The following is a 576,716-nucleotide window of genomic DNA, read 5'->3' as shown; positions in this document are numbered from 1 at the left end:
TTAGTCTCTGTTCTTGTTTGCATTGTCCTGTTTGCCCTGGCTCACCACACTTAACCAATTTGCATTGAACTCAGCTCCTGGCCAAGGTGATGCCATAATACTGCTGTGTCAATTGTTGATTTATGAATTTGATGTCAAAGAACTCTCACTGACTTTAAATATTTTGGATGAGACTGAATTAGTTCCTCCTTGATATCTCAGAGCAGCAGTACTGATATGTACTTCAAACAATTTTGTGAAAAATAAAAGCCAATGACTGGGAAGCAGTTGCATCTGTAATCGTATTAAATATTTAAAATATGACCTAGCTTGAGCACCCTTTTGGACAAGACAATATCTTTTTATCCTATATTTATGTAGCTTTTATCTGCAGTCTCCAAGTAGTACTGAACTGTAAATAAATACTTAAGCACATAGACATATAAACTGAATATTCTATTTGTTTCAAACATTGGGTTTTTTCCCCAGAGAGACACTTTTAAGAATAGTTTAACTTCCAAAAATGATATTGAAAAATAGCAAATAAATATGTGGCCATATTTATTAATTCAGAATTATTTCCAAACTCAGTCTGAGATCTGACAATGCATGTGTATTGTTCCTTTTTTGCCTATTGTTTTCACTAGCAAGATATGAAAAACAATAGAGGCTCTTGGTTGTCCATCCCCAATATGCTCTTACAACATGTTGTCTGCCAAAGTTTTCAGCTATGAATAAATAGTATTGAGTTCTTTATCTCTGATCTGTGGTATGACGTGCCAGCCATTAAAAAATGTTTTAATTTGTTATTTAAGTGGCAGAAAAGTACCATTGATTCCTAATGCATCCAAGGGGACTGATTCACAACTGCATCCAGACAGTAGAAGGTCACTGAACACGCTGAGTGTAGGCATAATTTCCAAACAGGAAAAGGAATGTTTTAGTGCTTCTCCAGTTTACTGCAATTACTTGTTATAAAACTGGCAAAAATACAATTTGGAAGTTGGTATTGTACAGCAGTATATTGGATAGCCACTCTTCAACTCCATGAGGCTGAACTGTGTGTTTGTACTAGCAGTATCCTTTCATAGCAATGTCCTCTGAAAGGACATGATCTCAAAGGACAGATCTCAAAAGTGAAGACACCAGGGCTGCCATAGACCCTTCTGCCTAGGAATTGTTTTCTGGCCACACTCCAAACATGATCTACTAAAGGGCAGAATTGCTGAGGCAGAAAAAACTGTTTTGCATGGTTTTTTTCCAGAGGAGGATGTATAAGACTGCAATAAGTAGACATAGCAAAAAAAAAAAAGTACATTAAAACCATATTCTGTATTACACCCCTTGTATTATAGCCTAAAGAATTGTAGAATTTAATGATCGTATATTAAACGCTTTTGTGTGTACATAGTGCCTGATGCCAGAGCATAATGCCAAACTATTATGCACTGTATCAAAGAGATATTTCCCTTTTCTTTACAGCTGCAAGCATTCTCTGTTGTACAAGAGGAAGAATGTATTTTCAGTAGTTTCTCTCTTCGAAAGCAGAGTGACTTCCTTCATATGCAGTCCAGAAACTTTGCAATTTCTTTCCTTCTGAAAAACGTTTTACAGTCAGTATGTTTTATTCAGAACTCTCTTTACAGAATGAGAAATAGCATGCAAATAGTTATGTATCTAAAACTGTATCATGCTTTTATCATTGTGAGGCATGGTGTATTCCCACTGATTTTTTGGTTTGATTCACAGCATAACTGAGATGACTGCATTTCTGCGTTTACTACATAGCATTATGTAGTTCTTCGAGAACTTTTATGAAATGAAAAATGTTACATATAATAAATACGGATCATAACTTATTCAGCATCCTATGTTATTTATCTTAAATATACTCAGCTTTCTTAGCAGCAGAAGCAAATATTTATGTTGGGTTAAATCTGTTTTTTTTGTATGCAGCAAATCCAATACCAATCCATGCCTTTTTGTGCCACACCATTTTGTAATGATAGATCTCAGGCATATATTGTTGATATGATTTTGTCATCCTTTTAGTATGTTCCAGATACAGTAGAAGTGAATGAAATGATGTGTCTATAACGCACCAATAAAAACTAAAAGCAAGCAAAATCTTCCCCAAACTACTACGCATGCAGATGTAAATGAATAGTGTTTATTATCTTTAATCTCTAATGACTGTATGCAATTTCTGTAGACTGATCAGTGATACAATGAAGATATTAAACCAGTCTAAAAGCTTAGATAGAAAGCTGAGCTACACCAGCTTAGCAGTTCACCAAGCAGCAGCTGATCTGCTTTTATTCCTCTTCATTGCACCAATTTGAGGCAAAATGCAGACAAATTCATATTAATGTCTTGAAATTATAGTACAGTTTTTTGTAGGTAGTGTAGTAGTTTTCACAAGTTCTCAGTATGCAGGAGTTAAGATACCCCAAAATTGTATTTTTTATTGAATGTATGGTACCTCAAGCTCATATGCTATCAAGGGTACATGTGACAAAATGTAGGAATTCCTGATGTGAGATTCGGGTGGATAGAGAGAGATGATGGAGTTTGTTATTAAGTCTAAGAATGTACCCTTAAAATACACAGCTACATTTTCAAACTCTAGAGTTCTAACAAAAAGTATGAACACGCCTTTGCCCACCATTTGTTCCATTTATACAGAAAACCAGACCTGCCAGTTTTCCTAGAAGTGAATTTGCTTAACTTGTATGCCCAAAACAATATGTTTTAATTAATTAGTTTACTAGTCTTAAAGAAATTTGATTTGGAATTTGATTCACAAAGTAATTGATCAAAATCCACCTCCATTTGAGTTTAACAGGCCAGCTACGCTGTATTTTACAATGAGGAGTGCTAACACAGTAAGTACATATATATGGAATCACACCTGATGTGGAAATAAAAGTAATTCTTTCACTTGAAAAGGGAGCATTAGAGTTTAAACAATTCCTGCTGGTTTAACAGAAGAACTGTTAAAATAAGGAAGTATGAATTACATGGCTTTAAAGAAATCATGTTTCAAACATGTTTGTTTGGGTTCGTTGAGCATGACTTCCTTCACAACTTAATGCAGCTCTTACCATGATAATGCTGCCAATATGTGTAACGATTTCCTCCAGCCAACACATTTTAGTATAAACGAGCAGAATATATTTCACCCATTTGAATGAGTAGAATGAATATGTTGCATTTTTGTAATTATCTCATGGTTGATTTTAAGTCCTATTTGAGAGCATTTTCATATTATCAAATACAATTTATAAAGTTTTTAAGCTTGTTGCCAGAAGGAATTCAGCATAATCTAAAATTGCCTTTTCTAAATGAAAAAACTTTAATCCACTTTCTTTATCTGAGCTGAAGGATAGTTGAGGTAGGACTACGGGAAACATCCAGAAAAGACAAGACTATGTAAGCAAAAGTTAGGAGTCCATTTTTTTTCTTTTAAAGTGATATTCTTAGTATATCAGAATGAATATTCTCTGCAGTCTTTGGTCCCTAACAGTAAAAATACCACCACAGTAATAGCAATTTATACCCACCCAGTTGGAATGGGCTGACACCTTTAAATTGAATGTCTGCCTGAGTAAGGTCAACGGTCAGGATTGTGGCGTTTTTTTAAATACGTTTTTCTTCTATTAATAAGACATGACTCTTATCTGCTGCATATTTGGACTTGTTTTTTAAATCTGCAAGTGAAAATTATTCTTTTAGAGTAGCATTCAGCTTCAGGAAATTTAGATGACTAAAGACATGATGTCTACATCTATGCCAGGAAAAAAAAAAACTCGCATGCTCTTTCTCCTTTGACAGATCTCTGAAGTATGCGATGAGCAATGGCATATCATTTTTCCTTGGATCCTACACATGCATAATCCTGAAACCCTGATTTTTGCAACACTGAGCAAATACATAGAGGCTTACAGAGAGCTTCTGAGCTTCCAAATATTCTTCTTCCATCAATATACCAAAGGCTGTAGCTCTGTGAAACATTACTATCCTCAATTAATGTCAAAATACCTCAAGAGACACATAAAAGAAATTAAATTGGCTTGCACTTAGCCCATCTGAAAAGAAAAAAACTGCAGGGGACTATCAAGAATGTTTACTCCTCTTCCTATCAGAGGCACCACTGTCATCATCGTTGCCAAGTTAGTGTAAAGTTTGTTCCTACTTCTGCTTCTTTCCAAAATTCTGTCTTTCCTTTAAAAGAAGTACCGATTTACACTATGCATATATTTCTTTCTCTCTTAAAATACTACAGCTCACTCCTCCCAATGTTGAGTAAGAAAACGCAATGAAAATCCCAGTTTATATAAAATATTACCTTGAAAAAACAAGCCACTGAAAGCATGTCACACATTTAGTCTCTTTCTCATTACTGTCACAAGTCAATGTTTTTTATCAAACAAAATGTCTCTAAGAAGATCTTAGAGATCATTTCCTTCACAGTGATTCAACAAGTGACTGCACTCTGTGGGAAAGTTGGCAGAAACTCATTCTGAAACAGGCTAAATTGGCAAAATATTCTGCATGACCAATATTTGACTATAAAACTCACTATCACTGAAGATGAAATGGAAGCCAAATCTCATCAGCTTAAGAACTGAAGTAAAATGTGATTCTGCTTCACTATCTTCTCTAGATTATGAAGGTAGAAATATAGGTTTCCATGCAAATAAAATTTTAACTTAGATTATTAAAGAAATAGCTTATTTACTGTAACGTATGTATTTTTTCAATTGTCATTTTCAGTAGCTTCATAAAACTTTAATAAACTTGTAAAAGCAGGCAGCTGGTGACAGAAAGATAACCAAGAAAAGATGAGTGATGGAGAAAGAGGGAGTGTGGCAGTGAGAGAGTTGTTTGAAAAATGGGTGACATGTAGACTTCTGGCCACTGACAGTGCTGTCATCTATAGTGGTGACTGGGGGCAATGCCTTGTCTCACAAAAATAAATAAATTAATTAAAATAAATTAATCAATAAATAATAATTAAAACACACACACACACAAGGCCACAGAATATCACAGGGAGGGAGGGAAATTGTCTCACTGTAACTCCTCCTTGGTACTTCTGGCCCATGTGGCATTCTTGAAAGCGTGGCTCGGAGGCTGAATTCTCTAATGTTTAAACAAATACTTTGAAGATTCTCGTTCTTGTATAAGTAAATATTTGTTGGCAGAAAGATATGGATCGCAGTCTTCCACATCTCCACTGAACACACAAACCACTGGACTATACATTCAGACTCTTTCTGTAACTGGCCCCAAATAACTTTTATAGATAATATGAGCTCTCCAGCAAATGGAGAGACACTCACATCAGAATTTGGTTTATCTAGGAGAGTGGAGAAGTGCATTAAGTTCTGAGAGATGTTTACTGGCAAAAGATTCCCTCCCAGATGCCAGCCTGACATAGAACTCTGATAAATATGAACCTCTTTCTGGCCAGATCCCCTAGAGATATTTATATCCTGCCATTTTCCAATACATTACTGTATTTAGTTTAGATTAAGTGCTCTTTAAAAAAATCCTTTCTTAGTCAAAAGACTTCCAGCTACATTATTGAATGAGCGTGAATACTTTGAAGGTATGAGTTTGGACACAGCAGAGTGTCTATTTTGAATTTTAAGTCTTCTATTCTTAATTATCTGCCACCTAAATTTTACTTACATGTCAAAATTTTACTTCTGACAGGAATTAAAATTACCTGACACAGAGGTAGTTTAGACTCCAGGCTATACTACGCTTATTGTTAGAGATGACAAATCTTAACACCTTAACCAAAGAATTATAGAAAATTTACACATTGACTTAGTTCAAAAATACCATGATGCATTTAACAGTCTTTGAAAAACCTCATTCCCATGATGGATTACTAGTAGCTTCACACCGTCAAAAACAAATTTTGCTGAATTATTACATCATTCTTTTCCTTCAGAAAAGAATATATGGGAAGCTTTTCTGTCTTGCCTTTTTCTTGAGCCTCACAGTTTCATTATAAGCGAGTCCTAACTCATCATTCACTGTAAGGGGAAAAAACCCCTTTGACTTCAGTGACAGTGGGATTGGCCCTAATGATGATAAAATGTACTCCTGGAGCTACTTCATTGTGTGTGTGACTACTTACTACTTGTCTTCAAAAGCTTACACTATTCTGCCTTAGCAGTCAGATAAAGTAGGATACTGTTAATATCTACAGGATAAATTTCATTCCTATTGAATATCTCAAATAAGGTCAAATTTCCTACTTAAAAAAAAAGCAACAAAACCCCAGATAACCAGTTCCATGAGAAATACATTTTTTACTGCTTAATTACTTGCTGATTGATTAGATATTTTAACAGAACAATTTCACATCAAAATTAAAACACGACATCAAGATGTGAGTCAGTTTTTAAGAAGGAAACATGAAGGAAAATCATGAAGACAATAATCACATCTATCAAACAGCAAATTATGCAAAGAAAAAAGTATAAAAGAATAAGACTGGCCATTCTTAACAGCATGTTTCTTCCCTGAAAAGCATAGAATATATTATACTTAATATATGTGTGGATGTGGCATTGTGGGACTTGGTTTTATGGGCATGGTGGTGTTGGTTGATGGTTGGACTTGATGATCTTACAGGTCTTTTCCAACTGTAGTGATTCTGTGATTCTGTGATATTACATACATGAAAAAGCACAGGCAGTCACAGATACCAGAAAAATACACATTAATAAACAAAATACAGTATTCAATATATTCAGTACTGAACCCGTTACACTGAGGTTACAGTGTTTTCTAAGCTTGTAGTCATCTAAATTAGCAAGGCTTACCACCATTCAAATCTAATTTGAATTGTTATTTGCAGCCCTAATTGCCAAACCCTCTACACAAAACTAGTGATGGAATTCTACTTTAATTATCCCTTTGTTACTGCAGATAGTAAATTAAACACTCAACATAGAATGATTTTCCTCTGTTAAGATAAACCAGTGACATACTGATTAAATTTAAACTGTCAGATCTTATTTCATTTATCACTACTACTCTCACAGCAGAGTACAACTAGTCATTTTCTTTTCAGGTACTTTCATCTAAACTTTTGATATCATTGAAATATAGCAATAGCTGATCTGATATTTTTAAAATATTATACTTATTTTGCAACAGCTTAGAGACACTCAAGTTTTGGATCACTAAATGTGATGGAAATAGCTTCAAAGATGATAGTGGGATTGATGAATTGCCCAGTCAATCCAGAGAAGTCTCTTCTTGTGTGGGCTTTGGACAAACACTATATATGTTTATTCATCTGAACGAACTTTACAGTGAAGTTAAAAGAAAAGATAAAAAACATGGAAAATAACAGGAGATCTGTGCTAGCTGATTAATGTGTTTATTTCTTTTTTCCTGTAATCTACTTTCAATTATTTGAGTTCAATGGAGAAGCTTGATTGACTGATTAAAATTTACACAATTTAGCTATAAATAATTAATGAAAAAAGTTGTAAACATGCAGAAAAAATAGATTTCCAGTGCAGCAGAAAGGGTTTCATAGATTTTTAAGACATCAGATAATTTTAGAATATGAAGTATAGATATTTTAAAATAGATTTTTAAAGGCAGTAACACTGTCTATTTTTGTTAATGCTATTTAAAGGTAATTTGATTATATGTAAACTGCTTGCTAACCTCAAAGAGAAGACCGTACTGAAAATAGAGCTTGCACAACATAGTATATTTTTTAATTAATATCAACAGGTTCTGAATAAGCACATTCTGTCTCGTAACATACTTTTAAGAATATATATAATAATTTATCATTCGTATAGAATGTAGATTGTAGAAACTCTTATTTAACTACCAAGAACAATGAAATTATTTATTTTTGTTTTTCCTCTCTTCACAAAGCTCTCTTTTCTTGGGCAAATATTTGGAGACATTGACAGTGCTTTTCAAGACAAGCAGAAAGCATTAGCCTTAGTCTATGAGTGTAAAAATGATTATAGAGTTACAGCAGAAATGGGGCAAACTAATTCATTTCCTATCACGGATACCAATATCCACATGAACTACCACATATTTTCAGGCTATTTTTGGCCCCTATTCAATTATTCATGATGAATTGGTATCATTAATGTTATTTGTGTTATATGTTACTTGTATTGCTCTAGGAGCTAGTGAACTCAAGCAGATACCAGAGTATGATTATGGCAGGCATTCTAAAGAATAATTATGTGTTATATAACTATTGCTTTTACTAATTAAAAGATGCTCAAGACACTCAGAGTATTGGAGACATTACTCCAACTCCACCTGCATAAGGAAAATGTCCTTGTTATAAAAAGTCAATAGAACCTACCCTCAAAGGTAGCCCCAAACGGAGAAAAAAACCCCTGCTTTCTCCCTTGAACTCTGAAGAAATAGGAATAGAAACTGGATGACACAAGTTGTGTGCAATCATTCCAATTCGTGAGCAAAGAATTTAGTCTCTCACCCCTCAAGATGTAAAGCTTCCCTGTGGTTGCTAGATCTGTGACACTTACGACCCTCAGATAAAACACACATATATTTTTTAATTTATCAGTTTTAACTTTTGTTAATTAACTACGTGAGTCACGATGTAATTTTCTGTCAGAAACAAAGACAGTACATCCTGTGCCTATACTGTTAAGGTAAATCACATGGAAAATATAATCATATTTAAAGTACAAGATATATAGAAACGATTGTGCTTACCAGTCAGATTTTGACACATCACAGCTGGTCTGGGTCTGTTTGACCTGGTTTTTGTGATACTGAATAATGTCAAATGATATTAACATCACCAAATAAAATGGAACATAAAGTAAAAGTAAAGCGTGCCACTGCTTTCTCAAGTGCCAACACTTGGTGTTACAGGAGTTAAGAACTGGACCTGTGGAAAAAGGAATAAGAAAGGGGGTTAAGTTTGTTCTTTGAACCCACTCACATACATACACAAGGCAAAAAATTTTATAAAATATCTATGTGTTTATACCACAGTTTAGTGTGCATTGTCATTTGCAAATGGAGAAGCATTTGTACCTGCAGATGGGATTCGTGCATGCCTGTTGGGGTGCCAGATGTCTTGGATTACCAGGTCACTCTCACACACACTGTTTACAGAAATAGCAAGGGTTAGAGGAGGTCTTCATGCCTTCTAAGGGATGTTTGAATTCACAGTTTGTAAATCCTTTAAAATTATTGGCTCTTGTAGATCACAGGGAAACAGTGATGACTTTTCTAACTATTTTTATCTTCTATGTAAATACCAAAAATGTAATTTCTTTGTCACATCAGACTGATACGCATTTTTCACCTTCTAACTGCTTCACAACAAAATGAATGGGGCTACACTGATGACTCATGATATTAAACTACTATAAAACACTTCGCAAAAGACACCTATAGATAGAATATAATGGTTTATTACTTCTTAAGAATTTGTTGTGTTTTTTTATTTTGTTTTCAGATAGGACAGGTAATTAAATCATAGAGTTTGTATCCTCTGTACTTGAAATTTTTCTCAGTTCCAAATCTACTTCTGTGAAAGTTAATATTTTGTTTACTAGCTTTAACAAGAACAAACTAACAAGTATTGTTTAATGCAAAATGTTAAGCTCAGTGGATACTTTAATTTTTCTCATGTATTATTAGAGGATATCCTAACACTGAAGAAATCATTGGGATTTTAGTAATTTATTTCATCAGAACTAGGTATCATTTGGAGCTGGTGATCAACCAACCGATGTTTTTTCAATTTATTTCACCATTTTGAGAAGAAAATATAGGGGTATGCTTCACTCATTGATTTAACAAAGTTCAGGAGACTATACAGTGTCGCTTAAAGTTTGTTAAGAGACAAATTAAGCCTGTTTGTCATTCCAATTGAAAGGCTCTGTTGAGGAATGGGCTCGCTAAGAAGTGAAATGGATCCAAAAAAGAAGAGAAATGGGTACTTTTAAGCAGACGTAAAAGCTTCATCTGATGAAGACAATGTTCTGTATAAAATCTGGGACATAATCTAGGTAATACAGAAGCACCTAGGGACATTTCAAATTATTAGGTAACAACACTGTTCTTGAATGTACACATAAGGATCCTATGAAGTTCTTTAATTTCTGTAGCAAAAAAAAGTTTCATTTTATATGTCTATTTAAGCCCAGTGAGGCATATGAAACAACTGGCAGTCTCCAAATCTCTTGGCAATTGGGCATTAAGATTATTTCTGAAGTCCTATGTCCAGGTCTTATGGAAATGAGGCAGAGCAAAGTGGCCAACATTCTTCAAACTTCTTTTAGTTTAGTATTCACCAAGAAATGGCAATATGGTACTGGTGTTATTACCTCTGCCCTGACGGTGGCTGCAGACACAGTAAACAGGTATTAACTGAATCTAATGTCTGTGGTATATACATCACTTGAAGATACTGCCATGACTACCATGGGGTGTTTGGAATTCAGAATAATTTATACATGATTTCTCTTTTTTAATCTCTAATTCCAGTTTGGTTATCTGAGATGTGTAAAAATACAAGCTGTCTGTTAACCTTCCATACATTACTCAGTATATTATTTTAACTACTTTTGTTTGCTTCATGTCTATGTAATACAATTCTAGAATAAAATCCTGTCCAACAGATATCAAATGCAAAAGTGCCATTGTCTTAAGTAGAGCAAGATCCAGACCTATTGTAAACATTCACCTACTTGGATACTACTCCTAAATGAGTTCGTGTTCAAACCTTATTCAGATTTAATAAAATGAAGGGGAGGGGGGAGTAACTTATTGTATACAAACAAACAAAATAATGTGAGATCAAAACTTTGTCAGATTTTTGTTAAATTAAATTTTGTCCAATTAAAGGGGAAGAATCATAATTTTTCATTTGAGTCACATCAATTGTCATGAAAAATTAATGCAATTTCTAGACATACCAAGGAAAGATAATAATAATTTCAGTTACATATATACTATAACAGTATCTAAATTCCTCAGTTTACAGCACTTAGGCTCTTATCACAAATGACACAAGTAACTATAGAAAATCACATTACTCTGATATATTACAATTCTTTGAAATTATTGATCAATCAGAAGATAAATGGAAAGCAGATAATACTCTTTGGTTTTCTATGACAGTATTGTCACACAAGTCAATCTGTGATCTTATAAAATCAAACAGACAAAAATACCATTTGTAAATGAAATATTCTGGAGAATAAGATAAACAACTCATAATAAAGTACAGAATTAAATTCAGTAGCCCGTTTTAAGGACATAATGGAATTTTCACATCCATGTATCTGTCTAACAACACTCTATCTATATGATACTACTATCTAGTTTGTGGAGATCTACATAGAATTCATGGGAACTATGAGATCTGTAACTTGATTTCTTCCATGTCAAGAATCTCTGCTGACAATGCCAAAGAATCATAGAACCGTAGAATTATAGAATAGTTTAGGTTGGAAGGGACCTTTAAAGGTCATCTAGTCCAACCCCCGCTGCAATAAGCAGTGACATCTTCAACTAGATCAGGTTGCACAGAGCCCTGTCCAACCTGACCTTGAATGTTTCAAGGGATGGGACATCTACCACCTCTCTGGGTAACCTTTTCCAGTGTTTCACCACCCTCATCATAAAAAATTTCATCCTTATATCTAGTCTGAATCTACCCTCCTTTCATTTAAAACCATTACCCCTTGTCCCAAGGGGCCCTTTGGCCCTGCTAAAAAGTCTGTCCCTATCTTTCTTATAAGCCTTCTTGAAAGGCTGCAATAAGGTCTCCACAGAGCCTTCTCTTTTCCCGACTGAACAATCCCAACTGTCTCAGCCTTTCTTCATAGGAGAGGTGTTCCATCTCTCTGATCATTTTTGTGGCCCTCCTCTGGACTTGCTCCAACAGGTCCATGTCTTTCCTGTACTGAGGACTCCAGAGCTGGACACAATACTCCAGGTGGGGTCTCACCAGAGAGGAGTAGAGGGGCAGAATCACCCCCCTCAACCTGCTGGCCACACTTCTTTTGATGCAGCCCAGAATACAGTTGGCTTTCTGGGCTGTGAGCGCACATTGCTGGCTCATGACCAGCTTTTCATCCACCAGTACCCCCAAGTTCTTCTCCAGAGGGTTGCTCTCAATCCCTTCATCCCCCAGCCTGTATTCATACTAGGGGTTGACCTGACCAAGGTGCAGGACTTTGCACTTGGCCTTGAACCTCATGAGGTTCACTTAGGCCCACTTCTCGAGCTTGTAAAGTGCATGAAATTTTCCCCAGGGTGTTCTCTCACTCCTAAAGGAAAGATTATTTTTTTATTTTAATTTCTTCATGTGCTGAGAGTTAATACTATGTTAGGTGTTGTTTAAACACCTAGAATGCATCTTCTGAAAGTGAAATGTAGTGATTTTATGGTGTCTTTACAAATTAAATTTCAAATAACTGAATTTTAATAAATAGACTTCTTATTTTCTGCTTCTAATATCATTATCTCTGTATTTAGCTTCCCTAGAAAGGCACAGAGAATAATTCTCTAACTATGTAGATGATAACTTGGAATTCAGTGACTCCTTTCTTTCCCTTTTATGACTCTGAAATATTTGTCAGTATAGTCACTATAAGACCTCAGAAATAATTGCTTTAAGCAAGTCAGTGTTTCTTATTTCCTATATTCTAAGGCTTTCCAAAGTTACCAGGATTCAGAAACATATTTTCTGTATGGGTGACCCCAAAAACCTAGAGGTAGTACAAACTTGGATCTAAAGACTTCCAGACCTGCTAATGCTGCACATTGAATTTGGCCCAGGTAGTTTCCATTACTGGGATAAAATGTATAATTATTTTAACAGAGACCAAGACTTTCTTAACATTATGTATATTATTAAAGGAGTTAGGCTTAGGCTGATTTAAATTATTTTTGAGAATTTGCACTTAGGAGAAATCAAAGCTTATGTCCAGAAAGTGGGACTGTGAAATAAGGACATAAGTTCTATTGGTTGAGATAATTTATTTTGTCATAAAGATCTCTTTGAATATAAAATGTCTTGTATCTATTATTACTTTTCTAGTTTAGCTGAGGTTTTAAAATATAAGTATAGATGTATGAAATTTACATCTTACCACTGAAATGCATATTTTTTACATTCAGATAAATAGATTCAGATAATAATCTCTGTTCTAAAAGACCGCTAAAGGTCATATTGTCCAATCCATCACTCAATGCTGGAATAACTTAGGTCAGGTTGCCCAGGACCTCGAAGAATCAAGTTCTGAATATCCCTAAGGCCATGGATTCCATAGTCTTGTTGGGCAGCCTGTGTTTAACCATTCTCATTGAGGGTGGTTTTTTTCCTTAATGTCTAATCAGAATTTTTGTTAGAACTATGGTTTTTGCCCCCTTCCTTTTGGTGGGTACCTCTGAGTCTGTCTCCACCTTCTCTCTATCCTCCAATACTAGGAAAGATCTGTAGTATAGCATTATAAAGAAAATTATAAATAAGGCTTTTCTGTTTAATGATGTAATTTGGATTATTAGACTGTTGAAACATTAAGCAAGCTAACAATAGGTTTTGTAGATGAACAGACTGAATTGTGTGTATGCTGTCTTTTCCTCCTTCTAGGCTGAAGTCAGAGATTAACCAGGAGTGTCCTGGGTGGGGGTCATGTGCTTGCAGGGCATTGCCTCCCTGGAGCAAGGTGGTGTTGTCTGCAGCTATCATTAGGTGCACGATCAGTATGGGTACAGAAAATAGTAATAATAACATTCAGTCCCTCCAGTACAGGAACACTGTATATCCTGCCCAAGCATTGGTACTAACAGCCACATGGTATGCACCTGCAATAGAAAAGCCCTCCATGGAGAAGTCTAATTTTGTGTTGCAGAGAGAATAAATATTTCTCATTTGTTGAGGATTATTCTACTGCTGTCCCAATATAAGAAGTTTTTGGTACATACTTTTATAAATGATGTATTTTCAATTTTAAAGATAAATATGATTAATAAAGGATAAAAAAAAATACGTAAACCAAGACAGAAATAGCATGCATCACCCACCTAGCATCGTCTGGCATATGAAACTCAAATGCTTTGTCAAAGTAATTTCTCAGGACACAGTCAAAGTTCTGACCCAGTCAAAAAAAAAAAAAATTTTTAAGCATTTTTGGTTACTTGTAAGGGGGACATTGAGGGATCTTTTTCTGTATATATGATTTGTCATCTATATTTCAATCTCTCTGGTGCAATATATCTTTAAATGATGAGCATTTCTCTCCTAGCTTGTCACATCAAGATTGGCCTCTCTTTCATATATAATCCTTTGAACCATTTTCTACGGCAATTCAAAGTCCTCAGTCCTATGCAAGTGTTTAATAAAAACAAATTTTAAAGACAGATGGATGGCAATGATACAGTAGTGGCAGGTTATAACTTGGTGAGAGGCAGGTTATGACTTGATAAGAGAACAAAATGTCTGAGAAAAGTAAAAGAAAACTAACTTTTAAAAATGAAAATAAAAAGCAAATACACATTCAAAAAACTTTAAAAAGGGCTCAGAGAAAACAAAAGGCAAAAAAAAAAAAAAAAAAAAAAAGAAGGGAGTACATAAATAAAAACATCCCAAAACAGAATTGGACACATAATGTATGTTTCCAGGTTCAGGCACTGAAGTTGGACATGGGAGAAATGAGTTCAGTTTTACCTATTATTTCATGTATTTTTTTGTTTGTTCACAACTAAATTACTTACTGTCATATCAGAAAATACTAATACCGGTATCTCATTTTGGTATTAATTCTTCTTATATTTCTCTATATTATATATCTGTTTTAGTTCCTTCTCAAGTAAGGTGTGACTTTCAGATGTTCTGAAAATATGAATTTTAAAATAAAAATTTCTATGTAAACAAATAATTTGCATTTATAATATTTTGAATATTGCTAAATCTTAGTATACATATTTCTTTGTCGCATATCCCAGTACAAATGCTAGAGCATGCACAAGTCACTTGAGGTATAAGCAAAAGTTAATTGGTTTAATTTTTACCAAATATTACTTAGATTAAATAGTAGGAAATAAAAATTGCTATACTAAGCATAATTAATCATAGGAACAGAAAGAAGGAAAAAAAGTCATTGAATCTCCATCCTTACAGAGTGTTACATGCTAAAGGAGTTAATTCCTTGAGCATTTTAAGTATATTTTATTCTGCATCAGTGAAAAAGGGTGATAGTGAAAAAGAACTCCTAAGTTATTCACCTTGCCTAGTGCTTTAGTCCGTGTTCATGTATATAATACTCAAAATAAAAGTAGTAAGTTTGGCAGGCTGAATCCTGCTTCTACTAAAGTCATCTGGATTTCCTATGAGACTATAAACACAAGGAAAAAATAGGTCAAGTAAAATCGCCTTTTAAGGAATTACGTAGAATTACATAAAACTGTGTATAACTGAACTTTATTACAATGAAACTGTGGAACGATTCAGAACTGTATTAGAAAACTGATAATATGTAGAGAAAAAAACATATTCAATATTTCAGTGTTTTGAAATGCCATCTTGTAACTTTTATTTTGTTCATAAGAATGGGCTGAGATAGGAAATGCAGGTTATTGTCTTCTCCATACATAGTCCTGAAGGAGTCTAGGTCTTCTAAATTAGAGTAAACATACCATGTATTCTTTGCTTTGTGTAACTGCAAGCAACTGCAGGTTACTTTCCATTGCATGAGAACAATCAGTCAAACAAGTCAGTGGCAATATCTTGAAAACCTGTAAGTTTCATTTTTGTTAGCCTGTTTGCTGAAAAAGGATATGATTTTTACATTTAAAAGCAGCAACAATCCTGACACTGGCTGGTGGGGTTTTTTTCACTGAATTGATCCCTTTTATGTTCGTATCCTTCTTTTCTTACAGAAAGTCTTGCCACCACTTTTCAATAAATAAATTTACTGCAGACAGCTTTCTTTCAGACACAGCTGATTTCACAGATGTTCATAAAATGTCCAGGAGAGACTGCAGTAATGGGAAATGCAACTGCATGACAGAACACTATTGCTATACTTGTTCATAAATAATAGTACATGATTAAAATGCTGTGGAGGCAATGACCACCATTATATTCAACTGGGAGAGTGTTACCAGAACTCATCTGTATCTTTCATTTCTCAGATACATCTTCTGTTTTTATTCCTCTTAACAATCTTGGATTCTTTCATTTCAGCTATATATTCTAGATGTGCACTGTTTTTCTAAATGAAAGCATTCACCTTTCATAATTTTTTTTTTTTAAATCAATATAACGATGTTTTGAAAGCAGCTTCATATGTAGAAAATTAAGTAATTTGTAATGATTTGAAAGAAGAAACACATTTCCGTTACTTCTTTGGAGTACATATGTACATATTGACTGCACTTATAGGAACATTTCCTTGTGATATACACTGCCTAGTGATAGAAGAAATTGGAAGTAAATTATCTGATTTGATGTTTGCTAAAATATCAGAGTTGTTTTCTGACTAAATATATAACTGAGTTATTTAACAACTTAAAAATTAGGCACCACAAAAGGAACTATTTTAACATTTCTGAGATACAGAAAAGAGGTGATTTGTTGCATTTTCATATTCATTATTTGTCTTTTTTAATAATTTATTTACTAAGCATACTGAAATTGCATAGTGAAAAAGTTATACTGAACATTCATTCAAGTGAATGACTGAGAGATAAACCAGAAAATATTTACTATGTTTATGTTTCTGTCAAGCTTAATTATTGCTTAATTTGAATTACTAGATTCAATAGTAGTTATATAATAAATAATATCAATATCTATGATACTACTTTTGTAAAATGGTGATGACTTAACTGTAAGGTATGAAAATAAAATATCTGGCTGCCTTTTGCAAGTTCTTACTTCCTATTGATCCTTGAAGTATTTTATTAAAAGTTTTGGTGGAAATAGAAATCTATTTTTCTAAAATGTATTAATGCGGAAGTTTAGTTCTTCCTGAAAAAGTTTTCATACCACAAAATTCACGATACTTAGGGGCTTAAAAAAATAATTGCAAGAGTTTGATTACTTTTAGAAAGAAAAAATGGTCATTTAATCCCAATCTCTTTACTTAATCGGCAGAAACATACCAAAGGAAATGGCTAAAGCTGTATCGGAGCAAGATAGGACAAAGATGATCATACAGGGATTTTTTTTGGATCGATAGATGTCCAGTACACTTTTTGGATGATTTTTTGTCAGTAGATTTTATTTTTCTGATTGACATATCTTTTTTCTTTGGCATTTTCAATAGATACATGACACTCCAGATGCTAAAGACACCTGATTTTATTTTCATTGAAAACAGTCGCAGCTTAGTTATTAACTTCAATGGGAGATTGATTCCCCTTAAGAGTGAGTGAAGAAATGAATGATTACTGACAATTCAGTGCCATTATGAGTAATTGCTTGAGGTTTAAATGGCAATGATTCATTTTAAGAAAAAAATTATAATGGTTTTGTGTTTTATCTTTAATGTTTCTATTTCGTCTAACATTGAACCTCTGGAAACAAAAGCATCATAAAATAAAAAACTGGGTCAGGAGGAAAAAAACAGGGAAAAGAGAGGAAAGAAAACAATGCAGACCCAGATATGTCCTGAAATAAATGTTAAAAGGCTTAGACTTTATCTGAAATTTATAACCATTTTGTTATTAAATTCCACTATGTCAACTGTGTGGGAAGCCTGGTCTAGTTGCCTTGAAAACAGGCAGACGGTGGCTCTTCAAGTTTGCAGGCAATCAACTATTACAGAACAGAACTGGAGGAAACCTGAGCATACCTCTTGGTGTGTCATTCCCTGTACTTGCAACTGCATTTTTCATCTCTTCTCAATGTGCATTTTCAAACATATAGGGTGAAAGTTCAAGCTAATTTTGACCCAAGTCTTGAGAGTGTTTCACCTGTTTTAAGATGTACTCAGACATTCATTTATTCTGCTCCCAGTGCTACCAGGGAGTGGTAGAGGGAAGGAATTCTTCCAGCTTCTCTATTTATTAACCACCTTCAAATGCCAAATGGATGGATTTCACCTGCACAAGAGAAATAATACAATGTCTTAAATTCCCCTTATTTTGACAGATTTTGGATTAAAGGAATACATCATGTCCGTACATTTTTCTAATAGATATATCAAAAGGAAAAGACATGCCATAGTAATTTTTAATGTCTGATAAATATATACATATATATAGTACTACATACTATACATAGTACCTTGCTTCCAAAGGAGTCCAGGTAACCTTACACGTAATATATTTTGTTTTGCTTAGCTAAATTATCTTAGTACACATATGTTAAAGTACTATAAAAAGATATTAAAAAGTAACTTCTTTCCTTTCTATATTTCTGTATGTCAGTTAGAAACAATGATATATTTTACTTTTGCAGCTTTATATTACAACACTGTTAATTCATAACAATATGTTCCTTATACAAAAATGAAAGTAAAAGCTTTAGCTTATTTATACTTTCCTGTCTAACCTATAACTTTGTACAATTAGGAAAAAAAGGAAGCTTTTGTAAAAATAAAAAAAAAAATATCAAGGGAAAGTTTTACTTTAATAGCTGAAGAAGAGATTGAATCTGTATATATATAGTATATGTGTGTGTCTGTGCAGGAAACTGGCTACTTCAATTTAATAGTGCGTCAGAAGAGTGTGTGTTTCTTTACCCAGTAAATCATTCTCATTCACTGTGCGTGAATCATTCTCATTCACTCATGCTATTGTCAAATATCATAGTGGTAAACAAATAGAAAAGGTGAGAAAAAATAGTCACTTAGGGTAAACTATTTTGATCCTAGCACCGACTGAACTATACAGACACTTCACTCCACAGCACAGATGATGAACAAGATCATATAACCACTTTTGAAAAAGGTCTTTTTACAGCTTACTGGGTAGTTTATCTCATTTTCTTTTCCAGTTTTATTGGCTACAATGAATTAGATGAAATGCAACAATATCTTTCCAAATATGTTATTGAAATGTAGGGAAAGCTCTTCAGAAAAAAAGACATCAAACAAAATTCTTGCCTTTTCACAGGGAGCTATGCAGACCATCATATAAGAAGCATTAGAATCCAGTCCACTTAAAAGTCTGTCAGCACTTTTGGTTTTACTTGTGGGGGTGGGGGGGAGATTTTTTTTGCCCTCAGAATGCTTAGTATTAAATTAGATTAAGTTCTTGAACAATAGGTTTCTCCTTTATTGTGTTGCAAACAGTCCTTTTAGAAATTGAAAAAAATCAACTTCTAGAAGTTCAAATGAAGAAACATCATCTGATATTATAATTTATTCAGCAATTTCTCTATATTCTCCACAAACAATGTATGTACACATAATTAATGTGTAGCTTGTATAATATGAGGACACTTCAGTTACATGCTTTGGTAACACAAAAATCTAAAGGAATTTTAAGTTAAACAGTAAATCCAATCTTTGAATGACTAAGATTTCGCTTGAAATAGGCATTGTCCAGGAGTAGAAATAATATCTTTGCCAAATTATTTTGATTGTGGATATGAACGTATACATTTATAGATTAAGTCCCATTACAGACTATCTAACTTTAAATAAAGATTCATTTCACAATTTTTTTTTAGAAAAACTAATCCAAAGAGAAATACATCTGGTGTGTTGGAAAGCAATCTCCAGGAAGAAATACATGGATTGAAACCAGCTCAAGCCTGTTGCTCTCTTCAAAGATTTTTTTTGTTGATTGTTCCGTTTTTACACTGTTCTGGGCTGAGCAGTGTGTAACATTCTTCCTCCCTCCTGCTGGTCTGGCTGACTTAAGAAGACAGACTGTTTTGGTTAACTCAGGGACAATACACAACCTGTTCATCCATCCAAATGATACAATCCTTTATCTAAAACAAAGCCCCCTTTTTGCACTGAGATAAATTCAGCTTCCTTTGCAACACAGATGATCAGTCACTCCCTACAGTCTTTCCTGAGCTCGATGAGCATACAGCCCTTCCTCATCTCCTCAGGGCCTTCTTGTCTCGTAGGGGTCTATTTATTGGCCACAGTCAGCTTTGGCTCTCCACCCACACTCTCTGCCTGTGGGGCCTGTTAAGCTCAGGCCTAGGTACAAAGGCTCAGCCTTGTGTCTTCTTGTTCTGACTTACTGACCAGTTTTCTTGTTTGGTCTATAGACCTACATTACAGGTATCCTTGTCTCCAATCCTTTTTCCAGTTGTGTGTCTTGGATGGGTCTTTGACTCAAGTTATGGGTAGCTTTGTCTCTGTCCCTTTCTGGTCCTACTGCACTTCGTGGATGGACCTGTACCTCATTACTTTGACTTGTCTGATGTTATCTATGGAAGCTGTCATTGTCACCAGCCTGGCCCTGGTTGGGTACTATGAGACTGTGCCTTCGTTGGATGAGCTGGTGCTGGGGTCCCCATTGGTGCCTAGCTCATCTTCCCTTGGGGAGGACCCCCACTCCCTGGAAGTAACCTGGGGGGTGGGGGAAATCCTGGTAGAAAGAAAAGCAATATCCTGGGGAATTAAAGCTCACTGCTGCCCAGAGAGTTAACTTATTGGATGGTATCTCAAGTAGTTACCAAATTTTTACCTAAGAATAAATCAGTATTTAGAGTTTTGTGGTTGTTTCTTTAGAAAGATAACTGATTATATAGCTCAAACATTTTTATTTATAAAGGACATAGCATAAAGAACAGAGCAAGAATTGCGTAAGACAGGTTATTTGACTTGGTGTACTACAGTGCATTTTCATTAGTGTTTTTTCCTGTCTAGCATGCTGACAAAAATGCTGTCCCCCAGCTTTCTCAGAGTCATGCAAGAAAGCTTCTTTCTCTGCTTCTGAGTATTTTTGTATCTGCTCATAACCAAATAGCTCCATAAATATTTCCTAGGCTTCTGTGTTTGCATTCAAACCAAGCTGCAGTCCTACCTGATTATTCAAGTTAGTTTCTTTGTATTGTTGTATTTTTATTTTTGGTAATGGTGCCTTTTGTTTTAATTATGCCCTCTAAAAAGAAGCTTTACTGTTCTTTTAACATTTTCTGAAGACAAACATTGCATCACGTGTGTTTTACCCATTCTCCAATATACTGGTATGTTCCAGAGCGAGAACTCCTCAATGAAAACATTGATGAAAATATTCCTTGCCCTTTAAGCAAGAGAGGGGAAAGACTTCTCTGAAAAATGCAGAAAGTTAAAAAAAACAAATGCTAAATTGTTCAGCACTAAGCAAGAAGAAAGATAATTGTATCTTAATCTAGCCAGGAAAAAAAGAGAAAAAACATCCCACTAATATTTAAAACAATTAAAAGTTAATTGAAAAACAGTACATGTTCTGAAGTGAAGCTATAGTATATGTCTGTGAAAATTAATACCTGATAATCAGACAATTGAATCTTTCCCTAACAGAATTAGTAGCTAATTTACTTCCTTACTGAGCTTTTTTCATTGTGTAAATCAAATATGAAATTACATTTTATAACTAATATATAAGTATACCTGAATAAATTACAGTAAAAATGACTTTCAAGTCAATCAATTAGATGTGTAAGACTTGTTTTTAGAACTTTTTTTCCCACATTAAAAAGGTATGATCTCATTAGATATTGAAAGAGGGAAAAGGCCTTCTGAAAAATGCAGAAAGTTAAAGAACCAAATAATTTATAAAATACAGAGGGAAAACATGTGTTTTCCTGGTGATAAATCAGTATACAAGCTTTTAAAGGATTCTTTGATCTCATCAAAAGAGGTGGGTGTTTCCAATATTTCGGTTCAAATTCTCAAGTGACAAGAAGGGCAATTAGGGAAGTTGGATGATTTATTGCTTCAGTGGTGTAATTGTTCAAACAAAATAAAACCAATAAAACTGAATTAAAATATCTAGTTACTTGAGGCAGATAGAACCATGTTCAAGACTTGCCCATTTTGGACTGTATTAAGAGGCTGAGAGAAATAAATTTAACAATACACACTGCAACTTTCCATCTTCTCCTCTTGTTCATAAAATTATTGGGACTTTCTAAGTAAACGTATTCTTGTCACAGAAAGAATCTTAAGACAAGTTCATATATATGAACATTTATTAGCAGAGTGTGTAGCTGAGGCATACCTCAACTATAACTGTGAAGGTTACCTTTGAGGAAATAAAGCAGAGAGAGAGAAAGAAGGGAAGAGGAAAAATGCCTATGGGAACAGGGAAAAGCAATGATGGGAGGGAGGGAACCCAGATGAGCATCCTCCCCTGGGGGGTTCCTCCAAGTGCAGGAGATGCCAATGATGAAGATGATTTTCACCATGCTTTTTTCTTAGTATTATTCTCTTTTCAGTGGGATCTGCTGAAACTCCCCATTACTTATTCCTGTTTCTGATGCCATTAAAACTGTTTGGAACGTGGGTGTTGAATATTTATTGGTTATTAAGTCTCTGTTCACATAAATTGTTGGATATTTTTTATAAGATATTTCAGTGACTACTATCTACTTTGTTGTGCATTATGCTTGGTTTTCTTGAGTATAAAGTAAAATCTACAAAACAAAAAATGCAGAAGGATGAAGAAGGGTCATTCTCATGCCAGTGGTAGTTGCTTCCCATGAGAACCTGCCATGGCAATAATATTAAGGTTTTTCAGGTGCAATTCCCTGAGACCAACAGCACCAGAAGCGGAGCATGAGAACACATGGGAATATGGCCACACAGTCTCTGGAAAAACACTGCAACAACAGCTTAGGTGAAAAGCAACAGAACTGTAAATAGCAAGCCCTCAGTATTATTGAGATTAAGGCACCTCAGGCACTGTACAAACATACCCTTTGTCTTTTTATTAAATTATCAAAAGTCACTTTTGTATTAGTCGGCTGCCAATGTTGTGTTTGTGTGTTGCTGTTATAAAAACTGTAGAAATTCAAGAAATAGGTTTCAAATTTTCACTCTAAATACATGAGGCTCCCACACACACCCCACGCTTCTTTAAAAAGTTGCCCATATCATATGGAACATACATAATGTTGATTTAATTTCTGTCATAGCTAAGAAACACAAGGTAAATAGAAACTGATCTTTTAGCATCTTGAATTTATGTTCCACTGAAGACAAAAAACCAGAATTGAAATATTAAAAGTGGAATCAGTAAAACTGCATTGTAGATTAAAACCACTATATCACCAGATTAAACATCATCTAGGAGGGTTTGGAAAACCAACTGCAAATATAGAATCATTTAGGTTGGAAAAGACCTTTAAGATCATCAAGACCAACCCTGAACCTAACACAGCTAAGTCCACCATTAAACCATGTCCCTAAGCACCTCATCCACACATCTTTTAAATGCCTCCAGGGATGGGGACTCAATCACCTCCCTGGGCAGCCTGTTCCAACGCCTGACAACCCTTTCAGTGAAGAAATTTGTCCTAATATCCAATCTAAAACTCCTGCGGTGCAACTTGAGGCCATTTCCTCTTGTCCCATCACTTATCACTTGGGAGAAGAGACCAACACCTGCCTCTCTGCAACCTCCTTTCAGGTAGTTGTAGAGAGCGATAAGGTCTCCCCTCAGTCTCCTCTTCTCCAGACTGAACAACCCCAGTTCCCTCAGCTGCTCCTCATAAGGCTTATTCTCCAGACCCTTCACCAGCTTCGTTGCTTTTCTTTGGACATGCTCCAGCACCTCAATGTCCTTCTTGTAGTGAGGGGCCCAAAACTGAACACAGTATTTGAGGTGCAGCCTCAACAGTGCTGAGTACAGGGGGACGATCACTTGCCTACTTCTGCTGGCCACACTGTTTCTGATACAAGCCAGGGTGCCATTGGCCTTCTTGGCCACCTGGGCACGCTGCTGGCTCATATTCAGCCAGCTGTCAATCAACACACCAAGGTCCCTTTCTGCAGGGCAGCTTTCCAGCCACTCGTCCCCAAGCCTGTAGCATTGCATGAGGTTGTTGTGGCCCAAGTGTAGGACTCGGCACTTGGCCTTGTTGAAACTCATACAATTGGCCTCGGCCCATCGATCCAGCCTGTCCAGATCCCTCTGAATAACCTTCCTACCCTCAAGCAGATCAACACACCTACCCAACTTGGTGTTGTCTGCAAACTTAGTGAGGGTGCACTCGATACCCTTGTCCAGATCATTGATAAAGCTATTAAACAAGACCACCCCCAAAACTGAGGCCTGGGGAATGCCACTTGTGACTGGCTGCCAACTGGATATAACTCCATTCACCACAACTCTTTGGGCTTGGCCATCCAGCCAGTTTTTTACCCAGCAAAGAGTGTACCTTTCCAAACCATGAGAAGTCAGTTTCTCCAGGAGAATGCTGTGGGAACCGGTGTCAAAGGCTTTAATAAAGTCTAGACAGACTACAACCAGTCTTTTGCTCGTCCACTAAGCAGTTCACTTTGTCACAGAAGGAGATCAGGTTAGTCAGTGTTGTGGTTTAGTCCCAGCTGGCAACTAATCACCACACAGCCGCTCACTCACTCCCCTTCCTCAGGTGGACAGGAGAGAGAAAATATGACGAAAGGCTCGTAGGTCGAGACAAGGACGTAGGGAGATCACTCACCAATTACCATCATGGGCAAAACAGACTTGACTTGGAGAAATTAGTTTAATTTATCACCAATCGAAATCAGAGTAGGATAATGAGAAATAAAACCAAATCTTAAAAACACCGTCCCCCCACCCCTCCCTTCTTCCCGGGCTCGACTTCACTCCCAATTTTCTCTTCCTCTTCTCCCCGAGCAGCGCAGGGGGGACGGGAATAGGGGTCGCGGTCAGTTCATCACACGTTGTTTCTGCCACTCCTTCCTCCTCACACTCTTCCCCTGCTCCAGTGTGGGGTCCCTCTCATGGGAGACAGTTCCCCACGAACTTCTCCAATGTGGGTCCTTCCCATGGGCTACAGTTCTCCACGAACTGCTCCAGCATGGGTCCTTTCCATGGGGTGCAGTCCTTCAGGAACAGACTGCTCCAGCATGGGTCCCCCGCGGGGTCACAAGTCCTGCCACCAAACCTGCTCCAGTATGGGCTCCTCCAGAGTGATCTTCCCACAGGGTCACAGGCTCCTTCAGGCATCCACCTGCTTCTGCATGGGGTCCTCCACAGGCTGCAGGTGGATATCTGCTCCACTGTGGACCTCCATGGGCTGCAGGGACACAGCCTGCCTCACCATGGTCTTCCCCACGGGCTGCAGGGGAATCTCTGCTCCGGCGCCTGGAGCACCTCCTCCCCCTCTTTCTTCACTGACCTTGGTGTCTGCAGAGTTGTTTCTCTCACATATTCTCACTCCTCTCTTCCCCGGCTGCTGTTTCCCAGTTTTTTCCCTCCCTTCTTAAATATGTTATCACAGAGGCGCTACCACTGTTGCTGATTAGCTCAGCCTTAGCCAGTGGCAGGTTCGTCTTGGAGCTGGCTGGCATTGGCTCTATCAGACACAGGGGAAGTTTCTAGCATCTTCTCACAGAAGCCACCCCTGTAGCCCCCCCGCTACCAAAACTTTGCCACGCAAACCCAATACAGTCAGGCAGGACCTGCCTTTCATAAACCCCTGCTGACTGGGCCTGAAAGCCTGGTTGTCCTCCATATGCCACGTAATGGCACTCATGATGATCTGTTCTATAATCTTCCCAGGCACTGAAGTCAGGCTGGCAGGCCTGTAGTTCCTTGGATCCTCCTTCTGGTCCTTCTTAAAGACGGGCGTCACATTTGCTAACCTCCAGTCTACTGAGACCTCCCCCGTAAGCCAGGACTACTGGTAAATGATGGAAAGTGGCTTGGTGAGCACTTCCACCACCTCCCCCAGTACCCTTGGGTAGTTCTAATCCAGTCCCATAGACTTGTGGGTGTCTAAGTGGTGTAAGAGATTGTATTGGGTTTGCATGGCAAAGTTTTGGTAGCGGGGGGGGGTGTGTGGCTACAGGGGTGGCTTCTGTGAGAAGATGCTAGAAGCTTCCCCTGTGGGCAATAGAGCCAATGCCAGCCGGCTCCAAGATGGACTGACTGCTGGCCAAGGCCAAGCCAATCAACAACAGTGGTAGCACCTCTGTGATAACATATTTAAGAAAGGGAAAAAAAACCCCTGCACAATGGCAGCTGGAGAAGAGAGGAGTAAGGATATGTAAAACCACTCTGCAGACACCAAGGTTAATGAAGAAGGAGGGGGAGGAGGTGCTCCACGCACCGGAGCAGAGATTCCCCTGCAGCCCATGGTGAAGACCATGGTGAGGCAGGCTGTCCCCCTGCAGCCCATGGAGGTCCAGGATGGAGCAGATATCCACCTGCAGCCTGTGGAGGACCCCATGCAGGAGCAGGTGGATGCCTGAAAGAGCTTGTGACCCCGTGGAAAGCCCACGCTGGAGCAGACAGTAATGGTGATGGATCTCCCTGTCCTTATCTTGACCCATGAGCCTTTCGTTATATTTTCTCTCCCCTGTCCAAATGAGGAGGGGAATGATAGAGCAGCTTTGATGGGCACGTGGCATCTAACCCGGGTCAACCCACCACACAGGTGGCTAACCATTTCCCCTTGGTTTGTGGGAGCTTCATTCTGCTCCCCGTCCCTATCTTCTGGCTCAGGGGGCTGGATACCCAAAGGACAACTGGTCTTACTATTAAAGACTGAGGCAAAGAAGGCATTAAGTACCTCAGCCTTCTCCTCATCCTTTGTCACTATGTTTCCCCCTGCATCTAGTAAAGCACGAAAATTCTCCTTAGCCCTCCTTTTGTTGCTAATGTATTTATAGAAACATTTTTTGTTGTCTTTTATGGCAGTCACCAGGTTAAGTTTTAGCTGGGCTTTGGCCCTTCTAATTTTCTCCCTGCAAAACCTCACAAAATCCTTGTAGTCCTCCTGAGTGGTCATAAACTCCCTTGTTTTTCCTTAGTTCCATCCAAAGCTCTCTGTTCAGCCAGGCTGGTCTTCTTCCCTGAAGGCTCGTCTTCCTGCACATGGGGACGGCCTGCTCCTGTGCCTTTAAGACTTCCTTCTTGAAGAGTGTCCAGCCTTCCTGGACTCCTTTGCCTTTCAGGACTGCCTCCCAAGGGACTCTGTCCACCAGGCTCCTAAACAGGCCAAAGTCAACCTTCCTGAAGTCTAAGGTAGCAGCTCTACTGACCCCTGTCCGTCCTTCTCTGACAATCGAAAACTCTATCATTTCATGTTCACTGTGCCCAAGACGGCCTCCCCCTTTCGCATCCCCCACAAGGCCTTCTCTATTCACAAACAACAGGTCCAGCGGGGCGCCTTCCCTAGTTGGCTCACTCACCAGCTGTGCCAGGAAGTTATCTTCCACACAATCCAGGAACCTCCAGACTGTTTCCCCTCTGCCATATTGTATTTCCAGCAGACATCTGGTAAGTTGAACTCCCCCACGAGAGCAAGGGGTAGGGATTGTGAAGCTTTTCCCAGCTGCTTATAGAATATTTTGTCTGTCTCCTCATCCTAGTTGAGTGGTCTATAACAGCCTCCCACCATGATATCTGCCTTGTTGTCTTTCCCCCTGATTCTTATCCACAGACACTCAACCCTATCGTCACCACCATTAACCTCTAGACAATCAAAACACTATTTGACATACAGCAGTACTCCAGCGACTCTCCCTCCTATCCTGTCCCTTCTGAAGAGTTTGTAGCCATCCAGTGCAGCACTCCAGTTGTGCGAGTCACCCCACCGTGTTTCCATGATGGCCACTATATCATAGTTTCCCTGCTGGACAATGGCTTCCAGCTCCTCCTGTTTGTTGCCCATGCTGCATGCATTGGTATAGATGCACTTTAGTTGGGCTATTGATCCTGCCACCTTTTTGGGAGGAGAAGCCCTATTTCCTATGTGACTATTCTCAGGTGCTTCCCTGGTTTCTAGCACGTCAACAACACCTGTGTCGTTGCTGCCGCATGGGTTCTCATCCCCTGCCTCCACTGAGATGGCAGTCCAAAGGTCCTTGCCAGCATACCACCCCACAAACAATGGCATTCCTCCCCCAGGCTTATCTTCAGCGAGCCTGGTTTTATCCCTTTCCCCCTTCAAATCTAGTTTAAAGCTTTTTCAATAAGCCCTGCTAACTCCTGTGCCAGGATCCTTCTCCCCATCACTGACGGGCATTCCCCATCTGTCACCAGCAGGCCTGGTACCATATAGAGGGACTCATGATCAAAGAATCCAAAATTCTGATGGTGACACCAGTCTCGGAGGCAGGTATTGATCACCTGGCTCTTCCTGTTTCTTCCCTCATCGTTCACTGCCAACGGAAGGAGGATGGAGAAGAACACCATTTGTGCTCCCAGTCCCCCAACCAGTCTTCCCAGGGCCCTGAAGTCTCTCTTGATTGCCCTCGGGCTTCTTGTGGCAACTTCATCACTGCCTACCTGAAGAGTCAATAATGGATAATAATCTGAGGGCCGTACCAGGGTAGGAAGTTTTCTTGTCATGTCTTTAACACGGGCCCCAGGGAGGCAGCAGACTTCCCTAAGAAGTGGGTCCGGTCTGCATATTGAAATTGCAACACTGTATGGTTGTGGAAATAAAAAATTTACAAATATACTGTACTCAGTGAGAAGGATGAACCTCCTCACACTGCAAAAATATAGTAAACAATATAGATATACTGTATCTCCTTTTTTTCTTAATAAGAGGTTGACAGTGAAACCCCAATGATATTTTGTGATGTTTCAATGAAGAATATCTTGTCCACTGTTTAACCCTATTTAATCAAATCCTTATCATATTCTCTAGAAGAGTTCTGCACTTTCACCATGACTTGCCTTAACAAGAACAAACAAAGTTTAAAAACCCTCTGAAAGTACATGATTGTTTTCTGAATCCATTAAATTTATCTTCTTGAAATAGTCCATTGTCAAAGAGATGAAAAAATATCCCCTTCTAATCAGATCCTCTTTTCTAATGCAGGTGAGTAACCTAGAGAAGATCATAGGAATCATGTATTAATCATATCCTCATTAACCGAGTAAAAAATAGGACCCTCATGATACTTAGAAAAAGTAAAACTTTTTTTTTCTTTACTTTTCTTTTCATTTTCAAAGTTAATATGTATGACTTGAAAGATGTAGGTTTTGTAAGAGGACACAATATAGTTGTTTTTCAGATAGCAAGTGTTTTCAGTCTTTTCAATCAATAAATTAACTTTAAACGTAAATTAAAAATTATTCCTACCATTAAAAAAAAAAAACCCACTAAAGAAAAAGTAGAAAAATAAGGAAAATATGAAAATACAAATAAAATAGAAAAATAAGGAAATAATTCATGGAAAAAGAAAATTATTACTTTAGTCAAAACATATTTTCAGTAAAAAGATCTAAAACCCCATAAGGACCAGTTCTTGCTATTTTCATGATGCCTAAATGAGAGGAGAGCATTTTAAAAAGAAAAATCCCAAGTTGATATCATATTGGCATGTATGACCAGAGCCTAGGATAAGGAGTTCAAAACAGCAGTTAAATGATTTGCATTCTGCCAGGGTAAAGCATATCAGTAACTACAGAAAGCACATTTAGTATTCATGAATCCATGTCAAAATACCATTGAACATTCAAGTCAGTATTATCTCAAAAGTGAGAAATTAGGTGTTAAGACAAACAATATACACAGCTAAGTACAGTTGTAGGGAAATAGCCTGAGTAACCCAGTCATCATTCAAATTCTCTATTTGCAAAGGCCTTTGAACACAAAGAGATGAATTGCACACACAAGTGTCCAGTAGATGTTTGCCTCTATAAAACAGTTAGTTTCTAGAGGGTTATTAACTGGTATCAGTAATGTCATCATATATGATTAACCAATTTTTTTGTGATATTTTTTTTAGCTTGGTATTCTCTGGGGAAGATTTGGAGCTCAGTGAAATTTGATAGAACCCATATCCTTCCTCCTTGTTTTCCTCATGCAGTTTCATTTAAAGTCAACTAGATTAACTTTCCCACTTTTTTTCAGTCTCTATCTCTTAAATACTCTTATGAGAAGAAACAAAAATTGAACTGCGAAATATAAGGGGATTTTGGTTACAGGTAGAAGCAATTTTTCATTATATGCTAAAGAAAAACTTGTAAGTCAAAGAATTAAGTTCAGACACAAACAGGTGAGGTTGTTCCAATGATAACGCACCGAGGTTGTTTTCTTCCACAGCTAGGGATCCAGGTGGGTCTTCATTTGGATGATTCATTTTTTTTCCAGTTCCACATTGCTATAAACTCATACCACCCAAAGACAGAGAAAAGACTTCAATAAATTTCTTAAGAAAGTAAGGATGAGGACTTCATTGAGACACAGAGCATGATACTGCATAAAAATTAATAAATTATTTTTGTAAGTCAATAAGAAGGTTTAGTTTTTCAGTAAAATAAATAGAAATAAAAACATATTCAATCCCACTTGCCTTCTATTACAGCCCAGTCTATCTTCTTGTACCAGTATCTGTAGTAATTTCTTTTTATCCCTTTTTATGAACCATCCCTTTTCCTTCTTATCCCAATCAGCTTTGAAGGCAGTTTGAGAACTAGCTTCTTCAGCACATAGCTAAACCTTCCATGAACACTGACATTCACTGGTATTTTCCACAGCAGCATTCTTTGCTGGGACAGACATCTTGTTTTAATAGCAGTCATCTACGTTATTGTTGTAAATACACCTTTCTAATTTTCTGTCTTGTTCCATGTCATCCATTTATTTCAACTTGTTCAGTTTTTGTTTATTTGTTTCTTTGTTTGTTTTGCATCTTCCAAAAATATGGAAGATGTCTGTTATCAGTTTCAAAACTCTCAGCTCTGGTTTTTCTTTAAGCAATTAATTCCTACTTTCTATCAAAATTATAACTTCCATGAAGTTGTCCACAGCGCTAGCTTCCACTACTCACATACTAAATTATTTATCAAGTAGCTTTCAGTCATGTTCTTCAAATATCTGCAGAATTATTGTTATTCTCTCATTGTAATTATACTTGAAAATACTTCTTTTCATTGACCCTACAGAAAAGATCTTTAGGAGTTACACCATTACTATGACATAATAGTTGCCCATCTCAAGGTAGACTTTGTCAGATTATATGGTTTATTTGCCTGTCAGTTTGTCTGTAATACTCATAAACTACTTGAGGAAGAGACTGGGTTTTTTAATTATATTTATAGACTATCTACTGTAATAGGATCTGACCAAAGACTGTTTCCTCAGTATTTGTGAATAACTGGGGTAGTTATCATTACAAGGGAGGTGAGTTTTGTGGGGTTTTTAAAATAAAAATGGCACAACACTCAAAGAAGACAATTTCTTATTCACCTATGACAACTGCTGTATTAATCTCTTGTAAGGCAAAAAATTCAAGAAAATCAAAATCTCTTTGTGGAAAAGATAGACACAAACAAAACAGATAGAATTACAGCATCCTTTCTTTGTTTTGTCCAAACACTGGGTATCCAGACAAATCACCAATGATCTTGAAAAGTACGTTGTCCCCTTACATTACCAATCATACCTGTTGCAGTTACAGAAGAGATAACACAAGACAAATAGACTTTCAGGGCATATCTTGGATTTTGTCTTGTTTGATTCGGATAGCTTTTGTTTTCCACATACGGATGTTAAACAGACCAGTATTCTTCAAGTATCTGACATATAATGGTTGAGAAATTTTATTATGCTGCAGTATTAATGGAGAAAGCAAGAAGATCCCACAGTAGTTTTAGAGAACCTTTCTCACCAGTGAACAACATTGTTCAAGTTAGTATGAATTATGTTCTTTGAAATACCAGAACTGAAATCGCAGTGTTATTGCTCTTGCGCCTTTGAAATCAAAGGCATCATTTCACTGTCTTGAAGCTTCTATTTGAAAACATTAATTCTAGGTCACTAGACGGAAACTTATATTTTTATTTTATGCTATATGCATTTCAAATTATTGACTTTTTGATAAGGTTAAAAGAGAGCTGATGCAAAAAGAACAAAGTATTTTGTATCCTGCTACATTCTATTAAGTCTGATTGTGTCATAATACTGAAAGCTGCATCTCATCAAACACTCTCTGGTATGCAGACCAGTTTAAGTACGATGTAACGATAACAAAAAAATGAGGGTTTTTTACATGTAATGTTCATTCAGTCACTTTTCTGGCACTTGATGGACACAGCTTCCCTAAACTTTTATAACTATCTGTCTTTCTATAATCATTTACCCTGAAATAATTTAAAACTACTTAAAATGAGTTCACAAAGAACTTTTTTTTAAAATATAGATAACCATTTTTTGTTTTAGAAAATATATATTAACAAAACAGAAATAAAATCTTAGACATGGATGTCTGAAATAAATTGTAATGAATTGCACAGTTTTTAAATCAGTAACAATGGAATTCCCTATCTTTTTTTTCTAGAATCCTTAAAAATTCCTGAGAGAAAGTGGCACTAGGATAGCAAACTTAGCTATTTGTCCTTTATTAATTTATTTAGGGTGCTAAAACAAATCCGCTATAATCTAGTTGGCCCTAGATTAAAAGTCTTTAGCTTGGAATTCAGATATCCGCTCTACTACAAACTTCCTGAATATGCCGCAACAGGATTTTTGAAATAGTTATTTGCCAGCTTCTTTCTTTCCTCCCACCATTCCCCACCTTTGGAGACTTGGATTAAGTCAAGTCATTAGGCCCCCACACTAATGCATTAGAAGAATTCAGCACCTCGAATGAGAATCCACCTTAACGTACACACTTACAATGCAACTGTTGAAAACGGTGAAAAAGAAGGGGACAAGGTATTAAACCCCTTTGGAAAATGACACAGAAGAACATTTACCATATAGATCTGAGCCATTTATGGATCTGAACTATGTCTACCATATGGATATGGGCCTTTTTAAGATCATGTCATGCCTTGAAATACTAAAAAAAGAGCTGTCCATTGACAGAAACTCTAGTAGGAATGCCTACACTGTGCAGTGGATCTGGTGTCTCCCCAAGGTGTTATGTCCATTTGGGTTCAAGTGCAAATCACTCAGATTTTCACACCTTTCTGCTTGAATTATTGCTATAATAGTCTAAAGGCAGTGCAATGTTACTGTAGTTGTGCTGATTTCAGCATAATTGCATGCTCAGTTATGCAGGGTTCAGCAGATTGAAGTTTGTAGATCTAATTCTGATGCAGGCCATCCATCCATCCATCTGTCCATCCAGTTTCAGGATTGGTTCAGTATTGATAGTGAAGGCATGCAGTCGTAAACTGATTCCCACCATGTACACTGGAGGAGTACAGACTATCGTGGTGGTGGCAGTAGTGCAGCCATAATAACAGCACAAAGAGTCCAGCAGACAAATCACCATTGTTTTTGACATTAATCACTTATTTACACCGAAATAAGCACTGCTTTATAAGTTATCCATGTCATGCCTTTCCTTTTTCATGGAAAAAGTTAACATTATATTTAAAAATGAAACACAGGGCATTAAAAATAATTTAAAAAAATGTGGAAGTCACTCTAAATGCTTTATGGATGTAAAAGTCAAAGAAATTAATCAAATCCATATATCATGCTCTAAACTTAGAGTTTAGCTTCTTTAGAGGAAAGATGTAGTGTACTGAGATTTTGAGATAGCATATATGCAAACTTTTAAAAGGTCTCAGTGCCCTTAGTTAAAATACTTGCTTCTTTAGACATATAACACTTACTAAACAAGTTTGTATTTAAAAAAACATATGGCAAACATTCCTAATTAGTTAGTTCTTCACAGACAGTAAGACCAAAAGTTTATTGGAGATATATGGAATCAAAGGTCGAATACCTTATAAAGCATCAGTAATTTCAGTTTAGTGATGAAGTCAGACTCTTAATTTGTAACTATTCAGCCATTACCATAATAACAAACTCATCTTATTAACACAAGGTCACTACTTAGTTGCACGTTTATCAAAAGCTGGACATGAAGAGAGTGAAAGCTCATTTCTATCAACAAAGATAGCAACAAATCTGAACAATAATAAGCAAAACGAAAAAGAAGTATTGGTACTTAAAAGTCTCTTCTTTATTAATTGTTGTAGGTTAACCCTGGTAGGCAACTAAGCACCACACAGCTGCTCACACACTCCCCTATTGTTTAAACCTATTAAAGCAAAAGCTGCATGCACAAGAAAAGCAATATAAGGAATTCATTCATTACTTCCCATCAGCAGGCAGGTGTTTAGCCATTTCAAGGAAAGCAGGGTTTCATCATGCCCAACGGTTACTTGGGAAGACAAACACCAAAACTTTGAATGTTGAGGTGTTCTGAAATGGCCTTATCCATGGCCACAGACGCTTCGAGGTGTCTCTGCTACCACGTGGACTTATCCACAGGTCACAGTCCCTTTGACTTGAGTCCACACTGAAGTTCCAGCCCATCCAGTACAGCAGCACAGAACAGCAGCAACGCGCTGGCAATCTGCCAGCCCAGGCGCATCACCATTGCTGTTATCAAAATGTTCCCAGGCACAGCACAACAAGATGATAAGTGGTACAATAAACAGCAAAAAAACCCACTAACAAGCACTAGACTCTAACATACAATACGGCAAGCAAGCCCCACAGCAAGCACAGGAGCCTACCAATTAATAGCTGAACAGCTATAGCAGCAATAAATTCAGTCTAACACACTTGAATCTGTCATTATCTCAAACCCTTCAAGACTCACATTGGGTGCCAAAAAGGACTGTGGTGGGGAGGCAGCTAAGCACTACACAGCCACTCACTCTCTTCCCCCCCAATGGTGTGGGGAAGAGAATCAGAAGGGTAAAATGAGAAAACTCATGGGTTGAGATAAAGACAGTTTGAAGGGCAAAACAAAAGCTGCATATGCAAGCAAACCAAAATAAAGAATTCATGCACTACTTCCCATTGGCAGGCAGATGTTCAGCCATTTCAAGGAAAGCAGTTCTTCATCAGGTGTAACGGTTATTTGGGAAAACAGACACCATAATTCAGATCACTTCCTTTCTCCTTTTTTTCCACAGATTTATTGCCAAGCATGGTGTCATATGGTATGGGATATCCATTTGGTCAATTTGGGACAGTTTTCCCACCTGTGTCCCCTCCCAACTTCTTGTGCACCCCCAGCCTATGGGAGCAGAGTGAGAAACAGAGAAGGCCTTGATGCTGTGTAAACATTGTTCAGGAAGAACTAAAAAAGTTAGTTATCAACACTTTTTTGGTCACAAATCAAAAACATAGCACTGTATGAGCTGCAATGACAAAAATTAACTGTGTTCCAGCCCAAACCAGTTTAATCATTAATTAAACTCCTGTAGTTATTGCATACTTATTTCTGATACCACAAAATCTGAAATAATTTAATTGTATAGAATATAATACTAGATTTGTATTTGAATAACCATGTAAAAAAATAATTACATAAAGTTGTTGAAATTCCTTTTAAGGACTTCACGTCTTCAAGAGAAACAACTATTTGTATGATCTTCATTGGTCATATTACACACTGGTAAGCTGGATTGTATTTCTGCAGTAAACATGGCTCAGAAAAGATACACTATGTATTGAACTTCAATTATTTTCTATATTACTGTATGTATATCTTTGAAGCAGTTTTTTAACTGTAAATGAAATTATAATGGCTAATTCAGCCAATGCAAGTGAGGGTTAGAAATTTAATGTAGTATAAACTGGAATTAAATAAGAGATGCTACATATTATCTTGGCTTTTTTTTTTTTTTTCATTTATTCCCCCTCAGTGTTTTATTCATACAGTGGCTGTCAGCTTGCATCTTACACTGAAATTTCTTCTTAGGTAGAAGCAAAACTTTGTTATACACTCTTACAAAGGATTACAAGAAGACTGGGAATTTTATGTGCCAATGTATCAATGTAAATAATAACAGTATTTGTGAAAACTGCAATACGATAATGCTCCAAGTACCAGTCAAAGTGAAGGTTATAGAGTATTCTCATGTAACCTTTTCAACAATACTTGAAACATTATATTAAGTGATAACAGATACACTGTATATAATTAACTTGTGGGGATTGCTAACATGAACCATTGAGACCAAGGGTAGATTCACAAAGGATAGTTTTAGTACTTCTGCCCACTGAAATCTATAACTCCAACTTGTATTTTACACTGCTTTTTACAACACAGAGAGAGAGAATGGAAATGGAATCTATTAAGGTGGAGAGAGGGCAAAAAGAATGAGTTTCACATTTTTAAGACTTAGAATCGTAGAATCATAGAATGGTTTGGGTTGGATGGGACCTTTAAAGACCATCTAGTTCCAACTCTCTTGTCATGGGCAGGGACATCTTCCACTAGACCAGGTTGCTCAAAGCCCTGTACAACCTCACCTTGAACACTTCCAGGGATGGGGCATCCACAACTTCTCTGGGCAGCCTTTTCCAGTGTCTCACTACCCTTCCTTACATCCAAACTAAATCTACCCTCTTTTAGTTTAAAACTGTTACTGCTTGTCCTATCACTACAGGCCCTGATGAAAATGTGTCTCTCCATCTTTCTTTAAATATTGAAAGGCTGCAATATGGTGTCTCCAGAGCCTTCTCTCCAGGTTGAACAACCTCAACTTTCTCAGCCTTTCTTCACAGCACAGGTGTTCCAGCCCTTTCATAAATTTCATGGCCCTCCTCTGGACCCACTCTAACAGGCCCATGTCGTTCTTGTGTTGGGGGCCCCAGAGCTGGATGCAGTACTCTAGGTAGGGTCTCACAAGAGCAGAGTAGAGGGAGAGAATCAGCTTCCTCAACCTGCTGCCACGCTTATTTTTATGCAGCCCAAGATGTGATTGGCTTTCTGAGCTGCAAGTGCACATTGCTGGCTCATATCTAATTTTTCATGTACCAACATTCCCAAGTCCTTCTCTGCAGGGCTGCTCTGAATCCATCCATCCCCCAGTCTGTACTGATAACTGGGGATTGCTTCAACCCAGGTGCAGGACCTTGCCCTTGTTCTCATTGAACATCATGATGTTCACATTGGCCTACTTCTCAAGTCTGTCATGGTCCTTCTGGATGACATCCCTTCCTTCTAGCATATCAACTGCATCACTCAATTTGGTGTCATCCACAAACTTGCTGAGGGTGCAATTAATCCCACTATGTCACTGATGATATTGAACAGTACTGGTCCCAATACAAAGCCCTGAGGGACGCCACTGGCTTTTGGTCTCCATTTGGACACAAAGCCATGGACTGCAACTCTTTGGATGCAGCCATACAGCCAATTCCTTACCCATTAAGGAGACTATTCATCAAACCGGTGTCTCTCCATTAAGCAACAAGGTTGTTGTGTGGTACTGTTTCAAAGCCTTACCAAAGTCAAGATTGAGAGATATTCTTGTGATATTTTCTTTTATTTTATTTTATTTTTTTCTTTTCCCTTCCCTTCCCTTCCCTTCCCTTCCCTTCCCTTCCCTTCCCTTCCCTTCCCTTCCCTTTCCTCTCCTTTCTTTATTCCTTGTGCTCTTCTTGTAAATTGGAATAATGTTGACTAGTTTCCAGTCAGTGGGGACCTCCCCAGACTCCCAAGACCTTTGGCAGATGATAGAGAGGGGTCCTACCATAACATCCACCAGCTCATTCAGTACTCTGGGATGAATCACACCAGGCCCCATGGACTAAGGAACATTCAACTAATACAGCTGGCACAACAATAGCTAGTTTCAATTCTAGTTGAGCTTTGGACTTTCGTGTCTTTTCCCTGCATATGCGAACCACTGCTCTGTAATCTTCCTGCGAAGCCTGACCTTGCTTCTAGAGATTATCCAATCTCTTTTTCATCCTGAGTTCAAAGAGGAGTTCCCTATTCAGCTAAGCTGGTCTTCTGCCCTGCTTGCTTGGCTTGTGACACAATGGGGTTGCCTGATCCTGTGCTTTTAAACAGTGGTTCTTCAAAACCGACCAGCGCTCATGGTCCCCTAAGCCCTCAAAACCAGATTCCCAGGGGACACTGATAAAGATTCTTGGGCAGTCCTGCCCTGGTGCTCAGGAGTGGGAGGCTGGGACAGCACGAGGGATGCATCGCCTGTTGCAGCACTTAGGTGAAATGAAGTCATTGTGCACTCCAAGAAATTCTCCCCTTTGGCTTTCCCACACTACCGAGACAGTGTTGGAAAGCATTCCCTGCAGTGGGTTGCTTTTTGGTCATGAAACACACATGCCCTGGAAAGAATCAAGGTGTTTACAGGATGTGGAAGAGGTGGATGCTGAGGGGCCGCAGCTGCACTGTGCCATTGTGTGGGTCCTGAGCAGCAGCGGGGCCAGCTGGGCGCTCACCTGTGCTTGGCAGTGTTGGCTCCTGAGAACTGCTGGGTGCGGGAGCCTGCTGGATGGTGGTGTTGGAGGGCCCTGGAGATGTGCCCTGCCTCTGTACGCAGTTGGTCCCTGCAGGCCCGCTTCTGCCAGCTGAGGGGTGCTCATCAGTGGGCCGCCTGCACAGGCTGTAGAGCCGCTGCAGGGACTGGCTGCGGGCCCTCTCCATGGCCATCCTCCTGTGCAGGCAGGCAGGCAAGCTTAGCACGTACTCCTTGTAGTTGTCATCCCCTCACACCAAGTGCCACAGCTGCTCCGAAGGCTGCCTGCAGACTGGGCAGACATGTCTCACCCTGGCCCACCGCCAGATGCAGGCAAAGCAGAAGCCGTGCATGCAGAAGGCCACATAGGCTGCCTTTTTGATGTCTCCCAGGCAGACAGGGCACTGGGAGTCTGCTGCTGCCTCTGTTGACCCTGCCTGGGGCAGCTGGCTTGTGCTGCCACCCCTTGCAGCAGAGATGCTTTCCCCCATGGCTTCCTCGGTGCCCAACACTATGTCCTGCCAAGAGAGATGTGCAAAGTGCTGGAGCTTGTCTGGTGGGGGGGGCACTCGGGCTTCCTCTCAGCCCACCGCAGGATGCACGGGTAGCAGAACTGGTGGAGGTATGGCATCAAAAAGCTGTCGTCCTCCCAGCTGTCCAGGCATATTGGACAGTGGTTCCTCAGCACCCTTGGGCGGATCCCATCCAGTCCCATAGACTTGTGGGTGTCTAAGTGGTGTAGCAGGTCGCTAACCATTTCCCCGTGGATTGTGGGAGATTCATTCTGCTCCTCGTCCCTATCTTCTGGCTCAGGGGGCTGGATACCCAAAGGACAACTGGTCTTACTATTAAAGACTGAGGCAAAGAAGGCATTAAGTACCTCAGCCTTCTCCTCATCCTTTGTCACTATGTTTCCCCCCACATCCAGTAAAGCATGAAGATTCTCCTTAGCCCTCCTTTTATTGCTAACGTATTTATAGAAACATTTTTGGTTGTCTTTTACGGCAGTCACCAGGTTAAGTTTTAGCTGGGCTTTGGCCCTTCTAATTTTCTCCCTGCAAAACCTCACAACATCCTTGTAGTCCTCCTGAGTTGCCTGCCCCTTCTTCCACTTAGTTTAAGTGGATGTAGCGTTAGATAAACAGTGTTTGATTTTGAGAGTAGCGTAATATTATGCGATGAGGAATGCATAAAGTATTTTAGAACATCCCTGTAAACATGAAGGAATGACAGAGGCATTTTATAAACAGAGTGCTGTATTAAATCAAGCCACGAATGTGTAATTACCATAAGTTATCTAAGTTATCAAAAGCTCCGCAACCAGAGTAAAATTACACAATCCACAGATTTAGCAAGAAATACAAAAACAGACATATATAGATGCATAAATTAAAGTTTGCTCTAAATATCTATTGGGATTTTTTGTCATAACTTTGAAGTCATGATGTAGATAATTTTTGGTCACATATTAATGTATTGAACGGAACATTGCCTTTGAGCTGGTAGTAGGCTAGGATGTCTTCTTTGCTACACAATTGAACCAGTTCTGTGATTTTTATTTTCTTTAAACTGTTAAGACTTAAATGAAACCTGCTCTTTACAGACGTAAGTGTCACAGGCTAGATTGCCCATAAACTTTGACCTCAATAGCATGTGCTAAATGTTTTTTAAATATAATATTCTCCTTGTTTTCTGAAATCTTATAGCGTAATAAATATTTTTAGACTACTCCTTTGAGAGCTTATGTCGTATCTGATTTACTTACCTACAAGTTTTAATAAATCTGACTTAAATTTCAATTTAGGACTGAGGAAAAAAATTCCTTTTTTCAGTGCTGACTAGGTGTATCCTTTTTTTTTGGCTACATTAAATGTAGGTGTCTGTATAGATAGGATAATAGCTAATCCTCTCTCCTTTCTAGCCATAGTTAATCCTTTCTGGTACTTATTCTGTTAACCCCCCCTTTCCTCCTCCTGTTTTTAAATACTCAAACATTATATTCAAATTACTTATATTTATTGCTATTCTTGTGAAGCAGTTGATGTAAAAATGATACACCCTCAAAATTCTGACAACTCACAGAAAAAGATAACATACCTTTGCTTCAATAGTTACTCGTGAATACTCGGAGTGATGATATTTAGGCAATTACTCATTTTACTTTAGTCTGTATTTTTGACAAAGAAGTTTGGATCCATTGAGTTAAATTATTGTCATGACTTAAAGGGTTACCTGGTCTGCAGATGTATAGAGATCGCAACCATGTGTTCATAGGATTTTGTACTACACAAGGACACAGAGACCTTATCCTCTAAATTTCTCTACTTTATTACAGTTACCACAAATACCACATGAATCACCACTAGCAAGTAAGCTATCACAAAAATCACCACTAGCAAGTATACCTATGATTAATAAAGTGAATATATATATAAAACTATTAAAAATTACTATCAGCAGTCAATGATACAGTATCAATTTAAAGTATGACATCAATCAATAACAATAATCAATCGTATAGCAACAATCAATAACAGCAGCAGCCAAGTAGGCATATACCATTACATAAACTTACCGTTAGTGAAGCAACTTACCAAGAATATAACAGCAGATATAATACATGACTTATATGGAGATATATATATAATCACTATTAATGAATTAGATTTCAGAAGAGGACAAACCATCCCAAAGGGGAGAACAGACTAATCCCAGAGGGGTACCCAGCCATCCCAGGGGTAGAAGGACCAACTGAATGGACCCCAGAAGTGGGGTCCAATAAGATAACAGACAGTCTCACTTCAAAGATGATCTGTGTCTCAGAGTCTGGAGTCAGCCAGGCATCCCCAGTGGGAGTCCAAGACCTCATAGAAAGTTCATGAGGAGAATTCAACCTGTTTAGGAAAGGAAAAGTAGGACCAGCATGGGGAGTTCTCAGAAAGAAAGGGTCCATTTTGGGTAAAAATTAAGTCCTTTTTATAATGTAGACATATAATGGGGCATAGGACATACTACTTTGAGCAGCCAATAGATGCTGTTAGTTTCAATTTTTCACCTGTAACAGCCAATAGATGATGATGTTTTCTGTTCTTTCACAGCAACTTTATTTTTCCAGACTGTTTTTCACTTTTTCAGACATAAGTGCCTTGTTTTTGCACTTATTTGTGATATCTCAGGATGTGTCTGATTTCTAGGTACCCAGCTGTACTTCAAGGATGTTTCTGGTTCCCAGGACTAGCTCCCAGACTGGCAGTTCCATGCTGGCAGTCCTTTCTCTGTCAGTACTTTTCAACACACATTTTCTTTTTGTTAGTAATTTTCTCTTTCTAACCAGGCCACCTTTATGGCTGCTCACATCTATAATGAGCCAAAACCACTAAGATAATAATTGAAGAAATAACTTTTCTTAAATTCAGGGTATGTTGACCTGGGCTTTCTCAGAAGCTCTTTGACTATTACAAGAACAAAAATGCAAGTGTGTCAAATACCAATATATTAAAGATGGACACAGACAATCTTTTGATTTTAACATATTCTTTTCAGAAAGAGTAATGATGTCTGCTAGAAGAGAGAGGCATTGAAAAATGACTGGCACTGTGCTGGCAACCTAAGAAATTTAGAAGATCACCTCTATTGTGCTTAGGTTGATTTTTGTTTTTAATAGAGAGTCTTTTCTTACATTTTATTTTATTTGTAAAATATACAATTTAAAAACTTGACTACTGATAGCCTGGTGCCTGTGTGTTAACATAACACAAATTCATTGAGTATGGTAGAAAGACATCAGCTTGCTTTCTTCTGGCTTATGTTCTTTGTTCTCAGGGATTCTTCCAGAAGGAGAAAGTGGTTGCAGAGTCTTTCATTTTCTTCTGCCCCATGTGAAAATGAATTAAACACTACTGTTGTCTGACTGCTATCTCTAAGCCAGAAGTATTCAATTTGGGCCTTCCTCTCTTTCAGATTCCTTTCTTTGTGATTCATTGTTGTCCCCAGGTGCCATTGCTGACACTGGCTAGCCTGTGGCTATACATCCCTCATACATATAGTTTGACATACAAACTATTGTCTGTCACAGGCTTCTTCTTCACTAACGTTAACTACAGTTTGTTTTGTTAGAAAGGCAGAATGTACCTTCAGCTTCCTTTTACATTTCTGTGCAGTCTTCAGCAGCATTTTTGTATTTTCTTTTGTATAGTTAGGATCAAATTTACAAAAAATCAAAACATCTCTAAGATGTACATGGCAATAAAGTATATAATGACATAAAACTGGAAACATTTTCTCTCTTGTTTAGGTTTTTTTGACAGTAGAATTTCAGTTTGTTCGGAAAATTATGAGGCAGAACCAAGTTATGTCATTTGTATCAATATTATTGAATGAAACTTGACTAGATATGAGTTTGCAAATGTACAGGGTGTTGAGAAAATGAGGTAATATTTTCAAATTGAATTTAATTTGTTAAAAGTAAAAATTAAGACTACTAACTTATGAACCTGGCTCTCTAACATATCATCAGTGTAGGAGAAAAGGAATAGAAGGAAGCCTTTCCTAGCAGAGACACCCATATGAGGTAGCTGAATTTGTTCTGCTGCTTCTCTAGCCCTCTTTTAGTGGTAAGTTGGTTTAATTTATAGTCTAGCTCAATCTCAGCCTTATAAACGTCATAATTTACTAGTGGGAATACTTCAGTATTACAATTGCTTGACAGAAGAGAATTTAATAGGTAAGTTCTAGAAAAGCATATTACTATTGAGTTTTGCACAGCTGAAGTGTCAACCATGCAAGAGCTTCGTAAGCATTTTTAGAGTTTTAGATTTGTCAGGGAATTGGGTATTATATGAGAAATTATATAGTTATGAGATAATAACAACAAATAAAATTTTATATAAAAAAACATATCTCAGTCTTCATTTTATGTTGTGCTAAGTTTCTCATTAGTCTGGAAAAGAAGTAAAAAATTATTTCTTATTTTTTCTTTTAAAAAGTCATAAAGCTTCCCACATTTTTCCCTAAACATAATATTGTTTAAATATTTCACTAGCTGTACTTATCATATCACTGCAGTAGAATTCTTCATATTTTTATGACATCTGGAAAATGCTATAAAATTCAAAACCATTCGATATTTATTGTGCTAAAAAATTTTGTCAAATCTGGCAAGAGGTTTGCTGAAATTCTAAACTGACTACTCAATTATTTTCTATTACAGTATTAAACTTTCTTGGAGAGAAACAAATATAATAGAAACAAGAGTGTCTTTTCACCTACCAACATATGAGCTTGTATACAAGAGAGTCCTCAGCAATATTTTCTTTTCATTACCAATTGCTAATTAGTCCACTGAACTTGTCTGTGTGTGTTGCTGTTGTTATGCTTGAGTGCTCTTGAGAAAATCAAGTAGAAAGCATATATGTTTGATGTCTGAAAATTAGGTAATATGGTTGTCACTTGGAATAATTGGTCTGGAAACATATCACTATTTATTATTCTGCAAGTGTTAGAGGTACTACGTCTAAATGCACCTGATTTTTTAGTAAGTTGATTCCAATTAGACTTTAGCCGTAAGGAGTTCTTGCTGGCAAAACTAAGCACTGTTGCATGGGACAAGGATGAGGGAAATACTGGCTCTAAACAGAAGTTGAACAGTTGGTGAAAGGGTTCGTAATTCTGGCTGTGCTAAGATCAGGTAATAGATTGTCTGCTTGTTTCTCATGCAGATGCCTCTGTCTCTTGCCTCCACTTCCTCTTCCATATATTCCTTGGTTAAAACTGCAAAAAGGAAGTTATCCAGCATCAAATAAATAAAGGCATTCCTTCTTGTGCTGATCACTTCCAGACCTTCCCCTCTTGTTCTCAAGCTTGCATCATCTCTCTTCTCCTATGTTATTGCTCCTACCGCTTTTCCTTTCCACTTTTGTTTTAGTTGATCCCATTCTTCTTCCTCCTCATTCTCTCTGTTTACACTGCATACATACATTTATGATCAACATGTTTTTTACTGACATTGAATCACTTTACATATACCTCCAAAGTGCAGGTCTGTTTCTAGTCTGTATGTTGTTTGAGCAGTGTGACCTATATATACTGTATATATAGAGTGCCTAGGACAACAGAAGCTCACTTTTACTAAATAATAAATCCTATTACTAATAGGATTTATTATTAATAAAAAAGATATGTTCAAATAAAAACATAATCAAGAGCAGGTACAAGCATTAGTAATCATATATATAGCTAATTCAACCAAATACAAATCGGAAATTATGAAACCTTGAACCTGATTCAGCACTGGTAGTTTAGTAAATCTTCAGTTACCTTTATCTTTAGTTACTTTACCCTATGCATGAAAAGAATGGTGGAAGTCAGAAAAATACACAAAAGAGCATTACCGTCACAGACAGTGCACATCTGTGGAATGAATAGTAAAAAAAAAAAAAAAAATAGTAAAAAAAATAGTAAAAAAATAGTAAAAAAATAGTAAAAAAAAAAAGAAGAAAACATTCCTACAGGTTAGTGTCACCTGAATTTCAAGGAGGTATTAATGAACCTGTCATTTTGTCTTGGGCTCAAGCTTAGGTATCTGCTTTATGTTCCATCATCATTTAGTAGGTACTTTTCTTCATAAAGCTACTAAAAATACACTACAATGTATTTTTTCTCTCATAAAGTGTTAATTTTAAATTTTCAAATTGTTTCCAGAACTGCAATAATTATTTTTTTGTAATTTTGGTTATATTTTACTATTTTAAATTTTGGGATACTTAAGTAAATTTTGTGGAAAAATCACAAATCTCAAACTAACTGGTAAGTAGTTTTAGGTGTTTAATATATCATATGTTATGCACTGTATATGATCATACAATCACAGAATCATAGAATAGCATGTTGGAAGGGACATCAGGGATCATCTCGTCCAATCTTTCATGGCAAAAGCACAGTCCAGACAAGATGGCCCAGCACCCTGTCCAGCCGAATCTTAACAGTGTCTAACGTTGGGGAATCCACCATTTCCCTGGGGAGATTATTCCAATGACTAATTGTTCTCATTGTGGAAAATTTTCCAATGTTGGGGAATCCACCACTTTCCTGGGGAGATTATTCCAATGACTGATTGTTCTCATTGTGAAAAATTTTCCTCTTGTGTCCAACTGGAATCTCCCCAGGAGTAACTCGTACCCATTACCCATCATCTTTTTTATATGACTCCTTGTAAAAAGGGAGTCTCTATCTTCTTTGTAGCTAGCCACCCTTTAAATACTGGAACATGGTGATAAGGTGTCCCCTAAGCCTTCTTTTCTCAAGGCTGAACAAACCCAGTTCTCTTCAGCCTTTCCTCATATGGCAGGCTTCACAGGCTCATCTCTGTGGCCCCTCTGGACCCTCTCCAGCCTGTCCACATTTTTTGTGTATAGCGGGGACCAAAACTGAACACAGTATGCCAGGTGTGGCCTGATAAGCACTAAGTAGAGTGGGATAATGACTTCTTTATCTTTGCTGGTGATGCCCTTGTTGATACAACCCAGCATCCTGTTGGCTTTCTTTGCTGCAACACCACACTGTTCACTCATATTGAGCTTGTTGTCTGCCAGCAACCCCTGGTCCCTTTCCACAGAGCTGCTCCCCATCCAGGTAGATCCTAGCCTGTGCTGCACTCCTGGATTATGTTCTGCCAGGTGCAAGACTTTACGTTTGTCTTTGTTGAACTTCATAAGGTTCTTGTTAGCCCACTCTTCCAGCCTGTACAGGTCTTTCTGCAGAGTGGCTCTCCTTTCTGAAGTGTCCACTTCCCCACTCAATTTTAGTATCTTTCGCAAATTTCATCAGGATACACTTGATCCCATCATCCAAAGATCACTTATGAAGATATTAAACAGTCTTGGGCCCAATATTGATCCCTGGGGGACCCCACTTGTGACAGGTTGCCTGTTTGAAAAGGAGCTATTTACCACCACCCTCTGGGTGTGGCCTATCAGCCAGTTCCCCACCCACTGCACAGACCACTTGTCTAGACTGTAACGCACCAGTTTCTCAAAGTAGGAGCCTGTGGGAAACTGTCTCAAAAGCCTTGGAGAAATCCAGTATTACATAGCAAATTATATGCCATATTACAGTTACACATTGTTTATTATATGCTTATGTTAACTTCAGGTAACTTAAGATATCATTTCAATTCATGTATGAATAAAGGTAAAAACTTTTTTTGTGTTGTGCATGGTTGTCAATAAAGATGATCTGATGCTCATGACACTTATACAATGATAAAATTAAAAGACTGAAATGAGGTTTATATGAACTTTTTACTTTTGCAAAATATTTTTAAAATGTGTTTATTACAGTTTTCATAAAGACCCTTAAGATCATCAACTCCAACCATCAACCTAACACTACCAAGTCCACCACTAAATCATGTTCCTGAGCACCATGTCCTTTTGTACAGCTTTCCCTGGTTATAGATAACCTACGCATCATCTGTATTCATGTTTTATTTGTAAGATCAAGGTATTAACCATGCGTTGCGTGTTGTGTGTTGGGGTTTTCTTGGTAGTTCATAGTTAAGTGTTTAAAAGAAGCAAAATTGACTTAAATAAATGCACAAATCCACAGATTATAAAAATGCTTTTCTTACAGTAAAGGCAAGAATTTGTGGAAGATATGCATGATGTAGATCCCTGTGAAATAGTAGCAGCTGGGGGCTTAATCACATATATGTGGAAATCCATGGGACCTTACCTTTACTAGAATGATTTTATCACTCTTTCCTAAACAAACTGATTTTAAGTCTTAAAGCTGAATTGAGGACACAAACTCCATCAGCTTTATCTTCCAGGAGGTGGACTGCCTTTGCTATTGGGAAAAGAACTGTTTGCAGATCAGATAAGTACGAAAACCTCTTATCTTAGGTTACCAACAAGTCATAAACCTAGTATAATTTGTCTTATTTCTTGTACCAAATAAATTCTATGCTAAGCATGAATCCCTGAAAAAACTGAACAGGCATATTAGAATTCAGTAATAAATAAACCATAGACTGCATATTGTATTTGTAAATAAGAAACAGGTTGTTAGATGAAGGCATTTTAAATAAATAAGAGGGTCACGCATGTATTTTAGTAAAGTTATTAAATGATGATACAATTAGGAACACAAATTTCACACCAACAGGATGGATCCCATAGCCTTAAAATCTGTACATCAGAAAAATATCAGGAATTCATGTTCACATGGGTACTTGTGGAATTATTGCTGGAGATGACTTAGAAATTAAATCTATATTCACATTTTTAGGAAAGGTACAGCATTGAAGAAACTCTCAGGGTGGACTGTGGTGGTCATGCAGGAGTTACATCCCACAAAAGTTCCCTAGGCAACCTTAGGTGTTGGCAACGCCAGGAGAGCTTGGTGTGCTGACTCTAAGAGAAACTGTAGGGAGGGTGGAGCGGAGTGGAGACACCGTGGCCAGGCTCTGCGATAAGACAGGAACTGGAAGGTACTATGGAACAATGAGATGGAGACTCACCCTGATAATTAGGATACGTACCTGGTCAAAGAAAATGCTATTGTACAAAGATACAATAACCTGTTTAGGGTGTGTAATGGAGTACCTGGGAATGGGCCCACAGTCTCTCACCTTTTGACAAAATACTCCTTATAATCTCATTATAATACCAAAAAACACACCTCCATCCCAAAGCTACCCACCTCCAAGGTGCGACCACCCCTCACTGAGCCTGCGCTCTGAATTTTTCTTGGTCTATACCTTTCAAAGCAAAGTGAGAAACTTTTACACCAATTACAACAAAGAAATATATGACTAGAGTCACTCAAGCTCCACCTGTAAAGTAAAAATAGTATGAAAAGGCTTAAGAGAGGAGGGGTGTTAGGGAAGATATCATCTCAGACCTGCTCTGACATCTGGGATCAGTCGACAGGCTGAACCTCTCTTCCCCTCCAATAGGGACGCCTTTGGGTAAGATTCGGACACTTGGCTATACCAGGTATCCCCCCGGGATATTTAGCAACCTCTATAGAGTTGTTTTGTGATTTAATACGCTTGTAGCCGGCTATATTTCTCATATTAACAGTTGGCTATACCAAGTGTTTCCCCGGGAGATTTAGGAACCTCTGTAGAGTTGTCCTGTGATCTAGCGCGCTGGTAGCCAGGCTATATTACTCATATTCTTGCTATTTGTACCACCTTTGTGGGCAGTAGTTCTATCATTGGCAATCCAAAAGAACTTGTGCATCTGTTGCTTTAATAAACTACACTATTCATTAATCTAGCCGTAAGAGTTCTCATTGAACGCGATCAAATTCCTTAAGGGTGGCCGTGACAGTTCATGCAACACGACTAGACTGAAAGTGTATGGAGTTACAAGCGCATCCGTAATTGTCAGGAATCTATATATATACATATATATACATATATGTGTGTGTTATATATATATTGAACACGATCGGACTTGTAATACAGGAACTTGGGCGTCACTCAGAATCTAAGTCTAGCCGCCCCCAGCCCCTCTGATATCTGAGGACAAGCTGGAATGCAAGGGGGTTTATTTTCTGCCAAATTGCTCAGTCCTTTAACATGACAGTACTGAACATCATGTAGCACCTTTCACAATAGCTCTGAGGCTGAATATTTTATTTTTCTATAGTGGCAGAGGGGCCCTTAACAAGAAGACACTGCTAACATAATATGGGATTAATGGGATCACACAGGAATATAGCATCCACTTCTAATGTGCTCACTTCAAGAAGAGATCCCGAAAAACTGGGTTTAGAAGAGAGCTACAAAAATATTCTGAGAAGTTGAAAGTCGGGGCCCTGAGTGCACACATGGGCTTTAATGGCCCCAGCCATCCTCCGCTGAACAACCCCCAAATACTTGCACATATTCATCCATACAGACACCCCTGCCCCTGTGCCCAGGGCCTCCGCTTAAGCTCAGGTCTGAGCACTGGGCACCTGCCTGAGACCTGCCATAGGTGTCCCGATGCTCAGCCCTGATCCTGTCCATCCTCACTTGTTGGCTATGCTCCCCAGGCTGATCTTTGACCTCACTTGTCACCTCGCATTTGTCTGGTGATGGCTGTGCTGCTGGTGGGATGCGCTGCTGGGGCTGCTCTGCTCTGCTCACCTTGCTTCGGCACTGCAGGACTGTGCCCCATCGGGGAGGGCGCTGCCGTGCCTGCCCTGGGGCCACCCTCCCACCTTCGTACTCCTCCCTTGGGAGCAGCCCTGCTATTGCTTCTTCCTGACAGCAATTGCCTTATATTTGAGGCAAAGAAAATTATTTTTATCAAACTAGAAGGAACTTGACCAGTATCTAAATGGAGAAACATTTCTCATTTTACTAAAGTTGTCAACTAAAGTTTGAAATCTATAGTTCAGACTAGATGCTGTGTCTTTTTTAAAGTCCAATGCTTTTTGCTATTTTTGTTATCATACTATAAGTCATAGGAACTGCATCCAAAATCATTCTCATTCCTTATTACTTAGAAGTCTGAAAGCCCTATGAAAAGACATGTGGTAGTTCAGGGTTACTGATTTGACTGTGTAACCTCACTAAATCCTGTGGTCTTTTTTGGTCAGGATCAAACTAAATGGTTCTCATACTGTTCTCTGGCCTCATAAAATCTATTAAATAACTTTTATCATGTACATAGTGTGGAAACTAAAATGATGATGCAATCTGTCTATTCAAGGGTAAGTGTGAAAGTTAATAATAAAACATAGAAATGTTATTCTCATAGCTTACACACTTGTCCAGGGAATAGATAAAGCTATGATGACTATGCAGAAATTGTGGAAGATGTAATAAAGTAAATATAACAAAATCAACAGTCATTGCCAAGAGAACTGTATGAAATCCAGATCAACACAGACAGGCAAGAACACCTGTTCTTTTAGCACTTGAATGAGATAAGAAACTTGTATTTAATTTTGTTCCTATTCATAAAATAAAATGCTTAATCTTACATAATTTAGCATGTCCGACACTAAGTACAGAGCATTTGAAGTGTTCTGTCTTGAGTGACGAGTGTGCCCAGAGTAGTTCAGGAGCCACTCTACATGCCTTTGTGAATAAAATTTTGTGCTGATTTGCCTCCAGTCTTACTGCCCTTTAAATGTTTTAGCTGTCTTATAAAGTCCAAGACTTCCAGAGATGAAGCACACAGAGCACATTTACAAATGCAATTCTAAAGATGACAATAAAGTAAATAATGAAATTTTCTAAAAGTGCCTGTACACATTAGACTGTCACCTACTTTTCAGAATCAGGTTCTTCTTCTAACTGGAAAAAAATCATCTCTAATATGCAAACAAAGTACCAAACAGTGACAACTCTACCTCTCTGGCCCAGAAATCTACCTGTTTAGATGAGTCTCTGTTGTCTTCCTCCTTCATTACCCAAGTTTGCAGGCTGCTGTGGCTGACACCACCAAATACAGCAAATGTACCAAACACCCTCATGTAAATTTTTGAAGCAGTATTTTACTTTCAGTCCAACAAACAAAAAAGGCATATTCTTTGCATTTAACAGCAAAAAAAATTCAAATAAAAATCTCCTTTGTTCTCCTTCATCTATGTCCTTCTGTCCTTCTTAGGACAAAAGGTGGTCTATTTCTTTTAAAGCATTGCCCTCAAAAAATCTTTTTTCCTTCTTTCATGTCTTGAAGCTTTTTTAGTTATGCCAGATAAGAATCAGATCCCTGAACTGACTGCCAGACTCTGCACTTGGTTTCCTTAAACAGAAGAGCCATCTGGTCTTCTACATTCTTCTGGCATCCTAATATGCCAAAATATTATCTTGCCAAAACTCTGCTTGTTGAGCATCCTTGCCTTTGCCTTTGTCTTGGATGAAAGTATGCTGTTTTCTGTCTATTAAAATTGTTGGAAAGAATGTGGTCTGAACAACTATTTTAGATGTTATTTATTATTTTTTATTTACTATTATTTAAATTTATTGATTATTGATTTAAAATAATACTCAAAATTACATGTTTCCATTAACCAGGTTTTACTGTAACAACAAAAATGTGAAAATGTGGTACTACAAACATGGCTATATGTGAAAGTACCTCCCTAAGGTACTTCAGATTTGCAATCAGCCCATCAATTTTAGGTGTTATATTCATGGAGAAAGTCATGACAGAACGCTGTGTTGCCATTTTTTGAGGTGTTGAAATAAAATCTTGTTCTGCTTTAGAAATAGTATTCTCATGCACAAATATTCAAAAATTATAGTGTCTATAGAAATACAAAACCATGTATAACTTCTCTGGGAGGAATAAAATAACAAAACAAAACAAAACAAAACAAAACAAAACAAGACAGTGTAATGATATTAACATTTAATTAAACAAGCAAAATCCATGAATTCCACGTTAGGAATACAGACAACTGAACAATGGGTTACTAGTCATATGTGCGGTCAAGTATACTTGCACAGAAACACCCACTTAAGTAAAATTTTGTTCACAGGTGAGATAGACACCTAGAATGACTTTTTGCAGAGTCCTGCTCTGATGAGGAAGTAACTCATCCCATTCTGTGACAACATTACTGCTATTACTAATTTAATTTCTTCTTACTCAGAAATGGGATTTGCATTGCCATTGCCTTTGGGAATCTACAAAAATCTTTTATTTTTTTTCCCTCTGCTTGTCATAGTTTGGGATGTCAGCTTTACATCATTTCTGCTGATTAGTAGTGGTTTAAGTAGGACCTTCTGTGAGACTTGACAGATTTCTCTATGCCTTTGCCACTAATTCAGTTCATTCAGTTCCATTGATTTCCAAATATACTTTTGCAGAAGCTATAATAGGAAGCTTAGATGGAATTCCTAAATGCTTGAATAAAAGTCTTTGTAACTCATAGGCTTCTGCTAAACATAAATGTGTCCTAGAAATCAAGTTCATTGTACATCTTAAACTTGAGACCTTGCCAGTTTTAAGTTATTTTTCATGCATGTAGAAAGCAAAACAAAGCTACATTCTGATTTAACATATATTGCAAAAATTATTAAGTCAGAGCTTAAAACAGAAAATATCTCCTCGGTTTAAAAAATTCTGATGAGACTCAGCAGTATTTTGGTTAAAAGTACCTCAGTTAGGTGCCAGCTTGAAAGTGAATCTGTCATACTCCCAAAGCATACAAGAGAGTGTGCCTGTGGTTGTAGGAACAATTTCTCTTGGCACAGAGAACTATACCTGACATTGCATTATTGCAATCTACACCAGAGTATTGGGAAGACAGACAGGTGATAACTGGGATTTGCTGGTAGTGGCAGAGCTGCTCTCTGTTTTGTTTCTCCATTTAAAATGGAGAAGTAAATTAAAATTCCAAGATATAGCTGTTGTTATATTCTTCTGAAAAAAGAGATAGGCTTATAGAAATTAAACACTTTTATGATTTCGAGTAAGGTTCCAATGATTATTGCTCTGTATCATTTCATTATATGTAGTTTAAATAGAATTAAAGTTCAAAAGGTACAAAGCAGAAGAGTTAATAAATATTTCTGAGATGCACAGCTTTGTTGAGCTGAATCTTATATAGAGAAAAAGACAAGCAAAGGTAAAAAAAAGTAGATGTGACATGTTAGAATGACATTTTTCAGATCATAATGGTAACTAATTAATTTTAAAATATGCTTAGCTTTGGGGCCTACTGCAATGTAAAGGACAAGAAATACTTTTTTTAAATCTCTTATATGTCTTTATAGGTCAGAATTCCAACATTTTTGGTGAAATGTTATAGTAAGTAACTGTGTTAGTTTACCATAGGTTAAGTAAAAAGGGAACAGTCATAAAATACATTTAAAGAAAAGCAAGATGACATATCCTGTCCTAATTAAATTATAAATTTATAGACTAACATACTAGCCAAGGTTGCAGAAACAAAGTACCAGACCTTTTCATAAAACAGATGGCACCCAGAGGGACTAAAGTACTGAGGAAAGAAACTATCCTTGATGAGATAAATGGCCTTTACTTGATCCTGAAATTTTCTTCTATGGGTTTTTTGGGGAAAATAAAAGAATAAAAAAAAGAAGAAAAAAAAGAGAAATTCAGCCTTAAACCAATTTTGTTCTCTTATCTATGAGACAAAGAACGTATTATGCACAAGTGTTAGCATTCAGCAGAGTTATAATAAAATCCTGTTACCCACTTAAGAAACTTAAAACTTCCCTGCAATTTAGCTCATTATGTACCACATTCTTTATACAATCAGAAATACACATGTACACACATAAACACAGAAATATTGAAATAATGCTGTCTGAGGCAAACATTTTTAATATATTAAAGGAGAATTAGAGGATAATGTTTTCACTTTAATAAATGTATACAATATGAACTTTATTGCATTCATAATTGAATGGTATACAAATGCATGATATGAAATTATTCTATTTCAAATGGACTCCATCAGTGAGCAATAGATGTTCTCAATTATATGTTAAGCTGTATAAATAGTGCTCAGGATATAAATGTAAATGAACTGTTGTACATGCCAAGGGTAACTGTATTTTGAAGTGGTCCCTCACATGAGAAAATACAATTAATATACATAAGGAAGCATGTCACTTTTCAGAACAACGAAAGCACTCTGAAAGAATCATATAGTGCAAACGATCATGCTTACTATCTAAATATACTATGTGAAACCTGGTTGTGCATATATCCTTCAAGCGGGGAGCACAGACAAGATTTTTGAAAAGACCAAAGTCATTCCTGAAGAAGCATGATATCCCAAATTACCAGTAGGAAAAAAAAAATAGGGATGACAATGCAAATGCTTATGTGCCCCAGTTGCCATGCTTTGTGGCTGATGACTTCTGAAACACGCAAACAGTCAGAGATACATTATGCTGTTCCATAGACCCTATACATTTTAACTTTTGCTTACAGTATGTTTGACAGTAACAGATAAATAAGCTTGGCATGTGAGAATCACATAATATATTAATCATCAGGTGCAAGAAATGATACTATATTTATTGACATTAACCTTCCACTTTTAGTGCACATTCTTCTTCATACCATACCTTCATTATTTCTGCATTATTTCTGTCTCTGCCCTTCAAGCTCTTAGTTTCAAAGTATGTGATTTTTCTTTCTGCCTTCATTTCACTGCTTGTTAAGATTCCATTCTGTGCACTTCAGTCTCATTGCAGAAAACCAACATTTTACAATGGAGTCAATGGAAATTAAATTGGAGCTTGAAATTAAGCTTACACTAGAATGCAGTCAGAATAAACACACACAAGCTCAGATGCTTTATCAAACGAGGGCCATGAAGGCTATGTGCCTTCAATTCTTCCTGCTTCACTTCTACTTTTTTTCAAGTAAGTAGATAGGTCCCAACTCCTAGATACTTGTTTAATAACACAGCTGATTGGCAGATAACATTTCTGGTTTGCAACAAAGTGTGAACTTCCAAATTTATTTTTAATTCTGCTCACAGCATTTTCTTGGTACAGAATCATACCGAACTGCCCGTGCTCCATTCGTTGTACTGACTCTTGCACACTTACTTGATGGTATCGTTTGACTTCTTTGACAAAATTACATACTTTTACAAAAGCATATTATTCTGAACCTATTCACATCAGGTCTATCCTTTTAAGCAATGCAAGATCAGGAGTTTCTTTTGGTTTGGGATTTCTGGTAAATCAGAATATTAGTTTATAATCATGTGGGTAATTCTTGTTGCACATAATCTGATAGATTTCTTCTCATTAAGACTGTGTTTTAAACCAAATCTATAGTTGTACGTGAACTTCAAAACAATAATTAGTGATTTAACTATTAAAATACCTACTGAGTAATATAAAATATATGTTCATGTTCTTCTTTTACATAATAAGTGGCTGATTAAATATATTATGTTATATTTCAGAATGAGTTAAGAAGTATTAAATGCTCTGAATCTTAATTTACAAAGTTTATCCTGAAAAGTTCCATCCTCCAGGTACATAGATAAATTCTCTTTGGTTTTGTTTTTCCTCAGTATTAGGGTTTTTCTATGAGGAATATATCCATACTTAGAAAGAATAATCAATTTTGTGTTTGTCTGTACTAAAATCTTAGCCACAGGTAATCATTTGTACTATAGTTTATACCAAAGTCTCTCAGAAGTTACAGAAAAATGATTCAATGTTTTTATTTCTTTTGTCTCTGTGTCTTTGCTTTCTTTATCTCTGAAGTATACGTATTAAGTACTTATGAAAGGCTTCCATAGCAGTATTCCTCTATAAAAAAATGACTCACTTACAACAATAACATCAAAGAGTCTCACTAATGTGTGAAGTTGAAAAGGAAACTGAAACATTTAAGGCCTAATACAAAGCATTAAATCACGGATAATTTGAGAAAAATCATATTCTCTTATGGACAAATGTGAGTCAGAAAGAGGAGACTTCAGATCCTGACACTTTTTCCAACTTCCTAATGTGATTCTGACTGAGCTATTTGATGTCTTAGTGCCCAAAGTCCTCATCAGAAAAATGGGAGTAATTTTATTCCTCCTACCAGCCTGTCTTTTTAGATTATCAGATCTTCAGTACAAAGGTTGCTTATTATTATGTATGATGCCTGAAAAGCAAGGCCCTGATTCAGTTTTGGCTAACAGACACTACTGTTATGCAAATCATAATTTAAAACCTCACTGAAGATATTTTAAGAACAAAAAAAATCCAAGGATTAGTAGATTCATGACTTTTCTGGGAAAAAATCTGACTTTTGTTACGTTGCATCACATTTGAATTTCAATTCCCACAACTTCTAACTTTGTAACCTTGTTTATTGAAATTTTCAGAAATGTTGAATTAGGACTGTTAAGTACTGCTACGTGTATTTATTGCATCTCCTATAGCAGCTATGTGTTTGCATTACCACTGTTCACTGAAGGTGATTGGTTTAGGAGAAAATACATAAAATAAGTGGAATCAAAATGATGACATAATATTAGCTATATTTTTAATTTGTTGTTTCAACTCCCATCATCTGGTAACAAATAGCCAGACTCCCAAGCTGTATGATCCCACTTAACGTATCATGCAGAGAAAAAGGACCATAATCCTGATGTATATGAGCAGAAGAGGCTTTTCCTGTCAAAGACATAACATCCTTCTGTTTCACAGATGGAGTTTAGGTTCAGATGCCTCATATGTCTAGCATGGACAATAAGGAATGAATGTGCCAGGGACAAGGAGGTAGCAAGCTAAGCTAGACTTCGAACATTACCATCTTTCTCTGGCATGCTAACTGCTAAGGACGCCAGAACAGTGGCAGAGGTCAGTGACATTAAATAGCAGCTATAAGTATTGTCATGGTTAATTTGCCTGTTTGTACCAGCATTGCAACTGAACATGTGTGCGTGATGCACACACACGTATATATGTATGTATGTATATATGTATATATTCTTACAATTTTTGTTACTCATATGCTTCCAACATGCAACTAAACGCATCTTTGTCTGCCTCTCTTGTGACCATATTGCTCACAGACTTATGTAAATTTCCTGACTAGGTCATTATAGTATTACAGAATACATGCAAGACTGTTCTTGATTACAATACTTTAGTAGACATATTTGGGTTAGAGACAAGTTTATATTACCTATATCCAGATTAACCCACTTATAATTCATAATTTTCATACATCTCTGCTTTGGCTACGCTATAGAAACAGAAATATCTTTGATATTTTTTGTTGTTGTTTTGAATCAAGAATAATTGTAGTACAGGGCAAATCTAAGCATATCCATACATTTTCCATATATATGCATATTTGCTCCATACAATATTTGACTGTGCATTATAGAATAACTACATATGCACAGTAATGTCATCTGTTTTTTGTAAAATATGGTCCTACTCTGAAAATATAGCATGCTTTCATTATGACCGTGCAGTTTTTCAGCATTTTGGATTTTGTGTACACTCTGTCTGTTCAGTCGTAAACGGTATCATGACATACAAAACAATAAAGGAACAAACCCATTGTTACAATAGCCAAATGGTTGAGCAGTGCAGACAGATCTTTCCATCCAGTAAAACTTAAAAGCATATAAATATACTAGGAAGCATAGGACTGGCCTTCGTGGATACTTCTACAGAGATAAATCCATGAAAGCCTGCAGTGCACTTTTAAAGTGAATCTCACAGTAGTCCCCACATACTGTGCTGAGCTTTGCACTGTGGAGCAGTTTCAGTGTGCATGAACTGGATCTGTTTCAGATGAAGGTAAACTACGATATTTGCTTCAGCAGCACAACTAATGCATTCTAGGTTTCACAGAATCACAGAATCACAGAATGATAGGGGTTGGAAGAGATCTCTGGAGGTCATCTAGTCCAACCCCCCCACCAGAGCAGGTTCACCTAGAGCAGATTGCACAGGAATGGGTCCAGGCGACTTTTAAATATCTCCAGAGAAGGAGACTCCACAACTTCTCTGGGTAGCTTTTTCCAGTGCTCTACCACCCTCAAAGTAAAGAAAGTCCTGCTCATGTTTAGGTGGAACTTCCTATGATCAAGTTTGTGCCTGTTACCTCTTGTCCTGTCACTGGGTATCACTGAAGAAAGACTGTCCCCATCCTCCAGGCACCCAGCCCTTAAATATTTACAAGCATTAATAAGATTCCCCCTGTCTGCTCCAGGCTAAAAAGACCCAAGTCCCTCAGCCTTTCCTCATAAGAAAGATGTTCCAGTCCCCTAATCATCTTTGTAGCCCTTTGCTCTACCCTCTCCAGCAGCTCCCTGTCCTTCTTGAAGCGGGGAGCCCAGAACTGGACACAGTACTCCAGATGCAGCCTCACCAGGCCAGAGTAGAGGGGAAGGGCAACCTCCCTTGACCTGCTAGCCACACTCTTCTTGATGCACCCCAGGATGCCATTGGCCTTCTTGGCCACAAGTGCACATTGCTGGCTCATGGTCATCCTGTTGCCCACCAGGACTCCCGGGTCCCTTTCCACAGAGCTGCTCTCCAGCAGGTCAGCCCCTAACCTGTACTGATGCATGGGGTTATTCTGCTCCAAGTGCAGTATCCGACACTTGCCTTTTTTGAATTTCATAAGGTTCCTCTCTGCCCAACTCTCCAGCCTGTCCAGGTCACCTGAATGGCAGTGCAGCCTTCCTGTTTGTCAGCCACTCCTCCCAGTTTTGTGTCACCAGCAAACTTGCTGAAGGCACACTCTATCCCTTCACCCAGGTCATTGATGAATATATTGAACAGGACTGGACCCAGTACTGACCCCTGGGGAACACCACCTGTTACAGACCTCCAACTAGACTCTGTGCCACTAATCACAACCCTCTGAGCTCTATCTATCAGCCAGTTTTCAATCCACCCCACTGTCCATTCATCTAACCCACACTTCCTAAGTTTGCCTGTGAGGATGATGTGGGAGAAGGTGTTGAAAGCCTTGCTGAAGTCAAAGTAGACAACATCCACTGCCCTCCCCTCATCTATCCATCCAGCCATGCCATCATAGAAGGCTATCAGATTGGTCAGACATGACTTCCCCTTGGTGAATCCGTGTTGACTACTTCTGATAACCTTTTTTTCCCAATGCTTTGAGATGATGCCCAGTATAAGCTGTTTAAACATGCATGGTGCCTATGGGACCCAACTAGAGATAATCCAAAGTCAGAAGATCCTGCAATATGTACAGTGTGGATTTCAGTTCTTCAGCCCCAACTGTTTTAATCATTAGACCCATTCCCATTTATGTACACTACTTGCTAATGTACACATAGCTACTGACTCCCTCTGGCTTGGAAGTACCTTGTCTCCTAATAGCTCATATCAGTTGTCTATAATAAGGCAAGCATTTAATGAATGCAGACTTCATGAGTCAGAGAAAGTGTCTGTATTTTATGGCACCCATTCTTTTTCATGAATATGACATTATAAAACACTTCCGCTTAAGAAGAAGTTGCTTATAATATGATTATGGTGTCCATTAAAATGAACTGGGTAGTCAGTAGTCCTTTTTGAAGATTTTGTTTAAAGTATTTTTGAGGTTGCAGTGGGCATCATTAAAATATTGTCAGCTGCCACATAGCTGACACAGTTATTTCTTGGTTAAAATGAAATAGAAGTCTTTCAGAGACACTGCAGTGACTGTTGACTCTTCAGATGTTGACCTGATTATTTTGCCATTTTTATCATGTACCACAGTTTACAGTGCTTAGTGTAACAGAAGGGATTTGCTTACACATTGCTCCTAGCATAGTCACTTTAAATTAGATGGACTAGTAGAGAAATGCTCTTAAAACCTCCCAAAGCGATATACTGTTATCTCTTTTTCTCAGTAATGAGAGCTAAACCAGGAGAGAAGATTTATGAAGATATTAGACATAACAGCTGAGGATGAATTTTTCTTATCATACACTCCATGCTATTTAGCTTGTTTGATTTAACCAATAGGAAAGAGAAATTAGCCTTTACCCACTAGGGAGAAAGAGGAGAGCAAGTACTTCACACATACCTATGAAGTGATACAGATGCTGAACACAACCAGAGAATTCAGTAGGTACAAGGCAGAGTAATAATAATAATGGTGCAATACTGGGGTTTTTTTCCCTTTAATTATGCCCCCTCCTGAACGAGGAAAAGGCAAGTATGGCAAGAGAAATTATAGTAGGGTAATGCAGTTACAATTCCAATTAATATTTAACTAATTTATACTAACATGAGTAGGATCTGTAATCCACGTTTCCTCATATAATCCCAGTAAATGTTTTAGACATTATATTACAGGTAAATCCACATATGAAATTTCTCCTTTCACTCCCCTTTTTCTCCATCACTTGCTTCCCCTCCTTCCTTATCTTCATTTGTACCTTTCAGTGAACCTTTTAGTGGTCTATACAAATGAAATCTTGAATGGCAATTTTATTGAAAGACATTCAAATAAAAAGAAAAGAAAGAGGTAAAAATTGCTAAAGACAGGAAGAAAAGAAACAATCTTGAAAGGTAGGAGGAGGAGTAACAAAAGTAGACTGAGTAAATCTCTTCCCTTGCAGATTGCAAACAGAAAGTCACTGAGAGTATCTGCTGGGAAAATAAGCAGACAACACGTAGAAATTTTGACATCCACATCCAGCCTGTATGAAACATCTTTTTATTTTGTCTTTTTTAAAATTTTTGATCTTCATCTTTAACTCTCTCTTCAGATGATTGTCCTTTTCTCTAATTTTTTAATTTTGACTAATATGCCCTCTTGCTTCCTCAACTTCTCTAGAACTTAAACTAGTCTAAAATAATTGCAAAAATTATTTTGGGGCTTTTTTTCACAATAATCTGCTGGAAATAGTAAAACTATTGCAATACATAACACCCTGGAAAAGAGTGAGATTAAAAGGTGAGTAAATGCTCAAGAATGAGTATTGGTATCCAGTAGATACCAAGGGGAATCTGCTCTTACTTTTGTTTTATTACCTGTCCTGGACCAAATCTTTGTCTAGTGCAAACTGGCATGATTTCAAATAGATTCCTTTGCATCACATAGCTTTATAACAGCTGAGAATATGACTATGGGAAGATTCCCATGTGACTACATACAAAAGAACTGACAACTTAGAAGTAGGCTGAAACCTTAACTTTTAGTCTTGGTATGTTCATTATCATTCTTTTTCTTTTCATTCTCCAGCAGACAAGTATTAGTAAGAGTATGAGCATGAGCATGAGTATGAGTATTATTTTAAATTAGAATAACATCTACTGCTAGAATTCCGTAACTATAAACCAAATCACTTCTATAAGGTTATATCCCTGAAAATATGACCTATTCTAACCTGGTTTTTAAGCATTATCTACTAATTAGCTGATTGATTATTTGTGTATTTATTGAAGCCCTCTTAATGGCTTTGGACAATTGTTGGTTAAGTGACTGCACAGGAAAATATGTTCATTTCTACCTTCTTCACTGCATCGGTAGATTTGCAATAATTTGAATAGCCGTGTACACAATAGTCATTCACATATGAATGGATCTCTTAGGTCATGAATGATGTATATTACAAAAGCAGTCTGAGAACCCTATTTCTAAAGAATAAGTTTTATCTAATGATTCAGAAACGTGCTTCATAAAGTTTGATTACATCATAAGGATCCCTTCACATGTCAATAAAAAAAATATATTTCTTGTTTGGAATAAAGATGAAGTTTAAACATAGCTCCTAAAAACAAAAGTAAAGAGTTCATAATAATCATAAAAGCACCTTTCTTGCTCACAACCAGAATAAAGACAATGGTAAAAAGAACCCCAAAGGGTGGCCCAGGAAGATATATTGCAACTGCAGGCTTATGCAACTACCTCGTGCATCACTAGAGATTAAGAATAACATAACAGTGTGCCAGGACATATGGAAACAGAAATCAGAGTTAAAAAAACTCCACCAAAAAAAAAAAAAAAAAAAAAAAACACACCAAAAAAACCCCACCCAAACAACTAAATTTTCTCACAACTCTTTAATATCCACTTTTTCTGAACTTCATAATTATTTCATTGGCTACAGACGACATTTGGTTCATCCTTCCCTGAAGAGGTCTTTCACACTGGAGCAATATCAATATCAATGAACAAACAAATAAACAAAAAAGCACATAGGGAGATTCTATATAAAGAAAAAAATAGAGTTAGGAGAGTTAAAAACTGTGCATACACTTCTATGAACTGGTTTAATTTGATTGTGTTAAAAGGTTTCATGTTCTGAATCACTCTTAACAGCTGTATCTGTTCTTAGCAAGTAGTAGTGATTGCCATTTAAACATGTAGTACTATGTGCAACAATGACACTGACACAAAGGAAGTGCTGTTTAGTAATGCTTAGCACTTCTTATGCAAGGATACAATTTAAGTGCTGAGTCTAAACAAATAGCAACAACCTTTTGCCTCCTTTCCCACCTTCCAAAAATAACAAATAAAACCATCCTTCACCCAGAACTATCCTCTGAGGAAAAAAAAAAAAAAAACAGAAAGGAATAATATGACTATAGATTTCCTTTTCAATATTTTTGTCAGAAAGGATTATATCCACATTCTTTTTACTAGTAAAATGGTCAAGGGTTGTTAAGAGTGGTCATGTATTTCTTTATTAATGAAGCAGGTCCTACATACTCTCCAGCATCTCCAGGCTGCTAAAATGTCCATCTTCATGCCCATCTGTTCTCATCTATCAGTTTGGGGATGAAGGGACAGCTCTTTGGATTATCAGTGCCTCTCTCTAATTCAGACTTTACACTTCCAAGAATCAGTTGCAGTTTCTTTTACTCCTGCTGATTCTAACTATATCAGATTTCTAAGAAACCCTAAAATTTTCCAGATGTTTCTTAAGCAGAAAATTCACGCTTTCAGCCTCAAATACGCACTTCTGTATAGTATATTAAACAACTACTCAGTGAAAGAAAAAAAGGAGATGTCTCCTTTTCTTTCATACGAGGACTAGACAGGTTTTTCCCTACATATCAGTAAATCACCCACCCACTACACAGCAAAGGATTTGAAGTATGCATTTTGCTGAGTAGTTTTACAGCACATAACATAACTATTTAACCTCAATAAGGCTAAGCATTATTAAGTGTTTTGTTGAATCAAGCTTTAACACTATACAGTATATGGAAATTCTCTGAAAATTCCTCAAAATCTTGTGGACTTAATCTTTGAGGTTAATCAAGCAGATGTTTTCCCTTAGTCACATGCATAGTCATATTCATAGGCATATTGCTGGTTCAGCATCCAGGTGCAGTATTTTTCCCTAAAGAGGAATTATCATATATCAGATATATGTGATAATCAAAAACATTTATATCCATGTATTTTTCGTATGGAACCTGCAAACAGCTAGTGCTGATATCTAGTGATATCTGATCATGTCTTACGAAATTGTTAACCAACACCTACAAAAGAACATTGATTGCATGTTTTGAGTCTGCCCTAGGCTTCTAATTAGTTACTAGTTTTTTTCTGACATCACATTCAATAAAATATTGTGCAAATTCCTTTAACACGTCATGTTCTCAGCCAATTCTAATACAAGGTTTGTTCTTTTTCAGTTATTTCTATTGTTTATTCCATGGGTTCTTAACTCACCTTTAATTAATATTTATGTACAGGACTTCAATGAAAAGAATTTCCCAAGAATTATTTGAAGTTCATATAGGCTGACAAATGGCAAAGTATAACTATATTTAGGATATTGGTGAGAATAAATTCTGGAAAAAAAAGTTATGTAACTGGCTCCATATTAACATAACTATGTTGATGTAATTCATTCAAGCAGTGTCTAAAGTCACATCCTCTTATAAACATGGATGCATTTTTTTTTCTTTTCTGAAAAGCAGAAGAATAAAGAATTACTTACTTACTTTTTTTTTCATTCTCAGCATTGCAGTCTTCCATAGAAATATTTCCATTCATATGAAAACAACTTTATATTCTAGACCTTTCTTTTGAAATTGTATGAGCCCTACTTCAACTATTCATCTCTAAATAAGATGACATATTTATCCTCTCAAAAGTACTGACTCTTCCCCTTACTGTGCTTGACTATGATAGGTTATTTTATTGTTCTGTCACTAAAGGTATTGAGATTCCTTTTGCCTTGCTATATATGAGGACACAGTCAGTCATTTAATTGTGCCATGTAAAATGGCATGTGCAGTTTCTGAAATTATTATAACTAGTAGCAGAATGTTATTAAATATTATGTAACATTAGAAGTCTAAGTTGAAAAGAAACTGCTCCCTACTCAACAAGTGAACTAAAATACAATTCTGACATAGAAAATCTAAATGTGTCAGGAGGAGCATTTGTTGCTGATAAGCTTGACAGATTTCTCCAGCGCTATCAGTTTTTTATTGGTGGTCAAATACGCTGCGTGCTCCAGCCAAGCATTCGGTATGACAGACACGATAGATGATGAAGAGTCCTTTGGCAGAAAGTGGGCTGAGACATATTGAAACTGATTGATTACTTGGATTTCAAAAGTTTTTGCAATTTAAGAAACTTGTTCATAATTTTTCAAGAAAAGTATTGGTACGAAATAATGATGAGAAGGGTGTCTAATTAGACTGATCCTCACCAGCTTTTCAAAATAGTTTGTTTCAGTATCTATAACCGGATTCCCAATTTTATGTTCTAATATTTTCCTGTGTTTCTGTCAAAGACCTTTAATAGGCCTAAGTCTATTCAGGTCCACTTGAGGTTCTTTATTTTTAAAGTAAAATGTACAGGTGTTTTTTTTCCTTTCTTTCCTTTTTGTAACAACATTTATTCAAGTCATCAATTAGCTGATAAGGATGTGTAGAACTTGAAGGAAAGAACGAACAAGGACTTACATTTCTTGTTTCTGTTCTATTTTGCATTATAACCGGCATGTGCACCTTTGCAACCAATGGTCCATTTGTAAAATAGCCCCATAAGGTTTCTCTGAATCAGGGTTTTACAGCACAGCACAGTACAATTATCACCGCTTCTACTTCTTTCATCTGCTTCTGAAGAAACAGCATCCAAATGTGTTTTTTCTTTGATAAGTCAAGTTATTCTAGTGTCTAAGGGAACTGCAATATAGACTCCCTAAGCAAACTGAAAACCTATTTTTATCCTTTTTGGTAGAAGCTTATGCTGTCTTTGGACATTATTAACTAAGAACTACAAGGTAATTTTTATATAAGAACCTGAATTTTGTCTCAGTGATACACATCACTAATATGCATTTTTGTAAGAAATGCATATTCAGAACTCTTTTGGAAAAAAACCCAGATGTCTACATAGTAAAATGGTGTTTATGACATGTGAACCAATGCTTCTTTCTTACTACTTAATAGAAATCAACAATCCAACAGGAGCTTAGAGATCACTGTAAGCATTACACAGAAGCTGATTAGAAGTGAAATTGGTATAGTTAAAATGAAACTAAATAAGCTGCCTTGTACTGTGGTATTTTAGCAGAATAGGAAAAGAACTATTATTTTCCTCCTTGTGGAATAAACAGAATACATAATAAACACTTGCAGCACTGCATGAAATTGATTTAACTGGAGAACAAATACATTTATAACTTACTTGTGGCTTTGGCTTCAGCTGAATTAAGAGTTATTCTCATGACTTGTGGAATGGGCTCGCTATTCTATAAGTGCCTAGGCACCCTAATGTGTGTATTCTAAGCTTTGAACTTCATGAAAGAAATTCTACTAATCCTGACTATAGGCTTGCTATTTAGAAATATGTATATAAAATAAAATAACCAATGATTATTTGGCATGTTCAGTGTACACCAAGACAAAACCTCATCAGCAGTAAAAGAACAGTAGGGTATTACCCCAACACATCCATACTGTATTTTAATATTAACACAAATTAACTAAAAGCAATGCTACTTCATATTTCCACAGTGACCTCTGATGAAGAACCTCATAATCTCATACCCTTTAGCATGCACTAAGGCGTCACTATCAAAGCATTTCAGGATGTGACTTTTCTTAGCTGATGTGGGACATCGCTATCAGACGCAGGCTTGCTCGGCCTGTGCTCTGAGCCAAAGAAAGCTGTTAGGACATATTAGTCTGATGAGAACCTGAATCATTCCTCCACTGAGATTTCAGAGGATTTTAGTCTGTGTTTGGCACTGTACTACTATTATCACACTACATTTGACTAGGAGGTAACTTGTGTCCATTCTGTTCAGAGCATCAGCATGTCTTACACATGAGTGCATTAAGTTCAGGAATCTCTCTGACTTGGCTTTTCTTGAAGTGTTGTGAATCCTTAAGAATTCATCTTTCTATTTGCAAACAGCAAAAAAGTGCTGTTATTGGGCCTGATGATGCCTCCCAGACTTACCTACAGTACAGAGGACTCTGGCTGCTAGGAAGCACACCAGTGATGATCATCCTTCATGTCAGGAAAGAACAGAATGTACACTGGGATTTATTCTAGCATCCCTTGACAGAAACTGTAAGCAGTTGATAGAAAAGGTCATAAAAATGGAGGCAATAGAGATGAGCAGTAGACTTCAAGTGTGGTAAGTGAAAGTATACTCATATCTGTATGTAGGACACAGTCACAATAGCCTTCCTTTGGAAAGAACAGGGAATATAATTTCTTCAAGGGAAGAAAGGCTATCAGAGGATGACTCCAGTCTTGCTCGTGTTGAATCACATGGGAGGCCTGTTTTCCTTGACTGTAGACTAATCTAACTATGCCACTAATTGAGGCACTTCACTGAGTTGGGTGAGATACAAAAAGGCCTAAGTATTTTATTAAATAATGATTAATTTCCTCTTGTGCCTAAAGTTAAGCATATAAATACCTTCATTTAAATAAATTCTTTAAAACTCCATTTAGATAAATGGCTACTGCATCACGTATTTTACAGGTGAGTAACAAAAAATAATAAATAATAACTAACTAAATAAATAAATAAATAAAACACAATAAGATGTAATCAAATCTACAAGCTTGACTAAAGATGACAGCCTGAAAATTCAGGAAAGCAAATTATTTAAAACTAACTTTGACTATCTAATAATTTTTTTTAAAAGGCTACTGAGAAAGCCTAGCCATTCTTAATGCAATATTGAAAAATCAAATAGAAGATTTAGGAAAAAATCGAGTTAAGTGGACTATTTCTGCTTAAATTGTGCTCTTACTGAAATGGGTTAAAAGAAAAAAAAACATATTGCCACACTTTCTTAAACTGTTGCAGATATACATGGTCATGTGGATATGGATCTATATGATATATACACAGATGCATTTATAAGATATTTATATATGAGTGTAAATATATATTTTTAGCTACAGTGGACATACATGCAGTATGTTTCTAATCTTAAATGTTAAACCTTTTGTTCATTTGCATTATTCTGCAGACTGTTTATTCTTAAATTTTACCAAAGGAATTTCTAGAAACCTTTCTTGTTTCTAGATTAAAATTAATGTAAGTATTATAATTCTCAAAAATTGGCAAAACAAAGACTATAAAAATAAAATTAATTATGATCTCTCATTTATACCCTAATTAGAAATAATTTATCATGCATTTAAAGCTATCTTTATGGATGATAATACTGTGTATGTTGAAAAGTGTCTATATAAGCAAAAGAAAGAAAAAATGTAAAAGCCATTTGTATTCTGTGTTGTTTTGTTTTCTATTGATTTGCACTCAGCCAAGCACTGTATAAATGGATACAGTGTTGTGGAGTGTTTTAGGGGTTTATTGTTTGCTGGTTTCATTTTGTCCAGTTTGGAAAACTTGTTTTTCCTGGACTGAATTTTCTGTGTGACCTTATGAAATTAAAATCCAGACCTTTGAAATTTTTTTAATGGTTATGGCACATTCTAAATGGAAATGTCTCTAAAATACTTTGATAATAATTCAATTATATTAAACTATTAAAGCTTTCCTCCTTTTATTTTACTTTTGAAAATTCTGGATAGATTTTTCACCTTTGAAATGTCATTGTAATTTCAGGTATTTTTGTTACCCAGAGAGATCGAAATTATATGTAGATCACTCTTCTTGTGCTTTCATGGAAGAAGTTCTGTGACTTGAATAAAATTTCATCATCTTCAGACTGCTAAAAACAATCTTCATAAAATTCTTCATTGTCACATTCCATTTATGGAACTTGCAAAGAATGTGAAAGCTAAGTCACTATCCAAAATACATTTGACTAAGGGGAAAAATATATGCACTAACTTATTCTGAAAAGTTTAGCTAAAACTGAAAACCAAACTGCGTAAGGTTAGGATAAGCTATGTAAAAACCTTATAGTGAAACATAAAATGACATTTTATTTTTGTAGTTAAAATACATGTAAATAGAAGCCAAGAAGAAATAGCTACTTAAAGAGCAACTCGAGATTTGTGTCACTTTCACTGAAATTGAAAGGTTTACTAGTCAGCCTCACCTCTATGCCCAGCAAAATCATAGAACAGATCTTCCTGCAAGCTATGTCAAGGCATATGGATGACAGGGAGATGATTACAGACAGCCAACATGGCTTCAGAAAGGGCAAATCGTGCCTGGTTAATCTAGTGGCCTTCTACCGTGGAGTGACTATATCAGTGGATAAGGGAAGAGCGGCTGATACCATGTACCATGAATTCTGTAAGGATTTTGACATAGTCCCACACAACAACCCTGTCTCTAAATTGGAGAGATATACGTTTTATGGATGGACTTTTCATTGGATAAGGAAATAGCTGTATGGCTGCATCCAAAGAGTTAAAGTTCATGGCTCTATGTCCAAATGGAGATCAGTAAGAAACAGTGTCTCTCAGGGGTCTGTATCAGGACTGGTGCTGGTCAATATCTTTGTCAATGACATACTGGGATTAAGTGCACCCTCAGCAAGTTTGCGGATACCACCAAGTTGAGTGATGCAGTTGATAAGCTAGAAGGAAGGGATGCTATCCAGAAGGACCATGACAGACTTGAGGAGTGGGTCAATGGCAACATCATGAATTTCAATAATGGACCTTCAAGGGCAAGGTCCTGCACCTGGGTTGAGGCAATCCACAGCATCAGTACAGGCTAGGGGATGGATGGATTCAGAGCAATCCTGTGGAGAAGGACTTGGGGATGTTGGTACATGAAAAATTAGATATGAGCCAGCGATGCGTACTTGCAGCCCAGAAAGAAAATCATATTGTGGGCTGCATAAAAAGAAGCGTGGCAGCAGGTTGAGGAAGCCTGAGGAGGCCAAGCAAGGTGATTCTCCCCCTCTATTCCATTCTTGTGAGACTGCGGTACTGCAGTCTGCATCCAGCTCTGGGGCCACCAGCACAAGAACGACATTGAACTGTTAGAGTGGGTCCAGAGGAGGGCCATGAAATTGATCAGATCACCTCTCCTATGAAGGAAGGCTGAGAGAGCCTTGTTCAGCCTGGAGAGGAGAAGGCTCTGGGGACACCTTATGCGGCCTTTCAATATATAATATATGATATATAATATATAGTATATAGTATATACTGTATAATATATATTGTAGAATATATAATGTTTAATATTGAATATATAGTGTATATATATATCATTCTAAGTTCAGTTTGACAGATGCCAGCCACAAAGTTTAGTCATTAGTCTTTAGGCTATCGAAAAATTAGTTGAAATGAAATGTCCATTATTGGAATACAGAAATATATAGAAATATTTATTGCTTGTGCTAAATCTTTCAACTTACTTAACCCTTTGAATTTCAATGTTGCAGCATCATTTCTTTGAAATGAAATTACTTTTATTGATAGAATAATTCAGCTCACTGTAAAACTGAAAGTTATCTATAGGGCTATGCTGTACAAATGCCATGTTAATGTATGTTCTTACCATCTACCAAAGCACTCACAGATTTACTCAATTAAAAGTGATTTTGAATAAAGACATTTTTCCAATGTTTTCCAGACATTTCAAAAGCAATGAATATTAATAAAGACAAATGATGAACAAGCTGAAAGGAATTTGTCACTCTTAATAGTGATGTGAAATGTCAAAATGTTTTCTGGGATACTAAATTATGTGCTTATATTCATTTATTTTATGGACTTTTTAAAGACTACCAGAAAGACATGTTATTTCTATAACACTTATTTTTAAACAACTGTATTATGTAGTAAGTTTAAGATCAATAGAATTAAGATCAGCAAATCTGTAAAATGTCAGGTTATTACAAAGGCATGCAGTTTTCTTTCAGAAAATGTTGCTTACCTCTTCATATTCAGGAAATTGTTTAACTCAGGATTAGATATCAAACACTTGAAAAGTTTAATCACATCTTTAGAAGAAAAGAATGATCCTAGATGATATATCAGAAGTTATTTAAATTTATATAGTATTGGTACCATCTTTAATATTAAGGGGCAGAAACAGACTAAGGATGAAAAAAGAGTTACAATATTTCTGTGGAAAAACCACTCATGGCACAGAAGATGAGAAAACAAACGTGCAGTAAGAATATCCATTTTCAATCACAGAAATGCCTTACTCCTTCTCTGACATGGTCAGAGAAGCTTACTCATCCAAATGAAGAAAATTGCAAGTTGAATTTCTATGAATTACTCTTGTAGTTAATTAACTGAGACAGATATCAAAATGGGAATACTGCAGGTATATTGCATATTTCAGATGACTATAGAGAAAATACCCTTTTAGTTTCTGGTAACAGACGTTTCTGAAATAAAGTGACCCTGTGTCAGACACTTGAATACCTTCTCTGAATTTGAATTTGATACCAACCTGAAAAATTCTGTAGGTTAGCTGAAGGCAACTGTAGTATGATTTTGGGCTAGTTAGGGCTTTTTTAAAAAAAATGGTTTATGAGACTAACATTTTGTTTCACCTCTTGAATACTCAGTGAAGCAGGAATCATATAGAAACTATGCAGAGGCATATAAGGGGGGAAAAAAATCTCTAAGAATTCCAAGAGTTCTAAAAGTCATATCCTGGAAAAAGGAGAAATTGGTTCAGTAAGACGTGAATTATTAAACAAGATGTGGTTCTGTTTCTGATTTTACTATACAGGCTTGTGTTCTTTGGACAAGACACATGTGACTGCTTTCAAAATACTGTGTTCAGAATGGAAATATTTGGTACCTTCTTATTCACTCTTCCTTTCTTCTTCATATCCACAAATATAGGAAAAGAAATGTGTCAAATTTTTTCACATTCATCTATTCCCCGTATTCATAAAGCTATCTCATTTTTGACAACCAGATAATTTCTATTTTAATATTTTAAAGAAGTAAAAAAGGGATCATTAGCTAATTATATTCACCCTCCTCAACTGATAGCAAAGAACCTTCATGGTTCACCAGATCCTTGTCAGTCTTTAAAATTCTTTTCCGATTTCTATCAGCATTATCATGCTGATAACTCTGCCTGTAAGAACACTAGCTGTAGTCACAGGGACTTAAAAAGAAATTATAAAGAGAAACTTATACTCAGAGCGCTTCCCTAAAAATGGAAAAAGCAGAATCCTTTGCTGTCTTCCCATCATAATGACCCGCACAGGAGAGAATCATTTCCCCATTGTTTGAGTACTTACTTTTAAGAAGCAGTATTTCAGAATTATAGAGAATCTTAGAGATAGGATTATATATATAAAATTATAGTATTTGTAATGCCTACTACTCCTAAGCGCAGCATTAAGTGTTAGCTCCAGGTTTCTTAAAAAAACCTCAACTTCTTTGTCCCAGATATTGGGTTACACAGCTGCGAGGTAAGTACTATTTCCAATAACAGAGATATAAAATGTAAACAAGAAACTAAATAAATTTTCAAGATCAAGACTGCTGAATGATCCATGGAAGAAGCATAGCTTCAATTCTAAGTTAATTGAGCAATACTACTTGAAATAACTACTACTTTAAAGGGAAGCTTCAGCAATTTTCTTTAAAAGAATATCGGTATTCAGGAAAATACACTGCATAGCCAAAGGACTGCAAAGTAGTGTTTTATGTTAGCAAATGAATTTGCCCATAATTATCCTGTAGAGACTGTGTGGGTGTTAGATCAATAGTTCATATATTGTGTTCATCGCTAACCTTCAGCAGTTCTTGAAATAAACTCTAAGCAAACTGTTCTTGAACTTCCTTGATAAAATGCGATACAAATGTTCATTTTTTTTCTGCATTAATCTCATATACAGCAGCTATTCTAATTGTGTATGAGTTGAAAGCTGAAGAGTATGGTAAATGGTCTTCAGATTTTAAATTAGACAAATAGCAGCTCTATAGTGTGCCAGCACATATAGCTAAATAAATGAGCTTGACATAATCATGTATACTTAAATGTAAGCTACATAGGACATGCAATTAATGAAGCACATAATGCAAAGCATTAGCAGTACTAAATGATCTGTTTATCATTTACATCAAATCATCTTTTCCCATTAAAATGCTAGCATCCCATAATAAGTATAAGCCCCTTGTCTCAAAACGAAAATACTAATTTACTGGCTTGCCATTATAATGTTAATGTTGGCAATACTCTGGAAAGGAAAAATACAATGAAAATATATATTATCCAAAGTATGTTTCCCCTCCCCCCTTTTTGAATAAAGACTGTTGTACTTAGATCATATGGAAAAATTAGCTGATAAAATAATTGACTTTCTTTTTTTAAGATTCTTTACAATTTAATTTACATGCTGATTATATAGCTGGAAAAAATCTCCCCATTTGATTAAGTAAAGCAGAAAGTGCCTAAGAGTAAATTGATATCTGAAATTGGAGAATGTACTTCATCTAATTGTATTAATAAACTACACTGACGAGGTTTGTTTAGTAAGGAAAAACCCTTTTGACCTTTTGATTTAGTGTAGAGTAGAACACATTTTATCTGTGCCTTTTTACAGTATACTCATTATGTTCAGCAAAATCAAACACTTCTATAACACTTGGCCAAAGTGAAAAAATAATGGAAAAGCAAAGAATTTTAAATTAGTTGAAGTGGTATTTATGCACTGTGCTCATGAAGCTTTGTTTTTAACTGTTGCTTTTGTGTTGTTAGATGTAAATTGCAAGAAGGAGCAATTGTAGTCTGACATTTTCCTTGAACAATATTTGTGATTGTTTTGTCTATTAATACGTTTCATGAATTTTGCAGTATGTGGGAGAGTACGGATTTTTTTTCCACTTTCAGTGAAATTTGGAAGTTTTTGTTAGTGACTTGCATTATGCTTGTTCATGTTAATAAATATTATATACACTCTGAGTTTGTTCATTTGAGGCAATAATATCATAGATTAGAAGAATTTTCTGGAAGGTGTGAATAGATTGGGGAACGAATAAAACTCAAAATAAGATATTAGATTTTAAAACATCTGAAACATCAGTTCAACTGATCATCTGAAATCCACTCACACCCAAATATAAGGGTATTTATGTGAAATGAAGCTATGAAACAGTTCTGAGTAAGAGCAATAAACTCAGTTTTGTGGGATGGCATTTTGTTTAGAGAAACACATTTCTCATCTCCATAATGTGGTATACAAGAGAACGGACACTCGGAAAGATTGAAGTGTCCAAAGGTATTCATAGCTGTAACATCAGATTTTAACTATCTGACACGAGAGTGTCACAGAGGAAAAGGAGCACCAACCAACATGGCACGGTCAATGAGATTTGTGGTATTATCTTACCTCTTTGTATCTTGTTTATTTCTGAGTCATAATTTTTTTTCAAGTGGAGTATGTGACTTATTTTCTTTCCTAGGATGCACAGTATACCTGCTCATCTCAATGGTTACTGTAATTTCATTATCTCACTGTTTTTTATAATCACTTCTGTTTCTTTATCTTAACTGTAGCTTGCAGTCAACAAACTAAAAAAGCCCTCTTATGTGTCAGTCAGGCAACATTACAAACTTTCCAAATGTCACTGTTTTTCTCTGTTAAATCTGATACATCAAGCTTCTTTTCTGACCTTCCAATTTTGAAATGCTACATGAACAGCTCCATTTCTAGCATACCATACAACTTATTTCCTCTGAAAGACTCCTTTGATGTGATTCTATCAGCCAGCTCTCATCTTCAATTCAGCATCTATGTTTGTAATTAAATGAACCAAACTTTAATAAGAAAAACCTGTCCTTAGAAATCATAAAAAATCATTATTCTACTTTTGATAAATAAATTATTCCCCATCCCTTGCTATTTTACTGTAGCTGTAAAATGATTTAAATGTCTTAAAAGAATACCAGAGCTTTCATTCAGTTTCTTCTAATGTCCTACATATGCACAGGAAAAGGGAACTTAAACAGCACTTCCCTTATTTGAATCATACCAAAACTGTAGGAAGGGATTTCACTGCAAATATGATTGAGTAGTTTTACAGACTTAGAGCCACACAAAGCTGACAGTTTAAGATTATCATATAGGATATTTCTTGCTGTATATTTTTTCTTATTTATTTTCATTTTTTTGGTTTGCTGTCTTAATTTTAGTGCTCTGCATGTTGTCTCTTTCTTGAAGGCTCAAAACTGATTTGAAGAAAATTCCTCCTTTAACAATGGGAGTTTTGCTTTGCCTGGGATGTCCAGAAGGTCTGTCCAGCCATCATTTTGCTACATAAGAATTGAATCAGTGCGAAACAGGTTATTTCTGTGCGCAGAATATGCAAGTAGATTGGAAATTGATTATATTGCCTAACTAAAAGGTCTTCCTTAGAAATGTATATGCCACTGTAAGTTTCTGTTTCTGTGTGGCAGCCTATCTTCTTTGCTTCTTATTTGACCTCCAAATCATAAGGTAGAAAATATGTTAACAGAAATTGTACTGCTGACCAAATATATGACATAATTAAGCCAACTGCCTTCCTTTTGAGAATTAGATTATTTTGAACCAAATGTGAATCCTGAAAAGCAAAGTATATCCATTCTTAGAAAACTTGTCCATGTGCAATGTTCCAAGAGTAGGTAAGGCTGAAATGCCTGAAGCCTTTGCAATAGCAGGGGATAGGTTGGGTGGAACACACCCAGGCAATTCTAGGAGCTGAATCATGTCCATGCTGTGGAGAGGAGGAAGGGAATAGAGACTAGAGGAAGAGCAAGTTTAGGAGAGAATTTTTTCAAAGCTTCTCAGGAGTGGTAGTAAACCACTGTTCAGATTGAAATTTAGCTGTCAGTGTATCCCTAAGGAAGGGAGCAAGAAACACCAACCAGTCATCAACGTGAATAGGATTCTTTGAACAGTCTGTGATTACTCATCTGTCATTTCTTGACTTTATCATGGCTAGTATCTGTCAGGAGCAGAATAGATGTCAACAAGCTGATTGTGCATCATACACACGAAAGTTATATAACCCAGAGGCTGGTACCCTATCTACTGAAGTATGAATTTTTAACTAAGAGCTGCCACTGTTATAAGCATGTTGCTCACACAGCCAATTCTGTTCATTAAGGCATGCAAAAAGTGAATGAAGATGCTGATTCCAAAATTCCCAACTTCCAATTCCAGAAATGTCCATTATGCAAAAATGCTGCTGAACTTTTTACAGAACTGTATTAAAGAACAACTTTTGAGAGGTTAGCTAATTCTTTTTAAAAGACTTTGAACACTGGTAGTTGTATTACCCGCCATATTATTTCACTGGTGGATTAACCTCCAAGCCGGGAAATAGACTTTCAATCCTTGCATGCCTTCATACCTTAGTCAAAAGGGCTGATAAGCCTCCCATTACCATTTTCTGTGTTTGTACCTGTACACAGAGACCAAATTGTTTCTCAACTTTCTCTTCAATAAGATGGTTTATTTGATCTCCTCAAGCCCCAGCTAATGCTAAAGTGTTTAAGCTGATGAAATGTTTTTAGCTGTCTTTTCCATATCTTATATGTCTTCACATCTTCCAAATATGAACAGTAAAAGTGGTTGGAGGTCTTTGATCTCTTGAAGATGTTACATATACAGAAACGTATCTATGATGGTTGCTACAGCTTTCTCTCTCCTTCCTCAGCATCTCCATCTATCCTTTCGCTTAGTTTTTATACTGACAATACACGTTGAAGAGATTTTGTTGTGTTCTTAAATTCTTATGTGTATCACTCTTTTTCAAGACATAGGCCTCTCAAATGCAGACATAATCTGTGATTTTGGATTAGTTTGGCAGTGGTATATTTTATGGGATTGTTAGCAACCTCACCAGTCAATGCAGGTGTTAAGAATCCCACCAAAATTTATTAGATTTTAAATCAACCTTGGATTTTGTATTTTAATCAATACCTCAGTTAAAAAATGTTTCTTTGGAATATTTCTAGTACTAGCTCTCTGATAAGTTTAATTAACAACAGTATTTTGAGATCTGTTGGTGAACCAGCTTTTATTTTGAGATCCTTGTACAAATTTCCCATGCAAATGATGAAGAAAAACAACTTTCTAAAGATACAGCATGAGTACTGTGGTTTTTAAGTGGTTCAGAAGACATGACAAACAGAAGTGCTTTAACTGTACAGACTAAAACCTGTCAACTCTTAGAGATGTACAAATACAAGACAAGTGCAAAAAGATCAGAATTTAAAAAAAAGTACATGGCTGACAAAGAAGACTGAAGAAGGCACTGATCTATCAATAACTTAAGAAGCTAAAAAGAGCTAAAAGAAAAAGAATTTTAGAATGGCAAAACAAGAATCAGATATTGATATTAATAGGGTAAAAAATGTATTTTTTTATGCTGAGTTTGGACTAAAGGAAGAGGATACATTAAGAACTTAGAATTCTGCCTATGCCATCTATAAAAAAGTTGTAAAACAAGTCACTTCTAAATTAAAGTTTTCAGGTTACTAGATATGGATACTTGGGTGTATTGAGTATAGTAAAGGAAAAGCTGAGAAGCTAATTTTATATATATTTTTTTGGAAAAAAATCAGAATACAAGATAACATTTTCTAAATTCTGACACTTTAGGAGGGTGATCCAGAAATGACAGACTGAAGTATATATTAGTTCTTTACAAAAATAATTCAATCTAAATTCTGGACATCAGTAATAAAGAATTAGACACTAAAAATATCATTAACATTGATCAATTTTGTTTTAAAGGAGGTACTGCATGTCACATAAAATTGTTATCTTCAGGAGCAATAGAAGTAAGGATTTCTTTTCCTACCTGTTAGCTGAATAGGGTTAACTGCATCTCTGACAGACTGTGACCTTCTCTGGAGAATGCCTGTAGGTCTTAAGCCTCCAGCCCTTATTTTTCTTGGGGCAGTAACTTGGGAGCTGCTCTTCAAAGCAGCAATTTAGAGGTATAATCTCATCATTTATTGTGATTATTTCAGCAAGTGTGAATTCAGTTTAACACTAGGACTTCCATTTTATGTCAGGAAAAATGAGGGAATTTAACCAGTGGCCAAACACCTTTCAGAAATAATAGTACATTTTATTTAAGACAAAAACATTACAGAAAAAATCCACTATAAAACAGTGAACAGATCACACACATACTATATCTGTCAGTTATTCATCATTGTTCATACAGGATGTTGGCAGGTACTGTTCATAAATTTGCCACTCATTTGTTCCAGAGAGAATCTGATTACATCTATCAGATCAGACCTAGAAGTGTACCTAAAATTAAAGAAAATTACCTAAGTTAATTTGCTCTTCATTTTTCCTGGGTTTTTAAGTCACTAAAAGAGCTATTCAGAAGTACATATTACATTGGTACCAATCAGTAGCACACGGGAACTTTTTATTATCTGGACAATTCTATTCTATTCTTCCGATTCTATGTAACTACACCCAGTTACAGGAGAAGATACAGAGGTGTTCACTCAGGTAATGGGAATTCCACCCCACTTCAAGTGTGTTAGCCTTCTAATTTCCATTTCAAGTATCTGCTACTCCACGTTAAAAGAACAAGCCTTTCTTCAGCTAAAGATATTCTCAAAATAAAAGTTCCTTCTAGTGTTCTCCTGTCTTTGCACACTCATTTTGTTGCACAACATTCACTTGTTCTTTTCACCTCTGAAAACCTCAGATAAGTACCAAAGGCACATTTAGGTTACTAACTCCATAAAGATGGTCACCACTTCTTTTTTTTCTAAACCCCCAAAAGTATGGAGTTGATAACGTTTGCAGTAACTTAAAAATTGCTAGAGCAATTGCATTGTTATCGGTAAGCATGCCGTAATTGCTACAGAAATTTATCACTGTTAACACATCATTTGTGAACAGTTCTAAGAATTTAATATTCTAAATTAATGTTGTTTAATTGAACATATGAATAATAGGATACATTTCTATTAAGTATCACTGCTAGAATCAATTTTTGATGCAGTTGCTTAGATCACAGATTTCACAATTTTTCTATCACTGCCTAGCAATATTTGCATCCAACTCTTTCTTAGACTGAATGCTGGAGCTTTAAAACTCTTCTTAGTACCTCTGTAGGAAAACTAAATAATTGAAAATACTATCAAAAGAAATCTTTTAAAAACTACCATATCTGTTGATTTTAATTTCTAATATAGTAATGTTGAATTTTACTATTCCTTGTTGGTTTTAAGAAATATTTTTGCTTCATATTTAAGTAGTTGCTTTCCATCCAATTACCTGTTACTAGAACTCATCAAAATGTTAGCTCCTGAGGCAAAAGCATTTGACTACTGTAGCTGTTTTTCCATAAAGAAAAACACAGAATATACCACTGCTACAAATGCTGATATGTTCTTTAGGCTGACAAAAGTAAAATTTCCTCCCCCTCTTATCTCCAAAACCCTCCTCTGAACTTCAGTGAGAACAAGGTAACAAAAGGCCTGTAGCAAAAGATTCTTCCCTTTCATACCCAGCATCAGAAATGCTAGAGTTTCTTCTGCTGGTTGCTTTGTCTTGTTCATGCTCTTGAAAAAGAGAGTTCAACACACATTGAATTTGACACTTCGCTTCAGGAGAAATCTGCAAGTGTGTTTTTTGCATTGTCTCTTCTATTCATAAATGCCTTGAAAATAAGTGGAGTTCCATCAAGAGTCAAGACTAGAGGTTGTGAGAGTGACAGCATGTTTTACACACACGCGCGCCAATGTGACAACGAAGTCCATTTTTAGAAAGCTGCATAGAAACCTTTCTGTATCAGTGTCAAATTAGGGATCCTGTTCTGAAATACTGATTACGACTGCATATTTAGCCTGTGTCAGCCGAAGGAATCTGTCTGACTTATCTATCCATCTATTGCCGCCTGCTGCTCAAATGAATGTCATCTTGTCAATGGGCTCGTCATTACGTTCAGCTGGAAGGTTTGCAGACTCTTTCAGCTCTGAGAAAGAGTTATTATGGCGTTTATGGATGACTTCAATACTAACACATCCCTTTTTTAGGAATGTTAAGATTCTTGGCAATCCATTTTGTAGAACAAAAGTGAATCTGTGCTGTGTTCAATTCATGAGCTCTGTACACCATTTTTTCAAGGAATAATTCCTTAATGATTCTTTATGCCCTTATAGATGGTGCACTTATACTTTTCCTTTGATGTAGCTCTGCCTGCTTTTATAGTTTTATCTGTTTCCAAAGGTACAGTTCTGTATGAGAATGTGTCTGCAAAACTTCATTTATCACAGACAAATTTTATTACAAGCTGAGGTACAAAACAAAACCATTTAGAAATGCTTGATTTTATTTTAAACACTTGTCTCATATAGATTAAATGCTTGTCTTGTATAGATTAAAGTTAGTGGTTTATAAAAACAAAGTATTTCCTACGAAGTCTACTGTTTACAAGAAACCTACCAAGGTTGCCAAGGTTACAAGTTTTTTGGTCTCCGGGTTTTTCAGGCAGTGGAGTTGCGTTATCTGAAACCTATAGAAGACAGATTTGTTTTGGTTTTGGTCGGTTTTTTGTGTGTATGTGTGTGTCCAAATATGAGTAACTAAAAAGAATTTAATGTTTAGATGACTGTATACAGTCAACTTAAAGACCTTGCGGGAAAAAGCTGCTAGCCTAATTAATTTATTGTATTTTTCTATGTCATCATGTCATTTCAGTATTTAGTCTTTTGCTTTCTGAAATTTGTGACAGGTTAGAAATACTGTATGGATGATATAAGAAACCTCATTGATTTGCATATATGAGTAAGATAGATAAATTAAGAAATGTTCTTAAAAGAGTGGAACCTAGTAAATTGAATGGCATAATGTGATCAAGAGATATACAGAAGAAAAGAAATCTAGGTTGTTTCTTGAGGGTTTCTTTTTGTGTTCTGGACTTCATTGTTGGCAACACATTGAGCCACGCTCTTGCAACATTAGATGTTAAAGAGGTGACATGATTGAGCAGAACTATGCTTATTAAAGGGCATGATAAAATTGCACAGATGAAAATAGAACTGGCAAAGCAGAATAGAGCCAAGAAGAGGAAATCTTTTCCCTTCTGGCTGCCATCCACCACTGAAAATAACTAGATTAATAAACATGGTGCAAGTAGTTAAAGATGTATGTGTGAATAAGTTTTTTACATCCCTATTAAGCATATTTATTAAACAATCTCTTATTAAAATTAGAAAAAGAACAGTTATACTAAAATTAATTCCCACATCATTGGACAATGATTAATTAAAATACAATAAACTGGCCTTGAATTTGCTTTTGTCTCAGGATTGTCTTTTAGTTTGTTTTTTTATTTTGTATTGTGCTAGTTAAGCCAAGGCTATGAGCATAACTACAGCTAAGGAGTAAGTGGAAATGAAAGAATCAATGAGCTCTGGGATTAACTCTGCAGTCCCTTTCTGGAAGGAAATATAGCCCAATACTGTACTTGAAATAGCAACTCTCTATGATTTGAAGCATTTTAGAAGGCTTTTCTAACCCCTATATTTTGGGGTTTGTGCTGTTGTTCTTTAGCTGCAGCTTTATAAACAAATCAAATTGTGATTTTTTTTTCCTGGCATCAAAAATACTTTTGTTAGGGCTACTAGTGACAGTGAAGTAGTCATCTCATACAGAAGTGGAGGAGATGCTAGAAGATCTCCATGATTATGGTAAGAAATAAGATCTGGATAGGATACTGAGAGTGGGAATTGGTATTCTAATTCAGAAGAGACTGTCTGAGCAGGAATATTAAAATTCTATAACATGAATATTCTTTTTCCAAATACTCTACTTTCCAAAATGGGAGGAAAAAACGAAGGGAAAAAAAAAAGAGAGTCTGCATTCAAGTTCAGCTCAAAGCATCTTTGTACCTGCCACATACCTGGCTTTTTTATCCATATCTCAACGAGTCATGAAATGTCGTATTTTTGTCATCAGTAATATTTGAAGGGTAAAATATTGACCATCTGTAGTTTTTATATCAGTGCTTGCAAGCATAAATAAAATATGAAAATTATGAAGACTAACACCATAAATCTTAACATAAATACATAATATAGTCAGATAAATAAATAAACTTGCAAAATATAAAGTTTTTATGATTTTCTCTTTGCTTTTAGGATTACAGTTTTTTGTATTATCTGAGTACTGTAATGGATCATAAACTTAGAAAGCTTGATTTTGAATGTCAGATGTGAGAGATATCAATCTTATTCTTGCAGATTTGGGGTTTTTTCCTAGTTATATTTCTGCAGTTTTATAAAATACACTCACAATCCATGAAGGAGGTAACAAGGACTAAATTACCTAGTTTCCATTCCAATTTCTTTTCAGCCTCTCCCTTATCATCTAAACTCCACTGCTAGACAATGTGGAGATGTACACACACAAACTTTAAGGAAACTCCAATGCCTCACTTGCCACTGGAAAATTATTTGGCTCCACTAACATTTATCAGTCAATTAACAAACATGGTGTTTTATAGATGAAACCCTTGGCTTACTATGTTCATAGAAGCATAGAATCATTTAGGTTGGAAAAGACCTTTAAGATCATCAAGTCCAACCCTTAACCTAACACTGCCAAGTCCACCACTAAACCATGTCCCTAAGTGCCTCATCCACACGTCTTTTAAATACCTCCAGGGACGGTGACTCAACCCCCTCCCTGGACAGCCTGTTCCAATGCTTGACAACCCTTTCAGTGAAGAAATTTTTCCTAATATGCAATCTAAACCTCCCGCGGTGCAACTTGAGGCCATTTCCTCTTGTTCTACCACTTGTTGCTTGGGAGAAGAGACCAGCACCTGCCTCTCAAACCTCCTTTCAGGTAGCTGTAGAGAGCAATAAGGTCTCCCCTCAGCCTCCTCTTCTCCAGGCTCAACAACCCCAGTTCCCTCAGCCGCTCCTCATAAGACTTGTGCTCCAGACCCCTCACCAGCTTCGTCGCCCTTCTCTGGACACGCTCCAGCACCTCAGTGTCCTTCTTGTAGTGAGGGGCCCAAAACTGAACACACTATTTGAAGTTCAGCCTCAACAGTGCCAAGTACAGAGGCACAATCACTCCCCTAGTGCTGCTAGTCACACTGTTTCTGATACAGGCCAGGATGCCATTGGCCTTCTTGGCCACCTGGGCACACTGCTGGCTCATATTCAGCTGGCTGTCAATCAATGCCCCCAGATGTTGTCCATATTCATTCAGAAATAGAAGGAAAAAATTTTGTGGTGTCCTTAAGCAGGAGAAAAATGTAGTTACAGTCCTGAAAAAGACAATATTTTTATGTCGTGGAAATAAGTGATTAATTTTGATCATGTTAATTGTTTTGATCATGTAGTCATCCTGTCCCTGCACGAATAAGAGCACTTGCTCAGTTTTCCTTCGATGACACTCTACAAGAATGAGTGGCTTGATAGCTACACTTAAAAGCACAACTTATTGCAGTAATGGATAATCTTGAGAATTTCTGTTATTTTAGCTTTTGCAAAGATATAACCTCAGTGTTCTAACAACCAATTAATTTGTTAACTTGAATCACAGTATGGACACAAAATTCAGCTTTACATACAGTGTTACTTAACGTTTGTATTTTGGTTTTATGGGATCGAGAATAAGAAAAAGTTATTTATAAGGTAAAGTTTAGATTGTCATTGAAGGTTCAGGTATATTTTGCAGGGTTCTAAGATGCTTGTTTTCTAATTCAAGACCCTCAGTTAAAGGATAACAGAAGCTTTCCCATATAGGTGTAGTAAAGGCCTATTTTTAAATATTTGTGTTCTAAATTGCTTATGATGATAGAAATAGTGATATTTTCATGTCTTACCTTCTGATTTTCCCAATTCTGTGTTGTTTTCTTATCATCTCTGTCCTTTCTGCCTTTTACATAAACCAAATATTATTCCTCCTAATATTTTTCTCTTCTTTATTGGTAACAGGATTAGCAAGATTTTCTTAATTTTTTTCTTTCTAAAGGAAGCAGTGGCAAGGAGAAACTTCTGGAACTCTCTCACAAACATGAAGACTCTGAAGCAGTACACAACTATTAGTCTTTTGTTGACCAAGTTCTTGTTCTGCAGACGCACAGAATCAAATTGAAAAGTGCTGTCAGTCCTGTTTCCTTTTCCAGTGTTATGTGATTCTCCCCTCTCATCTTTCATTCATATCCTGCTCATTTTACATATCAGAGTCGGTAATTAAAATTATTTACGCAGTTCTTGCACTTAGACAATGGTATCCATGATACAGTCACATCCAGGTTAAAAAAAAAAAACAAAACAAACAACCAATTCCAAAAAAGGGAGGGTGGGAATCCTCTAACACCTCATAAATCAGCTCTTTCAAATACTAGGGTTCATATTTTAGCCCCTCAGATGCACCAGGAATTTCACAGATTGCCCTTGTACATACCCAGATCAACGGGTCCAGTAGCTACAGTGACACTGGGATGTGCTGGGAAAAATCAGCTGGGCTGTTAGTGAAAGAACCAGGTGGAACTCTACATACACCCAGAAACAAGAGTGGGATGTGGAAACCTAACTTATCATTGTGTTTCCTCTCCTTGTAATGGCAGCTCAACCCCTCAGTTATCTAAAAATTACACCTTCATATTATGTCAGGCTCCCTTCTAGAAAGGACCTTATGGCATGAGGACAGAGCAATGAAAAAGAATGTGATGGTAGGCTGGCCTATACTGTTGACAGCACAGGTGCACACAGGAGTCCAGACTCATAGGCAGTGTGAACCTAAACTTTCTCCTTTGAGATGATAATTAAAACCAATGAATTTGGACTTGCATTCACACAGAGGATATACAAGTCTATTTTAAGCTTGAATATCATCCCAGGTCTACAGTACAATATACATTTATTTAAAGTTTTGTAAAACTAATTATAGATGTCAATTTTTGAATACTATATTAATAATTTTAATATATTATTTTATATATGCAATCCTTAGTAGTGTCTACTTGTAGTCTACTACAATTCATTGTAGTAAAGAATGCCACAGAACATGATACATGACTTTTAAATGTATTTATAAAATTTGTAGACAGTGGTGTCACCAGCACAAAGATCAAAATATTGGAGGGCACTCTGTAGTTATTTTAGAGCTTATGACAAAGGAATAAATCCACCTGAGTCACAAATCAAAAAGGAGCATCAGAGCTATTGCAAATTCTCCCCATAGAAAATATGGGGGGTTTATATTACACATGTTTTTTTCAGTGGTGCCCAGTGACAGGACAAGAGGTAACGGGCACAAACCTGGTCACAGGAAGTTCCATGTAAATATGAGGAGGAACTTCTTTACTTTGAGAGTGGCAGAGCACTGGAACAAGCTGCCCAGAGAGGTTGTGGAGTCTCCTTCTCTGAAAATATTCAAAACTCGCCCGGACACATCCCTGTGCAATCTGCTTTAGGTGAACCTGCTCTGGTGGGGGGGTTGGACTAGATGATCTCCAGACGTCCCTTCCAGCCCCTATCATTCTGTGATTCTGTGATTCTATGTTGCATATTATATATTCATTCTGGAAAACTGAAAGAAAAATATGAGCAAAAATTCATAAAACCCTTTTCTGTCCCCGCAGAAATAAGGCTGCCCTTGAAATAATTTGCAGAAGCAGCTTAATCATGCAAAGCAATGTTATAAATACATTAAGAAGGGAAATAAATAAGAGTACTAAATTTCAATGGAACTGCAGAGGATATTTAGGCAGATAGAAGTAACATTCAAAGTGGAATTTAGTCAAGACACAGAGGTTATGCTAGAAGGTAGTCATGGAACATTTTCTTAGTTTTAGGATGATGCATTTTCTCACCATCCCCAAGAAAGGGAATTGACCAGTCCTATCATAATTAATTAAAATTCAATTCTTATCCAATAATTCGGGTGGCTAGACATAATTATATGTTTTTCATTATTATGTTCAATGGATAAAATAAAGACCATTGCAAGAGAGAAATGTTGTTTAATATGCAAGGTACAAAAAGCAAGAATTATTCAGTAAACTATAAATGCACTGAGGCATAAGCTCATTATTTCTGTTGCAATACAGAACAACCTCACTAATTCACATCAATGACTTGGAGACCCACTGTAAATGACTGAAGTTTATTATAAGCCACTAAGTGAAATAAATGGTAAAACTCTCATGGACTTGCAATTGTGGTTTGATTGGTATCAAGGCAAATGAGGAAGAAAAATAGCAAGAATAATTAATTACAAAATATCTACTAGTCATTTATATGATGCACAGCTTCATTGAAAGTATTTGGGGTTATTTACGTTTTGGATGATGCTTCCTCTTTTTTTTTTTATTCTTTCTCCCTACAGAACTTAATTGAGAAACTTTTTTTTTTGTTGAGTACAAATTAAAGGATATGCAGATTAATGAAATCTGAACAAGACTTTATTAAATCTCTGAAGCCAGTAGATTGTGTTGGTGAGCATAGATGAGCATAGTCTAATTATTCTTTTTTTAAGTAGAAACAATGGAACAGAACTGTATTCATTTCCAAAACAAGCCAGCACATTTCTTTTTGAAACATTTCTTCATCTTATTGAAACTGTTGTTTTATCTCTCTATTTAATAATCAAATAATGATCATAAAGTTGGTAACCATTTTTTCTGCCACAAAAGCATACACTTTTAAAAGACAGATACTGAGTAATATTTACGTACTCACAGTATTGAGTCAGCATTAAAACACTGACTGTTGCAGGTTGTTGCTTTCATGGTTTTTGCATAATGCTTTTAGATAGAAATCTCCTTCCTTATTTCAGTGTCAGTTGCCATTTTGTGATTAGATGCAGCAGGCTAGCAACAGCACACACACAGCACTATCCTTTTCTGGTTACATTCTCTATTTTTTCTTACACTGTGTTTTTCTTGATACAAAAGGAGGAAATAAACTCTTCTGTATCTTAGTGATTAAAAAAATAATAACCCACCAGGTGTTTCCAAACTTTCATTAATCATAATTGCTCATCCGCTCATCTGGAAAAATCTGCTAAAAATTATATAACATTGACTTCCTGAAAGGATGTTATTTGATTTTATATATTTTTTTTCTGATACTCTGCTTGCCATCTGGATATGGATTTAAAGATTTAAAATTCTGTAGAAACTGGAGGTGTACAAACAGAGGGAACTAGTTAAAAGTAAGTGGAAAAAGGAAAAACTGCATTAACTAATTATGTCACAGGAAGAACCAATAAAATGCACAGAAAAAGACATATGGCCACTTAACTACTGGAAAACATCTAGGATTTGTGCTCATTATCTCTGAAAGGTGGAAAATTAGTTCATACAAACAATTTCACAAAAGCAAAGTTGTTTATATATATTCTGATAAGTAGCTTTTCCACATCAATGGAATTCATTTTCAAGATTCTGGAAAATAAGTTACATAGAATAAGGGATTTCTGAAGACTACTTCTGTGAGAAGCTCCAGCTTCTGATTTCAAGCAACTATGTTGTTTTGGGTTTTTTTCTTTTCTAAGTTAAATTAAATGCAAAACAAGCAATAGTAATGGTGTTGATCATTTTCAGTGCCAATCATTCACATACATAGAAACTCCAGTTCTGAAAGGTTTTAAATGCTACTCTACCTAGAATGGGAAAGCATGTTTTTTGTTTTAGCAAAGAAAATAAAGCATTGAAGTACCGCTTTGGGTCTCTGGATCTAACAATCTAACACTGAGATCTTCAAATATCTATTTACCATTTTCTAGTACAGAGGTATTGAATGTGCCCTGTATATTTAACCTTTTTACCTAGCCCCAGAGATTAGTTGTTCCTTTACTGTGCTTAGTCTTATAGGTGTGCTCCAAATTCCAAGCAAATGGTAAACGAAAGTCTCAACTACAGGCAGTAGGGCACTCCAGAGGGGAGGAGGAGAGGCACAACCTTGTTACTCTGCTCCTCCGGTATCCAAGAGAGCTGTGTGCAGTGCAGGCAGGCTGCAAGGTGCATGTCTCAAGCACTGGCTTCCATGGCATTATTCCACAGGCTTCCATAATAGTATTCTAGGGTGGATATCTTCTACCTTTCCAGTTGGAAAATATTCAAATTTTTTATTACTATGCATTTATTTACAATAAATAAGCCTTCTTGAAACAGAGACTTGAGAGTCAAACACATCTAATGACTGGGTTACACTGACATTATCAGTTTCGGGTTTTCTGAGTAGTTAGTCCTTAAATAACTTGTGAAGCTTCACCAAGAGTAAGTAGGAGAGACTTGTGACATTACGTAGGAGCCTGATGGCTAGTACACCTTTGCACAAAGTGACTGACCTTAATCAGAGGTTCTTCTTTAAAGGAAGGTAGTGATCTGAAGATTTCAATTACCTCAGTAACGTGATATCTGTGCTACTAAGTTTTTTTGTATCTCATGTTTTCATAAGAAAAGTCTGCTTCCCAATAAGTCTGTTTCACTGTCCAGTCTAGTAGGTGTGGTCTGAAATCGGGCATTTTATGGAAGACAGAATACATATCCAGTACTAGGTGTCTAAATTCAAGTGTTTGCTTACAGTGAGATGCTGTATTCATGCTACTATATTATACTGCAAAGAAGAGGGATATTTGTAAGTCATAGGTAAAGATACATACTTTTAAAGATGTCTCAAATGGTTTTCAATTGCTGCAAAGGATCTTTTGAGTACCTAAATCCATTCCCATCCTTCAGACATCTCCAAATTGACCTTAAGTACTTAGATAATTTGTGACATCCAAGTAATATCAAACACTTTTATTTTAGTGTCTTCAGTTAAATGCAAAGCTCTTTAACACTCCAGTTTCAAACTATAATCCTCTTTGAATAAAACATCCCATTGCTGACCATGGGTGCTTCCACTATTTATTTATACTTTTTTTTGCGGATTCTTTGTTAGATATCTATTCAATGAACAGTTTATAGATTAATATATACATATGTAAAATTCTTATTGTTGTAGTGTCCAATTAAAAAAAGAAATAAAAATCTAAACAGTTGTTCAATTGTAGCATCTGAGTTGTACTGTTCAAGTTTGGTGACTTTGTCTTCTCTAATCTAATTAAATGAAATATTCTTCATTTATACTTTCTCCTTGAGAGGGTTATATTTTAAGAATTACCTTGTAAACATAATTTCTTGGGTTTGTATATGTTCTGGCAGGTAGATTTAGGAAACTGAAAAAATATATGTGGAACGAAAGTCCAAGGTAACAAATAACTAAGATGTATTGTTTGATCCTGTAGTAAACCTCTGTTAATAGAAGACTTCTCAGTATTTCACAAACAAAATGTAATTTACTTTTATATACCATCTTCTGTAAAAGAGAGTCTTGAAACTGAAAAATAATACAAAATAATACAGTCCAGAATAAACTGTGAATAGAGAGAAATAAGGATTCACCAAAGAAGAGGTAAATGATATATTAAACATTTCGAATGGGTGAAACTGAATATTACGTTAAAATCATTTTATAAATGTTTGTGGCAGGGATGTTGTTTACTTCACTTCCAGTGGTGGTATTTCTACCTACTTTCTGAATGTTTATAATTTCTCATTTAAAAAACAGCTGTCTCCCTTCCTTTTTTTCTTATGCTTCGCTTCCCTTTTTCAGAAGTTTTACTTTCTCGTTATCAAAGCACTATTATCATTTATTGTATACATGTGTCACGTACCGTCCAGCTACCTGGAAATTTTTAACAAGTAAATAAAAGAAAAACAATGTAAAAAAGTTAATTACTTTCTATTTTTTTACTTTCTAGTTACGTATTAAAGTCAAATGTCTATTTATTCAATCATATACCGATGTCAATTATATATTTAAACTGTGTAACATAAACTTCAAAGTGTTATTTATATTATAGTAATGTAACCACATAATATTTTCTACTTTTCTACTTTTCTAGCATTTGCCTCCCCAACACCACTATTTGCTCCCAAAAGCAAGTGATCTACAAAAACCTACTGAAATCATTAGCCTTTGAGGAAGACTTATTTACTCCTTTTTTCAGATCAGGGTATTGAAAGAGTCCAACCTACCCTTCGTTTTTAGCTAACAGTCACTATAATCCTTGAGCTTTGAGCCAAATCCAAATGTGATCAGCGATTGGTGATTACTTACTTCTCTTTTATATTATAATAATCGCATTTGCAGATGGGAAAGTATTAGTTGACTAGATCAAGTGGGTTGCAGTATGTATTTGTCTGTGATTTCTGCACACAAAGGAGAAGTGAAGAAATGTTCCAATGAGGCTTCCAGACATCTTGAAATAAGGAAAAGATACATTGAACTAAGCATGGTAATGGAGGAAGATAAAGCTTGGGGGCTGGAGGGTTTCTATACTTGTGGCTATTCTGGCCTCAATTTTCACTTGATATTCCAAATTGATTATTTTTTCAGTTAGCACTAAGCTCAAGAAAAGTTAACTGCCAGTCTATGACATAAAGGCCACTTTTTGACAGTGAGGCTTTCAAGAGCATAGCTACTAAAAATTACATTATTAAACAAAAAAGAGAAGGCTTGTATATTTGCTAGGTGTTACAATAAGTAGAAATCAAATAAAATATAAACTCTATTGTCAAATGTACAATATGCATTCCTTTGTAGTGCATTTCTTTAAATGAGTTTAACCAAACCCATAGTTTGATAAGAAATATCCATCAGTTATATTAGTCCAAACTGCATTCAGAGGGAGAAAAGGCTCGGCTAAGAAAGAGACAAATAAGTAGAAAGTAGATCCCACATCCCTGTGTGTTAAAAAAAACCTGCCCCCTTTACCAAATAAATATTTCTTAAAGGCACCTTCTGACAGCCACTCTGACAGAGAAAATCAGCAACAACTGGCAGACAAAGAATATTGAGCTGCTTTGAGCTGTTCTCAAGAGATATGAATTCTAGTGAACAAATCCTTTTACAGTGGCTAAAAAACGTTCAGGTTTTTACCTCTGATCACCAGATACTCAGCAAATAAAAATCTGCCTCAACATCCCTCTGCTGCAGAGCTTGGTGAGATTCTTTTGAAGCATTGCATTTCTATTGGCTTTTTGTCCTTTAAAAGTTTAGCGAAGGACTGAAGGTATGGTTTTGGACTGAATTACTTCTTTTCTGTTGCATAACAAGCCAAAGTTCAATACCTGATATACAGCTTTCCGTGATGTAAGAAATATAATGCCCTCTTCTAAAGATTTTGTTGTCATTGCTTAACTTCCATAGATCCCTCCTAGTTAGAACACTCTGCATAAACTATATATATGCATTATAATAATGATAATAATAATATAATATATAAAACCATGCATTCATATATTTTATATATATATATGTATATAAAATGCATCCTTACACATTAAGAAAATTTGGGGTATCTGGCAATTCATGAAAATAATAGACCTGAATTAAAATGTAGTACTTTATAGTACTTCCAAATAAAAGGAGTATATCAGCTTTTGCTATAGTATAGTTTGAACAATCATGAGGATGAACAGTCTACGGATAGCTTTTTGCAAGCACAACAAGCTGTGACCGTGTAGCCTGATAGTAAGTATTGCCATGGCTATTAACAGGCCATAAGCTTTGTGTTGAATCAGCAAGGCGTCACGACTGAGGCGTGTCAGGCTTTTTCTGTCTGAACTTTACTTGAACTGTCTTGCAGATTTGTTTCCCTTTGTTTCACTGTGACAATTTCTCTGTTTGATCAGATATTTATGGCTAATTTATTTTACTTGTGTTTATCCTTATGTGGTATAAGCATAGTTGTATAGAGAGTAATAAGCAGTTATTCTGTATAGAATGAGATATTTACAACTCTAACACAATGAGGTAGAGAAATACAGACCTGGTACAATAGCAGGGGCCTTGAGAAGTGGACGCAAAGTATGCGGCATAGAGGAGCACAGGCATGGGATGATAAGGGATGAGGCATAGACTAATTTATTTAAGATTTAAATACGTAAAAGTCTTGTTTAAAAATATTGTCACTTAAGATTATTAATTTCACTGTGTGAAAACTTTTTTCCAAAGAAAAGTTGTTGATATGATGTTAGGAAGATATTCTCTTTCACAATAAAGCTGGTAAGATAAAAAATTAATCCAACAAAAGTGTTCCAACTAGTTCTGTTACAAAGGTTTCCAATCAGATACTGAGCTATCATTTATTTCCCAGATGTCACCTATGAATATAGATCTTCAAGTGTAAGTAAATAAAACAGAATATTGAAAAGTACCTTGAAATGATTTGAAAACATAAATGTCTTTTAAGTGGATGTACTGAAAGGAAGTTGAATTCCAGTTTGGAAAACTTTATCTGTTACTTCTACATCTCTGCATTACCAGTCTGAGCTTGAAGAAACTGTAAATTCTTTTTTCTGTTTTGGTATCTTACTGCTCCTTTTTTGTATCCAAAGTTATAATGAAAGGCAGCTTAGTTCATAAATAACCCATTTTGCATTGTTCCTCACTGAATCTCAATTATAAGGTTTTTGTACAATACAAAAGCATGATGTAGTAATATAATGAGAAAAGCATTAATAATTACACAGATGACAAGAAGAAGAAAAGAAAATACCTGGCACAACACAAAATGAATTTTTTAAAAAATTACATAATGGAATGCACCTAATTGCATAAAAAATATGCAAACAAATTTTGTTTAAAACACAAAGGGAGATTAAAAAACAATAGTAATTAATTTATTAAAAATAGTTATTAAATTGAATAAAAGGCAAGAGATAATCTAGTTACTGAGAGATTGATTTTATACAGTTTTATTCAAATTCCACATAAATGCTTTTAATTCTTTTGTCCCCGATTTCTTTGCACAACTCTGAAAAAAGTAGGACTGCATGTACCTTATTTTTGTCAGTACAAAATCTCTGATTACCCTGGTAAGAATTTGATTTTAGTTTCCTGTAATTTCTTTAAACACTTTTCTTTTACAGACCTGGCTTGTGAGTTCTTTCACTCTAACTCATTTACGTGGAGTAAAAATTCTACACATAGGGATGTACAAAATATTTAAGGAAAATAAAAACATAATCGAACCCAATCCTCAATAGTCCAAAACAGTCCAAGAACTCTGTTATAGTCATTGACAAAAGAATTATTTGGAATATGCTCCAAGGGTCTATGAATCTTTGTACAATTGCTACCTGTAGTGCTGTATATCAGTTTTCAAGTTCACATCCTGAATTAGAATAGTTCAAGTTTTACCATAGTCTTTAAGGGGGGTTCCCCTAGCCCTTAGTTTTACCATCTTATTCAACAACAATCTATTCCTCATATTTGTCTTCTTGACACTCTACTCTCTATGACCTTTTTCCCAGCTATTTACCTTTGCCTATCAGTTTAGGATATTCTATAATGTAAATTTTAGGAGCTTCTCCTGTAATAAGCCTACTCTCTTCCTACGAAAGAGAAAGGGAAAAAAACCCACAACCCAAACTCATTAATTAATAACATATAGACAGGAATTAAATTTTGCAACCAAGTGTGTATTAGAAATAGTTCCTCAATTTTTAGCAGCCTTTTGCATAAGCTCTAATCTTTGACCTTCTAGTAGCTATGCTTGTGGGAGGCCTGGGAAAATACCATAGAGGAAAAAATGTTTCTTTTATTCTTACATAATGATGGTCTGAATCCTTCCACCTGTTATGCTTAATTCTTCTACCATAAAGGAATATCAGAAAGTATGATCTTTTGTTTTAATCTTCTTTTTTAAGAAGCAAATATTGAAAAGACAGTGAATCAAATAGGCAAAGATCACCCTATTTTAATTCAATGTTATTATAGTGCTATTCAGTAGTTCAGTCCCAAATCAGAGAATGTATGAGACTGGAGATGGCATATCGTTATATAGCAAATGTCAGTAGATATATTTTAGAGAGTTTTATGGAATTTTTTAGTAAGAATGCTTCATAAAATGATTTATCAGTGCAGCAAAATAACAAGGAATTTCTCAGTTTTTCTGTCAGGACACAGAAAAATCGTAAGTTTATGAACACCTACAAAATACCAAGGGTCCCAGCCTTTTTAAATCTCAGTGTGGCAACTGATTGTACTTTGGAATATTTTCAAAAAGGTGGTAAAACACCCTTAGTTAAAACTCCTTTAGGAGTCCTTAAAGAGAACAACAGGATGGATAGTGTGAAAACATAAGATCATCTTTTCTTGATGAGCATCAAATTATTTTGCATTTTGAATTCAAAAAAATGGTAAAAGTAGTTTGCTTGAAAAGTAGGAGATACATGGGAATAGCTGATTTTCTGGTCACTAGCAGTTATTTAAAAAAATGTAGAAAATTGTTTGAATAAATGTAAGTGAAAACTGCAACATTCCTTTTAATGAAAAAGTAAATTGAATAAAATGTAAGTGGATGAAGTGGAAACTCTTCTACTTAAACAAAATATTTTATTTTTATTTTGAAGTATTCTTGGTTTACGTGGGTTTTAAAGTTTTCTAGAAATAAGAACATTTTTAATCATATAAATATTTCTGAAGATAGAATTGCAAAACATTTTTTGTTCTCTCTGTCGACAAGTGGCTGCAGGAACAAATGAGTGTATAACCCTGGTTCAGAAAAGCACTTGGTAAGAATGCTCCTTGCTTAAAAATAAACATGTGACATCTATGTGCCACACCAGATTAGAATCTAATGCACCATAAATTTGTGTGGTATTTTGAAAGTCAGCAGGAGTTAAGCTCTTAATTCAGTTAAGTGCTTTTGTAAAACCAGTGCCTATATGCATCCCTGGGGAATGTTAGAAAAAAAATAGTCTTTTATATCCTGCTATTTAGTTGACACAAAAATGGGCTGCAAATATTATTTAAAATAACAAAATTAGGTTGCTTGCACCATAAAGAATGGCACATTTACCAATAAATAGGTCTCCAACACAGAGCACTCAAACTTTATCAACACCAGTGAACAAGTTCTTATAAGGATGGCAGAGTGTAAACAACCAGCAGTATTCCCTTGCTATGAAGTAAAAGCTATTTTAAAATGTACCATTTAGGTCAAAAAGTTGTCTGTTGCAGGGAGGATGAAGTATGAGAAGAAAAGAGGTTATGTTATCCATACCTGAAACTAGAGTTGTTTAAATATAGCTTTATTGTTACACTGTTTTTGCCAGGTTGCTTGCCTAGTTATATAGGGTAACATCCATCTTTGTGAAGGGCAAAAAAAGAGTGAAATCCCCAAAGACCCCGTTGCTTTCTTCCTTTGGAAAAGAGAATGAAGAAAAGAAAATACAGGCTCTTCATTTGACAACTCTGTGCATGTTTATTTATTTTTGACAGATGTTAAATGTCTTGATAATAACTTTTTAAGTTAAGTTTGCTTTTGCTTGCTTTTTTTCTCCTTTGCACTTCTTTTAAATTTGGAACATGTTAGAATTATTAAGAATTAAGGTAGCATGATTGCTAGTGCAACAGAGGGATCAGAACAGGAGACTGAGTTGTGTGGTTGAGAAGAGCAACAAAAATATCCACACAGGCAAATTCCTTCAAACAGATTTAGGACTTTATAAAATATGCAGAAACTGAACGGGGTATTATTTAACTTTTTTAACATTAACCTTCCCTCTAGCTACTCTTTCCGAAGAGTTTGTCCTTGCAAAAAATAATGTGTATAATCATCTACAGTAAAAAATACCTTCTTGGAGGTTTCATGTTTTTGATTTAATGCAGCACAGCAAAGTAATGATAAATCACATGCAAGTTCCATACACCTTCAGTGCACCTTCAGCCTGATCTGCAGTGCTCAAGCTGTCATACTCTGAGTCCCTTCTGGACAGAGCTGCCAATCATGCTAAACCATGTGAACGGCTTAGTGACACAGACAGATGTTCTCAGAGAATGAGACAGAGACCACCAAACTCACTCATTTGTAAATTTAACAGGAGTTGAATATAGGCCTCCAGTGTGAAAGTCTAGTTCATTAATCTGGTAGTTTCTCTCAGTTGTATTTTTATAAGATAATTTAGTTAACAAAAAAGCTCAACCCCTCACTATGGCTGTGCACAAACCAAAGCAAGCACCCTCAGCCCCATTCCAGCTTTCAAACCCTGCATCCTTTAAGATTTTGTGCAAATTCAGAAAACAGACTTTCATACTAAGCTCTGAACTGTGTTTCTCAAATCTTCTTTCAGTGGGAGAGAAACATGACACTGAGGTTTAAATAGAATAGTTTTAACAGGAAGAGAAACTCAGGACAAAAAAGGACCTTAATGCAAAACCTGAAATACAGGAACACAAGAACTGAACAGCCTACAAAAAATTACGAGACAAAAGTTATCCAATTGATAAATATTTACATAGGTCAGATTTTCATTTAAATAAGAAACCCAGAAAGGTTCTTGATAACTACAGTAAGATGAAAAAACCTTAAAAATGTTTTATCTGTGTCCCTGGTAAGGCCATAGACATAAAATGGAACAAAACCGTAGCAGGGATACATACAACTGAGCTAAAATATGCTATCACTGTACTTTTAAAAATTATTTTTAGTGAAGCCTAGTTCTGTTTCATGTAATAATGCATTTTGTTTGGTTATAGTACCATTTGTTTCAGATTACTTTCTGAACTAAACTGTTTTCCCCAAAAAGCTTACCCAACCATCCTTATTGAGGTTTTATTTGGCTTTTATGAGACTGTCTATAATACATACTGCAGAAAAAGAGTTGAGATTTTCATTTACTGTTTTTTCTTCCTTATTTTGCTTGATATTTTGCAGAGCAAGTAACCTACAGGTTCCATTTCCTGAGACAAAGCTAGGCAAAACCCAGAGAACAACTTAAATCCAGCAATGGTGAGCAATATCTAGTTTTCAGATAACTGTAAGCATAACACTGAAGCTGGACTAAATCATCCAGGGATGGTTTTATCTTCCAGGAATACTTCTTGGCTCTTTTAGACTCATGCACGACAGTTAACCTGTATGCAAACTCGTATTTGAGGCTGGAGTGCGTTTGCTCTTTAAGGAAAATTTAGCTGTTCCTTGTAGTTCTAGGAGAATCTATAGGTCTAAATTGTCTCCATATATGTGGAAAGTTAAGCACATAGGAATGAGATCCAAAAAAAATTTGAAACTTCAGCAGGGAGCTACCTAAATTAGTGAATGCAAATTGGAAATGTCTTCTACAGAATCTTCCACTGCAGGATTTTTCTTCCACTGCAGGGTTTTTCTTCCACCAGCAGTAAAGATTAATAAGGCTGAACTTTCTACCTGAACTACAAGTCTGTACTTTTTTTATATATTGTAGTTACAAAGGAAGTTATTAAGCAGTTCAGTAATCACAATATTAACCCCTATTTAAAAAAGCAAATGATAATTAAGAAATTTTGAGAAACAGTATTTGAACATCTCCCATCTCCCAATGAAGACTTCCAGTAGTAGCGGGAAATAATTGCTCTGTCTATCGCAGTGGACTCATATTTTGAATAGAATGTCCGATAAAGTGGAAAGAGACTTCAAGACACAGTCATCATGTTATTTCCTCAAAGAAGGGAGACATAGACTCCAAACCATCCTCCAATAGTCCCTTAAAATTTTACATGTAGGTAATTGAGAGGAAATTTAATCCCTTAACTTTCTGAATTTTTATCTAGTGACTGTAAGATTATGCTACCTGTTTTACTTTACCTCAAATAACTATTATGGAATGCAAAAAAAAATTGTTTAACTGGGAAAGATTGATAAAGAATCACCATAGATAATCCTATATACTGGAAGTTATTTAAGTAATCTACAGGAAAATATAAATTTAAGCCTCCTCACACTGAATCTGTCCATTCTCAGATGAGTGTTTCAAGTTACCAGACTAGAGAACACTGAGATGGTGAATGACTACTGTCTATAATTCATGGGTCTTTTTTTTCATCAGCAATTGCAAATATTCTGAGACTCACAGTAGGTATGCAACCCTGCAAGTGAGGTTGACAGAGGGAATCCCGAATTTTGGCCCTTCAATTTAGTGACTTCCTACTGAAAGACTTCAGTAGTTTTAGTAATTAAAAAAAATTATTAATGAAAAATTAGGTGTGCATTTGGTAGATGGCTGGCTTATCCAAAGCTAGGTGACACTTAAGCAAGGGTCAAGTGTAGCCAGCTGGTTACATTACCTTTCTAATTTTTATTTCAAAACTACTTTTTACTTCAAATATTTAATTAAATATTAATTTAGAAATTAAATTTCAGACTCAGTTTGATTTTTGCAAAAAATTTTAATATACAAAAAAATGAAGAATTGGCCTTTTCCTCTCTTTTCATGTCAACAAAGAGATCTCCTAGGATTAGAAAACTATTTCTTTCTCATTTCTAGTTAAAAAATACATTCTTCAATGTTAATACTTCTCCACATATTTGCTAAAGAAATACTTCTTTCTTATGTAAGGACTCAATCTCCTAGAACACAGTGTCAATGATAACTACAGACAGAGGGTAGGCAACAATTTATTTTCAGACACAAATGAAACAATTATTGAAGCAAAAGAGTTATATACTGTATCTGGAAGGAATGCATTTACATACTTTCATTTCTAAAATGAGCTTCTTGCTTTGAAATGGAAACAGTTTTCTAACTTAAAGTAGGTAATTACACACTCCATTAAACAAGTAATTAAGAGATTACAATTTTAAAAAAAACCTTGAAAATGAGCAATTCAGATGCTAAATGTGAAGCACACTGTTATAATTAGCATAATACTTTTTGAAATGGATTAACAAATACACAATGAAAATGAAAAATAAATCTATTTTCTCCATGCAAATCATACGCAACAAATAGCATTTTATGAGGCAAACAATACCATAGTATAAGAAGAACCTAGTGCAAATACATAGTGTTAAATTACTTTAAAAAAATAAGTAAATAACCTCTTAATTCCCTGAAGAAATAGCTAAAAGTTTTGCAAGTTTACTATTACATATGCACCATGCTGAGAGCATTCGTTATATGAAAAGAATAAAAGGTCAAATGCTGGTTTTTACAAGCAAATATGTTTCTTCTATTAACTTGAAGGTGCATTTGAAATTTTACCTACCACTATTCTAAATATCAAGAAAAGCTACCATAATGCAGAAGCATTATCCGATACTTTATGCTTCTATGTCTTGTGTTTATTTTGTACATTTGATGAAATTTCTCAAAGTAAAAGTTAATATGCCCAGATAGGATAGTGAAAGGCATAAATGGTTTCATGAACTAATTTCTTCAGCTCCTTCACTCCAGCTAGCACCTGGCACATATTGGCCACCTGTCTATTCCACCAGCACAAGATGTGTACTTTTCACCTGCTGCCTTGAAGCAGTGTTAACTCTGCTTCAAAATTAAAGAAATGGACTTTAACAGGAGCCAGATCCTTTGTATACATACAGTCAGCTTTTTTCATTCTCTTTATATTTCTCTGGTTTTATTTGTTGAAAAGAAGCTAAATATCAACTGTAGACAAAAAACAAACCAGACAGAATCTAGTTTAACCTCTTTCCAAAGATGCTTAATTTAGCTGTTCTCCTAGATGCTCGCTTTAATCATCATTTTACTTCAATATTAGTAAAAATTCTTCTACACTAACAATTCTTCTAAGCTACAAGAAGTTTTTAATGATTCAAACATTATTTTAAAATGTTCTTTCTTCCATAAAAGGGAAGAATTAGAATAAGTACTAATACAATTTTTCATTATTTTTATTAAATCAAGAGAGTTAATATAAGGGGTTTTTTTATCAGAAAGACAGTAGAATGAAATAAACAGTAAAGAAGAGTCTGCAAAACCAAAACTTTGGGAATACATTTTGAATTAAGTCCAAAACACACACAAAAAAATTAATGTTCTGTCACTTCTTTTTTTTAATTTTATTTTCTATGAATTCTTGAATCCAGCAACTGGCAGCCCAATCTTACTTAGTTTATAGGACCTGACAATCAGAGCCCATGGCAATATGGCTGCACAGGAGCAATGTTTTGTTGAATGCATTAATGTCATGATAAACTGAATTATTCTCTTGCTAATGAAGTTGACCCCTTCTGGTGTTATTGCTAGCCAGGGCAGTAGAGAAATTCAAATATCGTGGAATCAGTCAAGGATTAATCTGCACTGAAACAGAGTGACTACAAAAAAAAAAAAAAAAACAAAAAACCAAAACCTGAAATATTGTATAGTACTGTATCAAATGCAGTAACTATGAGTAAAGAAGACTGCAAAACTTACAAAAGGGAATTGTTATAGGGTAAATATGATATGACATGTCAACGTGATGGGTTACTCCCACATACAGCACACTAGTTTCTTCTACCCCACAGTTGTTTTGATGAAGTACCAGCTAATATGGCTGGGGGAAGAGGGGCATGAGATGGAATCAGAAGTGCAAACGTAGTTATTCCTCTAAGAATCAGCAATAACTGTAAATTTGGGGTTTTTTAACATGTCTGATGATAAATGCCAATGCCTAATGGGCCAATGTTATAAATCTTAGTAAAGGTCACAAGTGTCAATAAATGACATTGTTTATGAAATCATGTAAATGAAGCTCTCATTAGTGTCTTTCTTACACATGTCTTTTCCTTCCTTACCAGTCTTTCTTGGACCACTTTGACTATTTAAATATTATCATAGATGGTCCTCATCCCAAGATCATGCATGAGAGTAATGGCAATTTAGAAGTCTATCTTTTCATTCTTCTTGGTATTATTGAATGCTACAAAAGAAATGTGAGAATGCATTTAGAGATGCATTCTTTTACTGTATTGTATCTCTTTCCTCTGTGAAGGAATGATTTGTATGAAATTATCATTTTCTACCAGACTTCAGGAATCTTAAGACTCTGAAATTATGAATAGTTGAAACTAATTTCATAATCAGTTTGAATGTAATAAAGCCAAAGCCTATATATATATACACATAAATGGCAGCAAGGGGCACTTTACTCAATAGACTGATAACATGTTGTAAAATGCCCCAAAAGGCAAATTCTTCATAGTTTTGATTTTTTGTGGTTGTTGTTTTAAATCTGCAGATACAATTCTGGACTTGCTCCATTTATGTAGCTTTCATATTTACTAATGTTCCCTTTCTCAGCAATTATAGAAAACTATTATGGAATATTGTTAAACTGATTATTTTATTAAATTCATATTAAAATAATCTATTTTATAGAGTTATTTAATTTTTGAGAATTTAGCAAAAACTTTTGAGGAAAAAAATCTTATTCACAAATAATTTCTTTCCAAATATATGTTTTACTGGAGCATACAGGACAATTCTTTTCCTAGTTATTTCAGATATAGCTTTATTGGACCTGTAACTTTTGCTCCTGAAAAGAGATATATTTGAACATTAAGTATAGATGTCCCTAAAATTATAATCCATATATCTTCAGCAGCAAATAAATGTCCAAAATTCCTAGTGTTTGTATAGGAAATAAAACCTTAATTTTATTATCTACATTTGAGTTATTCATTTTGATTTCTATCATATTTTTAAATAGGAAAAAATCTTGATAACAGAACTATTAGACTAGGAATTAAGTAAATAGTAGCTTTGTAATCTAAGACTGTAATGTCTTAGATGTTACAAAAGCTATTGCAGGCAAAATTTTAATCTAGAAAAGTGCTGTACACAGCCGGCAATTCTGATCTTCTTTCTGCACCTGTCAAAGACAAAATCCCTCTCAGTTTCTATCTGTGGATTACTGTTATGATTAGTCCTCTTTTCAATGTCATACTTTACAGTATAATAATCAACATGTGGGGTGCAAAACCTCACCAAAAACCACTAGCCACAACAGAGAACAAAAAATAATAATTTTAGAAGATAAACCAATGCAAATTCACATGGCACAGAATCTGGATATCTTTCAATACCCAATTCCTCTGTGAAAACAAAGTAACATTAATAATCGAGTCTTGTAACAGACTTCAGTGTAACTCACAGTCTTGGTTCACTGCCTGAGGAAGTAGTTTGGAAGCTCAGTACATGAAGATAGCTTTTGGAGGAACTTCAACAGTTTTCCTGTTCAAGCAAATGGAAATAGTTTCTAATAAAGACAGGTAAGGGAACTAACTTTCTTCCTTTTCACTAAATTTGGAAAGAACAGATGGTAAAGGAGAAAATTCCTATTTTATTTTGTACATAATCTTTTTCACATAATATTCCTTTACATTTTAAATGAAACTGTAAAAGCTGTATAAGTAATTTATTTGTTATAGCAGAAGAATATGTCAATTTCCTAAAACCTGGCAATAGGAGAATGCTCTATTTTTGGTAAATAGCATTTATCAGTTTAAATGTCAAAATGAATTTAATTTAGATTTTGAAGAAACACACTATAAAAACATTACAGATAATGTCACAAAAATCATGATCAATGTATTTGAAAGTAAATAATTTAAAATTCTATTATGTGATTCCCTATTTTCTTCTACATAACACTAGCAGATGGCTCCTTCTTGCCAGAAGTAACTAAAATCCAGTGGATTCCTCAGGAACATCAATAACCAACTTTAGGGTTGAAAGAGTTTTAGCTTTAACTCCAAAGTGACAGATAGATTACATTTAGATTATTAACTATTCTGTCATTTTTGTGGTTTCTGCTGTAACCATTAGATATCAGAAATAAATGTGTTTTACTACTATTGCCAGATACTGCAAATTCTCAGTAACTTATGTAATGAAAGCATAACTTTGTTTCAGAGAATATCCCACCAGAAATTCTGTTCCTTGTACTGGACACCAACATGACTTGCTGCATCTTCCAGTGAGGTTTCAGAATATCATCTTTATTAGAGGCAGACACATAATATTACCCTATTAGGAAAGTGCAGAAAACTTTCATTTTACAAATGTCTGGCATCTGCTACTGCTTTCAGTCAGACTGCAGTCTCTCTCAGGTGACCTTAGTTGAGGTGTCTTCCTTAAAAATAGACACTTCTTATCATTTTGCAACCAATATTTTGTATTGATCTAAGCAAAATTGCATAGTTAAATGTTAATAAAATCTGCTGGATAATTTTATAGAAGTCTATTAATTTCTATTTAGATATGCTAGGTAGGAAACTGGTGACCTGCTCTAGTTCTGCTAGCCAGAAAGTTGTGGCATAGCTCCTCTGTGCAAACTGTAGCTGCCTACTCTAGTGATACTGCAGTGATTCTTCAGACTGCTGTAATAATAAGAAATGTACAATCTTTATAAAATGTGAATCAGGAGTATAGGTCTCATGAACAGATCCTTGCAGAGGTACAAGGAAAATGTACTCATAATCTATAGTCTATACCTGGGTCCATTGTTTGCGTTTCTCTGCCAAAAACTGCCAAGATGAGTTAGGAAGAACTTTGACTCCATGTTAAATAGACAGAGGCTTTCTGGATTTTGAGCTTCCTGTATAATACAGTGTTTGATCTGCCTGCTGGGATCGTTTGAGTGTCTTTCCATGCTCAATTCCCTTATGTGTCTGAGGCTTCGACACTTCCAGTATATTGAATATCTTGGAGGACCTACATGCTTCCACATTTCTGAAGAATTTGAACTTAAACTAATATATCTAGATGGCATTAATTATGAAAGAGAGGGATCACAAGTAACAAATTGGATATTGAAATACCTTTTCTCAATATTATACTCCAAGGCTACCTCTAACTTCAGGGTAGATGTACACTGAATGTAACACATCATAAAAAACTCTGGACTCCTAGAAGACACTGCAGTCCCATGTGTCCTGTTTTTGCCTTGTATGAAAACAAGGGTGTGAGGAAAAAGGAAATAGAAGAACATGTATAGAACTGCATGCCTTGGTCTCATAGTGACACTGAAGCAGAATCAACGGGGGGAGACACCCAGACATGAAAGTTGATATGTAGTTTTAAGACATTGATGTCTGCATGACATACAAAGTTCATGATGTCATATGACTGTAATCTTTATCTCATATGTTAACTCTTAATTAACTCTTCAGGAGGAAGACAGTAAATATTTATTCCATATTTTATTTAAACAAATATAAAAATGACTCGTTGATTAGGGTGGTGTGTTAAGATGGAGAGGTATAATCTTAGTAACACATAAATCCTGATATTCTGAAGGGCTAGTATCCCAAAGAAAAATATGGAAACCCCAGCGTTCAGATATTAAATCTATAATGGGTTAGCTCCTTAACTAAAAAAAAATAAATCGCAGAATCATAAAATATTTGAGCTTGGAAGTGACCTCTCGAGATTGTCTAGTCCACACATACCCCCCCACTCAGGTAGGGTCACCTCTTGGTTGCCCCGGATGATGTCCAGTCAGATTTTGAATATTTCTAAGGATGGAGACTCCACAACTTCTCTGGGCAACCTGCTCCAGTTCAACCAGTTTAAATGCAAAATTTATACACATTGATAAGATCTCTCTGAGACTTGTCTTCCCTAGGCTAATCAGTTCCAGGTCTCTTAGCCTCTCTTCAAATGATAGATGCTCCAGTCCCTTAATCATTTTTGTGGGCCTTTGCTGGACTTGCTCCGGTATCTCCATATTGGACATCTAAGTCCATGTCTTTCTTGTCCTGGGAAGCCCAGAACTGGACATAGCATTCCAGGTGCATCTCACTGGTGCTGAGCAGAGGGAAGGTTCACCTCCCTCAAGCTGCTGGCAGTACTCCTCTTAATGCAGGTCAGGATAATGTTAGCTTTCTTTGCCATGAGGGCATGTTGCCGGCTCACGTTCAACTTGCTGTCCACCAGCTGGTCAACCTGCAGCATATACTGGTGCATAGGATTATTCCTCCCCAGGTGCAGGACACTACACTTCCCATTGTTGAACTTGAAGATGTCCCCTGTCAGCTCATTTCTCCAGCCTGTTCAGGTCCCTCTGAACAGCAGCACAACCAACATGATTGTCCAATCCTCCCAGTTTTGTATCATCAGCAAACTTGCTGAGGGTGCACTCTGTCCCATCACCCAGGTCATTCATGAGAATGTTAAACAGTACCAGACCCAGTGTGGACCTCTGGGATACAGCACTAGTGACTGGCCTCCACCTGGATTTTATGGCACTGATCACAAACCTTTGAATCCAACTATCCTTCCAGTTTTCAGTTCACCTCACTCTCTACTTATCCGGCCTGTACTTTTTCAGCTTTTCTATGACGATCTTATGAAAGACAGTGTTGAAAACCTTACTAAAATCAAGGTAAACTATCCATTGCTCTCCCCTAATCAATCAAGCCAGTCATCTCATCATAAAAGGCTAATAGTGATTTCCAAATTTTTAAAGTATCAGTCACGGACAAATTTAACATGTCATCCAGACAACCCTACAGACTTCACATTATCTTTGAACTAAGTATCTTATAAAGGCAAGAGAGCTCTGTGGAACTTTGTGGACCACAGGCCATGCAGTCCTATATTCCAAAAGTGGACAGTTTGTGAAACTTTCCTCTAAGTCTTTTCACTGCATATAATTTTTCATAGAGGAAAAACAGTTTTCATTTTCCTACAATTCATGTGTCCAAGAAGGAAAAGACAAAAATAACTACTTTTAGTAGTTCCATCTAGGCTTAACAAGCTTACAGCTACAAAAAGTAAAGATTATAAAAAATGTTCCTCAACTCTTTATGAAGCAAATGAGCATTGAACAAGAAAATCTTGAATGTCCATTGCCTGCCTCTCTGGACTGTCATTTACACTCGTACAAAGAAGATGTGGAGTGCAGTTACACCAAAAGTCTCACCTATTCCAACTACAAAGTAGCATTTTCTGGTCTTATTATGCATAAAAATATGATTTCAGAAAAGATTTGAGTGAATCACATCAGAATTTTGGAAGAAGTTATAAATAACTTCTAAAATGTTTTCTTGATTTTCAAGAAAGATGGTAGAAATATTTGTTTTAATGTTTTTTGTTCCCAGCCTGAGACGAAGTCTAAATATTTAATCATGCACAGAAATACAAATTAAAGTGTTAATAAAAATTATGCATACCTCACTAAAGTTCCCTATAATAATAATTAGAGAGAGAAAGTGACTGCCAGTATGCCACAGGGGACTTTTCATTTAGTATGCTTGAAGCTGTAGGCAAAGCTCTTGCTTGTTTGTGAGAGCTGTATGGGAGATATTTTATATTTCATAAAGTACTGCATCTATTTATCTGTGATAGAGTCAGTGTCAAGGAGGAGATCCTTCTTAATCTGGCGTGCATCAGCATGTATTAAAAATCTTTGCTGGTCATACTTAGGTATGATGTATGTTTCCTAAGTGTTCGTGTTTCAGCAAAAGTGTCACACAGTACGCTGAAAAATCCCACATTACAACGATACTCAATAGTGCTACTTGCATATAATTGTTTTGTACATACCTCATCCATCCAGCTGTTAATATATCAGTGTTAAAAATAAGTTTGGAACACCAATGTCAGCATCTTGATACAGAGGGCTGAAACAAACACATTGGTTATGATTCTCAGTGCTACCTAAGAGATTTGAATGTTCAGCTCCCATTAATTAATATCCAAGACCCCCAAGTGTCTGACTATCTCAGCTTTCAGCTCCTGTGAATCTTTCAGGAAATAGTATGAGTTTTGACACTGCAAAGTTCAGAATGTTTAAACATTCATACATGGGATGTAAAATTCTTACATAAACAGAAAAAAAGTGTTCAAAATGCATAATAATATGCAAAAAAGTTAACATAGTTCAGAGATACTAGGTATGCTTGTTAGCAATATTTAGAATTACTCTGACAGCTTTCATTACAGTTCCTCTCCCATTAATTTCTTTAAATATTTCCCCTCTAAAGAAATGCATTCAACTATGTTATAATTAACTTGGCTGCCAAAAGATATTATATATCATCAGATGCTCACCGGCCTAAGGTAGTCAGAGTGGCAGTTGTATTGTTCAGTGTTTAATCAGGTCAAAGCTGTGGCAACTTTAATTATAGTTATTGTCAAGACATTGCTTAATGCTTGCAACAAATGTTGTCATATGTCAGCTCTTGAATCTTTTCCCTTAGCCATGTATAAATGAAAAGACTGTCCCTGTTAAATCTGACAAGCATGATTCTGTAAGAAATATTGGTATATTGCTACTTAAATTTGGGGTGATTTGGACATGTAGTGTCAGGATAGGAAGTGGGCAAACATATCTAGGCAAAATGCAAAAAAAGTCCTTACTCTTGTAGCTAACACAGAGGATGAGACACCAGCACAGAGAAACTGAGACCAGCAAACTACAAAATCCTTTTCTTCTTTTATATTTTAAATCCAAGTACATATAAAACACTAACAGCAATGCATACTACAATAATACAAATTATGATAACAATCAATGTTTGCAACAAGTTAGTAATCCATACTGTAAATACCCATCCTATTTTACCAAAGATATTTCCCAACCAAGTGTACTTTATTTGGTCCTGCAGCTCATGTGTGACTTCCGCTATTTTCTTCATCTTCTGGAGGTTTTCCCAAAGAGGTAGTGACACATTAGGAATTGTAACACAGCATTCTTCTTGTTCATGGTTCGCCTTCAAGTATCCACACACCCCTTGTTCTTTGAGTAATATCAGATCTAGCACAAGTCGATTTTGAAGTGCGACTCTCGAGACTGCTTGCACTTGGGTATTGAGCAATTCAAAATTGTCCTTAGTAAGGCCTGTTAATGTTTCCACCTGTGCAGTTAAATTGGACAACATAATTCTAGTTCTAAGTTTACCTATTCCTAACCCAAAGAATCCTTCAGCCCATACTGCCAATTTCTGGGATACAGTCCAATCAGTAACATCTGTACTTCGTTTGGTAGGGGAATGCCACAGTCCTTGAGAAATAAATTTTTCAGAGTAGTAAGAAGGACATAATGATGGTACTCCCAAAGTACATTGCAGACCGGGATGAATAGGGTTTAACATATCTGTAATAGTCCCATCTGAGCATATCCAAGTTAATTGATGTGGAGCATATATAGGTGAGTCACCGCAATTGCCCATGGTTCGAGGGATCTGACAGGAGGATTTCTTATGATATTTTAAATCTTTATAGCTTATAGTGGTGTTACACCCCATTACTGGAGGATATGGCTTTGTGTAATTTTGACACAAGCAGGCAACACTAATCAAATGCCATAATGAAGGGATTAACCACAACCAACTGTTTCCCAGATCCCTTCCGGTGGTACAATTTATAATATTTTTGCAATTCCACAGGGGACTTTTTACACTGGATTGTGTTGAGGCCGTTTGTCGAGACCGCCAGGGATAGCAATCCTCCTTGTCATCTCTCCTCTCCTCATGGACGTGAGACCATAAACATTCAGCAGGTGGTCCCTGCATTACACTGAACCACGTACATGAATTACTGGGTGTTGAAGGAAACTCAAAGCACCACTGGGTGTTTACCGGTTCCACATATCTGAGAACTAAACGTTCTCCCCAATATGGCTTATCCCCATACCGTGTATCTGCCCAAGGGTGTTTGGAACATGGCTGTTGGAAAAATTGTGGTTGTTTGTCTCTACAGCCCACAGTCTTATTGTCCCAACAAAGGGGAGCATAGGAACAATTTAGACTCCAAACAGAAGTTTGATTTAATGTATTGTTAAATGGCCACTTCCATTCAAATTCACCCCAAATAATAGACTTATTTTGATTCCAGAGCCAATCTAAATTCTTACCTATATCCACAGGGAGAGCTGTTATGGGGATCCCCTGAGTGGGGGTATGTGGTAGAGGTAAACAGTTTGTCACATGAGAAAAATTAAGCATATGAGCAAAACCTTGTATCATCTTATAGATCACATTGTTTGGTTCAGTGTGGTTTATAATTGGGGAACCATCAACATGTTGTTTAAAAGCCCGAGGCTGTCTGTTCCATATCCTCGATTGTCTACTTATACCTATGGTTATTAAAGAGCTAATCACTATTATTACAAAAGGCCTTACAATCATAGCCATGACATAGCACCTACTATTTAAAACTTAGGTTAACAAACAATTATCCTTATCAAATCAACGTGCAAAAATCAGAAAAGAAACAAACAAATAAAAACTTCTGGTCCACATTCAAGTTCTGCACAGCTTGTCCATTCCAGTTAGGTACAGTTCATACTTTGGGTCGACGCTTCTTAGGTCCCCACCCCGTCGTACTCCTCGTCCCTCCTTTTGTTGGGATGCACCTGCAAATAAATGAAAAAGTGCTGCTCGACCGTATATATGATCGACAATGAGTCAATTAGAAATCTGGTATGATCCATCTACTACTTATTCGATGTATGTGGTCAGAGTTATCTTTTGCTTCCCATGCATATGATCCCCTTGGCGTAGTCAATATCAGGGATACAACTCCAATTTGACGTAATTTGACCATTACTGGTTGACCAGAATGCAATTGTATGGGGAATTTGCCAATTTTATGTGGTTCCTTGGAGATTAAATCTCCAGTAGGACAAAATGCTTTTATCTTTGCATTTCCATTTTCACCCCATCTATTATTAACAGTATGAACTGCTTCAGATAGTCTCAGGTTCCAGTTGGATACATGGACCTTTGCGAATCTTTTAATTAATCCATTGATCTGTTCTACTATTCCATTTGCCTGAGGGTAGTAAGGGGTATGGAAGACCCAGTCAATACCTTCTCCCCTTGCCCATTCCTGGACAATAGCTGCTGTGAAGCGTGAACCATTATCACTCTGTATGACAGAAGGCATTGGTAAAATACTGAACCATTCCTTTAACACTCGAACAGTCCATTCTCCAGATGCTGTCACGGTTGCCGTGGCTTGGGTCAATCCGGACACCACCTCTACACCTACTAGGATATATCTATAATGATTAGAAGTTTTAAGTGGCCCAGTGTAATCAATTTGCCAAGTTTGCCAGAGTGTTTTCCCTGCCCTAATATGTAAAGGTGGGGCTTGATTTGGATGATTCATTTTTAATCATAGGCGACACTGTGGACAGTGTGTTATTTTCTTTTCACAGTCAGCCAGCGTAGCAGGCCACCATCTGGCTTGGCATTCCTTATACAGATCAGCTTTCCCAGTGTGGCCCCGCCTTTCATGTAGCCATTCTCTTAATCTTACCCACTCCTGTGCATCCGTACTCTCGTCAGCGTCTAATGTATGTATGCGGATGAGATAGTCAACTTTATTGTTCCATTGAGCAACCTCGGTTATGGCTTTATCATGTGCTTTTACCCATCCTATTTGTAGTGTCTTTTCCTTTCCCATTTCCAGTAGCTGCTTCCAGTCCTCTGTTCTCCACACTGGGACCCGATTGACTTGCCAATCATTATTTTCCCAATGCCCTATCCGTTCTGTTGCCCCTTTGAACACTGCATATAAGTCAGTATATACAGTTTGAGCTCCATGCTTCACAGCTAATAACACAGCCCTTAGCTCCCCGATTTGGGCACTACCTTCTCCTTTCTCAATCTCAGTTCTTCCTGGTTTTATCTCTAAAGCTACCACTGTATATTGCCACATTTGGGTCTTCCGAACTTCAGAAGCATCTGTAAACCATACTCCTGACTGGTCTGACTCAGCTGTAAAAGCGGGTGCTTCTAAAATAGGTGATGGCTTGTTAGGTTTGACTAACATAGAAAGGTCAGTGTTAACGTCCTTTTGTAATTTAGATATTTTTACTGGCCCTTCAGTAATAGTAACTAACTGACCAATACCTTCCAAATAGGAGTACCATTTCTGGACAGTGGGTTTTTGGGCAATTCCCTCAGGGGGAGGAGTCCCTTTCCTGACTGATTCCAGGAGAAGGAAAGGACCCTGGACAACCATATCTTGGCTTGTGCGAATCCGCTCAGCCTTTTTTACTGCCCGCACTAGTGATAACATACCTTTTTCCCAATCAGTATATCTCTGCTCAGTATCATTGAATGAATGAGAAGAGAATTCCAAGGGTCTATCAGGGCCTTCTGGTCCCCGTTGGTATAAATTACAATGGGAACCATGTTCACTGAACCCCCACTCAATCTGTATAGGGTCTGTCTGGTGTATAGGGCCTAAAGTCTGATATATGCGAAGCTCATGAATCAGCAAATTCAAGGCTTCCTCATGCTGAAGGGTCCACTGCCACCGGGCATTTTTCTTAATCAAATTATACAGGGGCCTAGCAATTATAGAAAAGCCAGGGACATGTTTCCGCCAATAACCTAAAGTCCCAAGCATCTGTTGTAGCTCCCTTTTGTTTTCTGGAGTTTTACCAGCTTCTATTTTTTCCAGGATATCGGCTGGTATAGCCACGGCTCCTCCTGACCACCAAACTCCTAAAAATTTAACCTCTTGACTTGGTCCCTGACATTTAGTGGGAGGGATTTCTAATTCCAATGAAGTCAGTGTGTCCCAAACCTTACTAGACACTTCTCTGACTGCTTCTTCATTATCTCCACCTATTAAAATGTCATCAATGTATTGGTACATGCTTACCCCATCTGGTACCTTTACCTCCTTCAATATTTTTGCTAGTGCATTATGGGGAATAGTGGGACAATGCCTGTATCCTTGTGGGAGCCGATTAAAAGTATATTGCACTCCCTCCCATGTGAATGCAAATTGGGGTTTATCTTCCTCCTGAATAGGAATCATAAAAAACATATCCTTAACGTCTAATGTGGACATCCATGTGTGATGTTTAGCTTAAATCTGGGTGACAAGGTCAGCAAGGTTAGGGACAGCGCCCGTGAGTGGCATGGCATTGTTATTAAGCCTCCTGTAGTCATCTGTGAGTCGCCACCTACCGTCCGGTTTACGTACTGGCCATACCGGCGAATTATAGGGTGAGTGTGTCCCGATTATAATACCACGGGCTTCCAGGTCTTTAATTACTTCCCTGATCCCCGATTTGGCTGCGGCTGGTAGAGGATACTGATGAACGTTCGTTACCTGGGAAGGAGGCAGTCTAACAGCCATCTCCAGTAACCGGACCTCACATGGTGGAGCTCCAAAACTCCACACCATCCCATCTGGCAGTTTCCAGACTTTGTTTGCTAATACATCAAATCCCAAAATGTTATTACGGTAAGCACCGATGACTGCTTTTATTTTAGTCATTCGGTTTTCTCCTGGAAGCCAAACGCACACTGTACCAATTGGTCTGATTTCAGGGGCTACAGTCACACCTATTACATTTATTTTCTTCCGGGTGGGGACTAATCCTAACCTTTTTGCTGTTTTTTCTGTGATAACACTTATTTGAGCTCCAGTGTCGATTAAAAAATTTACAGGAATTCGTCTGGGGCCTGTAGCTAAAATAATATGTGGGTCACTGACATGGTTAGGCCATTCTAAGTTAGATATTATGCGGGTGGGTCGGCCTGAAATACCCCCCACGCTTTCTAGTTTTTTAGATTTATCAAATCCTTCCTCAAATCTAAAAAAGGATTTGCGGGAGCAGAGGGGTTTTGTGTTTTAACAACATCAGTACGCTCTGTAGCTTTGCTAGTAGGCTGCTCCACCAGGTCTACCATTATACGAATATTCTCTGTGGACTGCCCATGTAACATTGATTGGGGTATTCCTAATGCCAACGCCTTTCTCCACAATTCGTTACGCTCAGTGTCGAAACGAGAATTGGTTTGTCGAGGGGGGCGGGGATTATTCTGCCCGACAAACTGTGCCTGCCGGACCTGGCACTGTAAGCTTGAACCTTCCTCTAACCAGCCCATCTCTCTACCATAAATCACTATTTCTTGTAATAGTTCCCCCCATGTTAAAATGGGCTGCGGTCGCTGATGAGGATTGCAAGTGTTATGATCAATTGCCTGTGCAATCTTTTCCTTTAGGTTTTGCACATACATTTTCAGAGATTCAGGGAGACCTCTAATCAACGGTTTAAGGTGGACTGGATCCACCGGAGTGGCAAGGGGAATGCCCTGCTCTCCGCGCTCGTACATGGCTTGTACACAGGCAGCCTTTTGCACTGATTCAGCCAGCCCGGATAACCCAGCAGTTTTAATAGCCAGCGGTTCGCCTCGCTCTCTAGAATCTATCCCGCCTGCCCAGTGGGCAACTCTAAGCGTTAAGGGTTGGTTGCCCAAGGGACCCCTATCAAGGAATACACTAGGACCCCAATATCCCCTAGCTTCCTCCTCACTCAGCAAGATTCGATCTCCTCCTTTTAGTGAAACATTCCATAAATATTCAGTCACCAACAGCAGGCACTGGGATGCCATCTGCCAAGGAATGATGGTCGTGGTTTAACCCTGGTAGGCACTGAGCCCCACACAGCCACTTGATCACTCCCCCACCTATTGGAATGGGGGAGAAAATCAGAAAAATAAAAATGAGAAAACTTGTTCGTTGAGATAAAGACAGTTTAATAATTTTTAAAAAAAGAAAAAGATAGAAAAGGAAACAATAAAGAGAGAAGAAAAAGAAAAAAAAGGGCTGAAAAGGGCTTACCTGAAAGGGCTGCAACAGCAGCCCTGGCCAGCCACCACACCCTGCCCAGTTTTATTGCTGAGCATGATGTCATATGGTATGGGATATCCCTTTGGTCAGTTGGGTTCAGCTGTCTCAGCTGTGTCCCCTCCAAACTTCTTGTGCATCCCCAACCTACTCATTGGCAGAATGGTGTGAGAAGCAGAAAAGGCCTTGATGCTGTGTAAGCACTATTCAGCAACAGGTAAAATATCCTTGTATTATCAACCCCGTTCTCATCACAAATCTGAAACTCAGCCCCATACAAGCTACTGTGAAGAAATTTAACTCTGTGCCAGCCAAAACCAGTACAATGACTCTAGCACGTTCAGACCTTGAATATGGTACAGCTGTGTCTTCACGAAGGAGTTGTATGGAGTATCTTCAAACACTCCAATCATTTTATATTCCACAGGTTTAGCTGAAAAGAGGTCCTGGATGTGGCTATATACAGATTAAAACCCACTCTGTGACCTATGAAAGCACAGCAACAGCCAGCCAAATGGAGAATCCAGAAAGATAGATTTTTATAAATTGGACTTGGGAGGTCTTCAAGGCATAAACTTGTGAACAGGATAGACATTCACTTTTGATCCAGTTGCACAGAGGAGAAAAGAAGCACAGAAGGAAAAGACGTAAGTGCATGTTAAAGACAATGACAGGGAACATCAAGTGCTTTTGCATATTCACAGTTTCCTCTTTCTTGTGCATCTTATTCTAATAATCCTGTGCTTGGCAGGCCACAAAAGGAGCTGACAGTTTCTTTAGACTTGTTTGTAGATGGATTCCTCATTCTTTCCTCCAGCGTGTCCTGCTCTAGCCCATCTGGAGGGACTGAAGTCCATGTCTGCCTTTTCAGAATCCCAGTAGCCATCTTGCCAGCATTCTGACAGTGGATAGGTAAGCATATTTTCAGGAAGAGAAAATGGTTGTCCTATGTTTTAGGCAATGGTCAGATTCCCTACATTTTAATTTCTGAATGGCTGGCATTGTTTTAAGGTTTGGGATTTCTTGATATTTTTTTTTTATTTTAACTATATTTCAGTATAATTGTACTCTGGTGTGTCTTTCCTTTATAGGGACCTGTGAGTCTTCTTCCACATTTCCTTCCCCTGTGCATCTATGTGGTCAGTCACAGATGAAGGCCTTGCACAGGAGTTCAGACTATGTGGGACGGCTGCAGAAGTCTCCTTGAATTGCTACTTATCTGTACCATATCTGTGTATCTCACTGAATGGAGAAGTTATCTGCTAGGCTTCTGGGGTACTTGCATTATCCATGTCTGGCCCTATAGTAACAGATTCAAAAGAAAGAATGAGCTCATGAATATTAAGTATTTGGGAAGAGGAAGCCTAATTTATAGTTTATGAGTATATGAGTGAGTGGGGTGAGTAATTTTTTTTTCGTTTTTTGGGCTTTTTTTTTTTTTTTACTGTGGTGGAAAAGGAATTTCTATTACTATTTTGGGAGGTTTTTTTAGAGGTGGATATAAAAAAGGTCTTTTTTATTTGTTACATGTAGAGCTTTTATGCACTAATTCAGGTAGTTTACATTCTGATTGTGAAGGCTCAGAGCCATTTTTTCTTCATGATTATGTTATTGTTCTGAAGTACACATATGCAAGTAGCATCATGAATGTGCTGCCCATCCCAAAAAAACAGAGCAACTAACAGCCATGCATAGGTTAAAGGGAAGGTGCCCTTCAGCTATAAATGCATTTCTCACCATCTTTTTAATATAGGTGTACAAAACACAGTAGACTTCATGTTAATCTTGAAATCATAAAAATTCCTGTTGCATGTATATCATGTATTCCTCAAATTTTGCCATTGAACTTTCACCACAAAGTTCCTAACTGCCATGATTCATCCTGATTCAGGCTTGTCTTACTTCATCCGATTGGATGAGGTGGATTCCATGTATTCTGTGCCTTTGAACAGCTGGATCAGGGAGCATGATTATGAGACAAATGATAAATAGCATTGTGGACATGAACATTTTCCCGTTATAAAACATGTTGGTAAGATAACTTACTGTGTGTGGATTAGACAATACGCAGATATAAGTATACTGTACACTGCATGTAAAATAAGTCTTCTGGTGAAATACTGACCCAGCATTTGGTTTAAATTGATCAGGGGCCAGGGCTTACTTTTGACTTCTTGGTCACATGAACAGAATAGTATTGTATGTGGTTCAACCACAAGGAAAGAATGAAACACAATTTGGCAATTGTTTTCACAGATATATGCCAATGTGGGAAGAATGTGAAGATTTAAGAATCTTGGACTCTTCCATATTCATGTTATCACAGATCATAACCTCCCATAACTCTTCACTCATCTTTTTGTTGAATCAGTTCATGTCTTTTCCTCTGTTTCTCAGTGTTCAGATTATTCTCCATTTGCTGCAAAGATTGTAAATTCTAATAAAACTGTTCTTGTAGTCTACAAATTACTATGTATGTCCATATTTCCTACCATTGTAAAAAACAATGGATCAGCTATGTCTCTGTATTATGGAATTTCAGCGTCCTTTCTAAGAATTGCTTTAAAAAGCAATTTAAACATTTTTTTAAAAATTAGAAGTTCCCATTGATTCATAATCAGATATAGTTATGATAAGAATGGGCATTCATTTTCATATATTGCAACAAAATCTAGGAAGTTAACTGTAAATTACCTTTCTAATGATTGAAGAAGTGCTTTGTGTACCTCAGTGTAGCCTATTCTAAGCATCAATTTTTTTCTCCCTCTAATAAAAATAATAATCTTCAATTCCCAGTTATGTAGAGGCATAACATGAAACAGGGCTAAAAACCAGTCACCTGGATGTCCATTTCTAAGGAAGAGACATGATTCTTGGTGATTCATAGTGCTAGAAGCCATATTTTGTTTCATATTGGAGTGAGTTCTCCAGTTAAATTCGTTAAAATGACAGTATGCTTTTTCCAAGACGGAGAGAGACTTAGAGCAATAGAAAAGCCAGCAAGCAATAAAAAAAAGCTGGTAAGGGAAGACATCCAAAATTGTTTTGCCCTCTGTTTTCTCATAAAGCCTGAAATCTATAGGTTGCAGAAAGCTAAAAGCATCATGGTGCACACAGCTTGGGTGCTTAGGAACTATTAAGATACTTAGGACTTCTGAATTATTTATGTTGATTTTGGGAATTGGAAAAGTAACAGTTGACTTTGGAAACATCATGGAAACATTCATGATTTTTAAATCTTTATATATGTATTGGTAGGCTTTAGAAGGGCATAATCTTTTTAACTGAAGTTTTTACTAATGTATCATGTTTTTTCAGTTTAGAAATTGAAATGTCTTCAGTTCAGCATAATGAATGGAATTCATAATTACTAATGGTAGTCGTTTGGAGAATATAAAGATTTCACTGGAGTCTGAAGCATTATTAAAGGACGTTATCTGTTAATCTGTCATCATGATCTCTCTGAAGTCAAACAGGTTTTATTACCTAGGTTTTGGAAAATAGCCATGGGTAGGATGGATGTTTATCAATTATGAATCACTTAATTTATACTATAGCTATGTAAACCACTATGTTTTATGGTATGTCAGGTTTTATTCTCTTTACGAATTTCTTGAAGATAAGTTCTCAGGTCATAGCTACTAATATTTCAGATAATTTCTATTAGAGGATTATCATACAGAAATCATTGGACAAAATAATTCAAATAAATGATGATAATAAATAGCTTACATTTACATTTACATTTTACACCTTTCATCTTGACTGAATATGCAGTATCTAAGTAATGCCTTGTTTTGTGCGACTTCAAACATAATCCATGTCTCATGTACCTTCTCTAAGTGCTAATTGCTATTTTGCTGTGAAAGTAGGCAAGTAGACAGGCAGCTCTTCCCATGTTAAGAATAAATATTAATGGTCTTTCTGAAGGACATCTTTTGTAAAAAAATTTAGTGGACAGCTGTGAATAATAGAACCATTTATAGACAATTCTGGTTGCTTTTGACATGTCAGAGTGGCAGTCATGTGATAAGAAACATTCTGATTATATACTAATAACAAACCCACAAATTGGTCTTTGAAGTGTATTCTTTTCCTTTTCCTTTAGGGGTGCTTTCACATAAAATTGTATCAGAGATTATTACTAAATAAATAATGAATATATCTTCCTTATGTTGTATCTTCCTTGTGTTGGTGAATAATGCTTATCATATGAAGAAATGGGAATGTCTTCATAGTGGCATTATTTGCCCCTTAACCAGAGAATTAGCAGAATTAAACAGATGTACCAGTCTTCCCCAAAAAATCCTGAGTGTTTTCACAACCTGGTATTTAAAAAATGCATGATAAAAAAGTTGCATGAGATGACAACAGCAAACAGCAAAAACAACGAACAACAACAGTAACACAGACCTCCGTTTTCAGATGGTTAATAAAACAGAAATTCCAGCAGTGGATCCTGAGTTAAATATCACATATTTAACAGCTCTATATTTAGCACCTCTATCACAAAGTCAAGTCACAAATTCATGTGCTATAAATACTGAACAGTTACATTAAAAAATATATATTGGGAGTGATACAATGCAGAATGTTACACTTTATTGTAAATAGAATCAAAATCATGTATCAAATATTTTTCTTCTGTGAACTGCAATGATATCTCATCTATTAGTGATCATTTGTGAAAGAAATATTAATAATAATTTAGAGGTGAATCTCTCAAAAGTAATAATGACCTAATTCTACTTTCACTAAAGACAGTGGTAAATTGTCATTGAATGTAACAGGAAGAAAATTTGGCCAGTGCTTTGAGAACTCCACCTTTAGGCTAAGCATTATTCAAGTGCTTCATTAAAAATTCTGCATGTTTTCTACTTGGTTATTATTCCTATGGTGAGCTTAATTGCTGTTATATGAACAGTGCATTTGACTGGAGCTATTTATTAGTTTCCAGTTGATAAGCATTACCACAGCTTGTGGTAAGTTATAGAATCATAGAATCATAGAATCATTTAGGTTGGAAAAGACCTTTAAGATCATCAAGTCCAACCCTTAACCTAACACTGCCAAGTCCACCACTAAACCCTGTCCCTAAGCTCCTCATCCACACGTCTTTTAAATACCTCCAGGGACAGTGACTCAACCATCTCCCTGGGCAGCCTGTTCCAGTGCCTGACAACCCTTTCAGTGAAGAAATTTTTCCTAATATCCAGTCTAAACCTCCCGCGGTGCAACTTGAGGCCATTTCCTCTTGTCCTATCACTTGTTGCTTGGGAGAAGAGACCAACACCCACCTCTCTGCAACCCCCTTTCAGGTAGTTGTAGAGAGCGATAAGGTCTCCCCTCAGCCTCCTCTTCTCCAGGCTAAACAACCCAAGTTCTCTCAGCCACTCCTCATAAGACTTGTGCTCCAGACCCCTCACCAGCTTCGTCGCCCTTCTCTGGACACACTCCAGCACCTCAATGCCTTTCTCGTAGTGAGGGGCTGTGCTGGTTTTGGCTGGGATAGAGTTGATTGTCTTCATAGTGGCTAGTATGGGGCTATGTTTTGGATTTGTGCTGGGAACCGTGTTGATAAAGCAAGGATATTTTAGTTACTGCTGAGCAGTGCTTACACAGCGTCAAGACCTTTTCTGCTTCTCACACCACCCCACCAGCGAGTAGGCTGGGGGTGCACAAGAAGTTTGGAGGGGACACAGCTGGGACAGCTGACCCCAACTGTCCAAAGGGATATTCCATACCATATGATGTCATGCTCAGTATATAAACTAGGGGGAAAGCTGGCCGGGGGACCGCTGTTTGGGGACAGCTGGGCATTGGTCGGAGGGTGGTGAGAAATTGCTTTCATTTGCATCACTTGTCTGTCTTGTTTGTTGTTGTTATTTTCCTTTTCATTACAATTTTTATTATTATTATAATTATTATCATTATTTTATTTCATTTCATTTCATTTATTAAACTGCCTTTATCTCAACCCACAAGATTTCTTGCTTTTAGTTTTCCGATTCTCTCCCCCATCCTGCTGGAGCAGGGAGGGAGTGAGCGAGTGACTGTGTGGTGCTTAGTTGCCAGCTGGACTTAAACCACGACAGGGGCCCAAAACTGAACACAGTATTCGAGGTGCGGCCTCACCAGTGCCCAGTACAGGGAGACAAACACTTCTCTAGTCCTGCTGGCCACACTGTTTCTTATACAGGCCAGGATGCCATTGGCCTTCTTGGCCACCTGGGCACACTGCTGGCTCATAATCAGCTGGCTGCCGATCAACACACCCAGGTGCCTTTCTGCAGGGCAGCTTTCCAGCCACTTGTCCCCAAGCCTGTAGTTTTGCATGGGGTTGTTGTGACCCAAGTGCAGGACCCGGAACTTGGCCTTGTTGAACCACATACAATTGTCCTCGGCCCATCGATCCAGCCTGTCCAGATCCCTCTGCAGAGCCTTCCTACCTTCAAGCAGATGAACACTCCCACCCAACTTGGTGTTGTCTGCAAACTTAGTGAGGGTGCACTCGATCCCCTTGTCCAGATCATTGATAGAGATATTAAACAAGACCAGCCCCAATACTGAGCCCTGGGGAACACCACTTGTGACCGGCCTCCAACTGGATTTAACTCCATTCACCACAACCATTCGGGCCCGGCCATCCAGCCAGTTTTTTACCCAGTGAAGAGTGCATCCATCCAAGCCATGAGGAGTCAGTTTCTCCAGGAGAATGATAAATTATGTTAAACAGTACCTTACTTCTGTGAGTTTGGTTTATATGATGAAATCTGTAAATGAGAAACTGCAGAGAGCAATTAGTTTCTTTTGTCATTAACAACTGACAGAATACCATTATTTGTTCAGGTGCTGCAAACTCCTACTCTCTCTACTTGCATGAGTATTATTCAGGCATTGCATTATGCTCAGCGTGTGGTTAGGGATTTTCAGAGGTTCTACAAGTTTCACTTTCCATACATGTACAACATTCCATTCCAGGTTCATACTGGAAGTGTCTGGTTTTACAAACCATTTTTTTCCCCAGTATCAAACCCAGAAAGGACCATTATGGTCATAATGCTGGGCAGAAAAATTGCAAGAATTAATACAACTGTTAAATACAAGAAACATTTTTTCTAGCTTTTTTCTAACTGTTATATATTGATTCATTAAATGTTCATTCTTTCAGTCTTTAATATTTGACTTAAATATTTAATAATTCTTCCTTTTTATACTTTACAGTTCTGGCATACTCCAACATCCAATTTCTTGTTTAACTGTGGAGCCCCATCAGGAACATCAAAAAAGTGCACTGATCCCAAAAGCAGTTGGAGAAGCATAGGAGAATATGCATTTTCTAAAATACTCACAAAATTGTGAACTGTTCAATAAACAGTGTATGTAGCCAGGGTACCTATTTAGCCATCATCCTTTTGATAAAATGTGGCATTGTTTCAACAGTTACTTGTTACATAGGTGGGTAGTTCCAGACTGTCTTTAGTACATGAGACTGGAATACCTCTTTTTTTTTCAGAATTATTGTAATCAACAAATATACTTTCTGGAAATACACTTATTTAACTCCCTATTCTCTTTTAGTATCACTTCAATACAGGCATAATTTGATAATTTTCAGTATGTTTCTGTATTCTTCAAGAGGTTTTGACTGACAATTTCTATGTGTATGTGTATCTCTCTTGCCTTCTCATAAAGTCATTCACCATAGTGCATATATAGAAAAGCTGGAAATACAGATGTAGGATATTATACCAAATAAATGTTAACACTAAGTATGCTTATTCTTATGGAAAGCTTACTGCCTATGTTTAAAGGATTATATTTTGATATGCACTCTATTTTCTCATATGTAATGACCAATGCTACCTGTATTTTCCGCATGTATTTTTTGTTATATTTTATGTCTTCATTATGTCACACTGTAACATCAAGTACTCCTTTTTCACATCACAACTCTTCTTCAGGAAGATAGTGGTTTCACTTACTAAATACTTGTAAAGATGAATGTATTCCTGAAGTCTGTGCGCAGTTTTTTATTTTACTTAAAATGTCAGCTTTGTATACCTTAATTTCAAGGTACATTGAATTTAATGCATATGAGGGCATCTAGCATTCCTTCTCTTTCTTTTCTGAATTTAACTCATGTTTTTGACAGGAGCCATTTTCTCAGTGAAAAAAAATTGCTTTCTTAGTTACCTAAGAGAAAAATACATTTTTATAAGTTTCTAATATATGGGATTGTATATAATTCTGTAATTTAAATTTAAAGAATACTTAAAGAACTTAGTAGTTCTAATTAAGTTTCTAGTTTAAGAAAAAAATAGAAACACTGATCAAAATGCTAAACCAGTAATGTTTTCACAGTCATGCGGTTTATTCAAATGCACATATTTCTCTGGAAAGATCCACAAAAAGCTCCTACTCTTTACAGAATAATACAGCTATTGCATCTGTTTTCACTGTATTTGTCCTGGTATATGGAAGTTTTCCTAGGACACAAGAACTGGTTAAAGGCTCCTCAGATATTTTCCTGAAATGGACAGCTCAGTAGGCAAAGACAACTAAGAGGCCATTATGTGGATTAGTTCAAAAAGCCGTTTTAGCCCTTGGAAGATATCCCAGTGTCCTAGAATTAGGCAATGACAAAGTTGAGCTTTATGTCTCTTGTGTGCAATCACTTACTTCTCCACCTTTCAGCTGGCACTGTATGCCCTTTGGCCATTACTGAGAATGTAGCTGAGTCTTAACTCATTAATGTGATAACAACTCAGCAGCTGACACTGGAGGACTTGTGCTTAATGGGCACGTTCACTGAATTCTAGTGGGATTCCTTTGTTGTGAGTGAGAATGGATCAGAGAGAACAACCTGATTGCTCAGCAGCAGCAGACATACTGACTCTGTATGAGAGAAGTTATATGAATGACTCATGCCTGTTGTCTAAAGAAGTGGGGACTGTGACTAACTGCTGTAATGGCTTTTTTAATATTAAAATTTTAATGTGAGTAAGGAGGATGTGAGAAACATGAGGAAAATTAAAATAAGCTGGAAATAGGAATACAAACTAATCTTACACTCTTCTTTCTGGAAGATGTTATTTATTAATTCTATATTGTTGTCAACTGAGGTTTATGTTTTCATTCAAACTAATGAGACTGATGTCAATACAAAGTAAACAGGCTGTCAGCTGTCTTTCAAAAAAAAAAAAACCAAACAAAAAACCCCACCTCAATTGTCATGTTAGAGTCTTTTTTAACCCAAGTATCTTATACTATCTGAAATAATTTTTCTTGTACAGTAGTATTTTATGTCTCCACTTACTCTTTGAAGTATACTCTATGACATTTGCCCTATTTAGTCTCATCTGTTGCACAGTCAAGGATATTATTTGCTATTATTATAGAGATTTGGACTAAGTGTCCTCTATAATAACTTACCAAGACACTTTTGTATAGAGAGGTGGAAGTTCCTTGACAAAAGGAAGCTCTTTTGTTACATAGCACTACAGAGGGGTTTTTTACATATTTGACCCTACATCCAAATTTGTTCAGAGTTCTTTGGCAGTTTAATAATATACCTCCTACACATGAACAGAAAAGCAAGATTCCAAATGAGTAGAGAGGAAGGGTTTAGTGTGTATATCTCAATTACAGCAGATTACAGCACTGGATTGGAAGACAGTAACACTAAGTGGTCAGGCATTCGGACTAGATGATCGTTGTAGGTCCCTTCCAACTGAAATTATTCTATTCTATTCTATTCTATTCAAGTCAGTATAGGTACAAACCAGGGGTGGAAATCCATATAGTGTCTGTGCCAAATACAGAAGTCTGTAACCAGGGACAGGAGTTTATCCACAACTCAGAGGTTTAGTAGCAGATGGCTTTTCACAACTTGACATTTTGAGCAAGAGTAGCTTTATGAATTTCCCCAAAGCTTCAATAGAAAGTGACCTGAAATGTCACAGTTTAGCATCATTTTAGGAAAGATAGAATTTGGAAAATTTGGGAATATTTTGCAAACCAATTTATTATTTTTGCCTAATTCTAGTTACATTGAAGCAAAGAGTGAAGAGATAAAAAAAAAAAATTGGGTTTTTTTTAATGTGTGCTTTAACATTCAAAATTACTTCTGCTTTGGCTATAGTGGAAGTGTTCCCCAGTGGCATAAAGAAATGAATCACAGTACAACTGAGCATGTGGTAAAGTGTCAACACCAATACCATTCTTAATCAAGTGAAGTAACAACTTCCATCCTTACTGCCAATGCAGTTCTCACCTCTTAAGGCATTATCTGATGAGTTTAAATACCTCAGAAGACTGGGCTTTTCCACAGAAACTATTTGCTTTGGCATCTGTTTTAGGTCAATATGAATATCAAGCTACATAAAATTCTGCATAACAGAAATGGTAACACACGTTATTCACTTACTGAACTGTAGACGAACCGTATGTTCTATTCTACTGTTTCATGCTAACAATTAATGCTAGATAAAATTTTAAAAGGTTGATTTAGAAAATTATCCAAGTTTAAATTATTTTCTTATGTTTAAAAAATTCATGAAATCAAACCACCTCGTGACAATGCCAGTTATTCCCCAACAGGAAATAATATGAGAACAGGCATAGGGGAATAGATCCTGTAAATGTCATTCATGTAATTAGTCCCACAGAAACCATCTAAGCTATGGACATGGTAGGGATGATTAATGTGAGAAAGGTTTGCAAGATCAGTCACTTCAGGTATGTTGTTATGTTTTATTGTTAACTTAAAAAAATAAGAAGGCCAGATTTCAAATAATATGAAAACAAAAGTCAACTGAAAGTGTTAAATCGTTGGAAACATAGTTCTGGTAATATTAATGTTAAATCGGTGTAATGGCAGATTCTTTCTGAAATGCTAGTTTTGACACCAAACATTATTTTGCTGGCAGTTCTTACACTGTTTTGATTTCCATCCACATCCTCTTGTCAGCTGCTGCTTCTGGATGGTTTATATAGAACATAGTTGTGGAGGTGAGCCAAAGTTAGTTTTTGTAAAAGTACATACTCTACTTTTCCATTAGAATTGTAGGGAGTTTCATAAATAAAGAAAGTCCCCTTTTTGAAAAAGCAGTTATAATTTTCCCTGAAGAAACTGCAATGGGATGGGATGGGAAATATTTACAGGCTCTTCCTCTCTTTACCTTTACATTGTAGCATTACTTGGATTCTATTAGAAGAACAGCACATGCACTTGCATGGATAGTTCAACCAGGACCAAAGAGGATAGAGGAATGGAGACAGGACTCTCTGAACTTCTCAGTTCTTACATGTCTGGCCACAGTCTGGCCTGGCCTCCCAAATGTATTTGTAAGACATGACAAAACTATGCAATTCCATAACAAAGGAATTTTTTATCCACATACCATGGCACCTGTATACCTCCCAAGGTTTTATGGCTTGGTTTCTCAAACCATGGTCATGACTCCATTTGGAGTCACAAAAAAAGCTCAAAAGAAGTCATAAATGTTAAGACTAAAAGAAAAACAAATTATTACTCAGTAAAACAACTATTTTAAATAGTTTGGTTTACTCCTATCTGAATTTAACCTTGAAATACTGTTACAGGGAGTGCAAAAGTACTTGAGCCAAAAAGTGAGTGTATTGGGAGAAGGGAAGGAATGTCACACTGTTGGTTAGTTTGGAAAACATCACATCTGGTTTTATAGGTAGGACTCCCATTATATAGGGAGCTATTACTCCTAATATATTAAATTTTTTTATTAGGCACACAAGTTGAATTATGTATTGATACATTTGAAGATTTACATCTGTTGGAATGATAAACAACCAAATTACAGTTACAAGAGGACAAATCCAAAATAGATGAACCTATCAGTGAAACAGAAAGGATACATGACATAAGACTCAGGAATAAGACTGAGTAGCATACATTGCAAATTTAAACTTTGTAGTGTCATGTCTCAAACTGTGGAGGTGATTCTGATCTGTGTAGTAATTACATGCTATTGACGTCAGAAAATTTGCTTCAGATTTTTACAGTTGTCAAAAAGGCAAATAACATATACTATAGCTTTTGGAAAGGATGTTTTGGTTTTGTGGCTATTTTGGTTGAAAATCTAAGCAACAGCTAAAGCTTAAGGTCTTGGTATAAAATCAATATATAACAAAATAAAGGTGAGAGGTAGGAATAGGGAAAAATGCCCTGCCATGAAGACTGTGATCATAAAAACATTGTTAAAGTCAGTGAACTATGTATGCATATACTCTGCTGTTCCTGGGATTTGAGAAACCATGGGTGTAAGGATAGCACTGAAGTTACAAATCAAAGTACCACCAAGAAAGCTACTGAAATAAACTGCAAGCAACTTATTGGTTCATGGATTTTGCAATTCAATACATCCAAAAGGAATTGTTTTAGAAGAGAACATTGAAAATTTAACACCAAACAGGGTTGAAATAAGCATTTCACAATTTCTAACACTTGATTTAAACTGCCTTCTGTTAAGGATTAATATTTTGTTTTTAAGATTGCATTACATCTGGCAATAATTAATATTAAAAATATTGAAAAGTATAAAATTGTTTCTCCTGGAAAAGGAGTTGGTACTAATGAATGATTCATCATTTGGAAAACAGTATGCTTATCAGTATTGGCAATGGACTGACAGTAGAGTGAATGAACAGAAAATGTCACTGGAATAAATCAGTGACAATATTTCCTAAGTAAACCTAGTAAATTTTCTATGGAACTCTCCCATGGAGACAGATAGTTTTCATAGATGTACAATAGTTTTATTTCTATCTCTACAAAATTTATTTCTGAAATCAGTATGAGTATTTTTGTTTTGTTATTATGACCAAAATATCTTTTTCTTCTTTATTTCCAGGTGGTTTTGGTAATTATTTACTATTAGCTCATGTATTGATTTGCACATGTGCATTTCTAATGGTTTCTAATAATATTACTGAGAGTCACAAGGGGTCCAGGATCAGCTCACAGCCTGAATATTTTTGTCTCTCTCAAATTTTTGGCTGGGGGAAAAATATATAGATATATGATATGAGTTTGTAAGAGCAGTATCACAGGTTATATTTTGTGTTATTGTGTAGCATAAAGGTTCATTTCAGGCCTTTCAGATCAATAACATTTTTTTGGTTGGCGTTTTTGTGGCTTTTTTTTTGGCTTCCAATCCTAAGATTTCTTACTGTCCTAGAAATTTTGAATGACCTTTGGTGCTGTTTTTACTGTTTTATCTCTTTTTTTTTCTCTTCCAACTGAGTTTTCCTATTGTATGTAGAATTACAATGAAGGTAAATACAATCTATTGAGTATTATGTGGAGAGGTTCAGGTTCTAGAAAATCTTATGGCAATGTATGGGATGGAACAGTCAATAGTTTTGGGAACAGCTATGCCTGTCCAAACAGCTACATTCAACATCTTTTTTGATGTCAATAAACTTGAGCAAAATAGTTGTCCATTACATAAGGGATAGGCAAGGAAGGAGAGGCGGCGGGGTGGCTCTCTATGTTATGGAGTGTTTTGATTGTATAGAGCTCAACGATTGTGATGACAAGGTCGAGTGCTTACGGGTAAGGATGAGGGGGAAGGCAAACAAGGCAGATATCCTGTTGGGTGTCTGTTATAGACCACCCAACCAGGACGAAGAGGCAGATGAAGCATTCTACAAGCAACTGGCAGAAGTCTCACAATCTGGAGGACTTCAACTTACCAGATGTCTGCTCGAAATACAACACAGCTGAGAAGAAACAGTCCTGGAGGTTCCTGGAGTGTGTGGAAGATAACTTCCTGACACAGCTGATAAGGGACCCTACCAGGGGAGGTGTCCTGCTTCACCTGCTGTTTAAGAACAGAGAAGTACTGGTGGGAGAAGTGATGGTCAGAGGCCGTCTTGGCTTAGCGACCAATGAAATGATAGAGCTTTCAATTCTTGGTGAAGTAAGGAGGGGGTCAGCAAAACCACTACCATAGACTTCTGGAGGGCAGACTTCAGCCTGTTCATGACACTGGTTGAGAGGGTCCCTTGGGAGATGGTTCTGAAGGGCAAAGGGGTCCAGGAAGGCTGGGCCTTGTTCAAGAAGGAAATATTAAAGGCACAGGAGCAGGCAGTTTCCATGTGCTGTAAGAAGAGCCGGCAGGGAAGACGACCGGCCTGGCTGAACAAGGGGCTTTTGCTGGAATTCAGGAAAAAAAGGAGAGTTTATCATCTTTGGAAGAAGGGGCAGGCAACTGAAGAAGAATACAAGGATCTCGTTAGGTCATGCAGAGAGGGAATTAGAAAGGCAAAAGCCCAGCTAGAGCTCAATCTAGCCACAGTTGTAAGGGATAACGAAAAATGCTTCTATAAATACATTAACAACAGAAAGAGAGCCAGGGAGAATCTCCATCCTTTATTGGATGCGGAAGGGGAACACTGTCACCAAGGATGAGGAAAAGGCTGAGGTACTTAATGCCTTCTTTGCCTCAGTCTTTAATAGCCACACCAGGTATCCTCAGGGTATCCATCTTCCTGAGCTGGAAGACAAGGATGGAGTGCAAAATAAACTCCCCATGATCCAGGAGGAAGCAGTTAACGACCTGCTATGCCACCTGGACACTCACAAGTCTATGGGGCCTGATGGCATCCACCCAAGGGTACTGAGGGAGCTGGTGGAGGAGCTTGCCAAGCTACTCTCCATTATTTATCAACAGTCCTGGTTAACAGGGGAGGTCCCGGACAACTGGAGGCTTGCCAATGTGATGCTCATCTACAAGAAGGGCCGGAAGGAGGACCTGAGGAACTACAGGCCTGTCAGCCTGACCTCTGTGCCGGGGAAGATTATGGAAAGGTTCATCTGGAGGGCGCTCACAGGGCACGTGCAGGATAACCAAGGGATCAGGCCCAGCCAGCACGGGTTCAAAAAAGGCAGGTCCTGCTTGACCAACCTGATCTCCTTCTATGACCAGGTGAACTGCCTAATGGATGAGGGAAAGGCTGTCGATGTTGTCTACCTGGACTTTAGTAAAACCTTCGACACTGTCTCCCACAGTATTCTCCTGGAGAAGCTGGTGACTCGTGGCTTAGACAGGTGTACTCTTCACTGGGTAAAAAACTGGCTGGATGGCTGAGCCCAGAGAGTTGTGGTGAATGGAGTTATATCCAGTTGGCGGCCGGTCACAAGCGGAGTCCCCCAGGGCTCAGTTTTGGGGCTCGTCTTGTGTAATATCTTTATCGATGATCTGGATGAGGGGATTGAGTGCTCCCTCAGCAAGTTTGCAGGCGACACCAAGTTGGGTGGGAGTGTTGATCTGCTTGAGGGTCGGAAGGCTCTGCAGAGGAATCTGGACAGGCTGGATCGATGGGCCGAGGCCAATTGTATGAGGTTCAACAAGGCCAAGTGCCGAGTCCTGCACTTGGGTCACAACAACCCCATGCAAAACTACAGGCTTGGGGACAAGTGGCTGGAAAGCTGCCCTGCAGAAAAGGAGCTGGGGGTTATTGATTGACAGCCGGCTGAATATGAGCCAGCAGTGTGCCCAGGTGGCCAAGAAGGCCAATGGCATCCTGGCCTGTATCAGACATGGTGCGGCCAGCAGGACTAGGGAGGTGATCGTGCCCCTGTACTCGGCACTGGTGAGGCCGCACCTCGAATACTGTGTTCAGTTTTGGGCCCCTCACTACAAGAAGGACGTTGAGGTGCTGGAGCATGTCCAGAGAAGGGCAACGAAACTGTTGAAGGGTCTGGAGCACAAGTCTTATGAGGAGCAGCTGAGGGAACTGGGATTGTTTAGTCTGGAGAAAAGGAGGCTGAGGGGAGACCTTATCGCTCTCTACAATTACCTGAAAGGAGGTTGCAGAGAGGTGGGTGTTGGTCTCTTCTCCCAAGCGACAAGTGATAGGACAAGAGGAAATGGCCTCGAGTTGCACCAGGGGAGGTTTAGGCTGGATGTTAGGAAAAGTTTCTTTACTGAGAGAGTGGTGAAGCACTGGAACAGGCTGCCCAGGGAGGTGGTGGAGTCACCATCACTGGAGGTGTTCAAAAAACGTGTAGACATGGCACTGCGGGACATGGTTTAGTGGGCATGGTGGTGTTGGGTTGATGGTTGGACTTGATGATCTTACAGGTTTTTTCCAGCCATAGTGATTCTGTGATTCTGTGATAAAATGCAGATCCGGGGACATAGTTTCTCAAACAGTACAATTGGGTAATATATATATTTTCAAATGCATTCTAGAGATAGAAAAGCAGGAACCAACCTATGTCTAAATTTATTTTTCAAGATTTGCTTTGTGTGTTTTTTGGTTACTTTTTTGTTTTATTTGTGCCTTTTTTCTGAATGATAGAAATCTAGCTATTTTAATCAACAGAAACTCTGATGATAGATATTTCCTAGATTTGAGGAGAGATAAAATGCTTGCCCGTGAGTCTGGATAACCATTTTGTAGTAGATGACAGATGCTGAATCAAGCTGAATTACTATAAAGTTCATTGCAATCCTATTTAGACACAAGTTTGCTCTAACCCCAGAGCCTCAATAAGGTTGGAAGATCAACACAAGGGGAGATTTTTTTTGTTCTTGAAGAATATTTTGCAAGTAGCTTTTAATATTCTAAAGATCACTTCAGCCTGTGAGCTTGGCATAACTCATAAACTCCCATCGGCTTTAAAGTTTACCTTCGGAAATAGTCTACAACATTCCTTCTCTCAGCAAATGTAATGATTATAGTAAAGTAAGAGCTTTGCAGAATTTTTTGTAATTATATACTTTCAAATTCAGGTTTCAAAGTCATATAAACAATGTGTTCAATGCTTTCTTTTGTTCAAGTAGATTAGTCAGCAAAGTCTCCCACTAACAAAATAGCAACACGTAGCCAGAACATCAAAGCTTCTGTAACTAACAGGAAACAATTCTCTCTAGCTTCTTGGGAAAAAACACAGCTACTGTAATTCTGCCCACTGATCTGAGTCACTGTTGTGCTCTGCTGGGACAACTGATAAGGCAGATAATTTCTCCGGAAGTAGTTCCTGAAACATGAAGTAATCATAGCAGCAGGAATTAAAAAAATCAACATCTTCACCCATGTTAATACTCTGCTAGTACTTAAATTTTATATTGTGTATGGAACTACTTCTAGTTCCTTGTAAGTCAAAGAATACCTTGCCTCTAGTTGTATTGTTTTGTTGTTTTATTACTTTATTGATAATTGCTTAAATTTTACCATCACTCTTAAACTTCATTGTATTGCATGTACGATATAGTGTTTTATGTATTCTAACTCAGTAATGTTTTATTAATGTATGCATACTTAACGTAATAAAATTACTGTAGCACCTTACCATGAGAGCTATCACTGAGCTAGTATTTTCGTAGGCCTTTTATTAAATTTGGTGTCGCTAAGTTTTTTTGGCTGCATTTATACAAAAGACTCTTACTGAGATGTTCTTTCTGCACTCGTTACTCTCTGGATTTAGAGTTTTTGGTATCCAGAGCTGTACATTAAAGATCTTTTTTGTTGAATGCCAGGAACCAATACAGGGATGTGTACGTATCTAGCTGCAAAGAAAATGCCACTTAAAAATAAAGATATTTTTATTTTGGGCAATGATATGTGAGGAAATTAATTTTAAAATCCAGGACCCTTCTGTTCTCTTCACCACGTATTCCCCCATTGTATTTTACTAGTCTTAACAGTCTAGTTACAAGGACGTGAGGAGATTTTTCAAATAATCTTCTCAATATATCCTTATCAAGAGTAAGCTTCTATGTGTCTTTGTGTGTTCATGCTTGACTGAAGGATTAGTTTTTAGCCTATAATGGATAGCATGGCTCAGATGCCAACAAAGATAACAAGCCGTGGAAAGCTTTTTCATAATATTTGTATATTACTTTTTCTGCAACAAAATATTTCAAATCACCATGTTATATTATAAATGAACAAGGAATATGGATACCAAAATTGTATCAAACAAGAATTATTTTGGCTCTATTTCTTTTATTTTCAATACTACTTTACAATAGGCTCCATATTAACAAGACATGGGGCATGATTCTCTCTTTATTTACTTTTATTTCATGCTGGTGCATCTCCATTGACTAATGATTATAATACAAACACTGTGTAGCAGAATGGCAAATCAAGTTCCATAACTACTAACATTATTGGATTTTATTAGAATATTTTGATGAGTCTACTTTTACTGCATTAAGTAAATTCATTTCCCATGTGAACACAGCAGCTATTTATCAGCTCTTAGTAATACTAGATATTGGGTTGTCCCAGACATGAAGATGCCATCTTCATTTAAAGCTACCCTCTTGAGTTAATGACAATTAAGTTGACAAAAAATAATAGATTTAGAATCTGGCCAAGAAATGAGAGATAATTCAAAAGGCCTCTGAATGAAGTCACTGCATTTAGAACTTCAGAAGCTGCTGTCAATGGTCTGTGATATTGGTAGCCTGGAATAACTAACTTAATACACTGAATTATCTTACCTCACTCTCTTCCAAGTTCTGCCGGAAGCAAACTGACCATATAATATATACTTATGGCCAGGTAGCAAAGTCCTCAGATATTTAAGGACATAATGGATAAATAATTGTTATAAATAGTCATCCTAACTGTTTTATGCTTTTCACCTCATTTCCCTTCAGAAAGGGATGTCATTTTCTCCTGATACTCTGTAACATCTTTTTGACTAGTCATTGTACATGTCATTGTATCGTGTATTCTTCAGGATCTCCTGGTTGCTTACAGCCTTTTGTTCTTAACTTGTTTCTCTTCACAATTTCCTGTTAGTTGAATACCTCGTACATGCAACTAGACCAGTCTTTGCCCTTTTGAAGGTCACATTGGCAAGGTATGTATGTAAAATCCTTATACACCATGTTTCGCTATGCCATCACAGTGTTAGAAAAATGCTTAAATACCGTTGTCGGTTACACTATTTTTGTACACTTGTATTTGGGTTCAAGGTTTGCTAATATTAATTATAACCTGATTATATCTGTCTATTACAGGCTTTTGCTATGGATGCAGAATTAACAACTCACGGTCATCAAAAGTCAGATTATGGTAGAAAGCTAATCTAGCATAAGGAAGCTAATTTTCCACCGGATTAATGAATTATGTATGCACACGGAAGCTCCAAGCAACATCAGAATTGCAAAAGCAGAGGGCATGATTTGAGAGCTGAGAGCAAGGGAGAAGAGCAGGAGGAAAAAGTAAACAGAATCATCTTCTTTCAGCACAGATGAGTTGTAGATCACCTCACCTGAACTGAGAGCCATATGCTGGAAGATTCTAGTGTTACTGTTTACATCTCTGACACTCCTGAACTCACTGAAGCTGGTAAGTAGTGCTAAATGGATGCCAGGCAGGCTCCTCAAATTGAGAATTTGATCCTTGTGTGTAGTAGAACAGCTGTATGTCTAGTGCAACCATCCAGAACATATCTACATGTGACCAGAATGTCAAGGGAGGTGATCCTTCCCCTCTACTCCGCTCTCATGAGACCCCACCTGGAATACTGCGTCCAGCTCTAGGTTCCCCAACGTAAGAAGGACATGGACTTGTTGGAGTGAGTCCAGAGGAGGGCCATGAAGGTGATCAGAGGTCTGGAGCACCTCTACTATGAAGACAGGCTGAGAGAGTTGGGGTTGTTCAGCCTGGAGAAGAGAAGGCTCCAGGGAGACCTTATAGCAGCCTTCCAATACCTGAAGGGGGCCTACAAGAAAGTTGGAGAGGGACTTTTTACAAGGGCATGTAGTGATAGGACAAGGGGTAATGGCCTTAAACTAAAAGGGGGTAGATTTAGATTAGATATAAGGAAGAAATTCTTCATCATGAGGCTGGTGAAACACTGGAACAGGTTGCCCAGGGAAGTTGTGGATGCCCCACCCCTGGAAGTGTTCAAGGCCAGGTTGTACAGGGCTTTGAGCAACCTGGTCTAGTGGAATGGTGTCCCTGTTTGTGACAACAGGTATTTTTGACCAAATAGTTCATTAATACTTTCTGTTTCTCAAGCCTGTTTAGTGGCAAGGTTGAGATCTGGACATAATTAGTCCAGGATGGAAATCCAGCTGTAGATCATTAAAATAGCAAATATTGCATGCAGCAGAAAATTAAGATATTTCTTCATATTTTTTCATAATATAGTATATAATGTACTTCCAGTTAAGGATTTGCAGATAAAGACTGTATCTTAATCCACATAAGAGAACTGGCAGTCAGCGTGAAGCAGAGGTCACCATAGGTATATAGTGATTTCATTTGTGTTCCCGTCTAAGAGGAAATATGAAGGTTGTCTTCATCCTCTTACCTTGTACTGTGCATTGTAATTGAAGACCTAGAGTAATTATATCAAGGCTAAAATGACATGCATTTATTAGGCCAAAAGAAGTGAAATTACATTTTGAATTAAACTTCAATCCTATCTTTTCTAAGCATTATTTCTGAAAGCATCTTAGGGAATTTGCATCTAAGTTTATGTAAAACACTACTTTTTTCTCTGCTTTGTCTGCGAGAACCCATGTGTAGCATGCAGGAATGTCTTTGTGTGTTTCATGCTACTACCAGAAATTATTTGATCTAATCTGAAAATGTGTAAATAACCTAATAGATTATTAAATTTAAGGTCATGAAGAGAGTAATATGTAATAATTTGGCTCTTCTAACAACAGCAAATCAAGAGCCGTTTAACTGACAGAGGTTTTCTAATAGCTACATATTTGTTCTAGTTCTGTTCAAGGTTAAGTCATGCAGAAAAAACCTTTATGAGTTAGAGCAAACTCCTTATGAAGATGTAGCATTGCTTTCCATAGGCACCAATATCTGAAAAACCTTTTGAATGGTGTTGAGAAGTAGTAGCTTTTCTTGTGCAAGTACTGTCACGAATCCTGATTTAGGATCCTGCCATCTACACCAATTTGTCGCTGTGCTGGTTTTGGCTGGGAGAGAGTTAATTTTCTTCATAGTAGCTAGTATGGGGCTGTGTTTTGGATTTGTGATGGAAACAGTGTTGATAATACAGGGATGTTTTAGTTATTGCTGAGCAGTGCTTACACAGAGTCAAGGCCTTTTCTGCTTCTCACACCATTCTGCCAATGAGTAGGCTGGGGGTGCACAAGAAGTTGGGAGGGGACACAGCCGGGACAGCTAACCACAACTGACCAAAGGGATATCCGGTACCATATGATATCATGCTCAGCATACAAACTAGGGGAAAAGCTGCCCAGGGAACCGCTGCTTGGGGACAGGCTGGGCATCGGTTGGAGGGTGGTGAGCAATTGTTTTTATTTGCATCACTTGTCTTCCCTGGATTTTATTTCTCTTTTTTCTTGTTATTTTCCTTTTCATTACAAATTATTATTATTATTATTATTATTATTATTATTATTATTTTCATTTCATTTCCTTTCATTTAATTTAATTTCATTTCATTTATTAAACTGTTCTTATGTCAACCCATGAGCTTTCTCACTTTTGCTCTGTGATTCTCTCTCCCATCCCACTGGAACAAGGGGGGAGTGAGCGAGCGGCTGTGTGGTGCTTAGTTGCCAGCTGGGGTTAAACCACAACAGTTGCGAATCTCAATTTAGGATCCTGCCGACTGTGCCAGTTTGTCACGAAATAAGCAGTTTAGGCTGCTTAAAGAATCACCATCAAGGGTATTGGCAAAAGTGATTTTAATAGAAGTTTATAAAATGCAACTTAACAGAATTTGATGGCAAGGTTCACTCTACTACTTACTAAAACATACAAAGGAAAATCAAATTAGAATTGAATTGGAATGATATATACAGAGAGTCTGGAGAAATAAAAGGCAAAAGATTAAGGCAGACCCTCCCATTGAGTCATGAGTTTCAGAATGGCCCCCCTTGCTTTCTAAACTTCTCAATGAGGAGTTTAGATGCAGCTGAATCTAGACTTAGTCTCAGACTTGGTCAACGGTTCATGTCTAAAGGAAAGGAGAGGGTACAAGGAACAAATAAATCCTCCCGTTGAGTCACGGGCTTCAGAGAAGACTGGCTAGTTCCACTCCTAGTCCCAGATTTGGACAACCATTTATGTCTAATGGAAGAAGTACAAAGAATAGGGAAAACCCTTCTGTTGAGTCATAAACTTCAGAGTAGTCCCCCTTGCTTTCTAAACGCCTTCTCAGAGAGGAGTCTAGGTGCAGCTACGTCCAATCCTAGTCTCAGATTTGATCAAACTTTTTTATCTAAAGGATTATATGCATTTAGCAGCAATCTAAGGTTCATTCAGAGTTTAAAAAGGATCACAAGATTTTAGCAACACTTAATCATTGATTAGTTTAACATTTGCAAGGTGAGTTAATAGAATTTACTACAATCACAACAGTAGCTTGATTACAGATCTGAAATGGTAATACTACTCTTGCTATCGAGTACTCAAATTGATTCACACATGCACATGCACAGACACAAAGATATAGATGTATGTACAAAGGTACCTGTCAAAAATTCCCCTCGAGTTCTGTGAAATACTCACTTCAAAAGTCTCAGCATTTCTCAATGGGTGAGGGTTGAACCTTGACAAGGAGAGGGTTTTACCCCAACTCCCATCACCAGCTTTCGGCCCCAGTCCTCCAAATTTCGGAAACTGGAGAGTTTGCGAACTCTGAGACACATCCCACTCAGAGAGAGGTGTTGGTCGCGGCCCACTGCCGTCCAGGATAGCTCAAATGGCCTCACTTGGGACTGCTGTTTATAGGTTTGCAAGATAATCAGCTTTAGTCATTAGCAAAATGATGGAATTTCAGTAACAATGGTGTTGTTCTACTTGGGCTATGATCCAGATAAGGAATGTCCCAGGGCTGTCAGGGGGTGACTGATTATTCCATTATTCTTGCTCTCATTACCCACCTCAGTCAGGTGGCAGAAGCACTTGTTTTGGTCAGTGCTGTTCCCCACTTTAGCCATGCAAGAATTCCTGGTATGGTCAAGGGACACTTAACTGCCCAACTCACTACACAAAGGCCAAGGCTTAGCTGGAATTCCTGAGATTGTAGAGCGACCCAGGAGAGATGGTGTTAAAAATTATACTGAATATTCAGAGATTATTGAATTTTATTTTCCTTTTTCTCAGAGTTCTTACTCATCTCAGTAATATTACTCACAGGTACAGAAGATGTCCATCAGACTTTGTCGGGTCTTGGTTAGTCTGCAGGAAAAGAGCTAAATATCAATAGTAGGAGGATATATTTGCTATGGTACTGACTTCCCAATTAAAACTTACTTCTGCATGAATGAATAGCACTTAGTTTTATATGACATGGAAATTGTGAGAGGAGATATTATGATGATCCAGTGTCTAACAATATTATTATAAACTCTAGCTATTACATGCCATGCAGCAGCTGCTATGAAATCTTCAATCTTTTATCTTGAATGACTACATGACAAGGTTATTGACATGGAAAATAAACACGAAGTATTCAATTGAGAAATAAGACACCAACACTTAACTGCCCCATTCAACACCTAAGTTCAGTGTTAGACCCCCAAACAAATAAACATCTATGGTGAAGCCTAATTTCCCAAGGAATCTAAAAATACCACCGTGAATACTGACTTTACAGCCATTGGGAGCATACAGAATTTCTCAAGTCTCAAAAATACCAAACAGCTCAATGGCAATTTTAAGCCTACATACCAGCACTGTTCACAGACAAAACTGTTCTTTTTTCCTAACTCATGTGTAGGGTTTGAGCCTGTATATGTACTCTGAGCAACTTTACAATTTCTAATGCGAGAATCCACGACTCGCCTCTCCCAACTAAGTGCTCTAAACTTCAGGCTATAGAAACATCTGATTGTATATGAGTAGATAAGCATTTTATGTTGACTATTTTACCAAAGGGAGAAAAGAACATGTCTGTTTTGCCTTTCTGAATTTAAACATAAGGAAATTGGATGTCAAAATTGGCCTTGATGAAGACCATTTCACTCAATGAGATTACTTTGTTTTAAACAAATTTTTGCTTACAAAGCTGGAAAAAGCTTATATCCCATCATGACCTACATTTCCATTGAACAGTTAAATTGACCTTCAAATTTAAGCATCTTTTTAAACCTAGAATGCTCCTAAGTGCTTGGTATGCACTGACATCTCATGACAGGTTTTTTTGCTGCAGAAATAAAGCCAATTAATAACCCAATATGACTGTTTCTGGAAGAATTGTGGGAGAAATATTCTGTTCTAGGCATGTGGCAGAGTGCTGCAATGTCATGGTGTAAAATAATAAAACTCCAGTGTCAAAATCAAACAGGTTTGGTACTTGAATGAAAACATCGCCTATATTTTATCTTGTCGTCATTTAGAAAAAGAAACATGCAGCCAACCAAAGGGAAAGAGGAGCTTTTGTATGGGGTGTCCATGGTAAGGTGTTGGCAGCAGGGGGCTGCATGGGTGGCCTCTGGGAGAGGAGGCCAGGGGCTGCCCTGTGCCAGGCACAGCAGGTTCCAGCCGGTTCCAGCTGGTTGTGCAACAGACCTGCCACGGCACACAGCTGAGCCTGCCAGCCAAGCTGGTGGTGCCTCTGTGAACATATGTAAGAAGGGGCAAAAACACCACCCAGGCAGAGGAGAAGGGAAAAGAAGACATTGAGAAACAGCGGTGTGAACACAAAGATCAGAGAAGGAGGAGGAGGAGGTGCCAGAGCAAGTGCTTCACTGCAGCCCACAGAGAGGACCAGAGTGGAGCAGATATCCACACTGCAGCCCATGGAGGACCCCACACAGGAGCAGGTGGACATTTCCTGGAGGATCTGCAGTCTGTGGAAAGTCCACGCAGAAGCAGTCTTATCTTGAAGTATTGTATGCTGTGGGAGGGATCCCATGCTGGAGCAGGGGAAAAGCGTGAGGAGGAAGGAGCAGCAGAGAGGCACTGTTACGTACTGACCACAGCCTTCCATACTGCATCCCCCCAATGCTGCTCAAGGTAGGGAGAGGTGTCAGGAGTACCCTGTTCAGGAGGAAACCAGCTGAGCCTGGAAAAGGAGGGGTCTGTGGGTGAGCTAAAGTTTTGGTTTAAATTTTTTGTCTTTGTTTCTCAGTACCTGAATCTGTTTTGCCAATAAATACAATTAATCTTTCCCTCATCAAGTCTGGTTTGCCCATGACAGTAACTAGTAAGTGAGCTCACTTTCTTTATCTCAACCCATGATCTTTCTCATCCTATTTTTCCCCCCATCCTGATGAGGGTGAGTGAGAGAGTTGCTGAGTGGGCATCTGGCTGCTGGACAAGACTAACTCCACCACAGCTTTCTAAGCAGCAAACTATTACTCAAGTTAGATCTAAGAGCTCTGAGTGTGAAGAAGAGGGAAGTTACTGATGTTATGTGCCAGGGCTAACTCTTCAGTGAAAATGTACCAGACGAAAAAGTAATACTGTCAGGAAAAAGAGGGAAACAAAGCTTCATCCTCCCAGTAGGATTCAAAACAAAGGAAAGATACAGAATCATTCTTACTGAAGGGTATAATACAACCTTTTAAATGCAGACTGTCATATAACAAACTGAATTCCATCCCATTAACTCAGAAAGACAAATCTACTGAGCTAGATCAAACTCACAATAATTTAAAATAACTTGAAAAGCTTTGTGTGTGTGTTTGTTTTCTCATTTAATTTATTTGAAAAATCAGATTTTGTTGCAACTCAAAGCTGGTAGATGTCATGAGCACTGATAGCACTGAACATGTGTTTCACAGAATCACAGAATCACTAAGGTTGGAAAAGACCTGTAAGATCATCAAGTCCAACCATAAAAAAAATCAATAGCCATTCTACCTACCTTTTTCAATAATGAGTACTGAAAACAATCTTAATTGACAACAAAAACCAGTGGTGTCAAACTTGGGCAGTATCTTCTTTTACTATAGAAATATTTGGCATAATCAATACTTCTCTCCAAAAAACCTATAATGCTTTCTCTAAAGGCTTTTGTAGTTCTTTGAATAAAAATACCACATATTCAGTTTTCCAGGTTTTCATTGTCATAGGGAGGCAGTGACATCTGAGCTATAGCCTGCTGTAGACTTGGCTTGATCTAGATATATTTACTAACTGTGACTAAATACTTTTTTGGAAACATTTATTTTAGAATCATTGCATGTTTGGAGAAAAATGTTGTTTCAACATTGACTTGCTTCTTCTGTCCATAAACTTAAATCAGCATTGTATTCTACAACATATGACCATATGATTCATGGATGACACTAGGAGCAGATTAGTTAAATCATGAGTTCTCAATCCAATGTGATAATTATTTTTTGTTATATTTTGTGTGCTGACAGACATGATCAGGATAAGAAACCAATGACAGCACTAGAAAGATTAAATAATCTATTAGTTCTTATCTTTGATAGAATATACAGTAAGATATGACTTCTACTTAATAAGCAGAGGTGATTTTGAAAAAGTGAGATGACTAGAATTAACAATTATATCTAATGTGTACCAAAAGGACTGCTTCAAAATGCAGCAGTTACCATCTTCTTTTAAAACTGTTTGGAAATTGTGGTGATCCCCATTTATTTCCTAATAACTTTGTGGTTAAACTATTCACTTGGAGAGCAAGAAACTTGAGCTTAATACCTTAAAGTTCAAAGCGTCATTCCCCAAATTTCAAGAGAACAATTTAGCAACATGGTAGGGATGATCTTTATACATCTTGTTGAATCTGTGAACTTACAGAACAGAATATATTTTTTTAATGTCAAAGAAAAATCGTAAGAAAAGACAATTTTATGTAGTCAGTGGTCTAACATGTTCTTAGCTGTGCTTCCTACAAAATAAACATGATTCACCTAAGTTATTAGATAAAATACAAAGGCAGTTACAAGACTAGGACACCCAAAGCAAAAATTCTAATTCCCAATGAGTGTCATAACAATTAAGTTACAGTATCATAGTCTTGTTTATGCTCTCCTTTTTTCCTGTTAATCCCTAACTATTTCCCATACACTGCACTTCTTTAAAATGAATAAAGAGACTGCCTCTTTTCCACCCAGGCTAGGCGATTAACTGACAGTGCTTTTTGACATTGTGGAGATGAAGGACTGAACTCCCTGAGGCCCTGAAACCAAATGTCCTCTTCCTGGACAAGTGATCTATCAACTGGGCATTTTATAAAAGACTGATGGTGAACACTGTATCTCTTCCTATGGGTGCAATTAAAACAACCAATGGATTATGCTCCATTTTTTCCTAAAATATGGGTCTTATGGAATGATTTCAGAGTGTGGATCTTAATTAACAGGTGAGGATGTTCCAAAAGTTCTGAGTTAATAATATTGGCTCCAGGAAGGGTTTGGATTTCAGAAACAGCTTTCATAAATCACAAAAAAACCATGATTTATATTCCAGGATATTATTGCTACACATGTTGCTGAAATTTCAAATCAATTCATATGCATTGAATTTTCTGAACCCATGTCTGCCAGTCAGCTTGGTTAACATAACCCTCTCAGAACATCAGCCTAGGTGGATTCCTGAGGGTGGATTTTTTGTTTGTTCTTTGACTAGCTTCATTTCCCTTCCAAACTAGTGTCTCAGACTTATGTTGTTGACTAAATTATTCTCTTAACTACTGTTTTAAATACTGTTTTCACATTCTTTCCCACCTCAAGATTAGAAGATACATATCTATGCTAGTATAGGTATACCTGGGCTATAGGCAGTGGATTTATTTTTTATCAATTTGCTGCTATTAAATCTATTACCTAATTTATTACATTAGCTTGTGGTCTTTTGGAGATTTGGTTTGGTTTTATGGCTGTGCAGATGGAAACCTGTTTGTTTAGGCACTTTTTTTTTCACAGCTTGCACTGATAGTATATATAGATGATGACTTGCTGTACAATAATCTCTCTATCTCTTTGTTGTTTAGTCTTTCCTATGTTCTAGGCCTGACAACCGTGATAGTTAGTTGGGGTTCTGCACTTATTTTAAAAGCCATAACCATGGCTGAATGTTCACAGCTTGGAGAATATACCTCTAATGAAATCAGAAGGTCTTTGGGACGTATCAGTTTACTAATTATATTCAATAAAAGAAATTAGTACCTACCACAGAAAAAAATGTCTGACATATTTCCTAAGTCCAAGAACTAGCTCAGAAAAGACTAAAGGAAGAAGGACACAACTAGATGTCCATGAAGTCTGCCTGCAAATGAGCCTAGTGAAGCATTGCTAGGTAAAGGTTGGTATACTATTTAGAACTATTATAAAATGGAGTAAATCAACCTCAATATTCAGTGTCAGGGCCATGAACTACATGATCAGTGTGCCTGTCTCCAGTCCTCTCTACCTGGCGCTATCTCCCAGATGGATCTCACATATGTGCTGTAGTCCTGTCTCTAGCCTTGTCTTCTGTAAGAACTTTAGACTCACATTGTAGCCTTGTCTTCAGTCCTGCCTCTGACTCTGCCTCCTTCTGCTCCTGGCTGGACTCTCTAGATGGACCCTGAGTCTGGTTCATTGCTTGCCTTGCCAGGGTCAATCAATGGACCCTGCTATCAGCACACAGCTGTGCCCACTCTGTTCAGACCCTCTGGGACTGCGCCCTGTCTGTGCGGGTACTGCTGGTACTGTGGTCCCCCTTGGCTCCTGGCTGACCAGCCCTTGCTTTGAAAAGCCCCATTCCTGCTGCTCCATGCCATTGATTCGGTCATGCTTAGTGTAGGCAATTCAGCTATTCTTTGCCTTCACTTCTCAGTGAAAAACTGGAGTAACAGCAGATCCATACCTATTTTCAATTATGGGTGAAGAATGCAAATATAAAGATATGATTATGAGAAAAATCATATAAACATATTTTTAATTGACAATGTAAGATTTTTATTTTGTCACAAGACACTTCTGCTATGAATAGTGGCAGAGAATGGAAAAAGAACAATTGGTCTGAGTTAGCACTGGAAGCTATGTCAAAGCATGCGGAGGACAGGGAGATGATTACAGACAGCCAACATGGCTTCAAAAGGGCAAATCTTGCCTGGCTAATCTAGTGGTCTTCTACCGTGGAGTGACTGCATTGGTGGATGTGGAAAGAGCAACTGATATCATGTACCTTGACTTCTGTAAGGACTTTGACACAGTCCCATACAAAATCCTTGTCATTAAAGTGGAGAGAAGTGGGTTTGATGGATGGACTTTCTGATGGGTAAGCGATTGACTGGATGGCTGCATCCAAAGCATTGCAGGTAATGTCTCAAAATCCAAATAGAGATCAGTAACAGTGTCCCTCAGGGGTCTGTATTGGGATGGTGCTGGTCAATATCTTTATTAATGACATAGACAATGAGATTGAGTACACCCTCAGGAAGTTTATGGGTGACACCAAGCTGAACGGTGCACTTGATATGCTAGAGGGAAGAGATGCAATCCAAAGGGACCTTGAAGGGCTGGAGAAGTAGGCCAATGTGAACCTCAAGAAGTACAACAAGGCTAAGTGCAAGGTCCTCCACCTGGGTCACGGCAATTATCAGTATCAATACAGGGGGGAGATGAATGGACTGAGAGCAGCCCCGCAGTGAAGGACTTGGGAATATTACAGAATCACAGAATCACAGAATCACTATGGTTGGAAAAGACCTGTAAGATCATCAAGTCCAACCATCAACCCAACACCACCATGCCCACTAAAACATGTCCCGCAATGCCACGTTCACATGTTCCTTGAACACCTCCAGTGATGGTGACTCCACAACTTCGCTGGGCAGCTTATTCCAATGTTTTACTACTCTCTCAGTAGAGAGATTTTTCATAATATCCAGCCTGAACCTCCCCTGGTGCAACTTGAGGCCATTTCTTCTTGTCCTGTCACTAGTCACTTGGGAGAAGAGACCAACACCCACCTCTCTGCAACCCCCTTTCAGGTAACTGTAGAGAGCAATGAGGTCTCCCCTCAGCCTCCTTTTCTGCAGAGAAGCCTCCCCAGAGCCTCCTCTTCATCATTGGTAGATGAAAAATTAGACATGAGCCGGCTACGTGCACTTGCAGCCCAAAAAGCTAATTGAGTCCTGGGCTGCATAAAAAGAAGCGTGGCTAGCAGCTGGTGAGAGGTGATTCTTGCCCTCTACTCTGCTTTTGTGAGACCCCACCTAGAGTACTACATCCAGCTCTGGGGCCCCCAGCACAAGAAAGACATGGAACTGTTGGAGTGGGTCCAGATGAGGACCATGAAAATACTCTGAAGGCTGGAACACCTCTCCTATGAAAGAAAGCTGAGAGAGTTGGGGTTTTTTAGCCTGGAGAATGGAAGGCTCCATGCAGACCTTATTGGGATCTTTCAATATATAAGGGGGGCTTATAATAAAGATGGAGAGAGACTTTTTACAAAGGCCTGTGGTGACAGGACAAGGGGTAACAGTTTTAATCTAAAAGAGTGTAGATTTAGATTGGATATAAGGAAGAATTTTTTTATGATGAGCATGGTGAGGAACAATGGAACAGGTTGCCCAGAGAAGTTGTGGATGTCCCATCCCTGGAAATGTTCAAGGTCAGGTTGGATGGGGCTTTGAGCAACCTATCCTATTAGAAGATGTCCCTACCCATGACAGGGGGATTGGAGCTAGGGGATCTTTGAAGGTCCCATCCAACCCAAATCATTCTATGATTCTTTGGTTTTATTAATTCATCAGTATTATGGTTGAAATTCTAGCTTTATGGTGGCGGTCAGAGGAGGTACATGTTAGTAACAGAAAAGCCAATGTCCTAACAACTTCCCTGTCAAACCAAACAGGTGAATTAAAGCTCAGTTTACCAACCAGAATCTGCATAATACTAGAAGGAAGTTTGCTTTAACATCTCTGCCTGTAAACTAGGGTTTCCTCCCTGCCCCCCACCCCGTCCCCCCGTCCCCCCCAGAGCAGCTTAACATAGAATGAACTAAAAATTTTCATTTTATGGAGAAGAACCAGTAGTTAATCTCAGCAGGCAGTGCTTTCCTTTTTCTCCACTGCTCATGAAAGAAAGCAGAAAGCATTTAATATGTCAAAAATAATGGAAACCTTCCCTAGGAATATTTTCCATCTTGGCCTTTGCCATCATGCATTCTCACACTCACATTACTTTTCACATTGCAGGTTGTTGTTGTTAAGGTGGAAACATAAGTAATTTAAAAAATAATATCCACACCATTTTCTTGGAGGCCATTAGTGTGCTTCACAATCATGTTTTTTTTGTTTTCTTTTTATACTACTGAAGCCAACTTACTTTCTTTTTTCATTTCATTGTAAAATATATAATACTAATGGATTAGACTGATTTCTTCCCATGTTAAGTTTACCACTATGTAATTGTTTATACAGTTGGTTGCCTTAAAAATAGAAAAATGAAGGAAAAAAGGAATAAGAAAAGACCAATTTTATCACTTTTATCATTAATGGGTAAATTAATTGGCACAGAAGTGACAATGTTGCTGACAATGACTTTGGTAAAGCCATATCTCTTCAGTTTAGTGTTTGAGAAGCTAAGCAACAAGCAATGAGATGATGTTATTTGATTTGCAGCTATGAGTTAAAAGACAATGGATGAGCACACAAAAAAGGAGAAAACATTACCATGGAACAGCAGTTGGAAAGAATGGAAAAGGCACAAGTAAAGGCATAAGCTTTGCAAAAAATAAAGGTATATTTTATAGATATAAAGATATAAATCATTCTTTTGAGGAAAGGCTGAGGCACTTGAGTCTTTTTAGTCTGGAGAAGAGAAGACTGAGGGGAAATCTTATTAATGCTTATAAATATTTAAGGGATGGGTGCCAGGAGGTTGGGGACAGTCTTTTTCAGTGGTGCTCAGTAACAGGACAAGAGGTAATGGGCACAAACTTGGTCGTAGGAAGTTCCACCTAAACATGAGGAGGACCTTCTTTACTTTGAGGGTGGTAGAGCACTGGAACAAGCTGCCCAGAGAGGTTGTGGAGACTCCTTCTCTGGAGGTATTCAAAAGTCGCCTGGATGCGTTCCTGTGCAATCTGCTCTAGGTGAACCTGCTCTGGTGGGGGGGTTGGACTAGATGATCTCCAGAGATCCCATCCAACCCCTGTCATTCTGTGATTCTGTGTATATGTTTCTTTTTTTTTTTTTTTTTAATAAATTCTTTTTAGATCTAAGCTTCCTTTTCCCAAAACTGATTGCTTTAAATTAGTTCCAGGGGCCAGTTTCTTTGTCACTGTTACAGCTAAGCACGAATTTTTGTGTTTCCTTTTAATTTTTCATGGTAAATAGGAAATAGGATTACAGTGTTTACTCATGTTTCTAGATTTATCATTGGTACAAGCTACAGCATCACATTCAGAAACAGATCCAAATGGTGGATTCCTCAATATTATTAAGCTGTGTAAAAGATTCTTTTGTTTTTAAAATATTTTTTTCTTATGTTCTGGAGATTTTAAAGACCATACTCCCTAAGCCTCAAAGCAGAGATTAGCAGAAGATCTGATGAGTCATCTAAAAATGTAACTGAACAAGAATTGCATTACTGGCTCTGTTCCAACAATTCAATATCTTAAACAGCATTTATTCCCTCCCTCTAGGGATATTTTACATATTACAAGGCTTCCTCTGAATGTTCACTGACTAATTTTGACCAGCCTAGCTGAAAAACAAAGCTATATATAAATCGTGCATGCACAAAGAGATTCTGTCTGTCTTCGTAAATGTAGGCTTGGCAAAATATAAAATAAAAATGTGTATAAAGATGCTTCTTTGGCAGCTGAAGCTCTAAAATACAAGTTTTATTCACATTCGTACTTTGCTAGACTTTGTTAATTTCTTAAATTCATGAACATAAAGAAAAATAAATAAGTATGAATTCGGGAATTCATAATGTTCTTTTAGCTCATGTTCTTTTAGCTCATTACACTTGAAACAGGATTATTAACTCATAATTCTGGTTGGAGAGTTTTGGTGTCCTTAATCCTGACAGTCAGGAAGAAAATTGTGTACATAACGCAGACTCGATGAGGTTTATGTCTTCTCTTACATCTCAGCTGGGTTAGAAAAAGACAAGCTAGGCTAAGAAAGTCATGTTCTGTCCAATGCTGCTTGGTACATTTTAAAGGCTTGATTTGAATGAAAGCAACTTTCTCTGGTAAATCTAATATCATCAGTTATAATCTGAGAGCTAAATTCTTATGTTTTTATGCATGCAGAATAGCCCAATGACTAATCCCTGACTTTAGATGACTAATTCAAATGTGATACATGTACAATGAGTGTTGCTTTAGAAGCAAGGATTCCCAAATTAATCCTAAACGAAGAAAATATTCCATTACTTATCTAAGGAATAGAAAATCCACCTCCCCAACTCTTTTCTATGTACAAATTCACTAAAATTAATCCATGTACTATATTAAATGATACAATGAAGCCTGTGAAAGGACTGAATATAGATCTGGGAGTATATAGAGTAGGAGGAGTCCTTATTTAAACGTTAACTGTCTGAAATTAGAATTATTACAAGTGTGGCATATTCCCTGAATTTTTAATTTTCTGAAATATCAGATATATCTCCTTGGAGATAGTAAAAAGTACTTTGTATAATAGAACTGAAAGACTACCATCAGAAGTTAATGTTCATGCCAAGCCATCAGTTTATATTATCTGAGGAATTTTAACCAAATCCTTGAAAAAAAATGCAAATGGACTTTGGTTCAACCACAAGATATGAGTAAAACCCATAAACAATTAGGTTAAACACATTTGTCCATGCCATACAGGAAGTCAGGTAAAATAATGATAATAGACCATGATTACCTTAAAAATACATTGAAATAATGGGAAAATTTACTGAAAAGAAAACCAATCAAACCCAAACCAGTAAAAATTTGCTGCCCTAAGAAAGGCCTCACACAAGAGAAATAGAAAGAAGAGAAGCACAAGGACATCTTTTAAATGAAGGTGAATTTAATATTGATTGTGAGTAGATTGGCAATGGCTGAGGATAACATTCAGAGTTGGGAAAATTATTGGCTCTTACCAGATACAGTATAACTGTAGGCTAAAACAAAAATCACAAAGGATTTAGGCCCCAAAATCCTAAATTCTAGGAGTTTGTTCCATGGAATGGAAGTCAGTACTCTGTGACTAATGTTTAGGTTTAAATACATCACAGAAACTGTTAAGAACCGGATCCAAAATAATTATCTCACTAAGTAAAAAGATACTTAGACATTGCACTGCGAAGGTGGATTCATTTCATGTGACTTTAGATGGTACATCAAACAGAAGCTTTCTTCCAAGAGGCATAATAGAGAAATAAGTATCACCAAAAAGGTCTTAATCCCACAAGTTTTTGAGATCTATATTAGAATAAGGTGAACCACCTTCTGGAAGTCCTGCTCATTCTCTGCTGACTGATAAAGTGATTCTAGTGAAGTCATTCTTCACTAATTCTCAGCGAAGGCTGAGGTGAATCTGGGAGATCTTAGTGCACAGCTGCATAGAGCTAACTGGTATGAAACAACTAACAGCAGAGACAAGCTTTGACTCTTACCATACAGACATTTTACTTGAGGGTACATTTTAGCCTTCTTTTTAACTACAACCCTAACCTTTTTCTTAAAGGAAAAGGACCAAAGCTTTTCACAAATGGCTTCATGTGTCTCACTATACCTACGGTTGAAGCCCTCACCCAGGAAACGGAAGTTTCCATCTAGTGGCATTCAGCTCAGTATCGTGCCACATTCTAGGCCCCTGGCTATAGAGCACTCTGAGGCTAGAGGATCATTCCTCAATCTTCCAGTTAAAGCTGTGTCACTTCTGGATTCTATTATGAGACATGATCCAATTAAGTTTATTAGTGCCAGAAGTAAAATGTAGAGGAAACAACTTTTTCCTTGTTATTAGCAGACTCACCAAGAAGAATAATGATCTTCATTCTTCTCCCTGTTCCATTAGCTGTTCTATATTTTATGCAATGTCTGTTTCATGTAAATTTGTGGACAGTCTTACGAAGTTTAGGTTTGGTCTCAAAACGAATCACATTACATGTTATTCTTTCAGTGGTGACTATAGCAGAATTCTCAGAGTACAAAAGGTATAAAAGTTTACGTAAACTACTTAGTAAGTTTTTATCTGAACTAAAAAATCCCTGAGCTTCAAGTTCTTAGAGGCTAGAAGACTATCTAGGAAGCATCATATAAGCCTGCTTTTTTTTATACACTTCCTTAGGTATCAACTAGCAAACTCCAGCCTATTGCCAGAGACAGGCTACATGATTAGATGTGGGTTTGCTCTTTCCCATTATAGTTTGCAGCTTAGTAAAGGGAGATAATGCTCTTATTTGGGCAATATAGAATTTATGTACTTCTTACATTAAACCAGAAAGTTGAATTAGTTCATTTTCACTTGCTGTTGGACCACTGGTTCCTTCTCTAACACAAAGTATTTTTAATTCTTTTCTGCAGAATAACACATTTTAACATGACTGGTGTGAATGGCAAGAAATTGATTCTGGCTCTGTCTTTTCTTTGGTGAGAAAAGCACTGTAGATGTAAAAATAGAGGTAATGTCAGTGCCATAATTGCCCTACTGATATAGAAAGGAATAGCTATACCTGCAGTTTTCAGGAGCCTCACACTAAGCACTCTGTGAGAAAGTGTATAAGGTAAAGACTGAGACCCACAAAGAAGTCACAAGGAGAAATGTCTGGGTTCTGACTGGGTGTAAGAACTCTGTTATTGTTAGTTGTATAGACATAGAGGCCCACTGAACTGTAAGCCAAAATAGAGTTCAAAACTGACTCATGATCTCGAGAAATGAAAATAATAGGCTGGAATCTAAAACAAAGCAAATAAAAAGCTCCACGTTTTACATCAGCCCTATATAAGGACTGAAAGAAGCCCAAAAGCAAGTCAGTTTTAAGACAGATCTTGATCAAATTTGGAAAAAAAACCCACAGTAAGTATAGTACAATTAGTGTGGAACTGGATTTAGTAGCCCAGGAGACCCTATGGGTTGATGTTTTCCATAGAAACTCTCTGAATAAGGTTGCTATAGTTAAAAAATATGATGATGGATGGGTACAGACAATGGAAATGCATGGTCCATGATGGTGAGACCCAGTGGCAATTATATTGTCTTGACCCATGGCTACACAGCCCCAGTGGCTCTTACACAGACCCATCAATAGCAGACGCTTACCTTCAGAGAGGTCAGGAATTTTGCCATCTACTACAATCACAGAGATTTTAGCCTAGTCCTTCGTTAATGTTCATGTCAGAATTATTTTTTGTGATCTGGGTTTTACTTTTTGAATGGGAGGGAACTTCTATTTTTTAACATGACTCACACTTCTCTCATCCATCATACTGCTCTTTAGACTATACAGTGAGTCTCAGAAAAGATACAGACATCTTTTCATGCTAGTTCTGATTTTGCATAGAGACAAGCTCTTGCAAGCTTAAAAGGTAACTGTTTAGAATAAATTTGTCAAAACACAACAGCCTAATGTGATTCCACATATACAATATGTAATAAAATCATGCAAAAACCTAGGGATAGCTGCCACTTGAAACTTGAAAGGTCTATATATGTGATCCAGTGTGTTAAGGAAAAGAGCTAAGATATTCACTGCTATACTGAAGAACTTCATCAAGTCTTTGAAGCTATCCTTTCTTGACACAATTTTCGTAGTACTATTATCTTCCAACCTTTTCTGTGACTTCTGAAAGTCATACTACTCTTAGTGCCTTATTTCCTTTCCTTTAATGCCCCCTAATCTTAAGAGTTCACAGTATCCTACTGCTCTTTCCTACAAACTTTGAACAACTTGCTTTAAACTTTGCTTTCTTTACTTTCTTTCTGAGAGGCTCCAGGCAATTTGTCATCAAGCAATGAACTCCGATTGACACCCTGTATTTCAGTACTTGCACATCATGTTGCAACCCGGTAACTTCAACATTTTTTTCAGGTAGGTGTCTGTGTCCAGTTTAAATTCTACTTGCCTAAGGACTTTCCCTATTGGAACTGCCGTAAGCTTTCACACCTGTACAAGCAACATTCTCTCATTTAACCTTGACTCATATCTTATTGCATATAATTTAAGTGAGTGGTTCTTATTATATCAACATTAATTTTCTAATAATGCAGTCTGGAATTGTTTATAAGTCCTTAAACTCTGTAAGTTATGATGCAGAATCATTGGATGTGACAGGGTATCTGCAAGACTTGCCCTTAATTCCTATGCTCTAGCAATTAAGGAATTCTGAATAAAATGCTATGAGACTGAAAAGACAAGAGGAGTTTGACATTGACATATACAATGTAGGAAAGTAGTAGAGATCTCCTTTAAGTTAAACTAAAATAACGCACTCAAGTTTTTTAAATTGTGGTAACTTTTCCCAGAATACCTCTCCTTCCTCTTTTTTTTTTTTTTTTTTTTTTACTTTATCATGCAGGCTTGCAATGCTTTTTAGCTTTTCCCCACAATTTCCACATCTGAAGATGAAGGTCTTCCACCTGAAAAGTTGCCTCAGACTTTTTTCACCATTATCCCACCTTCTGATCTTACTATAAACATTTCCTGATCTCTTACTAAAAAGTGTCACTGACAAAAAAGATCCTTTGTATTATACTCCACTGTTGGTGACAAGCAGAATCTTGTCAGTCTTTATATATCAAAAGCAAACAGTGATTCTTAGACTAGCTTGACTTGCCTTTGTAACCTTATTAATTATAATCCTTGAATAAAAAATGTTTGCTGCAAGTAAATCACGCTTATATGACCCTGAAGTGAGAATACTCTCCTGAACTCTCAACTAATCTAGCATTTGGCTGGTTTTACATTTTATTTCATTTATTTATTCAAACTGTTATTCTCTTGCCATTGTGAAGTATGAAGATTCTGACCTTGGAATACAGTAAAATGAAACACTCTGAAAGTCCTGATGTACATTTCCAAGTGTGTAAACCTGCTGGTAAAGCACTTGAGAAACACTGTTGTTAAACTAGCTATGATAAATAATTTTTTTGCCATTGGAAGAACGCTTTAGAAAGCCATATTCCTAAGCCCATCTGAAGCTATTTTGGGATTATACTGATTTTAGAGACCCTGATACATTTCAATATGTTCTCTGCCAAAAACTTAATGTAATATTTGAATAGCTACAGAATTTACTTATAAAAATCTATATAAATAAGGGTATATGGCCATCTAGCTTGTTCTAGCTTTATAATATCTACATAAAAATAATCTTTGAAGATACATAGCCTGTCTTTAAGTTCAACAGCTATGATATTTTGCATTCAGTCTTTCTTGATGTTTTTAAGGACTATGTCCTTTGCAGGCCTTCTCTTTTGTACCACTTTCATAAAACTGATGTTTCCCATAAAAGATTCAAACTCTGTTCTGATCGGTAACCTTAATGACACAGAGATCCTTACAATGAGATTTTTAAAAAAGTAACAGAACATATTTTGCTTCATATTTCTCTTTTTTCTCTAATTATATGGGATTATATAAAAGGCAAAGCTACTGTCTATACATTCCCTACATATTAATAAACAAAAAAAAGTCTCTTTTGTGTGAAACAATTTGCTTTTCAAACAGCTTTATGATACTGCTTTTCCTTGGTTTTGGATAAATTTGAATGTGAAAGTAATAATACAATGCTTGCTAATAAAGTGACAGTACACAACGATACTCATTCAAACCTAAAATTAATGATTCTTTTGAACTAAGAAACACAAAAACATAACAAATAAAGCCATTTAAGCCTATAATGGTGGTCTCTTCTAGTCCTTTTATGGGCTTAATGGCTTTAAAATGCTCACTCTATGTGGAATTTGTAAACCTATCATAAAATGTAGTGAATATAATATTTCCTCACCAGAGAAACACTTAAAAAAAATTATTTTAGGGAGACCAAAATACTCTGGAGTTTTTATGATTTGATCACTCCAAGGAAACTGAGTGTGTTTTCTAAAATTCACATTTTAAAGAAGGAAGGCTTTTTGAGGGTATTCAGGAAAAATACCTTCCATAATAATTTCTCTGCCAAACCTGCAATATTAGAGAAGCTAGAGCATATCTTTCCAAAGAAGTGAATATTGATATAAAGATTTGGAGTGATGAAGAATCCATTTTTTAAATGCCATCATTTTAAAGCTTTTTTTATTGCAATAATAATAAAGCCTATTGAAAACAACTTAGCCTGGAATAAGCTTTATCAAGTTAAATTTCAGGGGATTTCATTGAGATCAAAGCAGTAGATAATAAATACCAAACTTAAATATGATTTATTTTTTTGCTGCTCCTTAACAGAACTTAGAATTCAATTCAGCTGAACTCCAATTTGAAATCTGCAGGAATTTCTTTGTCAGAATTTCAGGCTCTGTCCAGCTATGTTTTTTTTATTGCTAGTGTCAAAATTCTGTGGCACTGGAGCACAACTAGACTCACTCTACACAGCATATAAAGTAAACTGAACTGTGATGTCTAAAACTGTTACATGTACAGATGCATGAAAGTTTTGGAGTTAAAACTAAAACCAATCAGAAGTCCATATTTAAAAAGCAAGTTCTCTGAAGTTCAAAGCAATCTCTTCCCCAGGACTGCAAACTTAACCTACTCCTTGGGCTTAAGAAGTTTTTTCATGGGAAAGGGTCTTTTTTAATATATATATACTTTATTATCCCTTATTTTACTGCACCCCCATGCAGCTGCATACTTTTTTGAGCATACATAATTTTATTTGAGCATATACATGGTACTTCTTCAGTAAAATGTTGATCCTTCTATTTATCCCTGGTGTCCAAACACAATGAAAACAAAAATTCTTTGTCCCCTAAAAGCCCCCTTCTTCCAATTTGATCAACGATCAATCTACATGAATGATTCAGTTTTTAACTAAATACCAGGTGAAAGTTCCAGCAGAAAATATCTAGTAGTCTGCGCCCCAACAGAGGGAAGGTTTTCTGGACTTATACAGTATTGTTACAAAGGTTGGGTTTTCCAGTCAGTATCTTACATGAATGTTGAAAATCCATTTTAAGCTAATGTGATGCAAAGCAGTCTCACTAGGAAGTGCAGTTTTCACTTGTATAGATTTGCAATCTCATTTACTTGTGTAGACTCACTAATCTGATTATAATCATGTTACTTATCTTTTAATTTTGTGTGTGGCAGATGTACATCAGAAATGACATACAGGTGGGACTATCATATATTAAATCAATTTAATCATATTTAAATATTTCAAGGTTTGGTTTCTGTACAAAGCTGGTTCTTAAGAAGGCAAACTAAAAAAACATAATGAAGTCATAGTTACATACCTCTCTCTAAGCAAAGTTAAAATGTTTTAACATTATAATTGACCTTAAAATAATACAATTATTGCCCACAATTAAGAAGCCTCAGACATCTCTTTGATTATTTTAAGAGTGATAGAAGAATTATAATGCTTATTGATGCAAATATGTATTTTCCCCCATCCAAGGGGAAATTACAGTCTTTAATAAATTTATATTTATAATTTAATATTTCCTCTTAATAGAGATATTACTACGCTCTCTCAAACACATATACACAATGCCTAATTAGATTTCATCTCATTTGGTTACAGGCCAAGGGCACTTGGACTTGGATCAAGAATCCAGGAAAACTATTTAAATTCCTTGCATGATTTCAGGTGCACCTTAATTTCCTGTAGCATTGTCATTTGTGATGATGATACTTCTGAAGACAGGGTTCTTCCAGTGGCAGTAAGGCTGTTGCTACTTCATGTCGGGGTGGTCTTCTAGTGGCAGTAAGACTGGTAGTACTTCAGGTGATATCATCCCTATTCTGTCTGTCAGTCCCTTCTTCACTGTCAAGCTTTATGACATTTGCTGAGAGCACCTTATTACTGCCACTAAAATCTCTTATGTCTGGGCCTACTTCTTCAGAACAGTGACACATAATGCTCTAACAACTTATATACCTTAACCATGTACTTAAGAACACTATGTGCAAGAAATTTTTTATAAAAAATACATATGTAATGAAACCATTTATGCAAAAAAGAAATTACGTATCTTCCCAAAAAATTAATACATACATTCAAAATAGCTTGCATACTACTTGTGTAGATAAGTCACTTAGCACATCTAAATCTCAAAGACTTTATATGCCATTTTCTACATATATGGTTAGGGAGTTGCCAAATCTGACATCAACAGAGCAAGGCTGGCACAGCTTCATGCCCTTCGGTGCAACCAGCAGCATGTATTCCCCGTAGGCACACACATAAACACATGTATACAATACATGTTCACTTGTATACATAGCCAACCACACTGATCAACATATACAGGCACATGCAGCACTTGCACAAACACGAACACCACCAGCAACCTCATCTTGTTCCCTTTTTTGGCTGATCAAGATAAAGATCTGATAGTGGGAATAGATACAAGTATATAATGTTCACCCCTCCAGCAGCTGGGATCAGACACTCAGTATGCCCAATTGTTGCCCCTGGATCCCAGTCTCCCCAGTTGGTGGCACCTGGGCATGCCACCTCCAAGACCACAACCCCACTCCAGCTGCTGGTATTCAGACCTACACACGCACACATACACACTATGTATCCCTTGAGTAAGAGGTATTAGATGGACTAGTGCTGTATCCTCCCTCTCCCCCATTGTCCTCCATATAGATATTCACACACACAAACAGGTTTCGCAATCAACCTCCAGAGCCCACAGTCTCTCTAGCAGTTGACTGGTCCCCCCAGTAGCCAGCTCCTCCAGCTGCCTCAGCCACACACACACGCACACACACGCATGCACACATCTCTGGTCCCAACTACCTGCCAGCTAGTCTGACTTGATATTCGCTATCATACACTATGATCATACACTGACTTAGGTACCCACGCTCATCGTCATTGCTGGTGGCCCAGACACACAGACCCTCTGGCACTCCAGTCACTGGCACTTAGATCTCCCGTACACATATATGCATACACAAGAAAGCCCCTCACACAAGAAAATAATTAGAAATTGAATTTAATGAGAAGACAGGACAGACTGTGGTGATGGAGCACAGGTCATGGCCAGGCAAGTGCACTGACCAGCATTGTACAAGGAACCAACCTCTTCTATCACCTTCTCCCTCTAGAGAACAAGTCTCATAAGGAGCGGCTGAAAGAACTGGGGTTGTTTAGTCTGGAGAAAAGGAGGCTCAGGGGAGATCTTACTGATCTCTAGAACTACCTGAAAGGAGGTTGTAGTGAGGTGGGTGTTGGTCTCTTCTCCCAAGTGATAAGTGATAGGACAAAAGGAAATGGCCTCAAGTTGCACCAGGGGAGGTTTAGATTGGATATTAGGAAAAATTTCTTCACCGAAAGATTTTTCAAGCACTGGAACAGGCTGCCCAGGGAAGTGGTTGAGTCACCATCCCTGGAGGTATTCAAAAGACTTGTGGATGTGGCGCTTAGGGACATGGTTTAGTGGTGGACTTGGTCATGTTAGGTTAATGGTTGTACTCAATGATCTTAGGGTCTTTTCCAATCTAAATGATTCTATGATTCTATTTTCTGTGCTTGCTACTCCCCAAAACACCTCAAACACCCTTTCTGCTCCTTTGGTCCTTCCCTAAACATCCTATTGTCTTGTACAATCCCCAAAAGTGCTTCTCCTGCATCCAATCACAAATTCCACACCCCTGTAGGCATTAACCCCCCTCAGTCCAAAAGGTGAACTAGAGAGCTTCTCTGCTTGACTTACCTGATGAGTGTCACAACTGGCCACTGGGACTGGGGGTCCCCTGAGATGGCCCAGGGAGGGCAAGTGCAGGGTGTCCATTTCTCTGAGCACCTTACTGGGTTTCCCCTGCATGTTGTTCTTCTTCCTTGCTTCTTCATGTTTGTGAAGAAGGATCTTTCACGGGTTGCTCACTCTCCAGGTATAGGCCTGAGAACAACTGCATGAGGGTATTATTTGGGTTTTCGTACATGCTATTACCCCTCCATGCTCCTGTGTGTGTGGAGGTGAACTTTTTATCATGTAACTGGACACAGATCACTCAGCTATACCATGAAATGACAAACTAAATGCTTTACTTTGGCTGTCCATCATCAGATGAAGATGAATACTGATTCCATCTGGTTGTAATTGTCTCAGAATCTTGACAAAGATACCTTAAACAATCATCTGATTACTGTCCTGAGAGTTGTCCGTAATCATTAGGTATGCTTTTCCTACTATGTCCAGTTTTCAACTAGTTTATATAAGAACAGATATTTTAATCACTTTCTTGGAGTAAAGCTGCACTGATCTTGTAATGACAGCTTCATGTTCCTATTCACCCTCTTTTTGCCTCTTCCTTATCCTACAACAATGGAGAAACATCAAGATTAGTAGAAAAGTCACAATATTATGTGCTTTTATCTAAACTTTTAGTGTTGCAATAAGAGAAATCATACTATATATTTATTAATAATCTAAACTAATGTAAAGGAACATTCACCTAGAAAAAACAGGTAAATAAAAATACAGATTCAATCACAGAAATTTAAGGATTTATATACAGAGCAACTTAGAAAGCAACCTTAATTAACCTAGGTCTATATTACAAGCTAAAGCTAGCATAGTTATGTCAGTCAAACAGATTGTAGACAGACAGCACGCTACAACTGACATGAAAGTGGAAGACCCCTGTTACAGTTATGCCTTCCAGCTGCTTATTATTACCCTTTTGCCAGCAGAACTGGGAGGGCAGTAATCTCCAGCAGAGTGGTTCCTGTAATTGATCCCTCATCCTCTTCAGGCAAAATCACCCAGGTAAGCACGAGAAATTTGAATAGTTGGCTTGAGGCTAAGGACAGATACCCTCTTTCAGATCTAGCTGTGCTGATGAATGTCCCTAGTCCTCTGTGTGCTGGAGTCTATGCCACTCAGAATGTCCAACCAAGTTGTAGATGTCTCATGACTACTTCTGAGACAAGCTAGCTGAGACCTACATACACACTATTTAAGCTCAGTTGTTAATGTGATGGTAGCAGATTCTGTAGTAGTCTCTGTTATAAGCAGCCTGGTGTGGTTTTCTGTATTATTTGGAAACTTGACTGGCTTTCCTCTGAATGTGGATTAGACAGAATTTGCCAGAAACACTTTACCAGCTGAGCTGTGGAAAGGAGTAAGCTCCAGCCAGTGAAAAAGGGGACAGATAACTGCCACTGCTATATCAGCACCTGCAGAGGTATCTGTTTATAGCTTTAGGCAGTTAAGAGGGGCAAGAAATGTGATCCCTGACTGACATAGTTTTGTTCACAAGTGAAGAGGCTTTACAGACAGCATTATAAAGCTGCATTAGTTCTGTTGGAGCTGCATGTACAAAGCACATTTTTTCATCCACATTCATATCATGCTGCCAGTGAAATATTTAATACTGCATCAGATCTCAGGTTCCAAATGTACTACGCAAACAAATGCCCTTACTAAAAGAAAACTGCAGTAAAAGCAATATATAAGAAGACACTTTTACTTAGATTCTATCAGCTGGTATCAAACCTGAGTCATACCTAATTTAGTGCTATTAAATATGAGGATGTTAGGAAGCAAACTGCAAGTATTGCTGAACGTGCCTATTCAAAACACAAATCCTCCCTCCTATTAAAATCCAGACTTCTCAGAATGTAAGAAATATTCAGCTTGTTGTGCTTTTAAACAGAGGGAAATGATTTTATGGATAAATCTAACTTCTATTTTATTAAATACAAGAAAACATCTTAGAAATAGAAAACCGTATTTTAGTATTTGTGACACACAGAACACAAAGATTTTGTTAGAACTGAGTGTATTATAAATGCATTACCTATAAATATTGTGCTGGTTTTGTAACTGTGTTAAAACTGCTGCTAGGCAGCAGTGTTACCTTGGTCTGAAGGGATTTAGTAAAACAGACCTTTTACTCAGGCCTCTTCCTGCCACTCAGTAAGGAGGAGCTGGACAGAGGCACAGAGCTCAGCTGCAGTGCACACATACTAGAAGAGTAGTCCCTTTTGCCAATGTCTTTAGCCATTGTAGGTCAGTGTGCACTTTCTGCATGTGTCAGTGATACAAAGAGGCTGTGACTCCAGTCAGTGATTCTTAGACTGAAATGAACATCATTCAATAAAATGTACTGAAAACTTCTTCAGCAGGATTTAAAAAAAAATGCAACAAAGATACATGAGCTTAAGCGAGCTGATAAAGAGGCAACATGAATACAGTAGGGAGGCCTTTATAATGGTTGAGCAACTTTGTGCTAGGGTTGTTAGCAGAAACTTAAGCCGATATCTTCATTGATAGTTATGATACTTACACGAGTGAAATCAAGCTGGTACTTGTAGATTAACATGCACTGTAATCACACAGTCATTTTGTCATATAGAAGTACTCTAATTTTTTAAGTTTGCCCTGCAGTGGCATTAACTCTGGCAAATTCTACTTTTACTGGTGCTCGTGTCGCCTTTACAATACAAAGTAAATCAATTATGTGTTGATTAGCATTAATGCCTTTCTCCAATAGTCCCAAGACTCATAAGTGAAGTAATAGCAATGAAAAAATGTCCTTAAAGATAAGCTGCAGTAAAAGTTTCAATCTTAAATGCTGAAAAATTTACTGAGATATTTAGTTCCATATACCATTGATAGTTACAAGACTGGCAGATTAACTTTTACCTTGATTACTGCAACTTCTCCTTTAGTCTCTCTGATGCTAATCTTAGCTCTATTCTATTCAAATCACAGCTGCGAAAATGATCTTCCTCATCTCTCATTTCTTCTGTTACACATCAGTGAGGAGTCCAGGTACTGATGCCCTCTTCCACAGTGCATTAGATGTAAGATCTTCATCTTCTTCAAGACCTTATACAATTTAGACATCATTTTGGTTTATGATACCTCTTAATCTTTTCTCTGCATTGCCACAGATGAAGGTCTTCGTGTTCTGTTCTCTCTCCAAATTCTACTTCAGATTTTAACGCTGATTCATTTGCATGCAATATACTTCCTGTTCCAAAATTATCTTATTCAAAGCTTAAAAAAGAAAAAAATTATTCTCTGAAGTTATTATTAATTATATCAATAAGAGAATAGGGGAGAATAAAAAGCAGTGTGGTAAAGGTTTAAGTTACTATTTCTTAAGATTTTCCTGCTCCTGCTGAGAATACAGCATTGTCACATTTTGTACATTAAAAACATTCACTGACAATTATTAATAAATATTGATAATTAATAATAATTTATGATACTGTACCTACCCCTAATTGTCTTACTCTCAAGAAAGCCCCTATTTAGCAAAATGCTTTTCTGATTTAATATGAAAGATAAACTTATAAACCCAAAATAGATGCTTCAAGTTATCTTCCTAAAACTTTATTTAGCTGTGTGCACTAATGGCCTGCTTTTCGTAATGACTGGGTGTTCAGAGTCTTTCACTGGAGTTGCTAGATGCTGGAAATAAGCTTTCCAAATGGAAAGCCAAAAACATTCAATCTTCTTTCTGAAACTATTTTTTGTGTATTACATACATGCAGTAGCATTAATTGGCTTGCTTATCTGTTAACCCTCTTTGCAGCCCTCCGTACAAAATGTCTCTTGGAGTATATTTCAACATTCATTAATTCTGACAATTTATCATCACTACCTCATAGTTAGTGTGTCGGTGACAACAAGTCTCACAGAGAACTTCTAAATTATGTCCCCTGGGATGACATTCTGTGGCATACTCAACCTTACTGGTAAGGTCAGTGACACAGATTTGCTTTCAACAATGTAATCCAGGCCAAGAGTGACAGCCAGACTATTCAGCATGACAGAAGCAAGGAAGGTTTGAAAAGGCTTTTCATTTGTAAATGACAGAAACAAGCCATACCGGGAATTCCAAACTTTGCCCAGCTAGGAACATCTTTGAACAGAATGGATCACTACTTCTTCAACTGGTTTAAGATGTAGAAAGTGAGATGTTAGTGTTTTGCCTCATCATTCCCAGTATAACTAAGTAGAAAGGTATTCTTACAGAAATTGTTAATGTCTTCCCAATGATTCTGGCATCAATCTATGTATTTATAATCCTTCCATAGGGAAACACCACAGAATCACAGAATCAGTACGGTTGGAAAAGACCTGTAAGATCATCGAGTCCAACCTGGGGGGGGGGGGGGGGAAAAAAAAAAAACAAAAACAAAAAAAAAAAAACAAAAACAAAAAAAACAAAACTAAAACAAAAAAAAAACAAAACAACACACAACATCAAAAAACCCACAACAAAAAAAAAAAAAAAACACCAAAAAAAAAAAACACAACCACAAAACCCACGCCACACAACAACAATAACAAGCCACAACCCACCCAACACCACACAGCACCATGTCCATCAAGCTACATCCCACAATGCCACATCCACACGCTCCTTGAATACCTCCAGGGAGGGTGACTCTACCACCTCCCTGGGCAGCCTATTCCAGTGTTTCACCACTCTCTCAGTGAAGAACTTTTTCCTAATGTCTAGCCTGAACCTCCCCTGTCGCAACTTGAGGCCATTTCCTCTAGTCCTGTCACTAGTCACTTGGGAGAAGAGACCAACACCCACCTCTCTGCAACCCCCTTTCAGGTAGTTGTAGAGAGCGATAAGGTCTCCCCTCAGCCTCCTCTTCTCCAGGCTAAACAACAAACAACCACTTGCCATTGACAGTCTTTCTAATAGTTTATTTCCTACCCTCCTCTTTTAGCAAGCACAAATGCTTCTTTAAGCCCCATTTGATATCATTTGATATTATAATTGCAAAGTCTTCTTTCAGTTGCAAAATTTCTGCAACAGCATATCCACATGTTTAGGTATCAAGTCCTTAAAACGTATGAAGAAAATATAGAGTGAATTAATTCATCAGATGAAAGTTTTCCACATGCTAAAATAACTAGAATTATCTTAACTCATTTACATAGACATGGATACTCTTGTGATATACTTATGAGCAATTAGAAATCGAAAATTAATTGGCGTGAAGGTAAATGAAAAAAAACAAAAACATAGAGACTACAGGATCAGTTACCAGATCAAAATGGTTGATGGCCTCCTAGGACTTGTTCCTCAATACAGAACCCGATAAAGCTCAAGGAAGATAGGGGTCAAACTTTGTTTTGTTTATCATTTTCATTTTCATACAGTTCAAATGACTATTACTGGCTGCATGTTTAGAGACTAAGGTCAGATTTAAGCAAATATTAATAGCCAGCTCTGCCTTAGTTTGGCACATACATGTTACAAATGGTCAGTAAAATGTTTTGGTACCTCACCCTATGGTCTTTCATACCCACTGTATTTCGCCTGTACCTTACTACTTCTGTTTGGTTATGTGGTTAAAGTCTCATCTCCAAACACATGAAGGAACTCAGAACAACAATGACAGATGGAAGAAACCCAATAATTCAGAGTAAATGGAGGCCCTGCCCCTGGCATGGCCCCCTCCCACAGCTATCAGAGGGGAGGCATCAGCCCCATGGCCCAGGTGTGACACCCTTCACAGTAAGTCAAGGGAAGGGCATTATGGCTCATTCGGGGGTTACGGCCTAGAGGGCTGTGGGAATCATTATGGAATGAGGGGAGGAACATTTTGGGACTGTACAAGACTTATTACAGGATGTTTAGGGGAGGAACCAAAGGCATGGAAAGGAATAGATCAAGGCATTTTGAGAATGAACAAGCATGGGAAAGTAGATTTATAGGAGGAGAAAGGGGCTGGTCATGTGTGAACAGGTCAGTATGCTTGTCTGGCTGTGCCCTCCACCTGGTCACCAAAGTCTGTCCTGCCTTTTAACTGAACTCCATTTCTGACTATTTTCCTGGATGAAGGACTCTTTTATGTGTGTGTATATGTGTGCATAGGAGGTCTAAGTGCCAGCAAGCACTGTGAAGACCACAGATCATAGGTAGGGGGATGTGTGTAGGTCTGAGTACCAACAGCTAGAGTGGGGTCGCAGGCCTCAGCGGCTTGTCCATCTGTCTGCTGGATAAACTGAGTAGCTAAGACCAGCTTCTGGAGGGACACATACTGTGTATATGTACACATATACCTCTGCTCCCGCCCACTAACTGGCCTGATCAGCCAGATTGGAGAACAGGGTGAGGCCATTGGAGCTGTTGGTGGGACTGCTCTGTTTTCTGTCTGTGTTGATCCATGTGGCCTGTTGTGTGCATATGCATGTATGTATTACATGTATGTGTACATATGCACCTACTGGAGACTCAGACTCATTACTGGCTGGACCTGGGAACATGGAGCTGCAGCAGCCCCAGGTCTATTGGGCTATCAGATTTGGCAACTCCTAAAAATTTCTACTTCAGTCCTTCTTGTCCTTGCAATTTACTGTTCTCACTGCCACGGACTTAGAGGTTCTCTTGTTCAGCAGCAACAGAGGTAGTAATGGCTGTGTCTAACAGAATTAAGGCCTATTCAGAGCCCATCGAGGAGAAAAAAATTTGTCTCACCCTTCCTTTAATTGTACAGATTATGAATATCAACAAAACTATAGCAGCTGCAAGCTTGGCTTCAAAATCATGTAGATACCTTTATGTACTTTAGGTAAAGTCTCTAGCTTTCAACAAAACTGAAAAAAATAAAATAAACAAAAAAACCCACAACCCAATCAAAAAACCCCAATCCTCAATGTTATCTATGCCATATATTAAGAAGATTGTTTAAATAAAAAAATAATTTAATTTGAAAAGGAAGCAAATACACAGACATGCATATGAACTGCATAAAAAGCATTGAAGTTATCCTCAGATGTTACATGAGCTTTCTTCAGTCACTGAGTAAGAAGTCTTAGTAATAACGTGTTCCTTTTCACCACAATAATCTCAGTTATGAAAGGTTTTAAGCAAAACAGTAATAACTACTGTGTAATTAAAAAGAATGCAAGGAAATTGTTCTCTCAACACTGAAATAAAATACTTCCTTGCCATCCTGAATTTAGCAATTAAGATTTTGCCAGTGAAAAGGGAAGAGAAACAATAATAAAGGATTTAATCATGTTAAAGAAGCAGAATATTTTGCCTTTCATGCTAAGGTCATCATAAGCGTGATGTTCATGCAAGGTCATGGCAAGGAAATTCGGTCATGATTGAACATCAATACATCATTATATATTTTTTATGTTTTCAAATATCAATAGTATCTCATCACTGCAGTAAAAATAATAGAAAGGGCTAGATTCAGTAGAGTATGTAGGCATTTACAGGTCAGATTTCATAATACTTACCTTTTAGGCATTGCCTTGCCTGAAATCCTGTGTCAGGTGGTTAGGTTCCTCAATGAGACAAAAGCAAGGTAACCTTAAAATCGTAATAATTACCTTAAAAATGATAATAACTACCCAAATAATAATTATTTACTTGCCCATAAGTTTACTTAGAAGTGGATCATAGACAGTACTACAGAACACTCTGAAATCACACCTCTCCTCAGCTCTCATGACACGTCTTAGTCGTTCAGTGCAGTAATGGCTGTGCTACAAGCTGACTAGCTACACAATAAATGCACTAATTTAGGATAGCTCAAAGCACTACCAAAGTTAAGAAGATTTCCGGGGAATGTGGGCAAACATTTGCCACATGGATGTAAATAATGTAGGTGAAGGATCTGTTACCGAAAATCGTAACGAAGAAAACTCTCCAAACCAAATGACATTTTAGAAAGCCGACATTGGTTTATTGCAGCGCTGTGTGCATGGGCGATTTCTCCTCCTAACATGCACACCCGGTTAAAATCATGACAGGTATTTAAAACAGTTAACAAAGTTAGTTATGCCTACCAATCCTACCCCTTAATTAACTATTGGTTACCTTTCTTACTTCATCTTAAAGATACAGTTCTCTTTTAATTCAATACACATGCTCAGAGAGTAAAGGGCTTATTTGGGTTGGCGGCGTTTTCTAGCTAGGTGTGGTTTTCACATTATAATGAGGCAGGTCAACCTTAGGACACTATTTTGGCATTCTATTCTATTTTTCTAAAATTCATCCTTGTGTTAATCGTTATTGTTAGTTAGTGGAAAGTTAATGGAGACAGTTTTTATCTTTAATATGTCTAAATACCAGGTGCATTCATTACAAAGTTTCTTTACATTCTGTCTACTCTTTTTCACTTATTTTTTACCTTGTGTTTCGAGATGTTCTGCAACGGATCTATTCCTGGTACTTGCAGAGCAGAGGCAGCTTAGAAAGCATGTCCTTAGTCCTGTCAGCTGCAGTCACAGTCCCCATGTGAGATTGGGTAATTGACTGTGGTTGAGTTTCTGTTCTAGTTAAGTGCAAACTCTGTCATATTAGGTGAAATCACCAAAGGTGTTGTAAACTAATGCAGTGGACTTTGTCCAGAAAGGGTCTAGAAGCACAACACTGTCACATACAGATCAGTTAGTCGAAGAAGCTGCTCCTTTTTCACTGCTTTTTAGACTGTAACTGCCAACTCTTACATCAGAGATAGGCTTAGTACATGCAAATGCATCAGCCATGGATTCAAATTTGACTTGCAAGCCAATGTGCCATAGCTGAGATTAATATCAAGGAGAGGTCGTTAACATCATGGTTTAGGAATACCCTTAGACAACAGAATCAGGACAACAGGAAGGTTCCACCCTTTTTCCACCTAGTTTTGTAAACTAACTGGATTTTATCAAGACATGGGTGTTTCGTGTTTACATCCAGTTACTCAAAGGATTTAACAGTGTCCTTACTTTTAAACTTGGGTGAGGAGAAAAGCGAGCCTGCTACCACCTACTTTTTATGAAATATTTTGGAGGTATACTGGTTTTGGCTTGGATAGAGTTCATTTTCTCTGTAGCAGATCATATGAGGCTGTGTTTTAGATTTTTGACCAAAACAATACCTATAACACACCAGTGTTTTAGCTTTTGCTGAACAGTGGCTGCACAGAATCAAGGCCTTCTCTGTTCCTTACCCTGTCCCCACAGTGAATAGATTGGGGTGGTGTGTAACAGGTTGGGAGGGGACACAACCAGGCGCTGATGACCTGAACTAACCAAAGAGATATTCCATACCATATTACATCATGCCCGGCAATAAAAGGGAAAAGAGGGGATTTTAGGAGGGTTAGCCATCTTTTGCTCAGAAACTGGCTGGGCATCAATCTACCCATGGAAGGTGGGGAGTGATTGCATCACTTGTTTTGTTTTGTTTACTTCTCTCTTCCACTAACCCTTCACTTATTAAGCAATTATTATTATTATTTTCTTTTATCTTGATGCACAAGTTTTCTTTCTTTTATTATTCCTTTCCTCTTCCCCCATTCCCCTGGTGGCGGCGGCAAAGTGAGCGAGTGGCTGTGTGTGCTTAACTGCCCACTGGGATTAACCCACAACAGGAAGATAAAGTGTTCTTTCAGCAAATGGGAAACCAGGATTCAGCCATGCTCTCATTCCCAATGAATTCAGATTGGTGTCTTCCCTGGGAGATTATGAGATGTCTGCAAGATTACGATTATCAGGTTATGAGCTAATTATGTAAATTCTTTTAGTGTCTCTTTTCAATGTTGTGCCACAAGCCCAATCATTTAGATTCTTTCCTATCATTGGTAGTGATGTCAAATCTTTTCCCTATATAATGAACATCTTAAAATATAGTATGTCTCAGGCCATCAAAAATTACATGTCAAATTCTTGTCATTTGTTCTGTTTCTTGCAACCTACCCTTTTGCTTTAACCTAAAAAATGAGCTCAGTAAATGGTAAATTATTCAAATGCTCTACTAAATAGCATTAAAATTTGGAGATAATTGCCAAAAAATATAAAGTAAATCTTCAACAATTTTGGTTAATTAAAGTTTTTTTCTTTTTTATTCCAGTAATTATATGTGATTTATTTTCTTTTGCTGCTAGTCAGAAAAGAAAGTTTATTTCAGTCTGAAAATTCTGCATAATTAAATCACTTTTTAATTTTAATTTTTCCTCTACTCTGTATGCTCATATTAAATTAGGCAAGTCTTCCCTGTTATTTCTGTTAAGAGATATTTCAGTTACTACACATCAATGCATATTTTAATGGTGGAGCTAAATGACAAAAATGTAAAATACTGATCCTATGGGATCCATATATGGTTTGGTGTCAGATTTTCAAATATATTAAAGTGTGCCAATCCTGTACAGGATTTCCTAATTAAAAATACCTAAATAGCTGAAGAGTCTAACTCTCATTGAAAATAAACTAAAGTTTTTTCTTTAATTTAGAGAAAATTACAGATTTTTCTCTAATTGTTCCTTAAATGATCTTAACTACTTTCTGTGTGCTTTCATTGTGTCTCAGAATATTCTGATTCCTCATTTCAGAAAATTTTAAACATTCAAGGTACTCTAATAGGTTTCTAGCTAACATGTTTTTTATCTCCAACCTAAGAATTCTCTGAAAGAAACTGGAGAAACTATCTTTCCAACACTGCACATAATCTTAATGGCTATAACTGTCTAGCTTCATAATTTTAGTGACTGCAGGTCAGTTTGGAAAGAAAGTTGTGTTCATGGTAACCCCATTTCAGACACTTATCTCTCTTTTGGGTTTGCTTTTTGTTTGTTTTGTTGTTCTGTTCTGTTTTGGTTTGGGGTTTTTTTGGTAGTCTATGTTGTAAATGCTTGCTAAGTCAGATTTACTTTAAAACTTATATACAGAAGTGTACTGGGGCATAGGGGCCCTTTAAACCCTCAGATGAGCAGCTGGTTCCATTTTAAGAAAAAAATAATCAGGGGGACTCAGTTGTGTGGCCTCTCTACCACCTGGAAGGCTTCAATATACTGGAAAAGGTGTTTTCCTTCAAGTAAAAATGGTTATTTCTAAGTAAGTTAGTTGCTTCCTAAGAAGTTAGGTGTTCCATAAGTTAAAGACTAGTTTCCTTTTGGAGACAGAAAAATGAGATTACTGGTGTGATTTGCTGTTTATCTAGAAGGCAAATCTGCTCAGGTTTATTAAGGTGTTTGGTGCTAAAGCAGCTGGGCTACCTGGCAGTAGGTTTAGCTAGCCTAAAGGAAGGAGGCAAAGGTGAGATGGATTGCACATGAAGCAAAGTAAGTCTGATAATGAAACTGTAACTTTTATTGTTATGGTTATGTATCCACAAAGGACTCCTTCTGTATTATTATGCTTACTGCATTGGTATAGCAACTCAAAATGTAATGATGTGTTTTTGAGAGTCTATTATCTTTGCTTTTGCTATTGCATACTTCCTTTTTACTAAACCAAGGAGAAAGCTGGCATCTAACTGCTCAAAACTGGTATTTATTCTCCCTCCAAAAAAACCCCAATTTTCTGGGTTAACCTGAAAACTCTTAAGTAGTTTTCTGTTTTCCTCTTGTATGCTCTGATTTGAGTAGATTGGTTCTGTTCCACTCAATTTCAGGATCCTGGGAAGGCTCCAGCAAAAATCATGCCTAGTATAAATTAATGAATTATTTTAACTTATCATGGGCTATTGGCTTCTATTTTGTGGTGTCTGCCTAGCTTTTATCTAGTAATCTACTCTTTTGAACATGTGCTGAGGAAAGAAGTCAGAGTTTTGTGCTATCATCAGGAAAAGAGGATCAAAACCCATTTCACATCTTCTTTAGGATACAGAGCAAATAATGGGATTTTCTTGCCTTCTTTTGAAGTCATTATTTTGTAGAAAGAAATATAAAACTGCCAGGGTCATGAAGCTCAGTTGGAATTCTGTAGTGCAGTGACTAAATCCCAAAAGCAAAGCCACATAAACAAAAAGAAGAAATTTGTTCTGCTAGTAAATAACGGTTACTGGTGTTGCAGTTGTGCATGCAAGCTCCACGTTCAGTAACTCCAGAGAAAATGGCCCTATTTGAATGACTTAGTTATTTGTAGTAACAAATAGAATACAACTGTATTAATGTTGTAGTTGCCTGTCTTAAGTCTTAATATAAAGTATGGAGAGGTGTAGGTGTTTGAAATGGGAACTAGACTGCAGGAAAGTACTTTTCTTCTGACTGCATTTTGGCACCCAATCAAGTTGGTCCTGACAGCTGCTCTCTATCACAGAATCAGAAGGAAGTATTCCAGGAATCACTCATCTGAACACTTCCACAGGAACTAGTAACTGTAATTCTATTTGATCCTTAACGACAGTATTTTAATAGACATTTTTTAGTTTGTAAAAGAGTACACTCATCAAGCTATAAGACTCCAGGAAGGAATTTCCTATTTCCCCCCCCCCCCTCAAAGGAAATCCATTTTTTTCCTTTTATCCTTTATGTAAAAGGAGACAGGAGATAAATACTATTCTAGTGGGTAGGACAGTTAAGTACAAAAAGAATGACTGTTATCTCTCCTGCGGAATTGAATATTCATCAAGTTTCAGTGCAGTAAGTCAGAGCACATTACTACAGAACTGTTTTGTGACTGAATAGGTGTGGAGAAAAATGGTGTTTAAGATGCAGGACAGGTGCTGCTTATTGGATATCAGCTCTAATAGATGGGAGTGTGCTTTAGTACTTGCCTTGAAGGAAATGAAAGCTACTATAATGATCCTATTTGATATATGGAAAGTCTGTTCCAAAGAATTTCTATTTCCTTATTAAAATCCAATTTGTTGTGTCTGGTGGGCTAAATGCTTCTATTGACTCAGTCTGTCATATTTAAACTGCATAAATGAAAATTGAGTTTTTACTATAACAATTTTTTCAGCTGTGTCAGCATTCTCCTTAAACATTTTACATGTGTATGTTGGGAGAATGTTCCTAACGGTTACTCAAAAGGTTAAAGTTGTCAGACAAAGCCTCCCAGGTTTGTTAAAGATACTTCTTTCACTTGGATGTTTTTTTTTCTTTTTTAAATGCTCATGTTCGGTGAAACACTGGAACAGGCTGCCCAGGGAAGTGGTGGAGTCACCATCACTGGAGGTGTTTAAGGAACGTGTGGATGTGGCATTGTAGGACATAGTTTAATGGGCACGGTGGTGTTGGTTGATGGTTGGACTTGATGATCTTACAGTTCTGTTCCAACCGTAGTGATTCTGTGATGTTTTTCTCAGTATAGAAACAACAGTTCTAATCAGAATAGTTTCTCAAATTAACTGAGATGCTTAAGCATTTAAAATATGACAAAGAAGCCCTCCCTTAAAATTGCTTAAATTTCCTAAAGTAGTATTACTAGTAAATTTATATCTTTACTATTTCAGAAGGTTTTTAAGCTCCTGAAAATAGCTTACTCATACAGTAAGAGATCTCTCAATAGAAATACAGTGTCTTTCTGTATGTCATTGTAGGTTTGTTTCACAGTGCTTGTTTAATTCCCCCTTCTTGCTTGTCCTGTATGACTAATCACTGAGCAAAGGACAGGAGCGGCAACTGCTTCCTTATGCTTCCTGCTACCCATGTTCAGGTGAGGCTTCTGGATACCTTAATACTACAAAAAGATACTGATCATTAAATTACTACCTGTAATGACTGTTACAGTTGGCTTATGGATATACTAGAAACTCTAGGGAGAAGAGGGGACCTCCTACAATGAACAAGTGAGCAGTAAAGATCAATCTAACCTTCATCCTATCAATAAAGTTAAGCAGTGGTGAGTCAGAATAAGAGTGTTTCAGTGAGCAAAGCAGAGAATTAAGCAAGAATAACAAGTTCAATTCCTTCTTCCCAGGTAATCTGTTTCCCTATTGTGAATTTTTAAGTGACTGACCATCTCTGCAGACAGGTTTGAATTTGAATTCAGGAATACTGGTAGGCCACAGGTACAAATATTTAAAGTTGACTTCCCCATGTTCAAATCAGTTAACCATGAAATTTACCTCTAATGTTGATATACACTTGAGTTGCTAGGGTAGAAGAATATTCACGTTGCGCCCATAGTCTAAAAATGTGTACTCTTCTACCTGTCTTACTGCAGTAATACCACACAGAAATATGTTCTTGCTAAATACTTAGCAGGTATTAAATGTCTGGGAGTTGATTATAATTTTTAGACTTACAGAATCATAGAATCATTTAAGATGGAAAAGACCTTTAAGATCGTCAAGTGCAACCCTTAACCTAACACTGCCAAGTCCACCACTAAACCATGTCCCTAAGCGCCTCATCCACACATCTTTTAAATACCTCCAGGGATGATGACTCACCCACTTTCCTGGACAGCCTGTTCCAGTGCTTGAAAAATCTTTCGGTGAAGAAATTTGTCCTAATATCCAATCTAAATCTCCCCTGGTGCAACTTGAGGCCATTTCCTCTTGTCCTATCACTTATCACTTGGGAGAAGAGACCAGCACCCACCTCACTACAACCTCCTTTCAGGTAATTGTAGAGAGCAGTAAGGTCTCCCCTCAGCCTCCTTTTCTCCAGGCTAAACAACGCCAGTTCCCTCAGCTGGTTCTCACAGGACTTCTTCTCTAGACCCTTCAACAGCTTTGTTGCTCTTCTTTGGACATGCTCCAGCACCTCAATGTCCTTCTTCTAGTGAGGGGCCCAACACTGAGCACAGTATTCGAGGTGCAGCCTCACCAGTGCCGAGTACAGGGGCACAATCACTTCCCTGGTCCTGCTGGCCACACTATTTCTGATACAGGCCAGGATGCCGTTGGCCGCCTTGGCCACCTGGGCACACTGCCGGTTCATATTCAGCTGGCTGTCGATCAACACACTCAAGTCCTTTTCTGCCGGGCAGCTTTCCAGCCACTTGTCCCCAAGCCTGTAGCGTTGCATGGGGTTGTTGTGACCCACTAACTAGCAATCAGGGAGCTGTATGTTGAGGATCAATGTCAGCAATACAGCAGACATGCCAATAGCTAAACACTTACAAAATGTTAATAGGTGACCACAAATTTGAGAACATTCTTGCTTAACAAATCCCCCAAAGTTTTAATGATGTGGACACATTCACACAGTCACATGCACTCCACCTGTGCCTCACAGGATATGTGGGTTACAACTAGACCCCATCTCTTGGCACCGTGGGGTATCCTACTTGCACACATCTGTGTTGGAAACGTGGAAAACTGAACACGGTATTCGAGGTGCAGCATCACCAGTGCTGAGTACAGGGGCACGATCACCTCCCTACTCCTGCTGGCCACACTGTTTCTGATACAGGCCAGGATGCTGTTGGCCTTCTTGGTCACCTGGGCACACTGCTGGTGCATATTCAGATGGCTTTCAAGCAACACGCCCAGGTCCTTTTCTGCCAGGCAGTTTTCCAGCCACTCGTCCCCAAGCCTTTAGCATTGCATTGGGTTGTTGTGACCCAAGTGTAGGACTCATCACTTGGCCTTGTTGAACCTCATACAGTTGTCCCTGACCCATTCATTGATCCAGCCTGTCCAGAACCCTCTGAAGAGCCTTCCTACCCTCAAGCAGATCAAAACACCCACCCAACTTGGTGACATGAGTGTGGAAATACTCTAGAAAGACAGGTGTGACAGACTTGGCTTCTAAAGCAGGTTTAGTCATGCTTGAGGATGACTTGCATATAGAGTGACAACTGAAACTTTGAGGTTTATCTTAAAAGAGGTTAATGGATAAAGCCTTCTGTGTTCAATGTTTATAAGTGTAATTAAACAACTCACACAGATGCCAGTTGTGACATAAGAAGCTCCACTTCGTTACTACTTCAGTATTGTATTCTAGTAGTTTAGATGCGTATCTGTTGGCAGAAAGCTAGCTACACTAAGTTCAAACTGTTGGCACCTAAAGTCATGTGCAAGCTCAGAAATATATTCTAACCAGCTATTCTTTCAATAGGTCCAACCCAATGTTCTTTGGGAAAACCTGATTAAATTACCACTGTTCAAACAGAAGATCTGATTTGGAAAATCTGTGTTGCAAATTAGCATTCTACTGCATGCTGAAATAGAGCTCTTGAGTAACAGGCTCTTTGGCCTCCTAGAAAGCTGTCTACCTAAAAAACCATAATACTCATGAAGGTATTTGAAATAGGTGTTAACAGGTTGATATTGCCTGCAGAAGCCTTCTAGTGCAAAAGGCCAACAACACTTATTAGTTTAAATACAGCGGGTTTTTTCCTGATTCTATGTGGAATTAGCTACCTTGACTGAATAAGTTAGCTTTAAAGAAGCAGCATACTTGGGTATGGCGGGTTTTTTTATTTCTATATTTGTGTGTGTATGTCTATATACACACATATATATGTACATACATATAATATAAATGTATATAAGAGTGTGTGTGTCTCTGTATATGTATTTATGTATATGTATTGTTATTTAAGTTATCTAAAGGTACCTGGCATGTGACCTTGACTTGAGTATAGAAGGTTTGAGTTTAGTGAACCCAGATCACCAAAATCACGTTATCAATTTAGCCAATTATGTTGTGAGTAAACTGCATAATGCTGAATTCTGGAAGGTCTGCAAAACAGAGTTGTTAAAGGTATGAGTGACAACAGCAAGAGCATGACTGTTTTACAACAGTACATATATGAGAAGAGAACATAAGGGAGAATTATGCAGCTAATAAATGGAGATTAATCTCCTGAAAGATAATCGCCTCTCATCATAACTTGGGAAGTTGCTCTTCAAGTGTAGGCAGTTAGGTACCTCTAGGGATGACTTAGCAAAGGTGTCTTATAGCTTTATACAGATGTCTCAATTCACTGGAGTCTAGATTAGCCAATAGCTTCTTATTCTTAGTAATTAATAGTTAAGATGTATTAGCTTTGAGAACACTGCAGAAATTGCAGCCATCTTGCTGGTAGTAAGTATGCTCTCAGCTTCTAACTTTAGATAGCTTTTGTTTCTTATCCAGGCAAATTACTTTAAACCCATAGTCTAAATAAAAGGATCATTTGTGGGTTTTTTTTCTCTGCTCACTGATGTAACGTTGCTGATATTAGTCCAAACAAAGAGATGTAAGCAGGTGTAACACTCATTTGTCAGTGTCTTAATTTAGTGGTAAGGTCACATCCCTAGTACCTTTAGAAAACTTAAAAAAATAAACTACAATGAAATGTGTGTGTGTATATATATATGTGTGTGTGTTGCACTGCTTCTTCAAATCCAGCTTACTCAGGCAAAATAGTTAACTCCAAGAAATAATAGCACATGGCACCAAATAAGGGTAAAAGCAGTTTATTGGTTTTGTTTTGTTTTTTAACAATACATGATTAACTAGCAATCAGGGAGCTGTATGTTGAGGATCAATGTCAGCAATACAGCAGACATGCCAATAGCTAGACTCTTGCAAAATGTTAATAGATGACCACAAATTTGTGAACATTCTTGCTTAACAAATCCCCCAAAGTCTTAATGATGTGGACACATTCACACAGTCACATGCACTCCACCTGTGCCTCACAGGATATGTGGGTTACAACTAGACCCCATCTCTTGGCACTGTGGGGTACCCTACTTGTACACAACTGTGTTGGAGATGTGGATGCTCCAGCTTTATGTGTACCCATGCAACCCACTCTCTGCAACTTACTAGTGCACACACAGGTGATGAAGCCCCCCAGGAGGCCAAATGCCACCCCATCCCCCAAAGGTGTGTGTCCCTATGTACTGTGCCCCATACTGTTAAACTAGGAGCTAGTGCAGACTCCTCACAGTATCCAATGGGGAGGCTGCTCTGTCCAGCCTGCCCAAAGACTGTTATGTCCCAGGGAACTTCTGGCAGCACCAAACCATTTTAAGTGCATTTCTCTCTTACTTACACAAATTTTCATGATTCTTTCATATCTTTTTTCAAGATGACTCATCTTTTTTGTTTGGTTGGTTTTCTAACCCAAAATATTCATGTTCATTCCCTGATTATTGTTTAATAGAACAGATGTTCATCACTTTTGGTGTTGCTAGTGTGGTTTTTTTGGTTAGTTTTTTTGTTTTGTTTTGTGTTTTTTCTTGGCAAGTATCTTCTCAAATAGCTTTGAATATTCCACTCATATACACTGTTTACATTCACATTCCTCTTATCAGATGTTGTTACCCAGGCTGTTTTACCAAGGGAAAGCCATTAGGGTTCCTCCACAAAGGTGTAGTGCTTCTGGTTTATATGCCACCACAACATTGTTACAAGAGCAGCCTTGAACTCAGGTTGCATACAGATCCTATCTGTCTTAGTGAAATATTGAGGTTTGACAACAAAGGACCCTCCAGATCTCTGCAGACTGTTTATATGGCAGAATGACACCATATATCCTATATTCAACCTGTACGTGTATGCGTGGTTTCTTTTTGCATGGTTAACCGTGTTCAAATTCTGTTCTTCCAGCCCTCTAAATATTAACATTTGCTTGTGGCTTGCATCAACACAGCATAAGAGGAGGTTTAGTGCCTATTCTTTTCCACATGTTGATATAAAAAATGCACAACTAATTTTTAAAGTCATCTTCCAGATGTGTTAGAAGCAAGGAAAACAACACTTAGAAGCAGCTATGTCTTCAGCTGTTGAAAGGGTAGATGCTTGGGGATTTGCTTTCTCCAGTTAGCTTCATGTGTAAGAGATATTTTTTTTTTTCCTGGTACCAGTAGTACACACATTCTATTTCTTCTCTGTGCTTTATGACAGCTATGATTGAGCCTATGTAGCCTCAATTTCAGCTGTGTTTTGTTTCTATTCAAGATATCTGAATTCATTTTACCAGAGTAATGTGAAGTAAACATAATGAGGAGGTTTAGGTTCTTCTCAAAGACTAGTCTGTGGAAAATTTGAGAATGTAGTGTATCTCTTGCCCTGCTTATACATCTTCTGGACAGATACTGTGTGAAAAACAAACTTGCAGTATTCTTCAAGGTATATGGGTCTTTGCTGTCTTGTGCGCTATGGCCAGCGCTTAGTGGAAGTGTGTATGCATGTAAGATGTCTGGTGGGAGCGTACTACTGTAACTTTCCCAGTTCTATTTTATCTAGCTAGCAGAACAGTGGCTGTCATGCACCCTGACCTCCAACACAAGCCTAAGGCTTTGCATGGATATCTCTTACTTCAGCTGCCTAAATACTTTCTAAAATCTAGCCAAAGGGTGAGATTATATGATGCGGCTTGAGCTGAACTCATGCCCCAAATATGTTGAAATTGAAAGGAGAAAGTTTTTATTCCTATTCTTTCAACTGGCTCTGTTTGTCTTTCTCTGCAGTAAGTCAATTCAGTTTTGCCAAACTGTTGGAAAACTATTCTTTTTGGGGTTTTTTGTTGGTCTATGGAATTTTTTTTTTTTGTTTGCGTTTGTTTTGGGGTTTTTTTTAGGTGTGTTTGTGGTTTTTCAATGTGGTTTTTTGGGGGGTGGGTTGGTTGTTTATTTGTTTGGAGTTTGTTTTGGGTGGGTTGTTTGGGTGTGGGGGGTCTTTTTTATACATGTGAGAATGTGTGAAATTTCAAAGACAGATATTTGATCAATAATTAAGCTGCAAAATAAAGTGGTGTGGAATTCTTTCTTTTGCTGTGATCTCCTCAATATATTACTCAGTTTATTATTGTGCATGTGTAAGTTTAAGAAGCATGAGCATTCTAATGCTCTATGCGCTCACTGGGGGATCAAGAGTGGTATGATCAGTCACGGTCACTGAGTTTAGTCATGAAAGGGAAGTGCACAGAAGGTGGAAGTGGTAATGGGCTACTTAGGAAGAACATAAAGATTTTGCCTGAGCATGCAGGAATAGAGCTAGGGAAGCCAAAGCTTAGCTGGACTTGAAACTAGGGAGCGATGTGAAAGGTATTAAAATTTTCTGTAACTAGCTTAGCAGCAAAAGGAAGTATAAAGAAAATGAGGCACTGCTGTTCAGTGGGACAGGTGAGGTGGTGGTGGTGAAGGACAGGGACAAGACTGAGGGACTGAAAGCCTTTCCACCACTTGATTTCCTTCCCCTCTCCCCTTCCTCCCCTACCTGCTCCCCCCAGCCCTCACTAAACAGGTATGACCCCAGGTCTCTTGGGCCCCTTACACTACTAGTAGAAGATGAGGAGAAGCAATTCCTCTACTATGGAGGAAGATAAGGGGAACCTAATCCTACTGTATATACACAAGTGCATGGGACTGGATGGTGTGCTTCCAAAGGTGCTGAGAAAGCTAGGCAATGTTGTTAGAGGGCATGTTTTTATTATATTTTATTATAAAAGGTTATGCTTTTTATAAACTTTTATAAAGGTCATGTTGATAGTCATGAGGAAGTTTGACTGTAAAAAGGCAGATGTCACACCTATCTTCAAGAAGGGCAAGGAGAACTCAAGAAGCTACAGGCTGGTCAGCCTGACCTCAATGTCTGGGTAGACTGTGAAGCAATTTACCCAGAAGCCATTTGCAGCCACCCAAGGGACATGATGATTATTGGGAAAGTCAGCATTGGTTTACCAAGGACAAATGATGTCTGACCACACTTAAAGCCTTCTGTGATGGAATGGTTGGCTAAATGGAACAGGAGATGCTGTATACCTTAGTAGTGCCTTCAGTAAGGCTTTTTACTTAGTTCCTCATGGTATCCTGATATCCAAGTTGATTAGTTGTGGACTCAGTAAATGGATAATAAGATGCATGTCTGGATCATTGGGCTCAGAGGGTTGTAAGCAGCAATATGAAGTCAAAGTGTTGGCTCATTACAAGTGGTGATCATCAGGAATAAATATGAGGTCCATTACAGTTGCTAATGGCCTGGATGATGCACTCTCAGCAAGTTCATGTGCAATACCAAACTGGCAGGAGCAGCTGATTTGTTGGAGGATAGAGCTGCTACTAAGAGGCACCTCGATAGTTTGGAGAAATATATGAACAGGACCCTCATCAAGTTTAATAAAGATAAATGCAGATTCCAAGTCCAGCATCTGGGATGTGCTAACCCTCTGCAACAGTACAGTCTAGCGCAGACTAGAGCTGGTGATGGTCATAAACAACAAAATGAGGTAAGTCAGCATTATGCCCTTACAGCAAAAGCAGCCAATACGAACTGGACTATATAAGGAAGAGCACAGCTCACAGATTAAGGAAAATAACTCTTTGCTTCTGTTCGCTCCTTGTGAGAGCACGTCTTAAATACTGTGTTAGGTTTTGGGCTCCTCTGTATGAGAAAGACATTGACATACCTGTATGTCCAGTGGAGGACCACCCAGCCACTTAAGGAGCTGGAATGTGAAACGTACAAGAAACAGCTGAGAAAAATGGGTTTGTTCAGCCTTAAGAGAAGACAAAGGGAGATCTTCTTGTTATCTGTAACTACCTAATGGGAGAGTATGCAGAAGACTATTCTTGAAGATGCACAGTCATAAGACAAGAGGCAATGAATGCTATTTGGAATGTGGAAAGCTCTGATTAGTTATAAAGAAAAGTCTTTTCATAACAAGACTCTTTAAATGTTGGAACAGGTTGCCCAGAGAGTTTGTGGAATCGCCATCCTTTGGAGATATGCAAAAACTTGACTGTACAAGTCACATAGGTACGTTATATGATTCTGTACTAAATATATTTTTGAAGAGGGCATGGCCCACTTCATGTGCTAAAGAAAAGTTTAAATTCTCAAAATCCCACCAAGCTCTGGAAATTTCTTAATTGCTTTAATTTGTGCCCCTTTTAAGTTAACTTTAACATTTATGATCCCCTCACACATAAATTCAGTGCAGAATACTATTTCTAGCTCTTGTCCTGCTGTTTTGAGTAACATTTTTAAATCTCTTTAGGAGTGTGCTCTACAACTTAGGTGTCAGAAGGTGCTGCTATAAGCCACCTGTCAACAAGTTCCTGTGGTGCTCAAACACCTGTAGTGGCCCATCTCAGATCTGTTCAAGTCTTATGTTCTCACCTGTTTGGTACCACTACTTCTATTACAACATTGTAATAAAAGAAAACCAATTTCTCTTCATGATTCTTGAGGTACCATTGTGACAACATCTTCCCAGCCTCATCAAAGAACTGTAAACATAAAGCTATAGGATTTATGGGGGTGGGAGGAGGGACATAAACCTCTATGAATGGGAAGAGAATGCAGAACCTGGTCTGTTCTGTATTCATCAATCTTCCAGAAAATTCAATTTTTAATTAGGGCACTCCATTCTTGTCCTTCCAAATAAGCAAGATGCTGCAGTCTAATAGAAACCTCAAAAATAAAAGCTGTGAGGAAGAATAGGTTTGAGGCGTATTGAAGCAGCACTGGTAGGTATACCATAGAGATATGCTATTCCTAGTCCTTGCTGAACCCAACAGAACTATGTTGGGACAGTCAGCATCACCTCTGTAATCTTTTATGAGCAGGGAAACAATCTCCTCCAACTGCAGCTCAAAGGCTGCTCTGAGTTGTTCTAACTCCATAATCAAACTCAAAGGATGTGGAGCAAATGGCATTGCATATTCTTAGACTAGCTTTATATTTTTGGGAATTTCTCGCTTTGTAGCCTTCCCCTGTGCCTCCTGCAGTGTTGATCATGCCCTATTCTGACCTGGAGAAATTTTAAGAAAGGCTATAAATTGTCACTTATTGCATAGACTGATCTGAGTAAAAGTATATTCCCTTCTAATTCTAATTATATACTTCAGTCTCTGGCAACTCTGCAGTCTTTCATATTTCATTTTTTGTGTAGTTTACTGAGATTTAAAAAAAAAATGTTGTTGAAGATCTGCATTTTAATTATGTCTCATATGCCCTAATTTTTAATTATGAAGTCCTTTGGCATATCTTGTTACATAATTGGTCACATTTCTGAAACTCTTGGAATATCCTGAACATTGTTGTGCTGCTGGAATTTAGGACAAGTGTACCTATGTATATGGAGTTGTAATATCTGCCTTACTGAATACAATAAGGGGCTTGCTAATGTTAGTTCAAAACAGCGGGTTTGCTATGCTTGACAAGTAAGTGATTTATTTTCTCAAACCTGTTTTATTAAACACAGTTTAACTGGAACAATACAAAACCAAAATCCTAGACCCTCTCCTTGAAGAATATAATGTTTTATATATCATGACGGGAATAAAAGATTTTTCCTTAGAACTAGAAAAAGGTCATATAGATCCAATGACAATAATTCAGGTAAAATCAGTCTTAAATGAGAATAAAATAGTTACATACTACATCAGAAAGGATAAGGCTTACTAATTTCCAAGATGATAGTTCATTGTATTCATCTTGATGTTTTACCTCTTGCACTCTTATTAGGGAGTTTTAGGGAGGCATATAGCAGGGCCTGCATCCAAAATTTGGACAACAACTATTCTAATGCAGATGGAATTGTATTTCTAATTATTCACGCTTGCCAAGTGGTCTATAAAAGATCAGCTCCAGTCATAGGTTTCATGACAAATGGGAAACTAAATTGTTCAAAATAAGATGCAAATTAGGGACAAAGTTCTGCTGACTACCAGACTATACAATTACATTTTGATATGTCACAGAGTAAGACAATCTAACTTGATTCAAATTTTGTAAACTTAGAATGTTTGGCTGGAAAATGGTAGGGGAGGGGTATACAAAAACTGTTAATTCTTGAGAAATGTAGATTTGACCTTGAAAAATAAATCCAGAGCAGGTTAGGAAAACACCTTTCTTGAATGCAATTTTAAATTACAACAGTGTACTGATGATTTTGTGATTACATTTGTTGTATGGATGAGCTGGAGTGTCCTTAAATGCACCACTGATCGTCTGAGGGACAAAGATTCTAACATATGAGCTACTGCAGAATACAAAATATACTGCATAATATGCTGATAACGAGCCAAAACCCATCAATAATGATGACAAAAAAATCCCCACCAAACAAACAGTAAGATTCCCTGAAAAGCAATCCCAGTACAAGAAGATTTGAAGGCTTGAATACAGTATGTAAGCAAAGAATATGATTAAGTGTGTATGGCTGCCACTTTGCAACACTTCAAGGGCTGTGCAACGTAATCAATACTGAAAGTCGACATTCCTAGAGTAGCTCACTATGATAGCTGTTAGGAACCTGATTTTGATCTACCATTCCTTGGCTATGCTTTTGTATGTATACCTGCTTACTGCACATTTGATGCTGTATAGAGATAATTACGTATGTGACCTGTGTCTGCATGCATGTAAATAGCCTATCACAATGTTGGTTAATGGATGTAAAGTCAGCTTTTTTCAAAGCTACTGATCCACTCTAACTCTGCATCTGTGGATGCCAGACTAATGGTAAGCATGTATGTAACGTGGATTTAAGTGTTCAATGTTAGACAACACTGGCCAAGCAATAGCTCAGCAGATAGAGAACAGTTATACTATGCTTTTTTGTATTGCTTATTTAAACTAAAATTAAGCGTGCCCTTAAGCACTTGATTCTCCCTTTGGTTTAAGGCTTGGATGTGTTAAGCTTTCCTGCTCCCTGGCATAACATTTGATGGAAAAGCAGTGTTTTCATTTCAAACAATACAGACAACCAAGAACTGGCCCTGAGTAAGTTGGATTGCTTACACAAAGCAGTGTGGTGATGTGCCGAGGTGCTCATCAACAGTCTTGAGTCTGCTCGAGTCTTGACAGCATTGTAGCTCTTTCATCAGTCATAGTGTTGCCTTTAGTCCTGTCTGCACAGCAGAACTACTTTGCTTATTTTTATCTCAGCTCAGAACAGTATTGTACAGTTTGGATGCAAATGATTCCTCTTCATTTCAGTTAAGGGGATCTTAAGACCAAACAGTACAATCTTTTTTCAAGTTTGCAAGAAACAAAGCAGGAAGGAGAGAGGTAGAGGCAGAAGGCTGATTTGCTGCAAAAGGCAAGATGATCATCAAGGTATTATGATGGCTGGAAAATAACATATGAGGCTTAAGGTGTAGTACACTTCACTACTGTGTTACCTACTGATCCTATACATACCAAGTTATCTGTGAAAACAATGCAGTCAGTCTCTGCATAGACTTTCAGGCTGGTGCATTTACTTTAATATATCCTATATGATTCTTTTATCTGTAGGGTGTCTTGTGTAGCAGTAGATCATGCCCAAAGCAGTATATGATGTCAATTAGATTAAAATGTTTAACGATATGTCTTAGAACAGTAGGATTTGCAGGACTGGGTAACAACAAACCTAGTTTTGAAAAGTAGACAAGTACTAATGGAGCTGCATCACTGATGGTCTCTGAGGATTTGACCTGGTTGGTATAAGCAATTTAATAAATTTTATTATGGTGCCTATAAATGAATATACATATTCACACATCTTTAAAGGGACAGGAGATAAGTAAATTTTTACAGAATTGTTTAAACATCTACGATTCCTACTTATGTCACTCAGCTCTGTGGAAACACAGCCAGGAGTTGGTATTTGTTCTCACTGAGGAACCTTGCTGAGGTTCCTGTTGCCCATTCCCTCATCCTGTCTACTCTGGATGGCCATCCTGCCTTAAAGTGCATCAACTCATCCAGCAATTTGACATCAACTGCAAACTTAATGAGAGTGCACTCCATTCACCACCTCTGTGTCATTGATACAGTTGTTAAACAGGACAGGGCCTAGGATAAACCCTTCCACTTGTCACTGGTCTCTGGGTGGGGAAAGACCCGCTAATTATCACCGTCTGAGTTCTATTAGATTTTGGAGTTTTTTTAATCCAGTTAGATTTTTTATTTTTATTCATCCATCCAGACTGTAATGTTCTAACTGGGATATAAGAATAATGCAGGAGACAAAGTTGAAAGCCTTCATTAAAATCAAGCTAAATTACCTCCACTGGTCTAACATCATCCATAAATCCATTTGTTTTATCACAGGAAGCAAACAGGTTTCTCAAGAATAGTTTATACTTGGTCGATACTTACTCTTCCCAAGCACTTTCTCCTTCATGTGCCCAGAATTATGTTTCAGGAGGACTTGCTCCTTGATTTTTCCCAGGCACCAAAGTGGAGCTGATTGACCTGTAGTTCTCCAAAGTTGATGTATTGGCCTTTTTGAAGATGACTGCAATATTTGCCTTTCTCCAGTTCTCAGGTCTCCATGACCTGACAAAGACGACAGACAGCAGCCTTTCAAGGACATCAACCATCAATCTCAGCACCCTTGGATGTAGCCCAGCTGATCACATGGATTTGCATGGGTTGAAGTTGTCTGAAGTAAATCCTGACTTTATCCTCATCCAATGCTGGCTGTTCTTCTCTCTCAATCCTTTCACTTAGCACAGGTGCCTGGGAGACATTCTCAGCAAAGACTGAGGCGAAGGTGGCATTGAGCACCTCAGCCTTCCACATCTGCTGTCACTAAATCACCGACCCCTTTCAACACTGTGCTTGCATTGTCCCTGTTCAGTCTTTCACTACTATTGTAGTGCTAGAAGCTCTTCTTGTTGCCCTTGACATACCCAACAGGTTTCAACTCCAGCTGAGCTGCAGCTTTCCTGACACCATCCCTGCATTCCTCAGCAATGCTTCTAAATTTCTCCTTAGTAGCCTCTCCCTGCTTCAACTTCTTGTATACTGACCTTTTTTTCCATTGGAGTTCAACCTTGAGTTCCCTGTTTAGCCAGGCTGGCCTCCTGAGACGTCTGCTTGTTTTCTTTGGAAACAGGATGGACCATTCTTGTGTTTGGCTGGTGTCCTTCTCAGCCTTCTTGAGCTCCTTTGCCCTTCAGATCTGCCTCTTCCCATGTGATCCTATCTACTAGTTCCCTGAATAAGCTGAAATCTGTGCCTCTGAAGCACAGGATATAGACTCTGCTTCTTATCGCCCACATTCTCCTCAGGATCTTGAACTTCACTAGTTCATGGTCATTCCAAAGTAACCATTGATTATTACCTCCTCAACCAGTTCTTCCTTGTTTGTGAACAGCTGATCCAGCTGTCCATAACCCCTGTTTGGTACCAGTAGTTGTATCAAGAAGTTATCCCTGACACCCTCCAGAAACATTTCCTGCCATGGTGCTGTTCCAGAAGATGCCAAAGAGTTCCCCCATGAGAATTGGAGTCTGTGATCCAGAATTCCTTATTTCAAAAGAGCTTCATCCATTTCCTCACCCTGATCAGGTGAACTGTAACAAATTCCCACCACTGTGTCTCCCTTACTGGCCTCTCCTTTGATCCTAAGTCAAACTTGTCTGTCCCACAGGAGGACTCACATGCTTCTGAACTACTCATTCACCTCCCTCTTTCCTCCCTCATCCTCTTCTTGACTTGTCTTCCCTGAAGAGCTTCTATCCACCCGTTGCAATAACCTACTTGTGTGAATTGTCCCACCACAGCTCAGTAACTGGAATGATGTTGTAGTCCTGTAACCATATGCAGAGCTACAGACTCTGCTGTTTGTTTCCCAGGCTGTGTGCATTTCTGTTCATATGATATGCATGAGGTGGCCTCTCTTTCACCCTGTTTTATTATTCTGGAGATTTCTCCTGTACCTGCCACATTGCACTGTTTGCCGCTGTCACGTTAAAAGGAATGCAGTTTCGAAATTTGTCTGTCAGAGTCCCAGGACTTTCACTGATTCGTTTATCAGAGCCCCAGCAAAAGGACTTGCACTGAGCAGATGCACAAAAATTGGAATTAGTTATTTTATTGAAAGTGACAGAACAGATTCAAGATTGCCGTTGATAAATTCACTAACTACTAATTAAGGTTAATATTGCTAGCAAACTTGATAGTAATACAAGAACCCGGGGATAACTTTCACCCAGAGGGTGAGAGGCGCAGCGCTTACCCTGAGAGTCGTCCCTGACTGGGGTGGAGGAAGAGAACACAGCCCGTCGACTGGTCCATCAGGTATTGAGGTTCTTCTCTCCCCCTTTAACAATCATTTTCTTTGTCTTTTATCCCCAAAACTATGAGGTCCCCCCCCCCCCATATGTGACATGTAGCGTGATTTGGGTGGAGAGATGAGTGCTATAGTCATACATGTTTAGCATGAGCTCTATAATCTTCTTTAGCATATGCAGGGTGTGAGTTGTAATATGCATTTCACTGGTAATGAGGCAAAGGTCAGTTATTGGACACGAAGCCTTTCGAAGAAACAAAGAACCATTCAGGTTTTTGTTATTTTGCTATCTTTGCTGACCACAAGGGCCCCTCCTCATCTGCACCCTGTGTTAGCCAGACGAGTCTCCACTCCCCCAGGCCGCACAAGAGATAGCAAGGGCAGTCTTTATGGTTCTTTGTGCACAGAAATCCCACCTCATTACCCAAATTCCACAGCTGCCCACCTCTGCCCACCTCTTCCTTACTTGACTGGGGGTTGTAATTTCCCCCCACAGCCATTCCTAGGTTAGAGCTCTACTCACCAGGTTGGCTGGCCTGCTGGCACATCTGCTTTTGCCAGCTTTGTCTTCAGCCCTCAGAAAGAGGGCCCTGTGGTCTAAAAGCAAAACCGCTGTTGAAGACATCAGCTACATAAGTCCCTAATCAATTTCCTAAAATAACTGGGACCAAATACTATAGTTTACAAATTTTTCTGATGAACCAGCTATTGAATAAAAGCTGTGGCAATAGCATCATCCAAAACAGAAAGAACACGAGGGATAATGGATTTCTCACCTATAGGTTATGTGCTGATTTACTGTAGCTGAGGATTTGGCCAACAAATCTCCATGCCACTCCTGTTAGATTAAAAATACATGCTTTAAAAATCTCTGAATAGCATGTCTATATGCATTTTTGGATGCAATAGGTATTAGAAGGTATTATAATTTCTCAGGACAGGTTTTAAATCTCGCTGCACTTTCTCTTTGAACTAGATTGCTGCTGCTGTTGGGTCACTATATTTCTTTCTTGTGGTTTGAGGAGGTGGAGCAAGGCGAGATTTGAGATACTGCTGTCATGTATATCCAACCCTTGCTGTGTTAATCCAACACTGACTGCTGCTTTTTCTCCCTAGGAAGCATTTTTTAAAGTCTTTAAGTGCTATTGAGAGCAAGAGGGTAAATGTTCTGTAATGACTTTAAGGTCAGTGAGCAAAAGCAGAAGTTTCTGGAAAAGTTTGAGGGGAAAAAACCTAACAAAAATCTGTCAAAGGAAGATTGCTTTTCTTTTCCTATTGGACAAAGGTATATTTTGCCAATGTAATGGGGTGCCAATGGTATGTATCAATAAACAACAAAATAATACACACCTATAGTTTACAATTGCAATAAAATCATGCATTCAGGCAGATCCTTTGTGGCTCTGAAATCATCACAATGTAGTTTTAAGAGACTTCTTTTTCAAGAAGAAAGATTTGAGAGATTTTGCATTTGTAGTATTCCAACCAAGGCTATATTAGAGTACACTAGAATCTGATATTTCTAGCAAGGAAGAGAATTTATAGGTAAAAATTTAAAAATACAAAGAAGGCTGGCTGTTTTTCCTCCTTCCTTGTAATTTGAGTATACTGGGACAAGCTCTGTTCAGATTTGTCCTTGTGTAGAGTAATTCCAGTTACATGGGTAAATTGAAAGCAGAATTTGAGTAGTTATTCTTCAGTGTATATATTCTGCTGTAGTGATCCAGAGGCAAGATTTTATTTCTGTGACTGAGAGATGGTGCAGATTTCTCTGGAGTAGGGCATGAAAATTTTTTTATAACTTCTTACTGAATAGCCTTTTCCTTCTAAAAGATTTCACTAAGAATTTGATCAATTCACAAATGAGTAGCAGGTAGATTCAAGGATTACAAATAAAGGTCTTTAGGCATACCTGATTCCTTTTCCTTTCCACATTTGTAGTGTGAAAACAAAGGATAGAAGCTGTAAGAATCTGCAAAGATTGCTATGTTTCTGCTGCTCAGAAGCAGAGGTCTCTCACTGAGGCATGATATCTGATCCTAGCTTTTTCTACAGTAAATTGGTACTCTCGCAAAGGTGATAATACATCTTTGTCAGAATGTATGCTTTAAGTTGCTCAGGTTTTAAGAGTTAAAATAGGTTGTCCTGTCTAATCTTCTGCAGAGTATACCTCAGGCCAGAACCCTGCGCCATGCATTGCAAACAAACCTTTTATCAATCCATATGAAGAGACAGGGACTAATTCTAAATTATTTAAGGTACCAGTCACCGATAACTTGGTTACCATCTCTGCACAGCGCTACTTTGTTAACAGTAGCAATACGCTTTGAGGGAGAAGGGAGTCTGCTCATTTCCATGCTGAGAATATTACTGGAACTTGTCTCTCAACAGAGATGGCAGATTTGGCACTTAATGATGTTACGGATGATAGTACAAGAAACTTCAAACACTGCGAGAGTTGAGCAACCTGGTTGGGGGAAAAAAAGCCTTTTTCTTTTCATCCTTAAGGTGAACTTCAATAGTAGTTTTCTTGTAGCACTAATGGCAACTATGTTTTGGAAAAACAATAAAGAACAAGAATAAGGTCAGATTTCTCTCCTTTTGAGAGCTAGGTATTAATTCACTTTGGTCACTTAAATAACTGCATTTCTTTCTGTATACCCTTACAGCTATGTAGTCATTTAAGCCTAATCAAATTGTCCAGTTTCTCAACTTTGACCAGAATGCACTTTGTTTAAGGCTTATGTGAGTTTGTGTAAATGCTAACTTTTTATTTATTTATTTATTTAAAGGTTAAACAGTATGCACTACCCAGGTCTTTAACTTGTGCTGCTGCATGGGGTGTCGGGAGTAGTTTGTTTTGTAAACCAGATCTGGAGTCTGAAGAGGTTGCAATACCATTGCTGCCAAAGGATGATTTATACATAGATGAGGAACTCCTCTGGTATTTTGAACAATTCTTAAAAGAATATTAGTGTAGAAGAAATTAATGTATCTTCACATTTTAATCTTGCATTTTCCTGTCGTGTTACAACATGATTTCTAAAAACTGCTGCATGACTCTAAGTTCTTTAAACTAAAATAATATTAACTTGTATTCAGTGAAATATTTGTTATGCACATTAGATTTATAATTATCAATCTAGTTTTTAAATTTAATTTTGAAGTGAAGTAGTATGAAATCAAATTATTAGTATATTGCAGATTAACCTGCAATGATCCTAATGACTCCAAAATGAAGTCCTATTAATACACAATTTCTTTCTCCAATGGAACATGAAGGTGAAGAAACACTGGTTTTTAATTTCTTTGGGAAAAAAAATTGTGTCTTTTTGTTGTTATCAGAGGATATAGCAGAAGGTCTAATTAAATCATTGGTGTTAAAAGTTGTAGCTAGAAAATTCGATAAAACAGACATCTCCAGATATTCCAAAGACCACAAACATTGCCTGGTGAGAACTCACATATTGCTGTATTCTTCAAGTATTTTCTACTATCTTCTGTTTTGTACTTCTGTTCAAAAAGTATAAAGTTTGAAATAACACCCTTGGAAACTTGTTTGCAAATACTTTTGGTTTGCTTTGCCACACATTTTTTGTCTATATGAATCACTACAATCAGGAGTGCACAAGATAAATGCCTGTCACTGATTTCAGCAGGAGTTAAATACATGACTATCTTTAAAAACCATGTAATGGGCTGTTCACATGTCCGAATAAACCCAGTAACAGTCTGTTCTAGTGCTTATAACCTACATAATTCTGTGAGTCCAGCTATGTGTTTCCTAAGGCACAGAGTTTTGGATTTTAATTGATAAGTTTATTGCAGTTTGGAGAAAAGATAATCTAACTTCATTTTTCCTTTTTCTAACTTTTTCCTGCTGAAAGTTTTCTTAGGAGAAGACTTGTAGCTGAAGATTTCCAAGGAGTAATTGTGGTTAGGCATAGATTATTTTTCATCACTCTCTTGGGAAAACAGTAACAAAAGCACTATCAATAAGAACTTCCTGAAGCAAAGCTTTTTACTGTGTTGGATAACAAAATAGTGGTGTTGAGGGCTGGGGTTTTTGTGGGTGTTTCTGTTTGTTTGTGTGGGTTTTGTTTGTGGGTTTTTAGAGAGAGAAAGAGACTTTCAACTCAGTATTCTGCTTCCAGTAGTTGTTAGTGTGTCTCTTTAGGTAAGAAAGCAGGAGAAACCAACAGATATGTCTTTTATTTATGATGTTATTTTTAATACTTTTTATGAATGATGTAAGTTAATCTAGAAATCTTCTGGGTTTTTTTATTTTTTTCTTTATGTGAGCCAGATTCATGGGGTGCATCCCAAAAATCGATCTCTTCTGACAGTAAGTTGATCAGTTTGATGCACTGTGAGAAAACACACCATTTTCATATATCCTTGAACATACTGCTTGATAATTTCATATGATGCTTCATAGCCCGTTTATTAAGGGAAACTGATAGTTTTCCCCACCACTTTTCATGCCATTCATGATTTTATATGGACCACTGTCAAACCTCTCAGTTCTCTTCTCTAGGCTGAAGAGTCTTATTTATTCAAAAACTTTGATCACCCTACTCTGCATCTCTTCTTATATTTATATCCTTTTTCATATAGAGGAGCGGAGTTCAGAACTGTACAAAATATTCATGATGCACCTGCATCTTGATTTAAGCAGCAGAATCTATTCTGTTAGATAATCCTTCCTTAATTCTAAGCCTTCATTCTGTTTTTTTTCTGAGTGCCTCTGAACAGTAAACTTCTGGAAGCTTCAGATCCCTTCACTGTGTAAGGAAAGACAAGATGTATTATTTCTGAGTGTTGCTAAATTTATTTCATTTGCAGTTACTCAGTACAGAGAAATTATTCTGTAACTCTCAGACGTGACCTTCTCAGTCCATGACTAACCAAACTCTCACCTTTCTTTATTTCTTTCTGAATGCTTGTTTTGACTAGCTAAGTTTTCTTTCAAACTGAAAAGTGGTATTTAACTTTTAGATTAATACATAATAATGTATCTAGCTGATACATTATAGCACCACAGGGAGTTATAGTTTGAATGCCTTGTTCTCTAGGCAGCACTTTTACATAATTTCCCTCGATCAATTCTACGCCCTCTTAAATGAGCACGTCACGCTAGCTGTATCATTAATTAGCTGTTATCTTTGTACTGATGATACATAAACACAATCGAAATATTCAACAGGGGCATCCAAACTGATTGGGAACAAGCTTAACTTACCAGGGCTGGGCAAATGATTTGTTCTTTCTCGTGTATATGAAACACTGTTAACTGTACTTCAGAGGGACCTGGGGCATTTGTACATTTTCCTTTCATCTCTACATAAGGCACAGATTAGAGCAAGAAGAAATGCGCTGCTTGTTATTATAGGGTTATACCCAGCATGCGGTTTGTTCTTTATCACACACAGCAGCTTTTCAATCCTCTCTGGAATTCAGGATATTTTTTTTATCAGCATAGAACCAGATTATTCTAAATTCAAGGCATACTTCTTGTTCTACCACCTATAAGGACCCTTTTAATATTCAAACTCATATTTAGAGTTATGTGTGAGGGTGTCTACCATGATTTCATGCTCCTAAAGATAAGGGTGGCAACATGATGCCTGCCAGATGCACAGAGGTCAGACTGAAAAAGAATATGAAATCACCTATTGTTCCAGGGCTCTCTTCTAATTCAGAACAAGGTGGGCAAAAGCTAAGAAGGTGCCAAGCTTATTCCAGGAACTGTCAGCCAAAGGACGTGAACTAAGGTTAAAAAAAAAAGCTCTGACTTTTGTTCTAGCAACTTATATGAGATAGCAGGCTAGAAAGAAACTGAAGCAAGTTTGGTGGTTACCTTGTTTTCTAACTCTGTGATCACCATACCCTGCCACATCATTAAGTGATAGCCACTAATTTATGTATTTTGATCTGTCTTACTAAACCTTAGAATAGATATAGGACCTCATGCTGAAGGCCCCTGATGTCCAGTATTCTGTCTCTCTGACATTGGCTAATGACATAAGTAGACAATTTTCTGGAATCTTGAAGAGTATCTTAAAATCTGCTGCAAAAGCCAGAGGTAAGAGGGGGGGTGTGGGCGTGTGTGTGTATACATACATACATACACACACACACACTTAACTGGTATTAGGTCTCCATTTGTAATTTTTTTTTAATCCTCCTTTCTCTTTTTTGCTTATGAAATTTTCAGCCTCTTCTGTTTTGATCAGACCTAAATAATAAATCATTACAGTGTGTGCAGCAGTTTGTGGATCTTTTCAGACCAACAGGATCGCTTTCATCTTATTCTAATTTCTCCACTTCTGCTTGTCTTATCAAATATTTATTCAACTTACTTAGGGCAGACTACTACCACCATAATCTTGCCTTGGTTAGAATAAGCTTCATTTTCTGGAATCATGTAATACAGTTAGTATATAAGAAGAAAAAGCATCAAGAAGATGTTTATCCCAGCTAGACTTAGTACAAGTTACAAAATCTGCAAGTTCTTTTAGAAGAAGTGGAGGTGTACACCTGTGTGGGGAAAAGATAGACTCCAGTATCAGAGATTCCATTCATGGCATTTTCTGTAGGTGCTGGAAATCCATGAGAGGTAGGTAATAAAAGGACACAGCAATTTTTTCCTCTTGCCCTAGTCTTTCCTTCCTTCTCTGATTCTCCACAGGATTGGGAACAGCTTAGTTGATTCATTCTTATTTAAGTTGCTTTCTCCATGACACTGAGTTTGCTGACTGTAACATTTACTAAAGGAGGAGTAAACATAGTATATTAAATCTGCTTTTATGTTACTTTGTTCCCTCTGCAATATTCTGGAAAGCAGTGATAGTTGAAAGGTCTAGATTTGATGTTTTAAAATTTTTTTTTGATTCATCATTATAGTGTAAACATGAAGAAGTTGGTTGCATTGCTGAAAATAGAATAGAAATATGAAAACTGTATTTTTGGCTATCTTGTTCTTTCCAAACCTGCCTTCTCCTCCAGTGAATGCTGTAGAAGCCTGCTGAAATTTACTTCAGTAAGCTTACAAAGAGGGAATACTAAGATATAAATATTTTTAACCATTAATTAAATCTTTAAAAACACCAGCTTAAATAGAATCACATGCCTTATAATTAGCAACAATCCTTTCTTAGAAATTACAGTACCATACTGTAGATAGCTACAAATTATGCATTAATATCTCCCTATTTTAGGATCCTTAAATCAGTTTGAAAGTCCTAAAGGGATTTATTTCTAACACTTCTGTGCCAATTGCATTATACTTCTTTGCCGTTCTTTGTTCCCTTTTCTCCCAGAGGCTATTCCATACCACTACAGAATAGGTATTTTGCATTTTTTTTCCTGTTTTCTTGGTAAATATATCTAAATCTTTAAACCAGCCCTTCTTGCTTTAGAAGAAATAGCTGTATGAACTGACTGACTGGAATCCTGTCATTTTACTAAACAATATACTAAATATTCTTGTCTAACTCTGGTGTTGCTTTCTTCTTTTGAATAGGCTAGATGATTTGCACATTTATGAACTATTAAGCATCTTCTATACACTCCTCTCAGGAGGCTCAATAAAGACATGAAATTATTTCTGCCTAGGTCATGTTTATTAATTTCAGTCTCTGCACAAGATTTACATTTTACTGCAGCGCAGAAGGGAGAAATGAAGCCAGGGTTAAAGGGGAGCATAAATTGCCAGCTTTCACCAGTTTATATCATCCTCTTACCACTCTCTGTGGTTCAGGAAAAATTTACTTTATCTTCCTGTAATCACCTTCCTGGATGCAGTTGGTAAACAAGAAGAATGCAGATAAAGGCAAAATAAACAAACATAAGGTCACGCCTTGCATACCACATCTAGTATAAAATAAACGTGAAAGCTTGATTGAAGTTACTCATTAAAATACTGCTACTGCTGAAAGAGGTTGAGGGGTAGCTCATTTGACTGTGATGCGGAAGCTCTGGCGTCAGTTGGTGGATTGAATTCTCTCCATAGGCATGCAGATTCAGACCTCTGCTTATGGAAGGAAGAATCTTAGAGAAGATTAGAGAAGACCAGGCAATGTTAACTGAAAGCACAGTCAGAGAAAGAAATTTGCAATGTAAAGTTTATTTAAAAAAAAAAAAGGTTCCAGCCAGCCTGTGTTCAAAAAATCAAAGCCTAATCTGTAACTAAGGTAAAAAGATAAAACCAGCACTTTCTGTGGTGTTCAGTGGGAAATGGTACACAATGATTTTCAAGGTCTCTGTAGCAATACTGTATTTTGTAGAAAACAACAGGGAGATGGGTGAGTTTTAACCTTCAATCCCTCTCCCCACAAACATATTTTTCACATATTACAACTGATGTAAATCCCAACTTAATGGCTGTTTTGGAATCTGCTTTTTTAAAACAAACAAACAAAAAAAGCAGTGTGTGATCCAGACAGCTAAGGAATAAACTCTTTCTGCTTCTTAGATGTTCCTTCTTGAGGAGGGTTTCTTCTTGATCTGTAGTTATGCTGAGATGGATAACTTGATTCACAGCTAGAAAGAACTGGAGGTCTTTATTTCACATTTTGTTCTGAAATGCTGCATTAATTGTGGTGTTCTTTTCAGCATTGATGCTTCACTGACATTTTAGGATTTGTTAATATTTCTAAACTTCTTGGAAAAAATAACAACCTTGCTGATAATTAGAAAATTGCCATTCCATAATGGAAATACCTGAGCTTTTACTTAAGACTTGTTATTCCCTTTAATATGAAGATTTTAAACGCACCTTAATAAGAAGCCCTTTTGAACAGTAATCGGAAACAACTGCTAGTGTTACAAGTACTTCACTTCTACCGCAAAAATAGCTATCCTGAGTGACAATAACCTCCACTGAATTTCACTCTGTAGACAGGTAAAACCTCAGTTACATCAGCAGCTCAAGATGTGGCCAGTTACAAAGGCAGTTTCATCTTTGCCATGCAAAATACAGGTTAAATATGCAAACTAGCATGTGATTTAATCCAGTAAAAGTGGAATAGCCTGTCAGAGAAAGTACACTGGCAAATGGGTAACCAGTTGAACATGTTATATTTTAATTTGCAGAGACAAAAATGACAAGCAATTTATTTACATAAAACTGTACAAAAGCAAATTAAATTATGTAAATATTTCATAAATAGAGGTGGACTAGCGTTTAATACATTTTGCCATGTTTAGCATAGTTGCGTGCATAGTGACTCATAATAAACAATGATAAATTGTTCTCTGCTTCACTATCAACATCCAAGTTGCAGAACAATAGTCAATGATTAATATTACAAACAGATCGTACCACACTGAATGCAAGTGCTTTAAAATTTAGGAAAAAGTTGTCTGAAAGCATACCCCAGGTAGCTGGTGAACATTGTCTTCTTCCTTGTGTTTATGCTCTTCAGTCAGTAATACAACTTAACTGATGGACTTTCATTTCTATTGCTATTTCATCTGCTTCATTTCTTAAGGAGACACTGTATATTTATCATCAATGAAACAAAAGGAAAAATATTTTGTTGTTCAAGTTCCTTACAGGTGTTTGGTGATGGCTGGATTTATGGCAAGGTCTTTATCCGTATTCTGTCTGCTTGACAACTTCCTAGGGTAGCCTTTCAGCCAATCATTTCAATCCCATTTAAGTTCTTCCCCCACATAAAAATAACGTTTAACTTTTTTTCCTGAAACTCAGGCAGCAGGCCAGTCAGAAAACATGTTGAATAAACATAGTGGATCTGAGATCCAGAATGAGCATTAGATTTTAGACCAAAGCTATTGTATTTTCTAATACATATAAAGTTATATATTAATGCATCAATCTATAAAGGTGCCCTTAATGTAAAATACATGCAAAGCTCATTTGAGTTTCCCATGGAAGGAAATAAAAGGATGATTTCTATACTGTACAACTGAAATGTGATGATGGCTAAAAGCAATTTAAAAAAAATTAATTGTCAATTTTCCTGGCAACATGAACTCGTGACACCTTGTTAAATAACTATAATATAGACTGATCATAGTCTTCCAGGCAGCAGAATTAAAACCAAATGAAAACAACCCCAAAACCCACACAAATAGTAATTAAAAAAATCCTCAAGACCTACTTAAACCACAGCCTTGTGTTAATAATGTTTAAGACTGGTCCATTAACTGAGTTTGGCAAAAGGCTTGTTTTTAAATATATTATTTATAATTTCTCAGAAAATAAACACAGGTAAATATACAGGTTCAAAAAAGTTGGGAATAGCCCCTTTTCCCTCAGTGTCCAAACCCAGCTACCACTTTACCATAATAATAGGTATAAAAGGCACAGTTGCATATTTTGCATTCACCCTAATTTTTTTTTATAGTTTTATTTGTTTATTTTTATACAAAAGCACTCTATTTTATGGAGTGGCACCAGATTTAACCTATTTCAAATAAAGAGGAGAAATAGAAACAAAAAATATATTTGTGTGTCATGCCAGGTCAGAAGAGTAATCAGCATATTAATAGTGGCTAGTTCCACTAGAATTACTGTGAATACTTACAGTAGATAGAATTTTAAAAAAAATTCTTTCACACCCATTTTAGATCTAAGGAGGTGCACACAAGTAAAGTATTTAATGACTGTCTTATGTGGTGCAAAAATTGGTGAGTGACTGCTGATCCATTTAATCTGAAGGTCTTCTATGACCTGTATTATTAGCCTTGTAGAAAAAGGGTCTAAGAATATATGGAACCAAGCTACCTAATTTATTTTCTTGTGTGTAATATTAAATAAAATCTTATCAAAGGAAATTCTGTTGAACATTTGTGTTATGCAATTGTGTATTCTGTTGAAACGTGCAAGAAAAATGTGTATACATTACATAAGCATTTTAGAAGCATTTTTAAACAGGTACTTTACAGATTATACAAAGCAGTAATTGCTGTCTCATAACAAAGTACTAGTTTGCATCTCTCCGTATTACTTAAATAATTAAACATAAAAATGTTCAATCATTATTAATCTTTGATTTTAATATTTTCTTTCTAAAATGTGCCCATTCATCATAACTGCTATACACAAACTAATGTTTCTTGAAGGAAATAAACTCGAGAGAGGAGAATGAAATGGCCAAAAATGGCACATCCCACTATATGGAGAAGTGAATTCAAAAGATAAATGTGATGAGTTGTATTGATTTACCAACCTCTACTTCAGGCTGTTTAAGGTTATTTCTATGCAATTCTTCAAAGCAAGAAACTACCCAAAGCTACGTTGTGACTACAGTATACTAGAGAGCCATCTAGCCATGCCTTAACGCCAGGTTAAACAACCAGGGGTTTGAATGCTTTCCCCCTCCTTGAGCTGTCCTTGCTGTGTTGTTCGATTGTCGCTTTCGTCTGAATGTCTGAGCTCAGTCTGTCATTGTTACTACAGTATCAGCTACAAAGCAACTGGCTGAAGTTCTGCATGTTTTGTTGCTTTTATTGCACAAAAACCTGTTCCATTTCCTCTTCCTTTCAAGAAGCGCTCACCATGAGAATCGTTACAGCCCAGAGCTCTTGCATATCACAGTAGCTTGGACTCCTTTTGACTCATCTTGACCTGCTAGGTGAGTATCATACCACCGTTTATCAGACCATTTTCTACCTAGCCTAAAAGTTCCGAGTCTTGACATCGTTTAATATTGCACTTCTCTTGGTTTTAATGCACTTGTGTTCCAAGAAAACTTGCATTATATCTTTGACATAATTGAAGCAACTTGTTATCTGCAACACTGATGACAAAAGACTTAGCAATCATTCCTTGCACTCTGAAAAGAAGGCTTTGTATTTGACTTGTAATATTCTCTTGTCACTGCATCATCCCATTGTCCACCCTTTCCATTCCACCAAGCATTCTCATTAACACAGCCTTCTATTACTAATACTAGTTTTTAAATTTGATCTTAGAAATTCCCTGGAACTGGCATATGCAGCATATCATATGCAGCATCTGCTGCAACATACCATGTCGTTACAAAAAAACCCACATCAGTTCCTTTAGGCATTCAACTGAACTGCACTGGAAAAAAAATTATGTCATCTGTGCTTGTGAATTGTGCTGCTGTGCAAAATGTAACTGAAAGTGTGTTATAAGTACATGTGTGTATTTTTTAATATATCCGTTTTCTAAGTCAAACCCCAATACTTAGCAGTTCCCCTGATCCATTGTGTGATCTTTGGCCTTTTTGTTGTTACGATCTTCCCAGCTAGATGTTAGTCTTGCCCAAAATAATGATTTCAACAGTTTATCGTTACTATCCTACTGTATATGTGTTAGTAATTGTGTTTACGTTGAAGTAATCATTACAGAGAATGAGAGAGGAGAGAAAGAGACACAACAAGAACACATTTGTTCTATGGATAAAACAGAACCAGAGTTCATGAATCATAGGAAAGTATGCCATGTTTTTGACTGCAGTCTCAGGCTGAACGTATTTCTGTTGCTTCCAGCCTCAGATGAGAGGTGAGAATATTAAAGCTGTGGTCTTCACAAAGTGCCTATTAATGATTATTCCTTTATATTTATCTCTATATCTGTATGGTTTCTGAAGGATTGTCCCTGGTGGGGATCAGCAATATTCAGATGATATGTTTTGAATACATTTTCCCTGACCTGTTATCCTCAACAAGCCAGATGACAATCAAACAGAATGAGTGGCTTAACTCATGCTTCTGCAGAGGGGAAACAACAGTGTGTTGTGTTCTTTTTAATCAAGCTCATTACTATGGGAGGAATTTGCAACCATAGATTTAGGAAAATAAAAATCAGTGAGGGGGAATTAGACATGCAAGTAACAATGTTTTCTACATTGTACAGTATAGTCAGGCAGACAGTATAATTAAATGCCTGCTATGGAGGCAGAAGTGGCAGGCAGATCTTTTGTCTCTTTGGTGGCCCCCTTTTTTTGTTTCTTATTTTTTGTTAAAATTGTTTTGATTTTAAGACTTTTGCCCCTTTTTTTTCTTATAATATGAAATAATTTTGTTGCTGCTTTTTAGCCTACAGGTAAACTTCTCTTCTAGTTAGAGTGTTGACAGGAGATGGCTTGTATTCCCCTGTCTGTGTAAGGGGGATATCCTCTGGATTGCCGCCTTCATTTTTGCTGAAACTAGCCGCGCTGAAGGTCTCATAGGATGAGGTCAACTTTTTGTTAAGGAGGTTTCTGTTGCGATCACCCATGAGGGAGGCTTCTCCATTGGCCAGCTTTTCCTGACTGCCCCGTTCATCAACAGGCATGAAAGTGGAGAGTTTTGGCTGGCTCTTCTGCTTTCTTTCAGGAGAAGTGCGAACTGGCATCCAGCAGGAGTCTGAGTGGCCATATTCATCACACTCTCGGGTACACTTCCCCGTCAGGGCTACATCTGGTAGAGGCCTTGAATCTGAAAGTAAAATAGAGTTGTCTTTACAACTAATAATATTTCAATGAATTCCAGTGAAACTGAGAATCCTTAAATTCACAAAAGGTATTTTTAAAGGTCTTGGTAAGAATGTTGCAATAATAAATTGCTCAGTAACAGGTTTTTTCAAATTGCATGTGCCCATAGGCAGCAAGCATATCTTTACAGTTATCCTCAACAACTGAAAAATAAGACTATTAAGCCACTTCCTGTGCTTGTAAATCAATCTCAAAACCATATGGCATTAGGTACTGAATGAACTAAAAGAGTCAACCCAGCATTTAATTCCATACTGCCAATTTTCTCGACATTGTTAAAAATACCTTTCTTTGAATTTTTTGTAATGAATGCTTTGAATTTATGTCCAAGGAACCTGAGGCCCCTGCATCCTGCAAATATTTATGAACATGCTTAACGCCCTGCAATGTCTTGACAATAGGACTCAATTTGTACACAATGTAAACCTCTGCTTATATTTCTGAGTATCAGGCATTCATTCTCAGTACACAATATGTTTTATGAATTGTACAATCAATAAGTAATAGGAGCATACAAAACCCCTGCTATTGGTTATGAACTTAATCTAACATGTACAGATAAAGCTATTCTGTGTGTGCGTGTGGAGGGACAGGGAGAATCTGAGTGCTGCCTGAATAGATGCACTAACATTTTATATGTGACTTGTAGCATTAGAAGGTGTCCTGTTCCAGATCACTATGTCTAAGCTTTCCAGCTACTGTACTTGTTAGAGCTTTCACCAAAAACTAGCAAAGTTCAGGGGACTGCAGGATTGACTCCTACATGATAAATACACAACTACTTTTTAATGTTTGTATTTTGATACTTGCATTGTAACTGAATTAAAAAGCTGTCTCAACTGTTTTAAACACTGAGCAAGATTCTGAAACCTTGCTTTTATTCAGTTATACTGTACTTTATGGTCTACAAGAAATAACTGGAGCTGCCTACAAAGTAACAGCATGATATTCAAACCATTAAAGTGACAAAGAGCAAAAATTAACAATTAAATTTTCCAGTTTATTTGATACAACTTTCATATGATATGACTTGTTTGATGAAACTTTTAGGTTTGTTTTATAAAAAATCAATTATCTTAAAAAGGAGCAAGGACCCTCAACATGCGAACAGAGTCAGGTACTTCATATGGGCTGTGGCAAATTTCTACCTTCCCACTACAACACCCAAACTCATGTGAACAGTAATTTTAACAGTATTAACCTATGCATTATAAAATATCTTTCAAAGGTCTATTCAGCCTTCATTTTGTTTCTTCTATTTTGCCTATTTCTAATTTAATTTTGGCTGCCAGATGACCTTCTCAAACAGTGACAATTCCAACTGTGAAATATTTATAAATTCATAAAAAAGACTACTGCTGAGGTTAAAAAAAAAAAAAAAGGCAGCCAAAAATCCTTTGCCTCTTCTCGAATAAACTGCTTTAATTTAAAATATTTACAACAGCTGCTTGCAGAACAAGCGTATTTTATTTCAGCATCTGCGGATTTAATCTTGATAGAATTGCAAAAGCTCTTGAAAGTCAGATTTCTGTTCATCCTGTCCTGAATTTTTCATGCATTTAAACATTCATTTAATTATAATTTGTTGCAGTATTGTAAAGAATATGCATATTATTTATTACTAGCAGTTGTCAACATTTGTCTAGAAACTATTCTGTGTATTCTGAATACTGTATAATATTTCATATTGCAATATGTCACTGATTTTAATGACAAAACCAGCATGGATGTTTAGATATCTGAGTATCTCTGTAGCTGAGATGTGTAAGGCTGGGAGAAGGAACTGAGTGATATTATTTTTTCTTCCAGTTGTACTTTTTAAGGCTTTTGCACTTAGACTCAGCCATGATTCCCACATTTTTTTCAATGAAGAATGCAAAGACTATGGACAGTTATCAGCTTATCAATTTTCAGATGACTATGTTCTGGAGATGTAGACAGAAGATGGGGACTGTAACAGTCCATTTCTCTATTTGTCAGCTAAATCTAATATTATTCTGGCACTCCCTAAAGGTAAGAAGCATTATTAACTGCTGAGCTGCACCTGATGTGCTTTGATTTTTAAACAGAAAAACCCTCTTCATATTTATACAACAGGGCAAATCCCCTTCCATCTAAATCTCAATAAACTCTTCAAACAGCACCCTATTTCCAAACAATGACCATTAAACATTATGCTTGCTACTAGTATTTCAACTATTACTCTCGCAGAATATTAGCAATTGATTATCAAGGCGATACATCTGACCTATATTTAAAACATAGGAGTATGTGTCTATTGAAAGGGGGTTTTGTTGTTGTTGTTGTTGGGTTTTTTTTTCCAGATTGAAACAGTTAATGTCTCCTTATATCTGATGGTTTCCTTTTAGTGCAAACAACTCTTGAGCTAGCATTGCTTGGCTTGATAAAAATCCTTCCCTCGCTTGTGGTCTTTGAATCACACACTTGAAAATTTACCATTTTGCACTGTAGTGTAGCCCCTATTCACTTCTGGAAAAATATTAGAATTCCTTATTGCAAAGCATGAGGACTTGCTGTACAATTCAGCCTTATAGTGCTGTTGTATGAAGCAACAGCCTCTAAGTCAGCATGTGGTTGACATGCCCTGTTGTGTTATGTGATAAGTTTCATCTTCACACCCACAAAAGAATCACAGAATCAGCCTGCACGGGTTCATGAAAGACAGGTCCTGCTTGACCAACCTGATCTCCTTCTGTGACCAGGTGACCCGCCTAGTGGATGAGGGGAAGGCTGTTGACGTTGTCTACCTGTACTGCAGTAAAGCCTTTGACACTGTACCCCACAGTATTCTCCTGGAGAAGCTGGTGACTCGTGGCTTAGACAGGTACACTCTTCACTGAGTTAAAAACTGGCTGGATGGCCGAGCCCAGAGAGTTGTGGTGAATGGGGTGAAATCCAGTTGGCAGCCAGTCACAAGCAGAGTCCCCCAAGGCTCAGTTTTGGGGCCAGTCTTGTTTAATATCTTTATTGATGATCTGGATGAGGGGATTGAGTGCACCCTCAGCAAGTTTGCAGATGACACCAAGTTGGGCGGGAGTGTTGATCTGCTCGAGGGTCGGAAGGCTCTGCAGAGGGATCTGGACAGGCTGGATGGATGGGCCCAGGCCAATTGGATGAAGTTCAACAAAGCCAAGTGCCGGGTTCTACACTTTGGCCACAACAACCCCAGGCAAGGCTACAGGCTTGGGGACGAGTGGCTGGAAAATTCCCCTGAAGAAAAGGACCTGAGGGTGTTGGTCAACAGCCGGCTGAAGATGAGCCAGCAGTGTGCCCAGGTGGCCAAGAAGGCCAATGGCATCCTGGCTTGTATCAGAAACAGTGTGGCCAGCAGGAGCAGGGAAGTGATCGTGCCCCTGTACTCGGCGCTGGTGAGGCCGCACCTTGAATACTGTGTTCAGTTTTGGGCCCCTCACTACAAGAAGGACATTGAGGTGCTGGAGCGTGTCCAGAGAAGGGCAACGAAGCTGGTGAGGGGTCTGGAGCACAAGTTTATGAGGAGCGGCTGAGGGAGCTGAGGTTGTTCAGCCTGGAGAAGAGGAGGCTGAGGGGAGACCTTACTGCTCTCTACAATCACCTGAAAGGGGGTTGCAGAGAGGTGGGTGTTGGTCTCTTCTCCCAAGTGACGAGTGACAGGACAAGAGGAAATGGCCTCAAGTTGCACCAGGGGAGATTCAGACTCGATATTAGGAAAAATTTCTTTACTGAGAGAGTGGTAACACAATGGAATAGACTGCCCAGGGAGGTGGTGGAGTCACCCTCCCTGGAGGTATTTAAGGAGCGTGTGGACGTGGCATTGTGGGACGTGGCTTGATGTGCATGGTGGTGTGTGGTGTGGTGTGTTTTGGGTTTTTTTTTTTTTTGGGGGGGGGGGTGGGTTTTTTTGTTTGGGGTTTTTTTTGGTTGTTTGTTTTGGGGTTTTTTTGTAATGGTTGGACTTGATGATCTTACAGGTCTTTTCCAACCTTAGTGATTCTGTCATTCTGTGATTAAGGTTGGAAAAGACCTGTAAGATCATCAAGTCCAACCATCAACCCAACACCAACATGCCCACTAATCCATGTCCCACAGTGCCACATCCACACGTTTTTTGAACACCTCCAGGGATGGTGACTCCACCACCTCCCTGGGCAGCTTGTTTCAATGCTTCACCATTCTCTCAGTAAAGAAATTTTTCCTAATATCCAGCCTAAACCTCCCCTGATGCAACTTGAGGCCATTTCCTCTTGTCCTGTCGCTAGTCACTTGGGAGAAGAGACCAACACCCACCTCTCTGCAACCTCCTTTCAGGTAATTGTAGAGAGCAATGAGGTCTCCCCTCAGCCTTCTCTTCTCCAGACTGAACAACCCCTGTTCCCTCAGCTGCTCCTCATAAGACTTGTGCTCCAGACCCTTCAACAGTTTCGTTGCCCTTCTCTGGACACGCTCCAGCACCTCAATGTCCTTCTTGTAGTGAGGGGCCCAAAAATGAACAAAGAGAGACAATGGCAGGATGATACTAGCCCTAATAATACCCTGACAGGCTACTCCCAGGCCCATCACAGAGGCCATCACGTCACCAAAAGTCCATCTGCCCAGGCCCAGAGGAGCACAGGGGTATATAGTGGCAGATAGGAATGCAAATCAAGGACTTGGGAGGAACAACCACCTTGTCTGCCCCTCCTGCCCCCGGGCTATCCTAGCAGAGCCATCAGCCCCATTGTTCAGGTGTGAAACCCACCACCAGGAGTCATGGGCAGCTGCTCTCCAGATCACCTTTCCATCTAAGAGGGGCATTGCTGCCTAGGTATTTAGGACACTTTATGGGATATGGGGGAAAACCAGTTTGGGATAACACAGGACTTATTATGCGATGTTTAGGGGAAGAACAAAAGGGAGGACAAGGGAGGGTTTTACGTGATTTGGGGAGCAAAGAGAGTGGGAAAATAGAGAGACAAATAGAGAGGGCTAAAATGCAAATAGTTTGCTGGCTAATAAGTTTGTCCATTGTGCCCTGTGTCTGATCAGCATGGTCTATCCTACCTTCTTATTAAATTCCTTTCTAACAATTTCCTCGGTATGGGCTATTATGTGTGCATATGCATGTATACATATGTGCATGTCCACTCTCACTAGCGGACTTCCATCATGTCCATCCAGAGAGGGGAGCAGAATGAGGCTGTCTGTGTTCGTGCTCTGAGTGTCTGTGATCTGTGTGGCCAACTGTGTTTTGAAACCTGCTGCATTTTAACTGCTCTTCTGTTTAAAAGATGGACATAACTTCAGCATTTGGGGGGAGGGGGAAGTGATGCAGGTAAGGAGGGAAAGTTTTGTGTGTGTGTTTTATTAGAAGGTGGGTAAAACATCCAGTGCTGCCAGGACTAAACTATTACCAGTACCTAAACTAGTCTTTTAAGGGAAAATTGAGTACTTTCTATACACTGCAATAGATTAGATAACAGAGATTTAATCTTCATTTTGAATAAACTGCTACGCTGCTTTAGCTACAAAGTCATTAACTGTATTTCTGCTGATTCCCTGAACAGATTGACCCTCTTTTGCAGAGTAGTGACTTTATGCTCTTCTTTTTACATTATCTAGCCCATGGAGTTGTGAACAATGTCTGAAAAAAAAAAAAAAAAAATTTGCTCTTGTCCTCTAGCATAATTTACATCCAAACATATCTATCTCTAAATAACATGCTTTTTTAAGTACTTCTCAGTTCAAAAGTTAAACACTTTAGTAGCGACCACATTGCTAGCTGGCATGCCTAATGGAATATGACACATCAAAGTATTTGTCAGCACAATTGGCAAATCATCAAGGAAGAGTACAACAGATTTCTGCCACAGTTACGTATCTGGAAACTGACTCAAATAAGTTCCTAAAAAGCCAGTTATGAACAAACAAATTTTATCACAATGCTAATTAGTGAGAAAGTAAACCTGGAGAGATGATATTTCTTGTCATACAGAAATTTGTAGATTTGGAGTAAGGTTTTAATTTTTTATATGTAGACTGCTCACTTTTAAGCTTTTATTTGCATAAAATTATCTTCAGAGTTACAATGGAAGATGTCATCTAAGTTATTTTCAGACATATCCTCTTATGGTGTCTCTACATCAGAACTAGGTATTGCTTGGCTATTTACAAAGCAATTGTAAACCCACTCCCTAAAATGCAGATATTTAGACAAGTTTTTAACTCTCCATGCAAATGGAGACTTCAGAAGCGAATATTTATAAAGCAACTGCTCAGACTTCAGCTAAAAGAAAATTGGAGAACACTAATTTACAGGCTCTCACAATCTACTTTCTCCTTGCATCTGATGTAAGCTTCCACCACCAATTTCCAAAGTTAGCTGATAACTATAATTTCAAAAAAAAAATTAACTTTTATCATTAATCCAAAAAATCTTTAAATGTTTATGGCTAATTTCTGAGGCAGTGATAGCTTATGTTTTCCAAAAAACTTTGTATAAAAGCATGCAAATGAATGGAGTTATTTACATGTATGCTCACATTTTGGCTAATTGTAGCTGACTCTTGCTTTAGGGTTAGGAGGACTGCTTGTTATCAAAAACGGAAGGCATCTACCATGGCAGTGTGGAGAGAGGAAATATGGTGTTCTATATCCAGTTTAAAACCAAAAAAATTAACAACCGAAATATTCCACCCAAGCAATTTTCCATTATTTTCTCTCCTCCCATTCCTTACCAAAGTTTAATATATTTCATCAAGTACAGAGAAAGTAGTATGAACCCAACAGTCAACAAGTACAAATTACAAGTTATGTACTTTTTTGTACACACACATTGCAGAAATATAATCAAAGATGCACACTCACTCTGGCTCCACTCCACACATTTTTTAACAACCATTCTTGTACAATATATTTTATATAAACCCAGTATTATCAATTAGTCATGACACAGTCCTAGCACATACACTTTTTTGGAGAAAGATGCAAGGAGCTTTTCATTTTCTCATCTTTTGTAAACCACACACAAAGCCCATGGTAACAACAGACTTTAGATGTACTTAAGTAAGTAGTCAAAAGCTCTGTTCCACTTGTCCCTGGAGACAGAAAACCTGCCGAAACAATACTGACACCCTATCTAGATATAACAACTTGAACATTCCCAGAAAGAACTCTGTGCCCAGAAAGCATTCCTAGCTGTAAACCTTTTCTTGGAGTAGTATATGACCACAGTATCCATATAGTACTCCAGCAGTGCAACAGTACTACTGTAAGCCATGCAACTTGGTCCACAGAACCTGAGGAGTCATTGGCAGATGAGTTCTAAATAGTATCTATGACAAATCAATGACTACATGCAGATTTTGCTGCCTTTCCCCATTGATAGGCCCATAACATCCCTGCATGGTTCCAGTTATTGAGGACGTGTAAAGAATGCTGGTACAGTAGTTCCAGACTACTGTGAGAAAAGAAAAAGGAGTAGGAACTGTCATACAGTAATAATAGAGATGCTGGTTTGGATGAGCCGCTTTTCATGCCTCCTTTTCCTGCACTCTGTACACAAATATACTATATTCAGAGGACCATCCAAAATTCAAGTGAAACACTGGTAAGACTATGTAATTAAGCAGGAGTCCATTTACACAGATTTTATATTAAATGCTTGTCTGTTTTATGAGCTGTGTGACTGGAGACACAATAGAGCTCTTAAAGCATAACAAGTATTGACTACATGATCAGAGAACAATAATGCAGAAAACAGCTAGAGGGTACATATTGTAGAAAATCACTTTTTAAGGGGGGGGAAAAAAGCTAAGCTATAGTGATACACAGCTATAGCAGTACTGTCTTTGAAATTTCTGCCTCCTAATTCAGGAACTGCGTCCCAGTTAGTGCTGTGGCATATTCTGACATGCCAACATACTATTAAAATACTTACTTAAACATGTTTGAAGGCATCAGCAACTTCTTTCTCTGCACCTTAGGCTAAATATGGTTAAACAGCAACTGAACATATCTCAAGAAGCATTTAGTGCCCCAAGGCTTGGACTGCTGTCATTCTGAATGTGGCATTATCATGTACTGCAGAGATAGATAGCGCATGCCATCTCCAAAACAGTCCTACTGAATAAAGTCAAACACAAATCCACTGTTTGAGATATGCTGACTGCATATGCAACTGAAGTAATGAACATATTAATTGCTTTTGGACTAGAATAATTTCATGTATATCATGCCCAATTCTGAAATTCTTTTCAGTGCTTAAGAAAATACTTCAGAGTACAGAAAGGCTTACATGTACATTGATTGAATGATTGATACTGTGAGAGGAGGTATGACAGAAGGATATAAAACAGTGAATTCTGAACCTTTATTCTTTCATTATGCAAGGAAAAAGGAGCATAGAATGAAAGTGAGTATTTTCAATACTTTACTTGAGAAATGGCAAAATAAAAGTATCCCTTAAACAATTCCCAAGAACAGCAAGACTCACTGCTGTAGTGTGTCAAAAGTCCAAGTACTTAGCTGGTTTCAGGAGAGACTATAGTGGAATTTTCGAAAAGCAAACATGAAATGATATAGTCCTCTACCACTAAAACTAATAAAAATAAAACAAACAAATAAAGCAATAACATAAGAAAATACAAACAGGTAACTGATCCTTTAACATTTGAAAAAAGCTCATGCTAGATGAATGAAAGTGAGTTAGCCTGAAGAGAAGGCAGTTGAGGAAGAAAACAGCACTTTTCATGTACCTAAAAGGCTATAGTAAGCAAGAGGGGGAACAATCTGTTTTGCATGCCCATAGTGGAAAGGACCAAAAGTAATGTCTTGATTGCAACAATGGCAAATCAGGTTAGAAATTAGAAAGAAACTTTGAGGATAAATGTAGTGATGGAAGGTTATAGAGTCTCCATAGCTGGGAGGATTTTATGAATGTCTAGAAAAACTTCTCCAAAGGGTAACTTAAATGTGGCTAATCCTACCTTGGGAAAGCAAGGATGCACTAAATGACCTGTAAAGGTTCCCTTCAGCTCTGCAATTCTGTTAATATGTTTACTAACATTTGTGTACTTTGGCCTCAATCCAATCCTTAACTGTTTCTGGGTTAAGATTCTTGACTAATTCAGTAATAAATCAACCTTGGAAGTTTGGCTTAGGTTCAGCTAAAAGTCCATTTTAGAGTGACAACCTCCTATGTTAATAGAATTACAAACAAAAAAACAAAATGTCCAGACCATTAAAGACAGGCGTAATCAAAGGAATACAGAAACAAAAAGCCAATAATGCTAAAACAAATCCCACTCTCAAGTCCCAACATGATAACCTAACATTTATAAATTCTGCTTGCCTGAGTCCCAACACATCCATTTCATGCTACAGTTTCATCAAAAAGTTAAAGATTGAATACTGCTTCTACCCGTAGTGGTGCAAAACAAATATCATGTCTCTGAAGTCCATTAAACCTGTAACTGGTGTAAGAGAGACTCTGTAAAGCAGAAAATTTCACCAGTGTTTACTTCTTACATGAAATTTTGGTTTTGTTTACGCTTGCATAATACCTGCCTCTGTTTTAGGGAGGAACAGAGTCAAATAAGATAAAGAATGTATAAGATTTTTATGTATTTTCTTTGTTTAATTAAACAGATTGTACTAGACTATATAGCAATTTAACATGACTCAGACATGTGTCATGGTTTAGTCCCATCCGGCAACTAAGCACCACACAGCCGCTCGCTCACTCCCCCCAGGTGGGTGGGGGAGAGAATTGGAAGAGTAAAAGTGAGAAAACTCATGGGTTGAGATAAATACAGTTTAATAGGTAAAGCAAAAGTTGCACAAGGAAGCAAAGCAAAACAAGGAATTCATTCACCACTTCCCATCGTCAGGCAGGTGTTCAGCTATCTGCAGGAAAGCAGTGCTCCATCACGCGTAACGGTTGCTCGGGAAGACAAACGCTATTACTCCGAATGTCCCCCCCTTTCCTTCTTCCTCTCCCAGCTTTGTATACTGAGCATGATGTCGTATGGTATGGGATATCCCTTTGGTCAGTTGGGGTCAGCTGTCCCGTCTGTGTCCCCTCCCAACTCCTTGTGCACCCCCAGCCTACTCGCTGGTGGGGTGGGGTGAGGAGCAGAAAAGGCCTTGACGCTGTGTAAGCACTGCTCAGCAGTAACTAAAACATCCCTGTATTATCAACATTGTTTCCAGCACAAATCCAAAACACAGCCCTATACTAGCTGCTATGAAGAAAATTAACTCTATCCCAGCCAAAACCAGCACAACATGTAAACAAAGAAATATTACCCAAACAATAAAATTCCTGGCTTAGATTCCAAGGTTATTTCTATCAAAATTGCCTCCAGCAGGTTAGGGTACAATATTTTTTAACTGTTTCTATAACTATAGAATAATTCCATAAAAAAGTTTCTTACCTAGATTAATGATCGTACCAGCTCTGTAGTATTGCATCTGTGATCTTCAGGGAATCATCAATATTTCACAATCAACTTAAAGACTGTTTATATGAAAAAGAGACCTATGGCTTTTTTTTTTTTTTTTTTTACACTAAAAAACTAGTGGTACTCTTCCAGGCCCAAATCATATTAATCAGTTGGTTGTCAGTGGAGAACCATAATATAGGTTGCATACAATATTATGTGTAAGTGAAATCAAATTCAACAGACTTAATTCTAGACAAATACTAATTTTAAACCCTGATTACATTATGATATAAAAGGAAGCACATTAAAAACATATAGTTTTCTCCTGTTTAACTTGTATTTATCCTGGAGTTCAAACTTTATTATTTTGTTGTCGTTCACAAGACCAATTGCATATATATAATGAGGACTAAGAAGTATCAGCTTATGTGATACCAGTGGCGAGTACTGTACTAAATACAGCACGCTGAACTTAAATTCCCTAAATTTTAATTTTCTAGATTTAAACGTAATTGCTACAAGACTGCTTGTAATCCTGTTAAATCCTCTGATAGCCTGATTTACTTCTATCGCTGAAATGGCAACATATCCTTCAGAAAAGTAGCACTTACTATGGCTTCCTGAAGTAGCATAGACATTAAGATGTAGGAAACATTTAAGCTGTCTAATTGTTCTGCCAATCTGATGCTAAAGTATTAATCTGTCACTATGTCAAATTACATACCTTTATTTTTTTCAGTAAAACGTGTCAGTGCTTAACAAACTCTGAGCTGAAGCAATTCATGGAGCAATTAGAATGTCAGCTCTCCTAAAGATGACTTAAGAAAAGTCTGAATCAGGGCTCAGAAGTCAACATAATTTCCTTGATACTCATGCCAAAGTGATGGGACTGCAGGAGCTCTAAGGGAACAGAGTAGCTAGCAGCTATTATGAGCTCATCTCAGCTGTATACTGTGCCCCCCCTTTATTTTATTTCTTGGTGATAAGGATTAATTTAATAATGTATTTTCTTCATCAGGAATGGACACCAGGTAGGAAAACTAGTGCTTTTGCCACAGACAAGAAAAACAAGGTTACATGATTTCCCCTTGTCTCCCTCCAATTTATGCCCATCTCATTCAAAAGGCAACTTCTTTTTCAAGATACCACAAGTAATGTTTTCTAGGGAATATTGATGAATGCATTGCTTCCATATAGAAACTAAAAGAACAATTCCAAAAGACGTTCACTGTCATTAGACCTTATGGATATCTCACAAGTATCTCAGAGAATGTCTAGAATCGATAATGGAAGTTGAATATATAGAAAAAAATCAGTGACTTGACAGAATTGCAAGCTGTTTTGTAAGCTTGATATTTGTTGAAGTGATATAAAAATGCACTAGGTATGACTAACATTTAGGTTAAAAAGACACACACACACCCCCACACTCATGGCTGCTTAATTGTTTATCATAAGTAATGGGGAGCGGGGAAACAACAAGCAAACAGCAAAACTGAACCACTAGTGACTATGGACAAGAGCTCAAACTAAAATAAGTACTGGTTGAATGCTTCTGTGTTTAAGAGTTGGCTTTAAGGGAGAATACTGACTTCTTTCTTTCTTAACTTGCAGTGAGTTACTTTTTTCTTACAGAATTCTTCTGTCACATAAGGTAGCAACTTGAACTGATTATCTTGCTAGAACCACTGCATTCCTGAAAATAAAGTTCTTCATACAGTTCTACTTCGTGCAGCAACACATTGCTGGATTCTAGATCTTATTTCATTCCCCATATGCAGAACAAAATATTGTATAATAACATATATTAAACAGTAGTACTGCTTTCATAAGAAGGGAATTATTCGTGTTCCCAAGAGGTTTTCTGTGTGACCCATGTAATATTTATTTTGTTACAAGTCATAGACCCTCAAAGGTTAAACTTGAACAGTAACTATTTATATCACGTTATTTTCAAATGGGGGGAAGAAGAAAGTTCTCCATGCTCTGCGTGCAAATGATCATCTAAATAATGTAGAGCTCAGCATGAAGCAGAAAAAAATAACTTGTGACCACTTGTCTTTTTAGTAGCTGTCAAGAGGAAGTTGTGTTGTAAGAAGAAATATAGCAGTCATGTGAAGGCTCCATTTAACATTTTATGTCACATAAAGGGAACCTTATCCCACACAATGGAAAAAAATACTCACTTATCTGTTCATATCATACCTGTTTCTCTCACAAATACACATATAAATTTGTAATTTTACTTACTTAATCATACTAGCAAGATCTGGGATACAGAACCAAATTTAATTCAGTTCTGTGAATTGAAAAGTACAAAAAATGCATTTTCATTCCTTTAGCAGAAGATCTACATGATGCAAGACCTAAATGAGTGTTAAAAATAGAAAAAAAAAAAATTTAAGTTTATTATATTAATGTACATTTTTCCTGGTTGTAGAAGTATACCCCAGAAGAAATGGCTTAAATTTTATAAAATATAGTGCTCATCTTCATTAATCATGAAGCATTACAGAGGTATAAAATCATGCAACTCAGGAGTAAATGGTACTACTTCCACCTGTCACAGGGAAAGGAAATGATTAACTAGTTACAGCCTCCTGTCTTTTATTCCATGTCAGTGGCATGAGCCATAGTGTCACTTTGGTCTTTAGAACAATTATTTTGGAACCCTCAACTTTTTTCCTAAGAGGTAAAATCTACCCCAGAATTAATCCACGTAAGTAAATTTGTACTTTTGTTTTTAACACTGATGCTTTCTCATTGAGATGATGCAGGGGAGGGGGAGTGTTCGGGGGTTTTTTTGTTGTTGTTTTTATAGTAAGTATGTGGAAAAGTCTTCACACCTCAAAAAATGGAGAGACAAATAAAGATAATGAATCTCTCAATGTGATTTATATCCTGCTAAAAGGGATTTTTTTCATCAATTTTTTATTGATTTTTCAGCTGTGTGTGCAGATTACAGCTAGTGAATTAATTACAAACATCAGCTCAGAATGGTTACATACTTATGACAGATTCATCTGGGCTACAGTCCATTAGTAATTAAGTATTAAGCACAGCACTAATTCCCCTTGTGCATGTACGGTAGATAGACTGCAATCTATCATACACATGAATCATAGGGATGTTATACTAAAAGAGGTTAGAGTATCACTGTTTTATCTCACTATAGAATGGAAAAGTATAATGATTTTTTTTATACTAATGGAAAGTATAGAAATTTGAATGAAACAAAACAGAGAAGCCAAAAAAATCAAGTTTTACTTGCAAAGTCTAAGCCTGTCAGAAATAGCAGTCTCAATCCTTCTTGTGGGAGGGGCAATCTAATGGAGCCTGTAGTGTGTATCGCAGTTTTTTGACCCCTGCCCTTGACTCTAAGTATCCTACAGTGTTTCGTTCACTCAACAGTTATAGGAGGTAAAGAAGTAGAATTCTTACCTTACAAATCAAACTGTCTTGAAGAAAGTTAAAGGCAAGACTGGACTTGAACAGGGGTGTCTAAGCATATTAATCAGGAGCTGTCTATCATGCCTGAGATGAAGATACGGTGGTTTTGGTTTCTTCACCAGCTACTAGGTAACATTTTCTTCAGATTTCCTAAGCCACTTGCTTGAGTGGACAGTTGAGAATATCCCTCTATAGATTTCTCAAGATAGTCCCCCAAAATATGTGAAATAATTCCTAGCCACAAAGTAAAAATGGAATAATTTTTGTCAGAAGTTACTCCAGTGGAAGTACTCTTTAACAAATCCATTCTCTTGGTTTAAGAACATTCAATAGTGCAATTTGTCTGCTCTTGTGTTTCGTAGCACAATATTAAAGTTAGTAATTTTTTGCTTACCTTGGTTACTGAAGTGTATACCTGTACCCACACAATTTAAATCTCAGAAAATATTCCATTGTTCCTGTTTGTGACATTTCCAGATTTCTTAAGAAGTGTAGTACATATACTTTTGACTATTGCTTCATAGCTAACATCTACTTTTTCAAGAATGAATCAGATTATCGCCAGCTTGTTTCATTCATTTGAATATCAAGAAGTTTCTTATGTTATTAGTTTATGCTTTCACTCAGACTCCAGCAAAACTGAGAAAAGATTTGAAACTGGACAATGTTAAGCTTACTCCACTTGCAGTGCATGACTTAATTCTTGCCAATAGATAGGAAAAAACCCTAATTATATCTGCTAGGATAACATAAAACCCAGTCAAGCAAAATATATTAATTAACAGGGACATTAAACACTTTTTTTTTTTTAAAGAGTACATATACTGAAGAAAATGAATATATTAGTGTATTAAATGTATTGACTACAGTATAGGAAAATAAAATAATCCTCTTGATTATTTCCAGTGTAAATCCAGAGTAATTTCTGCTAATCTACCCAGTATCGGTTGCAGCGGTCATAATCACCTAGCAGCTGCTGGATTGTTTTGAAAATCTGAACAAGACACAGAAAAACAGTGGTGAAGGGGTCAAATATAGGAGTTGGGCAGAACATAAAGAAGTAGAAGATGAAAACAAGTTTATCAGACTGAATCAGACAGAAAAATACAAAATCTGCAGACTTTATCTGACTTGAAAGACAATTATTGTTAAAGGGGAAGGAGTAATTTGGTATTTTGGCAATTATTATTGCAGACAAGTTTTTAACAAACTCTTAATTTCCTTTTATTAAATGGTCATTGCCTCCTATTCCTCCCACAATGTATCATGGCTAGATCATATGGTCCATACTTCGTGCAGGCATCGTCCTTCCAGGTCATTCAGAATGTGGTTTCCTGAATGAAAAACATTCAGTAGAAAATTGTTGTCTGCACAGTGTTTTAGTCTCTGACTCCTTTCTGAAATCATAATAGAGATGCCAGTTGGGATTGTGGTTCTTGTGAATGTAAACCACTGGAGTATAACTAATTTATTCATACAATAGAGTGATTCACTATCAATGGTACGATTAGCTTCTTCGTGGGTCAACTTTGAAGCTGGAACTTAAGGCAAAAAATTGTATGCCTAAATATCAATCACCTGAGCCACAATAATTGTCAGATGATGTAATTATTCCCGGAAAATTATTCAGAGAATGGCATGCTCCTACCAGAGCTGAATGAAGTTCTACCAGAAACTGGGCATCACACTTGGATATTTCATGGTCCTTGTACAGGAGTGAGCAGCAGAGAGAGCTGATGAGCATATTTCATTCTCCTTTGTAAACAAAGCATCTCTGATAGTGATCCATTAAATTAGGCCTAGTCTAAGCATAGTGGATAAACTCACAGTCCACAGTGGCGGACACCAGTGAATAGTTTATGAAACTTAAGCTTCAAGTTAATTAATTTAATTGGACTAGTAAAGCATGGCCATATATAGATATATTCTATTATACATCAGAGATGAGTGGCTGGCTAGATAAAGTTGAAAATTATTTGCTTACTTTTGAGTCATACAGATAGAAAGTAAAAGGAAGAATCAATGTGTTCTCAAAACATTTTGACAAAAAATACTTACAGCATTAAAATTAACATTGATTTTATTCTGCTCTTTGTGTGAAGTTATTCTGAGAATCTTGTTTTTTATTAGACTATTTATGTATACTCTCAAATCTCTTTTCCACCAGGTATGTGAAAACTCACTAAATATGTAGCAGTGCAATAAACAGATAAACGAACTCTCAGTGCACGTTTTACCCTACCATAGACATGAACTGCAGTTGCATATATCTTGAGTGTTATTAAACTTATTTTGCACTGTTGCAGAAGTATTTTACGACATTTTCTCTGTTTCTATTTACTGATGCTTTTACTCACTGAAAGTAGACGAGGTACAGAAAGAGGTCAAAATTGACAGCAAAGCTGAATCAGGGCTTCTTATGCCAATGAAATAATGAAAACCAGCACTGTTCTTACAGCAACAATAATGAATATAAATAGACAAAAGGCTCTGCACAGCTACTGGGAGAAAAAGAATAAGGCATCCATTTCAAGAAAAAATCTTTTCCTGCTATCAGAGATAGCTTTGTGAACTGAATAAATTAGGATGCCCTTTAAACAATTTTCATGCTTCAAGAAATGCCTGTGAGAGACAGGTCTCCCTTATTTTCCTTTAAGGGATCAGACTTAATAGGTTGAATTTTACTTGGATTTTCTACACCTTTATTTCTCATGTCAATCTTTCCCAGATAAAATCTGTTATCTCATCTTTGACAAAGTTCAATACTTAATATGAATGCTTTTTCTGCTCCCTGGATTTATTGTCTCAAGGATACATATATCCCTATCTCTCTACAGATAACATTAGCAGGGTGCAAGTACCATCCAAATAATTGTCAATGAATAATAAAGATTTGCCCAACTCTTCTATCTCTTTCAAAACTAAATCTGTAAGTGAATGTGTAACTCTGCATCAAAATAATTTACTAGAATAACTCTGTATATCTGATTTTCTTCTGTATAAAATGCTGGACACTGCATCTGAAGAAAAATTAAAGAAGCAGGTATCTTTGCTTTTATGACTGATGGCATGTACTAAACCCACAAGTTTAAAAGTCATTGGAGAGATGCTGCATCAATTAAATTCCAAGAGATTATAAGGTTTTTGTCTCTCACTAAGTGATTCTATGGACTTAATGTATTTTACACCACCATCTGTTTGAGAGTCAGCAGAAAAATATCTTTCCTTTAGTTGATACTATCCAAAAATAATTATATCTTCTTCTGGAATAATAAAATAGTCATCTGTTACAATACCTATGAATCTTATCATGCTGTAAGAGAACAATTCTTCTTGTTAACTTATATCATTTTTATTCATGGGGAGGTTTTAATCTGAATTAAAATTTACAGATATACCTTAGATTTAAAATTTCAGGAGGTAGAACTGATGGCAAAGGAAAAAAGACCAGATCGGGAATAAAATTTCCTTGCTAATGTTACAAAAAACAAGTATCATTTAACTTCTCTGTTGCTAGATTCTCTCATTTATTATACTTCAGTCTATGAAAATTTGTCTAGCTGCAGGCATCTCTTATTCTTCAAAACAAAGCTTATACAGTTTTCTACAATAATCTGTATTTTGAAAACTCCCTTAGGAATTCTAAAATTATTTTTAAAACCTCAGCTACACAAACTTGCCAGAGGAGTGAGCAATGGCTCTAATTATAAATGTCTGGGATAATTTCTCACTGGTTCAGTTTTACATAATCTGTCTTTCAGGGAAAGGTAATATACACCTAAGGCATAGCTTTCACAAGATGCACTACATCATTAGCACATAGCATTTAGAATTCCGGTCAATCCAACTTCATTTAAATTTCTAAAAAGCACAAATATTTTGCATAGTCAGAGACTGACCTCATACTGCTTTGACATGTTTTGAATCTGATATTTCTGTCATGAATAAGAAGTGCAAATTCAAAGTAATCAACTAAAGCTAGGCATGCCACAAATCTGAAATAAATGTGAAGTGTGATTCAGATCTGTTCCAAGGACAGCAACTGACAATTTCAGTTGAACAGAAAGGAAAGATTAGGTCTCTTGAGAATTATGTATTTTGCATATTAACTATTATAAAGCAGATGAAGATTTATGCAACTTTAAACTCTTTGCTAAGGCACTGACACCAATAGCATACCCAGGGACCTGTTTCCCTGCCTCCAAAACTCTAAATTTATAGGTGATGGAAAGAGATTTCAAGGAGACTGTAGTTTATTGCATATATAGGAAGCCACTGAAGGTTGTTTGACTAAATAGTCTGGCAGGAAAGGATGTTAAAGAGGAATGGTAAGATGCATTTTCAGACGTTTATATTCTGTCTCACTCAGTTCTTTGTTTTCACTATTAAAAAAGAAAAATGTCTTCAGTTTAATACTTGGTGGTCTAATAAAATAAGGCTTTGGAGAATAGGATGTTTTTGGCATCTCTTAGTGCGTTACTTAACACTGCAAGACTGAACTAAGCAGTCCATCAAACAAACATAAACAAAGGAGCATTAGGAAATCAGCAAGTACTAATTTATAAAGAGATAACACAAAATTGAAGCTGAAGCTACCTATGGAGCCATACCAGCTTTGCTTTACCTAGGGGTTACACCCCTAAAAGTTCACTAACCCAGAAACTTAGTCTAATGAAACAAAATAAATTCTGGCTTTATTCACAAAACTTTTCTTTTGAAATTGCAGTGATTTATTTGTTGATGTTAATATAAGGTTCAAAAGGATGACTGTAATAGAAACCTGACATAATCCTTAATCATAGAGCAATATTGCAAATAACTCAGTATATAATTTTCAGGAAAAATTAATTTGTAAGAAAACAAATGCCTGCTATGATATATCATTCCTGTTTTACAAATATTATGTTTCACCCTATTAAACATACAAATTGCAAATTATATATGCCTACTTGCTGGTGGAACACAACTGACAGACTATAGAAGGGCATTGTATCATCTGAGATTACAGAGGGAAAAAGAACAAAACTAAAGTTTACATTATGGGAAAACTTCTTTTAAGTAATTAAGACTAGTTTTCACAAATTTTCTCTGTCTGCTATAAAACTGAAATACAAACAACATTTACAACTGTGTACTACACATATTGTTCTACTTTGAACTTTCTTCTGTCCTACTAGGATATTGTCAAGTGCTTTTTGGTTTTGGGGGCATTGTTTGTTGGGTTTTTTTTTAAAGGACAGCAAAAGAAGGTTAAAAATAACATAAAAGGCATTCCTGCTTATTAAGGTTTAAAGGAAATCAACTTTTACCCAAATAGGAGATAAGCAATTATAATGAAATTTATGTAGTGTTTTGAATAGCCATCCCAGACAGTAAACCTGATTTGCTCCAAGTAGTATAATTACCTCCTATATGCTTTAATATTCCATTGTTCATCAAATGAAATACAAAACAAGTTAACTCCAGGTAGTTCTGCAAATCTGGCTTAGAAAGAAAAGTAGTATCAATAACTATAGGTCATCTTATCTCAAGGAAATCTATCAGGTATCCAACACATCAAAGCACTTGCACTGCAGTTCTATTCTACTCTCTGCTTTTAATTATGAGGTTCTTCTCTGCAGGAATAAATTCTAAGAGAATTGAAACAATTTATTTTAAAGGCTATAAACATCAGAAGAATTTTGCCTCATACATTCTGAAATGCAGAATATCTTAACACCTCACAGCTTGTAACAGACACATACACAACCCTTTTCTAGGTAAAGAGACTTATTTGAAAACACAGCCTTTCACAATAACTTCCCAAATGAATTGCTCACTATCAATAACTGCACAATCTTAAGTTAAAAAGGAAAATAGTCTTTTATTGACCAAATGCAATTTGATTGTGAAAAGGTATAATTTTCTAATACCTCACTAAAAGACATATTTTGAATTTCCCATAATGTAAATACTGAGAAATAAATAATGTTGCAAGTAGAAGTAAAAAGAACTAAGCATTTTTTGCCATGTGCAGAAAAGAACTTGTGTGAAAATGTTAAGATATGGAGAAAAATGTTTCAAACAAAAGCAGACATTTTCAGACTTGTTTGTCTGTGAAAAGTCATAGTGACTCACTATTAGAAATATTTAACTTGTTCTGAGAGTACATGTTTTCTGAGCTCTGCTACGCACACCAATTTTAAAAACAATCTTTTATTTCCAATAAGCTGTATCAGCATATTTCAGGGAACAAGAAAGTTTATGACAGTTTGCATTATTACATTTCTTTATTATACTATCTGCCATGACCTTCAGTACTGGTCCTCTGCAAGATTTTGATTTTAACATGCCAGATTCAAAACAAATTGAAATGGTGTCATGAAAATATTCTGGTTTACAAGTAGTCAGTAAGAGTTACTAAGATGAAAATTGTCCCGACAAAGCATGTCATTGCTTAGCTTAATCTAGGTACAGAATTTGTATCCCAAAATAGAGAACTTAATAGCAATTTTTTACTTTATTTTTTATTTAATGCAACCGCTAGCTCAAGTCATCATGTCTGTCTTCAAACTTGTGTTTCATACACAACTCCGCTCCCTCCCAAGTAATGTCATGCAAGTGTTCTCTTTTCTTATTGATTATGGGAGAGATCAGGAACATGCTCTACCTCTCTAGCTGAATGGTAAGCATTCAGCTAGAAGGGGAGGAAGTGGTCTGTGGTCACATTTTAGAAAGCAGACCTCCGTCCCTAGCTGAATGCCTAACAGGCTACAGAGTCAAGGTCGCTATGCTTCCTTCTCTTTCGGTAACTCCTGATAGTGGCTGCACAGCACACAGCTACAGGATGATGATGGCTCTCACCAGAAAAAGTTGGAAGCTCTGGACCTGAATCCCCTTAGGCTAAATATAGTACCTACAACTTCCCATAGCCATGCTCGAATGAAAATGACTGGGGTTTCTACTCTGATTTTAAGCTATGTGCTGAGTTCATGTGTTTTAGGAGCATTCAGAACTTAACTGCTCTTTTTTGCCTTAATTCTGGTTGTCATCAGAACATGGATTTCCAGATGAAACAGTTCTGTAACTGTGAATCTTAATTTAGGTTCATAGATAACTGTGGTTCAAAACACAATCACAATTAGAGTAAGGTAGCTACTAGAGGACTGGCTTTCTGAAGCTGTTTCTTAGACACATATGCTTAAACCCTACCTCCAGAGCCAAAATAGGTGCTCTTGATCTCTCCCATTTGCCTGAAGAAACCAGTCATAAAAGCTTTGTCTGACACCAAAACTGTCAAAGCAGTGCTACGGTTTTTAGTTTGAAATTCCAAGGCCTAGACCTGCTCTATGACACAAATCATAATGCTGTTAATTAAACGTTAAAGCAAACACTACATTTTGAGCTGCAATAATTACCAACATTTTCTCTAGCGCTCAATATCAAGTACTTATTTCAATTAATTAACTGATATGACACCTTCAATAATATTTCAAAAAAGAGATGGTTAAAATTCAGCTGAGATTATTAATAAAGTCTTTGCCCCTCAAATAACTAGAACTTAGTTTATTACCACCCTGCTCTCAGCAGATGAGTAGCATGAAGTCCACAGCTATCAGCTCTCCTTCCAAAATTTTCAATATCTTGCAATAGTCTTTTAAAGTAAATATAAGATGACAACCGATTAGAGATCTGTCAGCTTGAGCAGGAAGACTTGACACTTTGTTTCTAGCTGAATTTCAAGTCCGTTAGTTTCCATAATTGCACAAATGAAACCCTTGCATATTTTTCTAAGATGTGATTGCTGTGAGCAAGTAAGGACCGTCATTCACTTATTAACATGATCTAAAAGTAACAGAATGAATGCAAGCCATTTGATTGGCCAGCTTTTCTTTTGTGAACCAATACCATATTGCTTGCTAGACATTTTGAAGGCCTCTGAGGGATCTGCATCAGTCATGATGGCTCATGAAAAGCGATTGCTCCTCTGTTGCAGTCATACTCCGCTTTCTTCAGTTCATCACTAGTCTCCCAACACTAATCAACATCTCACTAACCAGCATGATTGAACGTGAGTTGTAAGAGTATTAGAAGCAGTCTGACTAAGCCAATATTCATTTAATATTCCCCATCAGCCTGCTAGACAAATTACATTGAGAGTTTAATGACTTTAACCCTTCAAATTTTGTCAGAAAATTTAATACTATCAGTCAGGATGTACATTTAAGCCTCCATAACTATCACTAATTCAACATCTTGCAGGCATTGTAATATCAGTGTTTATTTTAAATAAAAAGAAACATGTTCAGCAAAAATACTCAGAGTCAATTTCTCTGGCCAGAAGGTACTGTTATGATCTTCCAGACAGTTCCTTGAGTGCACAAATTGAAGATTGTCCCCCTCCCAGAAGCAAGATAAAAGTACGTCTTCTAGAAAATAGTATGGTTTAGACGCCAAGCAATGTTGAGTTTATTCTATCCCCTAGTAAGATGCTATTTTAATTACCCTTACTCTTCCTCTTTGGAGGAGCTTGTGTCATCTTTTCCTTGTGTGCCAGAAACTTAACAAAACTGAAAAACCTATCTTACCATATAAATATATATATTGCATTATCCTTCCCCTTTCCTGTATACTTTCTTTCTTACTTAGTGAAGAAGTTCCTCTCTTCTAAAGAATAATCATGCTGAAAAAAGATCAATTGTAATGTATTTCCCTAAGTTAACAGAAATATCTAACCTGATAATTTCTTTTAGGAACTTGGGGCATTTTTCCAGGCTTTAAAAAGTGTTGTAAACAGACAAAGATTAACTTGCTAGCTGTAGTTTTATTTCCAAAAGAACTCAAGACCTTTAGAACATCTTTTTCCATTAAAACAAATGCTTTCCTCCTATTCAATCCGTTTTATCATACACATCCAAAGGTATCTTCTCGACATATTTTTGTTCAACTTTTAATTGCACAAATTGTTCCTCCTATTTTTCTTACACCTTTATTGTCTCTGAGTTAAATTGTGCCACATACAGCAACAGTTTGCATGACAGACAACATAATTTAATTGTATATATCTCTCTAATGTTGTTCTTTACTACTAAGTTTAAAAAAAAAATAAAAAAAGGAAGGGTAGTCACTGCTTAGCCTGTAAGACTTATTACACTGTTACTATACTTTAATGGACTTAGTACAGATGTTAATTTATGAAAAACAGCCTATCTATCTGAACACTTTAGTGTACCTACAAATTGATTCATAGATACTTCATTAAAAAAACAACAATCTAACTTTTATTATTATTTCCAATTTCCTTAAGACTTTTCTGTTCTAAATAACATATTAATCTTTGCCAGTGGATATTAACATATGTTTGATTACTTTCAATTTCTCTGAGTAAAACATAATCTGCTGCTTAGAGCAGATTAATGCAAACATGCAGTTTCCCAGCAAATAACAAAACTGGACAGTGAAGCAAAAGCCATTAGAAGCTTTCAATCTATAACTAGCAATTAAGAACTCTTTTTCTCATTTAAATAGATGTTCTCCAGACAGTAAGTTAGATATTGTAGTCCCACATTCCTCTTTATCATGGACAGTTTCTAGACAAAACAACTCCTCTGCCACAAACACTATCCTTCTGTATTATACCATATGAAACAATCTGCATTTCAGTCATAATGTTTTAGCAACATATTAGATTGTATAAACATAAAAAAACCTTTCAAAAAATATTGCAGTCAGAATGGTGTATCAGATTCTGCAAAACCATGCAGAGTAGTATCATTTGACAAATCCTAAATTTCTGTTTCTGTACTAAATTAAATCACAAGCAAATATTTGTTTCACAACCATATATTAAATGGCTCTGTCTTGCCCCTCTACCAACAGATATACACACTTCCTAGAACCCATTTCTGTGTTTGTTTCTAACTTTTCTCTATGCTGGCATATTTTTCGCTTGAGCTGGCACTAGTCGATCAGTACTTTTATACTTCAGCTGCTCAAGCGGCAGCTAGCAGGGCAGCCACAACAAACACAATTCTGGCAGCTCCTAATGCGTTTCCCTGCCTTTTATTAAGATGCTATATACACAGTGTTTACATGTAGACCACGTAGCTTTTATAAAGCTCAGAGCTTGGATTTTAAGTGGAAAGCTTATTAGGCTCAGGAGTTTCTCAAATTAAATCATAATAAGTTGCTACTTAAAATGTTTTGGAAGACATAATCCATAGTAATATATTTTTATACACATATAATGTTTGTCTAAAGAAAAAGAGAAAAATGGAATAGCAAATCTAATCAGTGAGATGTACTGGACACAGGAGTTTTACTGCTACACCATTTGCTTACAGTAGAAAAACCCAAGCCTTTGTTGTCTTATTTTCGTTATATATAGGAAATAGTGAGCACACAGAACATATAAAAACATAAATATAATTTCCTTAGCTAAATCTCCAAGAAACATACACAGAAAGGGTACAATACATTTCTACTGTTAATTTTTTATTTCTGTCCCAAGAATTCCAGACAAACCAACTTGGACTGCCTTAAAAAGCTGGGCAGTTTTCTTTCTGTCCCGCAATTTTTACTTTATTTTTAATTTTTTTTTTATTTTTTTTTTAAGCAAGCGATGTAGAGCTTCAAATTTGCAGTTTGTCTCAGACACGGGAATTACTCCAGGTTGGGTGACTTTCTCCTGTAATAACCTGGAATTCTGTCTGGGAATTAAGCTATGAAACCTATCGACACCATTTCCATCAAAACTTGTGTGTTCCTATGAAATGATCTGATTAAGGTGAATGGAATTTGCCTTGTGCTTGCTCACAGTTTGAGTGTGCTGAACCGATCCTTTAACATTCTTCTATTTCCTCTTCAGTCTATTCATCTTGAAGTGTCTGTGCCAATAATATAAGCTCTAGGAAAACATAAACTCTTTGTTTTGCATTTACATTGCAGCTATCTCTCGACTGCCTTTCTGGTCCAGTGTTGCAGAGATACTAATTTAGAAAAGACATAAATACATATCCTGCAAATGTGTGACCCTGCAACACCCCCCTGAATACAATAAACCTTTTGCATCAATGCCATTTTATTCAGAGCAGAATGCTACGGAGTTATCATTTCACTATGCTCTTAGTGCATACAGTTCACACGTGCAAGCAAAAGAGAAGATCTTAGAGGTTGAGATTGAGAAATTTGGCTTAGGCTGAAAATTATTTCACTGAGAATTGAAATGGTCTTGGAACATATACCCCTGAAACATCATATGAGAAGGTTGAATAAAGAGGCTGAAACCTTGATCCTTGAAGGTAAATGCAAGAAGTTTTAAAATTTCTAAAAGATTTTTTTTTGCTTACAGTTTTAGTTCTACTTCTCTTTGATCTGTTTTGCATTAGTAATGGATGATATTTTTCTAACATTAATGATTCATAACAGATAAAAGTTACGTTGCAAAAATATTGTCTTAATATTGGGGTTATTGATTGCAGATTAAAATGAGTTTCATCATGCCAGAGACAACTTTTCTATCTTCTTGACCAAATTATGTTTTTCTGTTTATCCTAGTAAGTAAAATAATATCAAGTATGCTGGGATGTTCATATGCAATCTTTTAAGCTTAAATTACTTAAAACGCTTGACTAGTCGAACATTCAAGGGAATGGGGTGAAATCTATCTTACTGTAATACACGTCACCAGGAGAGGAATACAAGTATATTACCATTAGGTTATTTTTTGGTGAGACCTCAGCATCAAAACTCCAGGTTTTTTACATGTTTAATTCACAGCAATGTCTATGAACAGTAGTTTAGGAAAACTCCTTTTTATGCTGCTCTGAAGATAGTGGTTCAAAAACCAGTACATAATTAAATACATGGGATGGATGTTACTGAGTGGTTAATGCATGTAAAATTTCCTTTGACAATTCAAATTTAAACTCACTTTAGTTCTTATAAATCTTGCAGGAGTATAATTGACTTAACATTTTCTCCAGTACAGCTAATACATTACTTTCATTTCTATCTGTATTTTCATACAAATTACAGTTAGGCCTGCTGAAAGGAATTAGCAATACCTGATAGCCAACACTGAAACATATGGAGAAGACTGGGCTTTTGGGGTTTTTTTTTTTCCTTAATCTTTCACCTGTAGCCATATGTGTACATAATTGATGACCTAAAATAATGATCTGTTAATGCCAGGACAATAATTGCAAGTAAAATTAATCTGATCAATTCTGACACTATACTGCTAGGGTCATATGCAAATAAATCACTGTGTTATGAACTATATTTTTAGGTCTGTTGTACATTCATTTTCCACATGTTTAATTAACAGAAAATGCATTCTTCTGATAGTTGAACAAACAAGAAAGAAGAAAGGCACTGCCTCCAAGTATAACTTCACATCATTAACTATTTTGCCGACTTGAATCCATAGTTAGTTCTATTGAAATTAAGAGTGACTTCAGATTTCCATACCTCTTTTTGCTTCTCATCTCAACTTCAAATATAGTCCTGAATTCAAAATTAGGTTTTTTTATTTTTTTTTTTTTAATTTAAGGATTTGTCTAGCACTTTGACTACTTATGATTAAATTGCTCCTTATAAGGGGCAAAAAAACAACTACCAGACACTTTTGGAAAGTTTAAAAAATACCCACACACTAAACATAAATAAATAAACAACAACAATAACAAAAAGCCAAATACAAAAAAATTTAAAGGAATCCATAGAAAGTAGAGAAATGATGAATTTTATGTCAAGATCCTGTAAACAAAGTTACATATACAACCTTGACATGTCTTTGCTTTGTCATTTCTCCTAGGTAATTGCAGCATTTCTTCTTTCTATGTAGTCACTTCTTTCTGGCTTTCAGTGTTTTAGTTGTAATAGAAAAGTATTTTTGGCAGCCTTTCAAAAAAATTTTCTGGAGTTGTTTTTTGGGTTTGTTTTCTGTGGGTTTTTTTGGTTGGTTGGTTGGTTTGGTTTGGTTGGGGGGATTTTTTTGCCTTTTTTAAGAGGGAAAGACATTTGGGGTAAGCATACTAACTCTGCCACCTACAGTGGAGTTGTTCATGGGATATCAGATTCTTCTTTATAAGTATAAAATAAACATTGTCCTTCTCAGGGAAGCTCTGCTGAGTACCCCCAAAACAAACAGTGACAGGGCTAGTAAACATAAATGTTCATTTTATAAAGCTTTCAGAAAGAACATCAATCTCCCGCAATTGATCAGTGTATGTGTACACTGTGGGAATATGCAAGAACCATTCTCCAGTTTGTTTACGTCTTTAAGATGGTGTTCATACCATTCTGGATTGTAAATCTAAATAATACTGAAAATCATTCTCTTCCTATCGAATTTAATGGGAGTTTTCAGAAGAAATAACATTAATTAATTGCCCTGATATTTACCAAAACCCCCAACTATTTAACCTACAAATCCAACAAAAAAATGAAAACAATCCTATCATTCCACAGGAAAATTTTATCATAGTTACAGCTATGATTCCTTCCTAGGTTCTATATTTAATTGTTTTCAAGGTGTTATCTTCTATTTTCTGAAATAAAGAAACCTGCCTGTTCCACCTTGTTTTTCTCAAGTTCATTTTCCACTATATTTACACTCTAGAATGAACTTAATTGCTCCTAAACTCTCTTTATAGCAAAGTCAGTCATTCCTGTATTATCAGCTGAACATGCATGCTTTTTAGACCTGGTGATTTTTGCTTTACATTGTCTCCTAAATCATTTACAGACTAGTCTGTCTTGTAGTTTTTCTTTTCTCCTTTGATAATAACTCTTTTACCATTCAATCACCTTCTTCTCAAGACTGAAGCTGAAACACTATATTCTAATGGTAGAAAATTTAGCCAAGTTGATCAGGTGGACTTTGTGTCACCCTGTCTCACCATCCCTGCCTCCTGTTACACTGTGTAACAGGATACAACTGGAGGAACACTCTCAATATTTCACTCACTAGCTGCAAACCTACTCTGCCTTTAATCATTTACCTGATCTGCTGTTCTTCTCTGTTAGATAAACTCACCTTTCTCTAAGACATTTAGAGTCCTTTTTAATGATTAATCAATGATCTTACCAATCATTTTTCCATCTTATGAATAGCATATGCAAATAAAGTTTATCTTGAACTGACACCAATCCCATTCTCCACTTTATCTACTCATAACTGCACTTAGAAACACAAAAGTAAAACTAAATAAGCCAATGGTTTGCACAGCTTGTGTCTTTATTACTATAAAGCAGATTCTGTTTTCACCATAAGCACTAATGTCTCAAGCAGTTGCCAATTCTGCCCCGGTAATGCCTTGTTTCTCAAGGTTTTGACCTCTTTCTTGCATCCTTTTCTATCTAGAAAATAAAATAAAATAAAATAAAATAAAATAAAATAAAATAAAATAAAATAAAATAAAATAAAATAAGAGATGGAAAGGAAAATTGTTTCTCAACAGCATTTCAGGAAATGTTCTCTGAACTGGAGAGTGAGCAGAGATTCAGAATGCCCCTACTAATATACTAAGTAAGCAAGTTCAACTCTTCTTGCTAGAAAACAGGAAGTACCAGCACGCAGAATTTTTGCCTTTCTTCTGTATCTGCCACTGTTAACTTAGCCTTCTTGACTTTTTTTTTTTTTTAATATTTTAAAAAGTATCTTTCTAAACAAGAAATAGGAAAGTAGGGTTATTTTTTGTTTATTTGTTTTGGTTTGTTTGGTTTTACCTCCTGTAACATGGTTTTGTTACATAAGAAAGCAGATTTGACTCCCTGTGATTCAGTAATATCTTTGAGCATTAAGAATGCTGAAAAGAAAATGCTTCATACTTAGGAGGCAGAGGGGGAAAACAGGTGTGAGAGTTCCAGGCATGTCTCATGGAAGAGCTTTTCCAGTGGTAGTAGAAAGTATTAACTGAGGAAAAAAACAAGCAAAAACCCAAAACAGAACAAAAAAACCAGACCCAGGGACAGCTATGTTTCATGCCTGCACTTTTAAAAACTCAAATGAGAACATGAGGAAAACAGCTTTGCTCTCTTCACTCTGAAGGGAATAGGGAGTGTGCATAAAAACATGGCATGTTTGAGCAATACTGTGAATATTATTAGGTTGCAAAGAACAGGTATATGCCACTATCTGTGCTTCATTAAGATCTCTTCATGCCGGATCCCCAATCTAACTGTCCTATGCAAATGCTGAACTTTTCTGGATATCATGAATACAAATGAACAAGTAGTTGTGACACTTAACTGGTGCATCTCTAAACTGAAATGTAATGCACAGTTATATGCCCTGAGTTCAAATACTCTGGTGATAAGAGTGTACACACCCTTTAAGAAATTGGCAATGAGACCCTAGTGGAGATGCCACCATGACACTGTGCTAGTTGTACAGAGCAGACTTATTTGTTACTTCTTCTTTAACTCTGGAGAAGAATCAAGGCATGAATTCAAATAAGCTTCAGATTTACCTTGGGAAATCTACTTCAGTGCCATATTTAATGTTACTTTTCTATCATATTATTTTTCAAGGAGCAGGACTAAAGTCTGTTACAGATCACACTACTTATTACTGTTTTCCTGTCACTTGGTTACCTTTACTTTAGCTTTGGGTGATAAGCTATTTTGAAAACTATAATCTGAGACAATATACAAACTAAAAGTGGAACCTCAATCTCCCAGATACTTGAAACAGACAATGGGAGTATGTAGAGTTCAGAGACCATCAATGGGGCCCTAACCCCTAAACATCTTCACTTACACTCCTAGCCAGAGCTTTGTATGCTGCCTTACTAATCAAGCTTTTTTTTTTTATTGATAGCAACAAAAGAACCAAAGGTGCAAAGTGGTGAAGTAATCAAAGGTGCACATGATAAGCCAACACTCAGCCACCAGAAAACTGCAACCCAGAGCTTCAAATGCTAAAATGAAAAGATCACCAACACACACAAGTGCAGGTTATTAGTTTAAATGTTTATCACTATGGAGAATCCTACTAATTCTTCATTCCCTTCAATATATTGAAAAATCACCTTGTAATCTGTATTTGCAAAGGCTTTACTGTGAATTTGATATCTCTGCCTTAGGATAATAAATCTTGAGAATAATGCACCAAACTTTATCAACAGCAGTTGTCTGCAAGGAGTTGGCAGTGTACGCGATAGGATGTTATGTATCATGTCTTCTTTAAAACAAGCTACTGAACTAGACTCCGTATTCAGCAGTGACTTTTGAAACTTATTCTTACTGTGTCTTCCAAAGGAGAGCATTTGGAAATGCTCATGCATAACATGGCAACAAGATTTCAGTAAAGTGGAGCAGGATGGAGAGGCAAAAATAAAGATGCATATTATGGAAAAAAAAAAAAATCAGACTGAACAAATATTCCCATGCTATAAATGCATCCCAGCTTAAATATTTCCCTTCTGTCCATTCACAAAAAAAAGGATTCATCAGAATGCTGTCTGTATACATCATAAGACTAAATACCAGATTATTCTTTTGTCACACTAACTTGTGTTTTATTTTAAATCCTATTTTAGCTTTTATTCACATGATTTTACTTTCCTTTTTCTAGTCGTCATAGCTAATGGTGTAGTAACATCTGTTAGTAAGATCAGGGCTCTGAGGCAACATTTGTACAAATAAATTTGGAATACATTATCTGATCTTTTTTTAAAAATATATTTGGGGGGATGTCTTAATCTATTTGAAATGGTGAGTTAAAATATTTGGTTTATTAAAAGTATATATATACACTGAAAATATACAAAAATAATATTATATATGCTCAGCTGATTTCTTTCATACATATACCAGATATATAACCATCCACAGGGGTGGCAGCTAGTAGATCATAAACCAACTGCAGTCTGGATGAATGCCTGCAGACCTCAGCAGGATGATGTAATGAGGACATGTACAGACAAGTTCTAGGGATAAAAGCACCCTGAAATAATGGAGAGGACTTAGACTGAACACATAGTTGAATGAGTAACGTAACACTGGCCAAACCACATCCCCGACCCATTAGAGGGAATTAATTCACTAGTTACCTACATATGCTTAAATTAATGGATTCAGATCTGCATCTGGTTTTGCTTTTTTTAAAACCAATAAAGCTTTTTGATTTCCAGTGTTTGAGAATATGACTTATAAATGCCTGATTAAACTGACTCTTGCCAGCACACAGTTGACTCCTGAAGTCGGTGATACTGTTCCATTGTTAAAAGCAAAGCAAGAAGGATAAACAGCAGCTTGCCTGAAATACAATTCCTCTGCTCTTTGTTCCCAAATTCCAAGAACTCTCATCTGCAATAAATGCTGAAGTTCTGTACAAAAATGGTTACTTTTCCATCTTATTGGCTCAGAGAGCATTCCTGGTCCTTTATAACATCTGTCTTATTTCCAGCTCAAGTTTGTACGCTCTGCCCAGGTCTGCAGGTTCTGCTTTCAAAGATGCAGAGCCTTGTTAGGATGGGAGACCAGCACATAGATTACCATCATGCAGCTCTAACATTTTATTGTTCTAATCCTCCACTATCCTGGGGTCTGCAAATGGAACAAAAAGAAATGTTGTAGAAGGGACCACATAACACCCTCTTACATAACTTAATGTATTTCTGCCTCCTTTCTAGCACAAGACAGGGCTGAAATGACATCTCATATTAAACTCCTTCTGGAGGATCCCTTTCATCGTACTCCAGATACTTCACAGATGATTAACTTTGGTCCGTTCACTTTAAGTGTCTCGATTACTGTTGCTTTTTCCGTAATTGAGCATGGCATATTGAAATCAAAAAGAGAAACAAAGATCAGGTTATACTACTTCCAAAACAGGTTAATAAAATACACCACTGCTGTACAAGACACCTGTACAACATATTGCATCTAATAAACAGGATTATTTATTTTCTTTTGGGATTTCATCTAAAAATATTTACTGTACCCAAGTTAAACAGCTGTATATTTCCAAGATTTTGACAGTACCAAACTGCCACAGACTTCAGAACTGGAGTTGTTTTAAACTCTGAGATGAATTATAGATAGATATACATATCCCATGTAAAAGGTTTTTATTTTTTCCTGTTAAATTTTAACAAAGGGAGGAAAGAATGAGAAGCTGTATGACTACTGTGTGTAAAACAAATAAAATAAATGAGTCAACTTTTTTTCTTTTTGACACGCAGAGAATCTCTGTGATAATTGGTAGATCAAATCACATTTGATAAGCTTCTCTCAAGAGTAGAATCTCTTTCCTGCTTACAAAATAGCATATGTTCACTTTGCCCAACATAGCATGCAGAACATAACATACTGTAATGTGAAATTTGGAATCAATATACGTTATTTGGAATCAACATACTTTATGTAGTTAACAAAAATACTTCAAAACCAAAAACCATGAAGAAATAATTTTTGTTGGGAGGGTTGGCATTCATGATATCATTCCCTTCCATTTCTATCGGCATGAATTTCAACTCTATTGATTTAAATGGCCTATTTCTAACTTTACACAGGCAGAAATAAAATCAGGATATATTAAGTATAGCCGCAACAAAGAGTTATCAGGAATCATTTCTGGCATAATGAGGCTTCTTCTCCATTAGTATAAACTGACATATTTCCAGTGAAGGCATTTTTGCTTCACTTGCACTTTTTTCTTTATACGAAATAAAGATCTAAATCAAGAGGAAACTGTAAATAGGAATCCAAACTGTAATGCTCACAGGCATGAGTAAGCAAAATGTTTAGTGATGTGAAGCTGGTGACCCTAAGTGTTCTTCCCCATGACCTGCTAGCTTACTATTGTTTAGAAATGCCACCGTGCAGCTTTTTAACTCCAGCCATTTAACTTCACACTTCCTGCTCTTTAACAATGACAATTTAATGGTAAATGGTAATGGTAGTGGTAAATCCTCATCAGATGGAAAGCTACCAAGCAAACACACATCTCTTTTGGCTAAAGGAAATAATCTATGTCCAGTCAAGTCTCTGCTCTTTCAATAGTAAAGTAAACCAGTTTGAAGCAATAAAGGGTGACGGATAATCAAAATTTTGTTAAAGACAGAAAAGACGACACTTATGGATGTTTTTAAGTTCATAAAATAAAGGGCTTAAATTATACTACAAGCTCATAATACCAAATAGTATATAAACTGAACAGGGATAAGTATGTCAACAGTCTAAAAAAAACCTCTTGCTGTCATAATATTATAACTTACGTACACACAGACATAAGTCATGACATATTTCACAACATTATCAGCTGAGTGGTTGATTCGCTAGTAATTATGGCAGCAAAATTTTGCTTTTTGAAAATCTGAAGACTTTCATGGCAATTTGATGACCTAAGTGAAACAAACCTTCTGTTTTCAAATGTGTCTACATTCTGTGTTACAGAAAAAGTTGGCCTCCCTCTGTCAACACTTTTGAATTTACTGGAAGCTGAACAGCAGCAGTAATACAATGCTGAGCCTGGCCCAGGAAACCATACTGAGGAGCAAGGAACGTTAGGTTGGAGTTGGCTCCACACTGATGCAGATACTGAGAGTTTTCATCAGAGCAGAACTGCACTCTGCCCACTCTGAGCAAACTCAAGCTTTCCCACTGCCTGCCACATAGCCGAACTTCTGCCAACTATACTGCAAGTATCATCTTGAATTGACATTTACTGACTTCTTTGTTTCACCAGGTAGAAGAATTCCTATAGATCCTGATTTTAAAGGCTTTCTCACCCACAACCCTTGAAATTCTACAGTCTGTATCCTTTTAGGATCTATCCTACAAAGAGAAAGAATTACAATTAATATTAGTCTGAAATCTTTCAGCATTTTTAAAAGAAACCAAACAGCCTTGTGGTGACAACGTGATTCTGAGTTTTGGAGAAAGCAGCATAAAAGTAAACTATCTTTTGCAGAACTTCAGTTCCAAAACATGAAAAACATTGTCTTTTGGCCACAACTTTGGTGCTGTTTAACTGCAGTATCAAGCAACAGATCTTTGTATAATGAAGCACATTTCCCACAACTTTAACCATAAAGACATAAAGATAAATATCCTTTTCCTGACTATTCTGTTGTAGAGCTTTTGCCTAAAAATGATTTTTTCTTCACTTTGTGCTCTACTTTTCTCTATTGTGCTGCTTGCCAAAATTTTCAGCATTGGAAGCATCCTGTATTATTGCTAATTGATTGATATAAAACAGAATGATTTGGCAAAACATGGGTAGATTCTAAAAAAAAGAAGCCATATAGAATCAGTATGATTTTTTTTACAGTAATTTATTTTTTCCCCCTAGTATAAAAAAGTATAAGATGGGAATGGGGGGGGGGGGGGGGGTACACAAATAAGAAAGAAGGTAGCTTTAGGAAAAAAAAAAAAATTGCAATTTTCTTGAGCTCAGTGTCCTGGATTATTAATATTCCTGAAACTAGCAAGAAAGGTTTTATCCTCCCTCCCCAACACAGTCATTTTCACTTTGTATCTGGACAGTTTTACATCAATTGGGTTTGGCAACACTTAGATAAAAAAATACTTTAATACTTCATACAAAGAAATCCTTTGTTTATCTTGGATTTTGAAGACATGTATTTTTTAATCAATCAGTACATATTCTGTAACTCCAGAATTGTGCAAAGAACACCTATTCTTCTTCTTGTCCTACAAGAAATACATTCTAGCTGGATACTTATCAGAAATTATCTGATTTAATTTCTAGAATCTTTAATGTGGAGCTTACTGACTTTCGTAAGTCATCCAGTTCTAGCTTAATTTTAGCTAGCATTGGAGTATTTTTTCTAAAATAAAAAGTAAATGTCTCATGTTTCAAATCACAACTTTTTCCTCTGTCATGGTTTTGCATGGTTGAAGGCTACCATTTTGTCTCTTCGTGATCTCTTTCTTCTCTAGACTAGAACAAACCCATTTATTTTCACTTTCTGCTCTTGTATCATATTTCTCAGTATTCTGAGCTTGCTGTTTTTCCCCAAATTCTCTCCACTTACCTGACAACTTTCTTAAAAAGCAATACACAAATGATGACACATTACTTGATCCCCACTGCTACGAGTAGAGTAGAAAGATTATGTAGAATCATAGAACCATAGATCTTATAGCCATCATACATCTTACAGCCAATCTTCTTGCATATACCTTTATGAAATTGTTTGGGTTTTTTTTTTTTTTATTTCTCTGTTCCCCAGATAATTTTAGTTTTCTACTCCTCTCTGCTAAATTATTCAAAGTCTCCCCCAGAATGGTACCATCTGATATTTAATAAAAGTACACCCTTCTTTCATCCCACTTTTTAATGAAAATGCTTAGCAAGTCCAGACTTGGGACAAATCTCTCTAAAATTCTACACTAAATCTTCAGCAACTGTTCTGAAAATAGTTTTCCAACCAAGTGTAACCTGCTTCATACCAGCTTTATTGGTCATAGTTCCCTAGCTTTCTTAGGAGAATATCACACAAGAGTCAAAAGCCTTGAAGAAGTAAAAATATATCACACCTATCACGTCCATCCACATACTCTTACATTTCTCTAGTCATTTGGTGGATATTTCAGCAATGTTGAAGGCAGTGGAACTCTGAATAATTTAGTTATCTAACTAAAAATCAAACTGGAGGGCAGGAAGAAATGAAAAGGAAAAAATAGATCCTTTTTTCTTCTGGAAGTCTATATGCCCCTGATACCATCTGAGGTGCTGATTGCACAGATGTGATTAATCTTGGATGATGAAGGTCTAGTCCTGGTTTCCACATTCCAGTTTACAACTAAAGAAGGAAGGTAGAAAAGAGTAATTGTGTAGACAAAAAACTGTCATTACCCTCATGAGTTAGAGCTACCCTCTACATTCTGAAACAATTCTTTCAATATGGAAGTAGAATAATTTTCACTGCTTTACTGTTTGTCAAAGGTCAGCTATTTCAGGAAATGGAGGTTTGAAAGTGATAAAAATCTCTGGCATTATTCAGGCTAAAAGATCACATAACACAGCTCAGAGGCCACTTGGATTGGATCCCCCAAAACCTAGCAATAATAATAATATGCTTGTATAATAACTGTCAAAAATCCAACATGTTAATTTAGAGATTGGTTGTAAAGTCCTTTACAGATCCAACACAACTTAAATACAGTTCAGTTGCACCAATGAAGTAATTTGCTCTCTAAAATTTAATGAACAGCTTTTTGCTTCTATCTTAATGCTTCCCTACTCTGTTGTGATACTGTTTCCAAAAAAGGCTTCTGTCCCTGCTGTTTTGGGAAATGTATCTATAATGTCTTGATCCAAGCATTTCATATTCAACAGATGGTAATCTTGGCTGTACATTCATTCTGGTTTCTCTGAGCTTGAGTGCTTAATACCTTTTTTTCTGCCAATCACTTCCTAACTAGCAAACGAATCCTGATCAGACATGTACGCTTCCTTGTGTTTTCTCTCACCTTTAGTGAACACTGACACCTTCAGACATTAATTTGAGATGTGCACTTTTGATCTGCCAGGTGAAGGAGGAAGTCTGTTACTCTGTTCTTTAATCCTGCTTACAGGTAGGGAAGAATAGAGGTCTAAGTTTTTTACAGAATTAATATTTATTACTTCTTCAGAAAATGTGCATACTTGTACTTCTACAGGCTGAGAAGCTGACCCCTCAACCAGCTGACCTTTCAAACCCAAAGACCAAATCATATTTGTACAGGTGATTTTTTTCCTTCATTTTCAAAATGTGAGGAACACAGAGGAAGGAAGCTACAGGCTTCCTGTAACAGTATTTCTAATTTTTTCGGTTTTTCTCCACTTTTTACTTCTCATTCAACAGACTACTACATAGGTGGGGAAAGAAAAGTTATATGTTTTTAAACAATGCAAACAGTACTGCTCTGGATTGGATTATCCAGAGAGATGTCTTGAACTGCAAGCTCTATTCCTATGTGACAAAGTTTGCCATTTGTTGTTTGCATTGATGTTTGCCTTTTCTTTTAGATCCTTGAGTGAAGTTATTTTTAAATAAAGTGGAAATGACACCAACAGTCACAGTCCCCTTCCTTTTTTGTGTATACAGGAAGTGGCGAGGCAAAGCATTATCTGTTAATGTTGATGACTACATGGAGGTGGTCTTTCTTTTTGTTGTTGTTCCAGGGGTTTTTTGTTGTTGTTGTTGTTTGGTTTTGTTGGTTTGTGGGTTGCTTTTTTCCTTGTTTGTTTTGTGGGTTTTTTTTAATTCAAGGAAGTAGTAGAATCAATCTAGAAAGGTGAAAGATAGCAAAGATAAAAACTTATGTCTCGCCTGTGTATAAGAAACAAACCTGTTTGGTTAACATTTCCAAATCCATATATATGATCAATGGCAACACATGCACATGTTTGTAGTTCATCAGTAAGGCAAGGGCACCCCAAAATATCCACAAGGAAACATCTGTTTACAGAAAGAAATGGTTCCTGAATTGACGATATAAGTATATGCAAGAGATACAATTTGACAAGAGACTTAATCTAGACATGGTTTCCCGACATCATAAACCACTTTGCCAGATTTTTTGTATTTTGGTGTGAAATATGAAAAAAAGTTACCATTGGCTTTGATGATTTATATATTTTAAGAACTGCAATTGTAGTATTATTAGCCATATTATTGATAAAATATTTGATCAATAAATAATAATAATACTGTGACACCTCCCTGGATCTTTACCTTCTTCCCTACTGACTAAACTGGCTGAATTGACTTCTACTTTGTAAAAACAGGAGTCCAGTGAACTAACAAATTCTGATCAGATAATACTTGATTATGGAAAGGGGCTATGAAAACATTGGACACTTGCTTTACAGAGTGGGAATTCCTTTTCATTTTGTGCAATGTTTGGTGCAATATGTCCTCCTACTAAGATTAAGTCCTATAGTACTTAACACTACTTTTCAATATCATGAACATTGCTGTCAACATTGATTAGCATTATGCCATGCACAGCTACTATTACTTAGCCTTCAGTATTCTGAATCTTAGTAATGAATTTGCTTTCTGAGAACTTTGCAAAACAAGTCTGCTCCAAATGGTTTATATAGTCTGATTAAAGATCTAAACAGGGCAAATTTAGAGTTTTTGAAGGTACTGATTTTTTGATAGGCTATATCCATGCATACCACAGACCTTAAAAATCTGAAATATCAAGTATTATCATTCTAGGCACCACAGAAACCACTGTTTCACTCTATTAACCTCTAGATAAGACAAAAGAAGACAAATTTCTAAATTAACCATTTAACTCCTTTTAGTTTTCCCAATGACAGTTTGAAATGTTGATTACTTCAGGAAAAAATTGCATACTCAGAAGTTTTAATTGCAATTTTATATTCTCCGTGGGAGAAAATTCACAAGGATACTTTAAAGTTTAAGACTCTATTTTCTTATTGTTTTGCATATCATATAGTTCAGACTAGATGTAAAGTATCATCATCATCATCCCTAAGGCATTTTACACCATTATTCAGGTATGAAAAGATAAGAAATTTTTCAAACTGTACGGCTTGCCAGCTTCAATTATGATCCATGGCATTTCAGTTTCAGTTTTCCTGTTTACTTAATATTTCAGAACACAATTTGCAGATTCATTATTTTTAGAATTTTCGGTTAGAATCCTGGAATCTTTTAGTTTTCATTCTTGCTTAAATGGTGACTTTTTAACTCAGTGCTATTGTTATCTACTGTGGGTTTCAATATTAGCAAAATATTTTGGCATCTCCCCATTGGATAAACTGTTTTAATGGATTAATGAAAATAAATAACCAGAATAGGATAGCTGTGATGAGTTTTATCTGACAAAGTCTAGACGTTTGACTTCAAATAACTTCTGCAATTCTTTGCCACCGAAAAATGAGCATATCTGAGACAGGCTGGAGTAATCCAGTGATTCTGCAGGTTTTACTTAATCTTTTTGGAACACTTACAACATCTCAGAATGTCATCTTTGAATGTCGGAATTAACAACATAATCCTCAGATATCTGGCTACCATACAAATAAGTTATATTCTTCCTGGGTGGGGGGGCAGGGTCAAAATGAGCAGACGTTCTCACTTTTAAGTAACAGAAGGCAGGGGGAGGAGGAGAAAGAGTGTTGGAGCAATAACCAGATAGCAAATAACACTATGAAAGTCACAAAGTTTTAAGGCTAATGAGATATTTTGGGGAGGTGGTCTACTTCCTACATCATGCAAAGAGGCAAATATTGGAAGTAGTATACTAACAAAAGTAAAAAATGGACTTGCAGTACTCTATGCTGTTTCACAGTCATATTTTTTTATACATCACAAGCAAACCTTGCATAGTCAGTGAATATCTAGTCCACTGAGAAATATTCTAATTTAAGTGCTTAACTACAACTTTCTTTGATCTTCTGTTGTTTTATGTTTGTACCTTAAAAATACTTCAAGAGGGGAAGAGGAAAGCATAAAATTGAAGTTACATTCATAGCTCCCATTTCTGGGTACTACTGAAATATTCTTCAATAACATGAGCTGATCTTTCAGATCTCTTCTAAACCAGTTTATTATTTCTTCTCATTGAACAGAAGGGCTTGGTACTGTAATTCTTAACATAGAAATTTGTTATTACATAGCATAGTTAATACATAGAACCATAAAAATATTCCTAATTTTATCTTCAGAAATTAATCAAAGTCAAAAGCTATATGCAGACAAAAAGGGGAAATTTACAAACAGTACCCAACCATGTAGAGGAAGCATCAGGAAAGTGAATGTTCAACTGGAGCTGAGACTTGCAGAGGACATCAAGGGCAACGAGAAACAGCCTCCACTAATACATTAGTCGCAAAAGGAAAATGTAGGCCCAGTGGTAAATAGGGTGGGTGACTTGGTGACCATGCTGGTTTGGGCTGGAATATAGTTTATTTTCTTCATAATAGCTTGTATCATACTATGTTACTGATTTGTGATCGAAATAGTGTTGATAACACAAGGAAGTTTTAGTTATTGCTGAGCAGTGCTCATACAGCACCAAGGCCTTTTCTGCTTCTCACACTGCCCCACCAGCGAGTAGGCTGGGGGTGCACAAGAAGTTGGGACGGAAGACAACTGGAACAGCTGACCCCAACTGACCAAAGGGATATTCCATACCATATGACGTCGTGCTCAGCAAGTAGTGAATTAATTCCTTCTTTTACTTTGCTTGCGCATGCAGCTTCTGCTTTACCTATTAAACTGTCTTTATCTCAACCCATGAGTTTTCACACTTTTACCCTTTTGATTCTCTCTCCCATCCCACTGTGGGGGAGTAAGTGAGTGGCTGTGTGGTGCCCAACTGCTTACGTGGGTTAAACCACAACAGTGAAGCTGAGGTACTCAATGCCTTCTTTTCCTCACTTTTCACCTACAAGGCCTTTGTGCTTACATACAGGGATAAGGAGGAGAAGAATTACCAGCAGGGGATGAGGATTAATTCAGGGCTTACATGAGAGAACTCAATCCATACAAGTCCAGAACTAGAGAAGGGAAAATGTTACACCCATCTTCTAAAAAGGCCAATTGGTCACACTGAGAAACACAGTCCTCACTTTGGTCCCTGTGAGAGGAGAGTCCTCCTGGAAGAAATTTCTTAGCATATGAAGGAGAAGATGGTGTTTGGGAATAGTCAGCATGGATTTAGTCCAGGTAAATCATGCCCAATCAATCTGATTGCCTTCTATGATAAAGGGACAGTTTGTGGATAAGAGAAAAAGCAGTGGAGGTCATCCACCTCAACTTTAGAGGACCTTTCAACATTGCTTCCCACATTATTTTTGTATGCAAGTTGGGATGTTATCATCTGGATGGGTGGACAACCAGATGGGCAAAAAACCTGGTTGGATGATTGGGCAATGAGTTGGATGAGTGGTTAATGGGTTGCACTCCACCTGCACTCCAGCAATGAGTGGAGTACCACAAAGGTCTCTCCTGGGATCTGCCCTGTTTAACATCTTTATCACTAGCCTGGAAGAAGTGAATGGAGTGCACTCTCGTCAAGTTTGCAGGTGAAATCAAACTGGGGGACCAATTCATATGCTTGAGGTCAGGATGGCCATCCAGAGATATCTAAACAGGCTGGAGGAATTGGCCAACGGGAACCTTATGAAATTCAAGACAAACAAATGCCAAGTAGTACAGCTGGGAAGGAAGAGTCCCTGAGGTTACACAGGTTGAGACCTGACCGGCTTTGAAGCAGTTTTGCTGAGAAGGACCTGAAGATGTTTGTAGATGGCAAGCTGGGCATGAGCCAGCAATGTGTCCTGACAGCAAAGAAGGGCAAGAGCATCCTGGGCTATACTAACAGAAGCACAGCCAGGAGGTCCATGGGAGTGATTACCACCTCTCCTCATCACTTGTGAGACTGGAGTCAAGTGTCTAGCTTTGGACCTCCTGCTCAATACAAGAGACACTGGCAAACTGAAGTGAGTTCAAGCTTGGCACACTTGCCCTGTGAGGAGAGGCTGAATGAGCTGGAAAAGAGACATCTTCAGGGGGGCCTAATAACAGCCCCCAAGGACTTATGAGGAGGTCATGAAAACAGCAGAGTCAGGCTGCTCACAGGCATAGAGGGAGGATAAGAGATAATGGCCAGGATCTGAAACAAAACAGAATCCACCTGGATATAAGTAGAAAATTTTTAACCCCAAGGACAGTCACGCACTGGGACAGGCTGTACAGGAGTTTGTGCAGTCTCCACCCTTGAGCGTTTTCAAGACCAGACTGCATAAAGCCCTAAGTAGCTTGATCTGACCTCACAGCTGACTCTGCTTTGAGAAGAAGGTTGGACTAGAAACCTCCTGGTTCCTTCCAGTCTGAATTGTTGGGTGATCTTATGATAAAGGATGAAGAACACCGATAGTCATGAATGACCTTCTGCTGCTGAAAAAACATCTCACTTGATCAAGGAGAGAGAAATAATTGTCTGAATAGTTATCCTTTGTATCTTTTCATTAGGTAGTTTGCAGCATCATTACATTTGGGAATATTAATGCATACACAAAAAAAATGTCATTAGTGTATATATAAAGCCCCTGTATAATGAAGAAGCAGCTAATTTCCCTTTCCATTACTTTTTGCTCATTTCTCTCTGTCCTTAGAATTACTGAGGTAATTTGGGTTGGTTTAACAAAGGGAAGATTAGACTCATTCTAGAAACAAGTGTCAATGAAACTTGCTGAGATAATGCACTGATTTATTATATTTGGTTGCCTAGAAAATATTAGTCTAAATGATTACTTGTACTAAAACAACCTACAGTATGAGGACTCAGGGCACAGTGACTAATAATGGAAACCATAGATCGAATTTCTGTTAATCATATTAAAAAAAAAATCCTGTTTTCATCTTTCTGTTATAGCAGTAAATATTAAGTCCAGAAATCCCAGTTTGGTTTTTGGCTCCAGCATGGAATGAGCTTTGATTTGGCATGCCTTTATAGCCCAGTAACTGGATTCCTTAGTCTACGAAACAAACCTTTCCAATTCAACATGTAAAGGAGCTATTAGAGTAGGACGTAGTTTATAAGCATGTTACTCGAAGAACCATTTTTAAAACTTTATTCCATTCTAGCAAAACTAAGATTTTCAGTCACTAAAATAAGTATTTCGAATGCGGCATATTTAGACTAGTGTAAATTATGAATTTATCTTACATAATGTTTTCACCATGAACACGGATATTATCAGTTATTACATATTAAATATTTTCATTTTCTTTTCCTCACAAAAGAAATTTTCCTATTTATCAAAGCACAACACATTCTCCATTTATCTGTTTCCTTTCCTTACACTGACAAGCAAAAAAGCTATTTAAATGAAGGATAAAAATAATCCCTCTAGGGGAATTATTTTCCCAGAAGGGGTTAATATCCAGTATTCTGAACACAAGGTTAAATTATTGTAATTTAACACATTGAGAGAACTTACAATGGAAAGATATTAAAAAGATCTCTTAGGTTGTCAGAAAACTTGTATGTTTCATGACTGTTTTCCAACTAGGTATCATTAATAGCACAGTAAATGTATTAGTATCTGTTCACTTTAGTTCTTCTGACAAAATTGTTTAACAGGCTGAGTTTATCAAATAAATATCACAAAGTTTAAAATAGTATTTTATGCAGCTAGAAAGGAAACAAAACAGGCTCAAAGTTGAAATTGGTACTGAAAAACTTCTTATGTATCTATGCTGAAAATTTAGGTTTTTAGTTTAAATTTTTCCATCTGCTTTATTAGCATTTGTACACACACACACTAAATAATCACAGAATCACAGAATCACTACGGTTGGAAAAGACCTGTAAGATCATCAAGTCCAACCTGGAAAAAAAAAAAAGAAAAAAAAAAGCCAACCACCACACAACAACAACAATCCACAACACACCAAAAACCAACCCACCCAACACCACAGAGCACCATGTCCATCAAGCTACATGCCACAATGCCACATCCACACGCTCCTTGAATACCTCCAGGGAGGGTGACTCTACCACCTCCCTGGGCAGCCTATTCCAATGTTTCACTACTCTCTCAGTAAAGAACTTTTTCCTAATATCTAGCCTGAACCTCCCCTGGTGCAACTTGAGGCCACATAATCACATAATTGCTATGGAATTTTATATCCTTTCTGCTTTAAAAGTTTTCTTGAACAATCTGAAAGCTATCTAGAAAGTACTGAATCACTTGTATATATAAATGCACATTCTGGACAGAAAAGCAGGGTAGTAGAAACAGGACAGAATAGTTTTCAGAATATAAGAGTATTTAAGTAAATAAAGCATACAAAGAAACTCTGGTTGTCTTTCATACACAACCACATTTTTAAAAACTCAGCTCTAAGACATAATCTCTAAAAAACCTCTTGCTTGGCTCTTAACTAGGCTAAGAAGTCAGTAGGTACTCAAGCAGTCAAGAACATAATTTCCGTAATTGTCTTACGATCTGCTTCTATTCGTATACAGACAGGCCTCAGGGTAAACAGCTTGAAGTCTAGCTGAGGTTTAATCCACACATTTAATATATTACCTATAGCAACAACAATACATGATTGAGGCATTTTCAGAGCACATCTGCAGATGGTGAAGCTGTGCACATTTCACTTTAAAATTCAGTGGGTTTATGCTTATTAATAACACTGGAAAACCACATTCAGTTACATCCTTGGCTCAAAATACAGCCCTACTTTGCAGTCTTCAGCTATTCTGAACTTGGTGTTGGTGCACATACTCGTATTCCTACCTGATGAATGTTCTGTATCACACAAAATAATAATCATTGTTTTCCTCCCCCTGGCCCTCATAGAAATAAATGTATGGCTCTATAGCTTACTAGTGAAGATATTCTTAGGCTTATGTAAAATAATAAATTAAATATTGAAATTGGGTTTGAAGCCCAACCCTTTTTTTTTTTGCCCTCACAGTAAGCATCTTGGGATACAGCAACATGTGATATACCTCCAATTGTCAACCACGTGAATTATTTTCATCCATGTAGAAAAGTTGCAACAGAAGAAATGACACTATTCTGTATAAGCTCACTCTGTAACCAGCCTGCTAGTGATGCCCCCAAGGACAAAAGGACTATTTCAAAGCCACAGAGAGAAAAAGAAAGCCAACTCACACCATCAATATTCTGGATGTGATAGTAAGAGATAGAAGCAGCTTCTCCTTTGACCCTATTTTAAAAATAATAAAAAACGCACATAACAGCTGCCTCTTCAACAATGAACTTAAAGAAGGCACTCAAGCCTATGAACATTTACTGGAGAAATGCATCTCAGTCCTGTGTCTCCCTAACCTCAGTAATTCAAGCACAATTTCTGCTACTACCATTGGATTGTAACGATGCCTTTTTGGGAAGCTTTATGCTCCCTACTTAATGTACAGTGAACTTCCTCTGCAACAAGCTGCATGAAAGTTAAGGAGCTATACTGTTGCCTAAATTTCTCTTTGTATCTATCCCTATATTTTTAATGGGACACTAGGACATTTCATTAAAATGTACAACCTTCTTATACATTTAGTGCACACAGATACAAAGAGTATTCTTTCTGTTCATTTGGGACTGCAGAAAAGAAGAAAATTCAGAGCAGTATCAGTAAAAGTTTCTATAAACCAGTTAAGGTCATATGAGTTGCACTAGCTGGAAAATCAGAATGAAAGAAAAAGCAGAAGACTAACTCAGACTGACTATAGATCATCAATAATTTGGGAGTGAAAATGAATAGTGAGTTCAGTAATTGGAACAGAGATTCCTTTTAGACCCTTCTACTAAGGAGCTGGAGAGTAGGGCAAAGTCATTCCCAATTAAAACAACTATTTAGAACAATTTGGAGTGGTTTGAAGGAGGAATTTTTCCTGTAACCAGGCCACAAGATCAAGTCTCTTCAAAAAAGACAGTTGACAAGCCAGAATGATTCTCTCCTCAATTTCATCTGAATTAGCACCGTTCTATGGCATTGATTTTCAGTCTGAAAAGGTTTTGTTTGTAAAACAACATTAGAATAGTTTTTAATAAGCTACCTCTTTCAATTTCTTTTTCAATCCAAGTCAGGAAGAAAAGAACAAGAAAGAACGAAAGGAATATGTTTTTCTTAACTTCAAGAAAGTTTCAAATTTATCTTGAGTTTCAAAAGAAATTAAAATAATTTTTTTATTTGAGCTGAATCAATTTGCAGAGATCCTTGAAATGAATGGGCACAAAATAAGAAATCTTCTATAACTTATTGTAGTTTCATACTCTTATTATGGTACTCAAATAATCCTTTGGAAACAAGGGGAAAGATAGTAATGGGAGGACAAAGAGTCAGAAAAGAAAGCGTTCAGAATTAAAACTTTTTTCTTTCTTTTTTTTCCCCCTAGTAAAGGAATGATAAAGATCAAGTCAATAACCCTCCCCAAACTCCCCGCGCCCCCTCCCCCCCCAAAACCAGATGAACCTTTTTGTAAATTTGTAGTTAGGCATTACACAGTTTGTTGAAGTACTTTGTATTTTTTTCATAAAAATAAATCTTCCATTCTTTTGCTAAGCAAATATATCCAGATGGGGTACTATATAACTAAGTACATTTTTGACCTACAGTTTTGTTAAATGAAATGGACTTCACAATTACCAATTTATTAGCAATGATAGCAAAATTTTCCCTGATAATACCCAATAACATTGTAGTGTTTCAGTAAGCATAATTTAAAAGAAAGATAGAGTTTTGTTTCAAAATTACTGTTGGTCATTAAAATGAAGCTCTTTTTAACTATATATAATTCAATGGCTAATTACTCTACCAAAGAGAACACCTCTGCCAACTTTAGTTTCTAGCTGCTGGATCTTGCTACACTTTATCATTATTGTGGGTTTTTTGTTGTGGGTTTTTTTTTTTTAAAGCGGGATATAGCTAATTTATAAAAAAAAAAACCAAACAGTGAATTGCAGTTGCAAAAAGCATATGTTCATGACACTTATTTTGGTTTTATTTTCATACATTAACCTCACCTCACTTAAATAACAGTATTGTTAAAGTGTTTTTGTTGCACCTACAAGTTTACGTTTGAGAAAAAGGATCGTGTATAACCCACAGAATCATATGTGGCAATTTGTACTCAGTTTTTAGACCAGATAATCCTCAAGTTACACATGTGAAACTACAGTATTTGCATATATGCTGAATAATTGAGTCTTTACAAGCAAATGCAGAAAACCAACTAATTCTTCATGTAAGCATGTATGTTCTTTTCAATGTGTAGTGGCAGAAAACAGAGATGGTATTAGGTTTCTTGTTTTGTCTTTTACATTTAATTTCAAGTACAGAATTAAAAAAATGACCTTTCAGAAACATTGATAAAAGCATGGTCAAATTATGTTGCAGTTATAAGAATTATTTTATTGCCAGAAATACTGTAATGAACTCCCCATACAAAAGAAAATGGTACATATTAGCCTCTATATTCATTCTCCAAGGAGCTTTAGATGGAGGGAAAAATAATAGTTCGTTTGTGCACAATGCTACTATATAATAATGCTTCCTTTCCACTTCAGTGGAGGTACAGCCATTATATAAGATGATTTTAATAAAAAGACACCAATAAAAAAAAATCCTAAAATACAAACGTAAGCACAGACATAGAGAAACATTGTCTATATACCAGCATTTAACTGAGTTAGCATCCAAGCAGCACATTAGCCAAAAATATTCACAGGCATCATTCATTCTCATTGAATGTGGTGGACAGATACAGTAACAGTTGTGATGGTCATCTAGCTTGGCAAATTATTGCATTTCTAAAAAATCAGATCAGTGCTATGAACGGAAAGCCATGGTTTTCCATCAAATTGGCTCACCTTTGTTTTTTCCCTTAGCCCTTTGTAGACAAGTGTATGACAAAATGACTTGAACCTGAGTTTGTGGTCACGCAGTCCGTAGACGTATTTTGGAGATCTTTTAATTTACCGTGACACAGTAGCTATACATATTTTTCTGCAGTACAGCTATACAAGCCTAAGGCAGTTGGTGTAGACACAAGGTTTTTTGACAGGGTCAGTTTTGTCAGATACTGCTATCAAAACAAACTTTATTACAACTTGTTTAAACTGTGCAACCTAAGTTGCTACATGCCTCTAATAAATGCAGTTTACAGCTGTACATTTTATTATAAAAGTGGTGTCTGTGTACTCTGGACCAAAGTTTGATGTCTCTGTGCTTTGCCAAAAGAAAATTCCACTTTATACATACAAATTCCACCCAATAAATATGGGTCCACTAATCATAATAGGACCTTCAATGAAATTGGTTTACTGGTTTAAATTGCATGCTACTCAGTTACTTGGGAGGGTCATCTGCTGAACAGCTTCGTAGCCCCAACAATTTCACATTAAAATCCATGACAAAATGAAGATCCTTTTCTACAGTATTTGGACAGCTGTTCATTTACTGCATACATTTGTTCATTTTGTTTATAGTTGCTTTGTTAATATAAGAAAATAGTATATACTAATTAAAATCAGCTAAAAAGAACAGAATAGTCTCAGTAGATTTCAGCGATATTTTCATCTCTGATTACAGTTTTCTGTAACAGACTGAATTTTTAGTTATTTTTAAAACAAAAAATATTCAAAAACCAGAAGTTTATAAAGTGTTTTAGGATTATTGTTTCTATTTTTATCACATTAATGACTAGCCTGATTTCAGAATAATAATAATGATTAACTTTGAAATATATTATATATTGTCTTATATTTTGCAAGCTTATATTGAAACTTTCCACAAATTAAACAGTCGTTTATATAATTTATTTCAGCAATGAAATATTGATTTCTTGAAGTTTATATCTATTTTTAAACATGTTCAAGGAAAAAGTGTACTTTACCACTTATTTACTTAGATATATTTTTTTTTACCAAAAGACACAAAAAGAAATTGCATATTGCATGATCAGCAACAAAAACAGTACTACAAGTTATTCTGTTACAAGATAAAATAAAATTAATTGTATTGCAGTTTACAACTAAAACTCAACCAAAAATGTGTGGGTTTTGTCAGCTACAAGTTGTTTATTATCATATTCCCCAAAATAATTTTTCCACCCCATTTACTATGTCTAAGCCTGTATATTCTCATGAAAGAGAGACTATAGAAATATTTCTAAGTACCTGAAAATTTATAATCTGTTTAGTAACAAAGGTTTACTTCTCTCGACGTTTGAGAAACAGAACTCTAAATATAAATTCAAAGAAAAGACATGCTTCTCATTTGCTACTTAAAAGACAGATTACACTTATGCCTAGGAGTAGATTCACAGACTGGAATATAGTTCAGACTCCATTATTCCTATCAGGATACCTCATCATGTTTGATATTGTATATATGAGGCTCTAGTATTCTAAATTCTAAGCCAGGAATTTTAAACAGATCTGAAATACCTTCTCCAGACACCTGTGATCCAAGAGAGGCCAGTCTCAAACCCTCTATCTCAGAGACCATGACAATCACACTGAGAATGAACTCAGAATGGTGTTTCTTTAGTAATAAAAAAACAACAAAAAATGATGCTTATTCTTGGCAGGCAGCTTATACTCGGTCTTTCACTGGGGACAGAAATGGTGCTTGCCCTGATACCACACATGTGAAAAATTTTTGCTCATTTTCATTGCTTACGTACTGACTACTACTTCACCCTACTGAGAAGTACTTCAAACAGAACAGCATCAAGAAGAAATGTATGAGAGCAGGAGTTGAGAGGAGGGATAAAAGTCTATCATACACATCAAAATATATACATATTGGAGTATGGTTATAGGACATGGAATAAGAAAGTGTGGGAGACAAAAAGCTATTCTACAGTGGTTTTAGCCCTGACAAAGAAGGCAGAATGGGCTTTTAAATCTTCCTTGACAATTTTTTTCTCCCATAAACTACTGCTTTGGTTTTTCACGTAACTACTTGTTTAAAAAAAAAAAAAACCACACAAAAAAATTGTGCTAGATTATCAGAATAATAATTTAAAGTCTTAAAGATTTTTTACTTGAGAAACATTTGTGAAGAAAGCATTTCTATTTTTGTAAATAAAAGCACTTAAATCTTGAGTTAGACTTCAAGTGGCAAAGATTTTAGTAAGTCTCCAAACAAATAGTTACAATTATTAATTGACCTGGATGAGAAAAGTGTTTTATTTCTTATTTGAATATATTTTCTTTAAGTTTCCAATCACTATATACCAATATAACTTTTTTCTACTAGATTAAAGAACTATCTTCAGTCAGGTGTCTTTCCACAACTGGGTATTTTGAAACCATGGTGAAGTCATTGTGATTTACTATTCAGAATTAAATGTATTATGCACTAACGTTATCTTACTCAACAGAATTTTAAAAACTTAAGGCACTGGCATGCACATCCTACAACAGTTATATTGTTCCATTAGGGCTTCATTGTTAATGAGTGTACTTTGGACTCTGCACCATTCTTTCTCATCTACCAATAAGAGCTTTAGCTACTTTTTCAGGTCATGGTTACACCATCTGCGCATTTACATGCTACTGTCACCATAACATTTCTATTTGTGATAAGACAATAAATAAAATGTTTCTTGTTTTTGCATTAATCCTGTGAATCAATACTTGAACAAGTTTAGGCTTGGCCCGTAAAAATACATGCATGTGTGTGCATGAGGTTAAAATCTGGTAAACAGACCCAGTGCCAGATCAAGTCATTGAATTACCGGTATTACTAAGCATAGAAATAAGCATAACTGCAAGCATAACTCCACAGATACGAAAACTAAAAGTTAAAGGCATGGAATCCTTCCTGTTAATAGATCTTTTTTTCAAAATTGAAAACTGAAGTCCACCTGGCACATGCATAACTGTAAACAGAAAAATCTCTGGAAACCGCATGCTGCAACCCTCAATGAACATTAAAAACATCCGAAACTCTGAAAGAATATTAAAGCTAAAGTTTAAAGGAAAAAGATACACACTGAAAAACTGACTAACTTTGACCTTGAGTGAACTATGTATTTTGACAGCTGCAATAAACTAAATTGCCACATAAAGTCTATAATATCCTTCAATTTATAATAAACTGCTTGGTAGTCCATCAGCTGCAAAGTATGAAGTACCAAGAATTACTTGCAGATTCCTGGAATGTCTGTGCTATTTTCTGTGTCTGCAGAACTAATTATATAGTGATATTGTCATGTATGTGACCAGCTTTATAACTAATCAATGATTGCCAAGAAATACTGTGCAATAGCTTTTTCTATAAAGCCTGTCCCTTACCACACCAAATAATAATGATTTTCCTTCACCTCTATGCAAATTTTTTTCAGGTAGTCAATACATCAACCTGCTCGTAAAGAAACAAAACCCACTACCACCTACTTAATGCTGCTAAACATATTTTCAGTGAGAACTGACAGTCGTCTTAGAGCTGGATGGATAACTTGCTCCAAATAGATTAACGCTAACCTTTCTTAATGCTCTTCTGTAACGAAAACGGAGGGATGTTTTCTCCTTGTAAGAATCTAAAACAATTCTACCTGTGAACGGGCTTTGAATTACTTCTTTTCTGTCAAATCCATTTACCATCCCAACAGAACAAGTTGCTAAAAGCAAATATGGAGAAGAATGGCTTTTGAACTCGCTTTGATAGAACTAGGTTTTGCTCTGAGACAAAAGGTAAGATTGAACACTTCTATAGCACTCAATACAAGCTCAGCTAAACACTGCACAATTCCCTTTGTTTAAGCTTCTTTTTCTTTCATTTTGAGCTTGCAATAGTGAGAACTCAGTTTGGGATTATTGATTTGAGGGGGTTTTGTCTACTGACTAGCATGTAGAGCAATTCCAATTTCAAGACATACAGATGTGAAATGTATTTGCATATTTTTTCAGTAGTTTTAATTTTTACAGGCATTACTTAAGCTATATTAAAATGTTAATATCACTATGGTTAAGAACAAACAAAATCAGTTTCTTTATTAACAACTGTGTCTAATATGTCCATTTATATCTTAGTTTATTGTGGAAAATTTATCCCCAGGCAATAGCTATTGCAGTTACATTATGTGCATTTCTACAAGTATTTCTAGGTGCATGATGTCCTTGAAAACATTAGTCTAAAACACTAAAAATTCCCTTTGCTAATAGAGTGGCACATTCTGCAGTGACTCCTAATATAAACAGAAAGCCACCCTGTGTATTGCATCTTATAAGATCAATGTATACAATGAACATTCCCCAACTTGTTTGAAAAGCCTTAATCATCAGATCTCTGTCTAAATGCTTAAGGCTATTTCACTTTCATGAAACAGTTCAAATATTACATTGTTGACTAATTTTGTTAGTGTGATAGATCAATAACTCACGCTGCCAAATACATGCTGAAGCATATCTGGAACCAGAGAAGCATACTGGACCTTAGAGCTGTAGTTCATTTGTTCAGTGCTTAAAAGAAAAGATTTGACTATATCCTGGTTAATTTACCAGGAAACTGCAAAACATATATAAATAAAGCAGTCTTTGTCTTTTATAGGACCATAGTATTGTAATCCTATAGAATTTCAGATTTTACAGATGAGTCAGTAAGCATGACACACCCCAAATTCTTCACTTTTCCAGTGGTACTTTATAAATCAAATATTTTTTTTTTTAAACAATAATTTACAATCTGTAAATTCATTCCTCCTTTTTTTTTTTTTTAAAACACAGAAATGCCAACCTGGAGATGGGTTTGGAGAGTGCAGAACAGGGGAACAGGAAAATCAACAGTCTACATATACACAATATTGCTCATAAGCTAAGTGAGCAGACAAACTCAAGCCTTGAGCTGGCAGCTACTTCTTTCTTACACAATCTGGCTTGCACAGAGGTTTCTTGACCAGTGGAGTTATTTTTACTTGGAGAAGGGTCACAGTTGACCCGCAATCTAGCAAATTTTCATGCTGCCATCAGCAGCATGTAATAATAGCATCAGTAGTGGCAAGAACAATTTTCACTTTTAAAGAAACCTACAACACAGTACACTCGCTCTATTTACAACACTCTGCTCTTCAGACATGAGATGTTACCTTTGTTGGACACATTCACCTCCTTTGTGCATAAATGTTGCTTTTTATTCTGTCTAGTAGCCAACATTTATATATCAGGAGAAAAACAAAATACTGCTGTATTACCACTGAATAGCATGTCACAGGCAAAGGGAAGTTGTTACCTGAATAACCATCACTATCACTATCTATTTAGCAAGTTTTTTTCTCATACTATCTGATTTTTGTATTTTGACAAGATTCTGTTATCCAACAAGCCAAAACTGTGATAATTAATGAACTTTTTCAATTAAGCAGCACAAAAATAAAACACAAACCCCAATGTTTGGGGCACTTTTAGAAAACTAGCTACTCATTTGGTATGTAAATGGTAAGGAAATTTTATGGAAAATCTTAACCATAAAACCAACCTACCTGAAAACTGCATCCTTAATATTTTGCTACCCCCACCAAAGAGTCTAATTGTTTTCAATACAGTAATTATCCTTAAGAAACTTAATGGGAACCATAAATCAGTATTTCTTGATTTATTTCAGCAGTCAAATTCTAAAAAAGAGGACAAAACATGGATGTCTGCACATGAAGGCATAACTTCAGAAAAGGAAGGAATTTTAAATAGCAAACATCTCATCAATGAGCATAGCATCTACAGCTTTGCATGTCTGTAAATCATTTAGAGTTGAATAAAGCTTAGTTTCTTACTCCTTACTGTGTCTGTTTTGCAATGTCCCACTAAGATGCAGATCCAGTAGCTCAAGGATTGCCTCATGGAGTAAAAACAATGCTTCATTTACTCCCTATGGCATGACCTGAGTTCCTCTGCCAAGTTTTCTTCCTTCCTTTCTCTGTAAACAATATCTACATATCTCAAAAGTAACAGAAAATGTAAAAAGGTGCCAGCAACTTTCAACATTCAGATTTTTCTCCTTTCCTCAAATGCAAAGGTAGGCTATAAAGTAAAAACAAGCAGGAGAGACTGCTTTTTCAACTTTAAGCAGCCTATTAAGGAGCTGAAGTGCACCGACATAAAATTAAAAAAAATAAAATAAAAGGAAAGGCAAAACCACAATACTGCTAAAAAGCAGACACAGTATACCACAAAAATGGAGCACCAGCAGGATTATGGGGGCAAGAAAAGAAGGAAAAAGCACACACCGATAAATCTTGGTGCAGAAGTTGTCCTTTCACTTTTTCCCCACCTTGTCATCTGTAGCTCCCTACTTACAGAGCAGGTTAATGCAGTAATAAATTCACATGTGCAACCATCTGCCTAGCAGATGGGGCAGGTGCTGAGTATTGTCAATCAGCAGCTTCCAGTTGTGCTAGTCATTATCAGGAGTTAATAGACTCTAGGGCAGGAGGTGAGCCATGTACACAGCAAGAACAACAGCATGTTGTTCACCCAGGGTCTCCAGAAAGAAAGGGGGTGGTGAAGGAAGGAGGCAGAGGAAATAGGAAGTTTTTTTGTCTAATGTCATTACATAGTAGACAGTAAGTGTTAGCTCAACTTGCTAACAGATGTTATCTCTCCTGCGCAGCACATCCCCTCCATCTGACGGGTATACCCTTGTACTCTGAACTCATACAACACTATTCCCAAATTGTTAACACGTGAACTTATGAGCCAACACCATTTCTTTGTTGCTGTTTTTTTTTTTCCAAATGTGACCAGGAAAAAAATACAAAGGTAAGTTGTTGGGAAAAGGGGTGGAAAAACCCCACCTGATGGTAATGGGCAGCTGTAGACATAGACATTTGTTTGTGGTAAATATGCGAAAGAATCATGTAAGGGAAGAAAATTTTCTTTTCTGTCTTAGAGCTGAATTCCAACACTCATTTCTTACCCAGACTAGGTAACACTGAGTTTCAAGAACAGTCTCATTTTTTTCTCTGTAGGTTTACATTTCCATTATACATTTGATGTGACTGTCAATAAAAAGTCAACACTTACTGTAAAGAATCCCCACAGAAATCTGGGAAACTTCACAGCCTGTGCAATGTTTCTCACTGAGGTGTCAATGAAATCTGCTTGTGACTTACTGTCCCTACGGTACACTGCCAGAGGATGCGAACTCTGTTACTTAGCACCATGAAACCATGGCTCTCATAATCTGAGTCAATTAATTTCTCTGTATATTTAACTGATTGATTACAGAGAGAACTTTCCATTTTGAAAGGTGATGAAATAAACAAAGAAAATACACTCAAAACAGAAGTCTGAACTATGGATTTGTTTCTTCTTGATGTTAATTGTTTTTTTCCTGTTGAAAAATATGATAATAATTGGAACTGCTGGGGTTTTTTAATTAGCATAACTTTAAAATGTTATTTTAGGTTCTTTGCTAGTATAATTTTCATCATATTAATTTAATGTTGTAATGGACAGCCAACTGTCTAACAAAAAAAGATCTCTTTACCCAAAGTCAAGGTATCTTACTATCACTTAAATTTACTTTACAGCAAATATCATCACCTGAGCTTACTCCCCAAGTATGTGCTCCATAACCTCTACATTTGATAGCAGTTCCTTATTTTGATTTCTTTTTCCCTATTGAGCAATCCTATGTTTTACAGAAAACACACCTCATCCAATGGAGATCAGGAATTGCGTGCCTGAACACAGGGTAGATTCTTTCCCATTAAAGTCAAAGACTATATTCTTCCAGATTTTCACCACAGTCATATCACTAAGGTTAAATCTGTTCCAGAGCACATCTTTCTTGGATAGCATGATGACTCACCAAAAAACAGTCAGTTGGAACTTGTATAAATAAAAAAATGTAGATGAGGAGACCACAGCCATTTTAGTGTTTAAACACGAGACAGCTGAAAATGATAAAACCATAATCAGTTTCTACCCTTCTAACTTCCTTTGTAGGAAGCCCCAGTTGGCAGATTCAGCATGTGAGCAGTCTTTTTTTTACTACCAAATATCTACATATACATACAACTTTTTCATATATATAAACATACACACACATGCACACACAGAGACATCTTGTTCCCTCAAGAAGTTTTGCTGCTGATTTTTCTTTTAAATATATTGATTTCAAAAAGCCTACAAGCTCCAAAGAAAAATATACAACCACCAATTGACAATTGATGTAAATGAGAAAGTAGTCAGTAAAAAAGGGTGTCTAGACCAGGCATCCAGAAGTTTATTATAAATAATAATAAATACAGAAACATTTTAAACCATGCAAATTACTTAATAGGATTTTAGGAATTTTCCTACAAGCAAGTCTTGTCAATGTATTTTCAAGCTTTTTCTGTTCTGTTAGCTCATAAACATCTGCAGCTAATGCAGATTCTTGCATCTATTTGTCATAATAGCACATTTATCTCCCTTCAGATTCACACAAATGTACTCTCTAAACCTCCTAAGTATGCAGGCCCTGACTTAACCTCATTTTGTTGACTCCTATGACCCAGAGCTCAAAAGCTTGAAATCTACACCAAAAAGATGAGCACCAGCTGTTGACATTCTGAATCTCGCAGTCCGTGAAGGAATATAATTTTTTTTCTTTATGTTGCATACTCAAAGTGACACAAAGATAGTTAAAATTAAAAACAGAAATTGGGTGCCATGTAATCAGTCAGAGGGGAAAAATGAATAAATAAATTGTTTCACTTTGTCTGGGCCCTGTGGCATTTTTATAAAGTAGATCCAGAAAGTAAGGAGGAGAAACCAATGAAGAGTGGATCATGAATGGAGATGGAAATTGTTTCTATTGATTTTCACTGGGAATGGAGCTCATAACACAAAGATTATATTTATAAAAAGCAGATCCTGATTCACCAAGAAGCTCTATAGTCCAGGCAAAGTTTGTTTGTCATTTTTTAATTACTAGCATTTTCCTTATAACAAAAGAAAATAGAGAAGACATTAAAAAAAAAAAAAAATCACAACAAACATACACATTAAAGGAAATGGGAAAAAAGCTTAAGACTAGGGATATAAAATTACATATAGTGCTAATAGTATACAGAACAAGTGCCATCTGTATATAATATACAGTACTAATACTAGTGTATTATTGTGCTTTCAGGTACAATTAGAATCCCATTATGTTAAGTGTTACACAAAGCATACAGTAAAAAGCCTTCCTGTGCAGTCTTTTCGAGCAAGTAAACTGTGTAATAGTTATTCTTATAACCATTGCTTTTTTTTATAAAGGTCTTCACAGGACAGGACAGCAGAGTCTTTCACTCTTTATTTTATGTAATATTTTTACTCTCTAGCCTGCTAGAACAGTTTCAGCTGGGATCATGCTGATAGATTGCAATAACTGCTGTGCTGTCAGGTTTATCAGAGTATAGTGCAATGACTGTTTGATCCTTTCTTATTTAAACCTGAAACATCACAAAATTGCAGCCCCAACAGGTAATTATCATTCTCTCTGTGTTCTTGAGTTTGCAGATAGCTTCACTCTGCAAGACCAAGACCCTGTCACAAGGCCTGATTGTATCCTCATTTACATTTATGTACATTGAGAATAATTCTACAAAGGCCAGTGAAAACTTACTGAGGTAAAATTGGTGTGAAGTAGCTTGTGAAGTGAGACATGAATTCATGTTTTTTGTGTAATGAATTGCCTCATCCACAAGAAAGTGTGTGGAATTGGAACAATTCATAATGTACAAAAATAATGAATTATGTATAAATTATTTGGTTATAAAGCAGTGATTTTTTCAGGGCTGTTCCTTGTCTCCTGACTCCATTACTTTTTCTATTTCTATTCTCTTTCTACTTTATTATTAAACGGTTTCAGTTTTACTATCTTAACAAAAGAATATAACCCAATAGTATTATAAAGGGTGGGGGCAAAAAACATATCATTTAAATTTCAGTTTTAAACACAAGTCACTGAAAAAGATAGTTTAGACATCAATTTAGAAACAGTACACTATCTTTAACGCTCCTAAAAAACTGAACTTAAATATATAGGGTCTTATCTTTAACAAGAGAGCTGTATGCTTTCTAACCAGAAGCAACTGGAATAAAAGATGACTTCAGGTAAAGTTTACCTGAAACCAAAGCAATTTTTATTTTTAACACAGTTTTTCCTGATGGTAACTCAACATTATCAGAAGAAATTAATATTCTTAGTTGCTATGTAAAAGCTATGTTGTCTCCCAGTTCTTTGTATGGATATCCCATGAACATCAATGACCACCATGGTGAATCAAGAAAGAATGAAGTCAAGTATTGCAACCTGTGCTTCATAAATAAGCATTAAAAGTTCTGAAAGCATTTCTAGATTAAACTGTGTATTAAACATTTTTCTCATCTAGAACTAAGGCAAGGACACCATTACCCCGCCAAAAAAAAAAAAAAAAAAAAAAAAAGAATTAGAAAAAGAATGGACTGTTAGAACATGCTGCTCCCCTCTAAGTAGATGAGATTCCCTTTTGGAATCATATCCCCAAATATCACATCCCTGTAATAATGCTCAGCATTGCCTTGTCTAACTATTGGTATTCTAATTCCTAAAAGGAAGAGATGAGATATTGCACTCTCACGCACAATGCTTGGGAAAAAAGAAAAACAAACAAACAAACAAAACCCTCACAGCACCTAAGGTGAACTGAAAGATTTAAAGAACTAGTGCCCAGAAGTAAAATTCAAGACCACTAATATGCCAAATGCATATGTTTAAAACAAAGCAGAGGCAGATGTGTTTGAAAGTCCATTCCTCTAGGTGAATGATCCCTGTGCTTTCTAAGTGACATAGCATAAGGCAAAAGCAACTACCGCTGGGGACTGACCTAGCTGTTAAGGCCAGGTTGATGATGATGTGCTATGCTGTAAGAGTGATCAATTGTTTCCAAAGATATTCAGCATCAGTTTTGTCAAAAACATATTAGCTGCATTTAACATATCTAGATTTTTAGCATTTTGGATTTAGGAATCTGCTGTCTTTCTCCCCTTTTCAGATGATGCCTTTCCATTAAATTATGCAAAGTATCACAACACACACATACAAATACGAACTCAAAACTGATAATAATTAGATTCTTTCACCACTCAATAAGACAGATGGATAGTATGAAGAAACATCCTGATATTCTAACACCTAGTAGTGATCAAAGAACTGCAAGCAAAAATCACAGAATCTGAGGTTGGAAGGGACCTCTGGAGATCATCTTGACCTATGCCCCTGCTCAAGCAAGGCCACCTAGAGCTGGTTGCCCAGGAACATGTCCAGATGGCTTTTGAATATCTCCAAGGAGGGATACTCCACAACCTCTCTGAGTAAAATGCCTTAGTATAAAATTGTAATGCCTCATTTGTTTCATTCTGAATGCATTTTGACAATTTTAACTCAATTTGCCTTGCATAGTTTATCATTCCCAGGATTCTGCCTTTATAAAAAGCTCATTTTCATTTGAAGAAGGAAAAAAACACATTTTGACTATTTTAAAGATGACAGTGAAAAAAAAATTATAAATCATGACTGCTTTACCCTTAAAGAAAAGATGAATTGAAGAAAGAAAAAACAGGAAGAAATATGGGAGTAAGAATTTTGTTGTACAGATTCCACCAAAATGATGTTAAACATTAAATCAGCCTGCAGCAAGCTAGATAATAATTTCCAAATTTTCTCACCATAACCATCATTCAAAGGACATAGTTCACAATGGAATTCCAGGGGGATTGATAAGGATTGATAAGAAAAGTCTATTATTGTTGCATGAACACAATTTAACTTTACTATGTGGGGCAGGGCAAATACTGCAAAGCAACATTTAAAATCCTTGGCTGATAATTATACAGTTAAATTTATTAAAAAGGAGATAACATGTCAGATCAGTTAAATAAGATTATGTATGAAAGTTTATTGTGTGGTTAAGCAAGTCAGATCTAACCAGAATTTAAGTCTGGCATGTGGCCTGCAGAAAATTATTTTTGAAAGTATATTGGTGAAACATTTGCTATGAGACAGTACTCATACAGTAGAGTTTGACTAAGAGAAACATTTAATGGGTTGCAAAATGTTTTCAGGCAGGTACTTTCAGCTTTTGTGTATATACATTTAGGTTAGGGGTGGGGTGGGAGAATGTTTTTAAACATTCTGAAAACAAACACAGGAATTCAGGAAACTCTAGTAACAAAAATTTTAAAAATATTTTTGTAGAATTTACAAAGCATGGCTATACTTTTGAGATAGCATGAAGAGTAAAAGCCTAAATCAGAAAGTAACAAAACTTCTAATGAATGGTAATGAGATGGTAACAGATACTGATGTTATAAGTGTTTGAGGAATTACAACTAATTCAAGATTTTCAAGGCAGGAAACGGACTAGATGAGATAAGACAGAAGCTGACAAGAAATACTAGATCAACCATGTCAAATTCTGGGAAGAGAACAGTTCATATAGAACAGAAATGAAAGTGTGTGCATAAGTTATTTCTGAACATATTCTGGAATAATATAACTCCTTAATTTCAAAACCAACTGATATTATCTTGTAACAAAGACTGCATCATTCCAGTTCAAAACTTAAGGTATCCTCAAAGTACTTAGATTAGCAGCAATATATATAGGTAATGGGCAAATGCATTAGAAGAAAAAAAAATCAGGGAAGTTAAATAATACATATTAGCATGGATAGGTGTAAAAATTATGTTGATGTAACTATATAAACTCATGCATAAAAAAAGATGCTACACAATATGATCTTGCCCCCATGACAGTGCCATCATTTTTCAAGCATTTCCATCTTTGTGAGACTATTACTGTATGTTATCAGGCAAAAGTTCCCTGGCTGTTCAACAAGAACTATATTTTTAACAGTTTTTAACAAATTTTTTTACTGTTTCTTTTTCCATGCCATCCATTCCATGGATCTTTTTCCATTCCCTCAGACAAATATTTAGTAGTATACCTCTAATACTAACAATTGCTGTGCTTTTTCTTGTTTTGTGTGTTTGTTTGTTTCTTTTTTCAAATGAGCAACATGACAACAAGATTACCATTTTCAGCTAGAGTTCTAAACCCAGTCTGGTGGTTCTATTGTTATTGAACATTCTTTGGAGCTATACATTATGCACTTAATACATAAAGCTAGTGTATAGCCTGAGAAGCTTGCTGTTCCCTGAGTCTTCTCTTATAGGGGCAGAAAGTCTGCTTAGCTCTTTTCAATATGTTTCAAGATACAGAGTGAACATGATTGAGCCGAGTTTCCTGTGATAGAAACATCTTAAGACATTGATTTGTCTTTATTAAAGCACAGAAATAATCACTTCAGCTTCACATCTCCGATTCAAACTATGGATCAGAAAGCAATATTCAGAGTTAATTAAAGACTCCCAAAACCTTTACAAGAATGAGAATGTGTCTAACATATGCTCCTGCACTTCAACAAACAATTGAATTGATAAAGCAAACAAATGAGCAAAAAGCATAAACTGCTTAAGGGGGGAAAAAAGTAGAAAATCAGAGGAAAACAAACAAGATAGTATGTTCTGATTCATAAAATCAGACAAGATGGGTAAATTGCTACAGAAAATGTGATTCGCCACCTAAGCGCTAATAATTAAGCAAGTCAAAACCAAGCCACTATGTTCCAGAACATCCACTAATTGTACTCAGACATAAAACACCATTAGAAGCCTGGAATTGTATAAAAGCATGCAGACAGAATCGAAAGCTACATTATAACAAATTAGGAAAAGTGCTTCTGAAGTTAAAAATAGATGACTTGTGCACAGAGGTGAGATGATAAATAACTGAGATTATAATAAAACCAAGCCACAGATATAACATTTTAAATGCACCTTGTTCTTATGTAATTTAAACATCTAAAGGGAAAAGACTGTGGTACTATACATGACACCTAATAAAAGAGAGAAAAGCAAAAATAAACAACTCTTTCCCTCACCCCAAATCTACAACACTTTATGGGTGTGAAACAGGGTGGAGAGCTTGCAAAAAATACTACAGTGAAAGGATTGTATCTAGTCTGAAGCAAAAGTAACAAAAGTAATATGTGGGTCTATTTTAAGTGAATGTCAAATATTATATTAGAGTAAGACAAATTCAATGACATGATATTATTTTATGCAGCAATAAAGAAAAAGAGAATTCTTTACCAGCTCCTGAGACCAAAGCAAAACTCGCAGATATTTAATCAGGCCTTCTCCAACTTAAATCACACTATAAAGAAAACATTAGTAGGCTAGGTCTTCCACAAAGATTGATATAAACAGGTAGTGGAGGTAAGATACAAGCTAGTGATTTATAACTACTTTTCTAGAGGCTTTCCTATGATATGGAGAATCATATGTTGAAAATGAACTCATCCACCTCCTATTGAGGCTTTGTTACTCCAGTACTTTCTTCTGATCTTCATGATTTGCATATGCTGACACTGCTCACAGTACAGCCAGCATACACACTCTCATACCCATGGTATTGTAAGATCCCTATTCAGACCATTTTTGAATTATTAAAACTCTATAATTTTCTCTCTAGTCTATCAATTGCTAAAATATGCTTTTATTATAAAGGATTTTTAATATTATAGTGAAGCACTGATACAGATGGTATTACTAATAGCATTATAAGTAAAATATCAACATCTGAAAGGAAAAACACTAACAACATTACTTACATTTTATATAACTTAGATTAATAAAGTAAATCTATTTATTTTAATTAATTTTTTAGTATATCTGCTATTATACTACCACCTAATGGTAAAAGATAATTAATATAGCACACAACTACATAAAGATGCCTGACAACCCCTGCAATTCAAACACTTGCAACTAGCAACATCCTTTTCTTTGTCTTTTCCAGGTCTCTTATTTCTCCAGCTGTAAGACATGCTTTGTACTCCTTCATTCATACTTCTATCTTTTCCTGCACTTCCTCCTGCTTCAATTACATTTCCCAGTCATGGATGATTAGACAAGCATACATCATTACAGATAAGGTCGTGCTAGTCCTGTGTTCAACAGTATAGAAATTTCCTGTCCACATAGTTATCCTAACAGTTGCTTTGAGCTACAAAACTCTATTTCTACTTAGATTATTAACCTTCTTCCCATTTTATTTTTAAGACATATTCACTTAATTTTGTAGAAAAAGACCTAGAGGGTTGGGTCCTGCTGAACAAGTTGAGCAGGAGCAGCAGTATATCCTTGTGGCAAAGAAGGCCAACCACATACCTGGCTCTACCACTAAAAGTATTAACAGCAGGTTGAGATGTGATCATTCTCTGCTACTCAGCATGTTATAGGAGGGTGTATGTGTCTAGTTTCAGGCTCCTTAGTACAAGACAGACAGTCATTTACTGTTTTATCTCCAGAAGAGGCACCAAAATGATTAGGGGACTGAAGTATGTGACACAAGAGGAAAGACTTAAAGACTTTGGTTGATCTAATCTTAAAAAGAGACGATCAAGGGCAGATCTTGTTGCAGCCTTCAACTACCCAACAGGAGAATATGGAAAAGATGGAGACAGACTCCTCTTGAAGATGCACAAAAAAAAGACAAGAAGCAAAGGACACAAGTCACAGCAAGGGAAATTTCAATTAGATGATAATAGAAAAAACAAGTCACAATGAGGGCAGTCAAATATTGGAAGATGTTACTGGATATGTGAAATCTCCGTCATTGGATATGCTTGAAACTTGATTGGACAACACCATGAACAAATTGCTCTAAGTTGGCCATACTTTCAGGAGGGTTTTTAGTTACCACATGGAATGGGTTGTCTGCCATTTTAATAGGCTGGTTTAAACCATCCATCAAGGATTTTACATGGAAAAAACTATCACCATCACCTTTGTGAACTTCTTACATTCTCTCAACTTATCCCTGACATCACAACTGAAATAAATATACACAAAATCTTTGCCCAGCTTTTCTGCTAGTATGGCTCAGCATCATTTGCTTCAGAATGAAGATTTCTATTTGTTTTTTTTCCCCATGTGCATAACATTTTAGACCAGATATAAGGAAGAAATTTTTCACACTGAGGGTGGTGATACACTGGCACAGGTTGCCCAGAGAGGTGGTAGATGCCCCATCCCTGGAAACACTCAAGGTCAGGTTGGACAGGACTCTGAGCAACCTGATCTAGTTGAACATGTCCCTGCTCATTGCAGAGGGATTTGACTAGATGACCTTTAAAGGTCCCTTCCAACCCAAACTATTCTGTGATTCTATGATCATGTGATAGGCAATTTTTATTTTGCCTAAACAAACAAACAAAAATAAAAACCAAAAATATACACAAGGGTGAAACAATTTGTTTGCTGAAACATGTGTTCCTTGATAACACAAACTGCAGATAGGTTTAACCTCAGCTAAACAGAACACAATTAATTAATTCTGCAGCATATTAGATTTCAATAAAAAATATTTGATTGTGTTAATTATTGTGCACATATTTTTGAAGACTGCAATAACCAGAAAAATAAAAATATTGCACATAACTAATATTTTAGTTTAATTTTAAATTCCATTTTTTTATTTACAGTTGTTAATCTGTATTAAAATTAAACCTTCAAATTAAAAGCTTCCTTGATTTATGTGTTAAAGCTCAAATATGTGATTAATTTGTCAGCTCAACCAATTACTCCTGCAATTATAAAAAATGCATCTCTGTTTATCCATTTTAATATGGGGGAAATATACCACTGGTGGTAAACACTTTCAAAAGCTAAGCACTAAACTGAATACACTTGTCCCTCTTTCTCCACCTCTCTCTCTCAGTATTTGAAGCAAGCAGCTGACCACCAAAGTTCTAAATAAAGTTCAAAATGAATATTCCAGATCACAAAAATAATATACATACATTAATATATAAAATGCATGTCATTAAAATCTGCATGATAATATAACTAAGATATAAATTCAGTTTTAAAAAATAAGTAATTAAAAAAATATTAATTATAAAGTATCGGAAAGCTCTAATTAGATGATACTGGATACCAATGTTGCACAGTATCATCATTTTAAAGAAAAGAAGATGAATAATTAGAGTCAACTTAAAAAGAGCTGACTTTACTTAGATAATAATTCACCTCCATTTCAGCTTGAATTTCTCTTGTGTTACGTGCAATTCTAAACATGGCAGGAACTTAAATCTGTGTTCTTAAATGTTTTCCCTGTTTCATAACCTCTGGTTTTAATCTGCAACATACATCACGCACTTGGTTGTCCTTCCTGTGTATGAATGCCATCAAAATACTAAGAGAGCACTCTGTCCTATTGCGTTGATGTCTGTAGAAGATGCTTTGTTAAGACAACCTTCTGATTTAATGTTTCTGCTGTACCTCTTGGCTGAAAAATTCAGCGTGCACTTGGCTATAAGCATTTCCTTTGCTGCAGTGCAATAATGCCCTTGTTTGATGAATTAAGCATTCTGACATTTTTAAAGCACAGTTGTGATGTTTTATCCTGTGAGTACAGTATGTAGAAACATCAACTGTTACTAGTAAAAGCTTGAGGCTTATGACCACTTTTGTTGAATTTACCTTTCATTCCACATAAAGTAAATGAGTTGGAATTAACAAGTTTGTCCTTGCAAAACTGAACAGGAAGTCTGACAAAGTAATTCCCTGATCATCACAGCAAATTAGTCTTGAAGTCCACTGACATGAAAAGATTCTTTGTGGCATCAAGCCTGAGGAGTAGGCATAAATCCCTTATCATAAAATAGTAGTATTAATTGGGAAGCTTCAACTAAGGAGAAGTTCTTTCTTTCTTTTTATTTCTTATTCTTCTTTCTATTTTTATCCTGGTTTAGAAACACAGTTCGCCAAAAATTTTGTGTACATGCACATAGCATATATGCACACTAGTCAAATTTTGCATACATATCCATAACTGGAAAGTCTACCCACATCTTGCTTTGGAGCTGTGTGTGGAGAAGAACAAATTTACACCTACCAGTTGTGAATTTGGAAACATTTTATTTTCAAAGATATAGCATCTAACAATTACATGCAACTCAAAATGTTGCTCTCCAGACATGACAACTTACTCTGAGAGAAGCCTAAAAGCCTGATGTGGGGACAAAAAGCCAAAACCACCAATCCCTGTTAGCAGAAGCAAACATTCCAGAGTTTTACACATGAATCTTGAAGCTGTCAATCTCACACCAGGGACTGATGCCAATGAATTGACAACTGGTGAAGAAACAACAATCAGATAACTATGAGATTGGCACGCCAAGTTACTTTTGTAACTGTGTGCATGTTCCAGCATGTTTTGTAATTGTGCTAGTATTCCTGGTTTGAGTCTTTGTATATTTGTCTGTATATGTGTGAGACCTTAGACATAGCAGAGCAGTGAAAAAAACCACTATGATGAGGTATACATTATTACAGAAGCATGACATTCCTTTCTATATTCTGCAAATGCAGGATTTTGAATACTCAATATTGGTACCATTAACTGCAATGAAACAAATGTCATTATGACATGGGGTTTTTTTGGTTGCTTGCTTGATTTGGTTTGTGATCGTAGAGGGTTAGTGGTTTTTCTTTTTCAAAGAAAAACATTGGTAGTGATATTCTTACAGCTACTACTAATTGTCACATTGACAGGAGTTATTTGGAAACCAAAGCTATTTTAAATTCTTGTACAAATATGGTAAGTAAACTGCTCAGAACCTCCAAAGTTCCTAACCATCATAGATTTTTTTTCTCCCCTCAAAGTGTATGGATTTAGGTCTACACATACTAACAAGCACTGCCTCTGTCTTGCCGCAAGAGAGTATTTAATGTCATAAAATAAAGAAAGCCTTGTAGTCGCCAAAGTCAGTTCATAGCACTGGTGTGGATTAACACTTACAGAAGCACAGAACCTCTTAGGGATAAAATAACATCCAAAGCACATCAAAATTGATGGACATATGTATAAAAGTTTACACACCTTCTACATAAGTGGCCTCCTAACTATATAGAAAAGCAGAAGAGGTCTGAACATATTGATGATCATCTGCATGAAGGGAACACAGACAGGACCAAAAGACTGAGGTCTGAAAATACGAGGCATTATACAAACAAGAAACATTTCATGCCCTGAAAAACTTACATTTAAGATAGAACAGTCAACAAAAAGTGGACAGAGAATAGAAGTTAATGCCATCCAGGATTAAACGCTGAGACAGTGGTCAAGGTATGCACTAAACTGACATCATAAAAATACTCACACCCATATGGGTTGTACCTCAATGATCTCATGGTCCAAAGTTAACTGCTAGCCTTTAGCTCTCAGTTTGAAACTTTGAGTCAGAGGGACCTGTATAACAGGCTTGAGCTCCATTCATACCCACTCTCAGGGAAGATCTCTCTCAGCCAATATGAAAATTTTTAAAAATACAAAGTTTAAAGAACAGTCTTAGTCCAGGCAGTAACTGCAGCACATATATTCACAGACTCACAGAACTGCCGAAGTAGGAAGACACCTCTGTAGGTCATCTAGTCCAACCCACCTGCTCAGAGCACGGTCACCTACTGCAGGTTGCTCAGGGCCATGTCCAGTCAGGTTTTGAATATCTCCAAGGATGAAGACTCCAAAATCTTTGCTTAAACTGTTCCAGTGTTTGAACACGCTCACAATAAAACAGTTTCTTATGTTTAAGTAGGATTTCCTGTGTTTCAGTTCATGCCCACTGCCTCTTGTCCTTTCACAGGATACGACTGAGAAGAGTCTAGGTCCGTCATCTTTACTTCCTCTAATCAGGTATTCATACAGCTTGATAAGGTACTCCTGAGAGACCTTTTCTCCAGGCTAAACAATTTCAGCTCTCTCAGCCGCTCCTTGTATGACAGATGCTCCAACCTGCTCGTTATCTCTGCTGTCCTTTGTTGCACTCACTCCAGTACATCCATGTCTCCCTTGTACTGGGGACCATAAACCTGGACACAGCACTCCAGATGTGTCTCACCAGAAGAAAGGACCACCTCCCTCAACCCACTGGCAATGTTCTGCCTAATACAGCTAAGGAGGCTTTTGGCCTTCTTTGCCACAAGAGCACATTGCTGATTCATGTTCAACTTCTTGTCCTCCAGGACTCCCAAGTTCTTCTCTGAAAAGGTGCTTTCCAGCTGATCAGCACCCAGCCTGTCCTGGTGCATGGAACTGATCTTCCCCAGTTGCAGGACTTGGTATTGCATGTCATTGGATTTCATGAGATTCCTGTTGGCCCATTTCTCCAGCCTGTTGACATACCTCTGAATGACAACACAGCTACCTGGCATATCAGGTGTATCTTATGTCCACTGATGACCACAGAAGAAGCTTCTGAACAAAATGATCAATTCTTTGAAGAATGTACCTCAGTGAGTTTAAGTACATGAAAATTGGCTGGACCTTGCTACTCCTTAAGCTGCCAGTTACATATGGCAAACTTCAACACTAACTTAGGGCTTCCCCCCCTCCAAAACAATAACAACCCAACTTGTTCCTGGTCAATATGGAACATAATCATGTCTTGAGATAATACAGAATCATAGAACGGTTTGGGTTGGAAGGAATATGATTCTTTGATGATATCTTTGACAATGATAATCATTTATGAGACTTTTATTATGTTGTCCATAAATCATAAAAATTAGTGAACCTCCTCAGAATTAAAGATTTTCTGCCTATATCTATTCTAACTTCCAGAAGGATAGCAAGAGATTTGTAGAATAAATTCACATCTCCATGACCAAGGTATATTCTGAAATAAAAATCAAATCATCTTGCCAAACTACATATACATATATGCTTTCCGAAACAGGTTTCGTATATCACCATCATAAAAATGTAGAAAATCAGGAACTTCAAAAGACAACCAGATAAGAGATCGTGCCAAGCCTTATCATGCAGGTCCAGACTCTGAAAAATACTTAATCGCTTATCTATGTAGATATGTACTCAACATCGGTTTTGCTATTGCACAAGACCTAGTTCAGCTTACTTAACCTACAATTATGTGATTTGAAGCAGTCACTGAAATCCTCATCTTCCTCTCCAAAGAAGTACTCCAATCACCAGCTTGTCATATGGACAACAGAGGTTGACAGAGAGAAAGGAACGTGGAACTCCCCAGAAGGAATTCACATGCTCTAACAATTTGACTACTGAAAAAAAAAGAGAGAAATACATCTTCTTCTCTATCCATGTATTGAAAGATGGGGCTAAGGTGCTTAACTCAAGATGGTGAATCCTCTAGTAGACAGACATTTCTGTAACACCTCAGGTTTTTCCTACCAACTAACTCAGGGCAGTTTCACTTAGAATGCTGTCATCTGCGAGTCTCTCTCGTCAGCAGATAACTGCATGGAGAGAGGCATAAAGAGCTCAGGCACACAATCAAAGGTAAGCTCCACAGACATCAGGCTCTGAAACAAGCTTTTGGATTGTATGGTACACTTTTGTAGATCTATTCCCAGGTGCCCACTTATATTGACACCCAAATATCTCTGAAAATTATAGCTCCATACAGACAAATCAAGACAGGGTCATCGTAAGGTCTCTTCAGAGCCAAACTAATAAGAGCAAATGATAAAAGCACTGAACACTCAAAATTTTTCATCAGCTGGATTTCACCACTGAAACTACTTTGACTGAAAATTAAAGGCCAGCTTGTCAATAGAGTGTCAAAGACTCCCTGCAGAAATACGAGTTTTAGAACAGTGGTGAAAGTACTAAGAAAGACAAAAAGTTTCATCAATGGTATAAGGAGATGTATGAAATAGGAGGGAAAAAGTAAAACACAAACAGCTTTTTGCTTCGTTAGAGACACAAGAAAAAAAACAGAGGAGAGTGTGCAAAACAGGTGGCTAATGTGGACAGTTTTAGAATCAAGGGGTGAGAATTGCCAGTCTTTGGGGAGTAAGTACATCTCACGTAGACTGTAGAACAGCAAACTGCATTATTACAGGTATTGGTTTATTTATACCCTCATCTGTTATGCATCTTCTACCCAATAATTACCCTCCATAGAGCATAGCAGGAATTAGCTTCACAGGGAATTTTTGATTGGTATTACTATTTTACATGAGATGACAAAGTCCTTATGCTTTAAAGAAGGACTTTAATGTCAAGGTTAGTAACTGGTACTCTGCATCTGGAGGTAGTTCATGGAGGTTGTAGATGAAAATATGAACAAAATACACAGCCCCATTTCATTATCCCATTCCGACACAACTGCAGTCAACACACAGACTCTTAAGATACATAAGTAGCACATATTTGAAATGAAAATCTTTCTTCTAAAATCTGTACAGTTATATTTGTACCATGACTATTTTCCCTTGTCACAGCCACTGAAAAAAAAAAAGGCAACATCAAACCTCATGCTTTCCATAGCTCCCACTTTCAAATGAGAGAAGGAGAAAAAGTGGCTGTTTCACTCCCAGCACAGAATGATACTGATTATCCTCCCATGAAATGTGCATATTGTTTGCTCTTACTATTCATTGAGCATTCTTTACTAAAGAAGGACTTGTTCTTTGCCAGACAACTTCTTTATTAAAGCTAGCAATGGTGTTAACATGCTTACAGCAGAGTAGTAGAGATACAATCCTTCTTTGTCATGCCAAAAGCAGACAAATAATCAATCATGTTGCAATTAACAAGGAGAAATACCATTATCTTTATCAAGCTTTCTAGTCTCTCATTTCATAAACTAGATGGAAACCATACAGGAGAAAAATGATAATAGAACAACAACTCTACAAGCCAAGGCTTGGACGTTTACCCCAGGAACCTAAAGTATGGATATTTATAAAGCTGACAGGCCCATCAGTACCCCTTGTGGAAGGGGTTCTGATGATCAGAAAAACTGGTGGCTCTGCAAAGGTAACACATGATCAACTTTTAAATTAGCTTTCTTATTACTTTTGTTGCTTTTTATATCCTGGTGAGCCCCACACACTACCACAGATAACCAAATCTTGTTCCACAAACAACAGTGCAGTTGCTCTGCATATTAAATATTAAATATTCATGAATTCATTTAGCAAAAACATTTTAATAAACTGGGGGGAAAAATGCAAATTTGTAAAATTATATTCTTGGTGGTTTTGTGTCTTAAGTATGTTCTTTAATGTTGTGGCTTTGTTCAGTTACTGATTTTCAAAACTATGCGCAATTTGAGATTGAACATACTTTAAAGGTATTAAGTCTCATATTATAGAAGCATACCGTGTAACATTTGCAAAAAATTCTCTCAGGCTTTTTGGGTTTTGTTTGCAGTACTTACATACAACTAATAGTACATAAGAAAACTAGTACGTTAGCAAAACCTAAATTATGCTTTCAGGCTGTTACTTGCATTATAAAACACAGTTGGTACCAGGTTAATAGTAACTTTAGTCAGCATATTTCTCTCACTATCATTCTGTGCATTCCCTACAAGAAAGTATTGTTGTGTAGCCTACAGCACACCAAAGAATGTGGTTTGATACCCACCTGTCAAGCTAGAATTTGTAACCACAGTAATTAGTAGTGATTGGATTTTGACATGCTAAGCATGATCATGTTCCTTAAAATTGCTGAAATAGAAACCTGGAGGGAGGGGAAGAAATTTTGAGAAGTATTCTGGTATCAGTACACTATTATGCTGTGGCAAAGTTATTTGCAGTATTGTAATCTGGTCACTACAATTTCTACCAGGATTCAATGTATGGTCAAATGTATTGATCATTCTCAAAGAATGCCCCCCCAAACAAACAAAACAGAAACACAATTTTGTGTATAGCATATATCATGACTACTGCTGAAGGAGATGAATTGGCAGATTCATTAGTCAAAAATTTTCATGCATTTTTGACATGACCAAGTAGGACAGAGGAACCCTGCACAACAAATAGGGTATTTGCTCCCAGAGCCTATATATTTTGGGGAAATGTATTGCATGTGAATCCTCTTAGAGGCACTGTTGCTCAATATTTTTTGTGATACTTCTTTTCTGCCTAATAAAATTGTTTCAGTATCTTTGAACACATTGGCCTACAGGTACCTTGGAATATCTTCTAAGTAACAGTGTCAATATGTGGGAGCTCTCTGGAAAGAAATGTTAAATCCACTGAGGATTTTTAGAGGGGTTTTTTTGCTTTTGTTCTTTTTGCTGTGTAGGAAGGAACGATACCCTTGCACCATTAAATATAGAGAGCAAAGCAGTCTCAAAGTTTTATCTAGAGAGATATCTGTATTATATTGCATGAGGGAAAGCAATTTTCAGAGAGCAAATATTTAGTACTCTCTAAAGAAACTAGGTTTACTGGCAACATCCCAAACTGCGTATCTCAAAAGCAGAACCTCCCAAACATTAGCCACTCCTATTTGTCTGTGATCTCTTGTCAGTAGGCACAAATTTTGTAGTTGAAACTTTGACGTATCAGGCTGCATTTCTGGAAACAGCTCAACAAAGACCTAAATCTCTTTCTACCCTGAAAATTTCTTTTCTGTGACTATGGGTAATTTTGAATTCAAAACTGTATTTTTGTTAATTGGTCTCTGGAGCAGAACAACTTCTGGAAAAAATTAGTGCTTGCTCAGCACGTCCTATTTTCACAGTTAGCATTTAAGTTCCATTCTAAAGGAATATGGAAAGGGGAACGCAGACACAGAAGTTCGTCATTGCAAAACATTGCCACTCCCTTTATTTATATCACAACTGCTAAAGGTACAATTCTTCAAATCACACTTTATGGCACACCCAAAATGTTAGTACGATAAGACTAAGTACTATCTAGTCGAGAAGGAAAGTGGAAAGCTTTACATAGGGAGTACCCAACTTTTCTTTAGGCTCTAAGGAATCAACTGTTGAAGATTTCTTGATTTTTATAAATTGCAGCATAGGGTTCCAATTTAGAAGGAATCTAAGAGGAGGAAGAAATAGATAAACCTTATTATTTCCAGGTCCACCATTTTCCTATGTGCATGAATATAGATAGCATACCATATACAATCATATATACCACAACAATTGCTTATATCCTTGCATGTAATTTCTGAGGTGCATTGGGAATTTCTATTTACACTGGTATTTTTAGAAATATGATCTTCACTCACCTGAAAACCCTTTTGTGTGTGTAAATCTCGGTACAGGAAAGTACATCATGGAAACATGAGACATTAACTACCTTACACATAAAAGTCTACATAGCGAATACCTAGAAACCCACATAGCTATAGCATAACACTTAAACTACTGAAAAATATAATATTCTTTCAGTTGTGTTTTGGTGGGAGGGAATTCTAATACTGACAGAGCCTAACCCCTGCAAAGGGTCAAACCTGCAGCTCTTAACAGAAGTGTTTGCTACTTGCAGCTCAGGCATTCAGGCTCCTAAAGCAGTCTGAGATTAAAATCTCAGTAATATCCTTTGAATTTCTTATCAGCTCATTCAATAGCTGACTGACTGTTGTTGCATGCTGATTGTTGTAGAATTAATTCTTATTCATCTATGTTATGAATTGCATAGGGGGCTGAGATGTTTAATATGAGACTATGAATTCAGTGACAAATTCTGTACAAGTTTACATACCACAGTCATTTTCTAGATCCAGTCCGAATTGCTCAAAATCTTCCTAAGTACATAGTATCTCCCCTTTCCTCTTTGCCTTTATTTTTCCTAAAGTATAATGTTTGTTTTCAAGACACAGACTAAAGTTGCACTAATTTAAATCTACAGAAATTTTTACTTTTGTTTCCTTCTGATAACTCTACTTTTACAGACAGAAAGGTAGATGAGTTTAAGCCACATGGTGATCCCAGGAGTGATGGCTGCAAGGGATACTTAAATATATGCAAAACATGTTTAGCACAAAAATTATGGAGTTTGCATAAATAAAAAAAAGTGTGTCAAACTGTTGCAGTTCCGGTATTATCAATGCTTAGTATGGAAGTATCGGCATTGAATTATAAAACTAATTTACATGGTTATACGGAGAGATTTTAAATTCAACATACAAAAGAACTAAAAAAAAATAAATACATATATTAAAATGGCCTGACAGATCACTACCTTATTACTTGGGTACTAAAGAACTGGAATACCCTGGACAGTAGGAAAAAAAGATTAGTAAGAAGGAAAGAAAACTAAAAGATCTTGCATGGATCCCTCTTGTCTTTGCTGGTTTTAGCTCAAAGCTAGTGATTTAGAACAGTTGTAATTGGACTGACCCTAGCAGAAGCATTGAAGTGTCTGTGTACTCCATCAAAATAGACCTAGAGCATGCTACTCAGTAGAAATGTCCAGGTGTAAGCAAGCAAATTTGCATGTTTGCAGGTTTTATTAGCTCAGTTCTCATGCCATGCTAAAGCAGTAAGACTATTCTAGACTTAATTTGATCTTGAAAGCATCATGGCTGCATTTGCACAATACTTAATCTGACCTAATCAGCCTGGCAAAACAAGAGCAGCTTGATGTCACTGCATCTGCAGCACAGTTCCTCTACAAACCAGTTAATCCACCCACAAATAACAAAGAATTGACTGTTTAAGGTATAAAGAAATAAGCTGTAGGTTGATCATTTCTAACTGGAACTGAAGCATTAGATTCTTTTGGTAAACTGCATATGCACATCAGTTATATTTATTGAAAGATACAGTAGAAAATAAGTTAAAGTGTGAAATTACAGCAGCTATAAGTTTAGTACAGAGATCTTCACAAAGACAAGAGCACTGCTGATTTTCTTCTCTGAGGGAAAAAACTATTTGATGATAAAGAAAAAATAGATTTTATCTTTTTAGACAATATTTCATTAAGAACTTGAATGGTCCGTCTACAATCTTTTGCGCTTCTGCATTGCTACATAAAGGAAAGAAAAAAGGGTGTTTCCTAGGCTTCTTATTTGTGTGCTATTCTAATACTACTCACACAAGCAATTTGTTTTAAGAGACATTCTATTTGTAGCTTGACTACCACATTACAATTGTGTGAAGAAAATTGCAACACACAAATCCCCTTAACCTCTATTAGTCTTCAGCTGTATGGAATGCATTTTAACCTGTCAGATCTTGTGTTCCACTGCTCTAAGATCAAGCCATATGTAATATTCATCAGTTTAAATAATGTTGGAGACAAACACTATTCACAGCAACTTCCTCAAACACTGAAACAAGTAGCTGCTGTTGAATATTATAACAACATTTGTTATCTATCTCAGCAACAGGGAGAGTTCATTATTGGACAAATTAGTTTCTAAGTTACGGATGCTGAGCCATAAATAATTGGAATCACCAGAACTGTTCCCAAGCATTTTTCTGCTGTGCTTTTACATATGGTGACTGCTTGGAATGGGTAAAAATTACGTATTTCAGGAAACATTTTTCCTCCATATATATGTGTTTCTATCACATTTACTGCAAACTATACAATATCAGGTTGATCTTGTAAATGAAACTAACAGAGACATAACTTTCCTTAGTATCTCAAAAATTTCTGATGACAACTTGTGTTTTATGAAGCTAATAGTTCTGCAAACACCACTGTTTTTAACGAACAGCATAAAGGTGCTGTAGGCAGGTTCAGTACATGCTGCAGTATGTTATCAGGCAGTTAAATTAAAAATTATAACATGCCAGAATAAGATGCGGAGTTTTCCTTCAGTAAAAAAAAAACATCCTTAAACAAACAAAAACCAATGGTACCTTGTATAGAACCACAAACATATATAATGAATGGTGTCTTGCTTTTGTAGATGACGCTAGCTCCTGATACAACAGTGCAAAGCAGGGGCTTCTGCACTGGGGCAACTGCTACGTTTCCTTTGATAAGGTAAGGACTCCTGTTTTCTAATAAATTCATAGATGCTTTGCTGATCTAGAAGCTTTATACACAAGGTCAATGTAAATTCATCTGGAACTACCGCCCAGCTAACGAATGCTGTTATACCCCAGTAGAGCAGCAGCTCCCACGTCTCCTCAGTTTAGCTGGAGTTAGGGCGAGGATGTACAAATGGAGTCTATAAGCCATGATGGGTAGAATAAGCTTGGGAGGCAAGAAGCAAAAAATTCTAAAAAGTTACAACATTTTTTTTTAAATCACTGTAAGAAGAAAATCTTGTGCGAGTACCTGTATAATCTCTCATGGCAAAATGAAATACACTCATGCTAAAATGTATGAAAGCTGCTAAAACTGATATTCTGAACCAGCTCTATTTTTTCATAACTACTGTCTGCCTACTAAATGCTTTTTAGCCTCTGTTACGCTTGCACTGCAAAAGAGCTAAGAAATTGAATTTTCACAATGAACTAAATTAAAATTTAGTAGCTATCTGATGGCATTGATCCTACTTTTCTTACTTCCTTGTTATTAAATATTTACCATCTGCTTCTGGAATTTTATGCTGTAATGGCTACCATTTTTCAGAACCTCCCACTGTTTTGTACCATGCATGAGGTTGTAAGGAAGCAGTAAGGGCTAGTATTTCTCCTGCTACATACCCAAATTTCCTCAATATGTTCAGTGGTACAATACACTCTCCATTCTGGAAACAGAATACAGCTTTATGTACCACACAGGTTATGTATCTCACCTCATTCTGCCTATAAAGTGCAAGAATGCACTGAGGATAGAAGGTTATCCACAACTGTAAAACAGTTTGTGGAAAATACAAAACATGTTCTCATCCCTGTGAGAGAATGATTTTATTACAAATAGTTGCTAATATCTTCTAGTTATGTTTGAAATACCATATGGTCTAGAATTGTTACGTCTCACTTCAGTCACAGCAGTGATGAAGGAAGGTACTTAAATGGGCTATAACCATATTGTAGAAGTCAGGTGAAAATGAAACAGACTTCTTCCATTCATTGTTCTGGTAAAACGTGACCCAAAGCACATTAAATCCACAAGTAGTTCTTCAGCTTTGGATCTAGTCACTTAGGCAGTAAGGCATGAACTATTCCTTTGCATTAAGACTATTAGCATATGTAACTCTCAAGATAAGCTTCTATTTTTATTCTTTTGCTGAAATTTATTGAAGGTACTGCATACTAAGTATTTTTTTCAGGATAACAAACTTAGTAGCTACTTGCCTATATTCAATCTTTTTTTGCAGCTCCATTGGCATTAAATATTTACCTTCCACTCTGAAAATTCAATATTTTAATGAACACCTTCAAGTTTTCCCTTCTAACTCCCACTGTCTTACATCATGCAGTTCGAAAGTAGTAGCAAAGGTTAGTGTTTCCCCCATCACATGGAAAATTTTACTTGTATCAGATAAGCTGATGCAGAAATGGTACTTTCATATAATTAGGTCTCAAGTGACTTCAAAACACACACAAAATTCCCAAAGGAAAACAAAATAACAGAATGACAGGTTAAAAAAAAAAAAGATTTCTTCTCAATTTTAAAATGCATACCATGATTCTTTCTTTAAAGTAGTTTCAAATTTGATCATTTCAAAATAGCCATTATGAAGGAATAGCCAGGTCTAAGGATCCCCTTTACTCTCTGGAGCTGATAACCTGTGGTAGAGTCAGTTTCAGAGAGGCTTCTGCATTCCCTGAGTAGGTGAGAAGGGAGCAGATGTGAAGCATACTGACTGAGCAAATGCCACCCCTCTCACTATGTACAGCTTTCCTACTATATTACTTCAGACTAGACCTAGATTTTTTAAATTGTCTTCCTGAACCAGAGGGTTAGAGGTGGCTTGCACATATGGAATCAAGAAATATAATGCAGCTCGAGATATGAAACTAAGCTGGTTGAAGCTTTCAAAACCCAATGAAAAAAAAACAACAAGCGGAACTGGAATTTCAGAGCAAATACCACAGGCAAATAATAGAACTCATCAGCATATGAAAATATTGTGTGTGGGAAGAGACAAAAGGTAGCCTACAATGGAAAGGGTTCTGCTTTAATTTTTGTTTTCTTGCACTAGGGCAGTAAAACATGTACAAACAAATACACATTCCAGATGGCTAAGGCAAGCATACTCATTCCTAATAGATTCAAGACATTAATATCAACTTCACTCTTGCAGAAGCAGAATTATCCCTGCAGTACTGCTAAGGTCAGTGAAAGCATAAGTTGCCTGCTGTGCAAGTATCATTGCACCATCCAGAACAGCTCAGGAGATGCATGCTAGGTAAGTGTCCCTGTTGGGACATATTAAGCCACCTCTGTTGATAAATTGTGCTTGTGTAGACATTAGAAGGACCTTAACTAGAGCACTATTACATGGAAATTGAGCAGTAATCAGGCATAACTAATTCATAAACAGACAACATATATATCATGGGTTTATTTGTCAAATCTTGCCATCTGTTGCATATGCTATAAGTAGAAAAATCAAAGAAAAGGAGCTGATTTTTCCTCTACAGTGATCAAACTCTTTTGAATTCTTCTATCTGCTTTCAGATTGTAATACACAGAAGTTCATTGACTTAAGGCCATTTTTCAAGTTTCTGACAGCCAAGAAACAATGAAAAATAGGATTATCATCTGAAAGGATGCCAAGAATTTGAAAACAAGTTAAAAAATCAAAATGCCTCTTTTCTTCTATAGTATTTTATTCAGATTTTTTTCCAAAGCTTTTTCAAACCATACCACCTGCTACATTAAGAAAGAAGTACATTATAAAACTCTTAGTAGCATTTGTTCTTTTTGGTGGCAGAAAAAGAATTCTCTAGTGAGCAGACAAATACAAAAAGATAAGTTAGTTTCCAAGGCTCCCATATTCAAGAAGACAAAAAACAGTATAGTGATGTCCTTATATACTTTTCATTTATTTTTTTTTTAATTACTGATTAGCAGGATGTGACAGCAAGGATTCACATTAGGCTAACCTAACAATAATCTATTTACAACTACCAAATCTATTTAGAACTTCATATAAAATGAATTTTCTGAAGATTAGCCTCTTGCCATGGTTTTCCAGTACTTTGGAATTACTTCCATATTATTCATTAAACACATAAATATTTATATAATGTGTGTTCATATATGCATATGTATGTATGTGTACACACATAAATACATACACACACACACTAAAAGTAATTATTATGAGTGCAGGTGGCTGCATGTAAAAGACATGCAGGCAGACACGTTTCCTTTACCCTTTCCTTCCAGCAGATGCCTGGGAAAAGCAAGTCAGATGGAGGGAAAAGCACAGGATAAAACATTATTAACTTTTATACGAAAGTGATGGGTTAGGGCTTTAAGCTGAGCATTCAGGAATGAGATGTTGAGGCTGCCATATATGTGTCTTTGACTGTACCATCTCATTACTTATTAGTAACTAAAAAGCAAATAGAATTAGAAAGAGTTACAAACTGACAAAGAACAGTATTGTACCAACAAGTATTTTAATGGCATCCTCAACATTCACACAGTTTTGCACCCGCCACACTGGGCTAGATGAGTCAATATAGTAGTTTTTAAGTCTCATAGCCAGACACCACTAACGGGCAAGCCTATCTGTTTACAGAACCAGATTGTACTCACAGTCTCTGTTTTTGGTGTCTACTTCTCCAGTAACTGATCAGTGAAAAGCTGTAAACAAAACCATCTGCTGGTGTCAATACTTTTTCCTAACCAGGTAATCACTTTCTCTGCACTAATTGCTGCTCATTTCCTTCCAATGTAATTTTTCAAGGGGAATGAGGTGGTTAGGATGGGAAGCTCAACAAGTTTTGGCTTCCAACTTCCTTTACAGACAGCAAAAACATTCTTTTAGGCAAGGTAATCCACCATGACATTTCCATTTACAACTAGCTAAACAAGCTATTAAGTGTACAGTGTTAAAGTTTTATAGGCCTTGGTTTCACAAGGAGCTTAAAGGCAGGCTCAACCTCTTTAGCCTTGTGCTAAAATGGCCGCACTGTAGCCTGAAATGACTGGTGGCTCTGGTCAATTTTAACAGATTGATTTATGAAGTGTTATAATGCAGCTGCACTCCTATTAAGTCAGAATGGGATTTTCAATCATGCTAATCCATCTTTATTGATCAACTTTGGTTTCTGAAAGAAAATGGGTTTCCTCTAGGAGTAAACAAAATGTTTATATAAGAGCACATGCAATGTCATTCCTAAGGAAAACTCAGTATTTTTAACACCATCACTTAGCAATAACATAAACAATGTCTTCCATCAAACTTTTCCTAACCAGACTAGAGGATCGCATGCTTGAGGCATATTGAAGGTTAGGCTAGCTTCTGGTTTTCCAAGATGTTTGAAACTGACACTTTACACTTGTCTATCTACAAAGATATTAAAGTGTCTTATCACATTCACATTCCACAAAAATTGAACAAGAAAACAGTTTGCACTTAAAGTTCTTTTAAAGTCAGTACCTGCTGTAGCCTTAACCAACAGCTAAGTAGGCATAATCTACACAGCATGATACACTTATATTAAGTGGTCCTGATAGCACAAATGGTTATGTGCAATAAACTGTTGTTTATACACACATGTTTATACGTATAAGGGCATCTGAATAAAGGCTCTCACAGGCAGAAAAGTATCTAGGTGAACTGCTGTTCTGAGAACAGCAGGCAAAATCATGAGTACATCCACCCTATTTCAGTCACCAATGGTGTTATAAGAATTACTAGTTAAAAATTACTTCAGTTATCATCTTCTAATATCTGGATGTTATCTTGCTAGTAGGTCAGCAATGACTTAAAATGAAAAAAGCTATAGTTCTGGCGCGGAGGAAAATGTAGTACTTTCTATTCAAAGAAAACAGAATATTCCTATAATATCTCTATAAGGATTAATATGTGTAAAGCATAATATAGTTTACTTCACAGCATTTTTCTTGTGCTAGCAAAGCTGCCCCTAAAATATATTTTACTAAGAAATACCTTCAAGGCATTGGGTTCCTTGCGGTATAATTCATACACTTCAAAAGAATTACATACAGGATGAATGTGGTCCACAATATCTGCCACTGGCATTGTTTACCTCCAGGTGGAATTGAATTCCCTGAACTCTGAAGAGCTGCATAACAGTAATGCAACATATGTGAAATCAGGTCATTTGACCTCTACCTGTATTTTAAATGATAATTCATCAGGAAATGATTCCAAAACCCCTTAAAGTTACTAGATGCACAAATTAGTCATTTTTTCTGTGCTAAATAAACATGACTTTTAATATATTTGAAAAACTAAAAATTTCACTTCTTTCATGCTGTCTTACTGTCTTATCATTTCAGGTCTTATGCTTTCCTGTTTAATATTTTCTAAGCCATCTTAATGAGTACAAATACATCAAGATATACCATAATGTTCATATTTGCTATTTTTATTAAGACTTTTTAAAATAAATACTTTATATACATTCACATACTCTTCTTAAACAGTTTATTATATTTATTCTTCCCAGAAGAGAGTAGAAGTTACATATTGGTAGGACCACATTACTGCTGTGGTCAGTTTTCAAGGATCAGGAAAACTTAACTTTTAAAATATATATTGATAGTTCTTGCTAGTGTTTCTGAGTAAGAAAGACATTTATGAACTCAGGAGTTCAAGAAAAAGGAGACTGCATAAAGAATTTACTACAATTCTCACTTCTATTTTTAAGTAGCAGCTAAATTAATGGCAACAGTAATTTCTTTTAGCCCCCACATTCACATTCTGGTAATGAAACACTTGACAAAGTGAGACGTGCTGAAAACAGAATCACACATTATGGCTAGAAGCAACTTAATAGTTTGCTTCTACAAATATAGGGAAGTGCAATTGCCAGGAATGGATTCTTTATCCTTCTGTGAGGCCCGTTGCTCGACTCATTGAGTCATTGCTACAGAAAACAATGTAAATACCAGATCCAGCGAAAGAGAGGAGATAATACTTTTGAAGTATGACTGGCAGTGAAATTAACCCATCTGGAAACAGAAAGCATTAGCCTGTCACAGCTGTAACATGGAATTTCCCCCTGAAACAACCTGAAGATTAATAAATAAAAACTGTTTCAAAGAGAAACAGAGTAGAATAAATGAAAAAGAAATTTGTTTGGGTTCCTAAGAAACAGTTTCAAAGGGGGTGGGGAGAGCATGAAGAGTGGGAGGGTTGGAAGCTGTTCCACTGGGAACAGTGGGGGAGAGCACAAGCTCTTGGGAAAGAAAAAAACAACAAAAAGTTTAATTGTGCAACAGAAGCATTTGAACCTTTTCACAAAGCTGAGTAGGTCAGATCTTAAGTCTTGACAGTAAGACCAGGTCCTTGGTTTGTTCATTTTGTAATGATTTACTTTCCTCAAGGGTGGGTTGTTGGGGTTTTTTTGTTTATTTGGTTTTTTCCTTTTCCTTAAAGAAACAATCAATTTATAGTCTTTGCTTCCTCCTTTAATGACTTTTAAGGAATCACTCTTTGGGGTTTAAAATTAGTTTGAGCTGCACACACGAAGGGCTATTAGATACTATCTGAAATATTTTCATTTATCTCCTCTTCCAGTTGTAACCTGTTAATTAAAAGAAGGGAGAAACAAAACAAAACATAAAACAAATTTCATTTTAAATATTAATTTCTATGTATTATTGACCAATGGAAATCAAAGTCTTTGTTTTACTGGTTGTAACACATGCAGGAGTGGGGTGGGGGCTACAAAACCAAGGGTTCAGGTCTTCTTTTGAACACAAGGCTGTTGTTTCCAAAGCCAGGTAAGCGTGCAATCAAATCGCAATAAGAACTGAGTGGGGGGCTTTGTTTGTTTGCTTTTAAAGAAGCCAAAATTCTCTCGCCCCTGCCTAGCGGAGGGACATAAGGCTTCCAACCCTTGTGCTGTTGTGCACAAGCTGTGCAAACCTTTCACTTCGACTGTAATCCCCACTTGGAGTCTGGTGCTTTAAAAAACCAGCGTATGACACATCTCAGCTCTCCTCAGAGAAACAAGAATGACGATGAGGGGTGAATAGCTTTAGACTAGCACCATCAACTCCAAAGAGACTGCGGTTTGCAATTATCATGAAAAGCATGATCTAGAAAGGGTGCTATGATGTTAACCATGCCAATACTTCAGGCCTCTCCCTATCAAGCTTCAGTCACTCCTCTGAACACTCCAGCACTGCATGAACAAACCAAACTCACATCAAAACAACAGCATCAGAGTGCTTCGCAGCAGTAGAAAACCAATAGTGCTGAATGACTTATTCTTCAACAGTAATTGCAAAATCATTTTAAAATGAGATCAGAATTGCTGCAGCTATTCTTGAGTTTCTCTGATTCTCTTTATTCAATTCCTGTGGTTACCCAGGAAGCATTAGAGTAACAATAGACATATGGAATGAAGTCAGTGAGGTTTTCTTCAGATTCTACTGGGGGCGAAAACAACTAAATATGCTTAGCAGATGTAGCTGATACAGTGTCACTGTATCTGGATAAAACTTCTTAAATCTCATGGTAAATCTCAGGAAAAAGAATTAAAAGTAGCCCTAAGGACTTGGAATGAAAGTTATTCAAATACATACATGTACTGCATTTGCAATGTTGCAATTCACAAGTACCAAGATGCCTTTCAAAGTACAGCCCCAAACATGTCTGACAAGACTTTAACCACCATCACCACTGTGTGAAAACTTTTTTTTTTAAAGTACTTTACCGTTCATACAAACTAAGCTTATGTACAGAAATAAAGAATCACTCAGCTATATGGAGAGCACACCAAATATTTACACTGTGTTAAACAATTTCCTCTGGGTGACAGTTGTGGCCAGTGAACTACAATAGCTAATCTGCTATGAACATTGTTTATGCCCCAATGGATCACAAGCTGACTACAGCTAGTCCTCTAGTAGAACTTGATAGAAACAGAAGAGCAGCTGCTACCAGGGTAAAATAGCATTCCTTGAATGTACAAAAAGCATGTGTTTTCCTGAGAAGCAGTCTCTAACTTCAAATATAGCTGCTATTCCGTTGGAATGCTATCTTAAAAAGTAACAGGCAACTTTTCCTGCTGCAATATTTGTAATTTGTTTTAAGTATCACATAGGACTGTATTTTATGTTGTTTAGACATTGCTTTGCACTACTACTTAACAAGAAAAAAATCTAATTATGCTGCTCTAGAATGAGAAAAGGTTCCCCCTCCACCCCTGCAAAAGAACATACGCAAACACCAATTTCTCCATTAATTTGTCACCAGAAAAGCAAGTTCAAAACTAATGTTATGATCCTTTTTCTGCAGTTTTTCCTCATTCCATAAAGGATTATAGAAATGTAGCTTAAAACACTTCAGTAAAATACCTACTCTGCTAACAATATAGAGCAAGATTTATTGACATAAAATTTTAAAATAATTTCACAAAAAATAAGTTTAGAAGGAGATTATCTGATAGAATACTTAAGAAATCATGCACACTTTTCACCTACAGAAATAAATCCAGGCTATGACTTAACAATTTCATAATCATTCTCTCTCAGTGCTGTATATGAATTGTAGCTATTAATAAAGTATTCTTCCCCCCAACAAAATCTTATAAAGAGGAATTGAAAAGTAATTAAAAGCACAGAGGTTCTATGAACACTATCTAGTTCATTTTTGCAGCTCCTGGATTATATCCACTCTGTACTTTTGTGACAAGATTTCAGTTAGTCAAGATCTACATATCTGTAGAGATGCTAACTTGATTAGAAGACTCTTCTGCTGCAATCCATGCAAGTTCTCCCATCAAGCATACAGCAGAGCTGTGCAGAGCTGACTGCAGAATACCAGTCAAGTAAAACTCACTGACTGAGATTTGTGGAAACACGTTACCCTTAAAACAAAAAGCAAAGTTTCAGTCAGACATAGGTCTGAGGACAGAAATCTAGTAAACACCATTCATGTTATTTAATGATAGTAATTAAAGCCATTCTGTTATCCCAAAGTAATCATATACATATCCTGCTTATCTTCTATTAATCCATAAAAAAAATGGAAATACATCAACAAAAAAAATCATCAACAAGAGGATCCATGAAAAGAAACTTTAAAAAAATCTGAGTATGGAAAGAGTGTCTATCACTATTATAATCCACTGAAATTAAAAAGTCAGATTACACAGATTCATCTGTATACTCAGGTAGGTTTCTGAGTCATCACTCCCATGAAGCTTTATCTCATTCCTTAAGATTTTCATTAACTCATGTCCACTTAGTTTGTAAAACCCATTATTTTTTACCTAAAATACTTCAAGCTCTTTCCAGAGAAAGCAAAACCAAGATACGTAAAAGGACTAAGTGAACTTTGCTATTCACCTGTAACACAAATCTGATGTTTAAAAATGCAATTTGATATTGAGTCATTTGTGACCTAAGTTGTTATTGACAGTGTTTTGTAGCAGCTACAATGACTATCTCTAGCCACAGCCTGAACACAGATAATTTTGAGCATGAAAGGCCTTCATGCTAAACTCTTCCTGTGTTCTGCCTTTGGGACTTGAGATTGAGGATTAAGTGTCACACACTGTCCTTTTCATCTGTCTATTACATTGCTAGACATACAGTTCACGCCATGGACTACCACAATCCTTCCCTGCTCATGGAGTCACAGATCCACGCCCCTTGAAGTTTAGAGTGCTCTCACTTAGTTACAAAGTCAGAGACATAATCTCTCTGCTCATACCTCTCTGCTTTCCAGGAAACATAAAATCATTAGGGAAAACAGGGGAATTAACCTGTGCCCTGGCTTTAAGACCTATTTGGACACTTTCCTGGGAACATAATGATCAAAGATACATTTTTTTAATAAATTTTAAATCAAGCATTCATTGAAACAAGGACTAGAATCCAGGTCTCCTAGGCAAAAACACTAACATTTCTCTCCAAAACATTAATATTCAAAAATAAATCAATGTAATAAGGACTATGAGGATTAACTATAACGATGGTGTTAGTCCTAGAGAGCTGCAGTTCACCCAAACAATACAAATAAAATGCATGAATTCTTCCCATTTGTATGATAAGTTTTAAGAAACAGTATTTCACACCATTTCTCAAAGATGGTTTAAACACTGCAACATAGTTGTAATCCTTGTTATGTAACACCAATAACTGAGCATTTTTTGTTGTTTTACAGAAATGGCAGCAAGTCACCAGTTATATCAATGCTAGCTAAGACTTACAAATCCTTAAGCTAATTTACTCTGACATTATCTTCATTGACTTCACTAGGAACTGTGGGCGTTTACTGTACTGAACATAGCAAATACCACTTCCAAGTGGCTGTCCTCAGATTTTTTTTGTTAATGAGGATAATCATAAACTGCCTGATTCACAGGAATATATTTTCTCATTTACTTTGTTTTTATTTCTGAAATGATTTTGTGGTAGAAGGGTCTAATTCAAAGTCTACCGAAGTTCACAGAAGTCTCTCCATTCTGTTCTACTGAGTGGTATTAACAACAGTCTCAATATGCAAGCTATTAATGCTAATGGCAATGGACCTAGTTCAGCAAGCTTCATAACATAAAACAAGTGTTTAAAATCATTATTTCCCTCAGAGATTCAACATCATCAAGCAAGTACATTTTTAGGTGAATCTGACCTGAAATATCTGTGAAATACTATGTTGTGTGTTGGATATTCCACAGCCTGTAACATTGCACACCATCACACAACAGGTTCCAACTCATCTCTTCTACTGCATCAGTCCACACGCAGGTCAGACCAGGTCCTTTCTCTAAACCCAGGTCCCTTTCTGGGATGCCTGGGAAAGTAGAGCATATCATATTGCTGTATGATATAGTACAGACCAGGAATATTAGCTACAAACTGTAAAATACAGAAGTTAATAATAAGGCAAATCTTACATAAGAGAAACAGTAATAAATACTTATTAACATTTGTTAGAATTGTTAGGTCAATTCACTTGGATTTCATTTTAAAAAGTATAAATGAGAAATTTCACAGGTTTGAATATGCTTTATTTCTTTCTGTTTATTGTTAAAATGTTTCATTGTTCTACAACCCTTTTCATATATCACAACACTTAGCCTTTTAAGATAAAATAGTTACAAAAGGGGAAAACACTTAAACAAAATGCTTTGATACATGAAAGAAATGCATTTCCTTCAGAGAGATTTTCAGTTTGTTTTTATTCCAAATCTGAAAGCAAAACCTGATTTGGAAATCTTGCAAAAGTCTTGGTGAAATACATTTGTTTATCATTGGTGTTCAGATGAGACTTGGAAACAAAAACACTTTGTGAACATTGAGGTGTATTTTTATATTATAGTAAAGTATCTCACTTCATTTAATTAGATTTAACCTCTTTAACTCAGGATTACTCTTGCAGAGACTTTATCAAGACGTTTCTTGTACTATATGTACAGTAGTTCTTAAAAAAAAAATGTAATCCATTACATTTTATCATAACTATTGCCCTGACAGAATAATATGTTCTTACTAAAGGTCTTCACACATTTTCTAGTAAGATTTAAAATAAGCAGACTTGAAAAATCTTCTATCTTTACATTGCCATGTATTCCCCTGACAAAAATGTTTATTCATTATATCATCACTTTCAAATCAAAAGACATATAGAGATTTATCATTAAAAAAGGCGGGGGGCGGGAGGGTTGGTTTTGGTTATTTTAAAACCATAATGTAAAAATATTATAGCTCCCTAACTAGGCTTTAAGATCGGGTTTTGCCATTTTAGCTGAGCAATATTAACAAAACAAAGCAAAGTTTTTCCTAAGCACTGTCTCATCATAACACATACATGAATAAAACCTAGCTTTTATGGATTCTTATTTATTTTAAAAACAAACAAACAAAATTAGTTCTGGAGAGATACTATATTTGGATTTGCTAAGAGCAAGACACACAACCAGAAAGCAGAATAAAAGTTACTCCCTTTGAGCAGTATGCAAACAGTTCTGAATAAAACTTATTACTCTTTACGTGCAGCTGGCGTAATCTGACACAAACATACCTCAACATCCACATACAAAATGAGTACAAAATATCCAATCAAAGTATTGTAGGCTCTTTCTTTGAAATAGAGAGTTCATTTGCTCATACTCACTTCTAATACCACATTATTAATGGAAAATAAACATTAACATACGTAAACATGTGTGTATATGTATATAATGAATGTTCTTTTTCTTCAGTTTTTTATACAGATTTAAGAAATAGTCAGACTAAGATAGTATGACTTTAATTTATACGCACATGGATTTACTGGGTACATGAGGGAGCAGGGACGACAATACAGAATAAAAACAGAGACTATGAAGGCTGTAACGTTTCCTTCTCCTTACTCCTTATAACAGTGCTGAAAATTCACATAGTCCCCAGCTGCTGCTTTGCACTTTGACTTTTTCCTCTAAATACTCCAAAGCTAACAGAAAATAAAGTGCGTGCCATAGCTAACAACTGTCTCCTTCAGTCTGCATACCTGAGCCAGCCAACCGTGCAATTCATTGGGTGACTAAAGCTTGGGAGCTTACACCCTCTCCTTTCATCACAATTTCACTTAAACTCAGATTCAGTTACTTCCAGCCACAAACAGCTTCACCAAAGATTGTATTACCAAGAGACATCATAATTCATCATGAACAAGGACTATATATCATGTATGATGTTACAAGAAATGCTACTGATTAGTATTTCCATTGATTGCTATAACAAAATGCAGACCTGATCGAAATTTGTCTTTAAGTACTATTGTAGAAATAAAAATATTTCAAAAAATATTCATAAATTGTAATACTTCAGGACATGTAAAAAGGCAAACTTCTCACTCCAGTTAGTTGAGCAGCAGCAACAATTATTTCTGGTTTTAAACAACTATTTATTTAATTTTTTTAGTCAAAGCTTACTCTCTTTGGTACAGGAATAATTTACATTCTAAAGCCTGATATAAATTGACTTATTTATCCAAAGAAATCTCAAGTAGGTAACAGGAAGCAGAACTCTAAAAAACACCCAAGAAAACTCAAACTTTATTTTTTTTAAAAAACTCTTTTCATATTACTATTTATTTGAGTAAACTGGGCGGGGGGGGGGGGGGGGGGGGAGGGGGGAATAGTCATGGCCTAACATTTCTCCAAATCTGAAATGCTTCCAAATGGATGCTGACAAGTGACGGCAATCTCACTTCCCATTCTAAATAAATAAGTAAAATACAGACCATGGATTTGGAGCAGAGAAGACATTTTTAAATTAGAAAAGAGTTCACTTTTAATAGCTCCACCCTCCATCATAATAAAGCAGTAAAAAAATTCAAAAGCTCAGCTGAGGTTTGTCAGACTATAACAGATGAAGATACACAAACTATTTTTCTTTCTTCTGGTAGATACAAATGAAATGAGGTCCTAGTCCTGTGAAACACTATTCTCATTCTAAATGGAGCATAGTACTCCCAATTCCCATTGAGTTCAAGTGCTCATGTTAAGTATTATTTGTTGCACAGAAACATTTTTCAGTCTCAGGAGGTTTAAGTTCCACTTGCATGAATAATATCCATCTTCCCATGCAACTGATAGATTCAGGGAAAATGGTTCTTCATGCAAATTAGGTTACACCATGAATAGAATTAACCTTAAAACAAAGGTATAAAAAAGTAATAGAAAGCTTCCCTTCCATCTCCAGTTCAAGTATGGGGGTTGGGAAATGATTCGATTCGCCGGGTGAACTGCAGTTCGTAATTTGGCTGCTGCAAAAAACTTAACGCAAACTGTAGATGTTGATGTCACATGCAGAAGATCCTCACAGTATTATTTCCCTCTTTATTTCAGAGCAGTAACAAAAGAAAGCAACTTAAACATATATTCAAACCTCCCTTACTAACAGTATCAGTTCTGTCCACCTTTTCTCTTTTCATTTTTTTGCAACTGCTGTTTGCTTGGAAGTGTCAAAGTGAAAATACAGAAACAAAATCATATGGGCACTGCTGATAAATACTACAGTCCCTAAAATATCCAGTCCATTTCCATATAACCTGATGGACACTCCAGCTCCCTTTAACTACCACAGGGTTCTACAGTACAAGTAAACACACCTGAAACCATAGTCTAATGTAGCTATAATCAATACCACACACACACTTATCTCACCCTAGAGAGGGAGAAAAACACTTTGCTCAGTCTTTGGAAGGACTCAGTGGCAAATAGAGGAAATACTCAGAAGTATTCAGTGGCAAATAGAGGAAACCGAACTGGCCATAAGAAGGTAAAATGTTAACCTTAGCCCACGCTCCCACCACCACTCCATCAGATACAGGTCAGACTACATAAAGTGGAGAATTAATGATAAACAGATGAATTGCAGAATATGTGTTACATACTCGTTTTGAAAAAGCTCCTTTTTCCCACTACTTCCAGCAGTATCCAGTATAACTTCCCCCATAGCACATAAATTTTATCCAAGCCTTTTTGCCTGATATGGAGAGCCTTCACTCCCTCTCCTTAAGGTTTAGGAATGACTTATTCTACAAGGTGTCTCATTGTTTGTCTCATTTTACTCCTGTCATATAGCATGGCTAGATACAGAACTATCTAATTAGGGCTAGATTCTACCTAGTAAAAGATGGTGAGGGAGGATTAAAGACGATGCTCTGCACAAAGTCTGTGAAGAAATGCAATCCCACATTACCTTCTTAATTCTTTTTTTCTGTTTCCAGTGCAGGTGTGTCCTAATTGGCATACTAAGTTCAATTAAGAGACCAGGAAACATATCTGTCTCCAGTTAAAACACACAAGGAAGGGCATAGCTCCTACCTTCATATCCTTTCCACCCAGTATTGAAGAATGCAAACATTTTTTCCAAAGTGGAGCAGGAAAAAAAAAAAAAACAGCAAAAAAAAAAAATTTCCAAGAGAAAGTTTAAAATGGCATGTTGAATCATAGAATATCAGTTAAAAATGACACTATCTGAATAATTTCTCACACAGAATATTTATCAATGTTATCTTTACACATGCACTGGTATATAATGTAGTAATTGAGATCAATAATGGAAAACTGTCATTTCATTTGACTTACTGGTCCATTAACATGGCTTGCTTCATGGTTGAAAAGTTACTTTAAGATTTGCTTGAACTGCAAAGTATTTTTCAGATGTTTCCTCTCTACTCCCAAGGGCTCCTTCTTCACTTGCACATTTCTGTATGTGTAGCTACCAAACGCACATGCAGCCTGTATGCACCTGATCCTGAATTCTGTTTAAAATTTCAGGTTTTAACTCTCCCTTGGCATAAATATAGCTTAGTCATCCTCACTGAAATATTCAGCAGTTCTCAAGAGAAGCTTTTTAAAGTGATCTATATTAGATGCAGTTTGGAGTGAAGCTCATCATAAATGAATTGTTGATTACAACACAGGTGGATGCATTTATCATGTCTTTCTCCTTCCATGTGTTATATTGATATGTATTTGTGTGCTTTAGTCTCCAGGTTGAAGGCATTTTTTGAGAAAGGGGTAGTATCACCCAAGATAGAAGCACTACCTGTGCTATGAGGCAGGAAGTTATATTCTGAATTGCTTCAGGTTTCATCAGTGGGTACAAATTGTGCTAGACCAGACAGAATGTCATTTGGATTATACAACTCTTTCAGTTAATATCACAATTCAGAGATTTTGGGTCTTATTTTCACAATGCGAAAGCCGAAGGTCTTAATGAATTTGCACAAACCATTAAAAAAAATTGCTGAAATATGTTTGATATCTACCAGTGCAAAAATTTCTTGAATTAACATGGTCTTACTACAGTAACTGTACATACAAAAACGGTGGACTGACCTTGGGCCTCAACTTCATGAAATTCGCACTGTTATGCTGCTCTTCCAGGAATCACTTGAATAAACAGAAAAGGCCTATTGAAACATGTATATTATCTTAGTCACTAGAAACAGTTATTATCTGGGTGCAAATCCTTTTATTGATAATGTTTAACAATTTCATTATTAATTTTGCTCATTAGTTTCCTAAATGAATGTCAGGGAATGTCACAGTGTTGCACAGGTTGATGATACGTGTCAGACCAGCACATTATCTGCATGTCAGAAACATATTCCAGCAGTAAACTCTGGGGGATTCAAGACTGAATAAAACTGAGATAGAACAGCTGAATATAATAGGGGAAAAAAAAAAGGAGAGGAAGACTTTGAAAGACTTGTGAGAAGAAAGGGACTAAAAGCATTAATATATTATTTTTTCTCATATAAAATAACAGGCACAACAGAAGGTAACTGGACAGGTCAGGAGCCAAAAGCTCTGCCAGACTGTGCAGGCAAGACTAGAAAAACTGAGCCAGTTTATTTACCGAGAATTACCGCACAGTTTAAAACCCAAGCAGTGAATAAGGTCAACGATAGTGTAGCAGTGCCAGATTGTGAGAGGGGGGGGAAAAGAAATTGGAATGGAGAGAGTCAGGCAAGACAAATCAACATTTTTTTTTTAAATGATTCAACTCTTTATGTTAATATCTAGAAACAGGAACTTCTCCATCAATTATATGGCAATGAACCAAGACCAGTATAAAGACTTAGCATTTGGACAATCTCTAGGGTGATCACATGCAAGGCTCAGTTGCTGGAAGAGTTTTTTATACAAATAGCACTATGCTATATTTTATATCTGAAATTAATCCTGATGGCAATGCACCATATGAAAGGTTCAGGAACAGCAAAAAATAGCTTTTTACAAGTACACAATAAGGAAAAAAGGAGCTAAACATTTTTACGACTGATGTTTATATAGAATTTAAACTCCTTAAACTTATCTTTTTAAAAATATAACACACTCCTTTTTTCTATTAAACTGTTATGCAAAACCTTTTTTTCCTTCTCAGCTTCTCCCACCATTTTCCCAAAATTCATTGTCAACTGTGTTTATAACACATTTGCCTGCATTCTGAAACACTGTTGTGAACAGAAGGAACTGTAATAAGCAAGCCCACAGTTCTGACCATTTAGATAGCTAATACAATAGAGTCTGCTACCCGTCCCTCGTTTTTCTTCCCAACTTACAAAATGAAGCAATAATTTTTCCCTGGCAGGCTGGAACCTCAAGTCAACACAAGATGAAGTTAGAAACTAAATAATAATACTGCATATGTTGCACACTCCTTACACACTGAATTTGAAAGCAACAAAGGAAAATAAAAGACAGGATAATAAAAGTATATTGCCCCACTGGAGGTCTCACACATTAGTATCAGGAACACAATGTTTACACAATACACAAATAGTTTCTTTTATCTTCAACAGATAGAAATATATCTTAGTAGGCTTTAAAAAAACAAACCCAAGACTACCAAAACCAACCAAAACTTCCCCAAAAACACTTCTCACAAACTATTTTGGATTCAACTTTTGAAAAAACTAGCTAGTTCTGCTGCTGTCAAATATGGTGGGGTTTGTGGAGGTTTTTTGTTTGCTTGTTGGGGGTTGGGGTTTTTTTGTTTTGTTTTTTAAATGTAAGCCAGCTAAAAGTTTGGACAATGGATATCAGCAGCTTTAAGTCAACTGGAAATAAGACCCGTATTCCATTAGCTTAGAAAAAAATCAATGCAAGTTAAAAAACTTACAAATGGGGCTTAGCCTACGGAAATGAAAACAAGGCAATAAAAAGAATAATTTCCTCACTTTGTGAGTTGGTGCAAAAGACAGATGCAATTGGCATTCATCAGTTCTCAAAAGTAAAAGGGTTGCTTTTGACTAGTGTCTCTAACACTACTAGTCAGTCAAAGGGAAAATGAAGTAGGCACAGCTGAAACAATTGCACTGAAAACACCATTGTTTATAATTTCAAGAGGCTTTCCTGGAGAAAGTAAATAACACTTGGGTGTTAAACACAGGTTTTTGCCTGTAACATTCCTGTAACATTCTTGTAACATTCCTGAGCTATTCCAAGGTTGCACCTTGGAATGCCTAAATGCAGCAGTATAATTCTACTGGAACTAAAAGTTGATTTAATTATAGTTAAAAATATTTTTTGATTCTTTCCTGATCATGGCAGTTCTTTAAAAAAAAGGCCAGAAACAGAAAAGACCCTTCCAGTAAGACAACTGGCTACTATTGTACTTGCACAGAAATTTCCTTTAAAGGACCAAGGAATGTCTCGGATAGAAAGCATTATGTTTTGGAAAACTTACAGAAAACTTTTAGAAAAGGGAAGTGAAGTTGCCTGAACAAGACAAAAACCAACCAACACTTTAGTTAGTACTTCTGTTGAACCATAGCATGTTCAACTCTCTAGCACTTGAGGCTAAATTCCATTTTTGGAGAAACCTGTCAAAGAGTTAGCCCAACAAATAATACATCAAAAGAAAAGCCTAAGTTTTCTAGATGATAGGACATAAGAACTGAAAGAAAAAGTCAAGGTACTCATTATCGTGAAAAAGACCACTTTCCCCCACATCTATCTTTACTTCACACCAATAGATTTTGTTCTGTTTGTGGTGTGTCATGCAACTTGGTTCAGTTGTCAATGTAATTGAAAGCCAGCCTATAACTCTGCATTTATTCTATGACTCAGGAGAGAAATATGAAAGTGTTCACTAATTCACCTAAGCTCAAATTATGATTTCAGTATAAGGAAGTTAATTTTGGATCTAAAAGTGATAATCAGAGCAACAAGAACTGTTTAGATCATGTGGAGCTTAAGTATAAAGGGAAAGAAAATAGAATAAGAAAATATAATTGCTGTAGGAAACAGAGTTGTAAACAGAAAACTGCTTTATAAACCGTAGGAACAACTATAAAGGAATATTTTTGGATAAATGTTACAGACAAGGTTGCTACACAAACATTACTCTAGACCTCTAAGAAACTAGGAAATAATTTATATACAGGACTCCTGGTTAAATTAGCAATAATGTCTAAAAAGAATCTTTCGAGACAGAAATTCCCCCCTTCTTTGAATCTGATCTATTAGTATTTCAGTGTTATTATGGTGGAAAATTTTATTTCAAATAAATGTCAGATACGTTAGAGCAAAACAGGTCTTTAAGGAATGAATAAGATTATCAGGTAGTACTCATGCCTTTCTAATTAAGAATAAAAGTAAACGCTAAAGGGATCCTGTCATGCCTTTAAGAAGATAGGTTTGTATACACTGCAATATACATCACAATGTGATTCTTATAGAGCCATTGTGTACAACTATGCCAATTAGTGTGTTAATTTTTTTTTTTTACCTCTCTACTGAAATTCAAAATTTGATTTTAGTTGTGTTATAGCTTAGAAACATTTTGATACCAAATGAGTTACTTGCTTCGCAGAATGCTATAACCCAGCGTGGTTCAGCGTGGTATGGAAACTTCGCTGTTTGTCAAAGCTTATAAATAAATTCTGCTGAATTCTATCTGCTTTTTTTTCAGACAAGCATTTAATATCAGAAGACAATCTGATGAGAAACACACTATATTTCAATTTTTATCCTTAATTTCTGAGCTCCTGTAATTTGAAGCACCTCTGTACATTGAAAATACAAGGTCTGAAAGGCAATGGTGATGGGTCCATGCCCTTTGATAATTTTGCTCTCTTTACTCTATGTCTATGTCCTGAATGTGTTAGCAGAACCAGGAGAGTGTTCTCAGAACTGAGCCAGAGATGATGCAACGTTGTCTTGCATTGCACTGATATTAAACTAGAAATGTATAATAAAAATATATCCATCTTAAGTCAAAGAAATACTCTAAAACACAAACATGAGAAAAAATGTAATATTAACAAAGGTAAACCATAAGGCATAAAAAAATATGAAGTTTCTATACATCTCACTTCAGGAGATAAAAGTCTTTACTGTTCCTGGGAAAACTTACACAGATACTAATGATAAAAAGTCTAGCTGAACCAAGTCCTGGTTTTAACTTTTCAACTAAACTCCTTCTTTTCGCTCTGCCTCCAGATAGCACGTTTGCATGTTCTTTTGTCTTGTACCAGGCCTACCACACAGCGATGGCCTCTGCCTTTGGGCAAGTCATCTGCCAACTTGCTAAAATAACTTGGATGATTTAGCAACTTTCTTACATCCCTCATGGAGCTATTAAGTCCTGTCTCTTCTTCATAATTCAGTTCCTTGGAGCTGGCGTATTTAACCATCAGTTTAATTATTTTACTGCTAAGCTTTTAAGTTAATCTGCTACACCCTGGGAACCCCACAACATACAGAGTGTTAATGGGCTTTTGCCCAGGCATGTTATATCTTTGTAGTTGTTTAGATCGCTCGCCAATTACCTGCCTGCTTTAAAGATAGCATATATCAGTCTTGAAACTCCATAGACCTTAAAAGACACCTCACCAAAACATGATGCTTCTTGTACATTTCTCCATTCCTATAGTGCTTTCTGAACAGTGAGTCAGAATGATTCACGTTGTATCCCAAAAGGAACACCACTTTTCCCTCTCAGTGCAGTCTTGCACATCTAGTTGAACCTGTTTTTAATAGAAACTTCTTTCTTTTTAAGGCAAATTGTGTATGGCATTATTATATCACTGTTCTGAATTGTAGCTTTATTTGTATAAAGAAAAGCTTTTATTCTTATAAGAAAGCACCTAGGAAAAAAAATACAAAACCAAAATACCCCAAAACAAAAGTCTTCTCTGATTCTATCCTGAGCCTAAGTGTATCAGTTTCATGTATAAGTTTTACACTAAAAAAATTTATAAAGCTGTAACCACCTTATTAAACCTGGCATGTTCTATGTGTACAATGAAGCCCAAACCTATTATGGATGTACTTAGTTAAGCAAGCAAGCACTGTTCATATACACGGGAAAGAAAAGAATTCCTCCAGCTAAACAAAATATTTTTACTACACTAGCACTTGACCTCTGGGTAGAGTTTTGTTGTGTTAAAAAAACATACAGGAAAAAAGAAATCACACACTCAAAAGTCATAAATATTTGCTGACCTCTTTCTCTATATGTCTGGTTTCTCTGTGGCATTTCTGCTGCAGAATTCCAGCTCAGTTTACTCTGACTCAGTAAACATGACCAATTCATATACCTATCCAGTAACAGTCATTTTTGACTGGGCAAAAGGTATAATTGCTGCATCAGAGAAACCAAGTTAGAACATAATACAATGAAATATTACAACAGGTTAGAGGACATAATTACAGAGGGAGAACTACAAAAATCAGTATTTGTGAATTTGCTCCATACTGCATGTTGATTCCCTTTCTACTTCTCATTGGACTTCCACTTTGCCTTTAATATAAAACTACTATTTGCTAATAGAATATTTTGATTTAGGTTCAGAGAAATTTCATAGGTTTCCTAAAAATTGAGGATACTTATATCATCTTGCAGTTATCTAACAATCTACTGTAAAAAAAACTTTTACAGTAGCTTGTAGCTACTTTTATTTAATACTGATACATTAAAATGATAACACTACACTCAGACATATCATTTACATAGCCCTTTTGGGGCTACAACAATTATATGAAGAAGGTATTGTATTAAAAATCCAATCTGAGGGAAAAAATCTGAATCATAAAGGAGTTTTTTGGCCTATGATTTACTGTGTAAAAAGGCGTCTCAAATTTTACAGTTGCCCACTATTGCACAGAATGTGAAAGCTGTGAACTCCCAGTGACAAAATTCATGCAATGTATTTAATAAATCTGTATCACTGATAGATAAAAATTAATACCTGTTCTTTTGATCATTCCATATTGAAATTTGTGGGAATTCATTAAGCATGAAACTTATTACTAAGCCATTTATGTCTTTAATGACAATACAGGGTTGTCTAGCTTTCTGCTTGTGATGCTTTCCCAAAAGAAACTTTTGCTGCATCTCAGTCAGTATTATCAGAGTTGTTTTTACAATTAGAATTTAAATTGCATGGTTCAGAATGCATCAATATATCATTAGCATCTTACCTGACAATGTAATATATTTAAGAGTCTATTCTTCCAAACAATGCTGAGAAAGTATAATCACTAGCTAAATTTACTTTCAGTTGCCATTGTCTAATTATCATTAGGAGTAAAATATTTATTCAGTATGTTAATATATATTAAGATGTGAAATCCATCTTAGGTTCTGCCTTAAGTGCTTTGCATAAAAGCAGCTTCCATAGAGGAAGCCATTGTTTAAGAAAGTAAAAAAACAAAGAACGCTCCTAAAAACAACTAAACAAACAAAATCCCAGAACACTCTGTACAATGCACAACATGATGCTATTTGTGAAACAAAGGGTTTTTTCCCCCCCAGCAAGGTGCACATCACTAATATTCCTTTATACAGGAAAAGTTCTGCCCTGCAGTCTATCTACCGTATGATAGCTGGCTGTACTTGTAGATTATTTCTGTTTGTGATAAAAAGTGGTTGGTGGAAGTAATTTTACTTATTTGTGGATATGATATGTTCCAGTTAAAACACAGATCACATTTTGTCTATTCATCCTGCTGAACACCTAATTTAGTAAAGTATTCAGTGTATATTTACCTAACACCTACATTCAGAACTTCAATGGGTATCTATGGAAGTGTAGTGTGCTGCATATGAGTATCTTAAAAGATAGAGCCTGCCCAAGACACCTTGCTGTATCTAACTGCACAAGGACAAAAAGATGCCCATAGTGTTAATTCTACAACACTGGGAACTAGTCTTTTTTTCACATTTGCACCTTCCATTTTTCTTCAAAAACACTGAATTGTGTCCTTATGTCTTTTGCACTGTGGGATAAACAAAAGCATCATTTATTCTGGTTCAGCTAGTATGCTCTTAAATTTTGAATAGTGACAATTATTTGGGCAGCTGATCATTAGTCGGTACAAACACATTCCCAAACCTAATGTTGAATTAAGTCTGCATCAGTGGAATTCCAGAGCTGTGTTTCCCTAACCTTAAAATAAATTATAACACTTCATGCCCCTTGGTCTAAACCTCAGTGTTTCAACAGAGAATTACTTCAATGTTCAAAAAAAAAAGGTTTTAGCCAAAATCAGATAGTTTAGGTTGTATTCTAAAAATACATTCTTTTCTAGATCTCATATTTGCAGGTGTATTTTACTTAAGCAAATGTAACTCTAAGTGCTATAACACTCCTTTGAAATATTAGCTGAACAGCAAGAAAATTATAAAGAATGCTTTGAAAAAAATGAAACTGCATTTAACTGAATAAGTGTTCATGATGAAACAAGTAAATACTGTGCCAGTATTTATAGCAGCTCATTTAGGGATCACTAATTTTATTACTTTAGTTCTCTTTGGCAATTAAGAACCTAGATAGTTATGGCCAAAGTACAAAATAATTGAACTGTTTTCCCAGCTCTGGTTTAAATCATTTTCATTGCAAGAAAGAAAATAATTCAAACAATGCTGAATGAACCTTGCACATAAATAAATTGTGAAGATGTCTCCAATTTATTTAGATAAATATTTGTATTATAAAATAATCTTAAGGAAATAATGAGTAGAAACTACAGTTACACCATATGTAGAGAACTAAGAAACCCCAACCCTTACATTATTTCCCTAATCAGAGGAATCTTCAAACACAGTTTTCACACATAAATGTACACCGACCACCCTCCTCACCCTTATGTCCATGAGTAAGAGTCCTACAAAAGCGAAAGAACAATGGAAGAAATCAACCTACAGCATTAATAAAGACAGGGACTAGAAAAGAGACAAAGAGGACATAAATGAATCATGTTCTAGACATGGTTTAGAAATTCCCCCTGCCTGACATTATCTTATTTGCATCATGTCTTTAACATCTAAGGAACTACAGACACAAAAAAAAATCTGCCTTTTCTGATAACAAAAATGTCTTTTTTATACATAGGCAGTTGATACAAAGTCTGAAAAATACAGATCAAAGAAACCAGTTTCATTAAAAGTCAAGAGTCAAGAAAGATTTACTAAGTTACTGGGGCAGGGGGGAAACACTATATAAGCATAATTTAAAATTGTTTACTTAAGCAGAAAGAAGCAAACGTGTTATGCACATCCATGCATTAGGAAGTAATTATTTTGTGTCCTCATGGTGTAGAGTAGATTACTTTACATCACTATGTGGAAAATGGAAAGGTTAAAGATTATAAGTAATTATCATTTCATCATCTAAGAAAAATAAACCAATGTCAAAGAATTAACTTTACTCTTGAGAGGGAAATTGAAAGTATCTTAGTGAATAATTGAGAGCTTGAGATAAATCTGGTTTAGTAATACCTGGCATCCAGTTTGCTAAAATCAAATACCACCTGATTGAAAACAGAATTCCTATCCATCTACCTTGATTTTAATTTTCTGATTATAAGGAACAAGAATAACACTCGCGGTTTCAAATCCACTGAGAGAATCAAGACCTGCATTTAGTTCTAGAATTATTTCAGCTTTCACAGCAAGTGAAGTTGTTCCAGTGAGCACAAAATGCATTTACCTCTATGAAAGCACTCTGGGTTCTCTCCTATATGCTGTATGAAGCCAGATCTTGCTTTGCATTAGTGAGAACACTTAGATGACATCACTCTTAAATGTATCCATAAAAGAAATAATTCAGTTACTTAATGTCCCCTTGACATCCATTTTTCTTTAATTGATTGCATGCCTGAAATCTTACAGAGGTCCTAAGCAGCAAAAAGCATCCTTCTCTTTTTTTGGTTTTGTTTTGGTTTTAACACCTTTCTTTCTCCATCTTATAACTTAGTCTATATTTATTAAATACTTTGATGTTAACTTTTCCAAGATAAAGAGCACAGCATTTTCATTAAGTGTATGGACACCAGACTGACTTCTATACATTTAACTTTTCTAGGATACATGTTCATCTGTAAATGTCAAAAAGTGCATGCCATTAGTTTTTTACTAACATATCATTGCATCTTTTGTATAGTCATATAGTTATTTTGCATCCATTTTCAAGGGCCTAAAGGCTTAAACTACAGTATATTTAGCTTGGGTACATGTCATCACTCTTTATCATCTGTATAATAATGTCCTTAGTAATACTGGCACATGTAATACCTGGCAACTGCAAAAGTCCTATGGGTTAGCATTTCTAATTTATGAACAGGAGAGAAACAGTACTTTTAACATCCTTCATTTCAGTTTTAATTCTCTTTTTCCACTGTTACTTTTTTAAACATGAAATTGCTTATGGTCTCAAACTGTCAAAAATATTCTCTTTTACTCTATCAACAACTTTGCCAATACAGAATCCACACTTCCAAAAATCCTCTCTTGTACATTTTACGCCTCAAAGTCTGGAATATCTTAAAGCAGCTGGCTTTAAAAAGGACGTACACTCAGGACATTCCAAATATTTTGAAATTTTTTGAATACTTTGTAGAGTTCCTCACAGAGAGACATAAAAAAAAAAATAAGCCTAATTACTTCAGAGAAACAAAAAGCAAATCCTTCTTCTCGATCAAAAGGTATATACTTGCATTAAGAAAATATCCAACTGAGATATAAAAGTAAATGAATATGGATCTGAACAAAAATCTCGTCCTTCTATACCCTTGAATTATTTAAATTTAATGAGAAAATTGTATCTGTAGGTCCTAGATAGAAAGCTAAATACTGTGCTGGCCTGTAACCTTTAGGTAGTTTTAAATCAAAGCACCGGATTTACTTAATCAATACGTGAAGTATTTGGAATCCAAATCCAAATTCTTTTTTTTTAAGTTCTTTTATACATGCTTTAACTTTTTATTATGCTTTTCTTTCAACTACACACAAACATAGCAGGACTAAGTTGTTTCTGAGAGCATAAACAAGAATATGGTCCCTAATTATCTCTATCATCATCGAGCACCATTCACCCTGAACAAACTTTATTACCGGTGAAAATGCATTAAAAAGAAATACATGATGAATACATTTCCAAGAAAAGGTCTCATAATTTGGTCTCTTACACTTGTCAAATGCCTGAGAGAGGGGGTACTTTTTTCTTCCTTCAGACCAACCATGAGAATTGATACATTTCAAGAAGATTTAGCTTTCAATTTATTTGAAAAGTTGAGCTAGGAATGCAGGGCCAACTCAGTTTTTCTCCTGGGCATAGGGTTTTTTTTTTGTTTTTTTTGTTTGTTTGTTTAAATTGCATTTGTTGATGTTCCTTTTTTTTTTGTTGTATCCACAGTGACCGCATACTTCAGTACACCAGGAAAACACACCCAGGGAAACGATGCTATGTCATCAAAACTGTTTGTTGCATCAGACTATTAAAATCACAATCTCTACAGAATAAAGTTTTGTCAATATAGCCACTTTGTTCAAATAACACTTTCCACTCCTAACACTAATAAAACAGCTATGCCTGCAAACACCTGTTGTGACTGCACATACAATCATAATACCAGATACATACAATGATAATACTCATCTTATTGGAGATTTTATACTTTCTTCAACAAAATTAGCAGAAAAGGCAGATGTTTCTGCAGGAAGGGGTTGGGGAGAAAATATTTCTGAAACTTGCATTACTCCCTGGAGAAAAGATTCTTCCAGATAAATTTCAGAATCATTTCTTTGATCCCTACAAATGACTGTAGCAATAAAACCCAGGCACCTGCAGAAGAATTCCTCTATTGTCAGTTCTCATTAGTATACCTATGAAGTTTCTTTTCCTCCTCTAGAAGGATCTCATACTTTTCTGTTTTCAAATGCTTTAAAACAATAGAAGACTAAAATAAAATTTAGTGGAGGGATTAGAAAATTTTGGGTTTACTTTTATCTACAAATACAAAATACATTTGATTTGTCATTATGACAGAGTGATAAAAAAGTTCAAAGCCCAACATTTTAACATGTTTAACTGATTCAAATAAATTTCTTACACTATATAAACCAGTTTTTGTACACTCATGCCATTTTTAATCATCTATGTTTTTAAAATGTCTAGAATATATTTCAGTGTATTACTAATTCAGATTCTCTGTAACTTAAAAATTCTATTTTATTGCTCTTGGCTTGCCAGTTTGGGGAAAAAAAAAATCACTTAAATGCATAAATAAGGTCTATTTTGTGTTACTATCTGATGATGTTATGTTCCTGGATAAATGTTTACATATCAAAACATTAAAATTAATTAAAGAATATGCTGACAGTTGGCGATACACACAAAATAGTTGGAAATATGTCCTGAAGAGCTTGATTTTATGTGCCCACTCTGTAAGCTCTAATGTTTTATGAATCTGTGGTCAATCTACACCTAATATGACAACATGGTAGTTGTCTCACAGATTATGTTCCCACCATTTACATGCAAACAGTATGAGAGAGACCAAAGCAAGGCTGCAGCCTGAATCAGTTATATTTGACACTAAAGAAGCTGTATCAACCTACAGGTCATCTTCATAAGCTCAATCAGACATAGAAGGACTTCTTTTTCTTAAACCATTTCTTCCTTTGAAAGGGCTTTGAAGACTTGCAGAATATGAGTTAACTTAATCAGCCTCTGTAATGAGAGTGGTACTATGTTACCCCGTACAGCGTGTGTAGAGAGTTAGATAACGATGAACATTATTTAAAGAGGACACAAAGTTGAGAAGGAAATTGCCAAAGCAAGCTGGAAGCAAATGCCAGTAAGACAGGTTTAACACCAAATTCAGGCTGCATGCAGGATATTCACATATGACTACTCTCACTGGAGCTGTTCTTTCTTAACCACCTTAGGTGCTCAGTGAAGTAAGCCCCTTTTGAAGGGAAGGCCAGAGAAGGACAATCTCTTTTAGCAGTCCTGCAGTCACAGGAATAAGAGCGCACTTTAATTCAATGTCACTGCCTTTCATAATGACAAACTATTTACTAGGTGTGCTGGTTTTGGCTGGGATGGGGTTAACTTTCTTCATAGCAGCTAGTATGGGGCTGTGTTTTGGATTGTATGGGGCTGTGTTTTGGATTTGGGCTGGAAACAATGTTGATAAAGCAGGAATGTTTTAGTTACTGCTGAGCAGGGCTCACACAGCACCAAGGCCTTTTCTGCTCCTCACACCACCCCACCAGCGAGTAGGCTGGGGGTGCACGGGAAGTTGGGAGGGGACACAGCCGGGACAGCTGACCCCAACTGACCAAAGGGATATTCCATACCATATGACATCATGCTCAGTATATAAAGCTGGGGGAGGAAGAAGGAAGGTGGGGACATTCGGAGTAATGGTGTTTGTCTTCCCGAGCAACCGCTACGCGTGACAGAGCCCTGCTTCCCTGCAGATAGCTGAACACCTGCCTGCCGATGGGAAGTGGGGAATGAATTCCTTCTTTTGCTTTGCTTCTCCGCGGGGTGTTTTTTGCTCTACCTATTAAACTGTTTTTATCTCAGCCCACGAGTTTTCTCACTTTTACTCTTCTGGTTCTCTCCCCCACCCCACCTGGGGGGAGTGAGTGAGCGGCTGTGTGGTGCTTAGTTGCCAGCTGGGCTTAAACCACGACACTAGGTAAATAGAAGGGTGTTAACTTTTTTACTCAAATGTCTAGGGCACTCACCTTCACTGTGGAAGATTCAGTTTCCAGTCCCTGTTTTCCTGAATATTTAATGAGCTATGTAAATGTGAGTCTTGAAACAACGGAATATGGTAAGCATGTTGGGTCAGGGCAACCTCACTTCTAATGCAGAAATCACAGTGAAATAGCAGTTATCTTGATGACTTTAGCCCAAATGAAAGTAATGGAAGACATATTCACAAGGAATTAGAACAAGTATATATGTTTTTTACCAATAATCATGAGACTGGACTGAAAATCCAACTTAAATCAAATAAATGAAGCACACACACACACCAAATATTGCGAAACTCATTATAAAATCTGGAGAGTTGGTAAGCCTGGTTGCAGAACCTGTGAAAGGTTAGTTAGCATATACACTTACAGGTGTATTCAGAAAGTTGTAGACACACTGCAGACATACAATATTTGCATATAAAACAGACAGAACATGCACTGCTGCAGGCACACTACAGGTGGTAGGTATTGCAGCTATGATTAATGCTTATCATGTAAATAATAAATTGATCCATTGCTAATTAAAAATTATTATAACCCAAAATTCCTAACCATAAAGAAAAATAAGCTACCCCATTAGAAGGCTACTAAATACTCTGCCAAATATCTGTGGCTTTCTGCAGTTGAGAGATATGAAGAATTTATAGCTCAGTACTTCTAATGTACCAAAATGTTAGCCGTGTTTTGTTTTAACTGCAATTGCTTGATTTTCATGTGGGTTATCTTTGTACAATTACTGCAAGATTTTATGAAATATATGTATATATAGCCATTTGCAAAAATTCTGTCTACAAAACATTACAAAATACGTTTCAGATTAATGAATTTATGACTTGACTCAAAGCATTATAGATTCAGTTAAAAATAGAAAAATAATTAGAATTGTCTATTATAACTTCCTTTTGTGTACAAAGACATACAAAGAACAATGATTGATTTCTCAAGACACCTTACACATTTATCTTTCTGCAAAACTTTTTCTGGGAAAGACAGTGATTTGACTGAGATAGTTTATGGGTAGCACAGAAAAACATGCATGAACACTACCATTGCTGTAGATAGCCTGCAGATAAACTGAGGTCTTCCATTCCCAGTCTCATTTGATATCTTTAACTCTCAACGCCGAGGGTAGGATTTTCCAACACTAAGTTCTAGCATTGAAATTATCAAAGCTGTAGTAGTGTTTAGTGTTGCAAATCTCAGTCTTGCCAACGTAGTACGCTTCTGTGGCAGTTCTATATCCAATAGTATAATAAATCAAGATTTTGATTATTTTCCTCAGAATTTATACTTTTTTTTTTCATAAAACAAGACAGCTTAGGCTGAGCAAATACTGTATAGATAGGAAATATCAAAACAAGTGAGAAATACTTTAGTTTGGTTTTATCTTTTTTATCCTCAAGCCTAGATTCATCCAATACTGCATGTTAATGGAACATGAATATTAGAAAAGGGATGGAATATGACAGTGCATATGGAAAATGTTAGGTTTCCTTTTCTATCGAAACTTTGTTTCAACTTAATTCTGACTAGAGTGTTTTAAAAAGTTAGAGCTGGACAGTTAGGAAAGTGACAGTCTTTATATATTGAGTGTCAGAAGTAATCTGTTATATAGTCCAAACAATTTCATTGCTGTTTATGCTTTTATTTTAATTGTTCAGTAGTGTGCACAGAATTTGATTTGTGTGTCAGGGGTTTTTTTATTAAATGCTTTTGTTAGCATTCTCAATTTCATCTATAGGAAGCTCTTTTAAAAAGTCTAACACCTTTAAAGTGATTTGGTATTACTTAAAAAATTTTGTGAATTGCACCTTTCTAGTATTATTCATATAAAACAAAATTTTATTAAACAGTTTCTGATTTTAAGGGCTTTTAATTTTGGAGCAGCCCATTTTTACTAATTTGGGAGCTCAGCTTGATTTCATGTGTTTTCTTAATTCTCAGAACCCATGCTAACTCAGTGAGTATTTGGGAATGCCTAGGAATTTTAAAAATCACACCAAGAAAGTCTTAAACTGGTTAAAAATAAAAAAAAAATAATAAAAAACAAAACAAAACAAAACAAAAAAGCCCAAAACCTTAACAGTAATTGAAGAAATAAAAATTAGAGGTTACTCTTAAATCTCTGTGCTGAAAAATACTATATCTAAGTCGTAAATGATGAAAATGAATTATTTAAGTCCTGTATTCTACCCTATTCTTCGAGGGATAACATACAATAGTCTATTGAAATCAACAGGTCTTCTTCAATGCAAAAATCCACTCAGCAGGGAGGTATGTGGGCTCTGGGTGGCATGCAAGTCTCTGCCCTTCACATTTCTGAATACCAAAATACAAAGGATGCATCAAACTGTTTACAGAATTTTAAAAACATACTAGATTTTGGGGCAATATCTGTATGTTGAAGAAGCAATCATTAAACTGCAGGATCTTTTCAGACAGTGAAAACACTATTTGGGAAACTCTGTTTAGCATTTTCTGATCAAGTTCATCTATGAGAAGGCTCAGGGGTGACCTCATGGCAGTCTATGACTTCCTCAAGACGGGCAGTGGAGGGGGAAGTGCTGATCTCCTCTCTCTGGTGACCAGTGATAGAACATGAGGAAATGTTATGAAGCTGCATCAGGGGAAGTTCAGATTGGACATTAGGAAAAGGTTCTTCACTGAGAGGGTGATCAGTCACTGGAACAGGCTGCCCAGGGAAGTGGTCATGGCACCAAGCCTGTCAGAGTTCAAGGAGTGTCTGGACGACGCTCTTAGTCATATGGTTTAGTTTTAGGTAGCCCTGCAAGAACCAGGGAGTTGGACTCGATGATCCTTATGGGTCCCTTCCAACTTGAGATATTCTGTGATTCTATGACCTCTTTGGCACACTTTTACATTTCTTTTTATTATGTGACTCAAAGACTTCATAGAATAGCCATCTGAAAAAATGAAGTGACCTGTTTCCCTGGGAAGTAAAAACTTTATGTATCTCTGTTATTCCTTTTCTGTTTTATGAATGATCTTTATTATTAAATGTATAAATCTTTATATATTTACAACTTTAGCATGACCACTTAAACCTACCCTATTATATAACATCCAATTTTGTTTGTAAGGGGAAAAAAAATACAAAAAATACAAAAAATACAAATAACAGTGTGCTAGAGTATATTTACATTATGCATTGGTTTCATTGACTTTCATGTTCCTAACAATATCTGGAAGATGTTATAGCACTCAGAAGTTTTCTCAAGATGGAAAACAGCTGTAATTATGTTCAAATCATGACAAGAAGGAACAGTTTCATTACATTAGCTATATAGCGTAACTCTGTAACGCTGTTATCTACAGACAAATGCAAAACTACTGTTATGACTCTATTAGAAGTATTTATAACAATTCTGCTATATTTGATAAATGAAGTCACAGTAATTGGTTTCAGGATCTTATTCTGGCTATAGCACAACCAGTAACACTTTTGAATATGAAATTACATATTTCAAAATGTCAGATTTGTTACAGTTCCACATGGAATGCATACTGACTACAGCTACTTTATAAATAATAATAAAATCAAATAAATCACATTAAACTACTGCAGGTTGAATTTTGTCGAAATTCAATAAAAATAAATAAATAAAATTATAATTATATAGCATAAAAATTACTAACGTACTAGTTTTTGTGTATGAAGAATGAGAAAAACAGTTTCTAAACACGTGGAAGATTTCAGTAGTTGTGAGACTGAGATCTATTAAATCTTTTCATTCTTAAGTCTAGAAATAAAGCTAGTGATATCTGTGGGGGTAGACTTTTCTGGAATTAGTTATTTGAGATCTCAGTTTTGCCTTGCACTGTATCCATTGCTGCATATCTTGGAAAGAAAAAAGACAAGCTATTGAGTATTACTAATTATGCAATCTAGATTAAAAATGAAACCAAAAGAACTGTACAGGTAAAACTTCATCAGTATTATTTTATATGAAGGTTGTGTGCAAAAATAAAAGCTATTCCTTCCCAAAAACCTCAGCTCTTTTTTCACACCAGTACCCTTTGTTTCTGAAAGTAAACCAGTCTTGTATTATTTCAAAATGCCTGGAATGTACAACTTGTTCTGATTTTTACTTAACTATTTTTATCCCAATTCTATGGAAATGTTCACTGAAAAAATAATTGGGGAGGGGGGGGGGCGGAATCAACCAGCAGTATTTTGAGTAGAATTTTGACTGGGGTAACTTTTGGACTAAGATTCTTACTTTGTTCTAGAAATAATATAAAAGGACATCATTAGCACTTTCCAGAAATATTTGTAAGAAGTTATTGTAAAAGGTAATTGGGAATGCTTGGGTAAAGGGAAGAACATTGGTTTGATCAAGAGAGACTATGTTGTGAAATACCGAAATGTGCTAACACTGTTGAGTTCTCACATACACAAACCTTTACTCATCTTTTATCATCCCTTCCCAGCAACTGCAAAGCTATGTCAGAAAGTACTATGATTCTCCAATTAAGTTATGCCCATAAGCTTATACTCATGAATATCAGTCCAGCATTTTGAAAATGCAAAGGTTGCTAAAGTTATGATTCTTTTCTTATTTATGTAAAAAATATGTATTATTTGAACTCAGGTCTCCAAGATCAAAGTGCTACTTAATATAGCACCTGCACAAAGCTCATCAAATAGCTGTTTGTTTCATTTCTGAAAATAAAGCAGCTTAAATTTTTACTATAAAAGGGTAATCACTCCAATATTGGGTAAGAAGATTCAGACCATTAAACAATTCATATACAAGAGGCTGAAGAAAAACAGTGCATACTGTTATGAAAAATCCACTTATAGGATTACAGCTATTTTGTCCCACCACAATGCAATATAATAAAGACCAACCTTTTGGACTTCACTGCAAAAGCATATGGTGCGGTCTCATCACTTAGTTGCTAAAATGCTGCGTCTTTCATTATTGCTCTTCATATGCAAATTGTGTAAACGTTTCAAAGAGTGACAGAAGACTTGTGGCTTGACTTATGAAGGTGAGCCTTTGCTACTTTCAGATCTTTAGCCTGAATTCAGATCAGCAAAACCACATCGTTCTCAATCTCATCAATGTATTTTCCAATATTGAAACTTGTAACACTGATGAGTTTAATACAATCATCCATGTATTTTCTCATGTGGCAGAGATTAGAAATGACCAGCTGACTATTTTGTTTCCATCTGGTCTTGCTAGTCTATTCACAGAATGGTAATATCCACAGTATGCTGGTTCAGTGACTCACAGTGCTGCCTACCATTCAGTGCTCGCTTTCTTACTGAAGCTAAACTTAAACTGAAACAGGTCATTTAACACTTTCTGTACTACTACAGCCAAATCATATTGACACTTGCTTATAAAAATATCCTCATGTTCATGTGTAGTTTTATTTAAATGAATGGACCTGCTACTGTAAGTAAGGGTTTGTGGCACTGATCCACCAGAACAAACAAAATGTAAAAGAGAGTGTGCATATCTAAGGTCTAGGCCTTATTTATTGCCTGTCTTAATACAGTGACTAGAAGCCCAAGACCAAGACACTGTTTTACTACATATTGGCTATCCCCTTCCAAATTCACACCACTACGAATTTGTTGCCGTTATGATCTGATCAGAAGTAGGCATATCATACCCTATAGTTAAATAAAATGGTGACACACTCCTCTCTTAATCTTGCAATAGCATCTCACAGTTTATCCTTTCTTCCTCTATTTATTCCACTCATCTTTCTTTAGTTAATTTGTTTAAAATGAAAAAAAAAAGGCATCATCGTTTAAATTACCATTGATAATTCTTTAAGCCAGCATCTGTTACTAGCTCGTTTTACAACATATTCACATGTCTCTGTACAGCCAAGTGAAATTTGTTGCATAGATGGATTTTAAATACACTTCTTGTTCATAAGTATATTTTTACTTCTTTTACCCACTGCCATAGTGTACTTGAAGGGCGGGCAGATGCAGAGACAACTCCTGGTATGTGACTGGCAGCTGTTCTCTTTTCTAATTAAGAACTACAGACCACAGTTAACAGAATATACAAAATATCTTGATCTAAATGAAAAGCAAAAAAAGATCAAAGAAGACTAAATGAGAAGCTAGTATGCAATATTCTATTATTGCCTGTCTTTCAGGAAGGAGAGTAACTAAACTCCTAGTCACTTTTTCATTCAAATTCAGTATACGCATTGAGTTACCACGTGCTGTTCAAAAACAAAATACAGGTGTTTCTTAACATTTCAGTATGCTCTGGTTTAACATCACTGTGATAAATTGTGATTAGTCCTACTGTCAAATACATACAGTATTAAAAACTAAACAAGTAAAGTAAATTGGACACCTCTGGTGTTCACCTCAAGTAATCCATTACTGGACAAGAAATGGGTTGATGAGGTTAATCTACTGATACTCAGGTATTTGTTGTTCATCACAGCTGTAGGGAGTTATCCACTGATTGTCAAAATTTACAATAAGCTGTCAGCTCTAAATAAAGAACAAGCACTATAGCATAAAATGGTTTTCGGTTTTTTGGTTGAATTTTGCTTGTGGTTTAGCTACACTTTTAAGTAATATTTTTATTGTCAAAATAAAAATGAGAATAGGCAGCAGTCAGACATGCATACAGTACACTTGACAATGCATTCAAAATACAAATTCTAAATGTTTTTGATTCCATGCGCTAATCTGTGTTCAAGAATCTGTCTTCACCTAGACAAGAGGATGCAGTTGTTCTCTTAACATTTGGAAAAAATCTCAAAAACAGTCTTTCCATCTATGTTCTATTTTCGTACTGACATACACAGTGATTATAATTTTTCATTGTACAAACTTTTCTTAGTTAAAATATTTAAAGTGAAATGTCAGTTGATGGGATTAGATCAATATATTTATTTATTTTAAATCAGCTAAATAGTAATAATCCCTTGCCTGCCTTATAGGGAAATATAGGAAAAAATCATAGGGATTAGGAAACAATTAGTCACATGCAAAATAAGTTTCAGCAGAAAGAAAAAAAATAGCTCAGAAAGGAAAATTACATAGGAATAAAAATATTGGAAAATACATAATATCAGAAGAAATTTGGTAACAAGTGCACAGTAAATTTGGTGTGGATTTGTAGTAATTTATGCCGTGAAACAAAAGACCAGTGTGATTTGCAGCTGAGTACATAAAGTCATCACATTATAAAAGAACCAGGATCACTTAATTCTATATATGACTGATAAATTAGTACACACAAATCCTGCGTTTATTTATGCTGTGCACTAAAATGGCTGGAACAAGAACAGCAAAATGTCACTTCATATTTTGCTGTATGTTTTATAGACATGGCTTAAAAATACTGAATTTGTATAAGTAAATTAGACAGTCACCAGGGTCAGCTGATATTCATATGATGCTAACATTATGGAGACTTTTATTGATTAAATATTTAATCAAAATACAGGAAAAAAAATCTAGAAAAAAAGTTCATCAAATTGTGGGCCAGACCAGAATTAAAATAAGTACAGTCAACATTTGTAAGTGCTGTCATGTAAAAGAGTAGATCATAACTGATGAGGATTCCACAACGACACAGTACACATTTGGGGAATTTTACTTCCAGGTATGCTGGTCCTATGAGCTAAATACCTACTAGCTGTTGTGGCATGTTATGTTTTTTCCTGGAACACATCTTTTTGGCTAGCTTCACTCAAACGGAATCCAATTCTCACACTGCAACACTGCTCTGTAATAAGAAGCAAAGTTCTTTAAGTCATGGCAGTCAGTGGTTTAAAAGCATGGTCTTGCACAAAATAAAATTCTTACATAGATACACCCAAAGTCCAGAATTGTGAGACCAAAAACCTAAACTGATTTGGCCTTTTAGGGAACTTTGTTTTTTAGCCTGAAAGTTTTAAGACGCACTTCCAGGCACGCTCAGAACTGCATTGGTTTTGACAGAGCTAGGTATGTATGAGCTAGGTGTCAAGCTGCACCTAATCAGTTTCTGGAAATCAGGTGTTGTTATACCTATTAAGAGAAAGGAGGCCTTCTCAAGGCATGTACTCCAATATGGGTGAGAAAGATTCAGTTCTTAGTCAGAGGGTGTTAAATACCATATGTCTTCATTCCCCAACAATGACACAGAAACACCATGTGTAGTCTGTGTCTAGGACCTTTGCCTCTTGCTGAAGTTTGGACATTGTTTGTCGCAGGTCAAGCCTATTTGGGCAAAAGAAATAGCAAACACAGAAAACATGCTTCCATATAAGCATTTCGAACATCTAACTATACCATAGAGGCAGGAATGGAAGTGAAAGAGGATCTTTTTCCATGTTATCTTAGTATTTTATCCAACAACTGTAGGATACAGAAACAAAAATAGCCATGGGAACAGGGATCATAATCTGAGATGTTCCCCTCCCACATGCAAGTACAGAGCTGCTCATAAATATTATTATTTTTTGTTTCTTAATAACTTTAGCATGAAGAAAGAACTTGGCAAACTCAGTAAGCTGGGTTTGGATGTCATTTATCTGAAGGCTAATGCAAGCCCATCCCCCACTCCAAAACAATTTATGGTAGTCAGTGAAGTAAGTTTAGTAACGAACATAATCAGATCAAATTCAATGACCTAGTTTTTTCTTTATACTAGTAATATCTTGAGGACTAGCACTTTCAATGTGTTTTACCAGGGAAGAGTCTTTTAATATATTAATGAATCAGAGCAGAAATGATGTCACCGAGTCAGATAAAGACCAAACAGATTTTTCATCTGTGTTTGTCATGCACAGCATAAATTCTGAATGTACATCTCATGGTGCTGCAGAGACATTAGGAGGTACTGAGGGATCTTGGCTCGTTTATCCAACCTTAAGTACACAGTTTAAAAATAATTAATCTGTAAAACATTCGAGATTTTTTTTATCCACCTTACACCCCCAAAGGATGAGAACAAAACAGCTGAATTGTAAAAGACGATTAGTAAATTACTCTGTTTTCTCTATCTACTTAACCACACTGGGTGGTCTGCCCCCAAAATCTGTCTGCTAGCTCTCCAGCTGGCAAGTACAAACTACTCTCTGCTGAAACTACATCACAGCTGTATGAATGCCATGAAGGATTCTTTTCCTGCACATATCACATCCCAGTTGTTTAACCTACACTGAGCTAGGAAGGAAGCTGCATTAGACAAAAGAAATACATAACATGAGTTAATGTTTCACATACTCATGTCCATTTACTAGCATTTTTTTTTCCAAAATGCCAGTGAAATAATATAACAAATACAATAGCCAGAAAGCTATTTTGATGATTATGCCTGTACTTTAGCTGTGGTTTAGAGGAACTTGTAATAGTGCCTGCAAGTAAAAAGCCAAATTCCTTCACACTTTACTTTCACAGAAGTCTAAGGGATTGCGCTGAAGATTAACATTGACTATTGTTTGAATACTCAGCTAGTTTCATCCTTCAGGTATTCCATTGCGCTGAGCTCCCCGTGAAAGAAAAAAATTGTCAAAAAGAAATGGCAAGTCATGAACATCTACCACTTTATTGGTGTCCATAAAACACCCAGCAGAGCTGAAAAAGTAAGTGATGCTCATCTAGAAATGCTAAGGCACCTGGGGAAGTTACTTATTATGTAGATTCCTTGGTAACAGGTGCACAAGAAACAGCAAGTAAACAAGTTACATCATGTTCTTTAAGCTTTTTCCTTTTTTTCTGTCACTGAGCATGAACTGAAGGCAGTCTTTCTGCTAAAATAAATAGTTTGAAAACATTGACCATAAATATAAGGAAAAAAATTTGTTCTTAGATAACTCACATGGCATCATTTAGTCATATGGGCTAATCTTCCTTGAGTAACTGCTAGGATTTCCACTCATTTTTGTTTCCTTCACTGTTCTTTTGAGGATGAAAGATTGGTAAACAGCAGGCAGCACAAGTAAAATACGAAGCATGAAATCTGTTAATAATGACCACCAAAGGAATGCTGCTCTTCTGGCAGATAGAGCAGATGGCCAGATAATGCAGTACGATTAATAAAGAGAAGCTCATAGGGACGAAGGTTTTGCTGGGTGCTAGAACAGCAATGGTTAGCAGGTGAACACTAACTTGAGGGTTGCTTTTTTTTTATGCTGGCCTTTCTGATTGGCAGATTTATTTATTTTTTTAATACCAAGGGTAAAATTATAGATTTCTCTCTCCTCTCCCCATCCCCAAAATTAGGCACCTAACTCAATGCTCAACCATCTAAAGTGGTAGTCTTTTATCACCAGGTGCTTGCTCTCTGCTTTGTTTGAGGTCAGTAAGTTCTACTACAGAGTTTAGCATTAAGTTAATGCTTAAGCATTGTAGATCTTTATTTTTCATTTTAAAATGTATTCAACTTAAGTAATTTCAGAGTGTATGCTGATTATTTGTTTAGCCAATTTCTACTACTTAAAAGGTTAAGGTCAATTGCAATTCCATAACTCTATCTTATTTAGAAAATAATATGGAAGTGTAATCTTCAAACAGACAGTCCTTTCATTTAAGGCAGAACTATATCCATTAAAAACAAACATGTAAGTGTTCTCTTTATATTAGGAACACTTCAGTTACCAAAAATATACTCAGGTCAGCTGGTACTTTCATTAACAACATGTTCTAAAAAAAAATAAATCTAAAAGAGATTCATTTAACTGAAAAAAGTCATATTGCTAAGCCTGATGAGAAGCTGAACATCTGTCATGCCCATAAGATAAGAAATCCAATGTTGAATTTGGGAATTATTACATTTTATATATTACTAATACAAAAATAATACAGTTAATTAAACACAGTACCATTTGTTTTTATAGAAAAAACATAAATTGTTGTAGGAAATTAAAATTAAAAGGATAGCTACAAAATAAAAACTGAAGAAGAATGGTGCAAGAAGTATGATCTCTTCAGGTTTATGCCACATGTGGCATGACATCAACCAAAGATGACTGCTTTCCTTATCTCTTTATTTTTTTTCTCTTCTCAAATGCAACTTTTCTTCTTTCATTCTTATCCCAAATATGACATTTAAATATTACTTTTTTTTTTTTTGAGAAAAATCTGTATACAGGAAGTTTCCTTTGTACCTGAGGATATCTGCAAATACAAACGTGGCTTAATCTGTAGACCTTAAGAAGTTCACATAAGAAAATTAAGCATCTATTTTGCAGCTAAACCATGGTGTAGGGCACAATTTCCAGCTGTTTATGATGCAAAGCTGGAAATACTTTCCTAAGTAAGTGGTGTAAAGGAAATACATTTTTTTTTCTATGTACAGGAATTATAATATTAATAGATTAAAGGAAATACATTAAAGGGAAAATGTCCATTGACCCTCTGTATGAAAGTAAAAGCTGATCTACTAATATTTAACACTTCACTTCTTTCAGAGAAGTGAAACATCATTAAGAGTTTCATCCCGGCCACAGAAAGTTGTGCTAACCACGAAGTTACAAGTTAAGCTGAAGAAACTGTAAAGGATTGCACACTGGGTGCTCTTGTTTTGCAGTAAGAATACAAACTCACAGGGTTAAATACAAAACACAAGTCTGAGAAAGAAGAAATCTGTGTCCTAGTGCTAGACTCTCAGCTGCGCAGGCAGAACTCTTGTTCTCCGGAAATTCTGTATACTTCATCTAACCATTATTGAGCACATATTACTGATCCAGTCCTGGGAACAGAAACTACAATTCAGGACTCCTGCCTGTGATTACAGAATTCAAAGATGGAGAATCTTGTATCCCAGCCCAGCAGTTCTTTATTCATTTTACACAAGACAGTCACTGGATAATGCTTGGTGGTTAAGGCACTCCTGGGGGTTGTGGGAGTATGAATTTCAAGGCTCTGCTAAAACTAAAAAGACTTGAATCCCAGTTTGCCTGTACAGCTAAATTCTTTCATCACTGATCTATGCTGGCATAAGAGAAACCCATACAGATGGTTTAGAAGATCTTAGAGCAAGCTAAAGGAATCAGGGGAAAAAAAAAGGAAGGAAAATACCTATTCCGAGAATCCTTGTTCACAGTTTGGGCATTTTGTCTAACACCAGAGTTTAAGGGTGTTAGGAAAGTAGCAACAATTTAATGCCTTTGTATATACCCACCAATAAGAATGTAAATGCTTGAAAGATTATATTCAACTGAGTTGTTTTGAGGCTATCAGTGACACTTAAATGATAGATGAGTACTTAAAGGAAGGAGATAAAGAACTGCATATCTTTGAAAAATCTTAGCAGTAGTTGGTAGATATAACTATTTATCATAAAATAATTCTAGAAATGCCTATTGAGTTAACAGAGTAGCCTTCAAGGAAAAGATGTTCCTTGCTCTACAATTACAAATGTACATATGAGGCCTCTACCTCTTCTTTTGCAAGAATATTCTACTTCTTTTTATCTGTAAGGAAAAAAATATTGGCAGTTAATTTTCTTTCTCAGATTTAGTTATAAGAAATTTTTTTGCATCTGCCACACCTAATTTTAAGCCTTTTAACTGTCAATTCACCAAAAGGACAAAACAGGAAGTGGTTGAATTTTTATAATCACGCTAACTTACGTTACAGGAAAAGTGAAACACAGTGACTTTAACAGGATCAGGCTTGGGTCAACATCGTATGGTCTTCGAAAGGCCTATCTTCTCATGCATACTGAAAACGTTCATCCAGAAAACATTTCAAAGTGACTTCTGTCATGTCTTTGGTTTGGAAACTGAGGACGTGCTACAATTTAACTTAAAAAAAAAAAGTTATTTGTCTTCCCTTTTTTTGTAAAGAGGAAGTGTTAGACCAAAGGCTGCCTATCTCATGATAGCTAGTTATCAATCTGTAGAAACTATCACAAAACATTTTTTGTAGACCTATTTAATAGTAACATTCAATTTAATAGCCTCAATAGGAAAACTAGAATAACACGCAAAGGTTAAGAAATTTTGATTTTGTCTAATCATTTATTACATCCAATGGTCACTACTACACTCATACTGATATATCTCCTTCATATGAGAACCTGAAGGGTTATTAATAACAATCAAGATTAAAAAAAAGCCCCACCAAACAAATAAAATAAACCAGAAAAAAAACCCAAAACCAAAACCACCACAATGGATGGTGATATAATGAGGACATTTCAGACAGTGATACAGCAAATATCCTTCTGACCTTACTGGTAAAACAAGATGAACTATATTGAAAGAGGAACAGGTCTGACTAAACAAATAACCTGACTGCAATTTGCTGCAACCCATTAGCTGGTATCAATGCAGTGAAGGCCATGAAAATTGAAACATGGTTCATTAACTGCGTGTGGGTTTTTGATAAGCAACTCTGATATGTATGTTCTCTCTGATGACCAAGAATAATCTGCACTGCAGCAACCTGATGACGTGTTTCAGTGCACAGCCTATTGACCACCTGCTGCTTAATATGCTGCAGATGATACTTTAACAAATCACAAGAAGGTAGGAACAGACAAAAAAGAAAAGCCTCTCATCTGAACTTCAATCTGCATTACCAAAAAATCAGCAAGTTAGTTGACTGAAGAAGTTAAGGATGCTATAGTCCATAACAAAACTCTTTTTTCCCCTCCTGAACTTCAGAATGAAACCTTTACTTGCAAACAATAAACAACTAAGTGAATTACAGTGTTTCTACTAATTAATCTGCTGGAAGAGACCATAAAACAAGGTTACTGAGAAGTGTGAGGCTCTTTACTGAAATGCACAGTGGGAGACCAAGAGGCAATGGTTATGTATTAAAACAGGGGAAGTTCTGACTGAATATAAGGAAAAAGAACATAAAGTAAGCACCCAGTTTTTTATATATAAAGGTCTTAATAAAAAAGCAAAACTCTAAAAAGCTGTAGAATTTGAATCTTACTGGACTGAATCTATAGAACTAGCAAGCTTTTTGTAGTCGTGGTCCCAAATTCTGGGAGTGTAGATGTCTTTTTCCATGGGAAGCAAGTTAATGTTTGCCTGCGCATAATTATTGCATTCATTTTTTTTTAGTTCAAGAGCCCTTAAAATATAGTCATATAAAGTTTAAGGCAAATCCTGAGTTCTCAGGCACTTCTGATTCCAGGAACATATTATATATATCATTAAACCCTTACATATTATTAAATTTATGGAAAATGTCTAAAATGCAATATTATAATGATGATGATTATAAATCAAAGCCTTACTATCATCTCTCCAACTCCTATGAGTTTCCTGGAAGATGCATGTTTTTTTCATACGCCTGCCAACACTGCAAGCTTTTTTATATATCACCTACTAGTATGTTATTTTTGAAACTAAGTATTCTGTAAAATGGAAAACCTTTATCAGTTTTCCAGAAAAAAAAAACCACAACAAAAAGCCTTTACATGTGAATAATTATTTTCAAAATTAGCTACTTTTATCATATAGCCTCAAAAAGTTGAAAGGATCTCATGAATGTTCTAAGCATTGTCTTGCAAACCTGGCCATTTTCATACAATTTTTTTTGTCACCCTTTTTAAAACATGCCTACACAAGTCAGTTCTGTGAATAATTTGATTAACAAGTGCTTTAAAATGATATGACTCTACCTCTCCTGAATTAGAAAGCTCTGTTTTTTGCTTCAGTTATTATTTTGAGGAATAAAACTGATGTTGTTACCTTTTTCTTTTCCTAATTATTTCAAAAACGCTCCAACACCAGACTTGTTCAAGCCCTAAGCAAGTTGTTCTGACCTCATAGCAGGAGGATGGACTAGGTGACCTCTTCAGATCCCTTCCAACCTGAATTATCCTATATTTTACATATGACTCATCATGTTGTATAAAAAGGTTTAAGTACCACCCAAAGGTTTTTCTGACCACTGTAAAATTTATAAGCATGACTTCCCTCACTTGTCCCCTTTGGAAATTCTCTGGTGTATATTGAAGATGACAGCACATTTTTCTGGTAACTGGAGACCCCATAAGATCTCTCTTTTATAAGCAGCCTATTTTCATGAAACTTACAGGTGTATTGTTCATCATCATTGGAACTTCTACCCTGCAATTAGATTTAGCTGAAATCATCAGCAGAGTCAAGTTATTAAAGAAAAATCAACAGGCACGTATATAAACACAAGGAGGTGCAGAGCAAGAAACCATCTTTGATTTGCTTCCACATACAATCAAACTAAGAAGTAATTAAATCTTTTTCTCCAGTTAAGAACAAGTTTAATGCCAATAAACATAAAGGGAAATTCATGCTATTTTTTTGTGTTCTATAGACAAATACACTGTTAGAAATTTTTTTTTTTTTTTTTTTTAGCAATTTATTGATCTTTATTTTGCATTTTCCTAGCATCCATCTTAAGTAAACAGTTCTGGGATCAGTTTTACTTTTCTGGAGAATAGCATAGGTCTTCTCTGAATGATACATGCTGTTCCAGAATATTACATTCATCCAGTAAAGGTTAACAGAAAAGACAATCTTGAAGTTCCTTTTCCTCTTTGGGCCTCAACTAATATGTGTCTAATACTGGGTACACAGGGAAGCATTTCAAGTAGAACTTGAAAACTGCTTCCCAGATAAAGGCTTTTCTGCCCACTTAATATTAGTTTGCTTCAGATTAAATTGAAAATATCATTTTGAAATTTTATGGCAACTACCAACTTGGTTTATAGATCTTATATTTTTATTTAAAATGAGCATTAACTTTGTGCAGCAGCGCAATCATTTTCCACACTAGGACCACATGCTGCAAACCGAAAACTCTGGAAACAATCTCAAAAAACCCCCAGTGGAGTTTATTTTTTATGTTTAAAGAAGATAATTGAATATGAGGTAAATAATAATTTAAAAAAAAAAATAGTTGAACCATCATTAAAATAACTAAAAGCTTCATAAAGTCAAAGGGTAGCCTACTTTAAATTGCTATCATAATAAAGTTCGTGACTAAAGATTTGTAAAAGTTGGTGTTAATACAGAAAGGTTTTTTCCTGGAAACTTTATAATAGCTTGAGGAGATAGTGTATTTTACTGACCATAACTGTAAGATAAAAATAATCTTAAAAATAAGTTTTAGTGATGCTGTGAAATGGTCTAAAGGATTAGATAAAGAGTTACTAAGTTCTACACTGTAATCCCCTCTCTTGTTATGTTATGGAGCTTTGGTATAGAGTTTAACAAAGTCTGAGAACTTTGTGTAAAACTGAAAAGTTGTTGCCTACTATTATAACTCCGTAACTCCATAACATAAACTCCAAAGCAGGAATGATGCTTTGATAGCATTTTGGAAAACTTTTTTCTTTATTTTAAGTAGTAAAAAAGTTTTAATTATTGCAGATAAAAAAATGCCTATCTCCATCCCAAAGTATAGAGTCCTTACATTGCTAAATACGCCTCTGTTGATGCAGATCTCCAAAAGATGTGTTTGTAGGTTGATTAGGGTTTTTTAGGGGAGGGGGTGTGCGTGGGGGGGCATTAACCTAAATCATTCTTTGAAATTATCTATGGAAACATTGCAGTTTGTTTGTAGGTTGTTTCCACACTTGCAAAGTTGCAAATAATGAAACTCAGTATCCTGATATCAGCATATTCACTGAAGGAATATTGCACACCACCAGTGACCAGTTCTAAAATTTTGAATAGTAAAGTTTAAAAAGAGAGAGTTGGGAGAAAGTCAAGAGAAATGTAGTGTATGATCAGTTACTCCACCAGTAACATAAGCTAATATGCAAACTCAAGCATTCAGTGAAAAATCCCATTTTCCATTCAGTAGCCAAAATAAACATATTTGATGAAGAAACAATTAGATAGAAAAATAAGACATGCATGTCTCTTTCTGAAGAAAACCATATGCTAGGTATCTCATGTGCTAGATAAGTTTCCCAAAAGAGTTAATCCACATAAAAGTGATTTTTTTTTTTTTTTTATGCCAAGGGCAGTGAGACCTTGAACAATCTGCTGAGTAAGTGTGGGTCACGTAAGTTAGAGCTGCCTGGAGCCAAACTGAAGTAATTTTTTTCTAAGATAAAAATCAGAAAAAAGGAAAAAAACAAAGAAAAAACAAATGCATTATCATCTCTGTTTTCATCTGGCAAGTTTTGCAAAGTTGTTACAGCAGAGCATACACTGGTACAAACATGTTTGCATGATAAGATAAAGGTCTAGCTCTATTTATCAAAAACTATAAGGAAAATGAGAAAAAAAAGGCCAACAGCAATATGCAACCTATAAACACCATGCAATCAATTAACTTGTTTATGAAACATTAGATCAGAAAATATAGTATTAATAACATAGATACCTTCAACAGTAAATAATAGGTCATCTCAGGAAATGGAGGCAAAAACACAGAAAAGTCTCTTCATGTTTCTCTTCAAAAGAAAATAGAACTTGGCTACATTAACTGATGAAATGAAATCTCTAATGGCTTCTAGCCTCACAACGTAAGCTTAGTCAACGTCTGGCATGATATTCTACAATTGGAAGTCCTAGGCTTGACTGACTAGATTTAGGCATGAAGCCAGAAGAAGTGGTGAATCACTCTGCATCTCATCAGTCTAATACTGTTACATCAGAATTTGGGGGAAGAGACAAGTTGTTTGTTATAAGCCACCTAAAAGGCACAGTTTAACACTGAACTAAACTGAAATTTCCATTGTTAACACAGTCATATTTTGATTAACCTTTAAGTTGGTGTAACTGTATATATTAAATGGATGATTGTTTATGTTAAATGCAACTGTATATGTTAAATGAGGTGAAACTTCAATGAAGAAGTCCCTCACCTGGAAACAACAGAAATAATTTCTAGTCACAGAAAATGATGGCATAGATTTATCTTCTTTTTTTCCATGAAGATCCTACTACACTAACAGGACTACTGTGGAATTTATTCAAATAGTTTGAATAAATCAACCAACAGTAAATACCCACAGCAATAAAATAGTTCAGAGAGAACAAATACATATGACTGGACAATCACTTGGTGTAATTAAAACAGCAACTGCCTTAAGGGTGAGCTGAACATTGCTAGCAGTACAACAAACAAGCAGTCAGATTATTGGTATGAATGTAAGCTTTTCAGACTTACTTTGGGGCAATTTTTTTTTTAATTCATATGGCTCACCCATATTATTCCCTCCTGTAACACAACCAACAGTCAAAACTAAAGCAATTACAGAAGAGAAAGCCTTCTGCAATTGCATATCCAAATCTTTATTTCTCTTTCATAAGGATTTCCGTTTGAATCTGAGAGTAACTGAGTAAATTACAAACACATCTACATAACTAGAACCTAGTTTATGCTACAAGGAGACATGAAAGTTCAACTTACAGGTGAAACAGAAGTAACTTAATAGTCTGACTCTCCAATATAAACAAGAAGTTGGTACCTGAATAAACAACATTTATGTTACAGTCCATCAGTAGTTGTCTTGCAATTTTCAGAATTCCTGACTGTTAGACATTAAAAATCTCCGAACAGACTCATGGCATGTGCTAGATGTATCAATGAGAGCAGAAATTCATCAGAAGGCAAGAATCTAGTGAGCGTGCAAGTACAGAAACTTGCACAAAACCACATTAAATAGATTTGGGCAGTTTGAGAGCACAATAAAGATAAGCTCATACTTGTGAGAAATTTCTTTAAGTAGAAAACAAGCTGCTAACATGGAATTATCTTGAAACATCATACCTATTTCACACTTGATAGCAATACCGTTATTTCTTTGTAAAATATACTCCTCATAGTTGAATATAAAGAAAGACTAAAAAAGATACATGGTTTACTATCCACTAAGTCTTCAGAATTGTGTGTAGGAAACTGATTTGTATTCCAGAGTGAGAAGCAGCTGCCCTGTGAATGAGATTGGAAGCTCTCTGTGTATCAACCTGGTCATATAACTTACTACTGGGAGATGATAAAAGGACCTACAGCACCTTTTCCTGTCATCTCTCCTACCACTTGATAGCTCTCGTCTTTAAGTATCGTAAGTACCAGTGTAGTTTTCCTTTCATGGGCAGTTTTATGTAAGCATTTTGTTTTACTCATATGATAAAATGAATTATGTTTGGTATCTTTTAAGTTACTTCATGAACCTTTTGCCATAGAAAGATTATTCCACAAAATGATAACGAATATTAAAAAAGTGCATTTTGATTTGGTTTTGTACGCGGGATGAATTTAAATTCTTGCCTTTCAAACTTTTGTAGTTGAATCTGAAATTTAAACAACATACTGGCACGTATTTCAGAGCATAACTTGCATTATATATGTGTATATGTATACATGTATATGCGCTGGGTACAGTATATACCAGTATTAATTCATTGCCTTAGATTACTTCTGATACCAAAATAGGATGACTTTTGGTAAATGCTGTCATCTGAAAGCACGCCACCACATCTGCTGTTTTATAAATAAATAAAACAAAATAAAGATTTTAAACATTAAGAGTGACTGGAAAGTTTCTCTAACATTAAGTGGATTAAGTCTTTGCAGCCATTTTCATGTTTAAAAGCTTCATTTTCTACTCAAAGAGCATAACTGACTAAAAATGCTCAAATATGCTGCTTGAAAGGAAAAGTTAATCTTTTAAACACATAAAAACATCTATAGTGCACTCCTTCCCCATAAGACACATTGAAGATGAGCTAAAACTGATAAAGTAAAAAAGCAGATTAAAAGTAGATCATGTCATAAAACTGTGTTTCAATTTCTACATTGAAGAAAGAAGTATTCTTTGCTTTACAGAGGTATGTATGCTCCATGAAGCAGTGAAAATGAATATACTTTCAGTTACAGATGTAATTGAATGACAATTTTAAACAAGGATTATTCAGTACCTTTAAAAATACTTCTGTACAATATCCACTTCATTGGAACATAATCTCAGAAATTACTGTATACCACAGAATTAAAATATTATTCCAATTATTTTATGTGTTTGTTCTACAAGAAAACTCCTATGCCCTTAAAAGTGTTTGTATTTTGCCAGTCTTGGTCATCCAGAGCAGGTTTTTGTATGTATTTTTATGGGCTGAGAAGCACATCTGAAGTACGTTCTTGAAACATAAAAAATTCTAAGTAATCCTGATGTTTACTCTTTATGAACAAAACATACTGAGCTCTTGAACATTCTTACTTGTTGGACTTTAAAAAAATAATGATAATTTCATGGTTCTCATGTGGAATTTTTCAAATCTTTCAATATCCTTGTAAAATCATGCATACTAAAATTACATGAGCTTCTGAATGTGCAGTTCAGAAATCAGGATTCCCACCACCGACAACAGTCCTACCTACAAGAATTACATTTCTCTTGCGTATTTTTTTCTTCTGAGTTAATGAATTTTGTATTCTTTTCTGCGTTATGTCACACCTTCAGGTGCAGAAAGATGCTTCACCCGACCCTACTGCCTCCCATAAAAGAAGAAAAGGAGCTTGAAGAAACTTCAAATAGAAATTCTCTAATTCCCCTGTAAAAATTCTAATAATTATTCAGTGCAAACAATATTTAATTATACAAAATATAAAATTTGGTCTTGGCTACCATTCTCTTCCTATCATTTCAAAATAATTACTTTTATGAAAAAAAAAACAAAACCCAAACCCACTAAAAATGAACTTACTATAAAGACAAAACTCAGTGCTCTTTATCCCACATGAAAGAAATATCTCCTTCCACTTCAGCTTATGAGTACAAGCTTAAAAAATTGAGGCACTCTCGCTGTGGCCAGAGTTTCATATCAGCTAGTTCTGGACAGCTCACTTAACACATGTATCTGTTTTTGCTTTCCGTAGTTAGTTCATTTATTTGTTTAGGGTTATCTTCATATAACACAAAGCTCTGAGTTTGGAAGTCTACTCTTGATGGTTGCCTGAGAAGCAGAGTGTACAAGTACCTCCTTTTCTTCCTAAGTCTTCTACTAGCTCTAGCTCCTGTGGTCGGGCCTGGTGCGTTCCTTGTCTTAGAAGCATGTATTTTTATTTGAGCATTTCCCATAATGTTACTTTTAATAAACATGGTATTGATAATACTATGCTCAATAAGACCCGGCTCGGTTTGATACTTGTTCCCTTACATACCTTGAATATGACCATTATTTTGATACAAAGACTACTTGCGTGAATTCTAGAGGTCGTCTTTCACCCTCTGAAATGAAAAATATCCCTATCACTTCTCACATTTTTCAGTAAGGGAGGAAACATGAAGGTGTAGGCCAACAAAATTATTATCCTACTAGGAGATGCAAAAACCCTACAGGGAGTTTCAGGTTAATTACTGATGACTCACTGGGACAGCTGTGGCTCATTACAATCAACATTGTATATAAAGGAATAATAGGAGTAATATTCTCCTAGAAGCCCCAGTGGCCTGGGGATAGGTACTGAGGGAATGAATTGTACAAGCTTGTACTGAAACCCAGGGAAAAGGCTTGGGCTAAAAGTCTTGGCTGGCAATATTTGGCTTTACTCTGTTTTGCTGCTCGTCAGAGCCAAGAACAGTGACCATGAGCATAGCTTTTGTTCAGGGATGAGGAGAAGTCCTGCTTTTCTGTAAACAGCAGCAAGGAGTATGTGAAAGTATGTAACTATAAGCAAACAAGAGAGGAATACTAGCTCTACCTAGGCTGTATGGTTGAACCTGTCTTCACCACAGCACAGATTTTGGCTCAGCCCGACCTGTTATTGTTGGTTCTGTGCTCAGGTGAAGGTTCTAGATGGAAAGCAACACATCTCAAACTCATTTGTTGGCAGAAGCCAGCTGCGATTAGTATCTTCCAGTAAAGTCGTGTGCTTTTCTGAGTTAATAAACCTGCTTAGTTCTGCTAATAGACTCTGTTAAATTGCTTGATTTTAGAAACTGGCAACCAAAATGCTACATTTTAACTTAAACCTTTGTTTCTCTATGTATAAGTCATTCTGAGTTGATTCTAATTTGATTTTCCTTTGTATGTTTTAGTAAGTAATAGAGTGAACCTTGCCATCAACTTCTGTTAAGTCGCATTTTTATAAACATCTGTTAAAATAGCTTTTACCAATACCCTTGACTGTGATTCTTTAAGCAGCCTAAACCACTCATTCGCAATAATGACAAAGTTGTCTGTGAGAGAATGGGACTGCTGAGTGGGAGGCCTCTTCCAGTCCTTACAGTCTCTATTTTATGAAAAAAAAAAATAATCTCTAAAATAATAATGTTTTAGAAAAGGTTATTTACATCTAAAGCATCTTTCGTTGTTGTAGTTTCCTTCAGTAAAGCTATGCAGCATGAAATAAATGCTTCCTATATCTTTTAAGAATGTTTTTATTCCAACATGATTTGACTTGTGGATTATATTGAAAATAAAAACTGGTCATGTTAGAGTAAGCTTCATTGTTTGATCAGTAATTTACAAAAATCTGAGCTTTATAAATATATTCTGAACTGGTCATCCTTAACAAATAGATCTGGAAAACATAACTACGAAAATAAAAAGCAGCCTAGAAAAATAGTTTAGAATATAGATCTGGTTTCCTTTCCTCTTCTTTTTTCCCTACACACAGCATACCATTGTGCTACATGAAAAGAACATTTTTTTGAAATTAGAATAGCATAGGCTAGAATAGTTCCAGTAGGAAGGGACAGCCCTACAAAGAACATCTAGTCCAAGCAAAAGTTAAAGCATGTTACTAAGGGCATTGTCCAAATGCCTCTTCAACACTGACAGTCATGGGGCATCAACCACCTCACTAGGAAGCCTGTTCCAGTGTGTGACCACCTCTCAGTAAAGAAATGCTTCCAAATATCAACTCTAAACCTCCCCTGATGCAGCTTTGAACCATTCCCATGTGTCCTGGCACTGGATAGCAGGGAGAAGAGATCAGCACCTCCCTCTCCACTTCCCCCCCCCAGTCAGGAAGTTGTAGAGAGCAATGAGGTCACCCCTCAGGAACCTTCTCTCCTAGGAATAAACATTAGGGAATGATCCAATAAAGCAAAGAATCAGGTGATCTACTAGATCTTATATGTAATAGTACTTTTTCATGGTAGATTTGTTAGGGCAGTTACAAAGGAAAACCTATTATCTTTATGTTAGTTTTTGCTCTGAAGTTTTCATTTTCACTCCTCTAAACAAATTGGGAAAAAAACCTTAGGAATTATTTTTCACAGATGTCTCCATTTTATATTAGTAGTTTGCATGATATTTTACTATAAGCCAGGAAATCACCACGCAGTGATATAAACATTTCTGCTGCAGCATGTCCTGCTGTTTTATTTTTGTACCCCTGCAAGGCTAATAAGCTACATGATATATTATCATCACAAAGTGATGATAACACTCACAAGAGACGTAAGTATTTTGCCATTTATTATACTTGAAGTCAAATAATTTCCTTTATCATTAGGATAATCAACTATTTACTACAAAATCTTTATAGAACAAGGATAAAAAAGCCCATAGGATTTCCAAACCTACACAGGTAGCAAATGTAACTAGAAATAAAAAAAACCATTGGTTTTCCAGAGAAGAAATATACATTATAAGTCAATTGGATTTCGTCTTCATTTTTTCACATAATATTACAATAAAGGAAAACAATACAAATACTTAAAAAGTTAACTCCAAAACCTATGTTATTTGTCAAACAAATAATCCACATTAGTAGTGAAATAATGTAAGAAAGGAAAAAAAGAAAGGATTGGAAATTCTTAATACCTCAACAGTATGCATACTCAAGCAAACTAAGATCATTAAAAAATATACTGTAGTTTATTATTGCCTGTAGTATCAAGGAGGAATAATCTGTTTCATACATAGAATTCAATTCTGCAGAAATGAATTATTTAAATCAGGTTTCACTAAAACAAAATTTCTGTAATTTTTTTCAGGAAAAAACCCCCTAAACAATACCCCCCACTTTTAGAATGCTGACATATCCTGAAAAGTCAGGTTTCTTGTGAGGAAAGTATTTTTTTCTTTATTTTACTTTATTTTATTTTCATTTTTTTTAACTACCTCTACGGAAGGATTAAAAAATACCACTTTGAGTATAGGAAAATCTTGTATGCTAGTACTTTAAAGAAATAAAAATGTAGAAGAGTAAGTGAGCTTTAATCTACAGTAAAACAATTTTAATTCTTTCACCAGGGCTGTGATCCTATAAGCACTTCCACAAATAACTAATGACAGAGAGGTTCATGTTAAAGATGCACTAGGAAGGGAAGTGTGTATGTTCTTCGAGAATCAGAGCCCTATCTATCACTCAAGGAAAACCAACTATTCTAATTCAACAGAATAGATGGAATAGAAAAACGCTGCAGTGTACACCAAAGTATCCATGTGCTTGAAAGCTTTAAAAGCTATTTTCTTTTAAAAACTGCATAATGACACATTTAATGCAAACTTTTTTCTTCTTTAGATTATGATTTTTCTTAGCTAGCTGAACTTAACCTTTAATTGAAGATAATATAAATAATTTAAAATGCTAGATTTATGTCACTTTAGAATGTAGAAAAAACATTAAGTATAATCGTAGTATAAATATGAAATGCCCTTTTCATTCTCTCCAGCTAAAGAACCTCATTTATTATAATTAATGCTGGAAAGTTACTTTTGTTGAAGTCATTTTCACATTAGTGGTTATACTGTTGTCATGTAATCATCTGCTGCAAGTTTCTTTATTTCTTATAGCAACTATACAAATTAAAAAGCTACAGCTATGTTGGCTAATATGTTTCTGAAAGGTATGTAGAAGACACAGGATCTTTAAACTTATTAAAAACCTAAACTGAAACATAAATCTGCTTTTCTGAAGCACTAAGAGGCATCTTCACTAACACACAACTTCGCTAATGGCACTGCTTCTTGCTTTGAACTCCAACACTGTCAGAGAATAGACTGCCACTTTTATCAAAAGCTTAAAAAAATATTTTTAAAGCACCTACAAGGTTGATTTAACATTGTCTTAATTACAGCTTTAGCTATTTCTTCATGCGTAACAAAAGGGTAATTATTCCTTAAACCTACTAAAACATTCAGCAAAATAACCTGCATTATATTACTAGCAACAGTACTCCAAGATATTACACTAAAAGTAAGTTCTTGTTCAACAGATTGTTTTTCCTAAGTACCTAAAATACAAACACTTCTCCAAATGCTCCTGAAAATATACTGCATTGCATGGAAGTTCAGTGTTAAACTTAAGAAAGGAAAGACCTTGCAGGAATGCTGCTGGAATAGTGGAAGCTTTGTAAACTACTTCTCCTCGCCCCAGATACTAGATATATTTATTAGCAATAAAGAACCTCTTGGGGAAGAAAAACCAGCAAGGCTTGGAAAGGGTCAGAGCAACTCCATCTGAACTGAGCATTGCTAATTCACTTCTAAAATCAGTAGGACATGCATGTAGAGCTTAGCTTATTTAATACACTTTTCTCGTCTCTTCAGGAAAATATTTATTTAGGAACATTAATGTATTGGGCCATATCAAGTCACTATAGCTCCTTTTTCTTCAGTTTTAATATTTTTTTGCTTTGTTGACTGTTATGTGTTTGGAAAACACCATGAATATAGAGATCCTTTGGATAATGAGAATAGTCAGGGTAAAGGTTGAGCTTGATCAAAGTAAAATTTGGAAGTAACATACCTGAAAGTTGCAATTATCAGCAGCTTTCCCTTTGAGAAGCTCACAGATCTTTATAAAGAACTTCCTATTAATTTTATGAAATGGATTTTGCATCTGTTTTATGATTAACAATTTTTTTCATTGTCTCACACTGACTGTGGCAGAGCTGAAAGCAGAACTTAGACTCTCCAGCTCCCAGTATCTATTACCATTCATGCTGTGAAATGAACTCTTTAAGTCGGACTCAAAGGTGGAAACAGCTTACTGCTTGCTGATGCAGTGTGATGCAACTGTATCCCCTGCAAAGATTAGTATTTGGCTACCTGAGTTGCTGATTACTCATGGATTAATGGTTTGCTTACCATTTGGAAAAAGGAATAATTTTATTTACTTGTAAATAATTTTGCAACTTTTATTTTTTATAACCCATTATTTCAGAGAGAAGCCTTAAAAGCATTTTTGTTTTCATTCTCTCATTTCACCAAAGGAGGGCTCTTTGCAAAACTCTTACCTGCTAGAAAGCTGAGGAAAACCAAAATAAATAGTTCTCTCTGTGCTTTCCTTAAAAATAATTTTTAAAGTATCTTAACATTTGCCATTCTTTTCAGGTTGTACGCCAGTGATCAGAGGTTTTAAAGGCACAGACGCTGCATATTTTGCCAGGCTTTCCATGAGACACAACACCACAACTCTCACTAAGGTCAGCAGCATTTTATGTAATGATAAAAGACAAAAAGTCACACTATTTCAGAACCGACTGTATACATAGCTAAGACTGAAAGAACTAAAAAATGTAAGTGGTCTTTTGCAATGGACACATGACATTTTTTTATAGCAAGAAAATTTCTAAATATAATTATCTTTACTAATCATCTCAACAAACTACAGATTTTTCTTCTGTGCTTCCCAGAGGGGTGTCTTGTGGCACATACAGAAGTGCCAGCTTGCAGAATTTTATTATTTTTGCTGAAGTCATATCTCTGGGAGTTATGAGAAACACACACACACAAAATCCAGCCTTCAGGTTCTATGAATGAAGCACAGGAAGATGGAAAATAAATATGAAAATATATGAAGGTAAATAAAAACAAATTTGTATATGTTTATATGTTTTTTTGAGGTCAATCTATTGTCTGTTTTTCTTATGGGGTCTTTCCATGACTTCTGACATTAATATTCTATTATATATGTGAGCAGCTCAAGACTTGTAGGATTTAGACAATGTGTTCTATCATGCAGTTAATATTTGGTCCAAAATGTCTGTAATAAAATAAGTATAAAATATAACAGGTTTAGATATTTCCTATAATTCTATGTCCCTACTGATAGCATTAGTTACAATCTAGTCATCCACAACCCATAAATAATGGCTTGCCTGGTTGAATAGGTTTCTAATGGTTGTAATTCCCTTCTTTACACAGTTGCTATAGCAGTGTGGATGAAGTTTTAATCTATCTCCTTATAGCTGAATCTCAGAAATACTGTATGTTTAAACACTTTATCCCTTGTGCGGACTATAGTTCCTGTGGAAAAATAAGTTACTATTGTAGCATTATGTTAAGGAAATTTTAGTCCTGTGTGAGATGTGGAAAGGTAAGAATAACTCAAATTTAGACTGTCTAAATGAGTTTATGGTTTAATTGTTGTACATGAATAATCCCTTTGGGATTAGTAGTAAAAGAGATGATGCAGACAAGTCCCAGAAAGCCTTCTCAATGATCAAGATATTGAAGATCTTGAGACCAGATTATGAGGCATAACACAGGGATTCTCGGCTCTCCAATAATATGTCAGTGAACGCAGCAAAAACATTTAAAAAGGCACTTTTAATGGGGTTTCTTCATGTTTGATTGCTCTCTAAAGACCTATTTGGAAACTACATTGTATACATTTATATGCATGTATATGTGTACTTATATAAATGGACAAAGATGGGATTATTTATCAAAGAGGTAGTCAAGGCATTGGGAAAATCACAACACAAACAAGATGGTTTCAAGGCACGTTTGTGAGAGAAAATAATGAACCAATATGGTAAAATTCAGGAAAAAAAGTTCCTTTCTGCAGGAGAGCAGAATTGGTTGAAAATCTTGAAACTAGAAGAAAAAAAATTGTTTATTCCGTTCTGTTTTCCACCCTTTCTTGGCAGAGAATAACTGGATTTATTTTCAGCTAATAGAATGCAAGCACTCCTGAGTTCCACTGCTATAAAGTACCTTAACTTTCCAGGAGGAAACAGTTTGCATTTTTTAATTGTAGTAGCATTTCAAAACCTTTTTATATTGAGGTGATCTGAACTTGAAGGAGTCCCTTCACTTAAGAACACTTAAAGTTAGGTTAATACAAGCACAAAGAAATACAGGAATCAATTTTGCTTTGAAGCTTATGCCCTGACTAGTCTCCTTCAGTGGTATTCTGTTTAGTAAAACTTTTTTAATCAATTGTTGAAATTCAATCCTAGGTGGATTTTCTGTTCCCACATAAACCTAGTGCTGATGGGAAGTGCTAGGTTGTGGGTAGACAGAACACTGCCCATGGTATAAAGCCAGCCAAGACAGTAGCATTTGACAGCCATTGCCATTCAAAGACTAATGGACTTTGTATCAGGTCCATTTTCCTTAGCTGTTCTTAGCTATCCTCTTTCCTTAGCTGACAGTCTCAACCAGGATGCTAGTTAATGCTTTTGGGGGCAGAAGCACCTCTGCAGTAGGTAATATTCTCCAAGTGCTAACTCATTTTACACAAGCCACTTAACTGCCACCTTAGAGTAATGACTTTCTATCACTACTGACCTGGGCTTGATTCAATTCTTTTACTATTTATCTTCACAATAATAAACAAATTTGTCTTGTCAGTGCAGTTTGTTTACTTAGGCCCTTCTGAAAAAGCACCTTCTAAAAGTCAGTTACATGTGGCAGGAAAAACAGTACCAGATAGAGAAGAACTGTGTTAGAGAAAATATTTTAGTTTTATAACTTCCTTAAGCTCCTCAGTTAATATAGGATTTATCAAGAAACTTCAGGATAAGGTCTTTATACTTTAGAAAAGTTTTTCTGCTTAAAATTCATAACATGATCAATAGCACGTGGGACTCTACCTGGTAAAAGCTAAAGGCAATTGTTTCCACTTGAAGAGAAAAGCAAGAGAAAAATATTCACTTATCTGAACCTTTGGGGGCATCTTGAGTTTTTCTGTATTCTGCCATTACTGTTTGTGAGATTAGATCTGACTGTGTCTCAAGTTTCCATATCTATGCTCCTGGCAAGTGAGCTATGCCTCTAAGGAACATCCTTTGTTAGGAGCGGTGCACTGTGGCAGTATAGAGCCTGTCCTCTGTATTGCCATTTATAAAACCTAGTATGTATTCCTCTTTGACTCTCAGACTGCTTTGCTTCATCAGGGTCTGTCCGTGAGCCAGCTTCTTATGCCATTGTTATTTCCCAAAGTTTAATTCTGCAGATATGGCCATTTCCAGTACAGGTAGAAAAAAAGGGTGGGAAAAATCAATTCTACTCATGCCCTTTGCACACTGTTGTTGAGTCCCTCAGATCAAAAAAGACACAAAGACATTTTGGTACAGATTAAAATTTGATTATTTTTTTTTTTTTCCCTATTACGCTTTTCCCTGCACCTTTGGTGTCATCCAGGTAGAAAACTATGGGCAGAATAGACTATTTTACACTTGCTTCTAAAAAAAAAAGGATAACATATGGTATCAAAATTATTAAATCCTGTTTTCCTTTCAGGTTTCCTCAGGCCTATGCTAATTGATGAAATAGATTGCTGGCCAGAACATGCTAAGAGTAGAACCAAAGCCCATGCTGTTTCTTTCCTGTGCCAGTTCATTGTAGTTCTGTACACCAACATGTTGGAAACAGGATCTCAGGAAGGATGTAAGTCACATGTGCAGGTTCCATATGACTTGTGAGTTATATTGTGCAGGTTCCTTGTATATTATCAAATGTATTGATCACCTTTTCAGTGCTCCAGGACAGCTTAAAAATTTTCTTATATGCTTTACATGTCATTACGAAATTTCTATCATCATGTTATTACAAACTTTCAGTAAGCATAAAAAATTTTGGTACATATTTTTAAGCATATTTCATTTTAAATATTTTTACCCACATTTTTCCCAAAAAACATTTTATCTGAATAATGAAACGGTATTAAATACAGTATTTTAATCATGTGAGGCATTGAATCAGACAACCTCAAACAGAACTAAAATACTTAGATTGCTTGCATTTTAAAAATCAGCATATGTAATAATGTCACTCATGGTTACTCCTCTTTCAACAGCTTAACGCCCCCACCCCCAAAAACTACTAGAAACCTAGAAAACAACTGAAGTTAACTATTTTATTACTCTCTCATGAACTTGATCTGTAGCTGTATATGAGACGGCAGAAACAAACACATTTCCAGACCTGTCAAATCAACTGGCATATCACAATAATCCCTGTATTATTATTGCAATGCATGGCAGAATATGAAAAGAATGCAAATTATGTAATTCAGTAGCAGGGAATGATAGCCACTGCTAATGGAATTAAACACTGAAAGACATTAATAAAATAATATACAATACTTTCTTAAGTTTATTTCTCAAATATTCTGTTAAAGAAAACAAAAAGATTTCTATTCTCCACTTAGAGAACAGAAGTTTCTGTTATTAGCTAACACCAGTGGAAGGTGAAATTACATCAGATCTCTTTGCCTTCACAATAAAATCTTCCAATGTCAAATTCCACTGATAAATGTTACTTTAACATCTCATGATAATATAAATGTCATTGCACTGCCCCAAAAAGGGACACAGATTCTCCTCTTCAAAGACAGTATGAATTAACTGTGAGTGAAATAACCCTACATAAGAAAACAATCTACAGTGGAGCTCAAACAGTTTAAAGATAGTAGGACAGCAGGACACAAATACCACTCACTTTTTGGTTTCCTGAGATTTAATTTAAACAGCCTTTTCCCAATATTTCCTCTATGGACCCTACTAGTCTTTATAGCATTGTTACAATCTCAGAAAAAGACTGAAAAATCCTTGGATCAAGAAAACAAATCTGCCATAAAACCATAGGGAAAAAGCCCACTTCGGTACAAGCTTGTCCTATGGCTTGTTTACACGCAATTTTAGGTATTATACACTTTGATTTTACTTCCCTTGTTGATGAAATAATGCAGATTGCTTAGTAAAAGAACAACTGCCCCTGCAGGGCTCTTTAGGGTTGATTTGTTCCTTAGATATAGCAAAAAACAGGTTAAGACAAGCAAGTTGAGAAAGCTGGTATGGTCATGTTTGTTTGGTTGCAAGAGAGCACACAACCATCAAAATAAATTAACTCCATCAATACTGTTCTTCCTCCACTGTCTTCACATTTTACTTTTTCTATCAACCAAACAGAAATTTACACTCATGTCTTAATTTCAATTATTTTATATGGTAGAAAGAAGCACAGATTTGAAATATGTATCAAAAAATTCTTCATTATTATTTACTGAAATGGGTTTGTCCTTTCCATAATTCTTAAAAATAGTATGAGAATGGACAGCTCTTTTAAACATGAATGGATCAATCATTGACACAAATTTGTTTCTAACAGCATGTTCCAAGTTAGCTGCGATATAAGGTTTGAAATTAGTATTATTAGAATTTAATATTCCAGTCTAAAATAAAAAAAAAAAGAAACAAAAAACACCCTTAGAAAAGGCAGATTACTAAAATACATTTTCTCGCATAATAAATGTTGGCTTTGCTTTTATCTGTGCATAAAAATTATGTTGGAGCCTAAAATCATTTTTTGTTGGTGGTGGCGATTTTGTTATTTTTGTTCCTTGCCCAAAACAAGTCAACCTCCTCTGGAATTTTATTTTACATTACTGTACTAATAAATTGGTATTATGTCTTAAAAATCCTAATATTCATCTTGTTCTAGCATATGCCATGATTATTTTTCTATGTTGCTGCTGAGGCAAAAAAAGCACATATAGGTGATACCGTAGTAATATTCAGAAATAATTAAATGTCTGAATTTATATTATGTTGGTCTTGAAATCCTCTGGTAGTTAAAGAAATTGTTACTTTTCTCTGAAAAGCAATTACCCCCTATAAAATAGAACTTTCAGAACTCCAGATGTCACTTATTGTACTGGGGCTTCTAATTCCTTTAAATACCATTCTGTATATTTTGGCATACTACCCTGAGGTTAATATTTGCTAAAAGACATAAGAAATACAGACACTTCCTTTAAGTCTTTGTTTTTCAGATCTTATTTATTTCTGTTTTCCGGTATAAATTACTTGCTGTTCTCAGGAAATGAAATAATAACAGAAAAAATACTTCCAGAGACAACAACAAAGTTCATTATGGGTACAAAGCAAAACATTCTCATTAGAAGATACATATCTACTTGTCCCTACCAAGCTAGCAAGTTTATTTTTCTTCTGTTCAATCCAAGGCTAATGGGACACACAATCACTTAAAAACCCTCGTTAGGAAAAAGAGATATTAATAGTTGCATGCACTCTTAATGGAAACTGGACAAATTTGTGTATAAAAATCCACAAATGTTATTAAATTCACGGTATGTGGCTCAGCAAATCTGAGTCACAAACTGTTAATATATAGGAGACTACTTGAAAGATGAATCAATTTATCTGCCCTGCTATATCCTTCCCTGAGCACCCTGTTTTGGCCACCAGATGATCTTTGGTCTGACCCTATACATTGGTTGGGTTTTCCATATATATCAGATTCATTAATAGTTCTGTGGAAGGCTGGCACACAGGAATACTGCCAGGACCATGAACCTTTCCAGATTATGATTAGGCTTGAAGAATTAACAAGCAACTAGGTAAGTAGACTTGCTGTTCTAACTCTGAATTCACACGTCAGCAGGTAAAAAAAAAAAGTATTGCCTTCAGGAAACCTTTTTGAGTTGCTTGGATAAGCTACAGGCTGAAAATATGTAAAATTGGTGTTTTGGATGTAAAAAGAAATGCAGGATGAAGTCTTTTTATCTTTTTTATATGTTCTTCTATGTTTTGTCACAGTGAACTTCATATTTTACAAATCTTTATTAAAAATTACATTGTTTTAAAATGAAACAAAACAGAGCACTGTAAGAAGTGACTTTACTTAGATGTGAAAATGCAACAACTTACAAAACTAGTGTGTGTATCAGCAACTCAGACCTATCTGTTCTGTATACTTGCACTCCACTTTTACTCAAAGTCTTAATATAACAAGGGTAGTTTAATACAGTTTAATACACTTGAAATTTGAATTTGTTTGCAGATTTTTAAAAACAGATGTTTGTGAATGTCATGATTCCTTTAGGTTCATCATGTTGAAAATACATACAGATTTTTGTTCTGAATCAATAATTTATACTTGATATTTTTAAAAATGGACTCAAGGAAAATAAAATTTCTTCTCTTAATTTCATCAGTCTTTTTTTGCAACTACCCCAGCTTTTAAAACATCAAACCCAAAGCATCAAACGTATATGAGAAAGACAAAAGTAGTAAGATTATGTATTTTATAAAGGTAATATATAATAAAATATTTACATTTGCTGCAATGACTATTAAATAAGTAAATAAATAGAACAGTATTTGGGAACCAGCAGTAGAGAACAAAATGTATTTTTCACTGAAATGGAGAAGAAATACCCTTATAAAGGACCTCTTTTGGATCTTCATTATACTTGAAGACTAGAAGGGACAGAAAGATCTAATGTTGTCCAGGAAACTGAAGAAACTGTCATTAAATACAAATAGAGAACTGGGAAAATACAGCATGCTGAAAGGGCTCCTCTGAACTGAGGAAAAATAAATTTCCGTTGACTATCTGCATTAGATTTTTTCCAGGAAAGAGGCTGCTGTGGAGGCAAAGGTTACTAAATATTCCATTCATAAACCAGATGTCTCTTCTTCCTTGTGTCTGTAAATTTTGGAATGCATTTTGTCCTCTGTCTATCTGTCTACATTCAGGACTCCAACAGTATCAAAGGGAGTTCTGCAGTCTGCATCAGTGGGAGGCAGCCTGAGCTAGCAGCTGGCACAGAGGACTTGGACAAAAGCCTAACTCCACTAAGTCAATAGCAAAGCCCTCATCAGCTTGAGTGCAAACTGGAAATTGGTGTTCCAATTATTACTTTTTGAGGGGTGGGCAGTGTTTGGATCAATTACCAGATGAAAGATCAGTTCATAGCATGATATTGGACATACCGCTTCACTTTGTGATGGTTTAGTTCTCCACTTCTCAGTTTACTATGTTCTTTCATATCCACCTCAGTGAATTGATTTGAAATTCATAGATGAGGCAGGTTATGTAACTGCAACAGTCTAGATCTCTTGAGTATTTGCAGTAAGAACTGACTCACCAAGATGTGTACATGTGTGCACACCTACATGCACATATAAACACTTCCCTCACTGCTTCATCCTAACAGATATAGCTGCAGGAATGGTTCTTTAAGAATCCAAAATCTTTCTCCACTTTCAAATTATTGATTAAAAACTGATGGAATGTAAATATGGACTTCCTTTTTTAAAGGTGATAAAAGAAAACTGAATTTTAGTAAATGGCAGTTCAAGTTGTCTGGTATCAATATATTGCTTTTAAGAGTGGTGAGCAGTTACTGCTGTATGTATTTTCTTTTTAAGAGCAGGATACTGAAAACAGGAGTGGAGAAAGTAATCTTGTAATATAGCTTAAAAAAAAAGAGCCATATGCTATTCTTTACTATGAAGCACAAAGGGAACTAAAGCAAATACAATGGGAAAGCCACAGACAGAGAACAGCAAGAGCAATAATGCTATTTAGAAAATCAGAAAAATGTGGTATAATTTGTTAGCCTTGCTTTCAATGTACAGGAGTGGATTTCCAATACAGAAATACGCATTCATTCTTTGATTCCAGCAGATCCAAGCATACATTCTCTGAGAAACCAAAATCCTGATCAAGCTGAAAACAATTCACAGTGATACTCAGGTGTATTTCATGAATAGATAGCATACTGAAGTTGTTGGTATTTCTCTAGACGGTCATGGAAAATCAAAAGTAAGGATAGAAAACATAAATAATACACTATTCTGGTGGCTTCAGCAACAGTTATTTCTGCTCACAGTTGGCCTGTGTTTGGTCCTTTACTTTGCATTATGCATTTGAAGTACAATGTAAACATAGAATAGTAGATAAGATACAATAAGCCTTTAGTGCAATGATGTATAATACAAAATCTAAAATACTTGCTCATACTTCTGTAGTATGTTATTAAAATAAAATAATAAAGTTAAAATATACGTAAAAATATATATCATCACTAGGAATTTGTAACACAATCAAAATATAGTTCCCTCATTTCTGTTGTAAGTATACATATATAACACTTCAAAATGCAAATAACTGTTAAAGAATAAATACCACATAGTTTTGAAACTTGAATACTTGAAAGTATTACTGTGCATATAAGTTAGCAAACCACATACTCCTCTGCTGATGAAACTCACAGACATATGGGGTAAGGTCATCTAAAGGAACATCGTAAAAGATTAAAAAGGAAAAAAATTCAAGGAGGAAAACAGCCAGTGGTCTTCCCAGCCAGGTTCATTGCCTTACATAAGACTACATTAGTATAACAGGGAATGCTGCCCAGTGTGTCCCCTGTCTTAGGAACTGGGTTTTTTTTTCCTCTTATAAATGGTCTTATCAGAATACTCCATTCTCAAAACAAACTGATTTGTGACTGGACATAATCCATCACTGAATATGTATGTGTTCCAAAACATTATCCATGTATGTTGTAGGTTTCCAAATTCCAGAGTTCATTCTGTGCTTAATTATAGGTTAGGATTTATCAGAAATTAGGATAAGAATTCTTACGTATATTTATTATACAATGATTTGTGCAGCACTTTCCAGCATTTGGGGTTCATGCATGCAGCGTAACATTTAAGAAAATGTGGAAGTAGCAGCACTGAAAGATGAAACAAACCAAAAAAGGAACTATTAGCATGCAACCACTACATTGAAAACCTTTACTGTCTCAACCTCTCAGATGGACTACTTATATTAACATTTTCAGGACACAATTTTAAAAACAAAATTATTCACATGCAATTTGAGGACCTGAATTCAAGAGAACAGAACATCTGAAAATAATGAGAACTGCAAAAGTACAGTAATTCTATGGAATAAGTCAATGAATGTCTGGTTTGCAATGTTTACAAGGACATTTAAGTCTTCAAGAACATTAACCTGTGTTATTTACACTGCAAAAAGCTAAAAGGAAATGGATTCTGTAAACTAATGGATTCTTTTTTTCATTTTATTAACACTTTGGTCCAGAGAACAGATTAATATTCTCTCTTACAAGTAAAAGTGAGAGAATGCTTTTATAAATAAAATCAATTACATTTATTAATTGTCAAAATTCCTTTCACATTTTCAAGTCATCATCTCACATACCATGAACTCCTTGTCTATATTGACAGTGGAACTTTGACACTTACAGTCTAAATCTAAAATTGTCATTGAGAACATAGCATATTATCAGACTATATGAACCGAGACAATGCACTTCTCTTCCTTGCCTTTTAGTTCTTCTTATGTCAGCCAGAGTGTAATTTATCTACTGATTTCTTTGTGGGAGTCAAATAACTGAATCACAAAAATTCTGAGCTCCTTTTCAAGCTCTGCCCCTTACTTCCTTACGTGTTCTTCAGACATGTCACTTAATCTTTCTTTACTCCATTTCCCCCTGTAAAAATGGAATCTGTAAACCATTCCCTTATTTTCCTTCTTTCACAGAGATGACTGCTGTTCTCCAACCCTTACATATCTGATACTGAAACATGGGCTAATTTAAAATACTGTGCCACAGACCAAAGATACATTCATGTAGAAATACCTGAGCTAGCTTTAACACTGGTATCTCAGGTGTGGCAAAGAGTTTAATTATGACTACATGGAAACAAATCTCCAGGGAAGAACACGTGAGCCAAAACCTACAGTGCTGCAGTTTCACCACTATAGGTACTCTAAATAAATTAAGCAAAAATAAAACTGATTAAGCCACTACATGTATAAATAAATAGTAAATATACAGAAATCTGGAAAAAATAAAAGGAATATAATGAAATATTTCTAAGAAGGCTGCAAGAAACATGAGAGAGACCTGACAGAACCAGGTGATGGACATGAAAAAGAACAATTAAAAGCTCTGCTTAGAGATTGTATGTGTAAATAATAGTATAGGAATTAATATGAAAAGGCTGTATTGTCCATTCCTCAAATGGTGAGAATACACCTCCAGCTATCCTTACCTACATTAGAATAAATAGAAGTTCATGGAAAGAAAAAAATAACAGCTATATGACGATCAAAGACTGAAAAACCTAGGAATATATATAGTTCAGAGGAAAGATAAATTATAAGAAAAGTTAATAATCCACAGTATAAGTAAAATGGAATACTTCCATGCTCTTTTTCATAATGATAAAAAGGAACAGCCACTAATACTGTTAAATAAGAGAAAAAAGCAAATAAAAATAAAACCACTTTGATAGCTTCCAGAGGTATTTCCTTTTGAAAGATATCCTTCAGGCCTGTAACTTGAAGAGGGTTAATGACTTGTGATAAATTAGGTTCTATTATCATCATCATCATTATTACTATTACTGTTACTGTTGCTATTGCTATTAATTACTATTGCTATTACTATTACTATTATTTCAAAAATCACAATTTAAAGCACATGCTGACTGTTAACTGTTAGAGTCAGGAGGGTAGGTAATTCTGAAAGTATCTGCCACGGGGCTTTTTTTAATGTCCCTCGAAGATACGTGGTATTAGGTATTGTCAAAAAAAGCAAGCTATGACTAAAGAGCAGGAAACTCATTTACCATGGTAATGTCCTTACCCTTGATATACAAATTGAATGTAATGAAAATGTTCTCGAGAAAATTATTGTGCAATTTACATTAAGACAGTACCATTCTAACAGCAAAATTAGAGAAGGCGGCTGCAAATATGAGCAGATTTTCCTTGTAAGGAAAGCTCCAAGGGCAGGGGATAAATTAACTCAGAAGTTACTTCTGGTTCTGCAGATTTTACTAATTAACAAGATCTTTGCATACTGAATTTTCACAGTCAATCTGCTAACATTTCTTTTTTTCTTCCCTCTCTTTTTTTTTTTTTCTCCTGCATCTGACACCACAGCTAATCATCAGAACAAACCTTCAATCTACATCTGACAGTCATGTAGGCTGGTAGGTAATGTACAGCATATTCTAAGAAAACCAACTCCCTTACCCCTTTTTTTTTCTTTCCAGCATTTTACCCTTGCCTGAGAAAATAGAAAGAGGCCTCTTACCAGCAAACTGAAAGCTGAATTTCCTATTTACTCTGACTGTGAACTCAAGCTTCTTACATTTGCCTTAACTATAAAAATTACTTGTTTTCCTTAGTCATCTTAGCTTGCAAAAAAAAGTATCCAATGTATCAGAGGGTCTAGCATACTGTGCTGAAAATTATCATTTCAAACTTTAAAATGAAAGGAAAACCAAAGCAATTAGTTATAACTGCATTGTTTCACACCAACTGAAATTAAATGGTAAATATTTGAAGTAATAACAATTAATAACTAAGATAGATAGCTTCCAAAGTACTGTTTCCATGGAAAATCTGCATGAAAATCCAGTATAAATTCTGATTAAAACCTAACCAAGCTAAACACTGCAGTTTACCTAGATTCCAATTAAATATGACAAATGAACACTTGACAGATTTCAATTCCAATTCTATTTCTGTCAGAATGATCCATTAATATTGAAGATTACATTATCAGAATTTGAACAACACAATTGTTCTTAAAATTAAGAATCTGATCACAGAAAACTCAAATGTCAGATATCACATATATGAAGGAACAAAAGTACATTCTATCCTGTTCCATCATTATTTATAGATTAATGTTAACAAAAATTTCTGGAGGCAGATGACATGCCACTGTTGAAATCTTGTTTTTGAAATGTGATAGCAAAATCCAAAAGTCTGCAGATTATAATTTTCATCACAATGTCAGCCACCTTTCAAAGGTCTCAGTTCAAGGTTTTATAAAGAAGCAGGAATCCCTGATTACTATATGCAAGTCCTACCATGCAATTTTTTTTTTCACAGTAATTTTGGTTTCATTCACTTATTCATGGAATAAAATATTTATCCAGCTCTATGTTTCTATCTATCCTATCTATACAATACTAATTTTGAAACTGAATCCAAGAAATTCATCCTACCAAATATAAAATATCATCTTTCAAAAAAATCAATGTCTAAAATACTTTAATTATTAGAATGCAATGCCAGTTTTTGCATCAGCACAAAAACTTAAATAAACTGGTTTGCTTTAATTTTTTGACACCGCTCAAGCACTCTTCATTTTCAGTTACACTTCAGTAAGTGTGATGTTTTTCATTGGCTACAGAATACGTTAAAAATTGTATCCAAGTGTGGCTCTACAGTTTTCCCAGTATGGTTCAGGCATACTCCATGTTAGCATGCTTTCTGAACTCAGAATTTAATGTCTAGCAATCTACTACACTGCTATATGTCCAGGGGAATTAACAAGTTGCTTAGTTTCATTATCCTAACCACAAAATCTCACTACAAAACAGACAATAAAATAATCATCCCAATTTACGTACAAAGTCTAGAAACTTTTTTCTGACATTTTTCTAGTAATACCAGTATCACTTTCTCCCCTACCACACACCCAGAAAAATGAAATGTAAAGGGTTATAGTCATATAAACAACCGAGAATATATAGACACACACTTATACACATACATAACCTAATACATCTTCTTTTTAGATGGATAACACCATCTTTCTTTTTGGTCAGTTAGGCATTTGCTGTTGGGATATACATTATAAGCATATGTAGACTGCTGTAGCCATTCTTCAGTCACACATACTAGATTTGGCAAGATCTTACCATGGAGATTAATATACTTTTATTGGGTCAACGTGTCTATCTCAGGAAAGACAAAAACCCAAGAACAATTATCCAGTGCTGTAATCTCTGAAAAACTAAAACATGCATTTTGCCAAACTAATTAATTCATTTTATAACAGAAAATACACCACCCTTCTTGCATATACCCACCAATTCCAATTGGATTAGCAAACCCATTATTTCATCAATTATCAAAAAACTGTACACTTTGACATACAATAATTTATTTTATTGTTTATGGGCAAATGAAAAGACAATGAAGTCAGTGTCTGACTTCATAAAATTTTAGATGAAGCCCAATAAGTGGTGTAAAAAATTCAGGTTTTATGAAATACATTTCAAATGGAAAAGATTTTTTAAAATTCTAAATAGTTTTAGATAGAAAAGAAAACAAAACCTGATATTTAAATTACCTTTACTTTTTAATAGCTGGAGAATTACTATAGAATAAATAAGGATTCAGCGTTTTGTCCTTCTGCATAAGTAGACCCTGAATTTAAATGTTCTAAAAGTACTGTACAAAATAAAGTGTGAAGAAAAGGAATGTAATGTTGTTCTTTCCTAAATAATGAAGAATGGACTTGACACTCAGTGTTATTTTGAAAACAGTCTATATAACGTTTTTGGGAAAAAGGGAATTCTCTAGAGTGGGGTTTATAAATCCTACTTTCTTTTGCTGATGCTGTACATATTACATTCTGGGAAATTTTCCGAAGTAGTTGTTGAACCAAAAATGGAAGGCAAAGAGAATACATGTCCTTTATGGTCTTTTATCTAAAATGAAAAATTTGGAATTTAATTCAGTTACCATCTCCCCAGCCCTCTACTGGAATTTTTTTCAATGTTTTAACTGCTTCTGCAGTATAGTTTTTAAATCATGTAAAGAAAAGAAAGTGCTGGGTTTATTTATGTTCCATTATTTTGTATATCTGCATTTTAACAAACTTTAAAATAAAATAATTACAATTTTAACTATTTTATTTATTTATTTATTTATTTTGACTGACCTTTCAAAAGTCTACTTAGTATCACTTGCTAGTGAGATTATGTGTGTGAATGTCGTGTTTGCCCCTACCATTTTCCATATGCTCTGCCTCACCAACACTGCCATCCGGCGTAGTCCTTTCGTAGTTGTCCTCTGGGAGTGGAAGGGCACCCAGTCTTGGCCCTGATGAACTCTTACTGCTTGGTGTTTCTGACTCCTCCAGACCGCTGTCATAGCAACTCTGCAATGACCCTTGATGCGGGTCCTGAGGCTGACTCACAACAGAAAACGTCACTCTACGAAATGGCTGCAAGAGAAAAGATTCTGAATGTCACTGAAAAGTTCAGTCTTTGAACAACTGATTCTCAAAACATGACTTAAGCAAACTAATATTTTAACATTTACCAATTAAACAACTTTGTCTAAATTAAAGCAAACAGCAAGTACAGTCTTTAAAAGGCCACTGGACTGAGCATCTGTGGTTTTTTACTGTGATATATGGTCCAGAACCTTCACGCAGTTTTGCGTAGCCTCCTTTCAAATGGCTGCATGAGCTAAGAAAGCTGGTTTATAATTATTCATAAATTCTGTACAGTTTCTCTTTTACTCAATAGTAATAATTTGAATGGAGTTTATTTCAGAATGCATAAAGGTACTTGACAGTGTGTGCGTGTGTATGTGTAAGACTGTGTGGGTGGGTATAAATGCTCACCTGTAAACTATATTGTGGGTATTAACAACATAGCAAGATACCCATAAGCCTTTTATAAAATCACTTCCTGTGGTTTTGAAAGCTAGTTGACATGAGAAAGGAGAAAAAAAGAAGTAAAAAAAAAAAAGGGTTCAGTCTCTTAGCTCCTTTGCCGTAAAATTCAGTGCCTGGAGACAGGGTGTGTTGCCAGCTGACTTAATAAAGCCTTTAAAGTACTGCGAGCACAGCTGACACCACATGTTTCCACTGGGACTGTACAAACATAGATTGTTAGAGATTTGTATTCATTCAAAATGACAGATATTACTGTTGCTCTAGAAGCCTACACGCTGAACCCTGGCACCAGTGAGCATCCCAGGAAGTGGGATAGTCGATCCTTCACATTTCAGAGGACAATGAGGGCAAGCGGGATTTTCAGTAAGAAGCTAGGGGATTTTCCTACAATTTGAACTACACTCAAGCAGTAGTGATACATTTCAAATAATTTAATGATACATTTGAAATAACTGACTGTTCGCAAGGCTAGAAAACCACAGAAATATCTGATGTTCTAGAAAGCACCTTCTAAAACAAACACCAAAAGATCCATTTTATAAGACACTATGCAGACTTCCTATGTTTAAAATATGAGGTCTGAGAGTGCTGCCCACTTTTCGATTCAGATGTGTTTCAAGTCCCATGTTAGAATGAGACACAGGCATACATCACGCCCACTGGCACCTCTGGTCACTATAGGGTAGAAATGTGTATGCAGGCCAGAAGAGAGGAAACAGCAATTACGACCACTCACACAATCCCTGAAGAATAGAAGTCCACATTAGGTTTACAAGTAGAGAGGTGGGTGGAGTTTCAGTTAGAATTTTTACATTTGTTTTTGAGGATACAAAGTTTTGAAGCTATAAAGGTATTCAGTGCTGGTGATAAATAGGTTGGACTACAAATTTAACACTAAGTCTTCCTGGCACAAGTGGATCAAAAGTTTATAAATGTGAGTGTTGCTAGAAATATGAGAAAATTCTAAGGGAAGAGTCACGGCATTCTCACAGTGAGTCTTTGACCTCTTAAAGTTTCCTTCTATTCTTCAGCTGCAAAGTGCCTTTATACCAATTTAATTTATAGCTTGGTATCATCTCAAATGCAAGGAGAATAGAGGAGCAAAACAAAAGAATGGAGAGCACAAATAATGCACATTAAAAGAGCACATTAAAATAGTTTAGAGTTGCTGCTTCTTTCACTAATGTGGAAATAGTAGAAACCATAGAGGAGGATTAGAACTACTATGTTAAGACCCTATATTTACCATATACAATTTTAATATCTTCCCCATAGATGCTCAGTAAGATCTCTCCCTTCCAGGAGTATTCAGAAGGAATCCCTTCGTTGAACTGCACAGGAACTCTAAAAGCTTTCCTACTGGTTCTGAATCATGCAGGAAGGATAAAGCCCTTTTGCAGTAGTCTGTCCTGCAAAACGTCTACATAATTTGTATTGTATTTTCATATTTCAATAATAGCTTGTGTATTGTGTTATTGGTAATTTACACACACGTTAATTCCCTCAGAGAAATAACTAAATAAATGTAAAGAAAGGTAAAGTGTCTTTATCTAAGCTATGATGTGAGCATCCAATTTTCTTTTCACTTTTTTTTTTTTTTAACTTATGGAAGTAGTGATTTCCCTGCATGTGCTTTCCACAGATGGACTTGTAAGTATATAAAAAGATGTCAAACAAAGACAATTTTTCATACCTTGTAAACAGCCTCTGTTGTTTCTTTCCAGTATGACTATTCTCAGATTGCTTAAGAATACTTGCAAGCAGCAGTTAAGGTTTCACTAGTCCACTAACGTTTATAGTCATTACACCGACCAAACTCACAGGCTCTTTCCACTATCTTGACATTGAAGTTAAATTTATTTCTTCATATTATTACCATGTAAGGTGACCAGCTGCTCCTCATCCACATGGGGACCAGTGGCACTGTGAGGATGCTGGCTGTATCAAGGGTGACTACATGTCTCTAAGGAGAAAGGGTGAAGGGCACGTGGGACTTCATGGTGTCTCCTCAGTCCTGACAGTGAAAGGCTTGGGAAGGAGCAGGTAGGTCCTGTGGGACAGGGATTTTGCTTTTAGACCAATGGACCCCCTTTTGGAGGACTGACAACATCTGGGGAGAGAGGATCCACCTGACAAAGCTGGCAACAACATCTTTGCCACCAGGCTGGGCATCCTGGTGAGGAGAACTTCAAACTAGGAATGGCTGTGGAGGGAAATTACAACCCACAGTCAAGTAAGGAAGTGGTGGGCAGGGGTAGGTACAAGAGAGATCTCCAGAATAATAAAACAGAGGGAAAGAGGGTCCACCTCAAGGAGGTCATAAGTCCAATGAGTGAATAAGCCTCAGGAGTCTCTGCAAGGCATCCTGCATCTGAGCACCTGGCACACTGCAAACCTCCCTAAACAGCAGGTCAGGTCAGCAGATGGGGCCTCCAACCCCCTTAGAAGAAGGTCTCTCACTCTGATGCTTCCTCAGGCAGAGTTTCCACCATACTGTCTGCTCCCAGGGCACTGACCCTATTCTGCAGCTGCAAATCTGCAGGTGAAAGAGTTGTCTGCCCTGTATTGCAAGACATCAAAAGCCAACAGTGTTCCCTAGCTTGGGAGTCTCTCCAGGGAGCACACCCTCTGCTTGTTCCTCTTTCTGTGTGGTCAAGGGGTTCAGGCTGCCTGGGTGGTATATGGGTATGTGTATGGGTAAATGTATGGGTATATATACTATACTAGTATGCTAAATAGTATTTAGTAAAAGTAAATATATAGGCTTGGAATAGAGGAAATCTGCTTTCAATTACTATAGCTGGGTATGTAAGGAATATCCATATACCAGTTCTTGATGGAAAACTGTATTTTGCTTTAAAGTAAAATCTAGTATAAACCATACAGCTTATCTTTGAAAAGATATGGTAAAATATATTGCTGTGGAATCACACAGACAAGCAAGACATTACATGTGTACATTCTCTCTCATATTAATTTAAGCATACTAGTAAGCATACTTAGTATGTACTAGTAAGTACATACGTAACATATACATTTCAGGAAAAAAAATTAACAAATTTTACATGGTATGACCATCAACTTCTATGGAGTTTAGTGAAGTTCCATTTTAAGAAGTTGCCAATTTCTGAATACTGACGATATCTAATGGATATATTTAAATGTCTCCTAAACTTCCACTTAAGGATTTATCTTGACTAGAGTTCAAGATTATCACATCATAACTAATCTTATTGACCTCACAAAAACTAACTTTATAAATCCTTGTTTAGATCAGTACTAAAGCTGTGAAGTGTTTGGTAGACCAGAACTTCATGCAATGAGATCCTGTATTCTGTAACTATACTTCAATTACTACTCAGTTCTGGACCAATGATGCAAACTTTGGGAATCTCCCAGAATTTGGATTTACTTAGACCCTGTCCCATAGGTTATTCCTGAATATCATAGTATCTCTCAAGGAAGGAATTAGCTGATAGAGATACTGTGACAACTTGAGAAAACATGCAAATTAAGGAAGCAATTCCCATAATTTCCCACAGACTGCTATGTTTGCCTGTTATCAAACCTTCCAGAGGAAACATTAAAACCTCCATTTGAAAGGCCCTATTGACCTGATAGCCATATGATAACCTGATAACTCTCAGACTCCCAAGGAACCATAGGCCGCAGCTTAGCAACCAGTTTTTAAAAGATGCTGAGGACCTTTGGGTACAGATTGCCTGTGAAGTAGTGAAAGTCACACCCTGTAACTCAGAACTAAGCTCAATGGAGCCTACCCTTAAAACATGAAGATCCTGCCCCTTATTCAGGTTTCTCCTTGGAAAAATACACCTGCAGCTCTGACCGTGGATAACTAGAGAGTATGATACTTAGAGACACACAGAGATCCTGCAGAATTCAAGAGTAGGATGGAAAGGTTCATGGATACCACACACCTACGTGTTGGTCCTACTTACAAAGTATTCTAAAGACCACTTGGGAATAAGACCTCTTTGAAAATTCTCCTTAGAGATTTAATCTGAAGAGACAAATATTACCAACCCCTCCCCAGGGTTCTGCTTAAAGGTTTTTAAGGTTTTATTCAATGATTGTGATGAATCAATTCCACCTACTTTTCCAGATATAATCACCTGCCTGGGTTCACTTTGTGGTAAAGACATGCTGCACCGTAAACACTTTGCGTCATCTACAGTTATTACAAGAACAGATTGATGCAACTTAAAACAAGAATTAAAAGAAAATATCAAGTATTTAAAACTTTCTGTTCCCTTTCCCACTGATTTTTTGGAAATCAGTTCCAACTAGATCACGAGCGTAGAACACCTGGTTATCACATCTGCAATTACCTCAAGAATGTTAGTAATGTTATTTAAAATAAGTTTTTGAAAGAACTATCAAAGATTTAGGATCACCCTGTTCCTCTTCCCATATTCTTTTAAGGATATATGTCTCACCTAGATGGCATATAGAGAAGAATATCTGTGACATACGCCAGGTTGGGCTGTTTTATAGCTAAGGCTAAAAATCCCTAAGAATATCATTATTTATCCTCTAAACTAAAAGAAATTCGATGTGCCTTTAACAAGTTATTAATAATGAGTTTTTAAACAGATCTGGGTGTTCATCTTGCTTTTTTTCGTAAGTGCTGTACTGAGTAGGAATTATCTGACACAAAACTAACACATGCAGTATTCAGTTCAGTAGAGCCAATTCAGCCCATTCCACAGAATATCAATGATTATGACATAATGCTGACAAAATCCTTTCTGAAAGAATGATGTGCATGTTAATTGTTATTCTGCAGCATTTATTACACTTCCATTTCCATTACAGCCATCAGAATTCTGACCTCTATATTGCATATACTTCTGAGAACCAGATCTTCTCAGGCAAATATGTATTGCAAATTTTGAATGCATCAGGCCTTGTGGAATAACATCATGGCCTGTGTTTTTCTGATAAAAAGAAATAGACCTTGATCATAATATATGTTTGTTACCTGCATAGTTAAGGAACACCGTATTCAATTAATTTAATGGATTTTCAGAACAGAAAATATTGGATATCCACACTGTGGTTTCCTGTCTCCTTTCCGACATGTCATCCTTTCTGAGATGTAAAACACCATATACTTTAGACAGTATAATCTGGATAAACATAGTAATAGTCATAACAGAACCATCAGTCATAAAAGATATTGAGTTTTTATATACTTTGAAACCATTTGAGGTTTCAAAGAAAACTGCATATTAATGAGACAAACAGGAGGGAAGGAAGATGAATACCCGGATTCATACTTCCAAAAATTTATTGGTAAGATGCTGGTTATCTTGTACATTTATTGCCATGACAAAAATAAGGATATAAACTGCACTTTAACAAGAAGAAACAGACTACATCCTTAATTTTGTGCTTCCTTTGATAAAATTACATCAGTAACATTTCACAGAAAAATGGACATGAGAAATTTCCAAGTGCTGACAAAATAAGGCACAGACCCATGAGGGGAAAGGAGAGAGTTATGTTTAGCTTTATTGATTTTTGGTGCACAACATTAATACAGCTCCATCTGCCAGCACTGTGAATCAACACGGTAGAGCTGCTTTTACCTAAATAAGCCCACTAGCTGTTCGATTTGTCCTTCCCAGCAAAACAGCAACCTTAAGCCTTTACAAGTCCCTTAGTAGAGATAGTCCTTACTAGATTCACATTTAGTAAGAATGCAATAGGCCTGATAATTTTCTCTGCCTGAAAACTTATATCATATTTTCTGATAACAGCCTATGGAATTATTCCTAATTATAACTGATCATGGAGATGATCAGAGCACAGCAAAAAGATACACCTTTGCATTATACCACAAAGGTAGATCACCATCTTCCCTGTTTCAACAGTATTTCATAAACCAAATATTTTCTTTTCCCCTCACCAGCAGAACAAAAATTGCTGCAATGCCAAAGACATATACTTCTTGCAGTCTGTACTAATTCACAGAATCACAGAATCACAGAATCACTAAGGTTGGAAAAGACCTGTAAGATCATCAAGTCCAACCATCAACCCAACACCACCATGCCCACTAAACCATGTCCAGCAATGCCATGTCCACACGTTCCTTGAACACCTACATGTTCCTAGAACACTTAATTGAGCCCTATTAATTTATTCTATGGTACAGTGTTTATCTTAACCTGTATTAATTAACTCTTCCCTATCCTAGGGAAGAGTTTTTCTCTTTTTCCTATCCCTTTTTCCTAGAAAGTAAAATCATATTATACTTTCAATTCATGAAGAACCCTAATTTCAGAGGTTGGCATTAGGGACACACTGTGGATAGACTTGCTGAAAAGCAATATATCCATATAGCTGCATGAGGCTTAATCATGACACTTTTTTGCCATTATGAGAGGGATTTTCCTTTCATTTCCTAAAATTTCTAGTTTTGCATTGTATTTCCTGATATTTCACATTGTTTATGGATTATATACTCTCATAGTTTCTGTCCAGCAATTGCTATCAGCTTTGTAAATACTGTCGGTCCAAATCTTGGTGCATTTGGACTATAATGGTGCGGTGGAAGATTGAATCCATTTTACATTCGATTGAGAGCTAGGGTTGCAATCATCAACCCTTTCTCAGCCAGTTACGCCACAATTGATTCTGGATGTAAAGTGCGCACTAAAGTATAACAAGGAATACTTGGCAATTTTCTCTCCTAATTACTTAGCACTTGGATAAAAATAGTAAGATTCTATCAGGCCTTCCTTCTGTCACAACACCTACATCTCAAAAGAATCAGAGTTTTGAAAAAAATTTAAACAACTTTAAAATGCAATCCAAGAAGTAACTTACTTAATATGTTGAGAAGCATAAAAAATTAGCCCAAACTGAGTACCAAGTTAAAGCAAGCTATATTGTTTTAAATATTTTTACTAATCCATTCAGCATTAGCTTGGTTATTACCCAAAACCCTGGAAGATCAGGAACCAAGGTTCTTATTTTTCCCTAACTCCCAGATCAGCTGACTTCCCACTTCAATGACATGTGATATCTTGGGCTCTTCACTAGAATTTAAGCGGGCCAAAGAGCCACCTCTGGAGATCACCTAGTCCAACCTTCCTGCTCGAAGTAGGGTCACCTAGAGCACTTTGCTCAGGGCTGTAATCAGTCGGGTTTTTAATATCTTCAAGAATAGAGACTCATCAGTCTCTCTGAGCAAGCTGTTCCACTGTTCTGCCATTCTCATAGTAAAGAAGGTTTTTCTTGTGTTTGAATGGAATTTCTGTATTTCAGTTTATGCCAAAGCATAAAAAGCACTGGTGATGAGTCAAACCTAAATAATATTCTAATTCCTGTTAGCTTCAGAAAGTCGATCAATGTCAAACTGCTTGTAAGCCTAACACAGCGACTCTGAGATATGTATAGGGTAGATCTGAAAAATAGGCAGAAGAGATACATCAACTCATCACATAAATTCAAAGTGTCTCTTTAGCATTCACATTTTGATAAAACGTGTCATTATCCTTTTCTTTCTATTCATACTTAATTGCTGGAAGCTTGTTGGAAGACAAACAAAATATTAATGAATAATTGCTATTCTGCATAAATAGTTTCAACCCACTCAACTCTTTCCCCCATTCAAATCACATATTTCTACTGTTCTAAATTTCTATCATTGCGGTTAATATATAATTGGCAGGAAATTAAGTTAAACAGGCATTATTTTTCAATGAGAATACTGAAACACCTGAAACAAGTATTACAACAGGAGGGGAAAAGAGGAGAAACACACTGATAAGAGTAATCAACTTTTTCTTTTAAATTTAGCAAAAAGTAGTAACAATTGCAATTTTAAATAGGAGTTGAATAAAAAAAAAAATCTGATATAACAGTCATCACCTGTGATGAACTGTGATTGGCTCAGCTATCAGGTAAGAATTCTACACGCAAGAGAAAGACCCTCCGTCATTACTGTCATTTATTTTGGTAGCATTTTTATTCATTTTAGTTGCAGTAGTGAGCTCCTGGTCATGAACCAGAAGCGTATTTTGTTTGTTCTGTATGAATATGAAATACAAATCCACTAATATCTATTTGCTTAAGCCCAAGGCTACATGTTAAGATTTGATATTCAGGGTTAATATTTCATAAAGCATTTTACATTATGGGCTTCATTACTGTAACAAACATACATTTTTCCTTTTAAGTTCAGTGCTTTTCTCAAATAACCTTTCTTGCCTGTTACCCAAATTCACTTTTCTGAATCACTACAATGACTTCTGAGCAGCCCAAAATCCTTTTCATTCACCTAGCTCTGTCCATTAAGTAGATTCCTAATAACTCTCATCTCTGTTACAAGTAAACAAATAAAAGGCATGCCTATTATTTCCATGAATATCATCAGAGAAGACACCAAGAATATGAAGAACATCCCTTGCTCAAAGATGCAATATTCTTTTGTGATAGAATTCTCATATCAAAATATAACACACAAGTTCATTTAGAAAAATTAAACAAGATCTACAAGGCTTTTAAATGAAGCCGATAGTCTTAGCATTTCCAAGAGCTCTTCTTGGTAGTTATTGAAAGATGAGTATAAAGAAACCAAGAATAAATGAGAATCTGTAACAGAGATGGTCAAAATAATTCTATTATACTCTTTTGCCTGCTCATAAAAATATACTTTTGTTCTCACTTCAGTATCCCATTGTTTGAGAACCAAGCATCTACAACCCTGAAGTGCTCTCTTATTTTTCTACTATAAGAAAGAAATGGATGAAGTATCACTTTGTCTTCCCAAGAACAATTATAACATTAAATAAGATTTTTATCACATTTCTTTCGATTTTCTTAAAAAAACCTTGTCCTAAATCTTTCATGTAGGTTGAACACAATTTCAGTGTATCTAGTATTTTTTTCCTCAACTCATTGCATTAGATTCCAGTACTCTACTCCAACTCTTTCTAATAATTTTCATTAAAATCCTCTGAATACTTGTTTGTTTGACAAAAATCTATTACTAAGGCACGGGAACAGTATTCATTTAGGTAAGTGTCATTCCAGTATCTTATGCTACTCACAACTTACACCTTCACAAAGGCTAACGTTCTTCACTTTAAAACTTTTCTTTGATCACATCTTTCTTCTCTTTCAATTTTCTCTTGAAATATTTGGAGAGTCTGTCTTTCCTGGAGGGATTTGTCTGGGTTTCTTTTCTTTCTGTTTTTCAGCAGAGAATTTGCTGCCCAAAACTAGGCCAGGGATATTAGTTCACAGAGGTTATTATGTCTCTTAGCTCCTGCTTTTCAGCCTAAGTATGAGAAATTTTTATCTTTGTCTATTTGCCACACTGTTTCATTAAAGTTTCTCATTGGCGTAAATATTATTGTCTGAAAACAAGCAAACAAAACCCTCATTTCCATCCTACCAGATCAATCACCCAGACATTTGGGTTGAGATCCTCAGCAGCTTCTCTTGAATCTGGAAAATTATTAAAATAATTTAATGTGTTGAAAAGAAAAATATTATAATCCTTTACCTTAGTTATCAGGCTCTAAAAAGCCCTAAAATGGGAGGCATACATTCATAAGCCTACTTCAAAGTCATTTACACAAAACTGCCCTTAGAGAAAGGATGAAACCAAAAAGACTGTCCACACGTATTTTTCATAGGCTATAGAATGATGATCCTTTAGTAGTCTGTAGTCCCAGTGGGTCAAAATGTGATGTGACAGAAACAATTAATCCAATTTAGCAATACTCATCTATGTACCTATATCACTTGATGTTCTGGCACACCATTCTATTTCATGTATAGTTATATAAATTTATATATATAGAGATATAAAAAGAAAAATATTTTAGAACTACAGAATAGTTCACAATAGATATCAATTTTCATATTCTATACAGCATTTGGGGTGAATCTACATTAATATTTTATTTCACATAAGGTATGAGCTACAGAAATTAATCTCCTTATCATCCCCAATTATTGTACTTTGCTATCCTTGGAAGAACTACCTTGAAGCAAATATATTGGACTCTTTTTGGATACAATTCAAATGAAGGAAATGATCCAAAAGCACGCCTTGATAGCTTGAACTATCAGGAGCTCAGTTCACAGGATCAGACTAGAGCTAGTCCACAGTCAGTCTCCACAAAATACATATAGTATGAAAATCAGCCTCAGCACCCACTGTTTCACCATGCAGATCAATTTCTCTTGTGCCATTCTATTTTCTAATGTATACATAGCCATTTACAAAAATTGCTTTCTCTTTGGTTTTTTTTTTTTTTTCCCCTGCACAAAGAGAGGCTTGTGTCTGCAAAGGGATCTTTGCCAGAAAGCCATTTAAATCACAGATCCAGGTAACTAAAGCATATATGAACATTTTGAAACATCAAGCTTTAGTATTAACAAAGCACTGATGCACAAGAAGTAATGTCTTCTTATAAGTAATGAAAAATATTCCTGCTGCTAAGAATAGATGAAACGTTTTGAATATATGGCTAATAGACCACAGTGTTCTGTACAGAACTCATTAGATAAACAGGGAAAAAATAGCCATCAATAAAGATTTGAATTATTAATACATACAAAAATGCATCAAATTGGAACTCTTTCGGTCTTAAGTCTCACCTTTTGATCGACTTTATCTGCTATCATTCTTAAAAAGGTTAATTATTAATACTATTGAGAATATTTCCTTTTTAGTATCTGTTCACAAGAAAAGACTCTAGCCCAATAGGAACATGGAGAGTCACAGCATCAAATCCTGAAAAAATTCAGCAATAAGTCTTAGAAGAGTAAAATCAAATTCTAAATGTATATGAATACATAAACCAGGCACTTCATGTTTAATAGGGCAGATATGCAAATACAGATACTAATGCTTTTTGTGAGCAATTAGGAATAAGAATTTTTGTACTGGTCATCAAAACTGTATTGATTATGACATATTTTCCAAAATCTACAGTTGAAATGTTTTCCAAAATTAGGTAATAGACTCGATATCTTATATTATTTTTCTGCATCAAGTAGTCTTCAATGTTTATTTACTGTTCATTCATCTAAGTTGTCCAAATTATTCTCTAAACTTAAATGTCTTAAATTTAAAGGCATAGTGTTTTTTAAAGGGTTGACACATTTTGTATAAATTGGACAATAAAAACTCAGGAATAAAGTCTCAGATAATCAACTATGCTTCTCTACAAGAAGTGGAAGGACAGAACTATAGAAATGTATCTCATCTAGGAAGACATTGAATAGAACAGAAATATTCTTCACTAAATATTGAGGAATTTAAATTAGCTACATAACTTTTAGATCACTCAAGTTAGATGAAAAAAATGCTATTCTTGGTGAACAGTGTAGCTATGCAGTTACAATCATAAACATGCCACAGGCTCAGAAAAAAAGGTCTTGAAAGGGAAAACAGTTAATTTTATTCAGAAATTAGATATTTGAAAAGGCATAATAGATTTGATGGGAAAAAAGGAGGCATGAATGAACATAAAAATACAATTTGTTCCATTATTTCATTTTAATCAGGGTTGCATACACTTTCATTGTGACAAATAGATTGTTAGAAGAAATATATTTAAAAGAGGTAATTAAAGAGGAAACTCATAAAAAGGTAGTTACAGACAAAATAAATAACAGATGAGGTCCATGTCCAGAACTATACTCCAAGGTTAATTATCTATACAGCCATCTTGTATAATTAAAACTCATGCCAAAGATGTGGTGGGTTTTGTTCATTTGCTTGTTTTTTCACATTTCATACTGAAAATCTTTAAAACTATAACACTACTGTAAAATTAGAACATACTTTTTCTTCCATTGTAGAAAAATGTTTGAAGAGCAGTGGTCCACAAAACAATATAGAATTTTATGGGTGTTTTAAAACACTGATTAAAAGAAGACATTTAGCTGATAGTAAACTAATTGTTGCAAAAATATCCCAAATACACAAACAAAAATATATTTTTTCAAAAAATTAGTTACATAAATTAGAAACCTACTCATACGTAGATAAGGGTGCTTATTTCCTATTATGGCCATCTGCAACATCATGCCTGTTCCTTTAAGGTAAAAGTTACTTTGTAACTGTCAGTGACATCATTTGAAGCAAATTGCTTAAGTGTAAGAGCTGTTGAAATGTGAAACTATTACTTTACACTTGACTTAATGTCAGTAATTATTTGAGAATGTAGTTAACACAGTAAAGGTGCTTTAAATGTACAACCTCATAAGAATTACTGGAATATTTATCTGTGGAATTGATTACAACCATCAACTTGTTATACAATTATTACTGAATGAGAAAACAGTGTAATGTCACAGAAAAATATGTTTGTGGTTTAATTTTTTTTTTCCTTCAAAAGTCTTGTGGTGAAATTCAATGAAAACAAATTTTAATTTTGTTTTCTAATAAAAATAATCCTGGCATGTGTTTGGTGATACATGCTCCAGCCAATTAATATTGAAAGCATGACTTTTGAAGGAGGCAATGAGATGATTGCCCGGAAAACAACAGTGGGGACTCTGCTAACTTCTTGGATATGCCTACTTATATTATCCCAGGACTTGATTTCCACATGTGCAGTTTCATTTTCATTTTTGCATTCCAAATCAAAATCACTTTCATATTTCATTTCAGATTTGGACCCAAAAATGAAAGACATCTGTTAATCACTTAAAAGACTTTCATCATACACTTAACAAAATCATTAAAGAAGTTATGTATTGGAAGAAAAATTAAATTATTATGCATAAAATACTGTAAAATACAAACAGAAAAGCATGGTTTATAATAAAAGTAGTTAAATTAAATTAAAGTGTTCATAGTTAAAACTTTATAGATCTATTTTCATAAGAAGAACCTTACTATAGATAGGTTTTAATAGTCAAGCTAGTTGAAGTATTCTGGAACTGGTTAGCATAAAAAAGAACACCTCCTCAATTAAAAACATGGCTACACATGTAACATTTCGTCTCCAATTTAACAATGTTGAAGTGTAAAACTTTAGGTGTGATAGCCATCAATATACAACAATATGTTAAATATGGAAAAACACTTTCTCCTGTTGATGAATGCAGCATGCATTTCAGTGTTGAGAACTACAGATTGGTGCAAAGATTCAGGTCATTTGCTCCAGACCCTTCCAAGATCTTTTCAGCGCATCTCAGCTGTGGCAAATATTCATGGGTATTTCTTCATATCGTCGGTTTTTTGCTTGTGAGAAAGATGCATGAATTTTTGTTATCAGGAACATGTGTTTGCTAGAGCTCATGCTCCTTTTGTCTCTTTAAGGCATTCTGAAAATAAGGTAGTAGAAAGAAAAATACTCTAGGCTTAATAAATGGCTGGTTTTGATTGCATGTCTCACAAAAATACACCAGACAACAAAGGATTTATGATATATTTTGTTATGTGGCTGATGAAGGTTAAGTTCAAATTACAATTCATTAAACCCTACATTTTTAGTAGTCACTGCACAGTCATCCCTGTCAATCATGTTTACAGATATTTTTTGATCATAAGAACATTATGAACATAGTCCATGAATACACTGTTTGACACTCAAGAAAGTTCTAAGAAGAGTTCACACACTGGAGTTCATGTTCTTTTATTCCACAGCTATAGACCAGATGGGTAACTTTCAAGGTCAAGAGGAGAAAACAGCCTGATGGATTTCCTGGAAGAAACCACAGGCCCACAGAAGTGTACTGTGATTGAAAAATGGTTAAAAGTAGTCAGCATCATCTTTTCAGACAGCCAAATTCATTCTTCTTATGCACTCTCTCAAACATTCATCTAAGAATGTGTTTAATGCTGTGACTGTAATTCAAGACACTCACTCTGATGCTTATTATCAGTTCCAGAGTAGTTTTAAATATTAAGATGTTATAAAAAAAATGGGTCAAAGTGAAATAAATCTCCATCTGTTCTACTGTTGGAGGTGTCACATAGACAAGTAACGTTTTTGCCTAACCACCTCTCTTTCTCTCCAATACCAAAGTATGGGAAGTACCAAATGCAAAAATTGCTTTGGACGCTTAATGTAATTCTATTCTTTCATTGTACGGTGTCACGCAGAACAAAAAATGTAGGTTTTTCAGATAATTAGGTGTCACAGAAAAAGAGTAACTTGACATTATTTAGTAAAAACATAATTAAAATAAAATATCAGAATTTTTCATTCTAAAACCTAGTTTTTACAATATTGTCATTCAGAAAGAAATTAGGAACACATAATTAAAATAGCATGTCATTTAGAAAAGAATCACATAATGAAAATATCAAAATTCTCCATCAGAAATTGTCTTAAAATATCATGGCCATTTTCTACAGGGTCAGGCTGGCCTGCATGTTCTGATGAACCGCACTGTTAGCCAGTACTGGGATTCTCATAGGAGACAGTCATTCTTATGATTCACCAGAGAAAATACAACTCTTCAAGTTCCTCTCTGAATATTACAGAAATAGCCTTTCTGGCACAGGAGTCTGGGCTTAAGTCTCAACCTTGCTTTATATCTACATTGCAAGGTGTGCTGTTGTGTGAAGTCACCCGAGCGAACTCTAAATGAATGGCACTGGAAGGCTGTTTATGAGCTTCTGAAGTGTTGTATTCATACAACACCATATAGATGAATGTGTGCAATTTCTGCTTTGAACTTTTCAACTTTCAGAATTAATTTCACTATTTATCCTTCATTTACTTCATGTGAATGAATAAGATTACAGAGGTCAAATCCTCAGCTGATATAAATCAATGTACTCTTGTTGTCTGACTTTAGGCGTCTGTTCTTTCCCTAGTTATACCAAGATGTTTTGCTTTTTCCAAGCAAAACAACATAATGGGCAACAATATTGTCGTGGCTGCAGACAGTCTTGGATCTTGATTGGATGAAGCAGCATGCACTTCATAAAGCCAGCTGGCATTAGCAAGAACACTTTCTGGTCAATGCCCTCTAAAAATAAAAAAGTATCAATCTCACCAACAGCAGACCCGTATTGCAAAGTCCAGAATTAAATGTAGCTCTCCCATTTGGCTGCTTTTATTGCTGCCACTATGCCATCTGGCCAACAAAATTATTTAGCACTGTATCAGCTTTATGTCTGTTACTTTCAAAGCAAAAATATTTACATTTGAGGTTTGTCCAAAAATTCTCCTAGATAAGTGGTGGAAAAAGATGTTTCTCTTTCCAGTTCGGGACAAACAAAGCAGAAAGTCTGGGCAGATGTAGGGAAAAGAAACTTTGAGCAGAACTTCCTTCCAAAAAATTAATTCAAGAACTTTAAAGTGAAAAAGGAATTCAATACTTGCACTAGTTTAAGGCAGATTTGAATAAACTGATTATAACAGATTTTATGCTGGTATCTTCATCTTAAGCGACATTGCTGTCTTGGATTGTTCCATATGATTATAGGTTATTGGATCAAAATAGATGTAAAGCCACAGTCTGTATATAATTGACAGCTCTTATTCAGAATTGTGAATGGAACAAAGTTTAGAGGTAGTTAGATCAATTGACTATTTTTTTTATTTCATGCCTTCAAAGAGGAAGTTGTACCTTTTTTAAGCATTATGTAAAAGGTAACAGAAAATGCACAATTTTCTAATTGTAAAATAATTAAGTGGTGTTCATGTAATTACATTTATCACAGCACTCTTCAGATAGAAGGAAGGAAGTTGAAAGAAAAAGAAAAGGGTGTTGGAAAGTCTGTATTAAATTCCTGGCTCAGCACAAGTGTAATGTTTTTCTTTGGCAATGTCTTTCACGTGTCTGTAGATTCAAAACAAGGATTACCCTTTACCTTCGTATAATGGTTACTCTGACCTTGTAAGTAGACTTTGTAAGTTTGTGGTAGAGACTGTTGGGAGCAGAGATGGAAAAAAACTGCACAAGCTAATGTAATAGTATTTCAAATAACTGAAGTTATTGTTGGGGGCCACAACAACTTTAAGAATCCAGAACACAGAGGATACTGCTGAGTTCCATACTTATAATGTGCTATGTATCTTCTTGGAAATTGGAACAAAAACATATGTAAATTTCTGGCCAGCAACACTACTATAAATATGCAAACATATCACTGACATAATCTTACCAATGCTGCATATCATTATGCAAATTATCTTTCAATTGTTTCCACAGTGTAAGCCTCTGCAAATAAATACGGCAAAAATAACTGAGGGTGAGGGGCACATCACTAGGACATTACAAACATTGACTGTGTCCAACCTTCAGGAATATATTCTGAGGCTACTCTGTCTGTAGAATTTGTAACAGATATATGTGCTCTCAAAAAAGCTCAACTTCACTGAACCATGAAAATAGCTAAAACTAGAGTTTCTGTAGCTGCATGATTATGCTAATATTTCAAATTCTAATTTTAAGATCAAGCCTGAGTTCATAGATATTCTTTGGCACTGTCCTTTAATTTCATCATCTAAATTTGGCCCGATAAGTATCTAACAACATGGCACAAGTAGACATTTTACAACACATATACAAAAATATCTGGTAAGCCACGGGGAAAGAAAACAAGGTTTAAAGTGTTGAAAGACTATACCTTTCTTAAAATTTGTTAAAGCCCAAGAACACTGTGTAAGAGATTTTCTTTATGTTCACTTACTTTTCTACCCCGTTTTAATGCATACAAGGAGAAATTATCTTTTTAAGTATGCAAATATTAGAAATCTTTCCTATATAGATGAATATGCTTATAGTTTGCCAGTAAATAGATATATTCCTGAAACGTTTTAAAATATGTCTGTTTTTAAGTACGTATTTTTCGATAACACTGAGACATTTAAATACATCAAAGCTGAGCTGCAAGTGGATTCCTCCGCAAGTGGTTTGACACCAAAAGTATCACTTCATGGCAAAGAATTTCAGGGCAAACTTGATTCAGGTTTTTGTGAAAAAATAAGGATGAGATTTTGAAAGAATTTAAAACATTAATTTAAAAATAAAATATTTTTATTTTTTCTTTCAGAATTTATCTGGATTTTAAGCTGAATTGAGCAATACATGTTTCTAATACATATTTATAAAAGATAAATTATTTCCAAAACTGTTTCTTTAATTCCATTTTTCCTTCCACAAATTTTCATTTTGATAAGAAAAAAGTATGTTTCCGGATAAATCCAATGTTTCTTCTTCTCTGTATTTTTCTTCTCCCTACTCATCGTAAGCTGAAAAACCCTATAGGTTTTATAAGGTATCAGAACTATTATATTTCAGTGATCCCTGCACACAACCCCCATGCAACAGATCTAAAGCACTGAGATTTTGTGGCTAGAAATGCCCTCTCTACTGAATCCTACAGAAACAACCATTCACACAATTTGATTTAAAATATACACATATAACCTTTACGAAATTTCATAAATCCACACACACGCCCTGGGCATGAGTATATGTACCCAAAGAATCATTTGTGCAATCCCTTTTCTCATATTCACCATCCCTGTGCTTCCCATCTTCTTTCTTTCATATGAAACCACCTGTGTATGTCTGACATGCTGGTCTTTGGATCAGCTGATAGTACAGTGCTAGAAGTTACAAAAGCCCTAATCCGGCGGGTGCCCCACTCCCTATTGACAGATGGACATATCTGTCTGAGAGAATCTAAGATTAGTTTGTAGCTTAATATCAAGGACAAAAATGTGAGAAGACTGAGTTCATTTAGCTTTTATGTGCTTTTGCTACCTCAGGTCTGTGTTGTAAGTAATCATAGAATCACAGAATGGTTGAGGTTGGAAAGGACCTTTGGAGGTCATCTTGTCCAATCCTCTTGCTCAGGCAGGGTCACCTAAAGCCAGTTTTCCAGGACAATGTCCAGATGGCTTTTGAATACCTCCAAGGATGGAGACTCCACAGCCTCTCTGGGCAGCCTGTGCCAGTGCTTAGTCACCCTCACAGTAAGAGTGTTTCCGTATGTTCAGAGAGAACCTCCTGTGTTTCAGTTTGTGCCTATTGCCTTTTGCCCTGTCAGGTATCCTACTATCATGGAACACAATAGGAGGAGTGGTGCCAGTACATCAAGGGTGGTGATCCTTCCTCTCTACTCAGCACTGGTAAGGCCACACCTGGAGTGCTGTGTCCATTTCTGGTCTCTCCAGTACAAGTAATATAAAAGACAAAAGTGTAAAAACGAAAGGGCAGCAGGAAAAGAGTAAATCAGATGTCTGACTACCCATATATATATTTCTTGCCAAATAGTGTTTTGTTGATAAAACAACTTATGGACTATGTGTATTTTGGACTGAAGTAAATCTCTTATGAGATTTATCAGAAAATACTAAGCAATATTAAACATGCAAATATATTGATATAAAAAGTGCTTAATATGAACAAGCTCAGATATTTCCTAGGAATAATGCAATGATATGGTATGTTTTTACTTAAAAAGCTCAGAGTACTTCAGAAATACAAATTATGTTAACTGTATAACATTATCTATAAATAAATGATTACAGATTACTTCACCAAGGCAGAAACACAGGCTGAGAAAAGTAAAGTGATTTCCCCAACTATAGGGTTTACATTTTTCTCTCTGGAAAATCTGGGTACATTTGACCTATTGCATATAGGTGGTGTGCATAGGTCATTAAGGTATGATAAGTCTCATATCTAATGGACATATGTAACTTTTCCAGGTGTGAAGAATGACCTACCATGTAATAATTCCCACCAGTACAGAATAATTCAATTCACTATATGTGATATGCAATGTTTAATGTTGATCTATCCAGTAAGTCAAGATGCTAGGTAACTAGGTTAAAGCCATTGCTGATCAAATGGACAAATTATTCTTTTTTCACGCTCATTTCACACTTAACATCAAATAAGAAGTCAATAACCATGAAAAGAACTTTCAGGAATGTTAAAGCCCTTGCTATGATTACTGTTATTACGATATGTGTTTATAAGGTCACGTAATATCTGAATATAATTCACATAATGAGAATTATACTGGACTCTTTTAAAATTACACTCCTCCAACTTTACCTTCTTTACCCTGCACATTTAACTAAAAAACAGATTCAGAGGGATAACCAGTCATGATACCCATTGGTAAGGGAATTACAATACCAAATGGGTACCAAAAGCTCAGGTTCAGCTCAAACTGTCAAGAACGTACTCCAGAATTTCCAGTTGATTGCTAAGAACATGGCTCCCATGGCATCTATGAATTTATCTCTGGGAAATAATAATCAAACTGGCATCGCTGATTCCAAAGTTCATGGCAGTACTGCAGGAAAATTATTTCTAATATAATGCGTAGGGTTCACAATTCATAATAAAAAACCTCGAAATTAACCTGTATCCCCTGCAAACTATGGAGAACACATAAAATCCAAAATACGAAGATGAGAAACCACATTCTGCAAGTAAACACAAGAAGCGACATTCTATACCAGCTGGTGCCCAAGGGAGGGGTTTTCATGGCTAGCCCGATACCATTCGTTTCAATAGTTTATATAAGATGTAATGAACAAATGGAAACAAACTCTGAAGAGTTCTAATCTGAAGGAGCAATAAGGAAAAAACAAGTTTTAATGACAATTAAGGATTTTTTTGCCACTATTGCTTCCTGTGGATTTTAGACAGAAAGAAATGTAGCAAGTTCCTAAGACAGTCAACTACTTAAACAGATTTATCTGAGTCTAGATGGATGTGAGATTCCTCTGATGGGATAGTTAGGATGGAATGTTGTAAAATTAAAAATCTTCCTGAAGCCTCTAGGAATGTTCATGTACAGCACTGAAGCAAAGACCCATATGTTAATGGTTCTGTTTATACTTACTGCATTATTTGGCTTGCTAATAAACCTTTAATACATATATCAAGTTCAAGATATTTATACAGTGGTGCCAATGACATGATAAATGGAGTTATTTCTGTAAGCAAGTAGTTCATCCTGCATACAGTAGTTATGCAATGCATTTTGTAATACTTTAGATTTCTTTCGTATACACATATTTCCAGGGCACCTTATCAAAATGGGAGAAACATGCAGCTCAGAATATTATTCTAAATATGTATTGTTAACTAAGACTAATGAACTCTATAGCTATTTTATTCATTTATATTAATCTCCATTTTGGATGCTCCTAAAATGATATTTCACAATCAAACCCAGATTTTAGACCTCTTTCTACTTAGGAGGAACTACACTTGACAAGGAAGTAGCAGTTTCAATCACTTTCAGACTTGAAAAAAGGGTAAGAAAGTACTGTGGTGACAGAAAATTGATATTATGGGCACATACGTTAACAACACAGATGGCCATGTTTGCTGTCAACATACTGAAAAATGCTGCAATGACATCCAATCAGAGCATAAAAATTTGTAGGAACTAAGCTCAGAAAACATGTTATCATTCCAATACTTCTCATAGTCCTGGAATATAGACTCCTAAGTCACTTGTATACTTCCAGACATTTTGTTAACTGTTGGAGTTGTTACCTGTTTACTCAGCAAAAGCAGAATCATGGATAGTTTCCTCTTAAAGTTTATGTCCAACATTTTTACTCTCCAGTGTTTCAGCATAAAGACAACTCTTGGACATAGCTCTTTTGCAGTAAATAAGTACCTGCACTTCAAAGATATCAAGATATTTGTCAATACTTCACCTTTCTAAAAACAAGTTATAATTTTAGACTAGGCTATAACATTGTAATTTACATGTAATTCAGAATATGAATGCGTACCGGTAAGCTCTGTTTGTTCTTTGTAAATAACCATATCAAGTAAGCAAAAGCACAAGTTGTATGAAACTTCAGAGCAGCAGAGGATATTTTAATTCAATTTAATTCATATGTCATAACAAGGATATCACAGTGCATTGCTCTCTCCAAGCCAGTTGATAAATAGTCAAGCTTTAGCTCTGACTGTGGTCTTCCACAGATGGTCAATAACACCTCTTTTCCTGTTCAGTTAGTGGCATCACTAGTTAAGATAAATATCAAAAATTATCCCTTTGTGATCCTAGATTAAGATCATAGACAGAAATGGGACACAGAGACATTTTCGGAAAGGGATTCTGGTGTTCAGCGCAATTTAAATCAGAGGGTGACTTCACAGAAGTTATGGTGTTACAAGGGCATGAATAAGGTCAAAATCAGTCTTCTAAATTGCAAAGAATCTCTACTTTATTTGACCTCCCATAACTACCAAGAACAGTCTTCCTAATATGTTCTGTTCTGCATAAACATGGCAATGCTAGGCTGAAAAGGTAGTTACAAGAATTCTTTTTTTCTTTAAGCAGCTCTCAGGAGTGCCACGGGAGTGTTAGGAGCTGTACAACTAGTTCTTCCCAAAGGTATCAGAGAACATTCTAGAGTGCAGAAGAAATGGATCAGCTTCCATACATACTCTCAGGGAAGGAGTAATAGCTAAAGGGGGCTGATTTCCTTTGTAGGCTATAAATGCCAAGCACATTGTAACCAATAGTGAATTACACTTACACCTCACAAGAGATTAAATAAGAGCATATTTCTAGGAGCTACAAAGACTTTGAACAGCCACAGAGGGCTATTAGAATTGAGATTTCTTAGTACAGGTCATACTCAGCTTAATAACTAATAATTAATAATTAAATAAAATAATGAATAATACAATCTTTACCTTCTTGTTTATACAGAAATAGGTTAGGATCAAAAAGAAACTTGTTCTGTCTGCCAACATACATGTGTTCAAGCCTCTCTAGCCATTTTTCGAGTAGAGGGATTTACTGAGGTTTGATATATATACCATTAGCTCTGCCTGTCAGTATAACTATAAATGATGTTTAAAAAAAGGGAGGAAAAAACCATATGCAACTGAATTTTAAATTCCTGAAATACATTTGCAGTAGCAAGCTGGTACATTACTTGCTCTTTCCAGATCGCTCTCTTTTCAAGCCATTGTAAATTGGAAGCAAACCCTTGGCAGCAATACACCTTGAGTCTGCACTAACCTATTCTCCAACATTTGAGACATAAATAGGAATACTCAAATTTGAAGTGAGCAAGCACAGTAACAGGTGTCTCCTGGGGATGATGGGTCTCTAGTAAGTGAGCAAGTGAGTGCCTCCTAGGGGTTTAAGGGGCATGGTTAATTATTAACCTCAGCTACTGCAATTCTCTGCTATTTAGAATGCATGTTTTAAAATTCACAAGGTCAGAAAACGTCTGTATGTAGGTGGGTGTCTGAGTGGGCTCCCAAGGACTGGGGAAGACAAACAGTGATGAGAAATACACGCATTTACTGAGGCACTCAGTGATAGTCCTTAAGACAAACTACTTTACCTTCAAAGATAAGTAGTACTGGAGGAGATGCATTTAAAAATATTTAATAGAAAGAGTAGTCAATCATTTTTCTCCAGAAATTATCTCTTTTTGTTGTTTTTGAGAAGAGTGAGTAAGCACAGCACTAAGTTATTTGTTTCTATATCTGCTGCAATTTTACAGTTTTTTTCCTGTGGGTTTTTTCATACTCAGTTTTATTTCCTTCTTCATGCACATTTTATGGTAACATTGATTTTTTGTACTATTCTGTGGAGAAATTAGCATGCACATTCTTTCCCAGAGCTGCAATAGGGCATCTGTGGGTAAAGCAGCATCAAAAATACAACTGAAAGAGTAGCAAGCAGAGCTGCACACAGGATGCAAAGAGAAGAGCAAGACAGAGTCCTGGCATCCTTAGAGCTATTGGTCTCGAACCAGCCCAGAAGGCCTACAAAAGACCTGAAAAACTTTTATAAAGTTGAATTATGGAAGTTTTTTATGGTCTTCATTAGAAACATTAAAAGCACAAATTACAAATCTAGAAGAAGTTACAATAAATATTTTGCAAATTGCTACAAGTGTCTGACACGGAAGTATTGCTTCTAGTCTCACTGTCTTATTTCAATGTATTAATGCAAGATCTCTGTAACATGTATATTGACCCAACCCTAACTACAGCAGAGATTTGCATTGATTTGCATACCATGTTTTCCTTTCAGAATAAAATTTCCATGGAAAAGTCTGCCATGTTTTTTTTCAGATCAATTAAAGCATGCTTTTTGAATAAATCAACTGCCTTGAATACTTCTTACTTTATTTATACTATTAAAATGAAAAACTCTATTTTGACAATAGCAATAATAATAAATCTTTTGCTTCCCTGAAAAAAATGCAAATATTAGGACACATCTGCAAACTATCTTGAACTTGACAAATGACATTTCTAACAGAAAAGTGTTCCATGCGGAAACTTCTGAAAACACTCCATTTGATGCAATTTCTTTTTCATGCTATAGGTGTGCTACCTGGCCACTGAAAGTAATTTTATTTTATGTATTATTACAAAAGAATCTATCAGAGCTACCCATACACCTTGTATTTCCACACAGTCTTACACGAAAACACAAATAGTGGGCAGTGAGAACAGGGCCACTCTAGAGATAGCAAACTCTATCTAAAAGGATAATTTAAGAAATATCAATACCATCACAATGAGAATAAGCAGTATAAAATTGCACTGACAGGTGACAAGCTGGAACTGTTTTGTGATAAAACTCAATTGAACTAATGAGATATTGACCTATTTGAAATGCAGGATGAAATAAAATATTTAAGTATCGAGGTCTATGCAGAATGCTTAGTTTTTAGGAGAAATCAAAACCTCAAGAAAAATATTTGTTCTGGTAGAGCTCCTCCTGGTTCATAAGAGAATCCAAAGAATTACATTCTCTGTTCCGAGTGTTTCAGTACTCGTGCAATCAGGTATTATCATGAGTCTCAATGGCTACAAGCAGGATCAGTTAATGAACAAATATTAGAAGTTGGTCTTTGAGACAAATTTCATTGGTCATTATGCCCATAAAGACTGTTTTTTCTTTCTTTAAACTTTGATCATTATGTCAAAACCAGAAGAAACAGCAAGAAAAGAGTACACGATCTTATTCTCCTGTGGAGATAAAATATCCAGACTGATTTAATGCCTCCCTAGAATAAAGAATTTGAAATCCAGAGTTACTCCTGAAAAACAAGCAAACAAACAAACTCCTCAATTTCCACGACTGAGATGATCATTTGTGGTTGGATACACTGCTTGCTACAGAAATTTCTAGAGTGCTATTGATTCCTCAGGGGGGGAAGACTATCAATACTGTCTCACTCCAGTGACATCAGTTCTAGAAACTGTAGGTTGCATTTCAATAGGGGATGCAATTTTTCACTGCACTGCACTAGCACAAAATAATAGTATTTTTTTGATTGACATTACTATTGTTAGCATTGGTTATGGGCCTCAAGTTCTATGTCAATGATTTAAATACTAATGAGGAAGCTTTGTCTTCCCCTGCTTAACACAGAGAATAAAAATACAAAGAGGATAAATACAGTAAGTATCATCTGTAGGATCAATAGGGATAAAGTGACACATTGAATGCATACCACTGTAATTCTGGCTAGTCAGCTATTGTGATTTATTCTTATGCTGACTCAGTGCTTCAGAGAGAAATGCTGCAATCCCTCCCACTCCTCTAGTGCTCACCAAATCCCATTAGGAAATGTATAGTAATTAAGGTTAAATAACACCATGCTATCCAACTCTGCCCAGAAGGTACTCCAGAATGTCTCTAAAGTCAACTAGAAAGGAAACCTCTCAGTTCAAAAAATGCTTTAAAGATGCTTAATATCTGGGAAGAGCAAGAGCTGGGCTGATCCCTACAGGAAAGTGAGCCAGGAGCCCAGCGAGGACATGACACAGGCCAGACAATGACTGCACCAGGAGGGAGCAGCCCCACTGCACCTCAGCTGGGCAAGCAGAGCGGGGTGGTGACACCAACAGGTCCTGTCAACAGCCTAGTGAGCATCAGGCTAAAGCAAGGTAATAAGCCAGGTTCAAGGTCAACTCAGAAAATCCAAACAACAATTCAGGAACAGATAGGTCTGAGCTGAAATGGAGCTCCTGGGCCCATATTTTGATTCAGATCAATCAAAGCATGCTGTTCTAGTGCCTAGGATTTAGTGTTACTAATGACTTTGCCCCTCTCATTGCATAAAACCTGTCTTTTCCACAGATCTGATGTGAAACAACAATGCCCTACACAAATTTTGAAACAGATGTCCTTTAAACTTTCATGTCCTCAGAAAAAACAACTTTCAAGCTATATATTAGGAGATGTATCTTTCCCAAATATAAAGGCTCTAGCTACCAAGGAACATTCTTTCAATGAAAAAAAACCCCGCTGTTATGTCTGCCACACTATTTCACCTGAAATAGCCAGCAATAAAAGAAAGACTGCACAGGTACAACACAAGAGGTCTTCTGCTGTCTTGAAGTACAATGAAAGGTAGCAGACTGGACACCCTTTAGCTTTATTCTGACTGTCATGGGCAACAAGGGGTAACAGAGAAAGGGTGATGTCATGAGCACCCTCAAAAAGTAGCCTGAAGACTCACAAGCATTATGCACAGCCCCGATAAACACCACTATTTAAAAAAATCACCATCTACCACAAGAGTTGAATATTCACTTATAATATGTTCTGCACACACATGCTTAAACGAGAGCAAGGTTTGTGGATGCTTTATTTTTCTTAACTACTTATGGAACAATTTCAGTTACAGGCTCCTCAGTATCTTGGCACCTGTATATGCAACTGCCTAGCAGGGTGTCTGAAAACATTTGGCTTTACCCTATGACTCATCATGCACTTTAGGTGCCTGTTTATTAATCAACAATCACACACCCTGCTGAACCATTAACGTTCAGTGTTTCTTGTTTTGTATCTCACATCCAAGTCAGAATTAACTAACACACCTGAGATTTAATTATGCTAAGCATCAACCTATTTCACTCTTTCATGCAGTTCGGCCTTTCCCTGCAGTTCTAGGTGCTCAGGGACAGGTCTGAAAGAATTTCTATGAGTACTTCAGCAATATTCCCTATATGTTCATATTCACATTTTTAAGTTCAAATGGCAAATGACCTATTTTCTTCTGGAAAGATGTCTGTGATTAAAGTAAGTATTGGAGGAAAAAAATTGTAAGATTAATGCTTTACAAAGACATTCATTCCAGATACATTTCTAAATTACACACACACACACATGCACTTTCCACTATAATTGTGGAACGTAAATAACATTAAAACAAGACCAAAGCCTGATATCAGCAGTAATTAATATTTCCTTTTTTTAAAGACGCACTTTTTTTTAAATAAGTAAACTTTGTGGATACAATGCTGACTTTACCCATTCAGTTAGAACAGTTTTTCTACTTACTTTAAGGGAAACAAAAATTATGAAAGCCCCATCACGTATACTTGTCATTAATTTCCCTGATTTATAGACATAGCTAATTGCTGAAACTACAGAAATACTCTCTTTTTAAAGAGAATTCTTATCAAGTAGCATTTCATACTAAAATGAATGTTTGGTAACAACCATTCTGAAATCAAGTTGTTCAATTGCTCTTGTTTTGCTCATTTGCTCCCATGCCACTGTTTGTTAGTTAAAGTCTTGCTGATCTCATACCATTTGATATAGTCCCTCTACACTTTAAGACAGACTTAACTTCTAACAGCTCCCAATAAAACAGTCAGTAAAAGCAGTCCAAAACAGTCATGAGAAAAAAGAATAAAAAATTATTTATGATGAGGGAGTTTAGTGATATTTCAAGATCATCAGTATTATATCTCTTGGGAATCTACCTGTATCCTGACGGTTCATAAAAAACAAGTAATTACGACAGTCAGTGATACATATATGCCATTTAGTATACCTATCTGCATGTAACTACTGTTACATTAGTATCAATGTGATGGACATGATTGAGAATAATCATTAGAAATATCAAATTCTAACTTGTTTTTTTTTAAATAATCATAGTTAGCATGAAGAAATAACAGAATCAATTTTGCAAAACAGGAACTAAAGGAGAAGAATAAATATATTTAAAAAAACCCACAAACACCCATATTAAGTTTTATGTTTACACTGAGGTAAAATTACATGTCATTGCTTCAGATGCTGATTACCTGATTCACGTCTCTAACAATGCTGACATATTTTACTGATGACAATGGCTGTCTAACAGATCACAACTCAGTGTAAACTTAATCTCATAATATCTTCATACTTTTAAATGAAAGACTCAGAAGTTTCTTCCTTCTGATCTATTAAGAGCAAATAATAAATTACTTTCCCATTGCTTTAATTAGAAAAAGAATATGATTAGGCTCTAAAGGACTCCTATCTTTGTAGCTCACTTTGACACATAACCAAGTTTACCAGTATAATCCAAAGACTGTGAAGCTAAATGTGATCTTATTTAGAGGATTAAAAGCAATTAGAAGTGTATTACTGTATAGTCCCATTTGGTTTCTTCATAAAGGTGCATTAACTGCAAGTCACAATTGAACCAACCTCCTGGAAGTGTTTATTCTGCAGGTAATTAAGGCTATTGCAGAATTAAAGTTTTCATTCTTCAGGAGGAAGGTGCTAGCTGTGAAAATCAGAAGCATCCTCCAGGTTAAGGTGAAAAAGTTTTAGTCAAATTCCTCTTTGCACTCACACAAGAAATGGGGGTAAGAGAAATTGTAAAAGGAATCAGTGAAAACAATGGTATACATAGGAAAACAAATCACTTTGAAGGACCAAGACATTTCAAAAACCTTTAGAAAGCACTATCAATTACAATATATTTTGATTTGTGTTGTATTTATGTTCAGATAGCTTGACTCAGTCAAAATCTTGCATTATCCTACAGTACTGATGCATAAGCACAGAGAGCAATCCAAATGTATTCTATCTAATCAACGTTTACTGAAAGGAAAAAATGGCTGAATGAATTGTGGTCACATGTCATTATTAAGTGTTTTACCATAAATCAGAGAGAGGTGTAAATTGCCCTTTTTATACAAAGGGGCCTTCGGAATGTCAGCACACTTTAAAAAAAGTATACTACTTAAAAAGCAACTCTATATGAAAACATGTAATGTGAAAATTTGTATGGGATAGTTACTTAAATTTATGACACTTTTATAATGAAATATTAATTAAGTTAAAAATTCATGGATTATTTTCATCTACAGTTACTTTACTTTGGTTAAGATTTTCTCTGAGGCAATACACTGAAAATACTAAATTTACTATATACACTTTGAATATATAGTTTAAGGTACTAAAACTGATAGGCTTCTCCAGAGACATGCCATAATCTAGCATGATGTTGGTAATTAGTTCTTTCTTTTCAATGTTTTTGATATAATTTTCCTATTCCAAGTTGGAATGAAAAACTGATAATTCAGATTTTTCTTACAAAATAATAACTGGGGAAAAAAGTAGAAACAAGTCAATCAAAACCTTTTGCTTAGATATTCAAAGTGCGTCATTGTAATGTATCCTGTACCACTAGTACCAACACATCTCCAGAGTGGAAAGTAATTTTGAAATCAAGCATTTAACTTTGATTGTCTAAGCTGAAAAGCAGGATATTTCATTATTCTCAAATGTGTTAAAAAAAGAACAGAAGGTTTTTGAAACAGACTGAGAAGTGGTTCCAGCTCAAACGAAACAGAATTTTCCCATCAAAAATATATTGAAAGTATTATTATTAGAATGTTGGAGAGAAAACACCTAATTTATTTTACCATCAAGATTTCTCTGTTCTTTTTCTGGACTTTCCCTAGGGGTTTTGTTCTGTTTTGATATCTGTCGCTCTTTGTAATTTGTACCTTTATACTAAAAATTTACATTCACTTCAGAGCTTTATATTGAAATATCCATGTCTTTCCACAGACAAACTATATGGATCTCCAAACACCTCGAGAGTTGTAAGGATATTTGGAGTCTTTACCAGATATAATGTGTAGTTCTATTTTTGGTGATCACAACAGAACCTGGGTACCAGCACTGGTCACTGTTTGCTTAGTAAAATCATACACCAGTATTTGATTATCTGTAAAATAGTAATAATCCACAGAAATTGAGGACATGAATGATAACATTTTTCATTTTTGTATCTTTTTTGTATTTTGCATCTTTAGAAGAACTGGCTCCAAATGACAGAAATAATTTAAATAAATTTGAAAGAAATCCAACTTTTAACCCTGAAAAAATCCTCTCTCATGGAACATGGATGAGCTTAACAAAAATGTGGTATATCCTTTCACCCTATCTGCTTTATGAATTTTTCTGGTCATGGTTATAATAAGGGCATTTTACAAGCTTTACTTATTTGTTTTTATGAACAGTAGCTAAAAAAACTTGCAAAATATTCTTGGCTACAAGCAAAATCTTTGCTACTTTGAGCTTTTTTACATTCTCTCCAATGGCATTTATCTGGCTGATCACCTTCTGTTCTTTTGGTAGGATACTATTTCCGTACGTTCTGCATCTGCGGTACTCACAGAAAGTTTGCTGCATTTCAAGTACACTCAGAAATGTGTCAGAATTGAAGCTGATTAGACAGAACAGTGACAGTGGAGAACATATTCTCCTCTAGCACAGTTCTGAGGCTGAGTAATCCTTTGGAATCTCTCCCTACATCTGGAGTAACTACTTTCTCACATGTTTTATGTAAATTAATTCCTTCTAAACATTCACCTTCTCAAGCACTGTTGAAAAACCTTGCATGCAGCTTTGCTGAAAAATGCAGTGAATTAATACTTAGGATAAAATACGATTTATTGGCAGTATCATCTGAAAAAACACACAAATTCTAGAAAAGCCAAACTAAAAAGGCAAACTACTTATTCTCTGTGGAGACAATATATTAATCATTGTTGTTGCAAAAAACAAAGCAGTTTTAATTACAAGATAAGATAAATGTTAAATGACCACTTGATTTTGGGGTGTTTTTTTCCTAATTAGTTCTCTAAATGAGAAATCTACTATTTTGTGTTCGGTTCTGGCTTGCTGTATTAAAGCACATTTTTATTAAATGATTCACTGTTTGTGCCTTGAAAATCAAAATTCTGACTAAGGGATGCAATACTCTTTTCAATGGTAAATACTCAATTTGTATCCTTTTTGCCATATAATTTACATCACCTATAATTTCTGCAGCTCTGCCACCTGTTATAATCAAACACAAATGACTAGTGTATTTACAACCCACATCAAAACCAACTGAAGTCATCACACAGGTTTTGTACATCAAATTAGTTCTACCTTTGTGTTTCATAGGGATACCAGAATGAGACTAGTCACGTTTTAGCTATTCTGCAACAAACCTGGAACTTTGGGAAGACTTCAAATCACTATGTCTCATAGACTGATCCAGGCTGCTTACTCGCTAGCATTAGCTACTTTCTGACAGTGTCTAAAGTCAATACAAAGCATTAAATGCCTTAATTTGAAGCACCATCCTGGATGCTTTATGATTGGATCCCAAACTCTACAGGAGTCTGAAGACACAGGCATTTGTTGTGCTTCTGAGCTAAGCAGAAAAATGCATAAAACCTGTCTGGCTTCCTAGACAAATTTGAAAAGTTAGTCATGTGAGACCTTACCATAATATAGTATGGTATGAGCTATAAACATCTCTTTTTCCTAGGAACTTCACTAAACTCTTTGAGGGTAAAGAGATCCTTACATAAAATTTAACCTTAATTTCATTAGAAAGGACTGAGATGTCTATGGTAAATGTATACATCCATATGTATCTCTGAAATAAAAGGTAAAATATCTGAGTCTACTTTGATCTCAGATAAACTTTTGTTGATGACCTTAGTGAATTCTCAATGTACAGCTGCTTAAGGAGAAGCTGCTATTAATAACCTATTAGGACAGACACTGTTCTCTGTAGTTCAATGGACTTGTTCACTTATCACCTAACTTATTAAGTTTTAATTTTATTTTTATATGTTGTATATAACCAGTGATAAGCTTGCTGCTGCTAAAGCATCTAAAAATCAGATCAAAAAAGCTCTTAAAACAATGTGGAGAGACAGAGGTGGGTTATAAGCTATCAGAACTTATCTCTAGTGTCCTGAATGTCTCTTGGTCATGTTTTAACATAGCTCTGAAAAGAAAACTAAAAATCCTATTTCAACTCATCTAAGAAGAGCTGAAATAGAAAAAGAACGTTTGTATTCTGGGCACATTCAAAAAGATTGCTCTTTATTTTTAATAATTTTCTGTATGTTTTCCATTCTGTCTACAGTAAAATAACAAAGGAAAAAGAACTGTGTGTGCATGACTATGTAGCAAGGGAGGGTTAACCACCAGCAGAACTTTGTTAAGTCTACAATTCTGAATTTTTCATGAAAAAAAAATTGAAGAATAAATCTTTATAAAATTGCCTGTAAAATCTCCACTGAATTTGGTGGGAGGCCATTTTTTTTATACTACTTACTACTGTACAGCTAAATTAAGAGAAGAATCATGCTGAGTCTGACATTTAGAAACTTCCTACAGAAACAAACTAAATAGCAAAAGATAAGCAAAATGGTTAAATCAGTGATACAGAATCTAATATGTCAGTAGGTAGCCTATGAACATGAAAAAACAATACTGAGAAGCAATACTAACAAAACCAGCCTTGTCATATAATATATAAATAATAGAATTCAAAAATTGAACTACCAACCAAAAATATTTAAAATTTAGCTCATTTAATACAAGTTCTGATATTTTTAATCAATTTTCTCTCAAGGTTCAAGTGAACTCTCGATCATATTAATTAAAGGCTGGAAATACAAGTGGACTGTATAAATAATATAACCGAATTATAGGTGCCAACACTATGACCAATTATACAAGTAGTTATACTAACAACTACAGAAGTCCAACTGACAAATTACCTACACTTTTGAGGTGATCCATAAACACTATTGGTAATAACTAAATTACTCCCCTGGATGATATAACAATTAGTGAACACAATAATGGGTTGATAAAACTTATCAATGGTTCTTGATTAGCATATCCATTTAATGCTAGATTCACACAACTGTTTATATTACTTTTGCTAATTGTACTGTTTTCATTTTCAGTGGAGATGCAGCATATGAAACTGATGTAACCAACTGAAAAATTAAGCCTTGCATAGATTGCAAATGATTTCCTCAGGCTAATGCCTAAACAGAGCATTAACAAGAGATCAGGTAGTTCAGTAGTTTTCTGGACTGTTTTTTGGTTTTGGTTGGTTTTTGCCTTGTGTCACAAAGATGGATTTTATTTCCCCAATTCCTACAGTTGTTAACCAGCATTAACCATTTCCTAAACCTGTGCAGTATCTGAGTAGGAAAGATCCAGTATTGTCTCTAAGGACTACTGAAGAAAGAATTTGTTTGAAACAAAGGGGGCCTGTTCCCTAAAGTGATATCGGTGTTTCATTTCATAAACTAAACGACAAAAATAAAGGCTTTCAGGTGCTGAAGGGTTATTTTATTGTCCTATGTCTACCTAGGCTGCAGAAAGGAAAGGCTGCAGAATAAGGAAAAATACATATCTTTCCTCAATAGGAACATAAAAGGAAATTCTATCACTTTTTTTTTTTTACTGTAAGACATGGAAATGTTGGTAATTTTATTTTTTCCTGATGTTCAGATTTTTTTAGCTTGTTATTTTTTACTATATTTATAGTTCTCCAATAAGTTTGTGCTATAAAATATATGTGTATTGTTATTGTTATTAATATTTCCTTAATTGCTGATTGAATAATAGGATTCAGAGCTATCCTGTAGCAGCACAAAAGACAAATAAGGTACTTATTTACTAATTAAACCAAAATTTTGTTTCCATAAATCAGTTAACACAAGGTATTGGTTGACAATTTCTCCTGTAGCAATCTTCTAGATATGTTTTTCTACTTCCTGAATTAATTTACTGTTAAATATGAAAATACGTTTCTCTTTGTCAGAGCTCTGTAGGAGGAGAGGTCCATTTGTTCTGATTCTTAGCTTTGTAAGGTCCACGCTTATCTCAAGGGAATATATACTGGCAACTAAAAAAGCAGGAGTTGCATCAAGGAAGACAGTTTTTAAACTAATATGTCACTCTTAAAGTGACCATATTTGAAAGAATCTTGAGAATCTAATGCTTTTAAACCAGAAAACTGATGATTTATGAATCAGAGAATCACAGAATCGCTAAGGTTGGAAAAGACCTGTAAGATCATCAAGTCCAACCATCAACCCAACACCACCATGCCCACTAAACCATGTCCCACAATGCCACATCCACACGTTCCTTGAACACCTCCAGGGATGGTGACTCCACCACCTCCCTGGGCAGCTTATTCCAGTGTGTCACCACTCTCTCAGTAAAGAAATTTTTCCTAATATCCAGTCTAAACCTCCCCTGGCGCAACTTGAGACCATTTCCTCTCATTCTATCACTAGTCACTTGGGAGAAGAGACCAACACCCACCTCTCTGCAACCTCCTTTCAGGTAGTTGTAGAGAGCAATGAGGTCTCCCCCTCAGTCTCCTCTTCTCCAGACTGAACAACCCCAGTTCCTTCAGCCGCTCCTCATAAGACTTGTGCTCCAGACCCCTCACCAGCTTCATCGCCCTTCTCTGGACACGCTCCAGCACCTCAATGTCCTTCATGAAGGTGAGGATACCTCCTATTCTCAGTACTAAGCTGTTAAAGAAACTACCTAAAGATTATTGAAGAATTTGAGACCCTGGTACAATTTTGTCCATTATTCAGAATAGGATTCAAACTTTTCAGAAGAGTTGGCACTATTGCAGAGACACAGGCAGTCAGCAGCAGTGCAGACTTGTGTAATAATGTACTTTAAGATCTGCTGTTCTGGAGAGTAATTGGTTTGTACGCAGTTTGTTTTTTCTTGTATTTACACACTTCTGTGTAAAAGAAGGTGAAAGTTGTATCTATGGGGTCAAGGCAGGTATATAAAAGCTAAATTTCCTCATACTGATTTGGGCGGGGGGGGAGGATTAATTTGTCTTAATTGGCTTAATTTTGCTTAATTTGGCTACTTACATTGGAAACTTCTTTCTTAACATTTTTAAAACTGGAAAGTTGGAACTTGATACTGTGGTTTGCAAGTACCACTCCATAAATTAGAGTCATGAATGACATGAACACATTTGAAGAAATTTCTCGAAGTATCTTTGACTATAACTGATATTAGCTGACTATCTTCAGAAACACTAAACTTTAAAATTATAAGGAAAATGGCTTCTATCTCAAGTTGAATGTCTGGAGAACATTTTTTCCCTCTCTTGGAATCCTAAAATTTGACCAAAATTGTTATTCAGTTTAAAAGATATAATCTGTATTTTTTTAAGCCTTTCTGAATTATCTTTTCAAATAATGACTGTTTTTGACAAAACAGTCAAATGAAGATGAACAAAAGAAAATCCAAGCAGGGAAAAAAAGGACTAAAATACTGAACAGTAAGAAAGAAGAAACCAAATAAGACTATCTGAATATTAATATTATTATTATAATTTCATTTAGAGTGCACGGGTATAGTAATAGGACCCCCAAAGAATCACAGAGATGAGGCATCCAAAAACAGTTGATGTCAATAATTAGACTTTATCTCAACCAAAACCATCTTTGCTTTCATCTTTAAGATCACATTTGCACACTGTGTTGAGTAAATAGTGACTGTTGATAGAAAATCTCGGAAGCATGTGGAACGTATTTAACAACTCAGTTAGGCTACAGTTTGGCTTCATAAAGGAAATAGAAGCCAGCTATGAACAACATCACAAATCTAGTACACTTCCATGATAAATGGGATGCCAAATTTTGCCCAGACATGAATACAGGAAACTGTGTTTTATGGACTTTTACACATTCATAGCTGAGTACAAGCATACTTCACTAAAGTATGCATCTAAGAAGATAATTGGAGTAAAATAAGCAGTGGAAGGAATTCTATATACAAGAAAGCAGGACAGAAGACCTCTTAACTGTGAAATAGAAGTCATATGATAAAAAACCCCTAAGGTCAGCTGTAACCTCAATGGCAATAATTTCCTAAATGATTCTTAAAGCTTTTTGGAAGTGTTTATCATAGAATTATAGAATTGTTTAGGTTGGAAAAGACTTTTAAGATCATCAAGTTCAACTAGTTAACCTAAAACTGCTAAGTCCACCCCTTAACCATGTCCCTAAGTGCCTCATCCACAGGTCTTTTAAACACCTCCAGCGGTGGTGACTCAACCACCTCCCTGGGAAGCCTGTTCCAATGCCTGACAACCCTTTCGGTGAAAAAAATTTTCCTGATATCCAACTAAACCTCCCCTGGTAAAACTTGAGGCCATTTTCTCTCATCCTATCACTCATCACTTGGGAGAAGAGTCCAACACCCCCCTCTCTACAACCTCCTTTCAGGTTTAAACAGACTTTTCCCTTTAGCATGCATTGCTTTCTTCTCTCATAATAAACTGTACCAACACACACGCACACAAAATTATAAAGATATCTAAGAAACTGATTCTTGTACAAGGGTCAATTTTTATCATAGTTATCAACTTCAATACTGTCTCTAGCCTCAAAGTGAAAAAAAAAAATCTCAGAATGGAAAATCTGGACATGTATTTTTAATTGTCAAGATACAGTTGAAACAGTTGTGCCAAATCCAAGTATGTTTCATCTGAGATACTACACCCTAAATCATTTCAGGAGAAATTGCTGACAATGGTGTAATTATTGTCAGGTGTTTTTGCTATAAACAAAGTTGCAATCACCTATCTCTACAATGGATAATGACTTGCAAACTGACAAAGAGTAGCTTTGCACCTGTAATGTTCATAGGCTATAGCATATTGATTTTTTATTGTTTTCCCTTAAATGAATGGCTAAATGTCATAGTCTTAATTAATGCTAATTGAATAAAAGGTGTTCTTTGAGTATTTCTGCAGGCCATGAGCACACTGATATTTTTCTTGAAGAGAAACTAGAAAGATTATCTGTAAAACTTTGAATCAAGTAAAACAAAACAGAATCCTTAGATTAATCATGGTGTGTCCTGAATTCGTTGAGTCACATCTCCTTAAACTGTATGAAATCAAATAATCATATTGCATTTCCAGAGCAGGCAAAACTCACACTATTTTAAAATCAGGCATAAAAAGTATACTGCTGGATCATTCAAAAAAATCTTTTTATTGTAAATGTGTGCCTCAGAGTCAGACAACTTGCTTCATATATAAGCTGATAATACATGAACTGTTACTGACTGTTCTGTAAATACTAGGGAAAATAGGAAAAGAGAAAATATTAAAAAAAAATCTATTTGCCTGAAAGACCCAAATGGTTGCAACCTAACCATGAATAAAACTTAGAAATCAGAAAGGTTTCTAAATGTTCAAATAAATTATGTTATTTCCACTAAGAACAGTCAGGGAAAACAATAGTTTTAAGATGGTATTTGATGACTTTGGTAAATGGGATTGTATGTTGGGCTTCGAAAAAGGGAACTGGATTTGATGACACTGGCAATTTTTTTGCAGTCCCATTTCTTATGTATGTGAACTGAATTGCCTTTTACAACTAGGAATTGTCATAACAAATCCCCCTACTCTTAAGTAAGCAGAAAAACTCTGTTTGAAAGCTCTGGTTTCCTTTTATACTTTGCACCCTCTACAGACATCCTCAAGGACATTCTTCTGTGTCAGGAAGGAAGCTAAAAGATACCATCACTCCAGAGATTCTTGTCATTCCAGATCAGGGACTGGAATGAAACGGTACCAGCATTTTTTCTGGTATCATCAGTTTCTGCATAGTTTATTATTAATTTTTAATTAGGTTTTGAGAACCGAGATATTTCTTATGCTGAATTTCTTATGATATGACTTTTTTATGTAGACAGACTGAAACTATCACTATAAAAATGATGAGAATTGTACTTCTGCTTTTATGTTGGGTGAATCCTAATGCTTGACAATTTAATGATCAGCTTTTCATACTGTAAGACTTTAATTTCATGAACACTTTTGCATGCTCGGTGGCAAGCCATACATTTGTAAAACTGTCTGAGCTAATTAGTACAATGTATCCACTTATGTGCACAAATATCTGATAACAGTGTGTTAATGGCCTGCACAAAAGTAGCCTCCCAAAATGTGCATGGATCTCTGAAACCACATAACAAAAATCTGAATGAGTGCAATAAAATAATTTAACTGTTGATTATTTTGGTGCTTAAATTATTTCCAGAGTTTGTAATAAATTCTGAGCATTAGCACAGAATAATAACATTCCTTTGCCCAGGCAACATAGTGTGCACACATATCTCATTCCATGGCAGTGACGATGACAAAAAAAATCCTACTGCACAAATATTTTTCCCTTATAGTTCTTGCTTCCTAGATTGACAGATTCCCCCTAAAAGAGGAACAGAGAAGCTAAAGACAAAGGATTCCTCTGTTAAACAACATAAAAGTGAGAATGTGATTCACCATTAATCTGAGTGTGGTACTAGAGTAAGGGCAATAAACAGACATTTTTACTGAGACCAAGGGGAAAAAGGGGGGTGGGGGTGGGTGGGAAGCAAAGGGCATAATTAATTTAATTATCTGATGCTGAGAAACTCCGTGCCCAACTCTTCCAATTAAATCAATAGGTTATAAGTCAGGAGAGAAGTTGGTCTGGAAATGTCAAAACAGAATATCAATGAGATTTGGGTACCTAGTTCTTTTAAAAATTCCAGACTTCTTGGAGACGAAGCATTAAGAAGTTAGCATACCTCTTCATGGGTAAATCCCATCTTCTATAGTTGAAAGGCAGCTATGGAACAGCATGATAACATTACAGCATGATGAGAACAGAGTATTTCCGAAACCCTTAGATTAAACACTTCGAAGTAAAAAAGAGATCTAACTAAATATTACCCACAAATTATATTTTAAAGGATACGAGAGTAGAGCCTCAGCTACAGTAAATTATTTAATCTTCAATGACATCAAATAAGCTATGTCAATTTATATCAGATGAAAATCTTATCCATAAACTTCATCTTCCCAGGGAGTTTGTGTCTGTGTTGTAGTGAACACTAACTGCCAATCATTGCCTTAGGTGGAATATGAAGTGTATTGCATAGTAAATCATAGCACGATTTAGGTAGGAGAGACCTCTGGTTCATCCTCCTGCCCCAAACCGGGACAACTAAGAAGCAGGTGCTTCAAGGCCTTGCCCATTAAAGTTTCTAGGCGCGGAGGTTCCACAACCTCTCTGGGCAACCTGTTGTAGTGTTTGATCACCCTAGCTGTAAAATTTTTCTTCCCAAAAGCTAATTAGAATTCCTCTTGTTGCAGCTTGTGAGCCTTGTCCCTTTTCTTGTTACTGTCCACCTTTGAGAAAAGCCCAGCTCAACCATCCATTATACAGCTGAAAATAGCATTCAAAAATCCCATCTAGCCAGAAAACTCAATTCTTTCAACCTCTCCTTGGGTGTCACATGTTCTATTCATTTTGGTGGCCGTCTTCTGGATTCATTCCAGTATGTTAAATAGAATGCCTGACAAAAGCCCAGACTTTACTGCAAGGTATCAGATAGGCTGGTCTTTTGCTTCTCCAGTAGTAGGATGATTTGAATGATTTGCTGCTTTGATTTTGCCTCCAACTTAGCATTAAGAAGTTAGCATACCTCTTCATGGGTAAATCCCATCTTCTATAGTTGAAAGGCAGCTATGGAACAGCATGATAACATTACAGCATGATGAGAACAGAGTATTTCCGAAGCCCTTAGATTAAACACTTCGAAGTAAAAAACAGAAAATGTTGTTTTGTGCTCTACATGACCAACTTTTTAAAGAATGCAGCAGCAAAATTATGGGCATTTTACTCCTTTGAACTCCAAATTTATATTTCTTAATTCAGTATGTGGGAGGCAGAAATAGAACAGATACAGCCCTAAAAAGAGTTAAAGTGCTTAAGCTTTTCAGTCAAACCTTTGGAAGGTATTAAAATTAACTGAGCTTCATATGCATGGACTAAGGAGATAATTTTTTGTGATGAAACTTTCAGTTCTTATAATGTTATTATTCTGTACTGTTTCATAAGTTGTTTTAATGACTATGGAAAACATAAGCAAAATCAAAATATATATGTGCACAAACAGGGATCTTGAGTATCTTTACCTTACAATCACACATAAAATGCATACAAACCCACACAATATACATATATTGGTCTTTGATGTCTTCCACAGAGCTTTACTATCAGAATGATAACTCTTAACATGCATGAGGCTAACATAAAGTCCTACAAAGGCTTGTGAACATGAAAAAATTTCCCTATTTAAGCACTACATTCAGTTTTAAGGGATTACTAGCAAAGCTTTTATATAAATATCTGTGAAGGATCATAGCCTCATTCTATCATATAATTTTGGATTTAATTACAAAGTAACAAATATTAGTAAATTGCAGGGTATGATTTAGGAGAATTTTATGACAAACACAAATTCTATTATGATGGGAAAAAATAATAGGAAACTAATCAATGGACACGATTACTATCTAGAGGAAAATGCAAATGACTAGAATAGTTTATTATTTTAATCAATTAATTATTAATTTGTACTTAACATTATCACACATGGAAATAATATTAAATAATATTATGCAAAACTGAATGATCCATTAAATGTAATCAAAAGCAGCAGGTAGTAATCAAAGCATAGGTACAGAAAAGTCATTGCAGAAAAAGAGACCATTTTTCTCAATATATAACAAACGAGCATCTTGAATCAATGGTATAGTTGACAGATTTTTTGCAAAAATGCTGATCTGAGTTGTGGTCAGCACTTGTCTGTACAATTTACATTGCCATTTTTGACACCTGCAGATGCCCTCAAACTCGATTCCCCTCTTTATAAAAGACTGCAGAGCTGCTGGCAAAGCATTCTTGTGCAAGGGACCTTTCCTCTGGAATGCTTTTCCTTGCCAAGGTCTAAAATAGCCATAAACTGTTGACATTCTGGGTATGCTACAAAGTCCATCTGTGTGAGCTGACTGAGGCAGTAACGGGTGGGATATCTCGTGGGAAGGTGTGATGGAGGTGCACGGGTCTTATGACTAGAAATTAAATGGGGTGTTAGAGAGTGGGAGGACAGAAGAGTGCTGCTTTTTTTGGAAGTTTTATTTATTGCAGTCTCTACATTTTGTTTTAAATACATGCCAAGGTTGCTCAAAGTCTTAGGTATCCTCTGGAGTGCTTATTTTGGATCAAAATCTAAATAAATGATAATTCTGTTCATAGTGTTAATGATTCATTTTATTTTCCAAATTTCTCAGAGATTTTTCATAAATTAAAACCTGAGCAGCAGACTGTTGTTTTTCAGAATCCTTCCACAATGAAATTGGTATGACTTTTTAAAGAGTAAGATACTATGCAGAGTGAGTAAGAATGCAAGAATCAACCCAAATGATTTTGACAGTTAGAGCATGATGTTTTACAGCAACTTTTTTTGTTAAAATGCCCATGTGAAGCAAAATGTATTACAGTGGTAGCACTGGTTGTTTCTCAAGTAATGTCTCTGGTTAAAAGCTTTTTTTAAAAAAACCCAAAGCACGTAGAGGTGAAACAAACAAAAACACAAGTTAGCATATATTTTAAAAGTTACTCATTTATTCATCCTGTTAAACACATTGATCATCAGTCTTCAAAAAAATTTGCTTGGTAATGAACAAGCTCACTTTCATTACCCTCCCCTTCTCCACATGCCTCTCTCTTCTTGATACTGACTAATGTCAAACCAGACAGCCCCACAATGACTCTCGTGCCGTTGTAGGAAACTATAAGAGCATAACTTTTGATTGCAGGCAGCCACCAGTAGCAACAGCACTTCAATTATGTCTAAATCCACCTAATCAAGATGAAAGCAATGTCTCTCCTGTTTTTTGTCCCCCTTTTACATATTTCTTTTCTGCTTATCTTTCTTTACAACAAAATCAACCATTCTACTTGAAGAATGCTATAGACTCACACTGAAAATTTCCAAAATATTTAAAAGCAACAGAAAACTTTCCTCTCTGATTACCTGTCCCTACAATATAGATTGCATTGAATTCTAGTTTCTACACCTTAAAGATTTTACACTTATGTCAAATAGCCAAGAACATTCCAGAGTGCTGAGGCAGACGAACCCAGTGTGCCTAAAGTATGTCAGATACAATCAGCTCCAAGAAGCACTGAAGTAAAACACTGAGACCTTTTGAAGCTTATTCAAAAACAGGGCCATAAAAACAGACAGACACATTAATCAGGCTGGCATTATTATCAGTGGTGTAATTAGACAGATAATATAATCCCATGACAACACAGAAGTGCCACAACAGAACAATTTACCCCCGACTCCTGCCACCTGAAGGAACAAGGTACAGTTCTCACAGGACATTGAGAATTTGAACCTTTCCAATAACTACTGAATTTATGCTTGAGTTCTAATTCATATAGTGGAAAGACAACTATCTCTGTTGTCTATGAATTAAGCAAGGCTTCACTACCAAAAAGTCCACACTTTCACTGCGATGTGTTCAATTCCATATGTCCATCATTCACACCATAGGTACACAAGCAAGAGCTGCACGTACACAATAAAAGTACATTCCAACTGAGGTAACGCTGAGATAACAAAATGCTGTCTGGCATCGAGTTCAAGGTCAGTCTTTTATAATCTCTATTTTGTAATGATAGTTTTTTTCATTAGGCTTATGAATGAGCTGAACAATTATAATAATAAAATTAATAGTACTAATAATATTTATTACTTATTAATAATAATTAATAAGTAATAAAACAACCCTGTCCCTCCCAGCAAATTAAACAAATCCAAGGATAATAGTATAGACGGAGAGCTGAAATAGTAGCCACTTATATAAATCAACAGTATTTACAGAAAAGTTTTTACTGAGGGGAGAGACATATTAGCAAAATGAAAAATGCAAAGCTGATTGCAGAAATGACAAATCATCTTTTGTATGACAGTCTGTATTTTATATTGCTTGGGTTTAACGTTTTGCCTTTGATATGTTTTAAGAAAAAGAAATAAGAGCTATTAAAACGACTCCTTCACGTGTTAAGAGTGACTTCAAAACACAGTGAAAAACATGTTAATAACCTGTCTTGCTTGCTTTGCTTACTCTTATGTTAGAACTCTTTGAACTAAGGCCAATACTGGCAGTCATAGACACACGGTAGCTATCAAGCAGCTACCTGGCTGCTGAACACCCTGCAAAAGACAAGCTAATTATGCTCTGCTCTCTCTGCTGTGAATAACTCAGCATTACTAGCACTCCCTTTCCTTTGCATTTTCTTTCATACAACATGATGCTGAAAAGTGCTAGAAGATGCAGAATGTGTTTTGTATACAAAAAAGTATTATAAAAATCTGGATTTCTAAATACCCCTATCTTTGTTCCTTAGTATTTAGAAATTAATTAAGACTGCAAATGGAAATGCATAAGGTTTTTGTTTGTTTGTTTAAGTAACATAAAGCAAATGGCATACTTTAAATTCTAATGCATATAAGTATGCAGATTATGCACACATACATATTGCTCCTTTTTTTTTTTCATTTTACAAATGCATTCTCTAGAGAGAGAAAATCCATTTTTTAGGGCTAGAAATATTCATCACTTCAGAACAACAGTGTCTTCCACATTGTAACAATAAAGCTGCTTATTGTTATAAGGTTTAGACCTTACATCATGTACAATAATAACCAAAATATTTAGGATCCAAATAATTTAGAAACGATACCTCTTTTCCAAAATTCATTATTTTCCAGGTTAGATTTCAGTCATTAGAACATACATTTCTCTTCCTATCTAAGTGCCATTCAATTTATTTACTCTTAATGAATGATATAGCTCAGCAGAAAAGAACCTGTAAAAGGTGAGAAATTCTGAATAGAAAGAAACTATCCACACACACAAAGTGGGAAACTAAAAGAAATACTTTCAAAAGCAGGCCTTCTCTTTTGAACCTATAGACAATGTACACACTGTAGATGCATCTGGAATACAGTAATATCTGATTTGCAGTTGTGAGCTACGTAAAATTCTAAAACTTCAAATGGAAATTATGCAGAGAAATGCAAGGTGTGAAACAGACTGTTCATCTATTATGTAAATGACACAATTTTTAGGGTAATGTACAGAAGTACCTTCTGATTAGACCTTATTGTTATAAGTTTTCTAAAAATATGAAGACAATCATAATTTCTGCTGCCATTTCTGGGGTGGAAAGACAGATTTTGTGTGCTGTAAGTCAATACAGCTAAATGCAAAAAGAAACTCATGGACTGATGAGTTGAACCTCCACAGCACTCAGTAAATTGAAATGGAAAATGGAAAACGTCTTTTAGTATTGCTAATTCTAAACATGGCAGTAGAAGCCCATCAACTGAAAATTTTGCCTGTAACTGCTGGCTTTTGTGTGCACCTTTGGTTAAGGATGCATTTGTACATGAAAATTTTGTGTAGTTGAATGTAACTACTGCTGAGGATAGTACAAGAATATTAAAACAACTGAGTAGACTAGAAAGCAAAGTAGTTTCTCTTGAGTAGGAATAGCTTGACGCAATTCTCCTACTTATTCATGTGTAACAGATACTTGAGATACTCTTATTTAAATCAATAGCATTTTCTTTTTTAGTTAATTTTTTTATTCATTTTCATTTAGTTCATTTTTAGTTTTAAGAAAATTATTTGATTATCTAAAATTTTACTGGATTTGTCCCTCCTTATTCATAAATTTTACCTTCCTGATCCCAGACTTTTTTTCCATGTAGTGCTTACTATACGTACAATTTAAACCAAAACAGGCAGAGCCTTCAACCCTTTATCATAACACTTTCTGACTGGGTAGACATACAAAAACTATCTATTAGCCTGTGTGTGTATATGTACATATATGTACAAGAAAAATAACTTATCATCATTGAAGCAACTGTCACATCACAAAGTACGCGACATTTAGGCCGTAATGAAGTACATTAAATCAACCATATTTTTGCAGGTTTTGCTGTGTTTTGAAGAAAAAAACAGGAGAAATCATAAATAATAAGCAAAGTTATATCTTTAAATATGCATGTTTAACTGGCAATGATAACACTTTCTAGGAAGTGTTTTACCCTGAACAAACTTCCGTTTTTGTTATCAGGGCTAGGGAGATTTAGCAAATGACTGAATGAAGCAGAAGAGCTAGTGTCAGTTAATAATTACGTTTCAGAATATCCTATGCATCCTTCCTTCTCCAGGAAGCCTGTGCTTTAGGAATCTGAAAAGTCTATATGTAAGACTAATGTACCTGTGAATGGTAACATAAACTTGGAGCTAAAAATTTAATTTCTAGTAAAGAAAAGACTTGTCAACCTTCTCTGATTCAGATGAATCTATTCTATCACAGGAACAAGGAAATACACTGTGTACTGGTAGCTTGACAGAAATAACTGGGGGCATTTACATAGCTCTGTTGGAGTTCCCTGACTAGGACAGTCATCTATGTTTGAGACACAAAATGCAGGACCCATATGCTTACATATTCCCTGTGTGTAAGTTGGCTACAAACACTATTCCTTGTTCCAGCCTCACCAGCCTTTTTTGTTGGTATAGGTTTTGCCCTTGCTTTCACTTCAGCAAAGGAAGAACTTGAAGCTCAGCTGATTTAGGCCCTTAACACCAGTGTTCGTTCCCAGAATATCTCAATGATGTATTTCTCTCTAGTGGTTCAATATGGTGAGCATATTTCTTTGCTTTACCCAACAAAAGAAATAATTTGAAACATAATCTATATAATACCTGCCCACGTTTTGTACTTACACCAGACTCCACTAAGGTATTCTTACTCCAGCTCTTGTCTATAGATGACTGGTTCAGATATCAGCAAATGGTCTAGAAAACAAGTGCAGCTAAAAATAAATAAATAAATACACACTTACACATATATTCCCACACACTTGGAAGACATGTGTTGGTAGCTGCCAGAAAGCGTAATGGGAAAGCAGCTCCTAACTTCTGTCGGTGCCTGCCTGCAGGCAGAGTTAGTTCCATTGCTGTGCATGTTCACATCAATTCACATAAGAGAGACTAGCTTATGCAGACCGTAGATTTACAGGATTGTTTGGTGAAAAGGGTATGAAATCCTAGCTCATACACAAAGGTGTTCCAAGCATATTACACACAGTGTTTGCATATACAATCCATATGTTTAATGGCATTTTTGCATAGACTTCAGTGATTATGCATTCTAGTTCTCATGCTATGCCATAGGCACAGGACCTTACAGACTGCATACCAATATGCCCATATGGTCAAGAGCCTCATGATACATAATCAGTGGTCAAGGAGGAGCTCTGGATGTATTTCACAGGTAGGAGGTAACAATGGTTCCTCAGAGACATCCTCACAGGGACTCCTGTGCAGAATGGAGCTTTCTGAGCATCAGGGGATCCCAGAGCAGTTGTTAATGTTGGTTTAATGAGCAGTTGCTGATCAGCTTTCTCTGAGTGGTTCAGATTACCTTGCTCCAGTACAGGTCTCCTACCACTGACATGAGTCTTATGAGGAAGCCACTTTTGAGCTAGTTTAAGCTGTATGTGGCACAGCTGCAGTTCAGGTAGCCTTGCTGTCAACCTTAATTTCACAACCCAATCGTGTTAGGCATGACTAACTTGATTTCAGCCAAATTTCAGCATGATTTAAATGTGAATATAGGATGCAGGGTATGACTTTGAAAAATACTCTGTATCCAGAAGAACAGACACAACAATGAGAAGTTTAAGTCTTTTTTTTTTTTTTTTTAAATTATAAGTGTAATATAAAGAGATTAATAGTTCTGTGGTTTCAACAAGAAACAAATCAACTTTCAGGAAAAATTAGGGAGATAAGTCTCAGTAACACCCTGAAATCAGAGGCACAGCCTAAAGAAAAGTACAGTGATTCATGAGACAATCTTCACATGGTAAGTGGGTTGGCAGAAAACACATGCATTTAATTATCTTTTCTAATTCAGCAAATCTCTGAAATAGCACTTCGTTTATTTTTAGATAATATATTTTTAGATATAAAAATACTGTGGTGTCTTTAAACATTTTCAGATCCTATGAAGACCTATTCAAACCAGTCCCTTTCTCTGCTTCAGACACATCATACATAAGCTACAATGTGATAGTAAGACAGGTGTTCTCCAAAATGGATATTAATTTTGAAATTATATATTACACAATATATTTCTTTGTAGCCGATCATCCCATGTAAATGACGCATATGACTTTTATGAAGCAGGCACTCAAATTTTAATGTGACAGTGGTCTATCTTTCCTTTTGGTGCATGCAGGTTCATGTGTAAAACATGAAAAAAACAGCTGGCTGCTAAAGAAAGGCAGACCTCAAGGCTAAAAATGTAAAGCATTTTACAAAATATAGGTTAGGAATGTACTGATATGTTTATACAGTAAATTCTTCATGGCAGGGAGTTTTCCTTATTACATCTATAAAGTGCCATTCTTCAGAAATAGTAGGACTGAATCTAATCACAGTTACAATAGTTTAGGCTAGTGTGAGATGAAGATAAAGCAAAGCAACATGCTCATAAAAGCAAAAAGTGTCAGAGTTACAAAATGGGTCCTTAGACTTTCACAGACATAGAGGACATCACTGTGCCATGTAAGCATAGCCCTGCCTATAAGGCAGTGTAGTGATGCAGGAGGATTGAAGTTCAAGCAGTATTTTACTGATGGAACAAAATTTTAGAAGCAAAATGCCCAAACAGAAAGCACCCAGCTGGGAGGAGCTTAGCCGCCTTCTCGTATGTACACAACAATTCCTACCAGCTCCAAAGAAGATGCAGCAAGAGCATTACACCAGCTGGGAGTAGCTCACACCAAAATCTTCTACAATGCTGAAGGAAGTATCTTGGTAAAAATAAAGGTAACTGTACAATGAGTCTTTTGCAGTTCTATTGGAATAGGGTTTGAAAGGAAGACAAATATGTCCCTAAAAGAAAGAATAATTTTACATTCAAATCAACAATGACAACTATGGTGTTTCCCTTTTCTCCAATGAAAAAACTTAACAATAGTCTGCACACAGGGCTTTTTTGACAACATCTTGCATTAGGAAATGCTGAAGAATACTTCATTTGTCTTTTATGGTAAAGGCAAAATTAAATATGAATAATTTCAAAGCTTTTGTTTTCCATTACAACTCTCTTGTATCTTGTAAAAGTCTATGTTACTCTATACCTTATTAGCAATCTTAATTAAGCAAAAAGGTATTGGAATGCTTTACATTTTCCATTATTATGGTTATCACAACTATTACAGCACAGCTGATATGATAATTTTAATAAGTATCCACATTTTTCTTCTCAAAAGTTCATCACCAGTTACTGAACTGAAAGGATTTTTTCCAACATTTCCTTTTATCAATACTCAGTGCAGCAAGATATTTAAATGTGGAGCAATTTTATTGTAATCTCAGTGGGATCTGGCTGTCAGCAAAAGGGTGGTGTAATGGATTGTAATCATTTTGCACAGAGTAAGGACAGGTCTAGCAGAAAATATTTAATGCTAGGTGATAGCTCCTGCAGAGTCAGTAAAGGGCACATGCTAATAAGGAAACTGCGGAAAGGCACTGGTTGGTGATGACATGCTCCCTGAAAAGAGCAAGCTCAGCAGATACAGTGCAGCTAATAGAACCATTACAGCCTGATGTCAAGCTATGAAAAATACCAAAGGACAGAGTCATCACAGTGAAGGGAAAAACAAAGCTCTTGTATATTATGGTTGGAAAAGCTTTACAGACAGAACAATGTTAGGATAACAGTGTTATCAAATGCATGAATAAAAATATGCCAAAAAGCTTGCTCAGTAGAAAGAGCAATTTCCCCTTTTTAATTCACTCTGTATTCCACGTGTTGTAGCCCTACCTTTCATTGTATTAATTTTCAGTTTGAAACTCATTTCCCACCAAGGCATCTGTTGTCTTCTGCTGATGGCAGCAGGTTTGCTTTTGCTTTTCTTTTTTTAACTTCAGTTTATGATAGACTCAACAAGTAAAGCATAAAGCACTGTAAATGAAGATGACTACAAGGCAGGAAAAGCATCCAGATGCTTTTACGGAGAATTAATTTTCCAGACTCTGATTAAAGGCATCTGTTACTACTGGCAAAGTGTTGGTCAGCTTCTCTCCTTCTAAAACTGGGAGTCTGTCCAGAAACACTGAGGCTACGAAATCTCCAGAAACACTAAGACTGTGGAATCTTCATAGCATGCTTGTGTTATGGCTAGAAGCACCCTAGGTGGTCATATTATACACAGATAAAAATCTGTCTTCATCTCACATAGCATTTCCATTGCAAAATCCTGCTTACCAAAATTTTACCACTAAATTCCAACTAGGAGGAAAAGACTGAATATATCCTATGAGGTATGCATAGGTATTTAGACATACAACACCATCTAAAGAACCTACTGGAAAAGAAAATCTTAATGGACATTTTCCTAACATCATTTTTCACAGCAAAGTACTGCTCGTAATTTTCCACAAAAACATAAACTATCTCCTAATGTATCAGAGAGCATATTACACTTGCATATTTGTTGGTTTCAAGGGAAAAAAAAATACTCATTGCTTGTTGTCCCTCTCCCTCAGTTATGTTCTAGAATATAATGAGCTGGACTCTGAGTTGAGTCACTACTTAAGAGAAAAGCAAGCTAACAAATGCCAAACACATGAGTAAATATCTAACTTTACACTCTTTGAAATTGCAATGCTGCTAATGGGATCTTTGTTTTACTACCAAAGGTTTTAATTAGCTAGGATTGTTAGTGAAACAAGTGTCTAAAGAAAAGCCTACTAAATCTATGGAGTCTTTCTATTGGCTTCCATTGATGCTGACTTTCAGATCAACAGTGTTAATTTGATGAGTTAGATCCATAACACCAAGTCTTGGAAATTGAGATTTACAGTGTGTTTCTGAAGTTTTATATTCTTAAAACTTACCAAAAGGTTGACAGCTTTATCATTAGCTGAAGAAGTTTCAAAGTAAATTTTTGTGTAATTTGCCATTATACTGTTTTCTTAATTTACTACTTAAGACAAGCTGAACATCAACGGACAGCTCAGATACCTCAGAAACCTCATAAATAGTCCTCTGGAACATGCGGTTTATGATCCCCATTCTTCCTTCTCTTTTTACACTATTCAGCAAGTATTTCCATAGGATATCCCTGGATACTGTAACTTTGTGCACTTCCTGCCCCTCTTCAACCTGTCAGAAGCACAGAACCACTGCAAGAAAGTAGTCAATTACAAATTATTCTCTGTACATTAATGTGTCTCATTCATCATGAAGATTAATTGTATTAGGAAACAATAATTACACCTGAATCTCATTTATAAGGAAGAGGAGGGCAAGCGCATTTTCAAAGAGCTTGGTCACTCATGTCCATGGGCATTCTTTACCCCCTACAAATTTTTGTCCTAAGTAAGCCTCAAGTAGTTAGTTTCAGCCTGGCTCAGATTACCAAATCGTTGAAATCAAAGGCTTGTGTAGTAAGAAACAACATATAATTCCCTTACTTAGTGATTTGTGCTGCTACAAATACCTCTTTTAGAACCTGGGAGCAACCCTACAAACCATGGTCACATGAGAAATCTTTTCTGACATGAATAGACCCATTAAGTTAATGGGGCTACTCATGTGAACAGAGACTGATGTCAAAAAACACTGATGCTGAGAATGCACTCTTTTGTATGTTTTTTCATTTGTATGAATAAGCAAGGGAGTGCACATGAGGAGTATTATGTGGCATACTACGCTCTTATTTCAGTATGCTAACCATATTTTGCATTATTTCCCATTAAATACTCTATGGTATGCCATACTCTCACTCGCTCTTTAAATCTGTTAAGTAATATGACAACAGCAGATGCTTTTCACTCCAGACACGATTGTAATACCATGGTAATTAGCAGACACTGTACATGTATCCATTCTTCCTTTGAAGTTTCCTATTGAAGATTTTTCATTGCAATAAAGCTTTACTAAACTCTTGTTAATCAATATTGTTGTTTCATTAATTCTCACATGTCTACAGGGACTGATCTACTCATGTTTTGTTGAGTGAGGTTCTGACCCAGCAGTGCTCAGAGAAAAAGAAGGTGCATTAAATAGTTTGGGTTTGTTTTTTTTTTTTAGTTTGTGTCAACTAAAGAGAAAAAACAGATGCTAGAGAACATTAGAAAGATACTGCACTCTCCATCATTACCACATCAAATATTCTCCTAACTGGATAAGTTTCCATTATAACTCCTTCATATATACAGGCTAAACATTGTTGCTGTCATCTGCCAAAATGTGTAGCATTAAGACAGCATGCCTGTGGTACTCCAGCTTGTGACTGCAGGAAGAAAGTAGGAGAAGTTGCCATCTGCTTCTTTTTGTCCTTCTCTGCGTGTAGATTACATAGCAAGACTATGGAGGAGATCTTGCCTCCTCTGGAAAATATTGTCAGAGTATAAAAATGGCTCTGACAATTTACTGCCACTTTTGCGATACCAGCAGTTGTGCACAGGAAACGAGCTTCACCACTCTGCAAAAAGTCAAAGTCCTTCAGTGAGATTTAACTGGCACTTGAGTATGATACTGACTTCCTCTACACATATATGCTTTATCTAAAGACAGGCAAATGTGAAAAGATCTCCATGAGCTGGTCTACCAATACACTTGTGCTGCTATGCTGTCCAGGCCAGAGGATTATTTAGGACATAGGCTGTAAAGCTATCTAGGTTGCTTAGGAGCAATGAGAAAATTTTAAAAGATATTTTCTAAATATATTAATGCATGCATCTTTGCAACTGAAATTCTGTCTTCCTTGTTTTCTTAATAGCCTTGGGAAAAAAAACAGGAAGTGTTTGTTAATTAAAATAAGAGCTATCATATTATTAATCTCTAAATGAATTGATTCAGGCAAAAGTAATTTATCATCATTTCAAGCTAATCTCTGACAAACTATGTTCAGGGCTCCATTTTGGTTCAGCCTTTAAAACTGGCTAGAGGGGGGTGAAAAAGTATCTAGCAGTATCAGAGCCCAGAAAGGTGTCTAGAGTGCTAGAGGGTGCAGAACTGTTTCTGAGGATGCAGAATTTGTTTGGCTGTTTCTGAGGTGCACCTTCATGCAGTGAGCTCTTCTGGCAGAGAGGTACTGTGACACAGTTATGAATAAAGATTCTCTTTCCTGAAAAAAGGCTCTGGGTTTGATTACACACAGAGGTTGATGCCTTTAATACCACCTGCAGACTTAAAGCTATGCTTAGCTAAAGTGTAGATGTAGATATACTAGTGTTAGAAACCAGACCACTACAGCTGTAAGGAAAGGGACAATATCTTTTGATGTGAGTCACCAAAGCTATTGCAAGCTGATATAACTGCCCACATATTAATGCTATACAATTCCACTGGGAAAAATATCATGCTCCTATATAAAATAATTTAACTGATATAAAATCTGTATAAAAATCAGTCAGTATCCAGTCTCCATGAAAATTTGAAGGATGGATAAGGCCTCCAGAGCCTTATCTTCATTTTCCAACTTTGCAGCCACAGAGAAGACTGAGCACAATAAAGCCTGTTGTTAAGACTTTACAGTTGTCATACTGTATTGTCTTATTATAACATTAAATGGTTACTACAATGAGACAGATGAGAGGGAACTGGAAATAGTCCCTCAAGACAGTTAAAATGTACAAACTTCACCTTTCATTTCTTGGGAAGAGAATCTCTCCTGCTTTCTTGTAAAATAATATTTCAATCACAGTTGCTGAAGAGTTGCAAACAGCTGCTTACCTCAGTGTGTACATGAAAAAACAAAAGCACTTCAGTGTAAGGGCAACAAGAACAAATGTCATGAGGGAAATATTCTCTCTCACCATCATGAAGTATTATTGAAAGTAGATAGGTCTTAACTGAATTAGTTGAAAAAAGCTGCCATTCCTGTCTCATTACATAATAAAAATAGCAATAAACTCTCTAATCTATCAGAATATTTTTCTTTCCAGTTCTTGGAACTGTTAGCAGAAAAAATACTAAGTAGTTTAGATAAACATATTTTGATTATATTCCTGCTGTTCTGTCCTCACGGTTTTCATGATGGTTCATTCAAAGTTAGCTTATTCAAAATGGCTTAAAACTCCTCATTGCCTTTATTAATATTGGCACAATATCCTTCAAAATCAAAATCATATGACTATGTATTCATGCAAAACTGCTCATGTTATCATCATGTTTTGTAGAGAGGTATGGAAAAGAGGGAATGACAGGGATAACTGAATAACCATTAAAGATGGAATTGAGGTACGAAAGAAAGTATGGGTCTGCAATCTATGAATGCAAAATGAAGATGTGACATTTAAGGCATAAGAAGGCATAAGAACAATCTTCAGCCAAGTGACCTTGGGAATCAATAAAAGTACAAGGTGGATACAGGCATGCTTAGCTTCCCACTTCTGTGCAAATATGTCTTTGTATGTCTTTGTCACCATATTGCCTATGAACACTTCATTTTTCCTTTAATGGTGATGAATGAAGGAGGAGGTAACTAACATCACAGGACTGCTGACTAGAATGTAATCTTCTTTAAAACTGGGTGGTGGAACACTACACCAGTGTGGAGAATTCCAGCACATTGCTCTACAGCTCTAAGGAGGGTATATCAGGTGGCCTTCCAGCTGCACAACCCACTGGAGGTGCTGGTATCTCACAAAGAATGTGCACATGAAGAATCATCCAGTGACCAAAGCTAACCAGGAAAACTCACTGATGTACTGAAGGACAGTGACAATTGAAGCGGAAATAAAAATTATCAGGGTTCATGTAAAGAATTTTACAAAAAATATAAGAGGTATTTCACAAAATGCAATTCTGAATTTGGTAATCATGTAATTTATCAGGGGAAATTTTCTTAAATGTTAACAATTGGCCTTTGAAAAAAAAGACTGTAACCCACGTTGAACCTATTTATTCATAGAACATAACTTCTTCCTTCACTTACTTTGAGGACATGCAATTTGCAGATGAATCATTTAATTTATTCTTGTTAAAAAAGGCATAGAATTCTATTTTTACTTTGTCTGTTTAAATTATATCTTAACAATGTGAAACTCCCATATAACCTCCAAATATAAGCATTTAATTCCTCATACACTTCATCCCCATGTCATCACCAGGCCAAGGCAATTCCAGATATATACTGCTGAATCAACATCCTGACAAATGAACTTGATGTATCACTCTATGGAAATCAGTAACAATTAGCAAAATGCTAATCTAATGGGTATATATTGCTGATGGAAATTACACTTACCCATGAAGGGTTCTTTACAGACAAGCTTTTAAGGCCAAAGTTTGCTCTGCCAAGCTAAGTTGTAGGATATGAATATACAGAATTTGAATATGTGGCCTTGTTTTTTTTATAGCAAAAGCCAATGGTTTTTGAAGACTGGTGTATGAACTGCTGTACAGTCAATGTATAGTTTGTATTTACAAATTCCATTTTAGAATGCCAATTATAAAAATGTTTAATCCTACAATACAATATAAGGTCCTCCCTGATCCCACATTTCATTTCCTCATGTGGAATTCTTATGGATAAGACACTTCAAAAGCACAGGAAATTCAAATATTTCTCTTTTCTAAAAGTTAATTGTGAGGGTGAAATTTATCAGTATTATGCAAAAAAAAAAATCATAAATACAGAGAAAGAAAATGTGAAAGTCCAAAAATGACTGAAAGTGCTATCATGAATTATTCCTTTGTATTCCTCATTATTTTTACAAGAAGGCACTTCAGTCAGATTTCCAAAAGCCAGTAAAATAATAATAGGTATTCACACTGTTGAGGGTTAAGTTAACTTTCCAGATAAAACTGATTTTCAATGGATATTGAAGTGCTGCTGTATTTGAAGGTTCATTACAACTCTTCCAGACAAAATGTGCATACTTCTATACTTCTTTTTTAAGCATGTATTAGGTGGAGTATTATATTGTAAAACAGAGGCTGATATATTTGTCATTAATATAAAAATTGATATTATAATCCCTATTAGAAGCTATCCCTTTGCTGGGGTAGGGGCAGAATGAATAATTTTCAATAGACTTCTTAAGCTATTGAATTAACTTAATTAAGTTCTGGACTTTCAGTGCAGTTCGTATTTATTCATACTTGTTCATACACAGCTTTGATTTATATATGGTAAACCAAGCCATATCCTTTAATAACTTTTTGTAACCACTCAAAAGCAATCTAGATTATTTAAACTGAATGGCAGTCTACACATATAGCATAAGAATAATAATTTCTGTTTTAGCTGAATAACTTCTTCAGGAAAGGCCTTTATAGACATTTATAGAACATATAGAATGCCTGTTTTAAGATTACTACAAGAGAGGTGGGGAAAAAAACCCCAATAGTTCATAAACTAGCACAATTTGTCTTGAAATGTTTGTTTAATGTTGCAGTGTTTTGGATCTTTTGCTTTTCTAATCCATGTCAAGTTTTAATGACAACTTTATTAGTAGAATCATTAGCTTATGATCCTCATTTCTCAGTATCAAATGCCTTCATTACCCACAAGAAACTTGTTTTTAATGTGCCCAGAATAAGAGACCCTGGTCTATGAATGAATGCTTCTGAATCAAGAACAATAGTCAAAGATAGCTTATTGAATTTTACACTGAATGCAAGAATTAGCTTGGATAGGGAAGTAAAAGGAATTTAAACACAGGTCTTTCTTTAAAATGTGTTCTAAATGTGTATATGAGTCTGTAAACTGGCAAATTGTCCTGTTATAATTTACATACTCTATGTGTCTGAGAAAATGAACTAATGTGCCCTTAGAATGGCATCCTTTATAAAATTCTCTCCAGCTGTGTACAGGTGTTCCTCATTCAGCTGTAAACAAAAGGTCTTTAATGTTTCAACTATTTTGGCCATGTCTGCTACCACGCAGAGTACTAAAATGCATATGTGATTTATTAACATTGAAAAAGGCTAAGAATTTTATGATATAAATCTTATATTAAATTCTGTCATAATTCTATTTGCACAATTGAGTGGTGTATCATTACTCAGGAATCATGTTTGCTTGTCTGTTTTCTTAGAAATATCCTGTCAGCTAGAAAACTGCAGATTAACTAATGAATGTCATCTCATCCACTTAAGAAGATGAAAATTAAACCTATGTAGCTGTTTATTTAAAATAACTCCCCACCCCCAAAACACCCTGTCTTCACATGTGAATCAATTTTGCTGAAATTCTACGAAAAGATGTCAAAAGAGCTTGTTGAAACTTTTTGTTGAATGGCAAATAAACATTACATGCAAAGGAGAATTAAAAAATGTTGAATACAAGATAAGGAGAGAGAACTAAAAAAATAATGGGGAAGAAGATGTAAAGTAACTAAAAAATATCTGTAGAGTATGTACTTAATTTTTATTTATTCTTAGTGATTATTCCCTGTAGCTATTACATAGGTATATAGTCCTGTAAATATATTCTGAAATTATTTTCATTCATTCAGACTATATGTAAAATATTTTAGTTTCATTTTTCATACTTTAAAAGCAATTTATTTTGAGTTTTTTCAATCATTTCTGGAAAGAAACTAAGAACAAAATTCCTAAGAAAATAGGAATCCATGACTAAAAATGTTTTGTAATTTTACTGAAATTTTTGTATTATATATTTTACAGAGGCTCGTCATAAACAGTATACATTCCAATAAGGAAAAATCCTATATTCTTAGTATACACATGTATTTTTAAAACAACTTTTATGTATTGAAAATATCTATGCCTCACCTTCACAGTGAGGTGAAAAAAAAAAAGCCATTTCTAGTATGATAGACATAATCAACTGCAAGGTGCCTGATTTCAAATAAAAGCCCAATAACAGAAAAGAGAAAATATTAGCTGAGCAAAGGGTAGTGTAGGAGAAGAAAAAAAGGAGTATAATTATTACTATCAGAGAAGAAGGGATGGACTAGATGAAACTTCCACAACATTTCAAACATAAAAAAGTGTAGTGAAGGATAAAATGAATTAAAAGACATTTAATGAGCAGGAAACAGGAACTGGTATGGTAAGATTTTTCTTCCTCAGGTTACAGAGGAAGGGAAAGCTGCAAAAGGTTAATGCAGACTCAACAAAGCATGTTCTCAATATATGTAAAATAAAGAATTGATTTTATCTTTCTTGAATCCAGTGCGACATTTCAGTGATTTATGATTTCCTTGAAAACAAGATGTTCCTTAGTACCTCATTAAGCTCATAGTTTATGCCTTTTTATAAAATCCACATATTTATTATTATAGGACTAAACATCTCAAACTAGTATTGAAATGTACATAGTTACTGTACCAGGTCAGTCTGCAGGTTATATTCTTCAGACATTTATGGCAAAATTTTCAATCTGTCATTTGATGAAAAAAATCAATTGCTTTTTAGACTAAGCAGTATTTTAAATGAGCTCACATTTTAATGTCATCCCCAGGAAAAAAAAAGAAAAAGAAATAATTCCTCGTCCAACACTTACTTAATGTTTAAAATGCAAAATTATTTACAATGCAGGAAATACTTATCAATATAAAGCAGGTTTTTTGTTTTCACAACATTGCAGTTAGTTTTCACTATCTTGCTTGCTTTTATGAGCCTGGCATTATTTATTTATTATTTATTAACCTTCATTAACATCTCCTTAATTTTCTAATAAAAAGTATGATTACATTTATAGCACTTAGAGAATTCAGTATGGGAATGTTTACTAAATTTAAGAAATCAGATAAGTCATCTCCTTGCAAATCCATGAAGAGTTTATAAAAACAAGTAACAGGGACCCAGCATTACGTATGTATTAAACTCTTAGCAAGTGAACAACCACATGGAAGCCAATGGAGCTACACATTGATTTAAACATGTGATGCAATACCTAGAAAGTAAAGAATTGGCTTTAATACCATTCTCCTTAAGAAGGAGGCAAGTGGGTTTCATACCATTGAAGTCAAGTCAATGGAAAACATGTAAAGGGCTATCTAACAGCAGACCAAATAGCAACTGTCTGCTGACATACCTATATTTTACTGCTTTGACTGAAAGGAAAAAAAAAAAAAGGCTTATTTTCATTTTTTAAAATGTAATCAATTAAGATTTTTTCTTGGATTATCTCAACTCCCAATCAGGTAGCATAACTAGTTCTTTCAGCTTTCAAAAAGATAAGAAAAAAATTGAATTTTTCTTGCCATCGCTTCCTAGTGAGAAGGGCAGTGATTTTTTCAGGTCTGTAAGTAGAGTGTAGTGTAAATAATGACACAGCAGAAGAAACGTAAATTGCAATTCTGTTTTCCTGGACACAACACATCTTACAGGCCTGTTTCTCTCTATATGGACCTAAATGTCTGCTTAAACTCAGTGAAGATCACATTATTTAAAGATAGCTGCCTGTATGCTCTCTCTTTATGGACTCTTAAGGAAAGTTTCTGCATTTCATCTTGATGCCAGCAGAAGTGTTAATGAACAATCGGATGCATATACATCCTCAGCCATACAATACTTTAAAGTCTTAAAGACATATAAAAGCATTATAATACATATAATATAAAAGCCTTATAATACTTTAAAGCGTTAAATAAAACTTTGCAAAAAAACCTTATTATTAAAGAGCGTATTAATGCTGCATTCAATAATATGAGATAAAATATGATTAAATACTTTATTAAAACATTATGTAATAATTAAGAGCATCGTAAGAGTAGTTTGTCATATGAAAAAAATACCACTTCACACCATGTCTTTATATTCTGAAAATCCCACAACACACTGAAAAACAATGACTTTGATACCGATGATAGTGTAGAGGACACAAACTACACCTGACAATAAGATCTACATGCTCAACAAATGCTCAAACTTTGGAATGCAATTGGGAAAAAAATTCAGAATTAAATACAAATTCAGCATTAATTACAAAATTTTTTAACTTTCAAAATAACAGTATGGTTTCTATAGCTTCTGAAAAGCAGCATAAGCCAACTGCATTTACGTAACCTTTCACAGAAAGGATTACCTCCGTTCTAAGGGAGCCACGCATCCAAAGTACTCACAGTGTCATCACTCAGCAGCAGAACAAATCTTGATTTGAGGCAAGAACTGTCAGCCTTCCTAAGAACAGGGACTAATGTCACCAGTTGAAACATGCACAACAGGGTGATCTCTGCAGTTCACAGCGTGTTGTTTCATAGTGCAGATTGCACGAAAAACTTCAAATGCCTTATGACAGGGTAACCCTGATCTCCATTCTTTGTAAAATGAGATGTGTAATACATCATTTGAACTGAAGTAAATATGGGCAAGGAGAAAGTCTCTGCAATACAATGAAGAAACATTCTAATTTTACAGAAAACAGGGAACCTGGCAAGTTTGCTGCAAATGCCTGTCAAGAAACTACCAAAAATGTATTTGTGATTCTTTCACAATGGCCACATATGCACGACTAAAATTCTACCAGCTGAATACAACTGAAATTACAAGTTGGATCCATCTTAAATGCTCTTACTCCTGTTCTTTCCACACAATCTCGCTGTAGGTAAAGTTACGACTTTATTCTAAATCCATATGTGATATCTTATTTTTTGCTTTTGGCCCTTTAGAGATGTCAAACATAAGCAAAAGGCCCAGTGAAGATCTTCCCCATACCTAGCGGATATACACTCAGTTTGTGTTTCAGCTCAGTCACTCTAACGCTATTTGAAATAGTCCTCTCAAGCCCTTCCCCACTGATTCACTTTCAAAAAGTGCTGTGAGCACATACACTGTAATTTGGTAATCCCATATTCTTGTTAGGCTGCATCAGCAGCTTTGGCTGAAGTGCTCCAGTGATTTATTTAGTGCCCTAAAGTGCCCTAAAGTACTCTCAAACTCTATGCCTTTATCTCTTCTCCTGTTGCAATATTGACTTCTGAAAGGTAAGTTTGAAAAGACATGAACAAAGGTAAAAGTGCACGTAACAGTGCTGCTACAGAGGAGGCACGCCTGCCAAAAGATGATACTTGCTGTATCATCCAAACTCCCTCCGAATCCATGCAGAACAGAACCACAGATAGTATTGTAAGTAGCTGATATACACTTTAATAAGACCAGCCATCCTAAAATACAGAGATGGAGTCAAACCAACAGCAATCCAATTTGTACCACATGTATTTCCTGCACCATTAAAAATGTATATATTAGAATAGCAAAGCAGACAGAAGTATGTACAATGTAACATACTCCCGCAACAGCATTACAGAAAGCAAATGTGTGTAAATAATGGCCAATAAAAAAAAAAAAATAGAAAAGGTAGGCTTTTTATAATTAAGTTTGGAAAGGCAATTAAGGCATGATCAGAAGGAGAAATGCAAGTAGGCGGTTTCACAGAACTATGCAGAAGAACATATTTTCACACCAGCAGACACGACTCTGTAGGAAGGATGGGGCAGGTGTTAGAGGAACTGGATGAGAAGCAAAGCAAATGAAGATAGATGAATGTTTGAAAAGCTTTTAAAGTATTTGGAATTTGAATGGGAGTCAGTGGAAAAGTACGAGTATCAGGCTGCCATTGCTATAGTCATATTTAGTGAATTTTAGTGGTAATTATAATTACTGGTGTTTCTGAAAAGCAGGAAGCAACATTTGACAGATAGTAAGGTCCAGGAAAGAGGCAAAAAGGTCTCAGTCCTAAGGGTATATATCAGAAATGGAACAACAGCTCTGGTGAAAATTTGGCTACGATGACAGAAGAAATATGTGAAGAATAATTACATTCAGAGTCAGTGTGAACACTGATATTCTGGTATCATACAAGCACAAATGAATCAAAAAGGATGTGGGGCTGTTAGACACCTCTTGCCAAAGAGAAACAATTTTTCCTTGTTATGTTTAGTTGAAGGAGACTGAGACAATGCAAAAATCTAAAGCACGTTACTAGAGAAGGATGTAGATATTAAATTCCATCAAGTATTGACCTGTGAGAGACTTAATGATAAAAAGAGGAAAAATACCCCAACATATATTCATTTCCATGGAGTAGAAGTCTTTATGCCTAATATGAATAAATACACAGGTGTCCAGTTCAGAAACATACAGAATGAGGGTTTTATTAATAATATATCTGTCTTAATTTTGAAAACAAGAAAATTAACTTCCACAGTTACATATGTCATGATGAAGAGGAAAAAGATTAATTCTATCTTCCATGTTTAATTGCCTGATGAACTTACCCAGCTGTAGTATGAATAGTTTCTTATTTTAATGTGTTGTTTTCAAGGGGCCAGAACTAGTCTAAATAGCAACGATTATGTTCTTATTAGATGTTTTGAACAAGAGTAGAAACTGATGAATACCACATGAAAGGCCTCTCTTCACTAGTATAAATTTCATTTAGAATGTATTCATGAAAGTTTCAAACTTACAAGACAAAAATGTCCCTTTGAATGTTAATTTTAAGTATTTAAGGTGCAAAATAAAAATATTTTAGTTCCATCATTTTCCATTAGTAAAAAAACCCAACAACACTTCTCCAAGTGATAGTCTCTTTTTATTAATTCTACCAATAATATTCCACAGTGGATCCAGTAAATCCAGACAGGCATCTTTAGAAAACCTTGCAAAGCCTTCCTTCTTGCTATTCCAGGTGAATGGTCCTTCAGTTCTAGCAGGGTTTTCAGTAAAGATATTGATTTTATGTGGAAGATGATCCAATACATGGTAGTATTGAAGGGTGACGATATAAAATTTCCAAGTAGGTAGAAAGACTGATAGGGAACCAGGTAACAGAAAAAGACATATTTATCTATAAAGTTAATTGTAATAGTTCAAACCAATCTCACACCTCCAACTGGTTAAAATAAAATTATTGTTAATATACAATAAAACAACTGAAATTATACTGTGCTGCTTACAGTATTCTCTGCTTAAAGCGATATAGAACTATTTCTTTCCCAGGGAAGCAACAGAGATAATATACCTTAGACTTCTCTAAGCATAATGGAGACACATTGCAGCAGACTAGTAGATCACAAGGACTCCTGATCCTCTGTTTGTTTTTGGTTTTGGCCAAATAAGTGGTCCTTTACATATCAGTTATGTGGAGACTTGTATAATTCTTTTTTGGGGAGAAGTGTTGGGCATCCCAGGAACACTAGGAAGACATACAGAAATCTTCTCACAAAATAGTCTGCTTCACTTCAACCCACTCAGGTATTACTATCCTGCCCTACTATTTTAACTAGTAGTAGAAAGTCGATTACCAAAGAGAAAGGGGTTGGAACTCCAAACAAACCTAATTTATGCAGAAACCAATTTCAAATTTTCTCAGTGAAAATAACAGAGGATATAGGCCAAATACCTTTCTTCAGCAATTTTCCCTTAGGTTAGTAAATCCCAGGAGATAATTCAGGGATCCTAACTGGAATGCACTAACAGAATTTTAAGGTTTTACATGCTAATACAAGGAAAGATGAAACTTTCAGTGAGAAGCTCTCAACTTTTATTTCTGATAAACCCACTGAAGTTCAGTAAAGCTAGAATCTTAAATCCCTGCTGTATATAACTCTCAAAGCTTTGTATTCAAGTATCTTTGTGAAAGTCTTTTCATTACTCTGCCAATAAAATTGACAGCTAAAATCAGAATTTTTACACATTTATGTTATTGAGACTGTATGCAAACATAGACTTCATGTCACTGCTGATTTTTCTGCTATTTTTCTGCTGATTAATGAGGATATCAGATGATTGTGTAGACTGTGATGCAGCAATGCTTTCTGTTGGGGATGGAAAACAGCAGAAATTATGCACATAAATTCTTCCTCTGGTGGCTCAAAATTAAAAGTATACAAGCTGCAAATAGTCCCTACAGCCTGTCAGAGATTCAGAAAATTGTCTCCTCCACAGTCCTACTCTTTCACACTTGACCATTAAGCAATTTCCCACCCTCTGCACACCCACAAGGGATATTCTACTCTACGTCTTTAAAATACTGAATGAGAATAGTACAGCCACAAGACACATACATGCTGTTCACTCTGTAGTAGTGATGTTTTTCTAGCTCTCACTGGAGGAAAGTGTAGGGACAGGAGGTATAAACATTCTGGTCCCAACCAGCTATTGCTACTGGAGTCAGTTCTCAGTGAGACACAAGAATTCCTCTCCTTTCCTCACCTCTTTCTCTCAATTCTGTGCTCATTTACCTTTTCTCATACTCAAATTAGTCTTAGGGCTCTGGCTGGGACTGGCAGAGCTCAGCTTCAGATGGTTATTTCTGTCTGCTGGCCACCCCGCCGCTGCAGTAAATGTGACCCAGGGTAGCCAAAGTTTATAACACAATGTTTTAAAGCCAACTATCCCTTAAACAGTTCCTCAGAGTTCTTCTGAAGCACTAGAATGGCAAATGGGAAATTCTCGTTTTAAAAGGCTAATCTGGTATAACTGTGAAAAATACACACTCAGAGTTCATATCATGCTTAGATGAGAAATAAATGGCAAACCTAGGACAGGTCAAAAGCACAGTTATTGAGCATCTTATGTGGCTGATTGTCACATTACGATCCCTACAGGAATTTGGTGGATAAGGGAAGAAAAATCCAGGTACATATACTGAATATGAACATACACTTCCCAAGTGCTTTTCCTATGGATTTCAGAAGCCATACTATGCTGACTAGTCCACAACAGCTGTGTCTACTTGTCTCTCCAAAAATGGGTTAACTCTGTAAAGATCAGCATTAACTCCCACACACATTACTGCTGGAAATCTATCAGGTTGCTAGGGTAGCATGCTGTGCATAAAGGCTGCTCCCTGGCTGTGTACCCTCCCCGTAGGCACACGAAGCCCTAATTATGAGGTATATATACAGAAGAGCTTCTATGGGCTCAGTAGAAGCATCAACAAATACACTACTTCCTTTGCTCCATGAGTTACAGACCCTTTGAAGCATTTTTCTGCTCCTTTGCTTATATTTGTACCACCATACAGAAGGCTGTTTCAAAGTTCACATTTATTATTGTGACCAAAAAAAATACCTAATTTCTTTCTCTTACTCATTAATTCCATTTTAAATTTCAAAGTAAACAAATCCTGAATAGTAAGCAATAAACTAAAAACTGAAAGGGGATGATACAGTGATACGACAGCAGGACTGCACTTGCCCCATTTCCTTACCAATTTAGATGTTAATGAGACTTTTTTTCTTTTGCAAAGTCATTTGAAGACTATATAAGGAATCAGAAAACACCTCTTCATTTTTGGTCACATACTTGTGTTATAAAACTTTATGTATGTATGGATGTATGTGCTTTTTTTTTTGTCTTTGTTGCCTGTTGGGGAGTGGAGGGTAGTTTCTTCCCTTCAAATTCCATTTCACTTTGTTCCTGCTGTACCTATTTTAAGATTTCTTTGCCTGCTACTTCCTAAAAACCTCCTAATTTCTTAAAGTCCAGCATTAAGTTATTAAGGGTGAGCATAGGGATGATTTAAGCATCCTTACAGGCTAACCAGTATGTCTGCAGTCAAATGCAAAGAGTGGCTGAGGAACTGTCTACTGATGGATGCCAAGGGCTCCTATGCTATTTCTAGAACTTTCCCTGCTGTTCCAGAAGGAAAATGATGAGACTGAGATTCTTCTCTATCGCGACACTAGCACATAAATCTAATTGCCAAACACTTTGAGAGTCTATATATGCCAACATGGACAATACTCTGCATTTCTTAAATATTCAACAATTCAACCATGCAGCTCTTCTATTTCTAGACTATAAGAGCTGACATCAGAATAGAACAATCCTGGCACTGAAAAAAAGTCATAGGTGAATTTCTTGAACAGCAGAGAGGCACAGAGGAATTACCCTTTGATATACAGTATAAATCCTTTCCAAATCCACACGGGTTAAAAATGCTAGTTGTCATATTTGTTTTATAGCTTAGCATCTTTGTTTTCTTTATGCTTAAGATGCCCTCAACATATATCCTCACAAGTATAGCTAAATTGAAATAAGAAGGTTGGAAAGATTTATAATGTTGTCAGAGCTGTCATACAGGCTATGAACAGGGAATGTTTCATCGTAAGAACTATGAAAGTAATCTGCTTACCATTTCTTTTAAAATAGATCTCTTTTTTTTTAAACTAAACTACAAATATCAGTGCTTTTGAAACTAAAAAGGTAAATTATTCATAACAATTAGACCAGCTGCTTTGTCTCTGTCTTGTGGGTGGAAATCACAGAAAAACATAACAAACACTAATAGAATTGAGTTTGAAATATTTGCAGAATTTGTATCCATGAGTTTTCTTTTTCTTACACGTAGCTTATGTAAACTGAGCCCTGCTTAGTTCCTTTCTGCTGTTTTCCTATACGCATATCTACGTTCATAATGAAAGGGCTTCATCTCTTTATGCTTCATACATCACATCATGTGTAATAGGGGAAGAATTTTTTTTAGGTTTGCCAGGCTGGAATTCATGTCCCAAAAGACATGAAAGACAATAAGAACTAAGCAAAACTTTAAGTCATATTCTACTTCTATGTTTACTTGCCTGATAAACACAGAAACTATAATATTAATAATAGTATTTTTTAAGCATATACATTGACCACTGCATGTCTCTCTTATTTTAGCCAAATGCCTACTCCATAAAAATTATGATGTTGTAAGTATTTGGTTCAGTTTTGCAGTTCTTTCATGAAGAATTTCAGCAGGCAATCTTCACCAAAAAAAAAAACAAAAACCTAAACCAGCAACTTTGGGATACAACCCAAAATACATAGCTGTTCTCTGAACACCTAAAAGTGTGCCAGCCCTTCCAGGGAAACAAAAGAAGAGGCAACCATTCTGGGGTCATTTATACAAAAAACCCCAATCTTTCTGCTGATGGGGCAACTCCTCAGAGAAGAGGAATACTTCTCGTATTTAGAGGATGAAGCCCCTATATGGATCAGAGACCAGGGGTAGTTCAGGATTAAAAATATGAACAGACTAAAGATTGCCTGCTCTGGCAATACTGAGAAGAGAACAGTATTTCTAGGCTCAGCCAAATGAGGATACTAAGTACGTGGAAAGAAACCGTTAGGCAGGTCATAAAACTATACATAAGATTTTGTCTCCCTGAGCATCTCCTCAAACAAACAACTTGCTTAAAACCTCTGTTTCTATGTCAGAATAAATAAATTATACCAACATGTGACTAACTCCTAATCATTCTACTGAAGTTTTTTTATTTCTTAACAGCACAGTAAGAGTACAACCAAACTGCCATCCTGCAATGTACAGCATCAACAGTGATCAACAGCAGTCAATTAATTTTAGTTTTGTGCTCACTTCAGGACATCTATTATCTTATATTTTTAATTTAACACATATTAAAAATGATGCTATGTAAAAATGAAGCCGTGCAAAGTTTCTAGGGTGAAATGTAAAACTCACTTTCTAAACTTGATCTTTTGTGCTTGGTTTTTAAGTCTTCATTTTGTTGTGATTGGTTTTTTGCCAGAGGAAAGGATGTTTCCAGCTTCCCCTCTCAGGCATGGATGTAAGTGGAATATTTATGTGAAGGATTTCATCTTTTATTTTGAATCAGAGAAGTTTCTTTCAGCATTGTCCGCTTAAGAGGTATTATTATTTTGTGCTGGATTCAAGCCTGAGAATTGAAGCTTATTTACATAGAGACAAAAATGTTCCCTTTTAGAGAACTATGTGTTGGGTTTTGTTCATTATTTGTATTTTTCTCCACCTATCTTCCTTTGGCATTACAGTAAGCAGCCCCGTTTCAAGATGTCAGCTGTCTCATCCGTCTTTTTTGTATTCCTCCGTTGGAGTGTTCTCTACATATACAAAAGCAAAAATCTGAAATAGAAGAATCCCACTCTGTCTCCAATAGGGGACCTTAGTAAATGAAGAAAAAACTCTAGGGGGACAAACATAAGGAGAAACTAACTGCTGCTTTTTACATTTTCTTTCACATAAAACCAAACGGAAGCTACTTTGCCCTGGGCATTTTTCTTCAGACATTGTGTAGAATACACATTCTTGTCCATTTATATTCATCAGACCTAAATCTGGAAACTGCTATCATGCCAACAAAGAACCAGAGACAGAAGCTAACTCCTGTGTTGTTCTGTCTATGATAATGTGATCTCCATGACTGGAAATTTTCTTGATGTCCTTCTATGGGGTGAAGATGATATCAATCTGTCTCAGTGAGATTAACAATGTCCATTCAGTTTCCTGCCTGGACATCAGACAGAATGGACTAAAAAGCTAGAAAGTACCACAAAAGCTGAAACACCATTGGCTTGCCATTCCATAAATTTTTCAAGTTGAAGCAAAATGAACTGTGTGTGCTTCATGTTTTCTGACCCTTCTGTTCACCAAGAAAGCAGGAACTTCCTAAAACTTTTGAGCATGGACCACTGCTAGACTTCAAAGAGTGTTTTGGACCACCCGACATTCACATTATCAGAGTCTTATTAGAAAACGTGACAAAGATAACACAGCTCTGAAAAGCAAGTTGGAATATTATGCCTTCATCTAGTGTGAAGACTGCAGCTTGTCAATCACTGACACAGTCATGGGAAGACAGAATGGTAGCACAGAAGGAAGGATGTTTTCAGGAGCGTATCTCACATTAATGAAGTTCACTGGATATGGGACATTAAAAAAATCACTTTCCTACCGGCTTCTTACACTAACTCTTCTTAAATGTGACAGAAAGCTCAACTTTTCCACGTATGTCTCAGATTTTACATTAGCCTCTCTGTTCCTTGTGTTTGACATCACTCTCCTATGGGCATTTTGACTGAAGTTTATCATTTGCTCTAAAGGGCTTTACATGTTGATTTTCTGAAGTGGTATATAAATGAACGAAACATCAAACTGAATGATTGAATATTAAATAAATCAAAAGCAGTTTCAAAAACACTTAAAGTGGAAAAGTACTGCATTTACAAAACTGTCCAATTCATTACTCAAAGTATTTACCTTCCTAATACTCATCCCAGACTCTGCAAAGGCAAGAATATCACTAGCCCAACACGGAAAGGTAGAACATTGCAAACTGCTTTGTTTTTTCCTGCAAGACATTACAGTCAGGGATAGGTTAAGCTACATAGGACTATGCCTTTCTTTTCCACAAAGGCAGATAGTCAAGAGATGACAGACCTGTACAAAGGTGTATAACAGGGAACTTAAAGAGAAGGAGACTAAACTTTTGCCAAAAGCATTCCCAGGGAAGAATACTTCCCCGGAGAAACAGGAAAACAAAGAAGAAATTGCTATCCCAAGAACTTGCCACTGTATGTATAAAACTCACAAGCTAAACATAAAGCATTGAATGTTTAAGTGTGAATAAACTTTTTACCAAGTGAATGACTACATTTCATGGCAATAATTAAAATGATAACATAACATGCAAGAAGTTCATGATAAATATGGTGATAGAAGAAAAAACAGATTACAAAGTTTATAGTTACACGGTCCAAAAAGTCCAGCCAAGCAGGGATGAAGATAAGAAACTGATGCAGAAATGTGGGATGAAGAATGCAATAGTCACAGAGAAAAGGGATGGCTAATAAGAAAACAAAGTAAAAAAGAACAGAGTTTTTTAAAAAAATGGTAACAAAATTCCAAATTAAAATTCTGATTCCAGTGAGGATTTTTGGATGTCATTTAATTACTATGATTTATGATTTCCTCAGTAGAACTACAGCACTGAGACACTGTGAGTTTTATATTAATAGAAAATGATAAATGCCACTGCAATCAGTAACACCGACTTTCTCTTTCATCAGCTAGTGGTCTGGTGCTGATCAGATGATGAAATCAAGGAGAGTGAATTGGTAAACCAGCTGGAGAAAGCATTTCTAATATGATTTAAAACAACAACAACAACAGAAACAGAGGAGCATCCTCATTTTGGTTTAGTTCACTTCTATCTATAACAGTGTGATTTCATTTACACTTGTGAAAAGTGCGTATAAAATCCTTATCTAATACTTATACTAACCATAATTTATTCCCTCTCAAAGGGATAAATTACAGCACAATCGAAATACAGTGGAAAGATAAGATCTTATTTTTTTATGTCCTCCCCTGTATTTTTACAACAGGAAATATATATGCACAAATTACGAGAAATCAATATTTTTACTCCTTTCCACTCCATCAGTCAAGCAGTAAAATAATCAGAAAAGGGCACCACATCCCACTGTTTGTGATTTGAATTGACTGAATGAGAGTTTGATAAGTCTAAAAGGCCAGCAAAAGACACACAGAATTCCCCTCATTAGATTTTGCACAACAGTGACTACAGAGAGCTATGAATGCACAGTACTATGAATAATAAAACATCTGTGAATTACATAATGTCACTAAGTACGTTCCAAATGGTATGCATATATTAACCCACCAATACAGGCTGGTACTTATTTAATACAAAATCAGCAAAAAAATAATGGTGTTTCTCAAAGGCCTGGAAGTCCATTATGCTATCCAAACCTCACATATTACTCTAAGGAATGTCATGTTATTGTTATACCACAGTAAAAAATAGTCACATGAACAACTCTTAGTGACAGGTAGTGATATCTTTGGGAAATCCACCAACTTTATTGAAATGATTCAAGTAAATATAATTTCTTCTTGTTTGTTCAACTGCCTGGAGTCTACAGAGAAAAAAAATTAATATGAGGAAGTTTTAAGTATATTAAGACTCAATATTTTCACAACACTTCATATTGCCATTGAAATGCACAGTCAAACTAACACATAGCACCTTATGACAATCAGAAAGTCCTTCTTTGTATCACTGCAGACTGCACACAGCTTGATTGGAACCCTCTGTTTTAGAAGTGTCCCACCACTGGCACCCTCATGATAAATTATTTTATGATTTGCATGCTTGCTGTTAGCTTTAATAAATGATGTGCTGCTTTTTCATTGCTGAAGCCAGGCTTCTTTTTAAGCAGCTATAGTAGTCTCTTGACAGTATAATACAGAAATGGATCAGTAATTATAAAGGGGAATCAAAATTATGATTACTCTACTGTATATTATTCTTAATGACTAGTTCAGAAGCAGGAACATAGGACTTTTGTTTCAAATATGACTGAAACCCCTAGAGAATTAAATGAATATTACATTTAAAAAAAACCCTTTTTTTCTGTCTCTGTGAAAGTACCTACTCTTTCAGTTAGTAGAAACACATCACTTAATAAAAATACAAAGTATGTGTTATTATTCTGTTGTAGGTTGATACCATTACATAGAAAAGCCTTTAATAAGCAGTAGCACACTGTTTAGCCTCATCTAGTCATACTTAGCATCAGACAATTTGCCAGTTTACCACACTGAGACCTGATCCAAAACCCAGTGAAGTCACTGAGACCCTTCTTTGTTTTACTTTCTTGAGTCAGAAGTAGGCTTTTAAAAAGGCAAATGTTGTTCACCCTTTCAATCCAGCATGCAGCACTTCAAGCCCATCTCACAACTGCCACCTCTGATGTTGTAACCTCCATGGTAAGTTAATGTAGGAGAGGTTTATCCAGCACAAGAACTGAGGCTATAGGATTTATGAAATCAACAGATGGCCTCAGACTAAGTGTATTTAAAGGAGATTTTAATTTTTAATGAAAATAATTTGAGATTGGGTATGTAACCAAAACTCAGGTATGTATTTGATCTTATCCCAGAAATAGTTCAAGACAGATCATCCAGGTTACCATATGGACTGTATTTCATTCCTCCTATTAAAAGTAGATTACAGAAGGGCTAAAGCTACTTATGATATTTTAAGCTTACCAGTATTAATTTGAATAAGATAATAGATGAGGGAAGCATGATTGGCAGCCATTCCAGCTACACAAAGTACAAACCTCTTCAGCAGAATTTCAATGGCTTATAAAACTGATTATCAAAAGATCTAGTGATAATTTGATCTTCCATTTTTTAATATAATAATTATTCACCATATTTTTCCTACAAAAATTTTTGCAATATTTATATTCTGTCCTAAAATAAAATGCAGTATTGCAAAGAAGTATTATGAAAATTTTCAAGTATACACTGAGGTATTTAGATATGTGCAACATAAAAAAGTCTGTTGATGTGCAAAAACCATGAAATGCACACAGTGAGTTAGGAATTGGGTATCAGGTGCCAGCCATTGACATCCATGTCTGGGTACTAGAATTCCAATTGCCTTTTCTTTCCTGGTTATGGCATGTAGGGAAGCAGCCGCTGCAGCTGTACAGGCCCTCAGAGACAGATGCACAAGCCAGAGAGATGATACAGATGTCCAGAACCTTCCCACCTGCCGCCTGGCTGAATTCACACTGGTTATTGCAAGATGTGGATAACCATCTGTACATCTGTCTAGTACTGACACTTAAGGGTCGTATTTTTTAAAGAGTTAATCACTGAAGTAAGTTATAGTGAGCATTTTTGAAAATTCAACCTTATTTCCTACATTCACTATAATAGCTATTGTAATTCTCTCTCGGTGCAGTTCAACATGGCCAGAATATTAGAGATTCAGCAGCGTCAGTACCTAGTGCATTATAAGAGAAAAAATTTACTATATTTCCAATAAATTAGATAAAAATTAAATGGCTACATTTTTAAGGACAATTGTCTGCCTTTTTTTTCATCATAGTAATGGGAAAAAAACAGTATTCTGAAAATGGCAAAGCTGAAATTATTATGCCAGAGCTCAAGATTCTGATTTTTTAACTTCAGCATGCAAAAGCACTACACACGTGCAGGTGAATAGTGTTCCAAAACTTTGTAATATTAGGTAGGGCATCAATCAGCAAATTCCCATTGACACTCACAAATCACAAATAGTATTTACTTAAGCAATCCTCATCATATCCTGTAACGTAAGATGTTTTATATCTATTTAATACACCAGACAGTTAAGGCACAGAAAGCTAAGGTGACTTCTTTCACCCCACAAAAGCAGGTCAGTGTCATCAGCAAGAATGCAATGCAAGATCCCCAGTTCCCACTTCCCAGTTCTGTCTAGTAAACCACACTGTTATAGATTATTCATTTGAAATTAATGTAGCTCATGCCATAAATGCAACCTTTACTGAGATAAGCAATAGGACAGAAATATATCTTATAGTATGCCTTTATTATATGTGTGTAAAATCTAAAAAATAGTATCAAGGAAATTCTAGAAAGTTAATAGACTAAATGGCATTTTAAAAATCTTCCATCTTCTTTTAAGCCTTGCTAATGTATTAACTTCTTGCATCATTTACAGTAATGAATTCTATAAAGCAGAGGTCCTGACATTACTGTCTGATCTCCCATAGTTGTAAACCCTATTTTTGGAAAGCTCTTTTTACCTTGGAATGGCAATAAGCCACAAACTCAGTCAAAGGTACTACAAAAAACTTAATATAAAAATCAACCTAACAACATGTATAAAACCGGTATATATTTGTCAAAAATCATCCTACTAGAAAAAACTTTTTGAGTGAAATCAAAATCTGTCTGGCGCTGCTCAGTGACAGTTCTAATTTCAGTGAGAATGATTTAAAACAAAGTGCAGAAGGCTGCACGGAAGTGCTCCACAACACAATACAATATGAAATTGTGCTATATTGAAAATTTAATGCTATATTTAAAAACTAAATTTACTTTTTAAATGGGAGAATAAAATTTAAAATAGCTTATTAGTATTACACCTATGTTTTTATCATTTTATTATTTCAATATTAATGCCAGAAATTTACACCATCAACATTAGTAAAATAAAGGAAAACTAGAGACTGCTCCAAGTGAGTTTATTGGTTTTAGCTCCCTGCATACACTTCAAGTTCTTTGGGAATGCTCTGATGTCTGTACATAATACAGGCACAAGCTTTGCTCAAGAGCTATGGTGAAATTCATAAAAATATCCAAACAGATCAGCTCTGAAAGACAACAAACTGAACTCAACAGGCAACCAGCAGTTACCAACTCCTTATCACTGCAAGATGCTCAGACCAACTTCACATACTTTTAAGCATCTGAAACACAAGGTGAGCATGGCATGAAGTCACAACATGACATGAATTTTACAGACACATGTAACTGTACTATTTGCATTCTCCTTTTACTGTCCTGTCTACACTGCAAGTGCTTCATCATGCAGAGGAAACACCTGACTAATTGCACCAGGACATCTACCCTTTTTATTCCACAGTGCTGCCTATAGCTGCTTCTTTCAGACTCCCTGGAGCTTTAATTCACAACTTTCTAATGCCCTCCATGGGGAGCATTTCAAAATGAGGGATGGAAGCAGGATGAAGGCGAACAAGGAAAACATTGAGTCTCCCACAGCTTGTCTAGTTTCCTCTTTATAATGTAGGTTCCTCAGGACAAAGCTTATGTATAGCTGTGTCACTGCCAGCACTCAGTATATAATCAACAGTTTCACAATACTATTGAATTAGTTACTTCCATACTATGTCTTTTTTTCCAATTTGCTGAAAGTCTTTACCCACTAACAATGTCAATAAATTCACACTTCACAGTCATGAAATACTCGAATAAAAACAAAATGCTATCTATATTTGAAACCAACATAAAATAATAAGTTTCATTTGCTTCCCTAATATGATATTTTATGAAAAAAGGTAACCTATAATTTTTTTTTTCTTAAATGCAGCATGGTTAAATCTAAAGCATTCTTTGACGAAAGTGCACTGAAGTATATATACAGAACTGTCCCATATACATAAAGATGAAAATTAATATCTGTTCCAAACAATTTGGCCAGGAGGCAGTTTATAGATGTTAAGCAAAAAAGGATTTGCTCTGAAAACCAGTTCTCCCAACTTCAGTTAAACAGAAGACATTAAAGTATTTCTACAATGTCATACTACTCTTTACAGACATTTCTATGGATCTCATCACCATACCTTATAAACAGTTCACAAGACAAAATGGATCAAACAATTTTCTCTGATTGAGATAATGAAAACGTGTTCTCTGTTTTCACAGGTGTAGCCCCAAAGAGGTGGGTACTAGTGGCAGACCTAGGAATGAAGACTGAGTCTCCTGGTTTCTAGCCCTGCGACAGCTGGTACAACCCTAGCTTTCTGCCCCTCTGTCGAAATGACATTGTGAGGTCAGTAAAGTCAAATACATGAACTATCTTCTATCATTAGATGTATGTTAAAGCAAACCAAGTGAGATGAGCCGTTTCTACTTAAACGTGTTCCACGTTAACTAACATTAAACTTAAATGCAGAAATGTTTTGAGCTTGAACACATTCAAAGTTCCTCTGAGATCAAGTCTCTCTGTAGCCTCATGGAAGGAGACACCAAAAAGGGTTTCATCCTAAATATCAGAAAACCAACCCAGGCTGACAAGAATGGGCACCCAGAGATGCCTACTTCTCACCATAAAATCTCTCAATTGTGAAACTATACAGCTAGTTATGTGCTAAGTCCCTTCTTAGAGGTGGAAGCTGAGACTGGGGCAAGTCAGGCTAGAGCTATCTTTACTCTCTGTATTCTCTCCCTGTATTCCTACCATTCTCACTACACAGGGGCAGATAACAGAAGTAAATTGTCATTCTTCTAGCAGTAAAAAGGAAAAGCAGATGGACATTTACAATATAGAACTGTGCCCACACTGTCTTCTGAGATTACTTAGTCTATATACCACTCTTTCGCTCATATTTGCTAAAATAAAATTACTCTGAAGAGTATTCAAGAAGTGATACTTTTTTTCCCAGAAACAACAATTGTCTGTGTACAGTTTCACAGTTTAAAGAAAGGTTATTTTGTGTCAAAAGCCAATTTAAAGTCCTGTTATTTTCCTGAATAGGAACTCTGCAAAATGAAACAAAAATGGATAATTAAGCCAGATAAGATTGGCTACAGACCATAGTTAGGTTCACTGAAATCCTTCAGGACATTTTTCTCAGTCATATTTCTCAAAGATAATATAAAAAATACAATATTAATATATATAAATAATAAATAATAGAAATCTTTTTGAAATTGGTTTGGTTGCCACTTGCTATTCAAAATGGTGTTATTGGGCTAAACTGAGGCTGTTTAAATGTGAAAAGTAATCTGATTTGGAAGAAAATTAATTTTAAACTAGATTTGAAAACATTAATGCCTTCCTTGAATTCCATTGCTGAAGACTATTGAGGGCTCTGTTGTAACTTTCAGGGGACATAATGAACTTTTTTTTTTCCATTAGCATCATAACTCCCTTAGAAAGTGCAACAAACTGCTTTCCTGTGATAGATAGCTCTGATGCCATTTCTAGGAACTACAGATCAAAGTAAAACTCACTGCTGAAATAGTAATCTACCGGGGTATTATGAAGAATAGTAATTTGATTGTGGTTTCTTGATATTTTCAGACTCATTCTAACTAAAATAGCTTGATTTAAAACAATGAAACTGCATAGGCATGTTCATGGTGTTAGAAAGGGTTATTTAAGGCATTCATCACGTATTACACTCCTAATGTGGATTCTTGTAAAATATTGAGAAGAGTATAGAAGCTGGAGCAGCATTTCCCATAATTGTAGTTTTCCCTAAATGTAATGTCAGAAGTCAAATATAATGTCTGCAAGCACAATAGGCTAATTTTTTCCCCAACGCAGAGGGAGATAATCTTGAGTTTGTAAGTAAGCATAATAAGTATACATTGGAAATTTAAATGTAGCCACTGCATTTGAGAGTACAAAGCTCTCTTTTACTAGCTCAGCAAAATTCAGTCAACTTAATGACTCTCAAACAGTAAAATAAGTAATGGGTTAAAGTATGGATTATCACACCAGAATTTTAAATGGTGAGTGGGTAAATCCAAGCCTCTGTGTTTATGGGCCTAAATTAATCTTGCAGGAAGAGAAGAGACAGAGGATTTTAATAAGCCTGAGAAATTTCAAGTGAAGATTTTAAACTGTTTAATGAACCTTTGCAAAAACAATTTATTTAAATTAAATGATATTGTTCACCCTGAGACTAAAATGTAGTCTAGGTGGCAGAAGTTTGCTTAATTTAATCCTTTAGTTCAGGTTTGATGGATAGGTTAGCAAGTTGAATATTACTGAGAAGACCATATCTACTTCTCCATCTATATTTAAATTTGCAATTGGCATCAGTGAGAGTGCCTCTACAAACTGTGACAGTACACAGTCCCCAGAAGTACAACCACTGAGAAGAGAAAAGAGATCTTGTGCCACACAGCTCCATTTCCCACTGGCTGCCACTTGCTATATTATCCCTACTAATAATTTATCTAACCTGTGTTTTAACTAACCAAAGTTATTGCATATCACAACTTCCCTGATAGTTTGCTACTGACATATCTTGTTCTTTAGTGTTCTTGTATAAAACAGACATGAAAATAAAGTGATACTAAAAGAAGAGTTGTCTTTACTCATACAAGCAGTCTCACTGGATTAATTGGGCTGTTCATCTGAGTAAGGCAAGTCAGATTTGGCTTTAAAAGCTCTGACTTAAGCTCGTAAAAGGTAGAAAAATGAGAGGCATATGGATGTACTTTTTTTCTCATCCATGCAGGAGAATGGCAAACAGAAAGCAGAATGTCACTTGTCACAAATAGGCTTTCACTCCCTCATTCTGACAGAAAAAAAGACATTGCCCAACAATGAAGCAGTCGTAGGAGGCAAAGAGGAAAGAAATAGTTGAAAAAAGCTATATCACCACTTGTAATTCTGAAACTTCCAGTGTCTTGCAAGTTGATGTCACACAAGAAAAAATCCTTCATTTGGTCTCCCACTGTTTTTCTGACCTTTCCCCATTGGTGTTGTAGCAGGAGGCAATATAAAAGCGCTTTTATTCCATACAAATCGCTTGGCTGCTAAACTCTGTGAAATCTGAAAATTACAGTAGTTGCACAATATTTTTCAAGGATCCTCTCTTGGTAATTGCTTCTGACCAGAAAATTAAATATAGAAGAATGAAATTGCAATGAACACAGAAGACATAATTTTGATTTCATTCCCAGCTGCAGAATAATTTTATTGAAGTACAGAGTTGCTGTAGCTGAGATAAGAATCTGACCAGAGGTCCTTTACACTTTCCAGGTTAAACTTTTTTTTTTCATAGTAAGATAATGATGTCTATATTCAGAAAAAGGATGAAAATTTCACAAATATATTTGCATAATTAATGCATTTATTTCTGCACAGTACTACATGCTAAATATTTTTTGTCATTTTTTCTCATCTTTAGATAAGCTTTGAAGCTGTTCTGAAGTCATGAAATGTGGTCAGTGGGTTGTAGGTATCACATGCCATTTCTAACCTTCTATCGAATTAAAGGAAAGGGCTAGAAAATGCAAAAGAAACAATCTGTATGCTGATATTTCTGACAAAGCTGTTGGTACTAATTTGTATAGGTTCTTTGATATTCCTAAACAATGCATCCCAACTGAGAACAATGCTTTTCTTGATCTCTTTTGCATCTTTTTCTCTCTCATTCCTGTATGTCTTAACTTTAATTTCCTTTCTCTCTGTATTTTATTAATTTCCACAGGTTTCTTTTATGCAAACTTACTGAAGGTCTCAATGTGTTCTCCTTTCAATGAGTTCCAGACTAGCAATCAAGGTTAAATAAACAAAGTACATGTAGAAAAACTGAATTAATTAAAAAATGAAAGAATTGATTTTTTTATTTTAATTTTTCTCATTGATTTTGTTCACAGAAAACAAAATCAATATAGTAGCAGCATACAGACTTCCAAGTTTAATAATATATCTCAGTACAATAAAAAGGTCAAAGCCCCTAATGTATCATAAATTCCTCCACTTGGAACTAATTATTAGAAGTGGAAAAAAGTAGCAGACTACCAGTTTTGAAGGGATAAACACAAAGGGTGAGCTAATTCAGACATAAATGCATAACAATCAGGAGAGAAAAAGTATTTTTCCTGTTTTTTATGAAGGAAAGCAAGTGATAATATACACTGTAGTTACAAATATAACATAGTTTCCTCACACAGTTATACCAGCTTTACATCAGAAACTTGACTGGGCTGAAGTTATGCTTTATTCATAAGAAAAAGAGCTTGTTGAAAAATTATTAATAGTCAAAATATCCTCTTTTGTTGTTCCTTATGATGAAGATGAAGGATATGAATGAATAAATTATTTAGGAGAAAATATTCAGCCTTTCCTTTCTCTAAATCATAAGCTGATATACTATAGAGTGTAATATCCAAATATATATAAAAAGTAAATATAAAAATTTTTATATGTATATATAAAATCGGAGTTGGTGCTATAGTCTTTGTTTTTATATGATGTATATAGCTTAATAGCAACTGCAGAGTCAGAGGTTTTCCCTATGTGTGGTTTTGATATTTGCAATTGTACAATTCTTGGCACAATTATTCTAGTCTAGAGTGCTCTAGCCAAGTGAAGTAACTTGTGTTTAACAACCAGACTACGTGTATACATGCAAGAGACTGTTGATTTCCCTATTTGCTGGTAGAGTCATTTAGCATGTTTTGGTTTCTTCTCTGTATCTACCTCAATTTCCTTGTACAGTCATTTTTCTCAGCAAAATCTGAAGGACCCAAGACTGCTTCCCCTAGTTCCTCTCCCCCACTCTGTCTCATGTCCCCAAGTAGTACAAAGATTTTCACATACTAAGACTACATGCATATTTCCAGAAATTCAGTCCTGAGGTATACATTTTTTTCTTTGTTTATCTAGCACATCATCAAGGTTGTTCATTTTTTTTCAGCAAACCACAAATACTTCTTTGATTCAAATACTGAAAATTCAATCTTGTTCACACTCATCTCCCAGTTACTAATTGAAGTAATCATCTAATCAAATTTCAGTCCTTTCAAAGATAGAACAAAGCAGAAAATGGTGAGTTTTTTCATCCTATTCATACTCCTAAATTAGATGGTATTTGATCCTGTTCCTCCACTTATGATCATTTCTGCTTACCAAACCTTTCTCACATACCGTTTGTTTTTCCGGTTTGCATTTGTGACTCTGTTTAATTACTCTCCAAATGCATCCAAAATTTAATCTGAATCTCTTGTTTTCAGGATTTCTTAAATGATTTATCATGTTTTTTTCTTTTTTTCTTTTTTTTAAAAAATACCTTTGCTTTCAAGGTCCACTTAGTTCTGCAGTGACCCTGCCCCCAGGAATCAATTTCTTAACATGAGAGTAAAGAGAGTTCATGTATTTTGTGATCCAACATCCCTTAGAGTTGGAGTTTCATTTCATAAATAATTCACTTACAAGCACATACATTCATTTTACATGATTCCTCAATGTGGCCAGGGTGCTGCGTAGTCTGCACTGTATCCACCTACAAAAAATACAAAAATATACGTCTGCTTACCGGGATGCGACTAGGGTTTGGCTAATCTAATCCTGTATCATGGATCTTATAAGTGAGCAAAAAGATTCCTCTTCTCTTCCTTAGGTCCAAACATACTCCATAAAATAACTATTTGGCAGTGAAATCAGTTAGAACACTGTTACATATTGTTTAAGAAAAAGAAGGAATTAAATGAACTATGTCCAGGAACAGGATGGTTTTAAATCACAGAGAAATTACAGTGATTTATATGTTCTTCCTTTTCTTACCTAAAGTAACTGCAGACAGAGTAAAAAATAATATAAAAGTTTCAGGTATCAGTGACAAGCAAAACTTTTCTCCATGAAGTGATGGGATAAATAGTGCAGTAAGTCACTAATAATATCAGATAGTTGAAAGAAATGAAGAACAGGAATTTTATAAGACGACAAACAGGCAACTCTTCTTCCCCCTCATCCACCTCACCCCCCACCAAAAAAAGGGCATGAGCGAGACAGATTTGGAGGGCAACATACAATATACAATGACAATTCTATGAATATCTAAGTTATTCAAAATGCCAGGTATCAACTATTATGCTACAAGGTGGACATAAAAAAAATGGAGAACTAAGGAAAACGTGCTTCCTTTGATTCACTTCGATCAATACGTTTTTGAAGGAAATGAGTCACTAAAGAGACATGCAGATCTACTGATAAACAGTGAAGGTTTCTGTCCAATATATTCTTCAAAAACAGCTCTTAAAATATCACTCAGAAATGGGTCATCTACACAAAAAACATTAACACATTATGTGTTAGTTACATAACATATTTGGTTGGCATTCACCAGACAGTCTTTTCAGCTTCTCCAGTATTTTTGTATTATTAATAAATTATATTTATTTTACATCACTCACTACTAAGTCCTTATTTTCCAACATATTAATGACTCACTTCTTCTAATCTATTACACATACACAAAGTTAAAACCAAATTACACAAGTGCAGCATAGCAATGATGTTGAGCATCTCTACAAAGCAGCTTTTGCTCTATGAACATAATCCATAAAAGACTCCCAAATGTCCTCACATAAGTAACGTCTGTTCCTCAATCTAAATATGATCTTCTTACAAGAAGCCATCTGGGACAAGCAAGCAAAACATTCTGTTTTGGTTGCAGAAGAAATATATTTACGCCTCAGTAAAATTCTTCATCATCATTATATGCAAATCTCTTTGTTCAGTTTCCACTGTCTTAGCTTGACTAAACAGCAAAAACACTAAACTGGCCAAAAAAGTTTTATAGAAATATAGGTAATGCACCTATTTATCTATCTATCTTGGTCGCTCGCTCTCTACCTATCATTTAAGTACATTGAGTACCTCAAAGTTGCTAACTTCAACAGTTATTTAAATTCATATAAAAAATAAATTTTGCTAACTTTAAGGAGAATGCATTCACTGGAATAGTAGACTTGTCCAGTATGCAATCAACAGGGATCTGCTGACATGTATTTTAAATATCTTTCTCCAAGATACAAACATAATTGTGACCATTCGGTGCATTCATAAGATATTTCTGAGGTCAAAAATGTTCATAAATGTAACAGATTTTTTCTATAATTAGAGCTCTCTTCTATGACAGATACTCATGCTATTTTTTCAGTTAACAAATCAAATCATAAATCAATACAAGAGAAAGCTAAAACAAGCAAAAACAATTACCTGACACATACTAGACAATGTTGAATCTTTTTATCAAAAATGCAATCTATTATATCCTCACAAATTTAATCATGGCAGCCTCAGTGTGTACCTATATTACCTGCTGATGCAGTATAAAAAGGGAAGGATGACAGTACAATTTGTTGTGCCTCTACATTGCATCTGAACAAGCAACAAAGTTTGTACTACTTGCCAGTTTTAGGCATACACTATGCTGGCGTAGAGAACAAAACTGATGAAGGACCTTCCATCTGCATTGCAAGTGCTACACACCACAGGACACCCTGAAGACAATGCTGGAAGGAAGACAATGCTTCAAAAGGATCAGTGGTGCACTAAAATACGTACAGCAGGACCCCAAATATAGACTCAAGTCAAATTCACACCCAAAAACCCCTTCCTGTGCGCCATATCATTAGTATAGATGCATCTATACGTATTGATTGAGGGAAAAAATTAGAAGATTATCTATCTCTTCTCCTTCTCTAAATTTATGTGAAATGAGCTGCTGTTTTCCTCACTTTTCTATGGTTGTTGAAGAACCTTGCTAATTTCCAGGAAACTGATATTACTGTCTCCCATTTCCTGGCATGAAAATGCACATACACTATAGAGTTAAATGAAGAATTGAGTGTCACTATCTCAGTTTTCATGAGCAAGATGCTTGCAGTTCTCAGCTAATCCAGTCCATAATACTGAAATGCAGGCCTGGAAGTTTCTTATTACATACTAAGTCCAGTTTCTGTTTATCATAGGCGTAATTTCACATATTTCCTTGATAGGTTACAATTTTCTTGCACAAATATTTCAGTGGGAAATCTGATCCAGAATTTTAATGCTGAAGTATATAAAAATTATTGTAATAACAACCCCAAATTTGTTCATGGGTATTTATATCTGTTTCTTCTTTTTCCTTAACTTACATATTCATTGCCATTGGGAAATGAACTTTCACTATTAGTGATATATATTTGCTATTATCTGTAATTAGTTTTCATTAAATAAGTGAGAAGCCGTACTTTAACAGAGTATAGATGATCACAGCCACAACATATTGCTGCAAACTCAGAATTATTAACTTCTGCAAGCACCTTTTTATCTTTTTTTTTTTGCCACTCATCTCACTTTATTCTTAGCACTAAATCTGTGTCTGTAAATACTTTATGATCGCAGTATATATTATATATTGATCTGATTGATGTGTGTATATTACTAAAAACTTCAGACATTACAAGTTTCTGCAACATTCAATGTGTCTTAAATGGAACTGAAAGGCACAACATGCTCGTTTTTACCCGCTACAGCAAATGCCAGATAAAAATAAAAAATCTCCATAGATTTCCTGTTACATTTCACAAGATGCTTCTAACCTATTTTTAAACTTCTTTTACACACACAACTTCATTTTCAGTTTGTGACAGAAATCAAAATAGGATATGGGGAATTATAGGAAGTTTAATGAATATATTTCCTTAGAATATACATGTTGAATAGGGAATATTCTTAAACAAACAAAAGAAAATGAGTCAGTAAATAAAACGTTTGATATCTTTATGTTATACCATTTGTACAATATTTGTGAATCATTAAAGGCCATATACGGAGTAAAAAAATAGGCAAATTGAAACTGATGAAAAGTTTGTCTGAACAAGAAATGAATGAGGACTGCTACATATGATCATAAAGAGATGCACAAATTTTAGTCATTAGGATTTCTGTAATAGATATGGTCTAATTTAATAAATAAAACCTATTAATAATCCTGATGGTGAAAGTTTAAAAGAAAAAAAGTTAAAGAAATCAACTTGAAGGGTAACACACCTAGATTTAATAAACAGTTTAACATGACTGTATCATCATTTAACCTTACTTAAATTCAATTTGCCATATTCTTATCTACTTTGCATCAGCTGGGTCTAGTTTTGCAACTTCATTGTGGCTACTGCTGACTCCTGTATGTTAGGTAAAAGGTAAATCAAGTCCATCAAAACTAAACTTTCTACTTCATAGCAAAAACAGCGAAATAAACAAATTATCATTTTTAAGCCATCATTACAGGCATAAAATTGATAAAATAAACACGTATTATTCATTACCTTTACAAACTCTCTGGCTTATTGATTTCCTGCTCACACTACGCCTGTGGATGAATTTTGAACATTTAGGCATCTGGCAAATCCCACCACTTCCTATTATTAGGATATTAGGATTATGTTCTGTTCATAGACACACTTTGCAGTACTATGGTGACATATTGACCACTCTTCATGTTAAGCACCAGAGGATTGCTGGCTCACAAAGATAGTGGTTAGAGGTGGAAAGAATGTGTCCATGCCATTGCCCCGAAACTAGCTCATTCATCCCCACAAACTAAAAATTTTATACCTTAGAAATAAAAAAAATCACATATACTTAACTGTTCAGCAATCAGTTCTTTCTAAAAAAAACCCAAAATGTTGTAAATTAATCATAAACATATACCTTCTACTAGTAGTAGCTAGGAACGTAAACCGAAATATAAAATATCCCATTTAACTCTCACACAAGCACTGTAATAATAAAAATGTTGCCTATTTAATGCTCTTTACTACAATGCCTTGCAATTTCTGAAGCACAGAAGCGTCTTCATTACAATCCAGTATAATGATATCATTGTTCTATTTTCAACACATATGCATTGACTTATTTCAGGTAGACAGTGTTCAGAAATATAACTATCTAATAGTTTTTTGAAGGCACAGAGTGGAATAACAGAGGATTAATCTACCTAAAAAGTCTCAATAATGCAAACTTCTATATGGTTTGCTTATTACTTCCATAATACATTTATTAAAATTCTGTCACCTTACCTTACTGAATTAATGCATTAAGAAGCACTGTAATAATAAGAAAGTTACCTATTTCAGTTATTTATTACAGTCTTAAGCCAGCAACACTCTGGACTTCCTTGAAAACTGAGTTATACTGCTGTGTCAAGAAAAAAAAAAGGCTCACAGAAAAACCAAATAGCAGCTATTGATATCCTTAGATGCCTCTGATGCTGCAAACCTCACACTGAGAGGTTTGTGCTGCTTTTTAAACAGCTTACAGAACATAGCCTGATCTTGGTATAGATAATGCTACTAATAGTTTAATCCATCGTTAAGAAACCAAGGCATGAAAAGCCTGGCCCATGTTTTGTTGTTGTTTCTTTTCTTTTTTTCTTTTCCTAGGAGTCCAGCAACATACTGGAAGGAAGATGTCTGTATAATTCTTTTCATAAACTCATGAAGTTCCATTTCCAAACTAGTAAGATTTTTTTACATCACCTCATACCTCCACAGGGTTGAAATCTTTTTTTCAATTTCTAGACTAAACATATAGTGGTATATTAATTGCTATTATATCAACATTGTTTTTTAATACTATTTACTGGTATTTATTCCCAATATTTTTATGAAGAGCAATCAAATCTCCTCTCACCACTTACTTTCTTAAGTAAGATACATGCAGCAGTGGCTTAAAACCAGATGGCAGGAATAGTTACCACCCTCATCCATCTGCTCCACCCTTTTGATGGGCATTAAAGCCTTCAAGGCAGAGTTATATGATACGCCTATGAATGAGCTCATGTACTATTGCAGTCTTCAGCTGGGTGTGTTAAAGTAAAAGAATTCCAGTTTTGGTTTACCCTAATATGCCAGGCAGTGGTTCACAAAGTGATTCAAAGGAGGTTCAAGTATTCATGCCTTGAGGATAGTAACAGCTTCTGTCATCCAGTTTTAGCCTGCCACAGCATGTCTCTTGGAGCCTTAAGTCTGAATAAGCAAAGCCCTTTTAGTCATCTCTTGCACAGCTAACTCTATATTCCATGGTTATTAAACAGCTCTTCCTGAATCTCTAAATGTAAGCTTAATTCTTCCTGAAAATGGTTGACCAGAATAATAGAACGATTTTTCAGATGAAGTCTCATGAATGGCTCCTCAAATGACATGAATATATCCATTTCTCTCACAGCAGCACACAACTTGATGCAGCCTTATGTTGCAGAAACAAATGTGCCTGTGTCACACTGGTGCTCGTAATAACTCTGCTTAATTCATTAAATTCTCTTCTTTTTCTACTGCTTCCATCTCATGATTTCCTAACTGAATTTACAACTTGTCTTGCTCTTGCTATTGTATTTTGAGTTGTTAAGTTTTATTTTAATTGCTACAGTCTAAAAAGTTTTCTAGTCCTTCATCTAGTACAGTCTAATCCTCACCCAAACTCATGATGTTTATCATATTTGTTTCATAATCAAGTTTCATTATTACATTTGCACTCTGTGCAGGAAGGTTAAACTATAAAAGAAAATCAGTCTTAGGACTGATGCTTGACTTGAGTGAGTAACTTTCCCTCCATTTATAAGGCTTACAACAGCAGTTGTCATTTGATTTTAGTGAATTTCTTACATATTTTGTAATTCCTCTAGTAATCCCCATCTTCCTCAGGTGCACAAATAATTTCCCAGGTGGCACAGTATCAACTGCTTGCTGAAGTCCAAAGAGAGAGATTACTAAATTTTATCTAGGAAATTGGTTATCTTTTCAAAGGAAGGTATCACATTGGTTTGTGTGAACCCCTTTCAGTAAAGCCATTTTCAATTTCCATTTTATCCCATCTTCCTTCCTCCTTTATGTCCTCAATTTTTTCGTATAAATTCTGCTCTACTGTTTGATAAAAAATGAGATCACACTTTTAGACCTTTATCCCTTCTTGTCCATCTTCCCCACTACTTAAATATAAATACTGTATTTGCTATTCTCCAACAAAACAGCACCATTTTTGCCCTAACAGATTTATTTACAAGAAGACATGGGATGTTTTTTTCTATATCACTCAGAATTCTGTGATGACGCTTATCAGTTCCTCCTTGACTTACATACATCAGACTCCAAGTTTTGCTTTTATCTCAGACACTTCCAGCTTTTGCCTCCCATGTACCACATTATTACCTTTGTTTAAAACTAAGGCAAAGTTTTAATTTCACTTCTGCGTCACATCTATGTTATCTTTCACCTCTAAGTGTAATAATTGTCCTTCTTCTCTCTTGCTCTTGTTTTCTTAATATAGCTTAATAAAGTTTTCTTGTAATCATCCCTTTAATGTCTATCTCAGTTGATATGTCAGCCTTTTATCCCTATACTGACCACACCCTTATAATGTACCTCTCTTTGATTATCTGACTTTCCTTCTCCTCCCTTTTCTCATTCCTTGTAATTTTCCTGATCATGTAATTTAGTCCATAAAAAAAAAAAATTCCTCTCATGCCTGTACACAGAATTAACACCTGTGCATCTGAGCCTCTAAGAAGGTATTTGAGATATTGTACCTCATAGACATGTGTATGAAAAGTATTTCCATGTCACCTTCCCCACCTTCCTCCTACCTGTCAGTGGCACTACAATCATTGTCTATACCTACTACTGAAGGCCAATGCTGAAGAGAATAAACCGTATAGATTGAACAGGGAATGTACTTTCCAAGTCCCAGAATTAATCTGCCTAAAGGCAAAATGTTTATGTTCTCTGTTAGTGATCCTTTGTCACCTCAGACACAGTCCTACACTTGTTTATAATTTCTCCAGCCATCATACAGTACTCGCCAAGACAGAAAGAAAGTAAAGATTGGCAAGACTTTGGTGCCTAATATACAGAAAAACTGAGGTGAATGACAAATATGTATTTTTTTAAATGCAATTTTATTTTTTAAAGGCATTAATAACTGATTTATTTTAAAGGGGACTTTTTAACCATTGCCTAATTTATAACCTGTATGCAATGTTGTCTGTCAATTAAATTTGTTGCTTACTGAGGTCTTCATTTGCACATACAAGGCCAAAGAGGACTTCTAGAGAAATGTTTTTCAGAGACAGAAACATTGTTCATGAAATTAAATGCTTTATAGATATATTTAAAACAGACTGCTATGCAGAAATAGTAAGCTGATACATTTATTGCTTACTTTGCAATGAGAAGTATTACTTTTCATCTCATGGGCACAACAGACTTCACAGGAATGATTTACACTTCAGGCCTTTGGAGATACTGGGCCAGTAATCCCTGTTCAGTATAGACCTTCCTAAATACCTGGGTTATAACAGGCTTCTGGGGCTTCTCTTGCCACACCCCCCCCCCACACATACCCCCCCCACACACCCCCGTCTGCCCTTGCTTCAGCAGGGCAAGCAAGAGATTGAATAGAGAGGAGAATAAATGCAATAATGCTGCGTGGGGTGGAGACACTGTCTGAGCAGCAGGAGACCTGCTTCACGTTCCTGGGTGGATAAAACTCCAGCCATCAGGCAGCAAAGAGGATTATGCCAAAGGCACAGTAGTGCTCTAAAGGTAGAGTCTCACAGAGCAGCCAAAACTAAAAGCAAAAATTATGGAAAGAAGTGAGAGGGAAAGATGTAAGGGGGGGCTGGGTTTAACTGCTTTATACAGGATCCTTAGGCAGGAAATGGCTAGGACAGACCTACCAGCCTTTATATCAAATTCCAAAGTACAATTAGGTATCAGTCTCACCCTAGAAAACTCACTGATCGTGGCAACACCCTACCTTGTAGGGATTTTGTAGTAAAAAAGAAAAAAAAAAAAAAAGCAAGACCAGTAAGAAAATATGTCAGAAGACAAAAGTAAGCAATGTTACCAGTCTATCACCAATTTGAAAAGAAACATCAAAGTAGGGATGGGCTGTATCTTTTAGATGGGCGTAGGTTGAATCCACTATTTGAACAGATCACAGGAAGCATGAATGTAAAATACAGATTCATAAAACCACATTATTTAAAGATGAGTGTAGTTTAGCAGACAATAACTGAAATTATGTTTCCCAAATCCCTCTTCAGTGTACCTCCAAGTTGTAGTCAAAAGATTTGTAAGATTTATAAATTCTCTGTTACTCCATACATTCATCTAAAGACTCACTTATGTTATGTTATGGAAGCATCATAATGATGAGCTAAGTTTATAGAGAATACAGTGATCCTTAAATACTATGTTATATGTATGCAAAATACTATGGAAATTATTATACTGACAGTGTAAACCTGTTTGTATTGTCAAATGTTCACTTCGTTAAAATTAAGTTCAAAACAAGAGGTTTTTTTGTATGTATGTCTTCCCTTTCAAAGGAAACATGAATTCCATGCTTCTAGATAAGTTGCAACTTTTGAAGTAACTTTATCAATGAGCAGTATGGTGTTTCCTAACAAATAAGAGCTTATTTCACAGTCTGTCTTATGAGCACAGCGTGGTAGATTGGTTTAATTAAAGTCTGTCAAATTATCATAAGGATTTTACATTCTGCAAATAATTGCTTTTTCTTCTCTATTCATTTTTTGTTAATGGAAACAGAGAAAGTTGGTTTTGTCTTTGATATATGATGCAGAATAAAGAAAAAAAAGAAAGAAAAATGAACAGTTAATGAAGTGACCTTTAATTTCTTGGACATCCTTTTACATTCAACCTAAAATGACCGAAATTAAGCTAGATTTGACAGTAGTTATATATGTGAAATTACCTCATGTGTCCAAACCAGACTATTGTACTAACAGTACACATCTGAAAGTAGCTGAACAGTGGAATGCAATGAAATTTGCATTCAAATATTTGTAAGATCAGTTAAATTAGCTCACATTAAATTGCATTCTGGTGATCCAAACATAGCTTAATTTGCATACTTACAGATATTAGGTGACCACTAATCCTTTTGCTCATAAATTCCTCACCACAAATTAATTTATGTACAGAACTGGTAGATGAAAATATGGAATTAACAGAATCAGAGAATCACAGAATCACAGAATCATTAAGGTTGGAAAAGAACTGTAAGATCATCAAGTCCAACCATCAACCCAACACCACCATGCCCACTAAACCATGTCCCACAATGCCACGTCCACACATTCCTTGAACACCTCCAGTGATGGTGACTCCACCACCTCCCCCGGCAGCCTGTTCCAATGCTTCACCACTCTCTCAGTAAAGAAATTTTTCCTAATATCCAGTATAAACCTCCCCTGGCGCAACTTGAGGCCATTTCCTCTTCTTCTATCACCTGTCACTTGGGAGAAGAGACCAACACCCACCTCTCTGCAACCTCCTTTCAGGCAGTTGTAGAGAGCGATAAGGTCTCCCCTCAGCCTCCTCTTCTCCAGACTGAACAACCCCAGTTCCCTCAGCCGCTCCTCATAAGACTTGTGCTCCAGACCCCTCACCAGCTTCGTCGCCCTTCTCTGGACACGCTCCAGCACCTCAATGTCCTTCTTGGAGTGAGGGGCCCAACACTGAACGCAGTAGTCAAGGTGCGGCCTCACCAGTGCCGAGTACAGGGGCACAATCACCTCCCTGCTCCTGCTGGCCACACTGTTTCTGATACAGGCCAGGATGCTGTTGGCCTTCTTGGCCACCTGGGCACACTGCTGGCTCATCTTCAGCCGGCTGTCAACCAGCACCCCCAGGTCCTTTTCTGCCGGGCAGCTTTCCAGCCACTCGTCCCCAAGCCTGTAGCATTGCATGGGGTTGTTGTGACCCAAGTGCAGGACCCGGCACTTGGCCTTGTTGAACCTCATACAATTGGCCTCAGCCCATCGATGCAGCCTGTCCAGATCCCTCTGCAGAGCCTTCTGACCCTCAAGCAGATCAACACTCCCACCCAACTTGGTGTCATCATATTATCAGTTGTAGTACTCATTAGTAAGACAGGTTAGAACTGTTACCCCATATCCTGGGGCAGGGGGGTGGGGGTGGAATAAAAATATTTTTCTGAGTAAGTTTCTAGAGACACCTGTACACCAATGAAACTATGATTAGCCTGGCTGGCAAGCAAAGTACACCAGCCAAGGTTGATAGGTGACAATTCTAGATACTTATTTCAAATAGAAGGATGCCTCAGAAATTAATAACCGGTGCATACTTCATGTATATTATAATTGGTTTTCTGCATCACAGTATAACATTTTACAAATGAAAGGCTTCTCTCTCTTTCTTCAAATAGCAAAAGTACTGAGATGATTTCATCTTAAAATTTGCATAACCATTTTCCTAATACATTTTCAGTAGTTATTTCTTCTAATTTGAGTCCTCCTTCTGTAATCAGGATGCCCACAAAGTGAAAAATTTGTGGAGAAATTTCTAAATTATTTTGAGACATCATTCTGGAGTTAGCTATCATGCACTTGTGTACTGAAATGCTGAAAAACAGCTGGCATCTGTTACAGGAAAAAACGGAAAGCCCAACTATCTTTTTTTCCCATTTTTCTATCTGCAAATGATATGGAAATACCAGCTCTGTAAACTAGACAGAAACTTGCTAGAAATACACAGAAACCACTCAGTCATTGTGCAGTTATTCCAGGACTCTCAATATTTCCACTTAGGAGGTGACAATTTATTCATCTTTCCCTGCAAGAAGTACAGCAGCTGAACCCTACTTAAAACTGTCTATTCACAAAGCATTTGGAAAAATTGTGTAACTACTGGGCAGAGTTTGAAGAAGCAACTTTAACAGTTAAAGTTTTTCAGTTACAGGTTTCTTCATTATTTTCAAAGCTGTGAGATGGCTTAGCTTCTTCAAGAAAATGAGACACCTTTGGAGTCCTTCTTTTTCTTAAAGCCTTCATGTCATGTATCAGGGGAAAAAAATTTAGTGGTTACTCTCCAACTTCTGGCTTTCCTAGAAACAAACAAATACATGGTTTAGGTCCATGAAAAAACTCTGCTCTGCTCTGCCCTCTCTGTGTATCAGGCAGGAACTTGAGAAATCCAAGGCTGTAGATTTTTTGATTGGGCCTGCTGAATTTAAAGTAATTCAAATTCATTTCAGGATATTGTAGAGGGGACTAAGAAGAAGGAAAATATCTATGGCAGATTTTAGCATAATAGAGTAGCTAAGCTCTTTTTTGGAGCAGAATACCAAATAAGACTGATTCATTGTGGAACACGAGGAAAACAGCAGCAAGAGGAACCCTGGCCTCTCCTTGTCTGTATCTGCACAGACTGTGGGTACCACACCAGGATAGCTTTCACTTTGTGGAAGGTGGGGTCTACTCCCAACAGAACTTTATAAATATCAGAAAAGTCTTTCTGTGTATTGTTTCTCTTCCGCATTAAATGTGAAGGAACACATGCTAGCACCAAGTCTGATACCACATCAAAATGCAGCAGGAGAGAACTATACACTGGACATATACTGCACTGTTACTAGGATGAAGAGGAACTTTATCGTGAGCAATTATATCTGCTCAAGTAGGAAGAGCCATGTTCAGTAAACTCTTCCCCCTCTCCTCCTTTTAAGGTTGGTCTTTTTAAAAAAAGTCTTTGAGGATGCTTGGTAGCGTTCAAGAATAAAACAAGCAGGCCAGGTCACCTTCCCGATTCTTGACACACAGAAGTGTAGCAGGAACCCATGAAACTGAGAGGGAGTAAAGTAAAAGCCACTAAAATAAGCCTTGTTTCAATGTTCCTTGCTACTTTTTATGTCTGCTGATATCAGGCAGGAGAAAACTACATTCTTTGTGACAGTGGCCAGGTCTTGGAGCAAAGACATGCAGTCATACATGAAACATTGTTACAAAATATATTCTAAAAAAAAAAATCTATGTCTTTTACATTAGAGGGTTTCAACTATGTCAATAACTGGCAAGGAGCTATTACCACCCTACGAAAGAGATGGATGTCATGTCAAAAATCTGGCACAGCTATCTCATTATTTATTTTAAAACAAAGTATTATGAAAAATTTAGAAAACCTGATCTGGCCAAAATATTCTCCTGATTTTATTCCTAAAATACAATTTGTGTTACTGAAATTAATTTGAACACACAACATTCTAATTTCTGAGCAACAACATAATTCTGAAGAATATAGTACTTCATTTCAGTCTCGTCTTACTAGATTTTACTCAGGTTCTCACTATGTAACTGTGTTTCATGAAAGCCTGTTATGATTCAAAACTGTTTAGAGATAACAATTAAACCAGAAAAATTACTACCCTCACAGTGTATTTTACATTTACTAAGTCAGTGTTCTCCCTTATGCTTTTAAGGAGAGAGGAGGGAAGAAAAAAAAAAGAAACTAGAAAGGTGGTGCATCTTCAAGGAGTGCAGACATTTTAGATATACATTATTTACTCTATTTGTTTTAAGTCAAAGAGTGAAAAGGAATCTTTGACAAAACTGTCATCTTTAAAATATGATGATATTTAATTTTCCCCCTTCTGCACTATTTAGATTGCCTGGAACCAAAATACTTCCAGCAGCCACTGTGTCCAATTTTTCAGAGCTGTCACTTCCTAGTAAATCTGCTTAGGCAAAATACTCTGTATAGAAGACAGAGCAAGCATATAATATAAAATGCTTTCTATACTCCTTTGCAGAACAACTGGTATTTAAGCACACAAAACAGCAAGAACATGCAAAAATCTGGAAGTTGACTTCTATAGACTCTTTTAAACCCATAATTCTGGTACTCCCGTGATTAGTTTCCAAAGATGGCTAGAATTAGCTCACTTTTTTTGACTTAGATGATTTTTCCTGCACAATAATTATAATCAACACAATACAATCAAACAATAATCAAAATGCTATTTCCAAAGAAACCACTCCAGGCCGTTAAAACTAAAAAGAACATTTCACCTGAAGGACAGTAAAACAGATTATCATTTTTAACCCTCTCTAGTCCAAGTGCCCTTTTGGGCAGCATTTGATGCCCTGCAAGGCAACACAAAATTGCTACAACTTTACACTTATGGGCCTTTAGTCTACAATATAAAGTAAAGAGAACAGACATTACATGAAATATAAAAAAACCTTGTATGCTGAAATGAACTACACTGACAAAAGTTAAGATCTTTACCTGGGATACAGATTACATTTTGCAGAAATAAAAAAAAATAAAAATAAAATAAAATGTTCCTTTTAAGAGTGAATTTTAAATTCTGGATGTCAAGAATTTCTACAGATGACAAACTGCAGAATGGTTTTGGTTTTTACAGGTCAATAAGTAGTCTATTTCCCGAATTTTTCTAAGATTTTCCAGTTTTACTAATTTAATTTCTGCATGATTATACAAAAATCTTATTAATCTTTGAAGTTTACACGACGAATTATGTAAGACTACAGTTACTTCCACTGCTTTAGAAAGCCTGTTATGTTACAGGAAAGTCAGTGCTTCTTACTGTGTACAATTCAAATCCCATTACTCTGATAGCCCGTTAACACCAAATATGTCACCCTTTAACATTGCAGAATCAATACACTGGAATGTCATGGTACCCTGACGGGCCACAAAGCCTCTGTATACATTTATTAGACAAAGATTTTATATTACTTCAGAGAAGAAATGTGTCAAGTTAAAATCAATTTCAAGTTTCTTACTAAGAAGGAAATAGTCCTAGGCAAATAAAAGATTTTTTTCAAGTTCCACTCAGTCAAACATAGGAACTAAACAAAGAAGGTAAAAGGCATTTCGACATCGTCTTCTGAACAAAGACACTTGCACGTGCACACTGTTATAAATTCTACCCTCATTTTCAATATTTGGGGTTTTTTGACAGCCCTTACCTAACCAGATCATCACCCACCCGGGACTTGCTGAGATCTCCTTTCAGGAAAGGATAAAAAAATACAAATATAACCCAATATAATTATTCTAGTATAAACGAACAATAATATCCCAAAGCCTAGGTGCAAAAAGCTCGTCTAAAGGTTACTTCATCCATTTCCTCACAAGATAATTTAAGTATTGAGACTACTAAAAGGAAGACCAGACGTTTTCTTACATTTTATAAATGTTTCTGTAGCACACTTCGAGGAACTCAAGAGCAAGTTATTGACCTTCCTGGCAACACTGGGAATTTGCATGTGAGACAAAATCGTTAGTATTTTCTCACAATTAATTCTTCAAAATATGTTTAGAATCCAAAACAAGAAGGAGTGTTGATCATTTGCCTTCCATCCATGTGGAGATGGATAAGCAACCAATCCTGGCCAATCCGAGATTCCTCGGATGTTTAACAGAAAAAGCATTTTTTAAAAAACCCTCCCTGAGCTGCTGTGCAGCTGACAGAATAAATACCCTCTTTCTTTAATCTCTGGATTTCAAAACTATGTCCATTCGACTATGTCCATTCACAGATGACACCGAGCTGAGTTGTGCGGTTGACACCCCTGAGGGATGGGGATCCATCCAGTGGGACCTGGACAAGCTCAGGAAGTGAGCTCATGTGAACCTCATGAGGTTCATCAAGGTCTTGCACTTGGATCAGGGCAACCCCCGGTATTAATACAGGCTGGGGGAGGAAGGGATTGAGACCAGCCCTCCAGAGAAGGACTTGGGGGTACTGGTGGATGGAAAGCTGGACATGAGATGGCAATGTGCGCCTACAGCCCAGAAAGTCGACTGTATCCTGGGCTGCATCAAAAGAAGTGTGGCCAGCAGATCAAGGGAGGTGATTGTGCTCCTCTGCTCCACTCTGGTGAAACCCCACCTGGAGTACTGCATCCAGCTCTGGAGTCCTCAGCACAAGAAAGACATGGACCTGTTGGAGCGGGTCCAGAGGAGGGCCACAAAAATGATCAGAGGGATAGAACACCTCTCCTATGAGGAAAGGCTGAGAGAGAGTTGGGGTTGTTTAGCCTGGAGAAGAGAAGGCTCCAGGGGGACCTTATTGTGGCCTTTCAATACTTAAAGGGAGCTTATAAGAAAGATGGGGATAACTTTTTAGGAGGGCCTGTTGCGATAGGACAAGGTGTAATGGTTTTAAACTAAAACAGGGTAGATTCAGACTAGATATAAGGGCGGTGAGACATTGGAACAGGTTGCCCAGAGAGATGGTAGATGCCCCATCCCAGGGAACATTCAAGGTCAGGTTGGATGGGACTCTGAGCAACCTGATCTAGTTGAAGATGTCCCTGCTTATTGCAGGGGGGGGGTGGTCTAGGTGACCTTTAAAGGTCCCTTCCAACTCAAACTATTCTATGATTCTATGACTGTTTTTTTCTTTTTCTTTTTCTTTTTTTTTTTCTTTTATTTCCCAGAATCCTGCATATCAAGGAAAACACAGTACAGGTCTCAGTACATAAAATTTAACATTTGAGCTTTACTAATCTACTAAATCTTAGACAACTGAGTAAGGTGATACAAAACTGTTTGCAGCCTGCAAGAGAACTAGTCCATGAACAATTTCTGTAAATATTGAACTGATATTTTCAGATCTAGCCCAGAGAGAAACAGAACAAAAATAAGTATTTCTGTAGAGAGTAAGAAAGTTCTAAACCTATATAGGCTTGATTACTTTCTAGACCAATCGGAAAGTTCCTTGTTACTGTCTTCATGGTATTTGTAATCACAAAACCCAAAAATGAATATGAATTTCGTGGATCAACCTTTATATTTTCTCTACACAGTTTCAGATTTCAATTTGTAACCGATACACAATTCTTCTGGACAAAGAATAATTTTGTGAATGCTATTTAAACCATTTGATGCAATAATTTCATGTGTGACACTAAACATGCTATTTTCCAAGCCACTATCCTTTATATCCTGCCATTTTTAAAGAATCATTACATGACTCCCCTTCAAAGCTCAACATTGCTTAGAAAGAAACAATGCATGTGTTCATATGGAGCTGAATTTTCTAGCAACATACAGCACATGTGTTGTGTCTTATCTTAAAAATTTCAAAGAATTTTGCTAAATTATTCTCACTCTTCTCATACAAATAGTCCTACCGAATTAAACGGAAGTACTGATGCTGTAATTCCTACCACATTGCCAAAAGCTAAACAATGTGGTTTAGCAACTTATGGCCTAGACTTCCAAAAGTCTTTTGCGAGCTTGTATTTGACATTCCCAAAGGAATAGTGAACTAGATCACATACAGGTTGGCATCAATTCAAACTCTTGACACAGCATTCACTGAAAACATGTGAGAAACATATAAGTGAAAGCTGTCGCATGAGTTATCAAACTAACCACCTAGCACATTCATGACAGGTCTAGTTTGTTATTTTAGTTTTTGTGTCCTTAAGGACTTTTCTGCATGTGGGATTACATATATAGGAAAATATATAGAATAGATGTTAGTTTCTTCTCAATAATAAGGTGATATATTTAGTGAAAATAAAGAAGCAAGTTACTGTATACAAAAGAAGAAAAAGATACTTACAATAAGTTTCCATTAAGGTACAGTAACTATTTAAATTTGTAAAATAAATGCTTATAAATCCATAGGAAAATTAGTTATTCTCTCAGTTAAATGGCAAATGGACAACAGAGATTAGCATCTATAAATATTTTATAAACCAAAATTCAAACTGGATTCTTATGAGTTTCAGTTTTGTATTAATTCACTACATCTTTCAGTACACAACAAACTACTGCTGTATAAATGTGATTCTTCAATACTTTTCACAAATGTGAATCTTCAACTTATTAAAATAGGTGAGAGAATAAAGTTATCAGTATTGAAGTTGCAATAACCACGTGCAGAGAAAAAAATTACATGTGAAACCTTTAACATGACCTATGTTTTTAAGATAGCAGCACAGTGTTTCTCACAGATACCAGCTAATGCCGCATATTTTTTTCCGAAAATGTAAACTAAAATATGTACCATCTCATGATATTTTTCTTTATACTGTCATTAAATACTGTGATAGAATGATTTTGTGGAAGTCTGTCAACACAACTGCTGATACTCCTATGTAACATAACCTAAATTGAGGGGATTATCAGCAGGACTTCCCATTAATACATTAGTGAATGTCAATAAAAAAACCTGGCTCAAAAGAGGCAATGCTGCCACTTTGCCATGTGAAATCAATGCATTCCATCTCAGAAGCTGTTTCCATACATGTGCTGTTCTCCTTTTCTCTCAATCAATGACACCCAGAACAAGTAAAGTTTGAAAAAAAAAAAAAAAAAAAAGAGCTGAATATTGTTTCTATCTGCTGTAATGAAAAATGAAGATTTCAAGCCATCTTGCCAATTTCCTTCCAAATACTGGGTTTGAGTTGTAACTCTAGTTGTGCAAGTTGCATGCTGTGGAGAAAAAAAAAAAAAAAAAAAAGAAAAAAGAAAAGAACAGGAAGACTCCTAAGAATATGAACATCATGTTTTGCCTCTTGTGAAGCATTCAGCACACAATATTTTCATTATTGCTACTTCCCCTGGATGCTTTAATATTTTCTATGACATCTCTTACCAACTCACAAGTGTCTCTTAGCAGACGTTGCTGTGCTTAGTTCTAAGTCTCAGGAGAGCTAGGGTACTTTTGCCAATCAGAAATAAGCAAGTTATTTAATTAACACACCCTTTTCATTAATGGTTTAACCCAAAGCTGACAAAGAGTCTTTACTGTAAACCATGAACAAAGAAAGGAGTACTAATTAAACATCCTGAAATTTCTAAAGGGATAGTTTCTTTCAGCACTCAAGGGATTGTTTGAACTCCTCAGAGGACCTCCAGAGCCTTCCAAGAGCACTTGGATTTTCTTGTAGCTGTCCCACTCACTCAGGGAAAAAAAAAAAAAAAACAAACAACTAACGCTGAAGTCTAAAGATTTTGAACACTTTTGATGTTTTACAGTTAAATTTGCATAAAGATAGATGTTCAAAGTCTTTGGATCAGACTGAAATACAACAGATTTTGACTTCATAGTAACACAAATCTAAACTCAAGCCTGGAAAACTGTTAGACATTACATGGGAGCTAAATTGATGTCTAGGGGAAGAGGAAAGGTGATTCCCTGCACTTGGCACTAAGTACCTATCAGAAGGGTAAACAGAGAGGTCTGCCACAAACTTCTTACTTTCTGCATTCTTTCAGACTTTCTGTGTGTATTTTATCATGTGTATGTGATGTGTACATTTTCTTAAAATCAATTGGCCAAGCTGGATGCGAGTTTGAACTGAGGGCTTCTGATGCAAGACAACTAGTAGCTTTCCTGGAGACAGCTAGCACTGACCTTTGCTTCAGCTGTCCACCCTAATGTCCCCTCACAGATCTCTACTCCCACATTTGGAAAAGCAAGACTGTTTTTGAGACAGCTGCTAATAGCTGCAGTTTACAGCCTGGTATAGTAAGGCAAAAGAGCACTTATTCTTTAATATTTGGCCTTCAATTTGCACTGCTCCAATAACTGCTGCATGAGCAATTATGCTGCCCAAGAGTGACAAAGGGATAGATAGACATGGGTAGTAAGTGTCATAAAGTTAGATATTCACACCCATGAATCAGGCCTCTAAGGCGGAGTGGGTATAAAGCACTGTACATGTATTGTGTTTGGAGGAAGCAGACGCAGTATTACACTATTTTAGTCTCCCTTATACCGAAGTGTACTTAGCCACTTCTAAATTTGACAGAGTCCAACAGAACAACAACAGAAGAAAACAAGACCAGAGTGTGGAAACCTGTTAGAGCTAAGACTCAAAATACCAGCCATCCAGACTTCCTTCACCTATCTTCCATTCTGTCTTAGTAGTGTAATATTTCCTTAATCTTTTCTATACATTTATTTCTATAGTAACCAGAAAATCAAGGAAACATTTTTCCTTCTGTATTTTATGAGATCAAACCTATGTACTTGCTTCTTCAGAACATGTATTCAGTTTCAGATGCTAAATTCAAGACTTTTGACATAATGCCAAGAAATTATTTTTTAAATTCAGTCAGATCCAAAGTTCCACATGTCCATCCATCATTACCTCAGAACTAGCTACAGACCAAATCCTGTGGGCTAGTGTCATAGAGAAATGAGAATCAAATAAGTTTGCACCACAAAAATTTATCTACTCTGTTTATTCAGTAATGGACCAGAACTTAGTTTATGAAATAGATTTAAAAATATTTATTTTGTGAATCTTGTTTATAAATACTTTATGAAATGTATGTAGAAATATTTATTTATTCATTCTTTTATAGTGCTAGCATTTTGGAAAAACTGTTGATAATGTCACTGATAGTGTTTCAATTCAGTGTTTCTAGACACAAAAAATCTGCCACCTACTACTGCATATATTAGAAAAAAACTCTAAGGAAACAGTATTAAAAACACTGTCAACTACATTCAATCACGGGATGTCTAGAGATCCAAAAGTATACCAAAATCCACTGATCCAAAGATTTCACAGTTTCTTGTTTTATGATTCAGTGGAAAGGATATAAATGAACAAGCGAGAGAAGAACAAATAGAAGTGAACCAAGACAAGCTCTGGAACTCTAACAGGCAGCTGGGCTCTGGCCAGGAGTTTGCACTTGCCTCTTTCTTCTCTCTAAGGAACAGCTCCAGCATACTGAACTGCTTCTTCAGCTAACAGAAAGAAGCAATTTTTACATCCCCAGCTTGAAATTTTAACTAACCCCTGTTGCATAAGGCAAATTCCTTAAAATCTAATCCCTACTTCAGGCTGTATTCCAAAATCCTTTTTAAAAAAATGTTGTAAAATACAATATATTATACAGAAAATATTCACTGTGAGGTTTCCTTTAATAAAATCATCTGTGGATGGGATACACAGAGGCTGAGTGGTACAGCCCTCTGGAGTAAATATTTCTTCTTCCAACTCTGAATTTTCTTCCTTTTCAATTCTCTCATCCTAACAATTAACACGGATCTGGTCTAGCCTGCAGGAGATATCTTTAGAGGCACTAATCACCCACTGCTCTTCACTGATTGTAATGAGAATTGTCTTTATTCATCTGCCTGAAAAGCAGGCTTTTAATGGTCTGGCATAATACAGCTTTATTTAATAGACTATTTTTTGTGACTTGTAATTTTGTAATTTTAATGTCATTTCTATTTCCTCAATTACCTGACTTCTACTCTGAATTTTACTTTACACTCGAATGAAAAACCAGAAAACAGTCAATGACACCAACAAGGCAAATAACTTTTTTTTTTTTTTTTTCAAAATAGCTTTTCTAGTCCTTGAATGTTTTCTAGTGGTTGGTCATTTTAATTGAACTGCTCCCACTGATCTGCAAATATTACATTTTAATAAAAGCAGAGGCGTTGTGCAATCAAATGGCATTAAAAAAGTAATCAATCTAAGGACTCATAAACATGAGAAACAAAGTGAAAAAAGTAAATAATGTTGAAAATTATCATTATGAATATTATGAGGAAATTGGGTATTTTTCTCCTTAAGAAACAAAGTGAGCATTTTTCATGTTTCTTTTAATAAATCTTAGATATGTTATTTCAGTAGATAATGAACTACAAAACATAGAAGCATAGCTGCATTTACCCAAACCCAAAGGAATAACAAAAAAGTACAGAAACACATTTATACAGTAGTTTTGGTTTTGTATGTCAAACTAAAGCTGTTTTGCAAATCACGCTTTATACATGGAACTTAAAAATCAAGAATATTAAATAAGACGTTTTTCTATTGTTGAACTTAAAAATCAAAGCCAGGTGCTGCCACAGGGGCTCAATTGTCTTCCTTTTTTTTTAAATTTCTTCTCACTCTGAAAACTACTTTCCAAACACGTGCACATGTGAATTAAGACCTTATTTTGGCAAAGGGTTCAACTGAAGTATATGAGCTGTACACTCATAAGATCCTGATCACATATGTAAATACCTACAAGACTGAGGTCTCGAGACAGTATTGTTCTTGTATATCTTGAAACAGATATTCCTTTCCCTTTGTTTCTATGAACAGTTTTGTTAAAGTCTCATCAGTCACTTTTTTCTCCTGCTGCCATTTCCTGCTCAAAAGAGTTGTAAGAATAACAAAGGCTTACAATGGAATAAATGACAAAGCAAAAATGGTGTGGAAACAAAACAGCAAAACTCTTTCTTGTTCCCCTTTTCTCTATCAGTAAAACACTGAAGAAATTGCAGATTCATTAAGGTCTCTCCCTGAAACCAACCAAAAGGTTTTGAAGGGCAGGAGAGGAAAAATAATAAATAAAATATTCTTTCTCCTTCAGAAACTGCAACAGAGTGAGAAAGCTCATGGGCATAACCCATGAAAAAAAAAAAAATTCATTCTTTGTAGTTGTTCCGTGACACCATGTCAAACTAAAAGGAAAGCCTTGCATTAACCGTGCTAATAGCAATCATGTGCCTACCTCCACAGCAAGAAGAAACTAACGTTGCTACAGCTGACTTACTCCACTCCTGCTTTCCTAATTTCAGGAAGAGCAAGAATACAGATGGATTTAATTAGCAAGTCCAGACAACTGGATTAACAGCCGATACACAAACTGCACTATCAGCTATCATCTACAGAGATGATACCCAAATTAACTCACACCAAAAAAAGGAGTTTGCAGCAGCAGGAGAGGGTATGACTGAACTAACAATATAGAAAAAAATAGCCTGTATAGCAGTAGCAAGTATTTTGGTCTGTAGGATCAGGCCAGTCTCTACAACTGCCAAACTTGGCACAAGTTCAATGATTCTCTGTCTTCAATTTACAGGCAGGCTTATGCTGCAGTGCCTGGTGTGACTGGATCATGTAGGAAAAGGAACCAGCTTAGTTCCAGTGTTAACCAACTGGCTAGCAGTGTGTGGTTGTGTGTAACTACAACACAGAACTCAGATATTTTTAAGGGGGTTTTTTTGCAGTTCATTCTGAATTCCAAAGCCAACTTGCTCTGTTGATATATCCCTATTTAGTGTATGACTACAATATAATCAATACCTTCAGTATCTAGTAATTGTCTCTGTGACGGGTAAGTATTTAGTGTGTTTTTAAACCATGGACTTTTAACTTTAATACACACATTTTGCAAAGAATATTCAAATTTTCACTTCACTAGAAGTGAAAATGGAAAAATACAAAACTCCGTCATTTGTTTCTAGGAGGTGGTTTGGGTTTGTTTTTCTAGGACTTGCACTAGCTTTTCTTTTTTTTAGTTAATGGCCATTTTTTGTAACTAGGTTTGTACATTCAAAGACTATCTGAAGTAAAGCAAGAATTGAAAGAATCTTAAGTGACTGAAAGAGGGTATAGGCTAGAGGTTGAATCCTACTTGCCCAGATCATATGGCCACGGTATTAATGTTCTCCGTGGTATTAATGTTCTCCATGGTATTGATGTTCAGTTAGTTGAAAAAACTGTCATTTGGTAGCTATCAACAGTTTGCTGGCAGGAAAAGGGGGAACTGCAAGTGACATGCCATAGGAATATTTCTTGGGCTTGGCTCAGTATTTCATTAGTCTTTAACAATGGAATACACTTCTGGAAACTGTGGATGACCCAACACAGGGAAAGGCTGTGAGCACCTGAGGAAACAAGATTTGAATTCAAATGACCTTGGGAAATCCACAGAACAAACTCAGTAGTAGACACTGCAAAGTGTAGCAATGAAAAAAGGAAAAAATCAAGCATACTAAGACAAAACAAATAAATTATTTTACATGCTGTCTCACAGACAGAAGTCATTACAATGGAACAAAAATTGTAGCAGAATGACAATTAAAAATGGGCCAAGATGTTCAATAAACAAGTCAAGCACCAGGAATGCAGGAAGAGGAATGTTGGTATGTAGGACTCTGAGAAAATAATTTTCTACTCAGAATTGGTAAGGCCTCAATTATAATAATAAGCACAGCTCAGCCACCAGAATTTGCCTGTGTGTATCAGTATCTGGTACCAGACACACTGATAAATCAGAGAGAATCCAGAGAGAAGTCCATGAAACATAAACTAGCTTTCCTGATGCTAGCTTATTCAAAAGTATCAAAGGACTAAAAACATTCCCAAAAATGTTATAAAAGGACAATGAAAAACTTTTTTCTGTGTACGCTAGGGAGAGGTAAAGATGAAGCTACCTTAGCCCTTGCTTCTACATTACCATTTCAACAGATCCGATTAAGGCATTTACTGCCTTCTTCAAACCACAATCACTGACTTCCCTTTTTGTCTCCTGCCTGCTGAATGCTTCCTATTTCTCTAATTCATTTCTCTCAGTCAAATGTTTCTACAAAATGGTTTTTTTATATTTTTAAGTACTTAAAGCATATAAAAACAAGTGGAAGTGGCCTCCAGATGTGGAGAAGGCTTGAGCAGTTAGGGACAGAGGTAAAGGGCTCTTAAACAGCACAAAGAATCACAGCAGCAGCAGCAAAGCTTTTAGAACAAAAAATACACAATATTTGTAAAACACTAGTACACTCTACCTAGGTAGGCAGTGAATGCTCCTTTTTGAAGGGTTTTAAGAATTCAGGTGCAAGATATCTAACACTGTACCTCTAATGCTACATTTTTATTCCTCCTGCAAGGTTTGTAGCCTTTGCTTGGACAAAAATATCTATCAAGTGATGTGCTGGGCAGCAACAAACTTCCCTGTGCCTGTCAGGCTCATTCTGAGTTTCTAATTCTGTGGCCAAAGCAATGTAGGAAAAGTTTTGCAAGCAATATTCATTACTTGAGATTAAATTAATGAAAAAATAGAGCTAAAACACTTAATGAAGAGGAGACATTTATGGGAGAAATCAAATGTAAAAGCCAACATTCAGCATTTGCTTAATATTTTCTGTTCCATTAGCCTCTTCCCCTTGTTCTTTTTAGGTACTGTCAACGTAAACAGAATGGATTATTATGTCTCCTCACTTGTGACTTCCTCTAAGTTATTGGTTTAATAGGCAAACCTCTCATAGGTAATAACTATAGCCTGAAGGAAAACAGTCCAACTACACATTTTTTTCTTTACTACCCCTTCAATATAGATCTCCATTTACTCTATCAGTCCTGTGATTTGCTGCCATGACCAATACAATCTTCAGACAGCTATTTTGTTTGGAAATCTCTTCCACAAATTTATCAGCTGTTCATAACATGCCATTTAGGAACATGCAAAAAAGCACTTCTTTTCACGTCCCTCCTCCAAGAAGCATAACTGGATTATGACTCTTACAATTAGATGACTCAAAAGAAATATAGATTGGCTTGCAAAAGCAAGCATTGCAGTCATCTATACACAAAGTCATAACGCAAAATCTCAACATTCAAATTTCTCAGAACTATAAAAAAAAACAATGAACATTTAGCATGGTGCCTAATTAAAATCCAATCCCTTATCGCCTTTCCTTTTTCTTCGGAAGACCAGTGTCTACATCTAAATGCACTTTGAAATGCCTACCACAGGATGACAATTAAGCATGCTAGGCTAAGAGGTTATTGTCCCCTGTTTTTACCAGCTGCTTCTTCCTACTTTTTCTGTTGGAGGTAAGAAGCTCCTCGCATCTGCCAGAAGAACCCTATGTGCAATTACTTCTTAATCTAGTTCTGTGAAAATGGTTCCCTTTTAAAAAAATCTGTTTCAGAAGTGTTTCAGTTAAACTGGAATTGTTTGTTTGAGTGTGTCCGAAATACAATTTATCTTTAAAGTTCACAATTAGAAGCTTCTGTTAACAATGGCAATGATAATCAACTTATGCTTCCCAAATGGTTCCCCAGGCCTCTTAAATGTTCAGGGGCTAAAATATGGAACATCTGAAGAGAAATAAATTGTTCCTTCTCTACTAGATCAAATATTCACATGTATTACAAAATATCATGCTGCCTCATACAGTTAGCTTCATCTAAGACTGTGGTCAGCATCCTGACAAATTAAGATATCACACTGGCTATCCAGAAGAGTGTATACCATGTTTTTAACTTTTCTTTATCATAATTCTGTATGATTGTAACATATTTCTTTGTCCAACTGTATGTTATACAGAAGCCTTCAGGAATTCTGTTATAAAAGACTCTATCACAAAGTTTGATATAATTTGACATTTGATGTAACTTCAGAAATAACTATTTACAGATGTTATTCAGCATACCATAACAACTTCTAGCCCTGACTAAGTAAGAAAAAAATACACCACAAGTTAATCCAAAGGAAATTAAAAAAAAAGGTTTGATACATGTCTTTTCTGCTATGAGTAGGTATATGCAGCTATGAAAAAATTTTCCTGACTTCATGTGAACTTTTAAATAGGTGCTGATCTAGCTGACTCCCAAGTCAATGTTAAGACTTCCAAGGGGTTTGCTATTCAACCTACATTAGGTTCTGAGACAGATTCCCCAATTTCTGTCTAATGCTCTGTGCTGCCTCATGACACAAGGCAAAACAGTGAATTTAATCCATTTATTTTACTGCTTTGAAGAGATGAACTTTTATTATCATTATCATTAACTTATCATTAAGACTTAGTATTTTGAGAAAAAAAAAAGACAGGAGAAATGGTAGCTCACCTAATTATAGGAAACAGCCTTACAAATATAAGGTAATTAAATAATTAGATTGGCTGTATGGCATCTGGCTTGGATGGAGTTAATTTTCTTCACAGCAGCCTGTATGGTGCTATGTTTCAGATTTGTGACTAAAATAGTGTTGATAACACACCAATCTTTTGGCTGCTGCTGAGCAGAGCTTGTACAACATCAAGGCTTTCTCTTTTTCCCACTCTGCCAGCAAGTAGGCTGGGGGTGAGCAAGAAACCAGGAGGAGGCACAGCCAGGACAACTGACAGGTTGACCATAGGGATATCCCATACCATATGATGCCATGCTCAGCAATAAAAGCTCAGGGAAAGGAGAAAGGGGGGATGTTTGGGGTTATGGCATTTGTCTTCCCAAATAACCGCTACACATGATGAAGCCCCGCTTTCAAGGAAGTTGCTAAATATCTGACTGCCGATGGGGAGTAGTGAATGAATGCCGTATTTCACTTTACTTGTGTGTGCAGCTTTTGCTTCACCTATAAAACTGCCTTTATCTCGACGCACAAGTCTTCTCACCTTCCTTCTGTTTTCTCCCCCTCCCATGGAGAGAGGAGTGAGCGAGCAGCTATGTGGGTGCTTGGCTGTTGGTTGTGGTCAACACGCAACAATGGCCAAAGTCATATACTATAATTAAAGAAAAAGCAATGTTAAAGCTGAAAACCTTGTAAGAACACCAGGACTACTGAAAATATACCAATGTGTAACACTTGCTACAGTCAATCTTCTTAAATCTTATATAATTCCCAGGACAGTATTATCAAGTGACCTTCATTTTTTTCAGCCAAAAAATACCCTAAGTTTGCCAAGATTTTTTTTTGTCAGACTAATAGGTCTTACATTGCATGAGAATTTCATTCCTGTTAAAAGCTTATATTTTAGTGCCTTCAATTCATAACTCTCATGAGTAGAAAACCTCTCAGATTCCAAACTATTTGAAATAAATCAATATGTATTTTCCCATAGGAAAAAAAAAAAAGAATGAAGTGATACATTTGTGCTCATATCACTACTGTAGTTGCCATGTGACAGCCATCTTCCCAGCCATTTGATGGATGACTTGTGAGTGTACAACAGCCTGTCCTGTGTGAAGGAAAAGCAATTTCAGGACATATTCTAATGAACCATGTCAAAGGCTAGTAGCTCACACACACCTGATACATTTTTTTCAAGCATTGCCAGCTGTTTTGATCAATCCCAAGCACTTAAGTGGATAATAAAGATTGATTGAAACCAGAAGCATTTGAATTTGAGCAACATGGGCTTTAGAATGGCATGCCACGGTGGTCTCACTGAACTGCTTTATATAGCTAGAATAATCCTCATTTAGTGTATTGCTTTTGTGAGTTTTATACATGGTGAGGTTGAAATAGCACTTTTATTCTCAGCAGCTATTTCTCATATAATTCTCTATTTTGTGTGCTGAAAACTCTCATACTTGACCAGATTATTTTTTTTTTCCTAATTTGAATATTATCCCTCCAGCCATCTGGGAATTATCGGAGTGTGAAAAAATGATATTTAGGTGCTTTTTTTTTTGCATTTAAAAAGCTATTCAATACTTCTTTCCTTAGTGATTTAAGCATGCATCAAACTGTGATGTTAGCAGTTGTACTGTATTTTTTTCACTGGTATTAGCTATTTCAGAGCTTTCATATCTACATTAGCACATTTTAATGAGGATCCCCAGAATGAAAAGGTTAACAAAACCTTTCCAGAGCTCCTACTGTTAACCCTAATGCATTTTTATTAACTTACTGCAATGGGAAATTCCAATCTTGCCTCAACAAGTGAACAAGAACCTGTCAGAACTTTACATTGTCAGAATTTCCTGAGGTTCACTCAATACCACCGACACCTGCTGGTAACTAGTTAGTCAGACCCTATTCAGGGGCAGATCTTGGCAATTTGTGGTATCCATGGCCATCCTGAGCTAGCATATTTCCCAATAACAAGAATTCAAGTTCCTACCCAACAGTAGGGATTTCAGTTTTAGTGTTAAGTGAGGGAATATTTCAATCGCCACTTTGCAGGGATACATGGTAAAAGTATCATGGGACATATTCTACTTTTAGTTATATAAATGTAAATTTAGGATAACTTTTCTAGTGTGATTTTATACCTAACCTGAAATGAGAATTTGAGTTCATGGTTCCATTGGTAATATTCCTACAAAAAGCAGTTCCAAGTGTTTAGTGGGAAATGCTGTGGGCATTATTCTTCCCATGAGATTTTGTTTAATAGTCATATATTGGAAAGAGGAAAAGATCCCTGATTCTGTAGAGCACTGTAACCAGAGTAGCAATGGTGATATTTATATTAGAAAGATTTTACCTACAAAAAAACTTTTTTAAGCTTTTAGAGAATCAGAAAAACAAGTTAAAACTAGTTAAAAATACACATACCTACCAAATGATATTATGGGTACCACTTTGCTTTGCTTTTTTGTTCTTGTTTTTACCTTTTCTTTTAAGCTGAGATCTGAAATTAAAAACAATGGGCCTACAAGTAATAGTCTGCACAGAATCACAAGCCTGGTGTTTATGAGTCATTTTTACAAGTGTGTGCAAAAAAATATATTTGTGAATGCAAAGTCACTTAAAAGTCTACTTGATCTTTTAAGTATATCTATATTCAATCTTCACATAAGATTTTATTTTCCATTTGGAAATATGTACATACATTAACATCTTGGCAAGTAGCTGTGACACAAAAAATATTTTCTTTTTTTTTTAAAAAAAAGAAGTCCATTACTGGAACATACTAAAAGCTTTCTGCATGGACATTAAAGCACTATCTATAGTAGTAAACTATGCAGGGCCATGGCACATGCCCAGTTTCTGACAAGTGAATATCCATAACACTAAATTATCAACATGACCTTCAGCATAGCTTTTGTTGATGCCAAACAGCGCTCAGTCCCCAAGAGTGCTTAGCTACAGTTCCGCAGCCAGGAACCATTCCCTATAGGTAGTTTGAACCCAGCCCTCCTGTTCTGGAGGGTAAGAGAATCACGGTAGCTGGTCTTACAAAGAACAGGTATGATTCTATGAATTAAGTTGTGCTAATTAAATCAGTTTTTGCATAAAAATGTAAAAAACACAAAATGAAAAAAATAGTTTTGAACGCAGTGGCCAAAACTCTGCAGCAACTGTAGCTGCATTAGCTACTTGCCTAGTACCTGGGGATAAGAGCAGAAAATAGATATTTTTGTATTTTATAACTGTACATGCATATTTATGTAAAGGTGTAACCTGTCTTTTTCTTTAAAAAAATATGCTAATGTTGCAGTTCATATGCATAGACAGAAAAAGGTCAAAGGCCTAGCATACAAGGTCAACTTTTAAAAAGAAATGAAAACAAACTGCAGGTATCACTGGCTTAGAGTCTATTTCAAAAGAAAACAAAAGCCTCTAATTTTCTTCCACCCAGATAGTATCAAAATGAAATTCTACACTAATATTGCACTGCAGGATACTACACAGAACGCATAATGCAGATTATCCTCAAGTAGGTCTCATCAGAGGATAAATGCTGAAACTGCAATGAGTATTATACTAACTTCTCTGGCATCCTCTGGGAATGTGATAACTTAGAAAGAGACTATGCTGACATTTGTAACTCCTTATCACAGATACCGTATTAGCTGTTCTCTTCTACTGGACTTTGCCTGCTGGGATTACTGGAGAAGAATGGGATACTCCCGAGTATATCACAGTGAATTTCAATCACTTCCGAAAGCCAGCAGATAGACACTTACATAAGGTACTTAGTCCCCGATCACTTTCACAGCGGGTGAATGAAACGGTTATACAATTATACGACTTGCCAGAATCTTTCCTTATGTAGGGCAGTAAGAATTTTTATGTCCAAAAATTTTAAATCATCACAGAAACATCAAAGAACATCACTTTTCAGTAGCTGCTAGAAATGTAACGAATTATTTTCATGCATTGCACTGAGACGGTGCCACCAGCAACCAATGAAACACAGTAATGATCAACCAGTGCATAAAATTCACGACAGAATTTTTTAGCTCTGTACTCTGGCAGGCTATGCTTCTTAAAATAAAACAAAAAACACAAAATAAAACAAAAGAAGGATGCTATAAACGTGCCATGTCTGGTGATCAAGTAACAATAAGCCTCTCATTTTGAACAGGGTCTGCCTTACCGCACAAATTTACACACACACATCTTTGAAAATTTCTTTATAAAATTAAACGGAAATGTAACAAACAGATAACACTATTCATTGTATACCTCTGAATATTCAGTCCTATAAAATATTATTGTATCAATGACGTTAACTAAAACTGTAAAGACACTCATACTACAAATCCTTTCCACTTCCAACTCTTTCTACTCTGAAATATTTCTCACACCTCTTCTTAATCCACAACCATTTAACTTCAGAGTTTACATGTCGTTGAGTACTCTTCTTTAAAATAACACATTTTGCATGAACGCCATCTTAATTAAAAAATTAAGCTTTAAAGGTTAAAAAAAGCATATCAAGTCTATGAAAAGATAAAATAATACACTGCTAGTGTATATAGAGATGACTTTTTTTTTTAATTCTAAATTATCTACTGCTTGAATTGAAAGGTTATACTAAAATAAATGCAAACTAGCTTAAATGCATGTGCAGGTGTTAAGTCTCAAAAGTTCCTTAATAGGTTAGCTAATGAAAAAAATCCAGAGTAATAACTTTTTTAAAAAATATTGTATTCCTCTTATATTTAAAGTAATTAAATTATTATAATTATATTAATCATTAGTTATTAAATAAGTATATTTACTTTAAATTATATTCAATATTATTCATAATTAAATTGTCATGCAAAAAATTAATTCAACGTTGCAGAATAATAATTTTTTTAAGTAAACAAAATTAAACACACTGAGAGGTGGCAAACAAAAAGCACTTTTCGATTAGTATTGGAGAAAACATTAATTACTGAAAAAACAGGCTTTTTAGGTATTGAAAATAACAACTCTATTGATTTAATAGTAAGTCTGAGGATAAACAGGATATAAAAAATAATAACCTCAAGTCCTGTAAACAAAATGTTCATCAGAGTATGTAGGACTGTGCCTTTTATTTGTTTCTATATGTTTCACAGGTGAACTCCGGTTTTTTGTTTTTAAAAATGGTAGCTAGATATACTAAACCACTGATATATGGGGGGTTTATTTCAAAATGTGTTCAGTTCAAGATCAGAGAAAGGCATAGAAAATACCTCATTTAAACCATTTTGACAGTCGTCGTCTTCTCTTTACAGGTCACCCCCGCAATGTGAATGACAGAAACAGCTATATTTCAGCAATTCACTGCTCCCCAAATGGTCTTTTGCTAGAACAGAAGTCAAGCCTGCATTAAAGCAATAGCTTGGAGACAGGCACAACTAAATCTGCTATATTTTCTCCAGATCCACTAAACCAGGGACTAATAACATAAGAATGATGACATTTCTAACTATATGCTCAGTCCGGCTCTTTGCTTGTTCTATGGCTCCATAGATGACCAATCTGTGAGAACAGGAACCAAGATGTGGCCTTCAAATTTTTTGCAGTGATTGACATTAACATCCTGTAATGTTAGAGAACCCAGTCACAGGAACTAGTTGCACAGTTTATAAAATTCTTTTCATGAGTCTGAGATTCATAGACCCCTACAAATTCATAGACTATGTCTAAAAATTTTGTAAAAGCTGACCAATAAGAGGAGGTTTGTTTATGTAATATAACTATTTATGTGTGACAAATATCTAGAGGCACCTATATTTGAAAAAATAAAGGTTAATAAAGTTAAAATTGATTATTCAAAGTCCAGGCAACCTATATATTATGTTGTTTGGGCATGGAGAGTAAACCTACAGTCTACAGGTCAGGTACAAGCAACCATATTATAATAACCACATCCTGGTCTCCTACATAACTCATGTGTGAAATAAGACAGTTACAGAATCTGCCATAAAAACTCATGGTACTGAGTTACTGTTCTGTATCATAGCCACTGCAAGAGTCTGTGAAGACCTCTGTCACAACATCTTACTCTTCACAAAGACATGTTCAATGACATCCCGTATAGCTCTCATCTGCAGCTAGGCAGATATTTATCAGGGACATAAGAATCCATGTTAGTCAGATGGACCCCTCTGAACCATTTCTGCTAAGATTCCTGATGCACCCCTATCTCCCCATTCAGACAGCCACTATATTCCTGTGTGCAAATATTTCCAAGTGTTGGGGTTTTTTTTCCTCTAGGGAAAGAAAAATGCACGCTTGTAATTTTCTCAGTTGAATCTCCTTGATCTACCCCATGATTTTTTTCTACCACAGAATTGTCAGCTGTTGCTCAGCAAAGAGGGAACAGGACATGACTTTGAATGTACAGACACAGATTCTGGAAATACATTGTATGACATTCAGAACACTATAGTTTTTCAGTTTTCAAAATGAAAACTTTGTGTATTAGAGCAACTGTATTCCCGCTTTCACTTTATTTCATATTTTTACAAATAAATTAAGTACTTTAAGGGTAAAGAAAGATCAATAACAAAAACAGTTTTTATAAAGTCACAATATAAGGAACACTGCAGAAATTATAACAAAATGCTATGCTGTGTTATTGCAAAGCCAAGATAGCATGTTTTTATTAAACAGACAGTTCTCACAAATTACTGTGCAAACAAACAGGGTTAATCTTACAAAGAGGAGTTTGATTTTTTTTAACTTCTTTAAATTACCTTTACAATTTCAGTTGTTCCTTTATTATTAACTTTTTGAGTATGAGCATTGCTAATATTTCCATCTCATTTTTGTTTCCCTTTTTCTTCCGGAAGAGGCTCAACTTAGAAGTAAATTTACCAAACCTCTTTCATAATCTTCAGCACTGACATTATGATTAAAGAAGAAACACTGCATTATCAAAATCAGATGTTCCTACAATCACAACAAAACCAAAACCCTGTCTTTGGCACATTTATATACAACTTATATGTGTATATCATGACATAAAATAAATCTACCTGGTATTTTCACTTGACTGTAAGAGTTCAAGCCGTATTTGTTAGATAAATGCCAAATAAAGGACAAAACAATGAAACAGTTAAAAAAGTTGTGGCTGCTGCATGTTTTCTTAGTTATTAGGAAGGCTATAGGTACTTTTTAGTATCTCAGTTTGCATATTCCTCATTTTCTAGGCTTGAATACAGAAACAGCAAAATCCATCAATGTTATTTATGACATATAATAAATACTACAAGTCTTTTTTTAAAAATTAACTCTGATGTTTACTCACTATAAAGATTGCCTAGGGCAAAAGGACAAAGCAAAGCATAAAATTCTCTGCAAATCTCAGGTGAAAGCAAAACATGCATAAATCCTAATGATGATCTCACAGCCTCTTGTATTAGGACAGCATCACATCACTGCTATCACTTCCATCATTGTCACTCTTTACTTAAAATAACTATAGTAAAGAGCTAATTACCATTTTTAGAAATAATCATATAACCTGGTATCTGGAGGGAATATCTATAAAGCACCTGCATTTTGCTTACTTTCCCAACTCACCTAATCATTTCCCACATTTCCAGAAAACATATGCAGCCAACAGGTGTGAGGGCAGAAGGATGCACAGCTGCATTCCTTCAGCAGGCCTATTCCCTGTGTTCCCACCAGCTGCTACGCTTGTCCACTTGTCCATGCTCCAACAGTCAAAGCGTACAGAAATACCTTAAAATATTTTTTTTATTATAGATCTGCACAGTGATTTGTACAGATAAAATATAACATGCACCCAGTAAAATCATAGCTGATGTCTGCTTCTGAAAAATCACAGTGCAGCTGGAATCTCATCTCAATTCAGTGACTTAGAAGCCACCTAAGCTACTCTTCTTCTATGATCAATGGAGAGAGAGGTCCAGGAGACAGTACATACCTAAAGTGGATGGAATAGTTTGACTTCTGAAGGTATCTATCCCTCTTCTTTTGAAGTGGCCCTAGATAAGTAACTTGTGCTACATGACAAGCAAGCTGAAGTGAGACAAATTGGCCTAAGGGCCAAACTACACCTTTAAGTAACAAACTTTAAAAATCTGATTCTTCATTAAAATTGGCATTTGTACCTCATTCTTACCTTGACAACTCAACCTAATGTACATACAGGGATCTAACAATAGTACTGTTGATTAAAATACATCCATATAAATGAGTTAAGCATAATTCTTCCCCAGTTAATTAAATCTTTGCAGGGAACACAGAGTTAGACTGGTACAGGGAACTTTTGAAAACCTTATCCCTGTACAGTCAATGTGCATGAAGTTAAGCTTATTTTAATGGTGCTAAATAAGACCACTATGCTCTAATATTAAGCTGAAACATCTACTGTATATTAAGAATGAAATACAGACTGAGAATTTAGAGAATGCAGAGATCTATTATCCTACTATCAATATAAATCAGTAAATAGGAATTTAATTCAGATGTAGTAAACAGGAGGAAAACATGTAAGAAATTTAATAACAGACACCATGTTCACAAGAGAATCAAATTTAAACCATGTTAAGATGTTGAAATCCATTACATTTCATACACTATTGTATTGTAAGCCATCTCTATAAACATATATAAGATACATCGTCTCATCAGAGCAATTTCAAACTGTCCTACAAAAAGTACCCCAAAAATTTCTAAAAGCTGAATATAGTAACCTTACAATTTGTGCTTGCTTGCACTTCCCTCAGGATGTATGACAGCACAACCAGATCAGGGAACCTGACTCTCACAGCACTTGGACTCTGACTTGCAGTCTAGAAACCAGAGTGTGGACAAAATTCTGTACTCAGCAAGAACACTGGTTCCGTTACTAACCTCTGTCCGAACTCATAACATCCTCATGAAGCAAAAAAAATGCGATTTATCCATTTCTTATGGACAAGAAACCAAAAAGGTAATATTGAGGGCATGTTTAGAATAAGACAGATCTGAACCTATGTTAAAGGACACTCATGAGAGCACTCTGTTAACAATGCATTCATTTGTAGGTCATCATGAAACATCTACTGTTTAGAACTAGTCCCAGACTTAGAACAAGTTTAAGCCCAGGACATAGAGTATAATAATACTGCATCATACAGTACTACATCATGCAGTAATGTAATGAACTAAATTGTATTATTGCATACTATGCACTGTGTATAGTAGTTTGCAAGGATTTTTATTACCTCTGCTCCGTACTTTAGATGCTAATCATTTATTCTGCTTAAACTCTAACAATAGGTCATCAGCGCGTTTCTATTCCTTTGTCTGTACCTTTCTTTTCTTTCTGTGCCTGCAAAATGCCAACATATAATTTAATAATGAACTGCCAAGAAGACAGGTAAATGTTTACCCAGAATTTTCCGGTCTGAATACCTTTCTTTTAAATTCTCTTAGCCCCCTTTAAGGCTGTGTGATTGTCGTGGTTTAACCCCATCCGGTAACTAAGCACCACACAACCACTCACTCACTCCCCTCCCTGGTGGGATGGGGCAGAGAATCGGAAGGGTAAAAGTGAGAAAACTCATGGGTTGAGATAAAGACAGTTTAACAGGTAAAGCAAAAGCTGCGTGCACAAGCAAAGCAAAATAAGGAATTCATTCACTACTTCCCATCAGCAGGCAGGTCTTCAGCCATCTCCAGGAAAGTAGGGCTCCATCACGTGTACTGGTTACTCGGAAACACAAACGCCATCACTCTGAACATCCCTCACAATCCTTCTTCTTCCCCTCAGCTTTATATGCTGAGCATGACATCACAGAATCACAGAATGATAGGGGTTGGAAGGGACCTCTGGAGATCATCTAGTCCAACCCCCCCACCAGAGCAGGTTCACCTAGAGCAGATTGCACAGGAATGCGTCCAGGCAAGTTTTGAATATCTCCAGAGAAGGAGACTCCACAACCTCTCTGGGCAGTTTGTTCCAGTGCTCTACCACCCTCAAAGTAAAGAAAGTCCTCCTCATGTTTAGGTGGAACTTCCTATGACCAAGTTTGTGCCCATTACTTCTCGTCCTGTCACTGGGCACCACTAAAAGAAGACTGGCCCCATCCTCCTGGCACCCACCCCTTAAGTATTTACAAGCATTAATAAGATCCCTCCTAAGTCTTCTCTTCCCAGACTAAAAAGACCCAAGTCCCTCAGCCTTTCCTCATAAGAAAGACGTTCCAGTCCCCTAATCATCTTCGTAGCCCTTTGCTGTACCATCTCCAGCAGCTCCCTGTCCTTCTTGAACCGGGAAGCCCAGAACTGGACACAGTACTCCAGATGTGGCCTCACCAGGGCAGAGTAGAGGGGAAGGACAGCCTCCCTTGACTTGCTAGCCACACTCTTCTTGATGCACCCCAGGATGCCACTGGCCTTGTTGGCCACAAGGGCACATTGCTGGCTCATGGTCATCCTGTTGCCCACCAGGACTCCCGGGTCCCTTTTCCACAGAGTTGTTCTCCAGCAGGTCAGCCGCTAACCTGTACTGATGCATGAGGTTATTCCTCCCCAGGTGCAGTACCCTACACTTGCCTTTGCTGAATTTCATAAGGTTCCTCTTTGCCCAACTCTCCTGCCTGTGCAGATCACCTGAATGGCAGCGCAGCCTTCCCGTGTGTCAGCCACTCCTCCCAGTTTTGGGAGGGCACACTCTATCCCTTCACCCAGGTCATTGATGAATATATTGAAGAGGACTGGACCCAGTACTGACCTCTGGGGAACACCACTTGTTACAGACCTCCAACTATACTCTGTGCCACTAATCACAACCCTCTGAGCTCTATCTATTAGCCAGTTTTCAATCCACCCCACTGTCTATTCATCTAACCCACACTTCCTAAGCCTGCCTATGACGATGATGGGGGAGACGGTGTCGAAAGCCTTGCTGAAGTCAGGGTAGACAACATCCACTGCCCTCCCCTCATCTATCCATCCAGTCATGCCATCGTAGAAGGCTATCAGATTGGTCAGATGTGACTTCCTCTTGGTGAATCCATGTTGATCCATCATATGGTATGGAATATCCCTTTGGTTAGTTGGGGTCAGCTGTCCCAGCTGTGTCCCCTCCCAGCTTCTTGTGCACCCCCAGTCTACTCTCTGGCGGGGTGGTGTGAGAAGCAGAAAAAGGCCTTGACTCTGTGTAAGCACTGCTCAGCAATAACTAGAATATCGCTGCATTATCAATGCTTTTTCAGCACAAATCCGAAACACAGCCCCGTACTAGCTACTGAGAAGAAAATTAACTCTATCCCAGCCAAAACCAGCACAGTGATAAACCCTTAAAATCTCTTAACCCCCTCTAAAGCTGCGCTATAAACCATGAATCTATTCATAGCTTGGATCATTAATGAGTAAGTATATTCCTTCCTTTAAAAAGAGCTAGCAAAGATGTAACATTGCCTCATTTTCCTCGTTCACTGTCAATTACACGCAAAGTCACAAAATAAGCTTCTCACAAATCAGGCTTCCTAGCTCTTGAATTATGGAAAAGCAGAGAAGATGGGCACTATTTCATTTGTGCTAGAAATACTTAAGCCTCTTTTGGAAAGAAAAGGTTTCATGAAAAACAGAGGATTAGTCATAAAACTGACATTTCCTCTGTTTACTCTTTACAGCATCGATCAGCCATAGGTGTTTGCCAGACTGATTCTGAATTTAACTTGGAATGTTGATACATGGAAACAGAAATCAGCCTGATTTGGGGGACATTCTTTAGTTTGGTTTGATTTTGTCATTATTATAACAGAGAAAAGACCCCTCTTTTGGCACAGTGTCCCAAATGTCATACAGACATGTACTGCTATTCTGTGGGAAAGAGGAATTCTGTAAATGAAGATCTTTCCTGTCTTCACTGTCTTATCTTTCACCATATATGCTCAGACCTTCAACTATTTAAGGTTTTACAGCAGAAGTTAATTATTTAAAAAAAAAAAAAAAAAACAAAACAAAACCACCAACAAGAAATTAATAACAACATACTTGTGGATCTCCAACACTTTCTGCAATCCAGCAGAAAGAACAAAATTTAAATAATGATGTTCAGTGTCCACGTTTTCTTAAAGTTTGACCCCTTAGGGTGCAGTAGTATCTGACTCCTACTATATGAGAAAAATTAACTGGTTTGGTGGGAAGAACACAGACTGAAATGAAAATCTAGAAATCTTCACACTGCCACTGGGAAAGTAAGATTGAAAACTCAGAGCACGATAACTGGGATTAGAATACAGATACTATAGGACTCCAAGGTACCTTATATGTGAGTAAAATTCCCATGTATGTCAGTATATATATTCTACTGCCTCCTCAAGAAAAGTTCTCCCTCCAAAAATACCCAAACAATTTAACAGATTGACTTTATTTGACTCTCAATACAGCTCTTCATAAAGCCAACATATAACTGATTATTTTAAGGTTCATTAGATTAAGTTATTTCATCGGAATCTTTATGTTTAAATAAAAGAAAAACTGGGGAGAAAAAATCTTGGAAGCAATTGTTTTCATCACAGGTTCACTTTGTTTTATTCCTTTATTTCTTTGTATTAGTTAGCTAGCTTATGCTTCATGTAAGAATCCCTTCAAAATCATTCCAAATATAAGCATAGAAAAAAAAAGTAGGCAGTCCTAAAAGCATAGAGAGATGCAGCTTTCCTATCTATATCTCCCAGCATCTTAAAGTGCACTGCTTTTGATGAAGAAGGAGAGGAAGGTAGAGAGCATCAGTTTTACTTGACAAAGTTATCCCAAAATATTTTTTCAATTATTTAATAAAAGAGTTTGTCAGAAACTAGAGTGCTAGAATGATTAAAAAATAGCTCTTCTTTCAGAGTTCCAAAAAAAATTCTAGGGCATAAAGAAAGAAACAAAGAAAGAAAAAAGAAAAAGACAGAACTCTTTTCTATGAGAAAAGTCTTGCTTAAATGCTAGGCCTTTCCTTTGGGAGACAAAACAAATACCTGCAGTTTTCCACTACAGAAAAAAGTGTTAGGCAGAAAGATGTACTTACTGCAAGCTGGATTTCCTTTTCTCATGACATTGTTCCTTTTCCTCCTCCACATTACAATTGTACAATGCCTTATACATGGGATACACATTACAACCTGTAAGAAACTTATTGCAGTCAAAGTCAATAGTCAGATTGCCTAATTATTGAGCTAGATATTCACTGACAGCACATGCCTCTTGGATCTATAGTTCTTTCTCATTAATCTTGTGATGAACTATAAACTGTTGATTGCAACCTATAACACCTGCCTTGCAAATAAACAAACTGTCCTCTCTGTATGTTTTTAAAAAGTTTGAGGTGAATCTCTCTTATGTCAAAAATAGGAAAGACAGCAAAATGTTTTCTTCAGAGATTCCGGGACTCTGAGACATGCCCACGGTCCAGATTAGCATGACTTTGATGATATTCTGAAAAAGTGAAAAAAATTACCAGCTCAGTGAGGATTTTAGAGAGGCTGGAGATGGAATGACAAAGATAAAAAAAATTAGGTACTAACATTTCTAGACATATTCAATCGCTTCCCTTATTCAGGACTTTTTCTACTGTATATCTACTGTATATCATAGGATTTGTTTTCTCTGTAATGGCTGTGAAATTTGAACAGAAATACTATAGATTCAGCATTCAGATTCTTTGTGTTCTGCTGTCTTACAGTACACAACTTCAGAATGATGCCTAATTATTACTGAAATCCCTGTTTCTAACCATAAAACAAAAATGCAGTTTCTGATTTGAAACACTCCTACCACACTGTGAATACCACAATCTCAAAATGGAAGACATGATCTACCACATTTTGATTTACGTAGAAGTAGTTGGGTAGTATACCTTTAGGCAAAACTTGTAATTTAGACTTTAAATGCTAAGGTGCTTTTAAAAAAAAAATAAAATTCTTCAAAGTCTGAAGAGTCTTTCTAACTTTTTTAATCCCAAATGTGCTATAGTATTTATTGACCTTTTGTAAAGGATCTTTCTGTGTGTGAATATATGTTGTATATACAATAGCATTCTGCACATAAACTCCTAGTGTCCCTCAATGTACATGTTAAGAAATTCACTAACATTGATAAGTCCTCTACATTTCATTATGCACAATGAAACCTTCCCAAACATATTCATGTTGGTATTAAATTAGTATTAAAGTTTATTAGCAGTGAGAAAAAAATGTTAAATTTTCAGTAAAGGCAAGACGCATTTTATGACTTCAGGTTTAGGGGCATTTTCTGACCATCTCTTACATTGAATTTATCAAGCTCATAATGATAAATACATGTTGTCATAATCTTTCACTGTCACAATGTACTGCTGCCCTAACAGCATCCACTCTTGTAAAACAGAACTGCAATCAAAAAGTTCAAAATTAATAGCTGTGAAATCTCAAGCACTCATAAGCATGTGTTTTTATCACTTCCATGCTGTGCAGATCGGGTACTCTTGTTATTTATTATTTGTGACAGTGAACAATTCCCACTTGCTTTAGTGAAGAAGTGAGGAGCTGTCTGCATAACTAGCAAGGTGAAAAAACAGGTTTCAAACCGTTGGAATCATTTCACAAGAACAATGTACACAGACCAGAAGACAGCTTTCCTTCAGCAAACTGTAATGTGCTGACTACACTATGTGTTATTCTACCCTCTCTGTATCTCTTTTTTAAAAGCGCCTCTTACAGTACATTCTGCATTTGTGAAGAGCCTGAAATGATGGAGTCTTGGTACAATACAAGGGCTCCTACGTACTCCAGTAGTCAGTTTCATCATCCTCACCCTGGAAAAATGTGAATGTTTATAATGTCTTAAAGCAGTAATATGCACGTGTGGTGTGTGGTTAGTATGTGGTCTGCAACTGATCCAAAGAGTACTCTGGGACCTGCACTCACAACACCTAGTCCACACACCACCAAGCTAGAGTAAAGCACTAGTTCCTGCTCCAATTTGTCAGACACATTCCTCTCCCCTCTAAGCCAAGCAGTAGAATACGTGATTTTACAGGTAAATACTTATTTAAATATCAACAGTACTTTACCTTCTATAGAAGTGACCATTTTAAGAGGATAAGAGGATAAGCTAAAAAAAAAGCATGGCTATTATGTTTTCCTTGAAATTTTTCTTTTCTTCATTTCTTTTCAGAAATGAAACATGGAGATAGTATCTCCAAACGTATGTATTTCAAATTAAAAAGGGAAGGTTAAAGATAGTAACAGTATTACAAAATGTCTCCATCTGATTTAATATTAACATACAGGAAAATCTATCATGGATCAGGACAGCGAGTAAGATCTGCCTGTGGGCAGTACTATTATCAGCGCACAATTAGTTGCAGACCGGAGACACCAGCCTTAGATCTGTTCTCATGCCAGTAATCGCTTTCCTACCTGATTGAAAACAAACGCCTCTTGATAAAATGTTACTTATTTAGCTACAGACAATTTGATTAAATGTAAGGGTAATAATAACAAAACTAGTAATGCCCAACGCGACATGAAATGTTGTAGGTCATATTTTAATTGAGACGTTTCAGTGAAGAATACAAAATTATGAAATGAAACAGGATATGTTACATGAGAAGCTTTTATGGCAAAGTCATTTTCATTCGATTAAAAAAAAAACCCCACACTGTGAATGCTAAAAAGAAATCTTTTCTACTGTCAATTACTATAAACCCATCATAAAGTATGAATTCTTAGTCCTTAATGCTAAGTCTTTTAAATCCTTGGACTTATTTAATTTATTTTTTTTTCTTTTATAACAGATGGATTTTCTTTTATCCTTAGTAATTTGCATCAATAGTAGATCATGAAGTCTTATAAATACATAAAGCCTTTTAGAAACATTTGATAGAGTGACACTTTAGCTAGTCCTTTCATATTTCTGTGACTTTAATTCTCCAGGAAGGTTACTGTATAATTTGAAGAGTTCAGTCGCTTTATATATTTAATTAAAAACTAGTAAAAAAACCCCCATAAATTTAGCATTCAAGGTTCCTAGAAAGGTGCACTAATATTCAGCATTAGAAAGTCCAAGATGAATTTTCAATTCCTTCAGCAGTGTCTGAAAGGCCAATTGAATATAACATCCTCCAGTGTCCTTGAATGTCACATAAGTGATAAAATATTTTGCAATATAACAAAGACAAAATCTTCTTAATTTATTCAGCACAGAGGAATTTCACACTGTTGCTTATCTTTTCCTCTGCACTAAAGAACAACCAAAAAGATCCAGAATACTAGCAACATTTCATAAATAAATGCTTAAAGAACCGGTGCTGCACAAAAAATGTAGGACAAATTATATCAGTGTCCAGTGATCTCTGACGAAATGCAGAATGGCAAAGACAGTGCTGTTTTGCAAACAGTTACACAAGTTGCCTTCACTTCTAAACTAAATCTCTTTTGTGTATTTTTTTAAATTCATGTAAAAAAGCACATAAAAATACCGCAGGCAGCAATTTTTTTAGCAACATACAATTCCACATATGGACTTGGAGAATTTAAACAGGATGAGTTACTGTGCTGCACCAGCCTATACTGGTTTTGTATCTGCTCAAGGGAGCTGCCAGCATCAAGTCTGAACCTACTGAATGAACCCACCCGTTACATAAATCCAAATCCTGGTGAAACACCTACTGCACCTTGGTGGTAGCTGTTTGTCATTCCTATGAAGTACTACTCCAATCTGCACTGTTGTTAGATATTTCAGATATGTTATTCTATTCCATTTTATATGTATATAGAAATAAATTGGGTAAAATACATGACCCAGGTTATGTGTTGTAATTTCTAGCAAAAAAGCTCATAGTTGAAAGCCACCACAAAAACAGGTACTGCTCTGTTTCACACCCATTGCTGTCACTTTTACTCATATGAATTACCACCTGCTCTAGAAATAGCTGGATTTTATTTGTATTCAGAAAAATTACATTAAAATAAAGTGATAGATTCAGGCCCTTTAAGTTGAAGGAAGCAGAATAAAACCATCAGCATATAGTCAGAGGAGCCTTCTGAGTGAATTTTCTAAATCTACATGACAGATCTTACCCAAGATCTGGGTTCAGTGGCTGAGCATGTAGTGACCTGTATTAAGTAGAGATTTCTAGTTTCCAGTGCAATTTTTCCTTCTGTAAAAGAACTCGCATTGCTTGAAAATGAAACAAATACTTCTCTCTCAAAGAAATCAATTACTGTCCTTCTGTAAACTTGTGCTGCAACTGGAACATAATTACATGCTCATTGAAAACAGCATTTTTCTGATTCAACAGAATGATGGGTATTCTCTCTCATTATCACGCGAGGCACATGTTATGTCATTACAACCAATTTAGAACACATGGATGGAGATAAGGAAACTGATTCACCATTTCATTACTTAAATTTTATGACAAAGTAACTCCACTTAGAACAGGAGTGACGTGGTGGAGAATGAGACCAAACATATGTTGAAACCAGCAGACATAAAAATTGTGAACAGTAAAGGTGGTAAAATGGACTTAATATCACTGTGAAAATGTTGGGGCCAGGTGAAGTAACCAATACTTTAATTTGCTGTTGGTTTATTATCTATATTTCCATTCTTTAGAAAGCTCACAAACTAGTGAAGTATTTTCTCTTGTTAAATATAGTGTTTAAAAAAGGACTCCCAAATAAATTAGACAGATTTGCCTAAGCAAATGGCCAGATTTCATCTGAGAGACAAAGTTTTGCATTATAAAATGGATATGAATTTTCAGGCCAAGTCTTTCTCACACATATGCCTACAAGGCGTAACACACAACTCCACGAATAAACACCATGACCTATCAGGTAACTGAACAAAGGTAGCTTGCCATATATACTCTTGCTGTACCATTAGTCTGAGTAAGAATGTGTTTAATACTAAAATTGCACTTTCTGAAATGTCATTAAAGCCACATAATTCCCAGAACCTGTTACAAAGATAATTTTACATTTGGATATAATACATGATTAAAACCTACTCTGTTATTTTGCAAATTATACATATATACGTGCTGGTAAGTTAAATGCAGGAGATGTGATTCATAACTTCCGAACAGATAAACTGGTCTTCTGTATCTATATATTGCTTTAATATAAAGCAGTCTCTGAATATTATATCACCTGATTTAACTTACAGTGATTGATATTAGTTAAGTTTGATTGACTTTTGTGGAACTACCTGTAGTTTCACCTAACAGGAGACAACATCAGTCTGACAGGTCTGAAGATGAATGGAAATTCATTTAAGCTAACTGCTGTGAGTATTGTTTCTGTGAAAACAGAAACAGTTTGTGTGAATTCAAAAATAACATGTTAATCTAACATCAGTATATATGAGAACATACATCTGCACATGCATGTTCTATTCATAGGCATGTGTACAGCACACACATTTGCAAATTGTGCTGAAGTTCTTACTTGAAAAATCATTTTCAACCTTGCCAAAATGCACTACATTCACAGAGTGCTTAATTTTATTTCAATTGTTGTTTCTTCGGGTAAATCAAAGGATTTAGTAATTGTTTTTTTGTTTGGCCTTGAGCTGCAGCTACAGAAAAGTGTCCCAGAAGATACCCAGGTCTTGAGTCATACACCCTGTCTGTGCAGCTCTGTGCAGGTATTTCAGAAACTTTAGGGTACCTAAAGTGGCACTGGAATGCACATGTTTAGACAGCTGAATCACACCCAGAACACCATGACAGTCTCCATAATTTCCTTTAGTTCATTTTTCAGCATAACACTGAACTCAGAAGAGCAATTTTACATCAAGTTGTATCCCTGTGAAAGTACTGTCCTGTTAAAGGATATTTTTCCCAAGGATAAGTCTCTGAGAATGTGTTAACGCAATCCTACCTCACATGGATTTCGTATCCAAAGGAAGTAGGGGCTTCTTCTCATATTTTACACTGCTCCAGGGCTAAAAAGTCCTTGAGATCTATACGTGGATAGCCAAAATAAATTGCGGCAGCCCCTCCCATTTCTCTCTGAGAAGTGCTAACACAGAGAAAACATTTGGCACGTACCACAAAAGACACACATCTCCTGGCCACAACCCCAGCCAAGAAACTACTTTTCAGGGAGTTTATGGAGGATTCTCCATAATCATCATGTGACCATGTAATGCAGGAATTTTTATCCTATCAGGTGACAAATATGTTGTTACTTACAATGTGGTACCATAAAGGAATTTGTTCAGACAAGGCTGCAAGATAAAATTCTCTCTGAATTTTGGCAGATGGAATCAGTATTTCTGTACGTCTTCTACCACATATTCTGTCAGTGATTTTCAGCATGTCAGCTAGTACCTATCTTCTGCACTTAGTCTTAAAAAAATTGACATTATCTACAATTTGACTTTATATTATCTGTAGATAATAAAAGACCCTATATAAAATACTTTGATAAATATTAATGTTATTGCTTCCTAATAGTCCAAGAATGCTACTTTCAACAACACATTTCTTTCATCCAAGGATTACAAACTCAGCCATTAGGGTGTTTGATTCACAACATAAAATATGTAACAAAATCTCATCTGACAGAACAATGTTTGCCTCTAAAAAATATACTCACTCTTGTCAGTAGTTAATAAGGTAAATTAAGTTTTGAAAGACAAACATAATGCTTTTGTTCAGCTTCTAATAATTGTGTCATTTGTGATCTACTCTAAGTAAAATTAAACTATACTTTTGAGGTTATGCTGCAGCATTTTACCAGCTAATGATCGCAATACAGCTGTGTTACCTAAATGAGAGGAGAGTTTAATTGATATAAGCAATAGTTTGATTGATATAAACAATAAAAAGCACAACAAAAAGCACATCACTTTCACATACCTTTCAGTTTTAAATGTGGCCAGAATATTATTTCTGTTCAAAATTCTAAAAACCAAAACCTTTACTCTTAAGTTTTCCCATCTTCTCCTTCCACAAAAAAATAATAATAAGGTGGTTCCTCCACGCCGCTCATATATGTTTTATATCAAACTTATTCCCTATTTTTTGAATAGAGTTTAAAGTTGCTTCTAATTGTAATTTTATACCTCTTGTCAGTGAAAATGGGCACTTAAGAGTGAGCAAATGGCTCATTTTAAGCACAATTCCACACAGCTGGACAACTCCACTGTGTGTCACTGACATCATTCAGGAACTTGACTAACTGGTACTTCGGTATAATCATGTTTTGAGATTTTGACATCTGTTCATGACCTGCTCTCAGTTAAATATTTATAGAGGAAATTGCACTAAAATAAGAAATGAAATGAAGTTTTAAATCCTCCTTTGTTGTCTTCTGTTGTAAATCACATTTTAGATGCCCCAACAAACCTTAGTTACTCCAGCACTAGTGTGATATTTTGTCATCCACAACAGTGAATAGAAGTGACCTTGGGAAGTCTCTGTTGCCTGAAGGATATGCAAGACAGTAAGTCAGTCCTAGCTTTTTCATAATATGTGTATGTTCTCTCCCCTCTCCTTAGACTTTTTTTTCATAGAAATCAAACCTCAAAGGGACCCTATAATTTTATCTTGTCTGCTGTTTTACTCAGACCTTAGATTCACAAATTATCTTTACTTACATTTGATTAAGATTTAAAAATTTCAAACCGTGCAACTCAGTACAAATAAGAAAAAAACATGAACAGGTGCAGGATATAGGTGAGTTTCATTTTTACTGTTTACCTAGCAACGTGCATTTTGTAGGATAGGAAGCTAGCAAGGCTTGATAGGACTGGATATTGTGAGATCAGCTGAAAGAAAATAATTTAAAGGATTTTTAATAACAGTATTTTAAATGTTCTCCTTATAGAAATACTGGGCCAGGCAGCGTACACTGTTAGAATAACTTGAATTGCACAGTCCACATTACCAAAACACTTTTCATTAAACTGCAAAGTCAATAAACTTGACATACACCCATATGAATGTCAGAGTTTTCTTTTACAGTCTTGATTCAAAAATTGGAATAATGCAAATTTATATACAAAAATAATTTTAAACTTTCTTTTTATTCTGGATAGTAACTGTCTATTTTTTGTTGTTTTAATTAGTGATTAAAATGAATATATAGTATACCCTAGCAAAGTCCAAAATCTGATAGTAGACAACAAATCTACTCTTCTAGGAAAGAAAAATCAGGTGAGAAAAATACAGAAATAGCATTGCCTGATTACACAATGAGATAAAAACACCCAAAAATGTAATAAATAGACATAAATGGAGAAATGTAGAACATAAATTACATGGAACATATTACATGCAGCCTAAGACTGAAAAAAGGAAACTGTTTTGCAGCTTTAACAGTTTCTAAATATCTGTTGGCAGCAGACTTGCTTAGAGAATGTAGAAAACCAGCCTGCTAAATACTGTACTGAATTGCTCATATGTCTGTATCGATATTTCCTGTGTATATAGTCACAGAAAATGAAAATTATGTGTCCTGTTAAGATTAGCTATTAAGTATTAAAATGTTCAGCAAATATAGCAAAGAGTTCACAGTGCTTGTGAAGGATTTAGTTAATGGACTCATAAGCACAATGCTAATTACTTCTGATGTCTGTTGATTTTCTTTTATATTTTAATGCAAAAACGATTCTGTAAGTTTTACATCCCAAAGTAGCACAGCAGATCACTAACTACATAAACTTTCTAAAACTTTTGAAAGAAAAACCTTAAAGGAAAATGTGCCTGAAGCTGCAGGACAGGCATCCTGGCCTGTATCAGAAACAGTGTGGCCAGCAGGAGCAGAGAGGTGATCATGCCTCTGTACTCGGCACTGGTGAGGCCGCACCTCGAATCCTGTGTTCAGTTTTGGGCCCCTCACTACAAGAAGGACATTGAGGTGCTGGAGCACATCCAGAGAAGGTCAATGAAGCTGGTGAGGGGTCTGGAGCACAAGTCTTATGAGGAGCGGCTGAGGGAATTGGGGTTGTTTAGCCTGGAGAAGAGGAGGCTGAGGGGAGACCTTATCACTGTCTACAATTACCTGAAAGGGGGTTGCAGAGAGGTGGGTGTTGGTCTCTTCTCCCAAGTAACTAGCGACAAGACAAGAGGAAATGGCCTCAAGTTGCTCCAGGGGAGGTTTAGGCTGGATGTTAGGAAAAGTTTCTTTACTAAGAGAGTGGTGAAACACTGGAACAGGCTGCCCAGGGAGGTGGTGGAGTCACCATCACTGGAGGTGTTCAAGAAACATGTGGACGAGGCATTGTGGGACATGGTTTAGTGGGCATGGTGGTGTTGGGTTGATGGTTGGACTTGATGATCTTACAGGTCTTTTCCAACCTTAGTGATTCTGTGATTTCTCTGAAACACAGCTGACAGTTGGTCTAACTAGCAAATATCCCAAATACTAGAAAACAAGGCAACTAAACATAACCTTAGTGATTCTGTGACTTCTCTGAAACACAGCTGACAGTTGGTGTAACTAGCAAATATCCCAAATACTAGAAAGCAAGGCAACTAAACATAAAGAAAAAGAAAAATAAAAATGAAAAGAAAAAGAAAAAGAAAAAGAAAAAGAAAAAGAAAAAGAAAAAGAAAAAGAAAAAGAAAAAGAGAGAAAGAAGAAGAAGAAGAAACACACATAGAAATACACTGCTACAGTACAAAGACTGAAAGTCTGACACAGCAATAGTCAAACTGCTAACCATGGTTATAACTCAGGTTTATGTCCTTATGTACAATGCCAGAGACCTGCCTGAGTTGATAAATCAGATTCTATCCTTTTAAAGATGTTTCTTGCTACCCTTTGCCTATAATAGTACAGTTCTTATTCAGACCATGAATCCTCCTTTACTCAGATCCTGTCCCTTTTGGCTCTGTACATCTCCTGGGAGTGCAGAATGATTCAGTGGTAACTTAGTCATTTGCACACTGTACAAGACGATTTTACTGAAGAGGAAAAAAATAAAGTCTGCGCTTATCAGTGGAACACTTTATGTTAAATAAAGATAACTAAAGCATCAACAATCCATCTATTTAATGCTTAATTAGCCTTTCATCACAATTTGTTACTGAAGGTCAAATGTGGGTCACTTAAAAACTAATTGTAAAATTTTTAATATAATGCAAATTGAGAACAGAAAATTGAAATATACTTCTGTACACTTTGCACCAAACAGTATTAAAGTTAAATGTGTGAAAAAAGTCACCAATGTAAATATTTGTACTTAATGACAATGTTCCCATTTTTTTCTCTACATTGCACTTAGTGCTACCATAACATTATTATTTTTATGATTATTATACTGTAGGACATTTGCTTAGCTGAAAGCTGTGAAAAATTTTATTCTTGAGAGTTGCTTTGTGATTATAAAAAGCAGTCTTTGAGTTAAGCCTCTGTGTGTGTGTGTGTGTCTGTACATAAGCAAGAAAAAAGATGATGCTTTCCTGCATGGTTAAACTGATTGCCCCCTTAATGGATGAATTTTGAGTCCTATTAAGGCTGCTGGTTATATGTGCATATTCATGAGGAAATCGACCCATTTAGTTTATAGATACAATTCACATAAGTAGTCAAAATGCTTCTACATTGCAACAGACTGATTAATGTTCAAAATGTTATGAAACAAATTAACTGGCAACCATACAAAGAATTTTTTCAAAAATTAATTTCTACATATTTCTCTTTCATGGAAATAAGACTTTACAGGAAATGCATCTAGTTTTGACCAGTGTGTCAGCACACTCTGGTATGATAAACATTTTTCTTCACGAAACAGTACATTTCCAATGAGAAAAGGCATAGGGATAATTCATAAAGGATTACAGAATTGGCCAGGGTGCCAATATCCCAAACAAAGAAATAATTCTGCTCAGAAATTCCTGTAGTGGTTCTGCTGATTCTACCGATGGTGACCAATATCTCTTAAAGAAAAAAAAAAAGAAAAGAAAAGAAACAACACCACAACTGCAGTGTTTGAAGGAGTCAATAATCGTTGTCTGTTGAGCAGAGCAAGTAACAAGAGCAGAGCAAGAAACCAAGAGGATATGATGGCCAAAAAATGTAAACATATAAACAGGGTTTAAAAGGCCTGTTCTTCAAACAGTGGTTGTTAACGTGCTAATCTCATATTTGTGATTAAAAGTTTCAGTGAAATAAACCTGCTCATATGCCACTATTTTGCACTATGAAACAAAGTAAACACCGTAAAGATATATCTGCAACTAACATGAAAAAATAAACAATTATTTACAATTAAAATCTATGATTAGACTTATGATTAAGGATGCAGCCCTCCAAGCTGCTAAGTGATTCCTCTTAGGCACTGAGCTTTCCCTATCTTTGGCTGTCTTTGCTGCGTGTTAGCAGTATCCAGGCTCCTCACAGGCAATGTGCAGCACCTGGAGGGTTCAGATTTCAAATCTGTGATCCAGAAAAACACTTGCTGAAACTCATTCCCATTCAGCAAAACACTTCTGTACAGCTTTAATTTCTGGCAAGTGATTAAGACTTATGGAATACTAAGTGATTTAAACATTTGTTTGCCATTAAGTAGATATGTTAGTGCTTACTGAATAGGAGATAATTGATAAATGGGAGGCTAAAAGAATATTTCAGAGTAATACCATGATAAATAAGACAATAGGAATCAAACTTGTGCAAGATCTTCCGCAAAAGTGACAGTGAAATGTCAAGTCTACTGAATAAAGAATTTAGTTTTAAATTTTATGTAAAATACCTGATGTCAAGAAGTAGGAGAGTTACAAATTGTTTGTAGTTTTCTCCACTGAAGTTCTCCTATACAGTACTGTATCAAACAAGATGTATTTGGGAACTCATAAGAAATTCAATGCATTACCTTAAAAAGGAAGTCTCATATAATCAGAATGAAAACAGCTTGTATTCACTGGGGTACACCAGTTGGTCACATAAGTAGAGACTTTATTTCCTGACTGTAGATATACGGAAGTATCAATTACCAATTCTAATTACAGTAATGGGAAATTAGTATTGCTCTCATCTCCAGTAACTTAGCGCAGGTACATTCTGCTGGGTCCACTCCTTTTTCTAAAACTTTATACACCTTCTAATGTCTCCTTAGAACAAGGGGAACTGTCAATGAATAAATAAAGAGATTTCAACTAGTCTCCCTATCATGGTCACGTCAGTATGCCACTGGTTCTATTTCACATGTACAGATGAACTATGAAACAATCTAGTATACAGCACATCAGAACACTTTATCTGCAACTGCTTCACATTTCTCTCTAAACAACGTGCTGAACAAGAGTTCCACGTGATTTGGGTGTTAAAAATCCTCATGTGTTTTGCCTGATAAACTGAGAAATGATCCACTGTCAATGTTTGAGATGTGAAAAGTCTACATATTTTTAATGCAAATAAGTCTTAATGTCCCTACTATTATGCTAAAGTGTGAACAAAACTATATAAATGTCACTCAGCAACAAGCTGGCAAGTAGTCACAGGAAAGCGGTAACAGAAATTTTGTGCCTGACAGTCTCTCCTATAAAGTCTGTTATTTAGCACTACCTTTACTGCTTTCGTGGACACTTTCCTTAATTTATGTGCGTGCTTTACAAGTGTACAAATACTTTCTACATATTTAAAAATAAAAAGACAAGGCATTAGAATATTGGCTATAAACTACTCAGGTAAACTAACCTTCATGACAATCTAAATACTTAGCGCAGGAAAACTATTGGCACTGAGAAACTGGTTTTGTAACTAACTAGATAAATAATGGAGCAATTCAGCATGTACTTTTTTCGGTTTGATTGTTGCAAGTAAAAGCCATTTTATTCTACTAAGTCTTCTAATGTATATCAAAACATATCCTTGAAAAAATGTTAATTCAAAATATATTTCTGTAATATAATTTTAAAGAAGTTTTTTATCAAGCAAAATAGCCATTTGTAGGGTGTAATCCTTCACCATTCCTACACTTAGCATGCAAGTCATTCTTTTACACTGAAAATAAATTACACTTTGACAGTTTATAATTCATATGTTTAGATGAATTGCAGCAGCAAGAAAGAAGTAGTATCTGATTAGCATATGTTCCACTGCTACTTTGTTGTTCCAGTGTTCACTAAAATGGCATAATCTGCTACGTGCTTAATAAGCCTTAGTTGATGGAAGCTTAGGAACTTTCTTAGTACTTTGTATTTTATACAGACTAATTTCAAACTGAAATTGTAATGTTCTCTGCAGGAGAGAGCTAATGAAATGTATCACCCAGAAACTACTGTCAAACATTCTGTAAATCTGTATCACTTGTTAAAACAACATACACAAAAATACTGGCAGATAATATATCAACCACACTTTTTTGGTGATCTGGACGACTGAGTGGCTCATATAATTAATTTTCTTTTACAGTACTTTAAGTATTTCTGAGCAGAATGCAAGTACTGGCAACGCATTGTAAAACTTCAATTGTAGTAGACTAGCAGACGTTTCAAAGTATAAAAAAATGCCAGTGTACCATATTTGCATGTTAAGAAGTTGAAAAGAGCATTTTTGTCAAACTAGTCAGAATTTCCCTGTTCCAGACTTGGCTCTGTATTTACATGAATCAGCATTCATTTGTCTCTATATTCTTGTATGACATGCGCTGCAGCTGAGGAAACATTCAGAATTTTATCTTCCATGGAAAGATGTCATGGAAATCACCAGGTGTTAAGTACCGTATTTTACCATCACCCAAAAAGTACTCCCCCAAAGAAAATGACCTCTGTTCAGGCTACATATGTGTCTTATAAAATAAACGAAACAGACGCTTTCACTTAGGAGCTTGATTCTCCTCTGTGCTATCCCTATTTTATTTCAAGGACTATAAAGAAGTCCCTCCCGTCATCAGTTTTAAGCTATCGGAGCTTCACTGAGCGGACCTCCGCCAACACAGCCGAGATCAGAGCCAGTCACTTGTGGCACTCCTGAAGGCACACCTCGCTCCGAGAGGTCTCACGGCAGTCACGCTCTCTACAGACAGAGCTGTGCAGCAGCTGGGCTGCCCGGTGAGGCCCTCTCAGCCTGAATGAATGAATTTCATGCCATATACAAAGGGGGGGAGGGGGCGGGAAGGCAATAAAAACATACTGTCGTGCGATTCTAAGCTCGCTAACATTTAAGTGTATTCAGAGCAACTGCTTCAGTGAGTAAAAGCTCTGCGGTGTAAATTAGACGGCAGAGAGGCTTTGTAGATTATTTAAGCATTTTGGTCCTAATGAACGACCTGGTAATTACAGCCATTAACGCTTCAGCGCGGCGGCTGCAAATCCACTCTCACCCACAGCTTTAGGAAGCGTCAGGCAGGCAGCGACCCCCTTTCCCCAAAACACCTGGCTACAGAGGTGAAACTTTCCTGCTCAGCCGGAGCTCACTGTCTCTAAGGCTGGGAAAGCATCACGGCGAGGGAAGTGCCCGCTGCCAGCGGGATCGGCCGCTGAAGGCGGGGTCGGGGGGGCGGACGGGGGACCGCGGCTCCGCCGGGTGTGGGTTCCTGACCCCACTGAACTGCCGGGATTGGCCCGCGGGCAGGCGGCTGACGAAGGCATCTCAGGTTGCCTTCCAGCTCGCTGTCTGGGCTGGCGACCGAGTCCCCGGCCCGCCCCCCGCCCCCGCGGCAGGCTGTCGCTGCGCCTGCGGCGGGGCCGCCGCGCCCGCCGCTCCGGCGGGGCGGTCCCGCCGCCGCCCCCGTCGGTGCAGCTGCCCGGACGGGCTGGTTGGCTGCCAGGTCTGAAAAGCGGAGGGAATGACGAAAATTATAATAATAATAAAGATCTCTGACTCTCCTTCCTGCGTGCTGTCTTTGGTCCGGGCACCTGACTGCCTGCGCAGGTGGGGGGGCGGGAATACCAGGCTGAACGGGTCATTGAACCTGACGGTCGTGTCTGCTTGTGCCGGTGTGGGCGGCGGGGGGAGGCGCGCATGGCCGCTCCCTCATCTGGTGTGGGTGTGGGTGTGGGTGTGGGTGTGGGTGCGGGTGGGTGGTGGGGGGTGTGTGCGCGTGTCGGGGGCTGAGCGGGGAGGTGCGCGGAGCGCGGCGGCACGGGGCGCAGCTGTCTTACCTGCTTGCTGTACTTGCTGCTGGCCTGGCAGCTGTACTCGGAGCAGTGGTCCGACCCGATGGAGATGTTGTCGCCGGCGCCCACGAAGGTGTTGGCCGGGGGCAGGTCCTGCACGGCCTGGTGCTTTTTGCCGGCGGTGGGGGACTGCGGGTGTAGCTGGACGGTGGGCAGAGGCGAGCTCGACTTGTAGTGCCTGGCCAGGTCAGGGCTGCCCGGACCACCGTTGACCGAACGGTACCGCCCCATACCGGGGCTGTCCGAGAGCTTCTCGTTGACGCTGTCATAGCGCTGCCCGTTGGGCTTGGAAGCCTCGACAGTGACGATGCTGCTGTAGAGGGGCTGCTTGCCCTTCTTGCCTTTCTTGTCCTTCTTGGGCTTCTTGGCCTTGTCATGCTGCTGCGGGGTGAAGAAATCCTCATGGTCCTTCTTGCCAGCCTCGTAGCCATGTTTGCCCTTGGAACGGCAGTAGCGGGCCATGACCACCACCAGGATGAGGAGGATGACGGTCATGATGCCAGCCACCACACCGATGACTATGCTAAGCCGCTGCTTGCTCAGCTCATAGCTGGGGTCGCCGGCGATGTCCTGGGCCAGGGGCGTGTGGAGGCTGCGGGCCACCTGGCTCTCCACCACAGTGGCGTTGGACAGGCTCTCGTTGACGAAGACGTGGAGCAGGGCAGTGGTGGACTGGGGTGGCTGCCCGCTGTCATTCACCTGCACCACAAGGCGATGCAGGCCATAATGCTTGGGGGCCAGCTTGCCCACCAGCGACACCACGCCGCTGGCCGGGTCGATCTCAAAGAGTTTGAAGGGGTTGCCTCCGACAATGCTGTAGTTGAGGTCGGCGTTGAGACCAGTGTCGGCGTCGGTGGCAACCACCGTGGCCACAACGGTGCGCATGTTGCTGGAGGGCGGCAGCACTGTGTAGGAGCTGTTGCTGGGGAAGGTGACCGTGGGTGCGTTGTCATTCTCATCCATCACGAAGAGGGACACAGTGGCAGTGGCAGAGCGCGGTGGTTCGCCTCCATCCACTGCCTTCACCTTAAAAGTGTAGCTGGTCTGCTGCTCCCGGTCGAAAGAGACGGTGGAGAAAATGGTGCCAGTGTCATTCTCGATGGAGAAGATGCTAGCTGCCTGGTCATGATCGCCAGGCTGGATGGAGAGGCTGAGCTCGGCGTTGCGTCCCTTGTCAAAGTCCATCACAGTCACCATGCCCACAGGGCTGTTGGGCTGCAGGTTCTCTTTCACGTAGAAAGTGAACACATCTTGCATGAAGCGTGGCTCGTTGTCGTTGCGATCCGCCACCCGCACCACGACCGTGGTGGAGCCCTGCAGTGACGGCACCCCCTTGTCCCGGGCCGTCACCTGGAACTCATAGGTGTCACGTTGCTCGCGGTCCAGCACCGCCTGCACTGACACGTCCCCAGAGTCAGGATCAATGCTGAAGATGCCGCCTGGTGCCTCTGAGGAGAGGGGTGAGGCCTCCAGGGAGTAGGTGATCTCAGCATTCTTGCCACTGTCCGCATCTGTGGCGACCACCGTGGCCACCCTCTCGCCAGGCAAGTTGTTCTCTGGGAAGGAGACCTCCAGCACGGCCTGGCTGAACATGGGAGGGTTGTCGTTAGTGTCCCCAACCCGCACAAGCAAGGAGTTGTTGCTGGACAAGCTGGGGCTGCCCGAGTCCACAGCCACAATAACCACGTTGTAGTCACGGACAGCCTCGTAGTCTAGAGGGGCTGAGGTGTGGAGGAAATACTTGCGCTTGTTCTGCGGCTCCCCTTCGCCCTCGCTGGCCGGCTTGAGCTGGAAGGGCACGTCACCCACCACGGTGCAGGTCACCACACCATTTTCACCTTGGTCCCGGTCTGACACCTGCACCAGGGCTATGGGGGTATCCACCAGGACGTCCTCAGCCACACTAGCCACCCCATCCCGGAGCGGGATGCGCCCAATTTTCCGGATGTCGATGGTGGGCACATTGTCATTCTCGTCGCGGATGTTCAGCACGACAGTGGCCTTGTCTGTCTTGGGGGGCTGGCCCCGGTCTCTGGCCATGACGGTGAAGCGAAGCTGGTTCACTTCCTCCCGGTCAATGCGGTGCAAGACACTGAGCCAGCCAGAGGTCTCGTCCAGCCGCAACAGACGCCTGACGGACTCGGTGGCTGCCCCGAAGACATACTCTATCTGCCCGTTCACCCCCACGTCCAGGTCGGCGGCTCGCAGCTGCAGGATGGGGGTCCCGGGGCTGCTGTTCTCCGCCAGGTCTGCCTCGTAGATGCTCTTCTCGAAGCGGGGGCTGTTGTCATTCACGTCGGTGATCAGAACCCTCAGGATAGCCTGCGAGGACCGCGCCGGGTCGCCGCCGTCCCGCACGCGGAGGCTGAGCTCGTAGGAGTCCCGCTGCTCCCGATCCAGCGCCCCCTTGACGATCAGCTGCGGCTGTTTCTCCCCGTCGAGGGTGTCGGCCACCTGCAGCTCGAAGACGCTGCTGCGGGCCGCCGCGTCCGCCTCCTGCCGCCGCTTGCTGCCGCCGGGATAGAGGGCGCTCTCGGCGCCCGCCGAGGCCGAGCCCCCCCCGCTGCCGCCGCCGCGGCGGCCAGCGTCCCCGCCGGGCTCCTGCAGCAGTTCGTAGCGCTCGATGCCGTTGCGGCCGAAGTCCCTGTCGGTGGCGGTGGGGAGCAAGTAGAGGGTCCCCACGGGCCGGTTCTCCTCCACGGTAAGCGTGAGGACAGGGGAAGGGAAGGTGGGGGTGTTGTCGTTGATGTCCAGGATGATGACCCGGCCCTCGAAGAGGTCCACCCAGCTCTGCGAGGGGCCGATGACCGACACCTCGAAGTCCAGGAAGCACTCGTTCTCGTCGAAGATCATCTGGCACTGCGGCAGCTTCTCGCGGTCGATGCGCCGCTCCGTGGTGCTCAGCTCCCCGGTCATGTTATCGATCTTAAGATAGTCGGAGCCCGATTCCAGGCTGAATGTCACCTCTCCGGAGCCCGTCACGATTCCCAGGTCGGAAGCCACGTTGCCGATGCGGATGTCGGCGGGTCCCTCCTCGGCCAGCCGGTACCTCAGGAGCTGCTTGGCCGCTGCCAGGCTGACCCAGAGCGGCGGAGGCAGAAGGAGCAAGAAGCAGCAGCAGCAATGCACAAAGCCAAGGAGAGTCCTCATCTTCCTCATCTTCCTCGCACCGACACCCCCCCCCCCCCCCCCCACCTGCCCTCCAATAAACTCCCCTGATAAGCCAACAAAGCAGCTGAGCGTCCGGATGATCAATTATAAATTCCTTGTGTTCCTAGAAACTTATTGTCTCATGGCTGGTGCAATTGGTGGTCAAAACCCTGCTGCTGGCTCCTCTCCCTGCCTTCCAATTGCGATATACTTACAGTTCACGGGACAGTGTATTTTGCTTTTTAAAGATTCATCTCGGTATATAGGATGGGATTTTCCTCCTCCTCCCCCTTCTCCTCCTCCTCTCTGATTTTACTGTAATCACTTTGCAAGGTTTGCAATAACAGCAGGAGCAGCACTGTGCGATTCGAAGCCCCCCAGGTCGTCTTCTTCGACACTAGAGTTAACTACAATTCACACACTCTCTCTCTCTTTTCTCTCTCTCTCTCTCTCTCTCTCAGCCGTTTACGACCAAGGCATTAGCTTTATTCTTCCCCCTCTCTGCACACACAGGAAAAAAATAAATGTGATTCGCTTTATTCAAAGGGCTTGTGTCCAGGGAAACTCCAAATCCTCTTAGCAATGGGCAGTTCTTAAAAAAAAAATAATTTAAAAAGGTAAAAACAAAAATCCCAATAATGTCGGTGGCTGCACAGTTGATAGGAGAAGAACCCCGTGTATTACAGAGCAGTCCACAGAATATCCCCTTTGGTTGGCAGAAAAGCACCCAAATCCATCTTCAGAGATCGCTTAAAATGTTCAGCTCTTTCTCCGGAGCGGATTTTTTTTAACAACTCTGCGCAAGGTCATTAGTCACAAAGCAACGATACAGAAACTGCAGAAGCCGTTTGCCCAGAATTTGCAAGGCTGTAGATATGAACATACACACACAACAGTCCCAAGTTTGGTTTTGCATCCGCAGTTTGTGTGTGTGCCTTACCTGCATTTGCACTGCATGTGTTATAGCAATCTGGATCTGCAGCACTGAGAGCGATTCACAAATGAGATTGCAGTCTCTCTCTCCCCCTCTCTCTCTCTCTCTCTCTCTCCTCTTCCTTCCCGTCCCAATGCAGGTAACCAGATCTGAACTTGATCCTTTCAGTTCAAAGGTTAGCAACAAAACTATGTGTCCAAAGGCGATTATTGGTCTCTCGTAAATATACCCGGAGCGGAACAAGATGTAACTGGATCCCCCACGTGAATTAACACAGATTCTGAATTACATCCATATAAGCGGAACGGCAAAGGGGAGGGGAAAAGATCCGCGACGCGATTAAAAAAAAAAAAAATACAGAGTTCTATTCGCAAATAAAATTATATCAGTCAGTTGTTTCCTGTGATCTGCACCGCCACGGTGGGTGAAAGCTGCAACTGTGTATTCCCTCCTGTGTCTTTCAGAGAAGTGTGGCTCAGGCGCTTTCACGGCAGAGCGGCTTGTGCTTTAAAATGTTGAATGGCAACTGAGAAGCTTCCCACTCGGAGAAGAAGAAAAAAAAAAAAAAAAAAGAAGCAGTAAACCGGCAAGTTTGCCCAAAGTGGTGGGAGCTGCTGAAGCCTCTCTCGGTATCTCTTCCCTGACGCTGCCGCAGCAGAGCCGCCTGCGCTACATACACACAGAAAGAGAGAGGGAGAGAGAAAGAGGGAGAGCAAAGAGAGAGCGAGCGAGAGTGAGAGAGGGAGGGAGGGAGGAGGAGGAGGAGGAGGAGGAGGAGGGAGGACGAGTCAAGCGCTGCACTCCAGAAAGCCCAGCCTTACCCTCTGTCTCTGCTGCTGCTAGTGCTGCAAGTGGGATAGCTGCTCATCACAAAACACCAGTTCAGTCCTCAAAACCGATCCTCGTTACACGCCCGAGTGTTGCTGCTGTTGCTTTCTCTGACCCGTGATCAGTAGTGATTCTCTCCTACCCTTTACCTCCCCACCTCCGCTGTAGACTGTGAACCGAGCAACGATTTCCAAAGCAAATGTTTGTTCGCCTTTCTTTTAGGCAGAGCTGGTGCACGTTCGGGGCTCTGCATTTTGCGGAATCACGCTGGTAAGAAAAATCGTTTCGCACAGATTTCCACCTTCCCCTGTCGTGTCAGTGCTTTTGTGAAATAGCTGCAGTCACTGTAACTGCATAAAACTCCAGGGAGGAAGGGAGGCTGCCTTAGGTCTCAGACTTTCCTCCTGTTTCCCAGTGCTGTTTGAGCCTTTTGGTCTTTGTGTTCATGTTCTTCCTATTACCATGATTTGAATGTGTCTTTTCAGCATGTTTGTGGGTTTCCTAGGAGAAAAAAAAAAAAAAAAATCCCTCGGAGAAGATGATCAGGAAGGGGGCGAGAGGGTTGGTAGAATAAACACATGTAAGAAGTAACAGATTTATTTCCGAACAGAGACTTGCTGCTTCGATGACTACTACAATGTAGCGTCACCTACCTGGGTAAGTGGGAAATAAACTTTAACGTTAAAGCTCTCCGCTCAACTTCGTTTATTCTAGCGTTCCTAGTTTGACTTTGTGCCATTTAATAGTCTATGGAGGTTGCGTGCCCCTGGCCCTGCGCCCTGGGTGATGCCTGACTCCTGTACCTGTCCTCTCCATTCGGATCCCGGAGGGAAAAGAGGGAGACTCCGGTAGGCTGGCAGGAGAGGGAGGACCTGGGCGACCATGGGGCAGCCAGCGGGAAGAGAACCGGCATGTGAGTGCGTGTGTGTGCGTGTGCGCAGCGAGGGGGAGGCAGGAATCCAGCTGCTCTCCCTCCCCCCGTGAACACATGTGGGAAAACAAGTTGTTGCGCGTTCTGTGTGTGCTGCGTGCGTTCCTCGTTTTAAATGGTTATTTTGAATGAAGACGCATGCAGACCAATGCAGTGAAATGTCTCTTTCATCGCGATGACATATTTGAGCAAAAAGCGGCCGGGTACGTTGAGGTGGTTCAAAGCAACGGTCACAGCGTGTCTTTGTCATTTGGGACAGTGAGTGAATGTGGGAGGGAGGGAAGGTTGCCACCTCTTTCCTTGGGGAGTCCAGAGGCACAGAGGGGCAGAGTCGCGCCGCGTGGAATCGGCGCTCGGGAGTGAGTGACTGCTGCTGTCTCTGGAGGGCTGCAGGGCTACTGCTGCTGCTGCTGCTGCTGCTGCTGCTGCTGCTGCTACTCCTCCGGCCCCGGCCCCGGCCCCGGCCCCGGCCCCGGCCCCGGCCGTTCTCCCTGCCTTGCCAGAACACGAAAACCCTCCCCCACAGATGCTGGAGACATACGCGGCTTTATATCTGCAGCATCAGCGAGAAAGCCCGGCTCGGCGCAGGCTCAGTGTTCACCGCCGCAGTCCCGGACGGAGGAGGGGGGCTAGGGAGCTCAGCATCTTCGCAGCGGGTTAAGTAGAATTAATGCCAAATCCCTATTATATTTGCCAAGAACTTGAATTTATCAAAATTCCCCCTCGGTGTTCTGGAGCTCCGAGAGGAGGAAATTTTGCCCACAGTGTAAGATCCGGACATACCAGTACGTAGGAATACCAACATACGGCATTACACTGGCTCCCTGCACTAGCAATACAATTGCAACCCGAAGCTCCCGCTGTTCCCTTCCCTTTGTGCTTTTAAACGCAGCCAGGAAACTTAATGTATTCGCCAGGGGAGGGGCGGGGTGAAAGCGCTTTTAACCTCCCCGCCATAAACTTTAATCGGATTCTGGGCTGTTGCACGGCACGGACACCTCGCCTCCTGTCTGCTTCTCCTTCCCCGTTGTCTCCCATGTCTACGTCTACTACGGCCTGCTTTGCGAGAGCTTCTTTTAAGCGAATGAGTGATTCCTTTCTCTTGCCATGTGCAACCGCTCCCCCCTTCCCTTCCTACCCTCGCTGGCCTCTCTTACACACACTACGCCTTTCACATGCGGTCTGCGCCCCCCGGCCCCCCTCCCTTTCTTTCTTTTTTGCAGTGCCTTCACATGCAATCTCTCTCTGAATGTGTAAATGTCTTTCCTGCTCGGCACTGCTGCGTCCTTCACAGTGGATTGGTTCCTCTTTCGGAGCAGAGGTAACGCCCCCCTCCCCCCCCCTTTCCTATCATTCCCCCTTCCTCCCCCTCCTTCTCCTTTTCTCCCGCAGGGCAGGCGGCCGGCGTGGGAAATGGGCCCGACGTGCGCTGCATGGTGGATGGCAGCGCTGGTCCCGGTCCACGTGCCCTGGCTGGCGGGAGGGGACGGGTCTGTGCTGGCCGTGTCCCCCGCCTCCGCATCCCGCTCGTTCGTGCGGGGGGAGAGGGGAATCACCCCCCGTCGCCACCGCCCCGGCACCGCGGACTCCCGATCCCGCGGCCAGTGCGCGCACAGCTGTTCGGGTGTCGGTAGGAACAAGCCCAGCTGTTTCAGGCGGGGGAGGTTTGGCCCTCTTGGTCAAATCTGTTGCGCAGTGTAACCCCCCCCCCCCCCCCCCCGCCCGCCCCCTTCCTGGCTGCCCCCTCTCCCAGATGCACACAGACGCCCACACACGCTCAGACACGACACGGCATTTGTCCTCCTGAGCTGGTGAGATCAAGTGGGAAGCGGGATCACAAATGTAATCGGCTGTAATAAATAAAATAACCCGAGATGCTGGAGATACACAGACGGGAAATAAGAGCTTGTGTCCTTAAAGGGAACATCTGATAAGGCCACCGAGGTGGCATCTTGCGTGTGGGAAGGAATCCGTCTTGCTGACATTCGCAGCCTGCTGTACGTGGGGAAATCCTAAAGCAGCCTGGGAGCTTCCCCAGCTCCTCTGCATCCCCCCCGCAGCTCCCTTTCCGATGCTCTGCAGCGGGGCTTTGTTGTCATTGTTGTAGCTGTTGATTGGAAAGACAGGGGTCACCGCTAAAATATGCAGATGCAATTAATGGCTAGTTTATCTGCATTTCTTGGCGGAGCCCGGCTTCTGCCGCTGGCGTCCGAACTCGCCTCCGCAGTTGGTGCTTTCAGCCCACGACAATTTGTTCTTCGCAGTTTAGGAATGTCGGTGGCTCTCACTGGAAAATTACTTCTGGGATCTGCAGTGGGAATCCATCTCGGGTTAAAGAGAGACAGATTATTTACGTATCTATACCACTCTATACATTAACCAATATATATTACGTAGTACTATTTGAGCGCACACACGCGCACACAGATGAAGAAGCAGCTCCCAAAGGAAAAAAAAATCAGGTGTACTTGAAAGTAACATGTTCATAATAATACAAGGAAAAGGTTAAATACAATAAACATGACAGCAAATTCGAAAGCAGGGGAAAAACAAGGACAAAAACCCCACAATGAGCAGTAAAAGGCACTTGGCGGAAGAGAGAAACTAACTCAAGAACTCCACCAAGGGACAAACAGATGAAATGACACCACAACAGCACTAAGCCCGCGTTGACCTTTCATCTTTCTAAAGTGTCTTGCTGATGTGGTGCAATTCTGTTGTGATCTCTTCACCTCCCTTCCCCACCACAACCTTCCCCTGGCCGCTTCGGAGCTCCCTTGGTTCGGTGCAGTGAATATACTGGGAGGTCGGCTGAATTACAGGGAGCGCTGACACTTGCCCTGTGTCTTTCACAGCTCTGCAAACATGCTTGCTGTGTAGTAGCATGTAACGGGCAGAAGTGATTAAATTATTCATTGCAGCAACAGCCTTTCTGATGGACGTTAAAACGTAAGACGTTAAATAAGGAAACCAGAGATTTACTTTTAGGCAAATAACAACTGCATCTGTGCTTATTTAACTGAATGCTAGCTAAGCATGGAACCAGTTCTTTTGTTTAAATCCTCTCTCTTTTACTCTCAGTGAGAATTTTGAACTAGATAATACACCATAAAAGTTACTGACAGAGCAAAAATAATCTGTGTTGGATAACAGTGGTTAAGTCTCCCATGATTATAATTGCTCATTCTTAAAGTAATATTTGAGGTCTGTTAAAAATAAAAGGTTCTTGCATAGGCATGATTCCATCAGCATTTCTGAGTTCTCACACTTATAGAGAATGATGAAAAGCAACATTTAGCAAAATTGCTTGTGATTCTGTTCACTAGGATTTTTGCAGTTTATATATATTCCTTACAAATCACAATGATTAAGTTTGAGGTTTTCTTTTTATTCTTTTTTAACGACATTATTATATAGAATCTGTTATGAAAGGTCTTTTACAAAGTGGGTTTTTTTCCCTAGACAATCACAAAAAATCTAACCATCCAAAATCATGCAGAAATGACAGACAGATTATGCTTAAAATCAGAAGGAAAAATTAATGAAAGGTCTTAAAAAAGCATATGAATTTTCATGAGGGAAGGCAGATTTTGGTTAGATTTATGCTTCATACGCAACTGCTGGCTTTCCTGGATTTGCAGGGATATAAATGAGTGCTGCACCCAGCCCCATTATTTTATAGATTTATTTTTTAATTAAACTATTGTTCAATTTCTCTAAATGAAAAGTAAACTATAGGGGAAAAAAAGCATTTAAGGTGAGTTTGGATGAATTCCTATCAAAAATAGAGGGAGGTTATGAATCATTAGTATATATTCTACATAGGAGATACAATGAGATATTCAGGGGAGATGATTAAAGCTAGATTTAACTTAAATGAAATGTATGAGAACCAGGTAGCACTGACAAAGAAAGAAAAATGTGGTGTACATTGTCCCTGAAAATATTAAATGGGTACAGTTGATACGCATATGGATTCACCAGCAGAGAACACTGGAGTTACTTTTGGAAATAATGTAGGATTTTTTTGATATGATTCTTCCAAGGTTTATATTAATAGTGAGTACACTGAAGGTCTCAAAGTGCTTTGTAAATTATCCCTATGAGGTAAAAGGCAGTGCAATGACCTGCTCAGTTACCCAGCAAGGCACTAACAAATGGGTCTTTCCAGATAAAGTTCATCAGACCACAGTTTTGCACTTCTGTAGTTTTTTTAATTTATTCTGGATTCACCTCAATATTTGTCTTTGAATAAGTGGCAATTTGATGGACTGCTGGAAAGTCAAAGAAGACCATTCTGAAGAGAGTTTAAAACAAGATTGTGTTCCAGAGAACTACATATACAAAGGAAAGTCTTGTATCATGAAATTTGATGCATAGTAGTAAAATATACTGAACTGTTACAGATATATTGAAATACAGTTATTCTCAAGCTCCTGTACCCACTTATTTCTGTCAGCTATCCCTTATATACAGAACTGAGTACACAGATTTTGTAAAATCATTTTGCCTTTTGAAGACTTCTCAACCTAGTACTAATTTACAGTTCTACGCTCTACATTTTGGGTTTGTTTTGTTTTGTTTTTTTAAGGATGCTGGAAATATCTTTGCTGTGAGTTAAAGTTTTCTTTCATTTTTCAATAAGAATCACCAGATCATAAAATCTTTTGTCTGATATTCCTAGTGCATCCTGTGCAGCTTTAATGTCTTATTAATATAATTTAGGATAGCATGAAAGATCTGGCATGTCTTCATGAATCCACTGTGTCAGCTGCCTGTTGAGTAGAAAAGAAAATACCCAAGCAAGATGGCAACTCTGCAGAGTTCAGAGGAAGAACCTTTGATATTAAAATTCAAATGCTGTTATGGATAATTTAATTGTGTGGCGCTCTATTCCCTTCTGTAAGTTAATGCCAATATATAGTATTGGCTATACCTAAAATGTAATTTTTAAGTCTATACATATACTAACTTACTTATTTGGTAGCTTTAATGTTTCTGTCTACTTCATCAAAAATAATCATTGCTGTCCAGCTGAAATAAGGGTCATATAAATACACAGTTATTATAAATTAGGGAAATAAATACGGTGGCAAGGAAAGTAATTTAGAATAGGACCAAGCTGTTGATTGCTTATTGGACAGTCTATTTGGCCTTGTTCTGCAGTGATTAAAACTGCTTTACTAGGTATTTTATAATGTTAGACTTGCCATTTCTTTTCATATGAAAAGTGCAGCATTAGAACCCTTAGAGGTCGTGTTGTTATAACCCTTATTTATCTGTACAGTGCAGTGCATACCATTTTTTCCTTAATCCTTTGTTTGACCCTAACAGAGGCATGACTATTCACTGAAAAAAAGGGCTATTCACCTGCTACCATCTACTGCTAACGATGAGCAAGAGAAAGCAAGCATGAAGAGGTGGAGTCCCTTGCACCTTTCCCTGAACTAGGTTAAAACATAAACATATATATACATGCCTGTACTACACAGGCCTAGTGAAGAGCTTTGGCATTTAGTCTAAATGAGAATTAGATGCTGGGGAAGTCCCTGCTTATATCACCCTAAACCAGGATCCTGTAAGCACCAAAAAGAAAAAAATAAAGCCAAGTCCATCCAGTAGCCAAATATATTCTAGGCTGTTAAGCACTGATCTATATGCTAGTACAACCCTGATCAGCTTTGCTTCCGAAATGTTTTGCACTACTACCTTAATTCTCCAAAATAAGAGTGAAGGGGTTGTAGCCACCCTTCCTGTGGGGAAGATTACATAGCCTGTCCTTGAAATAATTTGTTCTCCTGGTGCCTCCTTTGCACTTTTTGCCATGCCCAGGCAACCATACTTTTATGCCTGCTTTAACTGTTTTGCAAAGTTTCTTGGTGAACATCCTTCGCATAATTACATTTTTAGCTTCCTTTATAAGAGTAATAAGTACTGTACAGAGTGGGTTTTTATGACCTACAATATATATAGAGGAAGAGAGGTACTGATAAGTTTCCACATTTTTCATCTTCTGATAGAAGCCTGACATATCTTCCAGTTCATTCATTCTGTGAGATGATTAAAAAGTTGCTCTTCAACAAACTAAACCTCATCCAGGGCTCAGCAGGAAATAACTGCAATCTAAGCACATTAAAGAACAGACAGGGCAAACCAAAGTATACCTCTTTCTTTGCCTTTTAAGATCATGGGAAAAAGAGAAAAGCAGTCTAATATTGTGATAAAACTGGAAGCCTGCAGTAGCTGGTTGATGGGTAAGGATATAAAACCTAATCCAAAGCATATAGAAGTCAATGGAAGTACTTTGACTAAATAAGCTTTGCATTAGGCACCTAGTGAGTGAATGATGTTTAAAGCGTTGATGTAGGTCTTAAGCAGATGAGCAAAGAAGAAAATGATGTGCATTTTAATAAAAAGAAATTCCATTAAACCACTTGGTGGTGTAAATGTTATTTTGCCTGGTCACAGACATCATATTTATGACTCAGAATAAACTGACAGTGGATCCTTGGATGCTGAATCCTATCCTCCACTAGTGCAAGCACTCATGTTGCATAAACCCCGTATTTAAAAAAAAAATAAAATTTATACATACATAAGGTTCTTACGTTGATATTGATCTTGAAGTTCAATACATCACTATAAATATCGGCAGACTCTTTTTACCCATTCATGTGTTTACAGAGAGCATTTCTCTCATCTTAGTTTTGTTTGCAGAATAATACAAGATTTTTCAATTTCCTCTCACAAATTAAATTCTGTATTCCTGACAACATGCTGACAGACTTCTCCTTCACCTCCACTCCATTTTTAGTGAAGCTTTCAGTGAATCTTTCTTTCATATGGAGAACAGGAATTGTTCATGATTTTCATCATGAAGATGTACTCTACCTGATGTAATAGCATTAAACATCCATTTCTTTCCTAGAAATACCTTGTCTGATACTCCATATTAGCATTTTCCGTAGCTGCATCATGTTTTGGTGGTTGATAGTCCTTCTTTAGTAGATTGGTTGGATCATTCTTTTTCTCTGTCATTTTCAGCTGATGAACTCACACTTTATAGCAGAAAAACTTGTTACATTGCTCTTTGTACTATTACTTTTAATCCCATTTCTATGATAGAAATAATCAAAGTAATCAGATTCTTCCTGTATGTTTTTATTATTTCGATGATTCTCAGACTTGTTTTACCAGTGAATTTCAGCAGCATGCTCCAAGTTTTTGTGATCTAGTCTTTAATTTAAGTATCAAAACGGTCTATTGCAAGACTGCCTGTGAAGAACCCTTAACAGCTACCATGTAATGATGCAAACACCTAACACAATATGTTGTCCTCTCCTGATTAGTCAATTCTTTATCTTCTCAATCTTAACTAATACTTTTCCTATCAGATAGTGTCAAAAATTGTTTTGAAATCCAGATAGGTGAGATCTTCGCCACTTGCCTTGCTTAGGAGATAAATTGTTAAAGATATGAGGTAAATGGTATCATCTACTCTTTGAAACCTTTAGATAGATTTTATTAAGTTTGCTTTGTTCTCATTCTTTACTTCAAAATTTACTCCGAAGCTTTGCATTTTAAAACCATCTAAAAATCATATTGAGAGGTCTATTTAGTTCCTCCCTTCAGCTTCCCTTCTCAAATGTAGGCGGGCCATTTGCTATTTTCCATAAATGTTCATCCTGATATAGTTACTAAGAATTCTTGTTCTAGACCCTTCAGATATATGTATTAATTCCTTCAGGATTGTGGAGTGAAGGTTATCAAGTCTCTTTGGATTGAGTATTTTGTAGTCTTTGAATTAATTTCATTTCAGATGTGATAACTCTTCTTCCACACCTTTACTTTCATTAATAATTTTCCTCATTTCAACATCACAATCCTTGTTGAAAGCTGAAATGATGTATAATTTATTTGGGTACCTCTAGGTGAATAATTATAAATTTACTTATTTTTTGCTTATTTATGGCACGTTCTGCAAAAGTTAAGCCATTGCTTGCTTAGCAATTCTCTGAATACTATCTGAATGTTTACATTTGACATTTCATTAAAGTCTACAAGGTGATATACTATTTACATATTCTGCTATTTCACCACTGCATGTCTGTGTGTCTGTCTTGTCTATGTATTGCCTACATATTGTCTACATCAGTCATCTGCAAGTTCATTATTTTGCATGTCTGAATGCTTCATATTAGAAGGAGGAGAATGAGAGTGAAAAGGTAGGTAGATCATTCCAGGACAAAAGAGGCTGTATCTGACCAAAAGGAACTTAGCACCTTCAAAGAGCTGAATAGTGCATAGGTAAAAGGAGAACCAGCTGAAAAGAAACTGACCACACACATGGGTTTGGTGTTTTACAAGAACAGAGCTGTCTAGAATGTCAAAGGTCAATCCAAAAGAAGGGAGATGTTACCAGTTACTAGATGTTACCAGGCTGAATATACAGGAAGTATATATATATACATATTTTTTTTTTTAAAGTGCTTGATGAACAAGCAAGATATGGATATTAGAATATATCATTCCATGAAGATTCTTCTCTCAAGTACCTTAGAGAAGTTTAGAGAGATAGATTAGAAAGAGAGGATTAGAAAGAGAATAATGGGGGGTGAAGATAAGGAAGTGGGTTTTTTTAATTTTATGAATAAATACAATTAAAATTTTATAAGGGATAAATGAGAAAAAGCAGATTTCAGAAAGCTGAGGGAGTTCCAATTTTAATTTTAAAACTATGCATCAGCACAGCTGGATGACTCTATTTCTTGACCAAGTTATTTATCTTTTATTTATTAACTTTTGTTTTTCTTTTAAAAACATTTTGACATTTTTGTACTAAACTTCTATTTTTCTTTTCTCAAGAGAGACTACATGACTCATAGTGTGGCTAAAAGAGGATATATTTAATTTACTACAGTTCCAAAAAGTTCATGAAGAGAAAGTAATGAGAAGAAAAGTTTTCTAGTTTTCATCTAATGTGTCATTCTTGGAAGAAGTTATTGACCTAACTTGGTATTATTACTACTCTGAAAGTTATAAGTAAGAATGATAACATCAGCTATTATGACTTCATGACACTTCAAATAATATAGCTATTTTTTTTAGTTGTTTATTACTTTACTGCACTTTAGCACATAACTACTTCTTTCCAGGTCTGAAGCTATAGTTAAGTTTTTGAAAAAAGTCAGGCTGATTCAATGATATCTGATAATGAAGCTAGAATATTTTACCCATTATGAAATTTATAGACAATCTTATTTAAATAATTTCAGCAGTTTCATACATTTCACAATGAACTTGAGCTTTCAACAGGCTAGAGTATTTTGTCTGAATATTAAAATCCATCCACCCAAGTCTGTTCAAGTTGCAATCCACTAAAAAACTGAATTTTACATAAGATTGTTAAGGACTTTATATTTTTAGAAGATACATTCCTGAAAGGTTTCATTGACATTGGGTGTAGCCCAACATGTGGTTGACTAATATCTTCTTGACAATTTCAGCTCTTTGCCCAGAAACTGCTTTCCTCCGGTTTATGTGACCTCTCTTTTGGGACATAACAATGTGGAGCAGGAAGCTGCTATGTCTGAACAGAGAGGGATGAAAGTTAGATCTGAGTAGAGAGAAAAGGATGAAGAAAGGTTATTGGCTGTCCTAAGTATCAATGATGTCAAAGATGCCTGTAAAATTTACTATAAAATTATCCTATTCATGTTCTCCATAAACTATGGTACCATTGTACAATTTTAGTTGTTGTTCAAATAGCAAAGGCTTATTCAGCAGATCAAAATGATACAGTCCTGATGACCAATCATGTAAGCATCACTAATATAGCATATGATTAAACTTTTGTTCTGTTTTCAGTTTGTTTGGTTGGGTTTTGGCTGGGAAATAATATAGCAAATAAAAATAAAATAAAAAACCAAATGCTATGATCAAGAACATTATTCATATTGCCAGATCAAACACTCAGAAGTTAGACAATATCAGAATAATACTGTCAGCCGACCCTTAATTCAGATGGTACTGCACCACCCATTGCAATGTTTGTTTGCAATCTAATTACATGTTCTTTCTCCACTGGATTTCAATTTGGAATCAAATAACTAACTAAATAAATAAATAATTTAATTAAATACAAATGAACAAACACATATTAAATAAATACTGAAACAAATACATTTTATAAATTAAAACATTTTTATTTAATTACACAAAACAAATGTGTAAGTTTGCACTTTATAAGAAATTATTTAATATTTTTATTTTCCCATGTTCAGTGTTTGTCTCAAGACCTTATTTACTGCACATTGTTCAGATATCATCCTGGAAACAAAATTATTAAATGGCATTTTTTATGATGTACACCACTGCATTGTCTAAAATATTCAAAAATATTACTTAATTTGTGAAGAACTGTATGATACTGGGGGTTATTATGATTCCAGTATTACAAATGGGAAGGTAATACAGACATGTGGGTAAAAAATATCCACAGATTTAGCATATCTAATTTGAGCCTTTTAGGTCCATATTTTGGTGAGTGCTTAGAATTGCATAGCTTTTACATGTGCAAACCAAAACTTTCCCTGACATAAGGTATGTCTGAGGATTCTCACTGTTCTGCAAATCACTCTCAGGATTTCGAGTAAGAACTCAGAAATAGATGAAATCACAATCTAAATATTTGTTTTCTGCGATTTAATATCACGGGGAAATTCTATGACAGAAGTGAGTGTCAGTCTCCAGCTTTAAAGTACAATGTTCTAATACTATGAGACATTCTTCTCCTCCTTGATTTAACTTCAGAGAAGGTCATTTCTGTACAATGAAGAAAGTAGGGGCCTTGAGGGGACAAAAAATTACTCTAATGGAAGACTATATCAGACTGCACAAGTACAAGTGAGTGGAACTACGATTCCACCTTTAACTTTATTTTGATATTTTTCTAACTATGAAATGAGCATTTCAATTTTTAACCCTAATAATGTCTTTTTAATATAATTGTGTGGCATATAGGAATTTCTATTGCAGACAAAGGACAGCAAAGTTCCCAATCTCCACGAAAGGAAATGCATTTAGGTATACAACACTTTGGAGAAGAAGGAACTGGGGTGGGGGGAAGGACTCTTGAATAAGCATAAGCAGGAGATGCACAGATGGTACAAGTTCCCAAATGTTCTAGTCTTCTCTCTGGGCATCTTTTGCTATGTAAGTGTGACAACATTTGTTAGAAGGCATGATTAAGGCTTTATAGGCTTCACAGATGGAATGTAATTTAGTGGAAAGACTTGAAAGATAGAAGATCCAGACATGAAATGGATTCCATGAAAGGAATTAGAAAGGCTCAGGTCCAGAGAGGCAACACAGATGTAATAGCAACTAAATATTGTTCTGTAAACAAGTTTGGATCTCCAGTTAAATGGCCTTCAGTAATTTTACTGGGGTTAGGTTAGGTTGGAATACCTATCTGTGAAAGAGGTAGTCAGTTCCCTTCATCCAGGGGTATCTCTGTTTTTCTCAAAGGAATATGTAATGTAAAACATATAAGCAGTTCAGAAAATTATTTAAAGCCATTTGACATACAGCCACTCTATATTCAATTAAGCATCGTTACTATTAGGTTACAGAATTAGGTAAGTTTTCTGTCCCTCCTTTTCCTCCAGCAAAACTCATTTACACTTCCACCCTTCCTCCAACTTATGGCAAGCCTCTTGTCCACTATGCTATATCACAGGTAGGAAGAAAGCACCTTGAAGACATAGGTCAGTAAACTTGAGAATATTTTCCTGTTGAGGGAAATGGATGAAAGTCATACCAGATAAACTGATTTACCTAGGCCCAATTTCAGAGATTCCTACACAACATATATACATATGCTTGCATGTATATATTTGTAAATATATTTATATTTGGTTACCTGATAATAGCAAGAAAATATTTGGCAAGCAGCTGCTGACAGATGTAAAATTCTATAAACTGCTAGAGTTGTCAATAGGACGTTAAAATTATTTATCAGCAATGTAAGGAATATGGTCATCTTTCCTAGGTTATATTCATTGGTAGAAAGACTTGGAAGTAATAAGTTAGGCTGCTTTTGTTTCGATGTACTTTAAAAGCAGAAATAGTAGCTTTTTAGAAAATAGTTTTGTTTTTAATTATCAAGAAGGATTAGATGTCAACTAACTGCCTGTAGAAGAATGGAAACATCATTAGTGATACTCAGTCATGCTGGAGATTTAAGGTCTTAGACTGAGAACAGCCCATGTAATAGTGCTTTCTCACCACACAAGCACTTTCATCAAAACTACCATTCAAGGCTGCTGTCACATCTGACTTGCTGATTCAAAAAACCTGACCTCTGGGCCAGACTGAGGACCAATCAGTCATGGAATACTATTTATAAAATAATATTTTGCTCTTTATAAAGGCAAAAGAGAGCTTTTAAATATTCAGCTCTTGCCTTATCTTTACAGCAGTAAGATTTCTGTTAGTGATTCTTCATTAAACCTGATTGCAAACTGGAGAGAGACAAAAATATTCCCTTCTTGTGGCTCTTTCATGGGACTTAAGACATATTCATGAAGAAAAAAGCATACCTTTCTAAAAAAAGGGTCACATTTCCATTGTAAAGAAAGGTGTCAGAGAGCCAAACTCTCATATTTGATGTACAAGTACATTGCGTCCAGAGTCCCATTTGCTTGTAGACTGCTCTTGAGAAGGTGTTTTGTTTGACTGGCTGGCTTTCTTCAGTGTTTCGTTTCCCAGAGCTTTATAGCTTAACTTCTTTATAAAAATATCTATGTGCCAATTTAAGGCATTCTGAAGTCAATTTGTTGTAAAGTTGTAAATGTAAGTGTGTCTTACGGGACTTTCCTTCACTTTAACGTGGTTAATGAATATGTTCTCATGACTCTTAAATGGACTGGTGCCTCAGCACATTTTCAAAATTACTGTATTTGAAGACATTTCCATTTATAATGGGGCTTAAATCTCATTTCCCTCAATATCTGCCCTCACTTAGTCTTTTTTAAGGCTTCTCCGGAAAAAATTTTATCTCGGCTGCTGCTCCTGCTCTTAAAGCTTTCTTAGTATCGGTAAGAGCAGAAACCAACTGATGCCTCACTCTGCTACTCATACGGAGACAATATGCAGACACTGCACTATCTTCTATTCCTGTCTGAAGAGCTCTGTACTACCATTTCATATTATCTACACGCACTGCTTCTGCTTCCTGTGTCTGCTAAAGCTTCATGCCTCGCTTTAGTCTCTGCAACTTCACATTTTCCCTGTAGGAACTTAGAGTAAGACTGGTAAAGATTCCCTTAATTTCAAGCTACTTCAGATCCTAATTGAAAAAAAAAAAAAGCAAGTCACCTGAAATAGTAGTACAGACACAGTCCTGGATGAGTGGAGGGAGGGAAAATAGAAGGGGATATAAAGAAGGTGGGAAAAGACATGGAAGTTATACTATTTGATTGTGTCCTTCACTTGCTGAGTCATCAGGAGCCAAGAGCTCTGCAGGGGCACACTTAGCCTTCACATTTCTCCACAGAAACCCCATCTGGCCAACTAAATTGCCAGCAATTGAGAAACCATGCAGGAAGCTGTATCCAGCTATTCTCATTCAGTGTGAAGGTTACTGTGTTTTGGAGGTAGTGGGAGAGGAAATAAGGAAAACATTACAAGACTATGCCTCTCACATACAATAAAGAAAAGCATCAAATATGTGTCCAAATTTGAGCTGTGTCCAAATTTGAGCTGTTCACTGCTGTAGTTCTTAGAGACATAAAGAATTAGACATTCTGGGAAAATTTAGCTACTACTTTAGAAAGACCCAACGTCAGGCAATCTTGGAAAGAAAAACCTTCATGGAGAAAAAAGCTGAAGGAAATTGAATAATCAAATTCAAGCACAGAGAAGAGTATAATCCAATGACTGTATTAAGTTAGGCTCTGTGCCCAGACTGGTGCTGCCAGCAGTAGCAAACTGAAGGGAAGAAGATGGTCAAGTACAGCAGTGTGAAAAAATGGGAAATGGGGGAGAAAAGGACAACACAATAGGTCATAAAAGCTTGGTGCCAGTGTTTTGTCTCTCTGATCACAGGAAAATATATTAGATAAGCAAATATCCCTTTGTCATATCACTTCTTTAGTTGCCTGGTGCTAGTTGAAGTTTGGTGTCAGTGGGTTGTGTTATCCTGAAGATCTGAGATACTCTCAGGCGACTAGGTGTCTCAATGCTGCCTTATTTACCAAGTCTTCACATGATCCAAGCAGTTTACAAGGGGATCAGTTTTCTGGTTGCAGTAGGGAATGAGTGAACATTCAGATTCAAGATTGCCAGTCCTTTGTGTTTAATGTGAAGGATTTGGGTTTCAACAGGAGAATTTAAATTTTTATATCAGATTTTTTTTTTTTCACTGAGTGAAACTTCTTTTCCATAAGCCTCCCAAGGCTTTGACAACTGGGGACAAAAAAGTGTCCCAGGAACAAATTAGCCAGTTGTTTATAAGAACACTTCCCCCCCCCATGAGTTTTAAAAATCACCAGTTCCCAGCCAGTAAGGCTGGAGATACTTGTCATATCAGCAGTGAAGTGGAGAGCAGAACAGAAACAATATACTTCATTCTATTCATGAGCAGTTGAAGCTAGATAACAACCTTTTCTACCATCTTGCAGCTATTACACTGGTACTTGGGGCAAATTTCTACTAGTCTCAGTTAATTTTAAAAAGGTTTATGTAAGACTTTTACATTTTTTTTGCTAGAAAAGATAAAGAAATGGACAATTAACTACATTCTTCCTAGCAATGTAGAAGTACTGATGAACGTTAAGTTACAGTGAATACTGTAGAAAGAGTGTTACAGAAGCTGACTTGCTGCTAAAAGCAAGCAGAAAAAGTAGCTCTATTAGGCTTCTTCTAGAAATTGTGTTTTCTTATAAACCAGATTTTAGTACAGAAAGTATTTTTGTAATTCTCTGCAAAGATCATGTATTAAGAATGTCTGTCTTTAAAAATAAAACCCCCATAACTGCAGTACTAATCTTACTATATTTCTGTCCAAAATTGGTAATGAATACAGATCTAGGCATATTCAGTCTGTGTGTTTCCAAAAATTATCTACCAAACAACAATGTTCTTATTCAACTGGAAACAGTCCTTCAAGTATTGAGTCTGAGTATATATGTTTCTCTTTGCAATACAGTAACTGTGAAACACTATGCATATTTAAAACCATGTTTTTATCCATTGTAATCTTGGGTTAGCTTCTGAAATCTTCAGGACATGTCAGAGTGGAAAATAACAACCAGAATTAGGTTTTCTGCTGCTGTGCCCTGCCACTTTAACAAAGTGCTCTTTTACTGCAAAGATGCCTTCTTGCAATCACATCTGTATCATTTCTTTGCAAAACCTTTGGTGGCAGGATGGGATCTATCGCATGACCTTTGAGCAGAACCCAAACCTCAAACCAGAATCTTTTCTTTCTTTCCATGCCATTGGGAGTTTGCATGCATTTCTGGTGAGTCCCAAAGAGCTTCCTGGGGAAAGCTGATGCAGACTGACTTTTTTCCAAGCTTCAATTCCCTCTTGCTCACCAAAGCAAGGTCAAGAGCAAGCTCATTCTCCTGTGGACTTCAATTCTATTCCTAATTCATCAACAGATGGCAGTAGAAAACTCCCTACCTACCTATCTTCAGACCAAAGGCCTTACAAATGACCCTAATAATAACAAAAGAAGAAAAAACGTCCAAGCCATTGCTGCCTAAGTCTGAGATATATATATATAATGTGCTCTAAACTTTTCAGTGCGGTGTGAAAGTCTCCTGAAGATTAATTTTATGTTGAGTCTGAATGACCGGAAGCAGCTGCTGCTTTTCGAATGACTATCTTTCCTGTCACTTTCTTCTGTTTTTAAATGATTCTTTTATTGATGTACTTTATTTTTCTAGTTGTGAAAGAGTATATTGAATATAAATTATAGCAAATAATTTGCTTTTCCCACAGATAGATTGCTGTGATGAAAAATCAGTTCTCTGATCTCAGTAAAGACTTTTTCAAATGTCATCATTACAGTGACAGAACAAGTAATTTAGTAAGCAAGTTTTTGAGACATGCCTCACTAGATTTTGGCATTTCATTAATTCCTCCCCCTTCAAATCAAGTAGATGGTATAATAAGCTTAGTGAATTCTTTATATAGATCAAAACATTAAGATGCATGGAATATACAGTAGCTTCTTATTCCAGTTTTTAAACGATGCTGATATCTTGGCATTGCCAACCAAGGAAAAAGCATTACCCTAAAAATTTCTGAGAGGCGTTTTCTTGTGTAATGTATAATAGTGGGTGTCTGATATAGAAAACTTCATATTATATAATTCTCTTTTAGCCTCAAGGCACATGAATTAGGCCCAGAGTTCCCAATTTCTATTCCCACCTCTTTCACTAACTTATTTTAATAATTCTTTGCACTTCACAGTTTGCCAGTATGTTTCCTATGGTGAGAGAAACTGATTTCAAAGGAAAGGAAGAAAGGGAGAAGAAATGGCTTTTCCAGGCACTGCTGGAGGGAGTGGCTTACTGTTCTAAACATAATGGAAATGTTTGTATTCTCTGAGCCAATTTATATTGAGATAGGCTTGACTCAAATCTTCAAGACATGAACACTGATTTCCCTTCAATTCAGTGAGTGGATTTTTTTAGATTAGAATTTAAACACTGACGATGTGTTGGCTGTGCACGTATGTTACCAAGCCCTGGCATGCTTGGCAAAGGAAAGTGTATGTCCTAGAAGCAGTGTAGAACATTTTGCCTCCGCACACTGTTCTACAGAAGTTTTGGGAGAAAGCCAGCATAGTGTCAAAACCATAAAGACTGAAGTCTCATTTTTTTTAGAGTTTTTGCTTTTTGCTTTTTCACCCTTATTTCTGGTTTGGGTTGGTTTTTTTTTTCTCCTCTAAGGAAACAGCCAAACCTGCCATAGTAGAATACTTTTTGTTCCTATAGGCAGAAATATTTCTTCGCTTGTACTCTTTCACTGATTTGCTTTTGCTTTCTAAGTATTGTAAAGTTTCCCTGTAACTAGGGAAAAGAGATAAATAATATCGTAAATATTCAAATCCTTTCAAATAAATTTTGGCAGGTTTTTTAGTTATCTAACTAGTTTCAGGTTGTGTCATTTTCATATGAATAATTTTGGAAAAAATGAAAATAACATTAATTCTTTGGCTATAGGCGTAAATAGTGGTGCTGCCCCTGATACTATCTTATTCTTATGAAAAATACAGCCAGTATTATAGAAATGAGTTTTTAGTTCAGGTATATCTACTTGAGTGAGAAGGTTGATAACAAGATTACTGTGTGTTAGCTAAATGTAAATATAAACCAGTAATAAAAGATATAATTTAAAAGATATAATTTAAAAGATAAGTACTCATATACATAGAAATTGCGTCTGAATCTTCATTTAGTCCTATCATGCTGTCTTTAATATATATATATATATATATATTTATTTCCAAAGGACCCTGGATATTAAGCATACTCCCTGAATTTTGAAGAAATTTATTCCATGAATGAACCGTGTGTTCAAACTGTTCAGCCTGTGTCCTCTCGCTCCCTATGCTGTGAATAGGTAAAGAAGTTAGAGAATGAAAAACTCATCATGCATTCATTAGGGTTTTCTCATGGTAGTGCTAGTATTTGGAAGATAGTAGCTTCCTTTGTAAATAACTTTGAGATATGTTTTAATAAAATGTTATACAATATTAAATGTATGACACTGACAGTGTGAAGCTTTTGTGTTCTGAACTGAACCATTTTTCAACAATCCACCAACAAGTCCATCTGCAGTCCTGGGAACATGTTGCTGTTTAATATTGGACTCCTACACCTTTTATTTTACTTATTTGTTTTGAGAAACTATCACTGTGTGCCCAGCATACAGCAGGGCAGAACCCAGCAAGTCCTGTCTTCTTATATGAACCCTGCTGCATTCATTCAGGCATAGGAGTGGATATTCAAAATATGTATCTATTCAGTGTAATAGAACATCTACTAAGAGGTTTACTAATAAGCACTAAGCACCTCGCTAATTCAGCTGTACTGTTCCTGGCATTGCAGGCAATCTACATTGCTGTGGTCATCTAACCCCACAGGGCTGAGGGTGCTTGGGGAAGGCTAAGGCCCTGTGTAGCCCACAAGTAGTGTTTTTATAAAATTGTACCAAAAGTGTGTGTTGCATGGCTGGAAGTATGACATAAGAGGTCTGGCTTTGCAGTGGAAGACTCGGTGCGTACATGCATGTGTACGTGTGTGTGTGTTTGACTGGTGGTGCAGACGTGGAGACAGACCTGTTACAGTCTTGTTCGTATTGCCTATAGATTTACTTTGGAGTAAATTATCCCCACCCGAAGTTTCCCTGAGAGAAAACTAGCTGTGACAGTTCAAAAGAGAGCCCAGGAGCAAACTGAGATACAAGCAGTGTGAACAGTCAATGAACTGCAGAGTGAAGTGAAATGGAGTGCTAAGTTGTTTGACAGCGTGCATAGGTGACTGAACTCACATGTATCTTGTCAAATATTTCTGTATGATGTCCTGAGGAGACATAGCCTGAAACACCATTCTCATACCCTGAATTAATTCTGCAAAGATTACTGCACAAAGACATACACAGCATAACTTTCTTTTCTTTCCTATATAGCTCCTTGTTTTTGAAGACATTTTGGTGTCAATATCTTTAATTTCTCATACATTTACTCGCCTTTTTATGTTCAAAATAGTCAACTTTTTCACTTTCAATGCATCTCTGATACAACATTGAAAAATTAAATTACAATTTCCTTCTACTATAAATTATTATTTCCAGAAGGTGGCCTTATTTGCAAAGACCACTCTTTCTGTGTCCTGTGATATAATCTATTTCAAAGTTACTTTTGATAATTTCTATTATGTCTACTCTATTTTTAACATGCCTGTTAATTTTTCACATTTTTTTGCCAAAACATCCTACTTCTGTCTAGTTTTATCCAGTTATTAAAAAACTGTATTTGTCTTTACCTTCCCCTTATCCAAATTCCTGTAAGAAATTTTATTTCAGTAAAAATATGTTCAATAAGAGTAGTAGATTACATCAATATTTGTCTTGTATTGTCTAATCCATAACTGTCTTTTAAACAGAAATATTTTCCTTGTTCACTTTATAGAGATTAGACAGAAAAACCCCCAAAATTAAGAGAACTTTTGAGAACATGACACTGTAAATGCTCTTTCCTTTTTAGTTTCTTTAACCATAAGAAAGCATATGACTGTAACAAATATGAAGTATTCCCTTGTTTTGGAAAGGCCTGACATTTCAAACTCTACTCTTTGAAATACTGTTGGAAGAATATTGCCTAGTAGTAGAATATAAATTTTCAGATACTTGAATAAAGTATTGGTAGTGAGATTCATATTGGACAATCAAAGTGGACTTTAAGCAGAAATTAAACTCCTACATTCAAAACAACACTTCAGAATGTCTGTATTAGCGTTAGTTCATAATGGAGAAACTCTCATTTTGGACTATTAAATTTGAGGTGATCCTCAATCTCTGATACACTGTCTAAGAGGGAGAGGGAGGATTTTGGCCAGAAGAACAGGCAGGAAGGAGCCCAACGCCTAAATTTCCAAACTGCCCTCCCTTCATATTTGGTTTTTAGTTCAGTGTATTTCTGGTATGAAATGAACAAATTCAAAATTCAGACCATAACGAAAGTGCTTTGTCTACTATGCTAGAGAAATTGCATGCTCTTGTTCAGGCTAGGGAACTCCTGCATACATGGCTGAACTGTAGCGCAGCTTCAGTAAGAAGGATAGATCTGAGATGTAGGTTTGAATATCTCTGGGTGAGTTAAGCCCTTTTCTGGATTTCTGTGTTAATTGCTGTGCAAAACTAGACAACTAGCTACTGTTTAAAAAAGGCCAATTTTGTTTGGCTCACTAGGTACTCTCAAAAGATAAGTCTGCTCTGATTGAACAAGACACCTAACATCTAGAAAAAGGAACAGGAGCTCAAACGCAAAATTGTACTTAGTGTTTCTTCGTTAGATAGCTTTACATAGATTTTTGTGCAGCCTGTGCTTAATTTTTTATTGTACAGAGATGTTAAACATTTTAAATAATTGTGATGTAGCCAGTCATTTCCTTTTATGCACTGGGACTACTAAAATTGATTCTCACAGTAGAACATGATTTTCTGATACATCTATTGTTGGTGTCTTTTATGTAAAGAACGGCAGTTAAGAATGAAATTATGACACCCTTCCATCGGAACGTGAAAACACAGCCATCTGGCATGTATGTGTTTCATCATTTTGCCAATTTCGTTGCCACAGCCTATTTTAGTACTTGGGAGAACCTTCTTTTACCTGATATTTTTGTCAGAGTGAAAAATTAATGCTGAAAACCATACAGTTTGTATTAATAAGATCTCCTTTTCACAACCTACTTCCTGCTGAACAATTTGGTAAAGATTTAAAATTGCTTATACTGATAGGTTATTCTATAAATATGAAATTTTAAAGAATTGCTGAATTCATCTTGTCACCTGCATGATTTAATCAATTTCCCAGTACATTTTTTCCAGTGGATTTTTACAATGCAAAAACCTCCTTGCTATCTCTCAGTTCATTTACTGAATGTCTGTATAACTGTGTTTTTAAAGGAAACACAAACAAGAAGCAATTCAGTTGAGTTATGAAGAATCATACTATATAGCAATTGAATGTGTACGGATAGTCAAGAGTTATCCTTTCTCCTTCTCCAAAACTGCTACTACTTATGTTTTTTCTTTCCACTTTCTTCTCTTTTTTATGGAGTAAAAAGTTAACATGCAGTTTAAGGTTCACTTTTGTGGATCAACACCACTCTGTAGTACTTATAAATATATTACTGGTTATTCTACAAACATTTAATAGAGAAATTGCCATTTTTAACTGTTAATTTAGGGCTAGGTTAATCTCCAGGATAAAGGAATTGCTCCTATTTGAGCATTCCAAGGGGAGGTGTATGGTTCTAGGAAGTCTTTCCATCTGGAAAGGGAAGGAGTTAGAGGATGTACAACATTCACTTAATTTTGCATATTCCTGTATTCCTTTGTCTTAAGTCTACCTTACTCCAATGCATAGACATCTCATTGAACTAAAAATCTTGCCCTTATATAGTGTCTTTTCAAAAAATCTCTAAGTATTTTGCAAAAGTAAGAAAGGCAAGGCAAACACTTCAGAACATGCATGAAAAAAATAACCCCTGAACTGTTGCTCAGAAATTAGCTCTGGTCCATCTTCTCCACACTTTTTTAGCATGTTTTAAGTGCTTCCTACTTTGTGACTCTGGGCACATGAGCTATTAGTTTACTTCTATTCCAAAACTGCATTTTTAGGAATGACCCTCATTTCTATATGTGACATGCAGAGAACAGTGACACAGAGATACAGTCAAGAGGTTTTTGCATCTACCATTCCCTAGACAGGGAACAGACATCTGCATCTCAATGCATATAAAGCAATGAAATCTTGAAAAGCACAATTATGGATGAGAATGCTGAGAAAGTCCAAAAAATAGTGTCAAAAATACGGGGGTGTGAAAGCTCATCTGTATGATATCTGCATTCTCTGGGTACTTAAATTCTTTTGCCCCTTAATAGGGTGAGAAGTTTAGAATGCTATTTAGCTACCTCTCCCTTGTCAGTTATGCCAATAAACAGGGAATTAAACTAAAGGATTAGCCATAAAATAGATTATAGTTCAAAGAGTCTTTGTAGAAGACCATAGTCAGACAAATAGAAAAACAGCCTGTTCTCTTGGTACCCTGTGTGTCAAGGATTGGAAGAGAAGTGATAATGTTGCCCCATTCAAGAAAGTCAGTACTTTTTGAGGCACAGACAGAAGTTTTAAAAAGATGAGAAGCTAGAGTTGATAAGGCTTTTTGAAACACAGAACCTGTTACTTTTAGTGGCTGACAATCATTCATGTTGCCTTCAGTATTGTACAACACTGGTAATTTTAGCAACATCTGACAGTCACTGTAGTTAGGAGTATGTAAATATTTTCACTACAAGCAACATTTGTCAGACATGAAGACTTTAGCTATTTCAAACTGTGTAAGCAGAGTATTTTTTAAAGATGCAATAACCACCATCAGTGCTTAACTTCTTGATTATACCACAAAACCCATGAAGTCATTCAGGTCTGAACTGGAAATGTACCCTGTTGCTGAAGTTCCTCAGCAAGCAGTTCTATAAATTGTCACTGAAAAAGTTCAGCTACTAGGAAAGAAAGGAAGAAAAAGGTTTTTTTAGTGCCGGTATAGAAAGTGCAATTTTGTTTTAATTTATTCTCTTCTCTGTTGAAAATTTTTTGCTCTGTATATAAAATACATAAAATATACAAATACTAAAATAATTTCAGTACCAATTCTATAACATCATAATAGATCACCAACTGGTCAGTCTTAAAGCCCTTTAGGCAAAGCAGCTCAGCAAGTCTGGCAAGTTATTTAAATTACATGTCATCAGAGGCTTTATAAGGATAAGTGAAACTGCCATTTTCTGATACCAGTGGCAGTGGGTAAGCCTCTTGAGATTGTTTGAAGGATTTGTCAAAAATGTGGTTCCTTGAACATTAAAAAAAAACAGCTTTCACAGAAATTCCATAGGTGAATAAAATCAGAGCAGAATTTTGCTTGTAGTTTACAGTGTTATACAAGACATCAGTACCTCTATAACAGTAGTAGCGATTATTGTATTAGTATTAAACCATAAAAACTCCCATACTGAGTCAGATTAATCACCCATCTAATACAGTCTTTTTTCTATTCCTGTGCCACCCTCTCCTCCTTCTTTCTCCTTCTCCTTCTCCTTCTCCTTCTCCTTCTCCTTCTCCTTCTCCTTCTCCTCCTCCTTCTCCTTCTCCTCCTTCTCCTTCTCCTTCTCCTTCTTCTCCTGGCAGCTTGATCACAGATACTGACATAACTGTAGAAGTCACAATGTGCTTCAGCAAATTATTGTGACTTTTATTTTACCTCTTTTGTTAATATTTCATCATTGCTCTTACTAAAGCAATAACCTTAAGTCTAAAGAGGAAATCATAGTATCTGGAACCACTGTATTAAATAATCAGGATGATGTCTGACTAACAATAAGACTTTGATTAGCTGTAAGGGTTACTGTACCAAAGTTCTGGTTTTGGTTTTCAAAATACTGTTTTTCATGTACTTTTGTGTTTTCTTGTATGCATGTAAGACACATACTGTACTTTGCAATCAAGAGAATAAAGAAAAATCAAAGAAATGCCCACCTTAATGTGGTTAAAAAAATACTACACATATCACCCACTGCATTTCTGACTGACAGTTTTTGAAACTAAGATTGACAACATGTAGGATGTAATGAGTAGGAAGACGACTGGAGTGTTCAGCTTATAAAAGAGAGGTCTGCCTTCACAATAGCACTAGAAGTTGTTACAGTCATCTGTTAGTGCATTTGAACAAGAATATGATAAAAAGCGTCTGTGTAAAAGACCCCTAAATGATGTAAATGTCTGCTTTTTAAAATTACTATTTGTATTTATGGATCCCCACATTCACATATTTGCTTTCTAAGGGCAGTGCTGTACTATTGATATATTTAATAAAAAATTAATAGGCAGAGAGCAGGGGAAAGATAGTAATGGCCAGTGAATGGACAGCAACTTCAGACTATGTTCACACAACTAAGTAAAAAATGGTCAAGGAGTAAGAGTTTCTGAGAACTGAGAGTCTCAGTTTCTGAGATCAAGTGAAAAGGACTAGCTCATTTTCACACCAGTTAGAGATAGCCAGCCTTTATAAGTTTACCAGATCCACACTGCATAGTACTTGACTCTGTGTTTCAGCTAAACCCTTAAGGCCCTGAGAGATCATCTTTATTTTACAGGTCTGGGGATTTGCAGCGGGTGGTTTCCTCCCTTCTTCCCCCCAGATCAAAGTGCCTGAACTAATGTGAAGACTATGTTGATACTTCCTAGGATAGCATTTTCTATTAGAAAACTCAGAGGATCATGTATTGGAAGTTTTGAGGTGTGACATGAGGGTCTGTGATGTGCGACTGGGTGATTAGTCTGTGAGGATGGTATTGGAGGACTGTGTAGAATATATGGAGGGAAAACTGGTGGAAAACTGGCAGACTTTCATCTGCATAGACTTCTGGGATCCATTCATGAAACACTGTCTCCAAAAGCCCGCTCAGACTTTGTCTTGAAGAGAGAGATATTTGGAGCAGTCCAAGGCATAACTAGGGAAAGAGCTACCAATTAAGCAGGTGTAGGTGAATGGAAGTCTGGTGCTTGAGCAATCTACCTCTTTTATTTATTAGGACAGATGGAACTGCAGACACCAGGAGCGAGGAGTGGGTTCTTTCCCCATTGTCCAAAGATTAAATTAGGATTAACTCATAGGTTAACAACAATGATAATGCACAAGCCTAAAAAAAGTCACATCATGACTCAAAACCAGAGGGTTCTGTGTTCTCACACTACTTTCCCGCTCTCTTTTTCAGGTAAGGAAATATAGCAGTATGTATCAGTCTTTTATTTACAGCAGATAACTTTATATGCCTACTCAGCCCATGTGCTGGAGAGCTCTATACCATGTATGGTCAACTTTCTCGTTGACCATTCTCCATCCACTTGTAAAGATGGTGAATCAATGGCTCCTTGCTTCTAATCTTGATAGCAGTTATATAAGCAACAAATGTAGGCAGAATGAATGCTGAACAGCCTCATAATTCCTGGTGTGGGCACAAAGCCAGGATCACAATCTGGCTCTTCAAGACTTGACACATTCACAGAACACTGTAATACTGTATTGTTTATTTATAGAAATTTGGACCTGTTTGAACTTTCCTGCTTTTATATCAGAGGATAAAAGCGGAAGATATCTTCTATTATCTATAAGACATGGTGTATCTTTCTCTGAACTCTGGTAATAATTACAGTGTCCAAATGACTGTAGACCTTTAAGATTCCTATGTTAAAGCAATGTCATTTTATCCTATGTATTTTGCTGGTTCGCAGCACTAAAGGAAAGTTGTCTGATTATTATCTGACTTTTTTTTTCTATTTCTTTTTATTATACAGAACCAATATTTTAGTGTGAAACTGGTTCTTAAGAATTCAAGGATGAATTTCCCATATGTAGCAGAAATTTGATTGCAACAATTCTCCTGACACTTTTTAGAATCTTGAAACACAGTGAGACCCATGTTGCAGGAGTGATTTCCACACATTATACAAGACTGGACTGTGATGTCTCAGTGTTGTGCAGGACTTCAAAAGCCATAATTTGCACATACATATAGGCTTTTAAAATATGGTTAAACAGACATTTGAAAATATTCTGAAGAAAATTTGCATGTATGTGAATCCTGGTAAAGTTTGTAGGCAGTGAGTACTGTTTCTATACATGCTACCAAGAATCAAATATATTTCTAAAACAAGCTTGCTATCTTTCATTACTAAAATAAACATGCTGGGTTAGGAAACATGGCTCTAAACCCTGTTTCTGTCTTGTTTGACTTGGATTAAATTTGACAAGATGTTCAGGCATTGGGGCAAGCAGACAACAGAGAAAAGGAAGACATGATCTATGACTGACTGTTCTTTTGTCACCATTCTCAAGACGAGTCGTAATGTTTAGTGGAATCACAGCAGAAAGGATGATTCTACCTGCAAGGCACCATCTATCAATTAATATTTGCAATACCACAGTATAGCTTTAATGGGGATGTGACTTTGAAACTTTCACACGTTGCTGTGTTGAGTGCAGCAGCAGAAATAGGGTGCAGGGAAGAAACCCTTCACATCTTTTACTCCCTAACCAGCAATTCAGGGAAAGGTGCTTCGGTGCTTATTTATCTCTGAAGAAAGGCTTTTGTGCACAGGAAATTTCTTTTTCTTTGCCAACTTTATCAGTTGGTCTAATGAAAAAAAATTACTTTTCTCCATAACTTTTGCCCTCTTGTTCCTCTACTTCCAGATACCGCAGAGACCAGAGAAAGAAAGGAGAGGAAGGTTATCTCCCTTACTTTCTTTTCCTTATTCATACAGGTAAGCAGCATATAACCTCGGTTTATTACAAGTATTCTCAACTATTTCCATAAATCCTTTTTCTGAAGTATGAAAGACATATTTATACCTTTTCGTACTAACAGATGTTAATGAAGAGATATAATGTGCAAATAGTGATGTCACCATTCACAGAAAAGTCAAACCCTTAAATTAATACCAGTTCACTATTGTGTGTCAATGCAGGAAACATGGGGACACATGAAACCATTTTCCTCTAAGCAGAACACTTATCTCGCTCACATGCCTAAGAGCAGGCAGACACAGAAAGATATCCTTATTAACACAGAGCAAAATAAACTGAAGCAGAAGTGGGGAAGAAGCTGATCATGATAGAGTCAGCCTGATCCCATTTCTTCTTTGGAATGGTGCTGTGTACACACAGGTTGGATTTTAAACTTGTACTCTAATACTAGATTTATTACAAAATACTATAGCTTATCATAGACTGCATCCAAAACAATCTCCTAAAAAGCTGTTATATTGACTTTTGGACATCTTTACATATTTGGGGGGAACATTGGTCAGGTATGTGCTAATAAGTAATGAAGACTTATACCTTAGCTGGGAATGGGCTAGATTCCACCATTTTTCATTTTCTGGGAATTTTTAAACAGGTGAGTAATTTTTGAAAAGGGAGAATACTATTGATAATCACAGTTGGATGAAGTCCATCAAAACACATTCTCAACCCTGCATTGATTTTAATAGAGTTTATGCTTAAGGAATATGAACATATGCATGTGCTTGGTGTCTTTGGAGATGTGTCCATTTATCAGTGCAGTCACCCCCCAGACACAGTCAGAAATGGTGTAAAATTGTGGCAATTTTAAAAATTATTACTCAGAAAGGTACATATTGAATAAGACTGCTGTTTGGTAGATTTAATAATGTATGTTTTATGCCTTTAAATTTTGTCATTAATTTTGTTAGCTAACTCAATGAAATATAAGCGATTGAGGACTGCCCCATTTTCCATTGTCTTATGCATTAGTGCTATTTTTTAATCAAATGAAAGATGAAAGAATTATAAAAATTCAGTCATAGTAGAATCATAGGCAGATGAAAAAGTATATCCCCAAAAGCCATTAAAATATGCATAAAATAATTTTCCTTTTTCCTAGGGCTGCATTATTCCTTCTTTCTTTTGGTCTTTGTTTGCCTAACTTTTCACTATACAGTATGATTTAGATATACTTGATCTGAAAGATAACCTGATCTCTTGGTTCAAGTTACTTGCTTGGTTCTAAAAATACCTTTGAAACAAATCAGTGAGTTTCTGAATGGTGTTGGTTCTGCTGAATTCTTACCAAGGGCACCTGAAGTCCTACCTAACTTTTAAGCAGCTGTTTGTTCCATATGTGTGTATCCTTTTACAGCCCTGCCTAAACTTACAGGCATCTAAAGGATTAGGTGACATCTTGAACGCTTTCACACATTTTTAGAGGTATTTATTTTGGGTACATAATTATCTATTTCATGCTTATGTCTCCACTTGAGTAAGGCATAGCTAAACAGGCACCCAGATCTACAAGGCCGTTCTGAAAAAACAGGCTTACTTCTGATCATTTAGCTTGTAGTGCTGTTTGGCTACTTCACAATCGCTTGCTGCTTGTAGCACTTGTCAGAGAAACATGAAAATTTCCTTTTCAGGTTTTATTCATCTTGAGAGAGAAAAAATTCTTGTCTTCTAAATTCTGGAAAGCCACCTTTGCATTTCTACTGAACTGTAAAGAAACATGGTACTGAAAGAAACAGACTCCAGATGGTTAAATACTCTCATATAGGAGGGTCTACTCTCAGCAAATAGTTCCATTATTTTTTTTCAGTGGTGGCCTAATACAATACAAATATGTATTACAATGAATAGTATACAAGCTTCAGTTTTTTCAGTTTTGATCCTTCCCAGACAGGAGTAGAGCTCCCTCTTGTTCTACTCTGACTTCAGGGATTTTGCATTTCTGGCTACACAAAAAATTAAAAAAACCAAAACCTTTCAGCCCTTTCAGTATTTTCTTAAGATAGGAGTTTAATTCCCTTGCAGGAACAGAACCCACCTCTCCAAATTCCTAGGGAAGTGCTCTAACATAAAGTATTAAGCAAAAGGTAAAAAACACTGCTACAGCTCCTTTAAGAGAGTCACCTTTAGGTATCCATCTCAGAATAAGCTGAGACAGATTAGGTCCTGAGCAGAAAGAATTCCCTAATGGAAAAAGGTAGCCACCTAAAGTAGATATAGTGGATCACACCATTGAGATTTTTTTGAACTTAATATAGGTGTGATGGGGATTTTCAGAAATGCCATCCCTCCTTCATTGATGAAGTAGGGTATTTAAGCCCTGTTTTTTCTGAGAACTAGATTTTTTCCTCACCTCTCCCACAGAGATAGCTACCTAGAATTTAAATCTATCAGTTTAAAGCAGTCATCCTGGCCTCCAGCCTCTTTTAAATTTTTCTTTGTTCTTCCTTTATTTCCTTTTGAAAGTAATTTGAGCTTGAACTTTGAGAACAATGATCCTTTCAACTTTCATAGCCATAGCATAAAGTCTTTAATGATAGCATAACACTTCATTTCTTAATTTTCTTTTAAAACCCAGGAAATATTTCAGTATTCTGCAAGGGTTATACCAAACACTTTTCTGATGTTAATATGTGACAACTCTGTTTTTCTTAAAACAGAGTAGTAAGTGCAGCTATCTGTCTTTCATTTGAAAATCAAACCCAGTTCTTATCTGGGAGAAGGAAAAAGTAGCATTTTCTAAAATTTATCTGTAACCATGCTTAAAATACCTCATAGATTGGAAGAAAACACTTAGCTTTTTGAAGAAATAATATATGCTATTTAAGTGCATTTTAATAGAGAAAAGTACCATTGACTAGGTCAAATGTTGGTAAAAGGTCCATGAACTTTGAATCATTTTCCCCTCAGCAGTGAGTATTTCACTCAACACTAATCTGTAGTGTGCAAAAGAAAATTGCTTCAATGTTTCTGATTATAAGTTCTCTAAAGAACAGGAAAGAAAAAGGATTTAATTTGTGCCATTAATTTCTTAGCATAAGAAAAAAAATCATGGTCTTAGTTAAAGCTGAAGTCTCAGCTTTCCTTCTCTGTTTTATATCCTCTAGTGACTTTTTGCTATTATACTTCATGTATAAGTGTAAAGACACATCTTATATTCAGGTACACCCACCTACATGGATGATATACACACAGAGAACAATTTCATAGGGAATTTACTTTAGTTTTTTCCTTTGTTTTTCTTCTTTAAATATTAATATGTTCATCTTTTATAAATAGAGTATATAACTGCTCTCTAAATATGGAGAAGGATTACATTTACTCTCTAAAGGTATAGACTTTCAAAATCAGTATGTCCCTTGAACCAGTTATAGATGGCTCTTTTCTTCAAAGTAGCTGGCTACCTTTTTTCTTTGTTATGAACAAATTCCTTTCAATAAACTGCACATTTGTCCTATGTCGTTCTGTTTCAGCATTGACAACCCTAGGCAATTTCTTTCTTCTTTCAGTCATCTTAAAACTCAATGAGACCTATATTTATGGCTTGAGTTTTGGATCTCGAATCACATGCTAACAAGCTTATAGTGTGAGAAAGCTTAGTGTTTGACTTTTTAAAAAGACAAAAGGAATTTGTGTTCAATAGGTTTTCAGCAGTTTCAGAAGATAGCATCTTGTTTATCTGATTCTGTGCATGAAAAGCTTTCCGAAAGAAGTGAATATTACCTGAGCAGTGTTCTTCATAATCTTAAATCAAGAAATAATAGCACATTTCTTCACAAATGGCAGAACAGACAATTGAATGGCACTGTCTGATTCTACTGTGATGTTATCCCTTTTTAGGTCATTATCTTCAGCAAGAGCTTTGCTGTTTTATCAGCTGCAATTTAAAATACAGGTGCTTCTAAATGTTCTTTCCAAGACTTAGCTGATAATATCAGGTAATGTGAATTTGGGGTTTAGCGCAACTGATTCTTGTTACTTGAACAACCATTTTTTAAGAGATGCAAATCAAAATGAGAGCTAGAAATTATGTTCACAATGTACCGACTTTTTGGTTTAATAGTAATGTAACTCCAGGATGAAACTGGTGTTTTTCTGTTAATACCATTGCACAGTTTCACTGATGGTACCATTAGTAACATAAGAAAACATGATGCTGATTAGAGAAGAAGAAAGATGATAATTCAGGGAGCCACATTTTGTTTGAATGTGGAAAAAAACCAAACCAGTGTTGTGCCTTCAGTACAAAGCAGCTGTATGAGTGGCTAATATGTTTGGCAGCACTTCATAGCCTTCATGGGAATATCTTGACCAGGCCAACTGTGCTATATTCATACTACCATCATTCAGTAGGGCAGCTCTTACCCTTTTCAGCTCCAAAAGATCTTGTACCATGTGGTGCTCTCTGAGTCTTTCTACTTAGAAAAGACAAACTATTGCAGCATCCCTCATGCTTTGGTGTTGAATGATCATCTATGGGGCTTTTAGTGATTTCCACAATTTTATTTAAACAGCAGATGTCAGACACCACTCCATTTATTCTCCTCTTAAGAAATATAATGTAGATTAGTTTAGTTCATAAGTTTTTACCTTCAGATGGCTCATGTTTCATATTGTAAAATAAAGCTGCATGACTTAATTTTAAGATTGAACATATGAAAAATGAAGGAAAAAAGCAGGTATCTCCTTAGACTACTGGAATTATGGCTTTTGTCTCTGACATTTTTTTTTTTTTGTAGTCCTAGGAAAATAATTTAAACTAAATTTTTTAGAACAGAATATTTAGCGATCTTGAAATCTGAGGTGCTGAGGACTCTCAGCTGCAACTGAAATGAGATCTGTTTTGAACATGTGAAGTACCAGATAATACAGAGCACTGTGAAATTCATGTAATGAATGTCAGATTTGATTACCCTAAATTTATAGATGCTTCTTAAATTTTGTGTTTCTTTTCCCTACCTGACAACTGTCCCTGACCTTCCATTGCCTCACAAAGTTGTTGTGAAATTATACTAAAACATATTTGTGAAACATTCAATTAATTCAGAAAAGCCAATATGCAAATTAATAATTCTTCCTTCAGGAAAAATAAAAAAAATAAAAAATGATTGGTCTGCAGTAAATAAATCTGTAGGTCATTCAATTGAGATACAGAAGTGAGCTCTATTAATTTTGTATATTGAAGAGCCTCCCTGTTCAGCCTGTTCCAGTCTCTGTTCCCTGCTGTTTCTGGTTTTCCTCCGCTGCATTTTCCAGTTAGACTGGTACAATTCTGTACTAGGTCTGGTTGGGATGGAGTCAATTTTCTTCGTAGCATCCCGTATGGTGCTATGTTTTAGATTTGTGACCAAAACTGTGTTGATAATACACCAGTGATTTAGCAATTGCTGAGCAGTGCTTGAACAATGTCAAGGACTTCTCTGTTTCTCACTCTGCTCCCACAGGGAGTGGGCTGGAGGTGGGCAAGAGGCTGGGAGAGGACAAAACCAAGACAGCTGACCCCAACTGACCAAAGCAATATTCCATGCCATATGATGTCATACTCAGCAATAAAACTGGCAGGCAGGGGAGCAGTTTTTCCAAGGTAGCTGTTGCTTGGAGACTGGCTGGGCATTGGTCTGCTGGTGGGAGGCGGTAACTGCCTTTGCACTACTTGTTTGTTTCTCTTTTTCTTTCTTTTCTTCATTTATTAAATTGTCTTTATTGTGACCCATGAGTTTTTTCTCATTTTTTCCCCTTCTGATTCTCTCCCCCATCCTGCTGGGGTGGGAGAGTGAGTGGGCAACTGGGTGGGGGCTTCACGGTTGTTCAGGGTCAACCCACCATGGATTCTCAGTCAATTGTTCCTGTCTCCATGTCCACTAGTAGTGCTGGAAGACTTTGTAGGAGTCCAATGTCTTTTCCAGGCCAAATCCCCTACATACTTGAATCAAAGGGGTTAATCGTTCGTAATTTCTTTCTATCAGTAATGTGGATGGTAACTCAGGTACAGGAGAAGCAGATTCTCATCTTTTAATTCAAGCATTGGGGCTTAATCCAGAGCAGCTGAGAGTAGGAAAAATCCCCCTGTCCTGTCCTGCTTCTGAACTGGATGTTCATTTCCTACATATTTTGGTGTATGCACAGTCTGATCACACTTGGAGCTGTGATAAGAGCATATTTATTGAGGGGAAAAAATAATCAGAAACTTATTAGGTAAACACTATCAAGTACTCAGCAGCATGAATAGTGATTCTGGCATGCTTATGACTTTTCCAGACTTTGCAGAATTTGTTTTCAGATTTATATCTTTGCCACAAAGCCCCATTCCTCCTGCCAAATTCCAAGATCCTGTCCCAAAATAGGCAGGTGTTAGAACATTGCAAAAAAAGGTGTCAATAATATTTTAACACTGGCAACACAATATGCATAATTATTATTTTCCAGAAAAATAAAATAGACTTGTCCAACTTTATTTCCAAAGAAAACTGTGGATCAAAACATCATAATTTAGCATGCTAGTAAGTGTCTGTAGAAAATGTCTTAGGCCAGGAAGTATCCCAAAACATTAATGCTGGATAATGTTTCCAATCCTGTCAGTTTTGAAAAAGGACTTCTTATGAAACATACTCAACTAATATTGCAATAACTAGCATTCCAGAGACCCTTCTGAAGGCACTGAGCTTCACTAATTCAAGCATAATAGTGAAGCCTGATAATTCGCATCTTTCATATTTAATTTAAATTTTTCTGCATCACCTGCTCTTACAAGCTTAGATTTGTATCTAATTTTATATTAGGTAAAAAACCCAAAATTAGTATTCAGCTCAAGAATCAAGGATATCTTCCTTATCTGATATAGGTGTTGAGGTATCAAGGATCATGCAGTTTCCTAAGGTTGAGCACAAACATTCAACTATCAATATTTTTCAGTCTCCTTACACTTTTTATTGCACAGACAGGTAAACATAAAATACAGATTTTAAAATGTCCAACATTGATTTAAATCTGCTTCTCCTGAGTAACAGATTTCAGAGCTAGATCCATGAAGAAACTGCAGTGTAGCAATGCTAAATTTTGCATAACTCTAATATCCAGATATGTGGCTTCAAGGATTAATCTATTATGATTCCTTAAATGCTGCTGTCTTATTAGTGCCAATAACAGTCACAGAATATTTCCAACATAACAACATTATATCATGGCTAGAAAAAGCAATTTCTACAGATACATAATTATGTTAAGTTTTAGTCTTGCAAGGAGAGCCACTAGTGTGGATCCCTATTCCCATAAAAATTCAATTAAAGATCTAGTGAAAAGTGTGAAAAATTGTTGCATCTGTTTATTATTTCAACACTGTACAAATGTCTCCTTTGTAGTCTTACTACATAGTGATTAAAGGGTGAAAATAGAATTTCATTTGCAAGGTATTAGTTTACAATGAAATTTTTGTAGTTGTCAGGATAAAACTACAATTACATAGAAATTAATTTTTCTCTTCAGGATATTAAGTGAGAATGTATACCTTTGGAATGAAATAATGCGAATAAGTTCTAAAACCAATGCTCTGAACAATGCTGTAATTCAATATATATAAGAAGTAATGAAACCAAGCTGAACAGTGTAAACTTCAGTGGAAAAGTCATCTCTTGAGATGCAATCTTTTTGCAAAGCTCTTGAATGATTAATGCAAATGGTATTTCACTTGTGGTTGTTTTTCGAAGTGGGTCAAGAACACATATGTTTATATCACGTACAGAAATGATGTTAAATTTTAAAGGTCTAATAAATTCACAAAAGCCAGACATATTTAGGATTAAAACTTTGACTTTGTCCACAGTACATTCCCCCTGTGCCTTCATAATTGCAACGTTGTTAAGGGTTGAAATCAGTGCTTTTATGTTACAAGTTAAAGATTAATTGGAAGCCTTATCTTTGAATTTTCTTACTTTCTTGGGTTAAAGGCAAATCATTAAAACAACATTAATGCATTTCCTTTTCCTATATTAATTTCCTTTTATTAATAGTAGTTAAAATGGAAAAGAAAAGAAAAAAGGCTCAGAAGAAGAATCTTTAAACAAATGTATCCTGTATGTCTTCATCCTTATTTTCTCATTCAGAAGAATTTGATTTTAGAATTTGCAAAAATGCAATGCTATTGGAATTTGGGTAGGAAAAGCCACTCTTTCATTACACACGTAAACAAAACCATTCTTGAGGCATGTCTGTGAAACCTTTTGCAGAATATTACAAATGTCTCCATACACATACTTTGTACAGATGCAAACTAAATCTAAACCAAAAGCATGGAATCATGCCATGGAGTCCATGCCATGGAGTCATGGCTGTGGTGTTGCTGGGCTAATAAAGCTATATTGTGAGTGAGCCTTTAAAGGTATTCATAGCTACTCTTACTTATGTGAACTAGCACAACACTCTGTATAGTCAGGCAAAGATCATCGAAGTCATGCTTGCAAACATCCTTTTCTATGAACATTGCATGATTCAGTCCAGGGTTTAGTCACACCGATTTTAACAGCACACAGACAACTGCTTTGCCTACATTTGAACTCAACAGAAATAGTTTTAATCTTTGTCTCACCCTTGATTTTGACTTTGTTGTGGGTGCCAATTATCACTGGTCAATTGCAATTATTGCAATTATTGTCAACTAAGAAAAAAACTAAGACCGTGGTAGAATAAGATCTTTTTGAAGTACTTCAATACTATGGTTAGTTTACTTTTAAACATGAAATATGTGTATCCTCTGCTTATGACTGAATATTTTAAGTTCTTTTTTCAAGTCAGATAGCAATAAAATCTCCTAAAAGAGTACTTTCCTTTAAGACAGCTACACATTGTTTGGGTCCATATGTTATCTTGTTGGTAAGGCAGTGTTCCATGCTTAGAGATCCTCAAAGTAACATTTATTCCCACTATGATGTTTTAACTATTTTTAATTGTGCTATATTTATCTACATGTGTAATTATCTTCTCATTATATTGAATTGTTACTGTTTAATTAAAGTTGAGATGAATTAATTACTTTAATTAATGTATTACTCCTTCTTGAGAAAAACTTCTGAACAAAATAGAGTAAATTATTTAGTATTTTAGCTCAGGAAGGTTACTCTCAGTTGTTAATTGTAATGACAATTAGCACACATTTGTTGATGTTAAATAATATTTTATTATACCACCACTTGTTTGTCCTGTGGCATTTTGCACATAATGTAGAAAATCTGGAAATATGTAGAACATTATAAGGATTGACTGAGGAGCAGATAGACAATCATCTGAACACAAAAGCTACTATAATAGCTGTGGAAAGCTGACTCTATGACTTCACCACTTTATAGCAGTTAAAAATACAGCCCAAAACAAAAGGCTCACTCAGATCTATCCTGCAGGATGGGACTTGGGGGAGCTGTCGGTGACTACAATCTGAATCAGTCAGATGGATGGCAAATACAGCTGAGAAACATAGCAGGAAAAAGGGTCTAACAGCAGACCAAAATGGAGACAGGGTTAATTGTGTCTTCATCTAGACATGAAGGAAATGCCAAGCATAGGCAGGAGAGTATGCATATGCATTTTTTTCATCAGTGATTACTCCTTCTGTGTGCAAATAAATCACATTTTGTTTTCATAAAGTTGCATTCTAATCTTTGGATACTCATACTACTTGCAGACTTACAAGTGGAAATTCTTACTGTTCCCAAGTCATGAGGCTGACTGATTCTGTGTTTGGAAGCCGAAGAGGTATATATTGGAAGCTCAGTTAAAGACTGTTTGCACTAGGGACTTCTTTCTGACCCAAAAATAACAAGCGGAGGCCCATTCCTTTGAAAAGGATGCTTTCACAAAAATCTGAATGAAGTGTTTTGAATAGCTTAGCCACAGATCATGACAAAAGATTCAGTTGATCTCTTTGATTGATCTCTTCATTAACTTATTAGAATGACCTGATGAAAAAGAGACGATGGTTGCTCTTTTAGCATGTGCAAACCAAAGGACATCCTTCTTTGGCCAAAGAAAACATATCTAGCTTTCTGTACTGGCCACCTTCTATCAGATCAAGATCAATTTCTGCAGCTGCCTTGGCAGTGGAAGAGAAAGCCCTTTAGACATTGCAGCTGAACACTCTTGAGCCATTTTCTAAAAGATGCTGCTCTTTCCTCAACTTTTCAGGGCTTCCCGAAAGACAAGTTTTTGTAAAAGTTTTCTAAAATCTGGATGGGGACAAGAGAAAGGCAGAAAATACAAGTTTTAAGAGAAAAGAGACAAAGACCCTTTAAAACTGGGAGAGGCTTAGGCATTGCAGAGCTCAGTGCCTAGGCTGTGAGATGATCAATGTCTAAACTCTTCATAGTTAATCAGCAGGTGAGACCAGATCATGTATATAATAAATACTAGAGATGTATGCTTTATTACATGAATGGGGACCAGAGTCACCAAGGCCACTTCCCCACTTTTGTAGGCAGCCATGGAATAGATATTTTAATCCTTGTGCAATATTTAAAATGCATCTTAAAAGTAATCAGATCTCATTAACCCTGAAATAAAATAAGTTACTAAATAAGAACTCCCACTGTAGATCTTCCTCGCAGATCATTATTTTCTCCTATTCCGAAATAGACATGTTCTCCATAAATCTTGTGAAGCCAATGAGATTTATGAGTGTTCAACAGCCTTAAAATTAGTCTACTTAGATTTTAACATGCCTATAAACCCCATTTTGTCCACCTGTATATTTCGTAATTGGCCTAAAAATAATGCTGACTGATGTTTTTTAACCTCTTCCTTTTTTTGTCCTTTCAAAATTTGCATTTGGAATATTAAATATCAGCTTCAGAAGATGTTGGATTAAGCCCCAATGTATTTTTTGTTTTGCATTTAATATTATCTTGAATCTTAGAAGCTTTCTTCAATCTGAACCTCCAACTGATTCATAACCAGCAAATATTGAAAACCCCCTACAGTCTCAAAATGATCAGCTTGCTTGACACTAGGTGGCAGACAAGGCAACCAGGAAGATCCTTGAGCAAACTATCCCTACCTGTGTGTTCTGGTGTGGTTCTGTGGATCCTTCTAGTTTAGTGTCTCTCAACAGACAGGCAACAAAACCAGGAGTTAGTACTGCAAATACGCTACTTGCAGTACAGGCTTCCTCCACACACTATTGACTCACTATATATTTTAGTGTTCATGCTTGTTTTTTGAAGAATGGATAACACTTTGAGAAACCATGAAAAAATATACAATGATTAAAAAATAGTATTATATTAGCAGTGTAACTATATACATGTATGTATATACATGTAAAAGAATATATATTTCATAAGATATGAGAAACAAAGCCCAGCTAAAACTTATTGATATATAAATATATCTATATATCTCTCTCTATATATCATATATATCTATATATAAAGAGAGATAGATATCCATATATTATGACTTAAAGAAGTAGAATATATTCTTGGCTTTACTGCAGATTTGCTCGGTGACTTGTAGAAGGTCAATAATGTTCTCTGCTTCAGCCTTACAATCTGTGAAATAGAATATTACTTCCTTTCTTCCAGATCTGTAGACAAGTAAACTCGTTAAAAATTATGAAAAATATATGCTCAAAAATGGATATATGGAGAGATATACATATATATCTCGAGAAGGTTTAGCTGGGTTTTCTTCCATGTTTTCATTGAATGAGTATATAACATTTTTCCTCTATGGCAGAGAAAATGTCTGCCTATTGCTCCATTTTTTATTCTTTATCAAATACTGAATCATCTGTTGAATGTTGTGAAAGATCTGTTATTCCATGAAAATACACAGAAATGATGTAATCAGTCCAACTGAACTGAGCAAGAACTTTGCTATAAGCTTAAGAGAAATGATGAATTTGCTGAACATGAATAAAAGTTAAGCACAAACATGACTTTAGTGGACATATTATCAGTATTGATCAATTTAAAAAGGAAAAATCTAAAAGAGACATTAATTTGATCCTTCCAGATTATTTTGGATTTTTTTTTTCACACCAGGAACCATAGAGTCATAGAATCAAAGAATCGTTTAGGTTGGAAAAGACCTTTAAGATCATCAAGTCCAACTGTAAATGCAAAGTTGAAAGTCACAGACTTAGGAGACTAAGTCTATAATGTGATTTCCAGTTCTTTAGAAACTGTGTGGGGTGATAAACTTGTAATGAGAAAACAAACAAACAAACAAACTCTCTAAAGGGCTTGATCCTTCAACAGATTTTTTTTTTTTAATGAGAAAAAACCTGTAGGGTGAAACTTGAATTTTCATACCCTCTTAGTTGTGAAGGTAACTTTTCAATGTAAACACACACAATATCACATCCTTCTCAGATGTCAGCAAAACCAGCTGAAACAGCAGCAATGATAATTTATATAAAAGTTATCTGTCCAAGTGATCTAGGACCTTTGCAAAAAGACACATAAATAAATAGAGAACAATTTGAGCGTGGGCTGTTTTTCAGACAGTGTGGTGGGTTGACCCTGGCTGGATGCCAGGTACCCACCAAAGCTGCTCTATCACTCCCACTCTTCAGCTGGACAGGGAAGAGAAAAATGTAATGAAAGGCTTGTGGGTCAAGATAAGGACTGGGAGCTCACTCACCAATTACCGTCACAGGCAAAACAGACTCGACTTGGGGAAATTAGTTTAATTTATTACCAATAGAAGTCAGAGTAGGATAATGAGAAATAAAACCAGATCTTAAGAATAGCTTCCTCCCCCCACCCCTCCCTTCTTCCCGGGCTCAACTTCACTCCCGATTTTCTCTGCCTCCTCCTGCTGAGCAGCACAGGGGGATGCGGAATGGGGGTTGTGGTCAGTTCATCACATGTTGTTTCTGCCGCTCCTTCCTTCTTACACTCTTCCCCTGCTCCAGTGTGGGTCCTTCCCACAGGCTACAGTTCTTCACAAACTGCTCCAGCGTGGGTCCTTTCCACAGGTGCAGTCCTTCAGAAACAGACTGCTCCAGTGTGGGTTCCCCGCAGGGTCACAAGTCCTGCCGGAAAACCTGTCCAGTGTCGGGCCCTCTCTCCACAGTCCATGGGTCCTGCCAGGAGCTTGCTCCAGTGCAGGCTCCCCATGGAGTCACAGCCTCCTTTGGGCATCCATCTGCTTTGGCGTGGGGTCCTCCATGGGCTGCAAGTGGATATCTGCTCTGCTGTGGACCTCCATGGGCTGCAGGGACACAGCCTGCCTCACCATGGTCTTCACCAGGGGCTGCAGGGGAATCTCTGCTCCAGCACCTGGAGCACCTCCTCCCCCTCCTTCTTCACTGACCTTGGTGTCTGCAGAGCTGTTTCTCTCACATATTCTCACTCCTCTCTTCTCTGGCTGCCATTGCACAGTTGTTTTTTTCCCTCCTCTTAAATATGTTATTACAGAGGCGCTACCAGTGTCTCTGCTTGGCTCGGCCTTGGCCAGCGGTGGGTCTGTCTTGGAGCCGGCTGGCATTGGCTCTATCAGTCACAGGGGAAGCTTCTAGCATCTTCTCACAGAAGCCTCCCCTGTAGCTCCCCCACTACTAAAACCTTGCCACGCAAACCCAATACAGACAAAACTGAAGATATTTGGAAGTTATCTGAAAAACAATGTCTTCAATTTTCGCTTCTAATTAACTGTTAAATATCAGGAATATTGTGAATGACAGTCCATAGATAAAATCACTGTGAAGGCTAGGTGAAACATAAACCAAAGAGGAATAGGAGGTTTTCCCATTGTTTGGTGTTATCCATTTCTGGACTGAACTCATTACCAAAGACATCAATCAGGCAAAGGTATTTTTCGAGTGAAGCTGAATGTATTTGTTGCATCCTGACATTCATTCATTTGAAAATATGTTGCTAAAGGAAAAGGGTAGAAGCGCAGAATATACGGTCGAGTACTGAGCTCCTGCTGTGCAGCTTGCAGGATTCAGTGCCTCTGTGTGTGTGTATTTGTAAAATTCAATCCAGCCACAGATGCAACTCACTATAATGGTACTGAATTAGTTATCTCCACACACAGGACAACTTTTCTCAAAGTCCTCCTTTATGCTGCAGGTGCCAACAATGTCATTGTCTGCCATAGGCTTGCTTTCCAAACAGACTGCGCTCTTCTGTTGCATTCATTTTGGCTTCCAAGTGGAAGTGGTACTAATGGGTTTCTTAGGCACTTATTATAAAAACAGTTTGTCTTGTTGGCAGTTTCAAATACTCAGGAATTCTATGTACTTGTCTTCTTTTTGCGATCATCTTTTTTGGCACTTAAATATTACAGGAGACACTTCCTGACTGGAGATAGCACTTACCATATTACACGAGCTGTGCATACTTTTTGGCTCTAGGGCTACATGTAGCAACAAGTGTTTGCCTCCAGCAGGCAAACCGAAAAAGAATAAATGACGTCAGCAGAAAAATTCAGGTCAATATAATTTTGAGCTGCAAGAATTCTCATGACTTTTACTACCCTGATGAGATCCACGGATCCCATATTTTGACTGGGTTCTGTTGTTTGTTTTGTTTTGTAGTTCAGTCATATATAACTACCTACAATTTTAGCATTAGAAGATCACATTTCTTTTCATTACAAATAAATACGTATTTATTTCCTTTTATGAATACACTTCAGCTTCTAGTTCTGTCCTAAATGTTTTTAACTATCATTCCTTTGTTAAAAAGAGCAGGTTTTAAAATGAAGGCATGTTCTTTCAGATGTCATGTCTCCAGTGAATACAAACCTAAAAGGAAGCAATAACACTTGATTTTTACAATCAAAGTTTTCAATGCAAGTAATTCTAATTTGATAGCATGTCTTTTGAAGCTATCTTCTTAATATTTTTTTTTGCTGTGAAAGGCAATGCTTTATTATGATTGTTTCAGCAAGGAAATTAAGTACCTGCCTTACACTGAATATATAGATGAGCACTTTTTAAGAGATCTCTTTGTTTGAGAGCACTCCTCAGTATTAAGTGATCACGAGGAAAGGTAGAGGAAAAGGTCACAAAGTGGCATGCAAGGCATAATAAAGCTTTTAACTTTTCCATGCACTCTGCCCTTCTTGAGAAGCTGAATGTCCAATAAAGCAGAAACCAGAATTTTCAAAGTGAATGATGGTGATGCAACACATAACCCTCTGCCTAAAAAAGCAAGGAAAAATTAGAGCTAGAGAATGTGTAAAATCAAAGGGTGGGAGAAGACAAACAACAGCCTCCCAAGGGAATATGATGACTGAATGCTGGATGTAAAGTTCAAATGAAGAATAAACCAGTGCATATTAATAAAAAGTAAAATAAATTCATACAGAATCAACTTAATCGTTTGAATCAGACTCAGAGGAAGAAATAGTCAATGGTTTCTTTCACCTCTCTTTGTAAGTAAAACAATATAATATGTGTTAGAGGTAGGAAATAATATTAATAGCAGTAATGATAATGAAAAATAAATGTATGCTGTCATTATCCAAGTAGGATATTTCAGTAGCTACAGAAGGAAGCAGTACTGGAAAGTAACTGCAGATGCTGCAGCGCGGAGATGAGGCTGAATGTCTATGTCTGGACTGGTACATATGTGTCATATGGTCTCCATATGCTAAGATTGCTCCTTGGTAATCCCAGCCCCTTGCTAGGAAAGGAATAGAAGGTGATACAAACACTGATGAGTGCATTGTGGAGACACCTTGTAAGTTACTTATTACGTCCTCCTAGGGGTTAATTTCACAACACATTGGTTGTTATATACTTAAAATGCAATGAATTATTGCTGCAGCAGTGCAGTGAATTTCACACAGGTGAAACTTCTTTAGCTACTATAGTATTTAAAAAATTGAATCAAACTAGTGATTCAGTACACTGATATTTCAGTTTCCCAGAAACTCTACAAGGTTCCTATATTCATTCTGTTCATTCATTCCCTCAGTCCCTTAAAGGAACGTAGAATGGATTGTTCATTCAATAAAGCTGTGTGAACTCAGCTCTTCTTTGATTCTCTAAAAAAAAGTAAGTTTAGAACCTCACTTTCAAGGGGTATGCGATCTTCATGCCTAGGATATATGTTGTAGCCCAAAAAACTTCCAGCCTCTGCCAATCCAGTTTCAAGGAACTGAAAGGAACAGCAAATTTGGAAATCCTGGAAAGTCTCTATTCTATTAGTACATCTTATCAGTGAATGATACCCAAACTTTGCAAAGTTAATTCTGCTTTTCAGTATCCTTTTGCTTAGTATTATACTTAAGTGGTATTTTGTGGAATGTGATTACTTAGATGAGGCAGATTTTTGTTTTCTGTACATAGAACATGCGAATTTGACAACATAAACGACAAACCCATATCAGCTGCAGATAGCAGGTTCTTCAAAAGTGGAGCTTCATAGTTTTGGTTTTTTTTAATAGACTGTGAACACAGTGCAAATAAAAATAATTAATACTAGACAGTGGAGGTTACAAGTACCATTGTCTTTGTAGCTGTACTAGTTCTTCCTTCAGAGACTCAGGGAACTGCAAATTTCAGTCTTCAGTTGATTTAGGTAGAAAATTTAAATGTACAAACTTCAGAAAGAAGAGAGAAGTAAAAAAAAAAAATTCAACAGTTTATTAGAGATGATATTAGAGTTAGAATGCCTTACAAATACCTGTTTTAATATTGGCTGGCATTATGCCATAGTGGTTACCAGCTCCTCTGAAAAATAAACAGAATAAATAAAAGGCAGAGTCAGTATGGTTTTAATGGTTTGTTTGGTTGAGTTTTGGTTTTGGATTTTGTTTTGTGTTTTTTTTTTTTTTACATAGGAACTACCGTTACAAAATTATTTTATAACTACAGACTCACTAACAAGTGCAACCTCCCTACTAAAAATATTTATTTAAATAGTTCTGTTATGTTATGCCCCTTCTAAAATTTTCTAAGCACATTAGACATAAAACATCTTTTAAAACATAAATTTTATTCATATGACTCAAACTGTTCCTGTCAGCTCCGCTTCTGTGCATCTCTTTTGTGCTGATGAATACATGAAATATTAAATGCCTAGATATATTTTGACTTGATGTTTTATATCTACAAAGTGAAGATTTAAAGAAATTAGATGTCTTGGACAGGATCACAGACAAAATCCTGACAGGCCAAGGAACAGAGTGTTCAGAAAGTACTTTGGTAAATCAACAGATGTTATTAATGTGTGTTTGAATGGCATGTGTGCTTTACCACATTTGTCAATTATTATTGTTGCTATTTTACCAGCAGAACCCATCTGTTACAGTAAATAATAAAGGATTGTATGCAATTTTTTGTTCCAGATACCTACAACATCTAACCACGTCCTCCAAAAGGATCTAACTCCATATCAAAGTAGAGAATTCATCTGTTTCTCAATTAAGTGTTAAGCCCAAGCATTAGATTTTCTTATCCATTAGTTGACTCCTTATTTACTTGTAGAAATGCTTTTGTTTTTGAATAATTTGTTCTTTTTGTTTGTTTTGTCTTTGTTAGAAGACATCCAATTCTTCTTTTCTTCAACTTTCTCCTTCTCTGAAATCTTTTCATATGTCCCTCCATATTAGTCTTGCGAAACAGAAGACATTTACTATATTGAAAGAAAAATACAAGGTACATAATACACGTCATGAATATTAGCATAACCTGAGCTCTACCTCTGCTCACCCTATAAAAAAATATTTTACACTACAGCTTAAAATATCTAAAAGCAATGAAATAGCACAAGTAGTCTTCAGATTGGTTCTGAATTTTCTTTTAACGTATTTAAGTTAGCCTGAAGATAGAACTTTGTTTATGCGATTTAATATTTATAAGGGCAAACTTATAAACTCACAAAGTAGTACATATTTACATCTCTAAGTAATTGCTCCCAGTAATTAGTTAATTGAATTACTAAGGATTGCAAAGTGTTCATTAAAAATATTTTCTCTACATCCAGGGATTTAGAAACTGAATCTGGACTTCATCTAGACATAGTGTACCTATCATAAAATAATTATACATAATTTATATGTACTTATTCTTTATGCAGAAAACCTTTCTGATATCAAGTAGCTAAAACTAATTAATTACCAAGACATGCCTGTAGAATTTTTTTCTGTGCCCGCAAAGTTAGCACTGGTGTAACAATATTGTTTATACTCCTAGTTGCATTTTAAAGTTATTAGAAATAATGTCATATGAAAGTTTGATAGCCATTTGAATGCCAGGAGCACCGAAAAAATATTTCTTCTATCGATAAGATACAGAGAGAATCTTGTACCTCTTACATTCATTCTGGGACTTGCACAACAGCACAAAAAGGTTGAAAATGAAAATACTTTCTAAATTTTCTAATTGTTAATCCCACAGATTTTTTTTTAGATTATCTTTAAAAGTACTAATTATCATTCAGTATACACAGCAGTTTAAGATGCTACAAAATGTCAGACTGTTTTAATAATAGAGTGACTTCTGTTTAAAGGTCTATACCTCTAGAACTTGTGATGATTATGACAATTAGTTGACAAAAAGCAGGTGATTACAGCAGGTGCAGGGAGTATATACATCAATATGAAGAAAAAGATGTTACGGTTTACTCAGAAAGTAGGAGGATTTAAATTTTTCTAAGGTAGTTTTTTCTAAGTAAGGCTCTGATGCTGTACATTCTGCCAGAGTGCTAAAAATTATACTTTTTACTGAGGACAGAGGAGTCAGGTGGTTTAGTAAGTATACAGATCCAGATTCTAATCATGTGTAGAGTTGGTTATACACATCTTCCAAATCCATGCTGATAAGCTCCAACAAGCTTCTTTCAGGGATCAAAGCAGCTTTCAGGATTACGTATATTGCAACTGTTTAAGAAAAAAGATTGTAACTATGAGCAAGGTATGAAAAGAAGAGTGACAAAGAACTTTTTGAAAGCTGTATTATAATATTGCTTAACATTCAGACAAATATTTACAAACAAAGACCTGCCTAGGGGAAATCAATAGAAATTGAAGTAAGGAATCACTGCAAAAGGAATATAACTCATCCAAAGTATAGAATACCTTGAATAAATAAAAAACCTCTAAAGCTCCCTTTAAAATTGAATGCAAACATGAAATAAAGGTACCAATATCACCTGTAACCTTGTTTTTTAACAAAAATATAAAGCTTTTATTTTTCTAAGTTATACTGCCAGAAGTCGATAGGAAAAGAAATCATAGAAGTCATGTATATTTTTGTTTTGTCTCATTTTGCATTAAAATATGGTAGCTGTCACAAACTACTGTATGTAGAAATAAATAGCTGTTGCTGACATCATTCCATTCCCTCCATCACATTCAACATTGACGTTTCCTTCTTATTTGGACCCATTCTGGAAAGCTTCTCTGTCTGACCAAGTAGGTATGTAATGTCAGCTGAACAGTACAGAATGCACACTTTTGTTTTCCTTAGAATTCTGAAATATATTAGCAGAATAATATACTTCCAGTAATGAAAATAATACTGAGCAGTATAGCATCAGAGCAGCAACTGTAAAGCAAATTCCTGGTAACCGTAGAGTTTAGATCAAGTATTAGCAGTGCCCTGCATGACAGAAATACTGCAATGCTCATTTTGGCTATTTCGAAAACAGAAGGAAATCCGATTAAGCTTTATGAATTTTTGAATGCTCCTAAATATCTACTTTTTAGGCATAAGCTAGTGAACTGCATTGTGTTGTATACTTTACATAATTGTAGGTAATATCTCCTCAACAAAAGATAGGATGGTCCATAACTGTGCTTCATTTTTAGGAGGAAAATACAGCAATGGAAAATTATGATGGCTTTGATTCAGCACACTGATTAAGATCTGAAGATATCTTTCTAAAAGCATGCTGAGGGTAGATCTAAAATGGAAGCAAGCTGCCTCATTGATGGATATAATTTTTAGGTAGCTGGAACTTGAGGCTAACTTTACACCTTGAATGGAAAATTGAATGTGTTTTTACCATTTTGTGATGAAAATTTTCAGTGAGAAAGAAAGAGGCCTGGGTTCTTGTCCTTGTTTTTCCCTCTTTCGTTTCCGTCTGCTTCGTTATACAGTTAGTATACAACGTTCTGTGCTAAGCTTCCTCCACATTAACCTTCAGTGTTGGTTTTGCTGGTGAGGTGCTGGCAGTGGGCAGGGGCTGCAGGGGTGGCCTCTGTGAGGACACAGCTGGTTCCAGCCGGTTCCACCTGGCTCCAACAGACCCATCGCAGGACACAGCAGAGCCTGTCAGCCAAACTGGTGGTACCTCTGTGAAAATGTGTTTAAGAAAGGGCAGAAAACGCTGAAGAGGGAGAAGAGGAGGGCAGAAAAAGAGTGAGAAACAGCAGCGCAAACACCAAGGTCAGAAAAACAGAAGGAGGTGCTGCATGGTGGAGCTGACATTCCCTTGCAGCCTGTGGAAGATATGCGCCGGCACGGATTGATATTCCCAAAGAACTGCAGTGCATGGTGGACTCACACTGGAGCAGAGGAGAAGCATGGGGAGGAAGGAGCAGCAGGGAGAGACGCTGACCACAACCCCTGCTCATCGCCCCGGTGCCGCTCGGGGTGAGAGAGGAGTTCAGAGTGAAGGAGAGAAGTTGAGCCTGGAAGAGGGGTGAGAAAAAGTGTTGTTTTAATGTCTGTCTTCTTGTTGTTTGTATAAAAATCTATTTTTATATCAATATTGTGAATATAATAAACATAAATTAAAATTACTGTATTTATTTAAAAAATATCTACCTGCTCACAGAAGGAAAGTACTAACGTTTGGGACAATTTTACCTGATTTAGACTGCAGGGGAAAATAAATTTATCCAGTCTGAATACAGACAAGTTCATTAGTATTTATCCCCTCAGGGTAATAAACCTTTTATTCATCTAAGTGAAGTCAGTACAGGCTTTCTTAAAACACCCAGACTGCAGTTGACTACTACCTTACACGTGCATTTATCAAATAAAGAAGACAAAGCAAAAGGAAAAAATGCAGATTTTTGTTTTTTTCACCTGAGATATTCTGAGTCCTTCATTTCTGTCCTCAATAACAGGAGGTGAGAGGAGGCAAGTATATTTTAAATGACAAGGGACTAAAAGAATATTCATTCTATTGCCATTGTACATTGTCACATACTGGAGGGCATGAAATCCACCTCAAAAACTCTTAATCTATACTTTCAGTATAAAAATTCAAAAGACTCAAAAACCTGGTTTTCTTGGGCATTCACAATACTAGGGATCTGAATATTTTCATCTAGAAGGCAGACACACATCAGTAGTAGGCTCTGCTCTCCCTCTGCTCTGCTCTTCCAAACTTTTCAAACTCAGAAGTTTCTGCTAATCTTATATGGCCAAACTTATTCCTGATACCTTTTCTGCTCTTTGGTTTAGAAAAAGGTGTGAAAAAATACTAGTAGACAAGAGAACCCTCTTGATTCTAACTGTCTTCTATATTTGATGCTTTAAAGAAAGGTGAACTGAACCTCTATCACCCTTCATGGTGCCAAATGATGGCTAAGGGCAAAAAAAAATACTTCTGCACTGGCCAGCAGAAGCTTTGAAGAAATCAGTTAACTAAAAATTACACTAAAACTCTTATTATCAGTAAAGCAGACACATGAAGCGCTATTTCACAAACTTTAATTTCTAGGCTTGTCTTTCTTTTGCTGGTTCATAATCCATACCACTCCATATGACTCCACGTGTTCAGTGGAATGTTTCAGGCTTCCTCTTGGAAAAATCTAGGATCCTTGTCTCCATGATCCTCATCTCCATTATTCTTTTCTCACATTGAAAAAGTTTTTTAGGATATTATTCAGCTGTTTGGAAATGTTCTTTCGTATGCTATGTGGGTTTTGGCTGTCAGTTTATACTGATGGTAAATTTGATACTTGGTGACAATCATCCTGTAAAATATCTCCTGGCTTCCTGTTTTTGCCCAAACACAATTATAAAACTTTATTTTATCTTTCTTAAAGATTTTTTTTTTATTTTGCTAGGATTTCTTAATCTTCTTTTTCTTCAAGTTGTCTCAGCAATCTTCCTCTGGACTTTGCCAGACTGAATTTTTGTAGATATTGGTCGCAGAATTCCAGGTGAGGCCTCACTAGTGACTTGTATGACAGTATTGCTGTTTTTTATCTCTACTGGAAATAATTCTCCATCACATTTCCATAACATGCTTTTTTTCTAACTTTTGAGTCATGTAAATAACTCATAGCAATGCAGTGATTGAACAATGCTTCCAGTTCTTTCTCCTTCTGTCATTTCCAAATTATGGCATATGATCTTGTAGCAGAATTTCTTAAATTATTCACCAAGTTTATAATCTCATACCCTTCACTATCATATTTCTGATGCCTAAAATGAGTCAGATTCAGAAATTTTCTCAGAAGGGCTCAATTCAAAACTCCAAGCATAAACAGTGCACACTGATCTTTTCAGGGACCTCGGAAAATGCTGGTTCATTGTTGTCTTCTTTAAAATTCATACACAATCTGAGGACAGTTCCTTTATACTTTGCTCCATCCTTCATATTTAATCCATTCTAAGTTATAGTCTTCATGTTTACGTGTCTCTTTCAGATTTAAACTACCATTTCTTACCTGGACTTAAAAAACCTGTAGTTCCATTAAAAAGTTAAGAGCAGACAAATATCTTTGTAATAAAAAGAAATCTCCAGATCTTATCAGACAGAATATATCTACAATCTGCCACTATCTTTCTCATTTAAATTAGTGACCCCTACATCCAAATAAATCCTATTCTTTACTTAGATAATGTCTTGATTTTAAAACAATTTCTTTCTTGCTTTTAAAACATTATCATAGTTCACTCCTGCAGATTCTGAAGTATCCTTAACAAAACACTGAGGTACATTTGAAAAATAATTGGTAGAATTGTGCAAAGCTGCCAACATTGAAAAAAACTTTGGATGCAAGAATTGTTGATAATACAACATTTTCCAGCTAGCATGTAGCAATCCAAGTATTATGGTGGTTGCGGCTTTCCTAAATAAATTATTTTATGTCTAGCACTTAGCCCTTAAGGTAGGGCCTAAGTCCCTAAGTCCTTGAGGTGAATAAATCATTGCCTCTGTAAAAGGTTTATTCACAAGTTACACTGAATTTCTTAAGCAAATTATTTAATTCTGGGAAACTGAGGCCTTGACCTTTGAAGGTAGTTGTTTAGGGCTAGACTTCAGTGGATGGTAATATTATTGAGGAACTGGCTTTAACTGCAGCAAAAGTGACTCAAATAATGTCTGGAAAATAGATCCAAAGTTAAAAGTGATACTTCAAAAAATGAGATTAAATGAGTAAAAATTAGTTATTAGTTCTGACATTTGTGAACATCTTGAAAATACCTTTAATAGCTGAGTGCTAATTACATTAATAGCCTTGATGCTGATACATCTTTTTCTGGAAGGACAATCTTTTAAAAAAGAAGCTCTTTAAATATATACTACACAATTTTTATCTAGCTCCTTTGTAGTAATTATAAGTCTAAAGGTATTCTATTTTTTGTAAGTATTCAGTTGTAACTAAGCTGCTTTTTTGTTTTAGATGACCTTACAGTCTTATTAACATCCACTCTCTCAATACTGTTTTCAACAACATGAACACTGGCTGTATTTTCCAAAGGACTCCTGGTCTTGTTCATTGCAGAGCATTCTTCAATATATGGTCCATGTTTTATTCAATTCACACTAGTAAAAACCTACTCCGAATGGGTTTGTTAACAAGCTTGTTAATTTTAACATCACCTTTTACAGCAGCCATAACTTTATGATACTTGACTGCCTCACAACATATTATTGAATTTATTTTCAAAATATATTGGAGAGGTGAAGAGATAAAATTATCCTTATTTTATGACTGGGACACTGAGATGCATTATCTGATAAATCTAAGACTGGTTTGAGTACCTAGAAACTTATTTTTAGAGTACTTAGCTCTTCAGTTTGGAGTACTGTTCCCAGCATCTTCAACTGCAGCTGCAGGCATCCCATGGTTCAGCAGTTTAGCCATTCATGGTATTAACTGTACATCCAGAAAAGGAGGAACTCACAACCTGCTGCATGAAAAAAGTTTGGTGTAAATGGTGTGATTTAACTGTTCTACCTTGTATCACAAAGTTTTTGCATGGCTGGACTGTGACAAACTCAAGTAGAGGAGAACCTTGAGGGGAGCAGGTCTCCATGTTCCTTTCTTTAAAATGAGCACACCGAAAGACATCAAAGGCTCTCAGTCTTTAAAGTGGGATTATTTAGAATATAAAAATACATAAACTGAAACAAGGTGATCCTTTTTATAAAAAAACAAAGAAACCTCCCCAATAAACCCCAGACGTAGTCTGTTTCACACATCAGAATTACCTGAGAAGGTTTGAAACAATTCTCCCTTACTCCCACTATATCTTTTTTTCCCAGCTTTGCTTTTTAATCAAATAACTCCACAAGTTCTGGGTGAACAAACTCCATGGATTCCCTCCAGACTTTTAAGAAATCTTCTCCCTTCCAGGCTTGGCTTTTGTTTCTACCTAACAACAGGCCCTTTGCTTCTCAGAAGATCTCAGTCTCCCTCATCCTGTAGGCTCCCCCTCAGTGCCTGCCTGCATCACCCCCTATTTTTCAAGCTGACCAGATGCTTACCCTAAGAGAGCAGTTTTCCCTTCCCCATAAGCATTCCTTTTACTAGCCAGGCAGCAGCCTGGAGAAGTAGCCTTTTTCCTTGTTGTTCTACCATCCCCTATAAACAGAACATGTAAAGGGGTACGCATGCAATGAACTATCGCGTAGTTCAGTTCATCAGACTGTAGAAATCACAGTCTTCCTAGTCTTAGGGTGAGTGTTTCACCACCATAATGTGAATGAAAATCTCTTTGGCTTGCACTGATAGTTTGAAGAGTAGAGGGTCCCAGTTTGTCCCATTATAATTTGGTCATTAACCAAATTGCTTTTCTGCCTGCTCCCAGTTCCGTCCTCCAGCTCATCTTATTTCATGTATCCCCTTTATTCTTTCATCTAGGCTCTCTGTGCCATCAGTTAGGGTTCACCCAAATACATTGGCTCCTCACCAGTCATCTCCATTTCTTTTGTTCTCCTTATTCGCAGATCTCTCCTTGTCATTTCTGTTTACCATCCCAAGTTCAATGGTTTAGCTTTCTGTCCACCCACTGACCTCTCCTTTTTCAGTCTTTCAGTCTCATGTTCGTTCTCATGAAAAAGTGAGCTCTGAGCCTTATCTATCATGTTCCTAGCTCCAGTTCCCATATCCTTCTCTAAGTTATTGCAGGTGTATTTCTGTCTATGTAATGAAAAAAGCTACTTTTCTCTTAGAGTAGCCTAAGAAAGTGAACTTCCTGAATTTAGTACCAGTATGGCTGTCAGGAGTTCCAGGCAAACAATAGTAGTTATCTATCTGATGAATGATTCAGTTAATTCTACATAGCTTTTACTGTTAGCAGTTCTGTAATGATGAGCATGTGAAAGCTTTTCAGAGGCTTATACCTTGAGCAAATTTGAAGATTTTAATGCGATAACCACAGACACATTCTTGACAGACTTTGCAAAAATCTATTTTCTGAAATGTGTGACATTGCAGTTTTTTCGATATAAGGAAACTATATTTTATTTTGCTTTGTATTCTTTAGACGCTTTCTTGGGAATAGCAGATCTGTTTGATTGAATAGTTATGGTGGAAAAAAAGTGCAAATAAATCCATCCTGAGTTGTTCACTCAGCATGGAAAATTTGAGTTCAGACTGTTGAACCTGAGCAAGGTTATAATCAACTGAAAATACGAGCCACTGGGCAACCTTAATGATAGGTGGTGCCAGCAGTCCTGCTTAAAACCTTTATGATGTTCTTGTTGTCATGGAAGCAACTGTTCCAACACAAATTCCCCTAAGACTTCATTCTTTGATAATAACAATAATATACTACATTTAAATGTACTTGTGTATGACTCAGTTTCTCAGAGTGAGAATACCAGTGCTTTAACTCTCACATCAGTGTAAAATGTCATAACTAGATGTATATTCTAGAGATAGACATACTATGGAGTAAGATGTGAAGTATGGAGAAGTTGTGAAATCTCAACATAGGGTGACTGTGAAATCTGTAATACATATATATACATACATTACATTTTGGTAACACAGTGTGGTTTTACAAAATTAAGAAGAAACACAACTTCACAGGTATAGTGGCATTTACTCCTACATTCCTTTTCTGGTAAAGTATATTGATTACTATTAGTTTTTGTGTAAAGACTGGTGCAGTCTGCTATCATCTTATTTCCCTTAATTGTGTATCTGTGCAAACGCACATTACGTCTTCTGGCACTTGGAAGAAAAGCCATCTGTTTGCCTTTGAGGACTTACTTCCTGACACTCTTCCAAACAGTCATTGCACCAGAACTGTGGAAAAGGAGGGAAAGTTTACCTGATAGCAGGTGAAGGGTAAATGAAACTGAGTGTAAACAGAATAATACTTATGATTTTTATTTCATTATTATTGCTTTAAAAAACCCCAAACTTATTAGATTTATAAACCCACCTCTTTTTACCTTTAAATATAAATTCGTGTAACTCTATGCAATCATAAAAACAGTGAATACAGCAGTGATGCAATTCAGTTTTCTATTCAGCTCTAATGTTTAACATTCCTTACACCATGCTGCTGACAGTAGAATTTACCTTTACTTGCCAGCAAAGGAGAAATAAAACCAATAAAACCAATATACATTGAATCCCTTGGCTCCAGAACTTTTCATTTGGTTTCCAGAAGTGGTATACATTGCTAGAACAGATTTGTTTTCACATAAGGTACTTGTTGCAACTTTTAGTATTACTCTTCTTCTGGAAGAAAAAAGGGAAAAAACGCCTCCTTCATCATATGTTCAGTGATGTCTTCTTTAAATGTCTGCTCCTAATTTGCTGGAATTTAAATTTCTGTTACTGAGACTTACTGTGGCTGTGGTACGTATCTTGTTCTTTCTATAGGAAAATTTGCTGCTATAATTTTTAAATTGTACCTTCAAGAAGTGGTTTCTGAACCCTTGTTCACTTTTCCTCATCAGGCTGCTAAGAGCTTATTCCAGACCAAATGTCCACTAGATTTCATAGGTTTCTATTTTTACTAAGCTCAATTAAAAAAAAAAAAAAAAATCTAATGCACAGAATAGCAGCTTCTACCTATAGTGCTCAGGGATATTTTCATGCTATTTTTACAGAGAGACAAAACCAGTCCGCACTTAGGTATTAAATGGAATGTAGTCACCAATTTGACAATTATTTGAACCTCTCTAAAAAATCTTGGGAGCTCCTACGAATCCCAATCTACACTCAAAGCTGACTTTTCTAAAGATGTCATGAAGGAGTTCCCCAAAGACCTGTGCAGTTAAATCCCAAATGTCTTAGAGTTATCAACATGATGCTTGTTGAGGGTGTCCTAAAAGGCTGTCCTGCCAGCAAGTAGGCTGGGGGTGAGCAACAAGTTGGGAGGCGACATAGTGAGGACAGCTAACCCCAACTGACCAAAGGGATATCCCATACCATATGATGTCACGCTTAGGAATAAAAACTGGGGAGAAGGTTTGCCAGGGCTGCCATTACTTGGGGACTGGCTGGGCATTGGTCGGGGGGTGGTGAACAATTTTTTTTTTTATCACTTGCTTTTTGTGGTTTTGTTTGTTGGTGTGTTTTCTTTTGTTTTTTTTTTTTGTTTGTTTTCACTTATTAACCTGTCTTTATCTCAACCCATGAGTTTTCCCACTTTTACCCTTCCGAGTCTCTCCTGCATCCCACTGGGGTGGAGTAATTTGTCGCGAATGAGTGGTTTAGGCCACTTAAAGAATCACTGTCAAGGATATTGGCAAAAGTTTTTTTAATAGAAGCAAGAGCTTAGTCAGACAACAGCCTGCATTAGTCTGCAAAAGTCTGCATTAGCTAATATTTTCACTACAGAAGTGTATTTTCACTACAGAAGTGTCTTTTCACTACAGAAGTATCTGGAAGTCCCTGCTAAGGTTGAGACCTCATAGACTGGGTGACAACAGAACATAAGAGGGAGAAAGAATTTCTTGCAGGTATGGAGTGTATATAGTGCGGTTGTCAATCTTTACATTCCCATCACAGAATCACAGAAGGTTGAGATTGGAAGGGACCTCTGAAGGTCATCTGGTCCAACACCCCTGCTCAAGCTGGGTCCCAAGAGCTGGTTACCCAGGACCATGTCCAGAAGGCTTTTGAAAATCTCCGAGGATGGAGTCTTCAAAACCTCCTTGGGCAACCTGTGCCAGTGTTTGGTCACGGTATCATATATGATACACAGTATCAAATATAATCAAATATTAAATGATATGTATCATATAAGATCATATCACATTACATATATTTACATATAAAGTATTTACTTTCAACATATTGCGTAGACACAGTCACTTTCCATCCATTCATTCATTGCTTATGTTTCATGCTCAATTGTTCTTTATCGATTATGGTTTGCTCTCAGATCTTCCAAGGCCACTGACTCCTTACTTGTCTCATTCTGAATGCCTTCATCTATCTGTCATGCATATGCTGCACCTTCACTGACACATCATTTGCCTTCAGTTCTGTATACAAACAACTATGCATGATGGTGTGTATGAGTAAATAAATACAGTAATAGAGGGAGTAGATGCAAAGGTGGAGGCATACAATTAAATAAATGTATAAGGTTTGAAGAAACAGAATCGGAATTAAGCATATGTTCAGAAATCAGAGGGTTATGGTAGAGGAGCAGTGAGAAAGCAGATGGGTGGCTCATTTCAGACCACCATCTTCAGTGTCTTCAGTCTTTCTCTCCTCCTCATTCCCTCTCACACCTCTTGCTTGCTTCTTGAGGTCTTTCTGCATCAAGTAACCACAAACAGAAGAGCAAGGAGAGTCCCATATGAAAGATTCCTCAGGAAAAGAACAATTATCTGAACTCAGCAGGAGTTGAGGAGAGGAAAAATAACACTCTTGTAAGCCCTAATCCTCTCTTCTTGTCCCTTTAACCCTTGTACTGATGCTGCAGAACAAGGCATCATCAGTTCACCTTTTCAGGCATGCTGCAGCACTCCCAGACTCTATCACATTTTGTAAAACCTTGTTCCCAGACTAGTCTTGTGTATCCCCAGTGTACATTCCTGCCTTTCCCAAAATAACGTGTGTATGGCAGAAGGTGAATTCTCCATGCAGATAAATGATGCCTTACAAAGGAGCACGGTATTGTTAGCTTTTATACACAAGATTATCTCACATAGCCTAATAGTTATAGAGATTTTTTCTTTTTTCCTTCTCCATGCATAATTGCAAGCTAACATGGCGTGATCAACAGCTGGTTCAGTCTCCAAGCTCACTTAGCCCTTGGCATCTTTGTTCAAGCTGCAAGAGCAAAGTCCATTAATGTCAACTGCAGTGCTGTTCTTGTGGTATGGTGTGTGCATATGCTAAGACCAGAACAACCCATAGCTTTCACAGAAATCATTGAACTGTACTGTCTTTGATCGTGAATGAAAAGGTTATAGTATAGTGGAGCCCTCTGCTAACTCACTGCCATTTCATTCCACTTTTCTATGTTTTCCTTGTGATCCAAGGTCTCCTTTGAAAAAAACATTCTGTTGATCAGTGGGTTTGACTTTTACTTTCTAACCAAATTCATTGTTTTGCTTATATTTATCTTCCCTTGTTAGGAGATTAGTAAAACACATCAGAAAAAAAGACCAAACACACCAAGTAAGAAGCTATTAGTGTAGCCATTTATAAAATAAAATTTATTATAGTAACAAGCTTCAGTTCTGGTTCCAGTTACTCAAAATTTCTTCCAGTGTCTGCAGAAATGAAACTAAGATAGGAACTTAGTTTGCTGCAGCCTGCAGGTCTGCAGACAGGAACTTCTGCTGAGCCCGGAATTCTTTATGTATCTCAAAATTTCTCTTATAAGAATGGATTACAGTAGACAGGCAAGAAGAGTACTAGTTTATTCCTGTTATAAAAGAGGATTAAAAATGAAGGTGGCTTCAAAAGCTAGTGCCACCAGCAAAGTAAAACTGAAAAAGGAGCAAAGAAGTTGCTGTACAAATTGAAAAATCCATTGGATAATATTACTTTTGATACTAGAGCATAGGTATCACACTTCACAAATTGGTCATTATCACTGACTTCTTGTAGCAAGGAGACTCTAATGTACACAGTCTCTGACCACTTTATTCACTCTTAACAAAGCTAGAAAAAACCTTAAATAAGCTGCTCTTGCAGCTGAAAAACAATTTGCCACAATATCAGCTGAAAAAAAAAAAAAGATTCAATTCATTGGTACTGCAGTTATATCCTTGAACAACTTTGGGGATGGAGGAATGCTGTGCATGGATTCAAAAACAAGTAGAAAATAAACAGGGCAGATGTTACACTGACTTCTGACCATTAGAATCTGATAGGTGGTTTGGTTTATCCCTTTTTGACCAGATAATATTGCCTCTGGGGAAATAATTATCAACAGTGCATCTTTAAGCCAGGTGTTGTCACACACTGTGTATCTATATTTCTTTGGGATAAAATGAGTTCAGTTGAAAACCAAAACTGATTTTGATACTGCCGGTGGTGTATAACAATAAATAGAAGTTTATGCATAAATGTACATAAATAAATACGCATTTGCACATAAATATAGATATAGTCCAGCTGTAAGAAATGACTTAGTAGATGTTTGAGTTGTTATTTTTCAAATAATACATCTTTCTTCTTTTCATAATACTTTTACTGACAGATCTTCCTCCACATCATACTTCTAACACTAAAAATGGAACAGAAAAGAAAATGGATTGCTGTTCTAATGAAAAAATATTCTATAGATTCTTACCCCAGAATCTCTTCGGACTTGTGAATTAGCATTTGAATTGAATTCTTCTTGGTGGCTCTCTACAATTTTGGACCCTGAAATAAAGTAGTGATGAGATATTTTATGAGCTTTATTTGTCTGGCTGATGTCAAAGCAATATGTGTTACATTTAGAACACACAATAACAAAGCACCAGTGAAGACCTATTCCACAGCCTTGTGCAACCCTTGAAAAAAATCTGTTCTAGTGTCTCCTTCACAAACTGAGTTCCATCTTACCTGTATTCATTTGTGGTATATATGACTAGTGGAAGAATTTTATTTTTCCTTACCTTTACAAATCTTGGAAATCAGGATCGTTAATTCTCATAGTAATTTAAGGAAATCAGAGGTAGAGACAAAAAGACATGAATAGGTAATATTTCATGTTCCATGAATGAGATGGGATTTAAGTGCCTTTAACCTTCTACAGGGAGGGAAGTTTAACAAGAAGTCTAGGGCTGTTCAGCTAGAAGGGTGTTACTGATAAATAAAAACTAAAAAAACCCAAATATATCCATTTTTTCCTGGATGAAAAACAGATCTTTTGAACTTTCAAACTGTTGTTCTAGGCACAGCATATGCAGATTGGTTTTACACGTCAGAGGAATGCAATGTAGCTGTCTATCTGGAGTCATTAACAATATTATCTATTATCTGGCTCCATTTATCACTATTTTTTTTTTAGATTGAATTTTGCGTGATCCTTCAGGTACCAATATGGATCTCTAGTGGATGAATTAGGCTAATATTCTATAATATTGGCTAGCTGTAACAGAATCTGCAATGTGAAGTTATATCTACTTATATTTTAATTTCTTCCACAAAACCCAATACAATCAAACAACTATACAACTAATCATTCATTTCATTCACAGTTGCATAATTACCTATTGAATGGAAAGATAAATCTCACATTTATGTCTATGCCATAAGTGTATGTAGGATTATTCATTTAAATTACTTCATATACAGTATTTTCTGTACACCTATATACCATGTTCAAAGCAAGTGTCAGTGGATACTACAAAGTCCATCTTTTTCTTTCAGTAAGTTTAAGAACTTCCATTTTACAATTCACTTGGTAAATTTAGTTCATAAACTTCACATTATCACTGTTGGGAACAAGACAGGATTTCTCTATGATATTCTTAGCTTATTAAAATTGTATTTTTTGTGGGTTTTAGGAAGTATAAATTAAAATATAGGTAAAAGAAATAATTTACTAAATTTGGTCAGCAAGTCTCATTTTTATTTTCTGTCTCCTGAGTTTAAAACAGTAAAAATTAAACCCACAGAAATACTAGGACTTGAAAGTTCAACTATCCTCCTCACACAAAAGCAGCAATGCAGATTTTGTAATGAAACAAAATAAATGTACATGTTTATATCTGCATTTATATATCTATTATGCTATACAATATGAAAACCATATGAATTTGTCAATATGAATAGTTTATTACTATTTCCTGATTCTCTCTTGATCACACAAGATACAAAGACAAATCTTAGCCTTACTCAAAAATTACTTACTCTTTTTCTGATACACATATTTGTTAGGAAATTAAAATTGGTATTTTATGTCAGAAAATAGTGTTTATTGGCTCACAATATTTTAAATTATAATGTCTAGTTAATTCTTTACACATTTTTCTTTTTTATTGTAACTGAGCAGGCGTTTCAATTTAATAGTCCGTAATGATACAGTAGCCTAACTTTCTAAGTGGGTAGAATTAATGTAAGACTGCAAGTTTTTTGTGTATGTGAAATTATTTCATGTGTTCAGTAACTTCTATTTATCAGAATTAAATTTCAATTGTCATTATGGAAGTAAATTTCAGTTTCTCTAGAAATCTCATACAATTTCTGCAATCTTGACTAATCTGAATAACGTTGTGCTCCTAGCAAATATCACCACCTTCCTCTTCATTTTTTGTTCCATATCAATACTGAGTATATCTAACAACGACATTCCTCATACATTCTTTGGGGAATCCAGTTACTAACATTTTCTATCATACTGAAAATTGATAATTTATTCTTACATTTTATTTTCTATATCTAAATCTGTTTATAATGCATCACAGTATTTTACCTTCCATGACATGACTAGGAAGTTTTAGTAAAAGCTTCTGCGAAGGACTTTGTTAAAGACTTTTTAAAGGCCAAAATAAATTATATGAACCTGTTCTCTTCTATCCACTATTTTAGTAGATTAGAGGGGCTTGAATTTCTTTTGTAGATGCCATGCTGGTTTATCCTGCTTATAATGAGTTTATTGAGGTGGTTTGTAATTCAGTCATTAATAACGGTTTCAACCTAGAATCTAGAATGTCAAGGCGCGGCATGGGCTGGCAACTCCCTGGGGGCCAGGAACTGCAGTCAGTACCCACAGGCAGGGCAGCGGCCTCACCAGCAAGGGCTCATCCTACCACCCCCAGCAAGGGAGCAGGGCAGGCTAAGGTGGGAGGCAGCTGGAGGCAGCCCAGAGACCAGATCATCAAAAATGTCCATACTGATGAGGCAGGCCTGAAGTTAAGCTAGGAAGTGAGTCCATGGGTCAGCGTTAGGATCTGAGTCAGCGGGATACATGGTCAGGCACAGAGGCATGGCTGCAAAGCAGATGCAAAGTAGTTAAGTGGGGCAAATGGCCTCAGTTTAAAAGCAGCTCCTACAAGAGGGAGGTATAGGGCCTCACTGGAGCTTTTCCAGCTTTTTCTTCAGAACAGTTCTTATCAGCTGGCCTTGAGTGCAGTCAGCTAAAATCCTAGAAGTGTGAGTAAGCTAAGGTCGCTGAAATAGAAATTAATTAAGGCTTACCAGCCTATGTCAATGCAACCCAACCTAATATATTTTCATGACACTATATATTGGTATGAATACTTAGATTACCTTATTGAATGCTTATACGCATTTAAACCCAAAAAAGAGTAGAGGCTTGCTCTTAAGGAGAAATGTAAGAGGATTCCTAGGTGTATGGGAACTAATTTAACTCCATTTAAAAGGAAGCAAAGACAGTCTGAGGAACGCATCTGTGTTAAAATTTCATTTGATAGTACAGGCTGCAGAACCACTGCTATGTTTACAGTTCCGTTTTGATTCTTTGCAACTTTTTATCTCAGTTTCTGTCCAGCATTTCCAGGGTAACAAAACAGACCTAATAGTGGATTTCATTATTCTGCATTGATAGGGAAGCACCCTTGAAGATAACTTGTAACTTCTGTTCAAAGACTAGGAATCTTCCCTGGCAACTGATTTATTTGTGTATAATTATCTGGAAAGGTTGACTGGGTGTTACCTGACAGTTGGTGATCATTTTGTGCAAGGGTGGTGACACAATGCAATGATTTTATGACTTAAATGAAAAGAGGAAGAAATGAATGATACTGTATTCTCTGAAAGACTGTCCTGAATTCAAGAAAGCTTCTGGGGAAGGAGAGAAAAAAAATCTGAATATTTTTCTGTTTGTAGAACTATGTTTGTCATTTTAGCCACACAATGTCCATGTAAAGTTTGGGCATCTGTATCTGTCTCATAGTATGTACGTCTGGAAGGAAGAACTGTAAAAAAAAGAGAGTACTTACAAAATTGGAGGTCTGGGAAAACCTTGCATTTAAAGAACATGAATGATGCTGTTAGGGGTCAGTTCTGGAGGCAAAGAACACTTAGAGCTGGAAGCACTGTTCCCGCAAAAATGTAAGTTGTGTTGTTTTTTGGTTTGTTTGTTTTTTTCCCCAGGGGGCAAATCTCAACTGGACCTATAACATGGACATAAAATATTCAGTCACCCTTCTGAATAAAAACCATAAAATTGCAATGAATGCTAAATCTATCTTTATATCACAAGAAAAATTTTATTATCAGAGTTCAGGATGACTTCCAATTTGTGGAATAGGTTTCTCCTTCTCTCCCTTTATTGGAGATTTACTTTTCCATACTAGCTGCTGCCAGAAAACATAGCCTATATAAGCTTCCAGTATCATGCAGCCTAGCTGTTCCTATATTATTCTCTCTCCTTAAGAGTTTCTCTTCTTTGATGATACACATCATATTTTACTATTCTTTTATTGTCTTCACATTTGATGGAATTCCAAGGAAATAAAAAGCATGTGGGATTCAAAGCAAACTTAAGATAATGGAGTATTTCTAATTTTGTCCTGATTTTTATGTAGTTTCTCCAATGATATTCAACAATATTCATTCTTCTCCATTAAGGATGGTTTTATAGTTTCCTCAGGATCTATCTACATTGAGAAAGGGCTTATATTTTTGCCTTCAAATCTAGTAGCTAGTGAACCATCTAAAAACTTACTTGGTATTTCAGCTCTCAGTAAAAGAAGACTTTCTTTTAAATTAAGCAGAATGCAAGAGTTTTATGTGTCTCTTAGCACTTTCAGGGTGCAGGCTAACTTTCCATGACTTTGATGCATGTCACAAGATTTTCCTTGCTAATGAAGCAAGGTTACTCAAAGAAATTCTAGTAAATTAGACAGAGGCAAGGGACATTTTCAGGCTATGAAACTCTGCTGTTCATACTTCAAAATTGTTAGAATGATCCCTGAAATGCTTTTGCTCTTTGACATGTAGCATTTGCCCAAGCAGTCCCTGGACATGGTTCTGAAGCCAACATAGGTCAGAGAAAAATCCCTGAATGGCAGTCACTTGTATGAATGTGAGATGTTTCCCTAATTCGCCTCAGTGTCAGAAAATGGTCCCAGCCATGTTGATCTTGGTAGCATAGACATAATATCACCTCTGTGTCTTTTAAATACCAGCAAACACCCTATATTTCTGGCTGTCAAAAATGTTTCATGTAACTAAATTTTAGGATTGTCTACACAAAGGCAAAGGAAAAGAATGCTTAAGATTTATTGTTATTAATTAACATTTAACCACATAAGACAGCTGAATTAATATGAATGCAAAATATTTGTTTCCCCTCAAGTTTAACGTGACAAAGTGGTATACATTTCATTGGATTTGGAGAAGACTGTATGAGCCACACAGTCCTTCAACCTTTGTAAAAGTTTCCAGTTCTGAATGGCTTTGTAATTAATTTCTCATTCTGGAAGTTACTTGGGTTAATAATAGTTTTCTCTCCCTTTCCTCTTTATTTGTTATTCTTTAACCCAAGTAAGAAGGTGTTTAGTTGTATTTCCAACAAGCCACAGTTTTCTACCTTTTGATTTGAAAATGCTAATTGCATTATGAATGGACTGAACAATTTTAATAAGAGGTTTATGACAGATAGTTTATGACTGTCTGTGCTTAGCTGAGCTATTAACAAGTTACAAAGTCATTGTGAGACACAGCATTCTTCCTCTCTAGGAAATGTTCAAACCCCACCATGACATTTTGTTACATACAAACTTCATAGTTCACATTCACAAGATCTGTTAATCATACTTCTAAGAGTTGCATGAGTAAGTTAACTTAATATATCTCAGAAAAGACCAGAGATAATGGTAACTGTGATATTGACACAATAATGATTTAAGGCGTTTAACCTGTTTTGAGGGACACAATTAAAGCTTACGACTTTGTTTAATTAATCATCTCTAGTAGAAGAACAGAATTTTAATTTTTCTTTTACATGCTTTCTAGAAACCTAGTTGTGATTCTATTGTATATAAACAGTTTCTATATTCATATCTGTTTGTGTGCTTATGTACCATCCTTGTAACATGAATCAAACTATATGTTAGACTTTGATATTTGTTCTCTTTAGTTTCTTCATAAAGTGAAACACGATTCATAACAATGCTAATTATTGAATATTTATTTCCTTTTTTCTTCTGAAAAAACCAAAGCTATTTACAAAGAATTAAATTTTGTTTTCTCTCTTTAATTTCTGAAGGGAAAGTCTGTTCATGATAAGCTAAAATGTGTCATATTGTTAGGAACAGAAAACCGATTGACGCTGTCTGACCAAGTAGAACTTGCAGTTGAATTTCATAAACCTGAATACTGTTCTGGAGTTGGGCATTTGGATCCCAGCTAAATATTATCTAAATATCGCTACCTTCCCCTTTTATACCGGTTAGAGCACCTTAAATGTAAGAGATGCGATTTACATTCTTTCCTTTACCTGTGAAGAATTTAATCAGTTACTAGCAGAATTCTCTTAGCAGTATATGCCTAACCACCCACTTTAAGTGGAGCTTACTCATTTGCTCCTGTCTTGCATGAAATAATTAAACACTGATTGGCCCACAGCAGAAGATGAAAAGCGTGTGTGATTCTCTAGGCTTCTTTTTAGACTATTTGCTGGCTGACTTTACATCACTTTGCAAATGAAAAAGTAAAAAGTCAAATAGTTGGAAGATTCTATTCTGAAGGGACATGACTCTTTCTGACTTTTGTGCAATGACTGCTGTCGTGGTTTAACCCTAGCCAGCAATTAAGCACCACACAGCCGCTCGCCCACTCTCCCCACCTCCCCAGTGGGATCAGGGAGAGAATCGGAGAAAAGGTAAAACCTGTGGGTTGAGATAAAAAACATATAGTAGGACAGAAAAGGAAGAAAATAATAATGATAAAAGTATATACAGAACAAGTGATGCACAATGGAGTTGCTCACCACCTGCTGACCAATGCCCAGCTAGTTCCTGAGCAGCAGCCCCCACCCCAGTTTTTTGTTCAGCATGATGTCATATGGTATGGAATATGCCTTTGGCCAGTTTGGGTCAGCTGTCCTGGCTGTGTCCCCTCCCAGCTTCTTGTGCACCTCCAGCCTCCTTGCTGGCAGGGCAGTATGAGAAGCTGAAAAGTCCTTGACTTAGTGTAAGCACTGCTCAGCAACAGCTAAAACATCAGTGTGTTATCAACATTATTTGCATCCTAAATCCAAAACACAGTACTATACCAGCTACTAGGAAGAAAATTAACTCTATCCCAGCCAAAACCAGGACAACTGCTTAATGCCAAATACATAAAGAACAGGGACTCATATCCTGGCTCTCCGCTCATAACTGAGTTATCTGGACGTAAACTGCAGAGTTAGTTAGAGTTCTGCTTGCATATCTGTCTATAGATCTTCTATTCCTTTCAATATACTGACACAGTTTTGAGACAATAATGACCTTACTTCTTACCGCAAGTACAATAGTAGATGGGGCACTGGTGAGAAATATATGGGTTTGAATTTTCTTAGTTCAAGAAAAACCTGAAGTCCTCTTGATGCAGCTTTCTAACAACTGGTTTATCAAATAAATAGGCATAACAGTGTCACCAAAGCACTGGCTAGGTTCCTCAAGAGGAAACTAACTTTACTTAACAGATGAATATGTAAGCATGGAACTTTGAAAAACATAGTTTGTAGTTTGATATTTCAATTCTGCCTGAATCACACTCTGTGTAACTAAATCTCCAATTTCTTTTATGTATCTAGGTCCAATTTTTCAAAAATGCAATACTGATTACAGTATATATACCTGCATTTCTTTGCTAAGTTTTACAGCACACACTCTTAAATTATCTAATTGGGACTTTTTATAAATTTTTAAAAAGCAATTAATATTTCAGTAAGAAATATGCAATTATGTGATGCATATGATTTTAGTGTGTAATATGTTGTGTGCTTCTATTTCTTACAATGAATTATACTCCTGACAGTACTTTTCATAAATTATATTTATTAAACGATATGCTCAATACATGTTACAGTCTCACTGACATTGTTTTGCATTTAAAATTCAGATAAATTATATTAGTTACTGAAAATATCTTCAAATAATGGTTGAACAGCTGATACTAATTTTTTTCAATATGAACTGACCATCAATTACACAGATTCTTTATACTCATGAGAAAGAGAGAGCTAGTTAATTTGTAAGACTAATTATTCTGTCTTTGGATTGGGAGAGTTAATCTCTTCACTGAACCTTCAAATGTTGTTATACCGTTACACAAAATAAAATTTAGCAATTAGTACACTGTGTGAGGTAAGAGGTCCATATCATTATATATTTCTGTACGAGAAGAAACAGACCGTCTCTCTGAATTAATCAAATGAGCTAACAAATTACTATGGATAATTACAGGCATCTAGAGATGTGAGACTGCTAGCAATCAGACACTTGTAACGCTAAGAGAATAATTACATCTTGTAGTTTGCCTTGGAAAGGATTAAAAAATATTCTACCAAACTGCAGCAGTTTGAATTGTTTTACTGCTCATTAATGATCATTTGGGGGCAAGGGAAATGAAATGTTTCACTAGTCTTTCTAAAAGGCTATGAAGTCTTTTCTAACAAGGTATCACTTCATGAATATGACAACGACATTAAAAAATAAAAAAATAGAACGAAATGTGAGCACTCTTTATTAACTTCAGCTTAATTCCTAAACTGCCTGTAAATAGGGTTTGTGATAAAAAAGAGTGACCTAGAACTGAAGTATATTGAGACACTCATGTAATGCTGTATCTGTCTAAATTGCAGATGTAGTAAATTCCAGATTTGATAATAGTGCTAGAAGGGTATCTGTTTCTCCAACCATTCTAGATTGATCAAGATGTTTTTTCCTTGAGCAATAAGTGGTTGCTTCCAATAACTGATTCTATTTGTTCTGAATGAATTTGTAGATCAAAGTTAGCCTGATCTGACTCAGTCATGGGGCTTGCCTACCCCATTCACAACTTCCTCATCTGTTTGTTGAGGACTCTCTTCCTCCCCCATCATTCATAATTTAAAGATCTCTTTACCAGGTTGGCCAGCCCATTGGCAAAAATACTTTTTCCCTGCTTAGTCAGGTAGATCCTATCTCTTCCAAGCAGCTGTTGACCTTCAAAGAGGGTCCCATGGTCACTGAAACGGAAACTCTGGTGCCAACATCAGCTGTGCAACCAATTGTTGACAGGTAGGATGCAAGGTCCTCCTCAGGCCCTTCCCCCTCACCAGCAGGATGAAGAAGAGCCACACTTGAGGCCTCATGCCCTTGACCACTGTTCACAGACCCATATAATCATGCTTGGTACTTCCCAGGTGACCCCTGGCATTACTGCCTAAGTAGAACAGCAGTAAGGAGTAATGGAGAGCCATAGCCGCTCCACAACATCCTGGATGTGATTCCCTGGCAAGCAGCAAACCTCCCTGTATGACAAGTTGGCAGATGGGGGTCTCTGACCTTTGCAGCAGGCAGTTTCCTACCACTATCACTCAACTCTTTGTGGTCCTAAGTGGCTCAGGCTCCTCTGGCAGAGATCCTTCATTTGATGGCACTCTGAGCTCATCGGCTATGAAGGCAGTGAACCTATTCTGTAACTGACTTCTGAAGTCACCAGGTGGGGCATGATTCTTCCTCCTGGTGTGAGAAGTCACCAGTTTCCAGACTTCATCACAATGGGAGTTTCCACTATCCAATTTCATAAGTACAAGCTCTTCCTACCTCTCTGCTACAGTTGATGATTCAGGCTCTTGAAGCTGCAGGTCTGAAAGAAGATCCAGTAGATCTCTTTTAATCTGATGTTGCTCAGCCTGCTGATTCCTTCCTGCAGCTGTTTCACTTGGTGGCACAGCTCCTGAAAAACTGCACACCTCTGACAGGCTAGAAAGCCATGTGCCCCAGACTCAGTGAGAGGCCCCAGGCACTCCCTGCAGCCTGAGACTTGTAGAGCTGCGTCTTCCTTCTGAAGCTCCGTCTTGAGTCCAAGAGTCTGATAATGAAGGGCCATAGTAAATAACATAATATATACTGAATGTAGTAAACAAAAATGATTGTCTTTCTATATAAATTTGCTTTGCACTTCCACAATTTAGTCCAATTCAGAACTGCTTTGCTCTTGTATAAAACTGCATGAATTCTATTAAAATCAATGTGCTAGCACCAGATATTTGTTAAGAACCCCAAATCAATACTTGCTGATTGGCAATACATTTGTATTTGCTAGCGCAGGCCATTAACTATAAAAGAAGAACCTGCAGTGATATTATCTAAATTGTGTTAATCTGTGTATTTAAGCTGGAGAAAGCAGAAATGTCCAGGACATCATGTGGCCCATCACAAGTGAAAGCCATATGAGTATTATGGATGGAGAAGGGCAATAATAATACCCAGTAACACACTTATATACGTACTAGTCTTTGGAAGCTGAATCCTGCTGTATTGGATGTATGTGGCAAGGTGTTGGCAGAGGCAGGACTGGAGAGGTGGCCTCTGTAAGAAGAGACTGGGGCTGCCAGAAGAGAGTGGGCCTGCCCTGTGCTGGACACAGATGTTTCAAGGTGGTTCCAGGAGACCCACCACAGGACACAGATGAGCCCATCAGCCAAGCTGGTAGTGCCTCTAGGAAAATATGTTTAAGAATGGGAAGAAAATGCCAGGCAGGTGGAGAGAACACAAAGAGTGAGAAACAGCAGAGGGAACACCACAGTCAGAGAAAGGACGAGGAGGAGGTGCTCCAGGCACCAGAGCAGATATTTGCCCTGCAGCCCATGGAGGACCCACACCAGAGTAGAGGAGAAGTGTGAGAAAGAAGGAGCAACAGAGAAAAACCACTGTGCACTGACTGTAAGCCTCCCCCCTGCTTTTGCACTGTTCACTCATTGTGGGGCTGAAGGGACTGAGACAACCTCTGGCAATAATAAGGAGAGGCAAGAGAGGAGTCTGGAATGGAGTGAAGTTGAGCCTGGGGAAGGGGGGAGAAAAAGTGGTTTCCTTATGTGTTCTAATGCTTGTCTTTCTGCTTCCCAATACCCAAATCGGTAATTAAATATAGATATATTTCTACAGCAATAAATTAATTTAATTTTCCCAAGTTGTGTCTGTTTTGCCAGTGACAGTGACTGGCAAAAAATCTTCTTGTCTTTATCTCAATCAATGAGATTTTTCGCTTCTGTTCTTCCTATTTTTTCCCCCCATCCCACTCACTGGTGAAAATGAATGAGCAGTTGGGTGGGAATTTGACTATTAGCTAAGGCTAACCCACCACATCAATAAAGGAGAGAGGCACCAAAAAGTGGTGGCTAAAACTACTAACTCACTAGGAAACCTGCATGGAGAGGGTTAAGCAAATAATATCATTAGCCAATTCAGCCAGCCTGTTGAACAGGGAGATGTGAAGCGTTTGCTTGTAGTAAATGCTTATCATAGTTTTTGAGATGCTGTCTTTTGCCAGAATGTAAGCATCAAACTCTCATGTCCAGTCAAATGCCCTTATTCATTTGAGCTGCTGAGATCAGAATGCTATCCAGGGGACGGCTATATACATCTGTTCTGGGAACTGAATAGCTCTTCTCTGATAAACAAGGCTGAAAAAATAAGTTGTGGTTTGCACATTTTTTTAGTGGCTGAAACAACAATCCATTAATTTGAAGAAATACTCAAATAAGAAACATTCCTGATATTCTGATGGCATCTCCGTTACCCACATCTCAGGATCATGTCTGAAACATCTGGCAGAATTTTTTTGACTTTTGAACTCACACCACTGAGGGCATTTCCAGACCTCTTTTGTTTGTGTTTTAAAAAGGTGGCCACAGCTGTATTTTCTTAAAATATAGACCTTTTTGTGCTGGGCTTTCTTTGGCAACATCTACTTAACATTGATACCTAGTCTAGTTTCTGATTTCCACTGGCCTTGGGTGGAAGACTGATAGTCAGACTGTTTCTCTGAACAAAAAAAGAGAAATAACCATCTAAAAAGAAGCATATGTCTCAAACAGGAGGTGTCATCTACAGAAGTTAGATAGCTGCTGAATGGAATTTTTATGGAGGAATTATTCTGGACTTGAGATGTCACTAGGTACTGCTGCTCACCTTTAGAAGACTAAGACTAGTTTTGGACTTGATCTCATCACCTAACAGGTATTTTTTAAATTGACTCTTTGTAAGTAAGATACGTTCTTGTGGCAACATGACTGACAGAACATGAGTATTTTGAGGAAGTTTAATATACCAAAAATTGATGGTTTATATATTCACCTACAAATACAAAGTTTTGACTATATGTACTACTGTCATTTAAGTCCTTCATGGCATTTAACATGACTGATTGTAAGATAAGAGATACCTTTCCAGTTCATTAATTACATACATCTCCAAAAGCAGAATATTATGGGTATTTCATATTTGCTTCAGTAGTTAAATAAAACAAAATTCAGAGTTTTAAATAATTTCTGCTTTTTTCTCGCTCAAAATTCCTTTGTTTGAAGACATTGTTATATATTGGAGACTTTCTGATATTTGAATTTACTCTCAAAATTCCCTAGCCATAATAACAGATTCAATCAACATTCATCCTATAGTAATTCTTTGTTACATCACAAAGTTGAGTTATTCTTGTAAATATGTGGTACCAGAATGACTCCTTTCTGGAAAGCAATTACTGAGACATTTTGTGTAGAACAGATTTCTTCATTAGAATAATGACTCATTATTAGTAGCCAAACTCTGCTACTGAGTTGGTCTTTACTCAGTATGAAGTGATTGCAGAGAGAGGCTCTACTTAATGAAAATTAGTCTGGCCTACGTTGTGCCCATTAGCAAATTAAGTTACTCTCCTCTGATCAACTGTGTTTCTCTTTCACTTGGTTAAAGATAAAACCTTACCGTACAAAGACAAACGAAGCAATGATGAAACTTATCCTCACTCGGGAAATATCTATATGCTAATAAAAAAGTTGTAACAAAAGTGACAATTAGAAAATAAACCAGACTTGTCTTCAGGGCTGTTACCTCTTTTCCATAAGAATGAGTAAGAAAAGTGTTTGAAGAATAGAGGGCTGAAAGGGAGTTGCACTACATGTATGACATTAATTTCAGAGGCTAATTTGCAACTAGTGAAAGAACGATATCTTCACAAAAGCTGTTAGTGAACCATTTAGTTCATATATTATTTACTTCGCTTTTCACAAGATCAGTTTAAAATCCATTTGAATAATTTTAAATGCATATGATTTTTTTTTCTTAGTTCTTCCTCCTTTTTTTGGCGTTAGACTTCTTAAAACCACTTGATGAAAAAGATGAATAGCCTGTTGGAATGTAATGTAACAACAAGGTGCATAGGCCACTAAATAAATTTGTTATGCATTCTTGCTGGGCTTAAATCTGATGTTGCCCAGGCCAAATGTTTGGTTGGTGGAAATCAAGGTATATACAGATATGTCACCCTGGATTGAAATGTAACAGACAGCTGCTCCCATTAGCTACTGCTTAGCTGCTGAAATGTGTTAATTAATTATTTGAAGGCTTTTCATTTCATTTCAGTGCAAAGTAAAAACCTTCAGTGGGGTAATTTTTACTTTGCCTTGAAACAGAGCAAACCAGACACAGAAGTTCAGAATCCTGTTAATTTCTGAGATATTTGTGTTGTTTATGCTGACAGTTTATGCTACATCTACCAGAAAATACAACCAAAACATTGTTCAAGATAAACTCTTAAGTAGACTAAATAGGAATGAAATTAAGAACAATGCCCAATTCTGGCTACTCTCAGAAGTTTAGCTGTCTTTGCCCTGTTTTCTGTTTCTGGAGATGAATATCTGGGAATTTGAGGATTCTATATACAAGCAAAGAAACTATGACTGAACAGCTCATGCACACTAAACCATTCAAACTTGATAAATATACCCCATTTAACTCCATTACTGAGACAGTGGATGGAAATAATAAGTGAAAATACTACACACATTATCAATATTGCAAAATCCACTTATTCCTGGAACAGTTTTCAAAAAGATTATGATACCTTCAGTTTGATTTTGGCAAATAGTGATGATGTAAGATGGAGGAAGATAGCACCCCTTTTCTGAAGTGTATTAAATAGATTTTGTTTAAATTATATAAAAGAATAAATAAAGGTCTGGTTCTGAGGTTCTCATTTTAAGAGAAGGAAAAAATTTGGGTCTGTGAATGTGGAGGATTTATGAAATTTCTCTAGATCAAAATCACAAATATATTTGGAGCTTGAATCCCATGTAACAGAAAAAAACATCTTAAAAGACATCCTAGAAGTACAACAGCAGACAATAAGGGTTTTTTCAGCCAAAGAATTTGTGTATTTTTTAGATGTGTCAATAAATAGAGAACAAGGAAAGAAAAATCAGACATTGTCTAATCGAGTTGGTGTGGAATTAAAAATGACCTAGTTTTGGCCTCAGTAAAGCAAATTCTGTACTTTAGGTTTCAAACAATGATTTGAATGTGAATGCTGAGGATCAGATGGTTATGTTAGACAGAAGTGTAGTAAGTAGTTTTAGTAGTTATTAGACTTAGAACACAAGAATGTATGAATGTCTATAGTAGGTGTGACAGAAGTCCATCTCCTCTAGTACCGTCTTTGACACTGACCATATATTTACTTAGGGCAGAATAAGAACACAGCCAACATATCACAGAATCACAGGATCACTAAAGTTGGAAAAGACCTGTAAGATCATCAAGTCCAACCATCAACCAGCAAACACCACCATGCCCATTAAACCCTGTCCAGCAATGCCACATCCACATGTCCTTGAACACTTCCAGTGAGGGTGACTGCACCACTTCCCTGGGCAGCTTATTCCAAACCCATCCAAAATGGAGAAAATGAACATTCTGAGCAATTAGAGAATGACTAGAGCTTCCAAGGGGGAAGGGGGAGAGGTGAGGGGTGGGACACATCAGAGGCTCTATCAGAAAAGGTGTTTCTGTTACAGAAAAGGAAGTAGTCATGACATTTTACAAGGCATTGGTAAAATCCTATATAGAATCGTTTGTACTCTTCTGGATATCTTTCTTAAGATCAGGTATACAGAAAAGTTATTAAGATGACCAGAACTATGGAAACTTTATTTTAGGAAAGGAAACTCAACGAGCATAGTCTGTTTGGTAAAGTGAAGCCTGGGAGAGAATATGTTTGCTTTCTAGAAATAAACATCAGAGAAAAGGATAACTTAAGCTAAAAGACAATGTTTGCATAAGAACAAACAGGTATAAACTCTCTGTGACTAAATTTAGGTTATCAGTTACAGGAACATTTCTAAGCATGAGATAAATGGATATTGAAAAGACTATGAATGGGATTATTTCATTAAGTCATTTGGGATAGCAGGGCACATAGTCTATTACAAGAAAATGTCTGCAGTCGAAAGACATCTGTGACCTTTGAGTGAAGTAGAACTATATTTGCCTGCTTCTTCCTCCCCTTTGTTATTTTTTTTCTTTCTCATACAGGTTTGCATATATTTGCTTAGGAGTACACTTTTGGTTCAGTGAAGCACAATGATAATGAAACCTGGGGTAGCCCATATTGCATTTTGGCTTTGGAGTATGTTCCATAACTATAAAATCACAGTTTACTGAGATGCCCGAAGCTGGTGGGAGAGAACGAGGTAGAAGTTCAGCAGCCCACTGACGTGTGAAGGTAACTGCCTAGCAGTGGAGAACCTTCTGTATGATGTGTTAATTCATTCTCAGCAATAAGATGAACAGAGTTTAAATTAGTCTGTGGAAAACATTATAGAAAACTGAAATCCTAAAGAAACAGGAAATACAAATGCATCCATAATCAGGAGGAGAGCATGTAAACCACCAGGAATAGCTTAAGTAAAATTTATTTAAAATGAGGAAGTCAGAATAATGTTGATCAGAAACAAGTCTTTTCTTTTAGTTGCTCAAATGAATATAGACATACTGTACTTGCAAAGGAATTTTGATTTTGGGATAGTTGTATATTAGTTACCAGTTATAACATAATCACCATAACATTAAATTTTTTACCTTTTCCAAATAGCACTTTACTTCAGCCTTTGCATGCAGCTTATTGTATTTGTTCATTTATGTTTCTTTTTACACATTACTGAGGATACCACTTACAAGTTGCTCAGAGGAAACATTTAATTCAAACTTGAGGTTTGTGTGTACAAAGAGGCTAAGTGGAATTTAACACAAAGCAGCATTTTGCTACTTACAAAGAATACAAAGGAGAGAAGGAAGGTTAGTCACATGAAGAAACAACAAGAAAAGAGCCTTTGATCTTGTACTCTCTGCTGTAAGTGGAGAAAAGAAAAAATAGGAACTGAAGAATGACTTTTCCCCTCATTGCCCTTCACATCATCTCTTTCTTGTAAACTTTCATTTTTAACATTTTTCCAAGGAGATTGGCTTATAAGGGTTTTCCAGAACTTTATGGTCAACAGCAGAAACCTAAATAAAAACCTGAATTTTTCCAGCTTTTTCCTCTAGCTTGAAGGCTGTTAGTCATGCTCTGCCTTTCAATGAGAGCGGTGGCAAAAGGAGCATCATGCAGAACAAGAATGTAATGATGTAGTCTGACTGCCTCTGTTCAACATGCTGTGCTGAGCACCCTTTGCCATTTTAATGTGTCCTCCATTTTTTGTTAAAATTTTTACATTTTTACATTTTTAATTAAATTTTTACATTTTTAAAAAATCCTCATATCCATTTTTGCACATTAACATTTTCATTTCAAGGACGTATTGCATGTGGTTATCCAACAGATGTGTAATGTTCCTAAAATCCTTTAAAATTATTGAAACACTAAGAAATGCCACTGCACTTGTGAAAATATTTTATACAGAATGATGATTGCTAAAGCAGTAAAGGTAGTAAGTAATTTAATAAAATTTAGAAGATAACAAATTCAGAGACAAGTATCTGGACCCCTGCCTTTTCTTAGCTGATGTATGCAATGACAAGATTCAGGACACATCTATTTTTTATTAATTTTAGAAAGGATTTGTAAAGGAGGGGAGAGGTGAATGCTCTTACCCATAAGAGGGAGAAGAAGCATTGCCTGAGATCCAATTAGGGGTGAATTCTTGTTATAGTACTCTTATTAATACTTATATTATGGTGCCACCATAAAAAGAGGCCAGCTGTATAAAAGATATATAGTACAAATAGAGAGAAAAATTAGTCCCAGATTACAACCTATGAATAAGATACAAAAATGGATTGTTCTGCTAGTGGAGTGTACCAAATAAAGGTAAAACATGCAAAGTTGTGCATGGTCTAACTAAAGGAGGCATAATTTGAATTAGCAGTATTAAAATTTTCAACTAAGTATCAGGAAGGAAAATGTCCTAAATGTGAGGTATAACAATGTAATACATTCCCTAGTTAGGGTGCATGCAAAGGTACCTAATATAGAAATTACTCTGTATTGTAGGAAACCCATGACCATCCTTTCTAGATGAACCACTTTCAGTGAGCATGACAAACCTTTCTCATGCAACAGCGTCACTGCAATATGCAATGAAAAGAAACTACAGTGACCACACAGACCAGTCAGAAGTCTTAGTTACTCCACCCCTGCTCCCAATGAACAGTCTGAGTGCTTGCAAGTTTCATGTACCTTCTGCAAGGTATCACCATCATTCTGAAGGTTGTCATTATCAGGCCCACAATAAACACACTGTGTTTGGAAATTCCACCTGAGAATTTATTCTTCACATCACTATTTAAATATTGGTTGCTTTTCCAATATGTGTAGTTATTGAATGGTTCTCCTGGAAATAACTTCTTTGCAGCCAGAATAGCTCCCTTGCAGCTCTGGTAGTTACACCATTTTGCATCAGCAGAAAGAAATAAGCAACTTTTACAACTTGGTTAAGTATCCAATTTGGATGAGTCTTGTCCCTTGCTTTCTCAGCCTTAGAAAAGACTTGTTCAGTGAAAATATACTTTTAATAAATTGATTGTGGAGTTATTCTAACATTTAAAAAATAGGCTTCCCTTAAAAGGAACGGAGGAAAACAGTGGTGTTGTACTCTCTCTCTTTCACTTTTGTTCTTATTATTTTATATATTAGTAACTGGGCTTGATTGTATGGCATTTTTATGTAATTTCTAGCAGAAGGATTGTCTATTTGTAGTTTGGGCATTAGTGCCCAAATAAGACTGGAGTATGTTTTGTATAAAAATAAATTGCATTAGGAAATATCAAGAGCATATGTAATCAATTTCATTTCCAGCTAGAAACCAACCTATTACAAAGCCCACAAATATTCTCTAGCTTGGCAAAGATCTATTTTCACTAATTCTCATGTAGCAAGGATATTTGAATACTGAGCATATATGCAGTCTAATTCAGTCAAATTTCCTGCTTTCTTACAACATAATTGACAGAGGGCTGAGAGGAGGAAAATTTGTATATGAAGATTGTTATAAATTAATGAACCTTATGAGTTTGATGCACTGAAGCTGAAAAAGGGTGTATTTGAATGTGAAGAGATGGGAAATAAAGTATGAGGTTTTGAAATTTTCTGAGCTGTCTCAGCAAAAGCCAATGATGTGCCATCAAGTAAGTGTTTCTTCAGGCAAATGGTGAAGGGGCTTATCTCAAGCCTAAGTAGAAAAAAAAAATTCATTTTCTCCAGTCTTTTATTTTTGTGGAGTATTTTGCAAGATAAAGACTGTGGTGGCTCCTTTCTAAATATTCAAGTTCCTATCATTGCTTCATTGAAAACTATTTTGTTCTATAGAAAAGGCTTCTGTGACTCATTTCTTGTCCATATTGTTGCCTGACAAGCTCTGATCTTTTTAAAGGAAATTGGCCTGTTCCATGTCTGTGCCTTGTCTACCCCTTTGGAAAATAATAATAGAAATATTAAATCATATGTTTTATGTAGGGATTGAAGTACAAGAACTGTAGTCTGAATCTGTTATAATACTTGAATACAATTCATTCCAAGAAGATAGGTTGGCGATCAAAGCCTGCTTTTATTGCAACTCTGCCTAAATGAACAGTTTCAAACTTCCACCAGCCTTTACTTGCTATGCTGCCAACAAAGACTACTGGGGAGATCAGCAATGTATTTAGGTAATTTGGTCTCCTAGACACAGGAAAAGTGATCATGTTATTATGATATTTGTGTGTGCCTATTCCCTTACAATACTGCTTGTGTTCATTTGTAGGATAGGATGTTCTCTTCTACACCCAGTGGAGTGTAGAAAATTCAGTCAGCCATCTTCTCCTGATCCCTGGAGCTCATGGCACACAGGAGGAGTAATCTGCAAATCCAGTTCCTACCAAAATTCATTTAAGTGAAAAATATTCAATAGCTTGTGGGATCATGACTTTTCTATAATGCTTTGTCAACAGCAGCTTGAGTGAGACTGTAGAACATTTTCACATCTAATTTGTATCTCTTCTTCTCCCTTTTTCTGGATAACCTTCATCACACAGAAGAAAAATACTGTTTCTTTAAGAGGTAGGGGGTTGCTGTTCCTGCTGAGTTTACAGCTAATAGGTGTTGTAAGCTATTGCCTTAGAGCATGACAGTGCTGATTAGAAATATCTTGCCTCTGAGAAGAGGAGGGACTCCCACATTCCACTGGCTTTCAAGCCCAGCAGGAACATAGAGCTAGGAGCTATGGTTTCTTTCATATTTACCTCTGTCTTTGTTGTCATTTAATAACACTTTCATTCCACATAGAGAACACCCCTTTTAGGATTTCTGAGCTATTACTATAAAGATTGCAGAAAATCCTAGGAAGAATTTGTGAAAAAAACTGCACATGGAAACCTCAAAGATAAATGAATTATGAAAAGTTTCAGCAGCTAAAAATAAAGTGAAAATGAAATAGAATCAGCAATGATTTAGGATTAGAAAGACAGGAGGAAGTGGCATTCGGATAAAGCTGGTCACTTTAATTTGTCACAAGGAAACAATACTTAACAAAAGAGGTAGTTGTTATGCCTTCCCCACTCCCCATGTTTTGCTTGTTGCCCTTTTCCATCAACACTAATGTTCTTGTGGCTGTGCAGTGAGATGGATGAGGGAACTGATGTAGCTAAAAAATAATCTTTTGCCATTGTGTTGGTGTAATAATCAAAAAGTAAACACCAGCTCATGGAAATCTAATAAAGTGCATTTAAAAAAATGTTTCTGTTCAGCAACGGGTAGACCTCAGCCACAGCCCTTCAATTAGTAAGGAATGCAGCGGTTCAAAATTAACAGTAGAAATTGAATATAGTTCAGAGAAGAGAAACAAACATGATGAAAGGTTTGGATAATTGAACCTGGAAAGAATGGTTAAAACAGAGCTGTTTTTGTTTGGCCTGAAGAAAAGAACATTATGGAGAGATGTAATAACTATCTACGCAAATGTAAAGAGACATAATAAAGGTGAAAGGATCAATTATTTTCAATAACCAACAAGTACAAAATGAGCAGTAATGGTTCTTAAACAGCAGGAACAGAAAATAGTAATAGCATTTTATAACCTTTGATGTGTTCAAAATGCAGGGCAAACACTAATTTTCACAATGTTTCTCTGTATGAAGTGAATATTATCAATGCCTTTTAAAGATGAAGATGCTGAGGTAAAAATGGTTGCTGAATTTCCCTAGTTCAATTAATGAAAAGCCTAGACTTATATCTGAAAAGGTTTGTATTTGTTTTCATGATTGATGTATCAGTAGGTGCTCAAGATTGAATCCAAAAAGGAACTGACCATTCCTGAATGTTGGGTCGAACACCTAGGCTCCATGTATACTGAAAGGAAACAACATGCACTTCACAAAGGATTCCACAGAAAATAAAAGAAAACAAAAAACCCACTTTCTAGAAAAAAAGGCTGCCTAGAGTTATAGTCCATAGAAACAATATTAAAACCAAGGATTTTCTTGAATTTCATCTCTCTTAGGGATCAGTAGCTTTACTAGGGCTGCTCAGAGGTACTATTTTAGGTTGACAGCACAAAGACTTTCTCTAGAGGTGAATTCTTTGGAATTTGAGCCTTAAGGACTTAAGTTCTTCGATTTGAATTTATTCTTCAAAGAATGCACAACTCTTCAGAAAAAACAATTATTTTTTTGTGAAGATTTACATTCAGAAAAAAAACCTAAAATATTTATGAACATGTATATTATAGGGCATGTATGCCTATATTTAAAGATATTTTCATATTTGGACTGAAAGTTTGTCTCAAATGAGGTCAAAATCTTGCTATTGTCTTCAAAGGTGCTAGGAGTTAGTTTCTGTGTTTTATATTGTTATCTTCATCAGTCTAAATAAGGTCACTAAAGCTGTTTTGTAGGGAGCTTGTTTAGGGTCCATAGAAGTGTGTTAGATGCTTTACAGTCATGCAAGAAGGTAAGTTGCTACTTTGAAGTGCTTTCAGTTTAATTAGACAATTTGCATAAGAAAGGGAAAGGGAGAAAAAAAGGATATGACAATTATTTTCCTTTCCCCCCCCTTTTTAATATTTGACTCTTACTTGTTTGCTTTCACTTAGCTAGCTTAGAATGATATAATATTGCAGGGGTTTTTTCTTCAGTTTATAACAAAATAATAATATTTTCCCCACTTCATTATACAGTTTCGGTAATCTTAAAGTCCATTAAAGTAACTTTATCTTCAGCTTGTTGCAAATACTCTGATTTTTAAATAATCAAGATTTGATCATATAGAAGGGTTAAGTTTGATTAATAAATAAAAGAATAAAATACAAATATATAAGTTAGGATTGTTAAGTTTGAAACAATAACCATAGGAATCTCACCAGGTAGTCACTGTTCCGTACTAATGAACTAATAGTAACGAGATGGAACGATGAAGAATCGAATAGAGAAGTTTTGTTTGAGTCCTGTAACAATGTGACCTGATATGCACCAGTGATGCTGCTTGGAAAGTTCCTTACCTTTCCCACCTTGATTTGAATATCGAGAATGCCAATCAATAGATATTACTAGAAATAACCGTTGATTATTTCTAAGTACGGATATTGATAGAATGGTATAATCAAGAGAGTGATTAATGAAAAATTAAATTATGTATTTTGTGTAATGATAACTAGGTATGATTCATCTGTGATTTAATCATAAACTAACTGTTGAACAATGTAGCATTGTGAATAGGTAGGGTTTGCTTGTCAAGAGAATGATAAGTTGTAGGCCTGGTCAGTAAACCGAGGAAAACTTAGGAAGATTCCAAGAATGGAATTTTGCAACTAAGCTGAACATGCGTGAAAATTGGGTTCAACTAGAGGACACCATGAGGAAGACTATGGACGACCACCAGAGGACCTTAGATGACCACCTGTGTACCTGGAGGCGCATGCGTCATGAGCATTTACATATATTAATGAGTTCTCGGAAATTGTATGAATATGTTAATTGTTTCTTGGAAATACGATGAATATGTATACTTTGATTGTATATAACTTTTGTAGCAGAGAAACTAAGCACACACACTAGGTGGAGCGATCCCTTGTGCATCCAGCGCTGCAATAAAGAAATGCCTGCTCACCTACATACATTGTGTAGATGAGTTTTTATATTACAGATTTGTAACAAGCTGATTATCATTCTCTCTACATCATTATTTCCCCAACCTATGCTCCTTACCTCAGCATGGTTGAATTTAAAGTTGCTCTCATTGTATCTGTCAGTATGCCTTGTCAGGAACTGTTCTGGATTTTTTTATAGATTAGACCAAAAAGAGGTTCCATTTTTAACCCACCTGATGAAGAAATTGAGATTTTTCTTACATGTGCACCCCCTGGATGGAGTGCCAGTGCATTAAGTGAGAATTAGGATATTGTGAAAAAAAGACTAACCTAATTTCCCCTACTCTTTTAAACTCTGTAAATTCTCTTAGTACTTTTGACCATAGTATCCACCCTTGTGCCAAGAAACTCCTTGAATTCTTGCAGTATAGGACTCCTAAGACCTCTAAGCAACAGCTTAAAGAGAACTGCAGACAACTGCATTTGCCCAGGTTATCAGTTCTAACTCCGTTATAAAAGCAAAGAGGACGTAGCTTTTTGAATTCTTAATAAAGAATTGGAAGTTAAGTTTACTAGGAGAAGAAAAAAGAAGTTTTTTATTTACACAAATACTTCTCTGATTTGAACGGTTTGAAACTTTTTATCTCGTGGATGGTACTCAGAGACTTAATGTAGCCACGTTCATATACCTGACATTCCTATATTATGACATAATTTATTTTGTTAACTGTTTAGCACTGAAGCATTGGTCCTGTAGGTTTAGCCAGGTTGGTTTGAGTATTGAGCATGAATTCTGGAGAACCTGCTGTGGAAAGACATTTTTTTTATGACCTGTAAAAATATGTTAAATGGCTGAAATTCTAGCCAGTTAAATATTTACAAAGATATGCTCAGGAAATTTTCAGTTGTATGGCTTTAATTCCACTATATAGGAAGTCACAGCTAAAGACCATTGGCTGTAGCAGATAACAATGTACTGATGCTGTCAAATCTCATGAGCAAAACAGGATTGCTACCCAGTAGCACACTGGAGGAAAGCAGATGTAGTGAATCTATCTGTGGCCTTTGCAACCACTTGCCTGCCGAAAAGAATTGAACTTCTTTCTTTAGAAGCTGCAAAAATTGAATCCTCCAATATTAAATCACCAGACAACTCCATTGTCATGATGTCATCTAGCTAGCATGGTCTTTTCATTCAAGAAACCTGTTATAAACAAGCTAAGTAGGCACTACTAATGCTTATTAAAAATACTTCTTCCTGAACCCCTCTTCTTCTATCCTCTTCCCAGTTGTACACTTCTTTATAGAGTGTTCATCAATCAAGTCAAATTATTTGCAAGCTGCAATTCCAAGCTTTATTAATATTATCAACAAATCCTTACTTACAGAAAGGTTGGCTCCTACTCACCCTTATCTCTTTCATACTGTGATAAACCTCTCTGGAAGGGTTTGGCCATAGTAGTACTACCAATAATTCTTTATCATTTAAAACCCTCACAGAGAGTGATTTGTAAAGCTTGTCTTTTCCATTTTTTCCAGTAAGGTAGACTTATTGTACTGTAGCAGTTTTGCTTCTGTATTGTGGTAGATTCAGCTTCCTAATTCTTTAAATCAAAAAAGTTGATAGCCTTCTGTCATAGTGAAAAATAACTCTTTTTCAGAAAAATTAAGACTGGGAAGCTTTATGTTTATATATCTGGTCTAATAAGTGTGAAAATTCCACATGTCCAAACATCAACTGTGAAGTTTATTAAAAATATTTTAAGAATCAGTATTTATTGAGAAGGAGAAAAATCAACTGAGGTATAAAGGAACAACTTTGTGAGAAAACCAGCAGTATTTTCCTTCTTTTGGAAATTTCCCTTCATATTTGACTTACTTGGCTTTGTTTTGGAATTAAGTTCTGTGGTCCTAAAAGGTTAGTTACTTAGCAACTAATGGAATAAATTTAATACTGAAAGGCTGCAACAGAACTGATGCTACCAACAGACCATTTTGTATTTCATCACAGTTTAACACGCTTTCTTTTTCCATTCCCTTAAAAATGCCAAAAATTATCATAAGGGAAAGTTAGTTCTTCACTAGCTTCTCTAGCTCTTTGTTTAGATTTGTTAAATTGAACTGTTGAAGATAAATGGCTATCATTAATAAATAATTTTTCAGAGGACTGAACTCACCAAAAGAACCATGTATAATGTGTTTAATCCTATCTGCCTTTTCACTGTTTTCTTTTGGTTAGCATCAGTTATGGTGAGTCATTTGTGATGACTTGGACTATCTCAGTGCTTCAGTAATTCATTTTTTAATAGCGCCAGTCTTGTGAAAGATGCCAGTGTATTTATTAACTGCTGTGAAACTTTTGATGTCTAGAATTCTGGAATCTAAAATTGTGAAATTCTCTTTAGACCCAGCAGAATGTATAATACTGGGATAAAGCACTAGGACCTTCTCCTGAGGAAGTCTGACTAGCATGTATACATTGGAATTAAATTTTCCAGAAAATCTTTCATAAATTTAATTTCTGCCACATAATAATAAGCCAAATGTTCACATAAAACAGATTTATAGTGCTCTTAAATAAAATACATGATTTTACAGGAAAAGGTCTCTTTTGCTCTTTTCTCTTGTATACTTTAATTAGTGTCATGTTATTGGTTTTAGATTAACAATAATGATATTAATGGCAAGCAAAGTACAACTAACAGGGAAAAATGAATTAGGGACTCATTGACAGGTCAAAACACATCTTCAGCAAATTTGTGGGTGATGCTAAAATGGGAACAGCTAACACTCCAAACTTGAAATTGTTGCATGGAATTCAGACTGGACATTAGAAAAACCATTTTCACTAAGAAGGTAGTATGACATTAGAACAGGTAACCCAAAAAGTTTGTTGAATCTCCTTTCTTGGAATAGCTTTGCAGACCAGCTCAGAAATCAAGTTGCTGAAAGAAATGAACAGCAACTAAAAGAACCAAAATTTTGGTATCACTGGTAGAGCAAAATATTAGTAGAAGTGAATGACATAATACAACATAGAAAGCATAAGTAAAAAGGAGTGGAACTGTGTGAGAAAAGAAAGGTATATCCTAAGAAACCCAGCTTGATGCAGTTGAATGTGTTTGGGGATATGCAGAGAAAAGATGAGGGAGCGATATCAAAATAATGAACAGAATGGTCTTAGTGATTGTGTGAACTAGAATGGGCTTAGCATGTCACAGGCTGTTTAAGAGTTGAAAATAGCCTATGCATGCAGGACAAATAAAGGAAAGCAAACAGAAGGCAATCACAGCCCTAGAGGTATGAGAGCCATTATGGTGTTATCATCATAACTGATAAATGAAGAAAACAGAAGCTTCTGGACAGAAAGAAATGGCAAGTTCACTTCTGACATAATAAAACTTAGCCTTTTTATGGGCTACAGCTGATTGAAAAAGACAGAAAAAAGATCACAGACTTTTTAAAAAGAAAAATAACATTTTTATGGTTTATATTTTAAGGTTTATATTCAGATTGAAAACAAAAAAATGTTTTTAAGGGTTCAGAGTTTGGCAAAATATTGAAATTTTTTTTTTTTGTGAGTGTAAGTACAGGAATACAGCAAATGTATTAACTATGACATAACCTTAAATTCTTTGTCCTACCAGCAAGTGTGTGGTATTGCCAGGTATACAGATTAATTATAATCACTCTACAGACTTTCTTCTTCTCTACAATAACTTCAAAGACACAGAAGAAATTAACATTAAGGGTAGCCACTTCACATTATATATTCTGACTGCATGGGTATACAGAATCTTGTAATCCGATTTAGTAGACAGCCAAAAGAATACTTCTTACTGTCATTGTGCGATTCTAACAGGAGTAGTTTTAACAGAAAAAAATACAACTGCTTCATAGTTTAGAGCTGGTTTCATTTCCTTATTAATATCTCTATTAATATTTGTACATCTTACCACATGCATTTTTTAATAAGTAAACTGGTGTTGGAAAATAAGAATAGCATGGTTAATTATTTATTTTTAGTACTTTTCATTAATTTATTTCTTGCATAGCAAATCTGGCAGACAACCTAGGCAATCCTAGTTCTATACCTCAGAGATGGCGATCTCTATTCTATTGTTTGTGTCCAGCAGAAAATCTCTTAGAATCTGTACATTTAAATTCCATGTTTGCAAAACAGAGGCAGCAGGTTTTATCCATGTCTTATGATTATGAGTAATTTACAATGTAGGACAGGAAAGTCGCACACTTTTAAGGTGGAGCTTGATAAATTCATAAAGGTATTAGCCTGCAATGTAATTTATGATAGCAGGAGAAATAAACCTGATGACCTACTGGGTCCTTAGTGGTCTTACAGAATCACAGAATCAGTACGGTTGGAAAAGACCTGTAAGATCATCGAGTCCAACCTGGGGGGAAAAAAAAAAAAAAAAAAAAAACCACACAACGTCAAAAAACCCACAAAAGAAAAAAAAAAAAAAAAACACAAAACCCACGCCACACAGCAACAATAACAAGCCACAACCCACCCAACACCACACAGCACCATGTCCATCAAGCTACATCCCACAATGCCACATCCACACGCTCCTTGAATACCTCCAGGGAGGGTGACTCTACCACCTCCCTGGGCAGCCTATTCCAGTGTTTCACCACTCTCTCAGTGAAGAACTTTTTCCTAATGTCTAGCCTGAACCTCCCCTGTCGCAACTTGAGGCCATTTCCTCTAGTCCTGTCACTAGTCACTTGGGAGAAGAGACCAACACCCACCTCTCTGCAACCCCCTTTCAGGTAGTTGTAGAGAGCGATAAGGTCTCCCCTCAGCCTCCTCTTCTCCAGGCTAAACAACCCCAGCTCCCTCAGCCGCTCCTCATAAGACTTGTGTTCCAGACCCCTCACCAGCTTCGTCGCCCTTCTCTGGACACACTCTAGCACCTCAATGTCCTTCTTGTAGTGAGGGGCCCAAAACTGAACACAGTATTCGAGGTGCGGCCTCACCAGAGCCGAGTACAGAGGCATGATCACCTCCCTGCTCCTGCTGGCCACACCATTTCTGATACAAGCCAGGATGCCGTTGGCCTTCTTGGCCACCTGGGCACACTGCTGGCTCATATTCAGCCGGCTGTCGATCAACACCCCCAGGTCCTTTTCTGCAGGGGAACTTTCCAGCCACTCATCCCCAAGCCTGTAGCGTTGCCTGGGGTTGTTGTGGCCGAAGTGTAGAACCCGGCACTTGGCCTTATTGAACTTCATCCGGTTGGCCTCAGCCCATCGATCCAGCCTGTCCAGATCCCTCTGCAGAGCCTTCCTACCCTCAAGCAGATCAACACTCCCTCCCAACTTGGTGTCGTCTGCAACTTACACTACTAACAACTTCAAGAAACTTGTGTAGTTTTGATGAAAACTACAAAACCTACAAAGTCTGATATAAACTTTGAATGTAAAGATAGCATAAGAGAGGCAATGTGTTTACATGAGCTGTTTCTGTTGTGCTTTGCCTTGATTACTGGTGGTTTTCAGTTCTGAGAGATTCCTTCATTGGCATTCCAAATAAGTTTGTCATTGTATGAGCCCGGTCAGATAGGGGTAGACAACAGATAGAGATATACATCTGTTATAAAGGACCTTGGAGGTTTATTATGGTTTTGCAGGTGGCGTAATGAGCACAAAATGGTCAGAAAGTAGCAAAGAGTTTAGTACTGTTTCAACAACCAAGGAAACAACTCTTTCTTTGTGGTGTTCTGGAGTGAACATATTTTGAATATTGTGTTTCATATTAGATACTACATTCCAAAAAAGATATTGACAAACTGAACAAAGTTCAGAGGACAGCAAAAAAAATGATCAAGGAGATGGAGGGATTGATTTCTGAGGAAAGATAAAAAGAAGTATGTATAAGTTGACTCAGCAATTATAAAGGGCAGGGAGAATTAACAGGCTACAAATAGCCAATGGATTAAAATATTAAGTCAGAGAGAAATAATTTAGTGCAGGACAAGATGTTGTAGCTAGAATAGTGGCATGAAATTAAGGAAAAGAAACTGTAAACTGAATGCCAAAGCAACCATTGCGGAACAGATTTGTTGACCTTCTGATTGGACTGGAATTACAATGCAATAACAGTTGTGACACTAATTTGGTCGACCTTTGACCAGTCATACTGAAAACATCATAGAGTTACAGGACAACACTTGAGTCAGAAACTAACATTCTTTTATTTTGTAAACAAATAAATTATCCTGGCCTGTGTTAGGAGTGTTGCTAGCAGGTCGAGGGAAGTGATCCTTCCCCTCTATGCTTTTTCATCAGTTAGTTCCTTTGTTTTCCTTAGTAAAAAGAAAACCTCTGCATAATGTTTTCCCTATGAAATTCATTAATTAACCAACTTTAAATATTAATTTCTATCAGTTTCCTAAGTGCTTTCTAATTTTTATTGATTAATTAGAATATCTACTAGATAGTGAAATTGTTTTCATTTACATTAAACTTACACAATCGCTTATGGTATTACTCGAGCAATGTTACTCAAATAAGTTGTGTGTTGTGGGTTAAACCCAGTGGGCAGCTCAGTCTCACACAGCCACTTGTTCACTCCCCCACAGAAGGATGGGGGAGAGAATCGGAAGGGTAAAAATGAGAAAACTCATGGGTTGAGATAAAGACAGATTAATAAGTAAGCCAAAAGCTGCTCACGCAAGCCAAGCAAATTAAGGAATTAATTCACTACTTCCCATAGACAGGCAGGTGTTTGGGCATTTCCAGGAAAGCAAGGCTTCATCACATGTAATCTTTACTTTGGAATGCAAACATTGTAACTCTAAATGTCCTCTTTTATTGCTAAGCATGATGCCATATGGTATGGAATATCCCTTTGGTCAGCTGGGGTCAGCTGTCCTGGCTGCGTCCCTTCCCAACTTCTTGCGCACCTCCGGCCAACTCACTGATGGAGCAGTGTGAGAAACAGAAAACGCCTTGATGGTGTGTAAGCACTGTTCAGCAATAGCTAAAACATTGGTGTGTTGCCAATACTGTTTTGATCGCAGCTCCAAAACAGAGCACCATACGAGCTACTATAAAGAGAATTAAATCTACCCAGACAAAACCAGCATAGTTGTGTCAACATTCTTGTCCCAGAAAGAGTCAGAAGAATGGACAGTTCTTTTGTGCACTGTCTTAGCAGTTATAGCATTATCAAGAATGTGAAAGACTTGGCATTGATTTGTATTTCTGCCTGAAATAAGGACTTCTCAGAGGAGTGTTCGAATTGCGAGTTTGTTCTGGATTGGATAGGTTGATGAGGATCTAAGGTGTTGTTAATGCTTTTGGAGGCTAGAGAAAAAGCAAGGGTAAGCAGGGATGAACAAAGCTGTTTCCCAAGAGAGCAGAAACTTCAGAATTAGCATGTTTGTAAGTGAAAGCTATTCTTTTTAAACCATTAAAATAACTGGAGCATGGATTAGAATCCAGAGTAATCCGTGCGTCAGTGAGGACTCCAATAACTAGGCTGAAGCATTGAACTTGCATAATTTTCTTTTCTGTGTTAAGAAATCTGTACTTTTACCATGAAACACTGCAAATAGGTGAATTTGAACTTTGTCTTTCCTGGTGGGTCCCTAAATTCTTCACTCCCCAATGCAGAAATTTTTTAGCTTTGTAGTTTCCATGCCTTTCTTAGAGTGGTCACTGATCTTCCTAGGCAGGAGTGAAAACTGAATTGCGATAACTCCTAGGCAGATGAGATACACCAGGCTTTCTACTGCAGAATAAGAGATGTGGAAAACAGGGTCAGGAGAAAGAAGGTGATAGGGAAGGACAAGAGGACCTCACTGGTGGGCATCTTTTCTTCTATTGTCTTTTAATAAGGAGAATCTCAAATATTTTCTACAGCATAATAGAGGTACTTTCTTACTCAGTGTTCTGTGGATTTAATTCTCAGATATTTAACTCCTCCCAGATAATGACACTAGTTACCTAATTCAAAACATTGATTTCTGTTTTATGATAGCGACATTAAAAGTTAGATTTCACACATCTAGTAATAGCTGAACCTTTATGTGATGTTAGCCCGTAAGCATTCTTACTTATGAAACATTAAGTAATGAGCTTGTACTTGTTCTCACATCAGTGTTTGCTTCCAACTGCAAAATCAAGAACTACTTCTATGCCTGATTTCACTATATATAAAATGGCAACAATGGACCTGTATGCTCTAAGATGTCATGATGAAAGATGCAGAAGACAATCATAAAGGGTAATGAGAAGAGCTTTAAAACATGAAGAGAGAGAATAGAAGCTAGGTGACTAGATTATTTGGATGTAAAAGTACAGGTTAACTGTGTCAGGGCCCTGAGGACACTATCAGGCCTTACTGGCCTTGCCTAGCCTCACCTGGGGCCTCTCTGCACCCCTGCCCAGGGCCCAGGACCCCATTTCACCTCCCTGGAGCCTTCAGTCCCTGCCCCAGTGACCCTGCAGCAGGCCTGGTCTCCAAGTCCCCACAGCCCTGATCGGCCATGGGCCCCGCCGAGCCGAGCCCACCTGCAGGCCCATGTCCTGGCCCAGCCTCAACCCCTCCCCATCCCCAGGGAGGTGCCCAATGCTAAGGGCTGGGGCTACACCCAGCTACCCTGCTCCCCGGCTGGGGTGGTGGGACAGGCCCTGGCTGCCAGGCCCTGGCTGCCCAGCCTGGGGATTCCCCAGGGAGCTGCTGGCTTACACTTCTCCATAATAAAGAGTATACTCAGAGAACAACTTATGAGTGGGTGAGAAAGGATTCTTCTAAATCATCAGTCATTTGCTTCAGGGAAAAGGAAAAGACTCTCATCTGTTATTCAACTCAGGCCCACAGACAGCTTTCTGGTTTTTTTAGATAGGTGACACACTGCATGCTATTTTTCTCACACAAGCTAAAGTTTTCTGTGCTTTTTTCAGAGCAGCATGGTATTTTCTGTTAACATGTTTTCTGTAATCTTGTAAGGACTTCTTGGAACTACATGGCTTAAAAATAATGATGTTTTCATTCATATACATAAGATGTATGTACATAGCAATAAGATATATATATACACTTAGCAATAAGATTATGTTAGCATTGCATTTACAGTTACAATGCCATTGTACAGACAGCCCTTGAAAAACAGTTTCCATTGATTATTCAAATGAGTTTTGAAATTTGCTATCAAATGTACAGAAACCTATCAGTGTTCTAACACTTGAATTTAAAATAGCCAAGATTATTATAAACAAGTAAATCGTGGTTTAACATTTTATTATTTCCACTTTTTTCCACCTCTTTGAGAACTCTTCAAGTTATTGCATTGAATCAGTGTCCTTTGAAAGTGCCCTGATTATGTTGCCCTTGCAAATCCAGAAGTCATATTTTAAAAAGGTCAAAATGTTTATCTTTATAACAGAAAAAGTCATAGCTATTTATTGGTCTTGAAGTTGTTTCCTGTTCTGTTCCCCTGATGTTAATTTCAGTGCTTCAGCTTTCTTATTCTCTTCTTCTCTTAAGCCTGAGGTATGTACTTTTGATGTATATAATTCAAGACAAATAAAAATCAAACCAAATAGAAATGAGCCCTTTGATCTTCTAAATACGTTGCTAAATTAATCTCTTCTCCTTACCTCTATTTTTTGAAAAGGACACTGTTGCTTTTGAGTTACTGATGGAGGAATTTACCCTTTTGATGCATACCTCACTGCTCTTCTGGAATTATCTTTTTGTTCTTCCGTTTTTTACCCAAAAAGTCAAAGCTTGGCCTTTTAAGTGATGATCACCTTTCCAATGACCGTAAAGGAATCACAGGTTTTTCTTTTATAATTGTTTTATCCTGTTCTCTGTTTTATTCCTGAACACTTCTTTTGATAGCTCAAGGGAGAAATTTTTATCCCTGCAGAGCATGGTCCCATGTACAGTTGATAAATGTTTCAGCCCAACTCACAGAGGTATGGACGAAGCAGTGACAGCAGCAAAACTATGGAGCCTCTTAAAGTGGTTTTGCATTTAATGGCATTGAAACTTACTGCTTTAGTGAAGGATCCACTATTGGAAATCCTTGGTTCCACTTCAGATGCTTGTTCCCCTCACTAGTGCCAAATGCTGAACTGATTGACGTCTGGTCTTGCTCAAAATGACAAGGCTGAGATCTTTCTGGGAAGGTGAGGATGCAGAGATAGTTTTATATATATATATATATAAAAAAAAGATTAATTTCAGTTTGTGCTTTATGAAGCATAACGGATCATGTGAAAATTTTGGGTAATTTTTGTGATTAAAGAGAGGTAGGATCACGAGAAAGTTGTTTTGTTGAAAACATTGTATATAAGCATAATAGAAAAAAGTTGCCTTTAGCACAAAGAAAGCACAGATTTTATTAATTAGATGAAATTTAGAAATTTAGTTTCTATTAATGAAATAGACAATACTAAAGACTTGTGTTAATTTTGGTAACTTTTGAGAAGGTATTTGTGAGTTTTATCTATTTTTACAAATTATTAGTGAAGTGACTGTAATCCTAAGAGAGATAGTTTTATAGTTGGTGTAATGTAAAAACATTGACATAGAGCTAGTATAATGGGACTCTTGAAATACATAGTGAAATTATGCATAAAGTTGTAAACTGAAGTTATAATTTGTCACAAATAATACTTTTTTATCTGGCAATCATTTTGTTTTGTCAGGTCAGAAAGTTATATACTCTAGTATAAAAGGAATAAAAAATTGATAGGAAAATATTGCTTTTTAAATATTTTTATTTTCATAATAAATAATGCTCATTATAAAATATGCTCCCCATAGCCTTTCCTTTCATCTACTGTCCAAGTAGACAGCTGCAACATTTTTTTTAAAAGCTCATAAATGTATATATTATTAGCAATTCCTCTCCCAGTTATTTGGCTATGCTTTGAATAGAAGCCAATCTGATAATTTTGCCTGTGAGAATTCCAGCCAAAGTGGGACATAGACTGTCTTGTGGACACTGACAAACTTTGGGCCTAAGCTCAGTCCCTTGTTGCTTAGTAGTCCTTGGACTTCATGAGTTCTCAGTATTACCAAAAGTAGAAACTTGGCTAATAAACAAACTATGTATTTGGAGCTTAACAACCAATCTGGTAAAAGTCATATTTGTATCTACACAATCCTATGTTGATGCCTAAGCTAAGAAACCTGATAGTATAGTTAAGGTAATTTTGTTTCTGAGTCCAGCTTGATTAGAAACCTGTTTGGCTGAATTCCTAAATTGTGGTAGCAGGAAGAAGTTTAAAGGCTGTGATTATCAGAGCTCTTAAGATAACCATAGGTCTTAATGACCCTGACTAGCCTCACCTGGGGCTTCCACCCACACCATCTGCCTTGGGTTCCAGGAGCCTCAATTAAGCTAAGGCCTGATCACCTAGCCCCCTTGTTTGGGCTGTGGTTTAAGTATACCTGTGCTGGTTTTGGTTCTGTCTCCCAGATGGATCATGGGCCTATGCTGTAGGTAGCTTGTCTCCTGAATGGACCTCTTATATTTATGTTGTATCTTGCTTCCAGTCCTGTCTTTGGTTCTGTCTTCTGCTGCTCCTAACTGAATTCCCTGGATAGACCCTGTGCCTGGTTCATCTCCTTACCTTGTCTGGGACTGTTGCTGGACTCCATTATCAGCACACTGACCAGTCCACCCCAGTTGGTAAGGGCACTCTGCTGTTGGTGCTGTGGACACTCTTGGTTGCTCTTCCTTGTGGAGTAGCCCTGCTCTTTGTGCTCCATTATACTGATAAAATGTGGTGATTGTAAACAGGGAGGAAGGGGGATACTAATGGTAAAAAAAAAAAAGAAAAAAAAAAAAAAGGTGTCAGACAAGAGAATACAAAAATCTTGGAACGTAAAAGACTGGTGAACTTCACCTTGCCTAAAAAGTGAAAGATTGATGCACCAGCTAAGGGCAAAGTTGTCTTCTAGTATTGTTACTGGAAAAGTCAGTCATAAAAGAACTCTCTAACACTTGTTTGTATGTTAGAAAGTAGGCATTCTTCATTGCAGTGCTGGATGCATGTGGGATAATTCCACCTAGTGTGCATACCTAAACAGTGTTAGTTTGTAGCTTATATTGGCCTATTACATACGTATGCATTTGACTTTCCGGAATTCTTATACATATTCATCTTATTTCTGAGAACTTATTAACATATGCTAATGTCTTTTGTGCATACTTGTTAGTGTCTCCGGGTGGTTGTCGGGGGTCTTCAGATGAAGGCTTATACTCTTCTTCACTGTGTTCACTGATTGACCTTTGTTTCTGCACAAGCTCAGTCCTGGGATCACGTATATCATGGTTTTGTACGCATCTTACAACTTTCTTATCTTCATGGTTCCATGCATCTGTTCCTCCAAGGCCAAGGCTGTCTAAAGTGAGATCACCCCGGAGCTCCCTATCTTACAACTATTCCAACTATTTCTAAGTTACAAAAGAGTTCTCTTTTTGTTTTCGTTACATCTATTGAGTAATAGCTCTAATTGTCTGGGTGCCAGAATTGATATAGGTATCAGTATTCCCTGCTTGTCCCAGTGAAATTGTTCCACTGTGTAAAAAAGAAATTAAAGATTCATCAGATCACATCAAGTCTCTGTTATTGTTAAGTGAGGGCTTTCAAATTGGGTGCATGCTATTATCACTGTTCCTATGGTTTGTCCAACAACTACTGGTTATTCTAAGTTGGTACTTTCTCATTTTCCTAGTGCAGATGTAATTTTATGTATAATTGAACACTCTTTAGTGACTTAAGTCTTAAAAGTGGAATCATCCAAAACACATCTGAATATTTAGCTACTAAAATACAGAGTTAATTGACTTTTTTTTTCCTTCCTTGTATTTATTTTTACAAAAGGAGAATATTTTCCCCAAAAGAGAGCTGGAGAGACACCTTTAATGAAACGCTTCATAAGTCTGGTGATTTAAAGTATTCCTATGTTCCCAAGAGCATTTAAACCATCAGCTTTCTAAATAAGGAAATTTAAAGATGGGCCTCTTACCTGCTTATTTTTTTACTTATTTGCTTTTTTTTTTTTACTCTTTGACCCCTGGCTATTGTATTGTATAGCAATCTTTTTCTGTTTTCACTTAAACCTCCATCCTACAGCAGAATAGAACCATTTACACTGTAAAATAGCAGCAGCTAAAATGTTTTCTCTCCCATCATTTTTTTTTTTACGAATGAACATTTTTCTGATTGAAAAGCTGGCAGAAAATGTCTGACTAATCCTAATCACTTACTCTACATATTTGAAAAGTGAAATCACTAGAGAGTGTTATAGACTTGGAGCATTTGTAGGTGTAGCAAAAGTAGAAAAGAAAACAAGCATTGATCTCTGTTTGTTTCAACAAACATTGGCAACATGATACCTAGACATCTGAAATTAGTAAATGTATCGGGTTTTTGCCAAGATTTCTCAGTGTCAATTGTTGCTTTAATCTGGCAGAAGCTAGGAATAACTTCCCAGACCTGAGCAGCTTCTAAATTATTGTTCTTTTAAGGCCCTAAATTTAATCTCTGGAATATATCTTTACAATAATTAAATATAATTTTCTGTGCATCATTCATAGTGTTCCTATAAATGCTTGCTACGCTAATAGATATTCTATCAATATAATGATAGTCTCTCAACATTCTGAAACTGTTTAAAGCAAACACACTATATATTTTTGAAATGCATTGCATGTGTTCATTTTGATACATCTGTTTATAATTTACATTCCCGACAACCAAGCCTTATTTTGCCACAAACTTAAATCGCATCATATGGATATAGTGCTCTGAAACGTACTTTACTCCAATTTTATTTTTATATTATGCTATTGTACTGCATTAGAAGCTGATTTAACCACTTTAAAGGTATACATCTTTCTCTAGCAGCTACATCAAACTTTACATAAAACAAGTTTATTGTATGAAAGTATTTATCTCTGTATTTCATAAGTATTTTGGTTATATATCATTATGCATTTATAAACACCATTGCCCCCCCCCCAAAAAAAAAAAAAAATGGGGCTGTTGCCATTAAAAATTAACTGAAAAGAAACTGAATGCCTTTTATATTATAAATCATTTAGAAACTGAATTTCTTTTGAACTATGTATTAGTTTGCTGTCTTAAAACAATGACTGTGGATAAATAATGATTTGCAGAGTTAAGAGTCCATGAAAAAGCAATTAAGGTTGTCAAACAAATGAAAAACTAGGGTAAAGGCAATTCTGGCAGGGGGAGGTCACGACCACTGCCTCAGAGACCACCCACTCAAGAAACCCACCAACTCAATAAGGAAATGAGATCATAAAAATACCTATTAAGCATGATTGACTATTTACATACTAGATGGGAAAATGTAAACCAATCATGTTGAGAGCAAGAGTGAATATGAATAAATTGTGTGTATAAATAACTGTTAACTTGTACCAAGGGTGTGCTGGTTTAGACCAGGCACGTGTATCTGCGCATTTAACTTGTACCGAGGGTGTGCTGGTTTGGAACAGGCCCACGTATCTGCGCGTTTAAGTAAGAAAAGAAAATACCTCCACTCTGTGTGTAAATTGGGCGATGCGCACTGGGTAACGAACCCAAGTTTTGGGACAACAGGGCCACCATGTAGTAATAGAGTCATACTTTTTGCTAGCCCTTAAATAATTGTGTAATTTTTTGGGGAAAAAAAAATAGCTACAGGAATAGCTGATCAATTGGTGAGTGTTACGATATTAAAGCAAAGATACTGCTGATTTTGAGACTATCAAAGCAATATAGTTCAGCATGATAGCTAGAAAGCTTTACTTAGCACTGGAAAGGACAGGCCTAATGCCTCTGCAGTCTTAATTTGACCCTCCTGTGCATATGCATTAGGACACAATTTTTAGTTATGAAATCACATATAAATTAATGGATAATTTCCTTGGGCTTTTTCTGATAAGACTGTAAATTATTTAATGTGTAGTATTCTTGACTAATAATGTAATGACTATGATTTTTTTTCTCCTTAAGGAAGCCATGTAATTATGATTAGTTTGTTAAGTGTTGACTTAACTATTTCTCAGTACTAGTGATTTTTACAAAGCAAAATCACCTCCCGAATAATCTTATGGATTTATCTCAAACACCTGTCGATGCCTCCCTAACTGCTTCTCCAAAATTTGTTAGGATTGAATTTAAACTTGAAAATACATTCAAATGCCTCTTTCTCACAAAGCAGTAACAAAGAGAAGGAAACTGTAGGAAAGCCACTTTTCAAGTATCTTATGTTTACTTATGGGAAAGTTTTAATTATTTAGCTTTATATCAATAGTAGTTGTACTCTAGCAATATTATCAAGCTTCTGAAAGTGTCTGAAGTCAGAAAATCTTTCTAATATGAACAAAACAGAGTTCATATCAGAGAAAAATGTCAGTGTGAGAACACATAAATTAGTAAGTAAGGAGGTTAAAGTAAATTAAGTGCATCATTTCAGTCCTTATATAGATAGAATTGTTGGTACAGAGGTACTGAAGGAGTGCATTATCATTAATAGTTTATTAAACTTAAACTCACTTATCTTAATTTAATCTTCCTGTAATTATAGTACAATTATGCAGTTAAATGATGTTGAAAAATTCCAAAGAGTTTTCAAGCAGCCTCGTTTAATAATCACAGAAAATGACTGTGCCAAGACAGGTGTTTTGTCCTCTTTTTTTGGTGAGTGTGATCAAGGTAACTGCTTCAGTGTCAATTGCTGTCTCATAATTATTAATAATTTATGCAATTTTAAGGTAATATACTTTGATGTGTCCCACATTTTTAGGAACAATTCCTTCAGATTTTTGGAGGGAAGACCTTTATTCTTTGTCACGCCTTTTGTAAATAAAATAGTTCTGTGTCAGTCTGCATTAGAATTTTTAGGATTGTAATCACAGACCCCACAGAGCCATCCAGAAGATTAACTCAGGAAGTGTCCTCTGTAGATGTAGGAGTTCTCTAATGTTTTGATTATAAAATTTATTACCTGCCCTAAGGTGTAGCAAGTCCCAGTATATAACACTGTAAAATAAAATGGCTAAGTAACTGGTCTCTCTCTACTTGTGTGCTACTTTCTCCTATTTTGCTCTGTAGCACTTAAAAGAACTCCACTGAGGTGCTTTTTTAAATAAATTGGTATAAATGGAGTGTACCCAGAAGTCATGCAATTATGCTATTCCTTAGCTACTTTTGCAAATGTATATCCTCCTTCTGACTCATGTAATTCTATACCACACAGAGTTCTCAAAGTAGCAAAAACATCCAAAAGAAAAATCATGAGGTATCTCCAGTTGTTCCATATATGTCAACTATGAGCAGCAATAGAACTATTTGTGTTTTGAAGGCTGTCATCTTGACTAATATAGTTGATACCAGGATCTTCAGCATTGAAGTATTGCATTAGTTTAATTGAGCTCTCTGAATTTTTAAAATGAGTCTTCAGGTGAAGCAGAAAGCTAAATTAATTTCAATTATTATTTTTTTTAGTAATAGCTATTGAAAAATGGCTATTAATGTAGCCCACAGAGACCACAGTTAGGATCCATGTATGAACTTCTGTGGTAAATCATGTAATATTTGTTCCATGGTTTATAATCTAGAATAAAATCAGATGTGATAAAAGACACAAATTTAAAATGTGGGATGGAGTACAACAATGCAGTGCTAAGAACAGAATCATGAAAGCAAGCACTTTTCATACTTATAAAATACATTGGTTTTTTTCTAAATTAAGAAAATGAAAAGTGAAAAGCCTCTTGTATCCATTCTGCAAGCTCTCTGCAGTAAGACAAATTCCTGAGGCTCATCTGGTAGTTCTTCATTCATACGGAGACTGAAATACTCTTTCATTCTTCTACAGCAAATTGTGGGGGAATGCATGTCATTCTGGGTACCAGGGGACTGCTAGTTCTCGTATTTGATCAACATAGCCTGTATCATCACTGCAAAGGGCTTGTCCACTATCCCAAAGGAAAGCTTCACATATACCTGAACTTATATCATCTGAGCACGCAACTTCATTCTGAAAGTATCACTCAGTTTCTTCTATTAACTTTCAAAGTGATCAGCCTTGCAAAAACATCAACTGGTCCTCTCAGCACCCTTGGATTCAGCCTGTTGGATCCCAGAACAGATTTATATCATATGTATTTATCATATTTACATTACTATTACCTTGTGATGATCCTCAACTGGCAACAGAACTTATGAACCATTCTGTCCAAAGTGATTCTTGGATGTTGCTGAGCAAGTCATACTCAAGCACAAGGGCCAGGAGGCTAAGGTGAAATTGTGCCTTATTCAAAGGCTGCATCTTTCCAGACTTTCTCACATTTTTATCTAATACTTTACTGCTACTGGTTTGGATCACATCATAAAATTTAGAAGGTTCAAGTAATGTGACATCAATGATTTTTTTTTTTCCTTTCAGGTGGAAAGATATTCCTGGCCTTTTTCCAGGAGAAAATTGAAATTTCTTGATACAGAAGAGACAGGCTTTCTTCATGCCAAAGTGAAATTCTTGTAACTGTGT

At 36.5% G+C, this 576,716-nt stretch overlaps 1 protein-coding gene across 1 annotated transcript; it reads right to left on the bottom strand.

Moving 5' to 3' along the window:
- Positions 1–195,802: 195,802 nt before the first annotated feature.
- Positions 195,803–477,263, bottom strand: PCDH7 (protocadherin 7). Its single transcript, XM_059817558.1, has 4 exons — positions 474,090–477,263; positions 420,004–420,063; positions 341,049–341,265; positions 195,803–196,557 (listed from the first exon to the last, which is right to left on the bottom strand). Exons 1-4 carry the CDS (start codon positions 477,261–477,263, stop codon positions 196,178–196,180), a joined length of 3,831 nt encoding a protein of 1,276 aa, XP_059673541.1. The 3' UTR covers positions 195,803–196,177.
- Between the last annotated feature and the right edge of the window lie 99,453 nt (positions 477,264–576,716).

The sequence above is a fragment of the Gavia stellata genome, chromosome 5, assembly GCF_030936135.1.
Source record: "Gavia stellata isolate bGavSte3 chromosome 5, bGavSte3.hap2, whole genome shotgun sequence".
Lineage (NCBI taxonomy): Eukaryota > Metazoa > Chordata > Aves > Gaviiformes > Gaviidae > Gavia > Gavia stellata.
Note: the sequence above shows the minus strand (reverse complement) of the source record. Positions and strands in the feature narration are given on the sequence as shown.

Coding starts and splice junctions, on each gene's coding strand:
- PCDH7 (XM_059817558.1), bottom strand. CDS start 477,263: ATGAGGAAGATGAGGACTCTCCTTGGCTTTGTGCATTGCTGCTGCTGC. Junction 420,064..474,089: donor GCAGCAAGTACAGCAAGCAG/GTAAGACAGCTG, acceptor TATTTTTTGTAG/GTGGATACAGTGCAGACTAC. Junction 341,266..420,003: donor AGGAATCATGTAAAATGAAT/GTATGTGCTTGT, acceptor TTTCTCTTGCAG/CCATTTCGTAGAGTGACGTT.